The sequence below is a fragment of the Lycorma delicatula genome, chromosome 8 (genome assembly GCF_047948215.1).
Source record: "Lycorma delicatula isolate Av1 chromosome 8, ASM4794821v1, whole genome shotgun sequence".
Classification (NCBI taxonomy): domain Eukaryota; kingdom Metazoa; phylum Arthropoda; class Insecta; order Hemiptera; family Fulgoridae; genus Lycorma; species Lycorma delicatula.
Window position 1 is genome coordinate 110,155,356 of NC_134462.1, and position 420,023 is coordinate 110,575,378.

The 420,023-nt window shown below is 31.0% G+C and overlaps 3 protein-coding genes and 1 long non-coding RNA gene across 11 annotated transcripts; 3 read left to right on the plus strand and 1 right to left on the minus strand.

The window, feature by feature from the left end:
- The first annotated feature begins 1,949 nt into the window (after positions 1 to 1,949).
- Positions 1,950 to 312,142, plus strand: LOC142329346 (uncharacterized). 6 transcript variants are annotated; one of them, XM_075373841.1, is made up of 10 exons: positions 1,950 to 2,129; positions 33,992 to 34,164; positions 61,441 to 61,634; positions 74,290 to 74,365; positions 103,312 to 103,457; positions 166,304 to 166,385; positions 238,649 to 238,975; positions 296,401 to 296,530; positions 299,896 to 300,036; positions 306,752 to 312,142. In XM_075373841.1, the coding sequence occupies exons 6-10, from the start codon at positions 166,317 to 166,319 to the stop codon at positions 307,252 to 307,254; spliced, it is 1,170 nt and encodes a 389-aa protein (XP_075229956.1). In that variant the 5' UTR covers positions 1,950 to 2,129; positions 33,992 to 34,164; positions 61,441 to 61,634; positions 74,290 to 74,365; positions 103,312 to 103,457; positions 166,304 to 166,316; the 3' UTR covers positions 307,255 to 312,142. The 6 variants fall into 6 exon arrangements, with proteins under 6 accessions (XP_075229956.1, XP_075229953.1, XP_075229950.1 ...); XM_075373838.1 differs by lacking the exons at positions 74,290 to 74,365; positions 166,304 to 166,385 and adding an exon at positions 39,475 to 39,638; XM_075373835.1 differs by lacking the exons at positions 74,290 to 74,365; positions 166,304 to 166,385.
- Positions 312,143 to 321,145: 9,003 nt separating this feature from the next.
- Positions 321,146 to 331,161, plus strand: LOC142328972 (uncharacterized). The gene is made up of 4 exons (XR_012757393.1): positions 321,146 to 321,230; positions 322,844 to 323,018; positions 329,272 to 329,409; positions 331,024 to 331,161. It is a non-coding gene; the product is annotated as an uncharacterized LOC142328972 (long non-coding RNA).
- wus (TM2 and DnaJ domain-containing protein wurst) lies at positions 321,207 to 355,616 on the minus strand. The gene is made up of 6 exons (XM_075373194.1): positions 355,298 to 355,616; positions 354,991 to 355,138; positions 350,769 to 350,970; positions 339,330 to 339,597; positions 331,738 to 331,962; positions 321,207 to 322,466 (listed from the first exon to the last, which is right to left on the minus strand). Exons 1-5 carry the CDS (start codon positions 355,532 to 355,534, stop codon positions 331,759 to 331,761), a joined length of 1,059 nt encoding a protein of 352 aa, XP_075229309.1. The 5' UTR covers positions 355,535 to 355,616; the 3' UTR covers positions 321,207 to 322,466; positions 331,738 to 331,758.
- A 379-nt stretch (positions 355,617 to 355,995) lies between these two features.
- APP-BP1 (Nedd8-activating enzyme E1 regulatory subunit APP-BP1) lies at positions 355,996 to 412,958 on the plus strand. Of its 3 annotated transcripts, none has more exons than XM_075373202.1 (11): positions 355,996 to 356,127; positions 356,523 to 356,687; positions 359,880 to 360,062; positions 368,687 to 369,033; positions 372,784 to 372,935; positions 375,256 to 375,389; positions 380,082 to 380,284; positions 381,085 to 381,221; positions 388,597 to 388,714; positions 391,196 to 391,309; positions 412,823 to 412,958. In XM_075373202.1, exons 1-10 carry the CDS (start codon positions 356,060 to 356,062, stop codon positions 391,306 to 391,308), a joined length of 1,620 nt encoding a protein of 539 aa, XP_075229317.1. In that variant the 5' UTR covers positions 355,996 to 356,059; the 3' UTR covers position 391,309; positions 412,823 to 412,958. The 3 variants fall into 3 exon arrangements, with proteins under 3 accessions (XP_075229317.1, XP_075229318.1, XP_075229316.1); XM_075373203.1 differs by lacking the exon at positions 412,823 to 412,958 and adding an exon at positions 400,948 to 401,095; XM_075373201.1 differs by lacking the exon at positions 412,823 to 412,958 and having other exon boundaries at positions 391,196 to 391,438.
- Positions 412,959 to 420,023: the final 7,065 nt, after the last annotated feature.

The window sequence follows — 420,023 nt, forward strand, 5'->3', positions numbered from 1 at the left end:
ATATAATAATAGATAGAATCCTAAAAGGAACTAAAAGAAATCGTTTTACTAAAAATAACAGATCCGTTTAACAATCGTCCTTTGTAATACTGCCCACTGACACATCTAAACAGATGTTGTTCCGTGAGAAATGTTACTGAACCCAGGTTAGGAATACATGGGAATGAAAGCCCGGTCGATCGTTCTCACACTGTAATGGGGTCTGGTTCTGCAGGTAAAGAAGATAGGCGTATAAATACTCCGAAGAAGATTAGTTGACGATCAGTTCTGCGAGGAGAGTCTGCGAGAGAGAGTGCTACGATATTGTTCTAAGTGAGAAGTTATTGTACAAGATCGACGCGATTAAGGTGACTTCACAAGTAAATGCAGTAGATGAAAACAAGAAGTGGTTCGGTGAATTTTTATTAGACTATAACTGAAAGAGATAATGCACTAAATTTCATTCATAAACTGTTAGGGTAGTTTTATTTTGTGAACAGCAAAGGTATTTAGTGAAAGAACTTTATACTTGTCTTATCTATTGTACTATTGTTGTTAATACAAGACTAATGGTTAAAAGCGTTAAGACTAGCGGTCATGCTAATGTCTTTTGTCAATGCGACTGAATTATATTTAACTACCTGTCAATAAATCCTGATGATTACTTTTAATTCTGTTTTGTATGTAATCACTGTTTATTATTATTGCCATTTATTATTACTATTACTTTGGTTGTGATTACTATGATTATTATTTGTTTATTATTTTCGTTTATTATTATTATTATTATTCTTATTATTATTGTGACTTGTTTATTATTGTCGTTTATTGTTCTTATTATTGATATTTTATTTATGTCCTTAAACTAATAAATTGTAATTATAAAAACATTTTCAATCTCAATCTCTCAATATACTTATCGAGCCGCGAACACGTAACACTGTTTTTTTTAATGTTCTTCTTTATTTTCACCAGTAGAACAAATCCTGAAAGTTTGTTACATTCTTCGTGAATCACTCAGTATAAAAGAAATTTTTAATACTTCGCCCATGTAAATTATTTTTTTTGCAAGACATCTGGATTTTCAAAAGAAGTGATGCACGAACCGAGTGACTCTTAAAAATGATTTTTTTATCATGAATTACCTTCAAAATTATTTAATAATTCAAATATTATTAAATATGACCGAATAATTTTATCTAAAATTAAATTTTAAGATTTGTTGATGATGAACAATTAACTGACTTAAAATAATAATTAATTTTAAATCGGCATGTATTTACAATACGGTAGATTGGGTTCCCCGTAGGGTTTGCAGACTTTAGAAATAATAGGAGCGAATTGTTTTTGCTCTTTCCTAAAATAAAATATAAATATAAAATTTAGGTCAACAAAACATTAGCTAGAACAAAAATATATGTTAAATTTTAACTAATAATTGGAAACATCTAAATTTAATTATATTAAATGATACTAAATTACTTTTAAAATATAAATAAATGAAAAAATTGGCATGAACTATAATACTTATATTTTAATAAAATAAAAAAAAATTGATCCAGTTATCTAATTAGTAGAAAAATTCCATTCTTATTTTATTTTAGCAAAAAAATATTTATCGATTCCTCCCGTAAATAATTATTTAATTTTATTTTGATAAAAAAAAGAATCTAAATAGATGAAATCAATATAAAAAATAATGGAATAGCATTGTATTTCACGTATTATAATAGTTTTTATATAATTAAACGAAGAAAAACAAGATTAACGCGGTAAGAAATAAACTTTATATTATGCAGACAGGTGACAAACAGCACATCACCTCATCGTTATATTAGTTTCTGTTTTTATACAAGTCAAACTATTTATCCAGATAGTAAAATAAGTTACTTAGTAATGCTAGTTTGTTATTTTATGTAGTGGGACTGAAATGGGGGCGGGGCTCCGTAAAGGGTGTTTGGCGTCGCGGCGCTCAGTTTGGCGGCGTCGCCTGGCATTGCAACGTCGTTGAGTACTTTTATTATAAACAAAAGCAGTGACCGTATGATATAACTTTAAATGTTCGCGTTTATAGTTAAAAGAGATTAGTAATAATAGCAATCGATGTGAGTTGTAGAAATATTAAGAAAACTACAGTAAAAAACGTTAAGGTTTGTTTAATTAATAATTTTATTTATTATTAATAATTTTTATTTTTAATTAATTTTATTTATAAACGTTCCTAATAACCGCAACTAATTAGCCGCATAATTAAAAATATTAATATTAAAAAATTTTGTTTACAAGAAAATGAATCGCATGACGTATTTATTTATTTGATAAAATAGTAATTATAATTAATAATTTTAATGTAACGCTTAATTTGAATTAACATAAAAACAAAAATTATCTTTAAAAATTTAATGAATATAACCTGTTTGAACTGAATATAAATTAACGTACATAATCATAAAACGAAATAGTTAAAAAAATTTTGTGAAACGTCCAAAAAAAAACCATACTTGAAAAACAGCATCTAGCCTACGAAAATAAAATAGAATTTACTCTTATAATTATCCCTCGCGACAATTATTGTATTGAGAAATTATAAATTGTAGCATAGCTACCCAGAACTATTTTTTATAAACTCGTAAAAAAAAATCAAATAAATAAATAAGCGACATACGATAAACTTTTGCTTATACGTATAAGCTATATATATAAATTAGCTAGCGCAAAAATTATAAAATGGTTTCACAGATTTTTCATAAAATAGAGAGTATGAAAAAAAATAAATAGAGAGTATATAAAACTTTTCCTTCGTTTTAACGCTGAGTATCTTGGTTTGAAATATAAAACAAAATAAATAAAATTAAATAAATGGTAATACGAACAAAGTTTAGCAAAATCAATAAATATATTGTTTGTTAACCTTCATGGCATAGTAGTAACATCTCTACCTTTCATAAATAAAGTACCAGATTCTATTTCCGGTCTGGCATAATATTCTTATTTTCATTAAAATATTCCCGATTATATTTCTTTTAAAAAAGGTTCCCACTGTCGTAAACCTAATAAAAAAAAAAAAAAATCCCTTTCGGCCCGCCGGAAGGCGGAGAAGATTTCACCGGTGCTAAGTAGGGGATAAAAAAATATTTTTACCTTGAAGTTTAGTAAAACTTCAAATTTACTCAATACGACAATGGTTGTATGTGAAAAAAGTTTCACCTGTTTAGCATACGATAAACCCAGCAACATTTTGGTCATCCCTTGCCGTAAGGGTTGGTCATATCAAAAATTCTTTCAGACAAAGGTTTTAGGTAATGTTTAGAGGACTAACGACCACTTTAAACCGACTCGTTTCTGTGCTAATAAGGGAGATATGATTTTTTTTTGTCTTCAAAACCCATTTTTTCCACCCCCTGAACCAATGGTTGCTGATATCAAAAAACTTTACTTATATAAGTTTTAGGCCCTTATCCAAGGAATAGTAGAAACTTTGAACGAATTCGATATTTTACTTAATAAGAAAGTTATAGCGATTTTTTTTTTAAAAAGCCCCTCATGGTCCGATTTAGGCCGTTATTGAAGTCGACCAAGATTTTGGAACGAGTTATTTTTAAGGAACAATTTGAAAGTGATTGGCGGAAAATTACGGCAGTTATCGTGTCCGCAAGAAAGCGAAATATATATAAACATATATACATATATAATATAATATAATATAATATATATATATATATTATATTATATATATAAGTTCACATCCTCCAGACCCCAAAACCACCAAGCTGACGGTGGTTTTGGTGTCTGGGGGATGTGAAATGCGAAGATATGTCGAAATTTTCCGGAAGTCTAGTCATGGTACCCGTTACAATAGGAAGCTTTCTATGAAACCTACCTAAAAGCTTTTTGTCTTAAATGGAAGAAGTAAAAAATCAAATTAATAAAATAAATCTTAGAATTTTAAAACATAACCAGTAATAAAAATAATGCAATTTCCTTCTCCCTTTTATTTCACAATAGTTATTCCACAATATTCTTTCTATATATATATATTTTTTTCTCATTATTATACGTCTAAAAGTTTTCAAGATGAAACTAAAAAATTGTATTATATTATTAATTCACTAATTTTAATTTACGGTACATTCTGGCCTAGCGTAACATGAATGAAATAACCTACAAGTAAACTTTTTATACGAATTAGAGATTCGGGATTCGTTGGGTGTTTGTATTCCTTCAGCCACAGAATCGAGAAAGCCAAAATAAATATCTAGAGATTTAACTTATCATTTTTCCTACCGAATGAAGTGAACATTTCTAACATAACTGAATATTAAAAGAAAAAAATTATAAATTGAGTTAATTCTTACTTTATAAAAAAAATATTTCGACCAATGCGTAAGAACAAGAACGAGACAAAATAAACGTTCTTCTTGTGAAATGAGATTTATATACACTGTCATTCGTATGAAGCATATAAAAATTTATTCGTGCATGAAATATATATTATTTATCGTACCGGTACACACGTGTTAATTATTTTCAAAGTATTTTTATTTTATATATTACTCATTAGATTTATTAACTTCGTTTTTGTATTTATGAATCTATGTTACGTCCATAACTTCAAGTATGTATGCAAACTAACTATGCTGCCATAGTCATTCTCAAGAATAACAACATCCTATACCAGGTTTACTATACAAGGTTCAAGTGATGAGTGAAGTGGTTTCCACGTTACTTTCTTCACTGAGCCGAATATGTTTCACGTTTCATATCAGTATGTCATGTTCATTGTAATGCCCATGATATTCAGGACTATAAATGACATCTTTACTCTTTTCAATACGGAAAATTATGTATCATTAATCTCATAAAAATCATATTTGATTAAAACCTCTCATGGCTATAAGACTAGTGTAAAAAAAATAAAAATAATAAAAAAATAATTGTAAACAAAAAATTAATGTAATCCTTTACGTAAAGAAAAATAAGACGTTATCCAGTCATCGCTCAATAGGAAATTTATATTCGTAATAATTATTATATTTGTAAGCGACATTATTAACTACAAAAGGAAAAATTAATTTTAATAATATTGTGCAAAATATTATTCAAAAAAAAATTTAATAAATATTATCGGCAGGAAAAACCGAAATAAATTATTAATAATAACAATTTTGAGTTTAGGGTACTGATAAAAAAAAAAAAATCAAATAATTAAAGAAAGGGAAACAAAAGAACAAAATAAAAAAAATAGTTTAAATCTTAATTTTACATAATATTATCAGGTAACAAGTTCTCTAACTCGCTTTGTTGTGTGAACGGTGTAAAATAACGAACAATTTCAAGAATGTCAAAACAATTCTTTTAGTATACGAGCTGTTGATATGCCTAAGATGACAAATAAGCCATGTGCTGCACTCTATCTAACGGAGTTGTAATGTCTGGGAATCCGAAGGCTAAATAGAAAAACATTAATATCACTTTTAAGGTTATGTTTATGTTAATTGCAAAACCATGTGCTGATATTAAATTTAATAATTAATAGATTTAGTGAATATTATTCAATTCAGCGTTGGATTCTTATTTATCGTTTTAAATTACTGAATATTGATGATAGTAATTTTTAAGTTTAATCATTTAATTAATATAAAATAAATAAATTTTCCCTATTTTAATTGTTTTTTTTTGGGGGGGTGTTGGTAGTAGGAATAACTGAAAAAGAATCTAAGAGGCGGACGTCAAAAAAAAAGACCAAAAGTCCTACGAAGTAAATGAATATTAGTTATACACTAATGAAAGTGACTTTCAGCGATAGACCACTACAAATCTGAAAAGTTAAGTTAATTGAACCCTATAAATCAAATTCCTGTACAATTAATTTTTTTATACAAGCGTGGAAAATTGTTAATTAACTAAAATAATTGTAATATTTAATAGCATTTTAGACTGATTGATGCATTATTTACGAACATTTTATAATAAACGACTGATGAAAAAAATAAATCAGTCGTTCAATTGGTTTACAGATTAGCTTGCTAGTTTTTAGATCAAAAGGCCCTGGTATAGTTCCAACTATAAACATTAGACACGTGTATCATATGATTTTATAATAGACGCACTAATCAAAGCTTATGTCATCAAAAAAAAAAATCTTACTCCATTACACCAAATTGTAGGCTATCTCTCACTTTTCTTCCCAAAAAAAAATATTTGAATAAGGCATTTTACTTTCCCGTAGCGCCTTAGCAGAACTATAGATCTAGAAGGATAAGTCTTGTAATCGGGCCAGTTTTGGTATATGCAGCTTTCACCGGATCTTGACATTTTGATACCTAAAAGACCAAAAAGTTGTATGAAAATTTTCCAGATGTTAATGATCGTACGTACGTGTGTTCGGTGTTGGCCGATTTTGACCAAACTTGATCAGATTACTTCTATATATGAAAAATTTATGACATTAGATTTTCAATTTGAAAGGTCAAGGAAGTGAGGTTGTAGAGCAAGGTCACCCTCAGTATCTCGAGATTTCGCTTAATTAAGGTCATATTTTTCTTAGGCGGATTTGTTAACGATTAAAATATAACAATATCTGTTAAAGAAAGTTTTGCAAAATCGCACGCTCATCCCAACTCCATAGGGGAAGACCCCGTCTTGTGACGCTTCCGGTCGCCACACCAGCCCTCCGTTCCTAGCACTGATGGGCTTTAACGGGGAAAAAATATTGTTGCAGTCGTCTGCTATGATTTGATGCCACAGGTGAGCGGTAGAATTAAAGGCGTAAAAAAGGAGCTCGGCCTAGTTGGGTCTCAAACTCGATCGCCCGGTTGACTCGATACCTGGTGTGTTAAGCCTCGTGGCATCACTAGTCTGCTAATCGTACAAGCGAAATTTATTCTATGTGAAATTACATTAGTTTAGTTAGTGCTGACCGTCACCGCTAGTACCGCCACCGCGCGAATTAAATACGGTATGCGCGCGCGCTTTAGTTAGAATTATTGAATTAAATAAATGAAAATATATTGTATTTTAATAAAATGATAAATATTTTAATTAAGTTGTGTGTGTAAGTCTCTTGCATCAGAAATAACCCAAAGTTGTAGGACTTTCCCGGAAAGCGGCTTTAGCCGCGTGACGGGAATGTCCTACAACTGTGTGTTCTCAGCTTTTTTTTTTATATCAAACTGATTTTATTGATTTATGTTTTTAAAAGAATCTAAATTCATTTTGACCATTTATTTTTCATAACTACAAAATACGCTTACTCGTCGTTTACCGCCGAATGGAGGACGATGATTTTGACAAATAAAACAGATAGTCTTGTTGCGATGTAACTAGAGTACTGCTTTGAAATGCGAATGTTAATTCTTTTTTTTCGTATTTTGTCAAAGGTTTTGTATCGATAAGAGATTTGTATTGATTATAAAACGTATAGAAACCTATTCATCGAATGTTTATAGAGATAAAACTATGCTAATTTTATGGCGTTAATAATAAAAATAGTGTTTATACATTTCAGAGCTAATTTAAAAGTATAAATTATATATAATTCGAGTAATATGTATTCATTATTCAAGATTTTTTACAATTTTCAAACATTAAGTTATTGTAAACATTTTTTATTACTGTTATCAATCACTGAATAATTTTTATTGCTGATTTGATTGTATGCAAATCATGTTCATACAAAAATACCAATTTCGCTAAATATGGGAAAAATAAATCATCGAGAATTTTAAATTTTAAATATAAATTTTTCTATGCTATTATTATTATTTCTACTTAAGAATTCACTCAAATGAATTCTGTTGTTATATTACAATGACCACGCAATAATAAACTTTATACACAGTGCGTTCAAACAAACTAACTACAGTGTCATGTATAGTGACATCGGATATAATAACATATCGGATATAGTGACCAAAGATTTGGCTCTTGGTTGGTTTGGTTTGCTTTTAACGCATAAATACAGTATGTAAATAGTTTATAATGACATCGGTTGCAGTTACATATCTATTATGACTTGTTTTTCCTACTGCAATGCAACATCATCGTTTATAATGACGGACTCATCAGTAACTTAGTACAGTATATCTACATTGTAGCTACAGAAATATTTTGAAGATTCCTATTTTCTTATATACGTATTGTAGTGTTTTTTTAACTTCGCATACCTGATTATTGTAAACTGAAGCGGTCAAATTTAATTGTTATTAATCTTTTTCTGTGATCGTATCATATCGTGCAGGTACAGTATTTTATTTTACGTATCCTGTGTAATTCATTCTATAATGATTTAATTATGATTTCGCGAAAAACAAACACGATACAGGAAAAGGCACACATTATCAGGAGGTTACAGAATGACGAAACTAATAAGGTCATCGCCCAAGAATTAGGCGTAGGTCATTCGACAATATCGATAATACAGAAGAACTGTGAATTAAAAATTAGGAAAAATTATGAAAAAATTCTGTGAAATCAAAAAAATTACGACCTAATCTAACATAATGATGTAAAGCAAAGTAACCGACTTTTTCAAAAAAAGTAATTTTTACAATTTTTTTCTATCTTGTATTTTTTCCCTTTTACGATTTATCCCTTTTTCCCGCGCATAAATTGATTCAATAGTTTCTTATTCTATAGCAGACACACATACGAACATTGCCTTTTATATATATACAAATGCTTCGCTATTGCTATATATATATATATATATATATATATATATAGAGAGAGAGAGAGAGAGAGAGAAGAGAGACAGAGTAGGAGAGAGAGAGTTTAAATGAACACAATTACAAATTTGATAAAAAAATTAAAAAACTGAACTTCACAAATTTTACCTTTCACTTATTCGCCTTCCCCTTTTCCCTTTCCAATTTCTCCCTTTCACCCTTCACCCTCATCACACTCCCAGGTTCCTTTTTACCCTTTTCCCCGTTTTTTATTTTCCCCTTTTTCCCTTTTTGCCGCGCGTAAATCGGTCCATTAGTATTTTGTTCTTTAGCGGACACACATACGAAACATGCCTTTTGTATATATATATATATATATATAGAATAAAAAGGTCTGTTTGTATATTTGTTTGTTTGTTTCGTAAATATCTCGATACCGGCCCCACCTAGCGGGTATAGTTTTTTGCAAAAATATTTCTTTTCACGTAACTAATATTCATATTCTGAATATGAACCAAATCGAACCATAAATACAATTTTTCCAAATATCTCTATAGATATTTGAAAAAATATTCGGGTCGTCTAGCAGACCCGGCAATGCTTCGCTATTGCTAGCTTTGTGTGTATATATTTATGTATATATATATATATATAAATGAACACAATTGAAAGTTTGATAAAACATTAAAAAATTGTACATTACGGAACATCACAAAATTTAACCTTTCACTTTATCTCTTTTCCTTTTTATTCCTTTTTCCCTTTTTCTCTATTTCCCTTTTCCCGTTTTACATATTTCCCTTTTTCCCCTCTTCACTTTTCCCCTGTTTACCTTTTTCCCTATTTCCCTTTTGGCTGATTTTTCCCTTTTGCCGGCATTTAAATCGGTCCAGCAGTTTTTAGTTTATAGCGGACATACATACGAACATTACCTTTTATATCTACAGAAGAAGAAAGTCTGTATATTTCTTTCTTTCTTTCGTAAATATTTCGATACCGGCGTCATCTAGCGGTTGTAATTTTTTGCAAAAATTTGTCTTTTCACATAACTAATGTATGTTCTGAATATGAGCCAAATCGGACCCCAAATACAATTTTTCGAAATATATCGACCCCAGCGCCACCTAGCGGGTCCAAACTAATTCAGAAACCTTTGCAGGCGTGCGTACAACAACTCACCAAAGTTTCGTCGCAATCGGATGAACGGTTTTGGGAAGGCATAAGAGACATACAGACAGACAAACATTCATTTTTATATATATATATATATATATATATAGATATAAAGATTAAATTAACACAATTGAAAGTTTCATAAAACATTAAAAAACTGAACATTATGGAAGCGCCAGAGCATTTCAAGCAGGTGGTATCAGATTTCCTGCATGAAACTTTCCAAGAAGAAATGAATTGGCTGCGGAGGGCCAGCGCCCTAGCCTGTCCGTTCTTCTGACTTAAACCCTTTTGACTTCTACCTGTGAGGCCAATTGAAACATATTGTTTATTCAACTCCAATATTCAATATTGAGGATCTTCAACAAAGTATCCAAAATGAATTTCAAGAAATTAGGAATAATCCCGGAATTTTTGAACGGTTAAGACAATCTTTCAGAAAAAGACTGGAGACTTGTGTAATCTCTATTGGTGGACACTTTGAACATCTCTTAAAACTTTTAACAATTGTTAATTGTTTATTTAAAAAAAAAAGTATACCTAATATTCTACAACAATTAACGTAAGAGTATCACAGAAAGTTCTTTTATTTTTTTAATTATTAGGTCTATTATTGTGAAAAAATTATTACTTAATTTTATACTAATTTACAATATCAGAATTAACTATAAATAAGAACAATTAATATTTAATGGAACTGAACGTAAAGTGGTGGACATGAAAACAGACAAAAAAAATTACAATATCAATCTTCTGCCATATCTCGGCTATTTGTTAACCGATTAAAAAAAATAAAATGTCATTTTGTTCAAAATAAAATGCTTAATATTTTAGAAATAACATATATTTTGATAAAAGTTATTTTTATGAAGACATAACGAATTGAAAAATAAGAATGGCCGTCATTTTGTAATTTGCAAAGGTATTTAAGTCCTGAATTTTTTTCTAATTTTAAAACTTCATTACAAAGACGCTTACAAAATATTAATGTGATTCCTCTATCCGAACTTGAGATGTAAATTTTTATATAAAAATAACAAAATGACGAACAGGGGAGAACGAAAGAAAAATGGCCATTTTTCCTAAGGATATTTTTTGTTTAGTTTTGTAAGTAGAATCCGAAAAAGTATAGGCGGCTCAACGTTTTAGAAACACCTGTCTATATATATATATATTTTAAGTATAAATTTCTGTTAACAAAAAAAAAAAAGAATTGAGAACTAAGCGTATATGACGAACCTTTGTTTATAATAATATTTTTCATATACTGGAACACGTTCCAATTCTAGGCGATTTTTTATTTTATTCTATACAATTATGGGTATTAACATTTTACAAATTTTTTTGCATGCAAAGAGAAAATCAATTAAGATTAGATTTTAAATGGTACGTATTAACGCCACGCAGCTACAGCTTTATTTAAAAACAAAGTAGTCAATCGGATTTCGGTGGAAAATGAACAGTCTCTTTATTAATTTTAATAAATGGTTATTTATATTTATTTATTTTATAAATATAATTTAACTAAACTTAACCTACGCTCGCTAACCTTGACTAATTAACACCGTAATTTTTTGAGTATTTATTTAATAAATTCAGTAATTATTGCAATTATTTATTATTTAAATAATCAAAACACTCCTGTTAATTAGTCAAGGTTAGCGAGCGAAGCGAGCGTAGGTTAAGTTTGGTTAAATTATATGTAAAAAAATAAATCACCATTTATTAAAATTAATAAAGAGACTGTTCATTTTCCACCGAAATCCGATTGACTACTTTGTTTTTAAAATAAAGCTGTAGCTGCGGTGGCGTTAATACGTAAGTACCTTTTAAATAATATATATTCATTTACTAGCAAAGTTAATATTGGTATTAACTAACCACAGATAATTTTGGTGGAACCATTCACACTATTAACGATACGATAAAAATTAAAATTAAGTTATAATAATTATACGTAATATTAGTTAAGTACACTGGCTACATTTAAAAATTCGACAAACCCAAAGAATTCTTGTTTGTTTTTCTAACCTATTTTTTTTTTTTTAATTTAAAATAAGAGGTTTTTATACGGATGTTTAAAATCCTCATTTTCTGATGTTAACCTGATAGATATTATGCTAAAATCATGTGGTATAAATGAATGTTCACCAATCTATTAACTAATTATGCCCGATGTTACTTTACTTTATAGATAATATGAAAAATCAGTATATATTTATAACAATCAACGTTACTGATTATACATTTTTAATGAGTAACTGTTAGTGTTAAATAATTATTTTTTTAGGTTACTGAAGCTAAAGCCAACTATAAGGTGCCAATGTAGTTAGCTCTGGCGATTTTATAACAATAAATAACTGGATATATTTATAATATATAAATGAATATAAAAATATATTTATAATACATTATTGTTCTTCGCTATATTTATAAATTGCAGAATTTTTTTTTTTTGTTATCGGTTTTCTGACTAGAAAAAACAAAACCTTTACATCCTACATCCTAAATTGTTTCATAGTCTAATTTTTTTTTTTTTGCTTTACTGTATTTTTTTTTACCTTTCAAATACTAGGTTGGTTTATTATGTGAGCAAATAACCTTTCTTTCTTTTTTTAAATTCTCTTATGAAACTATTTTATCTTCAATATTTTTTTATATTGATTTCATTCGTTACCATTTCATCTCTTTTTTTCAAAATTTTCCTATAAAATCACATTTTGAAACCTGTAATATTTATTTTACTGCCTTTCGTATTGCCCGAGGTTCACAGTGGTAAATTCTACAACATAAAAATTTCATATTATGACGTTTCAATTTTTACAATCTTCATTCTAAAAATCTTTTTAATTCTTGTTCTGCATTTCTTCTTAAAATTATAATTATAATTATTATATTTTTATTTTTAATTCTACATTCTAACAAATATTTTGGAAGAAATTATTAAATATTAATAATAATTACTGTTTTATCTTATATTTTTTTTATAATATCATCTTCACTATATCCAGCTTTACAATTCAACAATTAAATACAAAATTCTGTAACTTATGATATATTGTATTTTTCCATTTTAGGTACATTTCATAAGAATCTATTGTAATGGATACCATGATTCCACTTCTGGAAAATTTTAACATATCTTCGCGTTTCACATCCCCCAGACCTCAAACCACCGTCAGTTCAAACGTTTATATATACATTTAAATATATATATTTCACTTTCTTTTGGACACAATAACAGCCGTAATTTTGCGCCAATCACTTTCAAATTCTCCCTTAAAAATAACCGTTCAAAAATCTCGGTCGAGTTCGTTAACAGCTGAAATCGGACCATGGGGGTTGGAAAAGAGGTGGCTTTTTCGAAAAAACAAAATATCGCTATAACTTTCTTATTAAGCAAAATATAGAATTCGTTTAAATTTCTTCGTATTTTAGGATAAGGGCATAACGTACCTAAGTAAAATTTTTGGATATCGCCAACCGTTGGCCCAAGGGGTGGAAAAATGGGATTTGGAAGACAAAAAAAACATACCTTCCTTAATAGGTACAGTATCGAATCGGTTTAAAGTGGTCATTAGTCCTATAAACATTACCAAGAACTCTTGTCTGAAACAATTTTTGATATGACCAACCCTTACGGCAAGGGATGACCAAAATATTGATGAAATTGTAAAAAGATGGGGCTTGTTGTATACTAAACATGTGAAACTTTTTTCACATGCAACCATTATGTATTGAGTAAATTTGAAGTTTTTCTGAATTTTAAGGTGGAAATCTTTTTTACCCCCTACTTTTTTTTTGTTTTGTTCAACCTCCAGGTCCACCGTAAGGCACTGCTTCAGAGGATGAGATGAATGATTTGTAGCGTGTGTGAAAATGCCATGCCTGACCGGAATTCGAACCCTGGACCTCCAAATGTAAGGCCGAGACGCTACCACTTGCGCCACGGAGGCCGGCCTTTTATCCCCTACTTAGCACCGGTGGAATCTACCTCTACCTTCCGGCGTGCCGAAAGGGATTCTCTACTAGAAATGAATCCATACCTTGAATCGCTCCTTCTAATTCGTAGTTTATTTTTATATGAGATTGAATGGTTTGAAATATTTGAATGAGATGTCAAAAAATATGCCGCCTTAGTTCAATACCTCGGCTAGGTTTAATTATTCTAAATATTTTATTATTCGCTGATTTAATCAAATAAATAAAAGTCTTATTTCGTTTATAATATAAATTATTTTTATTTTACTCTGACCTTGTAATTCATACATCAATTAATTATGCATTCGTAACAAACATAAGTTGAGTCTTTGGAGGATGGAATTAGACTGACCTACAAGAGTGTTAGACCAATTCATTTAGTAAGAGTAAGAAAAAAAAGTGAAAATTTATAAAGAATAGACTAACAAAAAAATTGAAAATTTATATTTTAAAATGTAAAAGTCCTGCTTTTAATAAAAAAGAAGCAAATGAAATATGAGTCTTAGTAGAGAAATACCATTCTCTAAGAATAATCATAAAGATGACTAAAAACGTTTTGAACTATATTTAAAAAAAAAACTGTTTATGCTGGGTAAGCAACTTAATGCCGAACCATTACAGACTAAACACAAGTGCGAAATGTTATGATTAAGATGAAACAATGAAAACGCAAGTTGCTTTACAAAATATTTTTTTAAAATAATTTACATAATTTAATTAGCAAAACTTTATATTTTTGTCCATAGTTTTACAATAGATGTTCGAAACGAGTGCCTTGCAGAGGAAAGCACTTTTGTTTTTGAGTGATCATATTGAGTAACTTGACGTAAAACTTTGTTACCAATGCCGTCGATTTGTTGTAGAATGTTTGCCTGCAGCTTATCAATAATTGGGGAATCATAAACTATATCGTTTAAATAACCCCAAAGGAAAAAACGCAACTAGATAAAATAGGGGAATGTGAAGGCCACATCCCTCTGCTGGACAGTTCCTTCTTTTATAAAAGATCCATGAACGCGTGCTAGTAAATCGTTTGGTTTGCGTTACGTTGCTCCGTCTTGTTGGAAGAAGCCGTACTCTGTTATAGCGTAGAATTCTTCAAAAATTGTACGATACACTTCTGTATTAACAGTCTGGTAAAAACATATTGGCCCCGCTATACGATTATCTGAAACAACACACCGTACACTGATTTTCTCATCGTGAACAGACCGCTCAAACCATCTAGTGAGGATTTTCAGTCATCCTGATATCTGATATTAAAAGAAATTAACATGCTCAGAAATGAAATCATGCTCCGTTTCAACTGAAATACAACAACGCGTCCGTCTGTGTCCATCGACAATGTTTTTAGGAAGCCAGTCGTGCTTTGTCTCTCTTCTTAAGTTGCTGCTGTAATCGTAAAGGATCTTAAGGCAAGATGTGTATTTCACACCAATTTCTTGTGATAAATTATCCATCGATTTTTCGAATGGACAGAAATTTTTCTTTGAATATCACTGTGGCCTCTGTGGAGTCCTAACGGAAGTTCGCCTAATTCGTTTTACGTTTGAAACCGACCCTGCTGTACGCAATTTTTAATAAAATACTGTAGTATTCTTTATTGGAATACTGGCGTTCGAAAATTTTCCGCAAATATTTGACGTGTTTATCTGAAAGGATTCAGAACGCAAATAAGCTTCCATTATCTAAACCTTTTTTCTCGATCGAATAGGTATTTCAGAAAAACACGACTACAAAGAACTAAACTACGTGTGTAGGTGTGTGTGTGTGTACTTTGTAATACTGTACATTTATACACATTAGGTATGACCCGATACCATGGTTAAAAAATGTTAATTTTTTCATAAGATAGGTATTATGTTAAATCAGTGTAAGACCTAAAAAATATTCATTCTTAAAAGACGACTTATTTTTATAGTGTGATTTACCGGATTTTTTCCAGCCATAAAGTTCCTAATTTTTTAAAAATTAAAAACCTTTTGAAATACTTCTTTTTTTAAATATCAATTTATTGTAAAACATTTTAATTGTTAAAATACGCTAATAAAATTTATTTAAAAAATAAAAACAATTCATAAATCTTATATTGTTAATACAATACCTTAGTAACGTATATTTTGTTTAAAAATTCAGTCTACGATGGAGTGGGTTTGTGTGAGGTAGGGAAGGAGGGAGGGCCCTACCTCAAAAAATAATTAAAGAATATTCATAGTAGAGACTTTTAAAACATTATTAAATCTAAATATTAATAAAAACACAGAAAGTTACTTTTGGAAGAAACCGATTATGATCAATTCTAAAAATTATTTGCATTAATTTATTAAATTACAATTTTTTTCGATTCCTTTACAATAACTTAAATTTCACCCTAGTAAAGGAAAAACAGATAATTATACATCGATTACAATAGTTTAAGCTCTATGTAGTTTTTAAAATTAATAATAAAATTAAGTATTTGTATCTGTAAGTATTATCTTTTAAATCATCGTAAATATTAGAATCCTTTTTTTATGCTTCTAAAGGAGAAAGGAACTGGTCGATTCTCTACACGTCTTGACCGCAAACATTTAATCTAATGCGTTGGTATTATGTTCAGGTGGGGGAATTTTTCATTTGGACACATTATATATAGAAGATGGCAATCTAAAAAAAGATAGGTGAAAGAAATTAAGAATTCTAGTTTTTACCAAAATATTAGAAGGCTAGTATGGGAAAAGAAAGTACGCGCAAAGAAGTGATTTTAATTTGTATAGAAATAATTTATGGAATTTCTTCAAGATACTGTGTTATTTATGTAGCGATGCAGAAATTAATAATGAAGATTTGCTGCGATGTTAAAGCGAATTTGACACCGATACAATATTTAATTTTTAGTCAACGTAAATAGTCCATTGTTAATTCCTAGCAAGTGTCTTAATTAATTTTCTCACCATCCATAGAATATCTTCATTGCCATCAACATTTATTAAGGTATAATAAATAAAACTGTCTTCACTACTTATCTCTGTTAGTGATAAATATTTTCCCATCATTTTTACTAGTATAGTAAAAAGTTTCCCATATTAATTTACAATTCTAAAGGAGTCACGCTTTCACACCTCTCAGAGAATTTTTTTTTATACATTTAATGTGTTGTGTTGCATTCCATCATGGCATTTCATTAGTGAACTGATCTTCAGTCAGATTCAGTTCAGAATGGTAGGTGACAATCTTAAAACTGAATAACTCTTACGGTGCATTACATTACATGGGAGACTCATCCAAAAATGAGAGACAAGTGACTATAGAAAAAATTATTTATTCAATAACAAGTAACACGCTACTTTTTAACATAATTAGGCTTCATTTTGGTAGTTCTCCAGTCTTTCTGAGAGCGCACTTATTCCAGTAGTATAGAATTGTTCAGCTTCGTGTTTAAGTCTCGCTTCGTGACTCGCTCATTGATATCACGTAAAAACAAAAAAAAATGATATTGCGAGATTGAAAAGTGAATGGGCAACACCTCCCGACTAGACTTTTGAATAACTTTCCTTGTCTTTTGAACAGAAGCTTTAATGGGGGCGGCCGGTATCATACAGAAGAATTATCCTTTAAAAGAGAATCAGGACATTTTTTATAGTCCCAAAACACCGTTACCATCGCTTTACCGGTTGACGCGTAGGTTTTGAATTTTTTCTAGTAAGCAACTGCATGTTTCCATTCCATAATCTGACGTTTGGATACCAGCTGAAATGATTATTAGCTGTGAAAACTAAAAAAGTATTACCTTCCGCTAATTACCGTAGTTGAAAATGTGAATTCGGATATATGTGATTTTGAGTTGACCATCTGGAACTCTCCTTTGAACACGTTTTTTTCAGTAATTCAGCTTATAATGAATAATTAAATGGTCAGTACCGACCATTTCAGAACAAATTTCAGTGATTTCCAGAGCGTAAGTCGAAACTTCCACCGGTTTTCCGCAACAATGAAAATAGATAACATCTGTTCTGCCCCATCTTATGAACTGTGTTCGATCCACTCAAAAAAAAAAAAAATTGCACGAACATTTACCATACTATTTTAACATACGCGAGTGAAATTTGTCGGTTTTATATTCTCAGAAAATAAAAATCTTATCATATATGCTGTTCTACAGTAATAGATGCCTCAAGCAGAGGAATTTCGAAAAAAAAAAACAGTGGAAAAAAAAAGTTATAATAATGGAAAATCTTTTCGAATCAGTCAATAAAATTTATTTTGTTAAATACTTTTACCGCTGTTGTCTGTTGTCTCTTTAATTATAGAACAAAAAATGAAGCCAAACATGTTTAGTGTTATACCACAATTAACAGTGCTATAATAACTGAAATCAACTCTTGTTAGCAGATTTGTTTTGTTTATAGCAAATGTCTTGTTATCCCCAAGTTGTCGGTACAAACCAAAAATTTATAAACATTTGCTAATAGCGATTTTAGAGGATATCTCAGCATTTCTATTAATATTATCATCGCTCGTCCCATTCATTCATCCTATAGCTGTCACTGAAAAATATCGTCTTTTTTTGAAAAATAATTATCCGTATTGTTTATATAGATACAATTTTTTTAGTTAAATTGTGATGGAATCTGTCAATGTCAAAAATAATGAATCTAATGAAATCAAATAGAACGAAGGTAAAATGAATAAAATTGTTTACAGAAAATACGGATCTGTTCGGAATATAATGTCAGGAATAAAAGACAGAAAACATCGAGTAAAGTCGAAAGAGAAAAGGGAACAAATAATGCTAAAGATGAAAAGAAGTTGCAATGTCTAATAAGCCAGTTTCAAAAGATAAGCTAAGAAACTGGTGGGATCAAAGTGGTGTGGATGTACGTGGCCCGGCTGATAAATTTTGCACTTATATGCGTAGCATAAGAATGGAAAGAGATATTGGAATAAAATTAAAACAATGAAAAAGTATAATACCTTAGCTACAAAATGCAGTATTTATTTTTCAATACAATCCCCGTTTACACTGTGCACTTTTCCCAACTTGTGGCAAGTTTTTGCATTCCATCACTGAAAAATTCTGGCGGTCTTTCTCAGATCCAAATAGCCACAGCTTCCTTCACCTCATCATCGGTGGTGTAAAGATTACCTTTGAGATTCCTCTTGAGATGAGGGAAAAAGTGGAAGTTGCACGGAGCCACATTCGGCGAGTATGGCGGATGTGAAATAGACTCGAACTTCAGTTTGCTGAGAGCCATCAGAGAGTTTGCGCGGTACGTATCGTGCACAGATTTTACGGTAACCCAATTGCTCGATAATATGGCTACTCGTTCTTTAGATATGCCTTATTGAATAACGATACACTGCTGGGTGATTCCACGGTCACTTTGATGCAAATCGTCCATCTTTCGATGTTTCTCGTCAGTCACAAAAACTGGTCGTCCGCTGCGAGGTATGTCCTCAATTGTCGCTTTACCAGCTTTACATTAAAGAAATTTCAACTCCCACCTACTCACAGTACTCCTGTCAACAGTTTCACTACCGTAAACCGCTTTTAAACGATGAAAAATATTCGTAGGATTCACATTTTCTGCTGTTAAAAATTAAATCACTGGGCGCTGTTTTAACCGTGTTGACATATTGACCGTACTCGACTCCATTTTAACTGTTACAGAAAATAAACCAGTAAACGGATTTCAACGCATTATCGCAGGTTTGTAGAGGGGGATTTTATCTATCATATGCTGCCACGCTCAACTCGACAGTACTTTTTTCCCGTATAGCACGCTAGTGTGCAAACTTTATCAGCGAGTCTCGTAATATGCTATTATTCATCGAAGATAAAAATACTGAACGCCATTCTCGGTAAACCGGCGTGAACGGATGATATTTAACAGGAAATTGAGAAATATGAAAGAAAATTACAACTGCATTAATTATTCATTAGTTTTTTGAAATATTATTTCAATATATTCGATTTTAATATATTTCAACACAGTGATTTTTCAGTATTAAAGAGTCAATTTCATCTTTTTTCAGGTCAACTATGGGTTTGTAGTGAAGGTCGCATTAAGTATTTTCGTTATCTCCATGTAGGCAGAATGTAACCGAATATTTTAAACGATATGTTACATAGTGTAAACCTACATTAAGAAGGAAAAATTAAATTTATTTTATCTCACTATTTTCAGTTTTTTGAATTTATTTCATACAACTATCATCTCAGTATGGATCTAAGATCGATAACTAATTGGGCATTTAAGCTTCCATTGAACTGGAATTCGGAACTAGGATACGAAATGAATTAATATGGAGCGTTTTCAAGGATCATAGCAGTAAAACAATATGAAAATTCATGGTAATTAGTAATAAAGACACACAGAACATTTGTTTTTTAATGAAGAAACGAACATTCAGAAAACATAACCTATTTTTTATGACTCATACAACATAATTACAGTAATTTCAGTAAATAATAATTTTTGAGTAACGGGTTATTAACTACGTATTATTCAAATAAAACTACGTCCTAGCAACTTACCTGGATAAGATGTTTATATTATGCAAGTTACAAGAATTCAGAGATAAATTTTCATTATAATTATAAATAGTGTAGATAAAATATAATAAAATATCAGAATAAAAGGAGTTGGATTAACCACAGAATCTGACTTCGATAAAAATATTATTTTCATTCTGTATTTAAAAAGACTGTAACATAAAAATAATAATTTAATAAAGTTAAATGTATAAAATATCAGCTGAATAATAAATAACATATATGGAGACATAATGAAATTGTTATTATTGCCGACTTTTGTTGTGACTATTGTGATATTGTAGCGACTCTGGCTTTCATTCGGAAGGTTCTGAGTTCAAATCTCTTTGTATTTTTTATATTCTACTAAATTTCTAAAGTAAAGAAACTATAATTTAACGTATCAGCATGTTATTTCAGGAATAAACAAATAAACGATTAAAAACCTGATGTAGACACCACATGACTTTCTTGTACGCCTATTAAATTACATATACACATATTTTGCTGCACTTCATTTAAACTTATTTCATTTGAAATTGAGATACAATCCTCCAATTCTTTAATAAAGTGGACAGTTTCACAATTGCTGAAACTAGAGAAGGTTTACACAAATTAAGATCAGAATTATATCAAACCAAAGAGCGATTAAATGATTGGCAACAAAATACAGATAAACGAAATGATGATCATTTCCGACTTAGGGAGAATATTCTCCGAAAATATCAGAGGAGTAATAAAATGAAAGATAAGAAGTTGTAGCAATTTATTAAAGATTGGACATGTATGCCGCAGTGTATATGTTGTTCTTGTGATGGTCTATTTTTCAGTCAATCTGTAATTAACTTTAGATAAAATTAAACAGAAATTCCAGAATAATTAAATAAAATTAAACTAGAGAATCCAAAAATAATACGATTCTAAATTATAATTTTCAATTAATATTAAATAATCAGATGTTTCACCAAATCTATTCATATACACATTTATAATAACGCCTATTAAATTACATATACACATTTTTAAAAGTACATAAAATTTTATTTTATGTTATTGAAAAACTATTTTTACAATCACGACTTAATAATAATTATAAATCAATATATTTCAATTAAAAAAAGTTAAAAAAAATATTAAGTCTGATTCGAACCAATGTGCCTTCCTCTTGTAAGATGCAAATATTTCATTAATTAAAATTTTATTTGGCTATAACTCTGAAAACAATGAAAAGAAGAGTAAGTAGCTCTTATGTATCGTTGAATAGCTGTCAATGAGGGCTGATTACTGCAGTTAAAAAAATTCCAAAATCCAAATTCTTTTGGATTTTGGGCTTTTTGTACACTTTTGGTGAAATCGATTGCAATCAAAAGGAAAGGTGTACAACTAGATATTACAACAGTCCTAAAACAAAAATTTCAACATTATACGGCTAATCGTTTTTGAGTTATGTGGAATGGAATGGAATGCAAAGTTGGCGGGAGTTTATTACTCCCTACTTTATCGCAGAACCTGGACAGAGTCCCTTGCAACTGGGTGATTCTATCGGGCGTGTTTTTAAGGTTTATTCTTTGTTAGCGGGTCTAATTTTTCAAGTTTTCTTTATTATTATTTAGTATTTTAAGACGGATTTAATTGCATTCCAATCCGTTGTTCAACCAGCGTTATCGAACCCATTTCATGGGCCGACCGCGGAAGGCTAGGCTTATAAAGCCTGTCCTCCCGACGTAATTCCCCTTCAGACCGTCCACTGAAGTCCTTTCGGTGCTAACGCTTAATAGGCTAGCAGGAATACGCCACAACGGGGCACTAGCTATAAGGAGGGAGCAATGCGTCCCCTTTTCCGGAGGAGTCGCAATTGCTGGGTTATTTTATCTTACTTGTAAGTTTTGAAAAGGAGAGGTTGTGTAGAAGGTCTTCATCCGCTTCTGGTATGTCTGCCCTTCAGGATGCATCTCTGCTGGGCTCTGTTCCGGACTCCAGTCCGTGATGTTGAGACGTTGAGCTATGTACGTACGTTATTATACGTACGTACGAGTTATTATACGTACGTTGAAATTTGAAAACTGAAATTTTTCGCCAACAAAACGATCACACGTTCCTTTACTTCGTACAAGGAAGTAAATATCCAGTACTGCAAGTTGAAATTCAATAAATTATTTGTAAATATAATCTAAACTTATAATTTAAAGTAAATTCCAACAAATATTAAAAAATCAATTCGATTTTTTTTCCATTCACCACACGGCTTGATTATACATGAAAATTCAGCAAAGTTTTGTAATACATAAAAGTCAAATTTGATACCAATTGTAATTTAAATCCAGTAATAATGCGATAATCTTAAAATAAAAGTGCAAATGACACAAAAACGAAGCAAATAATAATAAATAAAATCAAACAAGTAATAGATGTAAAAATTGCAGTTACAAACCATGTATGAAGACAGGTGCTTCATATGTATGTATAATATGTCTATACATATATATTACGAAAAAAAAACTTGGATAAAATCCAATATGATATTCAGGGTTTTTATTTATCGTACTCCAGTAACATTGAATGCAGTGAAAATTACCTTCTAACCAGTCAACGGTCAACATCCGGTTAGCGGATTTTGAATAAATCTTTCTTCCTGTTAAAGTGTTTTTAAACAAAATCACGTACAAACATCATATTTGTACTAAGATATGTAAAAAAAACTGACAACACATTTGTAGGACTTTCCCGTCACGCGGCAACTGTGGATTGTTTCTGATACACGGCTAACACACACACACAATTAATTAAAAATATTTATCATGTTACTTAAATATAATATCTTTTCGTTTATTTAATTCAATGATTATAATTAAAGCGCCCGCGCATACCGCATTTAATTCGCAGGGATGTGGCAGCACTAGTAGCGTCGGTCGGCACTGACTATTTTTTTCCTGTTTAGCCTCCGGGAATCACTTTCAGGTAATATTTCAGAGGATGAATGAGGATCATATGTATAAGTGTAAGTGAAGTGTAGTCTCGTATGGTCTCAGGTATACCGTTCCTGAGATGTGTGGTTAATTGAAACCCAACCACCAAGCACTAACTAATGTAATTTCATAACTTACATAAAACCTAAATTTCGCTTGTACGGTCAGCAGGCTAGTGTAGCTGCGAGGCTTAACGCACAAGGTACCGAGTTGGCAGGGCGATCGAGTTCGGGATCCGGTCAGACAGAGTTACTTTTTTACATTTTACATATCATTCATTTATTTAATTCTACCGCTCATCTGTGACGTCACAACATAGCAAACGATTACATTTTTTTAACGATTACGATTTTTTGAAAGTGATACGATTTCGCAGAAATGTTTTTTTGCAAATATTTTATTATTTTTTAATCGTTAACAAACGTACCTAAGAAAAATAAGACCTTAATTAGGCGAAATCTCGAAATACTGAGGGTGACTTTCCTCTACAGCCTCACTCCCTTGATCTTTTATAGCTGAAAATTTAATGGAATCAATGACCCATATATAAAAGTAATCTGACCAAGTTTGGTCAAAATCGGTCTAGTAGTTCTGGAGATATGCGGTGATTTAGAGGCCAACACCGAACACACGTACATACGAACATTAACATCAGGAAAATTTCCATTCGGTTTTTTGTGTTGTGTAACTGTCAAAACGTCAAAATCCGGTGAAAACCGCATATGCCCAAATTGGGCCGATTATTATCCCTATTTCCCTTCTACAGCTATAACGCTATCTAGACGGAAAATTAAAATGATTGTGTATTTAAAAAGTCTGCTAACTTGAGATAAAATAAATCAAGCATAAGTTGTTTTTTTTTCAGAATTAATAAAGATTTATTCACTTTTCACAGATTTAGTCATAGCAAAATAGTCGATTATTGATCTTGCCAAGGCTTACTATTCAAATGATGCTACTGAATATATAAACTCAAAGTAATCAGATAACTCGGTTTGTTTGTGTTAAAATTAGAAAGATAAGTGTTTTTTATAGAAAAAAATGAAAGGATCTTTCACTTTAAGATATAAAAGAGTCGCTAATTGATTTTCGATATCCACTTTAAATATGTAACTTTATAGTGTCTGGATATTTTTTGAGCTCATTTGTGAAAATATAGGGGAAAAATTAGACTCTTTAACCTTTTTAATTGCAAGCTATTACAATAAAAATCGCTAATCGATTATTTTTCTCGGCAAGCCTTTTTGTAATCAGTCCTACTGAATATGTTGACTCACAAACATCGAATATTAATTACTAAAAACAAAATAGGGAAAAATTCAAGTATTTAGTTGAAATCATATAATCATGCAATGATTACAGAAGCAATAAAATTGGAACAGCCTATCAGTTAACTAAAACTATATGATATTTTCTCTACAACAAAAAGCTACCTAAATAACACCCAAAATTCGACGTTACAATTCTGTAATCAGATCTGAAAGTCTCTTATCAACTGAATGTTTGGTTTAGAATATATTAAGTAAACTGTAAGAAATAAATAAAAGAAAGAAAAAACTGAGAAAAAAATTACGTACAAAAAAATTAGAGAGGAATTGTAAGCCAGAAAAATGAGCTAACGCTACAAGAAAACAGAAACAATTATCGGATATGATAAGAAAAAGGAAAATTTGTTTCTACGGACACTTGATGAAAATGAACCCGTAAAGGCTACTAAAACGAATTTATCACTATTTAAACAAGAACAAGGCGACATCAATAAGAATAACAGATGTTAAATAAGACCTCGAGGATATAAAAATTAAAACAGAAGAAATACTGGATAGGGAAACTTTAAAAAACTAACAAATATTGAGGATATCAAGAAAATCTCCCAAAAAAAATTCAGGACATCCCCTAAACAGAAGAAAGAGTAAAAAATAGAATGAGATTATTATCGAATTCTAGAAGAAAATAAATCAAAAGAACAAGAAGACGTAAACAGTTTTTCTTTTGGTCCATAGTTGGTCAGATTCAAAAAAAATTTCATTCCCGATAAAATAAAAATAAAACAGTTTTGTTTTTATTTCAAGTTTTTTTATTGCGCAATATCAGTTATAAAATATACATTATAACCGTGGCCTTTTGTCCTTTTTATTTTCATGTTTAGCTTCTGGGAATCACCATCATGTATTACTTCAGAGAATGATATGTATGTGTGTAAGTGAGATGTAGTCATGTACAGTCACAGGTCGACCATTTCTGAGATGTGTGGTTAATTGGAACCCAACCACCAAAGAACACCGGTATTCACGATGTAATATTCAAATTCGTATAAAAATAAACTGCCTTTACTAGGATTTGAACATTGGAACTCTTGACATCGAAATCAGCTGATTTGCGAAGAAGTGTGGTATAGTGGTGAACTATACCAACCCGATGGGTTAAAATTAAAACGATAAAATTAAAACTAAACAGTTTTGTTTTTATTTCAAGTTTATTTCGCAATATCAGTTATAAAATATACATTATAACCGTGGCCTTTTATCCTAGTTTAAATGAAATAAACTAGGTCTAGGGCTCTTTGTTTTAGTTTAAAAATCTATAAATATGATATAGAATACGATAAACTTTTAGTATGATGTTTCTACATAATAAATATATATTATATAGTGAATTACAATGAAATTCATCTTTGAATTACTTTTTAAAGCATAAAAATCAATACTTATATTTATACATATGTTATATAATTTAGATTCCCATAAATAGACTCACCTAAATCTTTTTTTTTTTTAAATTACAAAGTTCACAAGATTATTTTCAGCAAACGCAAACAAGTAGATAAATAATAAATACATTAAAAAAATCTTAGAATAAATATATACTCATTTTTTTAATATCAAATCTGAAAATTATTGAAGGATTTAATACAGATGTGTTTTCAACAGTTTTAAATGTTATTATTTTAAATTTCTTTAAATTATCATCCTGAAAGTTGTATTGCCTTAAATTTACTTCAATAAATAGTTATATAAAGTTTAGGTCGCACAAAGATGTGTATAGAATTATGAAAATATGAGTTTATCCTTCAAAAGCCACTTAAATATTGATACAAGGAAAAAAGTTTACCAGTAGGTTTTTCATTTTTTTTTTTTTTGTACAACCAAAAATAGGAAATCAGATACAGATCCATAGGTAACGTCTCCAACGTCAAACCAAAAAAGCAAAAAAATTACAAAAATATATTTTATTATATATAAAAAATTATTTTTTAAAAAAGTTTTTATTTAACTAATATTAATATTAATAAAAAAAGGAAACAAATTAGTAAAACCTCTAAAAAGTAAAAAATAAGAATTAAATCAAATTGAGAATTTTAAACAAAAAAATATAATATATTAATAAATATAAAAATGCACTGAAAAGTAAAAAATAAATTATATAAATATCTAATAAATAACCAATAAATAAATGTAATAATTATTAAATTTTAAAATTAATAGTAATGAAAATATTTAGTTAAATAAAAGCGTGGCGCAGATTTTATAATTTATTTAAAACAACACAACATTTATTTTTACAACAATTAATCTTCATTTTCATTTTCAATAACGACGCGAGAAGGCGGAAAGGTCTGCTGGAACCTCTCCAGTTGAGACTGACTAGCTACAAGTAACAGTCTGGGAAAATGCACCCACCCGCTTTCTTTTTACGTAGTTGAAGTTCATCTTCGAATTCTGCCTGTAATCTAAGCCAAATTGAACGCACTCTTTCCGCTAAAAGTTTCATTTTAATTAATTATGAATTTTTATTTAATGAATTCATAATTATGATTACAATTATAATAATTAATCATTTTTCAGATTACCGTCAAAATGTAATAACTTTGTGCAAGATTTCTAAATCTAATTTTTATTTTTAATCTTATTAACCCTTAAAGGTCATCTCGGTGCAAATTTGAACCATCAAAGAATTGATGGTTATAGAATGGTTAATTGATGGTTGGTTGAGATTTATATAATTTATTTTTTACTTTTCAGTGCATTTTTATATTTGTTAATATATTATATTTTTTTGTTTAAAATTCTCAATTTGATTTAATTCTTATTTTTTTACTTTTTAGAAGGTTTTTTTAATTTGTTTCTGTTTTCTTTATTATTGTTAATATTAATATTAGTTAAATAAAAGCTTTTTAAAAAATAATTTTTTATATGTAATCAAATATATTTTTGTAATTTTTTTTGTATTTTATTTTTTTTAGTTTTTACTTTTTAATCTTAATGAACAATAAACTTTTTACATAAAAAAAAAAATATATTCTTAACAATATTTATATCTGAATATTATTGTTTGTTTGTTTATTAAGACTAAAAAGTAAAAATATTTTTTTTACAGATCGAAGTTACATACGTGTACCAAATTTCAATCATTTTCATTCGATAGTTCATGAGAAATGAAATTTTTTAACTAAATTCATGAATTTAGCGTAGGGGTAGTGCGTGGGGGCGTGGGGGTAGGTCATATCAAATTCCGACACCGTAGTGCTGTATTGTCATTAAAGTTACATACGTGTACCAAATTTCATTGATTTTCATACGATAGATCAAAAGATGTAGCAGTTTCAAGATTTGATTATTCCTAAAGCGAGTTAAAAGCTTTGTTTGTTTATTAAGACTAAAAAAAAGTAAAAACTTTTATTTTTACATCGAATTACATACGTGTACCAAATTTCAGCAAGTTAAATAAAAGCTTATAAACAAAGAAAATCCGAAAATATATAGAGTATATCATGAAGTTCTCTCGGGACTTTCATAACTTATTCTATCCGTGAAAATAATGGAAAAATTTCATATAAACATATGTCTAAAATGCTTCGTTTGCAAGTTACGGTTAGTGAAAATTTTCCCCCGGATTTCATCAATCCCGGTGAAATTAGGTCGTACTGAAATTTTTAGTACGATAATTAAGGGACGGAAATAGTGATTTGTTATGGTTTTTGACGTAAAAAAATCGAATAAAATAAGTCCCAGAACTGTTCTTCAATAGTTTTCTTAGAAATATGGAGTAAAAATACCCAGTTTTTTATTTTTGAAGTACGATAAGTTATTGAAATGGGTAATTAACACAACTTTTAACCAAAACTTCTAGAAAATTTAATTCTGAACAAAATGGTGTAAGATTAATTGAATAAAACAAACAAAAGTTAGAAAAAATTAGAAATTTGTTAAGAAACGGTATTATATTCGATTTTCCATAGCAAAAACCAAAAGAAATCACTAATTCCGGCCTTTAATTAACGTCCTAAAAATTACAGTTCGACTTCATTTCACCGGGGTAGTTGAAATCCGAGCGAAATCTTTCACTAGCCGTAACTCGCAAATAAAGCATTTTAGGATATATGTCTATATGAACTTTTTTCCATTATTTTCAGGAGTAGAATGGGTTATGAAAGTCTCAGGAGAACTTCGCGATACTCTGTATAATTCCAATAATCTATATATTCTTGACATGGATTCAACTAGTCGACGGAAAATCACCATGAAGAACTAATTAAAGATGAATGAAAAGGATAAAAACCGCTAGAGAAGAGTTATATAACTACGCCGGAACACCCGGGCTTCGCTCTCGACAGATTCTAGTTGGAAGAAAAATTAAGCCATATTCAGAGAACACCAAACAAATTTTCACGAAATCCTTGTTAATCCAATGAGAAGATACCAAGTAAACTGATGGTAAAAGCAAACAGGTTACATCGTAATATAATAAAATGGAGTCATTTAATTAGTACAAGAATGTAACTTTCGGTCCAGAAATGGCAAAAAAAGAGAATTTGCTCCCTTAATTTTTTGAGTGTTTGAATAAAACTTAACAGCGTCAGAAAGATTTAAACTATCTAGAGGTATTAAAATAAATTGAAAATTTTACCCATCTTTTGAGTAAAATTTCAGCTACGAAACTCACAAGGACCGTATCTCTTGCCTCGTACGTAGATCAGTGTAACTAAAATTAGATTGCATCAGTTGCCCACATACCGAGATCAACATGCGATATTTCACCTAAATCGGTCTAGCCAGTTCATATATCAAGGATAAAACAGGACATCATACATATATTCTTTCGGAACTTTTCCAGTGCAAAAATTATGATTCTGATTAGAGAGATTCATGAAACGTTAAGATCAGTGAAAACCCCAGCGTTCAAAATCCGACCCAATTAGCATACTTTACGTTATATTATTCTGAATAGCTATACAGTATAACTATATATATTCGGGAAGATAAAAATGCTTGCACAATTCACGAAAAAAGATATTTATTAAATGAGTACTTGAAAAGACCTTTCCAGTCATGAGCAACCACCTTGCTTAAAATTTTTCAGATTATATTTTTTACCACAGGTTGAGAACAGCACATATTAATTTACGACTTTGTGCTGATTAACACAAATATGCGCGGAAAAAATGTTCGTCCACTAGATATAAAAGACCATCTATATTGTTCCCTTTATAAAAACCCTAAAACTTTATAACATGTGGATTTTACCAGCTACGAGTATGTTAATAATCTTATAGCTAAACTTCTCTAATTGGAGGGAGTCAAGGCATATTTTTGGTGAAAATTTTACCTAAGTTATTAAATGATTAAATAATTCAACTAATTATTTAAAATCTTTTTAATCAACTTAGAATAAGGGTATTTTAATTTGCCCTGCATATTGTTTATATAGTAAATTGAATTCAGATTCTTTTTAAATTTTGTTGAATAATTTACTCCGTTGATGGTAATATCGTAAGTTTCTTCTATGTAACTAAAGTGAAATTTTTTAAAAACAAATAAATTAGAATAAAAAAATAATTATATTATATTGGCATCGTCAATTTGAAAATATTTTAAGTATGTTTGCCTTTAATAACTCTTAGTACTGGATTATTGATATTATAATATTAGTAATCATCCATCCAACAGATAACCCTGATTGGATTCAAATCCCAACCAGATTTGATATTTTTGTATCTAAAAAAAAATCATCTCTTTTCAGCGACTGTAATTGAACGGTTAGTTTGTAGTTGCTTTAAAAAAAATAATCATTATTATGTTATATCAAATTATTATTTCATACACCTGGGTGAAATAATGAAAAAAAAAAAAATTGATTAGAAAAGAAAACTTTAAATTAAAATATAATAAAATTAAACATAGCCCTTTGCCTTAACTAAAAACTTTTATAAAAAATTGCATGTGGCCACCACATGACTTCCTTGTACGCCTATTAAATTACATGTACACATGTTTTTTTTTTAAATGAAAAGTACATAAAATTTTATTTCATTAATAACTTTTATGATATTTTTTAATTTTTTTTATTGTAAAATTCTTTTTACAATCAGAAGTTAATAATTGTTAATAAATATTTAAATTTAAAAAAAAAAACATTAGAAAAAAGGAGATAAAGTTGGGTTTGAACAGAGGTGCCTTTTCCTTGTAACACCCAAATTTCATTAATTAATATTTTATTTGGCTATAACTCTGGAACCAATAAAAATAAATACAACTTATGATATATCGTTGAAAAGCTCTCAACGAGGGATTGTTACTGCAGTTAAGAAAAAGTCCAAAATCAAAAATGTTTGGATTTTGGTGCACATAGGTGTTATAACAGTCCTAAATCCAAAATTTCAACATTCTACAGGTAATCATTTTTGAGTTATGCTAGATACGTACGTACAGACATCAAGACGAAACTAGTCAAAATGGATTCAGGGATGGCCAAAATGGATAAATCTGAAAACTTAAATCTTTTGCGATCACAATACTTTCTTTATTTCGTACGAGGAAGTAAAAATTGCGTTTGCTTTAGTTCTGTATGGAAGGCAAAAATAACGTGAAAATAACACTCGGAAATTACTTACAAGATAACTACAGTTCAAAGAGAACGTTTTCTACGAAAAAATACCTTATTCGCCTACCTGTAAAAATATTGGGGTAAATTAAAATTTTCCATTAAATCGCGAATATTGTGGTACTATTTTAACTTATTTGGATTAATGAAGTAAAAAAAAAATATTTAATTTGATTTAGACACTACTCGAAATATTGACAGGAAAAATGGTTTTATAAAATAAGAAACGCTATTAGTTTAAGCTTTACTGAACGAGCAATACTGGAGTTATCTGGATTCGTTTTCGACTACAACCTCAAACATTTATCAAAACACTAATAAAAATATCATTCAGATTTGGTTAGTGGTTCTTGAGTTTGTATATATTATTTTATTGTGTTGTCAGTTTAGTACGAAATAACGAAATTGGAAACTCTTTAGTTTGAGTAATGCTGTGCTGAAATCTATGTGATGACAAACAAACAATCAGAATGTTATTTGTTCTGACCAGTACCACGCGCTATCCTTTCTTTTTAAATCTTTATTTTTCCTGTTTAACCTCCGGGAATTACCATTCAGGTATTACTTCAGAGGATGAATGATGATGATGTGTATGAGTGTAAATGAAGTGTAATCTTGTACAGTCTCAGTTCAACCATTCCTGACATGTGTAGTTAATTGAAACCCAACACCAAAGAACACCGGTATCCACGATCTAGTATTCAAATCCGTATAAAAAGTAACTGACTTTACTAGGAACCGCGCGCTAAACTAACCAATCTTATTTTGCATCATTGCCTTGCAGGTAGGGTCCGTGTAAACACCTACGCAAGGACCTATGTCCTTGCATGGTAGGACTAGAGATAACAGGATCAATAATGACAAGAACATCTTTTCACTTTGTAGTCTCCTAAACCCTTGCTGACTACACTTGAAACAAGAAGAAAATTATAAAATGTTATTATTATTGAGGTGTTGTTGACGGATTCGAATATTAGTTTGCAATGACCTTCATGTACAAGCAAAAACGTGTATTTCACTCCCTCACCTATTTCTTCAAGAAGCAGTCGTCCGACAAGAAAAAGAAAAAAACTGAAGTCTCCGTTGTAATGCCTTTTTCAGAGCTCAAAAATGTTTTGAGGTAACGTTTATAATTAATTGTCAACACCATACACGGAGAATCAACTAGAAAGAAGAAAACAGAACCATAGAAGTAGAGAAAGTTGTGTTCAGAAGAACAGAGGAAAAACCTCCAAATCTCAGTTTCACCTTTCTTCACCTAGCAATAAGAGGCAGAAAACCATCTCCAACCACCGCGCCCTCTTTCTTCCAAGAAAGGAGTGTACTTCCACTACAAAACTAGGGCCTTATCAGATGCTTTCCTTTCTCGAACGGAAGGTACTACCACTGAAAATCCTTCCGAGGACGTATTGAAGGGGAATCGCTCCAGGAGAAGGTCGCATAATATTGTAACTCTCCGGGGAAATAACATCAGTAACTGAAATCTTCACAATCTACAAAAGAATCGGAATTCCAAACTCCCTCCAAATAAAATAAACTAAACGAAAAAATCTATACCCGTAACTAAAATAATATACCTATCGTTTAATTATGTGGACACAGCAGCAGGGGACAAATATCCAGGATCCACAATTCGAAGGAGAAAAGTATCCTTTACAGGAAAGGATACCAAGTGCTCTTGGTTATTATAGGGCGGGTATATGTTTATTTTTGACGGTTATATATTGGTTTTGTTTATGGACTTCAGTCTTTTCTTCAATTCGTATAAATCTTTTGCCTTTTATTCCCTTACCAAAGCTTCCCGTTCATGCTTCCAAATTTAGATACAAGTTAATAAGGTCTTTTTTTTAAGAAATATATGAGGTTTAGCCTTTCAGGTTTCAACTCCGGGAACTCATAAATCAAAAGTTCCTTTTAAAATCAACATATTAAAGGGGATGCTCACTTGCTTTAGTTGCCACTTCTTATCATCCCGGTAGCCGGCTGATGAAACGGACATTTTCAATGCCAACAATTTCAAAGTGCTTCTTGTTATTTTACGATGTGACTGATCATAGCCAGTTGATATAATGGTTAGTATATTGGCGTTTAGATCGGCTGGTTTACGGGATGATTTTGAGTAAGGTTCTAACATTTTTCAATCTGTTTTTTTGTCTATCTTATTTTCTTCGTTAAAAGACAGATAGAATCATGTATGAGGTTGTAATAAATATATTTATGTAATTATCCTCATAAAATATATTTGATATTCGACTTAATTAGTTATACATTAAACAAATGGTGTCTAACATCTGCTATTTTATTTTCATCAAATGTATGTACAGTTGAGTGAATGAGATGGATGGTTTGATTTACAAGAAAATCAGTATAGGAGGAACAGAAAAATAAACATATTATATATACTCTTCATAGTACAGTCAGGTAAAACAGATGTTCTTTTTTACATTCCAGAGATAATTTAACACCGTAATTAGGTTCAACTAAGGTATTTTATTTTTTATTAATTTTATTTTAATTTTGAAAAAGTAGTTTTTATTTATAAAGGCGAGGTTGTGGATGGTTTTACTTAAAAACGTTGTTAGTATTTTTTTCTAGTTACTTTAAATGAAGAACCGTATGAACATGTTTTAATACAAGCACTGTTAAAATTACTTTTTGTGCTCTATTAAAGAAAAAAAAACAAACTAAATGTAAAAATAAAAAGTAATAATAACTGTAGGTTTGAATGGCTGGATGCCAACTAATATGCTCATTCTAAGGTACTATATATACATTGCGTATATTTGTAGCAATCACATTGAGCGGATCTTATGGTTTTTTTTTTGTCACAGGCTGAAGAAGTGATGTCCAAAGTTATTCATCTCAACCTTTTTAATTGCACTAATGTAGAAAAAAATCTACTTATTTTCCGTGATTTAAGAAATTTCAATAAATAAATAATAAATTTTAGTATGCAGAATTTATGCTGGACTCGACAAACGAACGTTCAAATGCAACTTAATGAGTAAGTATTTCAAGAGAATGTGTCTGTGTATGTGTATGTGTGTGTGTTGTAAAAACTATAAAAATAAAACATGTAAATTCTTAATATATCACAACAGAATTTATATTTAAAGCCATATGGTTGTTGTGCCGTTACAATTGTGCCAAACAGTGCAATATGTCTTGTTGACAAATTTAGTGCTAGCCAACACAATAATTTTACGTATCCGTAACTCTTACTACACATATCTAACAAAATATATTTTAAAAAACACAATACAGCATAATTATACATGGTACATAATTTATGTTATTACCGTGCATAAATTGACATTACGTAAAAATAAAAAAAAGAGAATAAAGATTATTACAGTTTAATGTACAAGTAGTAGACTGCTAAATGAAAAATCTGATGTGGACACTACATGACTTCCTTTCACGCCTATTAAATTACATATGTACATTTTTAAAAATTATTTATTGTAAAAAAAAATTACAATCAGAGGTTAATGAGTATTAATAAATCAATAAATTTAAAATTTAAAAAAAAAGAAGATGAAGTCGGATTTGAACCGATGTACCGTCTCCATGCAATATTCAAATATTTCATTAATTAAAATTTTATATAACTCTGAAATCAATGAAAATAAGTATTGCTTATGATATATCGTTGAAAAATTCTCAATGAGGGCTTATTACTGCAGTTAAGAAAAAGCCCAAAATCCAAATTTTTTGAATTATGGGCTTTTTTGGACACTTTTGGTCCAGTCGATTTCAATCAAAAGGGGAGATGCACAACTAGATGTTACAACAGTCCTAAATTCAATATTTCAACATCCTACAGCTAATCGTTTTTGAGTTATACTAGATACATACGTACGTACGTACAGACATCACGCTGAAACTAGTCAAAATGGATTCAGGGGTGATCAAAATGGATATTTCTGTTGAAATTTGAAAACTGAAATTTATCGCGATCACAATACTTCCTTTACTTCGTACAAGGAAGTAACAAATAATGGAACCGACATCAAAATGTACTAAAAGGTAAGAAATAATTTTGTTCAAATAATTAATTTCTTAGACACTTTTTTTTAATCGGCGGCTGCTTCTACAAAATTGATTTCTAGATATAATATAATTTGTTTTATAATACTATAAACGTATACTTCATAAAAACCACTACTGATATTACATCAATAGAATTCATATTTATGTGCTTTGATTGCTTTTCTGTTTGTGACTATTACATCTTTTTATATACGCTATATATATCACATAAGTATGATCATGTATTTTGGTCCCGATTCAAGATAGTGTCATAAGGAACTAATTAAGTATTTGGAAGAAATTATTTCATACATTTTAGCGGATTTTGACGTCGGTTCGTTTTAGAAACACAAAATTATTTCATAATTTTCTTTGTTTGATTAATATTCTGCGGTGTTACCGTGCTCCTTTTCGGTGATACAATGCAGGTGCCTTCAGTCAAAAGCCATTGCTGTTTTGATCAATCTCCTTAGTATGAAGAAGCAAAAATAAATTTGTGGCATCAATTTTCATTTTGTAAGCTAACAATAAACATGAGACAAAGAAATGACATGGAGTTCATCGGTTTATAAAATAAAGTGTGTTTTGGCGAAGTTACAACTGACGCAAAGAAATGCTTTGCGAAAAAAGGCGGTTATCTTTTAACAGATGAATTTGCAGATTGAAATTCTGTAAGAAAATTCCCAGCTATTAAATTAGTTTATGAATAATATAATCATAGTATGACTTATACGATATCAAAAACAAATGTTTTATATTATTAACGCTATTGATGAATCACGAGAAAATGATGAATCACTGGAATTATTCCGGTAGACGTCAATAACTGTGGTGACCTGTTGCATAATGTACAATTGGCAGAGGGTTCAAAAGAGTTATGTTAAGGCGTAATATATCGATTTCTAATGGTGTAGTTAATGGGAAGCTATATCGATTTCTAATGGTGTAGCTATGGGAATTGTAAAGAAATTCAAATGTCCTGTACTACGAAGGGACCAACTAGAAAGGGATGAGTTACCAAACGCTGTGTTAATAAAATTTTATGACGAAACAACTGGTACAAAAAGTGAAAGATGAAGGTGGTTGTGTACCTTTTACACCAGTAAGTACAACGCGTCTTAAGCTACTAAAAGATGTGGAGATATATACAAAATTATAAGATTCCCTCTATCCCTACCGATGATGTTTATTATGTATAATATATATTGGGTCTGAAAAGTTTAAGTCGAGATATCTTGACTTTTGATGGTTTTATTAACGGTGCTACATATCTTGTGCTGAGACTCACATTATCTGCCCTATAGAAGACCATAGAACATCATCTAACGAGACGAACACATACAGAATATCAGAATTCCCACTGTCCCTACCTAACCGCCGGACGCCGAAAATTTTTTTTGTAAATTTTCAGACCGATTTTTTGTCTAAAACTTTTTTTCAACATGATGGTACCATCGCGAGAAGCAGCTGCCTCGATTGCAAAAAAAATTATTTCAATGGGATTAGGAAGAGACAAGCGTGGTTTTAAAGAAACATACCTACTACAGCACCCCCTGGTGGCCTATAACCGTAAAACTAATCTAAGAACCTGCTCTGAGGTGATAACTACGTAATGCAAAAAACCGCATTAAATTCGGCCCAGCCGTTTTAGGAGAAACACATCTACTGCAGCGCCCCCTGGTGGCCTATAACCGTAAAATATGTAACAACCTGCTCTGAAGTGATACCTATGTAATAAAAAATCCACATCAAAATCGGTCCAATAGTTTTTGAGGAAAATGCAACAGACATACACACAAATACGCACACAACCTGTTACCCCAAACATATAACTTCTCCGTCGTCGATAAGTTAACGTACGTTAACTTAACTTAACGGATACGTTAACTTAAAGGGTAAAAACGTAATACGCGAACAAACATAAAAAGCCGGACGGCAAAAAGTTTTTTTGTCAATTTTCAGACCAATTTTTTGTGTTCAAAAAATCTTTTCAAGATCATGGTTAAAAATATTTTTCAATGAAAATTTTTTATATATATATACCTAAATAGTGGTTTCCTTATGTATTATATATACATATATTTATTTTTAGACCTATGTATAAAATTTTGTGGCTCAAAAATCTTGAAAATTATTTGATCACTTTTAAAATTCAAAATACTGTTAGTTTATGTGAACTTGTGCATGTGAAAATTTGTTGAAGATTGGTTGAGTCGTTCTTCAGTTAGCTCAATTTAAAGCTGAACAAAATTTGAGCGAAGCATATTAAAAAATATAACTTTATATACTTCATATTTGATAACTTCATATCACATATTACATATTTCATAATTTCAAACATGAAAGCACAAGATTTTTTTTTTTCAATAAAGTTGTACATCTTAATAGCGGATCGAGATAATTAATTAAATGGTCAACATGTATCCAACAACATTTTATTTTTTCAAAAAGAAAATGTTACCTTTGAAACAACAAATTTTACCTTTGAAAACTTGAAAATAGCGGCCATTAAAATGTTTTAATCATTAATACTCCAAAAATATTATTAGAAAAAGCGTCAATCTGTTTTTTCTAATAAACTGACACTTCATTTGTTCAAATCGATTGATAAATAGTTAAGATATGGTTGGAATTGTTAGAATGGATCGCAAGAATTAGGAAGTGTGAAAATTTAGTGCCTGCTTTCACTTTCTCACCAATTGAATTAAAAAGTATTAAACAACAAAATTCTGTTTGGTGGAAAAAAAGCCCAGAATTGTCATACTGAGAATAATTTTTGCGATCCACTTCAACAATTTTAGCTATTTATCAACCGATTTGAACAAATAATAATGTTCATAATAAAAGGATATTTTTATGTTATAAAACAATCACATAAAACTAATATTTTTGGAGCTATTTCCGATTAAAATATTTAAGTAGCCGCCGTTTTAATACCTTCAAAAGTAAAATTTTGAAACAACTTTTAGATGTTATTGGACATAAGTTTTTTTTAAATTTATGCTGATGTCCGTGAAAGGGTGGTAGCGTCTCGGCCTTTCATCGGGAGGTTCCAGGTTCAAATCCCGGTCAGCCACGGTATTTTTACGCTAAAAAATTTTCATTTTATATTCCCAAGAACAATATTTGAGCTTATATGGTGAATTAATCATTAAAAAAAAGAAAGAAAGTTATTAAAATTTCTCAACCCGTTCTTAAGGAATAGATTTATTGAAAAATCACCAAATGGAGAATATAAACAAAAATAAAGCGAGATAAGGAATTGATCTACATGAATTTTTTTGTTTATTTCAATGTCCTGAATCAGTTCCTTTAAATATGGTCAAAACCCGGACCATACCTATATGTATATATACACGCGTGGGTCGTTCAATAATTAAAGTAAAAATGAAAAATACGAAAAACTATTTAATTAAAATAAACTGAAACTACCTGATAGTAAAGTCGAAGTCCTTGACATGGAACATGTTCGAAAAAAAATTCCGTTATTGTTAACGGTTATATCGTTTGCGCACGACATGTCATTCCTGACCGTGGATGCTGACCCTATCGAAGCTTCTAATAAGCTGCAATCTGCTAATTAGTGAATAAATTTCTAAATAGAAGATGAAGGTAAATCCGGCAAAGTTTACACACCTCACTTTTTGCGATGAGGAGGGATGACTGCCCTCGAGTTCAACAGAATTGCGTTTTTATTCCGCATTCTAACAGCGTGCGATACCTGGGTTTGCACCTGGATCGTCGTCTGACGTGGAGGACTCACGTTAGGGAGAAAGGGAAACAGCTTAACAAGTTTAGGGAGATAGGCAGGCAGTCGCAATTATCACTGTCGAAAAAAAGTTGTATACAACAATCCTGAAACCTATTTGAACCTACGAAGTCCAGCTGTGGGATATTTCAAGAGAGTTCATCGACATTGTTCTTCGATTCCAGAATAAGTTATTGAGGATTATAACGTTATTTAAGTTATAAGTTATAAGGCACCGTGATTTGCAATAAACACTGAAATACATTATCTGGGAATACCGAGCGTTTGAGAGGAGATACAATGATTCAGTACCAAATATAAAATGAAACTGAACATCATGTGAGCTGATTCGCAGTTAAACACTTGGTTAATAGCTATGACGTTCAACGCTTAAATTGGTTGCACGTACTGAATTTGTTAGTTTTTCAAGATCTGAATAAATCAACTACATCGGGACATTATGTTTCTTCAATACATCTCGTTTTATTTACATTTTTTTTAAATTTATTTTTCAGTTCTTTTTTCTTTCTGCAGCCGCAGCTGCAGAGGTAACGCCCGACTTGTTGGCTACTGTCTGAAATGAAATCGACTTCAGGTGGGATTATATCGCTTTACAAACGGAAGGCATATCGAACCAAAGTGAATCTTGGTTAACAAACTTGATTTGTTTTCTATGAAATGACACCTCAACCGAATCTGTAAGTTACCTCAATAAATATTTATATGATTTTAAAATTGTGAAGTCCGTTTTATATCATATTGTCGCGTGTTCGCGGCTCGATCAGGATACTGAGAGATTGACAATTGAGAATATTTATATAATTGCAATTTATTGGTTAAACATAAAAACATAAGTAAAACCAGACAAATAAATAATAATGACAATAGTAATAATAATAGTACGACAATCATTAAACAAATAATAAAAAATCAAATAGTAATCACAATCACAATAATAAACAGAATAATAATAATAATATTAATAACAGACAATAAAAAAAATCCCACAATAATAATTAGAATAATGACAATAATGCAAACAGTAAACAATAATAATATTAAATGTCTATAGTAACCAAATAATCATAAATGACAATAGTAACAATAAACACAGATCCCATACAAAGCAGAATTTAAAGTAATTGTCAGGATTTATTTACAGGTAGATAAATAATATAAGTTGATAAATAATATAATAACATATAAGTAGATAAATAATATAAGGTAGATAAGAAATATAAGTTGTTTACATTAAAAATTAATTTAAATGTCAGGAAAAGATTTTTGAAAGTGTATGTTTGGAGTGTCGCTTTATATGGAAGTGAAACTTGGACAATCGGAGTATCTGAGAAGAAAAGGTTAGAAGCTTTTGAAATGTGGTGCTATAGGAGAATGTTAAAAATCAGATGGGTGGATAAAGTGACAAATGAGGAGGTATTGCGGCAAATAGATGAAGAAAGAAGCATTTGGAAAAATATAGTTAAAAGAAGAGACAGACTTATAGGCCACATACTAAGGCATCCTGGAATAGTCGCTTTAATTTTGGAAGGACAGGTAGAAGGGAAAAATTGTGTAGGCAGGCCACGTTTGGAATATGTAAAACAAATTGTTAGGGATGTAGGATGTAGAGGGTATACTGAAATGAAACGACTAGCACTAGATAGGGAATCTTGGAGAGCTGCATCAAACCAGTCAAATGACAGAAGACAAAAAAAAAAAAAAAAAAAAAAAAATAATAATGAAAATCAGAATTTAGTCCCATTGTCAAAGACATAGCATGGCCGCTAGTCTTAACACTTTTAACCACTAGTCTTGTATTAACTACAGTAGTACAATAGATAAGACAAGTATAAAGTTCTTTAACTACAAACTGCTTTGCTGTTTTCACAAATAAAATTCCTTAACAATTTATGAATGAAATTCAGTACCATTATCTCTTTATAGAGATAATATATAATATATATATTATATATTATATATTATTATATATTATATTATATATTATTATATATAAGAGATAATATATATATTATCTCTTTTATAGTCACCGAACTCACCGAACCATTTCTTGTTTTCGTGTACTGGAATTACTCGTGAAATCACCTTAATTGTGTGAAACCCGCACTAGAAATTCGCTTTGTGGCAAACCATGAAAGATATGTCATAATTATTAGGCCTATTATTGTGAGAAAATTTTTACTTAATTTGATACTAACATACAGTACTAGAATTAACGATAAATAAAAACAATAAATATTTAATGGAATTGAACGTAAAGTGAAGAACATGAAAAAAAACACATAATTACAACATCAATTTTCTGCCATAACTCGGCTATTTGTTAACCGTGTTTAAAAAAATAAAATGTCACTTTGTTCAAAATAAAAGGCTTGATATTTTAGCAAAAAAAATAAATAAATTTTGATAAAACTAATATTTACAGAGATATAAGGATTGAAAAATAAAAATGGCCACCATTTTGTAATTTGCAAAGGTATTTAACTCCTGATTTTGTTTTGATTTTAAAATTCTATTACCAAGACGCTTAACAAATATTAATGTGATTCATTAATCCGAACTTAAAATATACATTTTTATATAAAAGTAACAAAATGGCGAACAGGAGGAGAACGAAGGAGAAATTGCCATTTTTCCAAAGGATATTTTTTGTTTAGTTTTACAAGTAGAATTCGAAAAAGTATACCCGACCCACCATTTTAGAAACACTCAGTATATAGCATTTGGATATGCTCTTCTCTAGGACAAGTAATGCGATTTTCTTCAGAAGATATGTAGTACAGTTAATAAAATCATCAAAAATCGAAATATCTCGTCTTAAATCTTTCAAATTCCAATTGACCAATTGTAACTTCCTCAAACACAAGTTATTTCATAAATCAATGAACTCTCCGTGTTATTTCTTTTTTTCATGTTTATTGCTAGCTCACAAAATGAAAACTGATGTCACAAATTTATTTTTTTTTCAAAACACTAGGTTGAACAAAACACCACTGACTGACTGGAGGCAGCTGCATTATATCACCAAAAAGGAGCACATTAATTCCGCAGAATAACTTATCGTTATTAATCAGAAACAGATAATTATGAAATAATTTTTTTTTTTTTTAAATGGAACTGACATCAAAATACGCCAAAAATTAAGAAATAATTTCGTCCGAGTACTTAATTCTTTAATCACTATTTTGAATCGGCGTAAAAATACATGACACTTATGTAGTACTTGAATGGACCTATAGATGGCGTATATAAAAAGTCGTAATAATCGCAAACTAAAGAAAGATCAAAGCACATAAATATGAATTCCCACTGATGTGATTGTTACTTACATAATAGTAATGATGTAATTGGTAATTGGTAATTGGTATTGGTTTTTATAAAGTATAAGTATATAGTTTTATAGAACAAATTTATATCTAGAAATTAATTTTGTAGGAGCAGGCGCGGTTCAAAAAGGATTTTAGGGAATAAAGTATTTCGACGAAATTATTTCTTACTTATTAGCATATTTTGATATCGGTTCATTTTTTAAAAAAGTAACTATTTCATTCAGTTTGTAAGTTACACAATGTTTATAACTCTGTGGTATAAGGCATAAATATTCAGTGAAACAAATTTTCCCCTTTACTAAATTAAATTAATAGAAAATAATAAATAAAGAAAAAAAACTTCACCTTGACTTTGATAAATAGATTCCTAAAGAGTAACTTTGAATTAAATTATAAATTAAAAGTTATGTAGTACAAACAATCTTCAGAAAAGGATTTCTTATTTCAAACTAATCTATTATGAAATACTAAAGAAAGTAAAAAGAAAAAATTAAATAAAAAAACCATTTAAATATTTTATTAAGTTTTCTTTGAAAGTAATTCCGTAAAAAAATATATTTCAGTTAACTTGGTTTAGCATTGTTTAGAAAATTAGTAGATCGTACATAATAAAAAAATAACAAAAAACAAACAAACAGTTAAAAATGAATAACAATAAAATCAAAATGTTATTACGTTGTTGTTGTAGTTGAGTTGTCTTTGTCAATAATGGGTTTTCTAAATATAACTTAAAACAACTTACAACGTTCAAAACTATTGAATCAGCAATGCAAATTTGTATTTAAAAGTATTAAAACAGCTAGTCAATTTTGTTTGTACTTTCTTATTTTTATATAGGTAGACTAATAAACATGGTATACTAATCGGTTTATATTTTATTAAAAATTATGTTATATATAAGTGTTTTTTTTTAAAATAATTATCAAAAGAAATTAATTTTCTTTTAAACAATTAACTTTGTTGTTTTGTACGAAACTGATAAATAAATGTGGAAAGAAGATTTAACAGAATCAATGTCGAGTGAATGAAATTGATAAAGGTTTTAAAATAAAAGATAAGGATAAATCAAGTTAATAACAAATGAAATTTGAATTTAAGTAGAATGAAATGAATTAAATTAGTTGCGTTATTCGTTGTGTGTTTACGGAAGTCAAGTAAAGCTGGATTTACTCATATAGTACTGTATGCGAACTGTACCGCTACCGTGTCATGACAAATGAAAAATAGTCAAACCCATTTGAAATCCTTAGATAGGCTGTTTTCAATTTACACATATAGGACTGTACGCATAAACGTGCTGAGACCGTACGCTCTTCCACTGCTTCGAAAAGGATTCATCAAGTTCATGATAAACGACAGTCCGTCAATTAATCATTTTTCATGTCAGATTTCTAACATTTCCGTTTGCCTCTACGGCCTCTTCTTATCGCATCAACTTGTCGTCGAATCTTTCGTGGTCCTTCAAAATAATCACTGAATTTTATACGAACTTCCACGGCTTCTGTGATACCACGGCCTCCGACATTTGGAATGGAAGTTGGTCAGATTCGGAATCCTCAAACGAAAATTCGAAATAGTATTCGTGAAGGAAATTATATAGAACCCAAGCAGCGATTGTAACTTTTTTAGGATTCAGCTGAAAACGCCCGTAGAATACTCAGAATCTTTGCAACAGTTGGCCAAAGCATTTTCTGAGGTACACGGGCTCTTATAGAGGATTATTAAATATTTTTTTGATTTTCACTATTCTGCGAAGAAGATTTTGGGTAGGGTCGCAGTAAATATTTCTTAAGAAAGAATCCTTCGACTCCCACCAGCACAAAAGGCAAGCGATCTGAAGTTCCTGGTAATGGTTTTGGTGGAGGTATATGCAGCGTCCCTTGTTCCAAATGCTGAACTAAATTCGAGGTTCTCAGATTATCGCCATCACTAGATTTCCCGTACCCTCCCTACAGCCATGATTAAAAATTTGTAATTCGCATCAACTATAGCCAACAACACTATTGAAAATGAACCTTTTAAACTAAGATAAAGTGAACCGTTGTTTGAAGGTGCTTGTATCACTACGTTCCCGTCCATCGCACCAGTGCAATTTGGAAAAGGCCAATAATAGTTAAAGTCTTCTACAATTTTCTATATAAATTATGAACCAAATAGGGGTTTCTTTTCTTTTTTTGTTTTCTTCCGTTATTCTTCTTGTACGAACTCATAAGCAGCACGCAATAATTAAGTACTTTTTGTCTCGATCCATGACGGACAGTACGTTTCGTCTACGAACGAGAGAGTACTAATGAGCTAAAAGAAAATTAAGATGGAAGGAATATGCGCATCGTGTTTCAACAAAGTTCGATACGAGTATAGTACCATATGTGTAAATTTATGTATGTGTAATTGATTGATATGTGTAATTGAGACGGTCGAAGACAGTTACGAAAGGTATAGAGGGACTGGTTCTCTTTGCAATTAGAGACATTGCCGGAAAAGTTCAGTACTTATATCAAAACATTTGAAAATGTTAGAGTAAGCTTTTTAAACTCACCAAACAAATCATTACCAAAAACTTGCGCAACAAAAAGAATATCTCTATGCTACCCGGCTATTTAACTTAAAGCCGTTCATGTATCACATGAATTACATCCAGTTGGTTATACTGCTAGGCTCCACTACTGTCAATGGTTTAATCAGTTTTTCAGGAGAGCATTAAAGGGTTGGATAATGTATTTTTTTTTTACAGATAAGACTTAGTTTCATTTGAGTGGTTACATTAATAATCGGAAAGATTGCTAGTGAAGCTCCAACAATCCTCACATCATCCATTTACGACCTCTACACCCACAGAAAATTGGTGTGTGGTATGCAATTTCCAGGTGAAAAATAATTAACCCACCGGGTTGGTCTAGTAGTGAACGCGTCTTCCCAAATCAACTGATTTAGAAGTCGAGAGTTCCAGCGTTCAAGTCCTAGTAAAGTCAGCTATTTTTACAGGGATTTGAATACTAGATCATGGATACCGGTGTTCTTTGGTGGTTGGGTTTCAATTAACCACACATCTCAGGAGTGTTCGAACTGAGAATGTACAAGACTACACTTCATTTTACACTCATACATATCATTCTCTGAAGTATTATCTGAAAGGTAATTACCGGAGGCTAAACAGGAAAAAGAAAGAGAAAGAAAAAGGTGAAGAATAATTGGCCCCCATATTCTTTGAAAACACTCTTAATGCAGACGACTAGCAAGAAATTGTAACGCAATTTATTGCAAATTTAAAATTAAATGACAGAGATTAGTGATTTCAACAAGACGCCACATGACACACGGCAAAAGCAACAATGGACCGTTTGGAAAATTTCTTTGGTGAAAGAGTAATATCGGCTGGCTTGTGGCCAGCAATTGATCTTTCTCCTGAACAGGTTTTTCTTCGAGGGTAACTAAAAAGTTGTATATTAAAAAAAAATCCAAACACCATTTAAGAATTAAATGCCAAGACGACTCAATAATTACGAAAAATTGTAAGTATATTTCTAAAGGTTGCACGGAACATGAAAAAGAGGATAAAGGCTTGCATTGATGAAAATGGTGGACACTTTCAATATTTGTTATAAAAAAATTTGAACTCAATATTATTTTGCGCAAATAAATGTGAATTTATAACTAATCGCGTTAAATTTAAACGTAGAAGTTCTCTTTGAATTGCGTTGAATTTTTTTTTGAGTTGCGTTTTAAATAAACACCCCAGTATTTCTTATGGCCTAATAGGTCTGAGTAAGCGACTTGATACCATAGCTTTATTATATTTAATAATAAAGGTGATCTTTTGACCATAAGGCAATATAGATCTCACAGTTTCAGTACTTTATCAGTTTTTGTACTTTCTAATTATATTTATTTCACATCAGCAAGTGGTCTAACCAATTCCTCAAAATAGTTTAATTCATCAAATCGAGGTATAAGCCTGTTGTTTAGACATATATAAAGGCACTTTTCTTTCATTATATACTGTTCATGTTAATTCACATTTATAAAAATTTACATGCACAACTATAAAATTCATAATTAATCAGTAATCCCTGATGATGGAGGAATAATCCGAAAGCGCTTGGATAGTCAATACTCACAATTGTTGGCAAATAAAATCTTCTAGTTGTCCATCATTTTCAAAGTTAAACCTACGTAACTCGTAAACTTATAAAAACTTAGTACGTTCGATTTCATAAGTTGAGTAGTAATATACGAATAGTATTAACAACAAATATCGTAGAAGAAATTATATTTCTAATAAAGTGTCGGTTTAATATTTTAGCCTTTTGCGGAAGATGTGAGATATATTTCACAAGCTTCTAAGTCGGGCACATAATTTTATGAAAGGATTTCGTAACATCAACTTGTAGTCGTGTCGCAAAATAATCATTACTACACTTTTTACTCTTCTCCAAAGCAATTATTTTAAAAGATTTTTGTTTCTAAGTACATCATTCACGACGTAATATTTTTAATTGTCAATGGCAATAATTGATAATAAATGTATGCGGTTCCGGCATGGAAACGGGCATTGAAGAAGAAGAAGGCCCGGAACCAATTGTTAAGCCTTCAGAGACCCTTGGCTATTGGGGCAGTTAGGGCGTATCGTACAGTCTTGACCGAGGCGGCGTTGGTGATAGCTGGGATGCCGCCGTGGGATCTTGTAGCGGATGAAATGGTAGAAAGAGCAGAAGGGCAACCGAAGAGTAAGGCGAAAGGGGAAATATTAGATAAGTGGCAGCAAAGGTGGTCAAGGAGTCAGGTGGGTAACTGGACGAGGAGGCTAATGGCGCAGATAAAGCCATGGCTGGTCAGGAAACATGATGAGGTCAACTATGAATTGACACAATTCTTGACTGGCCATAGCTGTTTTAATAAGTTCCCTTATGATAAGAAGAGGAAGAGGTCGCCAGAGTGTAGGAATTGTGGGCTATGCGATACGGTTGAACACACGGTGTTTAACTGTTTTAGATGGGAAGAGGCTAGGAGAGAAGTGCTGACTATTGTTGGTGCCATAACACCAGATAATGTGATAGAGGCAATGTTGCATAGCCCAGAAACTTTAACCAAATTTGTAAGATGGTGGGAAACATTCTGAAATGGAAGGCGATAGAGGGAGTCGGAGAGGAAGAGGATGTTACCTAGTGGGGTAGTGTAGGGTGTAGCTGGATAGCCCCAGGGAGCCTAGGGAGCCTCCTTGGGGAACCCCTGATTTGAGGCAGGCAAGTGAGAAGACCTAGTCCCGGCTAACCGAGTGGTACCCCATGCCGGGGACGGCATAGCCGGCTTCGACATGGTCGCCCGGAAGGTTAGAGACAGTGGCACCCCTAGGACCGAGTGTGTTTCTGCGGCGGGTCCGGTCCTAGGGGGATGGGATTAAAAAAAAAAAATGGAAATAATTGAGTCATTGTTAATGGTGTTTAGAAATGCTCTTTCAGTGAAATGTTTCATAATTAAACCGCTGTACCGACAATTAAAATAACTGTTTTATTTTCTACACATATATGAACTGATTCAACTGTTTTCTAACAGACAAAATAAAAATTTCTACGAGTTTTTATAAAGATTCTCCCATCCTTTATAATTTTTATTCCAACCCGTTGTTAATTTAAATTATGAAACTATATAACGTAGAACATTGTCTTATGTGTTTTAACAAATAGGGAATAAATTATATTCTAATGCAATGAAGAAAAAAAAACGTTTTATCATTACTGAAAGATAGAATAATTTTCTTTAATGACCAACATATTGAAACAAATCGTCAAAAAGTTTAAAACAAAGATTAAACAAGGGATAAAACCAAGTAAGATTTGTAAACAATAATTCTTTTTATATAATCTCTTAAATAAATTATGTAACGTTGAAATTTCAATAAAAATAAATCAGGAGGAAATGGAATATATTTTATTAAGTAGGGAAATGAAGAATTATAATGGAGGAAAAGATTCCATCGTCAACATCCCCAACACTTGGTCTCCTATTCACTCTTGTCATCCTAAATGAAATTTTATACTGAAAATTAACTTCTCAATAACAAATACAGTGTTTTGAGTAAGATACACTCACAAATATACTGAAGAAAGATTCTGAATCATAAGCACAACAATGTTTGAAAATTTTGTTTGTAGAGCTTTGTTCTCTGGAAAATTAAACGCAGACTACTAATATTGTACAGCAATACAGCATTCCTAGTGGGGAATTAATGTACTAATAATTAAGAAATAACATCATAATACGGCAGGCAGACAAATACGTATTAGGAGGGTTTTTCTGTTATTGTTTCACGTGAAAATACTACTAAATTGCTGTTGTGGGATGTTGTTGGTAGATAATTTATGTCAATATACTCAGAATTACATTCTCATAAATTTAACCAATAAGTTATAATTTTTTTTGACAATTTAACAAAGTTATTACACCAAAGTTAAAAAACTGTAGTTTTCAACTCAATTTTCTATTTATTACACCCTATTTCGTAAAAAATAATGGTGATATAGTTCTGGGACCCATTTTTAAAAGATTTTCAGGTTAAAAACCATAAGAAACCACTAAATTCGTCCCTTAATTTACTTTCAGAATTTCAGTGGGGCTTCATTTTGGCGGAGAAGCAGAAATCGGAACGAAATCTTTCACTAGTCATAACTCGCTAACGAAGCGTTTTCGGATTCATGTTTATATGAACGTTTTTGGTTATTTTAAAAGAAATACTTCTATGAAGTTTTACAGAATCCTCTAGAAATTTCCTTATTATTTTGATTAATATTTCAGAACATTTTTTTTTTGTTTTACGTCGGAAGTGGAAAAATTTGTCTCAACCAAACGCCCAGTAACCCGTACATATTGAGTGAGTAGGCTTTACCGCCTACTGCAATTGCAATGGGACACACTTTTTTTTTTTTTTTTTTTTTTTTTTTTTATATCTTGTTAAGCACCCCAAGGCAACCAGCCTCCGCCTGTTAAGACATAGCATGGTCGCCTTGCAGTGCCGTGGCAGCAGTCTCTGCCCACCCTAACTGCCTCCTTACGCAGGATCTCCCGCCGGGGTCCCCAAAGCCTCTTCAGGGTGAGCCAACCACCTCATCCGGGTAGCTAACTCCCCCCTCTTCGATGGGGCTACCCTCCCCGTCCCTAACCTACATCTAGCCGGCACGCCTTCCGCGTACCGCTACCCCCACGCGTTCCTCTCATACCTGAGGGTCCTTGATGCCATCATCGGGGAGCCCCGACCTCACTACACTTGCCAGTGGAGCCAGAACACCCTAGGCAAGAAGGCTACCTCCCTGGTCCCTAATCGTCGCCACGATTCATCCCCAGCCTCCAGAATTTTTTGAGGCTTTCGCTTTTTTTTTTCTTTTTTTTTTTTTTTAATTACAGTGCTCAGTGTTCCCCCAGCACTATATGACACACAATATTAAACAACAAAATTCAAAATATACAAAATATACAAAATACACAAAATTAAAATTATACACAAGTGTTAAATACATTACAACATAGCGTACATATGTACATTCTGGTTGAGTTCGCCCCAGCCATCATCCAATTTCAATTGGTTGGTCCGACCACCCTTCGATCGTGCCCGGACCAGAACACAAAGACATAATTAATGCACAAAATAAAATTTATAAAAACACTACAAAAGAATCAGTAGCACAATGAAATAATATTTACAAATACATTTATTATTTTTTAAGTACAGTGCTCCCCAAGCACTTTATAACAATAACAAACAAATTCCAAATATACAAAATACACAACATTAAAATTATACAGAAGTTACCAACGTCGTCCACCTCATACGTCACTCATTCCGTACTGGGACACTCATTCCCGCAATGGGACACACTAAAAAACTACTCCCTCACGCAACATGACGGCTGGAATTGCCCCCGATGGCATAACCTTAGCACCACCCGCGTCACAGGCACACCTCACATTCATACAAATATTTACACCTCTCATTCACACTCTATTTAAAAATATATACAATATATATATTTATATTGTATATTACACTACTATTTAAATATATATATAAACATATATACACTATACACATAACTCCTGACAGTGATGCTGACCCCAGCATCGCTGTAAGGCCGCATCCCCCGGGAGCCATCCATGACGACAAATTTTAGAACTGGTTCAATTATTAAATTTCTTCGAATATGGCTAAGAAAATTTCTATATGGATATTGAAGGCATTAAATTTTGGTTTTAAAAATTCCGAAGTTTTAAGTCAATCGGATTATGGGTGGGAGGATATTCGACATTATTTTTACACTGTTTTTGCCTCATATCTCAAAAATCTGTCGATCAAAAAAGTTGAAAACTGGCACAAATATTTGACAAATATTCCAGCTTTGGCCTGATATTCAACGCATCGGATTAGGAGACATCACGGTGCCTGTATTATTGAAGTAAATAATAAATAATTCCAATAAATAAATTTTAAGCTCAAAAAACAAGGAATCTGATTGTGAAACGGTACTTAAAAAAATTTAATTTTCAACACTGAAAATTCAATTGTATCTAATATTAAGATAGAAGACATGGAAAACTTTGTTAAAAAAGGGGTTCCCATGTAATCCAACTGATGAATTACAAAATTTGTTTGAATTTTTATAATTTATGATATTTTATCTATTTTCAATTTCTCGTTGTTATGAAAAATATTTTATGAGACAGCTGTCGAGCAAGATGAGCCAAAAGGAATCCTAACATTTTTATTAAATTTTTTTTTAAAGGTAAAAACGTAATTTGATCAAGGGATTCAAATCTGATTCAAATGTTTTTAACTGATTATTTTTATATTTTTCATAATACTATGAATATTGTATAATTAAGTAATTAATATTTAAAAACCTTATGGCTTAATTGAAATAAAGAATTATCAAGGGTAAAGCCGAGAAAGTTATAAAATTTTTTTCAGCTTTTAAATTAACATTTAACTTTTTGATCAGCATATTTTATTGTGTGGTGTATATTTTTTTCCCGGAAAACACATATATGTAATTTTAATTATCGTTTATACCATAGGAAATATGTTTTTTCTTGTCTTAAAATATGAAATGGTCTTGTCATAAGGAATTCCTGTGACAAATATTTGGTAAAACGATAATTAAAATTATTTATTTTTTTATTTCTTTCTCTTTTACAAAATTAATAATTAATCAAGTAATCCTAATACTAATTATAATATTACTTAACTTAATTATACTTAATTTATACGATTTATAATCGGAAGTGGGTTTTGTAAAAGATGAAAGATTAGGTGTCCACAAGGGTCTTGCCCGTTTTGTGGCACCATCCCTTTTCTATTAATCTTTTTAGTTAGAGCACGGGGACAAAAAATAAACAGTTTTATTTTATATAGGAGAATTAGTTTTGATTCAATGCATGATTTACTCTGGTGGAAACTTATCTTTTCTGCAGTTAAGTACAGAGAATGTCAATCATCGTCAAATATTTATGTATACTAATAAACCTTTCATCCAGTGCTACCCATTAAGTCATATATGTAAAAAATCTATTACTATGTTAATGTGTTACATTATGTTATATATGTGTGTTTTCAGTAAAAAATAGAAATTAACTTTTTTCTTTGAAATTTTTCACTTATTACTTTGTGGTACTATATTCTTTATTAATACAGTAAATATAGTATTATAGTACAAAGTTTCTTGATCAATTAAATTTTATTTTTTTAAACTCCTTATTTACACAAAAAAGGGAAAAATCACAAAAGAAGAAACAAGGATGCACTCGTAAATTTTCCAGTATTGGGAATTTTTATTTTGTATTGTAGCAGATCACAAGAATATGATCCACAACCGCATAGCTATGATAATATTATGAAAAATGCACATTTATTTCGATTTTACATTGATTTGATTAGAAGCAAAATTTATCTTTTTCATGTCAAATGTTTAACTTTTTTCGTGAATTAGATTTTTAGCGACTTATTTTCACGCTGTTCCCTACAGATATTTAAAAGCGAGGACCATTTTCGTGCGGCTTGATTTTTATAATTTACAACATTATCACATATCATTTAATGAAGTGATAATATTTTTCATTAAGAAATATTATATCAATGAATACTTAATGTTAAAATAAAACGTAGCCAGACTAAGTTAAAACAAATTTTACGTGAAAGAACAATTTTTTATTTCTCCTAAAAAGCAGTACCGGAACGGCGATTCGGCGTGTTCCTGTGTATCTCTGAGAAGAAAGACATAGGGACTGTTGAGGACTGATAGCCATAGTCAATAACTGATATCCGTATCTTAGAAATAGTGGTTACGGTATTGCTAATCAATTAAAAATATTTTTTTACCATATCTTCTATTATATTTTAATTTAATGTAATTAATTGCACCCCGTTTTTTAGTGTTCAATTTATTAAATTCAATACAAAGTGAGGGAGGTCAACTGTTCATTGAACTACTATTAAACACTGAATATTGACAATATTATTTATCCACTATAAGTTGATGATGTTTGCAGTACTTAAAATTTATACATAGTATTTTATTGCTGATTCGTTATTGTAATAGATGTAGATAAATAGTAATTTTGATTTAATACTTGGTGTTTCATATTAAGTTATCTCTTATCGTTATTAAATAGATCGTTAGCGATATCTAAGAAATTCCCAAAACAGTGTAAAAGTTATACTATTACCGCGTTATTACAAATAACGCGGTTAAAATTTGGAATTTGATTTGTAGTCTAATTTAAATGTAACATTATTTTAAATTAAAACTTAAAAGTGTAATATAATATATTACACTACAAACTTAAATATAATACATTTATTAAGTATTTTCAAATTATTTACACTCTAGTGAAAAAATTCATAAAGTATTACCTGTTAAAATTACATACCACACTTGCTGCAAGGTTTAATTTTTCCAACATATTTTAATTCTATTTTTCCATTTCTTTCGTGATTTAATTTCTTTTCTGTTTTCTTCTTCGATATATTTCATAATTAAAATGAATTTTATTAAATCACCATCATTCAGTTTTCATAATGAGTCCTAATAAAAAAACATGTTCGCATCTAAGTAATAATATCATTACATATTCTATAAGAAAAAAATTTAATATTTTTGTGATATTGAGATGCAAAAAAAAATTATTAAAAAATAAATAATCAGAATAAAAAAATTATTAATAGTCTATAAAATAAATTAATTTTTATATTTCAAATACATAAAACAGTAAAAGAAGAGAAAAACCTTTACAATTATTAGGGAGTGCATGTTACTAGAGTAACTTATGACAGGATACTTACTATGCTGATAAAAAATCACGAAAATTATTTTATTCAAACGTGATACGGATGAAAATACAGAAAAAACAAAACAAACGGAAAATATGTAACTTCTATTTTGTTGATTGAAGAATATGACCTTTGACAGCTCTAGAATTTAGTAAAGTAAATATATTTGATTAGATATTATCGTATGTTACATGTACTACTCCAGTATTTTGATATGTACAAAAAAAATATATTAGACGTATAAAAAAAGAAAAGAAAGAGGAACAATCAATCAGTCCACAGTATTAATATTATGTAGAGTTATTACGTACCAGCCTGTACAAGTCGCATTATATCTTTGATGATGAGTTTAAACCCTAGTAATTTCCTTCATAACACTAAAAAAAATCGTGAATGCTCTTTTAATATATCCCAAACAAGTATAATGAAGTTTTTCTTGTTTTTTCCTTTTTAATAAATTTATATAATTTTTTTCCATTACTTAAATTTTTTCTAGCAAATATTGAAGAAAAATTAATAATAGTATCTTTTTTTTTATCTTTTTTTAAACACCCCCAACATCCCCGGCCACCGCCGTTAGGCTATGCGCAGGAATGTCGGGGTGTCGTGGCAGTCGACTGCCCCCCTGACTTGCCTTCCTCTTGGCGTCCCATCGGGGTCCTCTCAGTTTCATCGGGGCGCAGTAGCCCTCCCTTCTGGACGACCACTACACCCCTCTGCTGAGAGGCTACCCTTCCCATCCCTACTCTAGGTTGTCGGCTACGCCTTACGCGTAGCCGGCAAACCTCCGCGTCCCGTCCTCTCATACCATGAGGGTCCCGGATGTCATCATCGGAAGTGCTCCGACCCGTCCACTCTTGCGTGTGTACGGGCCAAAGCATCCTAAACAACCAGGCTGCCTCCCTGGCCCAGCACGGCGACCACGATTCGCCCCCTGTGTTTTTTTTTTTCCCCCAAGCGACTCATCTCATCGGACTCAATTCCGGCCGCAGTATCTGTGCTTGTCCTTCAAGCCAGCAGTAACAGACCCAGAAAAAAAGATATGGTACAAATACGCATATAACGTACTACAATAAACATGATACATCATGCAGTCTTCACATTACGACCCAATTCTGGCCACAGCCAACCTAGTTGCGGTCTCGTTAGTTATACGTGCCCTTCAGCCCGGCAATAAAAACAAAAATCCAATTACAATGAAATAATATGTACATAACACAATACAAGAAAAATGATACAATAATACATTACATTCCACACGTCCCGACCAATCTTGTTGCTACACCGCTCCCGGTCGTAACCTGCCTACATGTAGCCGCGTGATTGTGTGCCATCACGGCTCAGCAGCCAGGATACAAAAACACATACGCAAGAATAATACATACACAATATAATCACAATAGCACTTGTGTCAACATTCCAACCCATCTACTTCCGTTAATATCCACGTCACCTGAATAAAGCGCACAAAAAATATTAACTTCCTCAAAAGAAAAATATATACAGTGAATTCCGCTAAATAGAACCACCGGTTATTTGGGGGGGCAGCCCTTTAATTGGGACAGTTTGTAAAAACAAAATCATACTGGTATAATTCATATAAAATTACGCCGGTTTAACCGCCCAAAAAGCCGCTTATAAGGCCCACTATTTCGTTGGTTTTTAATTTACTCGTAAAATAATAAAATTTTATTAGTTAAGTAAGTCATTTAATGATTTAAATGTACAGTTTAAATGCTATAGAGAGAGAGAGAGGTAACTTTTCATTAACCGGTGAGAGAAAAAAAAACGTATATGCCGAGGCTAATTTTCCGTGATGGTTGAGTTCTCTGAACAACGAGTTACAGTAAAAATTAAGACAGGTTCCCCTATCTATTGACAATTGCGGTGCGCAGATTTACGAAACATTTAATTCGAGGTTTTACATCAAATACAACGGTTTAATTCAGCCACTCGATATGAAAATAATAAAACATTTAAAATTTATTTACCGAAGTAAACTAATAAGCTATATTTTTATAAGAAATTAAAGGGGGAATAATTTAGGGCGTTCTTCTTCCGCCCTAAATGAGGTTAGTACACGTGTCAATTTGTTGCAGACAATTCGGTTCATAGCCAAAGAAATAAAACGTAGCGCAATCAGAAATTGCTTTACCAAATGCGATTTAAAAGTTGATGTCGACGATGATGTTGAAATACGATTATTCAATATTGAAGATGATTCTAATAATTTTTTGTAGCAACTAGTTAAGAATTTTGTAGAGTTTTTCATAAAACAGAATGTTATGACGATAATAAAACCGGTGATGACAAAATAATTAAAAAATTATTCAAAGACTGGACAAAATTCAAGATGATGAAGACGAACCCGAAATCAAACATGTGTCTATTCAATATGCAAAAAAATTGATTGACAGCGTTTAGCAGTATTTTTTTTACAAGAAGCTAGTGAAGGAAGCCCACCAGTAGAACTGTGAGTTTGTGCCCAAAATGAAAGTGTAATGAAATGGAGCGACAGAGCGAAGAGAATAATTTTTTTATAAGATGTATAACCAATAGAACATAAAAGGCACTCAATAGTTTATCTTAAAACTCTATTTTGTTTATTAAGCTTCGTATTTATTAATGATGTGAGAACAAAAAATTTAAATCGTGTTTAATAATTAGTATGTAACATTCTGTATTTCTGGATATCTCCTCATTTTTCTGAATATTACTTAACAGGTCCAACCGTTTAATAGGGACACATGATCCCGGTCCCAAAGTGGTTCGATTATCTGGAATTCACTGTAAATATAAAATATTTCATGTTAATTATTTCCTATTATTATATGAACGCATTATTATGCGAAATCATAAAACGATCGATGAAGTTTGAGTCTTAGTAAAAATTTTTGAAAATAGTTACACTTTTGATTTATCATTTATTAAACTACATACTAAAAAATATAAGAAAAATATTCTTTAGTAATAACGCTGTGAAGAAGATTATGATAAACTGATAAATAAAAATTTTTAATTTGATTTCACGATCAGAATTAGTAATATAACTGTGAAAGATCAAAAATACGAGAAAATATTATACTCCATTGATAACGACTGGATTAATATGTAAACGAATCTGCAAACTAAATCAAATCAGGTATATAATATAAATGTCATTTTTAAGGGGAATGGTGAGAAGAAAGCAACATTTTTGGTCATGAAAATAATATAACAAACTTAGGAATAAATTTTCTTTAAATAAATAAATAAATCTTGATGTGTAATTAATGCTACAGTACATAGCTTATGCCAAGAATGGGCAGATATTCTACTCCATGAAAAAAGAGAAGAAATTGTTCCAGCATTTGTCTAACTAGAACGGAAACAGTTTTAAAACCTTGATCAGGATATTAATATTTTTTTATGTAAAAAATATTATATATATATATAAATGAATGTTTGTTTGTCCCGTATGCGTTCTATACCATTCATCCTGTTGCGATGAAACTTTCGTGAGTTGTGCGCAAGCCCGCGAAGGTTTCTGAATTAATTTGGATCCGCTAGGTGGCGCTGGCATCGAGATATTTACAAAAATTGTATTTACGATCCGATTTGGCTCATATTCAGAATACGGGTTACATGAAAAAAATGGCCCCGCTAGGTGACGCTGGGGTCGAAATATTTGGAAACATACCATTTATGATCGATTTGGCTCATATTCAGAATACGTATTAGTTACGCGAAAAGAAATGTTTTTGTAAAAACTATACCCGCTAGGTGACGCCGGTATCGAGATATTTACGAAGCAAACAGACTTTCTTCTTTTAAATGTATAAAAGCCAACGTTCGTACGAGTATGTGTGTCTGCTATAGATTATAAAACTACTGGACCGATTTACGCGAGGAAAAAGTAAAAACGGAAAAAGAGAAAAATCGGAGAAGGGAAATAAGGAAAATGGGAAATAGGGAAAAACTAAAAGTGGAGATAGGGAAAAGGCAAAAGGCAAAAGAAAAAGGGGAAACGGGGAAATGGAAATATGGAAAATGGGAAAAAAGAAAAAGGGATAAACTGGGGGTAAATTTTGTGAAGTTCCGTAATGTTCATTTTTTAAATGTTTTATCAAGCTTTCAATTGTGTTGATTTAATTTGTATATACACTCAAATCTAGCAATAGCAAACATTACCGGGTCTGCTAGTTAATTATAAAATAAAAAAACCTGGATATCATTAAAACCTCCATTAATTATTCAAAATATAAATGTTACCGTAAAAGACCGATATCTGGCAAACATATTCTCGATGTTAATATTATCCGGTAAATGTCAACCCTTAACAAATATGTCGGTGAAAGACCGAAATATTTGCTTATTCAGATCTTCGCCGGTGTAATATCGGTCGACTAACACGGATAAGCTCTGGTGGGGGTCAAAACGATAACTAGAAATTAAAAAAAAACATCACCCAATACCAATTTCTAAGGAAAAAATAGAAATCCCTCGTTAAAAAAAGAAGTATAAATTTAAGCCAAATATTATCTATGCTCACTTCGCTCGCTATATTCATTTAATTAACGTTAAATATACAAATTATATACGTTATTCTCCAACATTACAACAACAGAGGCGATTAATCAAATTTCAAATTTTCAGCATTTTATAAAAGGCTCAATCAGGATATACAGAATATGTTGACTGCATGGATGAACAATAAGGATCCAAATAAATGGTCAGATGGTTTGCCCTTTCTTCAATTTTTTTATAAAGATATTTTCATTCAACTTTCACTATCAGTGGATGCTGAATGCGGCGAATTTGATTTATCGCCTCTAATGTTATAGAGTAACACATATAATTTGTATATTTAAAGTTAATTAGAGGAGATTAGCGAGCGATGCGAGCAAAGGTTGTTTCTTTCTTTTTAAGAGGGTTTCTTGTAATCTATTTATCTTAGAGATTGGTATTAGGTGATTTTTGTTTTTTAATTTTTAGTTAACGTTTCGACCCCGACTAGAGCTTATCTGTGTTTGTCGACGTATTATATCGGCGAAGGTTCGAATAAGCAAATACTTCGGTCTTGGTATGTGTCGATACTCGCCGGAGAAAATTAAGGTTCTCTAATTTCGGTCTCTCACGGTAACATAAACATATAAAATAATAAGGTACTTAAAGTACCTTCAGATACAAAATAAAAAAAATATATCTACAACACAAATCATAATTCGGAAAGCGTTAATCAAAATTATTTTAACATATATTTATGTAACTTACACGTTGAAAGAGGTGCAGAAAATTCAAAAGTATTTTTAAAACTTTTTGACCAGTATTATTTATAAATTTATCAGTAGAGCAATATTAGTTCTTTAAAAGAAAATCGTTTAATTGAGTTTTCAGTAAATTGGTGATAAGAATTTTAAAACTCTTTAGAAATTTATTAAAATGGCATAGGAACTTTGTATGATCCTTCCTCATAAGCCGAAACATTGTGTAAAATAAAAACAATTTTGTTATTTGATTTAATAGAGTTGGATATTTTTATTTTTTTAAACAACCGACTATTTGTTTTTAGTAAATACTGTATATTTTTAAATAATGTAAACTTAAGAATAAATTAACATTTTTTTTAAATAACGGTTTACAGAACTTATAATTAAGAACGCCAAACGATGACCTGAAAACCCATTTTTGTATCTGAAAACTCGTTCGACTTTTTGAGGGAGTCACTAGAGTGTCATCTCAAAAAGTAAATGGTCATTATAATTCATGAAAAGTAAATGATCTTCAAATCAAATCCACAAGGTTTGATTTTGTTTCTAACAAAATCAATTTGATTACTTCAAGAAATTTTTCATTAATAAAATACCTACCAATTTTGTTTCATCGACAACAAAAATATTATAATTATCATTAATTGAGGCCATTGGAAACGAGAAGCCACCACGGCAACAAATCATAAATTTGGGCCATCATATTCTGAAGAGTCCAAACTAACATACAAGAATGAATCGGTGCCTTTTGGAAATCCACCGTCAAAAATTAAAACCAAAACGCAAATATCTCTTTGGAATTCGTTTAATTTGATTTTAATTATATTTAAAAAATACATTTCATTATTAATATTTTTATTTAGATTTGGATAGGCCTACATAAAATGCTCAATTATGATAAAAAAACCCACTCGAATGAAATGATGTACCCTGATAAAAATAAAACCTGTACCTGATCTCACACATCGGTTAGAATTAGGCAGAGGAGTGAGGCAAGGCTGCTATTTATCACCAACACTATTCACCCTTTTTTCCGAGGAAATATTAAAAGAATAATTGGATGGCCGAAAAGGAATAAGCATAGATGGAAGAAATATAAATTGTATCAGATTTGCTAACGATCTGCTGATTGTAGTTAAAGACATTGTAAAGAATGATAAAAGTATTGAAAGCAGGGATGGAGAAATATTGGATGAAAATAAATATGAGGAAAACAAAATTTATGAAAATTAATGAGAGGAAAGGTTGTAATAACAGTAGGAAAAATCAAACAATAAAAAGATACAAATATTTTGGGACAGTACTAACTGAAGAGTGGAGGAGTAAAGAAGAGATTAAGATGAGATTTGTAACGATAAAGGAAGCCTTTTTTAGAAAGAAAAACCTACTTTGCAGCAACATAAGTCTGAACCTGAGGAAGAAATTGCTATTTTTGGAGAATACTTTTGTACGACAGTGAAACATGGACACTGGGAAAAAGGAAAAAGATAGGATCAAGGGTTTTGAGATGTGGATCTAGAGGAGGATGGAGAATATAAAATGGGTGACTAAAAGTATTAAGAAGGTAGAGAAGTATTAAGAATAATAAATAAAGATAGTACAGTATCGGTGATTATCAGAATGAGGAAAGGAAAATTTATCTGGCATATAATTAGGAAAAAATAAATAATAAACACAGTTCTTGATGGTTCCGTTGAAGGAGAAAAAAGAACAAGAAGGAAAAGACTGAAGTTAATAAATGATATAATAAAGGGTAGAGAAGGTTATGATGAAACGAAAAGAAAAGCACGGGGCAGAAAAAATGGAGACAACAGTGATGCCAGGGATCCGCCAACAGGGGGAAAAGCACATGATGATGATGATGATGATGATGCTCCCTTACAAAAAATAAAAAATGGAAGGTAGAAAAAACTATGTAAAGAGTTACTACCGAGCACGATTAAGGCTATTTGGAATGTACAAATTATTTTTTTATTTTAATTTAAATCTTCTAATCTAATTGAAATTTCGCGGTAAATTACCTTGCATATAAATAAGAGTTTCTTTTTTTTTTTTGTTTTCCGTGTGAGTTATCTGGAATAAAATACTTGGGAAAAAAATTAAATCTTTAACGTACAAGAAATTATAATAATCAGATCTTTATTAAATTCGTTTAAAAACAAATGTCAAAATTCAAGCATATACACATCCACACTTCTAGAATTTTATGTGCAAGATTTTACGATTTTTGTTCAATGGATAACTCAAAACATAGAAAAAAAATTGGGTTAAATTTTTGGATTATTATAATAATGTCTTTCTGTTTTATAATATACAGTTTGAAATAAAAATTAAAAGGCTATTTTTACAAAAATTTTAATGATTTTTCTTTCTTTTTATTTTTCTTTCTGCTTAAAACTTTTTACGGAAAAAAATCAATATTTAGATTGTTTTTTAAAACTGAGTGTTACATTATCTTGAAAACCATCGTTTCATACATCAGGCATACATGTAGTTTCAAATTGTCTTAAAATTTATCAGGAAGCAATTATTTTATATTTAAATAGTAATAAAAAAACAATAATTAAAATTTCCTTTTATTATGTTACAGGTCGAAAAAACAATCGATTGATATCAATGACTGCAATTGAAGCTATTAATTCATCAAAACAAATTGATGTCAATTGTTAAATGATTGAAGTGCACTGAAAATTATCAACTCATTTGCTTTCCGTTCTACAATAATGTACATCGGTTCAAAGTCAGCGACAGCTGCTGCTGTTGCAACACTACCGCCATCTGCAGGTAATTTATTCAACTAATATTTATCAAAGTAACAATTATTTAATTGCAGTACAAACTTCATTGAGGATAATTATGTCGAATAATAAGCCGCCTTGGTTCAATTTACCGCCTCGGTTAGATTTAATTATTCTAAATATTTGATATTCGCCGGCCTCCGTGGTGCGAGTGGTAGCGTTTCGGCCTTACATCCGGAGGTCCCGGGTTCGAATCCCGGTCAGGCATGACATTTTTACACGCTACAATTCAATTCACTACGCTATCATTCATCTCATCCTCTGAAGCAATACCTAACGGTGGTCCCAGAAGTTAAACAAAAAAAAAAAAGATTATTATTCTCTGGTTCAACAAAATAAATAAAAGTCTTTATTTCATTTGTAATATAAATTATTTTTATTATACTTTGAACTTTTAATTCATGTATAAATGATTAATTATACCTTCGTAACAACCAAGTTGAATCTTTGGAGGACGGAACTAGACTGACTAAAAATAGACCATTAGACAAATTTATTTAATAAGAGTAAGAAAAAAGTGAACATTTTTATTTAAAAATTTAAAAGTCTTACTTTAACAAAATTTAAATTACCTCCTTTTAATAAAAAAGATTTGTTTTGTTGAAAGTAATGTTTATATAGTGCTGCATGAAATGTTTCATGCGGTGTTTGTACGATTTTTTTAATTTATTTTTTTTGTAATATATGTATTGTATTTACTGTATATATATATATATATATATATATATATATATATATATATATATATATATATATAAGTACGTAATAACACATCAGTAACTGTAATGCAGATTGCATGTGTGCGTCAATATTTTCACTATGCATTATATGTTATTATTGTTACTTATCAAAAAGTTATACCTTCAACTCTGTCAAACTATAACTATTTAAAGTAATTATAATTGATTAAAGTATAAAGTTATGTAAAATAAAATTTAAATTAAACATAGCATAATTAAGTATAATAATTACATTATTGGCCAGTCAAATTAAATTTTTGCGGATTAATATGAAATTTAACAAATCCCTACGTAATATCGGTAAAAAAAATAATTATGGTTTTCAATTTTATTCTATCATCATAAGGTTCTGAAGTAGATCCATGCCTAATATACGTCTCCATTCTCTTCTTCTTCAAGCTACTAGACTTTGAGTTCTTGAGAGTTCCATTTTTACTGCACAAGGGATAGTATTGTAAACGGTCCAATTTTGGCATATACGGTTTTCACCAGATCTTGACGTTTAGACACCTAAGAAATCCCAAATAACCAAAATACCGGATGAAAATTTTTCGATTGAAAATTTTGCTTGTATGTGCAAGGTGTGCTGTTTAGTGAGGTCACTCTTAGTATCTCGAGATTTCGCCTAATTAAAGTCATATTTTTCTTAGGCATATTCGTTAAAAATTAAATAATAATAGCAAAATAAATTTTACAAAATCATACCCCCACCCCAAGAAATTCTCCTAACTACTGTTATGTTGTGACGTCACAGGTGAGCGGTAGAATTAAATAAATGAATAATATTTAGAGTGTAAAAAAGAACCTCGGTATGGCTGGATCTTGAACTCAATGGCCCGTCGACTCGGTACGTAGTGCGTTAAGCCTCGTGGCTACACCAGTCTGCCGACCCTAAAAGCGAAATTCGTTCTATATAAATTATGAAATTACATTAGTTTAGTTAGTTCCAACCGTTCTCACTATTACCGCCACACCCGCGCGAATTAAATACGGTACTCGGGCGTGGTTTAATTAGAATCATTGAATTAAATGAACGAAAAAATATTATATTTAAATAAAATGATGAATATTTTAAACTGTATGTGTATGTGTGTAAGCCGTGCATCAGAAGCAACCCATGTGATGGGAAAGTTCTTCAACTGTTGTCAGCTATTTTTTTAAATCTCCTGTCACTTTTTCACTTTTCTTTTCCGATATCTGATTTTTGCAGGTTTTTTTTTATTTCTAATGTTATTTTAATATATGTTTTTTCTCTGATGATATGTCCAAACCGAGAACTATTTTAAATTGTTTTGGCTCAGCATCTGCTTACAACTTTTTCATCTGTTTGTACATTTAATTTCCTGCAGTCTTTTCCATACACTTCTTTTTCCCTTTTAACTTAACAATCTAAAATTTATATATATGCAGAGCTATATTCTAAATCGAACACTTCATACGATGCTTTTACAACTGTAACTCTAAGTACAAAATTATTTATTTCTATTAAACACTTTCTTAAAAAATACAATTCTAACTTATTTATTTTCACTTTTGTGGTCTGTTATACGAAAACCTTTTTTTTTGTTTAACCCCCGGGACCACCGTTAGGTATTGGTTCAGAGGATGAGATCTGTAGCGTATGTAAAAATGCCTTGCCTGGCCGGGATTCGAACCCGGGACCTCCGGATGAAAGGCCGATGTTATCACTCGCGCCATGTAGACCGGTAATAAGAATACCTTTTTTCTTTTTCCTGTTTAGCCTCCGGTAACTACCGTTTAGATAATACTTCAGAGGATGATATGTATGAGTGTAAATGAAGTGTAGTCTTGTACATTCTCAGTTCGACCAATCCTGAGATGTGTGGTTAATTGAAACCCAACCACCAAAGAACACCGGTACCCACGATCTAGCATTCCAATCCATGTAAAAATAACTGGCTTTACTAGGACTTCAACGCTGGAACTCTCGGCTTCCAAATCAGCTGATTTGGGAAGACGCGTTCACCACTAGACCAACCCGGTGGGTTGGTAATAAGAATACCTGTACTTTTTTAATCTACTTTTTCAATTTTTTTTCGTAGACATTCTATATAGACATTGAATATTTGTGGTCCGCTCTGCGCTAATAAGATCTAAAATAAAAATGTGACCACATAATCCAAAAACAAGCAAACAGATAAACCCACACAGCATCATTTTTATAGACAGTGAAAGAAGGAAAAGATGAATGATGATATGAATTTTTTTTTAAATTTTCGTAATTATTTTTGATTAAATTAAATTACTTAATCATTTAAAATATCTTCCCGCCAGTTTATACAAAAAAAAAGATTTCATCTAAAGAATCAATATTACTGTGTTAATGAATTTTTATGTTATATCTGTTAATTTAATAAAATATCTGAATTTTACCCACATCCGTTTAAAATGTATATAAAAATGTGTTCAAATAATTTTCGCCCGATAATGATAAGAATAACTCTCATCTTAAGATTTGTTAAAAAAAACAAAGAATACGATTGGTTGGAATTTTGTCCCCGATAATGACAAAAATTACTCTCACCTTATGATTGGTTAAAATACAACAAATACGACAGGCTGATATTTCGTGCCTGATAATGATAACAATTAATCCCACCTTATGACTGGTTAAAAAACAAAGAATAGGATTGGGTGGAATTTTGTGTCCGATAATAATAAGAATTACTAACACCTTATGATTGGTTAAAAAACAACGAATACGATTGGATGGAATTTTGTGTCCGATAATGATAAGAATTACCCTCACCATTATTTTTTTTCAAGGTCCGATCGGTCACGAAATCAAAACCACAGTGAATATTAAAAGTTTTTTATTTGTAACAAGTACTTACATAGTTACGCTATTTCTCTACATAGTCGCCACTCCGGTGTAGACATTTGTCGTAGCGTGGTACCAACTTTCAAATACCCTCATCATAGAACGGAGCCTGCTGTGTTTTCAGCCATGTTTCTACGCTGGTCTGCAGCTCAATGACTGTGCCAAAATGTTGTCCTACTAGCCAGCGTTTCATGTGAGCAAAGAGGTGAAAATCGGATGGAGCCAATTTCGGGCTGTACGGTGGGTGAATAAGAATAAGCGGAGAGGAATGTTGTCATCAGGCATTGTCTTTCTCCATGACAATCCTCGGTCGCACACTGTAGCTGTAACAAAGCGTTTTTCCTGCAGCGTTTTCGTTGGGAACTGTCTGATCACCCACCATACAGCTCGGACTTGGCTCCATCCGATTTTCATTTGTTTGATCTCATGAAACGCTGGCTAGGAGGACAACATTTTGACACAGACATCGAGATGCAGACTAGCGTAGAAACATGGTTGAAAACACAGCCGGCTCCGTTCTATGACGAGGATATTTGAAAGTTGGTATCATGCTACGACAAATGTCTAAATCGGAATGGTGACTATGTAGAGAAATAGCGTAACTATGTAAGTACTTGTTACAAATAAAAAACTTTTAATATTCACTGTGGTTTTAATTTCGTGACCGATCGGGCCTTGAAAAAAAAAATAACCCTCGTATTATGTATTTATTATTTTCACATATTTATTTTATTACCAACTATTTTCATTTATTTGTTTTTTAAATTATCAATATTATTTATTTTATAAATAATTATATATTTTGTGATGCTGCTCTAATTAAGATTTCAGTATGGTTTCCCTATATCCATCCAGGGAAATTTTAGAGCAGTTCTCCTTTTTTTAATTAGGATAGTAGGATGTCTTATTCTTGATATGATGTTCATAATACACTATCATATATCAATCAGAATAAATTATTTATTATCTAATCTGATATCTGATAAGAATAATGATGATGATTGTGATGACGGTGGTGATAAAAATAATATTCTATTAGAAAACAGAAAATAAAAATTGATGTACAGTAATTTTTTTCAATTAAAACCACTGTCATGGTATTATCATGATAATATTACAGGAGATCTACATTACACGATAGTTGAATTTGTAGGCAGTTATCTGGTAACCCTAGTTCATTGATTTTCCAGTATAGTTAATTACATGTCATTCAAAATTCTTTGTTATATTTTAAAAGTATCGTATTAAAAAACAAAATTAATAAATAAAAAAAAACACGGGTTTAAACTGATTTTCCAAATTTTATTTTATACTTTTCTTTACTAATGTGTACATTGCAATATGTTCAACTAGTGAATAATAAGTAACCCCCCGCCCCATGGCTCAATGAGATGAGGATGATATATATGACATGTAAATGAGTTGTAGCATAGAGTCAGGCCGATCATTCCTGAGGCATATGATTGATTGAATCCCAACCAACAAACTACACTGGTATCCATTATCTAGTATTCAAATCCATACAAAAGCAACTAACATTTACTAGGATCTGTACCTCAGAACCTTCGACTTCGAAAATCAACTGTTAACAAACTGATTTCTGACGATGAGTTAACCATTAGACTTATCGGAGGGCTTAAATATTTAAAAAAAAATCTTTTAAAATAACTGGGAATCATTACCTCTGCAATTTAGTATGTTTTTTGAGATGACAAGCATCGACTTCTTTCATCATTTTCCCCCGTGAGAATGGAAATTTTTAGCGTATGAAAAATGCCATGCCTTATCGGGATTTGAACCCAGGACTTCTGGATAAAAGGCTGAAACGCTACCACTCCGCCACGGAGTCGGTCGTATGCTTTTTTTAAATATAAATAAAGACAAGATAAATTATTATTGAGATGTATTGAAAAGCAACATTATACTTAAGAAAAATCATTAAAAAATGTTTTACTTAAAATCTAAACCTACATGCTCATTTTGATTGTTAAAAATCATCAGTAAAACTACGGAAAAAAAGTACAAATAAAATTAAAAAAAGAAATAAAAAGTATTAAATGATAAAAAAACTACCTATGAAACACTATAAAACAGCTCTAGATGGGCGTAAAGGTGTAAATTTTGTCTTAAAAGTATTTAAACAATAACTTCCTTTTAATTTATTTTAAACTTTTATAAATAAGATATCAAATTATTCCTCGTTTGGTTAACTATGAAGTAATAAAATTTAAAAAAAAAGTTAAAATAAATTAAAATAGAAATAAAAAAGAAATGAAATTTTTAGTACTATTGGAAACCCCCCTACAACAATCACCCCTTTATAAGAAAATATTATCATTATCAGAAATTTTTTTTATGTTATATACATGACATAGTTTAATGGCTACTAAAATGCTGGATTTCTTCTCCGTAACATTTTTTGTTAATTTCCAATTATCTGCAAGTTTCATTCTCTGTGAGTATTTGCGCGTGCGTCTTTATTTATACGCTTATATATATATATATATTGCATTTGAAAACGTAATAATTTTGATGAATTACATATAAGATTTAATCATGATTCAGTAATAATTTGCTGGGTAAAACATTAAATTCATAATTAAAGGCACAACAAGCAGCAGCAAAACATCAAATTCAAGGTTTATGATTCGTGATGTAAGTCATGTAACCTCTAATTTTTTATCGTGATATATACAATGTACGAGCACTAACAGCAGCACAAGTAAAACGTACATTAAGTACGCGTAAACATTCTTTTTATTTTTATTTTATTATTAAATAAATTTCAAAGTTTTTATTTGTCGTATTTTTTTTTCTACAGGACAGTAAAACCTAATGTGGCTCATTAAAAAATATCATTCAACTCTTTTTACAAAAGAAAAAAATATTTCCAGGACTCAATTTATTTCGGATGTGAGGAATTTTTACATTGAAAATTTAAATTTCTTTCTTAGTTGTTTAATTTCTTATTAAAGACCAATTTTTTTCGGTACTATAATCAAACTGTTGTAAATGATCTCATATGATATATTTCATACTCCCAAAAATAGTTTTAACTATTCTCAAAAACTAATATCCAGTTCAATGATATGATAAAAATGAAAGGTGTGAAGTAGTACACCATTGCCTCCTTCGTAGAGTCAAATATACTATTACACAACAAGCCAAGAACCTCAAAAATATAAATATTTGTCGAGCTCAGTAGCAGAACGGTAGCTTATTGTCTTTCACCTATACGTTACTAAACTCGAATCCCAGTTATGCTTAGCAATTTTCAGACGGTACGATATTTTTTTCCATTGTAAAAAAAAACAACAAAATGTATGTTTGTTAGCCGGTTAAAATAATAAGAATAAATAAATATTCAACCTTACAAATAAATAAATTTAAAAAAAATTAATTCTGATAAATACAATAATAATAATAATACATGATACAGAGATCACATTAAGAATGAGTTGGAATGCTACATCACTGATAAAAAAAAAGAAAATGACTCAGCATTTTCCAGGCTGGATCAAGGGTGAAAACCATGATGTAACAGTGATCAGAGCTATATCGTAAAATAAACAGCTAATTACTTATAAAATAAAAAACATGTTTAATTAAAGCCAATATTAATTATTTAGAAAATAAACATATGAAATAATAATAATAATAAAATAATTACGTGAAGATATTATAAAAAAAAAATAATAATCCCTTTCGGCATGCCGGAAGGCGGAGGTAGATTTACCAGTGCTAAATAAGGGATAAAAAAGCCTTTAAGTTAAGAAAAACTTAGTCGAAACGGCAGTGGTTGCATGTGAAAAATATTTCACATGTTTAGCACACGACAAGCCCATCATTTTACAAATCTAACAATATTTTGGTCATCCCTTGCCGTATGGGTTGGTCATAACAAAAATTGTTTCAGACAAAAGTTTTAGGTAATTTTTAGAGAACTAAAGACCACTTTAAACCGATTCGATACTGTAATTATTAAAGGAGGTATGATTCTTTTTTTTCGAAACCCCATTTATTCAACCCCCTTGGCAAAAATGGGTGATATAAAAAATATAACGGGTGATATAAAAATACATTTTTTATAAGTTTTAAGTTCTTATCCAAAAAATAAAAATATTACGAACTTTAAATGAATTCGATATTTTACTTAATAAGAAAATTATAGCGATTTTTTTCGAAAAAGCACCCCCATTTCCCCCCTTATGGTCCGATTTTAGCCGTTAACGAACACGATTGAGATTTTGGGACGAGTTATTTTTGGAACAATTTGAAAGTGATTTTCAGAAAATTACGGCAGATATCGTGTCCACAAGAAAGTGAAATATATATATAAACTTTTGAGCTGAAGGTGGTTTTGGGCTCTGGAGGATGTGAAACGCTAAGATAAGTTGAAATTTTCTGGAATTCGAATCATGGTACTTATTACAATAGGTAGATTTCTTATGAAATCTACCTAAGAAAGCTGACAACTGTGGTTAGTTTCTGGTGACTCGCTTACACAGGCAACTTAATTTAAAATATTTATCATTCTACTTAATCATAATACTTTTTCATTTACTTAATTCAATGATTCTAGCTAAAGCATGCGTGCATACTGTATTTAAAACGCGCGGGTGTGGCAGTACTAGCGGCTAAAGTCGGCACTAACTAAACTAATGTAAATTCACAACTTACATAGAAAAACTTTCGCTTGTACTGTCGGCACACTGGTGTAGCCGCGAGCCTTAATGCATCAGGTACCGAGTCAATCGAGCGATCCAATTCGAAATCCAGCCAGACTGAGGTAAAAAGTATTTTTTACCTCTTACTACCGCTTACTGTGATGTCACAACATAGCAGTAGTTTAGAGCATATTTTGGGGTGCCAGTGAGATTTTGCAACAATTTTTTTGCACATATTGTGATTTTTCAATTGTTAACAAATATGCTTAAGAATAATACGGCCTTAATTTGGCGAAATCTCGAGGATGACCTTGCTCTACAGCCTCACTCCCTTGATCTTTTAAGTTGAAAATGCAATGGCATCAACTCCATATTTAGAAGTAATCTGACCAAGTTTAGTCAAAATCGATCCAGTAGTTCTGAAGATATAAGATGATTTAGAGGCCAACACCGAACATACATACCGGAAAATTTCAATCCGGTTTTTGTATTTTTTTTAGTTTCCTTAGGTGTCTAAACGTCAAGATCCGGTGAAAACCATATACGTCTTAATTGGACCGATTACAATACTTTCCCTTCTAGAACTATAGTGCTATCAAGATGGAAAAGTAATAAACACAAAATAAATCATAAATTGGAATTGGAGGTTACTGAAAATTATTTAAACATATATTTACGTTCACGTTTAATGAAAAAGTAGAAAATTCAGCTTTTTTATTTTTTAATTAGTGTAATGAAACATAACTGTTGAGTAATGTTCTCTCTGAAAAATAAAATTTTTTAATTTCATTTTAAATAAATTGGACAAAAGGCTTTTTAAATTGTTCAGTAATTTATTTAAAATAGTAACTAGCAAAATAAGGCTGTTCATCGTAAGCCTAAGTATTATATTGAGTTTCAAGAAAGCAGTTCTGTTGTCTGGTTTGATAGGATTATTGTTACTTCCGTTTACTTCGTACAAGGAAGTATTGTAATCGTGAAAAATTTCTGTTTTCAGATTTCAACGGAAATATCTATTTTGACCATCACTGAATCCATTTTGACTAGTTTCGGTGTGACGTCTGTAGGGTACGTTGTATGTATCTCGCGTAACTCAAAAACTATTAGCCGTAGGATGTTGAAATTTTGGATTTTTGAACTGTTGTAACATCTAGCTGTGCACCTATACTTTTGATTGCAATCGAGTGGAACAAAGTGTCCAAAAATAACCCAAAATCCAAATTTTTGGATTTTGAGTTTTGTGGACCCAAAAATGAAAAAAGTCCAAAATCCAATTTTTTTGCATTTTTGACATTAACTGTAGTAATATGCCCTCATTGTGTGCTTTTCAACGATATATCATAAGAGGTTCTTATTTTCACTGGTTTCAGAGTCATAGCCACATAAAACTTTAATTAATGAAATATTTGGTTCTTACAAGGGGAAGGTACATCGGTTCGTATCAGACTTCATCTCCTTTTTTTTAACTTTTTTTTTAATTTAAATATACTGATTTATCAATAATTATTAACCTCTGATTGTAAAAAAAATACGATGAATAATAAATAATTCAATAAAAAAAAAAATATCAGAAGTGATTAATGAAATTATTTTTTTTGAACTTTTTTTATTTTTAAAATGTGTGTAATTTAATAGGCGTTCAAGGAAATCCGGTCATGTGGCGTGCACATAAGATTTTTTTTTATACGAATAAGTGTCTATTTTTTATACCTAAAAATTGTACATTCATAAAACATATATTTAAATACTAAAACATATATTTAAATATATTAACATATATTTAAATATATATAAACATATATTTAAATACTAAATGTCGATATACACGATTCGTATTTATGGTTGCTAATCAATGATCTGAAAGTTCATTTTTTGTATCTTAAAATTGATTCTGACTTTTTGAGGGAGTCTCAAGAGATAATATTATACTTTAAGTTAGAATATACTTAAGCATAATAAATACTTCGAAATGATAACAAGGTTCAACTAGCTGTTTACAGTCAATTAGACTTTGACGAGCTGTAAGCAGCTTCTCTGATACCATGGCTACTAAATTGTTTTATCAGTAAAAAATGCTAAACGAAATAGAATGCTTTACTGAATGTTAAGATTCAGGATAATTTAAATGTGGTTATTTAATTGAGTTATTTAATTTTTGAAATGAAGGTTGGTATCTCTGCTAAATTTTCACTTTTTTTGTTACTCTTATTAAATGAATTTTTCTAATGCTCTATTGTTAGGTACTCTAGTATCAGCCATCAGGGACTACTCATCATGTATTTAACGGTCATGAATAATTAATTTATAATAACGTTACATATATCAAGCATAAGATCAAAGATTATAATGAAAAGAATTTATATTATAAATGAAATAAAGATTTTTATTTATATCAATGAACAAGCTAATAAAATAATACTTAGAATAATTTTAGCCCAACCGAGGTATTAAATCAAGGCGGCAAATTATTCGATACTAAGATCGTAAAAAAATGAAAAATATTCTCATTGTTATTTACACTATTTTAATTATTCTCTAAATACTGGAAAATATTATGGACAAATCTTTTTCCTAAATCCATGTTGAAAGTTTGAAAATATATAATAATTTTCAAAAAATATTAAAAATCTGCTTTTTAATCATTTTTTTTAAATACTTCGGGAAACCCAATAAGGAAGTTAGATTAAAATTGTATAAATTAAATGCAGCGCTATTCTTAAAGAGAGAAATAACAACGGAAGTCTTAAGTCGTTGGGAAACTCATTTGCAGAAATATTTGTAGATTAAATTTATAAATGGTACAATAATATCATTTACGACTTCATTTAAAACTCTCGCAGGAATTTCATCAACACCACTGAGTGTTTTCTATTTATATGAGTATTTAAAATACAAATTTTAAATTCACATGGGTATCAACGGGAATTATACAGAGTGTACCGGGACGTATTCCCTGAACTTCAGGACACCAAAATGAGGAAAAATATTCATATAGTGATAAGTCATATTTTTCTTTATTTTACTTCTGGTCGCCATTTTGCGATATTTAACAAAAAAATTTTTCTCAGGAACAGATAAACTACTTTAGTTAAATTTGGAAAATTTAAGACTAGTATCTTATTATTTTTGTGTGTATAAGTAATTATTGTAATTAAATAAATAAGTAAATATTGTATATAAGTCATTATTTCGAATATCCAGGTTTAAAAACCCTTTCTAGAAATTGTTTACCTATACACAAGTCTGAACTAGATGGTCAGCCTTAAATTATGTTAAAGAAGTTAAAGAATAAAACTTTTTCAACAAATTAAGCAATTAACAAATAAAATTACTAATAAAAAATTTGGTACCGATTACAAAAAGTACACTTAAGATTTTAAATAAATTTTATTTATTTTTTTTAACTCCTCTTTTTAAAAAAAAAATATAAATAAAATTTATTTAAATATCTTAAACCTAATCGTATATCACTTGTTTAGCAGCTGATTTTCGAAGTCGAAGGTTCTAAGGTTCAAATTCTAGTAAAAATTATTGCTGTTATAGAATTTGAATACTAGACAGTGGATAACGGTGTAGTTTGGCGGTTGGGGTTTAATTAACTACATCTCAAGAATGGTCGGCCTGAATGTGCACAAAAACTTCACTTCATTTACATGTCATATATTTCATCCTCATCTCATTGGGAATGGTGGGGGGAGGGTTGGTTATTTTTCACTAGTTGGAACAAATTTCAACGTATAAGTAAGAAAAAAAAAAATCTATTTTTATAAAACCTAGTTTATGTTTTTAGTTTTATTTCAGTTTAAAATATAAGCAAACCAATAAAATTACGCTACTGGTGTAATAAAAAAACTATTTGTAAGTATATTTGTATGAAATCCGGGTCTTGATGAAGGCTGATAATCTTCATAAAGGAATGCAAATAACAGAAGTGAGCTAAAAGTGAATAAATTTTTTTTTTGGAATATGGGAAAGTTTATTTTTTTAATTAATCTTTTAGAACTTGTTTATACTTAAAACGTTTAAATGTAAGAATTACTATAGGTTATGCTCGTATATTATAATATATCTTTTACGATAACATACATTTTCATTTAAAAATCTTTAATATAAATTATCTGGTATAAATTACAACGGACTAGCAAAGGAACTTCCAAAAATTGGAAAATAAAAAAATCGATAGAAATTCTTTACGAGGAATAATACCTAAAACATGCATTTAAATAATAGATAATGGTTGATTTAAGAGCTTTCTCTTTATTTTTAAAAGTAGATTAAAAACTATAAAAGACTGAAATTTTTACTTTTTCGAAATTTTATATTATTAATGAGTGAATAAAAACCGTTTATAATTTATTCTTTAACAATATTTCTTATTACTTTTCATTATAGATTGATTAATTCAGCTAATCCCCGCGGCGGAGTGGTGTAGCTTCATCTGGGGATCCAGCGTTCGAATCTCAGTCAGGCAAGGCATTATTCATACGCTACAAAATTCCTATCATATTTTCACGAACAGGCTTTCAAAGTTTCTCTAATAATCAACAAATTATTTCATCAGAGCAAATAATTGTTAGTTATTAAAATGTTATTAAAAAAAACAATTTGTTTACTTTAATAAAACATTACCACACTTTAAATATTATAATGTATTTAAATAAACACTTTATTCTGTCTAAAGTAGCGAGGCATGAGTAAATGTTCAAACCCCAATAAATGTCACGGATAATATGTAAAAATTGTTTTAATCACGAATACGTAGTTATAAATAGAAAATTTTAAGCATAACTGATATTTTTATGTGATAAAACAGAAATAATAAAAAATTGTTTGCTGTTACATTATATTACTATACGTATTGAACACGCAAACAAATGTACAGATGTGTAAAACACACGCGCGAACCAAGCACAAAAGTACATGCTTTATATGACCTTCATTATTACGAACATCTATTGATAAGAAACGAATTTTCATTCCCGTGCAAAAAAAAAATGATTTAATTTTAAATAAATGTAAATTCACATGTAAGAAATTATTAAAAATATATTCTACGTTGAAGGTAGAATAAATTCATACAGATCGGAATATCTCCAACATAGTTTACCACGACTGAGTAAAATATGTTGACCCTGTCATTTTGGATCTTTAGCAGTATCCATAATGAAAATAATATTTTTCACCTTAAGATGGGTAGAAATATATCTCAGAATTAATACCAAAAACGAGAAAGTAAAAGAGATTTAAAAATAATTATATGAGTTTTAATTTTTGGTTATGATGAAGATTTTAATGAAATTTTAAAAATGTGTATCTATACTGTAATATAAAGCCGAAGAGGGTTTTTGTTTGTTTAGGATAAATAAAAAAACTATTCGATCAATCACAACCAAATTTTTACCCATGTTTCTTGACAAAACTGAGAAGGTTTTCAGATATATTTCATCTCGAAAAATGTAGAAGAACCAACCAATCGATGGCTTTCAAATTTTAAGGATACATTCGTATTATACCAAGGAATGTTTTAAGTTACAGACCGAGGACCTAGCTCATTTGAAGGTTAAAATATAAGAAATATCCGTTATTTCTTCACCCCCAAGAAGGGTGAAGTTGTAAATCAAAGATATTCATTAAGGAAAAAAAAGATTAATCCTTTTACTTCATTATTATATTTCTGCCAACATGGAAAAGAAATAAGTTCTGAATTTTTCGTCGTCAAAGGTGTGTGTACTTAGCTACCATAGTTATCATAGCTACTATTATTCTGCAAAAGAAGGAGCAGGATGAACTGCTGAACAGATAGTGAGAAGAAACGGGGTGCAACCATGTCTAGGGTGCCATGGCTGACTCGACTCAAATGAGGAGGTGAGGTTCCCCGATAATAACATGCGGACAGTCCAACAGAACACAGAAGACCAGCGAAAACCTCAAGAAGTGAGGTGTAGGATACCAAACTGGAGAACGAAGGGAGAACAGACAGCCCTCTGCAGAGCTGGCGTTCGTTCGTGCTTGCATGGATGGGCGATAGTGATGATGCTACTATTATTCTGCCTTTTGTAATTTAGTTTCTTTTTCAGGTGTCTATAAAGCCTGAATACTTTCAGTTGTTATTTATCAGCATTATTATCACAACCTCACAATCAATATAACGATTAGTGCGGGTGTCCAGTGGGCGGAGCCCACTACAAAGTCGGGAATGGCGACCGAAGCGAGCTCTACGGGTGTCCAAGGCGCCGTCACCCTGCAACACAGGAATGGTGAGCGAAGCAAGCTCTGTGGTCCTGGGATAGAACCCGAGGCCCCGAGAGGCCCTAATGAGACCCTGAGTTGGCTCCGGGGTTCGCCTGGTCTCTGACGGTCCACGTTCTGACTAGACGGGTTTGGTTAGTATATATATATATATATATATATGTATATATAAATTGTTCGTCAAAAGAGTATAAAAATCCAGATTAAGATCTGAAAAATTTTTTTATGAACTTTGAAAAATATTTTATTCTACTTCCTTAATTTTTTTTTTAAATACATTACTACATGACCAAAAATTAACGTTTGTATTTGGACTTCAACAGCACAGCACTGTGCAATCTACAGTGCTGTAGATTGCACGTTAAAATTGGAGAACAAAAGCTAGAAATAATCAAACAATTTAAATATCTTTGAGAATGGGTCAGCTGCAATGCGCTTGAGAAAAAGGCTATTGAAACCAGAAGAAACAAATTCGAACTAGCCTTTTAACTCACCAAAGAATGTCTACAACAGAAAATCTCTATCCTGGAATACAAAAATAAAACACTAAACGAAATCAAACCCGATGTCCTGTATGTAAACGAAACATTATTAACCAACCAACTACGACAATTCGAAAGACGAAGATCAAAGAAAGGAAAATCTTAAGAAAACTTCTAGCCCTTAAATTCCAAAACAACAAACTAGTCCAAATTAAAACGAAAACCTATACTAAAAAAACAGAAAAATTATCAGACTGATGAGAAAAACAAGAATCGACTTCTATGGAAATATTCTCAGAATGAGCGCAAATAGACTAACCAAACAAATGTTTGATTATCTCCATAATAAAATTCCAAACCACATTGGTCCAACCAAACAGAAAAGGATTTAATGGCACTCCAAATCACAGAAAGCATGCTCCTGAACAAAACCGCCAAAATAATCAACAAGGACATGAAGAAAACGAGGTTCCAACCCAAAACAAATACCAAACGTAAGATCCAATTCTCCGAAGAAGAAAGGAAAGTAACATCGAATAGAATGAAACAATACTAGGCTAAAAGAAAGGCACAGAACACAAAAAGTAATTGATCCAATGTACCCTCAAGTCGGAAGAAACGAAAAAATAAAAAAATATATTTATAAAAATTATAAAGACTTAATAACCTTATTAGAAATAGAAAGTAGAAGGTTAAAATTTTTAAATAATTCTTCTTAAAGAATTATGTTTTTTTTATGAAAGGGTAGGCATCAACAGCTATGATCATTAGCCCTGTGGAAATTGCTAACGTATGAAAAGATGTCATGCTTAACCGGGATTCGAACCCGGAACCTCCGCATGAAATGCCGAGACGGTACTTCTCAACCACGGAGATAGGCAATTATGCTTTTTGAAATCGTCGTTTGATTAAGGAGTAAGTAAATAATTAATAATTGCTTTTAATTTGGTGTCGATTGTTTAAACAAATATCGAAATCTAAAGAAAAATTAAAAAAACTGACGTGGACACTACATGACTTTGTTGTACGCCTATTAAATTACGTACACACATTTTAACAAAATATATTTTTTTTATTCAACTAGTGAATAATAAACAATCTGCTTCAAGGTGATGAGGATGAAATATGATATGTAAATAAACTGTAGTCTTGTATAGACTCAGGCCGACTATTCCTGAGATGGTTTGCTTAATTGAACCCCAACGATCAAAGTACACCGGTATCTACCATCCAGTATTGAAATTCATATCAAAACAACTATATTTTGCTAGGATTTGAACCTCAGAAATTCCATTTCGAAAATTAGTTGTTAAACAATTGACAAGCGACAAGTTAATCACTAAACCACGCCGATGGGATATTTTTAACAAATGATATTTTGTATTTAATAGAAATTAATATATTTATTTTACATTGAATGAAGCTCTTTTTTTACTACGAGGGTTATTTTTTTTCAAGGTCTGATCAAGGTCACGAAATTAAAACCACAGTGAAAATAACAAAAATTTATTTGGAACAAGTACTTACGCAGTCACGCAATTTCTCTACATAGTCGCCACTCCGATTTAGACATTTGTTGTTGCGTGGTACCAGATTTTCCATACCCTGGTCATTGAACGGAGCCGCCTGTGTTTCCAGCCATGTTTCTACGCTGGTCTGCAGCTCGATGTCAGTGCCAAAATGATGTCCTCCTAGCCAGCGTTTCATATGAACAAAGAGGTGAAAATTGATGACGCCAAGTCCGGGCTGGATGATGGGTGATCAAACACTTCCCAACGAAAATACTCCAGGAGCTTCTACGTTACAGCTGCAGTGTGCGAATTTCGTTAATGATAATGATAAGAATTACTCTCACCTTATGATTGGTTAAAAAACAAAGAATACGATTGCTTGGAATTTTGTGTCCTATAATGGTAAGAATTACTATCATCTTATGATTGGTTAAAAAACAAAGAATTCGATTGGTTGGAATTTCGTGCCTGCTTTTGATTTGGATGATCAAACACTTCCCAACGAAAACGCTGCAGAAGATTATTTGTTACAGCTGCAGTGTGCGGCCGAGCATTTCATGGAGAAAGACAATTCCTGATGACAACATTCCTCTCCACTTATTCTTATTCACCCACCATATAGCCCGGACTTGGCTCCATCCGATTTTGACCTCTTTGCTCACATGAAACGCTGGCTAGAAGGACAACATTTTGGCACAGATATCTAGCTGCAGACCAGCGTAGAAACATTGCTTAAAACACAGGCGGCCCCGTTCTACGACGAGGGTATTGGAAAGTTGGTACCACGCTACGACAAATATCTAAATCGGAGTGGCGACTATGTAGAGAAATAGCGTAACTATGTAAGTACTTGTTACAACAAAAAAATTTTTTGTTTTTCACTGTGGTTTTAATTTCGTGACCGATCGGAGCTTGAAAAAAAATAACTGTCGTATATAATCGGTAACGAAGTTTAAGTACAAATAATCTGTTGAAAATCTCCCTGAAGGAGTTCAGTTAGAATTTTTATTATGAATTAACAAAAACGGAACGGATAAATTATTTTCTATCAGTAGTGAGACTAAATTAAAGTCATATTTTGTATTAATTTAAAATTTAGTTCAAGATTTCAGTTGTGATATTTATTCTTCAATTTATGTTGTAAACGGTTTAACCGTTTTATGAACACTCATAAATTGAAATAACAAGGATTTTTAGAAGTTAGAAAACTGTTTAGAAGTTATAAAAATGAGAATATAGTAAAGAATAATAAAAAAAAACATTTTAATATTTTGAATAATATTGCACCTACATTATAGTATATACTCGTATTCTATATTTTAATGTAAATGAACAACCGAAAAATACTGTAGGAGCTTTATAATTAAGAGGGGGATTATCTTTTTACTAATGCTATTGAAATTTCAACTATTGAAAACTGTTGTAGAATATTAAATTTTGAAATGAAATACCAGTATTTACTGGATGATACTAGGTTAGGATGATATCACCTTGAATTGTAGGTCGTAATAATAATAATAATAATATTAAAAAAATAACGATATTGTTTCGCACACCCACTCTTATAAGAAATATAATTAATTATATATAGGAAGGGTACCTACGTACTTTACTAATGTACCTACGTGCAGCTGAAATTAATTAAGCTGTAGTATTTTATATTATGTTATATTACGACAATATATCATTCAGGTCAAATTACATATATGTCATCACAGTCATGTATTTACTAACTAATGAACATATTACAATTTACAAGTCTTTCTGTCCCTGTAAATATTAATTTTTGCAATAAAAAAGTGTGTGTCGTATACATTAACAGTATTAAATAAAATTTAAAGAAATATATATAATACTAGCCGGCCCGTCGAGCCAGAACCTGGACCCTCGAGACTCAGGTCAGCCCAGACGAATCCCGGAGCCAAATCAGGAGCTCCTCCGAACCTACCCCATGGCCACAGAGTTCGCTTTGCTCGGCATTCCCAATTTGGCAGGAAGACCGGCGTCCTGGACACCCGCAGAGCTTGTTTCGGTAGCCATTCCTATTTATCCAGAGGGCTCTATCCCCTGAACCTCCACATTGTACATTACCTTCATGTTTGTGGGAATAATACTAATAAGTAATCATTATAGTTTTATAGAAATATATAGCTTTATAGAAAACTGAAAAAGAAACTAAATTACAAAAGATAGAATAATAGTAATTATGATAACTAAACACACTTTTGACGACGAAAAATTCGTAACTTATTTCTTTGCCATGTTGGCAGAAATACAATAATGAAGAAAAAAGGATTAATCTATATTTGCCTTAATTAATATCTTTAATTTACAACTTTAACCTCCACCGGGGCAAAGAAATAATGAATATTTTTAATACCTTAACCTTCAAGGAAGGTAAGATATCTTTATCGTACAAATTAGGTACAAGGGTACAATACAATGTACAAGGGTACAATTTTTAATCAGTGAAAAATATTACCTGAATGAATCTAAATAAAATAAAAAAATCCTGCAAAGGTTTGCACAACTTTTCCGGCTTTATCCTTGACATACCTGTATTTCAAATACACCATTGATTTTTTTTTAAAATACTAATGATTTTATTAGTTTTAACTAAATTCTATCAAATAAATTAGGAAATACAACTGGAAAACTATTTTGGAAATTAATTTTAGATAAAAAATTTAAAAAATCTGTTACTAAAAAGCTTTTCTAAAGTTTCTAATGATATGTCACTTGCTGGTATCGAATGAAGCAATGTTCTCTCATGCAAATATTGAAAACCCGTTGTAGATGTCCCATATATGGAAGCATTTTAAGTAAAAAATCTCAGGCATTAATCTATTATTTAAAAAATTATACCAGTCTTGTCTGTAACCGTTTTGCGGCCGCAATACTAAACATATATTAACCGAACTTTACAAGGCCCATAACTACACCTGCAGGATCGTTTTAAAACAAAACTTCAAAAGTTAAAACTAAAAAAAGTGAAAAAAAAGCTCATTTTTTCACCATTTGGCAACATCAATATGTATATATATTATTAAATTATCTATGTTTGTCATCGCCTAGCGGTCGCTTTACTTAACACCTAAAAATTTAAAGGATCAATATTAAGGGCTACGACATGTATGTAAATCGAAATAAGTTTTAATTAATTTAATTATATTCATGGCTAAAAAAATAAAAAATAAATTGAAATAATCTACACTTAGAAATTAAATAACCTGTAAATTAATTGACAACGGACTGCTTCTAGCGGGAGCCGTGTGCAGCGGATGGAACAGGCGTGTGCAGCCGTCCGGCGCAACAACATTGGTCCGTTGGAATCTGAAGCCACCGAAACTTTGTAATGGCACTCGACTATATATCGAAAATTTATCAAGAAATACCGTAGAAGCAACATTTCTTACTGGGAAAAATATAGGAGATGTATTCATACCAAGGATTCCGATAGTTTTAACTTATCTTACATTTTAATTTAAACGTTTGCAATTCTCTTTAAGAATATCATACGCAATGACCATCAACAAATCATAAGGAAAATCACTAAACACTGTTGGATTACTTGTAAAATAATTGTTTTGGTCATGTTCAATTATATGTGGCGCGCTCAAGAGTTGGTTCACCTAGAAATTTATTCATTCAAGCTGACAATCGCCAGACAAACAACATAGTTTACAAACTACCTACCTAAATAATTACGAGTGATAATAATCTTTTAATTTTTTTTCTATTTTAATATATTTTATTTGGTTTTACTTTATTTTTATTTTTCGGGGACATCATCCACCCGGTGTCGCTGGTAACATGTATACAAATCAAAATAAGTTTTAATTAATTTGATTATATTCATGACTAATGGATAGAGTAACAATAAAAAATCTTACAAAAAATAATGGTTTAAATTTTTCCTTCAATATGTAAATCACTTACTCCACAAAAACACTACTGCCGGAATGGCGAGGGCCGGCCCAGTCGACTTTAACTATAAAAATGTAACCCTATGATTTGAATCTAATTTTTTCCCACATTTATTAGTTTCATTTCTAAATGAAAATATAAAATATATACAAGAATTCTAAAGACAGACTATAATACAAAACCTTTACATGTCCAAGCAACCGAATTATTTCTAAATAAGAGTATAACTTACTCTGAAATCTCTTTCGACGAATCGGTTAAGTATGGTCAAAGTCCCGTGTGTTTTCGATTAAAAATAAATCGAGTAACGGTGCAAGTTACTTAGTCGATTCCATTTTTACTTCCTTGTACTTCGCACGCGATTAAAATTTATTCGCGAAAAATTTCGGTTTTTAGACTTCAACAGAAATATTCATTTTGACCATCCTGAATCCTGAATTTTGACTAGCTTCGGCATGATGTACTTAAGTATGTATCTCGCATAACTCAAAAACGATTATATTATATTATTATTATTATATTTTCTACTACTTTCTTCTTAATTGGTAGGAATCCGTTACTCAGATCCTGTTACACTATTTAAAAATAAACTGTAATACATTTTGTTTATCACATCGCTTTCGTTTAGATCTAGTATATAAATAGTTTGAAAAAAAAAAACATTAGCTCAACATCAATATGTTTAGGCATAGAGTTGTAAGTAGAGGAAAATATCTTACATTGAAATATAAAAGAAACTTCATGTATCAGGAAAATGATCGAATGAAAGTTTAAAGTTGACAGAATGTATTTTTATTTCATTTTTCGCATAGAGTTGAAGATGGAATTATTATCATACATTGCAAGAGTTTTAATAGTAGGTTAATTTGGATTTAAAACCCCGCATAGCCGTTTTGCAGATTTTGCAATTTTTTACACCCGCACCCTTAATTTACCCCCGTACGGGAGGATATTTGTAAAAGCAATGGTGGAATATTGTACTGTCACTCGACTATAGTAACTGTGCAAAATTTAATCAATAGGAAATGTCAGGAGGTATGTTAAATTAAGGATGCAAGATTTGAGGAAAACATTAAAAAAAATTGAAAACATATTGTAAAGCAAGTAATAAATAGAGTTCTTAAAAACAACTGTTTACATAGGCAAAGTGAATAGTTTAATATTTTTTTTAATGTTCAATAAAATGTGATATTTACTGCAGAAAATCGATGTACTATTACAGAGGTAGTATCATAAGCATATATTATATCTTAATTTTAAAAAAAACGGGAAAATCATGAGCAATCACAGAAAGGAAATTTAGTAAAATTCTCGCAATAGAAATAAGATTCTTAAAACATTTTATTAATTTTTATGAAATTAAATGTGGAGAAAAAAATTAAGTTTTACGAAAAAAATTGGATTATATAAAAAATAAGGAACTAATAATTGTTCAAATGTTAAAGAGTACAAATGAAAAATTAGAAACTGAGATTTACTCGTATTATTATACCGATGCTATTATATTTACGTGTATTGATAATTACTTATTTGTAAAAATTCACTTATTCAACATAAAAAATAAAAATAATTATTTAGATACTAGTTTAACATATCTTCATAATTTTTCTGCAGACTGCTTAGCAACGCGTTGACTGATAAAATTGTGAATAATGTAGGCAAAAGAATCACTACAGAGTGATATTTCAAGTCTTAACGTTTCATCTTTATATTCCATCTACTGTTTTTTACATTTACAGACAATTTTACTGACTTAAGGCTGAATAACTACATCTTCACATCCACCATATTATTCCGCTCCTGTCTTCCTCTGCCCCATTCTTTTTTCCCTTCTGTCTTTTCCTTTCCTTTTTTGTTATTTTCTTTTACAACTCTTTTGCATTTTATCCACCTCCTTTTCCTTATTCTTTATCTTTTTCTCTTTCCTTTTTTCTACTTCCTCTTCCTTCATATTTTTAATTTGTTCTCTTTTTCTTCTTTTCCCTTTGCTTATTCTTCCCTTTCTTTCGACATCCCATTTTAACTTCTTTCCATTTTATTTTTTTTCACTCCCCATTTTGATCCAAGAAAATAAAATTTTATTCGTATATAAAATTAAACATTGAGAAATACGAACAATAAACTTGATTTTATCGTATTTAAAATTTTGGAAACCCACGTTAAAAAAAATCTCAAAATATTTGGTACCGATTTGGGTCAAGTACAATGTTGTCTGCCAAATGTAAGGTTCTATGTATAGGGAAGTGACCTTTTTCTCAGGAACAAAGAACATAGGACAGACGAACTAACAATTATATAACAATAAAAACACAATTGTTTATATATTAGTTTTATTATCATTCTAACAATGTTTATTGCAAGTCAGGTATGGATATGAATTTTAAAAAGTTTCTATATACACAAAATATTATTTCTCTTAATACCCAATTATACTGGATATTACTAGAAATTTACCGGTTCTATATCATATGCCTTATTGTGGATAACAGATATTATCTATGATGAAATTAATTATTTTTTTCGGTAAGTTTTATACAGTTATCTGTTCTATTTTCCCCTTTTTAATATCAATACTTTTTCCTCATCTTTTCTCTCTTTAAATCCGTTTAATTATCCATTCTTTCAAGTCGAATAGCTTACAAATTTCGGGTTTTTTATTTTATTGTGTTAAGAAGTAAAAAAAAGCAGTTAAATTTGTATTACGATTTTACCGTATAACCACTTTAGCTCCAAAGGAAGGTCTTTTATACATTTTTCGCATAGAAAACGTAATTTCCAGATAAATCTATAGGTAAAGTTCTTGCCTCAAACTACACAAACACCAAGGAGCCAATTATTTAAATATGCCCTTTCATATCCTTAACATATATCCACTGAGCGCCTAAGAAAAAACTCGCAAAAGATCAATAGAGAAAAAAAGGATCAAAGTTAAGGGAAAAGGTTGAAAAATGGTAAAAGACCTTGTTTGAACGGACTTACAATACCAAAAGTACTCTGAGTATTATTGAAGTAAGTATTACTTATTTGTATTAAAATCGCATCTCAATTTGTGAGAGATAAACTGCCATCAAAACTGACTTTTCTTTTTATAGGTAAATGATGCTTTTTTTTTTAATATTTTGCTGCTTAGAGAAATAACTCAAAATAGCTTTGATGTTTTCAGCTCTTTCAGTTTCAAAATTTCTTTTCAGAGGAACATATTTAAAGTACGAATGATAATAAACCCTTTTGGAAGTTATCATTCATTGTTTAAAAGGGATGACCCTTTTGAACAAGTATCGTATTTTTTTAACTTTTTAAGTCTTAACATCCGTTTTCAACTATTTTTTTATTTTAACTTGTTATGTGATAATTAAAATAATATCTGCTTACTTTTTCTGAAGATTAACTCAGGAATAATTAAGTCAAATTTCAATTTTACTTGCTATTCGGGTATTCGAAAAATTTGTGAGGGATTTTATCTTTTATCTATATAGATATAATAACAAACAATTTTAAATTACGTGTATGTAATTAGAAATAATATACAAAAATCGGCTATTTATGATAAATCTAATACTACTTTCGATTCAAGACACCACTCATACGCAGAACATTCTAATACATAATAAACAAGATTTCAACCAAAAACCCGTTGACAAAAATTTTATTTAAAATCCAAAAGTAGATGCACATTCCTCATCATCAATAAATATTGATGGTTTGATATTGGTTTTGTTTCTACTTCATCAAATTTAACTCGGTTTATATATAATTTCACTAAAGTCAGCATAAAAATGTTTAGGTATATTTCCTCTTAGGTATTGTATCACATCAAATCGGGATGAATTTTACTTAGCTGTTTTACTATATTAAAAAAACCTATTGCTCCCCAAATTCCGGATTTGATGTTTACATTGAATTCCTAGACAGTTTATTTTTGGAAATTCGGCGTCATCAGAATGAAAGTCTGGCGGTGATTGGTGATTTTAATGCAAAATCGGATGAATACGCTGGGGATGTTACGGACATCAGGGGGCTTCACCTCCGAGATAGGGTAGCAGCTACGGCAACGAGGGGATGAGCTGCTATTTATTTGTGCATGCACAAATGGGTAGCAGTGATGAGGCACGGGGACTCTCTCGTCCTCTTGTAAAAAAGACCGTAGTCCCGGCGAGAATGCTCCTTTGGGTGTTCTCGTTTGAGGCAAGCAAGGCATAAAGAAATCGAGTCACTGCTCCTAGGTTGTGGGAACAGGAACGACATAGTCGGGCCTGGTAATCCTACTCTGGGAGTTAGAGGGAGTTAAGATCCAGCCGGCTTAGAGTAAAAGGTCACTCCCCCGGATTGTGTTGTGCTTCACTGTGGAATCCGATTCGGGGGAGAGGAAAAAAAGCATGCTTTACATATCTATACTTATCTTATACTAGTATAAGATACTACTAAGTGCTTAAACTTAATATCTTATACTTTATCTATAAAGTATTCTTATATCATATTTTTGTATGTCGTATTTTACTGTAATCTTATAGTTTTATAGCAACTTAGTTGACGCTCGGCTGCTTTCTCTTTACAACATTTTTCTGTATTTTTTTTTTTGTTACTTTTTAAAAAACTAGATTTCTCGCCTTTTGTATATCTTTCAAACGATTGTTTCGTATGATAAGTATTTATTGTAAATCTTTCTTCATACTAGAATAAAAATATAATTAAAAAAGGTACAATAATGTTAAAATTGAGTCAAATAACTGAATTAAAAAAAAAAAAATCAAATTTCAAAATTTTTAATCTATTTTTTAACTAAAGATTGTTTTAACTTGGAGCAAACTTCCGAAGTATTAAAAAAACCGAAGAAGTATTACATTTTTAGTTATTTAATTTTTTTATCTATTTCAAGTTAAATAACTGCATTAAATAAATTTATTTTTTTAAGATTATTTACAAAAGATAATTTTAACGTTTGAAAATTATTTTTATATTTTTGTAAATTTCATAAAATGCATTTTCTTTTTTTTATCATTATACAGAGTGGGCAACATAAAACCGAACCCATAATGAAACCGCTTCGCAATATTATTTATGAAAGACTCTCACACAACTAGCGCGACTAGTGGATGTATATATTACTACTGATTGTTGCTGCCGTTTGTCACGTGGTATATGTTTTGTTGCAGTGCAGTTGCGTTTGTGTAAAATGCCTTATTCGTCTTCGTGGCGCGAGTGGTAGCGTCCCGGCCTTTTATCCGGAGATCCCGGGCTCGAATCCCGGACAGGCATGGCATTTTCACACGTTACAAATCATTCATCTCATCCTCTGAAGAAATACCTAATGGTGGTCCCCGAAGTTAAAAAATAAAAAAGCCTTATTCGATTCAGAAGAGGATAACTATAGTTTAGGTCTGGATCTTTTGAAGAAACACGTCAAGTATTCGTAGAAATATTTCCGAGTGCTTGTATCCCAGCGAAGAATAGCATACAAGATTTAGTTAAAAAATGGCGTACAACAGGTTCGGTTTCAAATGCAAAACGAAATAGGCAAACTTCCGTTAGGACTCCACAGGTCATTGCCGATATTAAAAGGAGAATTACTGCCAGTCAAGAAGATGCCATTTTCGAAGAATTCTATGCGCAATTAACTCATAATGAAAAAAAAATCAGCTTCTTCCACAAGATGTTGTAACGTGTCACACATCAAACGTGTTGATGTAGCTTTCACAAATGAACGAGCAGAGGAAAATGGTCTCCACATTTCCCAGTGATTTTTTCCTTTGGGACTACTTAAAGGAGAGAGTTTATGCATGTAATCCCCACGGTATTGATGAACTCAAAGTGACATTCAACGAGATAACTCAGTTGACAACAACGTTTTGCGTAGACGACTCAATATGATTAGCCGAGCACAAAAGTACATCGATGATCAGAGTGGTCATTTTAAACATCTTTTGTTAACAATAAGGTAAATAAATACAACATCTAAATTACGTTTTATGTTATTTTTATTTAATTTATTCGTATCAGTCATAAAATTTTATTCCAACATAACCTACCTGTTTTACAGCGGTTATGTTATGTGTTCGGTTTTACGTTGCTCACTACTCTGTATAATACTTTTAAAATAAAAGATGTGATATATTATTTTTTTATGTTGTCTGTTGTACGCGAGTTTGTTACGATTTTTTATTGTTACTTAGCCATCGAAAAAAGAATACTGCGAAAAGTAAATTTAAAAAATATTATCATTCTGATAATTTAAGAGTTTTTTTTTATATTTAGTTATAATTTTTTTTTTTTTTATTGGGGTTACTTTTATCTACAGTTTACGTTGATAAGAAAAGAAAAAATAAAATTCAACATATTAGTTCCGAAGACATTAATTTTAGGAAACTGTCAATTTTACGTTTAAATCGTAATTTATATTAAACTACGTTTAAGTTGTAATGTTTATTTAGTCGTTAGTAGAATCACATAAAACCATTTACAGTAGTTATCTAAGTAGTTAATAAGAAAATTGAAACAACTAAGAAGAGTGTGGTGTGTGTGTGTATGTGTGTGTGTGTGTATAATAAAGAGCGAGTAGTGTTGGGTTCTAGTTGTACGTAACGGGAAAGAAGTGTTGTACAGAAGTAGAAAGAAAGAGGTATATATAAACAGAATGAGATAGTAAATGAAAGGAGATTATTGAACTCTATTGGGAGTTCAGCTGTGTACGTTATTACACATTTTAACAACCGTACACCGGTGTCTCGTCACGCATTCTTCTCTATCGTTTATATTTCACTCACGCATCACGCACGTATATATACAAAAAGCAACAACTCAGTTCTTTACCCTCGAATGAAATAGATCACACCCTTATTGTAACACTGATTTCATTGTATTTTAACTTTTATCTCACCCTATTCATTACAAAACTTTATTTATAGGCCTATGTGTTAAAATTGTATTTTCCATTGTTATAATTTTATTTTCAGACCGAAATATTTTTATTTATTAATGATACCGACTATTATTTATCGTCATTATTTTAAATGCCAACTAAATAAAAACGCTGAGTATTTCACAAAATAAGAAGTAAATTGTTAGTATTATTTTTTATTTTTTATTTAACACATATGACTTTGCCTTTCTTGTGACAGTACACGTATATTTACCTATGATTTAAAACGAATCAATCAAAGCTGCTGAGAATAAAGAATAAGCGTATAAAATATATATATATATATATATATATATATATATATATATATATATACACACACAGAGTCATAAAAAAAGATTACAACAATTTAAAAAAATCAAATCTCAGAAACTACTAGAGATAATCAAACGAGTATTTTTTTTTTAATTCACCAACTCAAAATGTTTTTTTACATATCTTAGAATATTTCAATATGAGCTCTGTTGGTCGCTCTGCAAACATACAGCTGGTAATCGACTGCTGCCCACTTTTTTTGCTGTAGACAAAATTTTTTAACGTATCCCATAGAAAAAATCTAGGAGTGTCAAATCTGGGTTTCCCGGATAAGGCATAGGACCGGCTCTACGAATCCCACGATTGTTGAGAGTGCGTCGAACGCCTATGCTAAAGTGTGAGACACACCATCTTGTTTAAACATTACGGCAACATTACATTCTTATTCAATTCTATCAACTTCCGGGAAAATGTACAGTTGTCTAAATAAACATTCTCTGTGATGGCAGGCTCATGAAAAAAGAACGGGTCAATCACACGATCGGACATCAAACCTCACCACACGTTAATTTTTGGGGAATATCTTTTTTTTTCATTTTTGGAGGGTGAAAAACGCTTACCCGTTATCATCACTCGGATTGGGGAATATCTGACATATTTAGTAATTTCACTGGATTGCTGAGATCCCATATCTTACAATTATGCCGGTCAACACAACCAGTGTCAAATAAATTCGCTTCATCCGTAAACATAACACGTTTTAAAAATATTTCGTCATTATCAATGTTATTAAGCACTTTACTTGGGAATTCAATACGTTTAGGAGGTTTAATTTGATGTTTATGTGTAAAAAAAATTTGAGTTTGTGAATTTAAAAAATCTGAAATCCTTTTACGCCTATTAAATTATATATACACATTTAAAAAAATGAAAAGTTCATAAAATTTTATTTCATTAATAACTTTTGATATTTTATCATATTTTTTTTTATTAATACGGAATTATTATATTTATCGTAATTTTTTTATCAACAGAGATTAATAATTATTAATAAATCTATATATATAAATTTAAAAAAAAAAGATGAAGTCTAATTCGAACGGATGTGCTTTCTTCCCCTTCTAAGATCCAAATATTTCATTAGTTAAAATTTCATTTGGCTATAAGTCTGGAACCAAAGAAAATAAGTACCACAATATATAGTTGAAAATCTTTTCAACGATATTACTGCAATTAAGAAAATGTCAAAAATCCAAATATGTTTGGATTTTGGGCTTTTCTGGACATTTTTGGTTCAGTCAACTGCAATCAAAAATTTTGAAGGTGCACAAGTAGATGTTACAAAAGTCGTAAATCCAAAATTTCAACATCCTACGGCTAATCGTTTTTGAGTTATGCGAGATATATATGTACGTACAGACGTCATGCCGAAACTAGTCAAAATGGATACAGGAATAGTCAAAATGGATATTTCTGTTGAAATCTGAAAACCGAAATTTTTTGCGATCACAATACTTTCTTTACTTAGTACGAGGAAGTAAAAAAAAATACTCGTTTGATTGCCACTAGTAATTTCTGAGTACAATTTTTTTAAATTGCTGCAACCTTTCTCGATTGTCTGTATATATATATATATATATATATTATAAAAAGATTTACGAATTTTTAATTCACTGAAGTGAACCAAGTTCCTATTTTAACTTTTAATTACGGCATTTTGACTGTCTTTTCCTACTGAGATTTTTTTCTAGTTTTTCTTCAGTTTCAGAAGAAAAATTCTCAATAATGAAATTGCATAGATTTATAAAATGTATTTGAGAATAAAATGAGATCGATTTAAATTTTTCATTTTTCTTCTGAAGCGAATAATTATGTTTCTAACACATTGAATATTACCGTTTATGACTTAACTACTAACTGGATGGTCCTACATAATTATCTATTTATTGATATTATAGTCATAAATTCATTATAATTTATTATTATTACGATTAAAAGGCGGAGCTCTGTGTTAACAATAATGAAATTTATTTATCGCTTAATAATAACAAAACCAGAGTTTCCATAGCCGAAGGTAATCTGTTAATAATATTTATTATCATTAATCATATACCTTGACTTACTTCGGTCACATTCTACTAACCCATATATTATACAAATTTTATTATGCTAATAGATTTGACATAGGAAAACACACAACACACACACACACACACACACACACACACACACACACACACACACACACACACACACACACACACGCGTATATACAGATATCTTATCCATTATTTATTTTTTTGTAAAAGACGTAATGAAATGTTATTAAATGAAGAATGGCTGCATTGTTAAACGTAATGGAGGCTACCGACAAACTATATAGGCTAAATATATATAAAACTGACATTCGTATTCTACATTAAGTAAATTAAAGCTCCGCCTACAGAATTGAAAACATAGCACAAACACCCTTTTAAATACATCCGAAAGATAAAGAATGGAAAAAATAAGACATGTCTTGAATTAAGTTGTCGTTTCATTCAGAAGGCAATGTTACGAAAAGGTTTTCTTAGTTTTTAAACACGCTTTCTATTTTATATCTTTAAAAAAGTGATATGATATTTTCCTCAAATATTAATAATGATTAGATCTCAGATATTTAAATACTTAATTCATTTTTCTTACTCTTGGTAGACTGATTCGTCAGTCTAACATTCATTTTTCTTCTAACGTCCTTGGTAGACTGATAACGTCTCTGCCTTTCGTCCGAAATGTTCTGCATTCAAATCTCGGTTAGGTTTGGATCTAAAAAAAATTATCTTTTATTATTGACAGTAATTTTGGCGGTTAGTCTATGATTATTAAAATAAATTAAACATTTTTAAATGGATTTAACATTTTAATTTATAAATAAATTGTAAATAAGAATATGTTCAAAGATTGTTGAAAAATTACTTAATATCTAAGATTAGATGACCATTATGATTGATTGTTAAATAATCAACACTTGTAAAAACACTGATAAACATAATTTCTGTTTCCTAACATGCGATACATAATTTTAAATTTATTTAGACAATTAAATCATATCATATTCACATATTATGACATATGTACCTATGGTTTGGCATGAATCAAAGGATCATGTAACCGATTGTTGCTTTTGTTTAACAAGCGTGTCTGGAATTTCTGAAAAATCTAAACATACTGTAAAATATCCTTCATTGGAATCTGCAATCAGGCCTGTACCTCACAGTGAAATTATTCCAGTTCCTGAGCCACCTGTAAATGTAAGTTTCGAAAGCAGCGATGAAGAATCAGGCAGTACTGAAGAAGACAACAGTGATTTTGATTTTGAATTATCTTCCAATAAGCCACATCTTATATCACAAGGTGAATTAAATGACTCTGTTAGGGATTTAAATTTATCAAAACATTAACTGTACTGTTAGGATCAAGACTGCAAAGTTGGAATTTACTTTAAAAAAATACAAAAATTTCGGGCTTTCGAAACCGACAAAAAGAATTTTCTCAGTACTTTATTGATGAAAATAATTTGGTTTACTGCACAAATGTTGATGAGCTTATGTTGCACTTAGGAGAAGTTCATAAACCTGAGGACTGGCGTTTTTCATAGATTCACCCATGTATTTTAAAAGTGGTTCTACTACACAACGGTAACAAATATCCTTCGATACCAATCGCTTATGGTATTAATTTGAAAGAGACATACGATATGATGAAAGATGTTCTTGAAAAAATAAATTATAAAAACACAGCTGGAACATATGTGGTGATTTGAAAGTTATAGCTATTTTGTTAGGCATGCAGTTAGGTTATACTAAGTACATTATTGTTTTGTTTGCGAATGGGACAGCCGAGGTAGGGATAAACATTGTGTTGCCAAAGAGTGAAAGAAACGAGAGAACTTAACTCCAAATGGAAAAATATTATTCATGAGCCCTTAGTTAAACCTAAAAATATATTTTTACCCCCTTTCTATATCAAGCTAGGACTAATGAAAAATTTTGTAAAAGTAATGAGTAAGGATAATCCCGGATATTTGTACATCAGGCAGAAATTTCCGAATGTAAGCGAAGGAAAAATTAAAGAAGGAATATTTGTTAGTCCTCAAATAAGAGAGTTGGTCAGATGATGTATTTAATTTGACGTTAAATAATGTAGAAAGCGTAGCTTGTAATGTACGCACAAAAGCAATTCAGGAAATGGTATCACACTTAGAGAAACATTAACATGTTTGTTTGTCTATCAGTGAAATGGGGAATTCCTATACTTTAAGAAAATAATAAATGAATAAATTTAAAAAAATGTAATGAAAAAATAAGAAATAATTAATAAAACTTAGGAAAAGTCATTAGTAAAAAAATGCAAAACTAATATTTGTACCATTTAAAAACAATCTGTTGTCCAAAAAATTAAAAACCATGATTTTGGGCAATTCCAGTCGAAGCATGTTAACTAAAAAAAAAAAATTATAATGTGTAATTATGATAACCCATCACAACATCGGCTTCTAATCAGAACTGGATAAGATAAAAAAACATTTATCATAAGAAAGATAAAGATAGTATATCCTTAAATCAATTAAATTAAATGTTCAGTTAATCACAGATAAAAAAACATATAGTAAAGCTTATTTTTTGTAATTTTAAATTATGTATATTTTTCTATTTATTTACATATTAATGCATTTTTAAATATATATTTATTAAAGAAACAATAAAGGAGTGTTAAAAATATTTACAAAAATAAGCGTAAAAAACCAACGACGATGGTGCTGGAATGTTTCCCGGCTAATAAATTACTAGATGGCAAAAAAAGTTACTAAGCAAAAGATAAAAATACTGGCTGTTTAAATTTAATGTATTTCTACTCTTTGCCTATTTAATCCCCAAACTGAAAAATTTATTGGCTGCAATACTTACATGTGTATATAACTTAGTGCACATATTTTATATATAAATATTATGTTATATATTATGTGCCCTTAAAATTAATAACTTTGAAATGATTAGGATTATTTTATTTTTAAATAATTAAAATCATTATTTATGAACTTGGAAGTCATTATGTTAAACAAAATCTTAATTTTTATATAACTTCAAAATTTGCAGAAGTACAATTTTCCTTAAGTCCAGTTCTAACCGTTAAATGTCCTATTGATCTACTACAGTTTTCATCCCTTAGAGACCCCGACTTAAAATTTTAATGGCACCAATGCTCCACATGTAGAAGTCACCATGCCAAATTTTAACATTTATTTTTTGCCCAGCCAATTCCGCATTATTAACCGCAGCGAACACTAACATACACACACATATAAAAGAACGAGTTCATCTCCCTTCCTTTTTTCATTTCTCATAATTTTACGACCCCCTGAGTGAAAAAAAGTAAAACGTGGAAAAATGATTTTTGACAGAATAACCACATGTTTTCCTTATATTATTTATAACTGCTGAGAAACAATTGTAAATTTTGCACTAATTTATTTACAAATGTTCAACTTCTGAAAAAAATGAGTATATTTTCACGTTAAACGCATAAAGATCGAAGAATAAAGATAGGGAGAAGAATAGAATGTATCCATTTTGCTGATAATATGACGTACTGGCGGAAAGCCCAAGTAAACGAAATGAAATGCTTGACGACTTAAATGAAGCTTGGAAAAGTCAGGGTATGAGGATCAACAAAAAGAAGACAAAATCTGTGGTATTAGGTGAAAAAAGAAGAGAGGATTGTGATTAAGATAGGAAATTAAGTGTAGAGCAGACGAAGAAATTTCAGTACTTAGGGAGCTTTATAACTGATACCTGATTTGCATGTAGAAATTAAAACAAGAATATCAATGAGTAAGCAGACATTAATTAAGAAGGGAAGACTACTGTGTGGAAAGTTAAATTTAGTGTTAAGGAGAAATTAATGAAATGTTTTATTTGAAGTATGATGCTCTAAGGAGTCGAAACATGGACCATGAGAAAGGCAGACAGAAAACGAATTGAGCATTTTGAGATATGGGTTTGGCGCTGAATGATAAATGACAGATGGCAAGACCATGTAACAAATAAAGAAGTATTAAGGAGAATCGGGAAAACAGGACAAAGCTAAATGTGGTTGAATATAAAAAAAAGAACCGGCTAAGACATTTTACGAGAAGAAGGTGTTTGTTAGTGGATATGATAAAAGGATTGGTGAATAGGAAAGGAAGAGGAAGGAAGAGATTTAAAATGATGAATGGGATTATTGAAAAGGGAAAATATACTGAAACAAAGAGATTAGCAAAGGAGAGAATAAGGTGGAGATCAGCAGCCGTGAGAGGACGTACTTTAATGGCAGAACACTATGAATTAATGAATGAAACGCATAATACTTAACCTAAAAGAAAACTTCTAGTTTTAATTGTTGGTATATTAACTAACAGACTGTAAGACTTTATGTCAAGTTTATTTAAAACAATTGATGATTGTTTTATATATTATGTATATAATGTAGATCATGTAAGGAATGGATAAATATAATACTCCACGGATAATAAAAAGAAACCGTTCCAGCATTTGTCTGGATAGATCTTGGATAACCATGACCAGAACGACATTACAGAATACAAAATTATTTATAAAATAGAAATATAGATGCGATTAAATTCCATATTAATTATTTAAAACATAAACGCTGATATAATGTTAAGGTAAGTATTATTTATCTTAATATATATGGTAAATATTAAGGATTAACTAAAAATTAATATACAATTCAAACGGGTTAATGAAAAATATTTGAACACAAATTTACTTACACATTGAAACGTTCGCAGAGAATTAAGAATTAACAATTTTTTTTTCAATTTATATTTTTTGAAAAAATTATCGACATAGTAATATTACTTAAATTTTTTTATCGTATTTTAAATAAATTGGCAACACACCGGGCTGGTCTAGTAGTTAACTCGTCGCAAATCAGTTGTTTAACAGCTGATTTTAAAAGCCGAGGTTTCTGAGGTTCGAATCCTAGTAAACGTTAGTTCCTTTTATATGGATCTGAATACTAGACAGTGGTTACCGGTGTATTTTGATGGTGGTGCTGAATTAATCACACAACTCAGGAATGGTCGGCCTTTCTCTCTTTTTCGGTTTAGCCTCTGGAGCCAACTTAAGGTATTACTGCAGAGAATGATATGTGTGGATGTAAATGAAGTGTAGTCTTCTATAGTCTCAGGTCGACAATTCCTGAGATGTGTGGGTAATTGAAACACAACCACCATAAAACACCGGTATCCACAGTCTATTATTCAAATCCGTATAAAAGCAACTGCCTTTACCAGGATTTGAACTTTAGAACTCTCGACTTTGAAATCAGCTGATTTGCGATGACGAGTTCACCACTTGACCAACCCGGTGGGCTAGGATTGGTCGACCTGAGTCTGTACAAGACTACACCCCATTTATATTTACACGTCCCACATACCTCCTCAGTTCCTTGGATCATAGGGGTGGGGGGGATTCGCTTATTGTTCCCAAGTTGAACAGATTGCAATGTACACGTCAGGAAAATAAAATAAATTGGCGGGAAGATTTTCAAGGGATTCCAAAATTTATTAAAAAGGAGAAAAAGCTTTTCGCCGCAAAAATGTTACATGGTTTGCGTTTGTTTCATTAAACATGATTTTGTCAAATTGTTTAACTAAATAACGTTCATGAATTTAGCGTACTAACAACAAAAACCTTTACAACGAAAGCTTCAAAATCCTGAACATTTCTAGCCGTTTCTCGAATTGTGATTTTTTAACACAGCTCTAACCCCATTATTTATCCTTTTTATCCCCAAACACAAATATCATTTTAGATAAATCGTTTGAACGAATGAATCGTTCGTGCACAGCTCGCAGCCGCCCAGAGTACCACGACAAACCCACATACCATCCTTTTTACTTGCTTGTACGAAGTAAAGAAAGTATTGTGATCGCGAAAAATTTCGGTTTACAAATTTCAGCAAAAATATCAATTTTGATCATCCCTGAACTCTTTTTGACTATTTTCAGTTTGACGTCTGTACGTTTATGTATCTCGCATAACTTTTTTTTTTTTACCTCCGGGTCCGCAGTCAAGCAATTCATTCCGCAGAGGATGAGATGAATGTTTTGTAACGTGTGTGAAAAATGCCATGCCTGACCGGGATTCGAACCAGGATCTCCGGGTGAGAGGCCGAGATGCGACCACTCGCGCCACGGAGGCCGGCCATCTCGCATAACTTAGAAATGGTTAGTTGTACTATGTTGAAATTTTGGATTTGGGATTGTTGTAACATTTAGTTGTGCTCCTTTCCTTTTGATTGCAGTTGCCTGAAAAAAGTGTCCTAAAAAGCCCAAATTCCCCAAAAAATTGGACTTTGCATATTTTCTTAACTGCTATAATTGAGAGTTTTTCAACTATACGTCATAAGTGGTACCTGTTTTCTTTGGTTCCAGAGTTATAGCCAAATACAATTTTAATTAATGAAATATTTGGTTCTTACAACGGAAAGCACATCGGTTCGAATCAGACTTCATCTCCTTTTTGTTTTATTTTAAATATTATCGTCTGATTGTAAAAAAAATTACAATAAATAATAATACAATAAATTTAATAGACGTACAAGTAAGTCATGTAGTGTCCACATCAGATTTAGTGAAACATCTGATTATTCATTTTTGTTTTCATTTTGTTGTTGGTTACATCATAATAATTTAAAAAGTAAAGTATTAGATAGATATAAGACTTAAAATTAAGCATAAAGGGACTTCAGAATAAAGGGACTTTTATTCTATCCTAATATTACAGGTAAGATGTTGAATTAATAATTGTTTAAATATTTTATGTTAATAAAAACTAATATTTCAGCAATTGTGTAACTGTCCACTTTATTAAAGAATTGGAGGATCGTATCTCATTTTCAAATAAATAAGTAAAAATGTAGTGTACCAAAATAAGTGTTGATGTAATTTAATAGGCGTACAAGGAAGTTATGTGGTGCCCACAACAGATTTTTTATAAGAAAGAAAACAAAAAAAACGGAAGCACAGAATAAGCTTTTGTAAGTTCAAACATTGTGTTGAGTTAAACGAAAATAATTCCGTTGCTTGGTTTTATGGAGATGAATTTTATTATCTTTTGTTTTACGAATAAGTATTTTTTTTTTAAAAACTGCACATTCTTAAATATAAATACAAAGATAAGTTAACATATTTATTTTTCTAAATATCGGTCTACGTGATAAATACTTAAAAGCGCCAAAAAATTATTTGTCAGCCCAGCTTTGTATTATGAATATATCGTTCTGTCTTTTTACGAAAGCGCTAAAAGATATTATACTTCAGATAAACTATCCTTCTTTGTCGAATGTAATCGGGAACAAAACAACGCTAGATTCAAATGTTATACGCTATCATGTTATTTTAACGAATTTTAAATAAATTTTGCTCCATCTTTGTTTAAAAAACTTACTATAACTGAAATCAGAAATTATTAACTTAATGATGTGGTTATAAAACTTGAAAGGCTTAGTTAGATAATCAAACTATTTTATTAAATTGATCATGATAGTAATGATTAATACAGATAAATATGAACGGGGGTGAGGGACAGTCCTCTGCAGAGCTGCCGTTCGCATGTGCTTTCACGAGTGGGCGGTAGAGATGAGGCACGGGGACTCTCGCACCCCCGAGCGAAAAAGACCGAGTCCCGGCGAGGATGCCGCACTCGGGGCGTCGCCGTTAGAGGCATTAGCATAAAAACCGAGTCCCGGCTCCCGGAGTGGGGACCCAGGGACGGCATAGCCAGGCCTGGTGGATCCTACTGGCCTGGCGGGTGCAAAGTGAGATCCGACCGGCGGGCCGAGACGTAGACGCCCGTTAGAGTAAAGGACACTCCCCTGGGTTGTGTAATACTTAACTGCAGGATCCGGCCCGGGGGAGAAGAAAAAAAAATATGAACGAACCGGTCTCCGTGGTGCGAGTGGTAGCGTCTCGGCCTTTCATCCCGAGGTCCCGGGTTCGAATCCCAGTCAAGCATGGCATTTTCACACGCGCTACAAATCATTCATCTCATCCTCTGAAGCAATATTTAATGGTGGACACGGATTTAAACAAAAAAAAAAAAAAAATATGAAGAGTAGATTATAAATTGGTATGCACTTAAATTCTGATGACTTTAAAATCACTATCACGCAAACTTATTTAAATGATTTTTACCTTCAACCTAGAGTAAAAACAGTTAAGTATTATTTTTTTTCTTTTTTTTTTGCTGAGTAACTTTAATAAGGTTTAAAACAACTCCTTCCCTTTAAAGTTTAATATTAAACTGTTTGCCCTTTAACTGCTTAGGATTATATTATATGCTGTCAGAAATATTAAACAACTTAAAATTCATAATTAAAAAACGAAGTTTGTTGTAAAAGTAGGATGTTATACGAATACAAAAAAGACAACTTTTTATTCAATAATTTTTTAGACTTGTTTTAAAAATGACTTTAATACTTTTTTCCTTGTTGATGTTAAAATTATTTTAAATTCTATTATATCTTAACAACCATTTGAGTCGTTAACACGATTCTTGTTCATATGCACATAAAAATATTTTGAGAAGTTGACATTAATTGAATCCTAACTAAAAATATAAGTTATATCAAAAGTCATTAGCATTCAAATCTTATTTAACGTAACTATAAATTCTAAGTGTTAATCAATATATTATAAAGAGCGATTCAGGGAAATAGGAAATTGTTAAATTAGTGTTGGTACCCTGGAGTGTGTCAGCACTGAATAATTTATAGAAGCCAATATAATAAGAATAAATTATAATAGCCTTCTTCCCATTTAGAATAAATGTTAATTTCAATTTTTCATGGGTCTAGGATTTACTTATCAAATAAAATTTAAGTTAAAACTAGTTATAAAGAATCAATTTTTAAAAAAACAAGTAGTAATGCTATTTCAATTCTTCATTAAATTTCCACATTTAATTTGGAAAACGATTTAAAAAAATTGAAATTAATTTCTTTTCTGAGTTTTAAAGTCGATTTTGTTTTAATTTTTTAACATTATTTTATTGTATATACATATATTTTTTTTATTTTGATTTAAAATTCGTATAAGCTAATAAAAATCGCTAACTGAAAAAAAAACCGGTGTGGAAACCACATGACTTCCTTGTAAGCCTATTAAATTACATAAGCACATTTTTTTTAAATTAGATATATTTTTTTTATTGTTGTTATTATTGAATTATTATTTATTATAATTTTTTTTACAATCAAAGATTAATTATTAATAAATCAATATATTTAAATTAAAATAAAAAATCAAAAGGAGAAAAGTCTGATTCGAACCGATGTGGCTTTCCCTTGTAAGATCCAAATATTTCATTAATTCAAATTTTATTTGGGTATAACTCTACAACCCATGAAAAAGCCATTGAAAAGCTCTCTCTCAATCAGAGCTTATTACTGCAGTTAAGGAAAAGTCCAAAATTCAAAATGTTTGGATTTTGGGCTTTTTTTTGTATTTTAGGTCCAGTCGATTATAATCAAAAGGAAAGGTGCGCAACTAGATGTTAGAACAGTCGTAAATCCAAAATTTCAACATTCTACGGCTAATCGTTTTTGAGTTATGTGAGATGCATACGTACGTACAAACGTCACGCCGAAAGTAATCAAATTGGATTCAGGGTTGATCAAAATGGATATTTCTGTTGAAATTTGAAAACCAAGATTTCTCGCGATCACAATACTACCTTTACGTCGTACAAGGAAGTAAAAATCTAAGAATATAGAATGTATACGTAGAAAAGGCATCGGAATATTATTAATTATACATTTTTATTAATTTATTTTTTTTTTAATAAAGAAATAAATTCAATTTTGTGCAATTAAAGACTGCTGACGTCTTGTCTTTTTTATATTGTACTGGCGACTCCTGTACCTTTGCAGGAAAAGCTAAATTCTCAATATTTGACAATGCAAAATATATGTCCCTATTCAAATGATTATTTTTCTGTGATCGAATTTCAGAAATATCAACAAACGTAAAATTTTATAAGAAATTATTAGACTTATGGGAGGTACGAAATATTTTAGATGAAGATTTACTGTACGTAGGAATAATACATTTTTATTAATAATAGTGAAAGTTTTTCTGTTAGAGCATCACGTCTGACCGAATTTGATCAAACTAGCAAGATGATTCTAACTTGATCTCGGTTGGGTTTTAGAACAATTAAAATTTCAAAAATGTACCTAGTGATCCAAAAAAGGTAAAAATTAAAAATTCGAAAAAATTACCGGAATTGATTTTATTTTTCTTATACTTTATAAATATCATACTATTACATTAGTTCCTTCATTTCGAATTTACCAAAATCTGTGGGCTACAAAATTCAGGAAGGGATGTTTAGATATTGAAAAATTACTTAACCGGTTGATTCGGTATAATTTATAACATACATTCAAATAAAATACCCTCCTTAATAAATCTATCGTAATTACTAGGTGAAAATATTTTTTTGCCAGAGTAGCAGTAGTTTTTTGTAATTCTTTGTTCCCATAAATTTTAGCTACAAAAAAATTATAATAACGATGTTCGGTCAAAATGACCAAATTTTTATGAGGGAAAGGTTGATGTTAGCTGTTACTTGGTTTTCTGATTTAAAAGCACGTTAATATTTTTTTCTTTTTTTTATCCCCCCACTCCCCCGGGCCGGACATACAGTTAAGTAAAACTCAGCCCAGGGGAGTTTCCTTTACTCTAAGGGGCCTCCCCACCTACCGGTAGGTCCGCCCACCCCCCCCCCCCCCACCGGTTGGATCTTTTAATTATTTATTGCCCACTCTAATAGGGGTACTCAATTACTGGATTCCCCCCACCGGTATCGGGTCTTTTCGTTTGTATCCCCTAACCTAGTCTCCCTTGGAGTCCTCAATCGATCATCGGAACCGGCACACCTCGGCATGCCGGCTCTCCCGATTGGTGCTGTCCACCCAACCCTACACTAAAACCCTCTTCTTCTACCTTCCGTATCTTTGCATCGAAGCACCTCCCTCAATTATTCCTCCACTTTCCAACAATTACTCTGCGACATCAGCATATACGGGACTATATCCTCGGCTCCAGATTTGCAATACCAGCCCGAATACGTTGTTCAATCCATTCCTCACACTTTAAGAGGTTGTTCTCAACCGAGACCCGTTCAGCACAATACATACAGTAGGCAACTCTCTCCTCCCAATTCTATACAAATGCACTTCAAAATTACCGTGACCAGATAATATTTGCGTCAGGCAAAAACTAGTCTCACCAAACCATCTATTATACCATATTCTTAAATCGAGAATTAATCTGCTCGTACATCCAGCCTTGACACCCAAGTTCCATCTGTCTTGCCACACTCTTAGCGTTTCATTTCTACCTTCAGCACTGTCACCGCCTTCATAATTACGGGCACCTCAAGAACCAAAAGGTCTATGGGAGGAGTCTCGGCCTGTACAGATACCGCGTCACGTTAATATCTGCTAATCAAATATGATTAACTATCCTAAGAGAGGCTAATATAACAGAGATGCTCTTTAGTCCACTTTAACAGACCCACCGGGTTGGTCTAATAATGAACGCTCATCGCAAATCAGTTGATTTCAAAGTCGAGAGTTCTAAGGTTCAAATCCTAGTAAAGACAGTTACGTTTATACGGATTTGAATGCTAGATCGTGGATAACAATTAACCACATACCTCAGGAATGGTCGACCTGAGACTGCAAGATTACACTTAATTTACTTTTATACATATCGACCTTATTCATCCACTGAAGTAATATTTTACGGTAGTTCCGGAGGCTAAACAGAAAAGAAAGTCCAGTTTAACAAGAATATTTTATCCGATTCATAGCAATGTTTGGAAAAACCAGGTGAAGCCGGGTATGCAGCTAGTGTTTAACAAAAATCACTTATTATTAACATAAATAATTTTAATTTAATTATTCATAGTACATCTATTAAAGTTCATTGTTGAATACTTTTTTTTAATAATTTCAGGTAGTGGAACAAGATTTGTATTGACTCGCGGCCGAGGTGGAGTTGTAGCACCTAAACAGAGTAATACTAATAATAATAATAATAATGTTAATACAAATATAACATCATCTTCAGTTATAACTACATCTGTCAGCAGTATTAAAGAGGTACGTGCACTTAAATTTAATACCTAAACGTAATATTATTAAAAAAATACGATTTCGGTACTAGATTAGGTTTTTGCTGATTGCATCAAAACCAACAAAGTTTTTTAATTTTTAAATTGTGAAATAGAAGAACATAAACATATCGTTTGTTTGTTTAAATTCTCCAAACTGGTAAAGGCTTCATGGATACTAAATAACATTTTTCACGTTTATAAGTGCAGTTATTTTATATATCTATTGTCACTCTTAAGTAATACACATCATATTCATAAAATAATTTTATTAAATCGTTTTTACTAAAATACTAATAATAATAATAATAATAATAATAATACTAATAATAAAAAGTTTCTAAAAAGTTTTTTTTAATATAACGACACAGCAACTTTACAATCTGTTCAGCAAGATAATTGAACAATAAGTAAATAAGATTTGAACTAACATTAAGTTGCCACAGACCCAGCGGCTGTGACCATAAAGTCACCTAATTGAAACGATAAGGCAAACCAAGAATATTGTTCCTATTGTTCCGGAACGCCATCAACAGCCTGCTATGGGAGGTCATCGGGTAGGCGTTGAGGGCGAAAGGAGTCTCCGGACAACTTCAAACGATCATTAGTAACTACTTAAGTGACAGGGAAGTGTGCACGTTCACGGATACTGGCGAACGGGTGTTTCAGATGCGAGCGAGGGTCCCGCAAGGCTCGGTGCTGGGCCCTCTCTTGTGGAACATCACGTATGATGGAGTTCTTTGCCAGGCTTATCTGGAGGGGGTTGAAGTCTTCGGATTCGCCGACGACCTGTCCTTACTAATCAAAGGAAGGGATGAGAGGCAGGTGGAGGCCAATGGAAACATTGCCTTGGCAATGGTGCACCATTGGATGGTGACTCACGGTCTGCAAATAGCACCAGAAAAGTCGGAGGCGCTGGTGCTTGCAGGTCGACGCCAGCTAAGGGAGATGCGCTTCACCATCGATGGTGCAGAGATAAGCCAAGTCTCGAGGGCCAAATACCTCGGGGTCTGGATGGACAAGCGCCGTTCATTCGGACCTCATGTAGAGGAAGCAATAAAGAAGGCAGAACAACAGCTGAGGGCTATCTCGAGGCTGATGGCGAACACAGTAGGGCCACGAGAGAAACGTCGACGAGTCATAGCTGCAACCGTGACATCAGTCCTATTGTATGCGGCCCCTGCATGGAAAAGGGCAGTGGCGGTTCAGAAGTACAGGAGGAAGCTGGAGGCTGCTTCTGCGGGTGACATGTGCCTACAGGACAGTCTCCTATGACGCAATCTGCGTCATTGCGGGAACGCCGCCAATAGACCTATTGGTTGAGGAACGATGCTTGCGGTTTGAAGGCGTAAACAAAGAGAATGCAAGGGCGCAGATCATGGCCATCTGGCAGCAACGGTGGGAGGCGAGCCAGGTAGGACGGTGGACTATGCGTCTGATTCCGGACGTGAGTGCTTGGGTGGTACGTAAGCATGGTGAAGTTGGATACTGCCTCACTCAACTACTTTCGGGCCATGGGAACTTTGATAGCTATCTGCATCGCTTCAAGAGGAGGAGAACGGCGGGTTGCAGGTACTGTGCGACAGCTGACACAGCCGAACACACCTGGTTCGATTGTGTCAGGTGGGAGAACGAGAGACGTCAGATTCCGGTGGCCTTAACACCAGATAATGTCGTCAGACACATGCTCCAGAGTGAGAATGGATGGAGGGAGGTAGAGAGAGTGGCTCGTCTCGTACTAACAGCGAAGAGGCAGGAGGAACCCCCTTGACGTGCACACGGCCCTCGATGTCAAAAGAGGCGTCGAAATGTGTTTTGTTTTTGTAGTTGTTAATGTACTTCGCTAGGTTAGGAATTTATGATTGTATTATGTGTCTTTTCTCATGTTGTTGTTGGATTATGCTGCCGGATATACCGATGAACATGGAGTGGGGAGATATTGTGTGCGGTGCTCTACCGCTGACGGCGAAGGAGGCATGGCGCAACAAGTAATGAGGGGTCATGGGAATGCGTAGGTGATCGAGGACAGATACTAGTCCATCTGATGCGTGTAGGGGCCAGGGAGGCAGCCTCTATGCCTAGGGTGTTCGGGCCTACTCACGCGCAAGAGTGGGTGGGTCGGAGCTCTCCGATGATGGCATGGGGGACCCTCGAGGTGTGCATGGGGGGACGCGTAACTGTGAAAGGCAAACGAAATGTGTGTCTTGATCAGGTACAATAGGGACTGGAAGGGTGCTCTCCTGCGGAGAAAAATTCTGATCACCGGAAGAGGTGATTAGTATGTTTTCGAGGAGGCACGAGAAACCCCGATGGGATGTCCGAGTTCGGACGAGCTAGGGAGGGCAGACTGCGCTGCCATGAAACCCTTAGGCGACTGTGTTAAGCTTTTTAGCGTGGGCTGGTCGTCTTCGGGGAGTTTAAAAAAATAAAAAAATAATATTGTTCCTCAGCAGTCTTGAAAAAAATCACTGATCGTGTAATCTAATAAATTGACCACCAAATAGTTTGGGTGCCGATCCAAACGATTTTGATACCGTAGGCTAAACAGAGAGATTTCCTGCCGAACGGTTCGCAACTTAAGGTCATTATATATAATGATTACTTATGTACCAGGGTATGTTGAGCATTTTCCGCAGTGTTTTTGTTTGGTAGCGTTCAAGTATGTCAATTCTTGAGTTGCACACTCTAACCCACAATTCAAGCCCGTAAGTCCAAACAGATTTCAAAACGGATTTATAGATCAATAATTTACTTTCTCAGAAAGCCGAGATCTATGTCCTATCAGCCAGTACATGTGTTTAAACTTGAGATACAACTGTTTCCACTTAGAAGTGATATGTTTCGCCCAAGTAGCTCGTCGATCAAGATGAAAACCCAAATATTTACAGTCTTGAGATCTCGGAATCGGAATGAAAGAAACAGGAGGACAGTGTTCCTTAGGAAGGATGAACGTCACGTGCTTTGATTTTGTGTCATTTATTTTTACTTTCCAACATGTAAGCCACGGTTCGAGGAGAGTGATATAATCTTGATAACTTTTTAAGTTATCAAAATAATATTGGTGTTATATTAAAAATAAGACTGTAGGGTGCTTATCAATATAAATGGGCTTGATGATTCAACGACGTTGAACAGTCCTCGCTTTTTATTTACAATATTATTTACAATATTTTTGTAAAAAATGACGGCTCGTAGCTAAAATTAATGGGGGGTGCTGCTCCAGAAAATTTTTAGCCTTTGTTTTAAAATTGTGTAAGGACACAAACATGTATAAAAATAAAATTTATTCAGAAACTCGATAAAATCCTAAAAGAACAAAATCAAATATTTTTCACTTACTTAACCTAAATTGTTACAGTTCAAGCTTGATCTATTCATTTAAAAATGAAATCCATTCTTCTTGTTTTGACAAAAAAAATGAATAGCTGGAAGCAGGATAATAATCTAATTCTACACTTTATTACACTGAAGAATATGGTACACGGTTTTTAAGCACAACACAAGCGAAGTAAAAAAAAACCCTCCACCAGCACGCCAGGGTCGGCACTGCGGAAACGACAGTTCTCTCTATCCCTCCCAACGATGGGTGCAGCTTACAATGTGCGAATGCACATAACAGCCAAACACCACGCCGTTGGAAATGTGAAGCGACAAGTCCAATATTGAGATTTTTGTATCTTTTTCATAAACTGGGATATGGCTACTGACATTAAGCATAAGGATTTATATTGTACAAGTATAAAGAAAAAATTAATGAAAAAAGGACTCATTATATTAAATGGTATCGATAATATCAAGTGGATTAGGGAGTGCTGCAGTTTCACAGTGCCTATACGCGAGCCGCAACTGTTTGTAAAATATGATCGTATGGATATTAATCTTCCATTAAAGTCAATATTGATTTTGCTTTTTTTTTAACTATCTAATCTAAATTAACATTTATTTTGTCTCAATTAATGGTGTTAATTATGCCTGATTATTATATCAACACAAAGCATGAATCTACGACTGTTTATGAAAAATGTCAGGGAAGTGAATAAAATACTGATTTCGAAATTTGATCCAAAAATAGAAAATGGGAGTTAAATAAAAATATTTATTGTTTTTTTTTCTTAAAATTTGTGAAGTTAAAAAAAATGGCATTATTTGTTAATTTAATTAATTGATATTTTTAGCCTTTCGTGTTTAAGCTTTTTTAAAGTACTAATTTTAAATTATTTCTATAAATAATTTTCAATGATTCCGAACTACTATTTGCATTATATATATATATATATATATATATATATATATATATATATATATATATATTATTTTGATTTATAATAAGAAAAAATAATTAATATAAATTTTTCGTTAAGAAAGATATTTGGCAAAACACAAGATTTATTTATTTCTTTTTTCAAACAAATTAAATTGGATATACACATTTTTAAAAGTACATAAAACTTTATATCACTAATAACGTATGATTTAAAAAGTTTCTTTTTATTATTGAATTATTATTTACTGCAATTTTTATTTAGTATTAGAAGTTAATAATTATTATTAAATCAATATATTTAAATTAAAAAAATAAATAAATAATAAAACGTATATGAAGTCGGATTCGAACTGATGTGCTTTCCCCTTGTAAGATCTAAATATTACATTAATTACACTTTAATTTGGCTATAACTCTGGAACCAATGAAAATAAGTACCACTTATGGATATATCGCTGAAAAGCTCTCAATGAAGGCTTATTACTGCAGCTAATAAAAGGCCAAAATCCATTTTTTTTTTTTTTTTTGCCTTTTTGGAAACTTTTGGTCCAGTAGATTGCAATCAAAAGAGGAGGTGCACAATTAGATGTTACAGCAGTCCTACATCTAAAATTTCAACATTCTACGGCTAATCGTTTTTGTACTTCGTACAAGGAAGTAATACCAACCCTGACAGTGATTTGAACCCAGCAAATACAGGATGAAAGACAGAGACGCTATCACTCCGCCATGAACATCGGTGGAGTATTAATTTCGTTACTAATAATTTGATAAAAAGAATAATAATAAGAAATTAAAGGGATAGAATATACAAGAAACGGGAAAATTCTGTTATTTAAGTTGTGAAATTAGGAAGGATGGATAAATTGATGTAGTTAACACTTATAAATTTAATTGATAGAGGACATGTGAAGGTTAAAACTGTAGAGAAAGACAAAACGTTGTAGTTAATGATTAATACAGAATAGAAAGGAATAGAAAATAGCAAAGAATAGAAAAAAAACCAGCCGTCTGACTAATTCCCCAAAACATTTAAATACAAACAAAACTTATAAAGCCCTTACTCACGTGAATTGTTTTAACTAACGTCGATTAGTATGTGGAATATTTTTCAGTTCGAAGGAGATGCAAAAGATCAATCTAATAAACGATCAAAGAGAAATAACTAGTCGACATAAAATAAACAATTTGAGCAAAAAGTTCTTTTTGACTCCAATATTTTGAATGTTACAGAGTTTTTCGGAAATTTTTGAAGATACAGTTCTGTGACTTAGCTTTCGATTTTATCATTAAGATTGCTCTTGTTGAATGAAATCAGTAATTTTGCTCAATAATATATGTCCATAAAGTTTTAATATAGAATTTTCATTTCTACAGCTGAAATCTGGGCCATACTTTTCGCTAGTCGTAACTCGAAACTAAAGTTCATATGAACTTATTTCATTATTTTTATTAGAGGAATTTACTAGTAAAATTTGCAAAAACTTTCGGAAAACTCTTTAGATAAATATGTATATCTAAATATATATATTTTTTTTAATTTTAAGCGTACTTAAAATACAGAATGTTCGGAAAATTGCTGTGCACTGGAATTATGGGAGTGTGATGAAACTTTCTTAATTATTATTTTGTATTTCTATTTTATTATTTTATAGAAAAAGATATTACAATAACTAAAATAGTTTATAAAAGATGTTGAACATGACCCCCTCCAACATCAATACAACACTGCACATGTTTCATTTGTTTTCAAAGATTTTAACCAGCTGATGTACTGGAATGTCTCGTACGTATGCTGTTATTGCGATTTTTATTTCCTCAATCGTGCGTGGTTGTTACGATACACTGCTTGTTTTGCTGGCATCCATAGAAAGTCAGATCGGGCGATCATAACCCACCGGGTTGGTCTAGTGGTGAACGCGTCTCCCCAAATCAGCTGATTTGGAAGTCGAGAGTTCCAGCGTTCAAGTCGTAGTAAAGTCAGTTATTTTTACACGGATTTGAATACTAGATACTCGTGGATACCGGTGTTCTTTGGTGGTTGGGTTTCAATTAACCACACATCTCAGGAATGGTCGAACTGAGACTGTACAAGACTACACTCATACATATCATCCTCATTCATCCTCTGAAGTATTACCTGAAAGGTAATTACCGGAGGCTAAACAGCAAAAAGAAATAGTAGATCGGGCGATCATGCAGGGCACAAACCCCTCGAAATGATTCGTTCACCACATTTCGTAAAAAAGTCAGTGACCTATTAGCTGTGTGCGCTGTGGAGCCATCTTGTTGGAACCAAGATTGATTGATTTCCTATTATGTTAAATGATAATAAAGTCTGTTAAAACAGTACAATAACGATCACTATTTCTGAATTAAAAAAAAAAGATTGCATCTATAATGCGTGTTCTACTCACATCGAGACATACTCCAATTTTTAATTCGTGTAAAGATTGTTCATGTAATTCATGGAGGTTAGTTGTTGACAGTCGTGTATTTTGTGAATTAATACACCCTCCCAGATGAATCCACGCTTATCTGTGAAAATGTCGAGGATGACCAAGGAATTTAGGTCGCTGGCCTCCGTGGCGCAAGTAGTAGCATCTCGGCCTTTCATCCGGAGGTCCCGGGTTCGAATCCCGGTCAGGCATGGCATTTTCACACACGCTACAAATCATCATCTCATCCTCTAACGGTGGTCCCGGAGACTAAACAAAAAAAAAAGGAATTTTGATCAATAAAACGTTTAAACCACTGACAATAATTTAGTCTTTTTGGCATGTTCTAGAAGTTTCAGTTCTTGAACACAAATTACTTTGTAGGGGAAAAGTTTCAGTTCTTTTCTTACAGCTTTATGTACGGTAGCAAGTGCTAACTTACGTACTGACTTTGATGGACTTTCGGCCATAGCGTCCGAAATATCAAGCAGCTTCTTTTCGTTTAGTTTTGGTGTTCTTCCACATCGATCAGCGTCTTCAACAGAACCTGTTGCTCGAAATTTTTCAGTATGATTTTCGAACTGCATTTCGGTGAAGAAAAGGAGTATTTAAAAACTTTTTCAGAAAAATGGTGCTTCATTAAATACTTGTCATCTTCACGAAAGACATGTTCAACGGGAAAAATGCGTTCCTCTACCAATGAACCATTACGTTTCTCGCAACTATCGATTCTGAAAAACGAAACAGTACGAAACGAAATGAACCACATCCAATAATCAAAACTCAACAACTGGAGTCTTGGTTTATTATTTAGCAGTGCCCAACGGACCTACAGGACAACTAACCTAACGCCGGAAGAATAGAATGCACCACATAATTCTAAACCATACTGCACGACTTTCCGAACGTACTGTATATATATTTAGTCTTCACATTTTCCTTTTTTTTTAGATATTTTTCGCCCCAGTAGGAGAACTTAGGTCGTTCCATGTCTATTAAGTTCGAAGAACGATCTGCGGAGTTAGCTTGCTGCTGTTTCTTCCATTTCCACATCAGTTTCATATTTTTCTATCTGGAAACCCTCATTTTTTCTGTTGTAATTATGCTCGGTTGTTTTTTTTTATTGAAGGGGAGTTGTGTTAGCTTATTTTCTTTTAAGACCTTCTTTTCTTCTCGTTTTTGTTTTTTTTTTTTTTTTTGATAATTTCTTCATTTATAGTTCAGCTCTTCATATTGAACTTTATGTCCTGGATCCATTTATTTCGGATCTTGTTCTTGAGTTGATAGTTTAAGAGCTGTTTAGTGAGACTAGTGTCAGGTATCTGTAGAGGTGGCTGAAAAAAAGCGACTCTCCTTTTTCTCATTGTTTCTGTCATCGACTCGATTTCCTGTAGACTATGCTGTTAGGGATTATCCATCATTTACCATGAACTTGGTGTTTGAAATTAATGGCTGTTCTTAATATTCGTCTGTTTATTTTTTTTATGATTGTCGGTTGTTGATTGGGTATTTAGTTTAAAGAGGGTTTCACAGGCGTGTGTGGCTTTTGGTTAGATTATTGAACCAAAAGCCACGTTTTAATTCTCTTTTTAATTAAAACGTATTTAAAAAACAAAACTTTTTAATAAAAATATTTAATTGAAATATTTCAATCCATACTGAATATATAAATACTTATTGAAAAAAAACAGAAAATGGAGGACAGAGGGATTACGATATCTGAATCAGTTCCTTAATTTTGTCCCGTGACCAACTCTATAAATATATACGGTATATATAATGTGTACTTTGCAATCTGTTCAACTAGTGAACATAAGCAACAACCTCCCCATGGCCCAGTGAGATGAAGATGATACGTATGACGTGTAGTCTTATACAGATTTAGATCAACCATTCCTGAGTTGTGTGGTTAATTGAACCCCAACCACTATAGCATACAGGTAGGTATCAACTGTCGAGTATTTAAAGCAACTAACATTTACTAGGATTCGAACCTCAGAACCTTCAACTTCGAAAATCAACTGTTAAACAAGTGATTTTACCATTAGACCAGCCCGGTGGGCTCTCTCTTTCTATATATATATATATATATATATATATATATATATAAATATAAACTGTTGAATTTATAAACATATTATTGAATGATTTTTCAATCAATTACGATTTAAGTATAAAAAACAATTTCATTTCATTAAGAGGCAAACGCGCACACATACACACGCACAACACACACACACACCCACACAGAGAGAGAGAGAGAGAGAGAGAAATAAACGTTATTAGAAAAATAAATAACGAACATTTAAATTTAACTTTTGCATTAGTGAAATGTTTTTATTGTCAGTTTTATGCTGTATAATATAATATACTATTCTGTATAAAAATAAACTAAGAAACTGAATATGAGAACACAGTAAAAGCTTTACGAGAGATGGAAAGATCGGCATTGTAAATAAAAACAACTCCAATAAAGTCTTGAACCTACAACATGAATTGTATTTGTAAAAAAAAATTTGGCTCAGATTTATATTAAATAAAACTGAAAATCTCGTAAATTAATATGTTTACATTACAGTAGAAGAATGAAATATAGTAAAAAAGTAAAAAAAAAAATCACAATAATTCATTTATACAAAGAAAAAAAATACTCGTAATAAAACAAACATTATAAAATATAGTCGTAAAAAATAAAGAATTCATATTACAATATTCAGATGGGGCACATGACACGACATAATCTATATTATTAATATTGAAGGATTTATAAGAGTGTATGTATATATATATATATATATATGTCGGAGAATAAAGTACAGTGGAGTATCTTCCGACAAAACGATGAGAATATTCTTTAGAATATCTGTATTTTTAGTAGTTTTAAGAAATGCACTATTACTTGTAATGTTTTGTAAAATAAGGTTTAAATTGTTTTATTGCGGTAGGCTAAGGCCTAGGTAGGCACATGGTTGTCAACGTAGTCGGGATCCCAGGACGATAGGGGTATCATAAAATTAATAAGGAAAAGGAAATATGCAGTAGGTATATTATTTGAGAATATTGAGAAAAGGTAGTCTTGCTTTGGAACCCAGATCGAACAGACGTCCTGGTGGTCGCGAATTCGTTATTTCCCTGAGCCTCGGTCTATCGCAAGTTGTTTTAATATTATTTGAATTCTAAATTGAATTAATCTTATATTGTAATTCGTGTGCTACTGAGTTATTGATAAGTGATAATTATCATTTGTAATTATTTCATTGTACGAGTTATCTACTCATTTTTATTAATTGAACTTTATTGTAATCTGATATATTCTCCACTTGTAATGGTGGGAATGAGTGAAGCACAAAACGTTGAATCCCTGACAAATCTCCTCGCCTCTCCGACATATATATATATATATATACACAGCGAAAGTGTTAGAGTTTTTTATACAAAATTTTTGTCTGTTATTCTTTCTGTTTGTAATTTTATAAACTACAATTTTAAAAAATCGACTGTAGGAATCAAACGTAAGACAAACTCACTCCTTTAAATAGCATTTCCAAGAGAAAGTATCTTATGTTAGGTTTACCACGAAGAGTAGACAAATGAAGTGATTTCCCGTTATTTATTTTTCACTAAGCCTAATACACTGATGTGGTACATTATATATACAATATAACATTATGTGGTATATTTAAATTATGTGGTACATTATTAAAATATCCATAAAAATTGTAGGTACATTTAGCCCTACAGATATCACCTTCACTGTATTCATCATAGGGATTGATTGTAAAAATAACATCAGTATTTTCAGTGAAAGCAAAGACTAATTGGTGTTACTTGTGTCTCATATGATTTACATAAATCCTGTAATAATGTAAGACAGAAAAAGATAGTGTAAAACAGCCGAAATTGGATAAAGTAACCCTAAAGTGTACATTTATATTTTATAAACAATGAATTATAATTACTTTTTCCATTCAATCGAGGACGGGAAAGAAGCATATGGAGTGGGGTAGCGCCTAACCTTAATTAAACCGTTCCTAAGTTATAAGGTTATAGCCGCACAGCAGTAAAGTTGTGTAATGTACTACAATGTTTGAAAATAAAGTTACTTTTTGTTTTTTTTTTTTTTTTTTTTTTTGTCTTCAGTCACTTGACTGGTTTGATGCAGCTCTCCAAGATTCCCTATCTAGTGCTAGTCGTTTCATTTCAGTATACCCTCTACATCCTACATCCCTAACAATTTGTTTTACATATTCCAAACGTGGCCTGCCTACACAATTTTTCCCTTCTACCTGTCCTTCCAAAATTAAAGCGACTATTCCAGGATGCCTTAGTATGTGGCCTATAAGTCTGTCTCTTCTTTTAACTATATTTTTCCAGATGGTTCTTTCTTCATCTATTTGCCGCAATACCTCCTCATTTGTCACTTTATCCACCCATCTGATTTTTAACATTCTCCTATAGCACCACATTTCAAAAGCTTCTAATCTTTTCTTCTCAGATACTCCGATTGTCCAAGTTTCACTTCCATATAAAGCGACACTCCAAACATACACTTTCAAAAATCTTTTCCTGACATTTAAATTAATTTTTGATGTAAACAGCTTATATTTCTTACTGAAGGCTCGTTTAGCTTGTGCTATTCGGCATTTTATATCGCTCCTGCTTCGTCCATCTTTAGTAATTCTACTTCCCAAATAACAAAATTCTTCTACCTCCATAATCTTTTCTCCTCCTATTTTCACATTCAGTGGTCCATCTTTGTTATTTCTACTACATTTCATTACTTTTGTTTTGTTCTTGTTTATTTTCATGCAATAGTTCTTGCGTAGGACTTCATCTATGCCGTTCATTGTTTCTTCTAAATCCTTTTTATTCTCGGCTAGAATTACTATATCATCAGCAAATCGTAGCATCTTTATCTTTTCACCTTGTACTGTTACTCCGAATCTAAATTGTTCTTTAACATCATTAACTGCTAGTTCCATGTAAAGATTAAAAAGTAACGGAGATAGAGAACATCCTTGTCGGACTCCCTTTCTTATTATGGCTTCTTTCTTATGTTCTTCAATTGCTACTGTTGCTGTTTGGTTCCTGTACATGTTAGCAATTGTTCTTCTATCTCTGTATTTGAACCCTAATTTTTTTAAAATGCTGAACATTTTATTCCAGTCTACGTTATCGAATGCCTTTTCTAGGTCTATAAACGCCAAGTATGTTGGTTTGTTTTTCTTTAATCTTCCTTCTACTATTAATCTGAGGCCTAAAATTGCTTCCCGTGTCCCTATACTTTTCCTGAAACCAAATTGGTCTTCTCCTAACACTTCCTCCACTCTCCTCTCAATTCTTCTGTATAGAATTCTAGTTAAGATTTTTGATGCATGACTAGTTAAACTAATTGTTCTGTATTCTTCACATTTATCTGCCCCTGATTTCTTTGGTATCATTACTATAACACTTTTTTTGAAGTCTGACGGAAATTCCCCTTTTTCATAAATATTACACACCAGTTTGTATAATCTATCAATCGCCTCCTCCCCTGCACTGCGCAGTAATTCTACAGGTATTCCGTCTATTCCAGGAGCCTTTCTGCCATTTAAATCTTTTAATGCTCTCTTAAATTCAGATCTCAGTATTGTTTCTCCCATTTCATCCTCCTCAACTTCCTCTTCTTCCTCTATAAAACCATTTTCTAATTCATTTCCTCCGTATAACTCTTCAATATATTCCACCCATCTATCGACTTTAACTTTCGTATTATATATAGGTGTACCATCTTTGTTTAACACATTATTAGATTTTAATTTATGTACCCCAAAATTTTCCTTAACTTTCCTGTATGCTCCGTCTATTTTACCAATGTTCATTTCTCTTTCCACTTCTGAACACTTTTCTTTAATCCACTCTTCTTTCGCCAGTTTGCACTTCCTGTTTATAGCATTTCTTAATTGCCGATAGTTCCTTTTACTTTCTTCATCACTAGCATTCTTATATTTTCTACGTTCATCCATCAGCTGCAATATATCGTCTGAAACCCAAGGTTTTCTACCAGTTCTCTTTATTCCGCCTAAGTTCGCTTCTGCTGATTTAAGAATTTCCTTTTTAACATTCTCCCTGTTAACTTATTGTTTAATGGTTTAATATTAATTCTTCATATTTAGTATGTATATATATATATATATATATATATATATATATATATATAAACACACTGAGTTTTAAAAACAAAATTGTTTTTTACTTTTTGATATAAGTACTTGAAAAAAATCAAGCATAGAAAAATAATGACAGGATCATTTATGGACTATAATTTCCTTTTTATATTACTTAACCATGTGTTTATTATATATCTATGAAAACGCAATCTGCTTAAAAAAAAAATCACTTATTTTTAAAAATAATGATATCCATTTCTATCAAATCTAATAACAAAAGGGTTAACCTTCCCTGGGACAGCCTATCAGATCCAGACTCGCTTAGCACATGTCCTTCCCGCATTCCTCACAGGTTCATCCTATGTCGAGGGTCATCATAGCCACCATCAGTAAGCCCTGATTCCTCACTCATGCGTGTAGTTGGAGAGAACAAAATAGCCATAGGGTGAACCCCACACGACTTACACGGTGCCAACTTTCATCCCAAGCTCACTTTTTTTGGGATCACTTAACTGAAAACACGATGGATTAATCGGAAACCGTGAATGAAATGATAATGAGTAACCGGCGCAGTAAAATTGGAGAAATTGCGAGTGAAGATAACGTCTGTGAAAGTACTGTGTATGCGATTTCATTCACGATCAGCTTGGTTACCCCAACATGTGTGCGCAAATTGTGCCACGTCTGTTGACAGACAACCACAAACGTCAACTTTTTGCATTAGCTTTTTTATTTTCATCAGCATTATTCCACGACTGGTCCACATGTTTTGAAAGAAATCCGCATAGGGGATGAGAGCTGGGTGTTACATTACACTATTTAAACTGAATGAGCAACACATAAAAGGAGACACAAAAATACAGGCAGTCAAAAAATATATATAAACATGTAGGTTTGTCTTATAAATATATGTTTGTTTCATAGACCGGGCGTAACTTACTTTCTGATCGTCCCTCGTATTTTACTCACTGTCAAGCAGTCTTGAAAGCATCCATTTTTAAAATGAGTAGGGTGTTAAATGATAACAATTACATCTGAAACAAAAAAAATATATAATTTTAATAGTCTTAAACAAAAATTTATGATTTTATTATTAATCTATGTGCCTATTATCCAATAAAATCTAATAATCGTATAATAAGTAAAAACTGTTAGTTAATATGACGATGCTAACAAAACTGTACATTACCGCTATTTAAATTATACTGAATATAATATATTAATCAGCTCGAAAGTCTTGAAAGTGGCATAATTTTAAAATAAGTACAGTACTTAAATGACAACTCATGATTCTGAAACACAGATAAACATATTTTTTAAATCTCAAACAATAATTAATTATAATATTAATTAACTACATCGATGTTTTCCAATAAAATCTTATAATTATAAATCAACATGTATAAACCAACAAAAAATATAGCACTAAGTTACTGAGAAAAATAACTACCGTTATGGAATTAATACTGAACATCATGTATTAGTCACACCGAACAGCTCTTTGAAATAGGATGAATTTAATATTAAGCAAAAATTTTTATATGTAACACATGTACCTGAAAACAAAAAAAATTATTCGTCAGAAAAATTATCTTGATGATATTAATGAAACAATAGTTATATTATCTAATAATAATCATACAAAAATTATTATTACCTGTTAGAAAATATGGTGATGATAGTGAATACTTATCACAAACATTTTCTTGAATTTTAGGATCTGCATTAGAATCAGGCTGTACTTTTGAAGGACTGATCGTATATTTGTATTCTAGCAACATTATTTTTAACAACGTACTTTTCTAGGCACTTCAACTTAACACACATAGAACATGCGCAATACATATGTAAAAACCAAACAATTCCACAACTCACTCTTCTAAAGCTAACCGAAAAAAAAACCAAGTAAGATAAACATTTATTAATGAATAGAATTCTACAAACAGTTAAAAATAGCAAACATGATATTACAAAAATCAGAATTAAAGAAAATCCCCATAAAAATTATTTAATGCGAGAAGTAAATTGTATGATCCGGAATTGGAATTTTTCAAAAAACATGCAATAAAAAATTATTTTTTCCACTTCTTTTCAAGATATATTAATGTTTTACATACTTTTTGTACAGCTAATTGTACAATATAATAATCAATAAAAAAATTAAAATCCAGTTTCTAATAACTTTTACCAAAGTCTACGGGATGGGATAAGAGCACGACTTAAAACTAAAGCATAACCGAATGAATTAAATGCATACAAAACCTGAAAAAACACACATGTAAAAAAATATATAAATAAAAAAAAAACACAACCTACAGAGAGACTTACCTGGGCGAACACGATATTTTTCTTAAAATACCATGCATATATTTATTATCCGAATATACACATATTTACAAAATAAATATAAACAAGTTTTTGATGAAACAGTAAAATAATTAGTTTAACATACTGGAAAAAGGACTACCTGCTACAAGTTAAATATTCCTCCTTCCAGTCGTTAGTATTACATTAACAGAGATAAATATTTAAGTAAAGTTAACGCTGTTCAAATAATCCACAGTCTTTAACCTATGAAGTAAATTACCTGTATCGTACCTGTAACAATAGAACAAAAGAATTATGTTAAAAAAATATTTTTTGTAATTTTTTAATAGTTTAATAAAAACAACACATCTGCATAATCAATCACTACAAATTATAATCATGAGAAAAAATACAAAACCCTATTTATTAATCAAATAAAAAGAAAATTACTATTTGTCAAAAATAAATATTTCATAACTGTTGATTAGGTTGAAGATTGAATAAGTAGACGAATCCATATTGAATTTACGTAGCATTTATTCATTTGTAGAATACATTTTTGATTAGATATATCTGGTAGTCTTGTTTGTTGTAGTTTAGTAATATAACATTGAATATTAATAATACATATAATATTTTGAGTATTGAAGTATATTGAATCGAATTAACATAAATGAATGATTGAATAACTAAATGCATTGTATGTTACCGTCCCACTACAAAACATGTTGCAACGTGTGTCCACAACACTCCGAGTGTGTAACAAAGGAAGAGAACGCGTCTGGTCAGCCCTAGCGGCGTGAAATGTAACTACAACAACAAGCTACCATTACAATATTTTGAAAAAGAAAACTTGATATTAAAACTTAACATAACTACCCGCCAAAATCGGCAGATTTTGAATATAAACTATTGAGTAATACATAAATAATTAAGTTATAAGAAAATTCATAGTATAATGTAATACAAATATGATACAGTTTTTGAACATAATGTAACCTTGACAAATAATACAATATTAGGTAATATCATATAACAGTTAATGCGGTATACATAAGTAATAAAATGAATACATATTAAAAAAAAATTGAATAAAAACCATTAAGATTTAATTAATTATCTGATAAAGGTAGCAGACACAATTTATGTATTGGTCTACGAAATACACCATTTGATGTACGAGTGTCAACAACTCTAACTAAATTACCAGAACCCATGAAAGCATGAGTTACAATTCCAGATTTCCAAAATAATGGAGAAGTATTGTCATCACAAATTAAAACTAAATCGCCCTCACAAAGATTTCTATTGGGAAAACGCCATTTATTGCGTTGTTGCAATTGATGCAAGTAATCTTTATAAATTTCCGCAGTAATTGCCACCTACCTAAACGATTTTCTGGAATTTCGGAAAAGTCTGGGTCAGGAAATGAAGTAAGAGGAGAGCCGATTAAGAAATGGCCAGGAGTGCGGTTCAGGATCTTTAGGGTCATTAGAAATCATTTACACTCATGCATATCATCCTCATTCATCCTCTGAAGAATTATCTAAACGGTAGTTACCGGAGGCTAAACAGGAAAAAGAAAGAAAAGAAAGAAAGAAGGGTCATTAGAAATACCGAAAAGTTGGCGAGAATTAAGACATGCATCGATTTGAGTTAAAATTGTATAAAATTCCTCGAAGGTAAGAATGGTTTGTCCAACGACACGGCGAAGATGATATTTAACACTCTTGATCCCGCTTTCCCACAAGCCACCAAAGTGGGGCGAGGAAGGGGGAATAAATGACCTTTTGAGAATTTGAGAAAGATTGAATAGTCGAATTGAAGTCCTTTGATTCAAAGAATTGAAACAATTCATAAAGAGTGTTCCTAGCACAACGAAAGTTAGTAGCGTTATCTGAATACATTTGATTACAAATACCTCTACGAACAATAAATCGTCTTAAAGCAGCAATGAAGGATTCAGTTGTTAAATCTGAAACAAGTTCTAAATGAATAGCCTTAGTAACTAAGCAAATAAAAAGCGCAATATAGGCCTTTGAAAGAATTTTAGATTTCTGCCCGCCATGGCGAATCATAATAGGGCCACCATAGTCAATAGCGCAACTAGAAAAGGCTCGCGAAGGAGTAATTCTAGAAGAGGGTAATTGACTAAGTTGCTGAGATTGCTTATCAGCATTAAAACGAAAACATTTTAGGCATTTCCGAACTATAGAACGAATAGCTATTTTTGCATTCACAATCCAAAATCTTTGACGAGAGAACTGTTAATTGGAGTCCAGCATGTAAAAGACGTAAATGTTCACTGTGATGGATTAACCTTGTTATGTATGCATGAGGATGTAGTATTAATTGATGTTTTTTATCGAAAGGCAAATTAGAATGTTCCAGTCTACCTCCTACACGAAGTAAACCTTTACCGCCTAAGAATGGATCTAGTGAACTGAGTTTACTTTGTTTCGAAGTGAAACGTTGGTTTTGAAGATCATTAATTTCAGACTGAAAATATGCTAACTGAGATTGATGAATGAAAAATTCAAGAGTGAATTCTAATTCATTTGAAGACAATGCATCAAATTTTCTATGGTTAATAGACTTATGCTTAATATTTTGAATGAATCTAAAACAATAAGTAAAAACACGAATTAGTTTAGACAGCGATGAGTATTTCTCAGTATAATCAGTAATATTAGAGGTCAAAAGAGATACCTGAACAGTTTGACGTTTTTCAACAAGGCATTTAGGATCAATATTTTTTTCAGTAGAATTAAAGTGATGATTAGTTGGTCAACAGGAAGAATCTTGTAAAAGCCAGCTTGGACCACGCCACCATAATACAAAATTAATTAATTTTTCCGGAAGACATCCCCGAGAGAGTATATCAGCAGGATTTGAAGGTGATTCAATATGATGCCACTTCGCATTAGAAGTCAACTGTTGAATTTCTGAAACTCGATTGGCTACAAACACCTTCTAATTGGTGGATTGACCATGAATCCAATGGAGTGCAATCATGGAATCAGAATTTAAATGAATTTCATTGATTTTTTCTTTTAAAGCTAATGTAACTTGATTGAGTAAACGTGATAAGAGCAAACAAGCACAGAGTTCAAGTCTTGGATGAGTCATTTGTTTTAAAGGGGCAACTCGTGATTTGGAACACAATAAATTACATGAAACCTTATCATTACAGTAAGTAATTCTAACATATATACAACATCCGAAACCCTTAAGAGATGCATCTGCAAATCCATGGAGTTGAAAGGATTTGATGCTACTATCAATGCTTAACTTTACACATCTGTCAACATTTATAGAACTAACTAAACTTAATTCATTGTATAAAATTTGCCACTGCGATAGTAAATTATCGGGTAAATTATCATCCCAATTGTACCTGACTTGCCAAAGGCTTTGCATAAAATGTTTGCATAAAAATATAATGGGTCCAATGAGACCTAATGGATCATAGATACCAGAAATAATTGATAAAATATGTCTTTTAGTGAATATATTAACTTCCTTTTGATTGACTTCATAAGTTAATTTATCTAAGTAATTATTCCATAATATACCTAAAGTACATATGTTTCCATTTTTATTTAATGATATAGATGTGTTTAATGGTACAGTATCATCAGTTGAGAAAACAATATTTTGACAGTTGGAGAAACACTTATAAAGGGGAAAGCCATACTGTTTTAATAAGTTATATACATCAGTTTTTAATTGCTTGATTTCATGTGCACTATCAGTTCCTGTAATAAGGTCATCAACATAAAAATCATTTAATATGGCTTTGCAGGCATTAGGAAATTGATCGTTATTATCATTGGCAATTTGAACTAAACAACGATTAGCTAACAATGAGGCACTAGTTGTACCATAGGTTACTGTTCTTAAGGCATAATGCTTTAAGTCTTGTTCAGGGTTTTCATGCCACAGAATTCTTTGCAAATTACTGTCCCTTTGAGTAACTAAAATCTGTCTGTACATTTTTGTGATAACATAATTATGGACTCTAAATCTTAAAATTATTGAAAATAAGTCTTGTTGAACTGTAGATCCTATCATTAGTGTATCATTTAGAGAAAGACCATTGCTGGATTTGGCTGAGCCGTCGAACACAACTCTTAGTTTGGTTGTTAAGCTTGTTTCCTTGAAAACAGTGTGATGAGGTAGATAAACAACTTCTGAGTCAGATAGCAATAAATCCTTTGAATTAAGTTCAGACATATGACCCAGATCTATATATTCATTAATAAAATTAGTGTATTCCTTCTTAAAACTGGGGTCTTGAATAAATTTACGTTCTAAAGGCAAAAATCTATTATTGGCGTTATTAAGAGAATCACCAAGTTTGATGTTATCTGATTTACGAGGTAATGTAACTGTAAATCTACCATCCTTATTTCTAACTGTATTTTCTATGAAATTCCTTTAACATATTGAGTTATCATGAGAGGTTTGTTTGACTAAAACAGGTTCTTCTACTTCCCAGAATTTTTATATCTGTGATGAAAGAAGTTTATTGTCATTACGAATGAAAAAAGAAGAAACTAAATTGTAGTGTGTAACATTTAAAGGAAGGTTTCCAGCTAATATATATCCTAGTCTAGTTTCTTATATCAAGGGAAAATGCTGGTTACATACAAATTTATTAGACAGAATAAGGTTTAGGAAGTACTGTGCACCTAAAAGGACATCAATATTAGAAGAAATGTTAAAGTTTGGGTCCGCAAGAAATAAGTTCTCAGGTAAATTGAGATGAGATGAATGAAATGATTCAGCAGGAAGATTGTCAGTTAGGTTCGGTAATACAGCACAAACAATGTCTAATGTGAAGTTTTCATAGCGGGAATATAGTTTAACTGTGACACTGTAATTTGTTTGACATAACGAGTTATTAATTCACTTCTTTTCAAAATATAGTATGTTTTACATACCTTTTGTACAGCTAATTGTACAATATAATAATCAATAAAAAAATTAAAATCCAGTTTCTAATAACTTTTACCAAAGTCTACTGGATGGGATACGAACACGACTTAAAACTAAAACATAACCGATGAATTAAATGCATACAAAACCTGAAAAAACACACATGTATAAAAATATATAAATAAAAAATAAACACAACCTACAGAGGGACTTACCTGGATGAACATGATATTTTTCTTAAAATACCATGCATATATTTATTATCCGAATATTCACATATTTACAAAATAAATATAAACAAGTTTGTTGATGAAACAGTAAAATAATTAGTTTAACATACTGGAAAAAGGACTACCTGCTACAAGTTAAATATTCCTCCTTCCAGTCGTTAGTATTACATTAACAGAGATAAATATTTAAGTAAAGTTAACGCTGTTCAAATAATCCACAGTCTTTAACCTATGAAGTAAATTACCTGTATCGTACCTGTAACAAAAGAACAAAAGAATTATGTTAAAAAAATATTTTTTGTAATTTTTTTAATAGTTTAATAAAAACAACACATCTGCAGCACCATTCAAAACATAATGGTATAATCAATCACTATAAATTATAATCATGAGAAAAAATACAAAACCAAGCAGCTCAACGGCTGGACCGATTTAGGGCTTTGAACTCGCGCTGGAATCCTTATATTACCAGGAATGTCATATATATATATATATATATGTGTGTGTGTGTGTGTGTGTAGTAACGGAGATTTACCGGTTAATACAAACTTTAATGAACTGTGAACTGTGAGCTGGCTTTAAACTGAATGATTGAAATATATCGAATAAATAATATTATAAAAATAACAGAATTATATTTACTTTTAAAAAAATAAAATAATATTAAATAGAATTACAAAATTTCTGCTTAATAATAATGGGCTTCCCCTGGGGTCTGCATGTGAGGCTAAAGTGGTGAGGTGAGGCGAGTACCTCGTACGAGGTTAGACTAAATATCACCATCAACTGGTAATAAACTTGGTGCCCTGGGACACTGTTTTGGGAGGTACAATGGGGTGCTTTATAATATCTCTGCAAGCAATTAACTGATATACTCGGAATAAACCTTATTTACACGACTGCCCAAAAAGGAATGTAATGTACTCGTATTTAGGGGTATGTATGTTTGATTCAATGTAGCAGTTCAACGACTGAACCGACTTGGATTATGACCCTGCGTTGGAATCCCTACGTTACCGGAAATGTCATAGGTTATATAAATAAATATATATATGTAACTAAATTAAAAAACATTATGCTATATACAAATACTATGAACCCGCACGCTCTTTAATTATCAAACATTGACCATATTTGTCAACAATGTTATTGTTTTTTTGGCAGTCATGTTTTTAATATTTATTTCTTGTTTCTTCTTTTATCAGTAATGTTGAAAGAACAACATTTTGTGATTAACTCGCTACAAACGTACTTCAATAAATGATTTCATGGGGTAAGAATTAAAGAAATAAAATTTTGAAAACAATTTTGCGACAAAACCTTCTGTTCTTAACAATGCAACAGACTGATGACTACAGGTTAAACATATGACTAAAAAACAAGGATTACTTTGAAAGTTTAGAAAGCTCAGTTATGTACAGACTGGGGAAGGATTACTGGACCGCCGATTAATTTTTTTGGTATTTAAAACGACCTACCGCGGAACACTATCCTCTCGTTGTATTAGTGTCATTGCCAACACTACTTCAGACTCCCTTGGTAGAACTACTGCGCATCTAAACATTGACGAGAAATAAATACCTTGAAGGAATTCTGATTTCATTAATATCAAAATGTTTGTTTGATTTGTTAGTTTATTAAAATATTGAAATGAGAGATGTCACTGACTTTTTTCAGAATTGTGTCTTTTCTAATCATTTTACTTCCTTATACGAAGTAAAGGAATAATTGTGATCGTGAAAAATTTCGATTTTCAAATTTCAATGAAAATATCCATTTTGACCATCCCTGAATCCATTTTGACTAGTTTCGGCGTGACGTCCGTACGTACCTACGTATGTATGTTGCATAACTCAAAAAGGATTAGCCGTAGGATGTTGAAATTTTGGACTTAGGACTGTTGTAACATCTAGTTGTGCAACCCTAATTTTAATTGCACTCGACTGGACCAAAAGTGTCCAATTTATTTATTTTGCGTATGGCACCAACACACAATACCAAACACACAATTGGTATTGTGTGTTGGTGCCATACGCAAAATAAATGTCGCAAAAAAGTGTCCAAAAGAGCCCAAAATCAAAAGAATTTGGATTTTGGGCTTTCTCTTAACTACAGGAATAAGCCTTCATTGAGAGTTTTTCAACAATATATCACAAGTGTTAGTTATTTTCATTGGTTCCAGAGTTATAGCCAAATAAAATTTTAATTTATGAAATATCGGATCTTACAAGGGGAAGGCATATCGGTTCGAATACTACTTCATCACCTTTCTTTTTTTAACTTTTTTTTTTTTTAATTTAAATATATTGATTTAATATATTATATTATATTTAATATATTGATTTTTTACAATCCACTGATCGTAAACCCCTGATTGTAAAAAAACTACAATAAAAAATAATTTTAAAAAAAATACGAGAAAAATATCAAAAGTTATTAACGAAATAAAATTTTACGTACGTTACATTTTTTAAAAAGCAATTGCATATGTAATTTAATAGGCGTACAAGGAAGTCATGTAGTGTCCAGATCAGATTTTTTTTTAGAGGAATTATTTTTGGAGATTTTTTCAACATGCCATAAATCAATACACCTTCATACCTAAAAAAATAAATGTTCAGTACGTTGAATAATTTTTTTAAATAGTAATATTTTTAGTTCAAGTAGTTAAAAATATTTTAATTACATATGCTTTTAACTAGTAGTAAATTTGGACTAATTTTTATAAGATTTTAGTGGTCTATAAAAATTATTTCATTATATTTTTAAATTATTTTTCTTTTGTTAAGAAAATTAGCAGAAGTCAGCAAGATGGTAGGAACTAAAATAGTTTATTAGTAAAGGAATTTAAAAGTTCTATGAAAATAATGGGTAGTATCAACAACGTATTCGCCAGCATTTTAAGAAAATAAAAAGACATTACACATACACACAAATATACACATAGGTAGATAAAATAAACAATGGTACTATGTCTGTATTCAAGCGTTCATTTTGAATTCAATCGTACAAAAGAGAAATGATTTATGGCCTTAATAAATATAATTCTAATTTTAAATCTACCATGAACCAAGTTAATTTGGAACGTTCATCCATTGTTCAGTTTAATTTACTTGTTTGTTATAGAAACAGGGAAGGAAAATTGAAATAATAAAAACTCCATATCAATCAAACTATAATTATTTTTTCTAGGATATTTATGTAATTTATTGACATCTTGTTATTAGTTTTTCAACCTTTCAAAATGTTATTTTTCTTTTTATAAGTGCGGTAGTGATGGCTCACTGCCCAGAAAATACAAATTAGTATTTATTCATAAGTATAGCAAAAGGAAGAATTAACTAATGTAAAATGTCTTGAAAATCAGTAGCACTAATCAATATACGAAATTAATCTTTTTATTAGTCTTTTTTTATTAGTCTTTTTTATTAGTCTTTTTTATTAGTCTTTTTTTTAAGTGTAAATTTTCAAAAATAAATCTTTCTACTTCTTTATTCAACGTAAAGGAAGTACTGTGATGGTGAAAAGTTTCGGTTTTCAGATTTCCATGGAAATATCCATTTTGATCATCTCTAATCCATTTTGATTAGTTTCGGCGTGATGTCTGTAGGTACGTGTGTGTGTATGTACGTATCTCACATACTGAAAAACGATTAGCCGTAGGATGTTGAAAATTTGGATTTAAGACTGTTGTAACATCTATTTGTGCACCTCCACCTTTTGATTGCAATCAAATGAAACAAAAGTGTCCAAAATAGCCCAAAATTTAAAAAAAAAATTGGATTTTGGACTTTTTCTTAACTGCATAAGCCCTTATTGAGAACTTTTCAACGATATATCATAAGTGGTATTTATTTTCACTGGTTCCAGATTTATTAGTCAAATAAAATTTTAATCTATGAAATATTTGGATCTTACAACGGGAAGGCACATCAGTTCAAATCAGACTTCATTTCCTTTTTTTTAATTTAAATATAGTGATTTATTAATAATTATTAACCTTTGATTTTAAAAAAATTTTTACGATCAATAATAATTCAATAATAACAATAAAAAAAAATATGAAAAAATATCAGAAGTTATTTTTTTTTTTTTGTCTTCAGTCATTTGACTGGTTTGATGCAGCTCTCCAAGATTCCCTATCTAGTGCTAGTCGTTTCATTTCAGTATACCCTCTACATCCTACATCCCTAACAATTTGTTTTACATACTCCAAGCGTGGCCTGCCTACACAATTTTTCCCTTCTACCTGTCCTTCCAATATTAAAGCGACTATTCCAGGATGCCTTAGTATGTGGCCTATAAGTCTGTCTCTTCTTTTAACTATATTTTTCCAAATGCTTCTTTCTTCATCTATTTGCCGCAATACCTCTTCATTTGTCACTTTATCCACCCATCTGATTTTTAACATTCTCCTATAGCACCACATTTCAAAAGCTTCTAATCTTTTCTTCTCAGATACTCCGATTGTCCAAGTTTCACTTCCATATAAAGCGACACTCCAAACATACACTTTCAAAAATCTTTTCCTGACATTTAAATTCATTTTTGATGTAAACAAATTATATTTCTTACTGAAGGCTCGTTTAGCTTGTGCTATTCGGCATTTTATATCGCTCCTGCTTCGTCCATCTTTAGTAATTTTACTTCCCAAATAACAAAATTCTTCTACCTCCATAATCTTTTCTCCTCCTATTTTCACATTCAGTGGTCCATCTTTGTTATTTCTACTACATTTCATTACTTTTGTTTTGTTCTTGTTTATTTTCATGCAATAGTTCTTGCGTAGGACTTCATCTATGCCGTTCATTGTTTCTTCTAAATCCTTTTTACTCTCGGCTAGAATTACTATATCATCAGCAAATCGTAGCATGTTTATCTTTTCACCTTGTACTGTTACTCCGAATCTAAATTGTTCTTTAACATCATTAACTGCTAGTTCCATGTAAAGATTAAAAAGTAACGGAGATAGGGAACATCCTTGTCGGACTCCCTTTCTTATTAGGGCTTCTTTCTTATGTTCTTCAATTGTTATTGTTGCTGTTTGGTTCCTGTACATGTTAGCAATTGTTCTTCTATCTCTGTATTTGAACCCTAATTTTTTTTAAATGCTGAACATTTTATTCCAATCTATGTTATCGAAAGCCTTTTCTAGATCTATAAACGCCAAGTATGTTGGTTTGTTTTTCTTTAATCTTTCTTCTACTATTAATCTGAGGCCTAAAATTGCTTCCCTTGTCCCTATACTTTTCCTGAAACCAAATTGGTCTTCTCCTAACACTTCTTCCACTCTCCTCTCAATTCTTCTGTATAAAATTCTAGTTAAGATTTTTGATGCATGACTAGTTAAACTAATTGTTCTATATTCTTCACATTTTTCTGCCCCTGCTTTCTTTGGTATCATAACTATAACACTTTTTTTGAAGTCTGACGGAAATTCCCCTTTTTCATAAATATTACACACCAGTTTGTATAATCTATCAATCGCTTCCTCACCTGCACTGCGCAGTAATTCTACAGGTATTCCGTCTATTCCAGGAGCCTTTCTGCCATTTAAATCTTTTAATGCTCTCTTAAATTCAGATCTCAGTATTGTTTCTCCCATTTCATCCTCCTCAACTTCCTCTTCTTCCTCTATAACACCATTTTCTAATTCATTTCCACCGTATAACTCTTCAATATATTCCACCCATCTATCGACTTTACCTTTCGTATTATATATTGGTGTACCATCTTTGTTTAACACATTATTAGATTTTAATTTATGTACCCCAAAATTTTCCTTAACTTTCCTGTATGCTCCGTCTATTTTACCAATGTTCATTTCTCTTTCCACTTCTGAACACTTTTCTTTAATCCACTCTTCTTTCGCCAGTTTGCACTTCCTATTTATAGCATTTCTTAATTGCCGATAGTTCCTTTTACTTTCTTCATCATTAGCATTCTTATATTTTCTACGTTCATCCATCAGCTGCAATATATCGTCTGAAACCCAAGGTTTTCTACCAGTTCTCTTTATTCCGCCTAAGTTTGCTTCTGCTGATTTAAGAATTTCCTTTTTAACATTCTCCCATTCTTCTTCTACATTTTCTACCTTATCTTTTTTACTCAGACCTCTTGCGATGTCCTCCTCGAAAATCTTCTTTACCTCCTCTTCCTCAAGCTTCTCTAAATTCCACCGATTCATCTGACAACTTTTCTTCAGGTTTTTAAACCCCAATCTACATTTCATTATCACCAAATTATGGTCGCTATCAATGTCTGCTCCAGGGTAAGTTTTGCAGTCAACGAGTTGATTTTTAAATCTTTGCTTAACCATGATATAATCTATCTGATACCTTGCAGTATCGCCTGGCTTTTTCCAAGTGTATATTCTTCTATTATGATTTTTAAATTGGGTGTTGGCAATTACTAAATTATACTTCGTGCAAAACTCTATAAGTCGGTCCCCTCTTTCATTCCTTTTGCCCAGCCCGTATTCACCCACTATATTTCCTTCCTTGCCTTTTCCAATGCTTGCATTCCAATCTCCAACTATTATTAAATTTTCATCTCCTTTTACGTGTTTAATTGCTTCATCAATCTCTTCGTATACACACTCTACCTCATCATCATCATGGGCGCTTGTAGGCATATAAACGTTAACAATCGTTGTCGGTTTAGGTTTTGATTTTATCCTTATTACAATGATTCTATCGCTATGCGTTTTGAAATACTCCACTCTCCTCCCTATCTTCTTGTTCATCACGAAACCTACTCCTGCCTGCCCATTATTTGACGCTGAGTTAATTACTCTAAAATCACCTGACCAAAAGTCGCCTTCCTCTTCCCACCGAACCTCACTAATTCCTACTATATCCACATTCACCCTATCCATTTCCCTTTTTAAATTTTCTAGCCTACCAACCTTTTTTAAGCTTCTAACATTCCACGCTCCGACTCGTAGAATGTTATTTTTTAATTTTCTGGTGACCCCTTCCTTAGTAGTCCCCACCCGGAGATCCGAACGGGGGACTATTTTACCTCCGGAATATTTTACCAAGGAAGGCGCCTCCATTATTGATATGTGAAAATGCAGAGAGCCACATTTTCTTGGAAAAAAGCAGCTGTAGTTTTCCATTGCTTTCAGCTGCGCAGTACTCAGAGGACTGAGTGATGTTGATACGGCCGTTTAAGTCATTGTGACTCACGCCCCTAACAACTACTGAAAGAGCTGCTGCCCTCTTTCAGGAATCATTCATTAGTCTGGCTCTCAACAGATACCTCTCCGATATGGTTGCACCTTCGGTCCAGCTACTCTGTATCCCTGAGCACTCAAGCCCCCTCACCAACGGCAAGGTCTCATGATTCATAGAGGACGCAGAAGTTATTAATGAAATAAAATTTTATGTATTTTTCATTTTAAAAAAATGTGTAATATAATTTAATAGGCCTACAAGGAAGTGGTGAGGTTTCTACATCAGGTTTTTTTTAAATTCAATTAAGATACAATTAAAATTATCATAATTTCGTAATACCACTGAGTTTCTTTGAATTACATTCAAGAACGGTTGAAATAAATTTTAACGAAAATTACAGAATCTTAATCTTAAATAATTTTAACGTCTAATTAAAGATATTAATAGGAGAATCCATCCACTCTTAAAAGAAGAAGCCTCCGAGCCTTCCCTGAGAGCTTTAGATTACGGTGGTCTTATGCCAGTATTTACATCATTCATTAATTTCATTTACTGCGTTCTGCCATTAGGGCAGTTTTTGTCATAGCCAATCTCTACTTTATTCTATTTTACGCCAATCTCTTTGTCGTTTCCATAATCCCATCCAGTATTTGAAATCTTTTTCTACCTCTTCCTTTTTCCCTATTTATCAATAAATCCTTCCCATTTTATCACTTTTAAACGTTTTCTTCTCATACATTGTCCCAGCCAGTTCCTTTCCCCCGCTGTAAACTAAGTTTAACATTTCACGTTGCTTTCTTTTATTCTTTCTAATACCTTATCATTCGTTACACGATCTTGCTTCCTGACATTAATCATTGTACGCCACACCCACATCTGAAATGTCTTAATTCGTCTTCTGTCCACCTTCTTTAGTGTTCACGTTTCAGCTCCATATAGCGTGAAACTACAAATATAGCATGTTGCCAATTTCTTTCTTAACTTCCAACTCAACTTTTCATCAACAGTTTTTTCCTTCTATTAACTGCTTTCTTACTCCTAGCTTCCTTAATCCCACCTCAATTTTTCACCAAACGTTTTTTCCTCCTATTAAATGTTTCTTTACTCCAAGCTTGTACCTCTGTGGTACAAGTTAGGTTTTCGATTATAATGCTTCCCAAGAATTTAAATTTCTCCACCTACTCTAATACTTCATCTCTCAGTCTGACTTCAATTTTCTCCACTTTTCCGCTTGTTATCCTTCATTTTTTTTTTATTTTATTTATTCTCATTCCTTGATTTTCACTAAGAATGAGAATTTACTAATTTTTTCTTTAGTGTATGACTGTTGAGCAGTTGCTTAGGAGGTGATGTAAACCACTTTTGAAACTATCTATGAAAAACGATAATTGAGATTATTCTATGTTTAATGGGTTCCCATAAATTTTTAAGAAATATAACCATTAAAAGAATTACATTTAATATGTTTAACGAAAACTGAAGCGGATCAAAGAGATGAAAAATTTATATAAGGATAAAAAGATATACAGAAACCACAGAATTTAAAATATAGAGAAATAAATAAAGCATTAGAAAAAAACGTTTTTAACTAACTACAAAATAAATTGTGGGAAAAATCTCAAAAAATTCGAATTGATATTATCATAATATATACTTATAAAAGTAATAGCCTTTCTATAAAGATAAGTTTTTTTTTTATAAACAAATGTTCATTTCTAAAACTCTACCGATCCTATTTTAATTCCAATTTTGTGTTCGAAACCTTTTTAAAATATTTTTTCAGGAATTCTTAATCAGAAGCCCGTTTTTCTCGGGCAACTACCAGAAAACTAATATTTAACTCCTTAATTGATTAAGATGTAGAATTTGAACCGTTTTTATCGATTCTTAGACCAAAAAAACTAAAAAAAAAAAAAAAAAAAAAAAAAAAAACAACTGTTTTAAAACGTAAACTCCGCATAGTTTGACGCATACTTTAAAAAAAGGATCTTGTAACGGTGACGCTTTCCTGTTTATACTTTTATAAAACTAAACAGCATCCATTTAATGTTTTACGTAGCTAGTTTCAAAAGATATATACATTATGTCCTAAATATCTGTTCAACAACAAAACACATAAAAAATAAAGTAAAATTTAGAAATGTTCCTATCTCAAAATGATTTATTTTTCACCATAAGACATGTACTTGGTTGGGGTGTTATATAAATTATTTTTGAAACTAATTATAAAAAAATATTAAATGGTAGAAATTTTAGTCAAAAATGTTATAGACTGAGATTTTTTTATGTCAAAATTTTTGTTTTTTAATGCCCTTTAAAATGATTTTGTCACAACCCTATCTTTTCTACTTCAAATGTTCGATTTGCTTCCACATCTGTCGTAGAGGTACGATAGGCTCATACCGAAAAAGAATCGATTCGAGTTATAACCATTTGCTTAATTTAAGTTTTCTACGTTTAACGGTTAAAAAGTTCAAAAACTTGTATTTCTTCTATATATGGTATATTAAATCTTTGTTTTTTAATTGTCCTGATGTTTCTGTATTTGGGTAGTCTGAAATTAATGATGTATGTAATTGTATACTAAATCTTATTTGATGACTAAATTTCATGTCAAGTGGTAAACTCGTCAGCTGATTTCAGAGTCGAGAGTTCTCAGGTTCAAATCATAATAAAGGTAGTTGCTTTTATTCGGATTTGAATACAAGATCGTGGATACCGGTATTCTTAGGTGGTTGGGTTTCAGTTAACCACAGGTCTCAGGAATGGTCGGCCTGAATTTGTTCAAGACTACACATTTACCGGTACTGTAACAATGACACTAATAAGTCGCTAATGACTTTAACTGTTGATGCGACTATAAATAAAAATAAAAGATATGCTGTAGACACCACATGACTTCTTTGTACGCCTATTAAATTACATACACACATTTTGTTTTTAAATGAAAAGTAAACAAAATTTTATTTCACTAATAACTTGTGATTTTTTTCATTTTATTTTAATTTTATTAATGAATTATTGTACTTTTTTTTACTATCAGACATTTATAATTATTAATAAATCAATAAATTAAATTAAAAAAAAGTTAAAAAAAAAAAAGGAAATGAAGTCTGATTCAAACTGATGTGTCTTCCCCTTGTATGATCCAAATAATTTATTAACTAGAATTTTATTTGACTATAACCCTGGAACCAATGAAAAAATTACAACTTCGATATATATCGTTGAAAATCTCTCAATGAGGGCTTATTACTGCAGTTAAGAAAAAGTCCAAAATCCAAATTTTTGGATTTTGGGTTTTTTTGGACATTTTTGGTCAAGTCGATTACAATCAAAAGGGAAGTTGCTCAACTAGATGTTACAACAGTCCTAAATCCAAAATTTCAACATTCTACGGCTAATCGTTTTTGAGTTATGCGAGAAACAAACGTACGTAAGTACAGACATCACGCCGAAACTAGTCAAAATGGATATCAGGGATGGTCAAAATGGATATTTCCGTTGAAATCTGGAAACTGAAATCCTACGCGATTACAATTTACTTCGTACAAGAAAGTAACAATAAAAAAATTCATGTATCCTGTTTCGTCCAGTACTTTTGGTTTTCCTATTACTGCTATTTCTGGAAACCTTTAAGGATTTCCGTTCTTTATAAACATTCTATATATGTCTGTACATAATAAGTAATTTTCTCTTCTAATTCACGGAGTAAAAAGAAAAATTGTAATTAAATAATCGGTGATAAAATCAGGTTAAGTTAAACTAGGGAAAAGCTGAAATAATTTATAAGATTCTATATTAAGTAAAAGAATCATGTAGGACAACTTTCAAAGAATTGGAGGTGGACAAACTAGTATTAATATCGGCATGACCTGCGTGACTTCTGTGAGAGATTAGACAGTGTTTAATATAACTGGTACTGTTATTACTACTATTATTATTATTATATGACAAATTTATAAGATAGGCTAGAAGTATTAATGTTTATTTAGCGTGCTAAATAAACAGGTGTTTGTTATAATTACAACAGATAAGATAATATTTCATCCTCCGTAGTATTTCATTATTATAATTAAATTTTTTAATTTATTACACCGATATTTACCCTTTCCACCCCATCAAATAAGTTATACGTTCATGAACTCGGTAGTACGAATAGCACAGATAATCACGCACATTATGTTTTGTACTAAGAACCAATAATATACAAGTACTTTTAAGAAAAAACTATCTTTAGTAATAGACAAAACCACTCCATTATTACCTAACCTAAAAAAAAAGAATACAGCTGAAATAAAGTGGGATGGCTGGTCATGACCCACTTAAAATGCTGCAACATATAAAGCAAAATCGACTATTATCAGACAAAGGGAAAATTATATCTTATACATCACTCATTTGTTCATTTAAGTTCTAACTGTCTTAACGAAAGTGTTATAACTTTGTATCAGTGTTCGCTCGCATGTTGTTTATTTTTAGTAGGATCCTTACAACAGTAAGAAATCCAGTAAGGATATTTTGAGAAAATAAGTTTATAAACGTCTTTCTAAAGTATGGAATTTACTTATTTCATTCACCGATCGCTTTATTTCTGAAGTACAAAAAGTCCAGACGAATTACATACTTTTGTCCAAGTGTATCTCAGAAAAAACTGATCAATATTCACGATTTTTTTATTCATATTTTAGATTACTTGATGTCTCCTAAAACTCTTTGCACAGCCACTGGATAGAAAAAAAAAGTTTCATTATAGCTCCGCTGTAGCAGAGCTATAACTCTAGAAGAGAAAGTATCGTAATCGATCCAATTTGGGGATCTTCGGTTTTTATCGGATCTTTACGTTTTGACACCTAAGGAACTTAAAAAACCGGATGGATGTTTTCTGGAATGTTCGTATGTACGTGTGTGTGTTCGGTGTTGGCCTGTAAATCACCTTAACTACATTCACTAGAACTACTGGACCGATTTTGATAAAACTTTGTCAGATTAATTCAATATCATTGATGCCATTAAATTTTAAACTTAAAAAGTCAAAGGGGTAAGACTGTAAAGCAAGCTCACCCTCAGTATTTCGAGATTTCACCAAATTAAGGTCATACTTTTCTTAGACACATTTTTTAAGGATTAAAAAATAACAATATTTGCAAAACCATAAGTTTTTGCAAAATTGCACGCTCCCCCCCAAAAAAAGCTTTTTAGTCGTCTGCTACGTTGTGACGTCACCGGTGAGCGGTAGAATTAAATGGATGAATAATATAAAGTGTAAAAAAGTTACTTGGTCTCGCTGGGTCTCACGAACTCGATCCCGTGATTGACTCGGTACCTCGAGCGTTAAGCCTCGAGGCTAAACCAGTTTGCCGACCGTACAAGCGAAATTTGTTCTATGCAAGTTTTGAAATACTATTAGTTTAGTTAATGCCGACCGTCGTCGCTAGTACTGCCATACCCGCGCGAATTAAATGCGTATGCGCGCGCGCTTTAGGTAGAATCATTGAATTAAATAAATAAAAAAATATTATATTTGAATAAAATAGTAAATATTTTAAATTAAGTTGTATGTGTATGTGTGTGTAAGCCATGCATCAGAAACAACCCACAATTGTAGGACTTTCTTGGAACGCGGCTTTAGCCGCGTGACGGCTACAACTGTGTTGTCAACTATTTTAAAATTATAATTGAAAGTACTTTCAAAGTAGAATTCTATCTTATATAATAATTGGATTAAAGATTTTATGAGAATTATGAAATCCTACTTTAACCCAGATAGAATGTTTAATGGCTCTTTTAAAGAGGAAAATTTAATTAATCAAGTTTTCATGATATATTTGAGTATTATTTATGCAGAATTTTATCAAGTTTCTATTGCATGTTTAGAAGTTATACAGAAATTATAAAATAAATCTTTAATTATTGATTTATTATTATTTCCCTTAACTGTGGTTTTAAAGGTTATATCTTTAAAAACCGCTAAGTTTTAGTGGTTTTAAAAATATCTTGATCTTCTAAGGGATGGTGAATTGTACTTAAGAACTTGTAGACTTGATAAAACTTTAAGGAATCCACTTGGTAAAATTGTTTGTATGGTGATCCATGAGGATCATCTTTTGTCACCAGTTTCCCTTTTCGTCTTCGTTTGAAGTTCTACAGGTCTAGATAAGATCTTATGCTGAGAACGCCCAAAAATGTCAATCGTGTAGATCCTTAGGGTAATTTGGTGAGAAAAACTTGATTGTAGATCGAGCTGGATATTTTGTTGACGTGAAACGTCTTTAAAATCACACCGAAACATACGGGTACCAGAACAGAAATTTCTAGCGTAATGAAAAGGTGTATATCATCTTGCGTTAATAACTCCCAACTATTAGTCTCAGAGACGTAAATGCGGTATCATTTTATAACTTACATGGTCAGCTCGCCGATACGACTTTGAATTTGCGTCACTGGCAACCAGCTTGTCGAGGAAGGAGCACAGTGCGGATCGGCCAAAACTGGCGCTCTCGCTCATTTCCATTCAGTGTAGCTCACGACTTAGACGTGATAACGCGGTGATTCATGTGTTTGTGTTTAGAATTTGTCGAGGTAACTCTATTTAAGTAATAAAAGTTTATTTTAGACAATATTTACGTGTAAAAAATTAAAGTAAACATGTAAAAAAGTATAAAAATTGAATATGTCAGCATCATTCCGCGCAAAAGCGAGCCGGAAATATTAATTACGCATATCGTTGGAAAGGGGAGATTATAGGAGCTATGGTCCGATATTACCTATTAACGAACTCGACCGAGATTTTTTTGTCTTTATATTTCATTTATTAATTTGAAAGTGATTGGCGTAAAATTACGGCAGTTATCATGTCCACAAGAAAGTGAAATAAATAGATTTATACATTTTAGAACTGACGGAGGTTTTGGGGTCTGGGGGATGTGAAACGTGAAGATATGTCGAAATTTTCCGGAAGTCGATTCATGATACCCGTTACAATAGGTAGCTTTCTTATGAAATCTTTTCTTTTACATGTTTTGCCTCCGGGAATTACCGTTCAGGTATAACTTCAGACGATCAATGAAGATGATATTTATGAGTGTAAATGAAGTGTAGTCTTGTACAGTCTCAGTTCGACCATACCTGAGATGTGTGATTAATTCAAACCCAACCACCAAAGAACACCGGTATCCACGTTTTAGTATTCAAATCCATAGTAAAGTAACTGACTTTACTAGGACTTGAATGCTGGAAATATCGACTTCCAAATCAGCTGATTTGGGAAGACGCGTTCACCACTTGACCAACCCGGTGGGTTTCATCATTATATATTCTGGGATCATACTTTATAATACCCCGAAACGACTTACCAAGTCTGCAGAAGACATTTCATGTATATTTCTGTTAAACTAATAATTCTTATTCCTGCTAAATTTATGTATAGCAGGTGAACCAAAACCTCCTTAAAGAAATAAATGAGGGGATAATGACAAATAATGTTTACGAATCGCTATTCTAAACATATTTTTTGTTATCCTGTTTAAATGGTACATAATTATTTAATTTTTGTATCCAATCTTAATAACGTTTTGATTTTTTGTATAAAATCCTACAACGGAGCTAATTCAAACTTATTAATTGTATATTATTGTAAAACTTATTAATTGTATATTTATAATTGTAGTCATAATATTAATACTAAGATTATTTAGCATTATTTTACAATGTAGCAGATATAACAATATTCATTTTACTCCAATTAATACAGTATAAGAAGCATAAAAATGTACAACAATATAAATATAATTTACATCTTCTTCATATTCTTGTATCTTCTTGGTGTTACTAGATATATAATTTTAATATATGGTTTCCGGTGTTCATTTATTATGTCCAATTTTTTTTTATTCTTTCGTCGTTTTTCTAAGATAGCTAAAATTTTAATTGATCTCAATATCTAACAATTAAGTGATTGTAAGAATTTTTAAATTCCCTTTTTATAAATATTATATAAAGTGGTTCACACCTGCGCACAGGTTATCCTTTGTTTTCTAATTATATGTATATGTTTTGTTTGTTTGTCATTTGTGTTTCCCCACCTGGAGCCGAACCAACAATTAAACATAAAAACAGCTCCAGGGGGGCGCCATCGCCTCAAACTACCTTGTCAGGAACTAAGGTTCCCCCAGGTAGCCGGGACTTAACCCACCGGGTGGGTCTAGTGGCGAACGCGTCTTCCCAAATCAGCTGATTTGGAAGTCGAGAGTTCCAGCGTTCAAGTCCTAGTAAAGCCAGCTATTTTTACACGGACTTGAATACTAGATCGTGGATACCGGTGTTCTTTGGTGGTTGGGTTTCAATTAACCACACATCTCAGGTATGGTCGAACTGAGAATGTACAAGACTACTCTTCATTCACACTCATACATAGCATCCTCATTCATCCTCTGAAGTATTATATAAACGGTAGTTACCGGAGGCTAAACAGGAAAAAAAACAAAAAAGAAAAGAAAGTCGGGACTCGGTCTTTCAATAATCCGCCATGCCGCTAATGAGAGGACCCCAAAGGGATCCCCTTACCTGGACTCCGGTCTTTACGCCTTGCCTGTAATGAGGAACCCCTCGGAGGGATCACCCACCGGGACTACGGTCTTATACTCCCACCATGTAGAACCCCAGGGAGTCCCTATTCAATCATCTAAGGTGGGATACCTAAGCATCCCACCACTCCTGAACAGGGTTGTTCCAGCTCACCCTGACTTCCTTGCAGATTATATATTGTAATTATTTTTTTTGTACAAGGGAAATAAAGGTTTATTCAAAACGTAGGTGTGTTATTATTTTTTTTAAATATAAATCATATGAAATAATCTTAAGGTAAATACATGAAGATTACTCAGCATAAAAAATAAATACAATTATTTCTTAATTTAGAAGGCGTTAATGAAAATTAATAAGCACATTTTTATGTATTTTTTTATTTTTAAGCATTACTTAAAGAGGATGTAAAGAATTCTATCTTACTTTACAAATTTTTTAATTACTATTACTAAAATTTGTTGCGAGAGTAATATTGTTTCTGTAAAAGAAAATATTTTATTTGCATTTTAAATAAATTGGTGGGAGGATTTTTAAATGGTTTAATAATAATTTATTAAAAATAGCAGTGGAAGCGTAGTAGTCCTTTCTCGTAAGCCAAAGTATTGTGATGAATTCTGTCCAGTTCCATTGACTTCTTTGATAGAAGAGAATATTAATTTTTTTTTTTTTAAGGATAAGTGATCATTCTTTCTATCAAAGAATTTAAATTCATAAATATAAACATAAGGATAAGTTCAGATTTTTAATTTTGAAAATATCCTTTTAGATCATAAAATTACTTATAATGATTGTCTAACAATAGAAGTGCGCAATTTCTAATTTAAGTTTCTGTAAATAGCTCTTAAAGATGCTTTTAGTTATTATTGAACTCTTTTCTTGTTCGTAAAATTTGATAGCTGTTTTAGAATACTATGAATAAACAAATTAGCGTATATAATCTTTCAAATACGCAAACTTTCGTTTGACAAAAAGGAATTTTTCATTCATGTATTGATAATGAACGGAATGTTAATTCGAGGTCAGTTAATAGAAACGCTTTGAAAATATTTTTCTTTAACGTTTATAATTTTTTTTGAGATCAGTGATTTGGATAGGTTTTTAGAATAACAAATCAACTAAAATAAACCGTGCCTGATGATCTGTGTGCTAATTGTGTTTTCAGAAGTATTTCCAAGCAAACGAATTGTTTATCTGAATGATTTCCGTGTGAAAAAGCGTAGAATATAGCTTTGATAAAAATCCATGAGTCAGTTATTTCTTAACGGTAAAAACAAACAAAATTATGAACGAATTTTAAGTTAATTTTTAAAATTTTATTTTATTTTATCTCATAAATTTTTCGATAAGAAAATATGTGTATAATTGCTAAAACTTTTACTGAATTACGAGTAATAATAAACCTTAAATAAATATGACCTTGAATTAATTTTTTTTCTAGTGTGTATATATATATATATATATATATATTCATAAGTTATTAAATGATAAATGATAAATAACAGCCTTTAACCTGTAAATATACTGTAGGGAAAAAATTTTAAAAAAATATATTTTTTGTTGTTTATATTATTTTTGTATCGGTATTATTAACCAGTGGAAGTACTTGCACTTCGTCCGAACAAGTACTGAATTTTTTCCCTACACCGTATCTCTTTATCCTTTCCCGGAAAAAAAATTGTTTATGTAAATCAATAGTGAAATCAATTAGAAATTAGAATTTTTAATGCAATATATGAATATCTCTCTAATTTTGTATTTATAATATTATGTTTTCCTTTAAAAACGTACACCAATTTTGGGAAAAATTATTGAAGATTTTTGAAAAACAAACTGAAAATACGAAACCCTTTTATTTAATACATACTGACTCTGTAGAGGAAGATACTCTCTCCATGAGGCAGTTTCGGTCGCCACGCCACCCCCTCTGTACCTAGCCCTTATGGGCTATATCGGAGGTCATCTTCAGAACCTCGGCAAAAGACATCTCTCAGCTTTGTCCTTTCTTCACTCAGGATGCCACCGATGCGAATACCACATGTGATATTTCCATCGGTGTACTACTAGGAAATGAACTCAAAGCAAAGCACATCTATGTCGAGTCTTTAAAAAGACTGAGTGACACAAGGAACTAAAATTAAAAACGCAACTACCTACCTGACAGGTTAGAAGTTGAGTTCAACACGCAACCGTAACATAATACAAAACAAGAAATAAAAATAGAATTAAAAATAAAACTAAATAAACAAAACACTACAAAAACATCAAACCTTATAACACAAGAACAACAAAACCAAGACACAGGAAAGACCAGACGGAACCCTAAATTCCTTCAGCAATCCGTTCTCTTGCTAGATACACGATGAAATTTTCAATGATTATCCATTCGGGCCGGTTTTTTCAATCCTCACGAAGATCTAATATTGAGCTGATAAACAGTCTGCGTGCGCAAATTTCGTATTTTGCGCATTCGTAAATTACATGGTATGCGTCATCTAGTTATCCACAATCTAGACATACACCTGAATCCACCAGGCCAAATCGCTGGAGTCTGTCTCGGAAGGTGCCATAACCAGAAAGAAATTGCGTCACATAATTGTAAGGTTGAACCCAAAGGATTGGAACCCAAAGGGATGAGGCAGAGGATCCACCCTCTGCCTCATCCCATCTTTTCTTTCTTTCCTGTTTAGCCTCCAGTAACTACCGTTCAGATAATACTTCAGAGAGTGAATGAGGATGATATGTATGAGTGTAAATGAAGTGTTGTCTTGTACATTCTCAGTTCGACCGTTCCTGAGATGTGTGGTTAATTGAAACCCAACCACCAACGAACACCGGTATCCACGATCTAGTATTCAAATCCGTGTAAAAATAGTTGGTTTTACTAGGATTTGAACGCTGGAACTCTCGACTTCCAAATCGGCTGATTTGGGAAGACGCGTTCACCACTAGACACACCCGGTGGGTGTGCCTCATCCCATCTGGCCTACCATAAAGCATTGCCATGCCGTTCTATCTCTTGAATTTTCTCTGGAGTCTATTCACCTGACTTCTTAGCAACATATCGCTGCTGCTTTTCTAACGCAATTAAATCTATCGGTTTCACGTCTGCAAACACCAAGATTGCCTCCCGTGAAGTAGTACAGTAACCTCCCGTTACCATTAATAATATAAGACGTTATAAGCCTATACGCCCAAACAGGTTCATCTGAATAATATTATAATAAAAAAGTAAAGTGTTAAACTTTCCCGCCTTTGCCTTTGCCTTTGACAGATTTTTATTTTTAATACGCCACAGGGTTTTTAAATATTAAAGACTTACTTATATTTACAGTACATAGTATAATAATAATTAGACAATGGCTATTACAGCTATTACATACCATTTATTAGACTTCAATTATTGAAGTTAGATAAATAGGAAGAGTTTTTATGTGAAACCTTTGGTGTTAGAAGAAGGCGCAGGGATCGCGCTTCCGCGAATCGGTTAATTTGACAGTTGAGAATTGTAGGTTATGATAGGTGGTCGTGGTTTGAGAAAGCCATACAGAGGCGATAGGAAGTTGTGTAAATACACTGATGGAAATGTCTGTCGAGGAATTTTCAACGGTGGTATTCTGACACAGGCCAAACTAATGACCGAGTTGTGTTATCAAATTTAGAGAGTTTAAAAGACGATCTCCGATAAAGCCCAACAGGGATAGAAACGAAAGGAATGGAGTGGCATCCGGGATCGTCACAAGGCGGGTGCCTTCCTCTACGGAAATCAGGATGAACTATTGCGAAAAATATCAAAATTTTCAGTAATAGAATTTGAGTTCGATTTGACTTTGATCATATTACGTGTTTACCTTAAAAATTATGCTCGGTATTAAAAGTATAATTCAGAAAAAAAAATATTAGTATAAAAATGTGTATTCCAGTTAACCTTCTTGCTCAAGAGTTACATCATATAACATATTTAATAACAGGTACAACTTGAATAACAGATAAAGCATCAGAAATTATAAAAAAATCCTTTAGTTGGATCTCATAAGAAAACTCCTTTTTTTAAAAAGTTTCCTGTGTCGTCTTGATTAACACTAGGTACAATCGAATTTCTACGTTAAAATTAAAATTTAAAGAAAACAGAAAAAGGTTAAAAATAAGTTCGGGTCCCATTAAACATTTGTTATGTTGGGTTTTAAAGTTTATTTATTGGAATAATTATATATTTCTATACTTCGGCTTAATCTTGGGGAAAGTTATTCAAAACAATAAACAAATGAATGGCTCTAGGCTAAAAGAATTACACATTACAAAAAAAATAAAATATGGGTAAAATGATGGCCACTCGTATGATACGATCAAAAATAAGGCCAAATGAGTAATAAAGAAATATATTTCTAAAAAATGTTGAACTTTTTTGATCTACAGCTTTACGAGATGAGTTGAAAAATATTTAAAAATAATGTTGAACCTCCCATCCCTAATTCTGATTGACTTAAAATTTTGGAATTTTAAATAACTAAATCGTATTAAGCTGAATTTTCACACAAAAAATCAAAAATTAAAAATGGCGTTAATTACTTCTCCCCGTTTTTGAATTCTATTTAATTCTGTTTTTTTTTAAGTATTTTGAGCCATTTTCGAAGAATTTATGTTGAACCAGTTCGGAGATAGTAACTACACACAGTTTTGAGGCAACAAACGTATGTACTTACATACATGTAGAAATTTTTATGACTTTTTTTATTTTTGAACTAAGGAAAATATCAACATTTTCAAAAACCCGGATGCCCAAAATTTTAGCTGATCTTTATATTTTCTCTTTATCTACGCTGGTGCAGCAGCAATAGACCTTTAGCCTGAAAATTAAAAATTTAGGATACATTTTTAAAAAGTTTGTGAGTTAGGAAACCTATAAATATCCAGTTTCGCTGTTTGGGGTGGTTAATAAAGAATCATCAGTTTTACTTTCCCATCTAGATAGCTTTCGTATGGCTTTCTCAAACCACGACCACCTATCATAACCTACAATTCTCAACTGTCAAATTAACCGATTCGCGGAAGCGCGATCCCTGCGCCTTCTTCTAACACCAAAGGTTTCACATAAAAACTCTTCCTATTTATCTAACTTCAATAATTGAAGTCTAATAAATGGTATGTAATAGCTGTAATAGCCATTGTCTAATTATTATTATACTATGTACTGTAAATATAAGTAAGTCTTTAATATTTAAAAACCCTGTGGCGTATTAAAAATAAAAATCTGTCAAAGGCAAAGGCAAAGGCGGGAAAGTTTAACACTTTACTTTTTTATTATAATATTATTCAGATGAACCTGTTTGGGCGTATAGGCTTATAACGTCTTATATTATTAATGGTAACGGGAGGTTACTGTACTACTTCACGGGAGGCAATCTTGGTGTTTGCAGACGTGAAACCGATAGATTTAATTGCGTTAGAAAAGCAGCAGCGATATGTTGCTAAGAAGTCAGGTGAATAGACTCCAGAGAAAATTCAAGAGATAGAACGGCATGGCAATGCTTTATGGTAGGCCAGATGGGATGAGGCACACCCACCGGGTGTGTCTAGTGGTGAACGCGTCTTCCCAAATCAGCCGATTTGGAAGTCGAGAGTTCCAGCGTTCAAATCCTAGTAAAACCAACTATTTTTACACGGATTTGAATACTAGATCGTGGATACCGGTGTTCGTTGGTGGTTGGGTTTCAATTAACCACACATCTCAGGAACGGTCGAACTGAGAATGTACAAGACAACACTTCATTTACACTCATACATATCATCCTCATTCACTCTCTGAAGTATTATCTGAACGGTAGTTACTGGAGGCTAAACAGGAAAGAAAGAAAAGATGGGATGAGGCAGAGGGTGGATCCTCTGCCTCATCCCTTTGGGTTCCAATCCTTTGGGTTCAACCTTACAATTATGTGACGCAATTTCTTTCTGGTTATGGCACCTTCCGAGACAGACTCCAGCGATTTGGCCTGGTGGATTCAGGTGTATGTCTAGATTGTGGATAACTAGATGACGCATACCATGTAATTTACGAATGCGCAAAATACGAAATTTGCGCACGCAGACTGTTTATCAGCTCAATATTAGATCTTCGTGAGGATTGAAAAAACCGGCCCGAATGGATAATCATTGAAAATTTCATCGTGTATCTAGCAAGAGAACGGATTGCTGAAGGAATTTAGGGTTCCGTCTGGTCTTTCCTGTGTCTTGGTTTTGTTGTTCTTGTGTTATAAGGTTTGATGTTTTTGTAGTGTTTTGTTTATTTAGTTTTATTTTTAATTCTATTTTTATTTCTTGTTTTGTATTATGTTACGGTTGCGTGTTGAACTCAACTTCTAACCTGTCAGGTAGGTAGTTGCGTTTTTAATTTTAGTTCCTTGTGTCACTCAGTCTTTTTAAAGACTCGACATAGATGTGCTTTGCTTTGAGTTCATTTCCTAGTAGTACACCGATGGAAATATCACATGTGGTATTCGCATCGGTGGCATCCTGAGTGAAGAAAGGACAAAGCTGAGAGATGTCTTTTGCCGAGGTTCTGAAGATGACCTCCGATATAGCCCATAAGGGCTAGGTACAGAGGGGGTGGCGTGGCGACCGAAACTGCCTCATGGAGAGAGTATCTTCCTCTACAGAGTCAGTATGTATTAAATAAAAGGGTTTCGTATTTTCAGTTTGTTTTTCAAAAATCTTCAATAATTTTTCCCAAAATTGGTGTACGTTTTTAAAGGAAAACATAATATTATAAATACAAAATTAGAGAGATATTCATATATTGCATTAAAAATTCTAATTTCTAATTGATTTCACTATTGATTTACATAAACAATTTTTTTTCCGGGAAAGGATAAAGAGATACGGTGTAGGGAAAAAATTCAGTACTTGTTCGGACGAAGTGCAAGTACTTCCACTGGTTAATAATACCGATACAAAAATAATATAAACAACAAAAAATATATTTTTTTAAAATTTTTTCCCTACAGTATATTTACAGGTTAAAGGCTGTTATTTATCATTTATCATTTAATAACTTATGAATATATATATATATATATATATATACACACTAGAAAAAAAATTAATTCAAGGTCATATTTATTTAAGGTTTATTATTACTCGTAATTCAGTAAAAGTTTTAGCAATTATACACATATTTTCTTATCGAAAAATTTATGAGATAAAATAAAATAAAATTTTAAAAATTAACTTAAAATTCGTTCATAATTTTGTTTGTTTTTACCGTTAAGAAATAACTGACTCATGGATTTTTATCAAAGCTATATTCTACGCTTTTTCACACGGAAATCATTCAGATAAACAATTCGTTTGCTTGGAAATACTTCTGAAAACACAATTAGCACACAGATCATCAGGCACGGTTTATTTTAGTTGATTTGTTATTCTAAAAACCTATCCAAATCACTGATCTCAAAAAAAATTATAAACGTTAAAGAAAAATATTTTCAAAGCGTTTCTATTAACTGACCTCGAATTAACATTCCGTTCATTATCAATACATGAATGAAAAATTCCTTTTTGTCAAACGAAAGTTTGCGTATTTGAAAGATTATATACGCTAATTTGTTTATTCATAGTATTCTAAAACAGCTATCAAATTTTACGAACAAGAAAAGAGTTCAATAATAACTAAAAGCATCTTTAAGAGCTATTTACAGAAACTTAAATTAGAAATTGCGCACTTCTATTGTTAGACAATCATTATAAGTAATTTTATGATCTAAAAGGATATTTTCAAAATTAAAAATCTGAACTTATCCTTATGTTTATATTTATGAATTTAAATTCTTTGATAGAAAGAATGATCACTTATCCTTAAAAAAAAAAAAATTAATATTCTCTTCTATCAAAGAAGTCAATGGAACTGGACAGAATTCATCACAATACTTTGGCTTACGAGAAAGGACTACTACGCTTCCACTGCTATTTTTAATAAATTATTATTAAACCATTTAAAAATCCTCCCACCAATTTATTTAAAATGCAAATAAAATATTTTCTTTTACAGAAACAATATTACTCTCGCAACAAATTTTAGTAATAGTAATTAAAAAATTTGTAAAGTAAGATAGAATTCTTTACATCCTCTTTAAGTAATGCTTAAAAATAAAAAAATACATAAAAATGTGCTTATTAATTTTCATTAACGCCTTCTAAATTAAGAAATAATTGTATTTATTTTTTATGCTGAGTAATCTTCATGTATTTACCTTAAGATTATTTCATATGATTTATATTTAAAAAAAATAATAACACACCTACGTTTTGAATAAACCTTTATTTCCCTTGTACAAAAAAAATAATTACAATATATAATCTGCAAGGAAGTCAGGGTGAGCTGGAACAACCCTGTTCAGGAGTGGTGGGATGCTTAGGTATCCCACCTTAGATGATTGAATAGGGACTCCCTGGGGTTCTACATGGTGGGAGTATAAGACCGTAGTCCCGGTGGGTGATCCCTCCGAGGGGTTCCTCATTACAGGCAAGGCGTAAAGACCGGAGTCCAGGTAAGGGGATCCCTTTGGGGTCCTCTCATTAGCGGCATGGCGGATTATTGAAAGACCGAGTCCCGACTTTCTTTTCTTTTTTGTTTTTTTTCCTGTTTAGCCTCCGGTAACTACCGTTTATATAATACTTCAGAGGATGAATGAGGATGCTATGTATGAGTGTGAATGAAGAGTAGTCTTGTACATTCTCAGTTCGACCATACCTGAGATGTGTGGTTAATTGAAACCCAACCACCAAAGAACACCGGTATCCACGATCTAGTATTCAAGTCCGTGTAAAAATAGCTGGCTTTACTAGGACTTGAACGCTGGAACTCTCGACTTCCAAATCAGCTGATTTGGGAAGACGCGTTCGCCACTAGACCCACCCGGTGGGTTAAGTCCCGGCTACCTGGGGGAACCTTAGTTCCTGACAAGGTAGTTTGAGGCGATGGCGCCCCCCTGGAGCTGTTTTTATGTTTAATTGTTGGTTCGGCTCCAGGTGGGGAAACACAAATGACAAACAAACAAAACATATACATATAATTAGAAAACAAAGGATAACCTGTGCGCAGGTGTGAACCACTTTATATAATATTTATAAAAAGGGAATTTAAAAATTCTTACAATCACTTAATTGTTAGATATTGAGATCAATTAAAATTTTAGCTATCTTAGAAAAACGACGAAAGAATAAAAAAAAATTGGACATAATAAATGAACACCGGAAACCATATATTAAAATTATATATCTAGTAACACCAAGAAGATACAAGAATATGAAGAAGATGTAAATTATATTTATATTGTTGTACATTTTTATGCTTCTTATACTGTATTAATTGGAGTAAAATGAATATTGTTATATCTGCTACATTGTAAAATAATGCTAAATAATCTTAGTATTAATATTATGACTACAATTATAAATATACAATTAATAAGTTTTACAATAATATACAATTAATAAGTTTGAATTAGCTCCGTTGTAGGATTTTATACAAAAAATCAAAACGTTATTAAGATTGGATACAAAAATTAAATAATTATGTACCATTTAAACAGGATAACAAAAAATATGTTTAGAATAGCGATTCGTAAACATTATTTGTCATTATCCCCTCATTTATTTCTTTAAGGAGGTTTTGGTTCACCTGCTATACATAAATTTAGCAGGAATAAGAATTATTAGTTTAACAGAAATATACATGAAATGTCTTCTGCAGACTTGGTAAGTCGTTTCGGGGTATTATAAAGTATGATCCCAGAATATATAATGATGAAACCCACCGGGTTGGTCAAGTGGTGAACGCGTCTTCCCAAATCAGCTGATTTGGAAGTCGATATTTCCAGCATTCAAGTCCTAGTAAAGTCAGTTACTTTACTATGGATTTGAATACTAAAACGTGGATACCGGTGTTCTTTGGTGGTTGGGTTTGAATTAATCACACATCTCAGGTATGGTCGAACTGAGACTGTACAAGACTACACTTCATTTACACTCATAAATATCATCTTCATTGATCGTCTGAAGTTATACCTGAACGGTAATTCCCGGAGGCAAAACATGTAAAAGAAAAGATTTCATAAGAAAGCTACCTATTGTAACGGGTATCATGAATCGACTTCCGGAAAATTTCGACATATCTTCACGTTTCACATCCCCCAGACCCCAAAACCTCCGTCAGTTCTAAAATGTATAAATCTATTTATTTCACTTTCTTGTGGACATGATAACTGCCGTAATTTTACGCCAATCACTTTCAAATTAATAAATGAAATATAAAGACAAAAAAATCTCGGTCGAGTTCGTTAATAGGTAATATCGGACCATAGCGATGGAAATGGAGGGGGGAATTTTCGAAAAAAATAAAATATCGCTATAATTTTCTTATTAAATAAAATATCGAATTCGTTTAAAGTTCCTACTATTCTTTGGATAAGGGCCTAAAACTTATCTAGGTAGAGTTTTTGATATCACCAACCATCCAATGAGTGAACAGGGACTCCTGGGGTGAGCAGGAAGGGAAGGTGTAAAGACCGAGTCCCGATCGAAGGTCCCCTGTTTGGGGTACTTCTGATTTGAAGCAAGAAAATAAAGACCGAGACTAGATTAGGGGACCCCTGATTTGAGGCAGGCAATTGAGAAGACCTAGTCCCGGCTGACCGGTTGGTATCCTTGCCGGGGACGGCATAGCCGGCTCCGGCATGGTCGCCCGGCAGGTTAGAGGCAATGGCACTCCTAGGACCGAGTGTGCTTCCGCGGCGGGTCCGGGTCTAAGGGAACGGGATAAAAAAAAAATCATTAGCCCAGCGGATGAAAAAGTGGCGTTCGAAGACAAAAAAATCATACCTCCCTTAAGAGACACAATATCGAATCGGTAAAAGTGATAATTACTCTTCTAAAAATTACCTGAAACTTTAATCTGAAACATTTTTTGATATCACCACCCTTACCGGCAATATTTTGGATGGCCAAAATATTGCTGGAATTGTAAGAAGATGGGGCTTGTCGAATGTTAAACATGTGAAACTTTTTTTTCACATGCAATCATTGTCGTATTGTGAAAATTTGAATCTTTTATTAACTTTAAGGTGGAAATTGTTTTCATCCTCTATTTAGTACCGGTGAAATCTACCCTCGCCTTCCAGTGTGCCGAAAGGGATTTTTATTATTAAATGAAACTTGCCGCCTATTAAAAATGACGTTTTTTAACATACCAATAGGGAATTATTAATACCCTCAAAAATCGAAGATAAATTCCCGATTTAAAGTTCTTCATAGATTTTCTTGTTTACAAGATAAAAAATAGCAGCATATTAAAAAATAATACTGTAAATTTATTGACAGATGGTGCCGGGTACTGTGCGGTACTGAATATTCACTGCGAAAAATATTTTACCCTGGAAAATTGCACCGTCACCTCATTTGTACATGACACAGCTATCCTTGCCGTCGACAAAGATCCTGAACTAACCTCGAGGGGACTGAAATCGGCGTTAAAACAATATGAACATGGTTAAAGAAATGGAAGATAAAAATTAGAATAAATTGACATCATCATATTCTCCATGAGAAGAGGCGACTGTCACACTGTGAACCTTGACGGTGTTTTGATCCCACATCAGAGCGTTTACGGTACCTTGGACTGCATTTAGATCCGGATTTGACCTGGAAATATCACGAAGGAGAAAAAACAACTGTACGTGAAATATAGGGAACTGCATTAGTTACTTGGGCAAAACTCACACCACACATTGTGTAGTAAAATTGTGATATACAAGGTTATCCTACGACCAATCTGGACTTATGGTGTGGAGTTGTGGGGAAAAATAAGTAACAGTAACGTCGACGTCATATAACGCTTCCAAAACAAGGTAACGAGGTCAACTGCGGAGGCGCCATGGTTCACACTGAACGATGAGATTCACAAATACCTAAAGCTTCCGTCTGTACGTGACGTTGTGAAATAGTACAGTATTAAATACCAACGACCTTTAGAAAATCATGTCAACCACCTAGCAATCAATCAGCATGATAACAGCTAAGATGTCCGAAGGATGACAGATTGCAATTATTATCCCCGATACTATTATTATTATTTTTATTTACTTTTTTAGTATTTTTTAATTGTTACTCGTTACATTGTTACGTTTCTATCGGCTCACTAACAGCATTTGTTGAGCTTATACATAGTTTACTTATATATATATATATATATATATATATATATGTATAACTGTACAATATGTACACACAACTGTATATATATATATACAGTTGTGTGTACATACTTTTTATTCTTATTTATTTGAGTATTGTTCATTTTTGTGAACCACGAGGTGAATACGGATATATTCTTGTACTGAAGAACTTTAATTTTTTATAACTTTAGTTTTTTTTTTAATCTTAAGAATTGATTGAATTATAATGGGAGTTCATTATGAACCCCGTATCATGTGATTACTATTATTATACAATTTACTTATGGTTCTCCTATAGGAAGCGATTATGAATAAAGTAGTTGTGGAACAAAAAAAAAAACAATCTGCGAAGGGGAAACTTTTAACATGGCAGTAAGTAATAAATAAATCAGATGATTTAAATATTTTTTTATTATTATTATTTTTTTTTTTATTTAACTTCCGGGTCCACCGTTAGGCATGCTTCAGAGGATGAGATGAATGACTTGTAGCGTGGGTGAAAATGCCATGCCTGACCGGGATTCGAACCCGGGACCTCCGGTTGAAAGGCCGAGACGCTACCACTACCGCCACGGAAGCCGGCAGGTGATTTAAATATTACTAGCTTCATACTTTCATCCGTATTGAGAATAATGAGGTTTTAAGTACTACAAAACAAAAATGAATATTTATAATTCAGTGTTGGTGGAAAAATATAAAGGATACTGCCGCCAACTATGAAGAATTCCTAATTCTTATTACCGGCCGATCAACATTTCTGAAACCGAACATAAAATTTGAAAATACTGGAATCGATGGAAGGGCTCCAATATTAGGGAAGTTTACAACACGTTACACTTAAAAGACAAAGTAAATTTTTATGAAGACATAAGTAAAGAGCCCCCGAATCTCAACCATAAATTCTTCTATTAAGCTGAAAATACCCAAAAGATTTTTTAAAAATTCTAAAAAAAATAAAATTTCGTAATTTTGAGCCTGAAAGTTCTCAACCTTAATCTTTTTCAAATTGAAGTATGTTGAAAAATATGTTATACTAGAGGACCCGACAGACGTTGTCCTGACGTGGCATTGTTCTGTAATAAATGCACAACACATAAATATAAGTAACTTTTATCAGTTTGTGATTGTTGTATTATTGTAATGGGTTTACTGATTAATTGTGTAGTATGGTTAATATTTGTTTTCACTGAATATTGAGATGTCTGATGAAAATTGAATTAAAAAAATCAAAACGTCGTAAAATTAATAATTAATGTAATTAATAAATTTTCATCCACATTACTGCTAATTTTCACTTAAGATAATTCTAAAAAAGTGCCTCCTACATTTTTTTTTTATTTAATAATTTTGAAGTTTCATAACCATGTGATAGCTTAATTAATAGATTAATAAAAAAATTTAAAGTATTGTAAAAAAGCAACGTAGTTAAAATTTTAGTAAAAATTTTTATCACGTTTCTCATTGTTTATTTATTTTCTCATTCTTTATTTTAACATTTATTTTACCAAATTTTAGATAATTGTAAATTAAAAACAATTTTAGAAAAAATTGTATAAAATTAATCAGCTACAAAAATTATAACTTCAATTTTTTAAATATACTTTAAACTATAATTATTATAACTTATATTTTAATTTTATAAATGTTATAATTTATTTTTCAAACTTACATTTTTATTTTCAAAGAGCCGTTCAATACTTCATAAGTTGCATAGAATCAAATGAGAACTGATAATTTAAATTTGTAGGTTAAATTGATTGTTATTGATTGCACGTGTATACACCATTAAATTCATGAAATGTCATGTAAAATACTCATTCAATATTGCACCTTACAAATTTTCACAATGTATATTTTTTAATTACACTTTAAAAAGGTTATTTCAATAAATAATATTCTCAATAAGCGCGCAATTCTAGCAGAATCGGCAGTGCTTCGCTATTGTTAGATTTCAGTATACATACAGATTAAATGAACACAATTGAAAGTTTCATAAAACCTTAAAAACTGGACATTAGGGATTTCGCACAAAATTTAACCTTTCACATTATAAAAGTAAGAATGTAAATAAATCCAAATGGCAAAACAACAGTACTACCTATCGGATCACCACTCTCTAATCACATTATTGGGTGAAAAATAATTTTTTAACGAAAAGGGTTGTGGCTGCAAAATCATTACAATTAATACTGAACATTAAGATACTTACAAAACATTACGAAACTTCATAAAATTTAACCTTTCACTTTATAAAAGTCAGAATGTAATTAATCCATTTGTCACAACAGCACTACCTATCGGATTTAATTCAAACTACTATCTAAACATAATAGTTCGTTAAAAATACGAATTTTAATGTAATAACAACAATAAGCTACGACTCAAGTAACTGATATGTGAAAAAGCAACAAAATAAAAAAATTTCCTAGAATCCGATCGCAGCACCAACCGGGTCTGACTGTATGCCAAAAATTAAAAAAAATTCTAAAACGCGATCGCAGCGCTGCCTACCGGATAAAATTGTGAACGTTAACCACCCAAGATCAACAACAATACATAAATAAATTAAAAAAACATTTTCTATCGGATCAAATTGTGAATCTAAACCATTCTCGAATCCCCTTGAACACACACAAAAAATTTCATAAAAATCGGTCCAGCCGTTTAGGAGGAGTTCAATGACATACACACGCACACAAGAAATATATATATAAAGATAATACAAGTTATAAAATACAAGTTTCAAAAGTCGGAAGAATGAAATTACCTCATTATTCTTCATCAGAATCTGTAATGGCAGTAGCGTTGTTATAAGCTGTTTTGAGCAACTCCATCATATAGTCAAGAAACAATGAAGCTGTCTACTAGCTTACTAAGTAGGTAATACTATATATATATATATATATATATATATATATATATTTTGTATATTTAACGTTAATTAGACGAAGTTAGCGAGCGTAAGGTTATGTTTGGTTAGGTTATACTGGTATTTGAAGGGTGAACGCCTCTTAGCGGCGATCTCTCGCCTCATGGCTAACACAGCAGGGCCAACAGAGAAGAGGAGGAAGGTCATCGCGACGACGGTGACCTCCGTATTGCTCTACGCGGCCCCTGCATGGAGCAGGGCAGTCGGCGTGGAGAAATATCGTCGGAAGCTGGAGTCGATCCATAGGAGGCTGCTCCTGCGCACATCTTGTGCGTATCGAACAGTCTCCTACGACGCGATCTGTGTCGTCGCGGGGTCCCCACCGATTGACTTATTGGTGGAGGAGAGATGTCTGCGATTCGGTGGGGTCTCCAAAGAAGAGGCGAGGGCGCAGATCCTGGATCGATGGCAGGAGAGATGGTCGGCGAGCCAGGTGGGCCAATGGACCAGACGCCTGATACCGGACGTGAGAGCATGGGTGGGGCGGCGACATGGTGAAGTGAACTACTTCCTCACCCAGCTGCTCACGGGCCACGGCGATTTCGGCAGTTACCTGCACAGGTTCAAACGCAGAAGATCGGCGATGTGCAGGTACTGTGACGAAGTGGACACGGTCGAACACACTTGGTTCGACTGTGTCCGGTGGGACGTCGAGAGGAGGCGTGTGACGGCGTTCTCACCCGACGATGTCATCGGGCGGATGGTCAGATCCAGGGAACATTGGCAGGAGATGGTAGGCCTGGCTCACGCCATCTTGGACTCGAAGGCCAACGAGGAACCCCCTCGGCTGCGAGCGCGTCTCTGATATTGGTCGGCGTCAATTTCTAATTAGTTTATTTGTTTGATTGTTATTTTTTCTGCTTGTTTCTTTGGTGTGATTGGGGTATATGGGTTTTACTCCCCACGCGCGCCCTTGTGGACCACAGGGCGGCGTGAGGAGTATGCTACGGATGTATGTTATATTGGGGTATGGTGTGTTAATATTGTGTTTGTTGTGAAATTTTGTATATACTGTGAACAGGACAGTGCTTGGGGAGCACGTGGGCCATGTGTGGCGACATATTGTGTAAAATTTTTTAATTTTGTAATTTTGTATATTTTGTTTTTGCTGGTTTGTTGGTATACTGTACGTAATATAGTGCTAGGGGAGCACTAGGTATAATTAAAAAAAAAAAAAAAAAAAAAAAAAAAAAAAAAAAAAAAAAAAAAAAAAAAAAAAAAGGTTATACTGGTATAGAGGTGGAGTGGCGAGTGGCGCCGATGGAAGACATCAGACGGATCTCTCTCCCAGAGCTTCAGGGAGCCGCTGCAAGGATTAACATCAGGAAGAGCCCGGGCCCGGATGGGGTGCCGGGAGCAGTGGCTCGAATGGTGATTGAGGCGTTCCCGTTGTTGGTGCTGGACTGCATGAACAGTGCCTTCGTACGGGACGTCTTTCCGGCGTGTTGGAAGGTCGCGCGACTGGTCCTGTTGCCGAAGCCGGGCCGAGCCCTCGGCGACCCAGGAGCATTCAGGCCAGTGTGCTTGCTTAGCACGCTGGGCAAGGTTTATGAGAGGGTTGTCGATGGCCGGCTGACGGCGGAAGTATTGGCGGGGGGCGGACTCTCCCCCCGTCAGTACGGGTTTAGAAAAGGGAGGTCAACGATCCACGCAGTACGAGAGGTGATGCGTTTCATTGATAATGCTGCGAGCGGGACTTGGCGAACGAGGAGGATTCCGGCCCTAGTGCTGCTCGACGTCCGCAACGCCTTCAACAGCCTGCCTTGGGAGGTCATCGGGCAGACGTTGGGGGCGAGGGGGATCTCCGGTCAGCTCCAGCATATCTTGCGGGAGTACCTGAGTGACCGGAGAGTGCACGCAGACACTGATGCTGGACAGCGTGAGTTTCATATGCGGGCAGGGGTTCCGCAAGGATCCGTTTTGGGACCCCTGCTATGGAATATAGCTTATGACGGAGTGCTGCAGCAACAGTATCCCGAGGGGGTGGAGGTCGTCGGCTTCGCGGATGACCTGGCCCTGCTGATCCAAGGAACAACCGAGAGGGAGGTCGAGAGGATCGGAAACGAGGCGCTGAGAAGGGTTCACCAGTGGATGTCTACTCACGGGCTGTCGATAGCTCCGGAGAAGTCCGAGGCCGTTGTCTTCGCTGGGAGGCGGCCTCTGAGGGAGGTGAGGCTGACTATCGATGGCCAGGATATCCAACAGGTACGACGAGCGAAGTACCTTGGGGTCTGGGTGGACAGTAACCGTTCATTCGGGCCCCATGTGGAAGAAGCGGTAGCGAAGGGTGAACGCCTCTTGGCAGCGATCTCCCGTCTCATGGCGAATACGGCAGGGCCGACGGAGAAGAAGTGGAAGGTCATCGCGACGACGGTGACCTCGGTACTGCTCTATGCCGCCCCGGCGTGGAGCAGGGCCATGAAGGTGGCTAAGTACCGGAGGAAGCTTGAGTCGATTCATAGGAGGCTGCTATTGCGCACGACCTGTGCGTACAGAACGGTCTCCTATGACGCGATCTGTGTCGTCGCGGGGTCCCCACCAATCGACTTATTGGTAGAAGAACGGTGTATGCGGTTCGGTGGGGTCTCCAAGGAAGAGGCGAGGGCACAGATCTTGGAGCGTTGGCAAGAGAGATGGGCGGCGAGTCAGGTAGGCCAATGGACCAGACGCCTGATCCCGGACGTGAGAGCTTGGGTGGGGCGACGACATGGCGAGGTGAATTACACCCTCACCCAGCTGCTCACGGGTCATGGAGATTTCGGCAGTTACCTGCACAGGTTTAAACGCAGAACATCAGCGGCGTGCAGGTACTGCGACGAAGTGGATACGGTCGAACACACCTGGCTCGACTGTGTCCGGTGGGACGCCGCAAGGAGAAGGCTGGCGGCGTTCTCACCCGACGACGCGGTCAGGCGGATGATCAGGAGCCGGCAGGAGTGGCAAGAGATGGCGGACCTGGCTCACGCCATAATGGATACGAAGGCCAAGGAGGAGCCCCCTCGGCTGCGTGCACGCCTCTGAGGAGAAATGGTCGGCGTCGCAACGATGATAGTTTTTGGTTTTTTGATTAATTTTGTCTGCGTGAATGTTATGAATGATTGAAGACAACAGTGCCGTATGGAGCGGAACGGCGCCAAGCAGTGGTATGGTGACGTCTGGATACGGGGCTCAGCCCCGTAACACTAGTGTGGATGGTATTGTGAATCGTTGGAATGTGTGAAATTATAAATATAAATATTATTGTAATTGTATAATTGTTGAAATTGTGTTATTTCATTGTAATATTGTGTCATATAGTGCTCATACAGTGCTGGGGGAGCACCATAAAAAAAAAAAAAAAAAAAAAAAAAAGCCTCAAAAAATTCTGGAGGCAGGGGATGAATCGTGGCGACGATTAGGGACCAGGGAGGTAGCCTTATTGCCTAGGGTGTTCTGGCCCCATATGATGGAGTCGGAGCTCCCCGATGATGGCATTAAGGACCCTCAGGTATGAGGGGAACGCGTGGGGGTAGCGGTACGCGGAAGGCGTGCCGGCTACATGTAGGCTAGGGACGGGGAGGGTAGCCCCATTGAAGAGGGGGGAGTTGGCTGCCCGGTTGAGGCGGTTGGCTCACCCTGAAGAGGCTTTGGGGACCCCGGCGGGAGATCCTCCGTCAGGAGGCAGATAGGGTGGGCAGAGACTGCTGCCACGGCACTGCAAGGCGACCATGCTATGTCTTAACAGGCGGAGGCTGGTTGTCTTGGGGTGCTTAACAAGATAAAGAAAGAAAAAAAAAAAAAAAAAAAAAAAAGGTTATACTGGTATAACCTAACTTTTTGATCCAGTCGATTGCAATAAAAATGGAAGGTGCACAACTGGATGGTACAAAAGTACTAAATCAAAAATTTCAACATCCTACGGCTAACCACTTTTGAATTATGCGAAGTACATACATACAGACGTCACGCCAAAATTAGTCAAAATGGATTCAGGGATAGTTTAAATTAGATATTTCCGTTAAAATAAAAAAACGAAATTTTTCGCGATCACAATACTTTCTTCACTTCGTATAAGTAAGTAAAAATGGCTCACTTACATCACCAGCCCACAATCCACATCAGAAAGTGAATTTTTTTATGATATAATTATTGCTGTTGAATCATTTTTTGATTGTAATCATCCTGAATAAAGCAATTCTGTTTGTTTATCGATTCATAAAGCCAAAAAATGAGCTTCATCTGAAAAGATGATTTTTTCCACTTCGAGGTGCTCTAAACTCCAATCAGCAAGCCATATATGCAAAGGATGGTTCGTTGTTTTAATTCCTGAGTTAGTTAACTATTATATGAATTTAGACTAATATCTTGGACGTAAAATTTGCCGTGTTGTAGAAGAAATTCATGTGAACGATAAATTTTCGATTTTATGACACTTGTTTTTACAGCAGCAATATTCTCACGATCCCTTGCATTTCTTTTTTGAATTGGTGTTTCAACATCAAGTAAAGAAGATTTTCTTTGAACTTTTAACCAAACAATTAATTACGGTTTTGTTGGGTCAATTATACAAACCATAAATATCGGGAAGTGCACGTAAGTAGCTGTATCCGATTCCATATTTTGATAGAAAATTTTTATGATTTGTAAACGTTGTTGAAGCGTACAGTGTTCCATGATGATTTTTCATAAATTACTGAAAACAAATGATACTTAATTTTTTTTTTAAATTAACGTCACTGTTACTACAATCTGTTAATTTTTTGACAGTAAAAATGATCGAATATTATATAAATAAATTTTTATTCTGATTAATACATAGTAATAATACTATATATATATACTAAGAAAGATATAACGATACAATACACCAGTAGTTGCAGAATTTCATAATTTATACATATAAAAAAATACAATAGATGGATAAAGTATTGTAAAGATCAAAAAGCAGACCGGCACAAAAAAAATAGAGCTTGCATTTATGCATTACATATTAACTTAGTATATAGGTTATAGATAACATGTATATATTTACATAACCCGCTAAATAAGTATAAGTACAAATGATGTGGTTGCGTTTATAAAGGCGATTTGTTATAAAGCAAGAACAAAGTAACTGTAGTTTAATAATATGTGTCGGGGTGGGGGATGATAAAACGGAATGGTGTAAGGCGTTGTTTAAATTGGTTCATTTATTTGTCCTCGGAAATGCTTTTGGTTTGAATCCAATGAATAGTGAGAATGAATTGTAATGGGTTTCGTGTCTACTGTCTTTTACAGTATTTTGTAATTTGTACTAGTTCAGTTTAAACGTTGTAAAAAGTTAGTGATATTGTTTTGCTTGTTTGTCGTAAAACTGTGATTGAAATAACGTGATGTAATGTTAGGTCATACCTGTAATGGGGTATAAAACTCTATTTAGATTGTAAAATTCGGTTAGGGGTAATTTATATTTAGAATTAGGGTGAGATTAAAACATAAAAAGGATAATAATTTTATGATAATGTAATATAATACATTTTATAAGGTTATCTAGTCCGTCTAAATACAAATAATAATAAATTTTCTTAGATATATAAGATTATTTTTAATCATTTAGCCCTTCTTGGTTATTGCATGACTCATATTATTTATTGTTACATTCATGTATTAAGATATTACAATGAAATTTGATACGAATCAAAGGATACAATTTTGTTATTACATGTAACCTCCACGGATAACCCTTGTGATGTTATAATACCGAATAACTTAAGATACATTACGTTGAAGTAAAATAAGAATTAGTCATATTTCTAAACAAATAAGATAGTTAAATTTAAATTTATAGCACATTCAATGTAATAATAAAATGCATTATAATTATTCTTTTTTAAACATATAGTTCAATAAAATACCGATTAAAAAATATGTTAAAAAGCACACTATTAATCAGTGGCAGCTCGCGTTTAGGCACTGTGGAACTACTGCACTTTTTTTTAAATTTAAATATACTGATTTATTAATAATTATTAACCTCTGATTGTAAAAAAAAATTTACAATAAATAATATTTCAATAATAAAATATATATATATATATATATATATAAAGAAGTCAGAAGTTATTGGTGAAATAAAATTGTATGTACTTTTAAAAATGTTTATATGTAACTTAATAGGCGTAAAAGGAAGTCATGTAGTGTACACATGAGATTTTTTTTCAAATGCTACAAAAATTTTCTTTTTTATCAGTGGCTGTATTTGTTTAAAAAAGGAAATAAATCTTATGTTTTAGTAAATATCTTTCTTAACAATAAAATTTATATTAATTATTTTTTCTTATTATAAATCAAAATAATATATATATATATATATATATATATATATATATATATATATATATATATATATATATTAATAGTAATGCAAATAGTAGTTCGGAATCATTGAAAATTATTTATAGAAATAATTTAAAGTTAGTACTTTAAAAAAGCTTAAACACGAAAGAATAAATATCACGTGCTATTAATTAAATTATCAAATAATGCCATTTTTTTATAAACTTCACAAATTTTAACAAAAAAAAAAAAACAATAAATATTTTTATTTAACTCCCATTTTCTATTTTTGGATCAAATTTCACAATCAGTTTTTTTATTAATTTCCCTGACATTTTTCATAAACAGTCGTAGATTCATGCTTTGTGTTGATATAATAATCAGGCATAATTAAAATTATTAATTGAGAGTATAATAAAATAAATGTTAATTTAGATTAATTTAGTTAAAAGCGAAATTAATATTGACTTTAATAGAAGATTAACATCCATACGATCACATATTTTACAAACAGTGGCGGCTCGTGTATAAGCACTGTGAAACTGTAGCACCCCCTATTTCCACTTGATATTATCCATACCATTTAATATAATGAGTCCTTTTTTCATTCATTCTTTCTTTATACAGATACAATGTATAATCTTTATGTTTAATCTCAGTTATATTTGACTAAGTTATATTTGATTAAAACTAAGGCAAGAAAGAACATACATAAAAAAAATATAAAGTACATTCAGGTCAAATCAAGAACTTCCTTTTTCTTTGATGTCTGTTAAAAATACTTTACGCGGAGTACAATAGATAATTCTGCACAATCGATTACGCATACCTCAATATATACTAAAAATAATTAACCAAAAAAACTCATAATGATATCCCGTCTGTTGAAAAATAGTAAAATTTTATTTCCAATTAACTTTTTTGTAATGCTGCCTAATCCATCTTGAAGTTATATTTGACTTTCGATGTTCAACAATCATTCTACACACTGTCTTCTGCTCTTTTAGCAACTGTTTATTTTTTTTTATATTAAGGGTATAAGTTTTAAATTTGAGGTGGTACGACATTTTTCCAAATCATGGCTAAATAAAAGATTACAAAAAATTGTAAAAAAAAACAATATCCGTAAAAAGAGAAAAAAAATAATTTTTAAATTCTTATTTTAAGTTATTTATGATTTTTTTTCCAAGTGACCGTTAAGAGAAACAAATAGAGAAAGTTGAAATGCAAGTAATGAGTTAAATGAAATTAATTGTATACTTCACCTTGTTCTGTTAAAAATAAAGGGTAAGTGTTAATTTCCTTTTTAAACAAACAAGTAAACCTATGGAGGACAAGGGCAACAGCCCTTCAGTTGTTAAACACTTCTCTTTTTTCTTTCTCTTAATTAATTTATTTTTTAGTTTACAACACAACACTTGTTTTCAATAATGAAGGAAAAGTCGCAAGGGGTGATTTTAAAAAAGAAAAAGAAAGATAATTAAACGATTTTGTATTAGTTTTATTTGAAAGAATTCTGTCCCTTTATTGCCTAAATAATTTGTTGTTTTTCCTTTTAGTAAAAAAATTTAACGACACCACATGACTACCTTGTACGCCTATTAGATACATATACGCAATTAAAAAAAATTAAACGTACATAAAATTTTATTCCATTAATAACTTCTGATATTTTTTAGTATATATTAATATATTTTATATTGTTATTATTGAATTATTATTTATTGTAAAAATCTTTTTACAGTCAGAAATTAATAATTATTAATAAATAAATACATCTAAATTTAAAAAAAAGTTTAAAAAAAAGGGATGGAGTCGGGTTTGAACCGACGTGCCTTCCCCTTGTAAGATCCAAATATTTCATTAATTAAAATTTTATTTTGCTTTTATTCTGGAACCAATGAAAATAAATACACTGCTTATGAAATATCGTTGAAAAGCTTTCAGTGAGGGCTTATTACTGCAGTTAAGAAAAAGTCCAAAATCCAATTTTTTTTAGATTTTTGTTTTGGTCCAGTCGGTTGTAATCAAGGGGTTTACAACAATCCTATCCAAAATTTCAACATTATACGGCTAATACTTTTTGAGTTATGTGTGATACATGCATACATACGTACGGACAGACATCACGCCGAAACTAGTCAAATGGATTCAGGGATGGTAAAAATGGATACTTCCGTTCAAATCTGAAAACCTTGTACTTCGTACAAGAATGTAAATAACAACAGCAAATTAATTAATAATTTAGAAGGCGTTAATAAACATAATTTGTACAAATAAACGTGATGAAAGGGACGCAGAAAGTTCAGGGTGATTTTATATTTTTTTTATTAGTATTATCTTAAATTGCCTCAAAAATAGTCTGTAAAAAAAACCTTTTAATTTTATTTTAAATAAATCGATGGGATGATTTTTAAGTAGTTTGATTTATTAAAAATATCAAAGGAAACCCCTTTCTCGAAAGCCGAAGAATTGTGTTGAGTTTTTCGAAAAAAGGTTCCGTTGTCTTTGTTAGAGATATGTATGGTTTTTTAAGAAATTTTTTTAGAAAAAACTGAAATTTATAAACCCATAGGTAAGTTAACATTTTTCATTTTCTAAATATAGGTCATCAAGACTGATACTTAAATATTCCAAAATATAATCCAGAACATTTTTGTATCTTGAAAATATAAGACGTTTTGAAGAAGCCCAACGAGGTTATAATATATTTTACACAGAAATATACTAAATATTTAACAATAATGTGATGTTTAGGGTTTTATTAAAGCGCTTCAAAGCAAAACTATGGTTTTTATTTTTGATGTTTTGGGTTTTATTAAAGCGCTTCAAAGCAAAACTATGGTTTTTATTTTGTTGCAAACGAAATTACTTTGATTATTCGAAAGAAATTTGTAACCGAATAAAATATAATATTCTCAATATAATAAATTTCTCATAATTTGTCGCCTTGGTTTAATACCTCGGTTGGATTTAAATTATTCTAAATATTTGATGTTCGCTGTTTCATACAAATAAATAAAGGTTTTGACTTTAAATAAAGGTTTATAATATAAATTCTTTTTATTATACTCTTGAACTTGTATATCATATATTTAACATTATTATATTAATTATTGTACATTCATAACAAACACAAGTTGAGTCTCTGAATGAAGGAACTAGACCAAACTATTCTAGTGCGGAGCCAGCTTCTGTAGCGTGGCTGGAGCCGAGTGCAGCTGTCCAAAGGGCTTTTAATAATTAAAAGTCCTTTAAATAAAATTTAAAGTTCCTCATTTAAATACCCTGCGTCTTAACAGGCAACACAAATGCTATCTTGCTATCTTTATTATAAATTGGTATTATATCCACGCAATTAGCACAATGTTATGTCTAACTGTAAAGGATAATAAAACGGGTTTAACCATATTTAAAGTTAGATGGTTATAATCCAACCCACCGGTTTAGTCTAGTGTTGAATGCGTCTTCCCAAATCAGCTGATTTGGAAGTTCGTAAGGTCCAGCGTTCAAGTCCTAGTAAAGGCAGTTAGTTAATTTTATACGGATTTGAATACTAGATCGTGGATACTGGTGTTCTTTGGTGGTTGGGTTTCAATTAACCACAATTTCAGAAACGGTCGACCTGTGATTGTACAAGACTACACTTCACTTACACTCATACATAGCATCCTCATTCACGTCCTGAGGTAATACCTAAACGGTAATTCCCGGAGGCTAAAAAAGAGGTAGTTATATTACACTTAATGGCAATAAAGTTGCAAAATTAATTAAAATTTAAATTTTAGTTATGATCGATTTGTTGCCGATCAATTTCATGACAGTGTCATTAATTGACAGCGAATATTAATTAATAAATTCGTTAAAAAAAAATAATAAACATAATATTTTGAACTAGATTTGAACCTGAGTCATGCAGTATTACATGTAGTAGTAGAAGATGTTATGATAGTTGATAGGTAAACTGCTTTACTTAAATACTTTTTTAATCGAGAAAAACGCTCTCAAAGAGATATTTAACTATTCATTCGTTCCAAAAAGAGACGGTCGAACGGCACTTGTTTTCATTATTATATGGTCTTAAAGTATAATCTTTAAGACCAAAGATTGCGTCTGGTTGCTGAACCATATTTTACTGAAAATATTACTAAAAAAGCAAACCCAAACCGTTATCAAAATAAATTGAAAGAAAAGATGACCTGAATTTAGGGCACCTAGGTTTAAATCTAAAATTAAAATTTTTTGTAAACAATGTTTAAAACGTAATCTTATCTTCCAGTTTGTTACTAAAACTTGTGTCCTTCGTAATTTTTTTTTACGGAACAAGGTTGTTAGAAATACTAAATTGTGAAACAGAATTAATTTTTTTATGTAGCATAGGAAATTCTTTTCGAAGATTAAAAATCAGAGATAACTGTAAAATATTTTATAAAAATCATCAAAGTGCTATTGATTGGCAATACTGGTAAATATAACAAAATCTTGGGGTTTTGTTTATACGTGTGATTTTGTAAATTGTGTATACAATTCAACAAAATTATAAGTTTATGAAATTTTATGTGTAATGTAATGAAACTAACAAATAAATTTACAAAACATTTAGATTATCATTTTAATTGATATTTTATCGCCTCTTAATTTTCCTATTTTATCTTTCAATATAATTTAAATTGCTAGTACCAATAGGGTTACATGTTTTGTTTAAGTTATTTGAAAAAGTCAACATAATAAAAATTTATGTAGTAACATGAAATAAAGTAAAATTCAAAATAAAAAAAAGTAAAACACATGAAACGGAAATAAAATTCAACAAATCAGTGTTTTAAACGTTTAAGAAAAAACGATATAGTTACAAATGAGTTAAATTCAGTGACGGCTCGCGTATAGGCACTGTGGAACTGCGGCACCACTATTTCCACTTAATATTATCGATAGAATTTAATATAATGACTTCTTTCTTTTTTCTGTAATTCTTTTCTTATACTAGTACATTATATAATCCTTAAGCTTAATGTCAGTAGCCATCCCCCGTTTATGAAAAAGATACAAAAATATTTGTAGGACTGTATGCTTCACAGATCCAGCGGCGTAGTGTTTGACTGTTGTGCGAATGCGCACATAGGAAGCTGTAGGCGAGGGTTAGGGAGCACTGTCGCTTCCGCAGTGTCGACACTAGCGTGCTGGTAGAAGGTATTTTTTTTTTTACTGCGCGTGTGTATGAAACGTTCCTTGTTCTTTCCCTTTTCTAGTTTAGTCGATGGAAGGAATATAAAAGTGGTTTATTTGTTTTTTCAGTAGCGATCAGAAGATGGCAGAAAGTAAGGGCTTTCTGATTGCTAAATCTGTTCAAAAACACGCTGGAAGGACAAAACAGAAGGTAATTAGTAAGAAACTAATTATGTATTTGTTTCTGTGTACATAGAAATTTAAATTAAGCACCGTTGGAATATATTGTTTTTAAGCGGACATTTTACTAAGTTATTATCTAATAATACTAAAAAATGTTATCTGTATTGATATTTTATTATTTAAAATAATAAATAATAAACCGTATTCGGTTAAACCTACTACGGTTTAAGCACATTGTGCTTAAAAACCGTGTATGATTCTTGTACGTGATAAAGTGTAGAATTAGATTGTTATCCCACTTCCAGCTATTGGATTCGATTCATTTTTTCTTAAGTTCTTTTATTTTATTGAAAGTTTAACCATGGCCTTGAAAAGGTCCAGAAAAGATTTTCTGGACCAGCTCCCCAACTAATTTTAGCTACGAGCCGCTACTAGTTAAATCATAAAAAGTTATGTGATTTATCCTTCCGTCATTCGAGTCAATTTCTATAAGTCACTCGCCCGCTGGATTTTACCCAAACTATTAATATATTTTATCTAAACATTAATATATTATGTTTTTGACAAAAATACAAAAAAAAAAACATAGAAAACATTTTTAAGTGATTTGAAATATTGTGAAAAATTTTATTGAGGAATATTCTGGTAACTCTTTATTATTTAAAACATGTTATGCAAATTATTATAACTTTTTTCATTTGGCTTATATGATAATTGTATTGTATTTTGTGTTGAAAAATCCCTTCCAATTTTCAGTTATTTATTTTTTTTTTTTTATTTATGTGTTTCACACAATTATTGCAATTATTTTTTATTGTATCGGAAAACCAGGAATCTTTAATATTCCAAATTGAATTCACATCGCAGAAATAAACGCACAAATAATCTTTTCTATGTTAAAATCCGATGATTCTCCCAGTTAGAAAAACTTTCTTCATATCCTAGCAACGGATACGATGAAAAGAGAAGTTACGCTTTCGTTATCAGTAGACATAAATAATAATTTTTTATAACGACTAAAGTATTGTCCTGCAGAAGTAATAGCAGAGCAAGAAACTGAAGAGGCGGCACAGAAAAAAGAGCCTTGTTTGGAATTTAAAAGAAAACAGATTAGCAACACAACAATCCAGTGTCCAATGAAAAAAAAATTTTTTTTCCACTTTTTTCTAACTATAATATAATTAAAAAAGGTTATCGATATTTCTTACTAAATTTATTACAACAATATTTTTAAAATTTCTCCGTATTTTACATATTAATATTAAAAAAGAAAAACACAAAACAAAACTATCTGTCTAAGAGAAAACAATATAAAGCGACTGCCTGAATGATAGGATAAAACTATTGTTATTAACGGCTCAAACATTATTATATAAATTGAAAGAATAAAGATGTCTGTTTTGGATAATGAGTGGATGAAACATTGGAGCGGCCCAGTACCCGACATACAACGGTTGAATTTTCAACAGACTTTGAAAAACGACTTACGTGATATTTCCTGAGGAATAACTATGCAAGCCAGTCCTAAAAGATTTTTTGAGCCGGTTTCAATTCCCTGCAATATTCACCAGGAAAATCTTTTGGTAGTCTAGTCAATTAAATTTAAGGTGGCTTCAGATAATGTACTGGCTGTTTTCAATGATGTTTATTAGAAACAAATTGTTTTACAACTCGCGTAAAGTACCGTAATAGATGTGTATGATGAAAAGATTGACTAAAAAAATTGGTACATATTTCTAAGAAAAAACTAGCTTTCTAAAATGTATTTAGTATCAAAATACTAATCTAGATACTCTCAGGAAATCAGAACGGCTGAAAATCGATGCGTTCGAGTTGTAGTGCTGGTGAAGACTGTTCAGAATCCAATTTACCGCCAGAATCACAAAAAAGAAGTCCTCAAACGTATAAAACCAGAAATTTCACTCGAAGCTAAAATCACGAAACTTAAAATGACATACTTTACCCACGTCATGCACGCTACTTGCTTAGAAAGTTTGATTATGCTCAGTATGGTCAGCGAAAAAAGAAAAACAGAATAACCAAGGACACGCTGGCTTGTTACTATCAAAAGCGATACCAGCAGGACAATAGCGCAGCTAAAGAAGCCATACATGATCGACAATCGTGGAGAACATTCACCTATGGAATCGCCAAGGGTAGAACTCGATTGAGTGGCTAATCATCATCTACAGATTGGCATAACTCCTTGGCAGTGGACGAAGAGACTTATTTAAAAAGTCAACCGTCGATTAAACGAACCATTAAGAAAAAATACATCATAGAAATAGCGATATTACCTCACAAAGCTTACTGCGACAACATTTTTGACAACTAGAAGAAAATCAATCATTTTTTTGCACTTCTCAAGTTATTCATTTTTTAAATCACAGTTTTTTAATTGACTCAAAGTCATAAATCTGGATAAAATGTTCTAAACACTAGTGCGGCATTTTAACTATAACAATATTTGAAATAAAGATTAACCTGATACCTGAATTGGTTAATACCTGAAGTCGCATAAAAGCTCCGATCGACCTACGCATTTCAAAACTGCAAGATTTGGTTCTGTTTCGGAATCCGACAGCCGCTTTATTTCACTTTTTTACTTCCATGTAAGAAACACAAAAATTTCGGTTTTCAGATTTCAACGGAAATATCCATTTTGACCATTTCTGAATCCATTTTGACTAGTTTCAGCGAGATGTCTATCTCGCATAACTAAAAAACGATTAGCCGCAGGATGTTGAAACTTTGGATTTAGGACTGTTGTAATACGAATTGTGAACCTTCCCTTTTGATTGAAATCGACTAAACCAAAAGTATCCAAAAAAAGCTCAAAATCCAAATATGGATTTTGGACTTATTCTTAACTGCAAAAATAAGCCCTCATTGAGAGTTTTTCAGCGATATGTTATAATTAGTACTTATTCTCATTTATTCCAGAGTTTTAGCTAAATAAAATTTTAATTAATGAAATATTCGGATCTTACAAGGAGAAGGCACATCAGTTCGAGTCAGACTTCATCTCCTGTTTTCTTTTCCTTTTTTTAATTTAAATATACTGATTTATGAATAATTATTAACCTCTATTGTAAAAAAAAATTGTTGCAATAAATAATAATTCAATAAAAAAAAAAAACATATCAGAAGTTATTAATGATGTACTTTTCATTAAAAAAAATGAGTATATCTAATTTAATAGGCGAACAATGAATACTGTGGTGTCCAGATCACATTTTTTATTTTAATAATGTACTTTAATTTTTTATTTTAATAGCCAATTTTTTTTAAATTTCACAGCCAAAATTTTATATATAACTTAATTACATAATTTTTATATTTTACCTTAATTAGACGAGGTTAGCGAGCGAAGCGAGCACATCGGTTATGTTTAGTAAGATTTCGTGTACTGACGAAATCATACGTATATCAACACGTTATATTTTGTCTAAGTATCAATTTTCTAAAAAAAGTTTTGATTTTTTAACTAAAATATTTTCCTTATGTTTACCTCTATTTTTCCAACGTTATTTTAAATAAGCATTCAAAAAAGCTATTTTTAAGTATTTAGTAAAAAAAAATTGGCTGTCAGATTCCGAAAAAGTACCCACGATTCCAAATGTTTTTTTTTTTTTTTTTTTTTTGCTCAAATGGCCAGACCAGTTCTCAGGATATTTGGACCCGTGCCAGGTCAAAGTCCGTGCCGCGTTATCAGTACTCTAGTCAATTAGTAATGAATTTTGCGAGTTATAGCGGCCTTATAACTCTACTTTAATCAAATTAAAGTCAAATTTAAATTTTTTTTAAATTGATTAAAAAATTAATTACTTGATTTTTTAAATCAAGTAATTTGTTCGGTATTACCCTGCGATATTTCTCCTCACACACGTTCCGGAATTCCTAAAGGGATGGCCTGTGGAAGTTATTCTTTGCACCATTTTCCCCATTCTGACTGTTTCGCTTACAATAAAGGTAAGGGTAAGGGTAAAAAAAGTAAGGGTACAAAAATGGTACTAGTATTATTAAAGCACCATTATTACCTACTTGTATGAAGTAAAGGAAGTATTGTGATTCCGTTTTCAGATTTCAACGTAAATATCCATTTTGACTATCCCTAAATCCATTTTGACTAGTTTCGGCGTTACATCTGTACGTACGTAAGTACGTATCACTCATAATTCAAAAACGATTAGCCGTAGGATGTTGAAATTTTGGATTTAGGACTGTTGTAACATCTAGTTACAACAAAACAATTAGTTACAAAATCCAAAACAATTTGGACTTTTTCTTAACTGCAATAATAAGTCCTCATTGAGAGCTTTGCAAGGATATATTATAAGTGGTACTTATTTTAATTAGTTCCAGAGTTACAGCAAAATAACATTTTAATTAATGAAATATTTGGATCTTACAAGGGGAAGACACATCAGTTTGAATCAGACTTCATCTCCTTTTTTAACTCTTTTTTTTAACTTAAATGTATTGACTTATTAATAATTGTTAATCTCTGATTGTAAAAAATTTTACGATAAATAATAATTCAATAAAAAAAAGAAATAATATCAGAAGTTACAATGAAATAAAATTTTATGTACTTTTTATTTAAAAAAGATGTCTATATGTAATTTAATAGGCGTACCAGGAAGTCATGTGGTACATCAGATTTTTTTTATTTAAGTTTCAACGTTTTAAGTAAACGTTGAAACTTTTTTTTAATTTAGATATATTGATTTATTAATAATTTAACCTCTCATTGTAAAAAAAGGTTTACGATAAATAATAATTCAATAACAATTAAAAAAACTGAATATGACAAAATATCAGAAGTTATTAGTGAAATAAAATGTTATGTACTCTTCATTTTAAAATAATGTGTATATGTAATTTAATAGACGTACAAGGAAGTCATTTAGTGTTATCATCAAATATTTTTATAAAAATGAGTGTAAATTCACGAATTAAAAGTTTTATTTAAATATATAAAGATGATTTTTTTTTAAAATACAAAATCACGTTTAAATACTTGATAATGTTTTTAATTTTTCAGCTATTTGAATAATATGTCTCTCACGTTTTGTCAAAAAAAGAAAGATAAAAAAATCATTCACGTTACAATCAGTTTTAATGGTATAACAAATTTGAGCATAATTCTGTATTCATAAATCAATTATGAATATAATTTTAAATTTGATATTTAGTAAAATTTTATTTTTAGAGAACCAAACTAATAAAACATTATTTTTCATAGTATTTCCTAATGGTTTTTCAAAACAGAAAGGAGTTTACATAAAAAAAAAAAAACCATCTAATGGTTTATAACAAAAAAAGATGCAACTTAATTCATATATAAATAAATGCATAATATTATGTTTTATGGAGGAGACAAACAAACAAAAGTATCTTATTAAATTAGATGTTTAGAAAATATTAACCTTAAAAACTAACATATACTATTATTATAAAACAAATAAGTAAAAATAATTAAACGTAAATATATATTACCAATATTGAAACAGTATTTAACAATCTACGAGTAAAGATCACAAACACCACACGTTATAAAAGTTGTTTATCATACTAAATAACTGAATCATCCCTGATGCGTATACAAGCGTTTGGTGAATAACCAAGGTCATACAGAGAGTAACGAATTTTTATGTTGCTCCTACAAGACAACGAGACATCAGCACTACGATGCGGCGGACAGGGGAGTTGTTGACTATTGTAACATTAATTTACGCAGTAACCGACAAACAGCTGCTGACAGTTAAAACTGTTCGTAGACCCGTTTTTTTTTTTTATGAAATTTTAATACAGTATTATTTTATTTTTATGTTATATTATTTGTAAATAGTCAAGTGCACTGAACTCTGTTCGTTTTGATATATTTTAATTACTTCAACAATACCGGTAAGTAAAAGATATTAATTACAGAATAAAATATATAACATATTTAATATAATGTATAACGGATAAATTATTAGCTGAACTAATTTTAAAAAAAGAAGCATATTTGTTTTTTATAACTCAGATTACGTTTTTTTTTCTCTTTTACTGAATGTTATAGAATGAAACAAAGGAAAATTAATATTAAACTTCTAAAAATTTCTTCCTTCCAAATTTTTGTAGTAGTTTTAATGTTTTCTGATTTTAAAGATTGTAAAACTCTTGGTTGAGTAATTTAAGAATTTATTGGACTGTTTTATTTCAGAAACGGGTTCACAAACAAATATATTACAGTATTTGATGTGGTAGACTATATACTGTGAGAGTTTGATTTTTTTTTTTTTTTTTTAAATTATATTATTATTTTTTAATTGTCTTTTTCATATACTCTTTATTTGTTTTTTTTTTTTTTTTACTCTTTTTATCTTATATAGTTGTTGCAGTTCCTTTAACAATTAAACTCATTAAATCAATTTATTTTAAGCCAAAAAAAAATTACAATGAATTTAAAATCGTATGATAAAAGTCTCACAGATATCATTTCTTGCCGGCCTCCATGGCGCGAGTGGTAGCGTCTAGGCCTTTCATCCAGAGGTCCCTGGTTCGAATCCCGGTAAGGCATGGCATTTTCACACACACTACAAATTATTCATCTCATCCTCTGAAGCAATTCTTAACTGTGGACCCGGAGGTTAAAAAAAAGAAGATATATTTCTTCCGCTCAAAAAACAAAAATTTCTGTAATAAAACTGTTTTTTTTTTTTAAAAAGATACTGATATCAAAAAAAGTGACACTACGTTTTTATTATCAAAATTTGTTATTAATTTAGAATTTTCTTTAAAAAAATCATTTATGTCAAACATATGTAATTGACAATAGATATATAATAATAGATATAATAGATATTAAACAATGTTTAACCGTTTTATATAATAAGCAAAAAAAAAAAAAATTTGTTACAAAACTCTTACAAGTCCGATTTCATTTATTAAACAACGACTTATAAGAATTGTATTAATTTTGTAAATGTGATATGTATTACATACAAACGAAATCGGGCCGGTAAAAGTTTTGTAACATTTTTATCTTTTTTTTTTTTTTTTGCTTATTATATGGAACGCTTAAACATTGTTTATTATCTATTGTCTATTTCATATATATAACATATATTTTTTTTTTAAACAAAATTCTAAATTAATAATATATTTTGATAATAGAAATGTAGTGTCTTACCTTTTAAGTAGATTTCATAAGAAAGCTACCTATTGCAATGAGTACCATGTTTCGACTTCCGGAAAAATTCGACACATCTTCGCGTTTCACAATCCCAAAAACCAAAACTACCGTCAGTTCAAAAGTTTACATATACATTTATATATATATATATATATATATATTTCACTTTCTTGTGGAAGACACGATATCTGCCGTAATTTTACGCCGATCACTTTCAAATTGATACATAAAATATAACGGCCCAAAATCTCGGTCGAATTCGTTAATGAGTAAAATCGGACCATAGTGGTGGAAATGAGGTGGTTTTTTCGAGAAAAAAAATTGCTATAACTTTCTTCTTAAGTAAAATATCGAATTCGTTTAAAGTTCCTACTATTTTTAGAATAAGGGTCTAAAACTTCATAAATTAAGAAGACCTTAACTAAGGTTAAGTAACCTAAAGGTTATTTATGAAGATAATATATACAACTGTCTCAAAGAACATTTTCATACAATAAAGTAACGCGTCGAATTTCAAGAAAAATTATTCTGTACAATAATTTTTCAATCCAATTTCAAAAAAAAATTGCGATTTTTCCAAATTGTGTAGAGCCTGAAATAAAGTCTCTAGATACATGAAAATTTAATCATATACAAAAGCGCACTCAAACTTTCAAATGCATTTTCAAAATTTTAAATCGATTATTAGGAGAGCCTAGGAAATTTAACCTTCACGAATTTTTATCTAAATTAATTTTAAAAAGCGTAAAGTTCTTGGAAGACGCTTCTTTAAAAAAAAAAGTTTCGATTCTTTAATTATCTCCAGCGATATAGCCGATCTAACTTGACTTTTATTTTCAACGAAACTAAGAGTGTGGTAGAGCTGTTTTTTTTTCACAAATACCTTCATCTTTCCGAGTACTTTCCAGGTGTAAATTTTCCACTCCTGCGGTCATTTGCAACCTAGATAAAATTTCCATTGAAAATTCTCGGGCCGCACAAAAAATGTTCCTTTATTCGTTCGAAGAAACATCGGTCTCTTATACCAGGTTGTTTTGCGTATTTTTCAGCAGTACTGGGTTATTGTATTTACAACAATTACACTGCAACTCTGTTATCAGTTTAAAATTTTTATCAATAAGCATTTCATGTTTTTTGTTCAAACTGTAAACATAAAATCGGCTAAATGCCATACTGCAATAAGGCATATTTAAACGTACATCGCATTACAGCACTTTGTGTGTGTGTGTGTGTGTGTGTGTGGGTGGGTTTGTGCACGTGCGCACGTTTTTTTGAGCCCAAATAAACAGAATGTAAGTATGGTTCACGGTAAGATGAGTAAATCCTTTCATATTAAGGCAATTGTACGACCGCCAGCGGTTAATTATTGATTATAGTTATGCCTAGATGATAATTGACAGCAACTTATCGGTGCTGACACGTAGCACCGATAAATTGCTGTCCAGTGGCGGCTCGCGTAAAGGCACTGTGGAACTTCGGCATTCCCTATTTTCACTTGATATTATCGATAAAATTTAATAAAATGAGTCCTTTTTTCTTTAATTTCTTTCTTTATACTTGTGCAATATATAATCCTTAAGCTTAATGTCAGTAGCCATCCCTCAGTTTATGAAAAAGATACAAGACTCTTTGTAATAGTGGCGTGGTGTTTGGCTGTTGTACGCATGCGCATATAGGAAGCTGTACGTGAGGCTGCGAGAGAGAGAGAGAACTGTCACTGTTGCAGTGCCAACCCTGTCGTGATGGTGGAAGGTAGTTTTTTTTTACTCCGCCTGTGTATGGAACTTTCCTTGTTCGTTCCCTTTCCTAGTTTAGTCGGTGGAAGGAATATGAAAACGGTTTAGTTGTTTTTTCTGTAGTGATCAGAAGATGGCGGAAAGCAAGGGCTCTTTGATTGCCAAATCTGTCCAAAAACACGCTGGAAGGGCGAAAGAGAAGGTAATTAGTAAAAACTAATTACGTATTTGTTACCCCTCCTACGGACAATGAGATGAAGGACAATGATAATTTATGACAGGTAAATAAGGTGTAGTCTTATACAGACGTAGACCGATCATTCCTGAGAGGTGTGTTTATTTGAACCGCAACCATCAAATTATACATAATTAAAGAAAAAAATTCGATCAACAGAAAAAAGTTGAATTAAATAATTCAACTTTTTTACTTCGTATTACTCTATTAAAATTATTAAAACACATAATTTTGTATTTTTTAAGTATTAATTTATTCAGTATTTATCAAGTAAAAAAAAAACTGGTATTATTATTTCATTTTTGTATTTTGCAGTAATAAAAATATTTTACTTAGAGTTATAAATAGAGTCGAAATGTATAAAATCGGAAATATAAAAATATTAATTACATTGATTTAATAAACAAATAACAGTTATAAATATAATCCCCTCATTAAATATTACATGTTATATTACATCATTTCTTTATTTCACTTTTTTAAATTTAAAAATAGTTGCATAAGAAATAATTTTATACTAAAAATATCTCTTGTTATATTTATAAGAAATTTTATAAAACTGACTTTATTTAACTCTATTTCTAGAGTTCTATTTCCAGATAAATACATGCGATTTTATCATTATGGTTAAATGTTGGCAACGACATGAATATATTGTGCAATACCATATATTTTTATCTATTTAAGTTCTTAGGTAACGTGTTAAAAAATTATTAACCGATAGAAGTATGTAAACTTAACCGTTCTATTAATCTCATAATTATTATTCTCCTACCGTTTTTAATACTTTCTTAACGTTAAATTTTCAGAAATTTATTTGACTAATAAATAGATTATAGTTCTCGGGTAAAAATTATTCAAGAGTAGAAACTGTGGTTGAATCATCAAAGTGAAATGAAATTCGAAGTTTATTGTCAAGAAAAAAAGGGAAAAAATATACATACACATACATAAAACTTAAAATAAATAAACTTAACAAATACAAAGACGTATTAAATTCAACACGCCTCTATTTATTTATATAATTTATTTATTTGCAGATTTAAAAATCAACAAGATTTTTCCACCAAGTAAAATAACTTTCAAAACTAACAGACTTAAAAATAAACGCATATTGTATAAATTTATTTACAGATTTACCAGAAAACAACAGGCTAAGACCTTTCACTTTTCTTTGATTTTTAAAGGAATATTTTAGAATACAAAAATACCAACTCTGTTCGAGATTCGAAACCAATACCTTCCGGATGAAAGAAAAGATATACCACTCTAATACGGAGTTTGAAAACAAATTCTATTTTTTCGATCACAGCTCTATCGCTATCGCGGTAGCATAGTAAACAAGTAATGTATAGCAATTTGTCAAAATTTTGTGTATCGGAGTTTTTGCAAATGTCGACGCTCTAGTAATGATCCCTTTAGTTAAGCGGCGGACGCCGTCTCAATGATGCACAAACTTAGGAGGATTGCTCGGAAGGACTATGGGTTGTCTGGCTGTCAAATGTACATGGTGTACCGAGATGTATTCGAAAGCTTGATTTCTTACACGGCACCTGTTTAGGCGCATAGGTTGGATATAAATAGAGCACTTGTTCAAAATTTAAGGAGTACCCAGTGCAGAACCTTAATTGTATGCACTGGTGTTTTTAAAATAACCTCCTACGAGGCTACCACCATATCGGGAAAGGCTCTCCCAATCGATTTAGTGGTGAAAGTTCGGGCAGCCATGTGGAGACTGCGAAGAGGCCGGGAGTCCGAGGTATTTGGGATGCGGTTTCGGAACGGAACTGTGATGACAATACACCGGATCTAAATTTCGTTCAGTTACCCATCCCATTTGTAAGATGTTTGTGACTATTATTGTAATATAGAAATATATATATTATTGTATTTACTATTATAATTATATATATATTATATTATAATTATATTTATAATATATAAATAGTCGCAAACATCTTACAAACATGATGTTACTGTCTTATTGATGTATGAATTAATTTTATTCTTGACAACCGTCTATTATGAACTTAACAGTTTAATTTAAAAACGATTATTAGTTTAAATAAAAATTAACATCTTTTAGAAAATCTCATAAGATGGAATAACAGCTTCGAAAGTACTAAGATTTACACTTTTTCAATTGTTGGTAAGTGGAAACTTAATTTATACAATTATATTAATACCAACGGTGCCAAATGCATAGTAAATTACACAGTTTTTTTCTAAACACAGTGTATAAAGCGAGTTGTTAAGGTTTAAACTAATCGATAAAGATATAAGTCTTACGTACAGTCAATCTGAACAATTCATTGTTTGATAACGCAAAGTAATATATTTTTGGTTGCTTTCGATTACGTATCGATGTAAGAGGTACTACACCATACTTGCTACAACTTTGCTGATGAGTTTTAATTTCGATAATTCACTTTATAATCAGGCTAAAACATCAAAAGTATTCTTATTTTATTATGTTAATTATCACTTTCTGTTAATATATATAATTTCATCTTATTAACTTTGTGCCGATTTACTGACCCACTAATGTGGAACGTCGCCTCATCTGAAAACATTACATTTTTCAGGTAGTCATCAATTTCATCAATGTTGTTAAGCATTAAAGCTGCAAACTCAGGATTTCAATTAATATCACGCTCGGGAGTGGTCGACCTAAGTCTGATCAAGATTACATGTTTGCCGGTACATTTACACTTACACTGTACTGCATCTGCAGCTACATCAAGCTTGACAACGGAACGGAACGGAACGCAAGAATGGCGGGAGTTTCAATATTTCTCACTACAGATCGCAGAACCTGGACAATGTACCTTGCTGCTGTATCTTCCTATTATCGAGCGGATTTCATGGGTTATTTAGAGGCGGTTATAAATTTTAAGTTTTATTTACGGACGGATTTGGTGATTTGTTTCCTATCCGTTTGGACCACCATGAAAATTATTTACCGGGTCTAACCGTGGGAGACTAAGCTTTTGAGCCTCGTGCTCCCGGCGTTATTTCCCTTCAGTCCATCCGCTGAAGTCCTTTCGGTACTAGCACCCTATGGGCTACCGGGGCCCTAATTATTTGGAGGGCACAATGCGCTCCCTTCTCCGGAGAGAGTCGCATGTGCTGACTGAAATGTACTAAATGACTAAATTGTAAGTTTTTAGGATGGTGGGTAAGAGGATTGTAGATCATCTTTTGTGGCTGCCCTTCGTGCTGTTTCTTTGCTGGGCTCTTCTACCGGACTCCAGTCCGTGGCGGTGAGTCGCGTTGCTGGTCTTCATTCTTCTTTTGTTGACTTCTTCTTTCTTCTTTGGCCTACACTTTCTTCCATGAGTTGGCAGTAATCCACTATGAATTATACGCCACTAACCTCAAATCGTCCCGTGGCCCTAAAGTGCTGAACGGGGTAAAGTCAGGTTTCGTCTATCTTCTTTCTTCGGTCTACGGCTGGTGGCTGCTTTCAAGCTTGGCAAGCCGGAGTAATGATTGCAGTTGCTAATTTATACAACACACCTGAAGCAGCAGTAGCTAGAGAACTGGTTGGAAAAAATAAACAATGCGCATCGGTAAAGATATAACTACATCAAGTATAGGAATAGTTGCTTTCTCTGATAGTAATGATATTTAACATAAAATGAGTTTTGTGTTTATAAAATAAAGCTGTCACTCATGTAAAACATCATCTATACTTTGACAAGCTTGGTAAATATTATGCAAAAGCATGATCGTCTCGGTAAATAAAAAAAATTAAATTCTGGTAAAACCACATCCTTGGTTTCATTTCCATTTGTAAGTCTTTTATGAAATGTTTGTTATTCTTGACAACATTGAGAGTGATTTTATTACTTCCAGGAGTGATTTGTATCTGATGTCAATCGCTTACTAACAACGTTACGAGACCTAATGTTCAAATAAAATAAAGTTAAATAAAAGTTTAATATTTTTATAATATTCTATTATAAACAAATAAGCGCTTAAAAAAAATGGAAAGTTCGTCTCAAAACTTTACAAGAGTTTAATAAATTTATAATAGTTTAATAATCTTTTTTTAAAAGTTTAATTTGAATTTTACTTCGGAAATGTAATTTTTATGTTCTGTTATTATGTAGTAATAAAACGATTTAGTGCGTGTATCTAACAGTGTAGGCAGTAGGGCGGGCACAAATGTAAGGTACAGTTGTGTGTCCAGCTGTTGGTAGATTTATTTCTGTCACGTCACAGTTTGCGCACTTTAACTTCATTCGCTCACTTCATGTTACAGTTTCTCTTTTGCTCTCGTTCTTCTCTCTCTTTAACTCTTACACATTATTTTTTAACCCTTTTTAAATAACTCTATCTGTTTCCAGAAAATGTCAGCAACTAACATTTATCTATCACTTTTTGATTTAATAATTTACAGTAGTTTTAATTATTATCTTTATCGATATTTATCTCCAGAATGTTCTATAAGTTTCCATACATAGAAAACATAAGAATAAATAATTACAGTAATAATAAATAAAAATGGTTTTCATAAAACGTTTTTATTTTTCTTGAGTATGGAAACTTATGGGACACTGTATTTACATTCTTGTTAATAAATTGAAAAATAATTAAAAATTGATGGATTTCAAAATTTCTCTATTGCAATTTAATTTTTTAGACATGATGTCCAATATATTTAACATATTTTTATATTTGTTTGTTATTTTTTTATCTAAGAACAACCTTTGCCGTTGGAAACGTTAAATATCATCAGGAAATATAATTCTTTACTTAAAACTTTTCGTTGGTGCCTTCTCTTTGGATAAATGATGTATACCTTATTACACAATCTATCTAACAAAACTTTAAACGTACACTATTTTGAAAGAATTTTGTCTAAATAAAACTATTCCAAACCTCTTGCTGGGATTCCGACTATTCTTGTGTAAAATGATTTTCTTTTCTTTTTTTCAAAATACAATATAAAAAAGAAAAAAAATTAAAACCTAAACAATTTTCTGAAATTTGTCTATAAGAAATTTTGAAATCTCAAATCAAGCTTCGTTATCCTTATTAGAAAAAAAAATTGAAATAGAATATGTGAGAGGTATACCGTCAAGTGTTTTTTCCCCTACCCACAGGGTTGGACCCACAGTTAAGCATAGCACAGCCCAGGAGATTGTCCCCTCTAACGGGCCTTCCCGTCAACCCACCGGTTGGATCGTTTTAGTAACTGCCAACAACCCGTAGGACAAGGTATCCAGGCCCGACTATGTCGTTTCTTGAATCCCACTCCAGGGGCTGGGACTCGGTCTTGACACCAATGCCTCCTATGTGAGCATCCCATAAAGGGAATCCACACCGGGTCTCGGTTTTTTTCGCGAAGAGACGTGGGAGTCCCAGTCAAGTGTTTACACGTATACATCTCATATGACTGATTTTTAAATTCGTGGATGTTGAATGAAATAAAACCAAAGTTATTTCGGTGTCTAAACACATTGTTCGGTTGATGTTAGCGGCATCTTTCTCGATTCATCTTGTTATGATCTATTCTCTGTCCGTTTCCTTGATTGAACTGTTTTAGATATTACGCATATTTCACGATATTCTGAAAAAAAAAATATATATTGCTAAACACGACTGAAATTTCGTAAAAGATATTATTTTATTGACACAAATTATTAGTTTTTATAATATTTAAAAATTTTTTTTATCGTTACATGTTAAATTTATTGCAATCAAACAACGCATCCGTTCACAACTCTCCTTTGAAAATTACTATATGATGAAACTTGAGTGTAACTTGCGAAGCGCCTGAGGAACAGTGGAGGGAAGTGAGACATATGAAACTGGTTTCTAATAGATTTTCATATTTAAAACGATAAGCACTCAGTTTTGCTTAAATTAAATTTGCTATTCAAATCAATTATGACTTTGTTTTATCGAAATTTCTTATATTTACCTTCTACTGAATCTTATAATTCATAAGACAATTCACATCAAAATTCTATTTTTTAATCATTTAACACTCTTAAAAATTAGTTTTAAAATTTTAAAATTAAATTACAGTCTTAAATATTTTAGATTACAGTCTTTAAAAATTAAAACTCAAAAAAGTAGGAAATATTCAAGTCACGGTTTTTGTGTGTTTTTTTATTTAGGGGATTTCCAAAGAATTTGGAAATCGCAGCTGCGTCCGGTCTTGTTTATTTACATCCATAACTGCCAAATATAGAGTAACGAAAACCCTCATGAAACTTTGCAACACATTCGTGATAGCCTTAAGGTCAGTGTTTTTTTATGCCCTAAACAAATAAAGACTGTACGGCCAGTTCTTCCAGGAGGCACCCGTAAATGGTATCGTTTATCTGGACATGCTTCAAATTTTTTAATTCCTCATTTAGACGATGATGACCAAGATGGACACAATTACTATCAGCAAGACTGAGCACCATCTCACTATCGCCTAGAAGTCCGAGATTTTCTTCATACTCGATTCCCAGGTCGGTGGATCGGTCGTTAAGATAAAATTTCATGGCCATCTTGCTCCTTGCATTTAACCCCGCTAGATTTTTTCTTGTGGGGGTTTTATTAAAGATTGGGTTTATGTACAGTTTTTGCCTGCTTATCTTGTTAAGATTTCGAATTAATACCGCAGCTGGAGAGATAACGCCCGACTTGTTGGCTGCAGTCTGGAATGAAATCTACTTCAGGTGGGATGTAAGTCGCATTAAATTTGGAAGGCATATCGAACCAAAGTAAATGTTGGCTGACAAATATCATATATTTTTCAATGAAATGAGAATTCAGTAGGGCCTTTAAGTTATCCCAATAAATTGTTATATGCTTTTAAAATTAAGAAGTCCTTTTTGAATCACTCCGTGTTAATGTAAATATTTTTATATTTTATTAAATCTTCTAAAATTTTCCTTATAGGTCGTAAATTAATTTCAATATTTTCAATTTATAAAATTAGCATTTTAGTTTCCCAATAGATTTCAATAAAGAAAAAGATTCAAAGTTAGATGTAAAGGGTTTTTTTAATTCTTATATATACAAATGGATCAATTTAAATATATATATTTTTGGTCTTCATTATCGTCATTATTGCTAAATACTGGATATTTATAGCGTAAGAATTTGTAGTCGAATAACATTATCCAAAGTATTTATACGTAAAAATGAAAGAAAACTAGTTGGAAAACTGTTGTAAACAAGTATATATTTCCTAATTCCTGTTAGCCTTAATTCATTCTTTGTAATAGCTTCCTTATGTAGTTTTTCTGAATTTTTTATTTATATCATGACACACGTTATATACTTTTCCATTTGTTCCTCTTGTACTACTTCTTCTCACACGGAAAGCGAATTTTAAAGCCCTACTCATATTTCAAATAAAATTTAAAAAAAAATTAAAAAACACTGAAAAGTAAAACGTAATCTTTTTTCGATTTTTTTAAAATTGAAAATTTTTTATCAGCGCCAAATTATTAGTTTGTAAGTTGTTTTTTTTAAATCCAGCATCAACTTTTAAAAGTGCAAAAATTTAATGAAAAAATTGAAAAAGGAATTAATATTAGATTTCACTGTCTTGTTCTTGAAGTCGATTTCATTACACGACTGCCCAAAACGGACTGTAATGTATTTATGTGTCTGTTTGTATGTATGTATGTTTGTTCCTCTGTAGCAGCTCAATGGCTGAACCGATTTAAATGTATGATCCCACGTTGTAATCCTTATGTTACCGGGAGTGTCATAGGCTAATATGTATATAAACGACTATCACGGAGTTCGGTAGAACTTGGTCGGTAAGAGGCGACCAAGTCAACGAACTACGTTTACAGTTCTAAACATGACGCAACCTAACAGTGAAATGAAAATGGAAAAAAATAAACGTGAAAATATTATATTTCAGTTCAATTAGATTAGTAATAAAGAATACTTTCAAATAATACCTTGAATTTTGTTAGACAACATTTTTTTCCCCATTTGATGAACCGCAGGACTCGAATATGTCATTTTATTCATTTTTTTAATGTACCTTTACAAAACGCACCGCTAGATAGCAGTACTTGATAGTACTATGTAGCGTACAAAAACTTGATAATGTACACGAAATAATAAAATTTGAAAGAAAATATTTTATAGCTTGTTTTAATAGTAAATGTTGTTACTTAAATGAAAGTACTGAAGATGAAACAACTTTTTTTAATTCCCATCACTTCTTTAAAAAAATATAAAAGTATTAGTTCACAAGGGATTTTGTATTTTAATACTAGTTTTATTAAAAAGGAATAAATAAAATAGAAATAAATTCGACTGGTAAAATCGAATTTAACAATAAAAATCGCGGGTTACACGTACAAAATAATAAGTGTAAAGTTACATCACGCATTTTCGATTCGTAAATGTTATTATACTAGTTTTACAAAAAAAGGGAAGAAAATGGTATGAAGTGAATGATATGACTATCAACAAACCAAATTGTCCGTGAAATTCAATTTGTTTGTTCTAAGGCAATAAATTTTAATAATAAATCTATAAGATAATCAGTAATTCATAAAAAAATAAAAGAATAATCTAACAAAACGCAGTGATATCCAAAAAAAATTACAATGAAATTTTAAACCGTACGGTAACAGTCTCGCTGATATCATTTCTTCCCCCCAAAAACAGAAATTTCGTTAATATAAAGAAAACTATTTTTAACAAAACTATACCGATATCAAAAAAAGTAAGACGCTACATTTTTATTGCCAAATTTGTTATTAAGAATTTTCTTTAAAAAAAATACATGTTAAATATATGAAATAGACAACATATATAAGATAATATATATAATAAACAATGTTTAAGCAATCCATATAATAAGAAAAAAATAGAAAAAATGTTACAAAACTCTTACCGGCACGATTTCATTTGTATGTAATACATATCACATTTATAAAAATAATACAATTCTTACGATTATTCGTTGTTTAATAAATGAAATCGGGCCGGTAAGAGTTTTGTAACAATTTTTCTATTTTTTTCTTATTATATGGAATGGTTAAACATTATTTATTACCTATTATTGTTTATATATTTTTTGTAGATTACATATATTTAACATGTATTTTTTTTAAAGAAAATTCTAAATTAGTAACAGATTTTAATAATAGAACTGTAGTGTTTGTGTCTTATCTTTTTTTGATGTCAATATCGTTTTGTTAAAAACAGTTTTATTTATATTACAGAAATTTTTGTTTTTTCAGCGGAAGAAATGATATCTGCTAGACTCTTTCCGTATGGTTTACAATTTCATTGTAATTTTTTGGATATATATATAAATGTATAGTAGTGAAGATTTGTCGGTTGAAGCACAAACTGTAATGAATTGAGTTAATGAACTGTGAACTGTGACTGTGTCAACTGATTGATTCGAATCAATCGGGTGAATAATATTATAAAATTAACAGAATTAAATTTACGTCAAATGAAATGATATTTATTAAATTTTGAAAATCTTTGTATAATAATAATGGGCTTCCCGTTGGGACTGCATGTGCCCGGCTAAAATGATGAGATGATGCGAACACCTCGTGCGAGGTTAGGTAATTCATCACCATCCCCCCCCCCCCGGGGCGCTGTTTTGGGAGGTGTAGGAGGTGCTCTTCTAATATCTTTCCAAACAATTGTCCGATTTTCAAAATTCAATCGAGGTATTTGATAGTAGGTTAAATGCTAACTTTTGTCTTGCATCAGGTACGCTCTCGATCTAACAGATGACGGTTATTCGGAAATGTTTCTATATCTTCGTAACCAATCTTCCGACTTTCAAAATTCAAACTGATATTTACTGGAATAATACATCACGATAGAACCAAACCAGAATAAAAAAGAGCAATGTTTGTCAGCAGTGTTTTTTTCGACAATCGTGTTTTTTAATTTTTAATATTTACCTCTTGTAACAGTCACAGAACTACCTCTCATGTTAATCAGTTTTTAAAAAAAAATTCATTTGTATGTAACAGAATAGATTCCATAATTTTTAAAAAATTATGATTTCTTAAATCCTGTTAAATATAGGTCTGCTTTCTTTTTTATTATTTATTTGCCTGTTTGTTTCTTTGTTCGTTCATTTGTTTATTCATTAATCATTCACAACAGATCAAATTAGGTCCAATTAATTCAGATGACAATAATATTTACAATTTATAAATTAGATTATTCCGTCATCATACATTTAAAAGAAAAGAAAATCTTGTTACAATACAAACTAACTCCCCACTTATATTAAATATTTGAAAATTTAAATAAAATACAAAACAAATCTATAAGTAAAGAAAAAAAGATATCCAATAAATTACATAAATAATAAATAGTCTACCCACACATTTAAATAACACATTTTATTAATTTAAAAAAAAATTTGTTTGAGTAAAATTTTCTTGAACATACTCCTTGACCAAGGGAACGAGGCCCATTTCTGGTATTTCATCAACTTTTTTTTGTTATTACTAGGTTATAGTAAACGAGTTTTCCAATTTCTTCTCAATAAGATTACTTACTCTTAGGTGGAATGCCGTATATTTAAAAAATCTTTTATAAAATTTGCCTTTTCAAAATGTTGACTATTTCTTTCTTTCTCTCTTTGTCAGAGGAAGTTTCCGTTCCTAACCTACCGCTGCTGTAGACTGAACATGTGTCTAACTTCCATTCGTGATGTGACCTATACGTCATGTCTCCCACCATTCCTAGGCTGTTTCACAGCGTACCCGTTTACAGTTACTTCATTGTTTCATTTTAAAGGCTATCTTTCAGCCATACACTTATTTGTTGGTACAGTACTTTCATTACTGTATTACACAGTGATTTTCTTAAAACAGTCCTCTTAATTACTTAGATCTTACATTAATTTTGTCAAACATATTTTTTTTCAAAGAATTCCTTTAAAAATATACTCGGGTAAAGATTTCGAACTATGGAAAAATCAGCCTGGTAACTCTAGAAATAAGCATGTTAATATAGAAAGCTCAGCGTTGTGTACACTAAAATACAAATATTACCAACAAAAATATTTCTTTTTTTCTTCTTTTACTTCAAAGTATAAACCGTTATTCTATTTCGTCCGTTAATATTTTCATCCGTCTCCTATTCTTGGAATTATTCTCTGAATTACAACATAATTCTGAAATTTCTACAGAGGGCAAGCCTCAGCTTCTCCTCAGATGGCTCTATAATGCCTGAAAGAAAACAGTTTCTTGTACTGTATATTTATCTAATCTACACGAAAATATTGACCAATAATCAGATATTTTTCTCATCCTAGATAAAGGTACCTTGATTTTCCAAAGAATCTTGGATGGAATAGATACCCACTGCCTAGATGATATTGAGATTCTTCCTTACATTATTTTTTCGTTTTTCAGTCGCTTTGTATGAATATCCTTTTAAAAAGATCGTCCTTTTCATTATCTTTCATCCTTTTCTCCCGATAATTTTCTTGAAGCTTTCTCTAGATGCCTGTTGGATCCGTGATAAAGTTATGAGAACCTCTTTAAATTAATGTAATATTGGTTGGTATTTGTGTTTTGTTGTTGGCAGCTTTAATTATCAGATAAGGACTGAGATTCACATTGAATAAAGCCAGCCAGACCTTGTAATCCTCTCTGATACAATACTAGTATAATCATCCATGAGCTAATAATGTGTCAACCAGTTTTGGATATACTCTTTAATCTTTTTGGATTTGTTATAGGTGTTTAAATTCTTCCATAATTGTTTCATTTCTCAACATATCATGGTGAGTAACACTTTTTTTAACAGAGAATTTCTTCGATGGGAATTTTTGAAATCCTGCTCTTTTAGCACCCATGCCTAAATGGCACACAAAAATTAGAAAAAAATAATTTATCATTTTTTTAAAATTTGACAAGGATTTTTATTACAAACCTTATTTTTATGTATCGTTGAATGGTATCTGAAACAATTTTACATTTACTAACTTTATTATTGATATCATTATATACTGAAAAATAAATATTGCAACGCAAGTAATTGGACTTTTGGACCTTTTCCAAAATTCTCTCATAAATCGTTTATTTAGATCTTACTGATTAATTACCTTGGAAGGCTAGTATCTAGTTTTTAGGTACAGGGCTACCAAATTGTACCTTCTAGCCAATTTATAGTACACACCCGATTATAATTCATCCTCACTTTTATTTTTATTATGAACATATTATTAGCTAAAAAAAGGATATATAATGTTTTCTGTTTGTTAAAACTTAGAAACCACTGAACCAATATGAATAATTACTTTGTTACTGTATTTATTGACCTTTGAGAAGGGGTTGTATGTAAATTTAAACATATAGCATTATTATTAAATAACCAGAAAAACTTAAACAGAGACGTGCTGATTTTACTGCTTCAATTTTCATGTATAAATATTCCGAATAGGTGACTAAATTACATTCTGTAAAAAGTGATTCCTGGAAATGAAACACAGAAAATACAACGTTTTTTAAATATATCTTATTTATCAAAATCGGGTAAATTTTTCAAGTGAATAAAAAATCGGGTAAAAGATTTTAAAAAAATACTTTTTTTTAAGTATACATGTAACGTAATTTTTCTTTGCAAGTGTTATCTGTGACCTGTATACATAATTACATTTATATCTGTAAATTCCTAAACTGCAAGTTATTTTTACTTTTTATTCAAAACTGAAACAAAATGGTTTTTATTCTAATTTATTTATTTATTTTAATTTACTTCCATATCTTCTTTTTTTTTGTATTGCCAACGAAAAGCTGAATTCTAATAACATTTCCTACGTACAGTTGAATTTTTTTTTAGCAGAATTTTGTTTTTGTATTAGTATAGTATAATTGGCACAATTTATATTTTTTTTTAAAAGTGAGAATGATCTTATTTTAACTGGACGTAGTAATTTACAAAATAAAACTCTAGCAATATCTGCTATTTTTTTTTTTTTTTTTTTTTTTTTTTTTTTTTTTTTTTTTACTTAAAATACATTTGTGTCCCTCTTTTAAATAAAAAATTGAAATTGGCATTTATTCGCTGTGGTGTATTTCATCACAAAAAGTAACAGAAACCAAAAATTAAACTTATTCCTTCTTGTAAAAATCTTCTTTTTTTTAAATACCATGTTCATAATAAGTTTCAAGTGAAAAAAAAAATTGAAAAATAACTTATATATGGACATTTTTTTTTAATACCTTTATTTATAATCGCATCAACAATTGTAGACATTAGCGATTTAAATGGAAATTTTACTTTAATTTAAATATAGGATTCCCGTGCTTTATTAAATGAGAATCATTTTAAAAAAAAAAAAAAAAAACATTACGAGATGAAAATTAAATCTTTTAAACAAATTTCAAATAATTTTTTGTATGTAATATGTAGTTAATTAATTTTGCTAAAAAATGTCATAGGAATATTTAAAATAAATTAAATTTGAAACAATATTTGACATTTTGTTTTTAATTTTGGCTGAGGATACTTACATTTTGGCTGCTGAGGGATAATATACAAGATAAACATCGGGTTATCCAACTTCGCTGGATATAAATTAAAAAGGATAGGTGATAAAGGAAACCTACCAGGTTGGTATAGTGGTGAACGCGTCATCGCAAATCAGCTGATTTCGAAGTCGAGAGTTCTAAGGTTCAAATCCTAATAAAGGTAGTTACTTTTATAATTACTTTTATACGGATTTGAATACTACATCTTGGATACCGGTGTTCTTTGGTGGTTTGGTTTCAAGTAACCACACATCTCTGGAATGATCGACCTGAGACTGTACAAGATTGCACTTTATTTACATTCATACACATCATCCTTATTCATCCTCTGAAGTAATATCTTACGGTGGTTCCGGAGGCTAAAAAGAAAAAGAGAGGTGATAAAGGACATCTGTGGAAAAGTATTAGTTCAGTTTTGTGTATCTGAAATTTCAGTAGACCCCTGGGCCTCGGGGCAGTGTAGATCAAAACTGATCGCTATTCGTTAACAGTATTTATTTGCTGTTAGATTAAGGACTTTTGGTTTTTCTCTAATTTAGACTCAAGATTAATAGATCAAAGTTGTTAAGCAGTCTAATAAAGATTAAGAAAAAATAAAATAATCTTCTTCGGTCAACAAAAGTGTGGTACGGGATCCACTTTTTCGGGGAAACTGTTAACAATTGTTAGGGCTAAAAAGGAAGATAGAAAAATTTAAGATGTCTTTAGAAGCCTAAGCGAAGTTAAAATCGATGCATAAATCACCGATGGAAATGTCATAGTAAGCGATTTACATCGGTGGTATCCTGACAGATGCTGATGACTAGGATTTTAATCAGCGTCTAATTTTCACTTAGACTCTGCCGGAGGGTCAATAAGACCCTCCCGTCAATTTTACCAGGACTAGGAACGGAGATGTAGGTGTGAAGACCGGAATCGCCTTGGCGATTCCTGTTCTCCCCAAAGAACTATCTTGTGGAATTCTAAATTAATTTATTCTTCCTGTTCATATTCACATTCCAGTATAATCGAACAATCATTTAATTCTTTTTATCTATCCCCTTCCTTTTAAGTACCTTTCATAATCGTCTCCGGTCGATCGGAAAATGTTAAAAATAAATAATTAGTTTTGTATTTATTTTTTTCCATAATGCGGATGCTATTTAATAAAAATTATATTTATAACTTTTGTATTAAAATACCGTATTACATTTTTTTTTTTAATGCAGAATATAATATTATTTAAAATACTGGATAATTAAAATACCTTCTCTTTTACAGATTTATTGTTGGTAGTATTCGTTTTAATAGTTGGGTAAGTTTTTAATAGTTGGGAAGATATACACGGGTCAAGGAGATAAATAATTTATATTACTATTATATTTTATGTAAAGAATAAATGATAGAGAGAAAAAGAGAGTATATGAAGGAGAGCAACGGTAAAAAGGAGAGAGGTTAAGAGAGTGGGAGAACAAAAAAAACAATCTGAAGGGTAGTTCATTTTATAAAGAATGGAGAAGTAGTGACAGTAATTTTGTTGTTTTCATACTTTTAGTGTATCGTGTCAACCAGCCATCTCGTGCTCACTTGACTGACTGAATGACTAAAGCAAAGAGCTAGCGAGCGAACCTAACAGTTGGCAAAGAGTATCCTTGTATTCGTGTTGGTAAGAACAGATAGTGTCAGTATCAGGTCATTGTGACAATAACACAATGGGGACTAAACTCTTCACTCTGTTTTTTTATTACACGAGAAGGAAACACATATATAGACAATGTATGTATGTGTGTATATAACTGAACTTAACAGACATATACGTACGTTGTATAAATATACTATCTCCGAGTGTATATGTATTAGAAAAGCGGGTGAATGTATAACTTTCGTGGTTTTAAAGTAACGTGCGAGTGTACGGGTAACGGCACCATTCATCGTATACACGATACATGATGCAGTTTAATGGGAAGCCTGTTTTATAGCACGTAAATTCATATGAATATGAACTCATGCAGCCATGTAACGTAAATGTATATAAAACCTAACTTATATGTTTTTTTTTTCTCTTTTATTTGTTAGTTTAGGTTAAAATACACAAATAGAACAACATTACAATTTATTCTTTTTCAGATCACCATCACTATGTACGGTCTATTTATGATATATCTAGGTACAAGTATATATCCGATATGTGCGTGCGCGTGCACTAAAAAAAAAACCAATCTGACCGCTGGTGATCAATGGGTAGCATAACTGTAAATAATACGAACAACGTGCTAAGTTAAATTTTCAAAGAGCTTATAAATTCCACCTTTCAATCTATCCTTGATAATGTTGAAAATTATTATTAACCTTACATCCTGATTTATTATAATATTTACTTGTTTGTTTGTGATGCTTTTATCCGTAAAGGTCGACGATGAAAACTTATATAGAACAACAGAACTGTTTTATGGAATGTTTTACAATACTTCGGCTTATGAAAAATATTTCATTATGCTTTAGTTGTCATTTTTAATAAATAAACTACCGTTTGAAACATCTTCCCACACATATATTTAAATAAAGCTAAAAGATTATGCTAAAATTGTGTGTGTGTGTGTGTGTGTGTGTGTGTGTGTGTGTGTGTGTGTGTGTGTGTGTGTGTGAGTGTGTGTGTGTGTGTGTGTGTGTGTGTGAGTGTGTGTGTGTGTGTGTGTGTGTGTGATATCTGCACACACACAAAACACACAAGTTAAACTTTATTATATATATAATATCAGCGGAATAAATAACAACTCAGAAGGCGTTACAGAAATTATCTGAGCATATATATATATATATATATATATATATATATATATAAGCTAAATAAGTTAGAAAATTATCCAAATTAATAGAAAACTTTCTAATGCAATTCATTAGTCAATCACCAAACAAACAAAATAACAAAAACAAAAGCAGAAAACTCCAACGTTTCTTCCAACATGTAGGACATTGTCAAGACAAACCACAAAATCGGATTTTGTGGTTTTTTTCGGATTATTTATTTATTTTTTTTGTCTAACCAAAGAATAGAGTTTAATTATTGTTTTATATATATATATATATATATATATATCTTGAGTGATCAAAAAAGACTTCACAATTTTAATAGAATTTAAAAATTTATTGAGATAACTTATATATTCGGTTGAGATCTCATTTTATAGCAAAAAACATCGGTTTTGACTCCCGTAGTTTATTCCTACCGAATTACAACATCAGCGTTGTCACAGTGTTGTTAAAAATTGATACATTTACTGATGTGGAAGATGCTTATTTTGGTTTCACAATTTGCTGTCAGCAATTGCAGATCAACGTAATTTTTGTAGAGAGAACGGCAGGAATACTTCTTAGTATACCTCCTAGAAAGTTCGGTAGGAATACCTCTACTAGGCAAACAATTTACCTTGCACCAAACCTTCGTTGAAACCGGACGTTTTTCTTCCAGACAGAACGGCCCTTTCTTCCTACAGGAGGCAACCGTAAACGGTATTCTTTATCTGGATGCTTCAAAATTTTCTAATTCCTCAGTTAGACGATGATAACAAAAGATGGACGCCATTACCATCAGAAAGAGGGGGCACCACCTCAATACCGCCTAGAAGTCCGAGATTTTCTTGATACTCGAATCCCAGGTCGGTGGATCGGTCGTGAAGGTCGAACTGCACGACCACCTCGCTCCCCAGATTTGACTCCGCTAGATTTTTTCTTATGCGGTTTCATTAAAGAACAAGTTTAAGTACCGCCTCTGCCTGGTTATCTTGTTGAACTAAGATTTCGAATTAATGCCGCAGCTGCAGAGGTAACGCCCGACTTGTTGGCTACTGTCTGAAATGAAATCGACTTCAGGTGGGATTATATCGCTTTACAAACGGAAGGCATATCGAACCAAAGTGAATCTTGGTTAACAAACTTGATTTGTTTTCTATGAAATGACACCTCAACCGAATCTGTAAGTTACCTCAATAAATATTTATATGATTTTAAAATTGTGAAGTCCGTTATATATCATATTGTCGCGTGTTCGCGGCTCGATTAGGATACTGAGAGATTGACAATTGAGAATATTTATATAATTGCAATTTATTGGTTAAACATAAAAACATAAGTAAAACCAGACAAATCAATAATAATGACAATAGTAATAATAATAGTACGACAATCATTAAACAAATAATAAAAAATCAAATAGTAATCACAATCACAATAATAAACATAATAATAATAATATTAATAACAGACAATTAAAAAAATCCCACAATAATAATTACAATAATGACAATAATGGAAACAGTAAACAATAATAATATTAAATGTCAATAGTAAACAAATAATCATAAATTACAATAGTAACAATAAACAGAGATCACATACAAAACAGAATTTAAAGTAATTGTGAGGATTTATTTACAGGTAGATAAATAATGAAAATCAGAATTTAGTCCCATTGTCAAAGACATAGCATGGCCGCTCTTAACACTTTTAACCACTAGTCTTGTATTAACTACAGTAGTACAATAGATAAGACAAGTATAAAGTTCCTTAACTACAAATACCTTTGCTGTTCACAAAAAAAGAACCCTAACTGATTATGAATGAAATTTCGTACATTATCACTTTCGGTGTTACAGTAACTCACCGACCCATTTCTTATTTTCGTGTACTGGAGTTACTCGTGGCGTCCCCTTAGTTGCATCGAACCTGCACTCGAAATTCACTCTTTCACTGATCTCCTTGCAGAATACTCTCGCTGACGTCTCCCGGACCGATTCGCAGAACTCACATCACAGACTCTCATCTCGCAGACTCTCCTAGCGGAACTGAACTTTAATTGGTCTTCCTCGGAGTATTTATACTTCTAGTCCCTTTACCTGCCGGACCGGACCCAACTCAAAGCGTGAGAACGATTGACCGAGCCCTATCGATCCCATGCATTTCTAACTTTGATCCGGTAACTCTTTTCACGGAATGAACATCAGTTTAGGTGTTTCAGTGGGCAGTATTACAAAAGATGACTGTTAAATGGACCTGTTAGGTTTACTAAAAGGGTTTCTTTTAGCCCCTTTCTGGATCCCACCCATTATTATATTCTTTTTAATTAGTAGGAATCTGTTACTCAGGTCCGTTATACCGGTATTTTTACAATATATTTACTTATATTAATATGTATATAATCATTAATCTTCGATAACGTCATATGAATTCTTTATTTCGTTGATATTTTATGTATAAAATATCAAACTTTTTGTTTAATATTATGTCATATGTTTATAATATAAAAAATTATTATAAATTTTAACCACATCTATATTTTATAACTAATTGCTTATACTATGATGGACTCTAATCAAGATTTCAATAAGGTTTCTTTTAATCCATCCAGGCAGTTCCTTTTCTTTATTCACGGAGAAATATGTTACCAGAAATAGAACTATTCATATAAGAAAATTGGTCCCTTTGATTAGCGGTACAAACACATAATTACGTACGTTTCAATCTATTAGTATTGGTTATACGGTACAAAGACAGCTCAATTACAGTATTACTAATACAAAGGCATTTCAGTATTGACATATTCCATTACTTCAAATTACAGCGGGACGCCGATTTTCCGGATGTCCAACTATCCCGGACTATCCGCAATAGGCAATTATTATAAAATTAATATGCTATTTAAAAAAATCGAACAAACTATTCAAATAAAGCTTTGCCTCAAGAGTAATTGTATTTTTTATTCAACCATTGATTTATTGGATCTTTTAATTGACTTTTTTTGAATTCCTATAATATAAAACCGTACGTAAATTTAGGCCTAAGTTAAACAAATTGTAAAATTACTTCTGAAAAGATTGATGGAAACATATTAATTTCTCAAGCATGAACTATGATTAATGACTTGCATCCGGAGGCGTTACACAAAAAAGCTTATGATTATCGTTTTGGACTGGTTAGAGTGACAAAAAGAATGCGATTACAACAGATCCTTTGTTTAAAACGATTACGTGATCTTACAGCATATAAATTAAGATCAACATTAAAGCAAAAACAGATTACAGATTTTTTTTTAGAAGAAATAGTGTTTTTAAAGGTATATTTTGATTATTGACTGTCACAAAGTTTTATTAATTTTTTGTTATTCTAATTTTTAATAAGTGTTAGTTATTATAAACACAGTTAACTCAATTTCTCCGTTTTTTTTGGAAATGTTTCTGAACAGATTTTTAAATAATATTTATATTTTTCCGTCTAGATAGCGTTATAGCTGTTGAATAATATGCCGCCTAGGTTCAATACCTCGATTAGGTTTAATTATTCTAAATATTTTATTATTCGCTGGTTCATTAAAATAAATAAGGCTTTATTTTGTTTATAATATAAATTATTTTTATTATACTTTGAACTTGTAATTCATATATATATAATATCAATTAATTATACATTCATAACAAACACATAAAATAAGCTTAATAGAAACGACTAGCACTAGATAGGGAATCTCGGAGAGCTGCATCAAACCAGTCAAATGACTGAAGACAAAAAAAAAACAAACACATGTTGAGTCTGAAGGATGGAACAAGACTGACTAAAAGTTGGGTATTAGAAAACTTCAATTAAAAAGAGTAATAAAAAAAGTGAGAATTTACAAAGAGTAATAAAAAAAGTGAAAATTTTTATTTTGAAATTTAAAAGTCCTCCTTTAACAAAATGTAAAGTTCCTCCTTTTAATAAAAAAGGATCAAATTAAACCTGAGCCTTAACAATAACAGAGTTATACATATAAAAGGGAAAGTATTGTAATCGGTCCAATTTGGGCATATGCGGTTTTCACCTGATACTAACGTTTAGAAAGCTAAGGAACCCAAAAAACGGATGGAAATTTTTCAGATGTTAATGTTCGTATGTACGTGTGTGTGTTCGGTGTTGGCCTCTAAATCACCTTATATCACCAGAACTACTGGATCGATTTTGATCAAACTTGGTCAGATTACTTCTACATATCTGGCATGGATCCCATTAAATTTTAAACTTCAAAAAAGTCAAAGGGGTGATGCTGTAGAGCTACATCATTCTCAGTAACTCGAGATTTCGCCTAATTAAGATCGTATTTTTCTTAGAATCATTTGTTAATGATTAAAAAACACGATTAGATTTTGTTAACCATTAAAATATTTGCAAAAATAATTTTTTACAAAATCGCACTCTCATCCCAAAAAATGCCGTTGTAGTCGTCCGCTATGTTTTGACGTCACAGTTGAGCAGTAGAATTAAATAAACGAATAATATTTAAAATGTAAAAAAGTAACTTGGTGTGGCTGGATTTTGAACTCGATCGCCAGGTTGACTCGGACCTCGTGCGTTAAGCCTTGCGGCTACACCAGTTTGCCGACCGTACAATAAATTTGTTCTATGTAAGTTGTGAAATTACATTAATTTAGTTACTGCCGCCAAAACCCACCGGGTTGATCTAGTAGTGAACGCGTCTTCCGAAATCAGCTGATTTGATCGAGAGTTCCAGCATTCAAGTCCTAGTAAAGGCAGTTACCTTTATACGGATTTGAATACTAGATCGTGGATACTAGTGTTCGTTGGTGATTGGGTTTCAATTAACCACACATCTCAGGAATGGTCAGACTGAGACTGTGCAAGTCTACACTTCATTTACACTCATATCACCCTCTGAAGTAATACCTGAACGATAATTCTCGGAGGCTAAACAGGAAAAAGAAATAAAGTTAGTGCCGCCACACCCGCGCGAATTAAATACGGTTTGCGCACGCACTTTAATTAGAATTATTGAATTAAATAAACAAAAAAATGTTATATTTAAAGAAAATAATATTAATAATTTTTTTTTAATAACGAGTATCATTTCATTATCATCCCCTTTGTGTATGTAAGCTGTGCGTCAGAAACAACTGCATTATCAGCTTTTTTATAAAACAATAAAGTAGTAAATTTTAATTTCTTTCAGACAATTTTTGTAAACTCTAATTCTTTTATCAGCAAATTTCTACTCGTTGGAGTTTTTTGTAACTTTTACTGTATCTATTTCATTGTACATATATTCTAAGTTTTTTTAATCTTTCTGAAATTTATTATTTTTTTACATTTTAGCCTTTTTATTAAGAGTGATAACATATTAAACATTAGAATGATATATCCAGTACGTATTATAGATCATTTTGATTTTTTAACAACTATCCGGATTCGATCTGCAAAACATCTATCCGAATAATCGACATTCCATTTGCCTAATAACAAAATTTTCCAACATCTCTTGTGTATTTTTTTTTAACCTCCGGATCCACCGTTATGCATTCTTCAGAGGACGAGATGAATGACTTGTAGTGTGGGTGAAAATGCCGTGCCTGAGCGGGATTCGAACCCGGGACCTCCGGATGAAAGGTTCGAATCTCTTGTGTATTGTGTTCAGTTATTATAACACCTTAATTGATGATTATCTTTCATTCTTTCTCATTATTATTCTTGTTTACTTTCAAATTAAATATTTCTCACAACTATTAACTATTTATTCATTATTACCATGAATGAGATATAAGCACATTTTTTTAATGTCATTAATTATTATTCTTTCTTTCTCTTTACATTATTTATTTTCAAAAGAATTAATTAATTGCCGGAAAATCTGCGTTAGGATATTTACCGTCGCACTGCTGTAGAATTATAAATGATTTATGAGTTAAAAAAATAATCGGCTTAAGTTAAGAAAGCTTTTAAGCAGAAAAGAAACTTGTAAGTTCAAACCTAGATTTATTTAAAATGCAAAAAAGAAATTCTTACAAATATTTTTACTTGCAATGTAGCGATTTATGTTAACAAAAATAAATAGAGGCTTACATATACAGTATTATACTGTTAGTATTACATTTAAATAGTGATTTGATAAATTTAGAGGTGAAGCGGAGTAGAAATTATTTTTAAAGAAAAATCTTGTGAAATAAAGAAGTCAGATATTCATTTGTAAGGGTCATTCGGATAAATGAATTCAGTTATAGAAAATAATGGTGGATGCAAAAAACAGTAACAGAAAATATAGAATATAATAAAATACATAATTAAGAATAAGGATAAAAAGTGCAAGATGTACGTTAAGTCTATGAGATTTGTTATAAAATAGAAAGGAATGAAGAAGTGTATCAAACAAATTTAATAAATCAAACAAAATATAATTGTACGAACGAGTATGTAAATGGGTATGTTGTTAAAATTACAAAGATTATATATTGTAAAGAAATTTTTTTTTCATTTATAACTTTAATTAAAATATAAATATCATTTTCATGAAAATGCATTTGTTATATTAAAATTCTATAATTTTCATACATCGAAAAATTTTGTGATAACTTGATCATATAGTGTAGTACTAGGACGATCGCTCACCGACAGCACTATATTGATATTGAACTATATTCGTGACTGAGCTGAATGGAAATATAAGTCAATTTTCAAGAATGAAAAAAAGAGCAAAGCTTATATTGTGTTTTTTTTATATTTATATCAAAGAACATATTTTCTTATAAATTTATCATTTACTAAATTTATTTTATCTTCATTTCAACTTTATGTTTTTATGTTGAGAAAAAATCAATAAATAACGATCTCGCTGATATTTTAATGTATAATTATTATATAAGTTGCTATAAAATATACTTTAAAGTAATAATAAAAGCACTTTTCGTGCAGAGGTTCCGGGTTCGAATCCCGGTCATTTCATAAATTATCAATTTCCACCGGACTAATGACCATATCTGTAGATGACTGCTCTTTAATAACAGAAAAAATCATTTTAACCAAAAACACACTTGTAATTAAAAAATAATGGTTTTTCAATTGTTTATTAAAGTACAATGTTTAGATGTAGACTCCAACTTAAAAAGATCACTTAATTCAACGTTTACTTAAAAAGTTGAAACTTAAATTAAAAAATCTGTTGTGTGTACCACATGACTTCCTTGTACGCCTATTAAATTACATATAGACTTTTTTTTTTAATAAAAAGTACATCAAATTTTATTTCATTGTAACTTCTGATATTTTTTCTTTTTTTTATTGTTATTATTGAATTATTATTTATCATAATTTTTTTTACAATCAGATGTTAATAATTATTAATAAATCAATATATTTAAATTTAAAAAAAGAGTTAAAAAAGGAGATAAAGTCTGATTCGAACCGATTGCCTTCTCCTTGTAAGATCCAAATATTTCATTAATCAAAATTTTATCCAAATGTTTTTGGATTTTGGACACTTTTGGTTCAGTCGATTGCAATCAAACGGGGATGTGGACAACTAGATGTTACGACAGTCCTAAATTCAAAATTTCAGCATTCTACGGCTAATTACTTTTGAGTTATGCGAGATACATACGTACGTACAGATGTCACGCCGATACTAGTCAAAATGGATTCAGGGATAGTCAAATGGATATTATTTCCATTAAATTTGAAAACCTTTTGAAATCTGGAAATCTAAAATCTGAAAAACTTTTCGTAATTACAATACTTCCTTGTACAGAAAGTAAAAATTTAATGGAATTATTTTTCAATTTAATGTTCATTTTTAAAAAATAAGTTTTATTTTTTTAAGTATTCTTGTTTAATTTTTATTTTTTCGGGTATATAGTTTTATTTTTCCGGGTATAGTATACTGTATCGCTATAAAGAATAATAATCGGGTCAGTTGTGCATGTGGGGTTTTTGCAGATCTTGGCGTTTCATGACAATTAAAAATTTAATGAAAATAGGAATGATTTTTAAATTAATAAGTTTTTTTTTTTAAATCACATATGTGGTTTCATAAAATTTGTTATGTGAATTTTAAATTATTTATGTTGTGTAGTTTAATAATTCCTAAGTTGGCAATGATTATATGCTAACAATTGTATAAATATCTTTATTAAATTTGCCTTTATGATATATTCATATAATAAGAGGTTATTCGTATAAAGTAAGTCAGCAAATAAAACTTTTATTGCTTGACTTAATGCTAGACAAAAGCTTGGCTTTGAAAAGACACGTGCAATACTTTTCATTTATAAAAGTTAAGAAAAAAAAAATTAGTACATATCAATAAAACACTTCAAATCAATTGAAACCAGAAGAAACAAACTCAAACTAGTTTTTGCACAAAAATGAGTGATAATAATTATGAGTAACGTCAAGTACTAGTTATGAGTAACAATAAAATGTTGTGTTAAACTCTATGAAAATTCTACTGAAACCTTTTCAAAATTGAAAAGGGCGGCGTATGGAGATGACGTTCTGTCACGAGCCCAAGTTCTTAAGTGGTTTAAAACATTTAAAGCAACACATTCACCACGTCCCAAAAAATCAAAAATGAGTGCATCAAAACAACGCTAATTTGTTTCTTCGATAGTAAAGGCATTGTCCATAAGGAGTTTTAGTCTACAGGATAGACTGTAAATCAATATTTTTACCGAGAAATTCTTGAAAACTGCGGAAAAGAGTTGCCCACTTGAGATCAGTCATCAAAGACAAATGGATGGCTGCGACAGGGTCCTACAGCGGCCTCGGCCAATGGACTGACCCTTATTAGTGGCCAGTCCACTGCTCGCAGAGTCCCTGAAGCCGTCATGGCTGCTGCTTCAGAGGAGCCGTCTGTTAAACACGAGCGAAAACCAGAAGAAAAGTGGTCGTCCTCTGACCTTAGTGTGCTGCGCGCAAGAGTTAGGTCCGCTAGGAGAAGATACAATCGTCACCCCCTAACGGAAATTATCGTTGATGATGTGCGCGCTGCGGATCTACCGGCGCGCCCGTAATGAGTACGTTCATGCCACCAAGGAAGCCAAAGTCAAGTTTTGGCAAGACTCCATGTGCGAGCTGCAGCGCAGCCCCTGGCAGCTAGCGAAGTTATGTTACCGGCCAAAGCCATTGCACGTGCTGTCCAGTGTTCGATGCGGGTTTGTGGTCGTGAACACACTTTAACATCTGTGGTGACTTACCAGGCATTCCAGGATACTCTATTTCCAGATGCTCTGGAGGGTGAAGCAGATGTTGGCATTAGGGCGGGTGAAACACCATTCCCTGACATACGGGCTGTGGATCCTGTAGATATAGACCGAGTGGTTTCTCGAATGGCATTGAGAAAGGTACCGGGGACTGACCAACTTGACCCAGATATTTTTTATCATCTGCTGCTGTCAAAGAGCCGCTTGGCAGACTGTTCTCGGGGTTCCTAAGCTGGGGTTGCTTTCCAACTTGCTGGAAGGTGGCTTTGGTGAGGGTGCTCTTAAAATCAGGAAAGGATCCGAGTGAGGTCCAGAGTTATCGATCCATCAGCCTCTTGCCGGTAATCGGCAAATTGCTTGAAAGGCTGGTTGTGGAACGACTCTGGGAAAGCATCGGTATGAACTCACTTCTAAATTGAGGCCAGTATGGCTTCATGAACGGGGTTGGCCCCAAGGATTGCATCTTAAATGCTCATGCCGAGGTGGAAAGCGCCGACAGTAAATATCTTTTGGAAATTTTTATTGACATAGAGGCAGCATTTCCTACCTTGTGTTGGAGTTCTGTCCTCTATGAGTTGGAACGCCGCAATGTTCCCGTAGTCCTGCAGGCCATAGTACGTGACTACGTGTATGATTGCACGGCTCTGTTTAAGGATACGCACCTAGTTGTGGAAAAGTCCGTCACCAGGGGAAGTCCGAAGGGCCCTGTTCTCGGTCCCTTGCTATGGAACCAGGTTTTCGACGGATTTTTGGGACTGATATTCCCAGAAGGGGTCACGGCCCAGGCTTTCGCAGATGACTGTTACCTGTTTTTGGTAACTCACTACCGCAGCTAGAAGTCCGGGCGCAAGCGGCCTTGTCAACCGCAGAGGGCTGGATGGACATTCAAAATTTAAAGATTTCTGTGCCTAAGACGAAGTTTATGCTTCCCAAGGGTGCAGACAAATTATCATACAGTCGTACTCCCAGTATTAAGTATAAAGGCTGTGTGATCAGCCGAGTTAGGGTTCATAAGTAACTAGGTGTTTTGTTTGATGAGAAGTTGCTGTTTAGCAACCACGTTAGGCAAGTAGCGGCGGACGCCGTCTCTGTGGTACACAATCTTAGGAGAATTGCACGGAAGGATTACGGGCTGTCGGGCCATCTGCTTTACAGCCTCGCGATGGATGCATGGCAGCAAGAATGGCACACCATGACTAAGGGAAGGTCCTTGTATAGATTTATACAGGATTTGGGGGGATGGTATGTCTGTCCTTCATTATAAGGGCAACGGGTGCCCAGGTGCTCTCCTGGGCACCCGTTGCCATATAAAATCGAATAAAGTTTTCAGCATTTTAAAAAATTTAGGATTCAAGTATAGAGATAGAAGAACAATTGCTAACATTTACAAGAACCAAACTGCAACAGTAATAATCGAAGAACATAAGAAAGAAGCCGTAATAAAAAAGGGAGTCCGACAAGGATGTTCCCTATCCCCTTTACTTTTTAATCTTTACTTAGAAATAACAGTTAATGATGTTAAGGAACAATTTGGATCCGGAGTAACAGTGCAAAGTAAAAAGATAAAGATGTTACGATTTGCTGATGATAGTAATTCTTACCGAGAATAAAAAATATTTAGGAGAAACACTGAATGCCATAGATGAAGTCCTACGCAAGAACTACCGCATGAAAATAAAAAAAAAAACAAAACAAAAATAATGAAATTTAGTAGAAATAATGTAGATGGACTGCTGAACATAAAAATAGGAAGAGAAATAGGATAAGAAATTGTTCTACGGAGGTAGAATAATTTTGTTATTTGGGAAGCAAAATTACTAAAGATGGACGAAGCAGGAGCGATATAAAATGCCGAATAGCACAGGAGAAACGAGCCTTGAGTTAGAAATATAATTTGTTTACATAAAATATTAATTTAAACGTCAGTAAAATGTTTTTGAAAGTATATGTTTGGAGCATAACTTCATATGGAAGTGAAACTTGGACGATCGGAGTATCTCAGAAGAAAAGATTAGGAGCTTTTGAAATGCGGAGCTATAGGAGAATGTTAAAAATCAGATGGATGGATAAAGTGACAAATGAAGAGGTGTTGCGGCAAATAGATGAAGAAAGAAGCATTTGGAAAAATATAGTCAAAAGAAGAGACAGACTTATAGGTCACATGTTCAGGCATCCTGGAATAGTAGCTTTAATATTGGAAGGACAGGTAGAAGGAAAAAATTATGTAGGCAGACAACGTTTGGAATATGTAAAACATATTGTTAGGGATGCAGGATGTAGGGGGTACACCGAATGGACGGGAAGGACAGCCCTCCGGCAGAGGGGAACGTTGGCTGTCAAGAAGGGAGGTCAATGTTTCTCAGTGAAGCGGGGGACCTCGACGGGACGCCTACAGGACCGGAAATATAGGGTTGCAGTCAACTGTCATGACACTCCGACACAACTGTTCATTGACTAACGGCAGTGCCAGGGGTGTTGGGGGTGTTTAACAAGGTCCGAAAAAAAGGAGGTATACAGAAATGAAACAACTGGCACTAAATAGGGAATCTCCGAGAGCTGCATCAAACCAGTCAAATGATTGAAGACAAAAAAGATTATGAATCATGTAGATCAGTATTTAAAAAACAATCAACTTATCTTTTTGTTTTTATTTATAAAATATGAAATCTTTACAAAAAAAAATGTTCAGTTATTCTTTAAAAAAAATAACAATAACCACCTCTATCAAACCAGATAATGGAACGTTTTCGTATAACAGCTCAAATACTTCGATTTACTAGAAAGATCTTTAGGTAAAAAGGCAGTTCACTGCCTTTTTTAATAAATTACGTAACCATATGAAAAAACTTCTCACCGTATTTTTTGAAGTAAAAGTAATTTTCTTTTATAAAACCAATTCTGTTAATAAATTTTTCAATAATACTAACTAAAAGCTTTAAATATCTGCTTATTATTCACCTCGTTCAGCGTAAATATAGATATGTGGTGAATTAATTTTCAGTAACGCCTTCTGAATTTTGAATTATTTTGTATTTTTTTTTTTAATAATTATTTTGTTTACTCCAACCAGTTTTCTAGCTACTGCCGGTTCTGGGTTTGTGTGTACAGTCAAAGAAATTACCGCTACCTGGTTGCCAGGCCGCAGGTAGCTGCACTGTAAGTGTAAATGTACCGGTAAACATGTAGTCTGGAACAGACTCAGGTCGACCACTCCTGAGATGTGTGGTTAATTGAAACCCAACCACCAAAGAACACCGGTTAAAACACACTCTGGCATTCAAATCCATTTAAAACCCTTTATAAGGATTTGAACTTTAGAACTTTCGAATTCGAAAATTAGCTGATTTTGCGATGACGTGTTTAACTACTTGTTACTAATAATTAATGAAGATATTAATAATTAGTGTTTTCATATATTTACTTTAATATCATTTATATATTAATTTATTTGTTTTTAGATTTTAATCAGCCTATTTTTACTTCGTTGTGTGAAGTAAAGGAAGTATTGTGATTCCGTTTTCAGATTTCAACGGAAATATTCATTTTGACCATCCCTGAATCCATTTTGAGTAGTTTTGGCGTGACATCTGTTTTTATGCGTACGTACGTATATCGCATAACTCAAAAACGATTAGCCGTAAAATGTTGAAATTTTGGATTTAGGACTGTTGTAACATCTAGTTGTGCAGCTCCCCTTTTGATTGCAATTGACTGAACCAAAAGTGTACAAAAGAGTCCAAAATCCAAAAACAAATTTGAATTTTTTCTTTTTCTTACCTGCAGTAATAAACCCTCATTGAAAGCTTTTCAACGATGTATCATAAGCGGTACTTATTTTCATTGGTTCCATAGTTATAGCCAAATAAAATTTTAATTAATGAAATATTTGGATCTTACAAGAGTAAAGCAAATTGGTTCGAATCAGAATTCATCTCCTTTTTTTTAACTGTAAATATATTGATTTATTAATAATTATTAACATCTGATTGTAAAAAAAATTATGATAAATAATAATTCAATAATAACAATAAAAAAATATCATAAGTAATTAATGAAATAAAATTTTATGTACTTCTTTTTTTAAAAAAATGAATATAGGTAATTTAATAGGCTTACAAGGAAGTCATATGATGTCCACATACATTTTTTTATTTTATAATTAAATGTAATTATTTTTATAATACTGCTCTGATATGGTCTTCTGTCGTTAATTACTGTTTTGATCTTTATCAGTACAATAAAAAGAAACCAAAAAAAGTATAAAAAAATTATAATAAAAATACCATAAAACAAATTTTATGGTATTATTAATAGCAAAAACCCTGATAGTACAGTTTAAACAGATGTTTCTAAAACGTTAATTCTGTGGGCTGTGCTTTTATGGTAGGCAAAAGAGCCAAAGTACATTTTATGTGGCCTCCACTGCATCTCCCGTATTTTCGTTGCGGGGCTGATTGCTATTAAGAAAGCCTTAAGTATAATTAGCCCAACATTTCGACATATACTTGTTTGCTCGGATTCCGTGTGTGCCTTAAGGCGATTAGTGACGTGTACTCCAGATTCTGTATTGTTTGTGTGATTCAGTGTATTATTTCGCAATTGACTAGACGTAATACACCAGTGAGCTTCTGCTTGATCAGCCATATAGGAATTTTAGGCAGTAGTGCAAAAGAGACTTGTTTTCAGCTTACTTTTATTAACTACGTTGCTTCTGTCGATCTTGTCTGTTTCCCGAAGAGCGCAGTTCACGATGAGTGGTAAAGTGAACGGAATGCAACTATGAACAATAAACTTTGCAAACGGATGCACCCCTTCGTGTTTGCTGCGACTGCCAATTAATAGTGTACCACATCTTTGTGGATTGTATCTGTTATGCGGCGCAAATTTAAATTAGGGGCTGATATGCGAAATATGTTGGGGAATAATGCAGTGATATTATTGACTTGCTGCCTTGCGATTTATAAAGACCGTGCACCTTGATTCAAACAATTATTTATACGGTCCTTGTCGACTATGTATACCGTTTGGCTTATTTCGGATGGTAATTTTTATTCTTTGAGGTTATTTTTTTAATATTGTATCCACTGTGGTTTTTATTTCGCTTTTAGCATACATTACAGGCTTTTTCATTTTAAGATATATTTTTACATTGCTAGATTTTGATTTTTAACTAATTTTTAATCGTCAGTTATCTACAATAAATATATCGTGTCCGGGCGATGTGATAACGCAAAAGCGTTTTTCGCCCAGAAAAACAAAAACAAAAAACTGATCACGTTACCTCTGTTTCCCTAAATCCATCTGCAAATTGTTTGGTAGTTCCCTTGTTTTACCTATGAAGTATAAAGTAAAAAAAAATTAATAAAAAAAAAGAAGTAGAAAAGTAGATAATAAAAGTTTTTACCTATATAGTAGGTAAAAAAGAAGATATCTATCCATTATTTACTTGCTTTATATGATATTTATATACCTCCAAGTTCGGTGAACTTGGGTAAGTTAATATAAAACAAAATATTCGACTAACTAAAGAGGGCAACATAAGAACTTCTCTACACACTTTTTTTCTAGAAGCATGAGATGATTATTATTCTTTAAAATGGCTTTTTAAGTAAATAATTTTATAGCATTATTGTTATTTAAAATAAATAAAACCTTTATTACAGTAATGTACTTTTTAAATTAATTTCTTATTAAGAGAATAATAATAATAAATAGTAGTAATAATAAAGCTTAAGAAATATTTAAGTAATAGTATACGTACTAATGATTATAATTACAAAAGAGAAAAGGTCACAGTCTTAACTGGAATAAAATAAATAAATAGCATTGGTTTCAAATAAATAAACGCTGGAATAGAGGTGGTTCGTAATATAAGAACCAGTATATTCCTGATATAACTGGAACTTGGTTACTAATACGTATTCGTCTAAATCTGTGTATATGTTTTGTGTACGGTAATGTGTAAACTGGCATCTATTTTTAGTCAACCAGCGTTAATGACCTATATACATTCATTCATCCCCTGCTTCTTGAAATAGGCTACTACAAAAATATGTAGTATTTAACGTAAATATTTGTTAAAAAAAAAATTAATACTGCGTCAAAACATCTGTTATAAAAACGATATATCTATATAAACACCACACCATATTATCTGTCCCAGACAGGTTGTTTATACCATGTCTGTCTTCACTGTCTTCTATTCCGAGTGAAACTTTAAATTTTTTTGAAATTACCATTTCTTTTCATTTGTCTATAATTTTTATTCATTTCTGGATTTTATTTTTTACACATTCTACTGATACTTTTACCACTGTTTTAATCGATTCTTCTCTTCCCATGTTATATCTTGTCTAATAAACGATACTTAGTTGAATGAGCTTCTTTTCTCTTCTCTAGCCTATTAGTCTTCTTTATTTTTTTTTTTAGTTTATCTGTCCATTTAATCTTTTCTAATCTCTTCCGCGTCCACATTTCAAATGTCTCTATAATTTTGTACATTTCTTTATTTTTCATATTTCAAACCGTATGGTTGTAATGTGAGACATAATACCTTCTTTTTTTCTCTTTTTTTTTTGGGGGGGGGGAGATTCATCGATTACTGTGGTCATTAGTTCTTTCCCACCCCCCCAAAAAAAAAAGAAAAAAGTTATTTTTCTTCCTGTTATAATAACTAGCGATCTAGTCAGAAAACTAATCTTATCAGATAGATCACCCAGAAATCAACTTGTATGATATTAAAACCCGATAAAAGAAACACAAGATGGCAAGGGTGTGCCTTGCCACCTAAAAATATACTTCTATGTCTTAGAAATGGTGACATATCGGTCAAAAACTGGTGTAAAAATCCCACAATTCTTAAAACCTCATCCTTAATGAAAATTCGTCAAAAAATCTTCAATTATACCAACTATTGACTAGGTTTATCTTTAGGCCATTCTTTTTCTTTCTTTTCTCCATCCTCCAGACGGCCTTCATCTCTTGTTTTCAGGGTGTCTGAGCTATTGGAAATGGAATCTTTTGATCCTCTGCTGTAGATTGCAGAGGACGTTTTGCTGTTGGCATTAGATGATATAAGCAGAGGATTGCATCAGAGTCTAAGTTTGACGTACTCACCGCTAAAATGTTTGGGGAGGCTAAAGATGTTCTCTCTTTTAGAGTCCTATGAGATTTTGGGGGCTTCATTGATGCTTGTTCATCCCTCTCTATTCCAATTACTATTACGTCATTTTCTTTGTTAGTTCCCTGAATGGGGATTTTTTCTATATAAACTTTTACCATCAGTGCATTATGTACAAACTTCTTTTACTGTTTCGCTTCACTTTCTTTTACCTTTTGACTGGTTGAAGCCTCATTCCTCGGTTGTGTAACAATTTATTTGGAGACATCTGCTTTTTTCTACGTCGGCTTTGAACTAGTTTCTTTTATTGGTCCACTTTTCAATCTGTCATTAATGATAAGTTCGACCATATTCGCTAGAGCTGGTGCCAGTTAAGATATTACGTCCGTTGGTTTTAAGGAAGCTGTAGGAGCTGTAACAATCTAAGTATAAGGCACACCTTCGATGATCTGCTGAGCACAATTTTTCTAGCTTCGAAGTAGCTGACGTTTTTAATGGCTTTACTTCCTGGATTGCTACTTCCTCCTTATAAATAGGACAGTTTCACGATCTTCTAGAGATCCGCTCATGGTAGCTGACACAAACTGGCAGATCCCGGCACAGGTCATCCGGATGTATGGTACAACGATAGATCTATTTGATATTTTTCCTAATGCACCACGCCACTATACGTCAGAATTTTTGGCATCCAAAATACCGCAATGGAGTCATAATGAATGAACGAATAAAGATTCTATGAAAGCCAGCTTTTAATTTTGCTGGACTTTTGTGTTTGTTAAACGTCATGATATGCGACTCGAAGGGCACAACTTCTCCGCCCCGTAGTGCGTTCATGTGGTCGACATGTAACAATTCCCCGTCCATAGAGATCTTCCACAATTTCATCCTGTGTGTAGTCCAGCAAATCCTTACACACAAACCACCCTCTTGCAGGCATCTACCGCACTATGGGACACAATCTTAATGTCGATGAGTCCCATTTTTCCAGCTTTGAGCAGCCGCCGACGGTCTCTCAACAATTGTCTCATAGCAGTCTTTTTGTCTCCTTAATAGGTCCTCCCCTGCAGCCCCCGTGATTCCTCAAGCAATCACAAAAGAACCAACCCTTCTTCTTCTTCTTTACCACCAAACATTCGGCATCGCCTCACCACCCATTCGAGACCCACGTCGCTAGGCAGCGCGGACCGCGCTGCCCAGCGACGTAAAAAACAGAAAAACGACGGGATCTTGCCACCCGCTCTTGCCGCAGGCAGCGAAACCGAGAAACACAACTGTGACCAGCTCAGACAGCTCTGTACCTCCAATCCTGTACTCCGTAGGGGAGCTCCTGAGTAATACCATTATCCCGTTGACCGACATGAGTAAACATACAGACGTACCATGTCGTTGCCCGCCCGGACGTGTGGGTAGATGTAATTGCAAAGACGTGAAGTTGGATACTGTCCAGGGAATTATTATTATTACATACAGATTTCAGCGAGGATGAAATAATAATCGAAAAAACGTCTCGGAAAATGAATTCGAGATCTTGAGATTTAGTTAGTTAAATATTTACATATTAAGAAGTGACATCATCTAACTCAAGAAAAAAGTATTTTATACAGAGTCTGTATGTGCGCGCGCGTTCAAGCGTGTTTGATTTAAAACGAGAGGAAGAAAATAGTATTATGTGTGACAGTAGCTATATTAGTTATGTATGCAGTGAATGATCGGCGTGATGTCACGACGTGGCCACGGTCTTTCCTTGTTACAATGATTAAAAGGTCAGTAGGCCTAATCATGAGATGACGTTTGTCCTTCAGTTTCTATTCAAACCATTTCTAATAAAACTAAACGATCATCGATTATTATTAAGATATATACATACGTAGTATTTTATATGATTTCTTAGAAGATTGTTTTGTTTATTTTACTGATAACACATTTGGGAAAAATATTAGCTCCGATTAAAATCTTTTTCATATTTCCAGTGTAATCTTTTACCGGAGTGTACCCTACTACAAATAATGAAAACTAATTTTCTGCCAGAGCGGCCACGCCCGATTATCGTTTTCTACGTATATAAAAATGTAAATCTTAGTTTTAAATATTTTAGCATGACTACTATTCATAGGATAGACAAGTACCTTATAATCTCCAGAAATCAAATTTTGTTAAGTATTAAGAACCTGTTTGGAACTTCTCTGTTCAAAACAGTTTCTAAAACTCCTTGACATATTTTGTAAAGAAAAAACTATTTATCTATTTACTCGTGTAGTAAATTATTCTTTGACACCGATTTTGATAGTTTTTTTGTTGAATCGTTTATTGTTAAAAAAGAAATCAATATGATTAATATTTACGCACGATAAATAATAGATCATTATGTTTTTCAAACGATTAAGTGCAAGAATATTGAAAAAAGATTTTAATTAATAATATATATAAAAAAAGTTCACAATTTCTTAAAAAAAAACTACGTTAAAAATTAGTATTTTATTTAGATACTAGAATCTCCGTCGCGACTTCGCTCAAGCCATATGGTTACTTGTGTTTTCTATTACAGTCAGTTTTTTTTTAATGTTTTTTTAGACAAGTAACCGCAGGCAGTAGCCAGTCATGGCAGATATACAGTAACAGTGGCAATGACACTGTTGGTTGAGCTGCCGCGCCGAGGCAGCTCAACCAACAGTATTTCGAGCGCCGTACACCATCGCACCCTTAAAAAGTCGAAATTAAAAAAAAAAAACGAAAATGGTTTTGGATATATATCTTAAGAGATAGATTATCAAATTGACTGCGTTTGTAATAAAATGAAACCGTACTGTTATGGTTTGAAGCGTCTTAAAACAACGGATAAGCTTGTCTTCATTATTGAATATTTATTATGCTTACGTATTTATTCCCGTCTAAAGTAGTCATCTTTTGCGCTTCCTCAAAAAGTCAGGAGTTTTTAAGATAAAAAAAGGGCGTCAAATAAAAAAACAAATTACAAAATTTATATGTATACTTTTTAATAGTTGAAAAAAAAAGATGCCATGAAACACCAAAACACGAGATAAATAAATTATATTAACCGATCGTAAATAGAAGTTAGAGATAATAACTTTGTTAGAAATTAATTAATAATTGAGAGAACAGTAAGAATATAAGAATGTTCGTTCGGGAACGTCTTAATAGATTTTTCATTGATAACAGATTTATCTTATAAATTATACTAGGTAAAGAGCGTGCCTATGTCACGCCTCCGCAGTTAGACCCTCCCGGCGGATTTCGCTGGCGGGCGGCGTCTCGAAATACTATAATTAGGAGTCCAAAATTTATTACCTCTTGCGTAAAAAACTTTTTTTTGAATGATGAAAATTGATCAAGGAAGAGCGAAAAAATATCAGCAAATTTTCCCAATTAGATCCTTCGGCTTCGAAAATAAACTGTTAAAACAACTGATTTGCGACGACGAATTAACCAGATCAGCCCGGTGAGCCGGACCCAAATATGTAGAAACAGGTTTTAAATAATAAAAATACATTGAAAAATTATAATTTAATTGTTTTGCTTTGTATAACAGTTCGTACAGGAAAAGTTTTATTCAATCTGTCTTCGGAACCGTATTTGAGAAATTCAGGTTAGCAATTTTATTGAAAACATCGAATACACTCATTATGTAACAGTAGTACAGTTTCATTTAGCTTAAGAAAATGTATTATTCTAAAAATGAAACGAATATAAGGTATTTTGAGAGAATAAATTCTGAAAAAATTAATTTTGTTTAAGATGGAGAATTGAGGCTAAATTTTTCATTAATACTTTATTTTAGTCGATTATAAAAAAAAATGCATTATTCATATTTCACCCAAACCGATTGAAAAAGTTCAACGAAGTGTGATATCTTGAACAATGTAAAAACAAAATTTCTTTTATTCAATCTTTATGCCGTATAGATTTATTCAATGGAGTGTTAAGTTTGCGATTCTTATAAACTATTGTAGTAATATTTTAACTGATAGTCTAAGACCAATATTCATTGTGTCTTGCTTACTGTCTGTTTGTTTAATAGCCTGTACTGACTTTTATAATTAAACATAACTAGTGCTTACACTATTGTACTAGATCTAGATGTACCGTTTAACCCTTTCATTAAAGTAGGTCACTTATTGACTGAATAATAATTTATCTTTACAAACAAGACTCCATCTCAATATATATTTATTAAAGAAGTATGTTATTAAAAATTAGCAGTGCAAAAAAATAAAATTAAAATAACCTTTCAAAAAAAAATAAAACCTGCTTGAAAAAATCCTATTTTCTAACAATTTGTTTAATTTAATTTTTTTTTAATAATTTGCCAAGTGAAAATTCTCTTAATGCGTTTTAGTACTGTTTCTTAATTATTTTAAATTTGTAACATTTTTAAATTTTTAATTATTTAAGTACTGTAATATAAATAATAATTAAATTCCTCATACCCTCATATTTTTAACTAATTTGAGTTTTTTTTTGTTTGAAGGCCTTTACATTTCCCCTTCTAGGCATCCACAACCAACCACTGAAAATAAAATTCTGGGAAGCTGGAATGACCTCGACAAGTAGAGAGTACAAAAATCTAATGTGGACACCACATGACTTCCTTGTACACCTATTAAATTACATATACTCATTTTTAAAAGTACATAAAATTTTATTCCACTAATTACTTGATTTTTTCATAATTTCTTTTGTAGTTATTATTGAATTATTATTTACTGTAAAATTATTTTTACGACCACAGGCTAATAATTAATTGATAAATCGATATATTTAAATAAAAAAAAAATAAAAAAATGGAAATGAAATCGAATTCGAACCGATATGCATTTTCCTTGTTAGATTAAAATATTTCATTAATTAAAATTTTATTTGGCTATAACTCTGGACTGATGAAAATAAATACCACTTATGATATATCGTTGAAAAGCTCCCAATAAGGGCTTATTACTGCAGTTAAGAAAAAATCCGAAATTCAAACATTTTGGATTTTTTTGGCATTTTTGTTCAAGTCGATTGCAATCAAAAGGGAAGGAGTTTTGTAACTAGATGTTACAAAACTCCTAAATCCAAACTTTCAACATTCTACGGCTAATCGTTTTTGAGTTATGCGAGATACATACCTACGTACAGAAGTCACGCCAAAACTAGTCAAAATGGATTCAGGGATGTTCAAAATGGATTTTTCCGGTGAAATTTGAAAACCAACATTTTTCGCGATTACAATACTTCCTTGTACTTCGTACTTTGAAATTATTGAAGTACTTCGAGTATTGAAATTGAAGAAGTAGTACAAGAAGTAGAGGAATTGTAAGGAAGTAAAAATGCACAAAAAATAATACAAAATAGATATCTATAAAAAATACAAAAAATTATTGATATTCATACAACATAGAATATAAAATTCATATATAATAATATCGTAAATGAGGTCCAGAGGTAATTAATTATAAGCTATAGTCCAGAGAATAGGGAGAAAATGGTCGAGTTTTGAAAAAAATTTAGTACAGTTTAGGGAAGTACATGGGATTTTAGATTAGGGTAAGTATTACTTGTTTATATGCGACTGGACGAAATTTTCGCAAAATGGACAAAATGGTGGCCGTTCAAAAGTGGTGAAAAGCGGTTTATCAATTTTATCGGCCAAGTTAAACTTCCGACGCGAAAAAGTTCTGATCAACGTTGTGGGAATTTTCAGTAACTCTAATTTAAGTCCTTAAACGTAGAATTTAGTTAATTAATTACTAGAAAAAAGCCGAAAACCCGTTAAAAATGGCCGTTTTTTACAAAGCGAATATTTATTGCAAAAATAATCTTTTTACTTACTATTTTTATCATTTAAAAAGTTAACTCTTTAAATTCCGAATTCAATGAGTGGTTATATAAGATAATTGGTTTATTTGTTGAGATATTATAATTTGTTTATAAAAAGACTCTTCAGACAACTGTAATTATTTTGGCTTTTAAGAATTTTTTCGTGTTCATTTCAAGTGCAATCTATTTTTCAAGACGTGTACTTTCAATTGGTAAAAGCTTTAGACCAAAAATTAATGTAAAACTTGTTGCGCCCGAATAAAACTGAATACGTAACTTCAAATCGGCGGATAAGTGATTTATTTACGAATAAATCACTTATCGAATTTTAGACGGATCGAGTAAAAAATGATCTCAATAACTATAGCAGTAAGACTAAACCTCAATTCGCATACAAAATTACATGGTTTTAAAAGTTAACTGATTCTTTTTTTGTTAAATAACAGTACAATTTTATCTGTTTTTTTTTAAATTGATGTCACACCTAGCTCATTAAAAAAAAAATTATTATACATATACAAACATCTTTATTTAGGTTTTTTTTTTGGAATAAATTTTGTTATAATGCTTTTATACACATTTATCAATTTAGTGCAGAAGTGAGATTATTTTTTTACCCTCTCTTTACTTACCCCTTTCAAGGTCGAATATTAGAAAATTTAGAATTTTTTTTTTAAATATTCACAAGAAGATTACACACAATAAAAATTAATAAAGCATTTTATCACATTTTCTTGTGGTTTCCGTATCAGCATTTGTATTAGTTTATATATTAATTTTGTTTCACGTCGTTCAAGTTGTTATGTGATATAAGTGAGGACGAGTCGGATCCGTAACCATATACACATCCCTTCGAATCCGACCTTTGTATACATATATATATATATTTAACTTAAATATACTGATTTATTAATAATCTTTTTAATAACCTGTGTAAAAATATTTGAATTAAAATGAAAAGTTTATAAAATTTTATTTCACTAAATAACATCTGATTTTTTTCAGATTTGTTTTTATTATTATTATTGAATTATTATTTATTGTAAAATGTTTTATAGTCAGATGTTAATAATTATTAAAAATCAATATATTTAAATTAAAAAAAAGTTAAAAAAAGGAGGTGAAGTCTGATTCGAATTGATGTGCCTTCTTCCCCTTGTAAGATCCAAATACAGAGGAATTCCTATAACTTGAATATTCAAGGGAATAAAGAAAAAATTCGACAGAAAATTCGAGTTAGAGTAACATACATGTTACGAAATTACTACCCGCTGTAAATTCACTCACGTAAAATGTTCTGCACTATTTAACAAAATATTGCATTTTTCATATATAGTCTTATTTTACAGCAATATTATTAAATGATATGATTCAGCATTATAAATACAGTATATAGTACATACTATGGTTAGTACGTATATTTAATATGTATGCAATTAGTAAATTAAACTTACCTGAAGAAAATTCTGTTACTGCGGAAGACACTAAACAAAATGTACGCTAATAAATACACACGAAAATACTGTACATTAATCACATTTTTTCTTACTAATAATTTATCGCACAAATATCGTAAATGAATGAAAAATACAAAAGGTATACTTATGAATAGTAAAAAATATCATTGTTGTATTGTGTATAAAAAACGTTTCAGTTTTTTAATTCAAGGAAAGTTTTTAAAAGCGTTTCAAATAAAATAAAAACAATATTAAAATTATAAAAAATAAAATAAAAAGTGAAAAATAAATGGCTCTTTCGTAAAAAAAAAAAAAAAAAAAAAAATAATTAAAATCTATTAAAATAATTGTTGAAAGTAGTCTGATACAAACCATTTTTCTATATCTGCTACCGCAGAAAAAACCGATTCTGGTACATCATCTTCTGAGTCAACGAATCGTCGAACAGACTCAACGTTATCTGTAACTTCCATTAGAGTAGGAGGCGGTACGCAGGATAGTTAATCATTGTCGTTACCCGAATCAGTCTCTATGATGTCATATTCATTTGCCTTTGCGTTAATTACATTGATTACAATATCTTCGTTAGTAAGGTATCGGTCTACTACCAAATATTCGTCTATAGAAATATAATCCCGAAAAGTTACGTCACTGGGTACTTGCAAAGCATCGGTAACTGAGTGCCATTTATTATCATCTTCACCATTATTGTTGCTAGAACAAAGATTTTTACTTCTAGTTAGTTCACATTCCAATAAAATAACGGGTTGTTGTGGATTTTTAACTTTTTTAAAACAGTTAAAAACTGTTAGCTCAGTCACATCATTCCAAGATTTTTTAACTTCCCACAGACAATAAAGAATATTAATTTCTGGTAACGTTTTCATTAAAATCCTTTTCCGCTACATTTGCTTAAAATTGTGTATAATGCCCCGATTCACTGGTTGGAGTTTATAGGTAACATTTGGTGGAAAGAAAAAACATTTTATCGATAACCGTTTTCCTGAGGAAACTATTTTGGATGTGCCGGGCAGTTGTCAATAAATAGAATAATCTTTCTATTTTTCGAATGATAACAATGATCCAATTAGAATAACCATTTTTCGAAAATTTCACTAGTAACCCACACTTTTCTATTAGCTTCATACTGAATGGGCAAAGATTTAACGTTAGCGAAATAACGTGTTTTTTTCGATTTACCAATTAAAGAGAGGTTTCAACTTTTCTGTCCCCGATATATTCGCATCTAAAAGAATTGTGACGCGGTCTTTATTTCGTTTCCCACCAGGCATTTATAATCTTTAAAAGTTAAACTTTTATCAGGTAAACATTTGTAAAAGAGTCCCAGTTACGTCAGCGTTAAAAATGTCCGATTCCTTGTATGTACTCATAATTTGTTTTAGTGTACTGTTTATCCACGAATTACAAACATCTTCATTTGCACTAGCACTCTCACCACAAACATGTTTTTAAATTATTCCATGCTTATGTCTAAACTTATTAAGCCAACTGAAAAGGTTAACTTATAAGCAAACCCAAAACACTAGCTTTGTAATCCGCACAATTGAAATGTCTCGCAAAGTACTCGGGTTTTTCATTTAAAATTGATCCAATGAAAGGTAAATTTTGATTGCGACTGTTTTTACACCACTCTAAAACACTTTTTTCAACATCGGGATACGGAACAGAACAAACCGCAAGAATGGCGGGAGTTTCAATATTTCTCCCTACAGATCGCAGAGCCTGGACAATGTCCCTTGCTGCTGTATCTTTCTATTTTCGGGCGGGTTACATGGGTTATTTAATGGCAGTTATAAATTTTAAGTTCTATTTATGGACGGATTTGATAATTTGCGTTCCTATCCGTATGGACCAGCGTGAAATTTATTTCTGGGTCTGACCGTGGAGACTAAGCTTTTGAGTCTAGTACTCCCGGCATGATTTCCCTTCAGTCCATCCGCTGAAGTCCTTTCGGTACTAGCACCTTATGAGCTAGCAGGAATACACCTACTGGGGCCCTAGTTATTTGGAGGAAGCAATGCGCCCACTTCTCCGGAGGAAGTCGCATATGCTGACTGAATTAAATTGTGGTCTCTTCGTGGGACGGTGTGGGGTGTGGTCTAGCTTTTTATAGTTTTAACAAAATTTAATTGTGAAAACGGTCACCTTCGCGGCCGGAATTTTCACGCGGTTTCCATTTATAGGTTACGCGATGTAGAGGCTCCTAAGCCTGGTTTGTCATTTTTTGACTCCCGTACCGCCTCTTCAGGGTGGTTCGTCTAATACAGCATGAGGCTGTTTTTTATACCGTGTGGAGTAGGGTCCTCTCAGCAGATGTCCCGGAGATGGCCGTGTTCGAACACGGCCGCTCTCCCGAACAGTCTGCGTGCCTGCGCCACCCCCCCCCCCCTCGGGATACGGTGTGTAGTCCCGCATCGTGGCGACGAGTGGCCTTTCTGACCAACCCCGGTGCTCCAAATATCGTTCGCAACGTTATGTTTTGGACGGCTTCTAATTTCTTTTGAAGCCGTGGAGTTCAACAAAGCTTCCCATGCCGGGTAAGCATATGTTAGAATCGGCAGGACGAATAGCCGAAAAATGAGCAGTTTGAGCTGTGGATATGAGCTGGCACTGTTCAGTACTGAGTATAGTGAGGCCCTGACCGCCTTTTCCCTTTGGGTCACATATTTAACATGTTCTCCTAAGGTAAGTCGTTTATCCAGAGACTTGACTGTTTTCCCAAAGGGGATTTCTCTCCTGAGATTTCCAGCTGCCTGGCTGGATCACGTGTCTTGTATGTGAACATCACTGCCACCGATTTTTCACCGTTGACCTTGATTCTCCACATATCGAGCCACGGCTCTAATAGTTCTAATTGGCTTTGGAGTCTCTCATCGGAATACTTGACAGACTTATCCTTTTGATAACGCCTGAGCTAAGACGCTACGATCTTTCAAACTTTTTTTCACGGTTTTTGTAAATCGTTGTAAGCGTCTTGGGTGGTATACCGAATTCCGATGCAAGCACGTTTTTTTTTCTTTTTTCCTTTGTCTACTTCTTTCATTATGAGCGTTATTTTATCATCTAATGAAAGTGGTTTTAAATTTCTATTCGACATTTAAGACAAAAGAACAGAAAGAGTGTAAAAACAACTAACCAAACTGAATAAAAAACTAAACATAATTGTACAAAACTAAACACATAAAAATCGTCAAGGAAGGAATAAGATTGCCCTTCTTTACAGTAGCAACAAACCCTAACAAACATATGAAAAAATTCATACGAGATAAGACTGTTATAAAGACACATTGACCGACGCTTCCGACAAACGAGTTGCGGTGAATGCTGACGCATGATGTATAAGAGTAAGATTTCGCTTCCCTCTTTACTGTATGTTGATTCAACCTTTTTTATCGCATAGTACAAGTGAATCATGCTTGTTTAAAATTTCTGAACTGAAAATATGGTCGGTATAGACCTAATGTTAAACTTGTTTTTTTTTTTGCAAACTAATCAAATTTTTATTTCAACTTACAGGATTTTTGTTCGAATTAAAGGAATTCGGTAAATGTAATACAATACGGCCGGGAATTAGAATAAATTCCGAGTTCAAAAAATCTTATCAAAAAACTTTACTTAGATAAGTTTTAAGCCCTTATCCACAAAAATAGTAGAAACTTTAAACGAATTCGATATTTTACCTAATAAGAAAGTTAAAGTGGTATTTTGTTTTTTCGAAAAGGCTCCCACCCCCATTGTCCGATTTTGCACATTAACGAACTCCACCGAGATTTTGGGTCGTTATATTTTATGAATCAATTTGAAAGTGATTGGCGAAAAATTACGGCAGTTATCGTGTCCACAAGAAAATGAAATATATAAACTTTTGAACTGACGATGATTTTGGGGTCTGGTGGATGTGAAAGGCGAAGATATGTCGAAATTTTCCGCCGGAAGTCGAATCATGGTACCCATTACAATAGGTAGCTTTCTTGTGAAATCTACCTAAAAAATGTCAGAGGTTATTAATGAAATAATATTTTATGTAATTTTCATTTTAAAAAAATGTGTGTATGTAATTTAATAGGCATACAAGAAAGTCATGTAGTGTCTACATCAGATTTTTAGTTTACACCTTGTAAAGTCGACGCCAAATTAAAACTTAATCAGTTGTTAACAGTCACGTTTAATTCATCACAGAAACAAGAATTTTTTTTTTTATTTTTAGTTTTTTAATAGAATTTATTTTATTTCAGTACCGATTTAAAATAATTTCGCTAAAAATTGTTCTTTAAGTAGCATGTAAAATAAATTATAATCCTTTGCCCCAACCGCTTTGCAATTTTTATCAAATAATTCCAATAGCAACTAAATCATAATGGAAACTAATCTTGTAATTTGTTCTTAATTTTTATTATTAAAGGGACACAACTAGGTGGCCCACTTCCTCAAGTCGTGGTTTTGTATTCATTTCTTTGGTCAGGAATAAATAAAGAACATAGAAAGTAGAAAAAATTACTTATTTATATTTATTGATTTTTCATTCTTTACTTGCTTTGATTGTTTGCTTTTCTTTTTATTTGACTTTGATTATATTGTTAAACTTGAAAAAAAAATATATATATATATTTATAATAAATAATAACTCAATTTTGACATGTAGATTTATATTTTAAGCTAAATTTGGATACGGAACTCTGAAATATATGAAATTTTAATCAAAATCTTTTACATAAGCTGTAAAAAAATTTTGATTTTACGGATTCATAAAATCTGATGTGACACCACATTATTTCCTTGTACGCCTCATCTCATTAAATTACATATACACATGTTTTAAAAATGAAAAGTATATAAAATTTTATTTCATTATTTACTTCGGATATTTTTTCATATTTTTTTTTTTTTGTTATTGAATTATTATTTATCGTAAAATTTTTTTTACAATCGGAGGTTAATAATTATTAATAAATCAATATATTTAAATTTAAAAAAAGAAGAAGTCTGATTCGAACCGACGTGCCTTCCACCTTGTAAGATCCAAACATTTCATTAATTAAAATTTTATTTTGCTATAACTCTGGAACCAATAAAAATAAGTACCACTTATGATATATAGTTGAAAAGTTCTCAATGAGGGCTTATTTCTGCAGTTATGTAAAAGTCCAACGTCAAAAGGTTTTTGGATTTTGGCTTTTTTGGACACTTTTGGTTCAGTCGATTGTAATCAAAAGGAGATGTACACAACTAGATATTACAACAGTCATACATCCAGAATTTCAACGTCCTACGGCTAATCGTTTTTAAGTTATGCGAGATACATCATACGCACATACTTACGTACGTACAGACGTCACCCCGAAACTAGTGAAAATGGATTCAGGGATGATCAAATTGGATATTTCCGTTGAAATCTCAAAACCAAAATTTTTCCCGATCATTACTTCCTTTACTCGTACAAGGAAGTAAATATTGGCGCCAATCATCGGTTATTTTAATTTCTTTAAGAAATCATAAATCCGGTCTATTTTTCACATTTTATGTTCTCTGTTGAATATTCATGAAACCTTTAAGTTTAAAGATGAAAAAACCAACTAATTTAGTAAATTAACCTAACATATTATATTTAGGGGCTATTATGCGTAATAAATGGTAAATAATTTAAATTGTATTTTTAAATTCTTTACCGATAATTTTGGATATTTTCCTGTCAATTGATTTTTTTTATTCTATTTTCTTATCATTTTGTAGTAGTCCGATTTTAACAATATTTGTATCAAAAATAAATAATATATCTATTTGGTTTCATTGATGATTATATCAATATATAACCTATTTTAGCTAGTACGTGAGAAAATGTAATAGAAAAATTTTGTAGTGTATGAAAAAGTACCGAACCTGAATGCGATTCCAGTTCGGGACGTTCTAGAAAAAAAGCTGAGATTCTACTACATCACCAGGAGGTCGGCAAAGTACCAGATTTGTAATTTACTATTATATCTGGGTTTACTCCATCTAGTAAGTTTTTATATTTCAATTATATACTTTATTTGAAACTTAATAAAGATCAAACCATTGGACCGATTTTAATGAAGAGATATGTCTAATTAGTGTTTTTGGATTATAGAATATTAATAATTTTTTTTTGTCTTCAATCATTTGACTGGTTTGATGCAGCTCTTCAAGATTCCCTATCTAGTGCTAGTCGTTTCATTTCGGTACACCCCCTACATCCTACATCCCTAACAATTTGTTTTACATATTCCAAACGTTGCCTGCCTACACAATTTTTTCCTTCTACCTGTCCCTCCAATATTAAAGCGACTATTCCAGGATGCCTTAATATGTGACCTATAAGTCTGTCTCTTCTTTTAGCTATATTTTTCCAAATGCTTCTTTCTTCATCTATTTGCCGCAACAGCTCTTCATTTGTCACTTTATCCACCCGTCTGATTTTTAACATTCTCCTATAGCACCGCATTTCAAAAGCTTCTAATCTTTTCTTCTCAGATACTCCGATCGTCCAAGTTTCACTTCCATATAAAGTTACGCTCCAAACATATACTTTCAAAAACATTTTACTGACGTTTAAATTAATATTTTATGTAAACAAATTATTTTTCTAACTGAAGGCTCGTTTCTCCTGTGCAATTCGGCATTTTATATCGCTCCTGCTTCGTCCATCTTTAGTAATCCTACTTCCCAAATAACAAAATTCTTCTACCTCCATAATCTTTTGTCCTCCTATTTTCACATTCAGTGGTCCATCTTTGTTATTTTTACTACATTTCATTACTTTCGCTTTGTTCTTGTTTATTTTCATGCGATAGTTCTTGCGTAGGACTTCATCCATGCCGTTTATTGTTTCTTCTAAATCCTTTTTACTCTCGGCTAGAATTACTATATCATCAGCAAATCGTAGCATCTTTATCTTTTCACCTTGTTCTGTTACTCCGAATCTAAATTGTTCTTTAACATCGTTAACTGCTAGTTCCATGTAAAGATTAAAAAGTAACGGGAATAGGGAACATCCTTGTCGGACTCCCTTTGTTATTACGGCTTCTTTCTTACGTTCTTCAATTATTACTGTTGCAGTTTGGTTCCTGTAAATTTTAGCAATTGTTCTTCTATCTCTGTATTTGAACCCTAATTTTTTTAAAATGCTGAACATTTTATTCCAGTCTACGTTATCGAATGCCTTTTCTAGGTCTATAAATGCCAAGTATGTTGGTTTGTTTTTCTTTAATCTTCCTTCTACTATTAATCTGAGGCCTAAAATTGCTTCCCTTGTCCCTATACTTTTCCTGAAACCAAATTGGTCTTCTCCTAACACTTCTTTCACTCTTCTCTTAATTCTTCTGTATAGAATTCTAGTTAAGATTTTTGATGCATTAATAAATAACATTTTTTTTTTTACAGAAACAAAATGAAAATTAAGAAAGTAAGCAATATGGTTTTTTGTAAAATACAATGTACGTAACATGTTTAATTACAAACCGCCAGTTAGCTTTAGAAAGACTCCAATTAACGGCTTAGGTTCTCAATTTAATAGTATATATATTTTTTGTATATACCTATATTCAAGCCTTATTATACATTCATCGAACTTAACAAATTATTCTTCTTTTTTTTTTGATAAATTTCCATTGGTAATCTGCATTGCATGTTTTCTTGATAACGTAATTTCTTTTAACAAATATAGAAATTGTTCTACACAGACGATTTGAAGATTTTTTTTTCATTTCTTTTGTATTCACTTAATGATATATATCTTGACAATTTAATATTAAAATTATTTTCATGTAAAAAAAAAGTTAATAAATTACTGCAATACTTTCCTGGTTACGCCGGTTTAAAAGTAGAGTTGTAAAATCGTAAAAAATTCTACAGATTTGTAAAAAAAAAAATTAAAACAAAATTGTAAAAAAAAAATAAAATTATAGAGTTCTACAAAATTGTAAAATAAAATATTATTAAAAAGTTTTTTCATTATAGGTTCTTGCATAATTCTCCCCTATTAAAAAAACTTTTAATAACGCGTAAAATAAACACATTAATTAACTATGGCGATACTTAAATAACTTTTCAACCGGAGACCACAGAAAAATTAGATTAAGTAAATGCTCCTATAAAAATTATTGAAGTAGGATAACCTTAAATAAAATCGCAGCCATTAATATTTTTCATAAATAATGTCAAAAGTGGTCCAGAATACAAGCTAAGAAGTGGTATAATACCGAAAAATAAAACCTTTTTAGTTAGGAGCATTTTCAAATTTTTTTAGTATTTCACTGTTGAGAAGTTAGTTAAGAGGTAGTATAGGACAACTTTGAAACTAGATGTGAAAAATATTATATGGCCGTCATTTATTTGCGGGCGTTGCAGATTTTTTCGACAATGTTCTTTTTTAAATGTTCTTTAAAGTGATTTCTCAGAAACCTATCCTTTCCATTAAAAATTTTGGGATTTCCTCCCACAAACTTGAGGATGTGGTAGTTCCATATAAGGAAAAATAGATTTTTTTGAGATAGGACCAAAAATTAAAATTCATTTTTCTACCTTTAAGGTTAAAAAGTTATTTAAGGGTTGCCATGCCGACCTCCATGGAAGTAGCGACTTGGCATTGCGTGTGGAGGTCCTGGGTACGAATCACGTCAGGCATGGCATTTTTTCATACGCTGCCAACCGAGTTCGTTTTTAAAGGTAACGGGTGCCCAGGTGCTCACCAACCATGTTAATTTCAACCAATATCTGTTTCGGTACCGCCTGGCAGCTCATGAACTGTGTGTCTGCGGGTATTTCCACTCAAATGAACACCTGATGTTTGACTGCCCTGCTCTTGGGCGGGGGGGGGGGGGCAGAGACCGGGCCACCCTGGAACTTAGATCAAGGGGAAAATTGGCCACTCACAAGCGGCGAGTCAATGTGGCGAAAGCCGCATTGTCGGACCGTGTGGTAATTCCTTGATGCGGTTGCTATGTTCAACCAACACCAGTAGTTTACTTAAGGGAAAGGCTCCTACCGCACTGCTGTAGCAAGCTAACCTCGAAATATATGGCTAACCACCAGCCAATTAAAGCTCCAAACGCCTTAATTTGGTGAACAGGTACTTGGTATCGTTCAGTGACCTAGGCGTGGAAGCGAATTGCTGTCTAGACAAAGTAAGTTTTAATTTATGGATGTCATATATATTTTTAGTAGTTGACGGGGTGCGCCTACTCATTTTAGGAAATATATGACAAGTGAGCGGTTGGGACACGTAAGCCGGTGGTGTATGACACCGCCCTTAGTCTGTTCACACTGTTAGGTAAGCTCTAGGAGCTATTTAGGACACTGGTCACTAAACTGTTTCAAGGCTCGGTAGCTGTTTGTGGCACAAACATTCAGTCTTATTCTTCAGGGCGACCGAATGAGGTGGTGGTGGGAGAAATGCCAAGTAAACCAAAACAAATAAGCAACCAATTTCCATCGGGTTAATGACCAAAGCTGTTTGATGCCCGCTCTTTTATTAAAAAAAGGGTGTCATACTTAATGAGTACTTTAAATATACTAGAAAAAAGGCGCCGCGAAAATGTTACATAGTTTATGTTTTATTACACATGATTTTGTTAAATGTATGTGCCAATTTTAACTAAATAAAGTTCATGAATTTAGCAAACTAACAACAAAAACTTTTACAAACAAAGGTTCAAAATCCTGAACATTTTTAGCTGTTTCTTGAGTTGTGATTTTTTAACACAGCTCTAACTCCCAATTTTTCCTTTTTTTATCCCCAAGATACAAGTATAATTTTAGATAAATCTTTCATATCAAGCAGTGCAATTCGTTCAAACAAATTAATCGTTCGTGCGCTGCGCGCCAGGCGCCCGGCGCATCGATATTGGTCCGCTCTGCGTCAATAGCAGCTAAAATAAAAATGTGAACGCATACAACAAACAAACCCCACGCACCATCCTTTTTAAGGAGAGTGAATATTTACTCTAAGATTCCAATATTAAAGGAATTATGATACAAATTTTGAAATAAATGTCATTTTTCTTTTCAAAATTCTTCATATGAAGAAATATTACAACGGGAACAGTAAAAGAAAAATTCTTTATATAAAAAAGTTTAATTCATGTAAGCTTATCAAAAAGAAGACAGAAAATTTTTGATTTTTAAAAATAATCTATCCTAACTGAAATAGCCATTTCTTAAAAAAAAAAACCAATAACTGACAAACTTTCAGTACAAAAAATCCCCAAAAAGGCGATAAAATGTGATAAAGTCGTTAATAGGAAATATGTTTCAATTAATTTTTTTAGGCGATTCATTTATATAAAATAGTGTAGCCAAAAAAATATAAATTTATTTATTTTTTCCTTTCACTTTTTCAATAAAAACTTTGGTATTTCAAAAATTTAGAAAGTTGAGTTGATGCTCGGTGTGTTTATGGGTTGCTGGACTCGTAATCCACGCTGCTTATAAAGTCTAATCGTGGAACACTATCCTCTCCACTGTTCTATTAGGAGTGGAACACTGTCCAGAAGGTATTGTTCCTCCAATCACAAACTACGTTTGTGATTGTAGGAAAAATACGAAGACTGATTGGAGAATAAAATAACATCATTCTCTTGATTTTTACCATCATTATGGAGCGAGTTATTAAGCTTCAAACTTGTCGGTAAAAATATAAGAAGCCACTTTTAACTATGACAGCGTTTCTCAACCTCTCAGTGTTTGCCACAAAATTTCCAATCATAATTTTCATCATGCCCACCCCCTCTAATACAATAACAATGTGTATAATAATAATAATAATATATTTGAATATTTTGACTCTAAAGCTACACTACGACTTTAATAACAAACCTTACAAATTACCAAGAATAAATAAATTGATTGATATTTGGAAACACCGATCCGCTGCATTGACAAAATCAGAATCGATGCCTCTCTATTGCTCTCTGTCGTACGTCCACCATATAGGACATTCTCGCGGCTTCGCTAGAAGTTCCGATTTATCTTAAATATTATGGAACGTCTGCGCGACAATCTGTGCAAACGTGTATAAATGCTGCACCTCGATCGATTCCAGCCAGTATCAGTCGAATCGATCCTTCAATTGTTATCGAACTTATCGCTTCACAGTGAGTACGTTAACAAACACCCAGAATTCTTCGAAAAAAATATTAAAATCATACGAAAAGCAAACGTTATTAAAAAAAAAAAATTGTGAATGAAAAAGCTTTACTTGCCTCTTACAAAGTTTTGTTTAAAATAGCTAGATGAAAAAAGATTCACACAGTTGGTGAAGAGCTTATTTTGACAGCTGCAATTGAGATTTGCATGTAATTTATACAAGAAACTATGTTTGGAGATAATTTTTCCGAACAGTTGCAGTCCATACCTCTATCAAATGATACTGTTGCCCGTCGAATTGGTGATGTAGCTGAAGATGTGCAGCATCAGCTTTTCGGGAAGTTGCGTGATAGATTATTTTCAATTCTTGATGAGGCATGCTTGATGAGGAAACAGATAGCAATAAAGATGCTTATTTTATTGTCCTTGTTCGATTTTGAGATGTTATGTCTGCAGTTCTTTTCTGCAAATCAATAGAACTCAAAGCAGCAATACTTGCATTATTTGCTATCTTAAATGATTTTATGAACGAGGCGAACATAGAGTGGAAAAATTGCGTCGGAATATGCACTGGTGGTGCTCGTTCAGTGTCTGGAAAATTCCAAAGTATGCAAGCACTTGTGAAACAAAAATCTCCACAGTGTGTCTGCACACATTGCACGATCCACAGTGAAGCTCTGGCTTCCAAATAAATGAGTCCTGGTATGAATATTGTACTAACGACAGTTGCAACCGTAGTAAATTATATAAAAATGATACCCCTACAATCAAGAATCTTTTCTGCACTTAGTAAACATATGAGTGCACTACACTCAGCGTTATTACAAGGCAAGATGGTTATCACGTGGGAAATTTTTTCAACGTGTTTATGAATTAATTAAGAGATGAAATCGCCATTATTCTAGAAGAGGAAAACTAATCGGAAACCGAAAAGTTTCGAGATGGTTTATTTGTAATGGAATTGAACAATTTGGTCTACATATTCGAGAAATTATTAAATACTTTGAATCTTCAACTCTAAGGAGCAAATACACATGTTAGATATGAGTGATGAAGTTAATGGTTTTTGTAGAAAACTGGAATTGTGGGGCAGAAATTTAAAACAAAAAACCTAGAAATGTCTGCAAATATGAATGGATGTGTTAAAACTTACAAGGCTGAAGAACATATGAAAGTTATTTTTGTAATCGTTGAAAATCATTTAGCCATGCTGGCAAACAATTTTAAAAAGTATTTTCTTGTTGACTTCTTGGTAGCAAGTTACGAGTGGGTTAGGGATCCATTTCAAAATACTCCCGAAGGGCTTTCAACTGCCAAAGAAGAAATATCTTCATTGACTTCACGGCAAGTGGCAAAATCAAAATGCAATTTAGTTATACTTTGAATTTTGGACACGGGTGGATGATGAGTTTTCTGCTCTGAAAACAAGAGCATTTCATATACTATTACCATTTTCAACATCCTACCTTTGCGAAACCGGATTTTCTGCAGTGGCTGCTTTGAAGACAAAATTTAGATCTCAACTAAGTATAAAAAAAGAACTCAGAGTGTCTATCTCTAATATTATATCTTCCTTCGAAAAACTTTGCTCTGTAAGGCAGGTCTAAGGCAGTCACTAATAATTATTAAACTTATTTTTTATTCAGTATTGATAAGTTAATTATTAAATACATTGTGCAATACTGATACAATCCTATTTATAAATGTATTATATCAATGTAAATGTGTATTTTATTATTTATTATGTCAGAATGTACTTTGTTTTGCTTTCCTTTCAGTGAATTAATAAATCTTTGTAATAATATTTTCTTTTCGATATGCTCACGTCCTCATTTAGTGTTATCACGCCTCCTAAGGGGGGCGCGTCGTTCAGGTTGTGAAACACTAGGTTACCGATCGGTAATGAAAAGTTATTTTACTATTATAAATAAATATATATATTATGTCGATCGTTACGATATTATATATCATATCGATTGTTTTAATAAAACAAAAGACAATAATATGAAGTCTTTGCTAATTGCGGTGATAAGTATGAGTCATACCACCACTAAGTGTTGATAAATGAGGTGAGATCCCACGCTGTCCAAGATTTGTTGTTAGTATCTATGAATTTTTAATACAACTACCTTTAAATAGAAAGATAAAATACTAAATATTTTTATATCTGTATACTGCCTTGTATTCCCAGTAAATAGAGAAAAATAGATGAAAAGAGAAAAGGTGTGAGAGAAATAGAGGAGAAAGGAATACTGGAACTTCCTAACAGTCGAACTATATCTTTTTTAATATATTCTAAATCATTAAACATAAATGCTGTAGTTAAGTTTTCGAAGTATTAGGAGTAATAAATTGATTGAAATTGGCAATTTGTCAGTTTTAACCCGTATTCGACTGAATTTATATGTTTGCAAGACTGAAAATTAACGTGAATTTTAATGTGTTTTTTGTAATATGAATGAATTATAACGTAAATAAATCTACTTGTAAAATTTATGTAAAAAATAAATTATAACACCCAACCTATGTTATTCATTGCAATAAAAAAAAGATTGAGGTAGCCTATATCAAGGGTAAAACCGGGTATTTACATTAATAATAATAGGAATAATATTTTTTTTTTATACGGACTATATCCATTAAGCCTTCTAGTGAATCCCTTATCACCATAGACGAACTGAAATAAAATTCCATGTAGGTTGGGAAATCACTATTGAACGTAAGAACCAGGTGACAACCTGTTCTTATGTGTATAACTTGTTTATATATATATATATATATTAATGATTTTTCTAAAGTCAATAATTATAAGACCCCTATTCCTCTGTTCCAATATATTGTATTTTTATAATCTAAAACCAACTTGAACAACCCGAGTACAGAATTACAAAGTAAATGAAATGACACTTACCTTATTGTTTTATTTTTTTTTATTCCAAAAGCACTTTCGCGGGATCCCGCATCATCAGATGATATGAGATGCATTTATATAAAATTACGTATCAAATATAAAAATTTTTAAATTAAGATTAAAAGATTAAAATTACAGTAATAAATGCAAAAACATAGTGAAGTCAATTAAATAAAATAACTACATATATATAAATATATAAAAATATGGTGTCATATTAAAAAAAATTCAATTTAAAGTAAAATAAATAGAAAATTTATACTTTGGAAAACCTAGCCAATCAATGTTACATAACCTAGTGGATTTGAATTAAATTATTTATACACATTATGATTATATCTATTTTCATCTAAAAACGTGCTACTGTCTGTTGCCGTTATACAATATAAAAGGCTCAATATAATATATTGGGCGCAACTCAATATAATGTATTGGGTTTTTCAAGTTGGTTTTTGATTATAAAAATATAATATATATACATACGAGGTCTGTTCAAAAAATAACGAAACGTTTTTAAATACTCGCCAACGGAGATATTTCGTGACGTGTGGTTGGCAGTATTTATTTGGATTTTGGGCCTTTTTGGAGCACTTGATTCAGTCGATTGTAATGAAAAGGGAAGGTGCAGAACTAGATGTTACAATAGTCCTATATCCAAAATTTCAACATCGTACGGCTAATCGTTTTTGAGTTATGCAAGAAACATACGTTTGTACGTACAGACGTCACGCCGAAACTAGTTAAAATGAATTCAGGGATGGTCAAAATGGGTATTTCCGTTGAAATCTGAAAACAGAAATTTTTCGCGATCGCAATACTTCCTTTACTTCTTACAAGGAAGTAAAAATGATGATGTCAAATTGTCAAATGATCTCCAAGATAATATGATTTGGCACCATTGAATTATTGTCTTGTGGTTTCATGAAAATTAAGATATTCAACACAATTTGCTAACCGGATGTCCGAAAAAGAACTTCGGAGTTTCAAAAACGAATATACTCGTAGTTTTTTTATTTTGGAATACTCAATAGTATTTTATGCGTAATATTGAAGTAATAATAATTAAGTCTTAATTTAAACATGCTCCGTCAAAAAACAGCTACGTTATTCTGTTGCACAGCCCAGACTGTTATGAGCACTGGATTCAGTACTATGGTCACGCCATGAGATAAAGTACAGTGCGTGTACCGGTTCGCAGAAACAAAATTAGTTACTGTCGTACAAAGAAATTATACGCGAGTCTATCAAGTGGCAAAAAGCTTACGTAACTGGTGTGAAGAGTTTTTGAAAAGCGGAAGCGATTTAAAAAGACACTCGCCGAAAACACAGAGAAATCCGATTGTCTTTCCAACGAAGTTCAAAACTTTCAGTTCGTAGTGTTAGTCACCGATTAAACATACATAAACGTACCGCCTATGATGTTGTTTGCAAAGCGATTGAAACTTCGTGCTTATAAACTACAGCTATTCTCTGAAATTAAACCTAACGTTAAGTAACAAAGAATTAAATTTCTAACAACCTTGTTAGACCTCATTTCTGCTGATGAAAACTACTCGCAGGGAATTTTATTTTTTACGAAGCGAATTTTATTTTTTTCATGTTCATGGTGTCGTGAATCGTCATAAGTTTTGGGTATGAGACTCTGAAAATCCACACACAAATTCCTGGAATTCGTCGGCAACTATCCGAAAGTGGATGTTGGATGGGGTATCATGCTTAATTGAATTTTTGGGCCATTTTTTTTTTTTCACGAGCATACTATTACGAGCATAGAGTACTCGTATGTTCTTTCTTTTTCCTGTTTAGCCTCCGGGAACTACCGTTCAGGTATTACTTCAGAGGATGAATGAGAATATGTTTGAGTGTAAATGAAGTGTAGTCTTGTACAGTCTCAGTTCAACCATTCTGGAGATGTGTGCTTAATTGAAACCCAATCACCAAAGAACACCGGTATCCATGATTTAGTATTCAAATCAATATAAAAATAATTGACTTTACTAGAACTTGAACGCTGGAACTCTCGACTTCCAAATCAGCTGATTTGGGAAGACGCGTTCACCTCTAGACCAACCCGGTGGGTTCCTCGGATATGTTAGAGAACTTTATTTCCGCAGATTGAAAATATGGAGGAACTAATTTTCCAACAGGATGGATTCCCATCACGTCATGAAGAAGTCGTGCGGACTGTCCTCAACGAAAGATTCCAAGCTGGCCGGATAGACGGAGAAGCTCTCATCGCTTGGCCACCGCGAAGTCCCGATTTGACGCTGATGGTTTTCTTCTTTTGGGACTGCATAAAATTCATCGCATACTAAGAAAAAAATTTAGTTACTCGGCCACCTGTACCAAAGAATATCAGTAGCCGTGGAAGTGATTCATGCAGACATGCTACCTATGACATTCTGTGGCGGTACACTATCCCCTCCACTAACTACCATCCACCCACTATCCACCACTACTACATTAACACCCATCACTATACTAACCCCTACCCCTCCACCCTGGCACTAACCACTCCACTATCCTCTCCATTACTCCACGCTCGTGTATTACCCCCTCCACTATCTCCTCCGAGTTAGTAATGTCAACACGGTATCAGGCACCCCCCACAGAACTACTGCGCATCTATTTATTTAATCATTATAAATATTGATATAATTCATTGTATAATACTGATCGTACAATTAAATAATGACAGTATAATTATATAATGATATTACTGTAAGAAATGAAGATAATATAGACCTATTTAAATGAACATTTTTGTGTCTTACCATAATTACAATTTATACTGTTTTATTAAACTTTCACTAGTTATTAGTTCAGTTGCTTATAACTCTTATTGCTTTAACTCTACTTTATTCTACTCTATTACTTTACTATAACTCTTATTTTGTTTAAGTCCAGAGAAATTTTTTATTCTAATATAGTTATACTGTAGAATAAAGACGAAATTCGTTTAACTGTTAGAGCCAAACGACTCTTTGGACTGTGAAAAAGTATATCTACTAAAACAGAGAGAAAAAGGATTCACATTTCACTGAGAATGCGATCAATAAATTTGAACAGAAATTGAGACGGCTGCAGCTTTTATTTAAAATAACATTTTAAAATGTTTACTGAACAAATTCGTTTATCTTCTTTTTTTTCTCTTTGGAGCCACAATAGTACATTCTCAACTACCCCTCCTGTTTTTTAATGCGTATGTTTTCCAATGCCCTATGCAATTATAGACTGATAAATTACATGTAAAAACATATTTTTTGTAGCTTTTCCCCGATGACCGATGACAGTTCAACGAGAAAAAAGCTCTATTTTATATTGAAAATTTTTTTAAACTAAATTATTTAAAGAGATGTTAATAATTCATGAAAAAAATAGAATGAAGGAAAAAAGAATAAGAAAGACTTGTAAATATAAAAATATAATTCTCTAATATATTATTTTTGAAAAATAAATCAATCGACTACTTATAATCGACTTTAGCAATCAAAGAGGGATCCAAATAAGAACTGATGTCATTTAACTTATCTATAAAATTGGATTATAACAATTATATATAAATAGTCTATTACTTTGTAACATTTATTTACCAATATTAACAAGAAAGCAACTAGAAAATATGGTGATAGATTTAAATAGCGCGAAATACGAGTATATAGAAAAAAATCAAAACTCATTAATTTTACTCCAACCAAAAAATAATCGAAAGAATTGAATTTAAAAAAAGCTGAAAACACAGTTATAGGATTTTCTCGTCACGCGGCTAAAGCCGCTTTCCGGGAAAGTTGTACAACTGTGGGATGTTTCTGATGCACGGCTTACATACACACTCACTCTCACAACTTAATTTAGAATACTTAACATTTTTTTTTTAAATATAATTTTTTTTCGTTTATTTAATTCAATAATTCTAACTAAAGTGGACGCGCATACCGTATTTAATTCTTGTGGGTGCGGGGGTACTAGCGGCGACGATCGGCACTAACCAAACTAATGTAATTTCACAATTTACATAGAAAAATTTTCGCTTGTACAGTCGGTAGACCGGTGTAGCAGCGAAGCTTAACGCACCAGGTACTGATTCGACCAAGCGATAGAGTTGGAGACCTAGCCAGACCGAGTTACTTTTTTGTGTTCCTCATTCTTCCTCGATGCTGAAAATACAGTTGTACAAATGTGTAAAAGCTAACATGGAAAAGTTTACTGGGAATGTCGCTCACATCGATGACATCTTGATAGTGACCAGACTGGAATATGTCTTGAGGGCTTTTAAAGATAACCTCTGAAAAAGCCCCTAAGGACTAGGTACAGAGGGGTTGGCGTGACGGCCGGATCCGTCACATGGCTGGTATCTTCCCCCCCCCCCCGGGGTCAAGATCTCTATGTGTCACGAACTTTTATAAAAAAAAGAGTATGATGTTTTCCGATTACTTCTATATCACTCTAATTTAAATCCTACCGAGATGGTTTGGTCAGAAGGTAAAGGAAACAGAACAAGTCATAACGTAACTTTTGATACCAAAGATGTTCAAAGGCTATGTGAAAATAAAATGGCCGACATAAATGAAAAAAATTGGAAGGTGTTTTGTGATAAAGTTAGTGAAACAGAAGCTGAATATATTCAACACATTATTGATAATGCTATGGAATCGTTTACTATTTCTTTACATGAAGAAAGGAAAGTGACCGTAATGATTACGATGATTGTGTTAACAGTAACCTCGGAAATTCCAATATTTCTTGAATATAAAGTGAATGGCGTTCATTCCTTTTAATTAAAATAATTTCATTTTGTTTGAACATTAAAAAATAGTTTCTGTTGTAATTTCCGATTATATTATTTAGAATAATTCATAATTATCTTGCATAAACTTTATGAATATCTGTTTGATAATATAATGGAACACCAGGACTCAATGAAGTTAATATATTTTGATTTGCATGTTTTACCGTTTTATGTGTAGGTTTACTATTGTACAATTTACCTGCTTTACATAAGCGCTTCTGTAATTTTTGTCACGTTTACCATTTTGAAAAATACATAACATTTTTCAGTGTTATGCATTGAAAAATGTTATTTTTCAAAAATAAAAATAAATAAAAATTGTCGGATATTAATTAAAAATTTTTCAGTGATTAAACATTTTTCAATGTGCACATACCGTGTGTCTCTCGAAGAGGTATGCACTTCTGATTTAGTATCACTCATCCATTCCAACATCGATTCTATTGAAACTTTGCAGACCTTTTAACAAATGTTCTAAAAATGTTCTGTAAAAATTTCAACCTTCTAGGGTTTATATGCTACGATTTGCTGATGATATAGTAATTCTTACCGAGAGTAAAAAAGATTTAGAAGAAACAATGAACGGAATGGATGAAGTCCTATGCAAGAACTACCGCACGAAAATAAACAAGAACAAAACGAAAGTAATGAAATGTAGTAGAAATAATGAAGATGGACCGCTGAATGTAAAAATAGGAAGAGAAAAGATTACAGAGGTACAAGAATTTTATTATTTAGGAAGTAGAATTATTAAAGATGGGCGAAGCAGGAGCGATATAAAATGTCGAATAGCACAGGTGAAACGAGCCTTCAGTCAGAAATATAATTTGTTTACATCAAATATTAATTTAAACTTCAGTAAAACGTTTTTGAAAGTATATGTTTGGAGCGTAGCTTTATATGGAAGTGAAACTTGGACGATCAGAGTATCCGAGAAGAAAAGATTAGAAGCTTTTGAAATGCGGTGCTATAGAAGAATGTTAAAAATCAGATGGGTGAATAAAGTGACAAATGAAGAGGTGTTGCGGCAAATAGATGAAGAGAGAAGCATTTGGAAAAGTATAGTTAAAAGAAGAGACAGACGTGTAGGCCATGTGTTAAAGCAACTGGAATAGTAGCTTTAATATTGGCGGGAGAGATAGAAGGGAAAAATTGTGTATGCAGGCAACGTTTGGAATATGTAAAATAAACTGTTAGGGATGCAGGATATAGGGGGTATACCAAAATGAAACGACTAGCACTAGATAGGGAATCTTGGAGAGCTGCATCAAACCAGTCAAATGATTGAAGACAAAAAAAGGATTTATATAAACAAAATGGCAGCTATCAAATAAAAACATAAATTTTAGATAAACCACATTTTTTATTCATAAAAATTGGCTGGTAAAAATGATTAGAAACAGATTATAACTAGATTATTAAAAACAGTTAGATAATGAGACATGGTTATGAGTAATTATTAACTTCTTTTATTCAGTTTGAACAGCTGTTTTACATCATCTCTTTTTAATGATTTTAACCAGCTACTTTGTAATGAATAAAAAATGTGGTTTATCTGATATTGATGTTTTTTTGAAAGCCGCCATTTTGTTTATATAAATTTTAGACGGTTCAAATTTTCACAGAACATTTTTAGAATCTTTTTTAAAAGGTGTGTAATAGTATCGGTGGGGATATGTGCGAGAGATCTAAATTAAAAGCGTGTCGATATATCGATAAATGTAATTGTTTTTCTTCTTAAAATAATGAACTATAACCAAAAGGTAGGCACCAAAATGTACCGATCACTAGCAGGTAATCGCAATTCGTTATTATCAATTTCTAGAGTTAAAATTCTAATTTAACTTTCGTTATGTCAGCTTTCATCATTCAAAAAAAAAATTTTACACAACAGGTAATCAATTTTGGAACCTAATAATCCCATTCCAAGACGCCGCCCGGAAGGCCTAGCTGCGGAGGGCGTGCCTAGGGCACGCCTCTGCAGCTAGTGTTATACTAAAAGGATAGAAGAATGATTCGAATTGCGGCTGTCGCTGCCGTGGCACCAAACATCAAGATTGGTTGCGAAGCCTTTACCATTAGCTTTTTTTACCACCATTAAATACCAGCATTATTCGTGTTACAAAAATTAATAAATTTTTTACTAACAGTATTTGCAGCAGTACATCTTTGTCAGTTAATATGGTTATTAGCCATTACAAAACAATTCTAGTAAAACGTGTTTAACAAAAACGTTATTAGAAGACTTACAGCATTACTTCGAATTTTTAAGAGCTTGGTATCAATTGCTGGGATTAAACTTTGTATACCAGAGGATAGGGAAATTTCACCAAGATTAAAAAAAAAAAATATTGCTTATATGTAAGTTGAGAGTTACGTAAGTTGGTTGTCCGAAAAAAATTACGGAACTATGTAGCATATTAATAGCAGTTCTACCTTTTATCTAAAAAATATCGAGTTTGAGTCTTTATTAAACTTGGCAATTTTCACGCGTTAAAAATTTCAATATTATTAGTGAAACAGAAGCTGAATATATTCAAAACATTATTAATAATGAATGCTATGGAATCGTTTGCTATTTCTTTACATGAAGAAAGTGAAAGTGACCGTAATGATTACGATGATTGTGTTAACAGTAACAGTATAAAAAAATTAGAGATCAGAAAATAGTAAAAATGACAAGAACAAATTCTTTTTTGTTGGGCATGCACTTTTAGGGGGACTTAAGCGGCTTTACTGCTGTAAATTGCTATCAGACAGCGAGTGAGAATAAAAAATTTTTTTTTTGGGATATGAGAACTATTTATTTAGTTCGGAATAAAGGAGGATGGAGAATGGAGATAATAATATTTCAAACATTGAATAGTGATATTTGAACACAAATATTTATTTCGTGGGCCAAAAACTGGAAATATTTTGTAATATTGTTTGAAACACACTGCGATAATGATTTTTCATATTTTTCCCCTCATAAGAATTTTCTTAAATAACTATCCAAAAATTCATGCTTGATTTAAATTTAACCTTACTTAATTTACGTAAACTTAATTTAATTTTTAAGTTAATGTAAACTTTTTTTTTTTGTTTAACCTTCGGGTCCGCTGTCAAGCAATTATTTCCGCAAACGATGAGATGAGTGTTTTGTAGCGTGTGTGAAAAATGCCATGCCTGACCGGGATTCGAATCCAGGACGTCCTGGTGAAAGGCCGAGACGCTACCACTCGCGCCACGGAGGCCGGCAAGTTAATGTAAACCTAACTTAATTTAAACTTAAACTTAAAAAACAGACACGAAATAACATGAACTTGAGTTATAAATTTCATTGATACAGTCTTTTATATGTGCAGCAATAAATTTAATATAAATCGTGGGGTCATTACCCCACGATTTAACAATAAGTCGAACGTCATTACGTTCGACTTATTGTTAGGGGGGAGGGGTGATGTAGAGGATAACGGAGAATGACCGCAGAATTTAGGGATGACAAAAATTAATTACTTTTTTAATTTTTTTAAAAGTATGGAGAAAACTCAAAAAGATCTTCGACTAGTTATAGAATCGGGAATGAACTCCTAGATATTACAACTAGAGTGTGTTGATAATAAATATTTTATTGAAGTAGTGGGTATTAAGCACAGGATATAGTGAAATTAAATAATGTTCTAGAATTTAGTAGAAACTATTTTGAGATTAAAATACTAGCACTAACGGAGATGTAAGAGTTTGTATTAAGTAACGGCATTTTCTGAGGATTTTAGGTCTAAGATTGGACAAGACAAACTGCTGTGCGGTAATTAGGTTTAATCTTGCGAGGATTATAATCTATAATAAAATAATAATAAATTGTAAATCTTTTACTTTAATAATTTCTAAACATTAGTCTGTCATAAAAATGTAATGATGATTAAATAATAAAAATTAAAAAAAAATTACGTTTTTATTCTATAAAATAATTTTGTAAAAATGAAAAAATGTATTTTTTATCATTCTGAAGTTTTTTAAGTATAAAAAAGTACTGTAAAAAAAATATTTAAAAGTCCCTTAGTTTTTGGGAGTACTTATATATAAAGAAAATAAATCAAAAGGAAAATTCTAATTTATTTATCAATTACGTGTATGTTGTGTCGGACGGATTACTAAGGTAAAACGATCAGAAATTTAGCCGTTATAAATAACGTGACCGAACTACCGAATAAACTGCTTGATCTTAACGGTTTATTGTGTATTAAATACAGTAATGTAAAGTAAATCAGTCTGAGCAATTATTATGTAATCACAGTTAAGTGGTTGCATGATTATATGAACTATTAAAAGGTGCGGAACCGTATACTGCAGAGGGCAGTAGGTTAGTGTGTGTGTGTATGCATGAGTAGACACGCGTACGTTATGTTCGTGCAATGCAGTAGTTTCTTTTTGTTTTGTTTTAGAGCGGTAGCGTTGGTAGCAGTGGTGGTACAGCGACGCAAGTAGTAGTTCCAGCAGTGGTCAGAGTCAGTGGTGCTACAGAGCGACACGCGTCGGTTAGAAGAGTGAGATTTCAATTACCGCCGACTCAGTTCAACGGTACTTCAAGCAACAATACTAGAGGGATTCGAACGGGATATAACGCTGATAACACGGACAGGCTGCCTACTCCAGCGTTACTTGCCGCTGCTAGGGACGCCGACGACGATGCTTTACGCGATATTTTACGTCGCGGCGCCGTTGTCGGTGTTCCTCCTGCTGTTCTTAATGCATCCGACTCTAGCGGTCGGGTAAGTTTTGACGTATTTATTTATTTAGATTTTTAATTAAGTTCAATGCCGCAGTTTAATTCTGATTTCATTTTTTGTGTCGGTAGTATATAGATAACATTCTTGGAAAAACAATCCGCCGGTACAATTCCTGATAAAGGCTTTATCTATCGTTTCATTACTCACTTTTATCGGTAAAAAATACCTTAGTCATAAGGCATTTCTGTGGTTGGAAGAATGATATATATTTTATGATGAGACGTAGAAATATTGTCTTGTTAAAAACATACATATAAATAAAAACAATACGACTCTGAAGGGATACAGTTACACGGAAAACTATTAAAACAACAATGTAAACATGGTATTTTAAGTTAAAGTACATTATAGTTCTACAATAAAATCTAATGCTTATTTTTCTACAGCATGGTAGGTAATTTTTTCAAGTGAAACATATTATGTTTTGTAACTTCATATTTTAGGATTTGATATTCGGTCTGAAACGTCTTAAATTACGGTAAATTTTGAATTAACATTATGTGCTCTCGGTTTTTTTTTTTTGTTCATTTTATACTAAATTTATCAATTAACTGTTATCCTTATTTTTTTTAATTTGATATAATTATTATGTTTTTTAACTACTTATATTCAAAATGAAATGAAAAAAAGAAATAATAATTCAGATAAAAATTAAAAAAAACTATTTTCTTTACCATTTTGTTTTTACCCACACAGTTACTAATTTTAATACGCAGTCTAGTCTCAGTGTACAATTTTACACAATGTAGATGTTTTGTATCATAAAAATTTGTTTAAAAACAAATTTGAATAACTTATAAACTTTAGAATAATGAATGTTTCATTCAAATTTCTTATTTTTTTTTTTATATCGGTAATAAAATGTAGCATTTTTGATATGATAATAATAAATTTATTAAATGAATTAGTTTAACTAAAATTAATGCATACATTCTTAAATTTTATTTTAGTAAAATAATAAATCAATATTATTTATGCCGTATCTGCGATTTTTTTAAATATTTTGTAGGAAATTTGAAAATGATTATTAGAGCAGCAAACATTATCTCATATTATGAACATTAACCAAGATTTAGATCATTACAAAATGAAGACAATAACTTAAAATAGAGTACTGGGAGTCAGAATAATACTAATAATAATTTGTTTTGTTTATAAACGTTGTATTTTCACAATAACAAACATTCAGTTGAATACCAATTTGTAAAAAGAAAATAAACTTTGAAATGTAAAATGTTTTCACGATAAATATTGCAAATGCATGCATAAATAAAAATGCACGCTCCATTAAACGAAAGACAATTATGTTATTTTTTTTTTAATTTAACTTCATCAAACTGTAAAAAAAAAGATATCCATATCTTTTATTCTGTGATAGGAATAGGAATTTTCTCCGATAAAGTTAATAGCCTAAAATATGTACAGACAGCTTTTTATTATTCCTAATATATACGTGACAAATGTTCAACTAGTGAACAATAAGCAACCTCCCCCGTGGACCAATGAGATGAGGATGATTTGCATTTGTGCAAACTCAGGCCGATCATTCTTGAGATGTGTAGTTAATTGAATCCCCAACCAATTTTAAATGTACAAAAATTTTAAATAAAATTTTTAACTTTCTGGAAACATTTTTCAATTTTCATCTTACTTAGCCTACATCCAACAACAAAATCTTTACAGTTTTTTACAAAATAAAAATTTGATTGAATCTGAATTTAGTTTTAATTCTCTAAAAATGAATGCAATAAATTAGGACATAATTTATTAACTCAAAAATGATTATAAAAACATTTTTATAATTTCAAAATATATCTAACAACCCGTCTTTTTTTTTAGCAAATTGATTATTCAGAGAGATTCACGAAGATTGTAACAAACTTTCAGCCATAAATTTTATGGTTTCATATGAAATCAGACCTAAAAAAATTAAGTATCGCCTAAGAAATTTAATAGTCTTTAAGAAATCTGAGGCAAAAGACAAATGATTGGGGTTAAGAAACACACTATTTTATGTTTGGTGTAAAATAACTTTGTTAAATGGGTAATAAGCAAATAAAAGGTTTTAATAAAACTTGTACAGAATTTGATTCTGAGTAAAATTTTATAAATAAAATCCACAGAAACATAATACAATCATAAGAATATAGAAATTTATTAAAAAGAAAACATATCAAGATGTGACATATTTAAATTAGATATTAAACGAAACAAAAGTTTTGCGCAGGAATGAAACTTTCGCCAGCCGACACTTGCTAAAAAAGCGTTTCCGAACTATATTTATAATATGAGCTTTCTTCTTTATTTTCACCAATAGGACATGTCCTGAAATTTTGTTACATTCTACGTGAATCTTTCTGTATTTCTTTCACAAAAAATTGACACCGTGAACACGTAAAAATATTGAAGTCAACTCAAAAATTACTTAATGCTTAAAAAAAATATTTCTATTAATTTTATTTTTTAGTAATAAAACAACAAATTTTTGTACTTAACAAAAAAAAAGTTTGGTTAATATATAAAATAATTATGTTACGCTATCTTTATTATGTCTATAGAATAACTAATATAATCTGGGGTAGATTAACAAAGCTTTCGTTAACTAAAGGCAATTGAATAAAAATTATACCAGAAGAAACATGTGCAATTCAGGAAGTTGGCTGGTTATCTTATTTAGATTATTAATTTCTAATTCTTATTTATGTTACGTAATATCAATAATAATGATAAATAGATATTTACATAATTAATAGCTATTTTAAATGATTACAGGATATTTCTTGAATTTGTTTGAACATTAGAAATGTTAACTTATTTATATTTATGAATGTACAATCTTTGCTAAAAAGAATCGTCACTTATTCTTAAAAAATAATAACATCCACCAATAACAAACCGGACAACAAAACTCCTTTTTGTGTTTAGCCTTCGGAACAACCGTAAGGCATTACTTCAAAGGATGATATGTACTAATGTAAATGAAGTGAAGTCTTGCACAGTTTCAGGTCGACCATCCCTGAGATATGTGGTTAATGGAAACCCAACCACCAAAGAACACCGGTATCCACGATCTAGTATTCAAATCCGTATAAAATTAACCTTTACTAAGATATGAACCTTAGAATTCTCGACTTCAAAATCAGCTGATTTGTGATGACACAAGTCTAGTTCACCACTAGACCAACCCGGTTGGTTCAGACAACAAAACTGTTTTCGAGTAACTCCACATAATCTTCGGTGTATGAGAAAGGGCCTTATTATGCTTCCACTGCCATTTTTAATAAATTAGCATACCATTTTCAATATCTCCTCATTAGTTATCTAAAATACAATTACAAGATTTTCTTTAGTGAAATAATGTTACTGCGCCATTGAATTGTTTAAATAATACTAATTGAACATTTTTTTAAAAACCCTTGAATTTTCTGCATGCTGTTTGTGTACATAAATTTGTGTTCAAATAATTTTCATAATGCTTTCTGAATTGTAAATTATATTGTATTTTTTTTTTTTTTTTTTTTTTATCATTTAAATGGTACGTCAATGGTAAGTGGCAAAATTTTAAAGGTTAGTTATTCATTTGACGTTTGGGTGAGAACGCTAAACCTGATAATACATTGTCAGTCATTTAATGCCATTTAGTAAACATGGAACACTGGTCAGATACACATCGTGTTTTCTGTTTTAAATAGTTTTATAAAAATAGTAATTTCGCGCCAACTGTACGAAGATTATTTTGCAATCGGTTCAATATTCCCCGTCTTGGGCGGGTACTGTCTGTTCATACAATTAACTTATGGGTTAAAAAGTTTGAGGAAACCATGTTCACATTAAATTTAAAACATAATGTAGAAGTCAAAATTGTTAGAACGCCACAAAACATTGATATAATTCGAATTGTGAAAACACACAATCTCTAAAACGTTCTGCGATTAAACATTCATTAGCACAGAATATCATTGAACCATCGATCCTTCGAATTTTAAATAAGTGCTTAATTTTTTATCCCCTTTAAAATTAAAATTATTCAGGAATTAAAAGATGGTGATTTGATTGCTCGCATGATTTGATTGTCTCAAGAAATGTTGCAGCGTTTGGATAGTGATGAAAACTTAATCCAACATATGTTTATGTCATTCCGGCCTCCGTGGCGCGAGTGGTAGCGTCTCTGCCTTTCATCCGGAGGTCCCGGGTTCGAATCCCGGTCAGGCATGACATTTTCACCCACACGCTACAAATCATTCAGCTTCTTCCTTTGAAGAATGCCTAACGGTGGATCCGGAGGTTAAATAAAAAATACAAAAAAACACATGTTTATGTCAGATGAAGCTCATTTTCCAAAGAAAATAACATAAGTTGTCCATATTGAAGCTCTGAAAATCCAATTTAGTTACATGAGAAACCGTTGCAGAGTCCGAAAGTCACAGTGTGGGTGCACTTTCGTTATCTGACATTAATGAATCATTCTTTTTTTCAAAATGAACGAGAAAACACTACAACCATTGTAGAAGCATGTTAACAACATTTTCGAGGCAAGAATCAGTTCGTATTTCACAAATTACATGGTTCCAGCAAGACGATGGTACAAATATATTACTCGTGTATTTATTATTGCTTTAAGAGAACTCTTTCCAAACAAAATTACATCCAAAAAATGGGGCTATTATTTGATCAGCTTTTTATTTACTGATGTGTCCGCGTAACTCACCGGGTTGGTCTAGCGGTGAACTCGCCATCGCAAATCAGCTGATCTCAAAGTCGAGAGTTCTAAGGTTCAAATCCTAGTAAAGGCAGTTCGTTACTTTTATACGGATTTGAATACTAGATCGTGGATATCGGTGTTCTTTAGTTGTTGGGTTTCAATTAACCACTCATTTTAAGAATATGATCGACCTGAGACTGTATAAGACTACACTTCATTTACACTCACACATATCATTCATCCTCAAAAGTAATACCTTACGGTGGTTCCGGAGGCTAAACAGAAAAAAAGTAATTTGTCGCTTGCAACTTGTTTCTTTGAGGTTTTCTCAAAAGCAAGGTGTAAGTCGAGCGGCTGCAAACGTTCTTGTTATGTTGTAAACATTACATACTGAAATAAAGTTAACCATATGATTTTATTTATCCATAGATTGCACAAGAATAACTAAACGTATTTTTATTTTAATAAAAAACTTACCTAGGATAAAATCACATCTCCCTTACAGGATGATCAACTTGAAAATATTTGGGGTTGTCTTCATGAAAATATTTTTAGGATTTACTCATTGGGATGTATTTTATTAAAAACAAGCAATTAGAAAAAAAAAATGCTAAGTTCATATAATGGACTCCTCCATCTCAAGTAAATTGCACTTTGTAACTTACAAGATTTCAATACGTATCCATTAAGTTTGTAGAGAAAATTATATAAATTAAATTTTTATTATGAGGCAAAGTAAATCAAAAATAACATTTTTTCCTTAATGTTTAATTATATCTTTTTCTCTTTATCTGATATCAAAATGTTTTCGACAATATAATTTATAAATTATTCAATTATCATTTCAGTGCATTGATGCATAACATAACCTAGTTACATTTTTCTTTGAAAATGTTTTCTTTCTTATATTTTCTTGAAAATTTCTTCATTTCTTACTTTATCTGTGTGTATATTTTCTCCATTAATTTTTTTTCTATTAGCAAGTATTAGAGACTTCAAAGAAACATAATAATATTAAAAAAAAAAAAAACTAACATGCAGTCATGCAAATATTCCACCTTACCTTTGAGATATATAGTATTATAAGCAGCAATAAGTAATATTAAAAAAGAATTCATCAACTGAAATGCTTGCAATTATAAAGTATTTTTAATAATCTTACAAAAGAGTTATTTGATTTCAATATATTTTATTTTGTTTTTATTTACTTGGTATTTTATTAACTAAGCCCCTCTCATATATGGTAGTATCTTTTGAAATAATTTTTAAATTTTGTTGTTTCATTAAAATATTGCCCTGTAGCTGTGAAAAAAAAAAGATTTAACTTGTAATGAAGGTTTACAACTTATGAATGGATAAATAGTAGTTTGTCAGATGGCAGGAAACACTGTGCACTAATCATTTTAGTATTCATTCCTTTTTGTACTACTATGCCAGTTAGTTTTAGCACAACTAAGTTAGCTATTTTTCTAAGGGTGAGTGTATTATATGAAAATTTCACTTATAATTTTTCATATAAGTGTATATATTAAATATATATATATTTAATATATACATATTAAATATATATATATTTTTTTAAAATAAACTCCTTTAAGAATCATACTCTGAACTATATACAAATATATTTATTTTATTAGATCAACCCAAGTATAGGATAAATAAAGTAGGATGACTTACCTTATTCCATTATATATGTAGGAGTGTTTTCACAATTTACTCGCATCATCAGGTGTATTATATATTCATCTCAAATTACGTTACAAACTTCGTAAAATATAATAACATATCGAGCATTTATTTAAAATCTATAATCTTTTTATACTTTTTTAAACTTTTATTCAGTTAAATTAAAAATTAAAACAAAATTTATAAATATGAAAGATTAATTAAAAATAACATTAAAAATAAATTGTAAACATTTTTACATATGAAAAAATATGACATCAAGGCATAAAATTAAATTAAAACTAAAAATCAAAAATTAAAATTATAAATAATCCTAAAGCAATTATGCATGTTGTCCATTTAACTGAACTTACTTTACTATCCTGTTATTTATTTGTTTTGTACTTTGGTTGATCATATAAAACAAATAATACACATACACACCCACACACACACACACACACACACACCCACACACCCACGCACGCACACACACACACACACACACACACACACACACACACACACCAGCAAATACCCCATTTGAATTTTGAAAATAGGAAGATTGGTTGCGAAGATATAACATTTCTGAATAACTGTGATCTGTTTGATCACGTTAGTCTACCTGATGCATGCAAAAGTTAGCCTTCAACAAATACCGTGTTTGAATTTTGAAAATTGGACGATTTTGTTTGCAGAGATATTATAAGAGCACCCCATTGTGCCTCCTAAAACAGTACCCCATGGTCATCCCATTTGTTACCAGTTGATGGTGATGGTTGGCCTAGCCTAACACGAGGTACTTGCATACCCATTACTGTAGCCTCATATGCAGCTCATTATTGTTAAACTAAAACTTTTTAAATTTATTTAATATAAATTTAATTCTATTATTTTTGTAATATTATTCATCTGATTGATTCAAATCATTCAATTCAAACCCAGCTCACACAGTGATAGAGATATTCAAGTTTGTGCTTCAACTGTCAAATCTCCACTACTGTATACATATATATATATATAAATAAAGAGGAAGAGGGTCTTTGTTGTTCGAGATAAACAAAAAAACTACTCGATCAATGGCAACCAAACTTTTACCCATGTCTCTTGGCATAACTGAGAAGGTTTTTAGACATAATTCATCTTGAAAAAACAAATATATATATATATATATATATATATAAACCCTCTTCCTCTTTATTTAATGAAATAGATAAAAAATGAGTTTTAGTTGAACTTTTCCCAGTCTGTAGGTTCCAATCAGTCCACAATGTCATTGTATTGTAAACATGATATACATAGTAATAGATACTTGATGTAATAAATAGGTTCTTGAGACAGAGACTGTTTAAAATCAGAAGGGACAAAGTTGACTATCTCTGATGATAGGAGAGTTTTTAAGAATGTTAAAGAGAGGATTAAACAACCTCTTGCTCAGAAAGTATCTTTGAAAGTTATACTTAAAAACTGAATTATCAGTAGTTACAGGTTTCAGTGGCACAAAACTATGCTAAGTATTTCAATAATCATGATGTGATTATCAGTTTTGCAAAACTAGATTGTGAAAAATATAAATGATTTTGAGTTTTGATCTTTTATTAATTGAAATTGGATTGAGTAGCTCAGTTCCACTTACATCTGATGATATAAGAAAGATCTTATATAGTCAAATTTTTTTCTTTTCAAAAAATTTTAAAAGTTTTCGGGAACAATCCTCATACTTTTGATAAACTAAAAAGTAACATCAAAAGTAAATTGTTAAAAATGACAAAAAGTGGCTGGAAGTATTATGAAACAAGTAAAAACTTGTATCCAGGTTTAATGAAAGCTATTGTGAAATGAAGATATGTGCAGTCTGAGTATTTTTTTAAAAATAGTTAAAATTAAATTTTAAAAATTTGTTTTGGTAGTTTTTGAAATAGTCGAGGTTACTTCTTATTATTTTACATGTTTTCATAATCGCATTTCAAATTCTTTTAAAAATCGGATGATATTGATGGTTTTCTTTCTTAAAAATAGTTTTTCTATTTTTGTTTGTTATTTTATTTACACATCTTTAACTTTTACTTAATGTGTTTTCTTGTTTATGTAATCTTTTTTTCTTTTTACAAAGTTCTTAATTACCATTGTTTTACGGTTATTTTTTCCATACTACTTATTTCTCAGATGCCAGATTTCATTTATTTTTTAATCTTATGTTTTTTTCTTATTTACAACTGTGTTGTTTATTATAAAATTAGACCGTATGCCTGATTTTTTTTATTATAGCTAACCTTTCTCCTTGGAAGTTTTTGCTGTAGTTTTTATTAATAAAAGTGTACTCTCCCTCACTCTCTCTCTCTCTCTCTCTCTATATATATATATATATATATATATATATATATATCTGTCTCTCTCTGCTTCTTGTGTAACTTAATATTCTTTCATACACCTTAATATATATATATATATATATATATATATATATACATACACCTTTTTTTCTTTTTGTTATTAGGTAGTTGTATGCAATTTCATTTTCTGTAGTGAAAGTAATTAACAGATGTATAATTAAAAATCTAATTTAATATTACATTTTAGGGGATGCCCAACCCAGGGAAGTGTTATGGACTCGCCTAATACAATAAATCATTTTACAAAACTTTGTTTTCAGATCTTCCTACAGACCTTCCTACATAATTTGCATTGTATAATTTGATATACTCATATTCAGGGGTGTACTGGTGCTAGAACGCCATTCTGATACTGCTTTTTGGGAGAAATAAAAAAATGTTCCTTTCGCACAAACTTTGTTTTAATTTAAATTCTTGCCTAAGTTTCATTTTAACATTAAGTGTTTATTGTTATAAATATTTGTTAATGAAAGATATTATCAATTCCTTAAATGGTGTGTGATGAAGTACTCTGCTGTAAATAATAAAAATCAGATTTCATGAAAATTATCCTTTTTGGATAGGCAAATGACAACAAAATAAATCTCAAAAAATCTAATTCATGAAAAAAAGTTAAACATTTGAGATGAAAAAGTTGTTTTGCTTCTTATCAATGTAAATATCGAAATGAATGTGCATTTCCCATAACATTGTCATATAGCCGTGGACCATGTAACATATATAACAGTGTCATATGGCTGTGGACCGTATTCTTGCAAGTCTTCTGTAATACAAAATCAGACATTCTGATACTAAAAAATTTATGATTTCACCTCTGCATGTTATGATAGTAGAATAACCATCAGAGATATTGACAGTTGTAAATTCAATTTTCCTCAGAAATGTCTTCATCAATTGTAGATTTACCTTGTTATCTGCCTATGAGTTTAAGCTTAAAAAGCTTAACCTTATTAAAAAGAAAATATCATAAAAATGTCGCGTTATGGAGCTGCTTGTGTTTTTCTCCATCTTGTAGATTCAACCATGTACAATAATATATATATATGTATTTTTTTTCTTTTAATATTTTAGTTTATTTAAATGTTATGATCTTTTAAAATTGCTTTTTCATTTTTACAATAAGTTTAATTAATTATTTAAAGATTTCTTTACTTTTTTTTACTTAACTGATGTAAGTTATGTTGCCTGTATTTGTAATACTGCATTTCCATTGTGGATTACTTTGTTCTTTTTTTAAATGTAGATATTTTAGTACTATCAAAAGGCACTAATAATAAGGTAATAAATCTAAGAAAATAAGTAAATATATAAATAAAACTTATAAATAAATATAAGGAAATAATTAGGAGCCATTAACATTTTGTTTGATTCTGTTTACTTATTTACTTATTAAGATAGTGGATGTTCCTAGTTAATAGATTGGTCTATAGATGTTGAGAAAGAGAAATGGAGGTAAAATTAAAATTTTTGCGAATATTTAAAAAAACTATTGATTTTACAAAAAAGAAAAAAATGTTATTATACCTGTAATTCTTTGCAGTTTCTTTTATATTCTTTTGAATAATAAAATATAAGCAAGTTAGAGTATTATAAGTTTTTGCATTTTTTTTACTCCTCTATGAAATAAGATTTCTTATGTTACTCGTACACATTTAACTTCAGAACTACAAATCTAAAAGAAAAACATCTGTAACAAACTTTTAGAATTTGTATTTTCTGTATTTGGGTTTTATTTAATTTTAGTTCAAGAATAAAAGTGGTAGTCATTTTCTTTTTAATTTATTGTTTATAATAGGATAAAACATCACAAATTTTTTTTTTTTCAAAAACATGTTTGTTAATTGTAACATTAAAATTGTAACATTAAAATTTTTAATATATTACAGTTTGTTATTAAAGTACAAAACATGTAATTTTTTTCAAACATTTGGGTTACGTAATCTATTTTTATTCAACTAAAAATAAAAGAATTACCCTAATTGTAGTTACTTTTAATGATTATAGTAAAATTTTGTACTATGTGAAAAATGCCAAGTTGATTGAAATTTGAACTTGGAACTTTTAGATGAAAGACATAGATTTAACAATTCTGCCACGAGGTTGGCAGTTACATCACAGCCGTGTTAGTTTTTATGTACGTTAAAATATTAAAAAAGTTTTATTACTTCCCATAAATGTGTTATTCTTGAAAAAATTAATGGTAAATAGGTATACTCGTATGTTTTTTATTATTAAATGAGTTTTATAAAACCGTTAAAAAAATAATCTCTTTAATTGTTTCTTTTTTAATCATGAAGGGTTACTTGCGTAAGATACATTTATTGGAGGGAGGGAGTCAAAAAATGCAGAAATTTAAAGTTATAATTTGCTAATTTTTTTTTATCACAGAATAAAAACAAAATTCTGGAGAAATTTGTAAGCTTTAAAGAAAATCCAATTACACTTTTTTATAAAATAATAGTTTTTGAGATGTTTGAAAAAAAACTAATTTTACCTGTCTTTCCTCAATCACAATAATGTGAATACTAACATGGTAGTGAAAAAGTGAATAGTGCGTGTAAATAATATGTGAATAGTGAATAAAACTAAATTTGACAAATAAAACGTCAATGGACTTTCCTTATTTAACCTCTATTTTTACTGTATTATTTTAAAAACATAATTTCTACAAAACTGTTAAATATTTTAGCTGGAAAGAACTTTATAATACAAGGGTTATTACTTTTTTCAAGGTCCGATCAGTCACGAAATTAAAACCACTTAGAAAATAAAAAAATTTTTATTTGTAACAAGTACTTACAAAGTTACGCTATTTCTCTAGATAGTTGCCACTCCGATTTAGACATTTGTCTAACCGTTAATTTCATGACCGATCGGACCTCGAAAAAAAATAACCCTCGTATTACACTTAATTCTGTAAAACCATTTTTAAATCTGTAAAAGTAATTTACTCAATTTATATAAAAATTTGCTTATAAATTAGAACATAATACAATACTCTCCTTTAAAAGAATTAAGTAACATACAAAAATATAGTTTATTACAGTTAAGCAATAACAGTATTAATATGTTATTGTTCAGTATAAGATGCTTTCCCTTAAACTTGCACATAAGATTCTACTTTCTTTAAAAAAATCATTAACATATTATACCCCCAATGATTACTATTGGTCTTTGATAACTCAGTGATGAGTTACTACTTTTGGTTTTATTCTATTGTTTGTTTGTTTGTTTGCACATGCACACACGTGTGTGTGTGTGTGTGTCTCTGTGTGTGCATTTGTATGTATGTATGTATTTGTTTTATAAAAGTGTTACTTTCATTTTCAAAAATCAAAAACATAATATAGAGCATTACAATTAATTTGATATTGCTTCATTTCCTCTTCAATAAATTATGGTACATAAAAAGTAGATACAGTATACTTTTTTAACTGTTGCTGTTACCTCCTTAAGTGCTGGTAACTTCTTATTTCTTATGTCCTGGTAATTGACAACATTCTGTACAGTTGTGGGAATAATATTAAGTAAGTTAATATAATTTTACATTTACAGTCAACCTTTGATTATCAGTGAGTGGTTTAACCACAATGTTTCTGGTATAAAAATAAGGTTTTAAAAACTTAAAAAAGAAGCTAAATATTTAAAGAATTTTTGGAAGAAATATTTGATGATTACATAATCTGAAAAGGTCTGTGGCCCCCTCGTTCCTCTAACTTATCATCACCAGACTTCTTTCTCTGGGCCCTGATGTCCTATGAAGGATGTCAAAAAATATGATGCGAAGGGTTCAAACATCAGATTTAGATTGAGATATTTTTTAAACTATAAATTTTTACTTTCTGAAGAGTTACTGTTGTTAATAAATGTTACATGGATTAAACGGTTAATTATTTTTTGAATTAAAAAACAATTGCTACCTTTTGTTATTATTAAAAATATTACCAAATCTTTTAGTACTAATTTTTTATCTGAAAAATTATGGAGCAATTCCAATACTTGCTCTAAGAATTACGAGTTGTGCCGAACTACATTCCATGAATTAAATCAAATGTGAGCATCTTTGTATTATAGTCCACAGTGTATAGTATCATGATGTGCACGATAAAATGATCGCACTTTTTATTAGTGTGTGTAAATAATGAACTGCAGTACAGTATTAGGTCATTTTTAACACATATTACTTTACTAAATATTATTCTTGGATCAACTGTGATTTTGCTATGATTTTGGATTATCTGCAATCCTCTTCCCGTTTATTATCGTGGATAATCGATAGTTGACTGTATGTATATATAGAATATGATGAATGATATTTATTATTACTATTATTCACTAATAATGAAAAAGTCCAATTTTTGTTTTAAATTATTTTTTTATTAGGTGCTTTCATTATTGGGAAAATTAAATAACGAACATTATTGGAAAGCTGGGCTATGAAAATATTCATGTGTACATACTTGCGTGGTTAATAAAAGTGAAGAAAATCTATTAAAAACAAAAGAAATGTAGTTAATGAGAAACAGTTCTCCATATAAGCTTTAATTTTCTTGAAGAAAGTATTAAAATGTTAGTTTATTTATAAGCCTAGATTAGGTGTACTGTATATAAATTCAGTTTGACCTGTTAATGTATGAATTTTTTAAATCTTTTTATACTAATTATTGCTTCTACATAATTAAATTTTATATTACTTAAAAAAAAATGTTTTTTATAACAGGTTTATTTTTTTTATATCTGAAACTAATTGAAATACAGAACTGTTAACAGCTTTGTGATATAATTTATTTCTCTCAATACTTTTGAAAATGTGTTTATTGCCATTTCAAAAAAATGTGTATTTTTGTACCAAAAAAAAACTTTTTTATATTTTCAGGTGATGTATTGAAAACAGTAGCCATATAAATGTGTAGTTTGAATTATATGAATTTTCTGTGTGGAGACAGAACACAATTTTCTGTTTATTATTATTATTATTAATTTTTTTTTAATGTGATCCTGCCCAACAACTAAACATCATTTTAAGCAACTATTAAACATGTTAACTTTCTCAATTCTATAGTTTTTTTAAATTGTAGCATGTATAAAATACACAAAATGTTTCTGCGTAGTAAGATTCAATGCACTAGTTTAATAAACACAATGACTATAAATTTAATATCATTCATTTTCAGATTACTTAAAACACTTATTTATTTACTTATCATGAATACTTGGAAGTATTTATTTATTTATATTGAAACAAATTGGCTGATTTCCAGTTTTAGTTACTTTTAAATTTTACTTTGTTTTTAATTCCAAACCAAAATATGATTAAAATTCCAGAATATGGTTTCAGGTCTTTTCAGAATTATAATACAGTTCTGCTAATGTGTATAATACAGTACTATATATAAAATTTTTATCTCAATTGGTTTTGAATTTATAGTAATTCAAAGTCGACGTTTTCAAAAAAAAAGTTCAAAAAATTGTGAGTTTTTTGCTACTCATGCCCCTAATTTTCAAACGAATGATAGTAATTAAAATCTACCAAATCCAGTTAAAGCAAAAATAGTTGCAGTTTCTGATGATACCTTCATTTTTAATGTTCAGTTTTTTTTTAACTAATAGCTTTGTTATAAAACATTAACTGTATAAAGTAATGTATTAGATATTGTACATTTAAGTTAAATGACTCCATAAAAAATTCAAAATTCAGTCTGATATTGTATAACACCCTGCCGATGAATGAAAATTAATTTTATAGCATATGAAAAATGCCATGCCTGACCTAGATTTGAAGCCAGAATCTCCAAATAAAAGGCTAAAACACTACCACTCCATCATGGAGATCAGCAATGAACATTGTATGTCTGTTTCTGTTATTAATAATAATAATAATAATACAAAAAAAGTTAATCTGTAATTTTGATTGAAATAAATATTCTCTATGTCAGAATCCGGTATCAGATTAGAAAATCAATTTTAGTTGGAAATGTTAATTTTAGGTTCATTGTTTGATGGCTTTATCCACACACAGGTTTCCCCTCATTTATTTCTTTAAACATTGCTGGCACGTGAAATAATAATTTATTCCAATTGTTTCTTTCCTATAATTTTCTTTAGCCACTCAGTGTACATGATGAAGCGTTACTTTTTCATTTGTTATTACAGAATTACATTTCATTTTGTTACATTAAATTACAGTAATTTACATGAGAAATAGAGCAGTACAAAGAATTTATTTTAATATTTTACTTCCCTACAAAAGTGTTTTGAAATATTTTTGTGATTATTATTATTATGTTTAATTTATCGATTTATCTGATTCAAACATTATTTGTTTATTTAATTATTAAATAGACGTATTTATTTCAAATTTTCTTTATATCCATTAGAGTTCTTGATTATTTTATAATCAGCCTTTAACCAGTTGGTTGCTTTTCTCTCTTACTATACTCTGCTTTTTTTATCTTAGATTATTTTCGTACTTTATAGTTTTTACACTTATTTATGGTATTAAATCAACTGACTCTGGTTGCTTTAAGATGATAAATCAAAATCTTTTTTATTCTGTTTAAAAGTCTATGTCAAAACTTCTCTTTCTTTTTCTACTTTAGCTCACTAAAAACGAATAATTTTAAACTTTATCCGACTATAATTTTTTTTAAACATTGTTTTATAACAATATATATAAAATACATGTGTTCTTTTCATATGGGAACCCTTAAATAACTTTTCAGTCGTTAAACGTAGAAAAATGATATTTACAGAACAGGTCGTACCTCAAAACAATTAATTTTTTTTCAATAATAGACCACCATACTAGGAGCATCCATGGGGGTAACTCAAAAGTTTTAAATGGAAAAGGTTGGGTTGTAAAATATCATTTTAAAGGGTATTTAAAATAAGAATTTGATGTACAAATTTTCAGACTGCAACAACCCTAAACAAAATGACATTCATTTAATGTTTTTTGCAGCTGGTTTCAAAAGTAGTCTACAATATTTTTTTTTAAGTAACTGTTTAACAATGAAACACTGAAAAAATAAAATTTAGCAAATGCGTCAGCCTCAAAATATATATATATTTTTTTTTACTAATTTGTTTTATTGTAGACCACTTTTGAAATTAGTTTTGAAAAATATTAAACTGCGCTATTTTTGTTTGGGTTGATGTAACCTGAATTTTTTTTTTATGTAAAATGTTTTTTGAATGCCTTTTAAAATGAAATGTTGCAATCTTAATTTTTCATTTAAAATTTATGAGTTGCTATTCACAAGGATCTCCTGGATGCTTGAGAGTGTGGTGGTCACATACTGAAAAAACAGATTGCTTTGTTGGAGGAATATTTACTAAATTAAATTTTTCTATGTTTAACAGTTGAAAAGTTATTTTAAAGGTTTCCATACTTTATTAACATCTGTATATATGGAGTAAAACAGATACTTAAAAAAGTACAACCCTTTAGAGTAAGGGTGCATTCCTTACATGTAGAAAAGATTTTATAAACTTTATTTACCAGATGGCAGTGCTGTAACCTAGATTAGCTGGACTAATAATTGAAGTAAAATTTTCAAGCACTATAGGCATGTCAGTGCCATTCCTTTGTGATATACCAACTATATATTTTTCGCAGGAAGAACATGTCTTCATTTTGTTTACTGTAGAGACATATTTTATGTATTAATGTGGAAGAGATGACTTTCTGCTAAAATTTCCCCAGTTTCCCGTTCTTTATAAGTCAACAATATCATGCTTGAAACATAAATCTCAGGAGATTGTGAACAGAAACAAAATGTCCCAGGTGATATCAATGTTAACTGCGTAATTTCTTCAAATATGAAAAACATTTCATTAACTCACCTAGAAAATTTTATTAAAAGTTACGTTTACCAATTGAATAATCAGCACTTCTTACAGGATGACAAAAAAGTTAATTTTTTTCTATTTTTATTGAATTAGTATTTTCATGATTTGGAAGAACATTTCATGAAAAAAAAAAATTATATATATACAGTATTTCACTGTTATTCCTGAAAATGGAATCGATCTTCTACTAGGTTATTTTATTTTAGTGAGGAGGTTCATTTTTCTCCTGAGTAGATATGTGAACAGTCAAAATGGCCTAATGTAAATAAGCGAATCCTCAAACATTTTACAAACAATCATTACTCAAACATAAAATTTATTCGCATTTCAATCATCTACCATTGTGTTTAGTACTTCATTTGTTTAAAAAAATGTAAATTATTAAGTTTTTTACCCAGCTTAATCTAATTCATGTTGAGTTAGATTAAAAATCTAAAAATAAATTTCTTTTATTAAAATTCTCTTTTAGTGGGAAATCTAGCCAATCTCTTTTTAGCTAAAAATTAATCTCTTTAGATTAAAAACATAAAAATTTCTAACTCGTGTCAAATTGAGATGCAATATTATTGCACTGTTAAAGAAAGATAAACAAGAATGTTGATTTAACCAGTATGATGTTACTTGTAAATCCACTATCAAAATTATAGAAATGCTGCAAGAATTTTTTTATCATTTAATGATTTCAAGACTTGTGAAAACCAAAACAATACAAAGATCTCCAAATCTTAAATCTAACATTGCAATACATTTTTCTTTTGGGAATATTTAAAAATGTACTCTTTCACAACAATCCACATACATTTGACAACTTTAAAATCAACAATGAAAATTAAATTTCAAACATTAGTAAAAATAGTTGAAAAGATATTGCAGATGTCATGAAATTAATAAGAATCTTCATTTGAGTTAGAGAAAATCATTCTTAAATCTTTGAGAATTAATAGTACCTATAATCTAAATTTTTTTTATTATTAATTATTTATTTATTTATTCCTAAAATAACAATACGCTAACTTTTAAATAATAGGTACTTTTTTTAATAATGGACGGTAATGAATTTTGTAGCAAGTTAAATGGCATGCCTAACTAGGACTCAAACACGATCCTCTGGATGAAGTGGAGAGATCCTACCAATTCTGCTACTAACATTAGATAGAATCTCTTAATGATGAAAAAAAAATATATAAAAAAATATATATATATATATATATATTTGAGCTATTGTGTGTGTGTATATATATATATATATATATATATATATATATATATATATATATATTGAGTGTGTGTGTGTGTGTGTGTATATATATATATGTGTATATATATATATACACACACACACACATACATACATACATATTTCAGCTATTATTTTATATATATATATACATATATAAATTTAAATTCAAACCCTTTGTGAAACATATAAATAATATTATACTGTTAGAAAAAGCTGCCAAAAATACTTGAATATAATACATTTGTCATACTCATCAATTTACACTCCAACTTACAATTCACTACACTGTGTGAACACAATTAGTCAATCAGCTTTTTAGACTTCACCTTATGCACGCATGAATCAAGATAATAACAAGTATGCTTTTGAAATGAAGTTGATAGAAAACCCATTATAACTAAGATATTTATTAGTCATTCTACTCAACATAAATATGTAGCTTTTTTCAACTACTCACATTATTTTATTCAATCATGTCAGCTGACAACTATACAAAAATTAAAGAACTGAACACAATAAAATAAAATCTAGCTTATTTTAATAGCTCTGCATCTATAAACAGTAATTAAAAACACCTATAAATAACATGTTTCATAAAATACCAGAAGAAAAATAATATAAAACAGTTCACAGAAAAAAGAAGTATGATGCTTCTTGAAAAAATTCTTTAAATTACATTTATAAATAACACATACATAAGACATCAAATTTCATAGATATTGGATTCACGTACAAAAATATAATCCACAATGTGCATATTTTACATGTAGCATGTAAAAATAATTAATTCAAAACTTCATTGCTTAATGTCAATTGACAACTATAATGAAGAGGTCATTGCAATAAAATATCTAACATGTACTAACGCTAGATATTATTAAAATAAATTATTAGTATTATTATAGATATTATTAAAATAACTGCCTCCACTTTCATGCAAAATCTTACATAAAGTACGGAACAAAATCAAAAGGACACCAAACAAAAAAAAATACTTTATGTTCTTTAACTAACATTTATACAAAATAAACATTTTTAATAAAAAACGTTACTTTTGTTCCTTCCAAACTTCCAGCAAATTGCATAAGATCATAAATGACAAAATTAACAAAAATACACAAAAAATTCAGGTGTATTAAATTAAACTGCAGCTATTGTACTGGATACTATAATGGAGTGACTAAGCACACATTAACACATGGATACAAAGAACAAATACATACATTTTGTTAAACATTACAGATCAACTTTTGCAAAATATTTCATGGTACTGGATCCACATACAAAGAAGAATTGCAACATGCAAATTTTAACTCATAGATACAAAAGCTATGAACTCTAAACAGTCAACAATTATAAATATTATAAACAAACTAAATTTTATAAAAATAATATTATATATTATTAAACAAAAGATAAGCAGATCAAAAATATACTATTTGATCATGTAATAAAAAATTTCTTAACCACTTACAAGTGGGAGTGACTAACAAAAGCAACACCTTGGAAACCTATCATAAAAGAGTTCTGCAAAACTTTGAAAAGATTCCTAGGAGTGTATTCCGACATAATAAGAAATCCTTTTTAAATTTGCTTTTAGATTCAGTTCTTATCGAGATGTTGAGGCAGACAGATGATAACACTCTATGTAATTGTGCGATCTCCTGTCTTGGCTATTTAACCCTGTTAATAAATTCAGTGCATATTATGAGAAAGTTTATTAATTACATTAGATTATTTAATCTTACTTTAATCACTATGGAAGACTCGTGTAATGTGTATAATAAAATATTTACGAACATTAAAGAGATCATACAATGCTGCATTTGCTATTCTTTCTTCCATCCGATATGCACAGAACTCAGATTTCTTGAAAACTTTTGTAAGCTAAGATCATGTAAGAATACCTGGAAATGTGATATATGCGTGAAAGGTTCTGGATCAAAATTTGGAGACAAAGAAAAATCTATAAGATATTGTAAACTCAGTAAAGGAAAGTATAATGAAACTTATCAACACCGGATTTAATGAAAAAATAACTCATCTGAGTAGAACAGTTGAGAATATCAAGACTTCCTTTGTTCAACTTAAAAATGAAAATGAAATGTTAAAAAAAGAATACCATCTCTAAGAATTGAAAACGGGAAATACCGAAGTGATTTAAATGAATTACTACAGTACTTGCGAATCGACAACCTAGAAATTAATGTAGTTTCTGAAACACTAAACAAAGACATTTGTAAAGTTTTAGAGAAAATTGCAAAGGCAATAAATATACTGTTCAGCAGCGATGAAGTATCGACAGCCCATAGGACATATACAAGCAAATGTAAAATTAAGCCTGTTATATGCAAATTTGTCCACAGATATAAAAAGATGAAATGGTTGGTTGCTGGTAAAGCAAGCTGGTAAACTTGTTTACAAATTGGAATGTTGGTACGTTGATTCTGATATATTTCATTATGTTTCTGTGAATTTCACTATAATTTTGAAGGTGTTAATTTTTTAATGGGTAATAGAAAATTTAATTTTTTTTTGTATTTTACTGATTATTTAGATTACAGGTATTAATTTTAGCCTGACATGAATTAGGTCATTTTACAAATTTGTTATTATCTTTATTGTATTATAAACTATTGTTTTTCCATTTTTTATCAGACATTTTATAAATTTTAACTTGTTCAACTTCTTATCCTATTATGTCTTTCAATAATGAATTAGATGATTTGATAGTGTATGACTGCTATGATACAGCTAAGCTGAAATACTGCTACAATTTAATTGTAACAGCTTGTGGTAGACCAAACTTATATTCCGGTACACACTTATTTGAAGAATTTAAAGTACCTACTTCGAGACAAATATATATCAAGAATACTAGATATAAACAAATATATAAATTATTTTGAATTTAATAACATACCGTACAATACTCATTCAGCACTAACAAATACTTATATCACATTCTTTTCAAAATTAACTGTTTGAAAACATTAATTTTCGTATTACTCCAGTATATTTTCTAACAAAGCCCCCAATCATTTAACATCCAAGTAATAAATAGTAATCTAATCAAATAAATAGATGAATGGGTGAAGCACAACATATATTTTAAATTACCAAATTGAAATACAAAAATAATCCACAATAATAACAATAAATTTAACATATTATAATGATTATCACACAAAAAAATAATTTAATATGCTACTTAACATTAAAAAAATAAACGTATATAAAATAGTGAATGTTTAAGTGATTGCTAAGGATTTTTTTGTTTTATATCTTATTTTACAATATATCTTTTTTTATTTCACCATTAAGAATTTTTTTTCATTTATTATGAATTTACCATTACCATTATGAATTTATTGTAATTTATTTTACCATTATCAATTTACTGTATTTTATTTTATTTGATTTTGTAAATTTAAAAAAAATTACATTCTGGTTCTATGTATTTTTTCTTTTAAGTCTATTTTATTTAACATAATTTTTCAATTTAGATTTTTTTATTTTTTATGTACCATGTTATAAAAAAAAAGTATTTCTATTTAGTTAAATATATTTTTAATTAGTTCTTTTATTAATCTCCCTGATATAATGATGATACTGAACTCGTGGCTAGTGCTCAAGGTTTCTTTGCTACCTGCATCATGGATAAATGTTGAATAAAATTGTATGTATAATTTTCTATTGATAACAAAATAAATGATAAAAAAGCCAGATATTTCAAATTCTGGTCATTTATTAATTAATTTGTGTTTATTTAAATTATTATTAAAAAAAAAATTGTAGCAGATAGTTTTGTGTAACCAACAACATTATGAAAAAGAAATATTCAGTAAGACACTTAGTTACTTAAAATTTAAATTAAATATCAGAAAACAATTATTTTTCTTCTAGAAGTATTTTTTTAATATATTTTATTCTTTTGTGTTCACATCTGCTACTTCATTTTATTGTTTAAACCGTTTCAACTTATGATGTAATTTTTTATTATTATTTTTTACTTTCATTTTTGTTTCTGAAGTAGAACCTACATATCAGACAGATAATTCGTTGGACATACCAATAAACAAGTTGTAGATGGCTTTAATGGTAGCCAAATTCATAAAAAAATTAATTAATTTATCAATAGTTATTAAATGTTAGTTAATTGTGGAAAAAATTAATGTTTGAGTAGTGATAAAAGAAACCTTATTATTGTTTGATATTTATCCTAAAAATGTCATCTTTACTCAACTCGCTGTATGGACTGGCTGTATAACTGAAAATCAGAATTCTCATTAAAAAAAATTGATTGGTGTATGTTGTATTGTATGTGCTTTTACAACCATTAGAAAGACTTTAAGAAAGTCTAAAACTAAGACTTTAACTACTATCTGTTGTTAAACAGTCCATGATAAGCATTGTCTGTACTTCAGGTAAAGGAGGGATGGATGGGCTCTGATATGCAAAGGAATTAAATGTTACTTTTGAGTAAAGTTTTCTTACACTAGAAGCCCATACCACCGGGTTGGTCTAGTGGTGAATGCGTCTTCGCAAATCAGCTGATTTTGAAGTCGAGAGTCCCAATGCTCAAATCCTAGTAAAGGCAGTTACTTTTATATGGATTTGAATACTAGAACGTGGATACCGGTGTTCTTTGGCGGTTGGGTTTCAATTAATCGCACATCTCAGAAATGGTCGACCTGAAACTGTGCTAGACTACACTTCACTTACATTCATACATATCATCCTCATTCATCCTCCGAAGTAATACCTGACAGTGATTCCTGGAGGCTAAACAAGAAAAAAAAGGAGTAGGAAGTCCAACTTTAATTATTGGGCACATCATCCTTTGATTGGGCTTTTATATAATTCTTAGTAATATTACAATAGAACCTCCTGAATGAGCCCACGGATAGAACTTACACCCCAGTAAGAAGATTACTTCCTCACCAGTAACTGTGAGATATGCAAATGTGCCACTGAAGAAGTTTTTGTAATATGTAACCTGGGAAGAAGAATAAAGGTTGAGGAATTGGGCTTAGAAGATGTTGGTAGTTTATTTAATTCCTTGGGACAATCTTCTAAGTTTGTATACCAATATACATGGTAAAGTGAATTTTATTATATTTTTATTTTTATTAATAAAATAAATTTTTAATTAAAATTTTTATTAATAAACGTAACAGCTTCATGTATTGCTACACAGCCACGTATCTCTAATTGTTACTATTATAAATGCATAAACTGCATGGATACAGAAAAGGGTTCTTAGATCAATGTTTGACATCCATAAATATGAAACATGCAGACAGATGAGAAAATTTTTAATTTTAAAATTCTGCATGTATTTATATGTACAAACATGCAAAGTCCCTTATCCTTAAAAATATAATCTACCTGTACCAAATCAGACAACAGGACTGTTTTCAAATTACTCATTCTGCTTACAAGAAAGGACATTATGCTATTGTTGTCATTTTGAATAAATTATCAAACTATCTAAAAATCTTTCAATCAATTTATTTAAAATTACAATTTAATTTTATAATTTAAATTTTAGGCTCCTCATCTGTTGATTAGGTTTTCATACAATCCTTAGAAATATTAAAATAGAACCTTGTGAATAAGCCCACAGATAGAGCCTACAGCTCAGTATGAAAACTACTTCCTCTCCAACAATTATCAATTGTTCAAATGTACCAGCTTTTGAATTTGTTGTAATATCATTGGAAGAAGAGTAAAAGATGAGAAATTGGGCATAAAAAATGTTGATAGTTGTTAGTAAATTCAAAGGGTCCTTTTACAAAATAAATATTACTCTATTGATGAATTTTAAAAAGTTAATATTAATTTAAAATAAAAAATAAAAATCCCTGAATTTTTGCACCTTCATTTAACATGTATATAGAATATATGCTGAAATAATTTTTATGAATGCCTTCTAAATTGTGATTTAGTTCTTAGTTATTTTTTATATCTTCACATGTTACTTTCATATGGAATTAATGTGTGGTTTAATTACATCTATTTTTACTTCCTTGTACAAAGTAAAGGAAGTATTACGATCGTGAAAAATTTCAGATTTCAATGGAAGTATATATTTTGACCATCCCTGAATACATGTATGTATGTATTTCACGTAACTCAAAAACAGTTAAAAAATGTTCAAATTTTGGATTTAGGACTGTTGTAAGATCTAGTTGTGCTCCTCCCCTTTTGATTGCAACCGACTGAACCTAAAGTGTCCAAAAAAGGCAAAATCAAAAAAAATTGGATTTTGGACTTTTTCTTAACTGCAGTAATCATCCCTCATTGAGAGCTTTTCAACAATATGTCATAAGCGGTACTTATTTTATTAGCCAAATAAAATTTTAATTAATGAAATATTTGGATCTTACAATGGGGCACATCAGTTCGAATCAGAATTCATCTCTTTTTTTTAACTTTTTTTTTTTTAATTTGAATATATTGATTTATGATGTAAAAAAATTTCTTCGATAAATAATAATTCAATAATGACAATATAAAAAAAAAATATGAAAAAATATCAGAAGTTATTAATGAAATAAAAGTTTATGTACTTTTAAAAATGTATTTATGTAATTTAATATGTGTACAAGAAAGTCATGTTGTCCACATCAGATTTTTTATTTTATAATTAATTATGATGTTGATTCTGAAATTTTAACACGGCTTCTTTTTCTTTATTCAGGCAAGAGCTAGGGCAGCTCCTTTTTTCAGCCGTAGAGCAGCATACCTACCTATTCCTAACATCATCTGTATAGTGTATTATTTTATGTACCTACCAGAATAAAAAATGTTGACTAGAAAATATATAACATGACGTCACCTTTATGCATTACCTTTCAAGTTGAAATAAATGTTTTCATAAACAAGATCAATAATACATCTTGTTTAAGAAACAAGATTTATTATTGTTTAGACATTTTCTAAATTGTCTAGTTTCATAAATAGACAATAATGATAACATAATTGCCATTTACTCGTTACATCTGGTCAGGTTGTGATGCTCGCTGGGTGGCAATAAGAGCTCAAACAGATGTGATTAATCATCAACACATGTGTAAAACTGTAAATTTTATAAACAGTCTTATTTAAATTTTGGTAACTATTATAGAGTATAAATACAAAGAAATGATTATTGAAATAAATTGGAAACCACGAAAGAGCTCAATCGATAATTAATAACCATTAACGATTAACTTTCAATTAGTATTAACAGTTATCAATTGGCAAAGAATTTTACTTGATGGCCAGTCATTATCTGTTGATACTAAGAATAATTTATAAAAAGTAAAATAAATGAATGAAATACATAAAATAAAGCAATTATGAGTATATTAAAAATATTAATTGAAAAAATAAACAAATACACATAAAAAATAATAAAATGATCATCTCTAATATATTTATAGAATAAAAGTAATAAATGCAAACAACTGTTGCTGGTTTTAATAATCCCTGTTGCAGTAACAAAGCAACAAATATTTTCATGAGGTGGCTCTCCCTTAAAAACAAAAAATAAAAAACAAATTTATGTCACCAATTCAAATTTATCAGTAAGTAGACTGTTGAAAATGACAACAGTGGTTCATACAATTTTTTTTCCAATATTTATTATTATTTTTTCATTTTTATTTACTCACTTTTTTCACTTATTTATTAACTTCGTTATAATATATTTCTTCAGTAACTCCTGATAATTGTTTAATAGTAGAAATGGGCATATAGCTTTATATTTTAAGAAAAATAGTTTTTGAGTGTTTTCTTGTTTTTCAAGTTACAATGAATTGATTTAATCATTAGCATAAATAAATGACTCTAGCTTTAGATATTTAGTGAAGCTTTTAGGTTCATTCTATTTTTGTATTGATCTAAAAAAAAAAACAAATCTCTTTTTCTGCAAACTAAAAATTAAACTTATTTAAGAGACAGAGCAAATTGAAAATTGAGCAGCATTAGAAGAGTTCAGTTACTCTAGTGAAAATTCAATAAAATGGAAAATGAAAGAAATGTATATAATTACAAAGAAGAAAAAAAATTATTTCGAAGAAAAACATTTCCAATTTCCAGACTATTAATTTTTTCCCAGAAAAAAAAATTAAAATTTTTTCATTACTAATTATTTAGTTACGGTGTAACAGTAAAAAGTATATAAAAAACTTTGAAAATAAAGTAAGAACCTAATGTAGAAAATTCTTTAGCAAGTTGAGGTTGGCTATACAAATGAAGTTTTACTGAAACGTAAATTTTAGTATAAAAATAGGATTGTATTACCGTGAAAACTTCCTGATGCATGTGATAAATTACTATTGATATTCGATAAAGTAACATAAAGAAAAACTGTAAATTCTGAAGTTGTGCTGCAAATAACTATTATTTGGTCTGAACTGCTTTGTACTGCAATGGTTAATAAAAAAGGAAAAATCAGATATAATAACAATTCAATTTTATTTGTGTATGTGTTTACAGTATGTATGTATATATATATATATATATATATATATATATATATATATATATGTGTGTGTGTGTGTGTGTGTGTGTGTGTGTGTGTGTGTGTGTGTGTGTGTGTGTGTGTGTGTACATATTTGTGTGTAGGCATACACATGCATGTATTTTGTTAATGCAAGCATGTATTCTGTCATCATTAAACAGAAATGAATTTTCAGTTTTCTTTATCTTTGTAATAATTTATTTTGCTCTCTAGGTGTGTGCATCACGTGTGATGTATATTTTACATAAATAGATACAGTATACTAATTTGTTGTTAACAATTGCAGCTTCTTTATATATATATATATATATATATATATATACACTCCCAGATTGTCCCACAAAGAAACAGAGAAATTTTCAGGACGTGTTCTACTGGTAAAAATAATGAAAAAATTCATATAAACATAGATCTGAAATCGAGTACGGCTTTTTAATCGAGTTACGGCTAGCGAAAGATTTCGCCCGGATTTCAATTTTTATAAAAAGAAGCCCTACTGTAATTTTTGGGATCCAAATTAAGAAGTAAAGTTGGCGGTTTCATATGTAATTTGAACTGGGAAATAAGATAAAACATGTTCCAGAACTGTAAATCTAGTAGTTTTTAAGATATTCGATGTAAAATACAAAAATTTGGTATCGAAAAGCAAATTTTTTTGGATTTGTAGTACAATATCTTTGTTAAATGACTTATAAATTCGGAAGATTTAGTAAAACTTGTAGAGAATTTAATTTTTAGAAAGTTAATGTGTATACACGTAATGTATATAATATACATCCAATACGAAGTAAATGAAAACTTGAAAAATCGGATTTTCATTGAAGCAAAACGGATGAAAAATAGACAGAAAATCGTATTATTCTTTCTGTACCTAATAAACATTATTCTTAGAAAAATAAATAAATAAAATGCACGAAATGATAAATGGTAACAGAATTACAAACCTCAGTTATAGTAATAGTTCGAAATTCTCTGCTTCACAATGTACAAATCACTCTGCCCGACGTAAAATATTTCCGGTGGCTTTCCGTATCATCTCAGGATCGTGAGAATCGAGTATCAACAGCATCTCAAGAAAAACCATTCCTGAGAAATAAATTTTTATGTTAAAAATACAAAATAAGTGATAGCTGCTAAATTAAGCGTAACCGAACATATTATGATCTAAGATTTTTTTAAATTTCAATGTCGGAGATCAACTCCTGAATTCTTGAAACGGTTTTTATGATCACTGTTATATTGGTATACAAGGCAAAAAAGAAATATATATATATATATATATATATATATATATGTACATATATAATACAGCTGATTCCACGTTGCGCGGCAATCTTTCGGGAGATGATTTTGTAGCCAAAAATAATAAAAAAATCCATGTAAACATAACCGTCAGAAAACGGTTCTTTAGCGAATTTCGGCTCGCGAATTATTTAGCCCTGCTTTCTGCTTCTTCTGTGAAATTAACTATACTAAAATTCTTAGGGTACAAATCAAGGGGTAAATTTGGTGCTTTCTTATGGTTTTTGATCTAAGAAATTGAATAAAAGTTGTCCAGACCTCTACCTCACTTTGGTTTTAAGAAAAACGTGGTAAAACACGAAAAGGTTTTGTCGGGAAATACACTTTTTTTAAGTTTGAAGTAAAACAAATTTTTTAATTTGTCAATAAACAAATAAAAATTTCTAGTTAACTTTAAGTATGTAGATGGTAGAGGGTAGAGAACTTTTTTCGAGTAAATTGATGTAAATAGCGTCTATTAAAAAAATTAAACACAAATTTGATAAGTTCAACTTTCATTAGAAACAAAACGCACATTTTGGTTTAAATAGTTAGAATTCATTTTTTTATAACGTTTTTCTTGTCTAGCAAAGACCTTTAAAACATGGTATCACATGATCTATCCATTTTAAAATTTTTTATCCGCCACGGCCCCCGACCCCTTACCGAATTAGTTTCTCTTATCGGAGAAGATTCCCAAAGAGAAAATTGGGATACCCCAAATAACAAAAAAAAAAATAAAGGGGAGCATACAATCGTAGTTCTAGCTATCTGAAACAAACGCATTGTTGGCCGCCATTTTGGATTGGGCGATTAGAATTTAAATTTAGATTTATCTCGTCTCATCGAATTATTTAACAAATGATTATTGATTCCGTTGGAAATTTGGAATTTTCCTCACCCACCGACCAAAAATCAAAACGAGTGAGATTTACGTTCATTGAAGTAGCCCCTTAGTATAAGGAAGCATGTCGTAGAAAACCAGTTATCTCGATTATAAAAAAAAAATTAGAGGAGGGTGTAATTTACCTATCAGCCACCCGGTATGTATCTGTCTTCTCTATAAAGTAACTTGTTCTGAATGACTGATGCATCAATGCCCAGAAAAACCTACTAAAGTAAACTGATATACAACAGAAAAAATGTGTATACATGTTCTTCTTACGGTGTAAGTGCACACTAAGAAAGGATTTTTTGAAATTCCGAGTTTAAAGGGTTAAAATGGATTTTGAATTTTTTTGAAACCTATCTTTTTTTTTTTTTTTTTTTTTGTCGGTAACAAGGTAACAAGTGAAGATATCGACTTGATTTTTAGTGTGTGTAATTTTCATGTAAATATCTAAAAAAACAATTTTTAGATTTTTCGAAATTCGACCTTGAAAAGGGTGAAGAAAGGTAAAAATAATTTGAACAACGATTGTAAATTTTCCCCATTTCGACTCTACTGAATGATTTATTCACTTGATTGGGGCTTGCAAATATTCTTCAGATAAATATCTAAAAACCATTATGGGTTTTTTAAATTTCGATTTTTTAAGGAATGCGACGGTTTAAGGCGCGGCGGCTAGACTAACACAGCCACTGTTACTGCATGTGCGACACAACTGGCTTCACCTGCCTCAGGTTAGTTGACTAAAAAACAAAATAAAAGTAATTAAAAAAGTAAAAAACAGAGAAATGAAGTACGGTCACTTTCTAGTGGTGTTGTGGTGTTTGTCGGATAACGCAATGAACTGGCTAAAATACATTATTACCCATACGAAGCACTAGGTTACTCGTGCTTCGTATGCTGGTTACCTATAACTAATATTTTTAAGATGCAGGTCGACTGTTTTGAAACTCACATTCTTAGATCACTGAAAATGTCATGTCCTGCACTGACCAAACTGTGCTCTGAAGAAATTACAATACATTGATATTTTGTATAAATTGAACCGGCTTTAATTTTTATTAATCATTATTATTCTAATAATCTTGAGTTTAATGAACACAGCGCGGTCCAAGGGGCAGAGCCTTCTGGGTAGGTGTGAACGAGCCATAACCGGCTAAATATCCACTGACCGCGACGAGAAACTCAAATAACAATACAGCGCGGGCGAAGCCGCGACGGGGATGCTAAAAATTACGATTAATAAGTCTCAAGGACAATAGTTTAAGTTGGCAGGCATTGACTTAAGAGAGAACTTTTCTCTTACTTACAATTTTATGTGGTTTGCTCTAGATCAAGTTCACAAAGCAACTTATTCATTTTAGCACCACAAAAAAATGCCAAAATTTTCGTTAAATGCCGCGACGGAATTTAATGAAAATCTAAAAACAATATTCTTGATTAAATCATTTTTATTTTTAAATTAATCAATTTGCTATTAAAAAAATATTGCGGGTGAAGCCGCATTGATACGTAGGGGGAGCCGTGACGGGGGAACGCTAGTATATATAAAACATGTTGTGTGATTTATAATTAACGCCCGGCAAAAATTGCTGAACATTTGTAATCACATTCTTCTTCCAGCGTAAGTGCACACTAAGAAAGGAGTTTTGAAATTCCGAGTTTAAAGGGTTAAAATGGATTTTTTAATTTTTTCTGAAACGTTTTTTTATTTCTAGGTAACAAATAAAGAAATCAACTTAATTTTTGGTGTGTGTAATATTCATATGGATATATAAAAACCAATTTCTAGTTCTTTTTTAAATTTCGAGGTTAAAGGGTTAAAATGGGGTAACATTAAATTTTACAATTTTTTTTTAATTTCTCCGTCACAGTTGAAGATATTAACTTGATTATGGGTGTGTGAGTATCTAAAAACCAACTCCTAATTTTTTTAAAATTCTAACTTAAAAGGGATAAAAGAAAGTAAAAAAAACTTCGATTAATAATCGCAAATTTTCCCCATATATGGGTATACCAAACGAAATATTCACTCAATCTGGGCTTGCAATATCCTTCAGGTAAATATCTAAAAACCGTTCTTGGATTTTAATATTTTAAGGGTTTTTTTTTTACATTTTTGCCGTTTTGTGACACCGTTATTGAATCAATCATTTTGAGGTTTGGTAACATTGTGATGTAAGTATTTCACAAGCGAAGCCGCGATGGGAAATTTGAAAACCATTCGTGGGACTTTTTTTAGTCTCGGGACCACTGTTAGGTTATATTTCAGAGGATGAGATGAAATGGCAATTTTTTAGCTTGTGAAAATTCCATGCCTGATCGGGATTCGAACACGGGACCTCCGAATGAAAGGCTGAGACGCTACCACTCGCACCACGGAGGCTAGCATTTAGTGGGATATGTACTGACCAAACTGATGTTCTGAAGAAATTACAATTCATTAATAGTTTTTACAGATTGAATAGATTTTATTTTTATTTATTATTATTATTCTCACAAGCATGAGTTTAATGACTCAGAGGCGAAATGAGCCCTGATTGGCTAAACAGACCCTAACCACGACGGGAAACGCAAGTAACAATGTAGCGCGGGCGAAGCCGCGACGGTGATGCTAGCATATTATGTTATACACTGTAAATGTGAAACTAAACTAAACTTTTTGTAAAAGTAAATTTATTAAATATGTTTTAAGAAATTCCGATTAAACATGAGTTAATGTACATTAATGATAAAAATTATAACATAAAAAACTTTATCCCTTTAAAAATTCTGTAAATACATTATTAATTTCAGGTCATTATATGAATCTATCTGATATAATTATTTATACTACAATATCTTGGCATGTGTACACATTTGAGCAAATATAATATAGTAAATTAATAAACTTTACGTCATACCAGATAATAAACATTGATTTTATATTGAACTTCACTATTATACATACTGTATTGCATTATTTTACTGTGTGACTTGTGTGCAAATTTACATTAAATGACTTTTAACTATTAAGCCTACACGCTGACTGATTTAAAGATACCACACGTATACATAAATATACTTGCTTTTTTATTATTCTTTTTCTTTACCTTGCCTTGTCTTGACCCAAATTTTTTATTATTATTACTCTTGGTGAATTTTACAATACACAGCTGTAGTATTATAATATATAATGTATGAAATATACTGTTTTACAGTCAGTACAGCACGTCTCACTTGAAGTACCTTCCGATTGTCACTACCCACCTGACTAAAATGACAGGTTACATTTATTTACAATCACTCATACATACACTCACACACACACATGTACATTCATTACACACAGAGAGGTGTAAAGGTACTCCTCTCTTATGTCTCGCATTTTCTTCTCACCACTTTCTCTTTTACTCTCTCTCTCTTCTCTCTCTTTCAGCACCTTTCTTTTTCATGCAAACATGTAATCAATATTTACATTCAAAGTGTAAGTTTTACGTTTTTTTAGTATAATCATTTTGAGTGAGATCATTCTAAAAGAGTGGTAAACTCTGTCTCTCTCTCCCCCTCTCTCTGTTTGGCAACAGCAGGATTATCTTTAAGAACCTTTTAGAATAACTTTGTAACATGTATATTAGTAATAAGTAAATATTTAACTTTCAGCCAGTTAGTACTGATCATTTTGTGAACACCTTCATGGTTACACGACTGTGTAACCTATAATACGAGTATGCCGCTGTTGGCAGTTAATCAGCATATACTGTTTAAAGTCATTACTGTCATTTTATTTGTAGTTCCTTCTTCTTATCCCAAGTAAATCGTGAACATAAAAGTTTTAATCATGTTTTATAAATAACAATTCATCTACTTAAGTAATAATTATATTATTTATAATCATAGTAATAATTATTATATTTAATAATAATATATCAAAACTCAATTATTAGTGATATATATATGTATTAGATCTGTCTCTTTCAAGTGCATTTTCCGTGTTACAAAACATTTAATTTTTTTTTTTCTTATAAAAAAGGTGAGGTAGTAAGTAATTTAATCAAATGGTTCACTTTCTGGGTGAAAGATTTATTATTCAGTTAGATTTTCCTAAACTCCACTCCTAATTGTGGGAATGGGTGTTTTCTTTATTAAGTCGCCCTGTTCTTGGTCAACTGTGTGGTATTTAAAGGAAAACCAGTTTCTTGCGCCATGTATTTAGTTGGTCAGTGCAAAATTCTTGATTATGCTGGCTTGATTCATAATTGATTCCATATTGTATGGAAGCAGTACAGTTATGTGCATTTGGAGGAGCCTTTCAATTACTATTTTTTGGGGTAGATATTTTTGTGTTGTTTCATGGTTCCTATTGGACTAGATTACTAATTCTTAGATGTTTAAACACATTGAGAATCAAATATTTTCTAGCATCCCCAAAATGTTTAAATTTACCATCTGTTAAAAATAATAATTGCAATTGCTGTTTTTCAGAAGCGCTCTTAAAAACAGCAATTAAAGGGTTTTGATCTAGCTTTAATGTCAAATGTGAGATCTTTAATGTAGCTTTGCAGTTTTTGGATTTTGTTCATTTTGCGCCGAGATTTTTGAAATCTTTAATTATTGAGACTGTAACATGAGTTAAGCTGAGAGAGCAGGTGATACATGTTGCAGTTTCAGTCTTTAAAGATTTCATTACCTCATTATAAAATGAACAAAAGCCAAAAACTGCAACACTACATTAAAGCCCTTACAATTTGTCATTAAAACTAGATCAAAACCTTATAATTTCCATATTTATTTGTGTCAATATGTTGCTTAGATTAGGAAATCCGCAGCATTAAAGACAAAATTGGCCTTTTCTCTTTAAAGTGGAATATTTCAGTTGAGAAAAATCGTGAGTCATAAAAAAAATAAATTAATGCTAAAGTCTTAAGCTTTTATGATTTTAATGCAATTTACTGAAAAAATTTAATTTCCCCCATGTGCTCGATCAAACATGAAAAAAACTTTAAAATTTTTAAAACGTTTCTTTTCATTGTTTTTTTTTTTTAATTTGATGATTTTTGAAATCTTAAGTATACTGTCAAAAAGTAGAGTATTCAAGCTTTAATTTTTTTTTATTCATCTCTCTAAGCTTCTTGGTTGCAAAGTTAAAGTTGTTTGAAGTACAATCATTTTTTATAATAAAATGTAGGTGTGTGTCTCTTTAATTTTTTGTATAAATGTAGTAAGTATTTAATTTTAGTTTGAAATATGAGAAAAACATAATTTTTGCCTTTTTTATTTTAATCAGCCATTGCGCCTTCCTAGACCTCCTGAATGCTCCCAATTTTCTGTGCACCTTCTACCTCCCCCCCCCACCCTGAAGACCTCCAGTACCCACAAGGGGGCATTATCATCCACTTTGAAAATGAATGGACTAGATCATCCTTTTCTATATATCTACTTTATCCACACTTACAAAGCTAACCTTGGGCGAGTTATTTCAGGAAAGCTGAATGTCATCTAATACATCTTTACATCTTAGTTGGTGTTTTCTAATCTTTTTTCTTTTTACAAATAAATCTAAATATAATATTTTCCCTGATTGAAGTAAACAAGGTGACTTATTTATGTGCAAGTCTGTGGACTGCAGTGATCAGAAACAGTTTAGTAATCCAGATTTGATGGGACTACACTTGGCTAGATCAGCAAAAATTTGGATTAAAAATAAGTTATATCTAACATTTCAGTTTTTATTTACAGTTGCAGTATTTGAACCTTTAACTTCATTGGTTTCTATATTGGAATATTAATATAAATGAAATTTATTTCAGTCTAGATTCATCTGGGTCAAGTATAATGCATTTATGGGGAAGCAAATATGTTATTTTAAGAAAATGAGTGATTATCAGATAATTCATTTTGTGAACGAGAGGCCTTTTTTGTGTGATTGTGAAAGTTAGTAAAAAATTAAATTGTTTTAAATGAGATTTTAACTAACAATTATTTTAACATTTAAATTTTTGAAAATTGTATGGGAAAAATTTATTTTATTTTTTGGTTTTCAATAGATTATAATATAAGCAAGAAAACATCAAAATATATGTTTCATGTTGCGAAAGGGTCAGACAAAGAAAAAATATCATCTTTATTCGGTGATGAAATTGGAAATAAACAAATCATTCAGATCAGAATATAATTATATATTATCTAGATCATTTCAAGAATGTTATGTGTGCTAATAAAAAGATAACAGAAAGGGCTTGCTTCATTATTTGCTGGAAGGGTCAAAGAAAACAATGAAAAATAAAAACTTGACCAAAGCTAAATTATAGTGAACAAAAAGGGAAGTAGTTGTTATTCTTCATGTTATTAATAACAGTCTTAATAATAAAAATGATGCAGAATAAAATAACAATTTTGCAGGTAATTGATTAATACTTGAGTGTTTTTTTAGGTATATTTTCAATGCTATTTTATAAAATTTAGGTTAGTTTAATAAATACAATTTAAAAACTTGTTGACAGAACTGATCAGCAAAACTCATTGTTTCTGTAAAATAAGCTTTTTTTTAATTTTATTGATCAAAAATTCTTTTGGATTGTTAGGTAATTTATCAAGAACAAAACTGAAACGTGAAATGGCTAAAGGTATTTTTGCATACGGCAAAATGTGTTGTGTAATGCGAAAATAGTTCTATTATCTGATTCATCCAATGTAAGTGAATTTATCAACCCTTCATGGTGAAATAGTCTGTCTTTTATCTGCAGGGTTCTGGGTTCATAGCAGTTAGTCTTGGGATACTTCGTAGACTATTAATTTTATTTCTCATGTGTAATTTATTGTAATTCGATAACAGCTTATTTGTATTTGGGAATTTTAATACATATTTTTCTCTTTTTTTTGTAATAAATACTACATATTTTTTTTTTTTAGTTAGAAAATTATCATAATCATAAATTCAAATGCATAAAATGTCAGTATTTTTGTTACTATAAATTTTTGTAGATCCCAGGACTTACATGTTGGAGCCAGTGCATCCGTGGTTGTTCAGTTTGCTGGGATTTTTTCCCATGTCCAATGGCTTCATAATAAGCCTAGTGGCTAAAGTACCTGTTGGGTGAAGCCAGATTGCTCGTATAAAATATCTTTCCCTTCAATAAAAGATACAATATTATGTAGGCATTTTAAATGTTTAATGACGATCATTGATTTATTTAATTAATAAAATACGGTTTTGAAAATTCTGAATTTAAAAAAAAAAATTATTTTATCCCCATTAAACATTATCTGGTGGGTGGAAACTATTGCACATCTTTTATTAGAAAAAATATTAAGACCTTAATAATATTTGGTAACTATTTCTCTTACTCAACAATAAAAAGGTTTTGTAATTTTGATGAGTGTTAGGTGTTTAAAACCTTGGAAATAGAGTGAAGTTAAAAATTTAAAACTCATCTGTTATCTTTGTGTCATACTACTATAGATTTTACTAAATAGAATGGCCTTGATTTGTTTATGTTTATATTCTTTGAAAAGATACGTGTGGGTTCTATATTCAATCTATGTAAACATTATAATTTTAAATTCATCATTTGCAAGGTAATGCATAAATTTTATAAGTATATTGTATGGATTTTAATATTTTAAAAATAGAATGATTTCTTAAATGCATGGTTGCTGTTATTTTGATTCAAAGAAAATTTATTTAGCCTATTTTTCAATACAGAAATAACAATAACAGTATTACTATTACTCTATCGTCATTCCTTTTTTCATCATACTTTCTTTTAGCTTTTAAAGTTTTTTTTTTTTAATATTTATTTTAAAATTATTGTTGTTTGTAGACCTGGTAAAGAAAACAAAATATTTATTGTAAAATCAGTCAAGAAATAACCTCTAGGTTACTATTCAATTTCTGTTGATGATTACTATAATTTGCCAGTTGTTTTAGCAGCAGATATTGTTTCTGCCTCGCATTCATTTATGTTGTCTGCTTTTTTACTATTCTGTACAGTGTTCATCGGTTGTTCTGCATTCTGTCAGTTGTTTTATATAAGCAAATGAGTGTTCCATTTTAAAAATAATTTCATAGTAAACAGTTATTATGTGGTGGTGTTTTTTTCCTGACTGAAATTAAATATTATTGCTTTAAGATAAGTATTTTCTCTAGTCCTGTTTAAATTAATTATAAATATTTATTTTAAGTTAATAAAAGAGAAAGTATTATAATTAAAAAAAAATAAAATGATTTCAGGTTATTAATTAGTAAATAAATTCTTTCAGATCAGTACATAATTTATGTGCTTGTGTACAGGCTAGGTATGTTTTTCCATGGGTACAAAAATAACTCCTCTATTATCCACAGAATTTAAAAAAAAACCTTAAGAAAATACAAAATTAATTAGTAGAAAATACAATTGTTTATAGTAATCTGTTTTTTTTTTTTTTTTCAATTTTACAGCCTCAATTGACTTTTTTCAATTTTACGGCTTTAGTCAATTTGTGTTCGGCCATCTTCTTCTACAAGTGCACTGTTCTGTTCTTTCAAATTTCCTGTACCTCTCCCTCTTTCCTCATCTGTAAATACCATTTTCAGTGAATTTCATTTATCTGTTTTTGGCCTACATCTTACTTTCTTGTGTTGTAGTTTCTTTATGATTTCTGCCTTTTTTTATTAATAAAATTTATTTTCATATAAAAAATAAGTGTTTAAAATTATTTTTTTATTTAAGCCCTTCTTACATGAATGTCCAAAAAGGAGTGTAATGTATTTAAGATATATTATATATGTTTTTTTTTCCACCATAGCAGCTCAATGGGTGAACCGATTTAGATTATAACCCTGTGAGTTGGAATCATTACATTATTGGGAGTGTCATATACTATAAAAAAAGAAAGTGTATATATATATATATAAACATATGTTTAAATAAAAAATTTGAAAGAAAAATTATACTATATACAAAATTGTTACTTGCACGCTCTTCAATTATCCTACATTAAAAGGCAATATTTGTCAGCAACATTTTCTTTGGCAGTCTTATATTCATAATGTAGTTGTCAAGATTTTCTCATTTGTTGATTCATACAGTTTTTTCCCATTTTTCTAATATCATCAGTCTACCTACATTTAGGTCTTACTTTTTCTCTTTTTTCATTATAAAGTGTCCCTTCTAGGATCTTCCTAACTCATTTTCCTGAGCCATTCTTGTTTCATGACCTGTCCATGGTATTTCATTTCTGCTGTCAACTTTCCTAAATTTCTTCCTTTGATTTTTTATCTTATCCAATTGTTTCTCTTTTCTTATCACTTTTTATTTTAAACTTGACCTTCTGATAGATCTCTGAGCCTTCTACACCTTCTTTATTATTTCTTTTGTCATTTGGAATGTTTCTGAGGAATAGTCTTGAAATGTGCTCTGTATTTATCAAAAAAGGTTTTGTTTTGTTTTCTTAATGTAACTTAGTTAAAAATTAGTTTGATTTTTAAAAGTTAATATTTAAACCTTTTTAACATTGGTAATTTTCCCCCCCTTTTTTGGAGGGCGAAAAACGCTTTCGCGTTATCATCGCCCGGAATAAAATATTATAACAAAAAAAAAAAACAAAAAACAACAAAAACTAAAACAGTAAAACCTACAACTTGCAAATAATATCACAGCTGAAATATCACTTAAAACACACGTCAAATTAATGTCACAGTCGTAATCATAAAATTAAAATAAACGTAGATTTAAAAAATATAAAATTTTAATAAACATAAATAGAATTTAACAAAGACCAAGAGTGGTATTTAAAGGTCCCATTCTCGGATAACAGAGAGATATAAAAAACTGACAAAAAAAATTATAAGGAAAAACTACATTGAAAAATGTTCAACACAAAAACAAAATATGTACACGAATAAACATACGTTTTACGTACAAAAATAATATTAAATTTTATGTAAAACAGAAATTCTTCGTAAAAATATCGAAACTTGGTCTAAAACTTCTGATCATTGTCCAAGATTTGGCGAATATTCCTGGTCAATTTAAATTTACGACGCAAGGCCGCATAACATATGCAATCCACAAGGATATGGCGCATAATCAAGCGGCAGTTGCATCGAAGAGCGTGTTTTAATACAAATCACGTTTAATAGAATCACATGTAGTAACACGGTGGTGAAGGAAGGTTGACTACATGTGTTTAGCAGCGGAATCTGCAAGTTAATTGCCCGCAATTCCCACGTGGCTAGGGATCCAGCAGAAACTCAGTTGTGTGTTACGATGGTTCAAATCAGCAATTTCACTATAGATTTCGGTGTCCATAGGATGTCTAGAGTCCAAATCTTCTACTTGGAGTGGATTACACAAGTTGCTATAAACAAGGATATGACGGTATTTTGGGTTAATGATATTCAGAGCCTTATTGATAGCGTACAGTTCAGTAGAAAATACACTTCTAATATTAGGTAGACCAAACATATAGGCTCTGCTGTTAACAAAAAATTTGTATCCAACGGTATCATTCTGTTTCGATAAAAATCGTTACAAACAGATCAATTAAGATGAGGGAGTAAATTGGGCGAGCATAACAAGTAACGAGAGGTCGATCTTGAACAGTGTACCAGACGTTAAGGACATGAATGTGTATGAATCATCATTCACTAGACTTTTCTTAGTCTATTTATTATATTTCCTCGAGAGGAGCAGAATGATGAGTCCCAGGAAATATGGTGGACATTAAAGTTTACCATTAACGACGGCGATGGAATTTGTGTGAGGATATTTGATATATATAGAGCATTGAACTCAGAGATCGGTGAGTGATACAAATTGCTGATACAAGGGGACATTGTATGCAGTTTGCAGCGTATGCCTTGTATGCAGTTTGAAGAGACAGATATTTTTACAGTAATAGCAGGAGTAAGGGGAGCTAGTGGTATCCGTGTAACCAATACCTCATTCCGAATTAAAATGCGATTCCACCACTTTCTCTACTGTCTATGAGACAGTCGAATCTTTCACAGAAATTGCCCCTGAGTGTTATTGCATCTTGTTATAGAAGGTGCGTTTCTTGGAAGTACATTATTAACTGTTCATATGCGTACCTCAATACTCTAACATGTTCAATGTGGGACCAAAGACCTCTAACGTTCCAGTGAATAATGCTCACTGAGTAAAGACAGTTATAGATACAGAATTACAGATAAATATATAAAAAATTACACACAGTTGTGTTTGATCCGGTTTTTCTTTTTCGTATTTTTGATTTTAAAAAACTCCAGTGTCGTGAGGTCGGATGGTTCCTCAACCATATCCTCCAGTATACGAAGTGATGGAAGAGGAGATTTTGAAAATGGGAAGTCGTAGACGATATCCCAGAGGGGTGGTTGTATGGCCTCCCTTAACGGGGAGTTTATTAGATGGCGTACCGCTACCTGTTTTTACTCCTGCTCGTACCGTTAAAACTTTGCGGACAAAAACTTAAGAGGGATCCCACTAATTTCGCTAGCTGCAACTACCGACTTTTTATTCATCTTCGTTAGATCAGAAATAGTTGCAGTTAGTGAAGCAACCTGATCAGATAACATCTGAACAAGTTTTTACAGCTCATTCCAGGATCTGCACTGTTGGTTATCTGCATATGCATGGGGCTTTACTTGATGTAGCGGCGGCGACAGATACGTCTCGTTTACCTAAGTTCCATGAGTTTTAAACGTCTTTTTATATTATCTTCGAGCGGCTGAGAAAAAAAGATTTTGCTCGGTACAGATTTTTAGGATTGCCTTCTCTTTAAAAGTTGGGCAGTCTCATGAGCGAGCTGGATGTATTGTTCCACATTTGGCACATTTTTCTTCCATCTAGGAATTAGTGTCTCTTGTGACCTATGGTAAATTGGGCGGAAATTACAGTTTTTGAACAAGATGTTGTTGTGTGGCAATATCCTTGACATTGAAAACATCATCGTGGGTTGGAGACGAAAGGTCGTACTCGAACCAACAGGTAACCTACTTTAATCTTCTCTGGTGGTACAGGAAGATTAAATGTTAATATAATGGAAGGTATAGGTTCTACTCCGCTTTGTCGTTTCATTATTCGTTTCACCTCCACAACTTCCTGGGGTAAGAAGCTTATCAGCTATTTCAGTTGCGTCCATTTTCAGAAGGTCTCGGTAAAAAATTAATCTCCGACTCGTATTTAGAGTTTTATGGCATCGCGCACTTATATTTATACCACCCATATTACGGAGAGGTAAAATAGATCGACTCTGCACATCATTAAATGTTTCAATCAGAATCGATCTGTCTCGCAATTTTCTGATGTTCTTCGGGGATCCACCTGAACCTGTTACAACTCCGTTAATCAAGAATGACAAAACCTTATGATAGGAGCCACTTTCTGATTGTTTTGAAGAGCAATGAATCGAATATTTTTATATTTAAGACTTAATTACATCAGAATTTAAGGCATTATCTTCTGCATGACTGTTAGCCTCGTCAGACAAAGCTGACCGAGGTCTTTTCACTGGACTGTTTGTGGTGGTTTTTTTCTGATGGACCACCACCATCATGAGATTTTTATGTGGACTAGTAATTTTGGTCCCACGAGTACCGGCGATATAATGGACCACTCCCACAGAGCATATATGTACTGGAGCTTAGATAAATATAATTGGATCACACCGGTGCCCAGAGGACAATCTACCGGGTTGGTCTAGTGGTAAACTTGTCATTGAAAATCAGCCGATTTCGAATTCGAGAGTTCTAAGGTTCATATCCTGGTATGGTAAAGGCAGTTACTTTTATATGGATTTGAATACTATATCATGGATATCAGTGTTCTTTGGTGATTGGGTTTCAATTAACCACACATCTCAGGAATGGTCGACCTGAGACTGTACGAGATTACACTTCATTTACATTCATACATATCCTCATTCATCCACTGAAGTAATACCTTACAGTGGTTCTGGAGGCTAAACAGAAAAAGAAAAGAAGGTGCTGAGAGGACATCGTTTGGGACTCGCTACGTAGAGCCATCCACCCATCAACATGATAGGTTCCATCTTGTGTTAAGGTTGCGTTTCATAAGGTGTTGCAACACCACAAAGTGTATGTGTAAAAAGAAGTAGTGTAGAATGTTGTTGTGTAAGAGTATATGTTGTAATTTATGTAGTGTTCTTGGTGTAGTGTATGTGTATAATGTAAAGTGTTCTGCAGCTCAGTGTGTAGTGAGAAGAAAAGCTGCAGAGGTTACGCCCATGGGGATCCCAAAGTCTTACAGAATAAGACTCCCCGTCAGTGTTAACATTAGTAATGTAATTAAAATTAATTATTATTATTATTATTATTATTGTTGTTGTTCTTGTTCTTGTGGTTCCTGTTGTTGGTTGTTATCATTATTATTATTATTATAATTATTAATAAATGTTTCAAAAATTGCATTCTAGCAGTAGAATATACATAATTATTTTATTAAAAACGAATGGTTTGTCATTTAGTCATTTTACCTTTTACCTTTATTTAGAGAAAAAATTTAAATCACTTATACTTTAAAAACAGCAATATAAATATAACAATGATATAAGTAACATTTTAATCATAATTGTTAGGTTAGGAAAATAATTCATTATATTAAAATTATTATTACAGAATTTATTTTATATTTCAATGGGTACTAAAGTAATAGTTACAATATCTGCCAACAAATTTTAGTAGATGTAGAATAATTGATCCTATTTCAATGAATCAGGTAGTGAACATATACGGTACCTGTATAGGCTTACATTTTAAATTTATCTGTTTTATTTAAAATAAAAATGTATTAATGCTGCAGAGATCTCTGTAAAAGTGCATAATGAATAAAAGCAGTTAATGATAAAGATTAATTTTAATAAAAAAAATAAATAAATTGTTAACATTATTTAAACACATTGTGCATGTGTGTGTGTGTGTGTGTGTGCATGTGCACACACACCCACATAATTGCATATTCTCTTATTTCACAATATTTAATTTTTAAAGTAGAAAATTCTTGTTATTTTTATCTTGAGCATATCCGTACATAAAAAGTGTTTACATGAGTAAAGGTGATTCATATTCAGTTAAATTTCATCAACCATACTTAAGATTCATTTTTAAAAGTTCACCGACCTGAGTGTTTTAATTTATTTTTGTTGAGAAATATTTGTGAACTGTTGTTGGAATCTTATAATAGTATAAATTTACATAAAAATAAAACAGTGAATAAAAGATTAACATCAGAATTTTAATTATAAATTTTATTTATTTACTTCCTACCTAGTACCACTTAGATATAATCTATGTAAATTTTAATTCTGATCTATTGATTATATTACTGGCAATCATTGTCATTCATTCTGTTTTATTGTTGTTTTTTTTCTTTCTAAAAAGGTATTTGTGTTAGATTTTTTGACCTTCTTGAAGTTGTTGAGATGAAATTTAAATTATTAGAGAATAATCAGTATTGTGTTCTTGGAAAGTATATTAGCTGATGATGATCTTATCAGGTCTCAGCTCAAATGATGTTTATTTTTTTGACAAATTATTTGTAAAATACACATTTTTGCCATATAGCAATTCTGTAGTCTGCAGCTTATAAAGCCTTGGAATTTGTTAAATTGAGACTTTCTTAAAAGTCAGTTAAAGAAAAATTAGTTCTGGGGAACTGGATCTCAGTATTCTATAGAGACTATACATTATTAGTGAATGTATTTACTTGTGTAATAATTTGTTAATGTGAAATTATTACACGAGTAGAAAAAACAATTTGAGATTATATCAACAAGAAACCACTTTTACAAGTATTTTAAAAATTGCAACTTTGATTAAAAGTTTTTAACACTACAAATTTTTTTTGCAGTAAAGAATACCTGTACATTATACAATATGTGCAAGAATTTATTATTCTATATTAAAGAATTTTCATGGCATGATTCTATTAAATATTTATTGATAAATTTGACAGAGCATAAAAATGTTATCAACATTTTTAAATAAGGTGGATTTGAAATCAGCATATTAGGCCTAAATATACTTGTTTTTAAACTGAAATGTATTGTTTTAGACACCTTTTTCAGATATGTTAAGAGCCAAAAATTGATAATTCATTTCATATACAATAAAAATCTTCCTAAATATCCTCTATTTCCCTCCTTGGAAATCTAGCTTTCACAAATTGTGAATGGTAAACAAAACATGATTCTTGACAGTAGACTGAAAAATTCATAATATGTGAAATCATACTTGTCAGAATTGATATTCATTATCCATCTCACAAATCCTCCCTGAATCATAACTCCAAGAAGGTATAATTTTACTAGTTGATAGTTTGAAGAGTTAAGTGGAGTTCAGTTAAAGGAGTAGGGCTGTAATCCCATTGCTTCTACTCTTTTAAAGAATTTTTGGAATCAGAATTTTTTTCGAAGTTGAGAGTTCTGAGGTTTAAATCCTAATAAAGGTAGACTTGTGTTTTTATTTGGATTTGAGTACTAGATCATGGATATCAGTGTTCGTTGGTGGTTAGGTTTCATTTAACTGTATGTCAATGTATGGTCGACCTTAATCTGTACAAGTCCAAGACTACACCTCGCTCACTCATCATTAACAAGAAATGCAGCTGCCTATGGGCAACGGAATCCAATCCAGAAAGCTGTACGGATATCTGGAGACTTCTGGAATATTCATAAGAAATAAATATAAATAGGCTGATTACGTAATATGTTATCCATTATTTTTAATTATAATTACAAGATTTAAATTTTATGGTTTTTTATTGTTTGTAATTTTTTGATGAGATCAAAGAACCATATTTCTTTAATGAATGTGCAATTTGTTTATTTTGAAATTTATTCAATAAAAGCCTAATTAGCTGGTCTTCATAACACAATTTATAGTTAACTGAAACTAGTTGTGGAAAATTGGTGACAAAATTTGAAGAAAAACAAAAATGTTTATATTAAATATAAAGTAATTTTAGGCTCTCCTAGAGTCTGCTTCATATGGATTTTCTGGTGTAGTTTGATGTACCTACACCAGCAGTAGTCAGCCAGCATTCTTGGGTTCCATTTCTCTGGTAGTGTGTTTCCATAGTGGATATTTCCTGTTGAAAGCGTTCTCCATGTTCATCACTCAAAGTTCGTAGATTGGTAGGGAAAAAATACAGATGAGAAAGTAAGAAGTGGATTTTTAGTGACATAACAGTCAAGTACTTTATAGTTTTTAAATGCTCAGTTTTAAATGCTTTGTAGTTATCTGCTGTTTTCAAGGAAGTTGTTTATAACCTTTTTAATAAACTTCCGCGCAGTAACATTACTGTCATTCACAATGTCTTTAAATTTTATATCATTTATTAATTTTTCTTATTTGCGGTCCGTTAAATTTACCTTCCTTTATCTTAGTATCACATATATTATGGAATTTATTTTTTAGAAAGTAAAACCTAGCCCATTCACGATTCATTGCTTTAACAATTTTTTTTATTAAACCTAGCTTAATGTATAATGGCAAAAAAGTAAACTTTTTCAGGTTATTCTAGTATTGAACTCACAATGTTCTTCTCTTTTATAGTCAATATTTCTTTTTGTGGCACTCTTTTTAACATAATAATTATTCCTATCTCTGTTGTCCCACTCGTACAAGAAACAACAAAATTTAGTATATCCAAGTTGTAAACCAAATAATAGTATTGTAACTTTCAGATCTCCATAAATATGCCACAAACGTTTCACATACTGAATCATATCAAGTACAAATTTCATATTTTCATATGACACCTTCATGTGAGCTGCATGAGCTAAAGGGATTGATGAGATATTACTTTTAATACGAAGAAGGACTGTTTTCAAACTATGCTTTGAGGAATCTATAAAAAGCTGACATTCATCAGGATGGTGCATATAATAAAGATTCCACATCCTTACAGTAAACTAACTCCTCGTAGTGGAAGAAAAAAGTTCAAAGTCACACTGCCTGAAACCAAAAGCACTTATTTTTATACAGTGTTGTAAAAGACTCCATCCTTTCAGTTATGATACGAAAATTTTTGCTTGATTCTTGGATAAATTTATAATGTGAACGAGATCATTCAATTCTGACCGATTAATTAAGTGTGGTTAAGTATTTTTACTTTCTAAAGTGTTTGGGTCTCCTTTGTTCATCATGTGACAAATCTGCATGACCTTCAACATCAACAGCTTCAGCTCTATCTGATTCCCATATTTTTGGTCATACTGGAATTGGAAAATGTGGACTTATAGCAGAGGGAATATCAAGATTTAACTAGTCTTAGTTGTTATTCCTGAAGTTTTCATTAGACAAAAATAGTAAAGTGATCCTTTGGTTCTTTCCAAACCTTGCAAATGTCATATGAAGACATCCAATCAACAACCAGTCAACTACACATGACAACCACTACACATGAATTGCAGTAGGTATGAGGAGCCAAGGACCTGTCCTGATCACCTACTAACATCCAAAATATATTCATATGATTTTTTTAACGGTGGAGTTATATTTTTCTTCTGACACTTTAATAAATTACCTCACCAAAAATGTAGCAGAAACTGCCTGGATGGTTAATGCAATTGCATACCACATTTTTTTAAGGTTCACTGCAATATATTCACAAACACATATTACAACACTTTATACACACATTAATGTAATATATATAGTGATTTAATAGGGAAAAATAAAATCGCAAATTGGTAGGAAAAGTAGTTATACCACTAAAATTAAAGTTTAGGATTTTGTTAATAACTTTGTAAAATAATTACAATTATTTATTTTTAAAGAAGAAATAAATTTTCAATTATTTTGGATGCACTGGTCAACAAGCCAAATGATCCTGATTATAAATGAATTAACTAGATTGTTTGATTTAATTCAAAATATTCTTGTTTGGGAGGATCAGCAAAGAAAACATTTTTTATTAATGTTTAATTTGTTTAATTTCATATATCATCTCATTTCATTTATTTTATGTTTGAACCTAGGACATGCAACAAACATACATGCCATGCACATGTGAATTCAAGCACTTAATTTAGTTTCAGTATTTTGCTAGCTTCTCTGTCAGAGTGGTAACATCTCTCCCTTTTATCTTGAAGGTTCTGCATTAAAATTCTGATTTGGATTAACATTTTTTCCTGAAAAATTCATTTCTTACAATCGAAAAAAAAAATAAAAAGGGTACTGTAACTGGCCATTGACCTCTTACTGAAGAGGGGATTTTTTTTATTCCCCTCCTCTACTGAAGAGAATAAAAAATGATTTATATTGAGAGAAGTGAGGTTTTACATCGTATTACAGATTTTTGTTGAAGAAATACTTAAAAAGTGATATCAGTTTATACTGCTGGTACAAAATAATAAAAATCATTAGAGCAATAAAAAAAATATATATGGTTAGAATGTATGTGGCAGAGTGTTCAAAGGTTTTATTAAAGATTAAACAATTGGAAAATTTTTTTTTAATGGGCAAGTTGTCGTAAGAAGAAATAGAAAGATTAAAAGATCAATTTATTCATTTGGTCAAATTCATGGTTAAAAAACAGACGATGACACAGATGAATGACTTTGTGTATTAGCTTTTCTGCATTTACATAAATTATTAAGAATTTTATTCTTTAAATTTCCAATTATTTTAAATTCCTGATTTTTTTTTTATTACAAAAACATTTATTAATGAGAGATAATTTATAATTTTTTTTTTTTTTAACTTTTTTAAGATATTTTATTCTAAAAACATAAAATATTATTTCAGAACAATATTGTGTATAGAATAATTTATTTTTTATTAAACACATTTTTATCGGTTATTGCTTTTATTATATCATTTTTGTTAAGTACTTTCAGAGAAATCTCTGCTTCATCAGAAAGATTTTTGTTGTGTTAAAAAAAAATAATTAAAACACAATTTAAAATATTAAGGTTTTATATATATATATATATATATATATATATATATATATTTTAGTCGCTGAAATAAAATTAGCTGTTCTACTGGTGTTTCAATTTGTAGATATTAAAACTTTTGCCTTAGAACAATATTTGTATATATATATATATATATATATATATATAAGTATATTTAATTGAAAAATTAAAATTATTAATTCCTTAATCCAAATATGTGTTGAAATTTTACTTGTGCATTAATTATATTTTTGTTTTTTTTTATTATTTGAATTTTTCACATTTTAGGACTTAAATTTGTTGTTCGTGATTTATAATATTCATATGTTTTCTGTTCTTGAAAAAGTGTCTTCATTTTCTCTAATTTACCAGCATAATTAGATTTTTGTTCTTTATATTTATCTAATTGTAAATATTCCTGTAAGCTTTTTTTTACTTTATATTTGTCCTTCCTGTATAGACTTTTTTTATAATTTTGCCTTTTGCATTTCGTTTTATAAAAACTTTCTTTTTAATATCTGAATTGGATCTATGGTTATTAGTTATTGTATTTTTGTTGTTAGTTCCAAAAAGCAATTTTATAAATAGATAAAAGTTATTTTTTGAAAATTTTGTATTTGTTGGTATAATTTAAAGGATTATAAATCTTTTTTTATTTCTTCTAATGTTGTGAATCTACCCATTTTAAAAATTCTTAAATTGTTATTTATTGATACAATTAATTCTGTCCTTTACATTATAGTCATTTTCAATTGCTATTACTTTGCTAACCTCCATGCTAGAGTGTATATCATCTTTGCCTTTCATCTGGAAGGTTCTGGGTTCAAATCATTGTCAGGTTTGACAATTTTCACTGACTATAAGATATTATTTTTTTTTTTTTTATTAAAGGAGTAATTTGGAATTGGGCTGTATTTGCCAGAGAGAGAAAGAAATAAAAATAAATAAATTTTATAAAAATCAATTTTTTATTTAACCAATATTATTGTCTGTAGTTTAGGGCTCTGTTAATCTAAACAATATTAAGTTGCTATTTTTTAGTGATACAAGTGAACTGATTTACTATTAATTATTATTATAGGCAGTAGTTTTTTCCTAAAGAGCACAAATTTCAGAAAATATTTGAATAAATTCTAATTTAATTTTAAAAATTCAGAATTTTATTTATATATTTATAAAATAAAATCCTTAGAGATTCTGGAATTAAATTCAAATTCAAGCTAAAATAAATCTAGTTCTATTTCTTTTTATTTACTATTGCTTTTACTTTTGCGAGACATTTATTTATATGTGGTTCTTTTGAACTTTAATGGAATTTTTCTTTGAACTCGTAAAAACCTAGAAATAATAAATACCATAGATCTAGTATATTAGATGCTGATAGCAATGTAGTGTAAATATAGATTTACAATAACTTTAAAATAGAATAGAGTTAGTTCTACTCTGTATTTGTTTATTTTTGTTCATTTTAAGTTTGTTGAAGTACAAAATGAAATCATTACACATTTGTGTTAAGACAGTATTTAATACTACATATTTCAGTTATATATTTTAATGTACATTTATACAATTCATATAAAAGCAATGAATAAAAATGAAAAAAATTGTTTTTTTGTTCTGTATTTACAACAAAACGTTTTGAGATGTGTGTTTGCATATAAAAGTTCTTGAAGTTCATTTAAAAAAAAAAAAAAAAATATGGTCCAAAATTACATAAATTTGACTGCTAAGTTGAATCCATTTAATTGAGTTTATAACATCGATTATTGTTGTTTATGATGTTTATAATGTTGAAAAATCTAACTTATAATATAACATCTGATAATAACAAAAATTGTTCATGTTAATATTTTTCAGATACACATACACACACACACACACACACACACACACACACACACACACACACACACACACACACACACACACACACACACACACACACAAACCCTTAGATAACTTTTCAATGTAATTTGGTAGATGACTCTACCTCAAAATGATCTGGGAAGCATCAAGGAGTCCCCATAGGGGGCATCTGAAAAGTTTTAAATGGAAAGAGTAGAATTATGACACACCATTTTAAAGGACATTTTAAAGGACATCTATGGTCAACCAAAATATATCATTTTCATTAATTTGAATCCAGTATATACAATTAGCAATGTTAGACATATATCTGAGCAGCACAATTCTTGATAAAGTTGGTAAAGTATGAAGTGAAGAGATCTTCAGATGAATAGAGAGGATAAAAATTTACGACAATCTTGTAATAAAAAAATTAACTTGATTCCTTTGTTATATAGTATAGCTAATTTAGTAATAGAAGGATCTGTAGAATATAAAAAAATGTAGAAGACAAGATTGAAATTCATAAAAAAACACCTATGCACACCAAAGGATGTAGGATTTATTAATATATTTAGAGTAAAAGATTAGCACAGAATAGAAAGTAATGAAATAAAGCGTACAACTCAAATGATTGATGACTTCAAAAAAAGATTTAATGTATTATGTATGTAAATATATATATGTTCATTTGAATAAATAAATTGACTTTAGATAGAAATAATAGTTATTACTCTATTTATTACTTTGACACAAAATTTAGTTCACTTGAAGAAAAAAACAACTTGTATCATGTCGTATGATCTATGTAAAATATTTTCTAGTGAATATATTCCTATTTCTTAGTGAAAAGTACATAAAAAATTATTGTATAAAAAATATGAATTTTATAAGGTTGCGAATGAGGAAGTTGTGGGTTTGTAAATTAGTAAGGAAATTCAAATGTGCTATTAAGTGATTATGCTATATTTATAGATGTGATAAAATCTATTATGCATGACAATAGAAAATGTAAAATGTTTACTTAAGCAGATTTAAGCAATATTTGTTACATAGTCAATGAAGATATATAACGTAATCTAATAAATAATATTATAATACCACACATTTATACTGTTCATTGAATATGTATATACATTATTTTATCGATTCATTAAAAAAAACACGCATTAGTTGGTCATCTACCTCATGAAACCAGTTTAACCCAGAAAATAAAATGCTGTTTGTACATGACTGTATTTATTTGTAGATATTTGTTAGTTGCATCCAAAGATAAAATAAATAACTAAAAATTGCTGTATTTATAAGAGTGCTAGTATAGTATATAAAAACGTTCATTTTTACTTTTGTTCAATTTTTGGACAAGGTTTTATTCGATCTATCGGTGGACCCTTTATTTTAGCAGATGTAAAATCTGAATTTGAATGTTTTCATTTCAATTGGCATGTTTACATGGTTTTTGTTTTTATTAATACGCTATAAATATATATTCCCAGTTTTTGTTTGTGTAATGTTTTCAATTTTTTATAATTCAATCTATAATTACTTCATTTATTTAATTCATGATTGTTATTGTTTTATGTTATTTATGTATATTTTTTCATAATATCTAATATATATATATACATATATATATATATTAAATTATTATTTTTTCTATATTTACAACTGTATTTGTGTTCAAGTGTTTTATAATATGTTTTAAAATTACTCCCAAGACCAGACACTGGATTTCTCTCAAACAACTTTCTTGAACAAAGTAAAGGAAGTATTGTGATCACAAAAAAATTCGGTTTTCAGATTTCAAAGGAAATATCCATTTTGACAATCCCTGAATCCATTTTGACTAGTTTCATAGATTACTAATAATAATTTAGAAATATTAGAAATAAATAATAATAACAAAGAAATCGATGGACTAAGATATTGTGTATATAGATATTGTGTATATTCTATATATAGAACAAAATTTAACAGAAAGATGAGTTAGTTAACAATATGCTAAATGTGAATACAATATTAACATCATCAACTTTTTTTTATTAAATTCCATTGAAGTTAAGATATTAGTGCAGAAAAGAAAGAGCTATGTATGAAGAAGTGGTAGTTAAACAAAATAGGAAGGAATGGTAAGGACGTAAATGAAATCAAAAGTTGATGAAAAAAAATTATTTATTAATTTTTACGACAGCATGAATTCAAAATTAAATATCTAATTATTTATTCCGTGTAATATTTACAGAGAATAACATAAAATTATATTTGACTATTCATTTTCAGATTCTGCATTTAAAATGAACAAAATATGTTCTATAACAAAATGGTAGTTTTTCCTTCTGTCCACCATTTTGTGTTTTTATAAGAAATATAAAGGAAAAATGACTGTGATATAAAAGGCTAGCGTACCCCGTCGCGACTTGCCCACAATGTAGATGTAGCTTTATTCGCAAGCTTTTTTAATAGCAAACTTATTTTTCTATAAATAAATAGTATTTAATCGACAATATTATATTTAGATTTTCATTAAATCCTGATAAAAAGGTAAATAAATTTTTTTGTGAAAAATACTGAAGGAATACGATAAACAATGAATTGTTGCCCAAAATTTAAATAAAGTAAAACAAAAAAAAGTAATTAAAAAAATTGAACAATATTTGTTAGACCGATCCATTTTATGAATGAATTAAAATAGTTCAATATAAAAGTCTAATAAAGATAGACAAAAAATGTATTACAATCCTAAATCTGGGATCCCCATCGCGGCTTCGCCCGTGCTGTATGGTTACTTGCGCTTTCCGTCACGATCAGACGGTCATGACTCGCTTCGCTCTCCCTTCCCGTTTTCTCCTGTTTTCTTTTCTTCTCCCGTTTATCTTTCCCTTACTTCCATTTCCCCTTCATCTTCCCCCATTTACCTTTCCGTTTTCTTTTCCCCTTTTTATTTCCGATTTTTCCCTTTCTCCCTTCTTCCCAGGTTTTCGATTCCAGTTGGTTTTTGATGAATTTCGGTATAGGTTCATTTTGCCGCTAAGCAGAAATCATGGTAAAAGTTTTTGTTATTCCTAATTTAAAAACAAAGCCTTTTCCGGACCCATGTTTATTATGACCTTTTTTCATTATTTTAAAAAGAGAAATACAGTTTTAAAATTTAACGGTATTCTTCTGGAGCACTCACACACTCATTATGTCACTCTGCGCGCGCATACAGTGTATTAGTATTACTTATTTAAGAGATGTAATGAATTACTTCATGCTTTACCTGCGCTTTTAATCTCATTCAATTTTTTTGTACTTGACATCTTCAGTTATTTGCTTTACATATTCTAATTTCTTAATTTCATTTTAATTTAATTATTTATTTATTTATTTTAAATTTAATATAACGTTATTTTAATTACATTTATTTAATCCCCTTCCTCTCCCCCCATTTCCCTTGCTCCCTTCCTCTTTTCTCTTTTCCATTTCCTTTTCCTTTTCCCCTTCTTCCCTATTTCCCTTTTCCGATTTTTTCCCTTTCTCCCATCTTCCCCGCGCGTAAATCGGTCTAGTAGTTTTTAGTCTATAGCGGACACACATATCGGAAACATTGCAATGGAATCATAAAATATTTAGTATAGCGTATGTTGCTTTTACGTCCAACAGATAGCGCTGTTAACACGAAATTTAGTTTTTTATCGATTTGAACCACTTAAATCAAAATTTCGTAAAATCCTTTCCTAGTGCACGCCTACTTAAAAATACGAAGGTACCCTGAAAATTTCAAGTCTCTACCTACAATAGTTTTGGTTGTACGTAGATTATGAGTCAGTGAATCAGTCAGGACATTCTCTTTTATATAAGATATTAAAAAAACTGGTATTCCCCTATTCTGATATTTATAAACAAATTTACAGTATAATTGTCTACTTATTAGAAAAAAATTAATGCAAACATGTTTACCAAAACCAACAATTCCTTAATCTGATCTCCAAATAAAAATCCTTCTGTAAAAAACCCAAAAACAAAGGTAAATCACATTTTTTCATACAGTATTCTTTGTTTATTTATTTATTTATTTTTTTTTTAAGTAGAATTCGATACTGAGCAGGTAGGTGCATTATTTTATGTCTTTGTTTATTGACTGCATATCTATCTGATATTATCATATATATATATATATATGTATATTATATGAATATATATGTATTATATATATATGTATGAATATATATATATGAATTTAATAAAAAAAAAGTTGGTTATTCTCATTTATAACACATCATATTTTCCTTTATATTACATTTTGTATCTATTCTTATTTAGTAGAAAAGAATTTAAATCAAACCATTTAAATTTAAAAGTGACATTATAAAACATTTCTTCATAACTTATACCTTGCAGTAAAAATAATTATAACAATAATTTATGATCAAACAGAACTGAAATAAACAGATGTTTGTTACTGAATGTTAAACAAACTGAATTTATATTTAAAAGACTTTAATTTATTTCAACGCATGCCAGTCAGTAGTGTTAAATTTTTGTAATTTTTAATACAAATTAAAATGTATTCAAAAAGTTATTTCTCTTGAATTATGTCTGAAAAACACATTGTTATACATTTATTTATATACTATACCGATCAACAGCGTTGAGATTTCAATTTGTTTATCTATAATTTGTGAGGATTAGTTTTGACATTACTAAGTCAGGCAAATTGTTTTAAAGTGGTTGGTAAAACTAATGTCAACTTTAATAAGGAATTATTTTATGCATTATATTATAATGTATTTTTATTTGAAGCTTTGTCTTATCTATTTAGTATAGAATTTAGTTCAATCAGAGTAATTCAATTTATAGTATTCATATATACGGTATCTGTCTATCAATTTATGTAATTTTGTTTTTTAATATTTATTGATAATTTTAAAATTGTTTTGTGTAAGAATGAATCACTGAGTGCTTTATCCAACAATATGTGTAACGTATTTTAGGTTTTAGGATGAGTACACTTTTTAAATTTATTTATTTATAAGTGTCATTAACTGTTATGGTCATTAATAATGCTAACATGTGTGAAATTGCCTTTTATTCAAATATGGGTGACCTATAAGAACCGGTTAATTAAATGTGGCTTCTTCAGGGTTGATATTCTATATTAGTTCACATTATGCAATTTCCCTAAGTTATATCTACTGCTGTGAAACTGTCAGGTTGTAATAAACATCACTTACCATCTTTCCCAGGACCAGGTTAGCTTGTATTTAGGTAATAGAGCTTAGTGCTTGTACGTGAACATTTTCTGTGCTACATAGATGTTTTGAGATTGCTGAATGTAGAAACATAGGAAAAGTCAAAGAAATGTAAAACACAGTAGTATTATCAAAATGTAATATAATCATATAATTATGATCGCTACCCCTAACTTTAATGCCAATAATATATATTTAGTACTACAAGCCCATCTTCATGGTGGAGTGGTAATGTCTCTGTCTTTTATCCAGAGGTTCATGGTTTGAATCGTGGTCAGGCAGTTTTTTCACATGCCATAAAAATTCACAATAATTTTATTGGTCCTGTTCATGAGGAAGGAATTCATCAGTTGAGTAGAACACAATCATTAAGTAATGCTTGATGTACTTTCAATTGTAGAATTTTTTACTCTGGAAGTTTATATAATAGTTTGGTCTCATGTCTGATGGGGGTCTTTTGAAATAACTTTAAAATGCATTGTACAATGTTAGTATTACTCTATTATCTTGAATTATAATGATAGATATCTTCACTCTTTTATAAGGCTAAATAAAAACTTTACATACATAACAGTCTCATGTACGTACAAAATTGAAACTGGTCGATAGAATACAAAGATTTTCCAAAATTCTTTTATATTTTTGTTTTAATGGCATTTTTAAAAATTTTATATTCTTTGTAAATTGCAAAATGATTAAAAATCCTACATTCTATTTTTGACACAATGATCATGAAGGTTATTCTAGTATTACTCCTGATGTTCATGGCAAATTATGTTAAGAATTAGATAACCACGTCAGTCTGAGTAGGTTGACTCATGGTGCTTTCACTGCTTGTTACTGGTTAAAAAGTAAATCGGTAAAACCTTTAAATATTTTTGTTTAGTTTACTGTGTCTGTCTCGCGTCCATAATTTTTACTATTACCATTACAGTAATTCAAAACTGCACCATGATTTTTCAGGTCCTTCTATCTGGGTGATCTGCAATATTTTATGAAAGAAACCCTCATTCCAGTAGGTTTTTGTGTAAAATTAGATTTAAAAAAGTAAGATTTCTTGTCAAAAACAATATAAAAATCACTCTGCTCATTTTGAAGATTTCCAGATAGATAGTTTAAACAATCAGTCTTGCATGAATATCTTCAGCAGAGAAATATCTCATTGCATAATTTTTCTTATATATAAGCATATTTTTCTTTCTTATATTTGACATTCACAAGTGGGTGTAAAAAGCACACGTTAGGTATGTATAACAAAAATCTTTATTGCATTTAATTACAATTTACGGTACAAAATCAGATTTATGAAATTGGCTGATTCTTCAAAGTAGATTGTGGCTGTAGAGTATATTTAGATTGAATTCACTGAACTAGGATTTTAGTCAAACAGAAAAAAAAAATATATATCTGAAACCTTTCAAAAGTGGTATCATCACCTTTCCTGCTAATTATCCTCCTTATTTCCCCTACTGAATAGAGGTAGAATGTATAATGCATTTTTCTTGATAGAAGGGGTACATTAATTTGTTGCTGTACATTATCTATCACAAACTTTCATGTTGTTGTGATGCACGTAAAGCACACATATCAGATTCCGATGAATATAAGCACCTGTTATGACAGGTGCTTATATTCTTATAATGATGACTGGTCCTTTTGTATGAACAGAGAAAAGATGTCATTTATAGTTCAGAATATTACCTACTTTTTTTGTGAGCTTGAGGTGATGATATACAATTTTATATTTATTATAGTGAAGAAAAGACAAACAGGGACCATGTTGCTACTTTCTTTTCCTAGTAAGCCTGGTATGGATGTTTATTATTATTGAAAATGGTTGCATCATTGTCAGAAATTTTGTTTGATTTATGTCAGGTTTTCACATTTCTTCTTTTTCCTGTTTTGCCTCTGGGAATTACCATCAGGTATTACTTAAGAGGATGATATGTATGAGTGTAAGTGAAGTGTATTCTTGTACAGTGTCAGGTCAACCATTTCTGAGATGTGTGGTTAATTGAAACCCAACCACCAAATAACACCGGTATCCATAATCTAGTATTCAAATCCGTATAAAAGTAACTGCCTTTACTAGGACTTAAATATTGGAACTCTCGACTTCCAAATCAGCTGATTTGTGAAGACGCATTCACCACTAGACCAATCCAGTGGGTTGATTTATGTCAGGTTACCTACAATCATGATAGTTTTATATTTGTGTAAATAAAACTTAATATACAGTGACAAACTAAATAGATTTATAGTTAGATTATAGTTATTTTTTAATTATATTGGTGACACTCAGACTATCATTAAGAAAAGTTGTGAGATCAATTGAAAGACCTTTGATACAAATTAATAAATATGTTCATTAAATATAAATTCAATTTAATTTATTAGTAGATTTCGGTAATCTTCACCTTTGACCATCATGGAAAAATGTGTAGAGTGCTTATGCACCAAACAGTATTTTCGAATTGTGTTATTTCTCTCACATACTCTAAACAAATTTTTATTTTGAAGTTCTATTTTACTAAATGTAATTTCTTGAAATTCAGTTCAATTGAGCCCTAATGTAATCCATAATTTAGAACTGCAGGATGAACTCTTCTTGAACATTGTTTAACTTTGATTATCTTGAGGAAGCATCCTTTAAAAGGGGGATATAAGTCGTTCGGATTATTTTTTTACTTTAAGCCCTCCTTATGTTCATCAAATTATTACTCATTGAGATGTTACAGGTTACAGAATCATTAGGTTAAAAGGAAATTGTGTACTAAGTTGGTAAGCAATATATTAATACCTTTAAAATAAAGACATAACAGAAATGTAATTCGTATTTACATGAATTAATATCACCTGTTTGCTGGATTTATACAATAATAATGTAATTATTTAATTTTTTTTTTTTTGCAGACAGCTGTCAGTTACATAGCATCAAATGGACCTTTATCTATATTAGAAAGTATTGTACAATTACCTGGTTTGGATATAAATAAGCCTGATAATGAAGGAAATACTCCATTACATTTTGCAGCTCAAGCTGGTAAGTATGCAATTTGTTTAATACATGAATTAGTTTAAGGATAAATTTCAATTTTTTTACACAAAATCTAGAACATTATTTTCCTTAATGTGTAATGCCATTTGTTAACGTTTCGCAGCACTGTGGTGGTCAGAGTTTCCCCCACATTTTAATTTTACCTGTTGTGTCAATCTATAACAGAATAATTATTAATCAGTTAATTAATCAGATTAACAAATTAAAAATTGTAGAAATTTTTTTTACTTATATCAAAATATTTCTCTGGCCAAGACAGTAAAATACCCCAATTATAGACAGTTCCTCTAAGGGTTGATCATCCTATTCCTCTTCCCATTCCATTCCTTATCGCTTATTCATTCTTTCTTGGACTGATACAATGGGAGTTGGATTAACCATCCTGCTTCTATTTGAGGCATCAAGTCAGTACCTTATCAGGGCAGCTATTTCTTTATCAGAGGTCACTGGGATAGCAACTCTGTGTGCCTGGGCAACTGTCCATATACTCTTGACTCCTTTCCAGGAAGCAAGATTAATGGTTGAAATGCTTACTTAGTACAGTCTGGTCGTCCATTCTTAATCTATTTATTTTTGGGCTGACTTTAAAGACTAATGCTATTTTTTTTATTGTTTTTTGCTTTACCATTACTGTTGAAGTATTGCTTGAGTTTTTTAAATTGGAAAAATATGTACTTGAGTAGTAAAAATAAGTTAAATTTATACTATATCTGTCCATTTATTAAATTGAGTTTTTATGTTTGTATACATTTTAAATTATTTTTTTTATCGTAGTATTTTTTCCTACCCTTTCAGATACACTATTTCATCAAGCAGCATTTCATACTTATGCATGGAAGCTGTATATTTTGTGTCAGACAGCTAGGTTGTTGTTAACTTTTGTTTGTTTATGAATTATTTCTATAAGATAGTAGGGAAATGCCAAGCATTAAGAGATAAGGAAAAAAAAAAAATTATACCAGATGAACCATGCTGGTGGAATTATGAGTATATAACTAATGATTTCTTAGGAGAATAAGTCATTAGTTACTAATAACTAATGAGTATATAACTAATGACTAATCACTGTCTTTTTCTGGTAAGGTTTTATTTACTTCCTAATATTAAACATAAAATTCTTATGAGCAGGTTAATCTATTTTATTTAAAGCTTTCATGATAGAGTAATGCAATGCTTTAAAAAAAGAGTAACAGTTGAAAGTTTCCTTTTTAAGTCCCCAATGAAGTTGTCATGATTAATTGCCCCAGTAAATGTATTTTTTTAGTGTACTTTACTAATTACTTATTATCTTTTGTCTTTTCATTTAACAGATATTCATACCAGTTTATGTCACTTGAAATTTCACTGGGAGACGCATCATGTAACTCCCAAATTGTTATTTTAATAACATAGACTGGTTTACTCTAAGCAGAACTTCACAAGTTTTTATTACCCATTGTTAGATTATTTGATTTTTGTTTATTATTTATCACCTTATAAAATTTTATAATCATTAAATATAAATATCTGTTTGTCTTGAATAATTGTCATTTGACATAATTGCTTTGAATCCAAATGATTAAGTGTCAATTGATTATTGCAAGTACCAGTTGATTAAAAAAGGACTTCACAACTTTAAAAGCATATAAAAATTTATTGAGGTAACTTACAGGTTTGATTGAAGTCTCATTTCATAGGAAAATACATCAAGTTTGTAACCCAACATTCACTTTTGGTTTGATGTGGCTTCCATTCATAATGCAACGTACATCCCACCTGAAGTCAATTTCATTCCATACTGAAGCCGGCATACCTCTGCAGCTGTGATATTAATTCACTTAGCTCAACAAGATCAGCAGGCAAAGGCGGTACATAACCCTGATCTTTAATGAAACGCCATAAGAAAAAATTTAACAGGAACAAATCTGGGACGTGAGGTGGCGATGCAATTGGTCCATCTAACCAATCCACCGACCTGGGAATCGAGTATAAAGAAAATCTTTGACTTCTAGGTGACAGTGAGGTGGTGCCCCATCTTGCTGATACTAATGGCATCCATCTTGGTCATCATCATCATCTAATTGTATGTCTACAAGGAGACTCCCTACTGTACTATATGAAAATTATGTTATTATGTTATGTATTATGTATGAAAATTATGAATCAAGGTTTGATGATTTTTGTTTTGAAATGAGACCTGGTCCAGATTTCTAGTTATCTCAATAAATTTTTATATGCTTTTAAAGTTGTGAAGTCTTTTTTGAATCGCCCGGTATTCATTTGATTACCAGAAAATAAAATTAATTTCAGTTACTGAATTTATTATTTTACAATTCAAAGTCAAATTTCTCAAAACAATTCCTTTTAATTCAGCTTCATTTCAAGTTAAATTTTAAGACAAAAACAAAACAGAAAACCTTTAACAGTATACACTTATCAAATAACACATCGCCCCAGGTTGTTCCCATAAAATGTAGGGCAAATAGGATATAACTTTAAACAAAGCTGAAACGAGTATGTAATAGTATGAAATGAGTATTCAATAGTAACATGGATTCAACATTTACCGTAAGCTCAAACAAATAAATCACAAATTCACCATAAACAATAATCCTAATATTCTGAATACATAGCTAAAGACTAAATTTTTACAGATTTCAATTTATTGAAATATATGAATTTTGGATGAATAAATAAAATATTTTTAATATTGAATGAATAAATTCATTCACTATTATATATAAATGAATTAAAACATCCAGTGTATTAAATTAATAAGTGGTTCAACCCTAATACACATTTTTACCTCATTCTAAATATGTGTTTTCCAAAGTGAAATAAACTAATAAATGCAGTTTCAGCTGGAACAGATGTCAAAAACTTCAACACTAGTGTCACAATAGTAATTATGAAATAGCTTAAAGATTATCCATTAATTATAGATTTGGTTTGGTTTGTCATTAAGAATGAATAGTTCTATAATTGTACATAACTATTAGTGCTAATGAAGAGTAATTCATTACCAACTGTGTCTTGGATGGTAACATCATACTTGATGTAAACAGAATTTCATAACATATGAACTGTAAACAAATTGATTTATTAAATAATTGATAAATAATCATAAATATAAATAAAATTGTGAAAAAGTTGATGTCATTGTACAGAAAAGTCTAGTTCCATTATATTGGTCATAATTATACTGATGAAAGGATTCTGTTGTGTAGTATGAGTGAGGGTAAAATTATTGTCTTTTTACTCTAAGAAGTAACTGCCCAAAACATGGACATTATTGTTATAAATGTTTTTCTTCTTTTTTTTAATACTAAGTGATATGAGAATTACTTTGATAAATTTGTATAATTTTACAGGTCAGGTGGAATGTGTCAATTTTCTTCTTAGTCGTTGTTCTGGAATTGAAGTAGATGCTCGTAATAACCTTGGGTTTACACCTCTTATGAAGGCTGCAATACAGGGACGTACTAAATGTGCCAAATTATTAATATTTGCTGGTAAGTAAAAATCATATGTGCTTTGTAATTATTCTTTCTATTATTATTGTTAGTTGTATACTTATATTTCTGTTTAAAAGTTTTACCACAATATTATACATTAATGTTATATACTCTAACCCAAAATATCTAATCAGGTGTTACAGAAGCTTAATGCTTGTTTCTCTTATGAGATTCACAACTTGAGACCAGCCATACAGTTAATTTTAATTTATTCATTGTGAATCTGCCTATTGGCTATAGTTTTGTTTTTAAATTCTAATTAACAACATATCCTGGCTTGATGAACCTAATTTATACCTCAGATATATGTACAATGTCTAAAGGATGTGCTACCTGGGTTAAAACTAAATAAATTTACAGTAGTTTTTCCAAACTTATATGATTCATTATGGCTTGAAATATGATTCACTCACTAACAAATTCATTATGGAATTTGACTTTACTGTTATATAAAATAATCTAATTTTAAGAGTATAACTTCATAGTTTGGTTTACCTTCTCTTTATATTATTTTTTATTAATTTTTTAATTTTAGTTACATTTTAATGTTGTAGCAATAATATTTTAACCTTCAATGAAAAAAACAAAAACAAGATCGGTGCTATTTTCTGATTAAAATTAAATCAAATTTTGTTTTTTTTTATTCTTACAGCTCCTAAACGAATGAACTGGTTTTTAAAATTCAAGTTTACTCATTATTATAAGGTAAAGAATGCACTTGCCCATTATGTAGTTAAAATTTTAAATTTGTCATTTTAAGTTTTTTATCTTTTGCACTGGAGAGAGGAAGAAAGAGACTATGATTTATTTAAATTGCATTCTTTTCACACAATAAATACACTTCTATGTATAGTTATAATATCTTACCTTTTAAAAAAGTTATAAATTACAATTAAGATTCTAATGTTTTACATATTTAAAATAAAAGATGTTTTACAATATTTTTATTTAAAATCAAATATCTCAACCGATTTTCATCATTCAAATTTTATTGTTTTATAGAATTTTCTAAAGATTAATTTGATCTTTTCCTTTTTCTATAACTTCAATTTTTAAAATTTTGTAGTATGATGTAGAAAATTAATTATTTTAATAGGAAAAAAATGGTTATAGAACTTGCCAATTAAAATGTGCCATTTAATTTCAGTCATTATTGTAATAATTTACTTATATTATATTATTAATACAGTAAACACAGATTATTTTTTTTTAATACACAGATTTTTAGCTGTTCTCTTCTATATGAGATTTGAATTGAGAATGTAAAATTAGCTCAGCCAAAATAAAAGTTTGATTTTTTTACTTATGTTATGCCAGATTAAATAAATTGTTCTGTTGATAAACTATAAGTGTTTGATAGTTTATCACTTTAAGTTCAAATATAAATCTTTATTTAGATTTAGAAATCCAATATTTTTACTTCCCATGCTAGAGCTCAAAAGGAAATTATCAGCCAAAATATGAGTTAATGTTATTTCACAAATAACATTTTAAGATCTCCTTATTCAAAAAACAAAAAAAAAGTTATTGGAATTTTCAGAAGATGTTTGCGTGTGTGTGTATATATAAATATATATATATATATTTATAACATTATATATATACACAAATATGGTAAGTGTTATGTATGGGGTTATATTTTGTTTTATGTATTTATTTTTGCCGGGTTTAATTTTTGATTTTTTTGAGTACATATATATGTACATGTGTTGGCCTATATTTTTGTTATTTTTCTGGATTGGTGCAATGTATAATTTTTTTAATATGGCTCAAAAAAGTGTTATGTATGGGGTTACTTTTGCCAGTTTTAATTTTTGATTTATTTGTATAATGATTGTAAAAATTTTTCTTTAATGTGATAAAAATACTCATTAAGTTATTTAAAATTCCAAATTTTAAATCGATTGGATTTAGGGCTGGGGAGAAAATTCAATTTTATTTCTAAACATTTTTTTGCCTCGCATAAAAATCATGTGCGTCATATATCATTGAACAAAAATGTTGAAATTTGACACAAATATTTGGCTATTATATATATCCCATATAGCTTTGGCCTAATTTATAGATTTTAGACCTCAAAAAATGAGAGAGCTGAGTGGGATCTGTATTTAAATCATCAATTTTTTTTTAAATTTAATTTTAAAGATTGAAAATCAACTGTACTTAGGATTAATGTAGACTGCATGGGAACGTTTTTAAAAAGAGGAACCCAAATTAAGAATGTTAAAAACTTATTGAGGTTTTTATAATTTTTGATACTTTTATTATTCATGTTGTTGCTGTTATTAAAAGTGTTGTGTAAGGTTGATGTCAAGCAAGGGAGTTAAATGGGATCCAAATAATCTACTTAATTTTTTTTTAAGCAATTACATAATTTTTATGGTAAAAATATCATTTACTCTAAAAATTGCATAATTATGCCATCAGTTTTAAAAAACAAACCCTATGTATTTGAAATAAACATGTGTGAAGGGCAAAGCTGGTAAAGTTATACAACTCTGGCCAACGTTTTTAATTTTTGTAATCTGTTTTACTTTTATTATCCTTAATTTTAATCCCAAGTATTTATTAATATTTGTTTATTTTTAACAGCTGCAGGCTGATTGGTCAGATACAATTGGTTTTTGTCTTTGTATGATAGATGAGAAATCAATTTTTGTAGCTTGTAGTAAATTCCAAACCTGACTGGGATTTGAACTTAGAACCATCATTTATAAATTATTTTATATATTTATTGTTTTGTGCTTATTATAAATTAATAATAAATTTCTTGATTATGCAATTTTGTATTTTCATTTTTTTCCTAATATTATAAGGGAAACTAATTCTATAATTGATTTACTTTACCAATGTATATTTAATTACATATTGTAATTTAAACAAGTTTAATCAAAAATTATTTTTTTCAAAAAGTTAGAAATCACCTTAGAACAGGCTCAGGCTTTTTTAAGAAACATCCTTGCATATCTCTAGAACTGACAGCTAGTGGAAGTATCCAACTGAGGTATAAACCAGCTAAAAACCTAAACTTCATTGGAGGCTAGAATATTTATTTATTTATTCATTCATTCTTCAATAAATAACAATCCTATTCCTAGTTAGGCTATCGTAATTCTTTTTTATTTTTCTTATGATGAGTAATTAGTTTTGTAGATTTGAAATAATATATTTATAAAGCAGATATTTGGAGATACAGATGAGACATATATGTTGGGAATGAATGATTACTATGCAATATAAAGGAAAAAGAAATATATCAAACCAATTAATTGACTACTGCCACAAAATTATGTTTGGGCTATCAGTTTGTTGGCATCCATACTATGAGGTAAACCAATATTTTAAAATTAAAAATGTTATATCCCTGTGTTTATACTTATGAATGTCCAGTCCTAGTTAAAAAGAAGTCACTTATTCTTTAAAAATAACAGTAGCTACCTTTCTCAAACCAAACAGAACTGTTTTTGTGTAACTCAGTATAATGTTTCTGCTTACAAGAAAGAGTTTAGTCTTCTTCATTTATGGATTAACCAATATGCCTGTTCCAGTTTCTTTCCATCTCTTTCTTAGTTTGCCCAAACTTCTTCCAACCAGTCTATAATTAAGGGCCTGCAAGGGTATACTCTCTTCCGCCATCCTTTTCACATGTTCCTTCGATCTTTCTCTATACAGTAAAAATTTCTCAATGCCGTTTCCCCTCTACCCAAATCCTCTCTTATTAGGCTACTTTTAAGTTTCTCTCTTAGAGTCACACCTGTCACCAATTGCAAGAACCAATTTCAGCAGCTTCATCTCTTCTTAAACTCTCTCTCCTCAGAACCCTTGTCTCACTATTGTACAAAAGAACCAGCATTGCCATCACATCATACAACCTGAGCTGAGTGTCTCTTTGCATTTTTATCAAAAAGTTCTGTTACTGATGCCTCTGACTGAAACTTACTAATTTTTCTCGATATTTCCTTATCTTCTTTGCAACTAACATCACAGCCCAGGTAGACAAAATGAGCCATTTGTTCTAAAACTCTCAACTGTTAGAACATTTTGCATTCGGGGTCCTTACTTCTAAAAACCATCACTTTAGTTTTGGTAACTAATATTTTATACTTTACTCCTCATCCAGCATACTCAATTTATATACTGATGTTTGTAATTTTTCTTCTGTTTCTTAGATAATAGTCTGATCATTCGCATCTATCAATATGTTTAGAAAAAATCCATTCCCCAAATCTATATCAGCACCTACCTCTTTGGTGAGGTTACATCCTTTCTTAACTCCTTCATTTACCATTACCTTTTTACTAATTCCCTCACCATATTTTATTGCTATTGCAGTAACTTTATACATATCTCTCTCATTATATCAATAAGGTGTTATGGGAAGCTTCTCCTCCTGCCAAAACTTTGTTCAGGAAATCTTATCAAAAGCCTTTTCTAAGTCTATAAAGACCAGACGAATTTCTTCGTTAAATTCAACTCTTTTCTCAATAATCTGTTTCAAAGTAAATATATCATTTACCATTGTCAATCCCTCCTAAATCCTTGCGATTGGTGCCAGTATACCATTTATCACCTCAGCATAAACTTTGTAGGCCGCAATCAAGAGACTGAAAATTATATCTCTATAATTTTTACATTGACAATTGGGAGCACTAACAAATCTGTCCATTCCTTTGGCCTACAAACTCCAAGCCAACACCCATTAAGCAGATGCAGGAATCTCAAGCTAAAAAACCTATACCTCTATATTTCAACAACTCTACATTTATACCATCAGGGCCACAAGCTTTCCTATTCAAAGATTTAAATGAAATTTCTAGTTCTTCTAAAGTTTTCTAGCCTGAGCTATTTCCCTTATATAATATGTAATGAGCTTTATATAATGCTATTTCCCTTATATAATGGACTTATTCCTTTTCCCTTTCCTTAGTATCAGTCCACAAAGAAAAATAAGACAGCCAACTGTCCTCAGTAATAATATTCATACTTGCTCTGTCCCTCTCTTCTCCATACATACTTCTCATAATCCTATATGCTAGTGACTGTCTTCCATAAATCTCATTTTCTAAAGTAGAGACAAATTTATCCTACAATTCTTCCTGCACTTTATGTGTCATAATCTTAGCCCTGTTCCATTTTATTTTATAGAACTCCCATGCTTGCTCCATTTTTTGCTGGAAATATTTATAATAAGCAGTACTTATTAGTACTTCTCAGCAGTGGTCTTACTTTATATCTTCATTCTAAAATTTTAACCCATTCTTTCTTTGGCTAATTTACACAGAGTACCTAAAGCATCTATATCTTTGTTCCTAAAAAACCCGTTTGTTACCTTCAGATTATTGTATGTAGCTAACTGCCTCAACTCATGACTATTATTATTTTTTACTGGCTCTCCAAAAGCACCTACGACCCCTTCAGTTGGATCATTTTCCAACCTTGCATTAAAATCTCCAGCAATAACTAAAAAATCTTGCAAGTTATGCGTACTTACCAGTCTCTGTAACTCACTATAAAACAATTCTGTTTCCTCTTACGTCCTTCTTCTGGAGCATAAATACCAACAACTGCATATTACCTATGTCAGCTTTTATTGTAAGAGCCAGGATGCTTTCATTTATATGTTATTGTGACTTTTTATGTTTTCATTTATTGCTTATGTATCTGGCAACATCAGATTTCACCCATTGTTTCTGGTTTACACGAGGGTATATGTGTGCGTGTCCATCTACCATCATCTTGTGTTTCCTTGAGTTTCTGTTTGGTTTCAGTTACCATTGCAATGTGTATCTTCCTTTCCTTCAGGATCTCCAATAATTCAGGTTCTTTTGAGATAAACCAACATAGATATTCCACATGGCAATATTGATTACATCTGTTATTCCAAATATCTTATTCTTTTTGCATTTCCAATTATTATTGCCTTTATAGGTCCTATCCAAGGCTTCTTGAAGCATGTCAGTAATATAAATTCTCCTGTCCATATTATTAGCACTGTGCTGGGTAAGGTTGGTGGTGAGGCTGCCACCTTACTGCCTCCAAACCTGCAGGATTTTCTTTCCTAGGCTCTTCTGCTCTCTCAATTTTTTTTTGTTTTGTGATTACCTCTCATCTGGCTTCAAGATCATTGGCCTCTTGCAGGTTTTGGTCTACCGCAGGTAGTTTATTTCCCTGGTACCCACCATATCTGGTGAGCTTCCCCTATCTGCTACTTGGGGAAGCACTCAGTGGGAAACTGCATACTCCAAATGGAAAGGAGTTTATTATTTTAAATAATAATTCAAATGTTTTCTAAAAAAAAAAACCTGAATTCTCTACATCCTGTTCAACATATATGTAAACATGGACTTAAATAATTTTCACTAACACTTTCTGAAATATTATTTATTTTGCAATTATTTTTTTATTTAGTATTCTCGCATATTACTTTAACATAATTTCATGGATTTGTAGTTTAAATAATTACTACAAATTTGAATCACATATTTGTTTTAATAATTTTTTAATTAATTGTTTGTTTTGTGATGTTATATTTACCAAGATTTTACTACGGTTTCTTTGATCCATTTAGGTAAATTCTTGGTCAGTTCCCTTTTTTCTCTGTGGACTAGCATATCTACTCATTGTGAATTATTACATTTAACAATTTTTAATTTACATGCTTGTTATTTACGTTCAAATTTTTTTCTATCTAATGCATGCATTTGATTTTTAGGTGCATCTCCAACAATGAGAGATACTGGTAGAGGATTGAGGGCTGAACAGTGGGCAAGATTTTGTGGGCGGTATGTTTGTGCTGATGTAATTGAAAAATTATCAAGGCATCGCCTTTTGGAAAGAACAACATCGTATGGTAACTGGGGCAGTGAACCTGAATTAGGACCACATTTAGTAAATGGTAGATTACAGCCACCATTAGTTAGTACAATTAATAATAGTAGCAGTTCAAGTGGAATAAAGTCAAAATTAAGAAGAGCATTTCGGACAACATCTACACCATCATCACAATCATTTTCTTTAGTGACACAATTAACAAGTGCCGCTCTTTGTGCCAGTTCACCTGCATTACCTTCATCAAATAATGTACCTCCTGTAATTAAATCTTTAATTAGGCCTCTTTCTGTGCCTAAATTACAAGTAACAAACATAAGTGATGAAAGTCCGTCGACTTCATCAAATTCATCTATTGTAAGACTTGAACAAATTGATAATAAATAACATATGGTTTGTAGTAGGAAAAAAATAGATAACAACACGTGTAATAGTTATAATAGAGTAAAACCAATTAAACCTGTGGCATCTGTTAAAAGGAATACCAGACTGTGCAGACTGCAGTACTTATAAGTATGAATACATTAATAATTTTTATCGGTTATTACAATTTGTACAATTATTGCCAACTAGATTTTTATTTCATGTCTCCTAGTTTATTACAATACTTGAATGTTGTTTTTATTCAATTATTGTATTTTTGTTTTAATATGAAAGTGGTGGGAGTAAAATTGAAATGCTTCCCAGAAATTGATCATTATTCTATATTAACTACAGTACATTATAAACATATGTTAACACTTTTCAAGTCTGTTTTTCCTGTAGACATGACTATTTCAGAGATCAGAATCATTATCTCGTTATCAATACCAACAGTTAAAAAAAAAAAAAATCTATAATAGCGAATTTGAAACTCAAGTTCAACTGTCTGCTTGCTTATATGTAAAAAATTATATATTTATTCATTTACAATAGCATGTTTTACACCCTTGTAAATATTTTTACAAATCTTTCTCACAGTTTGAGATAGCTTATATAACAAAAGTATATCACATGAATCCATAAAGTATTTTCTTAATAAATGAATTGATGACCGATTATCAGCAGTAATGCTAGTGATCATCAAGTGTAATCATCCTTAAAAAACTAGCTGTTAATCTTTCAGTTACGATAGTTTTAATAGTCAAAAGCTCTAAATAAGGCCATCAGAGATGCTCTGTGGAAACCACCAAGCTGATCAAACATTCACCAGCAGGACCCAGTTTATTTTCTCTAGTTTTAGTTGGTTTTGTTATTTTTAATGTTTTTAAATATTAAATCTGTTCATATTTAATTCAATATTTAATTCTATGTACATTTTAATTTATGTTATATTAAATTATATATATATATATATATATATATATACACTTGGGTTTTTTTTAAGATGAAAGAAAGTAATAGTTGTATACATAATTTTAGTCATTACATATAAAAAATTAAATTAATTTTTACAAAAATTAAATATAAGAATAACGATTTATGTAATAGAAGATAAGTGAAAATAAATAAATTAAAGTTTTATACAAAGAAATGTGCTGTGCTAAAATAGTAATTGCTAAAATTGCAAACAGATGTTCAAGAACTGTTTGTGAAAAGAAAAGAATCTGAAATGAGATGTGCATTTCAATTGTTAACCAGTAATAATCAGTAGTTGAGAGAGATTGATAAAAAATATTTCTTTCTGTGTTAAAAAATATAAACACCTGTTAACTATAATTTTCTTTGGACATATCGAAAGTGAAAAGTTAACCACATAATTTAAATTCACCACTAGATCTCGTGAGCTTTTTTAAATTTCTCTTAACGGAAGTCAACACACTTACACCTAATTACTCAAAGTAAAATTAGATACTAGCTGTAAATTAATTATGATTTAATTATTATTAATTGATTATATTCTTAACAGAGATCAGAGATAGAGAAAGTTTTTAGGGAGTATGGTGGAAAGAGAGAGTTAAGTGTGGATCAGTGATCAGCCTAACACTATAAAAATTGGATAAAAGGAAAGGATAAAAATTATGATTAATATCCTTAATATCTGTAATACTATAACAAAAAAACTAAAAAAAATAATTTCATGTTTATGATTCAAGATTAGGAAACTCGCAAATATTAACTCAAAATTGAGCAACTTGCAATTTGTAGTCATATTGCTGAAATGCTATTCATTCCAGTACATATTATTCCCTGTTGCCCTGCACATGTATTTATGTTGTCTCATATTCTTAGTGTAAATACTGAACTTACAGATTCCTAATTGCTTTAACAGATAATTTAATTTTTACCAAAAACCTCTTTAATTGCATTGCTGTTTAACCAATTATTATTTTAATGCAATACCTGCTATTTTTCTGTTTCTGAAGCTATTTCTATTTTACATTTTTGCAAAAGTATATAAAATGCACATGTGTTAAGCGGTTTTAATGAAAATGTGTGACATGATTTTAACTTCTAGGATGCAAGTAAAGTATATCAATAAAATATCTCTATGACTGATGTTTTAAAATTATGTACGTATACCCATTTTCAGAAATTTTTAAGAGACATAATTATGATTGTGTTACTGACCTCCATGGGGCAGTCTCTGCTTTCATCCAGAAGAATCTAGGTTCAAATACTGACCAGGCATGGAATTTTTTCACAAATTAATATCTTATCATCCGACAGACAGTAAAAAGTAATATATTAACTGTAATTGAGTGTAGGCCTGTTGTTACAAAAAAGAAAATGAAATCTTATTTTTAAGTATAAGAAAAAAATATATTTTCATATATATAAAATGTAAAAAGCTTTAGAAAAAAATAGTAAATACAAAACTAGATTCATATTTTGATTATTTGTCATCAGCACCTGGTGAGAATATAAAATTACTGTAATAAATATTAAATAGAATAAAAAAAGTATTTTAAATTATTATTTGGGTTTTTAAAAGTTTGATTTGTTTAATTTGAAAACTAATCATTTGGTATACATTTTTAACTTTTATTAAGATTACTTTGTATATTTTAATTAATTTATTAATTTTTCTTCATACTACTGATGATGATTATTCAACAACTGAAACTTACATCTAGTTCTATTATTAAAAAAAAAATTAAATTGTGTGAGCATCTAACATTTAAAAATTTTTTTCTAATTATAATTATAATAATTGACAATCTTTAAAATTCAATAATTACAGTTATTTAAATGTAGTTAAAAAACTCTAAATTATGTTTATATGTAATAAAAAATTATAGTTATAAAGTATATTTTTTGAAAAGAATGTTCTAGATTTATCTGCTATCATTCTACCCTTACTACAGTGATCCAAAAATTTCTTATGGCTCTACCTTGTCTGTAAGGATAATGCTGTATTCTCTTTTATCTTCTGTTTTATTCTGGTACTGCTGATGGAAAAGTTCAACTAAGGAACATTTCAATCATTTTCCCATTCCCATAGCTAATTCTTACTGAAATCGAGACACATTGATCAGTTGTATGGCAATGGACTTGGGAAAAATGTAAAATTTTTGATTTAATCTTTTTTTGTAATTGTACATACAGTACAACTTTCATTTTTAGTTCTTATTTCTGATACGATACAAACTCCTCTAAATGACAGTTACAATTTATCTTCAAATTGGATTAAGAATGTATTTTTTACCAGTAGTTTAAGAATAGAAGAACAGCTTTACCAGATCCATCAGGCACATGCTGATTTTTTTTTTATACAACCACTGGATTGGGAACCGAGTCCTTGAACCATTTTCTAAGCAAAATCACCACCCTAATGAATTTCAGCACAAAGCTCTTTGTTACTACCTATAAACAGTGCAGGTAAGAGCCATTATAGTTTGATTCATTCTCATGATATATTTCCAGGGAAGAAGAAATCACAAGCTTTGTAAAAGATGAAAGTTGAAATTTATCAACCTGTAGAAGCAGGGTTGTGAGCCCTTGGAAGATTAGGTTACTTTTTTAAAATCGGTCAGGTTTTTATATTTGGTACAGTTTGAATTCTATTCCTTTTACATCACAGACCAATGATGGTTTTTATTGTTATTTTTCATTAATAAAGGTTTTCTTGTTATAGATATTTCTATAAGAACACTTGGAAATGATATTGAGAATTATAATAAGTCTCGTTTATAAGGACTACTTACCTATTTTCAGATATATGAAAGTTGTCAACGTGTTTAGAAAATATCAATTCTATTTTTCAGCTGAATTAATCAGTTCTATTTTTCAGCTGAATTTTCAGACACCCTTTATAAAACCTTCTATTTTTACCTTTTAGAGCATTTAAGTGGATAGTTTTTTACTAGTTTGATTTTAGAATCGCATCATTCAAGATGATTTTTACTTTTTTTTTTTAATTTCGCTGTTGAATACTGTCTATTTTCTTTCTATAATTTCATAAAAATTTATTTTTGTCTAGAAATTGGAAGAGTATAAAAAAATAAAAAGAAAGTATTAATTCTGAATTCAGGAAAATTCAGAAAATGGGTTTAGAAAATGTTAAAATAATTTTCTTTTTGTTTTTCTAAAATATTTTTAAGTTTCTCAGTCTAAAAATTCTTTTAATCTGTAAATATTCCTTGAATAAACTGTTGCTTTAAATAAAAATTGCCATACTACAGAAGTATAACAAAAACATAAATCTGTATGCAGCAGAAAAAGTAACAATAAACAGCAAAGGACAAATTGAAAAAGAAAAATCGTCGAGCTAAATTCCAAAACAAAAGAATAAAGTTGATGACAAATAAGAACCCACACTTTTCATAATTTTTATCTTGAAGTGTTTAATAATTAACCTCAATTTTGCTTTTGAGAAGTGCCAATTCAGAAAGAAGTTTATCGTTATAAATTATTGTTTTACAGCTTCTAGCCAATGAATAGCCATTTTTTAAGTATTACTTCATTATTAAAAATACATTTAATATTACGTAATCAATTTTACAATGATATAATTAAAAACATTCAAAGGTAATCTTTTTTTCTGTTCTTTAATATATCTGTACAATTACAAATTTATTATAAACATCAGTGCTGTGAAAAATTAATTATTATTATTGTAGTAAATTAGTTATTACTGTATTATATTATATATAAAGTTTATACTCGCATAAAAATGATTATTATGTACGGGGAAATAATTCTGATGTTTTATATTATTGCTTAAAATGCTAAATTAAATGATATTACATTTTTATTAATATTATTATATTGTGATAAGTGCATTATATGATTATATTATATTTTTTGCTGTATAAAAATAAATCAAATTATTATTATTATTATTATTACTGACTATATATTATTGGATTTTAATCTGTCGCCTTTAAAGAATATTTTCTAGCAAATAAATGTTTCAATTTTGTAATAATTTTATATAATTATGTTAATTTAGCAATGTAGGGAAAACTGCACATAAAGCAATAAGTTTTAAGTCCTAAGTGTTTTAAGATGTACTTCAACATCAATTTAAAGGCTGAAAAGCTTATAAGCATACAGTTTTCATTTTGCATAGATTAAGTAACTTGAGGAGCACAATGAATAATCTTCATTGTTCAATATCTAATCCAATCCATATTTGTTCTTTATCCAATGTCGTATGTGTTGTCATCGTCCAATAGAGATTTTAGTAAACCAAAACAAACTTAAAAAATAAACAGTACTAAAAAATTTGTTAAATAATTTTCAATTCATTTTTATTTTTTTGAAGTTGATGACATTAGAAATTATTAACAGATGCCTGCTTAATAACGTATAATTTGATACTGACAACAAAAATTTAAATCTAGACAAGAATTGAAAAGTATAATTTTTTAATATCGTTTATTTTTTAAGTCGGTTTTAATATTTTTAAAATACTGGTAAGCCTACAAAAACCTCTACCTCTAAGAAAAAAGCTTTTTGGAACAAATGTCAGTATAAAAAATGAGCATCTTTATAAAAATAAGAAAAGGAATGCAGAGAAATGATGTGACTACTCTGAATGTGAGGTCAAGTTGTTTAAAATTGGTAAATAAGTGTTTATTTTTTTACCCTAAATCTTTTGACCAATTTCAACGAAAAGATTTTGAATATCAGAATGGCTGTTTTTATCACTGTATAATAATCCACCACTGACCAATACATTTTTTTTAGTATATGTGTATAATGAACTGCTATATCTACTTTGATTACCAAAGAGTGAAAATTTTTGTTCTCAAAAATAACTATTGTTGAGGGGTCTCTTGTACCTTAACTGCTTTACATGGTTTTACATGACAATAAAAATCCAGATGGGTAGTATAAAACAACAAATTAATTTGCCTCTTGTAGTCAAGAAACACTGTAATGTATTCATTGTTACTCTACATGGGAATAAATAAAATAATAAATCAAAATATAAAGTTTAGCTCCAGTTTTCTTATGTTTATATACATTAGTAGTCTATCTTGAATTTACAATAATTTATTTATATCATAGCTCCACAGCTAAGTTTTAATTTTTAACACAATTACTTAGCATGTTCGTTGAAAATTTTTAAGAGTACATCAAGAGAAATGTTTAATAAGAAAAATTTATTTAGGCTGAATCACTATCATAACTGCTGATAGATGATAATGAATTTCATAATATATGAAAAATACTTGCCCAGGATGAACTTCTGGAAAATGTACATAAAATGGATAATACTTATTTATTCCTTTCAAAGTTGCATCTACTTTTCTACAATTATATTATAAAATTAATAAATTATGATTAAAATATGTTCTATCTGCTGCTGTTAATAAGATTTTTTTTAAATGTTGTTTTTTCAATTTTATATAAGAAATAAGAAATTGAAAGCTGAAATAGCAGCCCATCAGCTGGTGAGAATTTTTATTTCAGTACAAACGCAATTAATAAAACTCAACACCTTTACCACCAAAACCTAATATTTTTTACTTAGTCTTTTATCCTAAGAAATATCATTCACTTTGACTAATTTTCTGCAAATTTAAGTGACAAACCATTTTAAGAAAACAAAGAAAAGGATCAAAATTGTGCATCCTGTTAATATTAGAATCTTGAAACATATTTTAAATTATAATGTAATCCTTTCATCAAGATTAGACAGGACCAGATGAATGAAAGTCCAAATAATGAGGAAATTATCATAGACCCTATCAAGATAACAATAACCATAAAGTGTAAAACACAGAAACCTATTTGAAGTAATTTATAATGTATCTGTTAAAAATAGATTCTAAATTTACTTGCAATAAAATCAATTTATGTAATAAGGCACAGTCAATATATCAGTCATATTTTTTCATATTAACATGTAAAGTCATCTGTCCCAAATTATATGACACATGACCATCCTCATAAATAATGTAACAATGTATAGCTTTTCCACTTTTGATAAAATTTTTCTTCTTTGTTACTGTAACGTCAATAACTCATCACTTCTCACAAAACAATAAAAATAATTCACCTTATTATATTAGGAAGCATAATTCTATGTATTTAGATAGCAAGAGATGAATAATTTGATGTTTTATAATTTTTTTTTTTCATATTTGGTTAGTGCTAACTCAATGCTGTTTCAGATAGCACTAGTCTTAGTGTGTTGAAGTATGTGGTCAGACAGTATATTCTATCTGCCTAGTATTTTAGTTTGTCAAGTGTAGTTCGGTTACTAAGTATTTTATACTTGGACTAATATGTTCAACATGTGCTTTGTTAGTATGTTGTGTAATCTTGTGAATTTGGCTGGAATTTAGAAAGCAACATAATATAATTCTTTCTTGAAAATGTTGACAGTTTTGTTGAATATTTTTCAATACTTTTGTATTTTATGTAACATCTGTATAAGTAAAAATCTATAACCAGTAATATGTGCTTTGTATTTTGTGTTGAGATCTTCAAAATAACTGTCAGCTGAGATGTACGTTTGTAATGCACTGTTGTGCGGGGATAGTAAGATGTGTAACAGTTAAATGTGTCGATTTTTGAGGGAGTTTTGTATTTATTTTAAGTTTTTTCATTCAGTTTGGATATAGAAAGTTAAGGTCATTGATATTATTATATTGTTGGTGATTACATTCTGAGGCCATGGAAAGTCTCATCTGGTGTTGTAACAGAAGCCAGGGCAGCGGGCTTCCCCCACTTATCGTCCAATCTGCCTGACAAATTCTTTATGCTAAATGTTGGAAAAGATGCTTGATGTTAGGCTGAAGCAAGAAATTAAGCATTACAGTGGATTCTCCAAGAACCAGTATGCTTCTCATAAGGGAAAGTCCGCCCCCAATGAAGTAAAATGTGTGTGTCAGCTGGTAGAGGCAGCGGCTGCTGGCTCCTAGGGCACAAGAAACATATCCATGGTTGTGATGCTTGATGTAAAGAATGCTTTCAATACGTTGCGCTAGGGTACTGTGTTTGAGGCCCTATGGGACAAGCAGGTAGACGGCGAATGGTACAAAGGTACTTAGAAGAAAGACGTCTGCTTTACAATTCGACTCACAGTTTCTTTTCTGGTCACATGTGGGGTACCTCAGGGGTCAGTACTTAGTCCGACGTTATGGAACCTGGTATTTAATGGGGTGCTGCGGCTGAGGTATCCCAGAGGTGTTGTAACGGTGGCCTTTGCTGACAATCAGGCATTGGTTGTAGACGACGTAGCGACAGCAACCAATGAAGCTATCAACCTAATGCAGCACTGGTTGATGGATAGGGCGCTAATCTTTGTTTCCTGAGAAAACATCATTTGTCTATCTGGCTAGCAGGCGTCCTCTTTCTTTGATCAGTTCATGGTTGGCGGAGCTTTATTACTCCAGGTGGAGTGTGAAGTATTTGGGGGTATGGTTGGTTTAACAGTGTACGTTTTCCGCATACGTGCGAGTCATGTGATCGTCCAGGCTCCTGGGTAACGTGGCTGGCTCCCAGTCATCCAAAAGGAAGTTGTACGGCTCAACGTTCAGCAGTTGAACATGTGTTGGTGACTGGGCCCCTTACTATGATTGGTGACACAATAATAGACTGTATGTTATCAGGGGCAGAGAGGTTTTGTGTGGTAACTGACTTTGTGACACGGATACTCCAGCACAAAGCCAAGGAGGATGGGGTGGTGAGGGGTTGAGGGACAGCCTCCTACGAAGCTGCCATTTGTCTGTGCTTGCATGGATCGGTGGCAGTGAAGAAGTACTGCGACTTCCTCATCCCTTTGTGAAAAATATCGAGACCCGGTGTGATACAAGTGCTCTCACTAGAGGCATTGGCATCAAGACTGAGTCCCAGCTTTTGGGATGGGGTCCAGGAATGACATAGTCAGTCTTGGATACCCCGCTCTAAGGGTTAGAGACAGGCAATGAAAAGATCTAACTGATGAGCTGACCTGTTGGACTAGACGTATGGTTGGCAGACGAGGAGGCCCGTATGAGTAGACAACCCCCTGGGCTGTGCTTTGTTTGTTGTGGATCTGACCCGGGGATAGCATAAAAAAAAGGACATTGATATTGTTTTCAGAATTGTGTTGATTGCAAAACAAACATAGAGGTCGATCTTTACACAATTAAACATTAAATATTTTAATGAAATTTTATAATAATAACTTGTAGAAAAATCTTATCAGATCTTAAAATAGGGATCACCACATTTTACATCTTAATACTGCTTTTAAAGAAAAATTCCTTTTTAGAGTTTGTTGCAAACTAAAACTTATAACGGTAAAATTGAAAGAGAAAAATTATTCTGCAGGATTATGTATTGCATTAATGTATAAATCTTTGCAGAAAATATTTGATAGTAGTTTTTTTTTTTGGCTCATTTATATTAATTTGCCTAATAGCATTTAATTTATTAGTAGCAATTAATTTAAATATTTATGATCACTCTAATGACTTTAGTATGGTTCTATTCATATTTTATAAATTTGCAAATTTTTTCTACTTTTATTTAACTCTACTTACAGTATTATTTATTGTTACTTAATTGTACATTCAGTATCAGATAATTTTTATAGCATGTATAATTTGAATAATAAACTGACACAACTGAAATAACTAGTATAATAATATACACTATGATTAATTTATTTAATAATTAAAATTAAGTGAAATAGCTTTGTATGTGTAGATAAGCAAAGCATTATACTCGGTGACACGTTTAGTTGAGGCTATAGAATAGCATACACTGTGACTTACTTATGGGAGTTTATTATTCATAATAAAAACATTCTATTCAATTTTCGGCAATTCATCACACCACCACCTAAGTTATCAATATAGTTTCAACAACATTGTTTTTTATCTACAATATAGTAACAAAGAAAAAAATATCAATTAAGGAGGTTTATTAAATGTAAAGGAAAAAACTTCTGTATAAATCAGAACATTGTCATCAGTCATTAATCACAATTTATTGTTGAAATCAGTCAACTGATTTATAAACAGATAGATATTAAAAAGAATAACATAATAAAATTAAATATACCTGGAAATGTTAAACAATATGCGATATCAAATGTAAACATTTCTTTTTCCCATGGCTAACCATGAATTGCAATTTAAAAAAAAAAAAATACTTCAAGTCATCTTCATTTAAACAACAGTCTCAACTAAACGTGTCATTTTTTTCATAATTTAAAGGCAAGAAATAATTTAATTTTTAATTAAATGAAGGCTTGGTTTGGCAAATAAACCCCAATCTCTAACATCATTAAGCTTTTGAATCCTTCAAAAATTGTTTTGGTTAAAAAGAAAGTTTGAGTGTCACAAAATTTATTTATCTCTTTTCTCAGTAAAGAGAATTCGTTGAATTCTCCAGAGGACAACAAGGCTCAAACTTTTAGTATTTTATTGTTTTTACAGTCTTCACAAAATATATCATGTTGAAAATAGGATTTAATACCCCTATACCCCTTGGAGGACAAGAAAGAAAGACCTTTTTAAAATCTTAAATACTTTTTTTTAAAGATAGATTTCAAAATTGCAATTTTATATTTTTATTAATTGAGGGAGTACTACAAGTTCTGTAGTTTAGGGGAGCTGGGAGTTACAGTTAGAATACAGTTAACAAAAACTAATTTGATTTTTCAAAAAAAAAAAGTAAGGATTAAAAGAGAGAACTGTTTGGAAGCAAAAAAGTATGAATCTATTGTACATGATTTTTCATTTTAAAATAGAACAAATTTAAAAAAAAGAAAAGCTTAAATATTGTGATACTTTAATTTTTGTTAATTTGGAAGTAGATGCCTGCAGGGAGGAGGGGTGACAAAGTGCCTGAGCTTGTTCTTCTGCTGTAAAACATTTTTACTTTTTCTAAGGTAGAATGCATCATGCAAAAGAAAAATTGAATTATTAATAATTCAATTTTTTTTACAGAAGTAAATCATGGGGAAAATTTTCAACAGAGATGGTAGTGCGCTTCCAGTCCTATAGAATCAATTTCAAAACTTGATAAATATAAGACAAATAGTTTCCTCACATTTATATTTTATTTTTTATGTATTGCTGTTGCTATTTTCAAAAGGTACACCACAGAAGAAATTGGGAAATATGTATAGGGTATGTAATTACTACATAACCTAAGGCAATCAGGAAGAAATAAGCTTTAAAGCTTTGGTAATAAGAAATAAAAAAGCAAATTGGTTTTTTTTAATGAAAAATAAGTTTTATTTACAAATAAATAATTTGGTATAAAAACTATATTAATAAAATATTTGTTTTTGTAAATAACAGATAACTGAAATAATCAAAATTACCTACAAAAATGTTACATGTTACGACAATATTTATAAACTTAGAGATTTTTAGAGAAAAAATAAAATTGTAACGTTTAATTTAATTTGGTAAATAACAAATTTAATATACACTAAACAAAAAATATAAAATGCATGAAAAAACGAATGCAAATGCGTAATTTATAATAAAATCAGTGAAATTACAATAAGAAAAAGCAATAACATATACTTTTCATGCTTTCAATTACATATTTATTTTGATGATTTAAGTCTATTATTTTAACTTCAGAGTTAAATCATTAAATATTTTACATGCATGCTTAGTACACAAAAAATGTTTACTACGTTTCTTATATGTAATTTTTAATGATTTCACACTCAGAATGGAGCAATAGTAGTGGGTGTTTCAAAGAGGATGCAACTCTACAATTAAGAATGTAGAAGTAATGCATAGGTAAATTTTATTTCTCCTATATGTCAGTTGGCAACACTGAACTCAATAGCAGCTTGTAACAGTTAAAATGTTCTTATGCATTAATGCTATACCAGTATAAATTCGTCTCTATTGCGTTACCTGTCATTTTCCAAGAACGAATGTGTGTTTATTATTGAGACTTAGTGCACATACAAATCTTATGAATGAGTGAAAGACGAGTTTCAGATAAAATTTCCCAATTCTTCACTTCCTAACAAGCAGACAATATCGTGTTTGATTAATAAATTTTGTGAGACTGAGAATGTGTACGATCAAAAAAGCACAGGTTGACCGTCACTGTTAACAGTACAAGTTCTGGAGGATTGAAAGAACATTTGACTCACTCAGAAAATTATCTTCACAAACTGGGCTTTCACTATCTACAGCTAGACCACGGAAAAAGTTTGCAGTATTATTGTCAGTTTTGTTCTCTTGTCGATGACAACGGTGTTGAAATTTAGGATCATATTTATTTCAGAGGCAATGCACGGTTTCACTTGGATGGCAACATTAACAGCCAAAATGCTGAACACAGAGTGCTGAATATCCTCACACATTTCACGAATGACCATTATATGCATGTAAAATTGGTGTTTGGTGTGCAATCTCCTGGCATCATGTAATAGGGCCTTTACTTGTTAAAAAATCTGTAGATGGTGTGGTTTATTGCAACTTAATCGAACAGTTCAGTGCCACGTTAGATTTACATTAACAATATTGGTTCTAGCAGGATAATGCAACATGTCATACTGCTAATGAATTGGTGGATATGTTACAAGAATTTTTTGACCATAGTTGGATATCAAAAGGATTGTGAACTCAAAGATCCCCAGATCTTACACCAGCAGACTTTACTTTGGGATATTTAAAAAGTGCACTTTTTAAAAATAATTCACTTACACTTGATGAATTGAAGGCTAACACTGAAAGTGAAAGTGAGATTTCAAACATTACTGAGCAAATTTTATGAAAAGTGGCTGAAAATGTTATGAAACATGTACGAACCTGCATTGGGATCACGGGAAATCATTTTGAACATCAATTGTAAAGTTATTAAAGGTAATTTGAATAATATATAATATAATTTATAATATATATAATAATTTGTATAAGTATTTTATTAACAATAATATTTTTGTAATAAATTCACGTCATCAAACAAACGAGTTGTGTCCTTTTTGAAACACCAACTACTTTGAAAATGCTATGAATTGGAATGTCCCTTTTTTTAATTACACTTATAAAATTGACATAAGAAAATTTAAATGTGGGTATTAAAACTGTACTAATTTATTATATGGTCTAAGTGAGGTATTTATAAATAAACTTTTCTTTGTATGTAAGAGATCAGAAAAGGTACAGATTAAAAAAAAATTACACTTTGTAAGTGTATATTTAAATAGTACAAAACTACTAATTTTTATTACAAACTAAAGCAAATTTACTTCAAAGTTATTTTTTAACTTTTATCATAATGCTTTCAATTGTTATTTCAGTCATCTTTTGCAACATTGACAGTATAGGTTTTTCATGATTTTTATTTTTGTTGAATTGGAAAGGCATGTATTTAGGATGTAGTCAAATCATTTACAAAGATTTGAAGTGTTTATTAATTTATTAAACAAAACAATAGAGAGTTACTGTTTTTATAATAATGTTTAAATTAATAAACTTAATTCCAATCTAATACTCTTTTTATCCAAATTCAAGTGTGTTTCCTTCTAACCCCAAAGAAAGAACAGAAATAACATAGCTGGTATGCAATAAAGAAATAGGAGCAGCAATCAGTATACCGACTATAGATGAAATAATGTCTGATAGTACTGTCATAAATTTTTAAAATTCAATTTAATTAAAAACTAGTATCTACAACACCATAATCAAAATCATTTTAATTCCTATGGTTAGATTAATTACTAACAAAGTACAGTGTACAGAAAGAAATTGAAAAAAAAATTGCTTAATCAAGATTAAAAAAAATATCTATTTGTAAATCTCACAATTTTAATTAAAATAAAATATTCCTCGTAAATAAAAGAATTAAAATAAAGCATCTTATTTATTTCAGATGCTTTACACGTATCATAATTATGAGAAAGACAGTAATAGAGAGAATAAAGCAACAGATTACATTAGCATAACACATACTGTTGTACTCAGAACGGGATGATTTATACATTGGTGAAAACAGTCATATTAATAAAATTTCTAGTGAGTAATATTTGTAATACTAATATCAAAATTCATAATTTGTTAAACTTAATATTTATACATGTGTAGGTTAGCGTTTATTCATTAGTAATTTTTAATTATAAAATCACAAAATATATTTAAATTAAATATATTTATATTTTTAAAAATATTTTCAAAAAGATCAACAGAAAAAACAAAAAAATGTAGATGAGTTGGACCGGTAAAATACAAAAAAGAAGACATCTCCAGAAGGACTGAACAATCATAACTACAAATTCTGTGTGACGTATATAAATAATTAGATATAGTTAAATACATTTATATTAGTAGTAATGTTAATTTCTTTTTACAAATATAAAATTAAATTTATTTTTCATGATAAAAATAACAGAAATCTACAAACAAGTAGTACACCATAATAGTTAAAAAAAGAACTTCATATCTTCAAAAGACTTAACAGAAAGAGAAAATGAATTCTGAAATTTAATTATTTGAAAAAAGTATATACTGGACATTAAATTTTGTAAAATGACAACACATAAAATGAAACATTTTAATGATCATGATATGAATCCATATTATTTCCACATGATATTCAAAATGATAAGTTTCTCATTCCAACCCTCATAGACTTAACCTTGACTTTAAAAGTCTAAACAAAAAATAAATCATTAACAAAGTAACAGAAATGCAATACCTCTTACAATAAGGTAAATTTAAGAAGTAAAAACAATGATTTAGGGTACACAAAAAAAAAACACTGAAACCCAAAATGACAAGTTCACAGTAACAAATTGAGGATCTGATATGAGTGTTCTGAAGAATAGGAAAGTACCCTATCTGATAAAACACTTATAAAATTATTTTATTAAAAAAAAAAGTTTTTTTTTGTACTTGATATTTTAGTAGATTTAACAAATTACATTAAGGTATATTAAGAGATTTAAATAATAAAAAACATCAGTTTACATTTCTTTAATTATTTTTACTTCGATAACTTACAAGTCTGATTTTTAAGTTTCATCTTAATAATTAAAAAATAATATATTTTTGAGATACATTGTCAGGTAGTAATTGTTTTGTTTTAAGTAGAAAAAAGAAGTATGTTAATACTCGCTCAATTTGGTAGACATTTTCAAGGTGAGAATGATTTTAAATACCAAACAATTCTGCTCAAGAATCATTCACTTTTTAGTAATTTTGTATTTACGAAAAAAAATGTTGTCCTCAAATTTATTTTTTAAATCATCATACCTTTATTTTAAAAGATGCATAATGTTACCAACGATAATATTTCAATATAAATTACCTTTTTTTTAGTTAAAGTTTAAAATTTCAGAGAAATTTTTTACATAAATGAAAAAATAATAAAATAAATCTTATATATGTAAAAAATATAATAAAATGGATCAAAATACATTTTTTTTTTTACTTTTACCATAAATTGTATACTAATCAAAATTTTAGAAATTAAAATATAAATAAAAATTGTAAAAATATATTATTTAAAGTGAATTAGGTACAACTTATTAAAATTGTTATTTACAAATAAAATATAATTTCTTCATTAATATTGTAAGCCTTTATTGTAAATTTGATGAGCTCTAAAAATTTTCTTTCTTTGATTTCAGTGTACAGATGAATAGAAAGACATGAACAAATGGTTTATTCATTTTGAGACTTGAGAAAATACTAAAATAACTTTTACTACAGTCTTTGTGGTTCTCTATAGTAATTACACTGTCAACAATTATTTATGTAACCTTATGTAAAATTATAAAAAAACTAGGCTTGTCCATAGGCTAAGTAAGTGCATAAAATGAAAACTTTTATAAATAGATATTCAGTCAGTTTCCGTGTAACCATTTGGCTACTTGGTTCCTTAGCTAAGTTTAACATGTTAGAATAATTGAAAAAAAACATATTGAACGAGACATTTTTTAAAAATTTTCCTAACCATCATATTTAGCTCTCAATATATGTACTTTTTAAAACCTACAGTTTTTAACATACATAAAGAACAGATTTCATACAACGGTCATTGTTCAATTATACATACAAACTGTAAAAGCAAAATTGTAATTTAACAACAGTAATGTTCATTAAGGAAGTGTTATTAATAACAACGGTTTTGAGGGGAGCGGGGAGGCCGTTGCGGGGTTGTAGACCTCGCAAATGTTCGTCTGGTGACTCTGAGTCTGAGAGGCAGTGGTTTGCCTTCTAGGAAGGGTCACCGCTCAAGCCTGTTGAAGGTGGTATCGGAGGATACCAGCCGGAAGACGTGTTGTAAGCGGAAGGAAGATAGGGTTACTCAGTTGGAAACCCGCCGGATTGCTGTAGCAGAGTACGCTGGTTCAGACTCTTCTTCGGGGTATGACAGTCCCGATCTCACGAACGAAAAGAGTGTTTTGTGGTGGGAGGCAAATCTAGCCTTAAGCGACAGAAATCGCAGTCTCTGTCGGCAACGTCCTCGCCTGCCATCAAGCGGAGATCGTGTCCGGATGATGGTAGTTCTATGACTTTGACTGCTGAGCCCGGTGGTGATTCTAGTCCTGATCTCCAGAACTGTGGGACCCAGGAGGTGTGCCTGGAGCTGCTAACCACAGGATTTGCAACTGTCCTGGAAGATTTATGTTCCCGAGCTGAGCTGTTGGATTCTCTCGTCAAACCGTGTTCTGAAGTTAAGCAGGATGTTAAGTCGACGTCTGCGGCCCTGGTTGGCTTGGTGCAGCAAGTTAGGCTGATTATTTCAACTGGTTGGCTGAATGAACTACCTCGAAAGACCGAAGCGTCCGCGCAGGCAGAGGGGTCTGAGAATCAGAGGTTATGTAGCGGTTGTAGAGCGAGAATAAGGCCAGGGTATGATAAGGCCACCCAGACGCTCAAAAGAATAGGATCTGACGATACCATCAGGAAACTGGAGGAGGGCGTTGATGACGACGAGGTTCCTCTACTTGTTGCCCAACACTGGGGCGAGGAAGTTTTCAAGATGGTAAAAATGGCTGATACATCATTCACAGACAAGGAAGGACGAGACGTTCTATTAATACATGATTTGCGACCAATTTCAGCTAAGCGAACAAGTAGGGCTTATCGGATGGCGCCAAGTGTCAGAAGATTGGAGGACAAGTCGGAAATTAAGAGTGGACTATTATTGGTTGACAGTCGAGGGGCCAAGGATGTATTCGGTGATGAGGAAATAGGTACTATCTGTACGATAGTAGTGAACTCAGAGGATGTAGATGGGATGATAGCCGACTGCTTCAGGAGCATCAGGAAACTAAGAGATATGGGAGTGGAAGCTCCTTTTGTGTCCCTGACTGGTAGAACTGGAGCCGTCTTGAAACGTTTGCTGGAGTGCGATGGTAGACAGGCTGGTAAGGAGCGGAAGTTATACATCGATGAGTCTACTGGAGAGCGGAAGGCTACTCGACAGGGTGAGCCGTCACGTACGATGTCGATCACAGCTGAGGGACGGACCTTCGCTGAACTGTTCAAATGTGTAAAGGAAGGTTGCGGTCAGAGAGGTCGGTCGACGAGCTCGTCCTGCATACTATTATATAAAAGATTTAGAGCATGACGCGACAGCTGCTGAGGTGGTCAAGTCGGTGGTGGCATATGCTGGCTGCATGGAGGCGGATTTGAGAGTTACATCCTTGCGGCCGGCTTACGGAGGATTGCAGAATGCCACGATAATGGTGCCTGGATTTGTAGCGCATAGGTTATCCAATGTTCAGAGGATACAGATAGGCTGGATTAATTGCAAAGTGTGCCGGAGGGAGGAAACATTAAGGTGTTTCAGGTGTGGAGAGAATGGCCATATGGCTGCGAAGTGCGGAGGACCAGACTATGTTTTGGATGTAATGAAGAGGGCCATAAGAGTGATGGGTGTCGGCAGCGGCCAGTTAATACAGAGGTCAAATGGAAACCACGTGTCGGAGGGGGAGCTGAGGGCTGCAGTGGTGGGAAATCCGCATGTTAATGCGAGTTTTTCAATTTAATGCGAACAGGAGTAGCAGGGCTATGGATGCCTGCTGGGAAATAGCTGTCCACCGGGGTTGTGAGATTATATTACTGAGTGAGCCGGATCGAAGAACAATCGTCGATGACAGATGGGTGGTGTCGGCTGATTCCGGTATGGCTACAGCCATACCGGAACAGCAGCAGTAATAAAGGCGCAGGACCCGGCTATGTATGGGTGGAACTGGCAAGGGTGGTGATGTTTAGTGTATATTTGTCGCCTAACTCTGACTTTTTAGTTTATGCGAGAATGGTTGATGATTTGGTGGAGGAAATTACCAGATGGAGGTCGAAAATCGTCGTGGTGGGCGGAGATTTTAATGTTAAGGTTCGGAGTTGGGGATCAGCCATCGATGATCGAAGAGGCAGACTTCTTGAGGACGCTATGGCTTCAGTGCGACAATCGAAGAGGCGAAATGATGTTCGAGAGAGGAGGAGTGGGGACTTCTGTCCCAGATCTGACATTTGTGAACATGAGAGGCTTGCAGAGGTTGTTGGGATAGGAAGTGTTGGGGGAGGAGACCATCAGTGACCGCAGGCTAATAACTTTTGAAATTGGCGATATTATCCAGGAAGAACGGGCGGGCACCAGGAGCGTGAGGTTTCATACAGGCAGTGTCGCCCAGTTCAGGGCGGCTATTGATTTTGAACTTGGTTGTAGCGAAGACACAGATTTGAATGAGCTGACAGACACAGTTTACAGGGTGGGAGTGGAAACGGGTGTAATTAAGGAAGTGACTGCAGGGCGTGCAGGGGTATATTGGTGAACTCCCGAACTCGCCGAATTGAGAAGAAGATGTGTGGTGAGTAGGCGCTGCCTCAAGCGAATGCAGAGGCGGGGTGAGAACATTGAAGAGGAGCTCGGAAAGTTACGGCTTGCTAGACGGGACTTTCGTGGAGCAATTGCTGCGTCCAAAAAATGCAAGTGGCAGCAATCGTGTGATGCTGTGGAAATTGATCTGTGGGGTGATGCCTATCGTATCATCACAAAAAAGTTTGGAAGACGGCTGCCACTCCTCACCGACGATGAGCTGAGGAAAGGCGTTGATGAACTGTTTCCGAAAGGAGTAGGTTTTCAACGGGAAGAAATTGTGGTGGAATCAATGGTTCCATTCTCGCTGCAAGACCTGAGTGAGGCGACTAAGTTGATTAAAGGCGGCAAGAGTCCTGGGCCGGATGGAATCCCCCCGGAGGTCGTAAAAATTGTGGCTGAGACGGTGCCTGGTGTGGTATTGCGTGCAATGAATATGATATTGGAGATGGAATGGATACCTGAACGGTGGAGAGGTGCAAGGTTAGTGATGCTAAGAAAGACTGCTGGTCCTACGGGGCACAGGTTTCGTTTCAACCACTTTGTTTATTGAATTGCTTTGCGAAGTTGTTAGAAAGACTTATTCTTCGAAGACTCAACGACGGCGTAGAGGTGGCGGGGGGACTTCATGAGGACCAATTTGGTTTCCGGCCTGGACGCTCAGCGATTGATGCAATCGGTCGCGTGATGAATGTTATTCGATCAGCTTCAGAGGGTACACGGAGGTCGAGAGAGATAGGAGCGGTCATGCTGTTAGATATACGCAATGCGTTTAATGAGCTGCCATGGGAAGTTATATTTCGTGAACTAGAAGTAAGACGAATTCCGGCATACCTGCAAAGTGTTGCACGAATATTTCAAGGACAGATTCGTGGTGGGCAGGTCGGAAGGTGGTGAAACAAAATTTCCGGTGGAGGGGGGTCTCCCTCAGGGTTCGGTGTTGGGTATGTTCTAAGGCAGCGCTATCCGGGGGGCGTCACCCCGGTGGCGTTTGCTGATGATTTGGCGCTTGTAATTGTGCGCAAAACGGAAGAACTGATGGTGGCCGGTGAAGAAGCGGCTGATGTGGTTAAGAGGTGGCTAATAGCTCATGGTCTACGGCTCGCTGAAGACAAAGTGAAAGTGGTTGTTATGGCTGGAAGACGCAGCCTGCATTCATTGCGTTTTAGAGTGGGACACACGATAGTCCATCCTAGTCCAGCCGCGAAGTATTTAGGTGTGTGGCTGGACAAGAACCGATCCTTTACTGTACATGTTGAGGAGGCGGCGAGAAAGGGCGAAAATGTGGTGAAGGCGCTGAGCAAGAAACATGATGAGAAATAAGGGCGGTCCTCAGACTGGTAAGAGGAAACTGTTGGCCAGTGTGTACTCTTCTGTGGTGTTATATGGAGTTCCTGTATGGCTGGGAGCGTTGTTGAGGGCAAGGAACATGAGGGGTTTGGTTATGCAACAACGTAGGCTGAACATACGTGTCATCGCAGGGTATCGAACGATCAGCGCCGAGGCGGCTTCGGTTATAGCTGGAGTACCGCCCATAGACTTACAAGCGCAAATGAGAGCTGCAATAGTGAATGGAGGGGACAGAAAGGAGGCAATTGACGGTCTCTACATGGCTTGGTGTGACAGATGGCGAGATTCAGACAAAGGAAGGTGGACCTATGGGCTCATAAGAGACGTCGTCTCGACTACGATCGCATCAATGATACGAGAGAAGGCCAATGAAGAAAGGCGACGGCGAATTTATGGAGGCTTGGAGTTCAATGATGGGTGATCAAAGCTTCTGGGGGTGGGCGGCGGGGGCTCCTCGGAGTCATCGCTCGTCGATCGCCCCCTGGGGACTCCTTCCGGTCACACGGATTCGGATAGTGGAGTGCCTGGGTGATCATGCAGGGGCTGTCCATACTATATGGCTTAGATCCGGCCCCTGCATGGTAGAAGAGGAGGTTTTTTAGCGGGTGAGAGCTCCGCACTGCCGTCAGTACGGGGCTGATGGCAGCTGGCAGAGATTTTTCCTCCGCTACGGAAAGAAGAAAAAAAAAATAATAATAACGACAACACATTCAATAATGTTTGTTGTGCGTTTGTAGTGGTAGTTACCTATCTGTACGTTAATGACAATAATTAAAAGATTAACTTATAATCCAAAATTTCCATCAAAATTAAAGTTTATTTATACACCAGAATTTATGGTACAAACATTACACAGCTTCCATTACTATAATTTTACATTTTAAATAATATTTTGAAACTCCTCTAAATATTCATAAAATTATGATATAAAAGGTAAAAATAAATGGATAAAAAAGGTTTTTTAATCCTTGTTTAAAACATTTTTTCTTCAAAATAAAACAGCTCTAAAATATTTTTTCCTTAATTAACACAGAAATTTAATAAAGCAATCCAGGATAATTAAAAAATTGTTAAACAGTGTATGATGAAACATCATAACACTTTAACATTATAATATATTTCCATTATAAGTAGTGTAAAGTATCTCGGTTTTTAATAGGTTTTTATATTCCTTTATAAATAATTTTCAAAATTACTCTATTATGAAAAGAAAACAAAATTTCATAATGTAATATTGAATTGCACTCAATGTTACACAGTTTTTACGACGTAAAAGCAAAAATATTTAACAAGAATTTTTCTAAATAGAAATAATCTATTATCTTAGTTACATCACTTTTATTAACTCTGGTGTGTAGGATAATCTCTGGTACTGACTCATAATTATTACAAATCAATGACACACCAGATTATACATAAGAATAAAAAATTATGAAAGAATAAAAATTTAGAAATATGGTAAATGAGTGAATTATTGTACTTAGTTATTTAAAATAATGAATAATGATAATATAAAAATAATAACTGAAAAAATTAAAAACATTACAATGTAAATTAGTTACTGTAATGTTAATAAAATGTAAACTTATTCATAAACAACTGAGTTAAGTAGGTTTTAGACACGTAGCAATTCATTGTACAAAAATAACATAATATAACTTTAAAAAAAAGAAAAGAAAATAAGAACCTCGAAGTGAAAAAATATACTGTTTTTTTCTTTACTTATTATTTAAGCTTTAACAATTAGCTTAAAACTACAGTATTATTTAACAAAGAAAGATCAGTTTTCAGACATTAAAAGAAAAAAATGCTGTTCTTTGTTTTTTAAGGTCACTGTTATCAAATAACTAGTTTTAATGTAATATTTTTTTCATACAGTAAACTATTAACTCTATGATTGTTTGAGTAATAGTGATCAACTTGATGCAAGATCATCAGTCCTGATGTTAATGAACTTCATTTTAATCTTCCTCTTCTCTGTCATAATTAATGATAAGAAAAGAAACAAAAAGAAAGGTAACAAAAAATTTTAAGATGCGTAAATTTTTTTAGGTTAATCAGTTATAAATATGATAATTGTGAGAAAAGAAGTGAAAAGAGTATATAAATAAAACGAAACTTAGATGAAAAATTTGTAGTAAAACTGAGCGGATTAAACAGTTACGTTAACTCTTCAGTGCAATATTCTTCAAATATATACTAGTCCAGAAAATAGGGGTTTTTTTTTGCTAAAAAATTAGTATAGTTTAGGAAAGTACATGGGGTTGTAGATTAGTTTAAGTAAGTATAACTTGTTTATATGCAAGTGGACAAAATTTTCGCTAACTGGACAAAATGGCAACCGTTCAAAGGTGGTGAAAATTGTTTTTTTAATTTTGTAGGCCAAAGTAAACTTCCTAGGCGAAAAAGTTCTGAATATAAGTTGTGGGTGTTTGCAGTACCTATAAGTTATGCTCTTAAACGTTGAATTTTGTTAATTAGTTAATTAGCAAAAAAGCTGAAAAACCATTAAAAATGACAGTTTCTTGCTACGCCAATAATTATTGCAAAAATAACTTTTTTACTATTATTATTATAGTTGTAAATGTTAACGCTCGGAATTCCAAATTCAATATGTGGTTACACAAAAAAATTGGTTTAATCGTTGCCGAGATACTGTAATTTATTTATAAAGAGATTCATCAGGCAACTGTAATTATTTTGGCTTTTAAGAATTTTTTTGTGTTCATTTCAAGTTAAACAGTTCTTCAAGACTTGTTCTTTTAAATGATGAAAAGTAGACCAAAATTAATGTAAAACTTATGTAAACTTCTTAAAAAAAATTAGTGAAAAATAGTGTGCTTGCACCATAGTCATGGAGGGGGAAGTGGTTCGTGGCAGTTGCTTATGAATAAAGCTGAATTTGTTACTTCAAATTGGCGGAGTGCAAAAAAATCACTCTATCCTCAAATGCCTTCAACTTTTATTCATAAATTTTTCCCCTAGAAAGTTTACCTTGGCCTACAAAATTGAAAAACTGATTTTCACTACCTTTGAATGGGCAGCATTTTGCCCAGTCGCATATAAACAAGCTATACTTACCCTAATCTCAACCTACGTACTTCCCTAAACTCTACTAATTTTCTTCAAAAATTGACCTTTTTTCCCCCATTCACTGGACTATATGCAGAGATGGAAAACTCTCACCATGGTTACTACATGACAACATCCTGGTAGATGGTGTGATCTTTATACAAACTTTTATGAACTATTCTTTATAAGGAGTAATTTAACTGGTATTTATTATATTTTCAAAGCAGCCATAGTTTATAGTGCAGATTCAGACTTGTTTGTAATTTTTATTTAATTTTTCAATTTTATTGATGTTGCTTTATTATTTTTTTCAATTCTAGGTTATTAAAATGAAAACTTATTGTGGTACGTGTTAAAAGTAAATTATATGAGTAAATATTTTCCATATGAGTAATATTATAAATAAATGTACCAAAATTCTATGCACTGTGCGTATTTTATGGTACGGAATGAAGCAATAAGATTGATTGCTTGTTGTCTAATAACATTGTTTTTTTTATTTTCAATCTTCATAAAAAAATTGATCACTGTAGTTTGTGTTTTAATTTTTGATTTTAGGTAAATGCCTGTTTTGTTTTATTATAAAAAACAAAAATGGCTTATCGGGAAAGTCAAGAAATGGTAATTTACAGAGACAATATTGTACAATCATCATCTACATCAAAATGACACTATGATGAATTTTAGAAATTCCTAATGATGGAGCATCACTTTCCAAAGCTCCTCTGCCTCCTGTCTATCAGGATGTACCACAAAAAAATATACACAATGGTGTTTTCAGAAACACTTTGTTTCAATGACCTTGTTTTATTCAGAAATGTAACTGCTTTAAAAGAATTTTGAATATTATTTATAAGAAATGTTTCTATATATGAAATTATATATGCTAAATAACTAATAAAAAAAAAACTAAATATAAAAGATAAAATTATGTAGAAAAAATGGATTTGAAGTAAGGCTCAAATACTTTTATTTTTTAATGATACTTCATGAAGTGTTAGAAAATCACCAGATTGTAAGAAATGAAGTTAACCATCACTACCAGGATCCATTATTTTGATCTATTTTTATCTTTTATATTTAGTTTTTTTGATATTACAACTTATTTAAGGTACATAATTTCATATAGAAACATTTTTTTTCTGAACCATATTGAAGATTCTTTTAGAACAATTTTCTGAATAACATTGGGTCATAAGCGTACTAAATTATTTTAAATAAATAATTAAATTACTATAAAATGAGTAAATAAACAACAGATTAATAAATTACCAGAATATTAATAAGTAATACTTATGAAGTAAATTTTTTATTTTTTCTCCTCCTTTTTGAACGGCTACTCGATAACAATTCACATGCTTGCTGGATTTCATAAAAGCGTTCTTTGGCATATGTCTTCTCTTCATCTTTAACTTTATCAGGATGCCATCTCAATGATAACATTCGACAACGGGAATTAATTTCTGTCTGATTAGCTCTTGATGATAATTCTAATACCTAAAAAAAAAATTATAAATAATTCATAAATATAAATGAATCTCTACATTAATACAGCTTTAGCTGCTTCTTTTGCATTAAAGCAGCAATTCTCAACTTTCAGTATTTGTGACCCAATTTTCAATCATAATTTTCATCACGCCCTCTCTCATACAACAATAATGTATTTTGATACTAAAGCTACACTACGACCTTAATTACAAACTTACAAATTACCAAGAATAAGTAAATTTATTGATATTTGGCAACACTGATCCGCTGCATTAACAAAACTAGAATCAATGCTTCTCTATTGCTTTCTGTCTTACATCCACCATATTGGACATTCTTGCGGCTTCACGAGAAGTTCCAATTTGTCTCAAAAATTCTGGAATGTCTGTGCAAATGTGTATAAATGCTGCACCTCGTTCAATTCCAGCCAGTCTCAGTTGGAGTCTATCCTTCTATTGTGGATGTGTACATTTTAATTTGTGCTTTAACTGCAATTTACAGTATTAAATATTCAAGGAAGTAGATTTATACAGAATCACGAATACATTTTTAAGTGGAAGTAAGCGACCATTAGACAATAGTGAAGCATCAACAAGTGCACAGACAAGCATGGTTATAAAAATAAATTCATGAAAATATTTTCAAGAATACTTAAATTTTGGGTTTACCAGTACTGAAGTAAATGAAGAACAACAGACCCCTGTGTATCATTTGCTCAAAAACTTTGGCAACAGACAACATGAAACCTAATAAACCTAAACAACATTTGGAAACGCTTCATAATGAGCACATTAACAAACTCCTATAATTCTTCAAATTAAAATTAGAATCATATGAAAACCAAAGTTTTTTAAAAAAAAAACTTTGTGAATGAAAATGCTTTACTTGCCTCTACAAAGTTTCATATAAAATAGCCAGATGTAAAAATCCTATCTCCACTGGCAAAGAGCTTATTTTGCCAGCTGCAATTGAGATGGTAGAAACTATGTTTGGAGATAATTTTGCCAAACAATTGCAATCTATACCTCTATCATATGATGCTGTTGCCCACTGAATTGGTGATATAGCTGAAGATGTACAGCATCAGCTTTTCAGGAAGTGTGACAGATTGTTTTCATTCAATTCATTGCCTATGTACGATTTTGAGATGGTATGTCAGCAGCAGAACTACTTTTCTGCAAACCAACAGCACTTGCATTATTTGCTATCTTAAATGATTTTATAAACAAGGCAAACATAGAATGAAAAATTGAGTCGGAATATGCACCAATGGTGCTCGTTCAATATCTGGAAGATTCCAAAGTATATAAGCACTTGTGAAACAAGTCTCCACAGTGTGACTGGACACATTGCATGATCCACAAAGAAGCTCTGTCTTCCAAAGAAATCAGTCTTGGTCTAAATAATATGCTAATGACAATTGTAACTGTAGTAAATTACATAAAAATGAGACCTCTAAAATTAAAAATCTATTCTGCACTTTGTAAAGACATGGGTACAGCACATTCAGCATTACTATTTTATTGCAAGGCAAGATGATTATTACATGGGAAATTTTTGCAACGTGTTTATGAATTAAAAGATGAAATCACCATTTTTCTAGAAGACGAAAACCGACCAGAAGCTGAGAGTTTCGAGATGGTTTATTTTGATGGAACTGAGCTACTTGGTCGATACATTCAAGAAATTAAATACCTTGAATAATCAACTCCAAGGATCAAATACACATATGTTGGATATGAGTGATAAAAATAATGTTTTTGTAGAAAATTGGAGTTGTGGACCAGAAATTTAAAGCAAAAAACCTAGAAATGTTTGCAAATGTGTTAAAATTTACAAAGCTAAAGAACAAGATGTGAAAGTTGTTATTTAACCACTGAAAACCATTTAGCCATGCTGGGAAAGAAATTTAAAAAGTATTTTCTTGCTGATGACAACTTGGTTGTAAATTATGAGTGGGTTAGGGATCCATTTCAGAATATTCCTGAAGGGCTCTCAACTGCCAAAGAAGAAATTTTCATACACTTCATGGCAAGTGGAGAAATCAAAAGACAATTTAATAATAAATCACTCTGAATTTTGGGAAAAAAATGGAATAAATGCAGTGAAGTGGTAAAAATGTTTAAAGAAGACTTTTGACGAGGCTGTTGTATTGATGCTAAGGATTTATGAGTAGTACAAACGGTTTCAAACAACATAAGGGTTGGACATCCTAACACATTAACAGACTGAAAATACTGATCAAAACAAAGGATATAGGATTAGTAATCATGAAATTACTATAAGAGAAGTTGCTGAAGAGTTGGGATCTCTTATGGCGCTTGAGAAAAGATTTTCACTGGTATTTTGGGTATCAGACAAGAAGTAAAAAAATCTGTTGTAAAATTTTGGATTTTCAACAAAAAGCACCATCGCAGAACAATTGTTAGTTGATTTAGCTGATGATTTAGAATTACTCAAATATGCCATAACAGGTACATGGATATATGATTACTATATCGAAACGAAGGTGTAATTATCCAAGCCTGAACTGGTTTTGAACCCAGAGCCTTCGGGATAAAAGGCAGAAATGCTAATTATGCACTACTCAAAAGGTTGACATCTCACCATGGTGGTTTACAATTGGCAAAGGAGAAATTTGATGATATTAGAAAAATATAATGAGAGATAAAAAAAGAAAAGTTTTTTTTTTACAATTTTGTTAGTACAAAAAGAGAAAATTATTAAAAGTAAGGATGATAAAGGAACAATTTTGAAAAGACAGAAGAGTTAAATGATTTTTCTCCTTCTATGGTAGTTGATCAGTTTTCTAACCCTCTTTTCATAAAGTTTCAATACTATCTTCACATTATCATAGTCTAAGTAGCTAACTTTATTTAATACTAATGAAAAACATTATGTTTAAAAAAATTAAATTAAATAAATTTAAATTTAATAAAATTAAATAAAGAACACTGTAAAAGACCTTTTTTCATTAAAACAGTAAAACTAACTATTCAATATTAAAAAAATGTAACAATTCAGTTAAAGCACACATTAAAATCTTGGCAAGTGAATTTTAATAGCAGATTTAACAATAGAGGTATACTCCACATAGAATAAGGTAGCACTGTTATTAAATTATAATAATTACATAATTTAGAATTATGTACAATAATATAATGGAGTTGAAAAATTATGAAAAGATTAATGGTGAATGAAATTAATGTTGGGATTGTGCAGTTGTAGTCTTTTGTTAGTTTGTGAAACTCAAGTTTATAGTATTGAAGTAAACAATTTAACTGATAGTGCAGAGTTAAGTTTAAACAAATAGTTTCATCATTCACATGTAGTCAAGATGGAAAATAAATTTTCTTTTATCTATGTTGTTTTTGTGTGTAACATTCTGTATCCAAGTATTAAAAATAACTAAATTATTGAAAGGCAACAATTTATTAATTATGATAACAAAATCACGGATAGAATCTGTGATAGATATCACAGATGTAAATAATAGTTAATATACAGAATGTGTCAAACCGGATGTTCTACTAATATACCCGATGAGCATACGTACAAAATGTTCTCCCGGGACTTTCATAACCTATTCTACTCAAGAAAATAATGGGAAAAAAACATTTAAACAGTCTTAAAATATTTCATTTACAATTTGCCACTAGTAAAAAATTTCGTTTGGATTTCAGCTATCCCAGTGAAATGAGGTAGTACTGAAACTTTTAAGATGTTAATTAAGGGATAGAATTAGTGATTTCATATGGTTTTTGAACTGAAATATTGAATAAAATAGATAACAGAACTGCATCTGCAGTAGTTTTTGAGAAATCTGGGACAAAGACCAATAATTGGGTTACAAACTCCTGTTTTTTTCCTGTTTGACATATAATAACTCTGTTAAATGAGTAATAAACACATAAAGCTTTTAAAGAAAAATTGTACAGAATTTAATTCTGAACAGAATTTTATAAGCTAAATTGAATAAACAATGAAAAATGAGAAAAATTCGTATTTTATTTAGAAACAGTACAATACTACATTTGTCAGAAAAATTCTTATTTAATGTAAACAAAAATGAAATTCTTTTTTTGGTGATGTGAAAAACTTGTAAACAAAATTCACTGTTAAAATCTCTGTTAAAAAAAACAAAAAAAAAAACTGGAAATTACACAATTGTAAAATAAACATTATGTAGGCAATTTTTTTTTATTACTTATAAAAAATACAATACATTATTTGAAAAATTATTACTTTAAAGTTGGCAATAAAATAGCAACAGCTGATCAACAATGTGCAATACTGCATTAGTGTTTAAATTTAAATCATTCTGTAAGGTACATTAAGTATATCAGGTACTGTGAACTGTGCTGTTGTTAGCAAAGGTTTTCTGTCAATTTTAGTTTGAAGGTAATCGGTTTGCCATGGAAGTAATGTCTTACTTATTTACAACAGAGGAATACACTGATATGGTATTCATTTTGGGTGTGTGTAATGATAATGCTACAGCTGCTGCAGTAGGGTTCAAAATATGTTTTTCAAATTGCAGATTCAAAAACAATTAGCATGACTTTTTGCAATCTTCAGAAAACAGGTTCACTACCTAGCATTAATACCAGCTATGAACAATTTAAAAAAAAACTAAACAAATTCAATACTTTACTTAATAAGAAAGTTATAGCAATAGCAGTATTTTGTTTTTTGAAAAACTCCCCCATTTCCACCCCCATGGTCTGATTTTGCCCACTAACAAACTTGACTAAGATTTTTGGTTATATATCAATTTGAAAGTGATTGGCACTAAATTATGGCAGTTATATTTAAGTGAAATATATATATATCAACTTTTGGACTGATGGTGGTTTTGGAGTCTGGGGGCATGGGAAATGCGAAGATATGTGAAAATTTTCTGGAAGTCGAATCATGGTACCCATTACAATAGGAAGCTTTCTTATGAAATCTACCTAAAACCAGTATAATTATTCACAATAAATAATGCATTTTTATAAGATAAGCTAAGCTTTCAAAATGTTTACAAAAACAAATGAAACATGAAAATTACAGATTCCAACAGAACTGAAAGTTCATTTTGATAGTAAGGACAAAATATTTTTTAATAAAATAATAACCTGTAATAAGACCTAGATATGGATACACAATTATGGACCAGAATTAGGGAAACAGAGTAAATAATGGAACACACACAGATCTGCAGTAACAAATGTACTTTTCATCAAAATGTTTACTGTGCTTTGATAAATGAATGTCTTACTCTTTGTCGTTATTTAGAAGTGTCAACAGTCAAAACTTTAATAGTGTCATTTATTCATCAGAGTAGCTGAAAATAATTTCAATTCTATTTGCACTAAATGATGTGGATTGTTGAATAAAGGAATAATTCTTTCAGCATGAAAAATGTTTTCCTTCATATCACCAATTGGTACAAGACGTGATCGCTGAATTATCATTCTTTTTCTGTTTAGCCTCCGGAACCACCGTAAGGTATTACTTCAGAGGATGAATGAAGATGATATGTATGAGTGTAAGTAAAGTGTAGTCTTGTACAGTCTCAGGTCGACGATTTCTGAGATATATGATTAACTGAAACCCAATCACCAAAGAACACTGGTATCTACAATCTAGTATTCAAATTCGTATAAAAGGAACTGCCTTTACTAGGATTTGAACGTTGGAACTCGCAACTTCGAAATCAGCTCATTTCGATATATACAACTTCTTTTTTAATTATTTTAGATTTATTATGATTCCAGTTTATTAATAACATTAATAAATATAGTTCACTCTTTTGGTATTACAGTCATTACAATTTAAGATAACATAATAATAATATGTTTAATTAAGCTTTTCAATTGTAATAGCACGTTTGGTTACAAACATAATGAAAAAGAGAATACAGCGGTGTAAATATATTTCTGAGAACATTCTAAACAATTCTTTGCAGATGGAATGAGAGCTTACAGAGAAATGGGCCAAACCATAATGAATTAAGATTATAAATAAAAAAATGTAAATATTAACATTTCTAAGTGCTTAGTAATAAATTTATAAAAGTTTATTCTGTTTAATTACTAAACGATCCTTGTTTATTTGATAACTGATGATATATAAATACATACATTTTTAATTATTTTAGATTTAGTATGATTCCAATTTATTAATAACATTAATAAATACGGTTCACTCTTTTGAAATTACATTCATTACAATTTATAATAATAATAATAACTTTAATTAAGCTTTTCAGTTGTAATGGCATGTTTGGTTACAAACCGTGCTCAATCCATTACAATTTTATGGTAGATGCCATGTAACAATATATGATTTTATACACAGTGAGGCAGAACCGACTAAGTAGTTAGCAGGGAATAATGCTTGGGTGGTGGTGGGGGCAGGCAGGTGCATGTGGTCTCCCTTTGTTCCATCGGTGACCCTATTTCAGTATCCAACATGGTTTGGATTGGAGCACATTATGGCTTTACTGTGCATGCGTATTTTAAAAGCAATTGATCTGATGAGTGATCGGACACAAAGAGCTTTTCAGTAACAATTCATATTCCACGCAACAATGTTGTTCCTAATGCGAACACAGTTTGATTCTGGGTTAGGTAGTGGGAGAAAACTTCTACTTCTACTTCTACTTCTTTGAGGAGGACGGCTTGACCTTGACCATGAATTCCAAACGTTCTGTCTCAATATCGTAAAATGTTCTGCAGCCCAGAATGTTAGAAATTGAACATAATTAATTCAAAAGAAATATTTATAAAAAAAATATATGTGAAAATTAAAACAGAAATAAATAAAAAGTTAAGTATATTTATAAATTGTGTATAAAATTAAATATTGTGTATTTAAATTAATGTTCCATATAAAACTGGCCAGCCATTTTGTGTACTGGTATTTTTGGTACATATCTTTTCAAGTACTATTTCATCAACCTAATCTCATAGTATGTATGTGAAGCATGTTTAGTATATAATAATTATAAATAAATCAATAAAAGACAAAATTCAACAATGACATAGGTTATAGACAAATAGCAGATATACCCACATGGTAACTTGAATATTATAAAATATTTAGGAAAATGTTAGCATTAATATAATGTGACAATACTTCATGAAAAAAAAAACAAAGCAGTATTCGTAGGTTGTCATAACTATAGTGGAATATTATACCAGTGACACTAGTCACTATCAAAAGAGTTATAGCTGTTATAAAAATTTTTATAACAGCGATATAAAGTAATTAAATATAGCATAGAGAGCATGTACTGTAATAATTTTAATTAATATTGTTAGACGATATACCTACAATACTGCAGGTATTACCTTTATCAATAGAGATATAATTAAAAACATAATTACCAAAAATGCATTCTCTTCTTTATTAATTTCACTAAGATCAATAACTTGTTTCCATGCTTCAGTCCAACCATGTGTTTGTGCAAACAACCAGGTATCATATAATGATTGTTTAAATTCTGACCACCAAGGAGATCTTAACGAATCATGTATTGCTTCATACAAAGGTATTTCTTCACCATCAGAATCTTCAAATTTTGCATTAAAATACAAATAACTCATCCATAATGACAAATAAAGCAAGCAACATACTGATATAATAACAATTCTCCTGTAAAAAAAAAAAATGGAAAAATCTATAAAAGAAACAAATATTATACCAATAACACCCTGCACTCATCCAATATCCTCAGTATTCAAAATAAATTTGCAGGAGAGCAATTGGCACGTCTACTGAGCACTAGATGTATAAGTTTCTGCAAATATACTTTTTTCTTTTTTTGGTGTTAAACATAAAATGGTATAAATCTTTTTAAATCACACAACAGCACTCCCATTCCACTAATAATTTTACTAAGTAATAGAAGACTAGTCATATTGAAAATCTTTAATCAGTACTGTCACTATGAATTCCCATACTATCTCAATAATAAATCTAATTATCGTTTAAGATTTCCAAATTTAATCAAAACCATGAATTTCTTGGTACGATAATCAATAAACATTTAAATCAAACATCACATATCTCATCTCTCACTAACAAATTCAGTTCTATTTTTTTCTCTTTCTATTATTTCTTAAACTACTCAAGAAACACTTGCAAAAGATATAATTTTCATGATTATGTAAAATATATTTTGAAATAAGATATTATTACCTAGGAAGTAGGTAAATACTACATCACTTTTCAAACTCCAAAAGGATTCAAAGGAATATGTCATGGATATAATAAACTATTTATAAACAAACTGCTTTTTAGAAATCTAAATATTCTAACCCTCAGCATTTACATTTATAGACAACTGTTTTACAAATAAAACAATTATCTAACACAGATAAGGTATTGATAAACAATTTAGATCATAGTAAGAGAAACTTAGCTGAACATTTACCCCAGATGAATTTAAGCTGACCTGTGAACATAAAAAATAAGGAATAGTATCATAAAATATTACATGCCACTATCAAACAAAATTAACCTAATTATGATCAGAGAAAGGAAAAGTTATCAGAAATATAAAGCATCAAATGAGAAATATTACTGAAAATTATTTTTAGAATCAATGAAGGTTACAGTTTATAGCTTATAACAGCATTTTATAAGAAAATGCAAGCAAATAAAATAGATAAAATTATAAATGATATTAAATATTAATTAATTAACAAAAAAAAAAAAAAATTAATAAGAGATCCACTAATTGTACAAGTCAGCAATGGAAAAGGTTTTGGGAACTAATAACTGATTCTTATAGATTTTTGTGTGCTGGTCAACAAATTTCATCACGTACCACTTTTTCACTAAATCAATTTTTTTTTAATATTCTCAAAATTGATAAAATATTTTATTTATAAAACTTTGAATAAAAACTTAGGCCTATATTAATTTGTTTTGATACTTTACTATGGTTATATGAATATAAGTAGTGTTCATAATTTTGGTTTGATAGAGTAAGATGAGTGATTAATAAGATGATGTAATATGATTAATTAGTGACTTCATGAGTCATTTTTGTCAAGCTAAGGTGATGACTCACTCTTACTCTTACTCTCCTTCACTCTACTAAAATAAAAATAAATCAGTTACAATTAGAACATTATATTGAAAGGTTTTGCTAGTGTTAAATAGTTTTCTAGACCTTCTATAGTTTTTAATTTTCTTTCATTTTTGAAGTTATTTTATTTGTGCTGTCCTTGTGTTTTTATATTTCAAAATGGCTTCAAGCAGGTTGTGTTAATACACCTGTACCTTCTCTTAAATTTGATGGAGTTTGTGGTGAAGAAACAGCAAAGAAGTATTACAGACTTCATTAAAAAAGTGTACTACGCCTATTTTGGGGTAAAACTTGGTGACCAAGATAAAACGTGTTTCCCTCGTACAGTTTGTTTTACTGGTTTGGAAGAGCTACACAAATAGACATAAGGTAAGAAAAAGTGTTTTCGGTTTGGAGAACTAATAAACTGGAGAGAACTACAAAATCACAATGATGATTGCTACTTTTGTTCTTATAATGTACAAGGGTTCAATCTAAAAAATAATAAAAAAATTGTATATCCAAATTGTTATTTGGCACTACGCCCTGACCTGACAGCCCTAGCTTACCTGTACCTTCAATTCCAAAGATATACTGAACAATTTTGAAACAGTCACAGGATGATGACGGTGATAATGATGATTTTATTTCTGGTAGTTCTGAACCACAACCTTTTTCACAGCATGAACTCAATGACTTTGTCAGAGACTTAAGTTTTCCTAAAAATTCAGTAGAACTTTTAGGGTCTAAATTAAAAAAAAAACTCACTGGCCCCTGGCACTTCTTTCTCATGGTATAGAAACAGACTTCCTTACTCTGTACTTTTCTGAAGATGGAAGATTAATCTATTGTAACAATATTCCTGGTGTAATGGAGCACTTGAACATAAAGTATGATGTGAATGAATGGAGGCTGTTTAGTGACTCATCCAAAAGAAGCCTCAAAGCTATTATTCTCCATAATGGCAACGAATATTGCTTCAGTGCTGGTAGGACATTCCCTTTATCTGAAAGAATGCTATGAGAATTTAGAATTAGTTCTGTCTAAACTGAAAGGATAATATGTGATGATCTAAACGTATGTTTCTTGGACAGCAGGGAGGATTCACCAAATATCCCTGCTTTTTGTATGAATGGGAAAGCCGGGACAAGAAAGAACATTGCACCAGAAAAGAATGGCAACATGGGGTATTATTAGAACCTGGGAGCAAAAATGTAATACGGAAAAGTTTGGTTCAAGATACTGATGCTACAGCCCCCATATTCTTCAGATATGGCATTCATGACTTTTTCTTGTTCCCAGTTGTATAATTAATTAAAAAAACTACCTCTGAATTCACCAAAGTAGCAAGCTTAACGTAAACTTAACAATTTATATAATAAACGTTTCAAATTCATAGGACTTGTCTTCAGTAATAGATAAAATAATTAGATTACTTAAATTAAATTTAGAGTAACAATTGGAATAAAATAATCAATAAATTGAAAGTTCAAAAATTAAAAATAATTTCTTTCAATGTAAATAGTATGTATTCAAAAATTTATATAAAATATAAAAAAAAAATAATTTAATTACAAATATGTAAATAAAATTTTTTTATATTTAATGATATAATTTATATGAAAAATTAGTTTTCCAGTGGAGTATACAATTATTAACTGTTAAGTTAGAAATATTTATACTGCATTTTGAAAAAGGTGTAATATATTATGATGTAACCCATACAATAAATATACTTTTATATTTATGAGGGGTAAGATATGTAGATAATATATATTAATATTTAACTATAATGTAAAAAAAAAATTAATCATTTAAAAAGAAATTCATACATTAAAATTGACTGTAGAAACTGATTATAATATATCAAAATAATTTTTTGATGTAAAAATAAATATTAATAAAAGCATTGAAAATGTAACTAGTTTATTTTTTTAGAAAATATTAAGACACATTATTCTCAAACATCAAATCAGCATTAGCAATATATATATATATAAATATATATAGCTGTCACATGCTGTGCTTCATAATTGGTGAGCATGATGTTAGTTGTTAAATGTTGGGAAGGAGAGCTTGCAGTTCACCTATGCACCTACATGCATGCATTCCTCCTGCAAACCCAGCTGACCTTCCAACACACCTCTACATGCAGGTGGCTTTATATCCAGTAGCTTAGAATCTAAGAGCACTCACTCTCAGACCATCAAGAAGAAATAGAAAGAACTACCCTGGCTGGCCCTTGATGGGATTTTGCGACAGATGCTGATGAAATCCCTGTCGGTTCAGGCCTGGCTGGCCTGCTAGTGCCAGAAAGTGTAGCAATGAAGGCAAAACCGAACAAGCACTGGTCAGGGAAAACTGCCTCAACTGTACTGGTGAAGGATGACCAACATAGATCACACACTGCAAGGATCTGGGAGCCACCACTATAGCAGAGGCTGTAGTCGAGACCCAACGACCATCGAGAGGAAGCTTGATTTAATTCTAAAGGACAAGCTGCAACTCCCAGACTACAATCCATTGAGCCGAACCAACATTGCTGAAGACTGGATTCAACAGCCCTTCTCAAGGCCACCACTACAAAATCCCCAAAAAGCATTTTCATGGCTACCACAAGTTTTTAAGATGCCACATGCAATCGAAGCAATTTGGCAACGATATATATATATATATATAAATATATATACACAAGTGTTCCGGTACATACTCCTTGAACCTCAGGTACTGATTCAAGACACCAAAATGAGCAAAAACAGTCTGTATCAACAAAAGTCCTATTTTGCTTTGTTTTCTTTCTGGATGCCATTTTGTGATTTTCAACAAAAAAATAATTTTCAGGAATGAGTAAACCTACTATAATTAAATTTAGCAAATCTAAGACTAGTGTTTTATTCTATAAAATAAAAAATTTTGAAACATCACCTTCAAAAAGGCGGCCATCTTAATTTTTTAATCTTCAATATCTTTGTAATTGTTTGATTATATTTTTATTTTTACAAAATTTACTAAGCATTTTGTTTTGAACAAAATGACACCTCATTTGTAAAAAGCAGTTGACAGACAATCGAGTTATTGCATACAATTAATCTGGTAGAATGCTTGTGCAACGTAATGCAAGCTGATAATTTTTTGCCTGTTTTTATTTTCTTCACTGAATGTAATAAGAATTAATAAATAATAATAGTAAATTAATAAAAATTATCACTTTGGATAACGTTTAATATGCCATTAAACGTTTTTACTCTCAGGAGCACAAGCTTAACTGAGATAACGACATGAAAATGAGTTATGATGAATTTTTAAACGAATATCTCAAAAATGATGAGATGGAACCTGTAACAGAAGAAAGGGAACCAGAGACCACTTATTACGTACCTCATCATCCAGCTCCACGACCCGATTACGGGTTGTTTTTGACGCATCAGCTAAGACCTATAACAATAATTCTTTAAACGATGTCTTATTGACAGGTCCAACTATTCAGCGGGACTTACAAGCTATACTGTTATCTTTTCGTACTCACTCCTATTTACTGCAGATATTAAACAAATGTACCGTAAAATATTAATTGATGAGAGTCAACGAATTGTATGGTGTAATGATTTAACTGACAAGATTGACACTTATAGATTGAAAACAGTTACCTATGGCACTGCTTCAGCTCCATTTTTAGCGATTCGTTGTTTGTTTCAGTTAGCAGAAGAAGGGAAGAACTTGTACCCCAAAGCATCTAAATCTATAAGATGAGACTGTTATGTCGATGATGTCTTAACTGGAGGAGATTCTGTTAACGAATTAATTGAAATACAATCCGAATTAATTGATCTGCTAAACAGTGGAGGTTTTCAACTTCACAAATGGTGTTCAAATCGCCCATCTATTTTGAAAAATGTCCCAAAAGAACATCTGGAATCAGGATTCGTCATAGAAGACTCAGAAAGCAAAGCAATTAAGACTCTGGGAATATATTGGCAACCATCAACAGATGCGTTTCGATTTAAAGTAAACCTAACGATCCCGGTTTTAAAGTAAACTGGGATCCTCCAATTGTTGTCACTAAGCGTGTTATTTTGTCAGATATATCTCGACTATTTGATCCAATTGGCATAATATCACCAATAATAATTATTGCTAAGCTTCTAATGCAAGAAATGTGGCTCATAAAGGACTTAGGATGGGATCAAGTACCTGGTGCCTTGCAGCTAAAATGGAATGAATACAGGGAATCACTGCAGATGCTAAATCAACTGACGGTCAATAGACTAATATCGATTGGAAACTCTGATCAAGCATTCGAAATACATGGATTTTCTGATTAGTCAGAAAAAGCTTACGGAGCCTGCCTGTATATGAGAACTGTAGCAGAAAGTGGTGAAGTAACCGTGATGTTGATATGCTCCAAATCGCGCGTAGCTCCACTAAAATTGACGTCATTACCTCGTCTAGAACTCTGTGGAGCACTACTATTGGCTCAACTACTTCAAAAAACACTTAAAGCCTTAGATTTACTCAATATGAACAATATCACTCTGTGGACTGATTCTACTATAGTACTTCACTGGTTAAATTCTCCTCTTAAAACTTGGCAAACATATGTTGGTATAGTGTCTAAAATTCAAGAATTAACACCTAACTGTACATGGAAACACGTAAAATCACAGGATAATCCAGCTGATCTCATTTCTCATTCTCTGTCACCTGAATTGCACTTAAACTGTAATCTCTGGTGGAATGGACCTCAGTGGTTATCGTCAAATGTCTGGTCTCAACCAATTCAAATGACAACAATCAATTTTGAACCGAAAGAATTGCAACAACTATTCGCATCAAATACTCACTTACATCAACTGAACTCAAATGGCATCAACTGGCATTTCATTCCACCCCGTGCACCCCATTTTGGAGGGCTTTTGGGTCCTAGCCTTGGACCTTCCTAATGATTTCGTGGGATCATCCGAAAAAGGTAATTTTACAACAAATTTGCCGTCTGACTGGCGTTTTACGTTTGATATATAGTGTTGCTTACATGCTTGTTCGGCAAGGGATTTGTTATCGTTATTTGAAATCTCTTCAGTTTTCCAGAATGAAGAAAGAAGATCATGCAAATTCTCATCTGAAGTATTACAAGTCGTGATAAGAGCCAGAGTTTTCTGTAATGCATGGTTGGACGCAATCTTGCCATTCGCGATCCAGCCAAAAACTGAATTTTGTAATGTAGGTAAATCCTTTCCTAGTTTAAATTGGCCGTCTCTCAAAATATCGAAAAACATGCTTGCGCCCAGAAGTACGTCGATTCGTTTAGATTGAAAGAACCCGTCATCAGCTAACTGAATGTCATTAGTTATGTTTAAGTTTAAGTTGAAGGAGGAAGTCGGTAAATCGTTAACAATTTTCTTAAAACCAACAGAAATATATCTTCCTCGTAATCATTTAATCTTGAATTTATTGTAGCGTTTACAAAGGTATTTATTTACTGACATTACCGTATTTCCGATTCCGGTGACTGATGCAAGGGTTTTACATTGTTTGAGACCTAAAGCAGAAACTAGTGATTGACTAATAAAATTTGATTGACTACCGCTGTCTAAAAGTGCGTGACAAGGGTAAGCAACGCCCTGAGAGTCCTTAATAAGGATAATGGCGGTAGCTAGAATAACTTCATTACTACTATTGGAAAAGGCAGATACAGACTGTTGCGGAGTGGAAGACTCTTTAACATCAGTCTTGGGTAACTGATTTGTTGAAGCTTGAGAAGTGTTATCAATATGAAGAATACTGTGATGACGCTTATTGCAAAGTTTGCAACAATAAGGACTCTTACATTGCAGTCTTGTGTCCTGACCTTAGTCAATTTATACATAGCTTGAGTTCACGAACCTTTAAGTATCTTTGTGACGAGTTAAGATTAGTGAGCTGTTTACAGGTAACAGTTGTATGATTGTCATTACAGATTGCACATTTAGATTTGGAAATGTTGATATTGCTAACATGACATGAAATATTATTTACATTTCGATTAACATGCGGTTTAGACTGGACATTTTTATAGGGCGGGCCTTTAGTGTTTATTGTTCGATTTTCTTCCCGGACTTCTTGGATCATTGTTTGTTTATATAAGAATTGCATTAAATTTTCAAAAGAATACGGTTTGGATTCGCAGTCAGAAGACTTGTTATCTTTGCCATCATTATAGCTTAGTATATTCTTAGCATGATATGCCTCCCAGCGATCTCTAGTTTCGGGGTCTAATTTATTTGTAATTAAAAATACTAAAAGCGCAGTACATTGATCAGTTGGTTCACTTAAATTTTTTAAGGCAGTCAAATGGTTATTAATAGTATTGTATAAGTTTTTTAGCGCGGTAGACTGAGGTTTGTCAAGTCGTTTGAAAGTTAATATCCCTTGTATATGAGCTTTTATTATTGATCTAGTATTTTTAAATCGCTGCTTAAGAAGTGTCCAAGCTGATTCATAATTACTGGCAGAAACTCTTATTTCCTTAATAGTGTTTAAAGCTTCGGCTTTTAAGCAAGAGCGTAGATAATACAATTTTTTAATATCTGTTAAATTGGAGGAATTATGAATCTTACGACTCGAAAACGTCGTGAAAGTCAATCCAGTCTTCATATTTTCAAGAAAATGAAGGCAAGGAAATTTCGGGGAATTTAATGTTAGCCATGTTCAATTGTTCAGTAGTAGAAGGAGATGGATGAGGAGGAATGGATGATTGATTTGCAAGGAGTTGTTGATTTTAGATTCGATTTCGTAGTACTTATCTTCGAAAGATGCTAACTAGTTTTCTTCAGTTTCGTATTCAGCGTCCGTGCAGATCGCTCTAATTTCTGATTGAACGCGGTCAAATTCGGACCAACATTCTTCAAGTCTTCTTAAACGGGTTTTTAAACCTAAGGGATTGTTAATTTTAGAATCAAATGAGTTTATAAAAGTTTTAATGCGGTTTAGCCTGCCCTTAATGTAACCGCGTTTACGTCGTAACTCAGTAAGTTTGTCATTAAAATTACTGGAACATTCATCATCTAAAACCATTGTGAATTGTATGAAAACTATTGCACGTATAAATTATTAAACGAGTGCTGGGAGTACAACTATAAATACTTAAATTAATGATGTTAACATGTGACGCAGTTTACAACGTGACTCAACAGAATTTGATACAAATTAAATTACATATACATAAATTTCATGCATATACAAAAATAATCTTAATAATGTTTAAATTAGTCAAATTGATAAAAGTCAATAATTTGATAAAAGTCAGACACATAAACAAATTAACTTTAAATAGTGGAATATTGAAATAATAAATAATATTCGTTGTCAGAATAAAGAAAAAAAATTCAAGAACTCTAATTTGATAGACTAAAAAACAATAATTAATGCATGCTAGAAACGCGCTGACAATATTATTATGACGCAGCAGTCAGTCAGACTGGAGCCTACAGAGTTGATAATGAAAACAACACGCCAAAACACTATTCTTAAAGTACTCATATGATCTACGATAGTGCAAAATAAATTTACTATAGCCTGTAATAACTACAAGATTCGATCATAACCTTGAATTTAAATTCTAACAAATCAAAACATAAGAATGAAATCGAACTGAACATTTACTGAAAATATGTTTAACTAGCTGTAAAGATTTTAAAAATACGCAAAATGAATACAAATTAAGGAAAATTACAAAACATAAACATCATTAAATTACATAGACTATTCGGTAAATACACAAGTAATGTTTGCAGATAACTTCTATAACTAAGTTACGTAGAGTTACTAAGGAAAATTTCCTCTTATTTTAATGATTGTAAATATTGTTCCATAAAAAGTTTATTTTTATTAATGTTCGATCCACAAGCTAATGTGTAACTGTTTATTAACAATACTAAAAGCTAAAGTATAAAGGATACGTTGTGGAAAGATGATAGCTGAATCCCAACGAGGAAACTGTTGTTGACGCTAAAAACACAGACGAATCAGGAAGACATGTAAAATGTTGAAACGGCGATCTCATGCGTGCGTATTAAAGTTGATACAGATGGTTTCGGCTGATCTCATATGCACAATTGCCAGTTTAAATTGGTAGTTAAAGTTTATGGTGTTAAATTATTTAATAAAATAATGTATAATACTCAGCCATAAGTTTGTCACAAAATATTTGTGAAATCACTCCGTAATATGTATCACTCCGTTTAAAAGTATCACGTCGGGGTCACCAAAAAATGTTAGTAAATAGGCAAATATGGAATAAGATCCACAGTTTATCCGAGCTTGACATAGTATAAAGTATAAGTTTAACATGACATAAAGTTTAACACACGTTTATACACATCTGTGCGGAGCCGCTGTCGCGTTAGTCGACTGGCATAATGAGAAGGAGAGTCTCCCCACCACTTAATACATAAGATACATACATACATATTTAAATTACATTTTGGCATTCAAAACGTTAACAACACTAGTATTAGATTTGCCAAATTTAATTAAAGCTGGTTTACCCATTCCTGAGAAATAATGTTTTTGTTAAAAATCACAAAATGGTGTCCAAAAGGAAAACAAAGCAAAATAGGGCCTATGTCAAAAGGAATTTTTTTGCTCATTTTGGTGTTCTGAATCAGTACCTGAAGTTCGACGAATACGTCCTGGAACATTCTGTATATACACATACTATGGTGACACAAGTACATACAAATGTACACACTAATCAAATAGAATTAATGAAAGAATTACAAAAACCTATATTTATAACAAATCTAAATGGGTTTTTATACAAAAAAATGTTTTAAACATAATAAAAAAACACATCATGTCATAGTGAAAAAAAATACTGTATCTTTTAAACCAATAAGAAATTTAACATAATATTTAAATCATAATAAAATTGTACAAGATAAATTTAACAGCAGTGCATCTATGGAATTAACTGTAATAATTTTAAACAGGTAGATTGATAACATATACTGAAAAAAACCTATGGAAAATTCTTACTAGAAGTACTGGGCTGGTAAACCATAAAAAAAGGCATCCATTGCTGTAATTTAATAATGGAGGGAAATAAAAGTTTTAAAACTCCAAAGGAAAACTAAAATTATTCAGTAAATGATGGTTGGTGCCTCTACTTAGCAGAGGTATATCTTCTTCAAAATAATCATGGCACTTGTCTGTTCTGAACCAACTTTTCCTGGGACCACCTATGCTACTGCAACCATTGATCAGTGTTGTAATTCTACTGGAGAAAAGGCAGTAAACTACATATAAAACAAAGTTTTACAACAATGTTGTATATATGCTTTGTTTGAATGCTGATTGACATAAGATTTACTGAGTTATGTTGAGGTTAAAATATTAGTTGAATATACAAATGAAAATTGAATAGAAAATGAAGGAGTATAAAACCAATTAAGGTGGCTGATTATTAAAAAATATTAACAGTAAAAGTTTATAACCTTTAAAAAAGATGATAATACGAATAGAAAGTACAAAATTTAACTAAGTAATATATTTTTGTTATCATAAAATGCTGGTATAGTAATTGGGAATTCGTGTTTCTACTCCAAAGGAAGTCAATTTGACTCAAATTGGGGACTAAAATGATCGAAGCAAATGTATTTGTACACCATCAATCAAGTCCAGACTGACTAAAGTGATAGAATATATTAAAAGATACAGATTCACATCTATACATAACTAAAGTAAAAATGTTCAGTAATAAAATATAAAATCTTACTTAACAACACCCTTTCTTGGTTTAACTCGTTGCCTCCATTTTTTAGATTTAACATCAAATGCTAATGCACATGCAAATACCATACATGTAAATGATACTTCGTTCATCCTGTATAAATAAAGTGGATATGTAAGATAAGCAGCTGCTAATGGCCACCATAGAGAACCTTCTTCATGGCCAATATTACCAACTGACCAAACACCTATAATGAAATATACCATAAAACAAAAAGTCTTCTAACATCAGCTACCAGATTTAGACAAAAAAAAAAAAATTCATAAGTTTACAAAAAAATTAATGAATTTTCTAGAACTAAAGTGTTTGACCAATTACACTTGTTTATGAAAAAAATTCCTTTCGGCACACTGGAAGGCAGAGATAGATTTCACCGGTGCTAAGTAGGGGATAAAAAATATTTCCACCTTAAAAAAACTTTAAATTTATTCAATATGACCATGATTGCATGTTAAAAAAGTTTTTCATGTTTAGCATATGACAAGCCCCATCTTCTTACAATTCCAGCAACATTTTATTCATCCTTTGTTGTCAGGGTTGGTCATATAAAAAATGTTTCAGATAAGTTTTAGGTAATGTTTAGAGGACTAATGACCACTTTTAAACTGATTCGATACTGTGCCTATTAAGGGAGGTATGATTTTTTGTCTCTGAAACCCCATTTTTTCCACACCCTGGGCCAATGGTTGATGATATCAAAAATCTTACTTAGATAAGTTTTAGGCCCTTATCCAAAGAATAGTAGGAACTTAAACAAATTCGATATTTTACTTAATAAAAAAGTTATAGCGATATTTTTTCTTCAAAAAAGCCCCCCATTTTTCAAAAAAGTCTGATTTTGCTCATTAATGAACTCAGTCGAGATTTTGGGTTGCTATATTTTATGTACCAATTTGAAAGCGATTGGCATAAAATTACGACAGTTATCGTACCCACAAGAAAGTGAAATATATATTAATACACAATTTTTTTTCTTCTAAAATCGATCACTTCGGGAATCTTATTCCTCTGCACTATAAAAATTATGTTAATCTAATGAACCCAAGTACAGAATTAATAAAATAGGATGACACCTACCTTATTCCATAATCCAAGCAAGAACGTTTTCGTAAGTACTTCACATCAGCAGTTGCTCTATAATTTTTGGATTATGGAATAAGGTAGGCATCATCCCATTTTATTTTATTAATTCTGCACTTGGATTGATCAGATTAATATAATTTTTATATTTGTATATTTGAGCTGACGGTGGTTTTGGGGTCTGGGGGATGTGAAACACAAAGATATGTCAAAATTTTCCGGAAGTCGAATCATGGTAGCCATTACAATAGGAAGCTTTCTTATGAAATCTACATAATAATTTAGGATGGATAAATGGACCATTGTAATAATTTTTACATATATACCCACAATACAGTTTTATCGAAATATTTTCAGACATATGAACACAACTGTGATTTAATCTCAGGAATTAGTTGTCAAATCTCATCTTTGAGCTTATGGATGGTTTGTGGAGTTTTTATTATTAATAATGTATTAAGTGTACTAGCATTTACCATTCACTGTGTTTTGCTATCTTCATAAAAAAAAGAAAAATTAAAAAAATAGGGCATAGTAATTTGTCTTGCTCATAAACTGCAACAAATAATGACTATTATAGATGAATTGCCTGTTAATGGATTTCCCTTGGCTTTTCAGTGCCTCAGATAGAACAATTTTGTGTTTGTTACTACATTTATTAAGTTAAAAGTAAACTGTCACTGAAAAAACATTTCTTGCAAAAATTTGTTTTCAAGTATCTGAAACACTAAATGTAGATTCTGCCTAAGATTTGCTGACTTTAATTCTAAAGTTAACAAATCTTATTCACGTGTTGAGCCTCAAATCTTTCCTTAAAATTCAATATGGTCTTGATGTCTGATTACTAAGAATGGTGTGAAGTTGACATTTTTGAATCTTCAGCAACACTTGCACAAACTGTGGGAAAATTTTCAGCAGAATAACCAAGCATAAGTTTCTGCAAATCTTTTACCAGTTTCTACGAATTTATATGCAATATTGTTGATTATTTTTTATACTGGGCAATTATGCAGATACATTTATCTGGGCAATTATCATGAAGTTTGTGAAAAATGTTTCTACAAAATGTGCATTTCCTTAATGTGTTTTAATGATAAGGATAAATAATTTTACTGTGTAGCCCTTCATAACAAAATTAATAAAATATCCAACAAGTGATGGAAGTGAAACAAAAATCAAACAGTGCTGCCATGTGGCAGCTAAACCTAACAAAGGTACCTCTTATTGGAAAACCCATTGTATTATTATATAGCACCTAATAAAATTAAACTGAAATGGTCAGCATGTAACTTTTTATGCTAAATTAAAAAAAAATTGCAATTATTAAACCAATTATATGAATTGGTGTTTAGCATCATCATACCCTTGCTTTTATGGCTGTGTAACAGATGAAAACATAAAATTTTCTTAGAAAATTTGTTTTTAATAAGAAATAATTACCAATATTCAATTAATAAACAAAATATATTCTTATTTTATCATTGATCTTTCAGCACTAAAGGGCTGAAGAGTGACAGATTTGAAAAATTATCAAGCCCACTTGCTTATCTGAATACTTTATATAATGTAAAGTGATGTAAGGATCATGCAAAGAGAACTAGCACTGGTGAATAGGACATTGTTTTGTCTTGGTTGATAAGTAGTAATTCCTACTATGTAATACTATAAGGTTGCCACTGCCGACCAGGAGTGCCTGAAAAATATAAATCATGCTCATTCTTTTGATATCCTTACATATTAAGTGGAAGCACCATTCGCTGTGTTAAAAGATAAAAGAAGACTATTGGTACATTGATACAGTCCTTTCAAAACCTCTGAATCTTTATCTTCTTCAAATTACTTTTCTAAGGTTGTATGAACCTTATTTGCAAGAAATACTGCAGGATTCATGATAGTATAATTAATTAGTGGTTTGCTAACTAGTAAAAAATACAAACAGCATACAATGCAACATAACTCAGATTTGTTTAATTTTACGATCTATTGAAATAATTGTACCAAATGTGCCTTGGTCATTCATTCATAATTTATCCTTACTTTACAATTTCACATTTCCAGGATACAACTCCCTGAAGTATGCCAAGTTGTACACATCTGGAACCATAATATGATCATATTTCAGCCCATATAAATTTACAGTAATAGTAAACAGTGAGATACATTGTCATTATAAATTGGCTTTGTTTCATTTCACTCTAAACCAATATGGTCTAAACAACCAATCTTCTCTAATCTGTTTTACGTGAAAACCTAAATAAATGACTAAATTCAGAATAACTGAAGACTGCATTTCTTGCACCTTCAGCCTGCAAGAAAAAAAATATTTGACTATTAAAAAAAACAAAAAAAAAAAACATTGTGTTTATTAAACTTGATTCTGTTTGCCATTTAATAAATAAATATATTTTTTAATAATTCCATTCACTGTAGACTATTTTCATGGCAACTTTCATTGCTAAGCCAGTTTAGTGATAAATATATTAAGTCCTGGAAAGTGTTAAAAATTATATTATAAGTTTTTTAAATATAAGAGCTACGAAGCTTCAACTTTTCAAACTATCAATTTATATGCAAGAATGCTTACCTTTAAAAATAAAACGCTGCTTTTATTTTATTTTTAAAGTTTAGATACTTTAAAATTATTAAACATTCATTAACACTTTCAAATTAATGAAACCATTCATTTCAAAAGTTTTTGAGAATAGTTAACACCTTCTTCATGGGTAACCAGTAGCAATGTTGAGATAGGCATCATTAAAAACAGTGCTAACAAATATTCAACTAAAGAAGATGCTGATGATCCGTCCAAAAGGTGTTGAAATTAATTAGTAAGAAAAAGTTCCATAATATAAAATTTCATCATTTTATATCAGTATTTAATGAGAATGAGCTGGAAACCATTGAAACAATCAACAATTAAAAGTTCAGACCTTTTAATTTTATAATTATACAATGATATAAAAATCTTGTTGTCCAGATAACACTGTCATATATCATTTAATATAAATAAATATCTTGCCTGGGTAACACTGTCGTATATTATTTCAACATGATGCCTTTCCAACTGAAAATGTTTATTAAGTAAAAAATTAAAATACATGGTACATAATTAAAAATATTAACATACCAAGGGCGCATGCTAATGGTACCAAAATCTGTAACCATTGCCAGCTGAATCCTCCAAACTCCTCTTCTGGTATAGCAAATGACACCACACAACTCCATAAATATCCAACCAATAACATTCCAAAAAATCTAGTAGATGAGAATGGTGGCTGGAATAAACATTATAAGCAATTAAATTATTGATATGCATGATAAAATTCAAAATACATAAGAAATTGTTCAGCACTCACAAAAGTGTGTCACTGAATAATTTACTAAAGAAACACAAAAATATAATAAAATATGAATCGTTAAACAATAAAACTTACTTTTTTATTACTTCGTACACTTTTTATCAATTTTTCAACATACTTTGGTTCTTTATTAGCATCAGCAACATACTGCGGTATTAGAAATAAATCGCACAGCCATCCGAGACCGAAGTAACCACCGAGCGTAGACCACCAGAGAAAACCCTGTAAATCTCTCTCTAAATAAAAGTGATGAACTCCAAATACACCTCCTACAAGCCACAAAATATAAGTTGTGATCATACTTTTCCCCATTTTTTTTCACTATGTATCTAATACAACGAAAAAATTATAATTCACGGAGCTGTCACGGTTTACACATCCGAACTAACGGTACCCGGACAGACGACAGCGCGTCAGACTTGCTCCCACCAATGTAACTACTTTTAAATTCTTGTTACCAACTTAAATAATGTTCAACCATTAAAGAAACTAGTTAAGTTAAGAGGCAATAGAAAAATATTAATGTTACTTTACAAAATAAAGGAAATAAGGAGTAATTAAATTTAATAACATGAAAGATTTTGTAGTAATTCTTTTTTGACCCGTGTATAAGGTAATACCATTATAGTTGCAATTTGAAAAAATAAGATTAAAATTTAAGATTGTTGAAAGTGTAGTTTAATGATAATAAGTTGTTTAAAAGGAAGAAATCTTGTTTTAATTCAATTAGGTTTTTTTTGTTTAACTTAGAGCAAAGTAATAGTAAGTTAGGCCTAAAACTTACAAAAATGCAGCTGTCGATTTTTTTCTATCAGCTGATTATTGTATATGTGAGAAATGGCGTCTCCCGCTCCAAAATCGCCGGAACAATCAGAAAAATCAAAAAAATATGACAGGCAGCTTAGGTAAATATATACTAGTTTCAACTTCAGTTTAAAGATACGACATTGGAAATAGCCAACAGCGTTAATTATGTTTGGGACTGGTACTGTATTTTTAACTTTTGAAGTTATTCATTGATCAACATGAGGAAACGTGATTCAACATAAAAATTACCGTATCATTTATTAACTTGTATGAGGTTATTCTACCATCAACATGGCAAAATATGGTTAAACAAAAAACACTTAGTAGAACCATTCTCTTTCTAAATTAACCATGAAACGTTTCCTAGAACATCTACTTTGCGGCTTCCAAGCAGTGTTTGGAAATACTTTCAGTATACTGTTCCTACGTAATGAATCTTTTTAAAAGGAATTATATTGCTCTTCGTTCTTAAATTATATATGTTTTGTTTTAGATTGTGGGGAGACCATGGACAAAGTGAACTTGAGCAGGCACATGTATGTTTAATTAATGCCACTGGTACAGGAACTGAAATATTAAAATCTTTAGTTCTTCCTGGAATTGGAGCTTTCACTATTGTTGATGGGAAAAAAATTTCAGAGGAAGACATCGGCTCTAAGTAATTTTTAAACTACAATATTTTTAATTCTGGCAAATTACAATCTTTGATTGTATTAAAATTTTTACATTTTGTTTACTAAAGTAATATAATTATTTTTAAGTAGTATAATTGAAATTTGTATAACATTGAGTTTGTTAACTATTTATTTTATGAATAGTATAGTATTTTCATAGTCTAAATGTTTCTCTGGGGTCTGTAAGAAGGATTTTTTTTAACTTTACATGTAGTCTACTTGCAGTTATTCATTACCATCTGTAATTAACAGTTTAAAAAAATCTCATTTTTTACGTTATTTATTCTTGCAGTTAATAACTGATAACTTATTATTTTCTTGATTTTTGTGGGTTACTTCATTGTTCTAACATTATCAAATCGCCTCTAAAAGTGTGAAATATTGTTTGATTTAATAAAGAAATCTTGAGTTGATTTCTTTATTTCTTTGGCTATAGCAACTGCTATGCCACAACAGTAAGTTTATCTTTTCTATAAAATAATATCAAATGTTGTAATTCATTTTTTAATTTTTTATTTATCTGTGACTTAAAATTATCATAAATTAACCAATTTTACAAAATTAGATATAAATCATTAGAAAATGAATATGTAGATTTGTTAAATAGAGAAATAAAAAGTCCAGAGCATGATGCTTTTGAACTTTTTGTTGTCAGACACATTATAAGTTTCTGAATACAACCAGCAGCTAATCAAAATATTTATTTCAAAAGAATGCTGCTCCATTTAAGATAATCATAACTTTTATTTAAATATTGTGGGATTTATTAAATGTTAGGTTTTTTATCCATTTTTGGCAGACAATCACTTGTTTGGCTCATTAAAACAAATTACACTTGAGTCTCTCACATACTTTATTTAAAACTACAACTGTATTCATTATGAATTTAGCGATAGGATTATATTTTCAAATTTTATACAAGGAAAGAATTTAATTTTTTTTTTTGTAACTGATGGCCAATACAAAAACTAATCTATTTAGAATCATTATTTTTTTAGTAAGTCATTAAATAAAAAGATAAATAGATAGTAGATAGATTTATTTAATATGAAGCAGTTTTATTTTAAATATTGTAATTAATTATATAATATACAAGTATTTTATTTATAGAAAGGTAGATCAATAAGTACCCGCGTTAGAAATGAAAATGCAAGTTTTTCAGAAAAACTTTTTTATTTTCCACATAATCTCCTTTTAGGAAGATACACCTTTCCCAGTGCCCCTGCCTTTTTTTAAAAAATACAATTTTTCAAACAATTCAAAATGGCTTGTCTCTATGACCTCATCGTTTGAGCTGCATTTTTTCCTGTGATATATGTTGCATATATGTGATATATGTTGTTATATAATATGTTCCATATTTTCATGTTGGGGAACAGAAAGAAATTGCAGGGAGAGAGGTCAGGTGAATATGGTGGATGCAACAGCAATTCGTAATGCAGTTCATGCAATTTGGCCATGACAATTCTGGATGAGTGAACTGGTGCATTGTGATGAAACAGCACTTTTTTCTGTGTCAAGTGTGGCTGTGTCTGTTTAAATTTCTTGTTTTATCGGTCCAGTAATCCACTGTAGTAATGCCCCATGATTGTTCTTCTTTTTTCCAGAAAGTCTATGAGTGTTATTCCCTTTGCATGCCAAAAAATCATAGTCATGAACTTTTGGCCAACAGGATTTTCTTGGGCTTCTTTGGAACAGATTCGCCTGGAAAACCCCATTTTTTGATTGTTGTTTGGTCTTTGGTGTATAGTAATGGATCCAAGTTTCATCAGTGGTGACAATTCTGTGTAAAAACAACTGAAGATTTCAATTAGAGAGTCCAAACACTGCTTTGAAGTTGGTAGTCATATCCGCTTTTTGTCCGAAGTGAGCAATCATGGCACCTGTTGGACTGACAGCTTTCTCATTCTTAACTTATCATTTAAAATGTTTATTACCATTACATATGACACCTACGGCCTCTGCTATTTTGTATTTTACTGTTGTACGGCGATCAGCAAGAATCATGTCATGGACCTCAACGATTTCCTCAGTAACCACGTCTCCTGGGCGTTCCTCATCAAAAACAGATGTACGGCAATGCTTAAATTCATTAAATCAATATCTCACAGTTGTCATAGATGGTGAAGAACCCCTATAGACAGAATACAACTTGGCTTTTACTTCTTTTTCTATCCAAAAATAAAAAGTGAATTACTGTTTGAAATTGTTCTTTTTCCATTGTATCGAAAAACACTAAATATGTTCAATACAAATGGCTGTCAAATAAAAACTAACCTATGAATCAGTCTGAAATTTTGTATGGTGTTGTTTAATATATGGTGTATGGTACAATAGTATACAGTTTGGTATATAGTAGTAATGTCAACGTTCCTCAGCTATGCCACCTGTCTTTAAACACGGGTACTTATTGATCCACCCTCGTATATATCGTATACATAAAGCCAAAAGTTTGGTCTATATATCAATTTGTTTATGTGTAGTTTGATGCAAACTTCCTACATTTTATTGATAAAATTATTTAGGTAGTTGTTAATTGCTCATTCTGCTAATGATAACTTTTCCAATATCCATGGAAGATTTTGATTCTTTTATTTTCATTAAAGTTTTTTCTAATTTCTTTCAATCATTTTGGTGAAATCCACCAGTATTCTTAAGAAAATTTATTTCTATTGTTAGGGATATGCTTTTTGTTCTGCTTTGTAAAGCACCACGTTTTTGAAACATGTTTTATCTTAATTTCATAAAAACATATTCTGCGTTTATTAAATACACTGATTTTATTATGGTAGGGTGTTAAATAACCTATTAGATTGATAATATTAATAATAACTTAAGAGTTTGTGTTGAGGTTGGTAGCTGGTCGTAAAGGGATGCTGCTGTTTAATTTTACTTTATGGAAGGGAAATGGTTTTTGCAACTGAGTGCTCTGTAATCACTGTCAATTTGCCACTAAACAATGGTTATCATATATGGTCAGATTTAGCTGTAAGCAAGTAAGGTGTGTATTCCTTACTTTTGTTATGATATGAAATATGCTTAAACTCACTACCATACTATGCATTTAATTCATAGAGTTATGGAAATAATCCACTTCTGTCAGTAGTTAAGTTATGAGACTTAAGAAAAGACAATGAAGTTTATTTGAATGTGCTTTGCTTTGTGTTCAATTTTAGTTTCTTTTTGGATGCTGATAGTTGTGGTAGATCTAGAGCTGAAGTTGCCACACAATTATTGCTGGAATTAAATTCAGATGTTAAAGGAGATTATGTTGATGAATTGCCACATCAGTTACTCGAAAACAACCCTGATTTCTTTATTAATCATTCTTTGGTTATAGCAACTGCTTTGCCACAACGGTAAGTTTATGTTTTCTTTAAAATATGATCTAAATGTTGGTAATTCTTAATTTGGTTTTGTATAACAGGTTTTAATTAAAATTTATAATTTAGTTATATATTTCAGGGTTTTTTGGATGATTTATTTATTTATTACTTAAGCTGAAGATTTTTCATGGAAATATAGTATGGAACTTTGCGAAATTTGGAAAGTGTCATGTGTGATTGAGGATTGAACCTACAATCTTTAGGGTTGCATGTTGAAAACATTTTAAATAATAAAATAAAAAAGAAACTTAATTTCATACATACGTGCTCAAATAATTTTCATAACTCCTTCAGAATTGATATCTGTTGTGTAATTATTTATTATAATAATTAAACATATTTAATTAATATTTCACGTATTTAATTTATTACTATTCACGTACTTAAATTTTTTAATTAGTATAGTTATCAATCAATTCTGTTTTGTATTTTATATATTTAAGAATTGTGTTTAGACCGATCGAAATAACTCATTTAGAGGGGGGGAAAAAAATTGTTTCCTTTACTTTTATAAGTGTAAATGGTAAAGGGGCTTATAATTAATGTAAACAAAATAATAAATGCGTGAGCTGGGGGTTGTGGAGGGTTGAAAAGGGATGTAAAATGGTATTATTGTGATTTCTGCCAAAAGTTGATGTCAAAAAAATATCCAATACAAAAGTTGTTGATCATGTAAAAATCTACAACTTTTGTGTAGGTCACTTTTGAGGTTAACATAACCTCAAAAGTTCTGAGAAAAATGTGAAAAGTGTTTTTTTTATTTTTCATTTCCGCAAAAATAATTTAATTTTTATGAAAATTGGTAAAAGTATACCTTTCTGTGTCTTAAATAACCACAAACATTTTTAGATAAAAAATCAAGAAGTTTCCAAGATATTCAATTTTTCTGTTCCAAAACACTTTTTTTTTAAATAAAAATTCTACTTGAAAATATCATCGTATAGAGTTCTGCTGATGCTCTTTTTTTTGTTTTGGTAAAATAAAAAAAAAATCTATAATCATTATTAAAAGCATGCTTGAAAGAGCAAAAAAAAATTATTTGTGCACGCAACAATGAATTTTTCAATTATTGTGATAATTTATTTAAATTTTTTTTAAAAATTCAAAAATTGATTACACAATTCAATGGTAGGAAAAAAATACAAAAGAAACTGTGTAATTTAAACAAATTATCAACAATTATTTAAAATTCATTGTTGCAAGAGTCATTTTTTGTTTTTTTGCATTTTTAAACATGTTTTTGAATTGTGATTATAGATTTTTTATTTTACCAAAAAGTATAATTCGAAACAAAAAAAATGAGCACTAGCAGAACTCTGTACTATGATTTTTCTAAGTAGAATTTTTAAAAAAATGTATCGGACCAGAAAAAATTAATTTCTTGAAGACTTCTTGATTTTTTTTATCTAAAAACGTTTGATGGTTATTTAAAACACAGAAAGGTATACTTTAACTAAATTTCATCAAAATTATATTATTATTGAGGAAATGAAAAATAAAAAACGAAAAAAGAAGATTTTTCTCGGAAATTTTGAGGTTATATTAAAAAGTGACCTCTACAAAAGTTGTAGATTTGTACATGTTCTACAAGTTTTGTATTGGATAATTTTTTTGACATCAACTTTTGCTGGAAATGGCAATAATACCATTTTTTAACGCTCCACCATTGTGCATTTATTTTTTTTTACATTTATTATAAGCCCCTTTACCATTTCCACGTATAAAAGTACAGGTAACAATTTTTTTTTCTCTAAGTCTAATTTGGTTGGACTTTTTTTGCTGTTCTGATTTAAAAAAATAGATGGTTTCACGTAATTCATCTAGGAAAATGCTGGACCATTTCCTTTTTTTATCCGTGGAATAGCATACCTACTCATTTTTTATGTGATCTATAATTATGTTGAAAATAGATTATTTATTTATATATTTATTGTCACTTTCTCAGAAATTTAAATTTTATGATGCTGACATTTAACCCATTTAATTGAGTAAATTGTAATTTTTAATAGTGTTCTGATGAATGATGATTGTATAGTACTGGTGCGGACAATGATCTCTCAAATATGCAGGTTAACTCTATATTGCAGGAAGTGCACTTTGACCTGACTTGTGCAAGGCAGTTGAACAGTTAGTAGTTATACAGTTATCTTAAACAGCGCTGCCTTGTGTACTTAAAATTACATCTTTTCTTCTACATGCTTATCAAATTTTTATTCAGTTGTCTGAATGCAGTTATGAACATGATTTTTGTTTTTTTTTCAATTTAAGATTATAATGTTTGAAGATAATAGAATGATTTTAACTTAATTTTATATTGTTAATTTTAAATCACTAATTTTACTACAAAAATTGCGTTGATGTAAAAACTAATATTTCTGTTTCCTCAATAAAAAACTAACATTTCTATTTCCACAGTATCCTTCTACGTAATACTACTATTTAGTGATGGAACAACTAACTAAGATTTTGTATTTATTTATTTGAAGATTAAGTTTACTTAAGATTAACTTAATCTTAATATTTTTTTGTCACTAAGCAAAGCTTTTAACAGCATCTGTTTAATTCAGAATGTTGATATTCACATTATATTTCCAGGTTGTGTAATTCATTCATTAACATCAGTTTAGAAGAATGGAAAACATATAATTACATTAATGACATTTGACGAGTAGATTTTGTATTGACAAAAAAAAACAAAAAGTGAATTATGACGTCTGTTCAAAAATTAACTGAATATTTTTTCCCTGGTTCATATAGAGGTATTTTGAAATGTGGGGTTGGGATCACTACATAGCATAGGACTAATGAAAAATCCTCATCACCGGTGTATGTTTGTGACTATTATTAATTTTTCCATAGCATTCATTTAATGTAAGCATTTTTGGTGCCATTTGCAATTTTTACGATGATTGATTTGCATGAACGAAGGTTTGTCGTAAAATTTTATGTTAAACTTGGCAAATGTTTATTGTAATACAAATTATTCAAGAGTTTACAAAAAGGGCTGAATCATACACAGTGCTATGTGTGATTCAGGCAGTTTTCTTAAAAATGGTCAACACTATGCTCATTCAGAAAGGCCACTTATGTCAATGAATACAACTTACATTGCACAAGTGATGATTTGGATCAAATTACAGTTTATGAGATAACAGAAGATCTAAGATTTCTCATTGGGTTCATGCCACAAAATCCTAATAAAAATGAGAAATGTGTTGTTCCCTGTCAGGTTCTTTCTGAAACTCCTGTCAAGATCAGAAAGACAACTGTGAACTCTTGAATAATACAAATGATGATGAAACTTGTATTAATTGTAACTGATAGCAAGACATGAGTGTATTGGTTTGTGAGAAAAAACTTCAGTCCTTGCAGTTGGTTGGAAAATGGTAACTGAAGGGTCAATCCATTTGAAGTGTCCCAAGAAAACATAAGCTGGTTACTTGACTAATTCAAGAAAAATTGAAACTTACCCACTTGTTTACTACATGTTTCAGGATGTTAAAATTATCTTTTAAATTTTTTATTTAAGCAGTTTACCTGTGGTGGCCATTTTTGTTATGGTGCGCACACTTATTTTTATGATTGTAAGGGTTTAAGGTAAAAGTCATAAATAAAAAAACTATTGGTCCTGGAAGGATGAAACAAAATGAATATAATCATATTTTCTCAAGGTAAAAGTTGGTCCAGTGATTTATTTACCTAATTCTCTTCTTTCTTTGAGAAAATTACCAATAAATTTGAGCATGAAAAATGGTGAAATTTCACTTTTGGTAATATTTTCAAGAGGCAGGGGTGGTATGGTATACGCAGTTTGAATTATTATTTTTTAAGTAGATATATGTTAGTAATCTTACCATAAATTATATTAATGGTGATATACTTACCCCTAAATTTTTATGAATTTTTGAAAATTAATTTTTTTTTAAATTCATATTTTGGCTTCAAATAACTCAGATGGTGCTGGTGATAAAAATCTCAAATTTGCACAACTTAGTGTTCTTGTAGATGTTTATGGCAAATAAAAAAGTTTCTTGTGTATTGTACTAATAAAAAAGTTATAACCTCTCAAAATCAAGAAAAACCTGTTAAAAGTGATTCCATTTTGACTTGCTAATTAAGTGCTCCATTAAGGTTTCTTGTATTCTTTACTCTTTACATTTTTTATATTTAGTCCCTGTGTTGAAGTTGATGTTTTTAATATTTAAAAAATAATTTTTTTAAAATTATTAATGATAAGTCATAATTTAATGATAACTTAATCAATACCAATAACCTAATATAATTTTGATTCAAAAATGTTTGTAAAATTTACCCATACTGAGATTTCAATGAGTAGCTTACATCTTTTTTCAAGAATTCATTTTTATTTTTATATTTGTTTATTTTTGTAAACGCTATCGGAAAAAAAATAAATTGTACCAAAAGTTTAATTATTCTACAATGAAAGTTTGTTATTTAGTGTGGTTAACCAACAGCTGTGATATTTCTTCTGATAATTCTCTTGAAATTGTGTGAGAACGACCTGTCACTGTAGTTAGTTCAAGTGATGTCAACTTTCTCAGGACTTAGCAAATCGGTACCCACACTTTGTCTTGTTGAAACTTTTGAAATGATGTATTTAGTCCAGCTGGGTGGAACAAATGAACCTGCACATCGTCATTTTCGAGGCTAATATCTACCACTTCTCCTCTCCACCACTGATTGTCAGATACACAAGCAATCTTTTTACTTAAGTGGAAGTGGTACAACACTTGATACTACAGGATGGTCTTCATAGTCCTTTGAGTCCGAATTAAAGTAACATCTTATAATTCCTTCTGACAGAAGAACATACTTGTGGTAGCTTCTAGTATCAACTCTTTCACAGCATTCAAAACAGTTTTTATAGATTTTCTGAAATCTTAGCTATCTCATCTGATTTAATCGAAAAATACTTACTGTTTTTCAGCTTGTGATTATAAAATGAATACATTTCATCACTGTTTATTATCTGGCTGTTTGATGGCCTTTGCCACCTCTCGTTTTGTTCTTTCCACACCATCACAGGTGTTTTTCCCATGGGATAATCCAAAGAAGTACGATTCGGCTTCAAGGTTGAAGTCTTTTTTGTGACTGCACAAATTAGCAAAATTCTTTTCAATTTTATACTGATTTGAAGCACCATTAGTAAAATTGATGAGTTTTTTAATTTTCTGATGTACTTCCTTGATGTGGTCTTTTAAAAGTTTTTGAAGTAATAAAATGTTGCTGTATCGTGCTTCAAGTGATCACTTAAAATGCAGACACTTTTGTGTTGTAATACATCATTTTCCTTGAAGTAGAACACAGAAGGGTGTGAACTGTGGCTTGGCTGTTTATCCAATAGAAGCTTTGTATCTCATTTTGAACAAGAAATGAAAAGTTTTTTGCAAAGTCTGCCAACACCAAACATTCCTCTTCACCTAATTCTGATTTTTTCTTCTTGAAAACTAAGCTTATGATTTTGACATGGAATGGTGAGTTTTCAGCCTTCCAATTTTTCCACTAATAATTCGAAAAACTCATCATTGGTGCGAAGAACAGTAATCATCTGTCCTATCAGCTCTTACCCTCTGTTTGTACATTATTGTATCTGGTAACACATCATACTCTTCGGAAAAGTTGAGCATGTCAAACACTGCCTACTTACCTGGACATTTGGTGCACAAATTCATTATACAGCTGTAGTTATCCTTGTCACAAACAAAGATGTCTATTAAGTCCTTATAATCAACATTAAGTTTGGGATCAATCATGAGCTCATGTTCTGATGGTGGGGCAGACACAAACTGTATGAGTCCTAAATGCACCAACCAAGGTACACCATTTTGAACAGAGTTTGCAGATTTTTGATCTTCCAATTTTTTTCTCAGAATTTTCACTTTTAATGGAGACATACAGTTCATTTAAGTTTATCAGAACAAGGTGCTTTTGCTTATCCACTTTGACATCATCAACAAGCGTGCTAACACAATCCTTTTTACCAGGCACAGCCTGCTATTATTCTTATCTTCATAAAATAACAACTTTTCTAATTGTGTCATTACTAATTCCTGTTTTATGTCTTCTGCCTAACTCTAGTAGAATGCCTTGCTTATTAACTAATTCTCTAGTAAGTCTAACCAAATGCTCAGACACATTGAACTCTGATATTATTAAGATCTGGTCCATGTTCGGGGAAGTAAACTGATAATTTTAATCTTATCTTCTTTAGAAGCAAGAACACATTTTTCTTTTAATTTTAAAATATCATCATATTCATTTGAAGAAGATTGAGCTGGATTTTCATTTTCAGAAACTTTTGAGTCAAAACACAATTCAAGATTTTTTTTTAATTTTTAAGATTCCTTATTTATTTTAAATTTTAATGCTGATGGCCTTTGATCCATGCTTAATTTTTTCAAATTTGATGAAGGTGATATACTCAAAATGTTACAAGCAGCATCCAGTTGTTCATTATTTCGATGTGGGGCAATGTATTGCTCTCAGTCTTTGCATTCATATAGTTCTTTGTTCTGCTAAGAAAAAATACTTTTGAAACAGGTAACACAAAGAAGTTTTCCAGGAACTAAATCTAAATTTGGAAAAATTTTTTTTAAGAGCTTGCTCTAATATTATTTGTCTTAAGTTTTTCTTAACTGTTTTTACAAGTTCTCAAAGAATCGCAACAGAACTATTCATGCAGGTGACTGAATTTTGACAAAAACCTTTTTTCATGGTATTTACAAACACTAGTGACATCTGAATTAACACGTAAAAAAATAAATTGTTGATTTTCATCACTAAATTCACAGATTTTAATGAGTTCTTTTGGCACTGCACCGTACACTGTTTTATGACTATTCATTCACATAAATTCCTATGGAACATTGTTTTTCCATTGTTTTATGTGAAATTACTTGAAAATTATGTAAAAATTTAACTGATTTAAAAATTTTCAGATATAATATTATCAAGTAAAACTTATTTATTTTAAACAGTTCCAAACACAGTATGAAATTTGAGACACTGTAAATATGTGATTAAGTCACTGACTAATGTCAGATTGACCAGTCTGTTACTGCAAAGCTAAATGATACACACGCATCAATGAGAATATTGCAACATAAATTTTCCTGATGACTGGAAATGACTTCAAGCACCTGTTATAACATGAAAATTGCAGTTGAATAGTTTAAACAAGTTTATTTCAACTATAGTAATAATTATAAAAATATTCAAGTGCCAAGAAGACAAGAAACCCCCTTGGTTCACTTATTTTGTGAGTCAAGATGATATTGCTTTTAACAGTTTTTTCATCATTTTTGAGAGGTTATAACTTTTTTATTAGAACAATACACAAGAAACATTTTTATTTGCCATAAACATCTACAAAAACACTGTAAGTTGTGCAAATTTGAGATTTTTATCACCAGCCCCAACAGAGTTATTTGAAGCAGGCTTGAATTTTTTTTTTTAAATTAGTTTTAAAAAATTCATAAAAATTTAGGGGTAAGTATATCACCATTAATATTATTTATGGTAAAACTACTAACATATACCTACATATAAAAAAATAATTCAAATTGTGTATGCCATCCCTGCCTCTTAAAAAAATTACTAAAAGTGAAATTTCACAGTTTTTCATGTTCAGCTTTATTGGTAATTTTATCATAGAAAGAAGAGAGTTAGGTAAATAAACCATTGGACAAATCTTTTACCTTGAGAAAAAATGAATAAATTTCTTTTGTTTCATTCTTCCAGGACCAATAGTTTTTTAGTAATGATTTTTTCCATAAACCCTTACAGTCACAAAATAGGTGTGTGCACCGTAACAAAAATGGCCACCACAGGTAAACCGCATTAATAAGAAATTAAAAAAATATAGTTTTAAGATCTTGAGACGTGAAGGAAACAAGTGGGTAAGTTTCAATTTTTTTTTACATTTTTCAAGCAACCACCCTCGGGTCACTTCAAATGGATTGACCCTGAAACCAAAAATGGCATTGAATTTCTAACACAGGGCAATCAATCACTACTACTACCTAGAAGTCATCAGATGTCTCTGAAAATTTAAGGAAGAAAAGACATAAACGTTGTGTGGACAACTCTTGGTTCCTTCACCATGATAATGCATTCAGCCTGTGCATCGCTGGTATTTTGCAAGTTTTATTTATTAAAAGATTTCCTCATTATGATCCTTCACCCGCTGTGCTCAATCGACCTTACCTCTGTTGATGGTTTTTATTTCCAAAATTAAAGTTTTTTAAAGAACTGTGATTTGAAGCAATACAGTCCATAAAAGAAAATTTGCAAAACACTCTGAAAGCAGGGTGTATTGAAAGTATGTTACAGAGCTGCTTCTCAAAGTGGAAGGGACTTCTTGGAAAAATGTGTACAATGGGAAGGAGATTATTTTGAAGGAAAGTAATTATATGTTGTAATAAATATAAAAAAAAATCTTTTTGAGAAAAAGAGATTGGATGTTTTTTAACACGCTTCATAAACAATTTATTACGTCATTTTTTTAGTTATTATACTCTTTCTACTGATTGTTATGTTTGAAAAACATTTATAATATCTGAATATTTCTATTACAGTGTTTTGATACCACTGTCACAAAATCTATGGAAACTTGGTGTTCCGCTAATTGTAGCCCAAAGTTATGGATTTATTGGTTCAATTCGTGTGCAAGTAGATGAACATACAATTGTTGAAACACATCCTGATAATCAGAATCCAGATCTGAGATTGGATCGACCGTTTACATCTTTGAAAGAACATATGAATAGTATTGACATGAGTAAAATGGAGTTAAAAGATCATGCGCATGTACCTTTTGTAGTGCCATTATATAAAGCTCTATTAGAATGGAAATGCAATCATGGAAATCTATTGCCTACTAATTATAAAGAGAAAGAAGCTTTTAAAAGTATAATTAGAAAAGGTAAATTCTCTGTAAATAATATTTACTTTTTGTGTTTAATCTTTTTAAATTTATGTTAAAATCATTTATGGACAGGATTTTTAAATACTTTTTATGCTTGAATAACACTTTTTTCATTGACTGAATTTTTAAAATATAGTCTAATCCACAAAACCGTACATTTTACAGTATTGCTATTACTTCTGTATGATTTTTTTTTTAATATTGATTATTTTTAGTAAATAAAATTTGTGTATAAATATGGGAATTGTGAACATCATTCAAAGGAAGAAATTATATTAACTGTTAAGTTTATAAATATGTTGAAGGTGTTTGAGCATCTGATTAGGGATTGGGTTTATACTTATATAAACACCTTACAACCACCTTGTGCATCATCTGTTCATTTGTGCTTGAAATTTGTTCATAGTGATTAACCTTTAATTCTTCAAAATGTGAGGATCGTTTTCAAACACTGATTGCCTGTAATATGCTGTTACCAAAAATTGTTGTAAATGATCTTTCATGAGGTATAGGTTATTTGTCACAAATTTGAGAGTAAAACATCTATAAAAATATTACTAGAGAAAGTGATGAATGAATTGGTTTTCCTGTTGCTATATTTACTAAGTTGAGCTATATTTACTGTTGCTTATTAAGATGCCAAATCCATTGGAATGTTGCCTATAAATATTACCTTTATCATGGTATGGTTGTATAATGAACATCACTACTCATATAAAAAGCAACTGTAACTGATGACTTATAACTTAGTTGTTAACATACATTGAAGCTGCAAGAAAACCTTTGAAAAATAGTGATCTCACTTTTTGTCTATAAGTTGTATCTCTATGACTGTTATTTATATTTTTATGCTTTTTGTATGAAAGAATTCATTTTTTATGACTTCTGAACAGCTTTCTCAAATTGATATCTGCACAGATGATCCTATCTCTTAATCCTATGACAGTAACATGTTAGTTCTGCCTAGAATCTGTTTTTTAAATTTGCTATTATTTTAGCAGATATGCTTTACAGTATTTAACATTTTTATTTCTCATAAAGATTATGAAAAAAATTATTCAACTTATTTATTTTATTCAGCAGTGTGCTATATAGTAGAATCACTAGAGATACTGGCCAGAGTAGCTTTTTCTGAGAGTAACATTTACTATTCAGTGAACATCATAATGAAGGTATTGTACAGCTGAACATCAGCTGCAAATCAATATAACTCATAAAATTTAATGATAACCATAAAATATAAAATAAATTTTTGATTTTATTTTGTTATTTGTGTTCTATATATTATCCTAATGGTTATTTTTCTTTTATTTCAGCTTTAATCCTATTATTAATTTAGTTCTTATCTTACTTTTATCTTTATTTTAGTAGTATTTTAATATCCGAGAATGAGCTTTTTGTTATTTTGACCCACGATGATAATGTGGGCAAAAAAAAAACATACATATATATATATATATAATATTTGGCTCAGTATAAGATAATGAACAAGCATGAAATATATTTTAAAAACAAAACTATTCCATTTGGTTGACCTACCTGCTTCAATAAAGAAAGTCTGCCATTAAATCGTAATTTTTTTACACACTATTTCAAACCTTTATAAACACATTTATGAAGATATTTTTGATGAAAGTTGTAAGAGAGACTCACATTTAACCAAGTTCATCTAAATTTATTTAATCACTTCTGAAAACCTTTGGCATGGTGAATGCCACTTTTTGTTTCACTAGCCATCATTGATGGGTTTGGTAAAAATTTATTTTACCAACTCTTGGATATTCTGTAATTGAAAATTTTAAAAGTTTTCCAGTATTAAAGGAAAAAGTGAAATCATGGAGGATTGGAACTAAAAATCCTTTAAGCTTAATTGAAAAGTAGAAAAATTCTTTTAATGTGACTCTTCATTTTGCACCATTTTGCTGATATCGATGTATGCTGCTGATAATCATTTTCCTCTGATGATGCAATAAAATGTTGGGTTATGTCATAACAACATTCATCATCCACAAAAATTTTATAAAAAATAAAAAGTTGTCTTATCATATCCAGTGTTTAATGTGTTTATATTACTCATGATAATAATGAGAATTTTTGCTATTTACACTTATATTGGCTGTTCGTACATCCTTCTAAATGAAATCCTTTGAAATTATCTTTTTTAGCCATAACGCTAAAAAAAACCTTAACATTTTTTTATAATGTTCTTTTTGTTTTTCAGTGGTATCTTTACAGTAAGTGTGTAATCTCAACTGCTGTTAAAAGCAGATTTAAAAAATAGTTTCTCATTTTCAGAGAGATTTAATCTTAATCATTCATTCACATTATTCACAACTTCTGTACTTCACAGTAGTGGTTGGCTTGGACACTTAATTTACACACTCCTACTTTAAGAAAATTCAATTGGTTATTATATGTCAACTTGTTTCAAATTATAAACTGATGAAATCTGACATAAATCTTATCTTGAACATTTTTGAAAGGTATCTGCTAAAATGTAGTTTTCAATATTTTCAATACAAATAAATGCTCACCTTTGGAAAATAAACTCAATTTAAGACAAAGGAATGGTTATTTGAATGAAACTGATGTATGGCCATTGTTTACTACCAAAGTAAATTTATTTGCAAGTAAGTTAAATTTCTTTAATTTGATGATGGTCTATTAATTCATTTTTAACTTATCAGAATCATGGAACACAATGTGAAATTGGAGTTTAAAATGTTCTACCAGCTCAAGTGTAACGATTTGTGTGCGAGACGTGCAATAAAGCAATTTATTTTTCTATTATAAATATTACTCAAGTTTTCTCAGCCACCTGGTAAGGGAAAACATGATAGACCTTCTGCATTAAATAATACCACATTGGCCTCAGTATAATTTTTCAATACAGAGTGACTGCTTATTAAATCTTATTAGTTCATGTCCAATATGAGATGCATTCTGTAACTCATGTATGGTAAAAAAACATAATAAAACCTTACAATATTGAAGAAATACCAGTTTAAAAATGTTGGCCAATTTGTGTGAAATATTTACTAATATTTGATAAGTTATCACATCCATCTCATCTACAAGCCATAATATTTAACATTTTGCAAAAGTGTTAATCATATGTATAATGTACTATTGCTTGTATTGTGTACTGTTCATAGTTAGAATGAATTTTTCTGTTGATCATTGTAATGAAATGCTCAGAAATACCTTATACAGAGAACTCAAAAACAAGTGTCTAGGTAGACTTTCATGTGGAATTATTCTTGTATGAATATGTGTGATTGCAATAGCAGAACCTATTCTTTTGAATTTATACCAAGAGAAAACCACTGCAATAGTCCCAACATTACAACCTGTAATTTCTTCTCTTCAGAAAGTTACAACAACTTGAAGGAATTCATCATGTCAGTGATGAGGAAATGAAAAGAAACAGTCGAGGTATTTTACAGAGAATAGATGGAAATGTTTATTGAGAGATATTTTTGTTTAATGCTGTGTTTGTTTAATCCAGTCTCAGCAATTACACATAAAAAATGGAAAAAGTTGTTACCTCTTTTATTGATGGTTTTTTATATATTTGGTATTAAATAAGTGTTTTAAATCAAATGGATCTTATTTTTTTAATATCTCATATTTATTTATACTTTTTGTGAAATAGAATTCTTGTTAAGTACATTAGTTCTTTTTTTTTAGATTTGATCTACATGTATATTGTTGAAATAATTTACTATAATTATTTTTTGTTTAAAGGAATAAAAGTGGATGAACATGGTAATCCAGAATCTGAAGAGAACTTTGAAGAGGCATTACGTGCTGTTAATTATGTTGTTGTACCAACTACAATACCCTCCAGTGTTAAGGAAATTTTAAATGATAACTCTTGTATTAATCTTACATCAAAGGTATATTATATTGTCCATCATTTTTTTGTATGTAAAATTAATTTTGTTTTCTGTTTGTTCTTGGGGAAAGGTTAATATTTTTTTTTTTTATTTGAGTTAATTATTGTAATCTTTTACCCTGAACCCCACTGTCAGTTTTGTTTTTTATTGAAAAAAATGCCAGATAATTGTCAAGGATTGGCAATCCTTGACTTGTTAACTTGAAGTCAGTTTATTTCTTTTTTATCATTTTCTCTCATATCATTTTGTTCCTCTTTTGTTTTCATTAATATTTTAATTAATTTAATAAGTTAATTATTAAAATAATTATTTATTTGACTTTAACATATTTATAGTGGATCTCACAAATGATCTGAGTTTGTTTTTTCTATATAATTTAAAGATCACTTATTTTTTTGCATTTTCTATTTATTTTTAATGCTTTTTAACATCAATGTTAATAAAATGTAATTTTTAATTTTTTTGCTGTAATTTCTTCTGTAATGTATTGAAAAATTTTTTTTCGTCTCTCAGGGATGAAATGATTTAACTCTTTACGTGAGTATGTTGGATAAAAATGATATTTTCAAATCTCATGTTTTAAAATGCCTAAGGGGTATTCAGTAACAGTTGCCCTTGTAATGTTTGTATGAAATAAAAGTATCATTATCGTATGATTAGTTTTGTGGTGGTTATTTATTTATTAAGAAGTTCATCCACCTTTAATTGAGCATTTATATATTTAACTTTTCCATGAATTTGAATAAAAAAGTATAATTCTTTGGTAAGAATAAATACTATTTTATTTTAATAGCAGAGTATTGTTATATATTATAGGGCTTTTTCTTGTTTGTATTTGTATTTGTTGTTTTCTTTTTATACAGATTTTCATTCTTAAGAATGTGACTGGCTGTTTTACATTACTGATTTTTTAATTGAATAGTTTTCTATTTATATATCTGTATTTGTTGTAATTACACATTTGTTTTGTTGTAATAAATAATGTAAATAATAAAATTTATTTTTTTACTAGAATGTTAAGAAAATAATTGTTTTACCTTTTTAACAATTTTTATTTATCTATTTTTTTATTAAATTTATTATCTATTTCTTATTGCTTATTTTGAATTATTCGTAATCTGTTTTCCTGTCATATTTAAAGGAGTTTGCAATCTTTACTTTGCCTTAATAAAGATGAAATATCTCTGGCTCTTTCACACCACGTTAAGAATTTTTTATTTTTGTAATTTTTTATGGAAACATTTATTTAATATTACTTATTGTGTGGTTTAGAATTAGGTTTTATTCTAAGTTTCCAGTTTTTTTTAAAGTTTTGTGCTAATTTTATAATTTTGTCTGATTATATTTCTGTTTTCTTTTTCTGATATTTCTGTTTTGCATTCAAATTAGAAATGTAGATTTGGAAGAATTTTCTATAAAAATAAAAAATGTGTTCATATTTAATTTTATTATTTATTTGAACAGACATTTTTAGTTTTGGGTAATTATTATTTTTGCTTTAGAAAAATTGTTAATTGTGTTTCACATACTACTGAAAGTTCTTGAACCTTATAGCCATCTGGATCAGGATGATTAAGTGAACAGATCACATCGATTCTCTTTTTGTAGTACCAGTCCTGATCAAGGAATGGAACAGATCACATTGACCCATATGAATTTTTTTTTATTGTATCAATCAGTGAAAAACTTTAACAATGTCCAGTTTATTCAGATTTTAGAAAAAAATAATTTGATGGATTAAATAAATAGAAAAATTGTTATAACAGGATTTAAATTTCATGTTTTGTAATTTTTTCTTAAATTATTTTTTTTATTATTGTTTTTCCTACGTATAAGAGAAAGTTGATGATAGCCCATTAAAAATCTTGTTATAATTGGATATTGACTCTAGTACTGGTACTACTGTTTTAAATTTTCTGTTATATTTCCCCATTTATTTCAGTAATTTGAAATGAATGGGGAAAATAATAATAATAATGCAGTTTCATCAAATTTATAAGTTTTATTTTGTTTAGATGAAAAATAAACATATGTTGGATTTAAAACAGTTTTACCTATTTTTAACAGTTAAACAAATAACTGAATAAATAGATTCTCTGTACAATGATCCAAATTGAGCACATATACAAATAAAATTTATCCTTATACTTATATGAAATTTATACATACCTGTACCTCATATATAAAGTCTCAATACCTGTAGTATATTACTTCACACATGATCTCATTAAATATTTGTATAGTATTTATTTTACATGTTTAAAAATTTAACAGTTTGTTATTAAATTTTTGGTTTACTTATATTTTTTGATTTTTCCAGAGTAAACCATTTTGGATTACAGCTAAAGCTGTTAAGGATTTTGTTGATAATGAAGGTAATGGCTTGTTACCATTACGAGGTTCACTTCCAGATATGACTGCTGAAACAAGTCGATATATAACTCTTCAACAAGTGTATGTACTATATAATTGTCTTCATAAAATGAGTAGTCTTTCTTAATGTTTTTAACTTATTCTGTTGATAGACATAGTGAATAATGTACATTAAAACTTAATATGATGAATTATCAAAATGTTCATTTAACAGGACTGTACATAAACTGTTATTGAATTTTTGACCCTTGGTCAGTTCTCTTAGTTGATTTTGTCTGTCAGTTTTTTGACATAAACTTATTGAATATTTGACCCTTGGTCAGTTCTCTTAGTTGATTTTGTCTGTCGGTTTTTTGAAATTTTGTTTTTAAATTTTACAAAGTTGTAATCTTATATTAAATCATTTTCTTTTGCTTTCTTTACATTTTTAAGCCATTTACCTCAACTGGTGATTTTTTTTGTAAAATTTTAACCCTCGAAGCAGTAAGTGTTGATTAAATCGACAGGTACATGGCCCATAGATTGCAACTGTTGATTTTGCTGACAGATGATCCCATTGGTGTTTTGAATTAACCGGTTAACCAATTTTCTTATCTGTACTATCATTTTAAACGCAAAATTCCCTTCTTTCTCTTAGTATTCTTTATTTCCGCTGGGAGCATTTTAGCCATTTTCTACAGCAATGAAAATCAAGATATCATTTGTGAGTTAGCTATCATTGTTGACATTGCTGCGTTGTATTTGCAGGTTCTTGTGTTTATGTTTAAAATATCTTGTTTATTGCTAGTTATAGGTAGAAATTTCTGATAATAAAGTCTCATAAAAGTATATTATGTGATTCAAGTATTATAAACAAAACCTATGTTGTGAACAAAATATATGTAAACTCTTCATATTGTGTTGTCTGATTTTCATCTATTTTAGTTTTGCTTTACCATTTTTAGTGTCAATAATTTTTTTTTTCCTCGTTTAGGTGTATAAAAACACTGTTTATATTATAAAAACATGGCAGGTAAAGGGCTACATGATAGTAAAATAGAGGATTATATTTTAAACAATGAAAATGAATCTGACATTGATATTGAAGACTCAGATTATGTATCTTATATTATACTTTTTTTTATATTTTCATTTCTGCTGCAATAATGAAACAAAAACAGTTTTTCTTAGAATAAAATGTTCTATTATGTGTATGTCTTAGAATAAGTATAATTATTCAGAGGTATGCAGTAAAGAAACAGATTTTCCTCTTCGACATTATATTCCTCATTCTTTATTTTACTGTACATTAATAATCAAGAAAGTAACTTAACAGTATTCTTTGAGATTTTCTGTTTAATTTGGTATAAAATAGGCCTGATTAGGGTAAATATCATTAAAGTGCCTTAAGTTTAGGAAAAAGACATGTTTTATTTTAAAAGTGATGTATTCACCGCTTCGAGGGTTAAGTAAATAGATTTTGCACATTGAAGCCTAGCCATTGTAACCATGCTCACACCTAGTGGCCTGGGGGTTTTTAGGTAGTATTTTAAAATTTGTTTTAAAATAAGTATGGATTGAATATAAGTACATTATATACCACTTAAAAGAGGAAATCATGCAGTTTAGTTTAGTGTTTAAATAAAAAATTAGACCACTGATAACCATTTGTGTTATGATGATCCATTGAAAATGTTGTTTAAAAAGTGAAGAAATAAAATTGTGACTATTTTGAGTTCACTCTACTGCATGCTTTTTCACTAATTTTACAAGATTGAAAATTAAAATAAAGTCACTACCCTATCTATCTATAAATTATTACAATTAAAAAATCTACAGTATTCTCTTAATTATAAAAATAAATATGTACAAAAAGCAAATGTGCAATTAGACTATATGTACCTGGCTTTGGTATGGTGTAGTTTGAAACAGTCTGGAAGACACAGTACTGTACCACAGTCAGAACACCATCAACCAGTTTCTTGTCTTTCTGTGTTCCCAGTAGATGCTTTACTCTTTTCCAAACACGCTCTACAAACCCGTGTGGGCCGAGCTTTTTTTTCTGTGGGAGGACTCCCATCTGGAAAGTGACATCCAGTGAGTCTGTTTGAAGCAACAGACATAGAGATTGTTTTTTGGGTAAGAGATCAACCTTTATTCCCCAATTCTACTCCAAGCGATTCAATAAACTTTTTAAATTTACTTTTTTCTCAAGTTTGGAGGTTGAAATTCATGCTAAAGGAGAAATGAATTTGAAACAGCCATCATAAAATATGAAAGTATTGTTTCTTCCACCATTTCATTTGTTTCCTCTTGAAAGGGTAATAGGCAATGATTTGGTAATTTCTGTCAACACTGGTGTTATTTTTATTACAGTCAACAATGACATCAGGTTTGGATTTTGTAATCATACCCTCCTTTGATTGAACTTGAACATCTGTTCGAGTCATTTTGTGAGCTGATAACAGTACTAAAACATCTCTTGTGTCTTTCCATTTTAGACATAGAAGATGTTCACATTTCATGAAAACACATTCAGATTTCTTCAATTTTTTTGATAGTACATTTTGTTTAGATAACTCTTTGCGATTCAGCATACAGATGCCAACAGCTTTTATTTTTCTCTGCCATAAAAAAAAATCAAAGCCAGTGAAGTGTAAAATCTGTCCATGAATACAGTATGCCCCTTGTCAAGATACTGAGACAATAGTCTCTGGAATATTGATATAACTGAATTATCATCCCTTTTGCCAGTATAAATTTCAAGCTGAAGAGCATATCTGGTCACACACAATATACAGCTTTTTCCTATACTTGTCTGGTATATTTCTATTATAAACCCAGAACCGAAGCCTTCCTCGAAAACCACATATTCATTCATCTACTGTCAAATTTTCATAAGGGGAAAAGATGCAGGAAACTGTGAAAGCAATTGATCTAAGAATAGCCTTAGTTTGTACATTGGATCATGTCCAGCTTTATTTTAAGGAATATACAGATTGTTGTGGTTGAGGTGAAAGTTGGAGAGAATTGAAAGAAAGTTCCCTTGACATACATGAACCGGTGTATGAAGATTGCACAAATTTTCTTTTAGCCCAGTAGTTACCTTTGATTTTTGATTTCTTTAGAATGCACATATGAAGTATAATAGAAAAGAATAAATAAAGTTTCACTGTAACCCATTTTCCCCATATGCTGTTTTTCTTCAATTGATTTTATCTTTTTAGCCTATCAGTAAAAGATTTTGAATATCTGTTTGTTTTTTATTTTATTACTCTGATGAATGATTCCGGAAAAAAGTGAAAATACATCATAGAGGGTGGAAGTTTCATCAATAACAGCAGTTATTCCGCTATGCTCATTGAACACTGACAGTGATGTCAGATTATCAATAAATGACCACTCTAAGTCTGTATCACTTTGTTTGTTGACAATATTCTCTTTCTTTTAGATGACCTAAAATTTCTCACATTGTTGACTGATGGCATGAGGTTATCAAGATTTTCATTATTTAGGATATCATGAGCTTGATTGATGATAATCATTATCATCATCATGAGAGGAACTAATAGGCCTACCAGCTGGAGTAGAGTCAATATAATCAGGATTACAATCAGAATTATCTAACTCCCCTTCAGACGCAGAATCAAAAATAGGTTTGTTTAATTTTTCAAAAGCAATTTGAATAGTTTTCCTGGTAATAACTAAAAGAATTTTCTAATCAGAATCAAACGATTCTGAATAGGATTCCATGAGACCCACCGGGTTGGTCTAGTGGTGAACGCGTCTTCCCAAATCAGCTGATTTGGAAACCGAGAGTTCCAGCGTTCAAGTCCTAGTAAAGCCAGTTATTTTTACATAGATTTGAATGCTAGATCGTGGATACCAGTGTTCTTTGGTGGTTGGGTTTCAATTAACCACACATCTCAGGATTGGTCGAACTGCGAATGTACAAGACTACACTTCATTTACACTCATACATATCATCCTCATTCATCCTCTGAAGTATTATCTAAACGGTAGTTACCGGAGGCTAAACAGGAAAAAGCAAGGATTCCATGAGAACTTCATTTACTAAGCTGACAGTTTTTTAATCATGTATCTCATCCATTATCACAATATAAAACTAACAAAATTATACGACATTAGTCGATTTACACTAATAAGAAATAACAGAGAAATTGACATACAATAACAACAAGAAAGTGTACCTGGATTAGGACCTACTAAACAAAAATATTCATAAAGTCAGTTGTCGGTAATAAAACACAGAAGAAAATAAATAGAACATGCATAATTTCATAACATAGTAATTATAAGCATTTGTTATTACATAACAAGAATTATCAGTCTTGTAACCTTATCAAAAAACACAGTAAACCAGACACTAAATAAATACCACAGATATAAAGAAAAACTTTATTGCAGTAAACTGCGAAATACACACCTGATGAACGAAACTCAACCGTCAACAATACTTCCAACTTCAGTGTGCAAATAGTTTGTTTTTTACTATAATTTCAAAAATTCTCACCAGATCAGTGATAACAGAGTGACTTGAACTAAACTATTCAGTGAATGGTTTACAAAACTCTAAGCATAAAATAAGGCGTGGAAGTTGTTATACAGAATTAAATTCAATGTCTCGAAAGTTTTTGGCCTTCATCTTTTAGCTTATTTCAGTCAGCCCAAAAGTTTTTGGGTTTCAGCTTCGGCTTCAATGTGTTAAATCTAATATTATCTGGATAAAAAATTTTTCTAATTGTTTTAGTAATGCCATAGCATATGTTACAGTTATCACAATGAGGCTGCACGTAATGCTGAAGTAGTGTTTAGAAGAACACAACAGTTACTACATCAGTTAAATCAACCAGATGATACTATTAGTGAAGCAGACGTTAAAAAGTTCTGTAAACATGCTTCTAGTCTTGCTGTTATACGTGGTTCATGTATTGCTAACGAATATGAATCAAAACCAAATAATGCTGCTGATATAGGTTTGTTTTTTTTTCCATTTTATTAGTGTTTAAGTTTTCTTTTTTTAGTATTTGATTTTCAGAAATATTATAAATTAAATAAGGCTGATAAAATGTCCATAGAAAAGTGATGTTTGCTGTTAACAGTATAATTATTGTAGACCCACCGGGTTGGTCTAGTGGTGAACGCGTCTTCCCAAATCAGCTGATTTGGAAGCCGAGAGTTCCAGCGTTCAAGTCCTAGTAAAGCCAGTTATTTTTACATGGATTTGAATGCTAGATCGTGGATACCGGTGTTCTTTGGTGGTTGGGTTTTCAATTAACCACACATCTCAGGAATGGTTGAACTGAGAATGTACAAGACTACATTTCATTTACACTCATACATATCATCCTCATTCATCCTCTGAAGTATTATCTAAATGGTAGTTACCGGAGGCTAAACAGGAAAAAGAAAGAAAAAAGTATAATTATTGTAAGAAAAAGAAATTAATATTTTTTTTATTTTTAAAAAGTTCTTAATATACTTTCTGTCCATCTATGCTTGATGATCCACAAAAATTGAAAAAAAAAATCAAAATTACTACCAGAGGACCTATGAGTTAACATGGTGATTTATGTGTTGAATTCAGAGTTTCAGAAAATAACTAAATGAATATCTGATCTCAAATTATGAAATGAGATCTGAATCTTTATCTTATTTTACATATTATTTTAAATTTATCTGTGATATTTAATTGAATACTAGGATTTCTTTGTTTCAGTTGAGAAAAATGTTTTTTAATCATTTAAATTTGGTTGTTTAAAATTTCTATTTTTAGCTTTGTGTCTTGAAGACCCTGATAGCATGATGATACATTATGTTATGTTGCGTGCAGTTGATCGATTTTTTGCTGAGTACAATACTTATCCTGGTGAATTTGATGATCAGGTTGAACCTGATATTGTTAAAATGAAGGTATGTTTCCATAAAATGTAAAGTATGTTAGTCATTGATTTTCTTTTTATTATTTGGGTTCTGCATAGAAACTAAACAATTGATTTCATTACAGAAAATTATTTCATTATGGAAGTAGATTGTGGAAGTTTTAATAAAAAAACACAAAGTAATTTAGTAGTTAAGGGTATATTGGTTTACTTGGCATTTCTCCCGCCTCCACTCCATTTGGTCACCCCAAAGTATAAAACCAAATGTCTGTGCAACAAAGTTTATTTAGCGACCAGTGTCCTAAATAGCTTCTAGAGCTTACCTAACAGAGTGAGCAGACTAAGTGTGGTGCCATACACCATCAGCTTACATGTCCCAATCACTCACTTGTCATATATTTACTAAAATGGGTAGGTGAACCCCGTCAACTACTAAAAATATATATGACATCCATAAATTAAAATTTACTTTGTCAAGACAGCAATTCGCTGCCACGCCTAGGTTGCTGAATGCCAGCAAGTACCTGTACACCATATTAAAGCGCTTGGAGCCGTAATTGGCTGGTGATCAGCCATATATCTCAAGGTTAGCTTCCTACAGCAGTGCAATAGGAGTCTTTTCCTTAAGTAAACTACTGATGTCAGTTGAACATAGCAACCGCATCAAGGAACTCTCACACGGTCTGACAGTGCGGTTATCATCACATTGACTCGCTGATTGTGAGTGGCCAATTTTTCCCTCGGTATATGCTGCCCAAGCAGGGCAGTCAAACATCAGATGTTCATTTGACTGGACCTCCTCACAGACGCACAGCTCATCAGCTGCCGGGTGGAACCGAAACAGATATTGGTTCAAATTAACATGGTTGGTGCTCACCAACCAAGGGCAACAGGTGCCCAGGTGCTCACCTGGGCACCCGTTGCCCTTAAAAACGATCTCGAGGCATACCATCCCGTATAAACTTGTACAGGGGTCCTCCGTTAGTTGTGGTGTTCCATTCCAGCTGCCATACTTCCATCACGAGGTTCTGCAGCCTCTTCCACAGGCGGGAGATGGGCACCTGAATGTAATTTAGATCCACTGCATTGTGATCACCGTTCTGTTCTGGTGCTGGCCCAGCCCGAAACTGCATCCCAAATACCTCAGCCTCCCAGCCTCTTTACAATCTCCACATGGCTGCCTGAACTTTCACCACTAAATCAATTGGAAGAGCCTTTCCCAGTATGGTGGTAGCTTCGTAGGAGGTTGTTTTAAAAACACCAGTGCATACAATTAAGGCTCTGCGCTGGGCAATCCTTAAATTTTGAATAAGTGCTCTATTCATATCCAACCTATGCGTCCAAATGGGCGTCGCATAAGAGATCATGCTTTCGAAGACACCTCGGTACCTCATGTACATTTGATAGCCAGACAACCCTTAGTCCTTCCAAGCAATCCTCCTAAGTTTGTGCATCACTGAGACGGCTTCTGCTGCTACTTGCTTAATGTGGTTGCTATACAGCAACTTCTCATCAAACAAAACATGTAGGTACTTATGAACTTTCACTTCGCTGATTACACAATCTTTATACTTCATGGAGTTTCGACTGTACGATACTTTGTCTGCACCCTTGAAAAGCATAAACTTCATCTTGGGCACAGAAACCTTTAAATTTTGAATGTCCATCCAGCCCTCTCCGGTCGATAAGGTCACTTGTATTTGATCTTCCAGCTACAGTTGTGAATTACCACGAATTAAAAGGAGATGGTCATTGGCAAAAGCCTTGGGCCATGACCCCTTCTGGGAATGTCAATCCCAGAAACCACAGAATGTCAAATGCCAGGTTCCACAGCAAGGGACCGAGAACGGAACTTCCCCTGGTGACAGATTTTTTCGCAGCTAGGTGCGCATCTTTAAATAGAGCTGTACGATTAAACAAATAGTCAACGTACTACAATTGCGACATTGTGACATTCCAACTCATAGAGGTAGAAAGATGTATTTTCACAATCATTTTACATTATCCCAATAAAAGTTTCACTTGTGTTTAATTAATTAATTTATGAAATTTGCAAGACAATGGCTCTTAAACAAAGAAGGAAATGCTACCTCTATGTCTATAAAAATTGCCAAAACATATTTACAGTCGTTGCTTTCCACCTTGGCAATAACATTTAAGATGCAGTCCTCAGTGCCAACCCCTTTCGTGAAGCCATGCTGGCCTCGATATAGAAAACAGTTCACCTCATTGCTTTCACAGAGCCGTTTTACAACAAGCCTTTCAAGCAACTTACAGATTACGGCAAAAGGCTGATGGGCTGATAACTGCCAACCTCACTAGGATCCTTGGTTTTAAGAGCACCCTCACCAAAGCCACTTTCCAGCAAGTCGGGAAGCAGCCCCAGCTAAGGCACTCCGTGAACAACGTGCCAAGCAGCTCTCTTATGACAGGCAGCAGATGGTAGAATATATCCGGGTCAAGTTGGTAAATCCTTGGTGCCTTTTTCAGTGCCATTCGAGAAACCACTCGGTTTATATCTACGGGATCCACAACCCGTATGCCAGGGATGGGCGTAGCCCCCGCCCTAACGCTGACCTCTGCTTCGCCCTCCGGAGCATCTGGAAACAGAGTATCCAGGAACACCTGGTAAGTCACCACAGATGTTTGTGTGGTTACGACCACCAAACCTGGATCGAACACTGGACCGCACATGCAATGGCTTTGGCCCGTAACATGATTTTGCGAGCTACCAGGGGCTGCGCTGCAACTCGCGCATAGACTCTTGCCATAACTTGAGTGTGGCTTCGTTGATGGCATGAACGTACTCATTAAAGGCGTGCCGGTAGATCCGCAGACGCTCAGTGCGCACGTCATCAACGATAATCCTCGTTAGGGGGTGACGCTGGTATCTTCTCCTAGCAGACCTAACTCTTGTGCGCACCACACTATGGTCAGTGGATCACCACTTTTTCCCAGGTTTCCGCCTGTGTTTAAAAGATGGCTTCCCAGAAGCAGCAGTCATGATTGTTCCAGGTACTCCCCAATCAGCGGATTGGGCACTACCTGAAGGTCCATCCATTGGCCGAAGCTGCCATAGGACCCTATCACTGCCGGTCTTGATGGCCTGGCCGAATTGTTCAGACATCAATTCCACCTTCTCTCTGTGCTCCATGCGCCATTCCAACCCCTGCAAGGCAGCTGCAATCTGTGCTGATCCAGGCCCCTTAGGTTATAGCGTCCCAAATATGGAGCTCTTACACCACCTCCGTAAATGATCTCATAGGTTATAAGCCTATGATTGCTCACACTGGCCTCAGGCCAGACTGTCCAACTACTTGTACTTCGCAGCAAGTCGCCTGTCACCAAAGTAACGTCGATGTAACTTTCCCCCAGTTCGGAAGAGAAGGTTGGCAGTTGTTCTGCATCATTAATCAAGTAGAGGTTCCTGGCTTCCACGAACTGTTCGAGACAAGCACCTCTGGGGTCAGTGAGTGGTGAACCCCAGGCGGGAGATTTGGCATTAGCGTACAGAGCAACCACCACTCTGGTGTCCGGGAGACCGTCCAGAATCCTGCCCAACTTCACCAGCAAGTCATCGATACTCCATCCAAGCTGGAAGTATCCCAACACTAGTAGGACAATGAGCGTACCCCTCATGACTCTCACAGCGGTGAACTCCTCATCTGACCATTGGCGCATCCAAAAAACACCCAATGAATCTGAGCCAACCACGGCTACAGAGAGCGGCCTTCCCCCATGAGAATGAATAACATCCACCCTGTGGAAGCCGACCACCCTACCCCTGACCACGTATGGCTCCTAGATCAAGAGGACCTCGAGGTTGTACTCCTAAAGGAGCCTCATGGCTTCACTGGTGGCCTCCCCGGCATGATAGAGATTGAACTGCCTCAGGCACAAGCATCAACATGGTGGATTCTGTCTTCAAAGTCTTCCCCCAATTCAGGCGTCACCATAAGCTGTGTTTTTTACAGCTCCCACCCGCGCAATATCATACTCCCTGCACTGCCTACCCCCGACTCAGTGTCCAGCATCACTGCCTTTCACCAAGGTACAGGTGGTGCACTTGGCAGGCAATTGACTGCCCTGTACCCTGGAAGAACACAGTGACCACACTCTCCTACTGCGCTCTGCAGCGAGGGAGGTGTGACCAAAGCCTTGACACTTGTAGGACCGGGCGACCTCTAGATGGTCAACGACCCTACATGAGTTCCACCTGAAAAACAAATGTCCACCGGCCACCAAGACCTGCCGGATCTTTGGGGCTTCCTTCCTCCCTCCCCAGCTGCCTGACCACCTTGGTTTCCTGCAGGAAATCCTTAACAGACATATCCAATGTAGGATGTTGCCCATGCACTAAACTGAGGATTCGGGTTTCTCCACCCTTGTCGCTCTTAGCATATCGTATACCAATATCTGCGGCCTCCGCTCGCCCAGCAACTGAGCTTTCAGCCCATTCCTTGTTACACCGGCCTCCAGCAGCTGCTTCGCCTGCCGCTCACTTATGACTTGCAAGATGACACCGTGGTCCCTTGTTTTAGTGGCCCAGGAGAATTGTATCTTTTCCCTCTGCAGGTCCAGGACCTTCTTCAGGGTTAGCTCCGTCGCTAACAACGAAGCCCCCAGACCAGGTTTTATAGACTTGTGGAGTTCATCCAGAGCTTTACTCGTCACTGGTTTGAAGCCCCTGACTCCCTCCACAACCTGGTCCACCTTGCCGGACAGTCGTGAAACAACCGAATCCAAGGCAAGGTTGGCACCGTGGGAGTCCCTCACATTTTAATGCCAGACCTGAGATAAATAGTTAAGGGTAGAAAGATGTATTTTCACAATCATTTTACATTATCCCAATAAAAGTTTCACTTGTGTTTAATTAATTAATTTATGAAGTTTGCAAGGCAATGGCTCTTAACCATTGCAGTGATTAAGAGGTGATGTATTAACTCTGAAAATATGGCAACAATAAAGAATGCCTTCATTCAGGATCTCACAAAGATCTTGTGGTATTATTTTATTATTAGTTAGTAATAAAGTATGCCTAGCAAAAATAAATTGTTTATCTATCTTTGTTGAACAGATTTTGAACCATCAAATGTAGTAACTTGTAAAAGTTATATTGATATTGAAAACTACTAATCTACAAATCTGATTCTCTACATCATTACTTAGTAATTCACTGACCAAATCCTATGGATCATTATATAGTTCTTAGTTAACTACCATCAGCTTGCATAGTATTTTTGTATTTTTTATCTCAGGTCTATCAAGAATGTACATAATATGTTGATTCATAAGGACAAAACAATTTTGAATGAATTAATGATCACAGGCATTGTTGCAATTTGTTGTTAAAACATTTCCAGAGGGATTTAGAATTAATGTCAGATATGTACAGGTCAGAATAACTATTATAATCTGAAAGTTTTTGATGAGTACAAGTTATTTTGACCTCCCAAGTGTACAAAAATTTTGCTGCACTAGTTTAGTTGATTATTTACTACTATTTACATTGCCGCATTGTAGAGTACTAAATGGAGGTTCCAGGTGGTTTATGAAACTACTAAAACATGTAAGTTTGTTATAATATTTTAAGGTTTAAATGCATATAAAATTACACTACAATAACTTTTTTATTTATTAAAATTTTGTTTTAGGCTAAAGAATAAAAAGTTAATGGTAGATAATACTGAATATATCTACAATGTTACCTTCATCATTTAAGTCGATAAATTGATTTAGTAAAAAATTATAAAATTTAATGTAAAACGTTTTTTTTTACCAAAAAATGGAGTAAAGGTTGGAAAATTGAGTGCTGTTAAAAAATGCATTTCATATGTATGTTTTAATTCATGAGCATTTTCATTACAGTGTAAAAGTGATTTATGTTTAATCAGTGCTATCAAAAGCCCTTATTCTTTAAAAATGATATTAATTGCTTTTGACTAATCTTCTATAAATCTACTCTTTACCTTAATAAAATAAAATACCTTACCTTAAAATAAACCCATTCTGAAGGAACAAAGATTTACAAAATTGCTTAACAGAGTTAAAAAAAAAAGCAGTTGTGAAAACAACTAATCATAAATTATAAAGCTATTTATTATAACATTTTATTGAGAGGGTTAAATAGCAGCATTTCAGGTTTATTGTTTAAGTACAAAATCTCACTTTCATATTGCATTTTTATATAATTAAGCGTATTAAAAACTGAGAGGTTTTCCCTTCTGATCTAGTCAGATTCATTAAAAATTTACATAAAAATTCTAGTTCCTGTATTGAGGTGGGTAGGAAATTACTTCTCAAGATTTTATTATTTTTATTAAAATGTCGTCGATACTTTTTGATATATACATCAATGATCTAGTGAGAAGTTGGAAACAATGTGAGGATCTATCTATATAATGTGTAGGAATTCAATTGGATAGTATATGAATATTTTAATGTTTGCTGATAATCAGGTTATAATTAAATGTTTGGAAGATAAGCTGCAAATGGCAGTATTTGTTTATAACAATTTGGTTAAAGCATACAATCTTAAAATCTCAACTGGTAAAACTAAGATTTAGCTCGTAGAGGTAAACATATGATACATTCTAAGATTGAACTAGAGGTTACAATTTTTTAAAAAGTTAGTAAATTTAACTATTTGGGCTGGGAAATTACAATAGCTGAGGAGCCAGATATAAAAAAAAAGTTAAATAAATATCAAAACATGTGCGGAATGATTAGATGGTCTTTTAAAAAGTGAAAAGCGAATGCAAGTATAATGTTATGACATGTTCAGTTCTATTATTTGGAAGCAAGGCATGGGTGAATATTAAACAAGATGAAAGTCATATAGAAGCAGCAGAGATGAAACGTTTTAGAGCAGTGAGAGGTGTGTAACCCTTTTATCATATGCGAAATATTAGGGCAAAGTTCACAAAGAATGACGGAAATAGTAAGGAAATATTAGCAGAACTGGTAAGAGCACATTAATGGGATGGAAAACAGTAGGCTCCTCTTAAGAACATTGAACAGTTCCAGAGGGTAGATGAGATCAGGGTTGGCCCAGAAAAAGACAGGTGGAAGACTTTTTGATGCCAGAACAGGATTTGGATACTAGTCCATGATAGCTGAAGAGACTAAAAAAATGTATTCGTTACTGACATATGTGCAAGCATACTTTCCTGTCTTTTACTGAAGACAACTTTTCTGCTTAACTAGAATGTATTTTACTGTACAATCATTTTATTAAACTCGCACAGTTGAAAATACACTACGACAATTATATATGTATATATGAATTACTATGGTGTAATTTATTTATTATTTGCGTAATATAATTATTTTATTTACAATTTCAGTATGTAATTAAGTAAGCTATATTGTACTAAAGCAATTGTATTTGTTTGTTTTTATTCCAGTCATGTATTTCTAAACTGTTAAATGAGTGGGGCTGTGGGCCGTTGGCTAAAGATGATTTTGTTCATGAGATTTGCAGGTATGGTGGAGCAGAATTACATTCTGTATCTGCATTTATTGGTAAGTTAATTCTGTATTTTTTAAATTTGTTTATTAATATGTAAATAATAATTAGCCCTTTTAATGTGGTCTCTTAGTGAAACATAATGTGTTTTAGATCAAATTTATCTTTATGTAAAATATATGTTTCATGTTTTTATGCTTATAATGATGTTAATAATTTTCAAACCATGTTAAACTTAAAAGAAAGTTACTATAAAACCATACTTAGAAATGATTTTTAATTCAGAGATTTATTAAAAATACAGTATTTTAATCTTTCTTAACTAATGTTACTATTCAATAGAATTCAAAGTATTCATGATTTTATTTGTGCTGTCTTTTGTGCATTACTTATAATGTAAAAAATAAAACGTTTAGGAGACACCACTTCTGCATCAGAATTATATTGTTAGTAATTATTTATGCAAATTTTGTGTTTCAAAATGGTTCAATACTGGATTTATTAGTAAAGAAAACAGATTACTATTGTTACTATAAAATGATAAAGGTATGTTTTTACTGATTGCAAAAATAGAATCCATAGTCAAATTATTATAAGAAAGCAAAGTGGTTATGCGGCATTACATGACAGAAAAAAACTATGTATATGTAACGTAATTAAAACTTAATGTGAATAAGAATGGTTCATACACTTTTTCACTGAAAATAACACAAAAGCTTTTCCCAAATTATATGTGTGTTGGTACAATTTTTCTGGGGTATTTTTTGTTTCCCATATTGCTGTACTTATTATTCTCTTTCTATGTAATAAAAGATTAAAATAAGTATCTTTGCTAAGCTATCACAACACATGTTAATGATTAGCATTAATTATCATTTTAAGTCTACTTGATCTTTCAAGTAATATGAAATACATAGTCATCACCAAAAATTAATTTGTGAAAAATTAATCATATTCTTATAAATACATTCCTGCATGTTCACACAGAGATCTTTATGTAAGACTTCAACTTTATACTGACTGCAATTTTTAAGGTGTCATTATTGACATTTTCCCCAAATTTTTCTACACAGTTTGTTGCAGAATTTGTAATTCTAAACACGCTGATCTAGTTGATTTACCTAGGCTATGTTGGTATCCTATACGAATATGATCAACTTTTCTGACATGGAAGATCTTCCAATACTTATCTTGTTACATACACCCTTTGTTTTCTAATTACTTTTCCAGTCATACATGGATTGCCATGTAGATGATCATTTACCGAATTTTGTTCTGAAACACTCCAGTCATCTTTCCAGACTGGGTATACAACACAAAGATTGTCAACAACAGCAGTTTTACAAAGTTAAAAGCAGTTCCTGTAAAACCATATTAGGTACTAACTTTACATATAAAAGTTAAATTTTTATAAACCTTCAAAAATTCTATTTAATTTGTAATCAAGTATTATGATCCACGTAATTTACTGTACAGTATTTGGAAAATTGTTCCTAATCTTAGTTTTAAAAGTTTTGTATAAACAAAACATGAATGAATTTCAGTACATGTAATTTGAAATAAATTTCTGCTGGTAGTTCTGCAATTTCAGCACTGTAAATCATTCTTAGTAATAAATTTACTCATAATATTTTCAAAAATGGTGCTAATAATGAAACAGATCCATATAACTGAAAATAGATTTTTCTATTATTTTATTATAGAACCTAATATAATAATAAACTAATAACATTTTTGATACTCACTTACATAATGTCTATGTAACATTAGTTATATACATATCACATAGATCACATTCACTATCTAAAATTATGTCTCAACTTTGAATGAAAGCAATAAATTCCTATACTGATTGTTTTCAACCAATCAGAATAGCAATATATTTAACTAATCTTCCCCTCTCCCCGAATTTATAATTTTTAAGACAACATTAAGATGTAAAGAGGTTGGTAATTACATATATGACAACAAGTGTTAGCAGGCTTCCACAGTCTTATTCAGTCATTTTAAAACTATTGTAATAATTCTTCACCTCCAACAGTCACTTGTGTAAAAAAGGTTCTCATATAATGTAATCTCAAAGCACCCATTCTGTAAGTGAATAAAGGAAGTTTTCCAAATCTGATTTAGGAATCAATATTGACAATTTTAATCTTAAAATCTTTAAAAACTATATGGTTAGATTGCTGTACTTATTATAGTTCTGTTCATATATATATAATGTAATAACAAATAACTGTTTCTGTTGAGCTATCACAATACATGTGAATGATTGGTTTTAATTACATTGTTTATTTAGAAGAGAGCACTACTTCCTTGAAGTTATACACAGTAGGTTGTATACACTGTTGGGGTGCACTGAGACATTCATCACTGCAAATGTAATTAAGATTTTATATGTAGGTAAATGTAAAAGAAAAATAATTAAGAAAAGCAAAACTGTGAAGTGTTTATGATGTGTACTGTACAAAATTATTAATAGATGAATGGTATCAATTTTATATTGACAAGGTATATTTTGTGTTTTGTTTTTGCAGGTGGGTGTGCTGCTCAAGAAGCAATTAAGTTGATAACTAAACAGTATAAACCATTAAATAACACATTATTATATGATGCCATTGCTTCAAATACTGAAACTTTTGTATTTTAAGGTACAGTGTCACATTATTGTATTACTGCACATTATTTGTTGGTTAAGAAAAACAGTGATAAGTGCTGTGATTTATTTATAAACTAAATAATAATTTGTATAATAAAATTTATATTTTAAAAACAACGTATTAGATTTCTAAATTTTTATTTTCATTAAACCTTTTATAGTATACATAAATTTTTTCAGGTTTTGGTTTTTATAATTGATTTTCTGATATTAAGATAACTGAATTTTATACCCGTACTAAAAACTTGTTTTGAAATTGTGTCAGAACATGTGGATAAAATTAGTAATGGTAAAGAAAAACTTAGATTTATTCACTACTATTTCAGTTAACTTATTTTTGGATTAATAATTCAAATCTACTAGCTAGTTCACCTTTACATAGGCTGATTTTTTGTTCCAGGAGATAAAATAGAATTTTCTCACTTGATATCAAAGTAGAAAGGAATGAGTGTAAAAGAAATACTGATTGATGTATAAAAGATAAGTAAATTTAAAGGCACGGAGAGGTTTATATATATTTTATTTTTTTAACTTAACCATTTTCAATAGTTTTATTTTGTTGATTCCTAGGTCATTAAAATTCCCAGGATCCAATTTTTGCTTCCAAATAATAGTGGTTATGCATAAAAATCTGCTTATGAAAAATCTTTTGGATCATTCTTCCTTCTACTGTTAGAATTTCTGCGCATACGAGATAAGCAAGATAAGTGATTCTTATAGATAAGCGAGTTTTATCTCGACCATTAAACACTTGTTTCCTTCTTATATCAAAATTTTCAGTTATCTCATTAAACATTTTTGGATCTGAGAAAGTTTTTAAAGGAAAATTGTTGATAAAAACAGAAGATGGTTGGTTATATTTTACTTATATTAAGAGGTTATTTAATGTTGGAAACTAATGGAGATTTAAATAGGAAAATGGTTGCAATAATATGTCTTTAGAAAATTTTAATTATTTTATGAGCACAATTAAAAACTGTTAGTTCTGAAACTATTAGAAATTGTTCCTGATATACTGAACATGCTACCCACAAACTGTTTCAGTAAACAGTTCTGTTAGAAGTAATATATTATTTATTCACCAGCTTTCTTTTTTTAAGTACAAGTTTTAATTATTTTCCAGAGAGTTAATTAAAAAGTACATAAAACAGTTATGTTTTATTCTTTTTCAGTTTTAAACACACACACATAGAGAGAGAGAGTGTGTGTGTGTGTGTGTGTGTGTGTGTGTGTGTGTGTTAACAAAGTACAGCAACCTTAAATAACTTTTCAACAATTAAACGTAGAAAAAAAAATTATCAAATTCACCTTAAAACAATCTATTATTTCTGTGCGACCACTACTTGAGGTGATCCAAAATACTGCTTTTGAAAATAGGTGTGAAAAATATTTAATGGGTACCATTTTGGTTAAAGTTGTTAATAGACCTAAGATTTCTGCATCAAAATATTTGTTTCACTACCAGTTAATATTTAATGTCACAGCAATTACTCTTTTCCTGTTTAGGGTGTGATGGTCTTGTACCAAAAAATAGATCATATTTAGATAGGAGCATTTGCTAAATTTCACTTTTCTATGTTTAATTGTTGAAAAGTTATTTTAGGATTGCCATACTTTGTTAACATCCTCTGTATTCATATAAAGATCTACGTCTAGATTATTAGATGCTTGAGAGAATAGATTGGTTCAGTTATGAAACAAAAACTGTACACTGTCACTTGATGTAGACTTCGGTAGTTATGGGCTTAATTGAATCAGCAGTTGTTTCTACAAGTGGTACTAAAACACAGTAAATCTAACTACCACATCTTTGCACTGTCATGCTTCACTATAGAACACGATTACCAAACTTAATATCAAATTAGACATTAAATAATTTTGATTATTTTTGATTAGTAATATGTTCAGTGACACTTGAAAATTCAATTTGTTTTACTACTTTATATTTACTTAAGCTCAGTATATTCTTTTAACAATTTAATATACTTTATTTTGATTTTACTTGTTTTTGTGATTAACAAATGGAAAAGAAGTATTTACTGGCAGAAAACTGAAATCAGTGAAGATTTAGATGGTAGGAATTATTTATTAATGTATTGAAATAAATCCTCACCCAATTTTTTCTCGATACTAAAATTATGTTGAAATTCATTTTGCAATTCATAATTTATCACTGGCCATATACAGTGAGGGAAATATCAAATTACTGAAAGTATATGATTATTTTTACTTAGTTCATTAAGTTTACTGATACATATCTAATAATAAAAGTTTATTATGAATACAGCATTGAATATGTTACTAATTTGAAAAAAAAAATACTAGGTAGAAAAATGTAAATTGAATTATAATCAAGATAAAAACTGAACTGTATTGTGTGGTTTATCAGATATTGATAAAATGAGTAGTGCATCCATACATTCACTTTGTTTGTGGATGTTTGCATATTAGGTACATTTATGTTAACTGATAAATCAGATCATTATTTTGTTATCATCATTATTAAAAATAATGTATAGGTAGAACACAAAATTTATATTGAAATAATGGACTGTGTGTAATGTATATACTTTACATAAATATTCTCATTTGTTGGTGTGCTTATTGCACATAATTGCTTAATTTTTAGTAGTAGGTTATTCTGATATTTTATCTTTTCCTATTACATAGGTGAATTTTTACAATGGATAAGAATGTAAAAAGATTTTTACCACTGTTATTATACTCTTTTATGATGTTATTAATTATAAACTATACTTGTTGTTTGAATATATTAAAATTAGGTTCAGTAAATTCGGTAAGAATATAATTAGTTCATTTTTTTTTTTTTTTAAATTAGTCAGTAAATTTACCTACCTATTAAATAACTGATTCTATTTTAATTTAAAAGTGTTTTTAGTAAATATATTTGAAATTTCCTTAATTGTTTAATAGTACAATATAGCTATTGTGAAAACTTTATTTTTTCATTTTTTTTACAACAGGCTTTATTTATTTATAGCAACCTCTTTTTAATAACAAGAAATTAATTTTAAAGCATGTGAAAAATGCCAAAATAGTCTACCTAGATCTTCCATATCTGAAAGTCCATATTATATTTACCATATAATATAAGTCCATATTTATATTATATTATTTTTCCATATTATATTTACTTATAAATATTTTTATGTTATTATTTTTATTTTATTTATGTTATTATTTATAAATTTAAAATTTATAATGATTTAAAATATAAAAATAATGCTTTTTAAATTTGTCTAAATTTTGATATTTTAATGGCATATTAACATTAATAAGTTGTTTGTTAATCTGACCATGCCTTCAAAAAATTGGAATTTAAGAAAAAATTTAAAAAAAAAAACATTTTTTAGAGAGGATTATTTTTAAAGCAGTTTTATTTTTCCTAAGTATATTTCATTTTACTTTTTTTTTTTTACTTCTCTTTACCAATAGTGATTAATATTCTAATGGATTCTAAACATGAAAAGAACCTGTGCCAGATTAACATGCAGCATTTTTGTCCAGTTTTATTTCATCATATAAAATTCAAATGCTAGTAGTAATTTACAGATGTAATCTTAACTGATGTGCATAAAATTTTTACCAAAGAAATGTTCCATACACAAGTTTGATAACCAATGTGCTTATATTTATCGACAGTCTTTGTTTTGCATTGTTTTGTAAGTGACAATAATTTAGATTTTAATTAGTATGTTTATATTTATGAGAAACGTAACGTGCTACGTAGAAAACTAGTTACGTACTAGTAAGTATGCTATCATAATAAACTATGCTGTTATTTTTGTAAAAAAAATTCTTATAATTAAAATTTTTCCAGAAATTTATAATCTAAATATTATTTAATTAGTATAACTTTTTTTTGTCTTCAGTCATTTGACTGGTTTGATGCAGCTCTCCAAGATTCCCTATCTAGTGCTAGTCGTTTCATTTCAGTATACCCTCTACATCCTACATCCCTAAAAATTTGTTTTACATATTCCAAACGTGGCCTGCCTACACAATTTTTTCCTTCTACCTGTCCTTCCAATATTAAAGCGACTATTCCAGGATGCCTTAATATGTGGCCTATAAGTCTGTCTCTTCTTTTAACTATATTTTTCCAAATGCTTCTTTCTTCATCTATTTGCCGCAATACCTCTTCATTTGTCACTTTATCCACCCATCTGATTTTTAACATTCTCCTATAGCACCGCATTTCAAAAGCTTCTAATCTTTTCTTTTCAGATACTCCGATTGTCCAAGCTTCATTTCCATACAAAGTGACACTCCAAACGTATACTTTCAAAAATCTTTTTCTGACATTTAAATTAATTTTTGATTTAAACAAATTATATTTCTGACTGAAGGCTCGTTTCGCCTGTGCTATTCGGCATTTTATGTCGCTCCTGCTTCGTCCATCTTTTGTAATTTTACTTCCCAAATAACAAAATTCTTCTACCTCCATAATCTTTTCTCTTCCTATTTTCACATTCAGTGGTCCATCTTCATTATTTCTAGTACATTTCATTACTTTCGTTTTGTTCTTGTTTATTTTCATGCGGTAGTTCTTTCATAGTACTTCATCCATGCCATTCATTGTTTCTTCTAAATCCTTTTTACTCTCGGCTAGAATTACTGTATCATCAGCAAATTGTAGCATCTTTATCTTTTCACTTTGTTCTGTTAGTCCAAACTAAATTGTTCTTTAATATCATTAACTGCTAGTTCCATGTAAAGATTAAAAAGTAACAGGGATAGGGAACATCATTGATGGACTCCCTTTCTTATTACAGCTTCTTTCTTATGTTCTTCAATTATTACTGTTGCTGTTTGGTTCCTGTAAATTTTAGCAATTGTTCTTCTATCTCTGTATTTGAACCCTAATTTTTTTAAAATGCTATTTTATTCCAGTGTACATTGTCGAATGCCTTTTCTAGGTCTATAAATGCCAAGTGTTGGTTTGTTTTTCTTTATCTTCTATTCTACTATTAATCTGAGGCCTAAAATTGCTTCCCTTGCCCCGATACTTTTCCTGAAACCAAATTGGTCTTCTCCTAACACTTCTTCCACTCTCCTCTCAATTTTTCTGTACAGAATTCTATTTAAGATTTTTAATGCATGACTAGTTAAGCTAATTGTTCTGTATTCTTAACATTTATCTGCTCCTGCTTTCTTTGGTATCATGACTATAACACTTTTTTTTTAAGTCTGACAGAACTTCCCCTTTTCCATAACTATTACACACCAATGTGTATAATATATCAATTGCTTTCTCACCTGCACTGCGCAGTAATTCTACAGGTATTCCGTCTATTCCAGGAGCCTTTTTGCCATTCAAATCTTTTAATGCTCTCTTAAATTCAGATCTCAGTATTGTTTCTCCCATTTCATCCTCTTCAACTTCCTCTTCTTCCTCTATAACATCATTTTCTAATTCATTTCCTCCGTATAACTCTTCAATATATTCCACCCAACTATCAACTTTACCTTTCATATTATAAATCGGTGTACCATCTTTGTTTAGTATAATTATATATATTTATTGTTATTAATTTTTGAATAATGTTAATATATTCATAGATCAAATAGACATCAGTGCTTTACCAGTAACGGTTAAAAAGATTTGATGTGTCCCAACTTTGTTTCTATAAAAAATATGTTTTACATACTGAAGAACTCCTTTTTTTATTAGATTGTGATAACTCAAACTACCAGCATTTAATCAAGTAAAAAATAAATAATTACAATTTTGCTGAAAAAATTATAAGGGGGTCTGTTTTTTATTTAAAATTTAGGTGGTCATAAAAAAAAATCACCATAGTTTGTGAAGAACATACAAAAATAAGAGAAAAAAAATAAGAAACCTATGTTTTATAAAAATAAGAAAATGATGACAGATAACAATGTTAACCATTGATTGTGAGCAAAGCCTGTCTTGATAAGAGAATATGTATTTTTTTTTATTCCAAATTTTCCGACTTATTTTCTTGAAGCTTCTTATCAAAATATCTTGAACATCACAACTTTAGGCTATATGTAATTATTACACTATAAAAATCTAATCCTACACAAAGGAATTAACAAAAACTTGAAAAAAATCTCTAAGTTATCTGTAGGTAATATAATTTCTTATTTAATATATTGGCTGTAGTATTTTTTTTTTTATGCATGCGTTGCATTGGCCAGTATTCTTGTTTCCACCATTACATACAGGTAATGTAGATTACATTAATCTGTTAGCCATTGATAGAACTATCTGTTTTACTTAGCAGTGTTATATGAGCTGTACAATTATCTATCTTATTTGGGTTCTAACCATACCAATCTTATACATACGATATTGCACCAAAATAACAATAAAGCTCAGATTTAAGGAAGACAAAAAATAACACCTGCTGCACAGAAGGGAAATTGAGGGGAGAATAGGACATCTCACTGTAAATCCTCATATAAATGTAACTGGTACTACAGCCATGTATTAAAAACTTATTAAAATTATCAGAAAAAAACTTTGATTGGGACCATCAGATAACTTCCTGTATAAAATTAAAGAAGGAATCATCAAAATTGATTAATTTGGTAAGAGTAAAGATTAAAAAGTAAATAAATCAAATAATGAGAATCTTCTCTTTCTTTAAAGTGTCTTAATGTCATTTTTATCCAGTGTCCACACATTGTATATAATACACTGTTCTATAAGATAAATTGTGTATTAATTTGTTGCTTTATCTATCCTATTTCTTCTTTTCTGTTGTATTATATGTAAAACATCTGAGGTGCAATTAGATATAATTACAGCTATAGTGGAAATTTTAGCTATTAGTAAAAATATGATGTTCACCGTGTTAACATCAGATGTAACTACATGCTGTAATTGTTGTGATAAACTGAATGAAGGTGCTATATGTAGAGCTGAATTTCATTAGCATTTTCATGGAGTTGATGTGCTGATGTGCAACATTATACTTGGTTTAGTGTAGAAAGCACCACTAAACTCATAACTTTCCCTAATAAGCTTGGTATAGAATAATCGGTCTTGAGAATAAGCTTGATCTTAAGAATAATTGATGTTTGAGGGTTTCTATATCTTATATCAGATTACCTATAACCATTATAGTTATGGCATTTAAAATTCTGTATATACAGTAATATAGTAGTGGTATTATAAAAATAAAATGTACAGTGAGCTAATTTACTAGAAATATTTATTTTTATTTGAAGAAATGTGCACATTTTTTACTCTGAATTCTTGTACCTTCATTTTGTGCTATAAAAAAAAATTAACTATATATACAGTATAATGAAACAATAATCATTTGATACATTCTACTAAAAGAAATCTGCCATTAAATTATTCATTTCAAGATCAGATCACAGTAAAACAATTTGAAAGTAAGGTTGTTTTATAATAAATTTGTAAAATATTTAACATCCAACTTTACAATGGTTTACTCCCCACACTTTTTGTCTGGTTCCTGTAATTCAGTATTAAAGATATAAAAAGTCATTTGTATTAAAGTAATACGCAGAGTAAAGTTTTTATTATATGAAAGTACATATTTTCCTAGAAAAAACTTTCCCAAAAAGTTTAACCTGTTTCAGTGAAAAATTTCAGGCTTCACTCAGTTTGTGTAAATATTACTATCAGATCTTTATAAACATACTGTTGATTTAAAATACTTGTGTTCCTTGAACACACAACTAATGAGAAAGATAGTTCCTTTAAAATCAAATCCAAATATACACACATGACACTCAATGACATTTGCAGCACTTTTAGCAGCAATCTCTAAAAAATGCTTAAATTTTTTAACTTTTTTTTAAATTAAAGTGTACAATAAAGTTAAAAACTCCTTTGTGTTTTTAAGTGATCAAAAGAATGGCACATTTTATCTTTTTATTTTTAATTACAATTTTTGTTTTGAAGGTTGGTCACATAAATCAGGGAAAATAAAAATTTATAGTACTAAAACTGCATTAAAAATTTCCTTTTTTGTGTCTAAATCAAAAACTTTTCTTTTTTTTAATTAAATGCCTAATATTCAAACTATGAGGGTCATTCGAATATAAACCATAATTTTGCCGGGAAACAGCAGTTAATATGATAGATTGCTGCGGGTATTCTGTCAGTGGCTTCTGAAACACTTTCAGGAAGAAAGGGAGGCATTTTTGAACCATTTATTTTATGACCTGCAATGAAACATGGGCCCACTACTGCATCCTGGAAAACAAGAAAACAAATATGGAATGGTGGAAAAGTAGGCAGGGGGGCAGCAATCAAGCCCAAGAAATGCTTGTTAACTGGAAAGTTCTGGCAACTGTGTTTTGGGACTCAGAACTTGTGCTGCTGATTGATTTTCTGTACAAATAAAGGATGGTAAATACGGTATATTACTGCCAGTTGTTGGATGATATCAGGGTGTTTATCACAACAAAACACCCTCCTCCATGACAACACATGGTTGCAAACAGCAGCTCATACTCACGATAAACTCTCTAAAATTCATTGGAGACCCTTGAACACCATACAGTACAGACTTGTTATTGTGTAATTTTCACATGTTTGATTTGATGAAAGAAGCTTAAGTAGGGTAAAAATGTGAAGGAACACCACAGTAAAGCATTATGTGTGCAGTTGGTAGTTAAGACAGCCATCTTGTTTTTTTAATGAGGGGATCAGAAAGTTACCTACCAGATGGAGAAAATGTATTTCTGTTGAAGGAAACTATGTAGAAAAACATTGTAATTTATTTGTAATTTTATTTAATATCGATAAAGTTATCTAAACAAATTCCAGTTTATATTTGAATGAACCTCATATTTAAAAGTAATTATTCATTATTGAAAATTTTCTTAAATTTCTTTATTATTTTTTTAATTGGCTGTTTATAAAAGAATACACCTGATTAGTTGATAAAAGATATTTTATTGCAAAGATAAGAAATGTTTACAGTTTCATTATTTTATATAAAGCATGATTTTAAGATTTCAGTTCCTGAATTTAACTTTAAAAAAAATTACCCCCCCCCCCCACGGTAAACCCTTCTAAAACATAGGGTAGGCCTAATGGAGTCTGCCAAGAAATTGATTCTAAAAAGAATTCAGCTAGTCAAAAAGGTTGGCAACCATTGTCTTGCAATATAAACTGGGCTCTGAAGAGAATATTTTTTGAAAAACCTTTATATATTTCATAATCCCTTGGTGTTATTTCATTTTCTCTCCCTTAAACATAATTTCTAAGATTGTTTTTCTTCCATATGAGGATTCTTTTCTTGCCATTGCTTATTGTTTAGGGAATTATAAAATATTTTCATACCGTTATTCAAAAATATAACACAAGCTATACTGACACTATTATGATTCTGTTAACAGTCAATTGCTAAGTGTATGGAATGGTAAATGGACTAAATTTTCAGATAGAAAAAACTAAGTAAATTTCCAATAACTATTTACTGAGTGCTGTTCCACTTATGACTAAATTGCACATAAACCAAAAACTGGTCACAGTATTTTGACATATTAGCAACAACAAGAGTTTTAGTTTAACTTCTTTCTAATAGCTGCACTCTCTAAATTATATTACAAATACAACAAACTTCTTTCTTGTAAAATAAATTTTATTTTCAGGCTAATTTAATAATTAGAAGTGTGAAACCTTGTGAAGATGTTGGGACTGAAGAAATTAAATTTGATTTGCACATTAGAAAACTAAGCAGAAGTGATGTGGTGTTGTATGGAACCATATCTAACAAAATACCATTAGATAAAAATGTAGCCGTATGTATAACCTAGAGACTTAGGTAGTAAATAAGACTTAACAAGTAGTTTTAGTATATGCAGTGAAATATTAGTCTGATTCCTATAATGTTATGAAACCCCACGTTGAGACTAAGCCTTTCATCATTATTATTAAGTGTACCTTTTACACCTATATATATTCCCATCTGAAATATATCATTCTTGGACCTCACTCAAAATTCAGAAAAAATGTTTAAGTTAAAAGAATGGAGGTATCTGATCATTGTTTGCTTTCTAAATAACAATATTCACCTTTATCTTACTCTTTTTGTATAACTCAAACTAACTCAACACATACTTTGGCTTACGAGAAAGGGCCAGTCTTATATTGAAATTTTTAATAAATTTCTGAACCACATAAAAAATCTTCCCACCAATTTATTTAAAGTACTATTAAAGATTCTCTTTTACTGAAACAATATTCATCATTAGTGTGGACTTTTAGCACATCTTGTATCTTTTATATAATAATAATCTGTTTTTATATCTATAATTTAAACTTAAATTGATGTAAATTAATGATATAATGCATTTTTGATTTGATCTTATATTCTGATCAGGATAAAGATTTATATATTTTTATTTACTTTTGGAAACTAGATAACAGAACTGTTTTTGTGGAACTCAACAGAATACTTTACCTTCTGAGAAAGGGTCTTATTAGCCTTACCCTGCCGTTTTTAATAAATTGTTTACCCACCTGAAAGATCCTCACACCAATTTATATATAATAGAATTGTAAGATTTTATTTTACAGATTTTTTTTTACCATATTTTTTTGTCATTGAATTAACTATAACTAAATCATATATTTTTAATTATTAGTATTGCAACATTAATGACTTATTTTTTATTATTAAATATTTTATCATTCTGCTGGTTAAAGTTTTATCATGGTTTCCCTTAATCCATCCAAGCATGAGTTTTTGAACATCTTCATAGAATACCCTTAGAAATATAATTCCTTGATAATTACTGCAGACTAGTTTATCATTTTTCTAATGACTATCCCTATTACTTCCTTTCCAGTGTCCACAGTGATGTATAGCAGCAATTTGTTTCACTTTCCTTCCAAGCATCCTCTGTTGCAGCAAATCTTATCAGATCTCTTTTATATTCCAATTTTTTTTTACTTGGTCATGATTTTTCGACCTCTACATTTATTTCTACATCCATTTTCCTATGCCTCTCTGTACCCAGTTATTTTTTTCCTTTATCTTATGTTTGGATTATAATGGTTAGTCAACATCAGTACCTCAGCAACTTCTCACATCAGAATTATCCACCAACACCTCACCAATTTGATTCTCAGTTATTTATTCCATCTGGTGATCACCAAATGACTATGAATTGCCTTTCTCTGTTACAGAGAACTTTTGATAATCATATTTCTACTCGTGGCAAAAATCTGTCAAGTCAGTATTCTTAGTCATTAGACACATCATATAGGCTTTCTATCCCAGTTGTGTACTTCTCTACATATTTGTAGTTCGAAGGACTACATTTATTTTATGTAAAAATATATTTTTACATAACCAAAAAAAAACCCATAATCTACAAATCTTACTCTTCATTCTGTACTTTATCCTCTTTTAGAGCATTTTTTGATCACATCTTCAACACAAATGTTTAAACAAAGTTATTGACCTATCACCAATCTAGTTTAAAATGCAAGGGAACATTGGTTGCATGGTCATGTCTACAGTACCCTTGCCTTACACCTCTTCCTAGGTCAAAACTCTCAGTTTGAGCATCATCAGCCATCTTCTAATTCAGGTATTGTTCTACCTTCTATTTTTCCAGTCTACTCTGTCTTTGGCTTTAATACTTCCATTAGTTTGTCTTTGTTGTTTTCTATGTTTATCACGCATACAATTATTCATTTATCCTTTGTGTATTTATATACAACTCTCATCAATCTTCTGGTTAGCCCAATCTCATCCCTTGCACTTTTCGCTTCCCAAATCCATACTTTTCATACATAATTATTTTCTACCTATTTTAATAAACTAATTTTCCTGTGATCTTGAGATACTTTACTGCTCTATGATTTTTGAAGATTGGATTAATGATCGTTTTAATAAAGTCTTTTGGCTGTTTATCTATATTAACTTATTTCAATATTGAAATATTTCTTCAAAAAACTGAGTTAGAAATACTAAATGAAAACATCCATTTTGACTAATTGCATACTGAATTCAACTTTACACCCCATGTGGTAACTAATTTATTCTTACTGTTCTCACCTATTTGGTTGTTTTGAAACTTTTTTAAAACATAAATGGAAATGTCTATATATTGCATCAGGTATTTGTTTGTTCAAGCTGTTAGTTAATTAGTTCTAAGTTTATTATTGTACTGCAATTGTTTTATTTTTGAATTGTGTTACACCAAATTACTACTGTTATTAATGGTAATATTTTACTTTGTTGTGTAAAAATGAAAAAATATTATCTGCATAACATACTATATAATTTTTAAAGTATTACTCATCTATCTCATGGCTGTAGCCCTTACCCCTGAGAAATAATAGAAGTTCTGCATTACATAACTTACAGTCTGTTGAGTTTAAATGACAGTTTTTTGCTGTACTTCTTTATCTTCATCAATTTATTAAGAACAGTTTAAATTCGCTTTGTGCAGTGAAAAGATTCATACTATGAATTAGGTCAAAAATATATTTTGGTCAAAAAACTAGTAATTTCTGCACTTTGAATGCATTTCCTGTAATGGTGTCTGAATGAAGAGTTTATAGATCACTTGGATACTTCAACTCATTTTGTAGTTTTTGATTGAGGAAGGTTTTTCTTGAATTAAATATTTCATCTTGTAGTTGTTGATTGAGAAAGGTTTTTCTTGAATTAAATATTTTTTAAGATGAATCTTTAATATTTAAAAGATAATTAATTGTTTGTTTCATATACTTAATCTAAAATATTAATTTCCAATCAAAACTGTCAGCATCACTATAAGGAGCATAAAAGAAAAGCTTATGAATTATGTAAAACACTGATCAAATTAAAAAAAAAATCAACCAATAATTTTTACTTAGGACGCAGCAATCTAATAATTCTCACTACCTGTAAGGAGATGATTGATTCTACTGATTTTTTTTTTAAATTAGTAATAGGGAGATTTTGTGGGATTGGACTTTAAAAAAATTTAATGATTCTGAGTTTATGAAAAAGTAATACCATTTTATTGTTATAATTCTTAATAGATCTTACAGAATTATTTTTCTTCAAGTGATTGGTTGTCACTCACACACATACACACAAAAGCAATATTTTCTCTTAGGACTTTTAAGTCCTAAGATAAAAAGTGTTGTCCTCTTGTACTTAACAATAAAACTTTCTAGATCCAAAGGTAACATGTTTTCATTGTTAATTCTATGTTATACTTGATAGAAGATGATGATTCTCTACCATGGATCAAAATATTGCTTCCTATGGTTGCATGAGCTCTACCTTATACTGATTATTAATATTTTTAGTGACTGGGTGACATAAGGTGTCAGTGATAATGACCAGTATTGGGATTGGTTGGTGGAATTGTGTTTTGGGTTTTGCAATTACATGCAAGTGATTCAATATTTTGTCTTCTGGTGGTTAAATTTTTAATTTCTTATGTTTCAAATATTGTGAGTAATTGTTCTCATCAATTCAGTGCAGTGACTAGTCTAAAAATGATTCTTAACAATTGCTGAAATGTATCATTTTTTTAAACTGATAAAGGAGTGATTTATGTTGTAATTACATTAAAAATAATAATATATCAGAATGAAAAATATAAATCATTTATTTAAAGATAACTTTAAATATAACGAGGCTTGGCTGATAAATTGTGCCCATATATGCATAGCATGGGAATGAAAAGAGATATTGGAATGAAATAAAAAATGAATAAAAGTACAATACCATAGCTACAAAATGCAGTTTTTATTTTTCAATATACATGTGACAAGTTTTGCATTCCATCACTGAAAAATCCTGACTGTCTTTCTCGGATCCAAGTGGCCACAGCTTCCTTCACCTCATCGTCAGTGATGTAATGATTACCTTTGAGATGAGAGAAGAAGTGGAAGTCACATGGAGCTGAATCTGGTAATTATGGCAGATGTGGAATAGGCTTGAACTTCAGCTTGCAGAGAGCCATTGGAGAGTTTGCACGGTACCCATCATGCCCAGATTTTACAGTAACCCATTCGCTCAATAATATGGCCTACTTGTTCTTTAGATGTACCCAACTGAGCAGCGATGTGTTGCTCGGTGTTTCACTGATCACTTTGAAGTAAGTCGTCCACCTCCATTCGATGTTTCTCGTCAGTCACAGAAACTGGTCGTTCGCTGCGAGGTGTGTCCTCAACTTTACCAGCTTACCATGTTTACCTTTACTAGCTTCACATTCCTGAAATTTCAACACCCACCTATTCATAGTACTCTGTCATCAGTTTCACTACTGTAAATTGTTTTTAAACAATGAAAAATATTCATAGGGTTCACATTTTCTATTGTTAAAAATTATATCACAGCGCACTGTTGACATATTGACCATACTAGACTCCATTTTAATTGCTACTGAAAATAAACAGGTAAATGGATTTCATCGCAGGTTTGTAGAGGAGGATTTTAGCTATCATATGCTGCCATGCCCAACTCGATAGTACCCTTTGTCTCCATGTAGCATGCCAGTGTGTAAAATTTATCAGCCGAGCCTCGTATTACAATAACATTTAATTTCTCAAATCTTCACTTCACTTTCATTACTACTCTGAGCATGATTCAATATTAAACACACCACTACTCTACCTCTTGTCCCAATTTCCCTGTCAACACGTAGCTTTAGATGATGAATAGCTTAAGATTATAGTAGTAAAATTTTTCTATTTAAACAATTTTTTTTAGGATATGGTATAATTTCTGAATCACTTTCTTGCAATGCTTTTAAAATTATTGATAATAGTTTTAACCAGCACGTTCTAAACAAAAAAATATTCCTACATATCGTTAAACTATTTTTTCTTTTGTTATTAGTATTAATGCAAGCATCATGAGAAGCATTGTTTGCTACATAAAAAAATGTGATATTTTCATTTTAAGACCTATCATAAGCAAAAAACCCAGTTCAATGCTCAAGGTTCTATACAATTTAATAAAATATTAATGCTATATGTAAAAATCTTAAAATGAAGAGTAGGTCACCCATTTTGTTTCTGTAATTTAGCCTAGTCCAACCTAAGTTTCATATTTCACCAAAACAGTTTATGAAAATAGTTGCTTTTTTCTTTTATCTTGTTTTATCTATTTATTATAATAAAAATAAATATTTACAATATTGATTTATTTAATAAACAGCTAAAAAATGTAATGCATAATATTTACAGAACAAAATTTTCTAAAATCCAATCATGATAAATAAAGACTTCCTCACTCCTTTATAATCAGATTTGGACTGTCTGCAGCATTCTTGTTTCTTATAATGTAATTCTAATCTTCATCATAACAGTCGGAAAACTAGATATTTTTTCTCTTATTTCCAACAGATTACTCATAATTTATCCAACCAGGCTAGTGGTTTCAAATAAAAAATATAACATATTTTTGATAAGTAATATGCTGGAGTTGGTAGAAAACCAACCCTAAAATAAATTTTATTCTAATCAGTATCCACTTTGTTATGATGAAGACAGTCAGTGCTGTCAGAGAACTGAAAATAGATGTGTAGTAGTAACCATAAGTCATACTGGAAAACATTAAAAGTAATGCAAAGTTATGCACATCAGTGTGACCATGCCCAGTTTCAAGTTGTACCAACATATTAAATGAGGATTTGAGAATATTAAAAATACTCAGGAAGTTCAAAATGGGATTCAAGGTATACATTAAGTAAAATTAATCACTTTATTTTTTGAGAAAGTTGCACTGGTGGCAGGGTCCTCATGTCCTGGTGACAGTGTCCTAAGTCTTTTCATCCTGGACACTCATGAAGCTGAGGACTGAGTCCTCTCATCCTTGAGACGCTCATGGTTGTTTGTATCCGTAAAAAAATTTTAAAATTACCAACAAATTTTTCTCTTACAATTAAAGTTAATTAAAAAAAAAAATATTAAAATATATATAAAAAGATACATAGTCACAAATTGTTTAACATTAACAGCCAATGCATTCAAGCTAATAATTTTATTAATTCTTTTAGGTTATTTAAGACAGTTTTTTTCATATTAAATATAAATAACCATTTTTAATTAGTTACTTGAAAAAAAAAATAAACAAGTGGTTTTGGAAGAATTAATGATATTAAAGTATGTTTTTAATATGTGAATGTTACAAAAGAAAAAAAATATGAATTTTAAAGTTGTTTAAAGGCTTCCAGTTTTTTAATTCACTCTGTATATATTTTAAACACACGTACTTGTATATCTCTTGATATAACATTAATGAATATACCATTAACTTATTTTTTTTTTTTTTTATAGCAGATTAAACTCTATTATATTAATTTACCATGAAAATGTTGAGATAAGTATTTAATTCTATGAACTGTATTGATGTAGATCGGATTTATTTTCCTGAAAGTAGAAAAGAATTTAATGAAGTTCAAGAAGTAATTAACTCATTTTAAAATCCCTTACAGGGAAAGTGTGCTTTCCTAATAACATACAAAACATAGGGTTGGCTGATCACTGTAGAGGTTACCTTCTGACTTCTAAACCAGCCAGTTTTAGGTAGATTTCATAAGCTACCTATTGTAATGGGTACCATGATTCAACTTCAGAAAAATTTTGACATATCTTCGAGTTTCACATCCCCCAGACCCCAAAACCACTGTCAGTTTAAACGTTTATATATATATATATATATATATATATATAAATTTCACTTTCTTGAGCACACAATAAATACCATAATTTTGTGCCAGTCACCTTCAAATTGATACATAAATTATAACAACCCAAATTGTTGATCTCGTTAATGGGCAAAATTGTACCTTGGGGATGGAAATGAGGGTTTTTTTTTAAAAACAGAATATCGCTATAACTTTCTTATTAAGTAAAATATCAGCTTTATTTAGAATTCGTATTATTCTTTGGATAAGGGCCTAAAACCTTTTTGATATCACCAACCATTGGCCTAGGGGGTAAAAAAATATAGAGTTTCAAAGACAAATAAATCATCTCCCTTAATAGGCACAGTATCAAATCGGTTTAAAGTGGTCGTTAGTCTTTTAAACATTACCTAAAACGTTTGTCTGAAACAATTTCTGATATGACCAACCCATGGCAAGGGATGACCAAAATGTTGCTGGAATTGTAAGAAGATGGGGCTTGTGAAACTTTTTTCACGTGCAACTATTGTCATATTAAGTAAATTTCAAGTTTTTCTTAACTTTAAGGTGGAAATCTTTTTATCCCCTACTTAGCACCGGTGACATCTACCTCCACCTCCTGGTGTGCCGAAAGGAATTTTTTGGTTTAATTCGTGGCAAGAGTCTGATGTTTTTTCACCTACCTTTTTTTTATGTTTTGACATCACATTGTTTTATGTAATGTTTTTCATAACATGACTCATTTTCTTTCTCCATTTTCAGTCTAGTGCTTTCCATGACCCACTACTTTTTCTATTTCTTGAAACTCATGATTAACTTCCTAAAGAGATCTCCGGCAAAAGGCATCTCGCATCTTTCAGCCTTGTTCTCTTGCCTCAGTCAGGATGCCACTGATGCAAATACCACATTTAATATTCCCTACGGTGAACTACTAGGAAATGAACTCTTTAAAACAAAGCACATTATTTAAGTCTTTAACAAGACTGAGTGACACGAAGGAACTGAAATTAAAAGCGCAACTACCTACCCAATAGGTTAGAAGTTGAGTTCAACACAACACAAAATAAGAAATTAAAATAAACTTAAAAATAAGACTAAATAAAGAAAATACAACAAAAACATCAAACCTTATAACAAGAACCACAAAATGAAGACAGAGGAAAGACCAGGCGGAACCCTAAATTCCCTCAGCAATCTGTTTTCCTGCCATGTGCTCGATGAAATTTTCAACAATTACCCATTCAGCCCGGTTTTACCAATCCTCATGGAGATCTAATGTTGACCTGATAATGTCGAGCCGACAAATAGTCTCTGTGTGCAAAAGTTTGTATTTTGCGCATTTGTAAATTACATGATATGAGTCATCTAGTTGTCCACAATCTGGACACGCACCTGAATCTACCAGGCCAAATCGCTGGAGTCTGTCTTGGAAGGTGCCATGACCAGAAAGAAATTTTGTCACATTCTTGTTAGGGTGAACCCAAGGGGCGCCTGTTAAACCAACAATGTCTGGGAAGAGATCATGCGTATAATGCCCACCCTCTGTCTCATCCCATCTGATCTGCCATGCCGTTCTATTGCAATTTTTTTCTGAAGTCAATTCACCTGACTTCTTAGCAACATAACACTGCTGCTTTTCTGACGCAGTTAAATCTCGGTTTCACGCCAGCAATCACCAAGATTGCCTTCTGTGAAATAGTACGGTAACCTCTCGTTACCATTAATAATATAAGGTGTTGGGCTCTTAGTAATATATCTCAATAGCTTTTAAATTTTAGCCTCTCTGCCCAAACGGGCGCTGCATATAGCATAATTTCCTCACACATGCTCTTATACAAGGTACTCATAGTCTTAAAATTAAGACCCCAATCAGGATTGACCAGTCATCGGAATACAGTCATCGGAAGGCACAATAAGCCTTCTCTGCAATGTAATTAAGGAGCTTCTTGAACTACAATTTCTCGTCATGAAACACGCCGAGAACTTGTGAACTTAAACATATTTAATATGAAGGCCTGACATCAAAATATGAACCTGATGCCTCACTGCTAATCTGTCTTTAAGAAGCACCATCATGGTCTTCTCTGGGCTGAATATCATCTTATGTTGATGACCCTACAACTCAAGTATCCTGCATGCCTAGGTGGCTTGGAACTCAACCTCCATCTGTGAGCTTCATTTGAACAGCAGGATCCTAACGTCAGCATAAGCCACAATGAGACACCCACCTGGCAATCTCAGTTGCAGAAGGGAATCGAACTCCACCACCCACAAAAATAGACCTAACACACAGCCGTTAGATAGCGTCTTGCCTACCTCATATCCACCTTCGTGGAGGAGTATATCCCGATGCCTGAAGTAACTTTGCATTACTCGCAATTCACTATTAGTGCATTGTCTCTTTTGCAATTGATAAATGACAAAAGGCCATCACAGGTTATTAAATGCACTGGAGATGTCCAGGAAAATTCCCAGGACATATTCCTCCTTGCTACCTCTTAACCATACTCATCATGCGGAATATGGCGTCCTTGATACCCTTTCTGGGATGAAACCCATACTGATTTTCCATCAATAAGCATTGTGAGATCAGCCTCTCATATATACGCAGGTACAAAACATTTTCAAAGACCTTACAAATAACTGGCAGCATTGTCAAGGGTCTATACGATGAAGTAACAGTAAGATCCTTGTCACTTCCTTAAAACAACAATACCCTCCTTCCAACATACCAGGAAGTTATCTTCCAAACAGTAATTTGTTAAACATGTATGTGATTATTTTCATACTAACCCCAACCAAGACAAGGAGCTCTGTTTTTTTCCATCGAATATTGAGGTCTACGATCTCTGTATACAGTCACAAAAAATGCTTGCTGTTCTGGATCTCTTTTACGTTGTGAAGCTCCCCGTAAACAACTGACAACCTATTTCAAAGCTGATAATTCCCTTTACCACCATGGAGCAAGCCTCTCTCGACCAGAACTGCAGGGAATTGGATTTTCAGAAGCGTCAATAAAGGCCACCGACACACTCACTGCCAGGTACTCCAAATCCAGAACCTCCAGACTCCAATCCAAAAGTCGAAGCCTGGCCGAAAGAAAATCAAGAAATTTCTCCAGTCTGCATGCCTGTGCAGAAAACAACCCTGTTGAACTGGAGCGTTACCTTGTGCTCACCCAAACCAACAGCAATCTCATAAAGAATCAATCGATGATTGCTTGAGCAATCTTCAACTACCTTCCAGTTACAAACATTGGGAGGGATATACCTACCAATGGTAACGTCAATGTTTGTTCGTCCAAACAACCATTGCCCATCTACATTACCTGCGTAGGTGGGCTACTCCCCAGGTACATTAAATAGTCGAAGACCATGCTGGGCTAAGAAGCCCGCTACTAATTCACTGCCATCGGTGAAACTGCTATGCCACAAAAGTGACTTAGCATTCACTTCCACACCAGTAAGGATTAGACTAGGACAAGAAAATCGAAGGATATTATCGTACTACACCTCAAGATGACAATCAGCAGGATCTCTATATTGAAAATGTGAACTTGCAGAATACAGATGCAAGTTCAGAACACCTACATGGACAACAGGTTGATTATTTGAGAGGTGTCAAATGAAGATACAATCAACCCCTCTTCTGCACAAAACAGCGGACATACTATTTGAACCAAAATAGAACCTCTTCCCATGAGAAAAACTGGCAGTTCACCAGATACAATGTATGGATGCTGTAGCAGAACAACATCTAACCCTCGATGTAGCGCTATCTCGCCAAGCTCAAGTTGAACAACGTAGGCATCCTGTGCGTTTAACTGACCGAATCTAACAAATAAATATTGAGTGGTAATACATAGATTTCAACAGCTCTCAGATAGTGTCCACATTCTTTACTATTAACAGAGTGCTTGTGGTATTTTCAACAGCGCTTGCATTTAATGTAAGTCGGATCCTCTGACCCCTTAGGATATTCATCAGGCTTGTGCTCCTTCTTGTCTCCATAATGAGCACATACCGCAGGATGATTACAGAACTTGGCAGCATGGATTACCTGCATTGTGTTCAGAAAAATTCAAAACAACTTTGCAAAAAAATTCTCTTTACACTGTTCTGAGATTCCAAATTTGTGTACATGAATGACGACTAGCTACAATCTGGGACAGCTGTAAATTCTTTACAGTACATAGAGAATTTGAAATATCTTAGGAACTTTTCTGTCATGTTTAAAAATTCACACAACTGATAATTCTGCAACATGATAATGTTTTGCACACACTTCACCTGAAATCACTAAGGCTGTTGTGAAGCTGAAATTTGAACCTTTTTACACCCTCAATATTCACCAGATTTGGTGCCTCTTTACTTCCTTTCACTTCTTTTAATTGAGAGATTTTAAGGGTATTCATTTCACAGATGATGAAGTGAAGGAGGCAGTGAAGTCTTGGATCAATTAAAGACTGCTAATATTTATTGAAAGAATGAGAAATGTGGTTCACCATTGGAAAAAATGTGTAGTTGTAAGTAGTAAATATGTGGAAAAATAAATGTAAGCTTTTATAGAAAATAAAATGCATTTTTATGCCATATTTATTTCATTTCAATATGTCGTTTGATTTGCAAATTATGAAGGACTTCACATTACATTTCAGTCAGAATGTACTTTGCCCTTATTCATTGTCGGAAAAAAACTTTACTTGTTTTATGATTTTGACAAACAACTTGTTTTTTTCCTATCGACTATATTCATCAGAATCATTTATTACAACTTAATTTGTTAGTTTACTTTAGACTGGTTTTATAATAATAATAATGATACACAATGAAATATAAAACTTCTGTTTAAGGATTCATTGTCTATTTTATTATTACAGATACATGTATTTGTAGATGTATGGGGCAATGGTGGTTGGAGAAAGAATTATTTTATAATTAGGAGAGACAATGCTTGTGGCTCACTCAATCGACTTCTTAGTAGATGTTCAACGAGTAAAGCCAATATTGACTGTCAACCAGACTTACTTTCTTGTCCATTGCCTGTGGTCAGTAAAATTTCTTATTAAGACATAATTAAAAATTAATTAGTTACTACTAAAAGTATATAATTAAAAACTTTACTAATTTTATCTGAAATGTTACAGGTGTGTTAATATGAAAATAGGTATAATAAATAGATTTATGTAATTTTGTGTCAACTATAATCAAACTAATTCACATATTTGTAATTTAGTGATAAATTTATGATTGTAATTACCTATAAAATTAATAAATATGTTTATTAAATTAAATCTTAGCAGAAGATAAGTTTAATAAGTACTTCAATGTAGTCATCAGCTGAGGTTTATGTATTAGGTGATGTAACATGTTTAAGAAAGCTCCAAATTTGTATAGTTTGGCATGATTATTAAAATTTGTATACTTATATAACATATTTAATCACTCCAAACTTTCTGTATACTTTTTAAAGTGTGTTTGTTATTTTGAATATGTTGGAATCAGGAAGTTATCTGATCAGTAGCATCCATATTCAGCAGTATAATGTAAGTAGAGGTGTAATTTATCGATGGATGTGAGGAGTCCATGACAACACCTTGTTTCCTTTTTGCAGGATTGTGATGTCAACATGGGTTGCCATGAAAATATTTTGTGTTCTGTTTGTGTACAGTATGTGTGTTTTCAATGTGTTTTAAGACTATAACACCCAATAGAATAAAAATTTAAACAATTTTTTTTTGTTTTCATATTTCTATCAGCAATATATCATTAAACAAAATCTTCTATTATTTCATTTACAATAAGATGACAACATGTATTGATTTCGTAAAAAATTATTTGACAGTTATTATTTGACTAGCATGAATCTATTTTTTCTGTTTTTAAATTATTTTTTAAAATTAGAAATTTTTAAAAATCTGAAATAATATTTTTGAATGGTCACCTGTCTGAATAATTGAAAAGGTTTTTTCATATTTTTTATATACTGATTAAAGGTCATCTACAAAATATTATACGTATGTATATTTATCTGCAGCTTATATACTATCTGAAAAAATGGTTTCTTATTGAAATTAGCCAATTTTATTCTATATTATAAAATAATTAAACCAATTAATAACATGTCGTCAATTACATAATTATAGTGTTCCATAGAAACAGTGAAATCACATGTAAAAAATGATCAGCTGGTTTGCCATTGGAATGATTCATAATGGCACTAATGTTTTTGTAATGTCCATACACCAAGAATTCCTGAGTAAATTATCTTATGGTGACAATATTGTAGTCTTAGCACAAGGATTCTAATTTGTAGAAGACAAAGACTTGTCTGATAAAAATTCTAAAAGTGTTGTGTAAATGTGTGAAACACATTTATTAATTCAATTTTGCTTTTCCTCTCCCTGCAAAATAAAACGCTGTAAATCATATGTTTACATTATTGCCAAAAACTGTAAGATTTAAACCAACAGATTCATTGCTACTAATTAAATTATTGATGTCTGATAAGGATAATTTCAATATTTTTGAGTCATTTGACTGGTTTAATAATATTTTCCATTCCTTTGTTCTATGCTAATCATTTAACCACAAATATATACCTTACATTCTCAATCATCTGGTTCATTTATTCTAATCTTTATCTTGTTTTTACTTTAACTTCCCATACATTCCTCAATTACCAAATTAACTAACCTGGATGTCTTAATATATGATCAATCAATCTACAAATTCATCATTTTATAAGATTCTGCTACAGATTTTTCTTCTGTACTAATTGTTTTAAGACCTCTTCGTATCAATTTTATTGACCCAACTAGTTTTTAAACATCCTATTGTAATATTACATTTCAAAGGCCTGTATTTTTTTCTTATTGCCTATGTTTCACTATCATCAAGTGCAACACTCCACACAGTTATTTTCAAAAATTTTTTCTAATTCTTATATTCATATTTGATACTTTCCACATTAACATTCTCCTTTCTTGTGTTAATCTGCTTTTAATGTTTATTTTTTTTTTTTTGTTTAGTCTTACTTATTTTGAAAGTAAATTTTTCTCCCAGCAATAAACACATGCTATTGAGTATTTATTCTAATTCATCTTTCGTTTCTGATATAGAACAATGTCAGCAAATTCTGTACATTATTCTACTTCGATCTCAAATTTTCTTAAATTTCTATATTATATTTATAAAAACTGAAAAGCAACAGATCCTTGTCTCCTTGTCCCACTGTTTTTTTGAATCAGGTCTTTCTTTATATTCTTATAAAAATTAGCTACCATCTTTGTTTACAAGTTATAAATAACTCTTTTCTTCCTTTATTTTCTAACCTTTATACATCTAATTTTCATTCTTAGGGTATTTATCAATCATGATTATTATGTCAAATACAAACCAAGAAATCCTGATGAATGATCAATTCATTTAGAGTAAGATATTGTTTTGTAAATTACTTTAATGGGTGGAATTATTGGTTCCATTTATTTCTAGAACACTGAGGGACATTAAATCATTACTGCAGAGAGATGCTGTCAGGTTGATATATTATTTGTTTCAACCCTAACTCGAACAGCATGATGTTGGCAATGTCTGGTTGGCAATAGTACTACAGTTTATAGTGCAAAACAGAATTCTGAATGAAATGTTTGAGTCACTTAATTTCTCAGTTTGGGTGATGTACAGTGGGGCTGTAACATCCTAATTTGTTACATGCAGGCTGTTCTTTAAGACATACCCTAAAAGAGAAAATGTATTCTTATTATTCCATAGTTAGTGAAGAGTTGAAGTTAAAGTTAGATAAGAAATTAAAAATATTGTACTGCAAATTTTACAATATTTAAAAACTAGCTTCATTTAACAACTAAAAACATATATAGAAGAAAATGGTAGACACCTTGAAGTTATGTGTTTACAAAATTATTTAGATATCCAGTTTATTAAATAGACAAGTTATTATTATAAGGTGACTAAATAAATATTTTGAGATTTCAAAGATAAAAAATCAGTTAAAAAGTTATTTTATTTTTAAAATAGGTTATTTCCTATGGGAAAACTAAAATATATTAGTAGGGTATGTCTTACTTTATATAAAAATTCAAATTCATTTTAGTTAGAAAAAGAATGTATTTATTAAGACATGAGAATATTGATTTTTGAAATTATGTTCAGAAAGTTCATCATTCTGATTAACTCTGAAAAATATGACAAAGATAAAAAGTATTTTTAGTTTTATTGTATTATTTTTAGATTTTTCTGAAATTATTTATGAGGAATTTAGCTGAATTATTAATATTAAGGTCTCTTGTATTTTAAGTAAAGAGAAAAAAATTAAAATTAATTTTATTTACTTTCACAGGGTGATATTGAGTGCAAAAATATTACTTCTAAATTATTCAGCGATTGTGGACTTTCATATGTACTTGGTAAATTTCGAATTCAAAATGCATATTATAAAAGTAATAAAAGAAGAGGTTGTTTTGAATTAACTGTTGAAATTACTGATGATATGTATAAAAATTAAGAAAATTAGATCTTTGTACATGTTTAAGAATTCTTTAACATACTCTCATGGCATAATATACAAAAATATTGATTAATATACATCAATGTTGGCATTTATATTTAATATCATAAATCACTTGTATGAAACACTTTCTCCCACTCCTTTCTGTTTCATGTTCATCCTTAATTCGCAATACTGCACTGTAGCAAAACCTATTCTGCACTGACATGTAACCACCTAACAAACGGCAGCAACAGTCAGTAGTAACATATATATGTTGCTATACTAGTGGGTATATCACTAGTTGTGTGAGGAGAGTCTTTCATAAAAAGTGTTAAGTAGCAGTTTCATTATGGGTTCGGTTTTATGCTACTCACTCTGTATAAAGCTACATTGTAAAGTAAACATAATTTAAATATTAATTAATTATAAAAATTATGATAGAAGAATAATATGATTTCGATGTTTCTGTTTGAATTAGAGATTTCAGATCATTCTAAACTAATTAATTAATATATTCAGTTTTTACATATTTACAAAATTTTTTGTCATGTAACATCATTGCAATGACTGCTAGACATGTATTTTATTGACTCTTAGAGATGTCGTTTTTATTTTCTATTCCTAATGTGTATGATGCAACCAGTTCATTTGTGAACTGTAAGCAACCCCAATACTATGAGGATGATATGTTTGGCATGTAAGTAAGGTGTAGTTTTGAAAAGATTCAGACTGACTATTCCTGAGATGTGTGGTTAATTGAATTCCAACCAACAAAGTACATTGATATTCACTGTCTAGACTTAAATCTATTTAAAAGTAACTTACCTTTACTAGGATTTGAATTTCAAAACCTTGAACTTAGAAAATCAACTATGAAATAGCTAATTTTTGACAACGATTTTATTTCTGTATATGTCTGTATGTGTTTTATGTGTATATGTCTATATTATTATACAAATCTATGTACATGTTAAATGGCAAGTGCCATAATCAGATGAGTGTAGACAATTTTACACTCATAATACTGTAGATGACATGAAACACGCATCCATTCTCAAAAATATGAAGATCCTGTGCCAGACTTTTCACAGAAAGTTAGAAGTTGTGATTTTTTCTGCTACCTTTTTAATTAAGTTAAACTCTCTCCCATTAGTTTATTAGCCCACTGAAATGCAGATGACGTACAAATTATAATTTCATTTTGTTCACCGTAGTTATTGATTGTTAGTGAATATTTTTAATTTCAGGTAACTTGTATCTAAGTTCTTTAAGTATTTTTAGCCATAATAAATATTGGTACTGGTAATGCAAAACAGTAGCTTTTGTTATGCACATTTTTTAATCAACGTCTGTGTAAAGTATAAAATGCTTTATTCATTTGCTCTGTTTTCTTATTGCTGGTGGAAAGTTAGGGTAATAAAAAAAGTCAGGAAGGGATGACCTAACAAATCTCAACTAGAAGATAATAGATTAAGTAAGTTGTTTCTGTAAATTTTATTGTGAATCCAAAATATTTTTTTTTATTACTTTTCAATTTCCTTCCTATTGTCTGAAATACACTTTTCAATCGCTATGGAAATTTTTAATTCCAATCTGAAAGTCTATTTGGCTACTTAAATCAGCTCCGAACAGATTCAATGACTTTAACCTCAAGTGACCTTGTGGTTGTTATAATATTTTTTTTTGCTGCTAAATTTCTGTCAGTGGGCTAGATAAATGATAATTGCAATGTGCAAACAAATCAGGAATGTCTGGTGCACAAAACAGAACAGTTTTTTAATTTCTAGGTTTAAAAATGAAGTGAAATAAAATTATTTTTTTGCTGCTATTTTTTTTTTTTTCTTGTTACATCAAACTTTTCATAACGCACTACTGAATAGAAACTTTTAATCAGATATTACTGAATCTTTGTAGTTCTAAATTTCTTTATGCAGTATTTTAATAATTTTATTCATTGTAAATCACTGAAAAAATTTGTTATACCATCTACAAAAACAGAGAACAAAAAAAGTTGTGAAAGTAAAATCTACTACTAAGATAAATTGCAACAATTTATAGAATGAAATTTAAAACATTCAGAATGTATATCCTTAGAGATTTAATTACTCTTTGTTTATTTTCTGATATAATATGTTTTAATATCGGAGAATCTTTTGGTTAAATTATAAACTTGGGAAATATATGTGACCAGTATTTTCTTCAGGTCTTAACAGAATGAGTTGATAAATGTTTTCAGAATGAAACAAAGATAATAATAGTAATCTTTATAAAGTGTTTTGCTAAAAAAGCTGAACTTATGTTTAATAATAATCCATAATCTAAGAGTATATTGCAATTTTTTTTAACTATATTAAAGTTATGCAGATGTAAATAAAGATTACCATGCCATAGCAGAGTGGTAGCATGTCTGTTTTTTATAAATGGAATGCCCTGGGTTTAATTAAACTTCAAATTTTTTTGATGCTATAAAATCAATCTCTTATAATTATCAGTAAATGCAACTTGAATTAAGTTGTTATAACAAAAGAATATATAAATAAATAATATAATATGGGAGAGTGTGTCAAATGAAAACCTCAAATGTGCCAACCCTCTTGATGCTTATTGAAAGTGAAGCTGCTATATTTATACTAATGCTGAGCTGAGCTATTGTGTTACATTCTAATATTGTGATGCAATCACCTATTAAGAATTATTAATTTTACCATTAGTAAAATCTTCTTGGTTTTTTTTTTTTACTAATAAAAAAGCAAATTAAAAAAAATATCCTTTTTTTACACTATCACATTTAGAAAGTTATCTGTATTCTCCTTATTATTTTTTTCACCATGAGTTATATTAAGGTAACAAATCCAACATAATAAATGATACCAACATGAAAATTATATTACAAGTGAAAACTTGTACTAATGTAAATGCTGTAACTTTAAAGAAAGATAAACTATTCTTCATTGATGAGTATATTCCAACTATAATGATCTTATTTCTAACAAAAAAAAAACCATTCGTAAGAGTAACACTTGAAACATATTATCAGTTTATTTGATAGTTATTGCTATTCTCCAAGACAGAGTGGTAGTGCCTTTAACTTTCATAACCTCTAGTTTAAGTCTTGGATGAACATGGCATTTTTTTCAATGCTAAAAAGTTTGTTATCATCCATCATAGTTTATTAATTCAATTTCATAATAGAGTGGTACATACATACAGTATATTCATCTGTATGTATGTATCTCCTTTAGCCTCTTGACCAATTGTGACTAAAATTAAATGGTATCGATGCCCGATATACGGAAAAAATCATGCCACATTTCATCCAGATTGGAAAGATCAAGCCAAAAACAGTATATTACAAAAAAAACATTTACTTGTACATACACCTTAACAAGTTTTGTAATGTTAAAATTGAATCCAATCATGTAAAATTTGACCCAATTAGCATACTCTCATATATTATTTTGCTCAGTTGTGTTGTAATCATATAGCTAGAAAAGCAAAAAGGCAAAATTGATATTTCATTAATTTCTTTTTATCTTTAATTTTATAAAATCTTAATTAAGTTTCATCTAATT

Bases quoted from the DNA above. Each gene is read 5' to 3' on its own strand.
- LOC142329346 (XM_075373838.1), top strand. From the start codon at position 61,574: ATGTACATCGGTTCAAAGTCAGCGACAGCTGCTGCTGTTGCAACACTA. The intron at 103,458-238,648 runs GTACGTGCACTT...GTTTTGTTTTAG, and splicing joins CTGTCAGCAGTATTAAAGAG to AGCGGTAGCGTTGGTAGCAG. The intron at 300,037-306,751 runs GTAAGTAAAAAT...TTTGATTTTTAG, and splicing joins CAAATTATTAATATTTGCTG to GTGCATCTCCAACAATGAGA.
- wus (XM_075373194.1), bottom strand. From the start codon at position 355,534: ATGGGGAAAAGTATGATCACAACTTATATTTTGTGGCTTGTAGGAGGT. The intron at 339,598-350,768 runs GTAAGATTTTAT...TTTTTTTTACAG, and splicing joins CCAAGAAAGGGTGTTGTTAA to GAGAATTGTTATTATATCAG. The intron at 331,963-339,329 runs GTAATTATGTTT...TTTTTTTTTTAG, and splicing joins AAGAAGAGAATGCATTTTTG to GTATTAGAATTATCATCAAG.
- APP-BP1 (XM_075373202.1), top strand. From the start codon at position 356,060: ATGGCGTCTCCCGCTCCAAAATCGCCGGAACAATCAGAAAAATCAAAA. The intron at 369,034-372,783 runs GTAAATTCTCTG...TTTTGTTTAAAG, and splicing joins TAAAAGTATAATTAGAAAAG to GAATAAAAGTGGATGAACAT. The intron at 380,285-381,084 runs GTTTGTTTTTTT...TTCTATTTTTAG, and splicing joins AAATAATGCTGCTGATATAG to CTTTGTGTCTTGAAGACCCT.